The sequence below is a fragment of the Mesocricetus auratus genome, unplaced genomic scaffold (assembly GCF_017639785.1).
Source record: "Mesocricetus auratus isolate SY011 unplaced genomic scaffold, BCM_Maur_2.0 Super-Scaffold_100041, whole genome shotgun sequence".
In the NCBI taxonomy this organism is placed as follows: domain Eukaryota; kingdom Metazoa; phylum Chordata; class Mammalia; order Rodentia; family Cricetidae; genus Mesocricetus; species Mesocricetus auratus.
This window is the reverse complement of record NW_024429218.1, coordinates 187842-764557: the sequence shown is the minus strand read 5'-3', so window position 1 is coordinate 764557 and position 576716 is coordinate 187842. Positions and strand designations below refer to the sequence as shown.

The window sequence follows — 576716 nt, the reverse complement described above, 5'->3', positions numbered from 1 at the left end:
TATTACTTCACAGTAGCTAAGGTTAGATACCATAATGGAGACATACCAGAAGCTAAATTACCCCCAAACTTCCATTTTGGCGGAAGCTAGTCAGAGATCAGTTTGCGGCGCTCGCGCCACAAGCTAGTCCAGGGTATCAGGAAATGAAAGACTAGATGTCCAGCGGTTTGTACTAAGAGAATGCATGTGCTACCTTTATTGCCAGGAGAATGTGTGTGTATCTTTATTTTGCAAGTGTTAAGAGATCTCTCTCTTGTAGGAGGGAGCAGTCTCATATATAGTCTTACAACACAATAGAAAAACCCCAGGTGGAAGAAAACGTGTTTTCCACATGCTAGATGTTGATGTCAGGTAGGCAATGCGGGGGAAGTAAGCCAGAACTAGAAAACAGGATGCACTTGTGGCTATCAGCTGACAAACAGCTCAGAGACCCTGTGGGGGCTAGGCCTCAACATCAGTTTTCATCACTTGCAGCCAAAATTGATGGCTTATGTTGCAGGGGTTTGAGGATGGAGAGCCAATGATAATGCTCAACAAAATCCCCCTAATAAAATAGTATCAAATATGTTAATTAATGTCTAGACCATTCTGTTATGGATCAATGGTGCTGTTCTATGGGCCTCATATACACACAGGCCCTCCATACCCATGGATTGAACACCTGTAGATTCTCCAACACACATATGAAATAGTAAAAACAAGGCAATTTACTCAGTCTGTACAAATAATTTTTGTCAACATTCCCACTGCAATACACAGCAATAACAATTTGCAAGGCATTTACATTGTCATGCCCAGATCTCAGAGTCCCCCAAAAAACAACGAGACCAAACCCTGTATGTAAAAGCAAAAAGCCTTGATTCAATTTCAAACTCAGACTCTCAATGCATTGGCACAATCAGAGAACCTTGAGTTCAATTGGGGTGGGGTTTTTATCATAACAGAGGTTGGGGAGAGGGATTTCTTAGTTTCAGGTCCCCTGATTGGCTGACATTTGTCTAGAGGTGTCTGGGTGAAAGGGGATAGGTGTATGTACTGGGCTAAGGGACATCAGATGATCCTATACAATGACTGGAACATCAGAAATTTCCTTTGGAATATTAGGTACTTTTTCCTTGGATAGTCAGTTCCTAGGCAGTGTCTAGGCAGTGTTAGTTTGTGGTCTTTTTTTGGAGTTAGGTGTTGCTTAAAGGTAAATTGAAAACTCGGATCTACTTGAGCCTTGGCATGGCAGCAATGTAGTAAAGTGGCAGGTGTATACCAAGTTCCCCTATATACATGTTATTAGGTATCATAAGAAATCTATAAATGATTTAAAATTTGAAGCATACAGGAAGGTATATACAATAGCATATAGATGTTAAGCCATTCTCTATAAGAGACTTAAGCAACTATGGATTTTGGTAACTTAGAGAGTCTAGGAATCAATACACTGAAGACTGTGTATGAACGTATGAATTCTCATAATGACATTGTAGGTAAAGCTATTGTTATGCTGGAGATAAAAGAATAATTCTGCACATAGCAGACCAGTAAAAAAAACTCAGCATTATCAATGTTTTATGAAACTTAGCAATATTTCAAAGTAGGTGCCAGACAATATTCCTGTTGTGCTGTACTTTTCCACTAGCTCATTGGGCATGCCCAGAAGACACCAATAAAAGCCCACCCCAGAGGCTGGCAAACATATCTGCTGTCTCAATTGCCATTCTGTTCTTCTCACCAATAAATCTCTTGTGTGAGGCTTGTTTCTTGTTGTGACTTTGTGATATTCCTTGACTGGCTTGAAAACTATAGATGCTGTGATTTCATGAGTTCAACATCTGTGTGTACAGAAGACAATGTTTTCAAAGAAGTGTTTCCAATCCTCACAACCTTAATTCCCCATCTTCAGCAATACTCCCTGACTCTTGGAGGCAAGGAGGTATGACATTGTTGTCCCATTTGGGGCTGAGAACTCCACAGACATTTGTTCTTTGAACTTTGACATGTTGTGAGTCTTGTATTAATCACCGTGTACTGCAAAAAGGAGCCTTTATAATGAGGACTGGAAGTTTGTCTAATCTTTGAGTATGAAGATAAAAATTTAGAAGGCAGTTTGACTACGTTAATTTAACAAAATAATAGGTTCTCTCCTAGGGCCTATGAGTCCCTAACAGTGGATTCTGGGCCAGATTAGGTGTTCCAGGCATAAATATCTTCCTATGTAGTAGGCTACCCCCACAGTCTCCTGAAACTCCAACCTCTGTCTCTATGCCTTGGGAATACCACCATGTAGCTCAAACAGAAGAGTGTCTCTGTGAGGGAAGCTCAGACTATTACTCACTTCCCTTGAGAAATGATTGCTCTGCCTGCTGTCCAATATCTGCAAACACTTCATAGATATTGCCTTATTTTGTGGCTTACACTGAGACAGGAAGTCTAATCTCATTATTCTTAACCATTTTGAAACTATTTTTAGAACTGAATTCTCTTTTTGAATTAAATCTGTCACAGGAACAAAATATAGCAGAAAGATAAATGTAAGAATTTCAGGATTTTGCTGCACTTAAACTCATGCTACTGGACACAATTCTTTCATCATTTGTGACATCTGAATGGCTCCTCCACAGACATCAAGCTTAAAAATCACTATCTGAATCAGTTTCTATATCTCTAGACCAGAAAAGAAGTAAAATATCCTTAGGGGTATTTCTAAAAACTACTTGACTTTGCATTTTTTTCAATTCACTTTTGAAGTGTCTATTTTGGCAAATGTTTTAATATAGAAAAAAATGTTATAATTATAGTACATTTAACTATTTTAGGGCTCTGAAGAGACAGTGCAACAGTTAATAGCATTTGTTCCTTTTGAAAAAGATTAAAGTTCAAATTCTATAACCAACATGCAGGTTCACAACCATCTATAGCTCCAGTTCCAGAGGACTGAACATCCTCTTCTGTCTTCCATGGGCACAGCATAGATATGGTGTACAGACATGCATAAAGACAAAACACCCATATACATAAAATGGGAACAATAAATCTTTAAAAAGTAAACATTCTGTTCCTGAGTCAAACACACACATGTAGATTATGTATGTGTTTTGTTTTTCCCCAATAAAAGAATATGTCATAATATCTTGATAGCCTCCACACTAGACCAGAGGTTGGCAAACATATCCTCTAAAGAGTAACAACATTTCTCTCTCTCTGGTTACCAGCCAACATGTGTACAAACTTGCTCTGCAGCATGCTTCCTGCCATAAATATCTGCCTTGTCATGGGCCTATAATCAATGAATGGCACCAAGTAAGATATGTCTGAAAGCTGTAACTGCAAAAAAAGAAAAAAGAAAAAAAAACTCATCTAATCTCCCTCTGAGAACAAGATGGAGATCTGTAGAGAGTGATGGAAGAATGTGGTCATTTGAATGTAATTGCCCTCCCTGTAATCTCCTAGGGAGTGGCACTATTAGGAGGTGTGGATTCATTGGAGTGGATGTGGCCCTGTAGAGGAAGTATGTCACTGTGGGGGTGGACTTTGACATTTCCTATACTCAGTAAACGGTTCGGTAACTCCGTTTACTTCCTCTTTCCTGAAAGATGTAGGACTCTCAGACACCTCTCTAGTGCTATGTCTGCTTGCACTCTCCCATACTCAGACCATGATGATAATAGACTAAATATCAGAAACTGCAAGTGAGCCACCCCAATTAAATGGTTTCTTCATAACAATTATCATTGTCATGGTGTCTCTTCACAGGTATAAAAAACTCACTAAGGTAGAGAACTTGTCTAAGATGTCTGTATGCAGATCACCAAGAAGTTTTTAAATTACTTTAATACAAATGAATTAGTTGTTCTTTATAATATCAATGTGGGAAAATGTACATTGAACAGAATATAGTACTATTCAAAAAACTCATTCTTACTTTTCTACTAGACACAAAAACTAAGAATCCCATAGCATTGTTCAAAACTAAATTATTAAGAGATATCTGAGTCATGGTGGAGAAAATCTATGAATGAAATGAGAAAGCCAATATGGACAAATTTCATACCTTGCTAAGATCAAGAGAAGCACTGAAGCACTATTATGGAATCCATGAATGTATAAAAGCCTTTTGTGTTTCATTCTTTCCTGAAGGCTACATTAAACTACATATTGGAAGCAAACTATATCAGTATAAGTTGAGTGTATTAATTTTGACGAAGAACATATGATCAAGTATAAAATATTTACTTTGTATATCCTTATTTAAAATGGTGAGATGTTGATTTTATTTTTAGTATCTATTAAGCAGGAACTCTAACAGCTATTTAGCATCAAACTTGACACATTGTTTGTATGGTGATGTCGCACCTGCTGTGCGGCCTGCATCCGAGAATGTAGCGAGGTGGTCGGGATAGATGACACAGAGACCGGTCGGTTGCTTTAAGAAAACTTTATGCTTCCCACGTCAGCTTAGGAGGAGAACTCAAGTCCGCTTAGGAGTGAGAGCTCCCCAAGAAAAAAGAGCTTCCCTTTTTTAGGACTTCTGCCATCCATCTACATACAATTCTTTCCAGACTTCTCACCCTCCTGGCTGGTGGTTTAATCTCCGGCCCCAGAATCGGGGAGACACCGCAGAGGGGACAGGAAGAAGCATCTAGCCATAGGGGGTGTTTCAGTGAACCCTTATCTGAGCCCTATCAAGAGCTTTATAGCACTGAATTGTTTTCAGTAAACATTATCTCACAGCTGCCTGCTCCCAGGCCGAAAGGGAAGTGGGTTTCTGCTCAAGGTCTGGTGTCCCCACATGGTGATATATTTTTTATGATCTAATAAAGACACTGAAGATCAGAAAAGGAAAACAGTCAGTCACTAGCTCTTAACTCTCCCTTAGACCAAAACAGGTGATTCTTCTCTACAAATCCACAAAGTGCAATGCTCTCCATGTCTGGAAACTAAATCTCACATGAGACTTTTTGCTTCTTTCTTTTATACCTCCCTAGCGCTAGTATTAAAGGTGTTAATTCTTTAATGCTCTGTTATTCTTTAAGACTGATAAACTCTTGTTTAGTCCTAGGTGTCCTTGAGAGAGAGATCCACATGCATTTTCCCTGAGTCATGAGATTAAAGGCATTTACCACCACTACCTGGTTTCTGTGGCTAGCTAGCATGGCTGCTGGAATTAAAGGTGTGTATCACCACTGACTGGTTCTATGACTGAGGCTAGCTTTGCATTTTGATCCCCAGTGGCTTTATTAGATCATAAACAACATGTCACCACCATTCCCCTTTCTGTTTAATACACAAAAAGAAGGCAACAACTAACAAGAAAAACTATGCACAATAAGTATATACTATATATACAAGCAATAAGCATATCAACAATGTCTAGTCTGTTTGCATTTGACAAACTCAGAGAAAAATACTCTTGTACCTAATTACTTTCTATTCTAGTTCGCATTATCAAATTGTCCTTAAATGTCTCTCATCCTTTTACACTTTACATCTCTTTGGTGAGTTTCTTTTCTGAGTCTGATAAATAAGGAAAACAATAACTACTACTATCCTGTCTTCAACTCTCTCAGAGACCCAAGAAGAAAGTAATATTAACTGAGTAAGCAGGAAGTGACTTCCAAAAATCGTAAGAAATGACAAAAATGCTGGCTAGACAGTAACCCAAGGGTCCTCTGCAACACTGAGGCATCGATCTTCATCCTGACAGATTTTTTTCTATGGAGCATGATTATTGAAGGACTCTCCTGCTTTTTGTGGCAAGGTTTGCAGCCACTTTCTTTTGTGTACTGTTTGTCCTTTTTGGACAGCATACTGTCAGCAGTCAAAGCAAGGGTTCTTTCTTGCCTGGTGCCTTACTTTTGCCTCAAAGAACATGAACTCTATGTGAGATTTTTTGATTCCCAGCATCTCCTCTTAAGTATATTGGTGCTGCCAGGAGCAGACATGTCTCATTGTCATAAAAAAGAACTTTGTTATTAAAACATCTTAAATGCCAAATTCTGTAGATCTCTGAAGTGTTTGAAGATGACTTGTCTTTCTAAAATATGTCTCTGTTTGACTTTGAAAACATACCTAAGATGATTATACATTCAATTGTAGTAGGTGACTAATTACTCACCTACATTTCCTGATTATCTTATATAGTTGGTAATAACAACTTTGAAGGACTAGAAGTTTGCATTACATTGATAAATGTGCTGTATAGGTACAATACCTTGAACAGTATTAGAAACATGTATACAGTATGTTTTAACAAAATTAATCTAAAATTTATGACAATGTACAATATTTGTATACATTATAGAAAAGTACAATCAAATGTGAAACGTCTAGTTGTTTTTTAAAAGTAGATTCAATAGTCGACCTTTTTATCTTATAATATCTGTATCTTCCCTTATTCTTTTCAGAGTAGATTCAATAATCTACCATTTTTGTCCTATCATATGTGTATGCCCCTTTTTTCCAAAACAAAAACTATGAATCTAATTCCCTTTATTCAACTTTTCTTCTGGCTGTAACAAGCAACATTTTGTAACCAGTCCTCTTAAACAATGTCAAATATTCATAACCCAATCAGTGACCAAAAACCCACCCCACCTCTTGGTAATGTGGGCATCATGTTCTTAAAGTTGCTTCCTGCTGTCTGGGAGTGATGGCATCTTTAGGAGATCCAAAAAGAAAAATTTGGGTTAATTGTCATGCTGTATCACTTTTGTACGGTTTCTGAATAATGGGAAGATGCAGGACTTATCTCAAGTCCTGACTAGAGGAGTCTGTATCATCTCAGCTAGCCTTCAAAAATTCTTCTGAGCACTGTCAATGAAGCAGGATTATCTCAGATAGCCATCTCAAAATTGTTTTGAGCAGTATCTGTGAGGTTGGGTTATCTCCACTAGCCATCTTGAAGTTGTTCTGAGCAGTTGGTAGGCCAAAACGAATCTTTAGTTGGTGTTTTTCAGCTTAGTGGTTTTGTCATAGTCCTGGTGGTATTGTCATTGTGGGGCACCATCCTCCTTTTAGAGACTTCGAAGGTCACTGTTAACATGGTCATGGTTCACTGCAGAAAACTGTTACAGACTCAAACCCTAAATCATATACAGGAAGGCAGATGAAGACTTTTTCTAGAATTAGTTCTCTATATGAGCATTAATATCATGACAAAAAATTTAAAATACATGTATATTAATCTTATAAAATTTTAAGCAATATACCTCAAGAAAAGTTTCAATGAGTCAAAGTAAAAATAGGATTTTGAGATCAGTGGCAATAAAATAGTCCCTTAATTTTTGTTTTTCTTCAGTCACATATAAGGTGGCTCTTCTGACATGAGACAAATTTTGGGGTTTTACTTTAATAAGCATGCTTGGATTTAGAGAATGAGAGAGCCACATTCCAATTCCAAAGCCATCTTTAATCTTTAATTGGATTGTTTGGGACTGCAAAAAGACCATTTGCATCATATGTCTGTAGAGAAAATCAGAAACAACATTTGGGAATATCTATAAAATTTTATGCTATTGGAAATGTGGTATACCCATATGCCAATTTACTCTTTTTCTCAGGTAAATTTTCTCTGGATGATTTGTCCTTTTCTTCACATGTCTCATTTGTCCAGTGGTCTCTGGATTCCTAGCTGGATACCTATATTCTCCTGAAAAGACAAAAATAAAACACCTCCCCAACCCTAATTTTTGGAGGTTCCATTTTGGCAAATTATATCTGATTAAATAAAAAGCATTGGCTTTATTGATTAGTTTAGATTAAATGGCCATGCTACTTGATGAAATACCATCTCTTCTAACTTAGAGGTATCTTGCTTCAAGCAAGTCTTTGTCAATTTTAATGGTATCTATAGCTTTTCTTCTTCTGTGAAAACAAAAGCAAAACCTCTTCCCCAATGACACACATGTCCTTGTCTCTATTCAGAAGTCAACATATCTTTAAAGTATACCATCTGATTTTATTTTGTGGTTTTTTTCTGTTATCCACTGTCTCCACAGCTATTGTTCTTTTCTCATTATCATTCAGAGAATTCAAAGTTAATAGACCACTATACAATCTATTTCTGGGGTTCTTTATCATCTCTTTCTGTTTATTTAGCATATCCTTTAGAGTTTGATTTGATCTGCCTATAACTGCCAGCCCTGTAGAATTGAGTGGTATACCTGTAATATGCTTTATATTATAATAAGCAAAAAACTTTCATTTCTTAGGGACATATGAGTACATATTTGTACAGGTATACCAATAATGGAAATAACTTCTATGAAATGTGTGATTACCAAATCAGTCTTTACTGAACTCAAAGTGGTTGCCCATTGAAAACCTGAATAGGTATCAATGGTATGGTGTACATATTTTACTTTTCCAAATTCTATAAAATGAAACATATCTATCTGAAAGATTCCATTACTTTGAATACCCTTTGGATTACTTCCTACAGGTAGTAGAGTTTGGTTGTATAAAGAACAAGCAGGTCATTTCCTTATAATGTCCTTGGCTTGTTTCCATGTGATGGAAAAGTCTTTTTTCAAATCTTCGCTGTTGACATGGTGTTTTTTATGAAATTCTGAGGCCTTTAGCCTCATTACCTTGTGCTAGAGGACCTGGCAGGCCCATATGAAATAGGAAGTTTGCTTTATTTATATGGGATGATTTCTATTCCTGATTAACTTTTAACTGAATAAATAATGAAGTCAAATCTGCATCATCTGGTATAAATCCTATGGTTTCAATATGCAAAACAACTTTCTGTATATTGTGAATCAATAACTATGTGGAGAGATTCCATATGATCCATTAACACCATGAGAATAACAAAAAAATTGACTTTTGGACAAAATTATTAGGACTTAGATGCATTTTATCTGACTTTTATGATTTGTAACCTGCCTTTCCTTATTTACTTGCATCAGTATAGAATGTAGGGGCTCCCATTATTTGATTCCCTTACAATGCAAGGGAGGATCAAGTCAGTTCTTTATATAACCTGAATTCTCTTACTTTGGCCATATTTGTTGTTAATATCTCCCCCAAAAAAATACTACAAGCTCTTTACTGGGGTTCACTTTCTGTCCATAATTTGTGGATTTCATTAGTAAAAGGTACTATTATTTCTGCTGGATCTATTCCTGTAATAGACTAAATTTCAATTTTCATATTAGAATCAACTCAGACATCTAAAATAAGATCCACATAAGTTTTAATTTTTTGCTTGGTTTAAGTGGTAAAAAAGATCCATCCTACGATAATATCTTCCCTCTGCATTAAAATTCCTGCATGGAAATGTGTAGAGGGTTATATGACTAGAATGCAGTTAAGTTTAGGGTCCACATGATCCACATGTGCAATCTGAATTTCTCTTCAACCAAACCCATTCTCTCTCAGGTTCTGCTGCTAATTCTCTGGAATTATTTAGTTCATTGTCACCATCTTAGGTTTTGCTTCAATTACCCAGTACATCAGATTTGATCCCAATAGTGGACCATTGGCGGGAAATGTCTCCTAGCAATCTTTGAAAGTCTTTAAGAGTCTGCAATCAATCTTTCCTAATTTTCACCTTTTGTAAATGTATTTTATAGCCTAAATAATTAGTAGAATCTACTCTTTGTATTTTTTTCAGGAGGACTTCCTATTCCCCAATTTTTTTACTTCTTCAAACATTCTTCCTAAAATATCTACATTTGAATCAGATAGTAGAATGTCATCCATGTAATGGTATACTATAAATTGAGGAAAGTGCTTATGTATCATTTCCAAAGGCTGCTGTACAAAATATTAGCACATTCTGGGAGAGCCTTCTATTCTTATCTCTTAGTAGACTAAGAATTATTATAAGTAGGCACTGTGAAGGCAAATTTTTCTGTCTTTTTCTTATAAAGGTGCAGTGAAGAAGCAAAATTTTAAATCAGTAACTATGAGAGGCCATCCTTTAGGTAATAGAGAAGATTGGGAAAATGTTAATCTGGATATTCTATTGCTGTAAAAAATTATGTCCCCACAAATTCATGGCAATATTAGCAACATATAGCTTTAATATTCTCCTCTGTCCTTTGGGCCTTTTATAGTTAATCTACCTCACATTCTGTTTTCCCTGAGACAAAGTTCTAATCCCAAAAAGTTGAACATTTACCTCTTGAAGAAATCAATTTAAATGCCAAGATTCTTGTGATATAATTGATATGCCCATGCCTGTGTCTACCAGATCTTCAAAGATACCATCATTTATTCATACTTTTAATGTTGGTCTCTGCTGATTTATGGAAAACTGCAAATGTACTCTCTTTGTGTTTTTTCCTGAATTTGTTGTTCTCTTTTGTAGCTCTCCTATCATCCAGATCATTATGATTTCTTACAATAGGAAGAATTGAGGAATATTAAGCTACACGGAGTAGGGATGTCATATGATATTTTATTAGGGTCCACATGATCCACATGTGCAATCTCGGCTAAGGTCAGTGCTTCACTGCTCTCTGAGTCCCTATCAGAAAAGAGAGAGCACTTCTCTTTTCCCTCAGGTCTTATCCCCTGTACCTAATATGTACACTAGGTACACAACACTATAGGTATGTAAATTTTCTCCCTACAACTCCCCTTTTAGGCTAAAGAAAAGATTTAGTCTTGAAACAAAACTAAATTTTGTCAATATACAAAATGTCTCAAACATATATAAAGCATATATACATATAACAAGATAAGATATTTTTGCATCAAACATCATGAATAGAAAGATCTTACACAGTATGGTGAATTGCAATAAACAAATTATAAATCACCGGAAGATATAATACTCAACCTATATCCCAACGTAAGCATATCTATTCCATGTAAACCTAAATTTATCTGAAAGAGATGCCCAAGTCTGAACACCTCCTTCCAATCCCAACCCTAAACAATTGAAATTAATTCTAAACAGGTGTAAATTATCCTGTAATATCAACAATAGGGAAAGGGGGCATAGTATTCTCAGAATTACTTCCTGCTGAAATGGGATGACGATACCCTCATGGGATTCTGTAGGAAGAAAATGTTAGTGTAGTGAAAGTCTCAAGTGGACTAGCTACAACATTTGTACCCAGGCTCTGGTGGGAGATGCTTGATTGATGTTCTTATCTTGGTTGAAGTTCTTGTCCGTGGCTATGGCCAGAGTGTAATAAGAAGGTGTACTGTATCAGTTAATTATTCTGGAGTTGTCTAGAGCAATGTAGTACCAAACCGGTTTCAGAGTGATAATTCTCAGTTCAGATGCATCAAATTGGATCAGGTAGAAGCGATGAAGTGAGGCCCCATTTTCTTCCCAGAGTTCAAAGATTGCTGATAGGAAATTCTTTGTTCTCTGTGGAGGCCTTAAACGTTAATGTCAACAAAGAAATCTCAACATTTATAGGAATTAGGAAGATAATAAATGTGAGAGAAATTAAGCTTTCAGAGAAAGAACAGAGCATAGAAAAATGACAGCTGGGATTGACATATGAAGCAAACTTGCTTCTAATTTATGTTAAATTAAGTTAAATAAAAAAATTAAAAAACAAAACAAAAAAGAAGGCAAGACAGATCGTAATAAAGAAAAAGAACATATTTGTCTTAGATGGTGCTGGGTGCTACAGAGAAACAGTCGATTAAGAAGGGTTGTAAGTGCTTGGAGGGACATTGCCATTTGATAGAAGGGGAACAGGGGAGATCTCCTAGGGACACTGAATTGTGAGGGTGGACCTGGGGAGGGAATACTGGGGAGGAAGGGCAGAAGATGCAAAGTCCCAGAAATAGGAGCATACTGGCTTCCTTAGGAGCATGTCTGGTCTAGCTGGAAATGTGTAAGGTACAGGATGTCTGGGGAACAGGCCAGAGAGGTAGCTGGGGATGGAAGAACTCTCATCAGGGAAGCGATCCAATTTGATTCACATTTGTAAAGCATCATTCTTCCTGCTGCATGGAAAATCTACTACAATGGGGATAGGAGTGAAAACAGGAAGACCGATTATTATAATAATCTAATTTGGGGACTGGAGAATATTTTTCTATAAAGGATTAGACAGTAGATATTTTGAGTTTTGAATGTCATATGGACTCTGTTCAATTATTCAGTTCTGCCCTTAGAATGCAAAATGTCCAGAGACAACATGTAAATAAATGGATATGGCTATGTTCCAATAAAATTTTATTTACAAAAAAAAGGAAAAAGAAAAATGACAATCCCTAGATTTTGTTTTCTTCTGTCTTACATCAATTGTCTTCTTGATATCATACAGAAACTCTGAATTTCATTTTAACAACATGCTTGGTTTTAGAGGAGGATAGCCATATCCATTGATAACAAATATCAGATTCTTCTTTGTTTTATGGTTCTTTTTGCTAGCCATCCTCTCTTCTTTAGGTATCTACATGTTCAGTATCTTCTTATTATTTGGAGATGGGTTTTGCTGTTAAGACAAGAACAAAACACTTCCCTTTCTTTTGTGAGGTCTCCATAAACCTCGTGACATATGACTTTGTGGATGACCTGTCATCTTTCCTCCACCCAAGACTTTTCCTGTTTGGATATATTCTTGATCAATTTTGATATTATCCAAAGCTTTTCTTCTCCTGTAGCAACAAAAGTGAAACCCCTTCCCCAACATAAAACATATCCTGGTCTCCATACTGAGGTTATTACATCCTTGAAATACACAGGCTGATTTAGTCCAGAAGTTTTTTCTGTAGTTGAGTGTCTTTCTGAAGCTGTTTGTTTTTCTCATTAGCATTAAGAAAGTTTAATGTTAATAAAGCATTATGTGATCTGCGTTTGGGGGTCTTTGTTCCCCCTGGATATTGATGGAGCATTTCTTTTAAAGTGTAGTTAGATCTATCAACCACTGCTTGTCCTGTGGGATTGTATGGTATACCAGTTATGTACTTTATGTTATAATATCTGAAACCCTGTTCCTATTTGCTGGAGAAATATTCTGGAGCATTGTCAGTTTTTATTTGTGCAGGTATACCCAAAACAGCCATCACATCTAAGAGGTATGTGATAACAGAATCAGCCTTTTCAGAGCTAAGAGCAGTAGCCCAGTGAAACCCTGAAAATATGTCTATCATAAGGTATACATATTTTAAACTCCCAAATTCTGGAAAGTGAAACACATCCATTTGACAAATTTCATTTCTATGAATGCCTTTGGGATTATTGCCTCCTGGTAATGGTGTTTAATTATAAAATGAACAGGTAGGGAAGTTTCTTACTATTTACTTGGATTGCTGCCAAGTGATAGAAAAATCTTTTCTCAAGCCTTTACTATTAACATGGAGTTTTTTATGAAACTCTGAAGCTTCTAGCACTCTTCCTAGTAATAAATGATCAATCTCATCATTACCTTGTGCCAGAGAACCTGGCAGGTCTGTATGGGATCTAACATGTGCTATGTCCTATTCCTGATAGTTTCCTGCAATTGTGTAATGAATGAAGTTAATTCCAAATCATCGGGAATAAATACAGTGGTCTCAATGTGTAAAACAACTCTCTCTCTGCATATTGAGAGTCAGTAACTATATTAAGAGTCTCTGTAAAATCCATAAGTAACTTGAAAATGGCATACAACTCTGCCTTTTGTACAGAGTTATAAGGGCTTTGAACCACTTTACTTATACTTCCTGATTTATAATATGCTTTTCCTGACCTGTTTGCATCAGTGTAGAATGTAGGAACTCTATAGATTGGTGTTTTAGTTACAATATGTGGAAGGATCCAAATTGTTGTCTTTATGAATTTGATTCTGTCTGTTTGGAGATAATTGCTACTAAGTATCCCAAAAAAGTTACTACAAGCCCTTTGCCAATATTCATTATCCTTCCAGGAGGACGAAATTTCCTCATTAGTTAAAGGTACTATTATTTCTGTTGGGCCACTTTCAGTTAGTTGACAAAGCCTTAATTTACCTTTTAAAATCAAATCAGAGATCTTTTCTATATATGTTTTCAGTGTTTTAATTCTGTATATGTAGCAGAAATATCCATTCTAATATGAGATCTTCCCTCTGCACAGAGTAGGACTATTTAATATTCCCTGTGGTGAAGCCATCCCTTGATATCTCCTAACTGGTTGAGAATTGTTATAGATAGGCACATTGAAGACAAATTTTTTTCTATCTTTTTCTTGTAAAGGTATAGTGAAGAAGCAGTCTTTTAGATCAATGACTATAATAGGCCATACTTTAGGTATCAGGGAAGGCAATGTCATCCCAGGCTGTAGATAGCCCATAGGATGAATTACTTTAATGATGGCTCTCAGGTCTGTGGGCATCCTCCATTTACCAGATTTCATTTTGATAACAAATACAGGGGGATTTACCTGGTAGATTCCTCAATATGTCCAGTGATTAGCTGATCCTGAATCAGCTTTTCTAAAGCCTCTAGATTCTCAGCGGTCACAGACCATTGCCCTACCCATAGAGGTTCATCTGTTAGCCATTTTAAAGTTAGGGCTTTTGATTCTTTTGTAGGTTTGGCACTGGTATTCTGTTTCTGTACAGCTTGTTAAATTGACATCTTGTTTTCCCTAGAGCCTTACAATATTTTTTCTATCACCAAGAGATTGTTTATGATTCATATCTGAGACAGGAGGAATGTTAAGCTGGGTATTCCATTCCTATAATAGATCTTGACCCCAAAGATTTATAGTGAAGTTTGCAACATATCAGGCCCTATACAGTCAACCAACCTCGTGTTTTGTATTACTTGAGATAGGCTTCCAATCCCTAAGGACTGAACATTTACCTCTTGTAGGAGCCATCTTCAAGGTCAGGATTTTTGAGTTATGATGGTGACATCAGTTACATTGTCTAAAAGGCTGATAAACACCTTATTATTTACCCTAACTGCTAATTAGGGTGTGTGATCATGTATGGAACTTTGCCAAAATATGTTTTTTGTTTCCTCCAGGTATGTTTGATTCATCCACAGTAGCTAATCTATCATCCAGAATGGTATTATTCTTTACAATAGGCAATGGATCTTCTAATGATCTTGAGAGAGATTGGCCTCCACAGTGACTGGGAATAACCAGATCACCTTTGATATGGGGGCCTTCGAGAGGAAGTCCAAGGAGTTTCCCAGTTGTAAATGTTTACCTTGTTTGTCTGTGGTTGGCCTACATTCATTGGTCCATTTATTTGCCACATCTCCTACATAATCCAAAAGGCTGAGACCTTCTGTTTGAATCATTCCTAGGAGGAGCATTATTTCTAGGAATGCTTTACCTACAATTTTTTCTTAGATGTCCTACTTTACCACAGTTAAAACATCCGGTATTATGATGTCTTTTTAAACCTCTGGAGATTGCTCCTCTTACCCAACTTCTATATCATCATGGTTAAGGCATTTGGCATCTTGGTGCCTCTTCAAACCTTTAGAAATTGCTTCTCCTACACAAGCTTCTGTATCTTGATCTTTATACTCAAGGTTAGAAGTATACAGGACCCATTCATCCAATGGTGCTGCTCTGATTTTTAATGGCCAAAGTACCTGTTTAAATAGTGGATTTTCATTCTCATAAACTAGAGATTCTATAAGTATTCATGTAGAATCTAAATCAGTTACCTGCAATTCTACTGCTCTGGGCAATCTTTCTTTTTTATTATAAATACAATTTTTATTTAAATTAGAAACAAGCTTGCTACATGTCAGTCCCAGATCTGTCTCCCTCCCCTCCTCCCTTGCCCCTCTACCAGCCCCTGACCCAATCCCCACTCCTTTCCCCAGGGAGAGTAAGGCCCTCCATGGGGGATCTCCAGAGTGTGTCATTTCATCCATGGCAGGGCCAACGCTCTCCCCAATGTGTCCAGGCTGAGAGAGCATCCCTTCTGGACAATCTAATTCTCTTGGTCTCTGTACCACTTTGGTATAAGGTTGTATTTTCTCTCCTGGTTCATAAACCTTATCCAAAGCATTCAGAGGTGCTGTACAGCATAAAGACAAGATGTGTTCATCATATTCATACCTGAGCCTCTAGATCAGCATAAGTACCCTCGGCAAAACTCTTATGTTGGAGGGCTTCTTGAATTTTTTCTGTAAGTTTTCCAATCTGAAGTCTAGTCTTGGAGTTTTATTAATCAGGTCATCAGACAAGGAACAAGTTGTTTCTGATAGCCTGGTAATGTCATCCTGAATTGATCCTATTTTTATCATTAAGGGTGCGGTCATAGAACAACTCCTGTCTCCTAGGTGGCCATTGTTACATTCTAAGTTGCTCAACCTGTCAGTCATTTCCCCATTGTCCTCAAGATTCTGAATTCTTGTCTCTAATTTACCAATAGTTTGCACAACTTCCCTGTTTTCTGCCCTATTATCAAGCCCTCTCTTCCAGGATATTATATGGATTATGAAGCATATCATATCATATATCAGGTCATAATCCTCTTCAAGGAAGTCATCCATATAAGAAGAAATAAGACCCCTAACATTCTGCATTGTAAAATAATCCACCATTGGTATAGAATAGTTAATCTTATTACCAATTTGAATTCAAAGCTTACCTACAAAGATTTTTAGTGTTGGACTGGTGTGGATTTTTGCTTGCAGTAACTATATTTGGCCAGCAGGTGGCACGGGTGTACCACCAAACAGCTCCATTGGCTGATGGTTCTATTCCAATTGGAATATGAAAAATTCTAGACAACTTTTACAGAAATTTAGTGAGCAGGATTTTGTTAAAAGAAAGGGAAAAGAGTACTGCACAGATCGTGGGGACCTGTGGGGATGAAGGAAAACTGAGTTCAGCAGACTGCCAGTAAAAGAGAACACCGCTGAATGAGTAATTTTGGTTAGGAATGCTGCTGCAGACAGGGGGAGACTGTGTTATCTTATAGGTTCCTGGAGCGGTGCTTGTAGCTACTAGGTCAGCTGCTCAGGGGTGGCTTCTTGGTGGAGTCTTGGCCAGTTCCTCTCTCGCGGTTCCTTGGTGGCAGTGGAGGCAAGGGAGTGGCCAGAGAACAAAGTCACCAGAGCCCTATGAAGCAGCAGCTTTTGTAACAGCACTGAGACATGGGGGCAGCAGTGGCAGAGGCAGCAGGGGGCAGGAGACAGAGGGTGGGGAGGCTGGGTAAACTTAATTCCTGACACCAGATATTGAGGAATATTAAGCTACATAGGATAGGGATACCACATAGTTTATTAGGAAGTAGTCACTTACCTAAGAAGCCGAGAACCTAAGATCAGTGTTCCCGCTGCTCTCTGAGACCCTACCAGAACCCCAAGAGAGAGCACATCTCATCCCTCAGTTCTTATCCCCTATACCTTCTACGTACCTGTGAGCACACCCAAACAGGCGTGGTCAAGCTACAGGTAACTAAGATCTCTCCCTAGAGGTTCTTTAATTGCTCTGTGAAGGAATTTCAACAGTAATAGGAAAGGACTGAGTCAGATTTGACATAGGGGCCTGTGAGAGGCCACTCAAGGAGATTCTCAAAGGCCTAGTGTTGCCTTGATAATCTCTTGTTGATCTACATCCCTTTGCCCAATGCCTGCCTTGCCACACCTTCTGTATAATCCAGAAGAGAGGATAGTTTATTTTGGATTATGGGTGTAACAAGCATTGCTTCTAGGAACACACTGTTTACAATACCTTTTAAGGTGACCTCATCTGTCACAATTAAAACTTCTGACATTTTTATTTTTCTTCAAAGCTCTTGATATCACCTCTCCTATCCGTGCATCCTCATGATCATGAGCTTCAATATTAATTACATCTCAGATCCAAACCTACAAAGGTGCTGGCCTTGTTTTTAAAGGCCTAGTTATCCTTTTGCAATGAGAATTAGCATTTCAAAAGCCATAGTTTCAATTATCATTGTCTAGCTTCTGAATCTGAATCTGGCCAATCTTTGTAAGAAATCCATGAATGCTTCTGTAACTTTTGTATATGATTCAATTTTCTTTCCTACTTCTCCAATTCCATCCCATCCATTCAAAGCTGCTTCATGCTATAAAGCCAAGAATTGATCATCATATAGGCACTGCCTTTCTAAAGTGTATAATCTCCTTCTCCAAGAGTTTGATCTTGGGAGATTTCTCTCCTTCTAGCTTTAGCCTGTTGTTCAATAGTCTTAGGTTCTTCTCTGAATCAGGTATTCCATTGTAATTGTGATCCAAGCTCTAAAACATTTTTAATCAAGTCTATCCAGTCTATAGGGATAACACTATTACATCTGATTCACAAATGGTGAATGGATGCCATATGTGACTACCACTTCCTTGAATTGCCCTAAATCTAACATTATCATAGGCATCCAATTACCTCTTACAGAACCTCTATTATTTGCACATCCTGTAAGGTTACTGGATATATTAAGGTTAGTTTTCTTAAAACCTTAGACTGTTCCTCTTTAACTTTACAATTCAATGCGGAACTTGGTTATGCATTAAATTCCTTAGTCTGAATGTGAATGCCTCTATGATCTGCTTTAATAAGTTTTTCTAAGGCCTGCATCTTGGCACTTATATCAACCAACTTTTTTAGAGATAAACCAAGAATTATTAAAATGATAATTAACAGTATGTCAATCCCAGTTAAGTTGATTATCCCTTCGTTTAATTGTTCCACTTTGAAATCATGCATTATATAGCCATACAGACACCTAAGCCTCTCCATTATAATTGTGTTTCCCATTTTTAATGTGGGAAAAAAACTATCCTTTTAAACTAATTCCTTCCTTTAAGAATCCCAATAGTCTTACCAAATCTGCAAATAGTGTCAGTGAACTATGAGGCATCTGAACTGAAGAATTTGCTTGAGGCCATGAGCTGAGAGTGTCAACCTGAGGAAAAAGGCCATAAGCAAGAGCTCAGGTCATCTAAAAAACACACATGGGATTGTTAGAAAGAAACATGTATTGGCAGGTGCAGTCTGAAGACAAAAGGCAGCTGCTCTAGTGTGGGTATGTCCTGTGACATTTGGACTCCAGGTGCTTCTGGAGTTTGGGTGCCAGCTGACACTGTTTAGAGAGGCTACAATGGGAAAATTCCATATCACTCAATGATTTGGGGGGGAAACAAAAGAAAACCTAGTCAGCTGAGCAAGGACTGCAGTAGTATCCCTGTATCTAGCTTTGGCCTGAGCCAGTAGCTTTATAGGCAAAGAGCGTTTCTGTGAATTCATACCTTAACATTGGGTGCCAATTGTAACAAGAATAATAAAATTCCAGAGATAGACATTGGGGTTCAAGTTGAAGATCAGAGAAGCAAAGCAGAGAACCAGGCATTCAATCTGAAATGTGCTTTGTGAATGTCAGATCATTCTTAAAGTCTCTGCTCTGTGCTCTTTTGCTTTCCAAAGCAAAAACAGAAATAAAAATAATGATGAGGAGGGGGTGGAAGAAAGGGTAGAAGGGGGATGGAGAACAAGAGAGAGAAGGATACAGTGTGTGTGTGTGTGTGTGTGTGTGTGTGTGTGTGTGTGTGTGTGTAGCTGAGGATATAAAACTCAGAAGAGTTAAGTAACTTATCTAATGTCACCAGCTAAATAGTAGGAAAAATGAGAGTATGCATCCCAGATCTGTGTAACTCCTCAACCTAAAGTTGGAGTTCCAACTTCTTCATATATATAATCAATTTAATACTCACACCTCCTGGGGTCTCGTGGAGGAATAAATGACATATCTGCATAGTACCTAGTTCTTCCCCATGGAGGTAACCCTGGTGTCTCAGAGGAGGTGTGGTCCGGAAAATATGTATCAGACTCAGATCACTGAGTCTAAGGCCACAGATCTGTCTCTATGCAAAACATGCTCCTCTGAGCAATACAACCACCATATTCATTGGAACAGCTGTATTGCTTGCATGAGATCATCAGGCTTGTTGACTGTTGATAGTCAGTCCTTCATAGAAAGCAGGGACAAGGCAGGCCCATTGGATCTGACCTGAGATTTCAACAGTTCCCTCCAGCTATTCATATGCATTTCTTCCCTGATTGCTAATGGCTTTATGGTCTCAGATGCCAAAGTACATATGTCTGGGAAAATTAACAGAAAGGGGCTTTGCCTGCATGGCTATGGGGAAACCTAGCAGCCTTGTTGGATGAAGACTTAAAATTGCAGTTATTTGAAGGTCACATATGTTCCTACAGGCAGTGCCTCACTCATGTTCTGTAAGTGATCCCAATAAACTCACTGGCTTCCAAGGCAAATTTTGGTGAGGTGGTATTTTGATTTGTCACTGCAATCTTGTGAGGAGGAGGAAGGTGATGTTTATGACTTATCAGGGCAGGAAATCTCACAATACTCCAGTATATCTCTGTGGTCAAGCTTCTGCAGGGAATCATGCATTATTGTGAAGTCTGTAGTTTTAGAAACAGTAATGTACCCTCCTCCTTCTCCAGTGTCACCAGTTAGGGAAAGAAGCATATGTTTCTGCTCTCAGATGGTTAGTGCTGGGCATGCTCTGGGTGCTCTGACATATCCACTGCACCCAGCTGCCTCATAAACAAGACAGCAGTGTCTCTGTGGAGAAGTCATAGCACGTTTCTGCTGGAATTGACAAGGAAATATTTATTCAGTGTTGTGGGGGGAAAAGACTCTCAAAAAGGACAGTACATTTTTAAAAATGTCAGAAGAAGGAAGGAAGAAAGGAAGGAAGGAAGGAAATACTGTATTAGAGAATCAGTACTTCCCTTTTGACATTTTGTTAGGCATAAATTTGACAGAAACAGAGGACTCAAAGACACACTGTTAGCTCAGCTGAAGGTGAAGGCAGATTGACGACCCTGTGAGCCACGTGTCCCTCTTTGTTACCCTGAGCACACTCTTATCTACAGAATCCCCTGAATGCTGATTTCCTCCCAGGTTAGCCCACCAGAAACTGCAGCTTCCAGTTTACACTGTTGAAAATGTCAGTTTTTAAATGCCTCCTTTCCCTCTAAGAAAACATCCTGTTAGGCAGCATCACTGCGAGTTGGGTTAAGAAATGCACGAGGGAGGACTCCCTGGCATCTTAAAATTCCTTGTTTCTGACTAGCTTTTGAAATTCACCCCTTGCTTTCTTTTAAGTAGGGTAACCCCAGGACCCAGGGGTGCTCTAGTCAGGGTCTCACTGATTACAGTGCTACAAACAACCAATGGCAAATTTCTATGAAGTGTTTGATGCAACAGCTTAGAAATTTAAAATAAAATAATGGGTAAATAGAATTCGGAATCTGATCATCTTAAAATGAATTTCAGTATCGTAGTATTTAGAGCATGCTAAAATTCTACAGCTCTGTTTACATAAAATTGGCCTTCTTGGTTTATTTCAAACACAAATTTGGGGTGGATGAGAGAGCTAAATCAGCAGACTGTGTGATGTGAAAGCTTGAGAATCTGAGTTTGATCCCTAAAACCCATGTTAAAAAAGAAGGGCATGTTAGCATATGTCTGTTGCCTCAGAATTGGGCCTGTGGAGACAAATGGATGCTTAGGGCTTGCTGACAAGCCAGTCTAGCCAAATGGTGAGCTCCTAGTTCAGTGAAAGTCCCTGCCTCAAAAACAGCAAGGTGGAAGACTCCTGAGAAAGAACACTCGAGGTTGTCCCCTAGCTTTCACAGACACATGCACGCATGCACACGTACATCTGCACACACATGCACAAATACACTGAACAATTACACTCATAAAGATTAACAAATAATGGCACGTTTATTGCCCTCATCCACAAAAGGGACTTGACAGTGGAGTTCAGGACACTGCATGTAAAAACTGGGTTTCCTGACTCCAGTGACTACATGGTTAACCGCCATACACAGAGGAAAAACACAATCAGGTAGCAGCCTCTGGCTATTTCAAATCACCTCTAGGTTCTTTTCTTGCTTTGTGACTTTGGGCATGTGGCCTAACCTCTCTGGGCTTTACTTTCCTCACCTGTAGTTTTCAGTTGAATAGATCACTTCAGGTGTCAAAGAGTAGCTTCTGACCCATATTTGTACGTGAGGTGGGTATAGTGAGTTCATTTTGCTCAACAAGTATCAGTTGTTCAGAAAAAAAAAAAAAGCAAAGACAGTTTGCATAAGTTTCTCAATGCAATTCAGCTCATTCACTTTGCAAATGTTTAATAAGCCCCAACTGTATTCCAGGCCCTGTGTGAGATGCTAGGGAAACCACTGTGAACATGTATGGCATACAAGGGACACTGGCATTCTTCCATGACCTGTGAAACAAGTTAATGAGAAGTAGCTCAGCACACAGCAGTGATCATCCCAGGCTGGTCCAGGCAAAGGGGAAACTGCTGCCTTGGGAGCTGAGTTACAGTTTGGTAGCTCAGAAATGAGAAGGACTGGGGCCAGTGAATTCAAAGTACTTTATTGGGATAAATAGCCAAACAATGATAGTATCAGATATTTAAGCACTGTATGCAGACATATTATCAGTTGTGCTGCCTTGAAGGAGGAAGATAGGAGAATAGAGACAGATATAGCCAGGTTTTGCCTAAATGTGCTCTGAAAGCCAATGGAACTCACTGAAAACTTGGGAAGTGTATATAGCCAGCCCCTATACTAGTTCTTTTCTTAAAGAGCATGCACCATCTAGACTGAGAATTGCTTCCACCTGCTGCATCCAATTACATGCAGTTTCCACAGTATAAATTACTTTTCCTTTGTGGTGAGAGTGGCAATAGAATGATGGGGGATGTCCTTCTGTGTATTATGTTTCTCCTAGTGGTCGATGAATACAACACTGATTGACTGATTGGCCAGGCAGGAAGTATAGGCAGGACTGGGAGATGAGGAGAATTCTGGGAAACGTAGGCAGACTGAGTTGCCATGTAAGGACTAGGAAGAAAGGGCACACCAGGCGTTCTCCGGTAAGATAAGACCATGTGAAAATACATAGATTAATAGAAATTGGTTAATAATTAAGACAGAGATAGCCCATAAGAAGCCCTAGTATATCAGCCAACACTTTTTTAACTAGTATAGTGTCTGTGTGTTCATTTGGGGCTGAAGGGTGACTGGGGGACCAGGCAGCTGGGAAAAAGAACTTCTTGTTACAAATTGATAGCATTTCTTGAGCATTTTATTTGTAGAAGAATTGTCCAGGCACATTAAATGTATCTTTCATTTTGTTCCCCCAAATAACTGTATAATTGTTCAGTTACCTCTTTCAGAGATAGGGAAACAGGTTTAATATGCTAATAGCATGCATATAAGGGCTACAGCCAAAATACCCAATCACACATATTAACCAAACACCAAGGGTTCATCTTCTTGTAAAAACAAAATAAGAACAAGATGTCAATGGCAGCTATTTCTGATCATGCAAGTAACAAAGGTTAGCTTCTGCAGTGTTGTGGGGTAACCTCTTCACACAATGTGAAGATGAGTCATTCTGATTGGTTTAGTAGCAAGCCAAATGGACAACAGCCAGGCAGGATTTTCAGGTTCACAGGACTCTGGGAAGAAAAAGGGGTAGAGGGAGTTGTGAACCAGATGAAGAACAAACAGGATATGCATGAGTCACATGGCAACTAATTTAAGTTATGAGTTAGTGGGACAAGTCTAACCTATTGGCCAAGATTTTATAATTAAGAATAAGTCTCCATGTTGTGATTTGGGTACTGGTGGGCAGAACAGGAAAATGCAACAAAAAATGGTGCCCAATATCTGGCCATGTACAGCCACATAAGACACAGCTTCCTAGTATTATGTCTTATGCTGGCTGTGTCACAGAGACACTTCACCTGGCAGGTGTCTGTATTCTTGAGCTGCCAGTGCACCATGATCTAAACAATTTGGTGGGTCTAAGGTTATGGCCATGCAGACAGAAAAGGTTACAGATATACAGTAATGCAGGTTCACACAGGAAAAAAAAACCCTCTGAACAGGTTACAGTGTGTTTAACAATGTGTGCAGGCTTAAGAAAGAAAATGGGTAAAGACAGTCATTAACAATTGCCAGAAAATAATAAAGTTTTTAAAGAGAAAGTAAAGTAATAAAAAAAGCCAGCTAAGAATGGAAAATATACAAAGTCTCAATTCTATAAGGTGTCTTGTTAACTTTTAATTTTTTAAATGCTGATTTACAGAAAACAATAGATACTGAGAGACACTGGATTATGGAAACTGCTAAAGTAAATGAATCTACATCTTTTAAAAGAGTTTTAACTTCAAAATGGAAATCAAACAATGTTTTGCATTGGGGGAGAGGTTGTGCTTTTGTTTCCATAGGAAAAGAAAGGCTGAGGATTCCTTCCTGATTCATAGAGATCAAATTTGACTGGAGGAGACTTTCTGGGGATCTTGGCTACAGATACGGGGGAGGAAGCCAAAAAAGGCTACAGGACAGGTGACCTTTACGCTGATCTCTTGACATGGGAACAGTTCTGAGATGAGATGATACACGATAAATACTATTGGCTACAGAATCCTTGTGACTTATTATTACACACCATCCTTTCATATGATTTGGATAGAGGTTTATATTGCAGTTTGTTTATATAGTCCTAATGGACTCATAAAGTTGACAAATGCATTTTATCTGCTCAAACATAATACAAAAAATCTTTGACTTGTGCATACTGCACATTCTATACTTGTGTTAACTATATATGTATGTTACCTTTGAAAGCTGATATGTTTTCAGAGCAAGGGGAGCAGACACCAATAAAAATAGGTGGCCCAGGTGACTCAGCCTCTCAGAGCACCTCTGTTGTAGTTTTCTCAGAGTTCTACATCCAGAACAGCTCCAAGGCTGCTACTTGAGACGGTCTAGCCTCACAGACTACTCTAAGACTTCAGATAAGCCTTGCACTTTCCCATTGCGCAGAGATTGGAAAACAAACAATACAACAAACTCTCTCAGTATGTGATCATTATCCCAACTTTTCCAGGGTCTTGTAAAGATACTAATGCCCTCAGAAAACAGGAAGCCATCTATAGAATAGAATGCCCACATCTTTCTGGGATAGATGGTATATGGTCATTGGATGGGTCATGGATGTTTGTCATCATTTAGGGGGGTTGGTACAAGTTGTTATTGGTAATGGCTAGGAAAAAAGCTGAACAAAGGAGATTAGATTCAGGGTTCCTGTTCTGAAAAGAAAAAGGAGGGGGCTATAGAAATGATAAAATAAAAGCATAGATTATTGAGTCTACTTTTAAACTAAAAAAGTAACCAATGCTTTTAAATATTTTACATTGGTATGTATTTTTGTATACTGATGCAAAGTTAAAGTTATTTTTGTTATACTGTATATATGTTTCTATTCTGGCTGTACCTATTCATTTCACTTTAAAAGGTTATGTAAAGTGTTAGTGTTTGAAAGCTATTTAGGATAATAAATAACTATCAAACTAGTCATGTTAGGTATGCTCTCAAGGTTGTATTTTAAACAGATAGATGATCTTTACACACTTCAGAGACCTACATAATATGACATTTAAAATGTTTTAATAACATAAAACTTTTTATGACAGTAACACATGTCTACTTCTGACAGCACTAATTTACAAAAAAAAAAAAAAAGATTATGGGCATTGAAGAACCTCCATCCTCCATATAGAGTTTGTTTTCCGTATGGCAAATACTAGCCATTTGGGCATTAAACTGTACTTGCCTCAACTACTGATAAATGTTGTGTTTATATTTTGTGTGTACCATAACAAATAAAGCTTACCTAAAGATCAGAGGGCAGAGTTACCCACTAGTTAACCATAGAACTCTGGAGGTCTATACAGATAGACAGAAAGTGATAAAGCTGGGTAGAGAGAGGAATATCAAGTAAAAGGAGACGGGAATGTGATCTCTTTTAGGTCTAGAGATGGTGTAGAGGTAAGAAATCTAGTGGCTTCTTACTCGGCTTCTCTGATCTTTCAGCTTTCACACCTAATATCTGACTCCAGGTTTTTATTATTAAGATCAATTAGAACTTCTGCGATAGTATGTTGTCCATACTGCACCAGCAGGACAAAAAGAAAAGTGACTACTGAACTTTGCCAAAATAGGGTAGGACAGTCCATCAAAAGTTCCAGCTGCACAGAAATGTCTGTCAGATATTCTAAGCCTGTAGGCCAAATATGAATTGTTAAGAGAAGCTTTTTCTTTTGCTAGCCACTTTGGTTTATCCCCCGCCAGCCGCCTGGGCTCTGTCGCATTGTAGTCCCCAATAAACACACAGGAGGCTATATTAATTATGAAGCTGTGGGCCTTGCTTTTTTCTTACTGGCTAGCTCTGACTTAAGTAATTACCCCATAATTGTTAATCTAAGTATGTCTCTTACCGGAGAATAGTTCCGGGCTCCTACCCCATGGCGTTACATCTCGAACTCTCTCCTGTTTCTCCTTCCCAGAGTCCCCCTGGACTCCTAGTCCCTCCTATCTAGATTCCCTATTGGCCAGAGAGTGCTTTATTGGCATAAGACTTGCCCAACATCTCCTCTTTTCTGTTTAAACAAGAAGAAAGGTCTTAACTTTAACACAGTCAAATTGTATATAACAGAACAGTTATCAAGTAAGAACACAGTTACATTTTGTCTATTAACATTTAGAAAGATTTAAAGAAAATATCATCCATCCATCCTTGTGAGTCCAAAGTCCTATATGTAGCTTATCTTTTATCATAACTAAGGAAAACTATAATTATAACTATCTGTCTTCAACTCCATCAAAGATCACAGAAGGATAATATATAAACACTAGGATTGATAGAGACATCTTACTGCCTGGACAGTCACCCGAAGTTCTACTGTAATGTTGGGGCATCCATCTTCAGCCCGTAGGCCACAATGTGTCTGGAACACTTCTCAGCAAAGCAGGAAATTTCAAACTGTCCATCTGCATTGGCAGTCTGTCAGTCATTTTTCTGTGTCCTGCAGAAAGTCTTGTAGACTCTTCCATGAAGCAGGAACCCTCTAAGACTGAGTTCAGCAGTCACTTTCCTGTGGGTCCTGCATGTCCAGATTATACAGCAACAGTCAAGCAGTCCAGGCAAGAGCAGTTTCTTGCCCAAATGGCTAATCTTGCCATGTTGAAAGCAAACTCCATAACGAGTTTCTGAGATGCCCATTTTCCTCTCAGACATAATTGGTGCTGCCAGGAGCAGACATTTCTCATTGTCAAGAAAAGCCCTAAACCATTTTAAATGCCATTTTCTGAAGGTCTTTGAAAGGTTTGAAGACTGTTTATTTATCTCAAATATATTTCTGTATATCTAGAAAACCTAACTTACCTAACTATAAATTCTAAGTAACTATCTATAGTCTGTATTCAATTATGCATTATGTTTTAAAAGATCAGTATAAGCACAATACTTAATCAAGAGGAGAAATATACACATCACAAAATTGACCTTGAATTTGTATCAATAAATGAAAAACAATACCCATACCATAATTCCCTTTTTTCCATTAAAAAAGATTGGCTGTGATCACTAGCCAATTATAAACAATCCCATTTAAATGAAAACAAAGATTTATAAACAAGATGGGAATTGGGACGTCGCTCATTCCAAACTGCTTCATGCTGGAAGGGGGCGCTGTTCATACCATGGGGATCATGACAAAACTCAGAAACCTGTATAAGTCCGTATTTTCGGGGTCTGTAAAGCTCCATCATCTTAGCTGTCTCAATTGTTGGAACATCTGGTCCACTGCTTCCGGAGGTCTTGGTTCGTCAAACCACAGAAGCCTGGAAGGAATCCTCAGCTTTTGATTTTCTGTGGAAACATAAGTAAAAACTCCTTTTCCGAGTAACATATCCTTATACTTAAATTTTGAAGTCAAGGCATTTTCAAAAGATAGAAGTTGGATTAATTCAGCAGCATTTATAATCAAGTGTACTTTAGTAGCAGTTCCTTCCTGAGCAATTATAAAACTGAAAAACACAATAGCGTACAGTATCCAGACTCTCTGTGTATTTTCCATCTTTACGTGGCTTATTTATTTCTATTATTACTTTATTTCTTTTACTTTTATTTCTTTTTCTCTGAGACAGGGTTTCTCTTTGGAAATCTGCCTGCCTCTGCCTCTGGAGGAAATCCTACCAAAACGCCGGCTTTTGTATTTATATACCACTTTACCGTTTCATTTTCTCTCTCAATCTCACGTATATTTTTAAACACACTGTAAACCTTTAGAGATTTTCTTCATCCAAGTCTGACTTTACTGTAAATCTTTATGTTTTTCTGGCCACGTGTCTTATCTGTAAAACCACGGCTGTTTTAAACTGCCAGTTTTTCGTCAAGATGGCGGGCGTAAGCGTGACTCCAGCTTACCGCCTCAGTCCATGCTGACATCCAGCAAAAGTTGCCACTTCCAGCTGTATGTACACACATTTCAGTCGTTAGCAGAGTCTCTTAAAACAACCTTGCTGGCTGTTGCTTTTTGTTTTTTTTTTCTTTTATGCCGAGTCAGGAAGACTCCCGTAAGCGAGCCGTGTGAATCTCGGCTTGTCGCTAGCAAAACAGAGCACACCTGAGAAAAATGCTGCTACCAAAAATCTGTGCTTCTCTCCGTTCTTCTGTTTCTAAAATTCCTTTAAAGCTTTTGTCATTCTGCGTGGAAATTCATGATCCCACTCCTGATCACCATTTTGTTAAGAGAAGCTTTTTCTTTTGCTAACCACTTTGGTTTATCCCCCGCCAGCCGCCTGGGCTTTGTCACATTGTAGTCCCCAAATAAACACACAGGAGGCTATATTAATTATGAAGCTGTGGGCCTTGCTTTTTTCTTACTGGCTAGCTCTGACTTAAGTAATTACCCCATAATTGTTAATCTAAGTATGTCTCTTACCGGAGAATAGTTCCGGGCTCCTACCCCATGGTGTTACATCTCGAACTCTCTCCTGTTTCTCCTTCCCAGAGTCCTCCTGGACTCCTAGTCCCTCCTATCTAGATTCCCTATTGGCCAGACAGTGCTTTATTGGCATAAGACTTCCCCAACAATGAATGTCCCAACATTGCAGAGGAACATTGAACAACTGTCCCAGCAGCCACCTGTTTCTGATTTTTTTTAAGTTTTGGAAGTTGCTTAACTTGCTCTGCATTTCCTGTTTACTATAGCAATATTATATTTTTCTGGGGTCTTTGCTGACATTGAACACTACATATAATAATAGTTATAGTTTTCCTTAGTCTTAATAGAAGATATTAGTTACAGAACTTTGAACTTACCAAAATGAGATAAATAATAAAGAATTTTCTCCAAAACTGTCAAATACAAATAGACTAAGCACTGAAAATGTAATTGTTACCTAATACTTGTTATAACACATCAAATATAGCTTTACTGTGCTAGAATTGAATCCTTTTCTTTAAATTTAGACAAAAATGGGGAAATGCTGTTGGATAATCTTTTTGTATACTGTGAAGAAGTGTCATTCTGATTGATTTAATAAAAGGGTGAAGGGTCAATTGTTAGGCAGGATTTTCAGTAATACAGAAATCTGGAAAGAAAACAGGAGGGTTGTGAGTGAGACAGAGAGAGAGTAAGATATGCAGAAGTCACATGACAACCTGTAGATAAATAGAAATCTGTTAATTTAAGTTATAGGAGCTACTAGGAAAAGCCTAAGCTATTGGTCAAGTTTTCATAATTAATAATAAGTCTCTGTGTCATGAGATGGGAGCTTCCATATCTGCCTACATGCCACTGTGTCCTAAACTTTTTACAATTAACATGCAATTATGTTTGGTATGAGAACAGACCTAGTTTTTTATTGCTTATTCTTCATTTATTTACCACATGAATTGAGGTACACAATCATCTCCATGTTCCAAGTTCTTATCGGTAAAATGGATGTAACAATTATTATTGTCAGGGGAATGAAATAGACTCCATTAAGCATATGACACAATGCAGTTACATAAGCTGTTACCTAATGTTCCCTTTCGTCACCTTTCTCCTCTTCCCATTGAAAAGACATCAGTGTTGTGTCACAAATGACTGGATCTGTAGCTGCACACTGAAATCTAGAGTTTTCCTGCCTCAGGTAAGGTTTTAGACACTAGCATTAGCATCCTGTGGGAGTTGGTAACATGCAGACTCTGGCCCACGCTCCTCAAGACCCATGATAGGGAACTCTAGGTAAGATCTGTTGGGGATTCTTATGGAGCTGGGAGCTGGCAGACAATATCCAGACCAGGGGTTACTGAGGGAAGGAAAGCTGTGATCTAGATTCAACCAGAAAATGTTAGACCATCCATCCATTTCTATTTTTGTGTAAGACTCATTTTGGATGTTTGATATTTATATATGTTTTAGAGTTAATTGGTATCAAATACACACACACACACAAACACACACACACAGATAGATAGACAGTACACAGAGACACAAAATTCAACACAAGTGTAAGTAATGCCCTGAAAAAGAAATAGTATCAGAGTCTTAAACACCCAGCTAAGTAAGAGTCCTTTCCTTCTTTGTAAGACCAAAGCACTAATGGTGAGGTAAATGGATGCCCCTTCTCTGGTGTAGCATCCATTGAGAATTCCCCATGTTCATAGTGTATGTATCATTTGCCCACTTTGGGAGGGAACAATGACTTTAAAAATTGAGAAATGACCCAATCCATGTTCAATTCTGTATCTCACAGTGTGCCCCTCTACCAGTGTGTTTAAATCCCTAAGGACATTCAGAGTTGTTTCTTTGCATTTTCTCTTCCCTAATCTACATATCCTCCATTACTCCCACTCTAATCAAAACAGAAACCCCAACCCACTCCAGCTGAACTTGCCCAGTGTCTGCCTCAGAAAGCTGAATCAGGCTAAAAAACACAAAAACAAGATGATGATGGGAAGTAAGGGCAAAGATATGGCTCAGTGGTTAAGAGCATTTGTTGTTTTGCTCTTGCAAAAGACCCAGGTTCAATTCCCAGCACCCATTTGTTAGCTAATAACTATCTGTACCTCCATTTCCAGAGAATCTGATGCCTGTGTGGGATACAATTAAATACATACATGCAAAACATTCATACACAAAAATTAAATATTTAAATAAAATTTAAAAGATAATATAGATGAATTTTTATTCATAAGCCTCATTTGGACAGACATAGCTCCTCTTTTCATCCTACTATTCCCCTCTACTCCTCCTCCTTATTTTTCAAACCTCCAAAATGCCATCTTCCTTCTCAATCCTCAGCTCAAAAAAATATTTTAGTTTCTGCAAAGATGCCTGTCTTCAGCCAGGGCATAATGGATTGGATTTCATATTTTGATACTTTAGTCCCTGGAATAGAATCAGATCATCTCTCATTCTAAGATCCTTGTAGCACACACAGGACTGCTAGCTCCCTGTCAATGTTAAATCAAAGCATTGCCTTTTGAGAAACTGCCATTTCTTCAAGCACCTTATTAATTTTTGAAGCATTTATGAGCTTTAAAAAAAGTTGCTAATGACATATGACAGGTGAGACCAATGTGGCTCTCATTTTCCAGACATGGAATATTGGGACACTCCTGAGTTCCTGTTTCAAAAGCCTATTGTCAGTCTAGTCCACTGTGTCTTTGGATCTGTATTCTAACAACAAGGGGGAATCAAAAGATGCAACACAAAGCCTTCTCCTCAACCTCTGAATTATCTCAGTACTGCAGTTTGTGATCCACATGACCCAGAATCCAGGATGGGAGCTGGAAATTTGGATAGAAGTCAGTGGTTTTCCTTAGTAAGTTCTTGAAAGGGGACAGAAATGTCCAAGATGCACTCTCCCACAAAGATCTTCCAGTATCTCAGAGGCTCTAGAACATCATCCAGATGGATGACTACAATTCCAAAACCTAGAGGAAAAAAAAACATATTTCTATGCTCTCACCCAACCCATTCAATCTTGGGGTCTTAGGACTGGATATAAAATATTTTTAATGCTGCTTCTAAGCATGTTCAGACTTAGGAAGCCTTGAATCCTTGTCCTTATGTACCTAATTAAGTCCTCAAATGGAAATGCTGGCAGAAGTTTCGGGATAATTTAATCCACCCTGACATTTTATTTTTTCAGAGGTGGGGACCAATCCTTGCTGGGTAGTCACTCCACCGCTGTGCTGCATCCTTAGACCCACCTAATCGTTTACATAAAAGACAGCAGATGGCACATTTCCACACACTTGGACTCAAGAAGAATTAAATGTGGCCCGTTTCATGTGGAGTTACAGTCCCAAATCTTTCAGGATCAAATCTCCCCTGTTGAAATTCGCTTGAGTATTAATTTATTAATGGCTAAAATGCATAGCCAGGTCAATCATTCAAATTCTTCTCTCTAATAAAGCAAGTACGCTAAGTCCCAAGAACAACCATCCTCACAATCTACAAGACTCAATAAAATGATTTCCATCTTGAACAGGGACTGAGAGAGCAGTGCATACTGAGAGCCTTCTTATGCTTCAGTACTGGATTTTGAGCACTTAATAGGATTGGTTCTAAATCAAGTCTCAGGATTCAGAAAGATTCTATTCTCTATCATACAGTCCCTTTCTGTGGAATGCTGTGGCTATCTAGAGTCTCCAAGCCTTTCAGACTCAAATGGATCCTTTAAATGGAACACTAGAAGCCACTCACCTGCAGCAAACATGACACAAATGCATTCTGGGCTTGCCTTACCCAGGTGGCAAGATTTGCACATTGAGAACAGAAAACTGGTGACATCTTTTAAAGAATGTGTCACCCTTCGTCCAAAAAAATAGAATTTCTGAATAAACATACCATCTGTTGGTGTGAGTGTTGGTAAGATGGTTCTGATTGTTACTACTTATAAGTCCCTGGCCATGTCTCTCTTGCTGAACATTTGTTCCTGTAATTTTTCTTGACATTTGGAAGCCTGGCTTGTTATCTCACTGCATGTCAGCTAAGTGCCTCACCACTACCTGACTCTTTAGAGACACTCTCCTGGGAGCCTGCAAACCAACAGATCACCTAGCACTTAGGCACTCGTGTGAGTATTAGTTAAAACCTTTTAACTGAATTTTACCCTTTCTGATATCCATGTTTTTAGGTGGCTTTCAATTTAATAGCTAAAGCCAGTGTGAATTCTGTCAAATGTTTGTCCAGCAAGATTTGAATGCCTGCTATTTACAACAGCTGCGACAAAGTCAGGGAAATAAGAGAGGCTGCAAAATAAGGGAGAATGCATGATCACTCTTGTCACTCTCACTTGCAGTGGACAGCTTGTGACAGGGAAGTCACAGAGGTATAGAGAAGAATCAGCATCCTGAGAAGGATCTTTCCTCCCTCACCTATCCTCAAAGCTCTTCCCAACCCACTGCCCATTGTTGCATACTTTCTCTTTCCTTCAATGGATGGTGAATTCCTTGATGATAGGGACCATTTCTCTGTTTACCCATCTGGTCCAGCATCTAGAATAGCTCCTAGCACATAGTAGGTAATTCTTTTCTAATGGTTTGAGAATCAGATAGAGTCTGAATTCCAATCATCTTTCTTCTGGCTATTGGTATGATTTATAACAACTGCCATGTTAGCTTCAGGCAATTATAAGAATTCAGCTTTGTAGGAAAAAAAATGAATGCAACAACAGATAATAATATTAAACTAAAGAAGCCAGTCCCAAAAAGACAAATGTATATTTTCTCTCAGTCCTAGATTTTACATAATATGTAAAATCATGTGTATATGTACAACTTTAAATGAAACTGTCTAGGAAAACAAAAAAATGCACTAATAGGGAGATGAATGAGAAACATTGTGTCTGGGATATGCAGGGGGTACACTCAACATACAAAATATGCTTGTATTCATATGTACTTTTATAACAATACAGTGAATGTTGACTATATACGATGAAAAACTTTTAAAAAATAGTGGGAACAAGCAGAACTAAGGTTTGTAAAACAAGTTGGTTATTAGTTGATAGCATTCATCTCACTGTGCATAGTGCATTACCTTAGTGTTTGTATTTCTAAAGGTACAAGATCTGGGGAGGAAGACATTAATTATAAGAAGCACACTGGCTCTGCCTTTCAAATATCTGCTGTTGAGGTTCTTTCCTGCCAGGCCATCACACTTGAGCCCCAAATAAACACACAGATGCTATATTAATTATAAAACTGTTGGCCAATGACTGGAGCTTATTACTGGCTAGCTCTGTCTAAATTATTAAACCATTTTTATTAATCTATGTATCTCTATATGGTTTTATCTTACTGGAGAATGCCTGGTGTGTCCTTTTGTTCCAGTCCTCACATGGTAACCCCTTTTGCCTACATTTCTCCTCATCTCCTAGCCCTGCCTATACTTTCTGCCTGGCCAATCAGCCAGTCAGTTTTTTATTCATCAACCAATAATAGAAACATATACACAAAAGGACAACTCCCATCAAATATCTATTATGTTGCTTTTAATCATTAGTGTGAGGAAAACCAGTATACAGAAGCTTTAAACAAGTAGATATTTGTTTATTGTTTTTGTTTTTGTTTCCTTAAATGACAAAAAATATGAATGTGGAGAAAGGCAATGGTGGCACATGCCTTAAATCCCAGCACTCAGGAGGCAGAAGCAGACAGATCTCTGTGAGTTCGAGGCCAACATTGTCTACTGAGCCAGTTTCAGGACAACCTCCCAAGCTACAGAGAAACTCTATCTCAAAATAAAAAACAAAAAGTAACATGAATGTGGATCCATAGTCCACTTGCTGATTGATATCTACAGTACTGAAGGTCATGAGTGGGTAAACTATAATGGCTATGGTATGGGTACAGTTTAAGTGTGTTGTCCTCTTTCTGATCCCTCAGAGACTTAGATTTTGAAGATCTGGTCCCCAGTATGGGAAGTTGTGGAATTTTATGAGGTACAGTCTAGTGGAAGGGAATTAAGTCAATTTAGGGTGTACCACAGAGGGAATTGGAAGGATTCCAGTCTCCTGGCTTCTTGATTCCAGATCTTATCTCTCCCTCCCATGCTGGCTACACAGATCACTATCTGTTCCTTGCTCTCCTGAGGCATTGTGTTAGTGATGGAAAAAAAAGAGGGGAAGTCATTGGATAGGGAGTGACAATTTTACCATGATATATTTGTTTGAGATTCTGAGGGCATGGGTATAAATGTCAAATCCATGCAAAACACAGATCTTACTCTTGGAAAAATGTAAAAGGCTTTCTGAAAAAATAAAAATATTGGAACTGGGATTTGGAAAATGAGATTGGCTTTGCTAGACAATGATAGGTAATGCAGGGTGGGATATGATAGAGGGCATTATGGCTTGAGAGAGGAGAAAGTTAAAATATTAGTTGGGGAGGAAAAGACAGACTGAAGAAGTTTCTACACAGACTCCCTGCCTTCTTCTATCTGCTAAAAGCAGATCCATACTTTATCTTAATCACTGTTCTATTGCTGTGAAAAGACACCATGACAAAAGCATTTCTTAGAAAGGAAATCATTTAATTTGAGGCTTGCTTATAGTTTTAAAAAAACCTGGTCCAACATAATCATAGTGGAGAGCATGATTGCAGGAGTAGCAGGCATGGTGCTGGAGAAGTGGTTGAGTGCTACATTCTGATCAGCAGTCAGAGAAGGAGAGAGCCCTGGATTGGAATGAGATTTTTGAAACCTCAAAGCCCACCCCCAGTGACAGACTTCCTTCAACAAGGCCACGCCCCTTAATTCTTCTAATCCTTTCAAAGAGTTCTGCTTCCTAGTGACTGAATATTCAAACAACTGACTCTACAGGGACCATTCTTATTAAAACCACCACACTCATCATCTTCTTGTATCCCAAACCCACTTTGTACTGCCTCACCTTTGAGACTGTCTACATATCTCCCCTAAAAGGGGAGGTCTTTCAACATTTCCATCTCCCCTACTTTGGCTTCTAGAAAATCTATTGCATATTTCCTCCCAGGAAATGTCTACAATACCTCCTGCCACAGACTGAGTTCTGCTTCTTTTGTGCTCTAAAAAGCAATGATAGTAGTAAAGTAGCAGCAGTCTAAACATTTATTGAGAGCATAGTATCCACCTGACACCATGTTAAACACTGTTTATGAATTAGGTTATTTGAATTTCATGACCACCTTATTGAATAAAACTTCTATCCCACTTCACATAGCCAAGGTTAATACTCTGCACACTGAGGAAAGGCAGGAGGCTGTGAGGTTTTGAGGTATGTTCGAAAAGGAAAACAGGATACCTTACAGAAACCAAAGAGCATGGTGCTTCCTTAAAACGGGTAATTTTCCAACAATAGCCTTGGGCAGAGAGAGACCCAGGGAAATATGAGAAAGGAGAAATAAGAAAAGTAAATTTTGGGAAGAACCTGCATACTTCACAAAGATGTGCGGGTTTCATTTTGCAAGAAAATTGGAAGGCACAGAAGGAATCTACACCACTAAATTCTCATTTTGGAGAGAGAATAACATTTAGACATCTACTCCATCCATTCACAGAAGAGACACTGAGTTGAGGACTCATGAGACTGTGAGACTGTGGGGTCAATAACAGTGAAGGCCACACCCCAGCTTCCATCATAACTGCATGACTCATTTCATTTGACCCTACTTACCCTTCAAGTAGGTGTCAACCTTTCACCCTTGTGTGGTGACAAGCCTGGGATGGATAAATGGTCACACCAAGTATCTGATAAAGATGGTACATCCATCTGGTCTTTACAAAGCCTAGTCCCAACCTTACATTGCCTCTGACACTAAACCCAGAAGTGAACCTCTGTCCTCAGCCTTCCTTTTTTTTTAAGCATAAAATACAGGGTGAGCAGAGCTTCTCATCCCAGCAGGAGCCAAACACACCAGATGCCAGGTCTTCTCTTCCAACAAGGAGACCAGGGGACCAGCTGGTCCAGTGGGACCAGGTAAAACAGGCCCAGCATCCAGGCCTGCATTTGAGTGCCTGGGGATTGCCTGGGAACTGCACAGAGCTTCCAATCCCGGGGGGAGCCAAGCACCCCAGATTCCAGGTTTTCTCGTCCACCAACGAGACCAGGAAACCAGCAGATCCAGGAAAAGAGATGGGAAAGAGACGATACAAAAACACACTCAGCAACAGAAAAACAAATATGACACCTCCAGATTCTAGAGACTCCACACCAGCAAGACTCCAACATTCCAATGCAAATGAAGCAGAAGAGAATGACCTTAAAAATGTCTTCATGAAAATGATAGAGGCCCTAAAAGAGGATATAGGAAAATCTCTCAAAGAAATGGGAGAAAAAACAGACCAAAAAATGAAATATATGGAAGAAAAAACAACCCAAAAAGTGCAAGAAATGGAAGAAAAAACAAACCAAAAAAGGCAGGAAATGGAAGAATAAACAAACCAAAAATGCAAGAAATGAAAGAAAAAGCAAACCAAAAAATGCAAGAAATGGAAGAAAGAACAAACCAAAATTCACAAAATGCAACAAATGGATGAAAAGATGCACCAAAAATTGCAAGAAACAATTCAAACAGTGCAAGGGTTGAAAACTGAAATAGAGACAATAAAAAAACACACACACAATCTGAAGAAAGGCTGGAAATAGAAAAGCTGGGCAAACAGTCACGTACTACCGATACAAGCATTACCAACAGAATACAAGAGATGGAAGAGAGAATCTCAGGTGTTGAAGATATGCTAGGAGAAATGGATTCATCAACCAAAGAAAACCTTAAGTCCAACAAATCCTTAACACAAAACATCCAGGAAATATGAGACACCATGAAAAAGACCAAACCTAAGAATAATAGGTATAGAAGAGGGTGAAGAAAACCACCTCAAAGGGGCAGAAAACATATTCAACAAAATCATAGAAGAAAACTTCCGCAACCTTAAGAAAGACAGGCCAATGAAGGTACAAGAAGCTTACAGAACACCAAATAGAGTGGATCACAAAAAAGTCCCCTCGCCACATAATAATCAAGACCCCAAATATACCGAATAAAGAAAGAATATTAAGAGCAACTAAGGAAAAAGGCCAAGTATCATATAACAGCAAACCTATCAGAATTACACCTGACTTCTCCATGGAAACTCTGAAACACAGAAGGTCCTGGATAGATATTCTATCAACACTAAGAGACCATGGATGCCAGCCCAGACCACTATACCCAGCAAAGCTCTCAATCACTATAGATGGAGAAAACAAGATATTCCATGACAAAACTAGTTTCAAGCAATACATATCCACTATCCCAGCCCTACAGAAAGTTCTGGAAGGAAAACTCTAACCCAAGGAAGTTAACTACAACCAGAAAAACATAGGCATTAGAGAACCCCATTCTACCCACAGCCAAAAGATCAAAGGGGTGGAATTCTACACATAATTCCACCAACAACAACCATTACAAATCAAAGAAGAATGAGCAATCAATGGTCATTAATATCCCTCAACACTAATGGCATTGACTCACCCATAAAAACACACAGGCTAACAGAATGGATTCGAAGACAGAACCCATCCTTCTGCTGCATACAAGAAACACACCTCACCCTCAAAGACAGATATTACCTGAGAGTTAAAATTGGGAAAAGATTTTCCAATCAAATGGACCCACGAAACAAGCAGGGGTAGCAACCCTAATATCTAACAAATTAGACTTTAAAATAAAATCAATCAAAAGATGTTAAGTGAAGCTTTTTCTTTTGCTAGCCGCTTTGGTTTATCCCCCGCCAGTCGCCTGGGCCCTGCCGCTCCAGCCTGGTTCTAGAGCCGCATCAGTCCCAAATAAACACACAGGAGGCTATATTCATTATGAAGCTGTTGGCCTTGCTTGTTTCTAACTGGCTAGCTCTGACTTAAGTAATTACCCCATAATTGTTAATCTAAGTATGTCTCTTACCGGAGAGGTTTCCAGGCTTCCTACCCCAATGGCGGTTACATCTCAAACTCTCTTGTCTTTCTCTTTCCCAGAATCCTCCTCGACTCCTAGTCCCTCCTATCTAGGTTTTCTATAGGCTCAACAGTACTTTATTGACAAATAACAGGACTTCCCCAACAAAAAGAGATGAAGGAGGTCATTACATACTCATCACAGACAAAATCCACTATGATGAAGTTTCTATCCTAAACATCTATGCCCCAAATGCAAAGGCATCCACGTTCGTAAAAGAAACATTACTAAAACTTAAATCACATATAAAGCCCCACACACTTATAGTGGGAGATTTCAACACCCCACTCTCACCACTAGGCAAGAATACCAGACAGAAATTCAAAAAAGAAGCAAAGGGTCTAATAGAAGTAATGACCCAACTGGGATTAACAGACATCTATAGAACATTTCATCCACATAAAAAAGAATATACCTTCTTCTCACCACCACATGGAACCTTCTCAAAAATCGACCACATACTTGGCAACATATCAAACCTCAACAGCTACAAAAATATTGAAATAACTCCATGCATCTTATCTGACCACCATGCATTAAAATTAGAATTCAACAACAACACAAATTGCAGAAACCCTACAAACTCATGGAAATTGAATAATGCACAACTTCACCATTCCTGGGTCAAAGAAGAAATAAAAAAAAAGAAATTAAAGACTTCCTAGAATTCAATGAGAATGAAGACACAACATACTCAAACCTATGGGACACTTTGAAAGCAGTGCTACGGGGGGAAGTTCATAGCACTAAGTGCCCACATGAAGAAACTGAGAAGAGTTATACTAGAGAATTAACAGCACAGCTGAAAGCTCTAGAACACAAAGAAGCAAACTCCCACAGGAGGAGTAGACGCCAGGAAATAATCAAACTGAGGGCTGAAATCAATAAAGTAGAAACTAGGAAAACAATACAAAGAATCAATGCAACGAAGAGTTGGTTCTTTGAGAAAATCAACAATGAGAGATGCACTCTCACCCTGAACTGTTGGGGAAGGGTCCAGGCCCTGTCCTGGATGAAATGACAGACTATGGACACCCCCATGGAGGGCCTCACCCTCCCTGGAGAAATGAGGGGATATTGGGGGGTTGGTGGGAGGGCATGGGAGGAAAGGAGAGAAATGGAGAGGGACCTGGAATTGGCATGTGAAGCAACCTTGTTTCTAATTTAAATTTAAATTTAAAAATAAAAAATATCAAAAAAAATACAGGGTGAGACACTGAGGTAGGATTTAAATTCTTCTCCAACTTGCAAAGCTTTTGCAGCTTTAGCTCTGTTAGTTTATTCCTTTTGGGTAGATACTGTGTTGCAGATGTTTAACAGTATTTTCATTTTATACATATTCATGCTTTTAAGAGAAAATTCCTTATTACCCCTGAACTATGACCTTGAGCTCCCCCTCCACTCCACCTGCCAACTCCCATTCATCTCCCAGTGTCAGAGTCAGCTCTGGAGCTTCAAAAGCTTTTCAAGCAGGGTTCGACTTGGGGACCTGGTGAATTCTATCTGAAAAATGAGACCAAATTAAGACTTAGTGTTGAAATCAAGTATGACTTCTGTCATTTCTTGATTGGCTTTTGCAATCTGCTGCAAAATGTGTCCCCTCACTCACTATGTGTTCAGTGCCATGTTTATATCCTCAAAGACAGCCTCATCCTATACTTCTAGACAATTCCTTAGGGATAAATATAGAATCAGAGGAATCTCCTGGGCAAATAATTCATGTCACCTGAAGTTCAGTCTTTCCATGCCATGATGTAATAATATTGTCTACCTAGTAAGACAGAAATCACTGAATGAAATAAGCCTGGGCCCAGCAGATAGGATCTTGAACTGGCATTTCCTTTGTTGTTAAAGGAACACTGAAGATTTTAAATATGATAATGATAGCTTTATAGATTAGTTGCTTTGCTTGTGTTGTGTAAGATTACTTGATTCTTTTTCAAAAGGCATTTTATACTGATTTTACTTTAGTCTCTAAGTTTCTATTTACATACCACATCTTATTGCTGGAAGTGGAAAGAGAGAGAGAAGGCTGCAGATGGAAAATAAGGCTGTTGAAAATTACTCATTCTGTAGTGTCAGTGAGGAGGCCTCAGAAATCTCTGGGGCCTTGGGTAGTAGATCAGTGTTCACCATGGCATATGAATGAACTTTGGGAGCCCATTCCACATGGAGGGGTGCTCTCTTAGCCTGGACACATGTGGAAGGGCCTAGGTCCTGCCCTGAATGAAATGACAGACTCTGGAGATCCTCCCAAGGAGGGCCTCACCCTCCCTGAGGAATGATGTGGGGATTGGGCTGGGGGCAAGGGACAGGGGGCTGGTGGAGGGACTAGGGAGGAGCTGGGATTGACATTTTAAGTATGCAGTTTCTAATTTAAATAAAAACAAAACAAAAAAGAAAAAAGAAGAAAGAAAATTACTCATTCTGAGGCACTGTTGATCACTGAGCTCCTGGGTTTACGTCCTTACCCCCAATATCTCAGAATGTAATTGTATTTGACAACAGAGCATTTAGAGAGGTAATTAAAGCAAAATCAAGTCAAGCAGGTAAGCTGTACTCCAATATGACCGGTGGTGCCCTTGGAAGAAGGGGAGATTAGGAAGGATATAGCCATAGACAGAAACCAGATGAAGCCACTTGCAAGACAGGAACAGAAGCCATAGGGGAAAAAAAAAAACAAAACTGAGGTCATGAACTTCAAGCTTCCAGATCAATGAAAGGCAATTTTTTCATTGTTGTTTAGGTCAAACAATCTGTCGTCTGTCATTATAACAGCCATCATCCTTGATACTTTACATATGCATTTATTCATGTGTCAAATATTTACAGTATAGATACAGTGTGTCTAGTGGCCCCTGCTCTCATAGAACTTCTCATGGAATATATGGTGTTTCAATCAGACTTCACAACATGGTGTCATGGCCTGAATGTAAAATCTCCCCTGAAAATTCAGATGTGGCTCCCCAGATAGTGGCACTGTTTTAAAAGGTAGTGGAAACTTTAAGATATTGGACCTATGATCTCCAAAATTTACAAAGAACTCAAGAAACTAGTCACCAAAACACTGAATAGTCCAATTAAAAAGTGGGGTACAGAACTAATAGAGAATTCTCAATAGAGGAGTCTAAGGCTGAGAGACACTTAAGAAAGTGCTCAACATCCTTAGCCATCAGGGAAATGCAAATCAAAACAACTCTGAGATACCATCTCACTCCTGTCAGAATGGATAAAATCAAAAACACCAAAGACAATTTATGCTGGAGAGAATGTGGAGAAAGGGGAACACTCCTCCACTGCTGATGAGAGTGCAAACTTGCACACCCACTTTAGAAATCAGTATGGAGATTTCTCAGGAAAATGGAAATCAGTCTTAGGCATATACCAAGCAATTTATACAACAAGGACATCAGTTCAAGTATGTTCATAGCAGCATTATTTGTAATAGCCAGAACCTGAAAGCAACCTACCTAGATGCCCCTCAACTAAAGAAAGGATAGAGAAAATATGGTACAACAACAGAATGGAGTACTACTCAGCAGAAAAAAACAATGGATACTTGAAATTTGCAGAGAAATTTGTGAGGTAACTCAGTCACAAAAAGACAAACATGGTATGTACTCACTCACTTACAAATGTCAGACCTAGAGCAAAGGAGTAGCAGCCTACAATCTACACTGCCAGAGAAGCTGGGTAACAAGGAGACATACATGGTCCCCTGGAGAAGGGGAAAGGGACAAGATCTCCTGAGCAAATTGGGAGCCTGAAGGGAGGAAAGAGAGAGATAGGAGAAAGAGAAGGGGAGAAGAGGAGGGGAGAGGACAACATGAGGGAGCAGGAAGATTGAATCAGGGGAAGAATAGAGGAGAGCAAGGTAAGTAATACCATCACAGAGGGAGCCATTATAGGATTAAAGAGAAATCTGGCACTAGGGAAATGTCCAGAGATCTACAAGGACGGAACCAACTAACAACCTAAGCAATAGTGGAGAGGCTAACTTAAATGTCCTTCCCCAATAATGAGATTGATGACTACTTTATATGCCATCCTAGAACTGTCATCCAGTAGCTGATGGAAGCAAATCAGACACCCACAGCTAAACACTGAACTGAACTCCTGGAATCCAGTTGCAGAGAAGTAGGAGTGATGAGCAAAAGAGTCAAGACCAGGCTGGAGAAACCCACAGGAACACCTGGACCCCACACTGATAGCTGGGAAACCTGCATAGGACTGAGGGTAGGTGTCAGTGAGGAGGCCTCCGCAACCTACGGGGCCTCTGCTAGTAGATCAGTATCTATCCCTAGTATACAAATGGACTTTGGGAGCCCATTCCACATAGAGGGATACACATGGGGGAGGGCCTAGGCTCTGCTCCAAATGACATGGTAGACTTTGAAGATTCCCCCATAGAATGCCACACCTTCCCTGGGAGCAGAAAAGGAATGGGATAGGGAGTTAGTAGGGGGCAGAGGAGGAGGGGAGGGCTTGTTTCTAATTTAAATTAAAATAATCTGAAATAGCACATACACACAAGTAACATTATACAGACTGAGTATTTAGAAACTAATGTGCATATACACAATATGTAGATCATGCAACAACAATTAATGGGAAAAAAGAGGCCATGGATTTGAAAAAGAGCAAGGAGGGGTATATGGGAGAGAAGGGTGGGAAGGAGGAATTATGAAATTATATTATAATCTCAAAAATAAAAGTACTTTAAAAACTCAAAAAAAAGAAAAGAAAAATATTGGGCCTAGCAGCAAGACGTATGTCCCAGGGCCCATGACTTTAATGTTTTATCTGATTTCTGACTCCATTCTTGCTCTCTGCCTCCTCTTCTCTTCAAACAGAACAGCCCACTGTTCTGGCCACATGCTCACAACATCATGAAGTTCTGCCTCACTGTGGGCTCAGAGTCAGGACCAAGAACTGTAGACTGAACACTCTGAAAGCATAAGTCATTATAAGTCTCCCATAGGTTGCTACTGTCATGTATATATTATCATTGAAATGATAAAAATAACTCATAGTTATGATAAAGATCACCATCATCCTCATTGTACATATAGAGAAACAGAATCTAATAAGTCACCTGGATGGTATGATACACAATACTGAAATGTTCCCAGGCCATTAGCCTCAGTGTTTGAAATGACTCAATCAGTGACTTGAAGATGGCAGTGGGAATTCAGAACTGATAAAATGACCAGTTTTTCAAGACTGAAAGATTATATCCACAATATAATTTAATTTGGTATGGAACCAGTGAATGGTCCATCTTTGTAGGAGGGTTAGAACAAAGTCAATCCCTTCAGTTAGCATTTGACTCATAAAATGCCTAATTACAGTTTCCCACTGTGAGAATGAGAAAACTACATTAATCATCTCATCTGGCATTTAAAATATCCATGTGTGACAAGAACTAGCATTCTCTGCATTTTGTTTAAGGAAATATGTATGGGAAAGTTGATTAGGTTGTTCAGAATTCTATAGTCAATACCAAGTACGACATGCTTAGAAGTTGACTCTCTGCATCTCTACATTCTTTTACTCTACAACTTCCAAGGTAAAGGGATTAGCCACACCCTGAAGAGGTGACAGTCCAGAAAAGACTAAATTTGAGACAAAGTTCATTGCCTTTTGATTCCGCTTTCATTTTGGCTAGTGTTTTAAAAAACTGAACAAAAATAAAAATCAACTGTATAACCCTGCACACTGCTCTAACCTTCAGCCCTGTAACTTCAGAATAAATATGAAAGATATCGCATATATTATAAGAATAAAAATCAACAGAGAGCAACTGGATCAGAGGAATCTGGGAGAAAGAAGCAAATAGGACCCGAATGATGAAAGAAACATGAAATAAAAATATCCGCAATACTTCAGAGGTTCTGGAAGTGCTCAAGATTATAGGTGATACATATAAGTCACAGGAAAGGGCTCTTAAATTAAGGTGGGGGGATTAATGAGTTCACTAGACCCAAGATGAATGGTAAACGGGTATTTTATTAGGGAATAATTTATACAGATAGTAGTAAAGAACCACCATAGCATTCCTGCTCTGCCCTTCTGGTGCTCCCCTCAACCCGAGAGTACCCACCCTCCCTTCCTTACTTTACATACACACCTAAAGCCACGCCCAAAGGGGTGGGATCACTAACATAAATTCACTGGCAAGGTGAGACTCTACTACACTTAAACAAACATCAAGGTATCTCAAGAAAACATCAAGGTTGGAAAATCCTTTAATTTAAGCATCCAGAAAACTGTCTATTTTATATTCTTTTGACTGTGCAGGGGCAGGTGACATCCCTCCTTACCTCTACTAAAGTGAGAATTATGTGTTGTTTGGCCAAACCATTTGACTGAAGGACCAGCATCAAAGTAATACCAAGGAAGAAAGGACAGCTCTGGATTAGTAAAGGATCAAGAAAGGACTTCTTTGAGTCATTTTCTACTCCTCCCCAACTAATTGAGACTAGTGTGGAAACAAAGAGAAACTACAGACAGGCTTGCCTGGAAGCATGTCTCCTGGGTGATTCTAGTTCCTATCAAGTTGAATATTAACACAAACCATCATGTGGTCCTAATTCCTGACTATGCCTGTAAACTAATTTGGAAAAAGAGTAGACATGATCCAGATTAAGTCAGAAGGGAACGTGTGGACCTGAGTATACAGTGAAGTTCTAATATAAAGAGGAAATATTAAATATGGACACAGAGACATTCTTACTCATGGAGGAAAGGAACACACATGATAAAGGAAACAGTAGTTAGGAGACATTCAGAATCAAGCTAGGGAACTTCAACCACCACCAGCAACTGTCAGAATCTAGAAAGAGGTGAGAAAGGATCTTTCTTATAATTGCATAAGCAATAGTAACATAATTAGCAAAGAAGCTAAAGAATATATATTGCAAACTACAAAGCATTGTTGAAAGAAATTAAAATAGATATGAATACAATATTAGGGTATGTCGTTTTAAATGATATGAAAATATCCATTTGTCCACAGTGATTTCTGAACCTACTGCTGCCCCTGTCAAAATCTCAGGGACTTTTTTTCATAAAGGTGGGGAGATCCTAAAATTCAAAACTTCGAAAAGTCTCAAATAGCCAACACTCTCTTAAGAAAGAACAAAGTTGGAAACTTCATACTACCTAACTTCATGGCATATTTCAAAGACAAAGGCAACCTACTAGGTAAGAGAAAAAAAATGTTTGAAAACAATTTATTTCATAAAGAGTTAATATCCAAGATATACAAAGAAGTCCCTTGATAGCAAAATACATAAATAAATAACCTGATCGCTAACGGGTAAAGGATTTGAATAGACATTTCTTCAAAGAAGGCATGTAAATTAAGGAACTGAATAGAGTTCTTCAAGGAAGATATGCAAATGGACAAGAGTATAAAAGGATGTTCTGCATCATTAGTCATGAGGGATATGCAAATCAAATCCACAATGAGATACTACCTCACATCTATTAGGATGGCAGCTATCAGGTACAAAACAGAAAACACTGAGTGGTGACTATGTTCACTGGTGCACTTGTGTGATGTTGGTGGGGAAGTGAAGCAGTTTACCACTGCAAAAATACTGTGAGGTTGTCTTAGAAAATTAAAGACAGGTCCACTGTCTTTACAAAATCTGGTTATTTATTCTGGGTATTGATTCCATATATGAAAGAGATAACTGCTCTCCCATGTTCACCAAGAGGTGGTAAGAAACTTGAATGCCAATCAAAAGATAACTAGATAAAGAAAATGTGCTATATGCATACCCAGAAATCCTAGCCTTACAAAAGGAAATTCTGCCCTATAATTAAATGCTGATGAAAGTTAGTGATTTTATGTAAATTACATGAGCAGTCCACTGTTAAAATTTTTCCCTGGAGGAGATATAAAAATGTCTACTCACTCCCCTTATGTTTCTAACAACAAATCAAAATACAGTTCTATCACAATTTACCATGGAGAATGAACGAGTTCATTAGACTTTTTAAAGCGCTTGGGGTAGGGGTTAGTAACAGAAGCATGGTGACTCGAGGAAGCCACATATTCTGAGGAAAGGCTTCACTCAGAATGAATGATGGATTCCCCACAGACACATAGGCAGAGCTCCCCTCCTCCAGCCTATATACCCTAGACCCTTCCTGAGATCTTAGCCAGTGTGAAACTAGGGCATAACTATATACAGATGGCTGACCATACAATCAGGTGAGGGTCCAATAACTGGACCCCACCTCCTTCTAGGAGGGAATGTCAGTAATTAACAGCACCAATACTGATAGATTTTCACAAATAAGCACAGTTGATATCATGACATTGGTGACAACTTGGCTTGGAAGATGACATCTACAAATATTATATTCCTTTACATATATTAAGTATGAAACATAGCCAAGATGACATAAACAACAAATAGAATAGTCATTGCCAGGATCTGGGATTAGGGGACAGGACATAAGAAGTTGATGTCTGTGTACAGAGTTTTAGTTTCACAAGATGAAAAATTTGACAGGGGATTGTGTCACACGTCGGTCCCAACACTTGAGAGATAGGGGCAGGCATATATCTCTGTGAGCTGGAGGCCAGCCTGGTCTACAAAATGAGTTTCAAAATAGCCCATGCTACACAGAGAAACACTGTCACAGAAAAAAAACACAAATCAGAACAAAAAAATAGCAGAAGTTCTTTTCTGCTGTCCAGCAACATGTGTTTAGTTATCCCTTAAATTCTACAAATTTCCACATTCAGTGCTTTTTACTGTAACAAGAAAAGAAAGAAGGAAAGGAAGGAAGGAGGAAAGGAAGGAGGGAAAGAATGAAGGGAGGAAGGAAGGAACACTTCCCTAGAACTTTAAACGGGACCATACTCCCCTGACTCCTTCATTTCAGATACTGAAGCTCCAGAGATGTGAAAGAATACATTTCTGCTTTTTTAAAACAGAGGTTGTAATCACATGTTACAACATTTCTACCATGATTTCCCATCCTAGGGAAGCAACTATAAAGAAATTTACAAAGATTGACAAATGAAATAGTAGTTCCCCAAAGAAGTACAAGGAAGAAAAAAATATGCAAAAAGATTTTAAATAAGGAAAAAATGTTTTCTTATGCATAAACATGACCATAAAAAAACAGACTCTTAAGAGAGAAGGACAACTAGATTTGTGAAGAATGTAATCTTAGAATTCAAGACAGCTGGTGGTTTGAGGAACATGGAGAAACTGATTGAGCCTAGGAATCATCCCAGAATGCTGTGCAAAGATACAAAGTGAGTCGAAGATACAGAAGTAACTAAAAAAAGCTCAAGTACTTTCTTTTATTATTTAGTAAATTTTATTTAAATTAGAAACAGTCTTATTTTACATAACAATCCCAGTTCCCTCTCCCTCCCATCATCCCATGCCCCCAACTGACACCCCTCCCTTCCCCCATTAACTCCCCAGGGAAGGTGAAGATTTCTATGAGGGATAATCAAGCTCTCAAGTCATTTGGGACAGGGCCTAGGCCCTCCCCTGTGTATCTAGGCTAATAGAGTGTCCCTCCATGGGAAATGGGCTCCTGAAGTCCATTCATGCACTAGGGATGCATGCTAGTTTCACTGCCAGAGGCTCCATAGACTGTCCAGTGCTCCTAGCTGACACCCACATTCAGGGGACCTGGTTTGGTCCTATGTTAGTTCCCCAGTTGTCAGACTGGGGTCAATAAGTTCCCCTTGCTCAGGTCAGCTGTTTCTGTGGCTTTTCCCAGCCTGGTCTTGACCCCTTTGCTCCTCATTCCTCCCTCTCTACAACTGGATTCCAGGAGTCTGGCTCAGTGCCTATCTGTGGATCTCTGCTTCTTCTTCTGTCAGCCACTGGATGAAGGCTCTAGGGTGGCATTTAAAGAAGTCATCATTCTCGTTATAGGGCACGGACATTTAAGGTACCATCTCCACTATTGCTTAGGTTCCTAGTTGGGGTCATCTTGTGGATCTCTCCACAATTCCGTAGTGCTAGATTTCTCATTAAACCTATAGTGACTCTCAATTGATGTGTCTCTTTTCTTGCTCTCCTCTATTCTTCACCTGACTCAATCTTCCTGATACCTAATGTTCTCCTCCCTCCACCTTTAATCCCCTCCTCTTTCCCCTGCCTCCCTCACTCTCCCCCCATACTCCCAATTAGTTCAGGGGCTCTTCTTCCTTTCTACTTCAATGAGGGACCGTGTATGTCTTTCTCCGTGTCTCCTAGCTTTTCTGGAGGTGTGGATTGTAGGCTGGCAATCCTTTTCACTATGTCTAATATTCATATATGACTGAGTACATGTGACAATTATCTTTCTGTGACTGGGTTACCTCACTTAGGATGGTTTCTTCTAGTTCCATCCATTTGCTGGCAAATATCAAGATTCCATTGTGTTTTTTTTTCCACTGAGTAGTACTCCATTGTGTAAATGTAGCACATTTTCTGAAACCAATCTTTGGTTGAGGGGCATCTAGGTTGCTTCCAAGTTCTGGCTATTACAAATAATAATGCTGTGAACATAATTGAACAGATGTTCTTATTGTATGACTGTGCATCTTTGGGTATATGCCTACAAGTGGAATTGCTGGATCTTGAGGTAAACTGGTTCCCATTTTCCAGAGAAACCACTATACTGATTTGCAATGTGGCTGTACAAGTTTGCATTCTCACCAGCAATGAAGAAGCGTTCCCCTTTCTCAACATTCTCTGCAGCATAAGCTGTCTTGGTGTTTTTCATTTTAGCCATGCTGAGAGGTGTAAGATAATATCTTAGAGTCCTGAAAACAGCTTGGTATTGGCACAAAAATAGACAGATAGACCAATGAATCGAATTGATAACCCTGATATTAACGCACACACCTATGAACACCTGATTTTTGGCAAAGATTCTAAAATTATACAGTGGAAAAAAGAAAGCATCATTTCAACAAATGGTGTTGGCACAACTGGATACTGGCATGTAGAAGACTGCAAATAGATCCATATCTATCACCATGCACAAAACTTAAGTTCAAATAGATCAAAGACCTCAACATAAATCCAGCCACAATGAACCCCTTAGAAGAGAAAATAGGTGGTACCCTCAAATGAATTAGTACAGGAGAATGCTTCCTGAATATAACACCAGTAGCACAGACACTGAGATCGACAATTAATAAATGGTACCTCTTGAAACTGAGAAGCATTTGTAAGGCAAAGGGCACAGTCAACAAGAAAAAATGACAGCCCCACAGAATGGGAAAAGATACTCGCCAACCTCACATCTGACACAGGACTGATTTCTAAAATATACAAAGAACTCAAGAAGCTAGTCTCCAAAACACCAAATAATCCAATTAAAAAGTGGTTAAAGAACTAAATAGAGAATTCTCAATAGAGGAATCTAAAATGGCTGAAAGACGCATAAGAAAGTGCTCAACATGCTTAGCCATCAGGGAAATGCAAATCAAAACAACTCTTCAGTGCCCATCATCCTCTTGAAGCATTGATGCTGCCAAGAACAGATGAATCTCACTGTTGAGAAAAGTCTAAGTTTTGAAAACATTTTAAATGCCATATTCTGTAGATCTTGGAAGTGTTTGAAGATTACCTATCCATCTGAACCATATCTTCGCATATCTAGAAAGCCTAACATGACTATAAGTTTGGCTATTTTATATTTAACTATACACTACATTTTAAATGAGCTATGTAAACATAGTACTTTAAACAAGAGTAGAAATATATGTATATTATAAACTAACCTTAAATTTGTATCAACAAACCAAAATCCATATCAATGTATTCATTTCTATATCATATCCTTCTTTTTACTTTAGAAAGACATTGACTATGACCATTAATCATTTATAACTAACTCCCTTTAACTGAAAACAAACACTTGTAAGCAATATTTTGAGAATTTGAGCACAATTTTTCTATACTACCTTCTGTTGATTAGGGGTGTAGGTAATCTTTTGGGAATCCTGAGGAAGTTTAGAGTTATGGCCAAGTCCTGACTGGGGTATTCTGTGTGTTTGGTCCATCTTAGCCAGTAGCCTTGAAGCTGTTGTGAATGTTGGATCACCTGAGCCATTGTTTCTACTGGAGATCTTTTGGGGGTCTTGCTCAATCAAATCATATTAATCCCAAAATAATTTATAGCTTCTCATCTTCTGTGCAAACAAAAGCAAAAATCACTCTCCAAAGCAATGTATATTTTAGGTTCCATTTTACTACTATACTATATTTTTGGACTTCTGTTTTAAAGTTAAAATACTTAAAAATTTAAAATATTTAGATTGATATATTTTTATCAGTATCTCTTTTAATCTCATGTCTCTTAGCAGCTGTCCTTTGCTCTTTAGCAACAAAAAATATCCAAAATCAACATTAATATTACAGAGTATCTGGACTTCCTGTGTATTTTTCATGTTTATTCAGCTTCTTATATTATTTTTATCTCTCTTTAAAGATTTTGTTTTATTTTCTAAAACTTTTATTTTTTTTCTATAACTGTCTATATCTATTTTTTCTCCCAAGCCTACATACATTTATAAACACATTTTGACCCATTTAGAGGGGCTTTTTGTTGTTGTTGTTGTTGTTTGAATCTGTCTTTATTGTGTAGCTATAATCTTTTTTTGATCATTGCTTTAAACTGTTAAGCTAGGACAAAAGCAGTAGCCATAGCATAGGTAACCAGAAGAGTCACTTTTGGGTCCATGGTGTTGCCAGGTAGCATGCAGCCAGCCCACAAACTTTTTTTATTTGTATGAATAAAAGCTAAATCCACCACGCAGCAGGCTGCATGGCTTGGAGATGCCTCTGTGTATCGCAGCTGGAATCCACCATGCTGTGCTCAAGTCTGAACATTGTGGTGTCTCTGAACCACAGCTCTCATGAGAGACACAACTAAGAAGCTGTTTTTTGCTCCAATATTGTTTGTCTAGAAACCCTCTTTTAAGCTTTATGGAAATTCGAGAGCTCACATTGGTATGTCAAATGCCTGGCACATCATTCAGTGAAACATAAAGACATCAGTTCAGAATCCATCTCTGGTTCGGAGCCAATGTTTGTAGCATATGGAAGTGAAAGTGCCCATTTCTGAAACATTTGCTATAATTGGAGTCTATTAGTGACAGTGGTGTGTGTTTTTGCAAAGTTCATCCTGTTTGACATAGTCTTGGCCTGGGACAAATTTCTGCCAAATTTAGAGGGGAAAAATTCAAAAAGGAAATATCTTGAAATCATTTTTAATTGCACATGAAACATACAAACTGCTTTTTAAAATATCATGTAGCAATCTGTTTGGATAAATATTATTGGAAACGTTGACATTTATGCGATAAAATTATTGCTCATAAAATGAAGTGGAATGAAGATTATAAAAATCTCTGACCGGATAACAAAAACAACTACAGAGATCAGTCGATTTTTAAAACGAAAACAGTTTTAATCTGTGATGAGAAATATCAGTCTTATAACAATGACTCAAGGCTGGCACTCGGTGACATATAATATCTCTTGGGAAGTACACAGGTCCTAGGATTATTTTGTTAATCAACTCTTAGCAGAGGGATTAGACAAAAACTATTTTACTTAGTAAATGAAACATATTTAATTTTGTGTCTAATTCCATGTCAGTTTGTTGCTAAAGCAACTCATATCAAGTCTTATAAAAAACAGCTTTCCATCAATAATGGTTTGACAGTTACAATGCTACTGGGTATGCCTTTCAATTTTATAATTAGGGAAACTCAGCAGATGAGACATTGGATCAATAACAAAGTCAATTTTCTATTATGGAAATAAATTGATATTTCCACTGTAAAAACATTTTTTCGATGTCTCAGAACAAAACTATTTATTTCTAGCAAGGAGACAAGAGTAGGTTTAAACATTAGAAACTTACAGCAGTGCTTAACAGTGTCTCCAACTCCCCAGGATATCAGGCCTGCTTAGCAACTCTCTCAAAGGAACTATTTTCTCAGATTTCTGCACTGGCTTAGACGAAGGGGATCCAATTCCTTTCAGACTCTATCCCACCAAGTTCAACACTACTGACAATGGCATTAATATAAAACAGAAGAAAGAGCATAGATTTAAAAACAGGACAGAACTGTACATGAATCTTGGCTTTGAAATCGTAGGCATTGTTAACTAATCCTTAATTTCAGCTCCCTAAATTGCAAGTTAGACTTAGCTCAATGTAGAGTCAAATTCTTGAACCTGTAGTGGTTTGACTTAGAAAGGTCACACCTGTAGTCACAGGCACTAGAACCCTTGCTCTGTATTCAGTAGTACTATTTGAGCAGTTGGTGGTGGTGCAGCCTTGCCCAAGGAAGTACGTTTCTAAGCGTGGCCACTGTGCCATTTCCCTTCACTCCATCTGTGCTTGCAGTTCAGGATGTGAGCTCTTACCCTTCTAGCATCACACATGCCATTTGCACCCAGGCCTTCAATCTGCCGTCACAAAACTGTACCAAAATAAATTCTTTCTTCTGTAAATCGCTTTGGTCATGGTGCTTGATCGCAGCAATAGACAGGCAATTGATACACTTACTACTCACTTAGGTTTACTTTGGGCACAGCTCCTTTCATGGCTCTGTGTGTTTGGGGAGCTACCCTATGAGCACAATGAGTTGATGCATATAATAAATGTTACAACACTAAGGACATGCTTAACAACTTTCAATTGTTTTCCTTTTCCTCTTACCCTTTCCCATGATGCATTTCACGGGGAATACAGAAACCACACATCAAACTGAAGAAAGTTGCAATACAGTTGTGAAATAATCCATCCTTTTGGAGCTTACTCTTCTGATAAGGTAACCTTGCCAAAGTACCAGTTTCACACGGTCAAGCTTATGGAATTTAAAAGATCAAATCAATCTCATATTTGTTGAAATGAGTTTTACCCAAATCATGAGAATAAATGATAATGGCTGTTATGACTTCCTGTTTCCAGAAGTTTAAATTCAGTTGGGATGTTTCTACCTAGGCTACAAATACGCCTGGTCGTGACCATGATGTTATTGTCTCCCAAGGAAATCCCAGGCCTTCAGGGTCTCAGTGCTGAGAATCCCAGACCTCACATTGTAAGCTTATGAGTGTAACAAAATGTGGTTGTTTTATACCATTCAGTGTGGTGGTTTTTCATATAATAGCTTTAATGAGTAGGACACATACCACAGGTCTGACACATTACACACTCAGGCACAAAATTCACACACACACACACATTCAACCTCACTTGTAGTAAAGAGTGAGGAAAAGGTTGTAAAAGAAAGATAACTCACTGACGTTCTCTCTGGTCATCAGGAGGTAGGAAGATGGAATGATATGTTCCCAAGGAGTTCTAACAATATGCCCTCCCCTCTCTCTAGGTAAGGCTGAGAACAAGGTCTTTCATTTTCTCTGAGGTGTATACATCACTGATGACTTTCTGAGACTAACTGCATTTTAGACAGAAGCCAAGTCTAAAGGGAAAGTAACAAAGCTCTGATGCAGAATTTCAGAGTCAATGGACAGCCTTTCTTTCTTTCTTTCTCTCTTTCTCTCTTTCTTTTCCCTCCTTCTTCCCTTCCTTTATTTCTCCCTTCCTTTATCCATGGTGTTTCTCATTGTAAATGAAGAGCACAGATAGAAACTAACTCTGTTCCCTATGATAAAAGTGAGAAATGCTCTTGCACTCTTACTCTCATCTTACTCTGTCTCTCTGTCTCTGTCTCTCATATCTTATCTCTCTCTCTGCTCTGCACAGGTTGGTTACCTCTCACCCCCCTTTCCCTCCCTGTCTACCAATAAAACTCCACATGGGATCATTGAGTCACAGTTTGTGTCTCCTTACTGGATAAACCTAAACATTTTAACATTGGTTCCCTGACCCGGACAGGCTCTCCCTGCAGCTCTGCTGCCTGCTGACACGGCAGGTGACCATGCAGGTAAACTGCAACATCGGACCAATGACCCACTTTCCATCGACCGGAATGCTACATTTTACATCCAACACGCTGGACCCCCTTTAAGTCAGCATAAGCATTTCCCTGAACCCTAAGGACTGCCGACACCCTTACAGTGTTCTTGGAAACGTGGGGAATTCATCCAGCCACGATCTTCAAGATCATGGTTGGCCCCCATCATCTGACAATCGTTTTTGGTTTGTTTTCTGAGGGCATAGCCTATTGGTAAATTTTTCGGCTCCTTTCTGAGTCTTCGGTGGCTCTTTGGCTTTCGGACACTGGTTCCTTTTTTCAGGTGGTCTTTTCTGCCCTTGCTAGACTCTCGGCTGATGAGTTCTGAAGAGTTGATCTTGCCGTTTTATTTTCCTTTAGACCAGACTCGTGGGTAACAAACTGACAAAGTAAATTCCTCTATACCTTAAGCCATCCAGATTCACTTCTCAGTATATTTTACAGGACCTCTCTAGTCACTGCCAGCGATCTGTTCGATGGAAGGAATTGCCCTATGTTCAAGCTTTTCTCTACCTCTCTCCTAAACATTCTCTTCAACATTCTTTCTTCCTCTAAATCTCATTCTTCTAGCTTTAAAAACTCCAGCCAGTCACAGAGGCTCCTGCCATTTCCCATCGAAACCTGCCTCAGGGCGGGAACCACCTTCCACCTGGGAGTGTTCAGTTTTGCCTCTCTCCTGTTCATCCCGGTTTAGCATCTGCTCAGTTTTTCATTTTTCCCCCACAAATGAGGTTTAAGGTTTTTGGATTTTTTTTACTGCTCAGACCCACGAGGGGTCTCTCGGGTTTTATACCCTGGCACTGGCCGTTCATTCATTTCTTAGACCTACGGTGGTTACACATCTTTCTGCCTCACTTGTGGAGAAAAAAAGGCCACTTCTGCTGGCAGACAGAAATGTGCCTATAGAGGCCGCCATCTTGGCGATCTAAACCATGCGGCCTAGCTTGAAAACTTGTTTACTGAGTCTGCCATGTTTACCGAGTGACCTAGCTGTAGACATGCCCACTCAGTCCAGCCAGCTTCTGCTAGCCAAGCCTGCTGACAGATACAATTCATTTACTTTTTGTCTCTTTTGGGCTTTTATTTTTGTCTCTAATTTCATCTTTCACTGGCCCTGTTGTGCATGGCCTGTTTATGGAATACTGTGCCTTTCCAGGGTCCCCTGTTCTATCTACAATAAATCTTCTCATCACTGACTGTCTTTTTAAATCTGTTTGCTACAAGTGTGGGTCAAACACTTTTACCCAATCCTTTTTAATGTGTCTATATGACTGTGTAAAAAATGAGGTAACTTTAATTCAACTATACTAAATATCAAATTTTCTAACATCTTTTAAGTGATGATAAACATTTAAAGTTATAAGGGTCTATTTCAAATTAACAAAGTATTTATAACACCCAGTCATTCCTGTAAGCTGGTTACAAAGGTAAAGCTTCTATTACTTCTATTCTCTAGCCATCTATGCGCTTAAGGCAAGTCACTAAAGATAAAATTTGTCTACTAAAATATGCTAAGCAGACAAACAGTCCTCAAATACTAAGAGATCGAGAGAACACGGCATTTAAATGTTTTATTTAAAAGCTTTTTATAACAGAGAGACAGGCCAGCTGTTGGCACCACCCCATATCCTCTAAGAAGGCTGGTGGACACTGAAGAAACTCTGCCCACAAAAGTGGCAATGCTGGCCACTGAACAACCCTGCCCTTCACCTCAACTGCTTCAAAGGACTCTTCACTGGAAAAGAGGACACTGGAATCGACTTTCTCCATGTTGCTCGGGTCAATGGTAGGAAAGCCTTCCTAAGAAGTCCCAATCCATGGGTCTCACTATCAGCAAAAGGCAGGTGTTCTTGGAGCCTCTGACTTCAACAACTGTGGAGGACCTTGGGGGTGGCTGTCCACGCAGTCAGCTACTAAGTCTCTCATTCTCCAATCTCAGGTAAAATCTTATCCTCCTCAAGAACTCTGATGCTTTTGATGGCTGGTAGCTTTGCCAGCTTAAAGTAACAGTACTCTAAGGTTTCTCTATATAAGACGTTTAAGTTGAGACACTAAAAAAATATGTTCCAGGTTTCTCTCTTTCATTATACTACTTTTCATAGTCTTAACATTAATAAAGTTCTGTAAGTTCCAGAAAGCCAAATTGGACCCATCCAAACAGGTCAGATTCACTCCAGATATTATTTAACCTCTCCCTGGTCCTGGGACTCCCTTCCCTCATCTTGGGACCCCTTGGGAACCCCTCCCTCATCTTACAATCTTCCCCTCAAATACCAAGACCTAGGAAAGAAAATTTTAAACCTAATTTTGTTCTCTACTCTGCTAACATCTTGCCAGGTCTACAGAGGCACTTGACTACAATAGAACAACCAGCATGGCAACACCCCAACTTTCTCAGGTTCCCCCAAAGATGATCGACGCCCCCAGGTCAACAGGAAGCAGTCTTAAGAACTCAACGTCCTTGATCTCAAACCTGCCACGTCTAACACCCCCATCTCTTTTTAATCATAAATAAAGGTGGGGCTGAAAGGTTCAGGCATTACGCTGGCCTGCCCTGTTACCTGGCAGGATGCACTCAGGCACACGGGTTGGTTACCTCTCACCCCCCTTTCCCTCCCTGTCTACCAATAAAACTCCACATGGGGAAAAATGCCCTTTTTTTATTAACTTAAAAAGTAGCTAAGTTTGCTTTTCTTGTCACACATACACTCACACACAGACACATACACACACACACAGCATGTACACAATATAGTGTATCCTTATAACCTTGAATTCTGAGATGGACAAGGACTGCATCATCAGATTCCCTTGTGCTAGAGGTAATTTTAGATACCCATGCCCTCCTGAAAGAAAGTCCTGTGTTAATGTTTAAAATTAAGGAATGGGAGCGGGGAATCTAGTGCTCCCTTTTTAATGTATAGTAGTTTCTCCTCTTCCACTTAGAAAAATAAAATTTATAGCTCATGACTTGCCTTCCTGTCATAAATCTGATGATCAATCATAAAACCTTGTCTGCAGGCCATTTCCTAGATAATCAACCCCAACTGACCTTAATGGACAGTCCATAACAGACTGAAATCAGCAGGATTTTGTACCTTTCCACCCCAATATGTTTAAATAATTTAATACACCATCAAGAAAATAACCCATAGACACAGCAATATGTAAGTATGAAAGCCTTTACTCAGGGCTTTGCTTCTCCTAGAAAAAAAATGTCTTCAATCTTTGCCATGCAGTTAATTCTTAGGCCAGCTCTTGTTGAGTAAGTGGCTCACAAATGGGCATGAGCTAAGTCCTCACAGGGGTGAGGACCTCTAAGTTTCCTTCTCATATGGGAACAAAAAGAAGTACTTCTCGAAGCGACATGTAGTAGATGAAGTTTTGTCATACAAGGAATTACGACACTTCAGGCATCCATCTGAAATTCAGCCATTGGTGAAGCCTAGGAACAGCACATGACAACTGTATGCCCTTTGGGGGAAAAAGAGACAAGTATTCTGAATCCTTCTAACTGCAAAATTAAACATCAGTTGTTTCCAGTGACTGATGGTGAGATTGAGTAAGCTAGATAAAGTACTCAGCATAATGGTAGCCATAGAGTAACAACAAAGGTTAGAAAGAAATATACATTAAAAATACTATAGCAGAGACTGGAGCTGGTTCAGTGTTTAAGAGCACTGGCTGCTCTTCCAGAGAGCCCTGATTCTATTCCCAGTTCAAAACCTTCTGTAATTTCAGTCTCAGGGATCCAATGTCCTCTGTTGGCCTCTGTAGGCCCTGCACAGACATACATTAAGGCAAAACACTTATACACATAAAATAAAAATGTAATTACTATATTAAAACTAGGGAGAGAATTTGGCCAACAGAGTACTTGCTTTGCATTCTTGAGGACTTGAATTCCTGTCACAACCCATGTTTTAAAAAGAAGTCATATATGGTGACACTTGTTTGCAATCCTAGTACTGGAGATAGAGAGGCAGAGACAGGTTGATATCCCTGGAATTAGTTAGCCAGCCAGCTTGATAAACAAATTTCAAGCCAGTGAGATAGCCTGTCTTAAAACAAAGATGGACTGTACCTGAGGAATGACATCAAAAGTCTTCCTCTGACTGACAAACACTTCTGCTCACATGTACACACACACACACACACACACACACACACACACTATGGCAATGAAGAAACTGAAAGGAAAGCATCACCTCAGGTGAATCAGACTCAATAAGACACTGAAAGAGCAGTTGAAAAACTGGTAAAGGTTTGTGAAGCCTCTACAAGGTAGAAGGGACCTCAGGAAGGTGCTGCTTCCATGAACATGACCTCCAACTGGTTAGCTCAAACTCAACAACCTTGTGTCGTTGGATCACTAGTGTAGTGTCAAAGTCCTCGAATGTGACTACTATGTCTCTCGTGAGCAGCTGCTGGCTGTGCCAGGATAAAAAGACTTCTTCAGCCATGTGCTATGTGCTATGATCACAACATTTATTAATAGTTGGGGGATGGGGATGTGACTCAGGGGCAGAGTACAAACTTGGCTTTAGTAAGGACCTTGGTACAACCCCCAGTACTACAAAATAATAATAATAATAATAATAATAATAATAATTTTCCTGAAAGGATAAGTAGGTAACAATGGCCTGTTCTGACAATAATGAAAACAAAGAACAAAATTCCTCAAAAATATAAATTGCAATGCCTAGCACATTGCTGGTACTCAAAACTAGAAGCTCTTAGCATTCGTTGTCCAAAATATTATCTCTAGAACTGAACAAACTTCCTTTGGTTAGTTTTCTATGCAGGGCTCTATGCTAAGCTAAGGAATAACTAACGATGCTACAGGCTAATGTGATACCACATCTGCTCATAACGATATTACAATGTAACGGGGGAGGCAGAGAAGGAAAGATTGATAATAATTTGGAACAGCTGAAAAAAAGGACCTTATGATCTGGACTCTGGAGGGGAAGTAGCTATTCATTGCAACTTTGATGGCTGGAAGAAAGAAAAGAAAAGAAATTTCTCAATGAAATGGTAGCATCTACATCTAGGAGACATTCTCCTCTCTGTCTATTCTGATTCATTCATTCTTCAAGGTGCAGACTGCTTCCTAGTTTGCAATGCGGATGCCAGAATTTGAAGGGAAAGAATGAAACCCCACAGGTGGGTAAGAGGTTGCCAAGGAAAACCATTCTTGTTCATTTCTTTCTTCCTGTGGTTTACCATTTCCATTTCTCTCTCAAGCCCAAGGGAGTGCTTTCTCCCCATGATTAATGTCTCCCACAGAGGAAAGTTATTGCTTTCATTTACAGACTTATTTCAACAGATGACCAGTGTTTATTGAGGAGGTGGCTTGTGTGGAATGTCTCAGTAGTTAAGTACCTGGGAACTGATGTCTCAGAAGGTGGTCTCAGGTGATTCAGGCAAACTATTAACTCCATGATAACTAGGAAACAGCCTAGTAAACATGGCCACAGATTTGATATGCCATCATGCAAATACCTGAGAAAGATGCCCAAATGTTGCTCATATTATTCCTCTAAGTGGCTTAGGAGATAAAGTGCTTCCACTGTCAAGGAGGAAATTCAAAATTTTTGTCAAAGACCTGCAGACATAAGAAGGAAATAAGGAAAATTCAAGAAAAAGAGAAGCTTTCTGTTTCTCCTATGGTTCACCTGTTCTGTTTCATTGTTTCATCAGAACCTATAACTGTGTGGGCACTAAAAAGAGATTCTATAAATACACAGTTCAAAATAGTAACTCTCATCCACATGGTGGTGGCGCACACCTTTAATCCCAGCACTCAAGAGGCAGAGACAGGTGGATCTCTGTGAGTTTGATGCCAGCCTGGTCTACAGAAGGAGTTCCAGGACTGCCAGAACTGTTACACAGAGAAACCCTGTCTCAAAACACAAAAAACAAAACAAACAACAACAAAAAAACCCTAAACTCTCAAACTCATCTAGACTTTGGAATCAAGTGAGTATAGTGAAAAAAGAAAAAAAACCTAATGTCTAGTTTTCATCCCGAGGTTTTTATTTTGTTGATTTGAAACATGAACTGCACAGTGGGACTTTCTGTGCTCTCAGGAGATTAAGATACAGAAGTGTGACAATTAATTCTCCAAGGTGTCACTTTAGTCTGGATGAGTCTTGAGCCCTGAATTGTGTGACAGGATAGTATTACAAGCCAACTCTATGTTCTCTAAAAATATACAGTTAAAGGGGAACATGGATATGTCAGTCAAGGGTGATGAATTATTGTGGCAAGAGGTAGAGATATATTTGGGTATATCTAACTTGAACTCTGAACAAATCTCTTTTCTAAAGGATGCAGTACTGGGAAACTAATATGGGTGACGTCAAATTACAATGAATGTGCCAAGTGTGGTAGCATAGGCCTGTCATCCCAGGACTTGGAAGATGGAGGCAGAAGGACCTGGAGTCCAGTGTCATCCTTGGCTACAAAGTAAGTTCAGTCTGTACATCAAATGCATCTGGTAGTCTGATTTTGAGGAAAAAAAAGTTTTATTGGAATATGGCCCCGTTCATCTATTAAGTCATTGTGCTGGGTAGCTACAACAAAGAGCTTTTGACCGACAAAGTCTGAAATCCTCGAGCTTTACAGAAAAAGAGTATTGGCTGTGGTCTACTTAGGAATTACATATATTATATGTAATGTTTATGACAATGAAAACCTATTAATTTTTGCAAATCTCTTCGATGCTCTTTGTAGCTGCACCCTTTTCTGTAGTTTTTCTCTAATAATACTATTGCTCATTCTCTTCCTTCTTGCCAATGAACTTTGATGCTCGATCATTTCCTAGATTCCTGTGTAATGTTGAGCAAACAGAAGATACTCAAAAGACATTTGGCTCATTGATTATATTTCTCTGATTTATTTCAAGTTCTTAACAATTAGACCACTGGTTGTTTTTGTAGCTGAGGTGAGGGTCATGAAGACCATCACAAATCCCTGTATCAAACGGGAACAGACTATTTCAAACCATTGTACAAAACGGCATTTTTTAAACATTTCTGGTTATCACTGGTTTCTATCCAAATCCTTTATATAAGCATTATATGAGTTTTCCCACAAGAGACAATGTTGAAAAGAATAATGTTTAGAATCAGTTGTGAGTTAAAACCCCATCTTGCCCACTTCCTAACATTGAGGTTTAGTTATATGGTTCATATTCAGAATTCTTTAGAATCTAGACAAGTTGGAAACATGTTCTTTCCCTTGAATATCTACCTAAGTCTTACTTTCTGCATATCAGCAGCATAGAAACAATGGCTTGGAGTGTATCCATTCCTGTAAATGACATTATGCAAATTGCCTCTTATGGTAGTTGATGAGGTTTATACCACTCTGAAGCCAGGTAAGTTTCCTAAGAAAAATGCAATTATGTGAAGCAAATGTTGAAGCCAGAAGATTGGAGTGACTGTGGAGACACATGGAGTGATATGACATTTCTTGTGATTGATCTGACCTCCTTAGAACTCTTATATGTAAAGAATAAATGGCAATGTTCTTAATCCTGCTACATATTTTATTTCATCCAAATACACAGTTAATTTTAATGATATTTTCTAGTCATTTTGTGTCATTTGAACTGGGGGTATATCTTCTTTTATTAAATAATTGAGTTGACCAGGGAGAGTTCATTGCAAACTCAAGCTGAACATTTTCTGACTACTTAATGTTGTGGCTAACAGTAAACTCATGTTGAGGTTTTTAAGTCTGACATTAGTTTATATGAATTCTGTCTACATTCCAAATATTGGGAGCTTTCTTTGTTGGACTCTTACTTTGTGCTCTGCTTTGGTAAACATGCAATTAATTTATATAAGAGCCTGTGACAGGGATTATGTAGTTGGGATATATAGCTGAAAAGTTTCTGTACCCTGATAAGCCTCTCCTCTGATACAGCAATCCAAATCAGACCAAATCAAACCAAATTAGAAAAAGTCCACCTTTAATGGATTCAATGCTCCCAGATGGCCTTCCAGTCCCCCAGAGAGGAGATGGGAAAGCGAGACTGGAAACCACATGTCTAGTTTCTGGGAGGCAGTTTAGATAACCTGTGGGAGTGGTCTTGAGCATCCCTGAGGGAGAGGTCATAATTTCGAAGGCTTTTTAAGATACAGAAGTGTTTGGAGGAAGATACGGAAAGAGGCCTTGGATGGAACTTCCACCATAATATTTCAGACTCTTTGGATGCCAAGGGCTGGAGTGAAGCTTCCACCATAACAATAAACAAGAGTAAAGCTAAAGAAAAGAAGTTGAGATAAGTGGCTTCTAGCCACATGGCAAGCTGGTATTCTGAACAAGTGTTTCAGACAATCAAAGACACAAGTTGTTTGTCCTATAAACACAAGTGTTGATGTGTGCTGCAGCATTTGGTGGTGAAGAAAGAACCTCAGAACTCAACAAAAACCATGTGGAGTTTATTAGGAAAGGGGCAAAGGAGGTAGGGAAGTTGGTGTCAGCAGATGGAGAGAGGAAGTAAAGGGGTAGACAGGTCGGCTATGCTTGCTTAAAAGAGAAAGCTTGAGCCTTCAAAACAACACAGAGAAACCTTGTCTCGAAAAACCAGAGAGAGAGAGAGAGAGAAAGAGAGAGAGAGAAAGCTTGCGCATACGAACAGACTTCAAACACAGCCGCTAAACGCATGCCACAGTTATGCCACACCCATAGAGGTGGCTACATATCTGCCCTAGTGCCAGTGTACATATTCTGCCAGTTGACAGAGGGCTGGGTCACCTTAATGCCAGGATATCAACAACATGGTCAGCAGCAAAGTGAATTTTTATGTTAATATTTTAATATGAAAGTATCTCATCCTAAAAAATTCACTTCAAATTTAACAATGAAAATGAAGACTTAAACTTAGGAATTCTTTACTTTGAATTTTTTGTTTGTTTGTAGGTTCCCTTTGATACAACTTCACATCATATAGGCCAAGCTTGCCTTAAAGTCAAGACCTTGCTGCTCCAGCTTTCTGAGTGCTGGGGTTATAGATGTGCATGATCACACCTGGCTTGGACATGCTTCAGAATCTTAGAAACAAAATGGCTGACTGATTGATAACAATACTCTGCATATAGCACCTATCACATCTCATTGGAACATTATAATGGTTCTATGAAGTAGACATGGCATATGTTAAATTTTATATCTAGTAGAGAAATAAGTTAAACTTCAGTGGAACGAAGTGTTGCTCTCATACTTTCAGAAGGCTGGTGAACCTTCATATGAGCCATCTTATGCTTCTTGTAAGAAGAGTATACCAGTTTGCTTTCTGTTTCTGTGGTAAAACACTAGCCAAGACCAATGGAGATAAGGAAAGGGTTTACTTACACTTACTTTCAGGTCAGAGTCCATCATTGAAGAAAGTCAGATCAGAAAACATATGGCAAGAACTTGGAGGTAGGAACCAAGAAGGAAGGCTATGTTCAAGCTCACAAATAGACTAATGCTCAGTTGCCCTTTCTTATATAACCAGGATCACCAACCCAGGGATGGTGTCATCCACATGGTCTGGTCCCTGATACATAAATCATCAATCAAGACAATAGACATAACTAAAGGCCAATCTGATCTGGCAAATCCCTCAGTTGAGACCCCCCCTAGATGACTCTAGGCTATGCCAAGTTGATGGTTGAAACTAACCAAGACAGCAACATGCCTATTTATAACAATTTTTCTCAGTCCTCCCTCCCTTCCCTATTCTAAAGTCTATCCAGATCCTGACTTTTCCCTTAGTTTTAAATTCCTAACTCTAGAGGGAGTCCAGCTTCAGGTAAGATTGGGTCTCCGGCGGGGACCGCCGGCCCATGACCCATCCCCTTTGATCTTCCGGGCCGCTCCTGGCATCCAGAAGACCCGCCCACACTGGAAAGACATCAGCCCCTCCAAGACCCCAACCCCAGCGAGTCCAGCTTCAGGAAGTGCATCAGCCCTACCAGGACCCAAACTCCATGTCAGCATCCCCAGCTTCAGCTGCAGGAAGGAAGGAGACCAGTGGAGACAGAAAGACCCCACCAGCACCCACTGGAAGAAGAGATGGGAAGAAGACAGAATAAGAGATCACTCAGCAATAGAAACACCAACATGACCCCACCAGAATCCAGGGATCCAACACCAGCAAGACCCGAAAAGCACTACATAGATGAAGAAGAGGAGACAGACCTTAAAAATTATTTCATAAAGATGATGGAGACCCTCAAAGAAGAAACGAGGAAATCCCTTAAGGAAATAGAAGAAAAAACAAACAAAAAAATCCATGAAATGGGGGAAAAAATTCAAGAAATAAACAAATCTCTCAAAGAATCTAAAGAGCACCAAGAAAAAACAACCAAAAAAAATTAAGGAAAAAACTCAAACAGTTGAAGGATTGAAAGCTGAAATAGAAACGATAAAGAAAACACAGAATGAAGGGATGCTGGAAATAGAAAAGCTGGGTAAACAACAGGAACTACAGATGCAAGTATCACCAATAGAATACAAGAGATAGAAGAGAGAATCTCAGGTGTTGAAGACTCATTAGAGGATATAGAGTCGTCAACCAAAGAAAATCTCAAAACCAACAAATCCTTAACACAAAATATCCAGGAAATATAGGACAATGTGAAGAAGCCAAACCTGAGAATAATAGGTATAGAAGAAGGTGAAGAAATTCAACTTAAAGGTACAGAAAACATATTCAACAAAATCATAGAAGAAAACGTCCCTAACCTAAAGAAAGATATGCCTATGAAAGTACAAGAATCTTACAGAACACCAAATAGGCTCGACTAGAAAAAGAAGTCACCTCGCCATATAATAATCAAAACATCAAACCTACAGAGTAAAGAGAAAATATTAAGAGCAGCTAAAGAAAAAGGCCAAGTAACATTCAAAGGCAGACCTATCTGAATTACACCTGACTTCTCAATGGAAACGATGAAAGCCAGAAGATCCTGGACAGATGTCCTACAAACGCTAAGGGAACAAGGATGCCAGCCCAGACTACTATATCCAGCAAAGCTCTCAATTACCATAGATGGAGGAAACAAAATATTCCATGACAAAGCCAGATTTAAACAATACGTATCCATGAATCCAGCTCTACAGAAAATGCTAGAAGGAAAACCTAGAGCCAAGGAAGATAACTACATTCACAAAGACACAGGCAATATATAATCACACTTTACAAAACACCAAAGGAAAAAGGGACGAGAAACTACACAAAATAACTTCACTAACAATAAATCAAGCACAAACAAGGATCACCAATCAATTGTCATTAATATCCCTCAATATCAACGGCCTCAACTTGCCTATAAAAAGACACAGACTAGCAGAATGGATAAGAAGACAGAACCCTTCCTTCTGCTGCATACAAGAAACACATCTCAACATCAAAGACAGACGTTATCTCAGAGTAAAGGGTTGGGAAAAGATCTTCCAATCAAACGGTCCCAAGAAACAAGCGGGTGTAGCAATCCTAATATCTAACAAATTAGACTTCAAATTAAAATCAATCAAAAGAGATGAAGAAGGACACTTCATATTCATCAAAGGAAAAATACATCAAGACGAAGTCTCAATTTTAAACATCTACACCCCAAATACAAAGGCACCTACATTCGTGAAAGAAATATTACTAAAGCTCAAAATGCACATAAAATCTCACACACTAATAGTAGGAGACTTCAACACTCCGCTCTCACCGCTAGACAGGACCTCCAGACAGAAACTTAACAAAGAAACAAAATAATTAATAGAAGTTATGACCCAACTGGGTTTAACAGACATCTATAGAATATTCCACCCAAATACAAAGGGATATACCTTCTTCTTGGCACCACCTGGAACCTTCTCTAAAATTGACCACATAATAGGAAACATAGCAAATCTCCACAGATACAAAAAAATTGGAATAACCCCCTGCATCTTATCAGACCACCATGCATTAACATTAGAATTCAACAATAACACAAATCGCAGAAACCCTACAAACTCATGGAGATTGAACAATGCACACTTGCACCATCCCTGGGTAAAGGAACAAATAAAAAAAGAAATTAAAGACTTCTTCTATTTCAATGAGAATGAAGACACAACATACACAAAGTTATGGGACACTTTGAAAGCAGTGCTGAGAGGAAAGTTTATAGCACTAAGTGCCCACATGAAAAAACTGGAGAATAGTCATACTAGAGAATTAATAGCACAGCTGAATGTTCTAGAACAAAAAGAAGCAAACTCCCCCAGGAGGAGCAGACGCCAGGAAATAATCAAATTGAGGGCTGAAATCAATCAAGTAGAAACCAGAAAAACACTGAGAAGAATCAATGAAACAAAGAGTTGGTTCTTTGAGAAAATCAACAAAATAGATAAACCTCTGTCCAAACTAACTAAAAGACAGAGGGAGAGCATGCTAATTAACAAAATCAGGGATGAAAAAGGGGACATAACAACAGACTCTGAGGAAATCAAGAGAATCATCAGGGCATACTTTGAAAATCTGTACTCCACAAAATTTGAAAATTTAAAAGAAATGGACAATTTCCTGGATAGATATCACTTGCCAAAACTAAATCAAGAACAGATTAACAATCTAAACAGACCTATAACCCCTAATGAAATAGAAGCAGTCATCAAAAGTCTCCCAAACAAAAAAAGCCCAGGCCCATATGGCTTCAGTGCAGAATTCTACCAGAAATTCAAAGAAGAGCTAATTCCAGTACTCCTCAAAGTATTCCACACAATAGAAGCAGGAGGCTCACTGTTGGTCATGGGGGAACAGGAAGTTGAGGGGGGTGGGGGTAGAATAGGGGGAAGAGGGAATCATAGGATCGAATACAGATCAGGCACCAGAGTGACCTCGAGTGATCTAAAGGGATAACACCAATTGGCAAGCTAAGCAATAGTGGAGAGACCACCTCGAATACCCATTCCTGATAATGAACTTGATGTCTATAACCATCCGGGAGCCTTCATCCTGTGACTGATGGAAGCAGAGGCAAACACACAATTAATCACTGAACTGAACCCAAGGAACCCAGTGACAGAGAGAGAGGAGTGATGAGCAAATTGGCAAAGAATGGGCTGGCAAAACCAGCAGAGACAGCTGATCTGAACAGGGGAGAGCTCTTGGGCCCCAGACCGACAGTGGGGAGGCCAGCATGGGACTGATCTGGACCCCCCCCAAATGTGAGTGTCAGTGAGAAGTCCTGGGCAACCTATGGGGCCCTGAGGTGTGGATCAGTGTCTATCCCTGGTATACAAACAGTCTTCGTGTGCCTATAGCACAAAGAGGGATGCTCTCTCAGCCTGGACTCTTAGGGGAGTGCCTGGACCCTACCCAGAGTGAAATGAAGGACTCTAGATATCCCCTATGTGGAAGGATTTAGCAATAGGGTGGGAGGGTGGGGGGAAGGGGAGTGTGGGAGGAGGGGAGGGAGAGGGAACTGGGACTGACATGTAAAACAAGCTATTTAAAATTAAAATAAAAAATGATAAAAAAATTCCTAACTCTAATCTGCCCTGTCCCAATCTCCAAGTACTTGGCAACCATTATATAATTTAACTTCCATCTTTGTTCTGGCTTCTGATAATATCAGGGTTTATATCATACCTATCTAATTTTATGCTTAGACCCCAGCCAATTCCTCTCACCCTTGGCACATGTTGCTTGCTCTAATAGTGTATATTGCCTGGAAAAGATTATATTTATTCCATCCCCCTAGTTAGCTTCTATTTAGAGCCTAGCAAGAGAATCTAGAGAGTTCTTGCTTGAGGACTGAAGCAGAAGAAGAAATAAAGACTATGAAGAAGGAGATACAAATCTGGTTAGCTAGGGAATTGGTCTGAGTATCACTGACCAGATGACTATGGAAATAAGACTGATTTTTTTTTCCTCATCAGAAACTTTTGAGACAAAGCAAAATGAAAATTTCTTTTCTTCATGGCACAAGCATTCATTCAGCAAATATATTAAATGAAAATGACAGTGCCAAATATTGGTACTAGTCATTGAAGAGTCATCAGGAAGTGAAACATAAATGATTCCTTCCCACAAACAGCTTATACTCTAGTGAGAGATGCAAATAATAAACTATGCATAAAAATATATGTGTTTGCCCAATGACCAGAACTTGGTTGTGGCTTATATTTCTAAACAGTTGGTTATTTTATATTAGCAATGTTTTCAGAATTTCAGTGTACATAGCTTGTTTTTGGTTAAATATAGTTGTATTTGAAAGATACAAATAGAATTTTAAATTTTCACTTTTCAATTGCTTTCTAATATTTGCCATACTGACCTCATGACATCTGCAAAGAAAGAATTTTATTTCTTATTTACTCATTTACTTTCTTTCAACTTACTATGCCTTTCATTTATTTAGCTTGCCTTATTGCAAAGATTACTATCTGGAAGAGTATTAAACAGAGTAGTGACAATAAGTATTGTGATGGCTATTCTTGGTTGTCAGCTTGAGTGTACCTAGACTAAACTAAAACCCAAAAATGGAGGGCACACTTGTGAGAGATTTTCTGCTTGGTCTGAAGTGGGTAACTCCACTTGTAGTCCAGACCTTTGAATTAGGCCAACATACACCTTTGATCTCGATCCTAAGTGGGATCTTGAGGAAAGAAGACACACCTTTAATATGGGTGCTACTTTCTGCTGGAAGTCTACATTGAGAACATAGAGACATTTTTGCTCTTTGCCTGCTTGCCCTCACCTTAGTAGCACATTCATTTGTTCACTGGCTTTGAAGCCTAAATCTTTGGGATTCTAAAATAAACAGAAACCTAGCAGAGGTATCCAGCCTTTCGAGACGTAGCAACTGCTAGATTCTTGGACTTTCAGTGCACACCTAGTCATTGTTGGGTTAACTGCAACCTCTAAGTAGTTCTAATAAATCTGCTCTAGATAGATAGATAGATAGACAGCAGACAGATAGATAGGCAGACAGATAGATATGCATTCCTTAAGTTCTGTGACTCTACAGAACTTTGACTAACACAGATATCCTTGCCTTATTCATGATTTTGTTAAAAAAGACACTCAAATGTCACTGCTAATTATACTGAGCATAATAGATTCCCTTAACAGTTTAAATAAGTTACATTTTCTAGTTTTCAGATTTTTTTTCATAAATAGGCAACAAAATCTGTTTTCTCTAGTTATTTGATCTAGCAAAGGATCTATGCATTCTATTTATTTTCCTAAATGTATTTAGTTAACTTTCAAATGATCACATGGTTTCTCAGTCCATTTCGGCTGTTATGGCAAAATTAATGAGGAATTCATAAGCCTTAGAAATTTTTGTCCTATTTTGGGGATGTGAGGAGGTAGAAGGTTGACTCTAAATTTGAGATGTTGGCAGAATTGCTGTGTGGTTGTTGCATTCTTTAGAGGATGGCACTGGTCTTTCATGACAGATGGAGAGAGGAGGTAAGACAGCATTCCCTTCAACATTGAACCCTTTTATAAAGTAGCTAATCACATTTATTGGACTGGAGAAATGGCTGATGAGGGAAAAGGCACTTTTCACTAAGTCTGACAAGCTGAGCTCAATGCCTAGAATCCACATTTTGGATAAAAAAAAAAAACTGACTCCCTCAAGTTGTTCTAACCTAGACAAGTGCACAGAAAAAAAGTGTCCACACATCATGCAGTAGGGGTAGGGAATACACACACACACACACACACACACACACACACACACACACACACACACACACACATAAATAAATGTATCTTAAATTAAAAAATTTTAAAAAGGATTGACTAGAGCCAGGGAAGCAGATGGCCTAATTGCAGCACTCTACCTTGTTGCTGGTTTCTTCTTGTACTGTCTAGGTCCTGCCACCCTCAGCCCCAAATAAGCACACAAAATGGCTATATTAATTATAAAACTATTGGCAGCTTTTATAATCAAATGTCTTTTAGCAGCTGTTGCTCTTTCCTCAGCAGTCAAACACGTTAAAGACAGCATAACATACAGCATCCAGACTCTGTGTATTTCTTATCTTTACGTGACTCTTTTATTATTATTCATGTCTTTTACTTTTATTGTTTTCCTTTTTTGAGACAGGGTTTCTCTGTGTAACTTTGGCTGCCCTTGAACTCACTGTGTACAACAGGCCGGCCTTGAACTCACAGAGACCTGCTTGCCTCTGCCTCCTGAGTGCTGGGATTAAAGGCGTGCACCACCACACCCAGCTACTCTATTTCTCTTTCCACCACTTTATCCTTTTTCCTTTCTTTCGAAAGCCTGCACATATTGTTAAATACATTGTAAATCCTTTAGAGGTTTTTTTCCTTCATCTGAATCTGTCTTTATTGTACATCTCTATCTTTTTCTGGCCATGAGTCTTTTCTCTGGTAATCAGCGTTGCTAGGACTAAAGTGGACGTTCTAGCTGCTGGCTCTCCAACACGGTGAGGGTAGATTTACTACCAGCACTCAGAGCTGTGCACACCAGGTCAGTCTATGCCACCATCAACAGCATGCTGCTGACTGCCCATAAGCACCATTTGTTTGGTAGCAGGACCTCTGAAAAGAGCTGTGCAGCTTTTTTGCCAATAATGCTGAGTCAGGAAGACTCTCATAAGAGTTGTGAGCCTCTGCTCATCTCTAGCAAACAGAGCCTGTAGTGGTCATCTGTTCCTTGTGTAAGTGCATTCTCCCCGAATAAACTTCACTTTACCTGCACTGAGTTTAATGAAGCCTGATTCCCATGTGACAAGTTAGTCTCTGTTTCTTGTGCCTTCTCTCTTCCTTCTTTTTCTTTCTTTCCTTTTTTTTTCTGCTTTGTCCTATTCCAATGTGTTACTTTTTGTTTCATCTTATTTTATTTTATTGTTATACCCTAGAAGCATTTTTGGTTTATTAATAAGAAACATTAAGTGATTCTAGAGGGAGAGGATATAAGTGAGAGGGGTTGGGGGGAGGAACTGGTAAGAGTAGAGAGAGGAGAAACTATAATCAAGATACATGATTATGAAAAAAATATTTTAATAAAAGGAAAGGAAAGTATTAATCCCATTCATGAAAATAGAATCCTTGGAACTAGAAACCTCTCAGTTGTAGTTTTTATTATAGTTTCATTGGGGATTAAGTTTTCATGTAATTTTAGTTAAAGCATCATTATTCAAACCATTATATATGGCCTTTCTTATTCCACCTGCTGAATTATCTCCTAGGCCAAATGAGTAGCATTAATTCCTTTCATAAAAGAGCACAACACTGAAGAGCGTTCTGTCTTGCCATCTGGTAATATGAATTGTATTAAAATAAAATAGTATAGGTACATAAAAATTAATAAAACCTTTAAATAACAACTGGTAGAAATAATGGGATTGCTGTCTTGCACAGAGTAGCCAAAGAACATCTCTGTAAATGCATCTGAGTAGGAACCTAATGGAGGGTGGAAGAAGACTACGCAAAAGCGTGAAGAAATTGCCATTCTGAACACCACATGGGAGAAGATGGACTGTAAAAGATGATATCCCTCCATGATGGACTATAAAGTCTAAAAGGAAATAAACCCTTTCATTTTGCTTTTGGTCATTGTCTTTATCACAACAATAGAAAGCAGATTAACACACTGGGGAACTCCAACACACATGTGGAATCAGAAAGAGAAAATAAATTCAGAAGACAACAAGAATGTGGTGGCTTGGAAACCAAGAGAAGCAACAGTTTGGAAAAGGAGTGATCCTTTTTGTCCAATCTTCCTGAGAAGCCCAGGGAGATGAAGGTAAAAAGCTGATCATACAGCCAATGGAGTCATGACCTCAGAGCAGCTTTCTGCTTACAGAAAGACTACATGAGGAAAGGCCCAATCCCTCCTTTGTTGGCTACTGAAGGATTCTGGGAGAAGGGTGGATGATTTCAGTTGTATACCCACTGAGGAGTCTACCAGAGTCTAGATAGCTCTAAACACAGGATCATACAAATGATTCTGGTTAAACTCACGTAGATCTCAAAATGAAATTAATTACTAGAATAAAATTTCATGTACCAACAACAAAGATATTGTTAAAATATGTCTTCATTTATATTATATATATAATTTTCATATATTCACTTACATATGTACATGGCACACACATATCCACATGTATAGTATTTAGTAAATATCTATGTGTTCTGTTTTAAAATAAATTTTTATGAATTTGTTAAAACAGAAAAGACAAAGCATGTGATGATTATGTCAATAGAAATATTTGCAGAAGGAAAATGTTAGCTATAATGTTCTTTTTATGCCATCAGGAATTTGGTGTGCAAGGACATCATTGAGAATTTTAGAACCTATGTTTATCAGGGAGATCAGCCTATTCTTATTCTTTTTGTTGTGCCCTTCTGTTGTGTATCAGAGTAAGACTGGTCTCATGAGATGAGCTCAGAAGCACCCCTTCCTTTCCTACCCCAGGAAATAACTTGAGAAGCATTGGTGTTAGTTCCTCTTCAAAGGTTTGGTAGAATTCTACAGTGAATCCACCTGGTCCTGGGCTTTTTTAGATAAGTGATTTTTTTTTTTTTTGGTTTTTCAAGACAGGGTTTCTCTGTATTGTTTTGGAGGCTGTCCTGGAACTCGCTCTGTAAACCAGGCTGGCCTCGAACTCACAGAGATCCGCCTGCCTCTGCCTCCCGAGTGCTGGGATTAAAGGCGTGCGCCACCAACGCCCGGCTAGATAAGTGATTTTTTAAAATTACTGTTTCAATCTCATTTCTGAATATAGATCTGTTAAGATTATTTCATCTTGGTAGGTCATATGCATCTAGACATTCATCCATTTCATTTAGATTTTTTTTTCAATTTAGTGGAATACAGGTTTTTAAAGTATGTCCTCAGGATTTTCTGTTTTGGTTTTTGGTTTTTTAAATTATTATTTCAAAGAAGCAAAGGAATTACATAGGCCTATGGTAAGAAACAAAGCCTAATTGCAACTGGCTTAATTTTATGCAGATATAGTATTTCCTGAAGTGTGTAGACAGGTAGAAATGGGTCCTAGAAAGGGTGATTAATATGCTGAAGGAACAGTAGACTTTCCTGTGGGGGCAGGATGAAATGCAGTGCCCAGCAGCTGGATGCTGAGTTATCCCAGCATCTCATTGTCTCAACAGAGGAGGCAGAGAAAGGCCTGAAGTTTGGCAAAAAGATCAGAAAGAGACCAAACGAGGCAGTTCTTTGTTACCATGCCACAAAAGCAAACCCTTGGATTTTAGAGGTGGCACTTTCAAAAGGGAGGGATCTGGAGATGTAGCTCTATTGGTAAAGAGCTTGCCCAGCATACATAAAAACCTGGATTCAGTTACCAGAACCAAATAAAGCAGGCATAGTAGCTTATGTATGCAATCATGACACTTAGGAGACAGAGGAAGAGATCAGAGTTCAAAGTCATTTTCAGCCATGTCATGAGTTTGAGGCCAGCTTAGGTGACATGAGACCCTATCTCAAACAACATCTATAAAATAACAGAAAGTAGTGGTGTGGGTTCTGTAAGAGGCTATGAGAAGCTGTGAGAAAACACATTTGTTACTCTTAGAAGATAACCAACTAGATTTTTGAAGACTTCCAAGGAGGGGTCCTAGTAGGGAATGACATTGGTGAAGGAATAGGGATACTTAAAGTATTCAGATATAGGAGACAGAAGACAAAGTGAAAGGGAATCAAGTAAGGTATGATGTTGTGGAATATTAATTTATGACACGTTACATTCATTTATATTGTGGAATATTTGTTTAAAGATGCAAAGATGTCTTGCATTCTTTTCTGTTATACTTGTTTTGTAAGACTGTGTTAATTTGCCTTACCTAAGACACCTGATTGATCTAATAAAAAGCTGAACAGCCAATGACTAGGCAGGAGAAAGGAGAGCTGGGGCTGGCATGCATAGAGAATAAATAGGAGGAGAAATCTAGAGAAGAGGGAAGAGTGAGAAAAGGAGAGGAGGATGCCAGAGGCCAGCCAGCCAGCCATGGAGTAAGAAGGAAAGAAAGATGTACATAATAAAAGAAAGATTTAAAAAAAAAAAACCCAGAGGCAAAATGTAGTTAAAGAGAAATCAGACAACTGAAATTAGAAAAGCTGGCTAGAAACAAACCAAGCTAAGGCTGGGCATTCATAAGTAAAAATAAGTCTCTGTGTATTTATTTGGGAGATGGGCCCCCAAAGAGTAAAAACAAATGAAAATAAAAATAAAAGAACCAACTACATATGAAACTTGATCAAGTTAGAGGATACATGTTACCATTCTGGGTTGGATCTAGGAGACCATAGCTGTCCAGAGTGGCTTCAGAGTATGCTAGTGACTGACACAAGCAGAAGTGGCAGGTATAATGAAAAACTGCAGAATCTTGTCTGGAAAAGTTGATTTTGAGGTTTTCATTGTGGGCTTTCTTCAGGAAACCAGGTGGTAAATAGTGTGTAGTTGGGAGGCAAATGCAGGATTCTTACTGGGAGCTCAAATATTTCGGAGCCCTCCTTAAGTATGGTGGTGGGTCTATCAAGGAACATTCCCACATCTGATAAGAACCCCTTACCCAAGAAATAGTCAGTTTGTAATGGCTAGGTAATTGAATCCCCCCATGAGTCTAGTCACTAAGGTTAGAGTAGTGAGGGATGCTGAGTCCCTTTTAGCAGATTCCAAGTTATGATTAAGAGTGGAGGAAGGAGAGGCAGAAAGAATACTATCCTTTGTGGGTCTGCCCCAAGTTAACCTAATTCCTGAATGAAGAGATGGAGGTGCAGACTCTGTCATCTTAGTTTGGGGTACAAGTACAAAGTGACCCCCTTCCTGTCATCATGGAGAATGAGGCCAGAAGAGTTAGGAGGTACAGGCAACAACTGGGACAAAGCCTGTCTATAAAACCATTGTCTCTATAATCTCTTCTCTCTCCCTCTCCCTAGGGCAAAGGCTATTAGTGAGCTCTGAGATGCCAGAGGCTATTTCAGCTTACAGAAATGCTCAGAGCTGAGATATCACCAAACCTAATTAGTAAGTGGTGACATTTGGGCTTTCCCAAGGTGCTGTTCAAAGTCATTGACTGAGAAGGATATCATATGTACCATGTCCATTTTAAGTCAAGTTTGAAAGCAAAATCAGAGCATCTATTTAAAAAGCACCAGAGTATCCCTCCATTAGTGTGAAGTGGGAGGATGAACATCTCATTTGTGAGAGAAGAGACACAGATTAACCATGGACTGAATGGTTTAAAGGGGTTTTAGGGAACAGCCTTTTAGAATATCTTTAAAGGATTATACCTGGTGGTGTTTTCTTTTCAGTCATGCCTGGGGTGAGTAGAGGATCTCTCAATCTCTATTAGACTGGCTACTGCATTTGGCTTTGTGTCTTACTGTTCTGAGAGTCAGGATCATAGTCTTGAAACCCACATTTGCCTAAGAATGGACACCTAGAAAACATCCATGGGACTAAATTCTACTAAATACTGCCTTCAAGTAACTCTAAGACAACTTTGAGTTGGCAATTTTACTACTACGGAGGCAGAATAGGTACCAAACATAAGCAATCATTATGGAGAATTGTATGAAGTATATTATTCTGCATAAAATACATTTTTAAAATTCTTATAGCATATTTCATGGAGTAGATACTGGTGTTACCTCCTATAACTAACCAACAATGATAATAGATAGTGTTTATATCCCCATGGGCCCAATAGCAAAAATAGAGTTATAAGTAGCCCATTTACTAAAAACTTGAGGCTATGGTTTGACTGGCTTTGGCATTCTTAACCAATAAATATTACTTCTGGCCCAAGCTCTCTGAGCAAAATAATGAACACATCAATATATAAAATGGTCTATATTGATCTTGTCTATAGATCAGTCATAGGTTTATGTATATGTTATTCTTAACTTTCAATCCAAAGGTATCATTCTGAAAGAAGGTAGGGAAACAATAAATAGGAAAGTGAGCCAATGAAAGAATCTGATACAAATGAAAACTTGATAGGAAAAGAATCCAGCTAGAGTTTCAAAGCATTATTTCAAAGCCTGGCTGCACCCCCTGTTGGGTACAATTCCCATCCCTCCCTCCCAGCAAGTGGCTCAAGTGTAGATTTCCCATTTGATCACTAACACATATTATCTCACTCCCCCTCTAGATCTGTCAAATTTACTTTTAACTGATCTCAGTACAGAGACAGGAGGGGGGCAGAACAGTGAGTCTCCACAATGTATAATTATTATAAATGAGCAGAGATAAACTACACCTGTCAAAATAAATGATCTGCACCCTAAATAGCTGGTTCCTCTATTTACTGTTTTGTAAACTTGAGTTATTCAGCCTTCTTACTAATTTCTCCTACTGACGTTACCAGAGACATTTGGGTTTTTATTCCCCTATTCTCCTTCTCCTCCCCTCCCCCCCAACTGTGCTCCTAGAATTAACTCAGAAGGTACCTGTCACCTCCAAATTCTTCAGAGGGTGAAAGAAAAAAACCTAGAAGCAAATTATTCCTGCAGGAAACAAATTACTAAATAATCAGACTTTCCTGAAGGATGTCAGACATGGGCTGGCTCATTGTGGCTTAGTCTGTCAATGTTCAGCCTTTCTATAATACCCCTTTTTTTCTTTTCCCAAGGTTCTGACAGCTGACAAGGAGACAATGGCAACACAGCATAGAAGTCAAACTGATTTGGAGTGTAACTGAGTTCAAGGGATATTCATTCAGCTGACATTATTTTGGATACAGGGATACTATGTCCCTAGTCTCTGAAGTTCAAGTCCAACAAACTATGCTTCTGAGTCTATGTCCAAGTAAAGTAATGGTGTGTGGAATTTTTTTAACAATGACACATGTTTGGGAAACTATTTCTTACAGACCATTCCATTTTTAAATCAGAGAAACTGTGATTTATCCATATGAGACACAACACTGGGCCCATGAGAGGGAAATTAGTCCTCTTCCCTTCCTGATCATATATAAAACATTAGCATCTGCTGTAAGAGAGACTCTCTTCAGTGGTATTCCCAGCTACAAATTGACCACACTCCTGAAAGTAATCAAAATCAAACCAATTAATACACCAAGCTGGGCTTGGTTGAGTTATTTCTTTGTTCTCTTGTCAGAAACCTATATCGATTGAATAGGTGTTTGTTGATGTCTTCCCAAGATATTTTTTTTTTGGGTTTTTCAAGACAGGGTTTCTCTGTATTGTTTTGGAGACTGTCCTGGAACTCGCTCTGTAGACCAGGCTGGCCTCGAACTCACAGAGATCCGCCTGCCTCTGCCTCCCGAGTGCTGGGATTAAAGGCGTGCGCCACCAACGCCCGGCCTCAAGATAAGTTAATGCAACCCTTGCTGCCCAAATAAGACTGTGACAAAGCAAAAGTTTGGAAGTAACAGTATTATTGTCCTCGCTGTGAATGATAAGACTTGCATCTAAGGCTACTGTGTCTGAAAGTGGAGAGTCCTTGGGTAGAATCCAAGGACTGTTACTGGAGAAAGTAAGGGTCTCTTTTAGGGTCTCTGTTTTATTAATAAAAGAATTTAGAGATGATGTCAAAAAGAATTTCAAAGACAACTTTATCAGAGTTTAACAGAAAAGGTATGCAGGTTAGGTGAAAATCCCAGTAGCTATCAGGAGGAGATAGAGCAAAATGCCATGTCTTTCAAGTTCGACATGGAATTTAAACAGTCAAATTAAGAAAGTGGGGGGAAAAAAACAGCCTAGAGATATGACTCAGTGGTTAAAAGTGTGCATTGATCTTTCAGGGGACCTGAGTTCAGTTCCTAGTACCCATGTTATGGGAAGGAGGCTCACAGCCATCCATAACTCCAGATGATCCAACACCCTCTTTTGACCTCCATAAGCAACTGTACCCAAATGCATGTACACACACATGTACATACACAGGCAAAAACAAACAAACAAACAAAACAAAAACAAAAAAAAAACAAATGTCAGCCCAGGTGTTTTCTGGCCTTCAGATTCTAATATCCAACTCTCTACTTGAAATGTTTTAGTGAGTTATCAAATTTTTCTATGGCCACATCACTCTAATCTAAGCAGGGTCTGGCCTGGCCTGGCTAGTACTTGAATTGGAATAAAGGACAAAAATCTTTGTGCTACTGAGCATCTGACCACATAGAATATGGCCTTTTATAGCCCCTCTCCTGCTTGTATTTCTTAGGCTTTATTTGCATAGAAAGGAAGAGTTTCTAGAACTCAGCAAACAGGCTTCTTTCACCTGTTAATCATTATTTATCTTTAGTTTCTATTTTCTTATTACACCAGAGAAGCTGTTATCCTCTACATAAATAGGAGTGGTATGCCTCCTTGATGAATGGAGTCCACTATATGGGTATAAGGGATACCCTCTGAAAAAGGCTAACAGACTAGGAAATAGGTTTTAAACCCTTAAGCAAGATTGTAAACAGCAATCAGTTTCACAACCCATGCTCTAGGCCATTAGACATACAATGGAGGTTGAGCTAGAAAGCCTAGAAAGAACATGCTCACAAAAGAGAGAAATTACAATAAGAAAAAGGTGGATGCAATCTTCTACCCTTGTCTCTGAATTGGCAGGGGGAAAAATGGAAAAGAATTAGGTTGAACCATCAGATTGCCATTTTATGTCCAGGGTTGATGAATAAAGAACACTAATTAGGTCTATACCAAATAGTCCCTTCTGAGTCTGAAAAAGTCAGAGCCTAGGGTGATTGGGGAAGTCCTTCTGTGTATATGTAAATAAAGCACTGTTGGCCAATAGGGAAGCAAGATAGGTGGGACTAGGAGTCTAGGAGGATTCTGGGAAACGTAGTGAAGAGAGTCGCCACCATGTGATCCTGGGGAAGAAAGGACGGGTCAGGATTTGGTCCTCGGAAAGATAAGTCCATATAGAAATATATATTAGTAATTATGGGTCAATAATTAAGTCTGAGCTAGCTAATGAGAAACCATAGCAAATGGCCAACAGTTTCATAACTAATATAGTGTTTTGTGTGTTATTTGGGGCATTCATTCACAAATATTTTTGAATGCTTATTATATGCAAAGAACTAGACAGGACACCAAGAACATTTAAGAAGGTAAATTAGACAATGCTCCTACTATTGAGAGGTTCTGTAAAATGAGAATGCATTCAGCAAGATGGAGGTCATTGTTGTCCTAAGCAAGAACTGTTTTCCAAGAAGCAACGGCATCAGAAGATTTACTCAAGTGGGTTGAAGAGCAAGTGGCAGGAGAAAAATTGGAGATACCAAGGGCCCACAAGTGTTGCTAAATTTCTCAGGAAAGGAAATGGATCTGAATTACTCATTCAGTGTAGTATTGGATTTTCTGTCCAAGAGATGAAGTAGTGTATAGGTCATGCTTTTCTCCTCAGATATAATGAACAGATAGTGCTCACATTAACTAATTAAGCAGTTGAAGGATATTTCTCCCAGTGCAGTTTATATCCCATTGGTACTTTTTGCTACTGGCACAGAATGGTGGCCATTTTGGTAAGGATTACCAAAGAATTTCTCTTCTCTGTCCACACAGTTGTCCTCTGAAACCACTGATTCATTGTTATAGTTTTGCACATTGAATATGAGACCCAGGTCTTTAGAAGGCATTTTTGCTTGAAATAGTTGATGGGCAATTTGAAGACAGACATATTTAGTCTGAATATGGAGGTCAGAAAACAACCTCAGGTGTTGGTTCTCTTTAGTTTGAAATAGTCTCTTCTTGTTTGTTGATGCTTACACCAGGCTACCTGGCACATGAACTTCCAGAGATTCTCCTGTTTCCACCTTGCATTTTACCAAAGCTAGGTGAGCTGGGATTATAGATGTGTGCTATGTTACAAGGGTCTGAGGATCTGAACTTGGGTCCTTTGTGCTTACCCAGCAGTACTGGGCCTTAGAGCCATTGCCAGAGTGCTATGAGATGGACATATTCTTGGACAGGTGCTGGGGAAATCTTAGAAACACTATTAATGAAACCCTCCATTTGGAATTGTTTGATCACAGTGTACATTTTTATACTGCTTGTTGCTTCACTTGCAGGACTTAGTTCCCCCACGTCTCTAGTTAGGAACTTGATGGGTATTTTACAAGTTACTGATGATTCTTAGTGTTAGCTAGATGATCTACCACAGGGAACTACCAAAAAGAAACATGGTATACACAGGTGAGTTTTAAAATCAGGAAATTGAACGTGGCAGCCCCATTACTGAGGTAATGGAAAAACCTGTGCAAATGTCTCCCAAGACACATGTTGGGATGCACAGAAGAGAAACTACTGATCCATTGTGATGGTTAATGTTGATTATCAACTCGACAGGGTCTAGAATCACCTAGCAGAAAAGCCTCTGTGACGGAGTTTCTAGGTTGAATTAATGGGTAAGACCCATTCTAAATGTGAACAGTACCACTCCAACTGGGGCCGTAGGCTGAATAAAGAGATGAAAGCAAGTAAAGCACCTGCACTCACCACTTGCTGCTTCTTCACTGCAGATACTGTGTGATCAACTGCTTCATTTCCCTGGAACTATTTCTTCCCTGCTACAATGGACTGTGAGCCAAAATTAACCCTTGCTTCCTTAAGTCACATTTGTCAACGAATATCTCACAGCAACAGGAATGAGAAAAACAACTAAGACATCTACCCAATCGGAAAGTTAATAAAAAAATATATGGCTGGAGAGATGGCTCTGCCAGAGAATATTGCCACCCTTTAGGGGACCAGAGTTTGCTTCACAGCACCTACATCTCACTCCCAAACTGCCTGTTACTTCAGTTTCGGGACTCAGTGCCATCTTCTGTCTGAACACATTTACATTCTCTCATGCACACACACAGACATGAGTACATTTTTTTAAATCAAACTTCTACTTGAAAGCATCCTGACCCAAGGTGACTTCACAGGTGATTGATTCATGGTTCCAGGACCCACACTTCTAATTCTTGACTGTCTACCAGTATAGGTTTTATTGGCTTTGTTGTTGTTGAAATCATCACCCAAGAAGATTCCAAGAATTACACACAGACATCACAGTGTCCAAAGAGAGGAAGAAACACCCCTTCACCATGTCTTTTTATCAGTAATATAGCCTGTCCCTCAAACCTTAGGGGACTTCCTCCATGTTGCTGGACAGAACTATGTTAAGTTACATTTCTAACCCAATTTCTAGTAAGGGGAATGTGTCTTCAGGATAGATTGAGACTAATTAGAATAACCATTGGAGCAGAAGGCCTTGATAGCAAGGCTAAAGGGTGAATGGCTTCTGGTGCACACCATGGCTATGATGGAATTTCTGCACTACCAGTGTGTAAACAATTTGCAGACCAGTTGTTTTGCTTTAGGGAAGAGAGAACAACCAGGTTCCTGGATCTCTTTCGATGGAAGGTCACACAGACCAGGCTATGAATGTTTAAAAATAAATCACAAAGACCGGGTGTTCTGGTCTTGGAGCTATAAGGAAATGTTACTGCAGGTTATTTCCTGTTGGGCACACATTTACAGAAACTGACTAGAATCTTTCCATCTACTACCCACTTTACTAATGACTCTTAAGACCCCCTTGCTGAAAGACCCAATTGCATTGCAAATTTCTTAAGGTTAGATTAAAAGCATTCTAAAATAAACTATCAATAAATGAAATGACAACAGTAAGAATCCCTAAGAATTAGACTAGGAAGGGGTTAAGTGGAAAAGAAGAGGAGAAAAATAGTTAAGACATTCATAAGATGCAAGAAAGGCTAGACGAGAGAATTTTAGCATTACAAAGTCATAGCTAAAAATCTGTTCTTGCCCTTTAAAACCCAAGAGAGAAACCTTTCTCTCTATGAGACTCTTTGTGCTTGGCAATGACACCATATCTTTTGCAACTAGACTGTAGCTTTTTTAGGGGAGGTGGGAGAAAAAAATAAAAGCTTCTGGATTAGGTACCTGGCTCAGCAGAAATGATCATTTGTCTTCCATTTTCACCAGTGTTGTTTTTTTTTCTTCCCTTTTAATTGACACATAATATTTATGAGATAGAGTGTGAGAATCCAATATAATATACAATATGTGATAATCAAAGCAGAGTAATCAGCATTTCATTTCCTTAAACATTTATCTTTGCTTTGTATTTGTAGCCATTGAGTATCTTCTCCTTTAGATCTTTAGAAAATGTGTAATAAATTATTATGAAACTTAAGTCACCCTATTATGCTGCAGACAGTGGAATGCATTTCTTCTACCTAACACTATTTTGGTATCCACCATCCAACCTTCTGTTTCTACTACCCTCCAACGCTTTTCCTGTGTCCTAATAATCATTTTCTACTTCCTCTTTCTATGTGATTGGCAATCCGCACTTCCACAAATCAATGAAAACATGTGACTTATACACTATTGTGTCAGTTGCTCTTTTGACACTGTGGTAAAATTCCTACTTCCCCCTCCCCCCCAAAAAAATCAAGGGAGAAGAGATTTGTTCTGCTGTGTTTCGGAGGTTTCAATTCTTCCTGGTGGGAAAGTTGTGGTGGAGATTGACTGCTCAAGTTGTGGCAGCCAAAAATCTGAGAGATGACAGAAGAAAAGCCAGAGGAAGATATTCTCTTTGCATATACCCATTCAGTAACTTACCTCTTGTCCACAGGCCTCACCTTTCACAACTCCTCCATCTCCAAAGCATCTATTTACCAGTGACCGCGTCATTCGAGTGAGTCATTAAACAGATCTGAGCACTCATGAGCTCATCTCTCTAAAATGACAGACACATGTAGAGGTGTGGTTTACTTGTCTCCTTGGTGGCTTTAAATCCAGTCAAGTTCACAGTCATGATTAAGCATCATCCCCACTGCAAAATATGTGCATGCTATGTGTCTTTTATTCCTTCCTCTGTTGACGGACCCTGAGGTTCTATATGTTGGCTACTGCTCTGCTTACTCTTTTGTTGCTGTGATGAAACACTCTGACCAAACTTAAGGAATGGCAGAATTTATTTCAGCTTATATTTCCAGGTCACAGTCTATCACTGAGAGAAGTCAGGGAAGGAGCTCAAGCAGAAACTGAAACAAAAATCATGGAGGAGCACTACTTGCTGGGTTGATCACTAACTCATGTTCAACTAATTTCTTACACAGCCCAGGGCCATCTTCCTAAGGAACGGTGCTGTCCATGGTGGAATAATCAACTAGCTATCAAAGGTAGTCCCCAAAAGACATACTGACAGGGCAATGTGAACAAGGCAATGATTCTTCATTGGGCTTCCCTCTTCCCAAGCGACTCTAGATTGTATCAAATTGAAAATAAAAATAACCAGCACAGCCTCTTTGGGTGATGTGGTGGTGAACATGAAAGTGTGGGTGTCTCATAATTTATTGATTTCATTTCTTTTTTTTTTTCTTCAAGACAGGGTTTCTCTGTGGCTTTGGAGGCTGTCCTGGACCTCACTTTGTAGACCAAGCTGGCCTCGAACTCACAGAGATCCGCCTGCCTCTGCCTCCCAAGTGCTGGGATTAATGATTTCATTTCTTTTAGCAAGAGTCTTTGTATCTTGTGACCCATCACAATTCTTTAGTTAAGTTTTCATAAGTCAGTTTACTAAGCATGTAGCCTCAACAAAGAAAGTAAAACAAAATGTCATGCTAAATAAATACTAAACAAATTATTAGCCAGGCATTGTGGGACATGTCTGCAATCCCAGAATTTAGGAGGCTGAGGCAGGAAGTTTGCAAGTTTGAGGCCAGGTGTGCAAAAAAAAAAGTTCTGCCATATTAAAAAAAAAATATATATATATATATAAATAATCACTCTTTAAGTTCTTAAATCAAAAGAGACCTAAGAATTTTAAGTCAAACTTACAAACATTAAGTCAAGGGCATATCATTTTATACCATCTAGTCAAACAAAATATGAAAGACATTTCTAGTTATCTCTTGGTTACTTCTCAAACCTCCAATTTTGTTAGCATCACAAACTTACAGAGAAGAACAGGAGAGCTTCATCAGAGTGATTAAGAATGATTAAGAAGTAGGGGGGGTTGGGGGGAGGGCACGGGAGGAGGGGAGGGAATGGGAGAGGGACCTGGAACTGACCTGTGAAGCAACCTCGTTTCTTATCTAAATTTAAACTGGAAAATAAAATATAAAAAAAAGAATGATTAAGAAGTTACAGAGATAACTCCAGAACAGATTAAAAATTACTACAGTTGATAGAAAGGAACTTAGATTAATAAATAGTAAAAACCAGCACTCAGTACCATTCACTAGTCATCTTTTATGTAGCAAGTACTAGGTGTGAACACTTCTAATGGGAAGGTTTGAACTTACCAATAGCAGAAGCCATTTCTGGTCATTCTGATCACTAAAGCACATTTTGGCATAGATATTCTGGCATACTCCACATTAAAAGCTGCCTGGGGAACTGAGAGCATAGGCTTCAGGGGGTCCTGGGGAGCTGAGAGCATAGACCTACACATATCCCTGTAAGGCTGATGAACAGCACAATTGTGCCTGCCTGCTGTGACATCTGCAGCTTCTAACTGATCCACCTCAATGAAACTGCCATGTCTCAGCTGCTAAAGAAAGAAAACATCTGCCCCTTGTCAGCTCCCTTACTGGGACTATGTCCTACTCAGGTCTTTACAATAGAGAATTGTGCCACACCAGAAAAGACAGTCAGATGATGAATAGACTAAATAGTTAATGAAATAAATGGCCCCCAATGTCCGTGCTTCAGGGTATCCAGTTACTTCATGTGTAAGGAAAATCTGAGGCTGGGAGGTGGCTCAGCAAAGGTTTCAATAGCACTTGCTGTCCCTGTAAAGGACCCAAGTTTGGTTTCCAGAATTCATACCAGGAAGCTCACAACCTGCTCTAAGTTCAGCTCCAAGTCATCCTAGCCTCTGCAGTTATGTGCACACATGCTCATGCATGTACACACACACACACACATGCACACACACACACACACACGCACGCACGCACACACGCACACAAATAATAATGAAGTAAAAGAAAAATCTTTTTATTTTATCGGTCCTCATTAATACAGTATCCACTCAATACTTTCCTTTTTTTCAAATATCTAAAAACTTGTGTGTGCATATGTGTGAGTGCATGCTCATATGCTCATGCACACACAAGTGTGCCACAGCACATATTTGGAGGTCAGAGGGCAGTTCTCAGGAGTTGATTCTCTTCTTCAACCATACATCTTTAGGACTGAACTCATTTCATCAGGTTTGGCAGCAGGCTTTATTACCATCTGAGCCATCTATTTTTCCATTTCTTTCTTTTACTGCTGAGAGTGGACTATCAAGCGTTCTGTTCAAAACATTGGTCATCGTAGGATGTCCCCTGCAATACCTTGCAGAACCAGTTGTAAGAGCTACCCAGGTGCTGTGAATATTCATACACATCAAACTCAAGAAGAGCCCTTGACCTAATGGATGGGGAATGATGTGGGAGGGGCAAGGCCGAAAGACTAAGTAAGTCTCCTTGGAGTTTGCGTAGAGCAGAGACTGCTTATCTGTCTTTCAAGACCTAGGGGTGGGGGGGACAATCCTTGTGAGAATGTGTCTCTGTATGTCTTCATGTGTGTGTATGTTCATCAGCCAATCATTAGAACCTTGTGAAATTGTTTGAACCAGCACTACAAATTCAGACTCAAAATTATCTTGTGACTAACCTCTTTCTGCAACTTGAGTTTTAACTGAACTCCAGCACAGGTTCTAATAGGATAAGAGTCTATTTATAGGAATGGAGCGATTGCATCAAATTAGGTGTGTCTCCAAAGATAATGCCTTAGGCACGGGAGTTGCCTTCAAAACAGAACAGCCTCATCAAACCTAATTCTTCCTGAGGGCTGAGATTTCAAGGTGCTCTAAATCTTATCATCCAATCTCATTCCTTACTCTTCAGGTCTCTGTTTTCTGAATCACCATCTTTTATGCTTAGGACATTTGTTGATAACTGATAATGTGAATGGGACCAACATTGCTTTAGTCTTTGGTTTTCAGCTTCATTTGGTCATAGATTATTTCACTGCAGTGAGTCCTTGGTTTCTGAGTTTCAAGCCAAGATGTTAGTGATGTGAGGGTATCATTTTAGTGTTTTACATTATGATCCATGGTCTTGTGAATTACTCATGCTCCTTAGATGCAAAGTGTGGTATTTCCTACAGTCATTTTCTGAATGAAAGAAAGGAAAAGAAAAGGACATGACTGCTCCTAGGTATGGTGGAAGAGAGAGTTTATTGTTGCTAAAAGGGAGAGCAAAGCCAGAGGCAGGAACATCTGTGAGAGTCCAGAGTAGACATGACCAGACTGAACTGGACCATGTGAGGAAGAGAAAGGGAAGAAAGGAACTGGACAGCCCAGCCCGTGGACTGGAGAGTTCAGGGTGGAGTCAGGGTGTGCTAGTCATACCCTGTAACAGGCAGGAACTGAGGGATGCTGGGGGAACCTGGAGGCCAGATCTGCTTTGATATGTTAAAGAGGCACCTAAACCAAATATGTATACCTGGTTTGAAACTTAACATGCTCTTTCTGCCATTCTCTTCTCCACGAGGTAGTTTTAATCCCACCAATTGAGAAGACCACTGCCACCATTTAAAGCCAAATTTGAACCAAGCTTTAGTTAAATACCGGTCAAGTGAATGGGCTCTGGCCAGGTCCATAGTCAGGTTCTTGGGAAATGGCCCTGAGTCATGGTTTGCAGCAGTTTAAGAAGGAAAACCCAAATTCATTGCATTTCCCATCAGGTCCAATCAGGGGCAAACATACATCCTGACATATCTCCTGCCAGTGAACATCCTGCCCACATGTGATCATGCACATTGGGTGCAGACGAGTCAAACGAACTTGTTTAGGGGAATGAAAAATATGTGGCTTGTTAGCTCCCAAAACAATAGCCTCAAGCATTTCAGGAACCATGTGTCCTTGGGTAAGGGGCTTACAGATCAGTCAGAGGCATTTTTGATTCATTGATCTCTTAGGCATAGTAATTAAAACTTAAAATGTAACTTTGACTCTCTCATAGTAGGATTTAGCATCTACAGCCCTTGTGTCCAGATTTTTTTTCCCGCTGTGAACCAATATGCTTCAATATGCTTTCATTACTTAAGAACGAAGCAGCCAGACCTTCTCACCTCTAAAGAAAGAGAACTGAAGCAAACGTAGGAGATAAACATTCACTCTTCCTCCAGTTTTGAGAAGGCAGAGATGTTTGTGTGACAATATCAGAAATGTGAGTATTTCTCCAGAACAAAGGGTCCTCACAAAAGCCTGAGACCTAAGGTAGTTTCAGTGGCCCAAGAAAGTCACCTTTGCCTTTGATATGGTGGTTCTTTTTGCTATTTTAATTATTTTCTGACTGGATATAATATAGAGAGTGCAGATCTCACCTTTTATAAAGGATACAAAGGCTTGTGGAGTTTCTGTGATGAACCAGAAGAGTGTTAGTGGTGTGCCTCTTATTCTGCATGGTGGAATTAAAATAGACAAAACTTTCTCTCTTTTTTTTGTTCTTTCTCTTCTTTTATTATTTATTTATTTTTATTTTAAATAGCTTGTTTTACATGTCAATCCCAGTTCCCTCTCCCTACCCTCCTCCGGCACCCATCCTCCCACCCTATTGCCAATTCCTTCCACATAGGGGATATCTAGAGTCTATCATTTCACTCAGGGTAGGGTCCAGGCACTTCCCTAAGAGTCCAGGCAGAGAGAGCAACCCTCTTTGTGTTATGGACACACGATGTCTGTTAGTATTCGAGGGATAAACACTGATCCACTGCTCAGGACCCCATTGACTCTCACATTCAGGGGTCTGGATCGGTCCCTTGCTGGCCTCCCAGCTGTCGGTCTGGGGTCCAGGAGCTCTCCCCTGTTCGGATCAGCTGTCTCTGTTGGTTTTGCCAACCCATTCTTTGCCAATTTGCTCTTTGCTCCTCTCTCTCTGTCGCTGGGTTCCTTGGGTTCTGTTAAGTATTTAACTGTGGGTGTTTGCCTCTGCTTCCATCAGTCACTGGATGAAGGCTCCAGGATGGTTATAGACATCAAGTTCACTATCAGGAATGGGCATTCGAGGTGGTCTCTATACTATTGCTTAGCTTGCCAATTGGTGTCATCCGTTTAGATCACTAGAGGTCACTCTGGTGCCTGATCTGTCTTGTAACCTATGATTCCCTCTTCCCCCTATTCTACCCCCCCCCCCAGTCAACCTTCCTGTTCCTCCACGTCCTACTCTCTCTTCCACTTGTCCCTCTCTCTATTTCCCAGGTCCCCCTCCCCCCCCACACCTTGTCGTGTTCCCCATCTATTCAGAGGATCTTGCCTCATTTCTCTTCTCTTGGGTACCATGCAAAAAGAGAAACATGGTATGTACTCACTCAAATATGGATTTTAGACATGGATCAGGAGAGTGCCAGTCTGCACTTCCACTGACAGAGAGTCTGGGAAACAGGAAAGAACCTAATAGACAAAACTTTCACTCTGTTGAATTTCTTCTTGGAGTAGAGCATCCCAGACTGTTTCAGTAACTCATTTTAGGTTATTAACACGCACTATGCCTTTGAGGTCACCAAATGCCTTGATGTAATTAACTATATGTCTACCTTCTTCTGCCAGGTTGTCACAGCTCAAATTAGACTGGAAACAATTATACATCATCTCCCAGTGGTTGACTGTCAGCAGTAACCCACTCACTAGTCAGCATTTCAGAACTAAAAAGTTGTATTACTACCATTATTATTACTATAAGCATTTCAGAACTAAAAAGTAGTATTACTACTACTACTATTACTACTACTATTACTACTACTATTGAGACAGGGTCTTACTCTGGCTGGCCTGGAACTTGCTATGTAGACCAGTTTTGCCTCAAACTCACAGAGATCTACCTGTCACGGCTTTTCAGCCTGGAATTAAAGGAGTGAGCCACAGCACTGGACCTATTCTTATTATTTATTGGTAGAATATTGCAAAGCTCATAGAAAATATGGAAAGACTAGAGAATCAGGTTTAAACTAATGTAAAAATTAAAGGAACCTGGGGAGCCAAGCCATCATCCAGGACTTGTCTCTCAGATAGTCTGCATAGGATGGGATTGCTCCTATCTCTGAAAAGTAACTGATACTCCAGAGTCCTAACCATACCAGGGCCACTGTATTATATCTTCTTTACTCTGTCAAGTCAAAAGTTTTGATTGGGACATTTGATTATCTTGGCCTCAGTCACATGATAATTCTCTATATATACATAGAGAGGGATTGTCTACACTGGAATAGATATTTTTATATTGATCATGTATTTCTGACTTTCCCTTTTGAATGCCTGGCAATACTTAGGTAATCTCCTCTCCCTCCTTGCAAGCCCACCTTTCTAGACTAGTTGTCTGGCAGCGTCTCTTCTCTAGGTTCCTTTGTAGCCTTGCTGTGCACATGTGGCACCGATTTACTCATCATAGGGTGTCACACCAGGAAGCCTGTGTGGACACCGAAGTGATGTATGAGCTATAGCATAAAACTGAACTTCTGAGGGAGCTGCAAGTATTCTACCTAATGCCAATCAACCTAGGACCACATCAGCTGCCCCCTTGCAGGTGTTTGGCCCTGGCTCCTAATCTCTTGAGTTTATTTCTTCAGCCTTCCTAATGATTTTATAAATGAGTCCTCTTCCGCTTAGTGACCTACAGTCAATTTGTGCTGACCACAGTTAAGACTCCTGGGCTAGTCATGTCTGTCTTCCTTCAGTTTCCACATCAGAAGATGGAATTCTGCCTCCCACTAAAATCATAATACCAATGGATCCCTTCCCCATAAATACCATAAATAGGCATTTAAACAACATAAATAACTGAATAAGACAATCCTGCAATGGTACTTTCACATACATTAGGTTCAACACTCATAATGATCATTACATTTGCTATGACTATTTGCATTTTAAAAGTCATAAATAAAGAGAAGCAAAGAGACAGAACAGCATATGTGGAGAGGCCTGAGCAAGCATGTGGTAGAATTGGTTAATCTCCTTGAGGGCTGATGCCCAGACAGCACTCCAAGCCGGATTTTCTAATTCTCAATTTCTATTGATCAATCTCTACCACAACACATCTTCTCATTAACTGAAAGGGGAAAAAAAAACAACACACACAAAAGATCCAGTATTAGATTTTGTCAGACTTTCTCTTCAAGGGTATGGTACAGGAACATTCCACAAGGCAACAGACAATGCCCTCATCAAGAATTGCACAATGCTGGGCAACATTGCATGATCTCTGAGCACAGGGTCTGAAGTCTCGCACTGGAGCTTATGGTGCCTGGGAAGACTCATCTGAACAGACAGCATAAAAATGAAGCTATCTCCTTTAAGAGTTAAAAGATAAAGTACACATAAATCAGGCAGGAAGCATGGTGCCTCAACTTATTAAGTGCTCAAGAACGGCTGGCTATTATTATCCTTGGGTGACCTTTGATAAAGGCTAAACATTGGATAAAGATCAAATCAGCTCAGCACTCTAAGGGAGACTTAGCCATGTGGCTGAAGTCTCATGCTGCTGCAGCAAGGTTCCAAACCTCTACAGGAGTAAATCAAGCCCAAGTTTGATTTTCTCCCCCGAGAGAAGATAACACCCATCTTTCTTAATTCAGAGCTGTTAAGTGGACAAAATGAGATAATGTATTTGCACAAAAAGCACTGCAGAAGAACTGGAAGTGCTAGAAAGTTGCAAGGTATTACTGTCCTTGAGGCTTTTAGTGTTTTTAGAAAGCTTTTACCCTGGTAAGCAGCAAGACTCACCCTTGAAATTCCTTTAAGTATATAGGACTTATATATGTGACCTAACAAAAGAAAGGTTTTGTGGGTTTAAATTAATCTGGCAAAGGCAAGTCTGAGCAGGGTAATTTAATTTGTATGTGTGTGAGCAATATGAACATTGCATCTGTGTGTGTGTAGGGGGAGGGGGGGCTAGTATCATGTATTTTCTACCAAGGACTAAAATATGGGAAATTAGTTTCAATTGTAACAGTAAGAGATTAGGTAGCTGGGCGTTGGTGGTGCACACCTTTAATCCCAGCACTCGGGAGGCAGAGGCAGGGGGGTCTCTGTAAGTTCGAGACCAGCCTGGACTACCAAGCGAGTTCCAGGACAGCCTTCAAAGCCACAGAGAAACCCTGTCTCGAAAAACCAAAAAAAAAAAAAAAAAAAAAAAAAAAAGAGATTAGGTGACTCCTATGAAATACCTCCACTCACTCTACTGGTCGAATTAAAGGTATCCTATGTGGACTTATACATTCTGCAGGAATGTTAAGAACCACAGCTCTAAATGGAAGCTGGGATGTGCCACAGGTTCCCTAAGAAGAAGGTTAGTTGACTGCAGGTGGTTGCAGCAAGTTCATACATATTTAAAGGTCATTCCATGCCCCACTGGGAGGGAGATGGGAGAGGGAACAACATAAACCAATTCAATTCAGAGTCAGACAAGGATGATTTTCACATTATTCACCTGTGTAAGGTAGAGGATCCCAGGCTATAGTTCAAGGTCAGCCTACTTGGGAGGTTAAGTAGACTGCACAGCCAGAGTTAGAGAAGAGCAGAGTTAAGAGCACCAGCTGGACCATCACAAAAAGTTTAAGTTGGGTTTCTTGACTCTCCCTGACAGACGCAAGGACTGAGGACAAGTACAATGTTAGACTGCTGCTGGAGAAAGTCCCAGAACTGTACTGCCTTGGATCAGCATTAATTTGTGCTAAGTTCAATGGGACCACACTGCTGCTTGGCAATCCATTTGTTCATCTCTTGTTGATTTTGTTTCCCATTCTTCTCTTCAAGAGTCTCCCTCCTACTCAATAAGCTCCAAATACCCTGGCCCTGAGGTACAGTCACCCAATCACTGTGAGTTCTCCTGCCTAATTGCTTTGTATGTGCTGTTCCCTCCAGCTGGAATGCTCTTCGTCTTCACAAATTGCTTGAATAACTTCTACATTATATTCAGCCTAAATGACTCTTCTTCACAAAGATTATCCTGAACTCCGTTTCTTTTTCTTTTCCACCACACCCTCTTTTGTATCATTTGAACCAGCCAACAATCAAAGATATGTTTTGAATTGCTTGTTTGATGCTGTCTCCTCCACTGGAAGATACCTTCTATGAGGGAGAACACATGTACTCTGTTCAGTATTGCCACAAAGTTGGAAAAGTAGGCTTGACCCTAGTTGAATGCCTAATGTTAAACTATGCTCTGATGTTTCCATTAGAGATATTTTCCATAACTTTCCAGCATGGATTTTTATCTATCTAGAAGGCAAAAGAAAGGTTAATTCATTACCACATTATTCTCAATGGGTGGGAGTATGAAACTGAAGCAACCATTTGGTTAGTTTATCTGCTGACTTTGATGGTGTTCCTAATCTATATCTGTCTTCCTAAACTCTGTTGAAGTGATCAATTGCCTCCAAAAGAAGAGGCGATATTAAAATTCCCATGTCCTGCCTGACCCTAGCCCGTTTGTGTTGGGAAGATATAATGGCATTTCATTAAAACTACTAGATTGAGCATCAGACCTTTAGACCGCTGCTTATTAACAAAGACCCCAGAGCCCTGGTACAAGAGGAAAATAGACTGTAACCTTCTCTCTCAAGTACATGAAAGAGTTTTGTGCCAGTCACACGTAGTCTTTCACTATTTTCTGCTGAAATACTCACATGATCACAAGTAAAGAAGAAGCTATGTAAGTGGACTTGGCATTGAGTCATTATTTCTACCAAATACACAGCTGCTTGTGTGAAAGGAGAATCTCAGAGTCACAGCCATCCCAAATAGCCTCTAAAAACCACCTCCCTTCTTTTTGAGAAACTCATGATCCTGACCCGACAGAGCCTGCATGGCGCACTGCTCGGCAGCAAAGCAGAAGAGGAGGAGAGCACTGCAAGAGGAGGAAGAAAGAGCTGTGACCCCACACACCCTCTGTGTTCTGAGTAGCATAAACCCAGGTGGTGAGGAAAGAGAACTTCTACTCTTAATCCAGAAAGCCACACAGGGAGCAAGTCATCTAGGCTTGGAGCTTTGGGCCAGGAGCTATTTGTACATATCAACCTTCTGGCCAGCTGTCATTCTGAAAAACAGTTTACAATTACCACTTTGAGAACTGGGCTAAGGGAAAGCCATCAACATAGAAAACTGGCAAAGCCTAGACATAGATGGTTTGTTCTTATTTGAGGATAGATTGGAAGGAAACAATAACCATACAAAGCTAGGTGAAACCACTACAGACTAAGAGAAAGGAAAAACTATTTTAAAGATTCAAGGAAAGAGGAATTCCTGCTAAGCGATGTACTCTAGGAAATAAAGTAATATTTTACATTCTACTTGACATCAATAAACTGGAGCTAAAAGGCCAAGATGTCAAGATAAAGAAAATGAGATTTAGAGGGAGCAGATGGCATAAATAAGGACTGTGAGAAAGAGGAGAGGAACTGAACTGCAAATAAAAAAGTGAAGGTCTACAATGAAGCAGTGGAGGGTAGGAGAGAGCATATGGAAAGCGGGGTCAGTGACATGGAAGAGAAATGAGGGGAGGCCTTTTAAAAGGCACACCTTGGAGAGTGGAGGAGCAATGAGGAGATGGAGCTGAGGGTGTTGCTCATCTGGAGAGTGCCTGCCTAGCATGCTCAAGGCCTCCAGTTTTATCTCCAGCACCGAACAAATTGTCCATGGGTGAGGGTGGATGCAGAGGCATGAGAAGTATAAGGTCATCCTTGGCTACATGGCTATGAGTTAAAACCAGAGCGAACTACACAAGACTTTCAAAAGTATGAGTTGGTGAAAGACATTTATGTTGTTATTAGACACACAGAGAAAAAAGTAAGGGGTAATCTTGAATACTTGTCTAGCCACTGGTGTGACTCTGTATAGAAGCTAGGTGGCACGGTAGTGAAGAATACATTTTAATTACACCATGACTTACTGTATAATGGTTTAGAAGTCATTGGATTGTTTTCCAACCTAGTTCTAATCAGTACAGTGGCACTAATATTAAACATCTCAGAGGATGCTTGAACAAGTTGAATGATCCTTTGCAAGAACAGAGCGGATATGCTCAATGCATTATTACTCCTATTGATAGTCATTACTTAGATATTTCGCTCTATTCCTGGTTTCCTCCTCTGGACTCAACCACAATGAATATGTTGGGATTTAAATGAGAATTGCAAATACTTTTGAAAGTCAATACTTAAGCAGAAATATATTAGAAATGGGCTCAGTTTATGAAAGTAATATGGCTAGAACTTAAAAATGAGAGAAGAATCTGGGTATAGTAGTATATACCTGCAATTCTAGCACTTGGAAAGTAGAAGGGGGGCTGTGCCTTGGGGACAGCTGGGACTGCATAGTGAAATCCTGTCCAAATCAATCAATCAGTCAGTCAGTCAATCAGAGGGTATATAAAGAGGCTGTAGCTGGGGCGGTGGGTCACTGTATTCCAGGTGAGAGATAAGGGTTTGAACTGAGATGAGACTTTGGACAAAAGCATTGGATTTGAGAGGTATTTTGATGGCAATGGAACACGTGAGCAGTTCACCATCTCAAGAACCCTGAGCCTCACCTCCACTGCACCAGCCTGGCTATTTCCTCAACCCTGAACCAATTTTGGTGGACCTTTGAATTAAAACCATGATTTCTTTAGCAAATGCTTTTGTCATTTTAAGGCAGAGTCTAATGTATTCTTGGTGGCTCTGGAGCTGGCTGAGGTCTAGCCTGAGCTTTAAGTCCTGTTCTTCCAACCCCCAGCTCTGGAGAGGCTGGAATGACAGGACTGTGTGTCTCCCTTACATAGGCTGGCCAACTAAGCTACATCCAATGCCACTTCTTTTAGCAAATGCTGTTTTCATGCATCCTGGAGCATTCCTACTTTAGCACCTGTAACTCTGCTGAGGTGATTCTGTGGCTGCAGGAGCACAGGGGAAACCCCAGAAGTCAGTCAGTTGCCAGGGGAAACCATTAACCCGTGAAGGGACTTGATGGATAAATTGCCGCTCTAGTTTTTCTGACTCATGGGATATTTCTGAGCTGTGTTCCGCATCTGCTGTGTCCAGCACAGTAGCCACTAAGCCTTGTATAAATCAACTAATGGACTAAAAGGTTATAGTAGTTTCTTTTCAAATATTCAACAGTCACATGGGTTAGTTAGTGACTGCCATGTTAAGGAGTGCAGGTGTAGATGGCTCCCCGGCCATAGGGAGTTCTTGGTGGTACTGTTCCGTGCCATCTCTTCCAGCATCTTTTCAGGTTTCAGGGCTAACCTAGGCTAAGTACTTCTTTATTCACCCCTTTTTAGCTTTTTTCCCTTCTGTATTTCACTTCCTCAGACCCTTACCCATGCCTTCTTTCACTTATGCTATTATAACCAAATATCTGATATGAGGTAATTTATAAACCATATGAATACATTTCTCACATTTCTGCAGGCTGGGAAGTGCAAGTTCAAGGCAGTATGTATCTGGTTCTCTCACTGATGACAGTCTTCTTTATATCACAGAGGAAGGACCTGTGTTTTCTTATATGGTGGAGGTGGAAGGGCAAAGAAAGGGGGGAAAATACTGTCCTCACAGGGCAGAAGGACAGATGAGAATGAACTCACGCGTTCCTATAAAATTGCCATTTATCCTATACATGAGGGCAGCTCTTCCATGATTTACTTAGCTACTAAAGGCCCAGCTGTGTATCCTATCACACTGGGAGTTCAACAGACTGAAACCAGCCCATTCTGCTTTGTAGTGTCACTTCCCAAATTAGCTTCCTAATATCAAACCCTTGCCTCTGGGTTTATCTTTTGAGGTATCCTAACAGAGGGAATCAGGAAAAGGAGGGTGGATACTGTTAATGTTCTCCATCCTACTCAAAGTGTCTTCTGTGGACCACTCTGCTTAGTAAGCAGAACCCAAGGCTAAAGCCCACACCTACTGAATCAGCAGGTGATCTCACTCTGCAGGGTTTGTTTTGTTTTGCAAATAAAGGGGGTGGGGAGCAGGAGCTGTAAACATGCCCACCTAGTAATCTCCAGCCTTTAAACTCAATTACAAACTTCAAAAGCTATACGCTCCTATCTGTTATTTCCAGAACATACTTATGTTTTGCATGTCTTATATTTTACGCTTCTGTCTTGGTGGCTCATGCCACACTAGCTTGAATTTCCCTTTGACCTCTTTAGCAGCAACACATCCTTTCCTGTTCTGCTTTTCTCATAAGGTGTCCAGGGAGTTAAGTTTCTGACAAGGTTTGACTCTGATGGCCTCTTACAGTCAGTGAGTGAATACACCCCCACTCCTACAGACAATGGCATCCTCCACCTAGAACCAATTCATTCTAATTATCAGGCTCTGAGGTTTGACATAGCAAGTCTTCCAGAAGTTAATAATGCTATTTTGGGATCACCTGTATCCAGCCTGCTTAATGAACATGATGACGAGAACATAAAATACTTTTTCATCTCACACAGGAAGACTTTATCCTCATTCTCTATTTCATGTCTCACTTCTGGACTTGCTTTGTTTTCATTTAAATTATATTCAAATCACACTTCCATTAGTGTTAATTTGATGGCTTTTATAACATTCTTTAATTCTTCACCAAGTGTCTTCTGCCCTGCATCTCCCTGATGGGTTCATTTTGCTTTGCCTAGGAATGTCTTTTGATTATTGTCCAGAATGAGAGAGAAATGCTTCGTGCCTGGTGATTAAATTTTCACTTGAAACATGCGTAGACAGAATATAGTTTACAGATATTTATTTCTCCAGCATTGGCTGGAGAATAATTCAGTTTCTCTAGCCTGAGCTACCAGGACACTATTTGACTCTCAACTCTCATAAAAGACATCTTAACCTTACTCAGTGGAAGGTGGATGACAGAGATTATATGGCTGCTTAGGATTCTGAACCCCTGAACATTTAAGTGTTAGATGTTGCAACCTACCACTATTACCTGATAATTTAGTTGTTTTTGACAAAGGCAACATTATTAAGATATTGCAACCTCTCCCTGTTGACTGGTCAGTGTCTCCTGCTGCAGGCTACAACCCAAACCATTCCCTCTGTATTCAGGCATCAGTTGTCTTTATCCTTCTCACAGCACCAACACCCCACTAATGCCATCACTAACTCACTGGAGCCTAGTCTCCAAGGTGGGGTTAGAGAGATGGCTCAGCTTCATAAATTGCTACTCTGCAAGCATGAGGATTGGAGTTAGGATTCCTAGAACCTACACCAAAAACTGGCATGTTAGTGTGTGTCTGTCATCCTAAGGTTGAGCAGGTGGAGAGAGCTGTCTGTGGCTTTCTGGCCAGTCTAACTTAATCAGTGAACTCCAGTTTCAGTGAGAGACTTTCTCTCTCTCTCAAAAAAAAAAAGATGGAAATACAATGAGGAAGATACTCAAGATGGACATTTGACCTCTACACACACACACACACACACACACACACACACACACACACACACACGCACGCACGCACGCACGCACGCACGCACGCACGCACGCACGCGCGCAGGCTCACACACACACAACCAGGTCTGAGCTCTAATGCTCTAAAGCTAGCTTGACTTCTATTGGTGGGTGCATTGGTGTACAAGTTGTTTGGTATCTTCCCTGCAAAGATTCAGTTATCTTTTATATCCACCTATTCAGCTAAAGACCCCAAGTGGTAGACTGAGTCCAGTCTGGAAAGGTAGAAATTGTTGGGTTGATTTTGAGATGCTGCGCTCAGTGGATGCAAAATTCCTTTTGTGGAGGAAGGCATCAGATGTCAGAAAAGGTAGAAACACGATTCTTGACTCCCAAGTCAAAGGCCTGATTTGTCTCCATACCATGTTCATTCCTGATTTCTCTTTAGATCTCAGTTGCAATAGGTACTCAGAAAAGAAGGTCAGAAACTAGGGAGGTGAGACTTCTCACCTTTCTCTTTTTAGATGCCTTTAGGGCCCCCTAGTGGCTGTTTTAAGACCTCTGGATTTTAAGATTAGTGCGATATGACCCCAAAGAGGAGAAAAGACAGGAGAGGATAGAGTGCCCTGTGTGTGTGTGTGTGTGTGTGTGTGTGTGTGTGTGTGTGTGTGTGGTGTCTGACTTTTCAGTGACAGGTGCAATGCTGGTGTGAGGATAAATAGTTTGTTTAGAGGGTACAATACTTTCCCATTCCTTATTTTATAGCAAACTTGAGCTGATTCTTTAGGAATAACAGATATATTTCCTTACATATTTTTGTCTGCATTCCTCATGCTATGTCATAGCCAAAATAATTTTTTTTTGACATTTATATCTTGGTTTGTGTCAAAGACCTATATTTCTAGGCAATCACTTCCAGCTTCAGAATAGGGTTGTGCTGGTGTACACCTGGACAATAGAGGGAAGCTTTTCAGCATTTTAGGAGCTTACTGACCCGTGCTAACCAGCCTCATGAAACTCCTAGTAACTAGGTACCTCAATGACCCCAGTGGATGTTGCTCCCTCCCCCCCACCCTGTCCATAGTTTTCAAAGACCTAGATAATGCACCACTCTTGGGTTATTACAATGAAGATGATCCTTTCCCACATCCTTTCCTTTGAGTTTCTGATGTTAATTCGATTATTTCCTCCTTTGCTTTTAAATTCCAAGACTCTCTTCCTTCCCCTCATTAACATGCTAGTGCACTGTAATAATGCACTTTTATAACATTACTGAAGCAAATCGATAAATAAAAAGCACAGAGCTGGGCACACGCCTTTAATCCCAGAGGCATAGGCAGTCGGATCTCTGTGAGTTCGAAGCCAGCCTGAGCTGTAGAGTGAGTTCCAGGACAGGTTCCAAAATAATACAGGGTAACCCTGTCTCCCAGAAAGCAAGCAAGCAAGCACAAATCCCTGCTTTAACTTGATCCAGTTCCAGGGCAAACGCTGGTGTGGGGGTGGAGGAAGAGAGTAGGAAGGACTGGCGCTCTGTAAAATAAATAAATAAATAATAATAAGATGATCCCCTTGTTTTCCGGGAGTTCTAAAACAAAGCTGTACGTCAGAGGAAGCACTGAGCTGCCTTGGATCTAAAAGGCTTGACATTAAACTTGGGCACTTTAATGGCTTCTAGCATATTAGATAATATTTTATCACATAACGTTCTTCTCTGACACAATAATGGCATCACCACCAGATAAGATCTGCTATCTCTAACGGTGAGACTCATTCCGACAATCAGGACCCCGGCATCGCAGTTAACTCCAAAGCGAACGTTTTTGTTTTTTGTTTTTTGTTTTTTTTTTTTACTTCTTCACCAGGGACTTTGTTGTGCTACCGCTTCCTTCCTTTCGCATCCTCCTCGGCTGGGGCTACCTCTGATTTAGGTAAACAGCACTGGGAACTAGTGGAGAGACCCTGCTGATGATGGAAGGGGTCTTGGCTTCTAGAGGCTGGAGGAAAGCCTGGAGTAGCCGGGAGAGTGTCGGCCGGGTCAAAGGGCGGCCCAAGAGTGTGGGTACCAAGGCCAGAGCTGGGGGGTGGGGTGGATCTGAGAGGGTCCAGGTCAGCGCGGAGTCCCGAGCTAGGCGGCGTTTTCTTACGCACTCCTCCACTCACCATCCTTCCCAGCCCGTAAAAGAAACGGGGTGTGTTGCCCGCGGAGAGAGGAACTGGGAAAGCAAAGACTCTGTGGCTGGCTGGGTTGAGGAGAGGTGAGGACTCGGTGGAAGGGGGATCCCAGAAGACACGGGACCGAGTTGAGGAAAAAACCCGGGAGCTGGATCGCGCTCTCAGAGCTCGGTTTACCAGTCGGAGTTGTCCACTCGCCGGCGTTTCCTCGCCTCATGGGGGTTTTCTCCCGAGGGACACCCAATCCCCTTTACTGTAACCAAATCCACGCGCTTGTTCCGCTGCACGGGCCGACTTGGCATCCCCACCCTCGTCGTCAACACCAGAAGGCTGGAAATCCCTCCAGTGGGACGTTGCACTAGGGGTTTTGAGCAAGAATAAAATCAGAAAAATGGCACATCTCTGTGTATATGTGTGTATTGAGTAGAACACAAAAATGTAGTTCTCCCCGAAACAATAGTCTTGCACAGGATTCTTGGATCCAGAATCCAAACAGATGCTGTCAAAACCTCCAGGAGGGACTTCTCGCAGCTCCAGCCGCCCCATACCTTGTCGACCTAGAAAGAGCAGGGGAAACTTCCTACCCCCCAAAGACCGCTGTTTTATAAAAGGGGGTGGCCCGGTGACTCTCTCGGCAGGCATCCCTACCACAGCAGCTGCAGATCCAGCCGGCCTCCCTTCCCCCCTCTTTCCTCCAATCCCGGAGCCGCCGGAGTGGGGGAAGAAGGGAGGGCGCTCCAGCTAGCACCCTTTCCTTGAGACCCGGCCCGGGATCCCTGCTCCGGGTGTTGCTTCCTCCTGCGTTCCAGTGAGCCAAGGAACCTGGGGAGGCGCTGGGTCGTGGGCGGGGCCTAGGTAGGGCGGGCACTCGAGACGCTCATTTCTGGCGCTGTCCATTGGTCGTCCGTGCCGTCACGGGGTGGGGGTGGGGCCCCGAGGCAGGCTCGGGTCCCGCCCTCGCTCGGAACCCGGCCCCGGATTGCACCCCCACCCCAGCTGCACAGACATGACACAGACACACAGTCACTGCAGCTGCCTAGCGAGCCCGACGCTCTAGGCACGCGGCGGCTGCTGGACCAGCCCCGAGCTCGAACCCCAGCGTCCGCCTGCGCGCTCCCACGCGGGTCCCCGCACAGAGGTTCCCGCCCGGACGCGCACGGGAAGCGGGGACCGCGCGCCCTCCGCTCGCGGCTCCAGACTGCCCACAGCGGCTGCTTCGGACGCGCGGCTACAAACCCGAGCGCTCCGGGAAGCCGGCGCGTCTCGGAGGCGGTGGCGGCGGCAGCGGCGGCAGTGGCGGGGGCCGTCCGCCCGGGTTCCCCGCACCCACAGTGCTGCGTCCCGCTCGCCGCGCCCCGGCGGCCGTGACCTTCCAAGGGGCGCCTACGTCGGCCCCGGACCCCCGGTCCCGCGCCCCAGGCCAGGGCGAGGCCCTCTCCAGCGCCCGCTTCTCGCCGAGCCGCAGGCGGGCGCGCAGGCCCGGGGGGAGGGTCACCGCGAGCCGCCGCCGCTGGTCCCTGTGCTCGCTCGCTGTGCTCGCCACCGGGGCCGGCTGAGCTGCCCCCCTGCCTCGCCGCTGCTCCCGACCCGGGGCTCCTGGAGCTGGGGGCGCGGCCACAATCGCCTGGCTGGGTAGGGCCTGCCCTGAAGGGGCTAAGCGGCTAGGAGCGCGGGAGGTGGAGCCGGTAGGGCAGCCGCTCCGCGGTTCTTCCTGGTGCTGGTTCCCGGGACCCAACCCAGGGCGGCCCCAGGCCCCTGCCCATGCGAGGCGTCCCCGGCTTGGAAGAGTCCTGGCATGAAACAGCTCCCGGCAGCAGCCTAGGAGGAGGAGAAAGAGGGGACAGTACGCGGACCTTTCCTGTGGCATTTGGAGCCTAAGGCTGTCCCGAAGTCTGTGCTCGGTACCGATGGTCGGATTAAAATAGCACCAGCTGGGATGCCGACCCGGACACCCTGCTTTTCGTAGGCGTCATTGTCACCACGCCATTCAGCTCTTTTGGTGTGTTCCTCTACCTGGGGGTAGTCAAGGCCAAGGTAAGAGCCCTAGGGTGTGAAAGAACCTCCTTTGGGAGCTTTGGGAGCAGTGCTGGGGACAAGTTACCCAAACCTGTGGCTGGTACACGGTGTACTTAGGATACTGGGGAAGAGAAGGGCACACCTTTTCGACTTGACTTTGAGTACTGGAAAAGCCGGAGGTGGAAGACCCTAAATCTTTAGTGTCCCCAGGACCTGCCTCAGGATCTGACAGGCTCAAAGGCAGACAGGATGTTGGTAGGCAGGAGTGGTGTGGAGTGCGTGCGTGTGTGCGTGTGTGTGCGTGTGTGTCTGTGTGTCTGTGTGTAGGTGCCGTATTCCCACCATCCTGGGACCCTTCCCGCCATTCTGCGCTGCTCACCCACCTGCCTTTCCTGATGGGATACCCAGATAACTTTTCTTTCCATTTGGTTGAAGAGAGGACAGTTTGGGGATGTATATCCACTTTTTGCAAGATGCTCTTTAGGTTAGATTGGTTGGTTGGTTGGCATGGATACCTCCAGGAGGAAGACCCAACCAACACACCTGATCTTTCCCGTTAGACTAAACTTGTGGTAGTGATCAGGGTCAAGCCAGAGCTTCTTGTGAATGCCATTGCTTTGGAGGCTGGGATGATGACTAAAGTTTGTGCATCATGAAGTTATGCTCTCTGTTTAGCCACAGTTCTTTCTACAAGCCATGTCTTTGCCTGTGTGAGATTAAACCTATGCGCTTCCTTGAAATAATCTTTTAAATGGGTCACGTTTGAGGGAACAGATCGTCTTTTGCACACCCAGTCCATCCCTTTGGTGACCCTGTTTAATAGGGATGCATTTTTTCCCCCTGTCCTGTGCTGTTGTACCTCGGTTGAGTAGGTTTCTGCTCTGAATTCTGAATTTTGGCATTCAGTCCATTAAAACGAACTCTTCAGGGAGCAAAATAGCAGCTTATATTTTTCCCTGAATGTCACAGGAAGTTTTACTGGGTCTTATGTAAGTGTCCCAAGAGAGAACTCAGATAATTTCTTCCTTCAAGGGGACACAGGGAAGGGATGGGGTGGGGTGGGGTAGCACATCACCTAAATGCAGATGCCTGTAATGACACCACTGGGGACCTAAAGTGCTTATTCTCTGACTTATGTTCCTCCTTGCCTCAACTGCCTTCCCACCTCAGGATCCTTTTGATATACTCAAGATAGGGGAATGTTCCAAATTAGGAAAAGAACATTTCTCACAAATGGGTGACATGAATAAATTACTCACCAGTGTGCTGGGCCTCAGTGGGGAGAAAAAGGACTTAGGGAAAACTTGCATGAGGGTTTCACACATCTTTTGTGTACCTTTAGTTTTGAAGAGCACTTTTTACCTTAGTGAAAATTGCTTGAGAACACACATTTATCTAGTTGGGGCCTGTTAATTCCATTCAGAGGGTCAGAAGCTATTAGGATTTGACGGTGTCAAAGTAAGGCAGCCAACTCCCCTAGTAGAACAGAGAGGCTTCTGAAGCAGAGATTTCCTCCAGTCTGGGTCAGCACAGACTACCTGCAAAGTGGTCTCAATTGTGGACTAATATTTTTGATGTGAGAGGATATGGATTCCTTTGACTTTTAAGTTGAAACTGGAAGAGCCTTAGAAATAAAATCAAAGGTTTACTCTTCTCAGAGGTCATGAGAATTCTTCTCTGGGTCTCCAAGGTTTTCCGTTCCTGAGCTGTTCTTTAAAGTCAATGCTTAATGGCAGGAGGCTGCTTTTCCCAAGTCTCTGTCCTCCAGCCACTTATAAGACACTAGAGGGGACTAGTTTTCTATTTCACTACCAAAGTACAAAGACCAAGAGAACCTGCTAGAAACAGCCATGGCTCGTGATCATAACTCCTGAACGGATTCTAAACATTTGGATGGTGGGCCTGGTTTAATCTACAGTGTCATGTGGACAACTTGGGTGTTAACTGCAAAGTGTTATGGGAAAATCTGGGGAGACTCAGTTATTTATGTATATAAGGGCTATACTTTTTGGGAAGGCAGTCTCCCAAAAACTCTACCTTTTTAACAGTGGGTCATGCCAACTTTAAATTCCCTAATGTTGTTTGTACCCAGCCCCCATACCTTCTGTAGTTTTCAGGTTCAAACTCATCACCTCATACTGGCTAAGCAAGTGCGTTGTCTACTATTGAGCTACATACCCAGCTCCTCCTTCTTGGGCTATGAGGGGAACTTTTGTTCTATATAGTCCAGTTTTCAAAAATAATACTTCTTTAAAACATCTCTGAAATTAATTCCGTCTAGTTTCTTGCTGTCATCCTCTAAAAAGTACATTCCTTACACAGATGGTAGCATATCATTTGACAGCATGGTTGGACTTAGATGCTCTCTGCACTTTTGACAGTGTTACATCATTAGTGTCTGGGATTCTTCCAGCAGAATTAGAAGGTAATTCCATTTCCCTGAAGAACAAAGCCCTTTGGTCCATGTCTATGCATAGCATCTGACTCTTGCGAAAGACACACAGGGTGAGAAGGAAGAATCTAATGCTGGCACCCAAAGGACAAATCTCACCATAGTCTAGGTCCTGCTCAAATCCTGAGCTTGATTCAGTGTGTAGAATTAGACACTGTTTGGAACCGGTAAAATTCTGCAAGTTATTTCATTGCTTGGAACCCTGGTGTCTGTTAGATTGCATCTGTGACCTTTTACTCAAAAGTGTAATGCATATGTTGGTAGTTTAAGGGGAACTACTAAAGTGGTCTAGGAAAAATGATTAACATAGAGTCTTATTCTTTTATTAAGGCTTTATAGATTGATTCTCATAGGTACAGTATAACCAAGGAGTAAGAGATTGGAAGAGGTAAATGCTGTTATAGTTGCCCTTGAGTAACAACCAGTGAAAGCCTGACAGAATCTGGGCCTTGATCCTAAGACATGAAGGTAGTCTTAGGAATTTGAGGGAAGCTCTTTGGCAAAGATGGAAGAAAAAGCTGAGGTGACAAGGTGAAGGTGTCTTGTGGGTATAGATTCTCAGAGGCAGGAACAATGATGGGTTGTGGGTGTGACCTCACTGCTGTAGTCTTGTGTATTAGACAGTATGATGCTGATATTTGGAAATCAGTAGGCAGATTCCAGTAGAGTTCAATGTTCTAATATATATTTTGCAAGACGTCTAGTTTAGCAAGCAGTGATTGATTCTGGATGTTGGGACAAGTGCCATACCCTGTGCAGAGGTCATGGAGGCTCTCCATTTGGCTCATTTTTTATCAGGGGTATCAGACAGCCATCCACTCCTGCAAGCTGAGTATTACTGTGCAAGTGTGTTCAAAGGATGACTTTGGATTTCCTAGTTTAGTGGGAATAAGAGCATGTACCCCATTGTACATCACATGGAATGGCAGCTAGAAAAGGAGAATTTCTAGGAAAGGAAAGCTTGGAGTTAGGAAGGCAGTAACTTAAGAGGGACCCATGCCAGAGATTGTGCCTTAGCCTCATGTTCTGTGTATTCAAAAGGGTTGCTGGGTAAGATTCAAGAATACTAGTTACTAGTTGATTACCCCATATGTTATTAAACATGGACAAATGTTTTGATGTTCATTGTTCTCCATATAGGCTTTTTCCTGTCCTTTCAAAAGGTATTAGCAATGCAAATAAAGAAAGGGTCCCTTCTCAACCCTATGCCTGGCTTCTGTGTACGTGAATGACATCTGGGGTTTGGTTGTGTGATTACACAGCAGTGGGAAAAAGAGCTCGGTTACTTAACGCATAATGCAGTATGGTGAGGGCAAAGCTGCCTTCTGTTAGAATGAATTTATTTTCTCAGCTTTAGTTCCCGTTAGAATTATGGCCCTGTTTCCCACCAGAACAAGGTTCCTGTGTTAGAACCATTTCCCGTCTAGTCTCAACTTTCTTAGTTGGAAGCATTATACAGTGTTGAAAATGGGAGTATGCCTGTCTGCCTTTGTGTGTTATAGTGGTAAACTGTAGTTTCTTCCTTGGTCTTGGTATCTATAGGGGATTCATTCCCTATATCAATTTTTGCAGATGTCCCTGCTCCTTTTATAAGATGGTATAGTGTTTGCTAGAAGCTATATAAACTTCCCATATAGTTTTATAACCTCTACCTTATTTATAATACCTACCCCAATGTAAATGGTATAATAAATACTTATTATAGTGTGATCTTTAGAAAGTAAATGACAGAGCATAAAATCTACATGTTTAATATAGTCACAGTTTTTGTTTTTAATTTTATTTAAAAAGATTTAGTTTTTCTTTATGTGTATGAGTGCTTTGTCTGAACATGAAGTACACTGTGTGCATGTCTGTTCCCAGGTGCCAGAAGAGGACACCGGATTCCCTGGAATTTGATTGTAGACAGTTGTAAGCTGTCCGTGGGTGCTGGAAACTGAACCCAGGTCCTCTAGAAGAACAGCAATCTGCTGTGCTATCTCTCCAGCTCTAGATACAATTTTTAATGTTTTCTGCCCGCTGCTGTTTGCAAACCTAATGGCAAGTCCTTCTAGTCTGGACTCTACAGGGCTAGCTGTATGTGGTAAGGAAGAGAATCAAGAGTGGAACTATGCTATTTGAAGGATATTAGAAAGAATGAAGTTAAAGTTGCAATTGTAATTTTCAGGGCTACGTATATTAAGAGTAGGAGCTGGGACAGAAGTATTAAAAGGTGTGCGTGTGTGCATGCATGCTCGTGTATGTGTGTGTGTGTGTGTGTGTGTGTGTGTATGTATGTGTGTGTATGTGTGTGTGTGTGTGTTTCTAGATGAGTATTTGTCCATTTGCTTTACACCTTCCATGCCTGTATTGAGTGGACTGGTTTAAGTCAACTCAGGTGCCTGGTGTTCTCTAGATTCTGGGAGTTTAGAGACTGGAGAGGAAAAGGGCCAACCTGAGCTAGTTAGTGGTAAGGCTTAGACTGACAAGTAGGGTGTTAGCTTTCTGCTCTGAAATGAGAAGAGACCTGGCCAGTACAAAGGTATGTTCAAGAAGAATGTTAGCCTTTGCCCTTGGTGGCAAACTTCCTAAAACCCCTCCTACACGAGGGCATGGACATGTGAAAAAGCTTGCTTGTTTGCTTCTTTTCTTGTACACAGTGCAGATGAGTTGACCCTGTGCTATTACAATAGTTCTTACCTACTACTCGAGAAAGAAGAGCTTTGTGATAAAAAGAAAACAAAGCTAAATCAATATTGACCATTTTAACTATTTCAAAGTGAAGTAGATCAAAACAAGAATTAGCTTGTTTTCTATAGTCTTGTGCCTGGTTGGTACCTTCAGAAGGAAGCCCATCCATTTGACTTTGTAGGGGAGAGGTTGGGTAAAGATAAAAGTGTGAAAGTCAAGTCAGGAAGAGTGGAACTACAACTTGTTTTTGAGTAGGTTCTGGTTTTCCTGGGACAGAGTGCACTGCTTATTGGAAAGAAGAAATCTCAAATGCAATGTGAATCTGCGAGTCTGTGTTATTATGTTAATATTGAAGCTGAATTGGGGAGTTCTGTATTTGAGAACTTGGCATATAAATCTTTTGTTAAAACCAAGTAATTTAAGATAAGTAATTGTTGGAGCTATGAAAGGATTTTCATTTTACAAAATGATTTATTGTGGGCCTCCATTTAATAGCTGCTCCTTTATTGTAGCTGAAATTATTTTATGAATACAATCCTGATGGACACTTTTAGGAGACTCACCTGTTAGGTAATATCGAAGACTTTTGAGACATAAGCTAGAATGTCTCACTGGATAGCCAACTAGGCTCACCTGCCAAGAAGCCCAGTACTGGATGAATTCTAGAAAGAAGGAGTTATTTAAATGGTTAAGTTCACTAACTAGCCACACAGAACAACTAAGTTAGCAAAGTGTTCCCAGGAGTCTAACTTCTCATAGTTCTCACTTTGACTCTTTTTTTTCCCTCCCCTCTTAAATTGAGTATGTATTCATTTGTGCATATGCAAAGGCACTTATATGTGAGCGAGAAAACAGCTTCTGGGAACTCAGGTCGTCAGGCTTGGCAGCAGGTGCCCCGCCTACTTCGTCATCTTGTTTGTTTACATCTCATAATTCTACAGAAAAAAAGAGAGAGAGAGAGAGAGAGAGAGAGTGTGTGTGTGTGTCCCTTTGTCTCTCATCAAGTACTCAGAAGAGAGTTTGTTCTAGGAATGGAGTGAAATGGAGGCAGTTAAGACTGCAGAGGTAATTTTGGAGTTGCAGGTAATCACAGGCTGGGGTAGAATGGAAAGTACAGTCTCACTCATAATTTGAGCCTCTCTTGTCACATTATGGGTCTTTGCTTTGGACAGGCAGCAGACGCCGAAGGAAATGGAGCTCTGACTACTGGGATAGATTTGCTCTTAACAGAGTCCTTTTCTGAATTACCAAGGCCAATTGGAAAAAAAGGGCTTGGCTGATCTTTCCAGCTCTCCATGGTAGCATTAGAATTAGGAGGATTTGCTGAAGTGTATGGCCTTGTGTGCATTTTTTGGGATTTTTTTTATATAAAGAAATTGAGTCTTGGGTATTATGTTATTGTTAGTGATGGCTACTAGTGATGGTAAACGTGTGTGGCTCACTGGGAGCCGTTACCACCCCTCCCTTTAGTTTCCAGAACGGTTGTGTGGATCCTTAATAATCCAACAGAGTGTTCCAACTTTGCTAACAGGTATTGGCTGTTATCTGGGAGAGGCATTTACTGTTCTTCTTGGGAGATACAGGCACAGGGAGGGATAAAGGGTGAATTTTTTTTCTATCTCTAGTGTGATGACTGGTGCTTAGTAGGTCTGTACTGAAGTAAGTAGTAACTGTTGGCTCCCAGTTATCTGTTTAGTGAAAGAAAGGGCGGCACTGTTTTCACAGTTAAGGTGGAGTGGTCAGGGAGGGGGAAAGTTTCTGCAGATCCAGGTGTAACTAGGGTGAACTCGGGCTACTTGAGGCCATTTTACAGAGCTTTCATTTTCAATCTGTGATAGACATTTCAGGTCAGCAAAGGGAAGTTTCTCAAGGCTCCTCTTTGTGTGTTGAATATCTTTGTGTGATGGCTTTGTGAAAAGGAAGTGACCATGCCATACTGGAATGGGCCCTGAGCTTTTTCCTCTGGATATATAGGATTTTAACTTATTGGGAATGGAGAAGAGTGCACGTGCTCTCAAGCTGGTTCACATTCAGATGCCAAGATGTGTTGGAAATGACTTGAAAAGCATTTTTAGTACAAGCCTTAGAGTGATTGGGGATGTTGGCATTTCTAGTTCTGCTGATGATGGCTGTGCGTGACTGTGAATGGGGATGTGTCTTTTGTGTTAGGAGGATCAAGTGGACTTCCAGGATTGGAGGGAGAGACCCTGCCTCATTGGGAAAAGGTCACGGAAGAGACCCCTGCCCTGGAGATGTCTTTGCCCACCTATGCTGACTTGAGTTGCTTCATCTGGGCTTCTCAGGTTTCCCGTCCTCCACCACCATCAGCCTTTGGTTCCATTCTTGTACACCCTTAACTCTAGGGTCTGTCCTCAGCTCCCTTTCTGTCTTTCCACATACTCTATTTCAGTCTGTTTCATACCTACTCAGAGCTACTTTCAGTGACTTCATCTCTACAGGTCTCTTAAGATGTGGGGGCTCATTCTTACACCTGAAGGATACAAAATTGACACTTGCACAGATCACCAGGATTCAGCGTTTAGTGGTTAGGTCTCTTCAGTCTGGATGTCTGAGGGCTGACCTTGTCCTGGCTTCCCTGCCTTCAGCCTGTGTGACTCCCAAATCCTTGCTGTCCTCTTTGATGACTATGATACCACTTGCTTCCTTTGCTGAGTTAGACCCTCCACTTACTTTCTTACCTATCTGGTTCCAGTCTGTCTTTCCTGACTACAGACTCTGTGACACTCCATGTCTTTATAGTGCTCCCTTCGCTCACGGAGCCGATATCCACTAGACTCTTCCATGTGCAGGAATAGAGGCACAGCGATCATTCATCCATGTCCTTGACCAGGGGAGGGAAGTAAATGCTAAAAAGGCAGGAACCAAAGGTGCAGCACACAGGCATACTGCTTGGTGGCCTGAGGGGATCAAAGAAGAGGATGGTCTTCCATTTGAGGCCTAGTAAGATGAGATGACAGTGACAGGAGGCAATGCCCAAACTAGAGCAAAGCCCTTCACGTCTGCCTGCTGTCATCACTCAGTGTGCTTACTCTGTTTCTCTGGCTGTGTGGTGAAGTCACACCCGTCTTATATTTAATGGTAACATCCTATAAGTTTCTGACACGTAGAGATCCCTTGACAGACACGTGTTGAATTAAACCTAGAGACTTCTGCTCTTGCCTTTGAGAGGCAGAGGTTGGAGAGGTTGGGAGAATGCGTGCCGCGTGACGCACAACCGAAGACACAGATGAGGTGCTGGGGCTAAGTAGAAAGGAGGGGTGTTGGTGGGTATTAAGCTGAAGGTATTCATGGCAACCAGAAGTGGGAGTTGTTCTAAAACTCAGCTGAAGAGGCAGTATTTAAGTCAGGCCCTCAGATGTGAAGTACTTAAGCCATGAGTAGACGGATTCAAGGGAGGTCAGGTGAGGTTGACAAAAGCACAAATATCTAACTTGGGGTTGGAGACGAAGCCAGCTAGAGTCTGTTAACAAAAGCATTGCAGACACAATGAAGAAAGTAGCCAGTACACATTGCTTTGATCCAAAAACCTCACAGTAGGCTCTATCACAATAGCATGTTGTAAAATTCAGGTTCTGACACATGAACTTCTTTCTGGAAGACCCACTCAAGTGTAGCAGTATGCATTGTCTAAAAATCCCTGGCTGGAATTGTTGCCACAGGACAGAGGCCAACAGATGTTTCTGAAAACTTTTCCAGTTTTAATCATTGGTGCAGCTTCAGCTTGATCGTGGTCTTTCAGTGTAGACAAAGTAATCCACGGACAGTGTGCTCACAGGCTGCTGTTTGGGAGTACCTTTTCCTTTGAGGCAATAGAGAGGGGATGGGTACAGGGAGGACAGGTGGCTTACTTAAAATGCTTAGAATGAGGTGGTGAGGACCAGGACCATTATCTGCTTAGACTCAGTGCTGCCTTGTTGGAGTTGCAGCATTGCCATTATTATTACAAAGAAAATCCCAAGGGTGGGCTTTATTTGTGAAATGAGCTTACAAAGGCTGCCCTGAGCTACAGCTGTAGCAGTGAGATGGCCTGCATTTGTCAGATGTACTCTCTGCTCTTTGCATGGAGTAGCAGAGTCTGTGGTCAGAAGCTCTGCTGGAGTCTTCTGGTGTTAGAGCTAGTGTGTATGTGTGTGGCAATCCTGCCATCCTCTTCTGTGTTTTTGCAAAGGTAAGGGTTTATAAGTGAAATGACCACATCATAAAAAGGCCACTTTGGAATGATTTTGATGTTTTCTCTGAGCCATCTTTTAACACTAGACAGATGACAGACCTTTCTTTCCATTTATCTATTTTGTCAAGACATTGTCACTGCTCTTGCTCTTGTATTAATTATTATTTTAATTGTTGTGTGCTCATTGTCTGGCCTGTCTGGGCTGGTATTGGAGCATCAGATGAGGAGATGTGGCAGCAGGCTTTGCTTTGTTAAGTAGTAGTTTTTGTGTCAACCCCTCTATCCTTCATTTTAATTTTGCTTACCTGTCATCTAAAAAATTTCTAAGCTTTATGTCTATAAAGATGAGTGCTACAAGATGTACTTAAAATGAACTTATCACTTCTTGCTTAGAGACTTTCTGGGTGGAAAACCTTTTAGTCACTGAGTGAACCAGACTGAGTATCAAGGGGGTATATGTGTGTTCATGTTCATATGTGCAGGTTGGGCCAGAGGTTGACATTCAGTGTCTTTCTCAGTTGTTCTCCACATTATGTGTTGAGGAAGGATCACTCAGTTGAACGCTGAGCTCATGGTCTGGTTATAGCCAGCTCTGGTAATTCCCTGCCTCCACAATGTTTCGATTCTAGGTGGGCTACCACACCTGCCCTGCATTTATGTGGGTACTGGGGTTCTGAACTCTGGTCCTCATGCTTATGAGGTAAGTAAGCCATCTCTCAGCCTCAAATGAACACACAGGACTCTATATTAATTATGAAGCTGTTGGCTGTTTGCTATGGTTTAATTATTAACCCATAACTGCTAATCTGAGTATTTCCATGTGGTCTTCTCTTACCGGAGAAAGGGTCCAGACCTCTAACTCCTCTTGTGTCCTACATGGTGACTGACTCTGTCTCCATTTCATAGAGTCCTCCACCTCTCCTAGTCCCATCTGTCTTGCTTCCCTATTGGCCAACAGTGCTTTATTTATCAACCAATAAGACAAACATACACAGAAGACCATTCCCCATCAGTAAAGGTGCTTCTGTGTATGTTTCCAAGGTGATGGTACAGTGCCTCATGCTAAGTAAGTGATAGCAAACCAGGATTTGGGTCTTATGCATGACAGGCTCTGAATTTTTAAAATTAGATGTCCTTTGAGAAGTAAAGTGTGAATTTTGACTCAAGTTGCATCTAGGTAGGACCTTGAGAGAATTCTGGCCCTGGACTGAGAGGGGCACATCACTGTGGTGGGGACTACACCCTTAGGCTTATGGATGGCTGGTTACCTGCTTTGAATTGGATGGGCACTGACTGCTGCCATTGGTATAAATTGGTATGAATCTCAGGTATGCATCCCAGCTCTTGAGTATTTCATGGAGAGCATGGGTGCTCTGCTTTTCCTGATTTGTTTTTGTAATTTATGTTTTGGTATTTTAAAAAAGCTTCACTGAGGGCAGAGGCTGAGAAGTTTCTTTTCTTGCCTCTTCTAATCACTTGTAATGCGGAGTGACAAAAGCCACGAACAAGCCAAATGCAACCCTGGAAACCTTCACGCTGACAGTACTGGGAGGTCAGTGGGGCTTTGACTTCTTTTACCTTCCATGGTAATACAAATTGCTGTCAGAGATAGGCACATTTTGACTGTGTTTTGTAGCTATTTTTTGAAACAGTGTCTTGCTGTGTTGCTCAGGCCAGCCTTGAACTCACCATCTTCTTACTTCTCCAACCAAATGCCTCTATTTCAGGCATGTGCTACTACATCTAGCCCCCCCCCTCTGCTTAATCAGCCTCAGAAATCTCCCTTCTATTGTTAAATAGATCCTAGTCTAATTTTCATCATCAGATTAGCATTTCTGAGGGCCACAGCAATTAATGTCACTTTGCCCAGACTTATGCTTCCCTTCACTCACTCAGTAACCTGTAATTGTTGACCATTTGCAGTGTGCACTATACATCCACCCTCCCTGGGGTGAAGAGGATAATAAAAGAAAATGTCTGCATGGAACACGTACTCAGGGAGGCATGGCTCATCATGACCAGGCTAGGCTGTTCCTAACCCTTATGCTTCCAGGCAAAGCCACTTCTTTTGTCACTTGCCACCTGCAGTTCTGGGCTGAAAACTACCATATTATCTGACTCCACTTGGTATTTATTGGGCTGTTACACCAAATTTTGCAAAGCCAGAGGCATCGCTTGGCTAGACAGAATCTGTATTCCATTCCCAAGAGGCTGCTCAATGAGCTTTGATGATCCGTAAAACCTAGCTCTATTTCCAACACATGAAAGCTTGTAACTTTTTTTCTTCCCTTTTCTGAATTTGAGTCCTTTATGGATTATTTTGATAGTTGGGTACTATCAGCTGGCAGATTTTATGTCACTGCTTCTCAGATGGACGATGAAGTTCTGGGATCAATTTTGTTATATGGTAGCCTCACACAGTGACGCATTCGGAAGTGTTACATTGCAAGAAGTGTTCTTTTCATGGGGAGATTTAGATGTGGTAATTGAAATGGGGATGTCTGAAAGGACTATTGATGCCTCTTCTCTGCATGCAGTAGTTGGCAGCCATCTTGCAGAAGAGCTGAGGGAATTTGCTGTCTTGTTCACTTCCTATGGGGAAGTCTAATAGCCTCTGCTGTGGTGCTCTGGCCCAGCATAGCCTCTCTTTAACCACTTGTCCTTCTACTTACTCCCTGATGGATAATATTGGGAGAGGACTTTACTGGATTTACAGTGAGGTGTCCTGGAAGATATTACCTCACAGAACGGCAGGGAGAAGAAGGATTCTGCTTGGGAAAGGGAAGGAGCTAGTGGCACAAGTTTTGGGCCATTGCATAATTTTTCTCTTCCAATGCATTTTCTGATGAGGAAAAAGGAGGAAATAGAAGTGTTGTTATCAAAGTTCTTCATACTTCCTCTGTGTCTCATTGAAAGATAGGAGTTCCTAGGGCTTCAAAGAGGCATGTGGATCAGCTAGATTATTGTGTAGCCAATAAAACAAATCATAAGACACTTATGGTTTTATACTTCTTACTTACAGGTTGAGGAAAATCAAGGGGACTTGTCCAAGGTCACACCAGTGGAGTGATAAAACATCTCCTCTGGAGTTCCAGCTGCTTGCTAGCTCTCTCTAGCTCAGGCTACCTTTATCATGATTCAGTGGCTTTTTGAAGCAAGACTTACATTTTTTTTTTTCACATGCTGTCCTTCAAAGAAACCACAGATGCCTCCTATTGGGTGCCTTTGAGAGTTGCTACAGCAGTAGTCACATCACTGTTGGAAGGAATGACAGAACCAGGTCTTGTTTTTAGATCAGTATCTTGTTGCTGTGATTATTGAATGCATACTTTAAAGACAAACAACAAGTACAAAACAAAACAAACAAAACAAACAAAAAAAGCCAGCCACCCTACTCAGCAAATCATAAAACAAATTATGCCCTTGCCACCCAGAAGTGCAGAGAAACAGCAGGCTCTTCATGGTGTGGAGAGTAATGGATGCAATATTAAAACGACGAGGAATAAACCAGGATCCAATAGCTGAAAGCCTGGAGGAAAACAACCCAGTAATGCCCTAGGGATAATGGGTCTCAACGACAGGTCCCTGTGATTTATTGTGCTTAATGTACTTATTTTTATTTGTCCCCTTCAACACAGTGCTTTGTCACCAGAGAGATTTGATAATGGCCTGTTTGCAGTCACTTAGGCTCCATAATAAAGCGCCACCATTCAGCTGTCTGTGCATTGGTTGGCATTCACCCTGGGACTTCACCTTCACGGGCAAAGATAGGATGGAGCTCCTCTGCCTCCCTGCATGTTCTCATCATGCCTCTCGATCCTGACTTTTACTCCCAGTGGCTTCCAAGGCTCAGCCCTCCCCTTTGTGTCACTTTGTGCTGTTTTGGGACAGCAGCTGAAGGCTTTCAGTTGGTGAACATAAAGTTCTGAGGCGGATGGTTGTGTAAGAGCAGAATACACGTAATCCTTCTAAGCTGTATCCATTAAAATGGCGAAGGGAAGAGCCCCCATCCCACATGACATGATGGGTCTGTGGAACTTATCTTCATGTGTCACCAGTGAGAGTTTTTATTGCTTGCAGCATTTGGGGGTAAGCAAAATAAAGCAGAGGAGGGGGTGTGTAAGGCTTCCCAAAAGAAAGGGATTGATTTAAAGCCATAACATGTTCACATCGTGGCTCCAGCTGCTTTGCCAGTATGGACGTGTCCTGTTAGGTTTTCTTTGCTCTTCTTCCTGTGCTTTTGAGGAAGCAAGGCAGAGATCTTCCAGGGGTCTCCTGCCTCTAACCTATGTAGGTCCTGATGGAGATTCAAAGTAATGCCTGGAAAGCGGAGCCCTAATCCCAGATTTCTTCTCACTAGGGAACTCTGCCTGGGGAACATCAGGGTTGGCTGGCAGGAAGGCACTCTCTGTTGTAGCTCTCGGTTAAGCTCCATTGCCCAACTTTTATCTGAAAATCAGGAATAAGTACTTAATTACAGAAATTCCAAACTACAGCAGAGCCAGATTGTAATACGAGGAGCTGTGTACAAGAGACTTGACCTGATCTTAAGCAAGAGTTGATGGTGGAGGGACTGGAAGGACACTTTAGGCATCCCATTCTGTTGCATTCTATTTAGTCTTGCATGAGACTTTTGCTGCCATGATGAAGATGCCACACTTGGAGTACACTCATCAAGGAACTTTTGTTGGTTCAGGGGCTGAAGATGATCCTAGGTGCCAACCAGCAAGCATGCAGACCCCTCAGGTACAAGGAAACGAACACCCAAATGAGCTTATGGGTAGATTTTCACTTGAGGCTCCATCCACAAGAGTGCCAGCACCTGGTGACTGGAGCCTTGCAGGTTTGTGCAATGAGGACCTGTTATGCCGTGGCCAGATTCATGCCAGAGCTGCAAAAGTTGAGATCATGCAGGTCTGCTCTCAGCTATCACTGCTATCACTGGTTGGTAATAGCTTACTGTGCAGCAATGGCTCACCAATACAGAGCCTGAATTCACTCCATACTGGCTCTACCTTGGGCACCTCAGGCCCACGTCTTCTCTTCAGATGTTGGCAACAGAGGGAAAGCATGCATTTCTTGCTTTCTCATTTTCTATGTAGACTTAGATACATTTGTAGAGTGAACCTTCCCTCCTAGTCCCTGTCCTCTTCTCCTTTCTGACTTGTGTGCTCTGCCCAGAGAGTTGGGTGCCCAGTTTTCCCTCTACAATCATCTCTGGCAAGTGAACTTACTTCTCTACCCTTCCTTTGCTGATGGGCATAACCCTGTATCTTGCCTTTCTGTTAGGATATAACACAAAATATGGGGGATCATATTTGCTGAGGTGAATTTAATTTAAAACATTCTGTCCTATTTGCTGGTTCCTATAAACTGCTGAAGTGTCCTAGCTCAGTGTGTAAACTCTCATTGGACTAACTCCCATGCAGTAAATTAAAAAGAGCTGCTATTATTTTGGAGCACCTGCAATATGTTAACCACTTGATTAATGATTCTCATTGTGTCTTTGTAGCTGCCTGATGAGTGGGTGTCAAGGTACCTGATGTACAGAGGCTCACACTGAGATGCATTATGTTTGTTTTCTTGTCACACAGTGTACATATGTGGCTAGGATTGGAACTCTCAGCCATGTTCTCACTTGGCTGAACTTGCCTCTAAAGGGAGTGGAGAGGTATTGCTTCCAGGTTCTCTGGCTCACCTTTACCTGGGGGGTGGAGCTGCAGTTCATATAGGCCGCTAGGGGGTTTCTAAAGATCCATTCTTGATGAACCACAGTGGAACCACATGGACTGCAGAACAACACTGGAATAATGCAAGGGGGCTGCCCTGGTTCTGAATTAAGGATTACAGTGTCTTTTGTCCTGGCTATGTGCTGGAAAAGCCAGGAATCTTGAATGTCTGCTGATGCTTGTGTTCTGCCCTACAAGTAAAGTTCATCTGGACCATGTGCATCTAAGCCACTGGGGTTGCACACACCCCAGTGATGGAGATGTGTAGCTTGCTGAAGAACACAAGGGAAGAAGAGCAGGTTGAGGATAAAACAGAGAAGATAGAGCTTTGGGTGAGGGTGTGATCTGCTAATGACAATTCCATTTAGCCTTAGACTGGCAAGGTCCAGGCTCACAAGATAGCATCCAGGGATTGGATCTGGAAACAGAGATGAGCAGGCTCTTACCTTCTCTGTGAATCAGTAGACACCTGAATATTGTGGTCTCTCCACTTCCTTCTGACACAGCTGCAGAGAAGACAGGTACTTGTGGGGCAGAGCTGTGTATTCAGCAGGCCTTTACCAGAAAGCTAGATGTTTGTGCTGCACAAGCTTCTTTTACCAAACTACAGACAATGAGAAGGGCATCATTTTGTGTCTGCTCGAGTGAATGGTGTGATGGCTTGGTGTTCTGTATCAGGCAATTTATTGATCTGCTTGAGCATTTTTTGAAAATGGAAGTGAAGAGACTCTGAAGAGCCTTAGGGTTGTGAAACCTTTGACAATTACCACCCTGTTTAAAAGTATACCTCTGTTAACTGCACTCCTGCTGCCTTTACCCTGCTTATGTTTTCTTCTCCTGCTTTGTGGCATCACTGGTAATGTGCTGTGTCATTTACATGAATGTAAGCTGATGATGGCAGGCTTCCATTTCCCCCTGTCTTGTGTCTCAATAAATTGAGGAGTGGATGAATAAATGGTTGCTTGTTTCTCTCTGGTGTGAGCAGGATTCACATTAGGACATGGGATAAGCTAAGATTCAACTTAGGTTGAATTCAGGAAGGATCAGCAAGCATTCCTGGGGTCTGCAGTATGGTATGATGTGATTTTACTACCCTTTTGGAGCAGGTGTCTTCATATCTAATTAAAATTCATTCCTTTCTCCTTTACCTTGTAATGGAAAGTGATGCTTCTGCAGACTTCAGTCTTTATGTGTTCTAAACTGAGCCCTTTTCCTGCTGTGGCTTCAATAATGCATCGTCTCATAAGTTCATGGACTTTAATGTGCTGCTGCTGGCACCTCTAGTCTCAGCTAGGTAGTTAGAGGAAAATTAACCACTGTAGGTTAGATGCAAATTCACCTCTTCACCTAACCCCCTCTGACCCATTCCCTTCCCCTCCCCTCTTATGTAAATCACTGCCCCCTCTTCTTTTCTGATGACAGAGGTGATGGTATGCTTGTAAAGACCTCCTGGCATGAATGGGAACACTGATTTATTTCATAATCAGAGATCCATGAGAAAAATAACAGTATGAGCGTACAAGGTTTTGAATGGCCTCCTCTTCAGTTAAAGTACTGTGGAGCCCAGGGACATAGCAAAATAATATTTAACGAGAATGCTTCTGGCATACTGCACTTAGGATTCACAGTAGCTGCTGGTGAAATTGGCATGTGTCCTGACATGGCTCTGAAGAGTACTCAAGTCTTCATTCCTTCCTTCATTTGTTCATTTATTCAGGCCTAATGATCATTTTGTATGTATGAGGCACCTAGGAGGTACACGGCATAAGCAATTTGCATGAATGGCCTCAATCCTCTGTGCTTCTCTGAATTCCTGCCCAGGTTCCTTGACTTTTGACTTTGCCTTTGACCCTTAGGTGGGAATGGAGGTTCTAGTTCTAAGTTTGTACTTTCCAAGATACCAGTGTTTCAGTTTCCTGCTAAGTGAAAAGAATATGTTCTGCTAGCCTTCTGCTCTGAGGAATAGGAGGCATGGAGCCACTTGAGGCTGCACCACTGAGAAGTCAGGACTGCCCGTGAGCTGAGTTCCAGCCATACATGTGTGTGAGTGAAGACATGATTGCTGTCCAAAGACGTCACTGTTTATAGTCAGTATTTGGTACAATGAGTATTGATGTGGATGGGCCTGCTTGAAACAGGTCTTGGAGTTAGTTTAGTGTAGTAATGGGAAGATCAAGATTGAAGGGGATACTTGTACAGCAGGGGGTTCCTCCCAGACCCATGATTAGGCACAAACCACACCCAACACCTATTTCACAGAGAGGTCCTTTATTAAGCAGGGAAGAAAAGCTAAAGTAGCTGCTTTCTGACTCAGACAAAAACAGAGGCAAATGACCTTGCAGGTGTAATTTTAAAGCAGAAGAAAAGGGGAGGTCTGAGTTAACTAATGGCCAAGGTGCTGTGGTAAGGGAGATAGGAGGCAAGGGAGAAGGGGAAGGGGACAGGGAGGGACAAATGACTGCCTTTGCATAGAGAGGAGATAGACAGGGCACATAGGCAAATGGCAGTTTATAAAGGTGAGGATGGGAACCCCGTGTTAGGATGAGGTGTTTAATTTTAATTGGGCATGTTAATTAGATGAACCAAAGCTGGCTTCTGATAGCTGGGCTTTGGTAGGCATCCTCAGGAGGAGGAAGTAGTCAAACAAGGGATAGATCTTAGTGGCTAGCTTTAGCCATGCAATGTAATGATTTTTTAACAAGGAAAAGGGAATGGGGAGAAAAAACGAGGCCTGCCAGAGTCACATGCTCTAGTTGGCTAGTGTCGCTTTAAAGATGACATCATTAACTGTCATATAGCATAGAGAAGGTGCTGAGTACCCTAGAAAAGGACTCAGTAAAGAGTTTCAGGAGGGAGGCTGTTGAGGAATGACCAGAGAAGACTTCATGGTAGGGATGGCCTTTGGAGAAGCTGTGTTCAGATTATGCTATCAAAGTCCATAATAGATGAGTATTGATGAGGATTCCTAGTTAAAATGAACCATTTCAAAGCAGAATTCTCATCAAAGCCAGAGCATCAATGCCAACTTCCCATTAAGTATCTAATCACTTTGCTTTCACTGGACCAAAGAAATATTCTTAAATTAAAGCTGGTGTCAGAGAGCAGCAACCCCCTCTGATAATGAGTTTCTTCCAAAGAACCCAATGTATATTTTTGCCTGACATATGTTTGCTGTGCATTTTGTAAGTATGAGCTCATGAAAGCATTATTGTGGTACGAGCTGTGGATACTAATGCTGATTGTGGTTTGCAGAAATTAGGCAATCTAGAGAGGGCAAGCTACTTGCTAAAGTTATGCAGTGTAGACATAAAAGTTTCATTGTTTTCCCTGCTCCTGCCCTTCCTGTTGTTGATATCCTCACAATTTATTCTCATGATACACACAATACTGATAGAATGAAAAAAAGAGAGCAAATCTATTAAGCAGGAAGGACTGTCATCTGGGTTTGTCAGACCTCTAGCCTGGTTAAACATACCTGGGTCCCTGTTAGCATTGATGTGGCTGATCATGTGGATTTGCATATGTGCTTCTCATCCTTCTGTACTGAAGGGACAGGGACCCTTCAGCTTTCCTGAACCACCATGCATTTACTGGGCCAAGCTTTGAATCACCCAGGAAACAGCAAGTAAGTTACCCCCACTCCTGCCCCCAGCTTCATGTCCTTTTTCTTTGAAACTCTCATCCAAAAGCCCCGTCCCTTTGTGGCAAACATAGCTGGCTACATCTAGCTGGTTTTATCTGCCTGTAGCAATGATATAAAATCAAAATTGAGGCTGGGGAGATTGCTCAGTAAGCACACACTACTACATTTAGGTCTCCTACATTTAGATCCCTTGCAGACCCCAGGCCCAGGTCTGATCTCCCATTTTCTCTGTTCTTGTTTAGTGGTCTGAATGTTAGTGGACTTAAGGAGGGCCCCTTCAGGAAGCCTGATTTACCCTGTGTTGGTGCTTCAGAGGCAAGAAAAAAAAAGAGGGGCTATTTAAGGACACCAGTATGCATGGTTTTCCAGTGTACGTTCTTCCAGCTCCCCTATCTCAAACTTATGAATGAGCGGACTGCAGAAGATGTGCTTTCTTTTCTTTCAGTGAAAAAGATGTCACAAGTGGAGCTGAGGAGTACTATTGGTGCATAGTCTCCCTAGCCCAGGTGGGAGCTGGGTTCCTGGACCTTTGCCACAGAAATTGTCAAGACAGCTGCACTTGCCAGTCAGTGAGACAATAAAACCAAAGACAATCATCAGAATGTGAACACTTTCCATTTCTATTGAATGCCAGACTTGGGAGCACATCCTGTGATTAGAAGCAGAGTACTGGTGCTTTTGAAGGGAGTGTGCTGAGACTTTGCAAAGCAGGGGCCACCTGTTGATTATCATGGTTTCCAGTATATGTTCATTGTGTGACTTTTCATTGGGTGCATGTTTTTGTTTACAGCAGATAAGAGAGGGTGACAGCATACCAAAGAAACCTGTTCACCAAGTCTACTTGGGTGAGCTGTGTGTCTCAGTGGAGTTGAGGTTACCTCCAAAGGCAGCTGTATGGTCAACCAAGAATCTCTTTAAGCAGTTGTCAGCAGCTTGTAGATCCAGGGAAGAGGCCTTGTGTCCCTTGTGAGGACTCTGCTCCCTATTCCATTAGGAAACGCTACTGGGCCCAATCTTGTGAGGATCGTACTGCAGGAAGTCTCAGCTGCAGAGATTTAAACAAGGCAGCGATGATGGCCTGCCGGGACAGAGTCTGCAACAGGGTTTTTTTTGTAGAGAAGTGAGGTGTCGGGTCTTGGATAAAGCTCATGCTTTAGGGCCAAGCAGACTCGATCAGGCATTTGATATGGCTTTGGGAGCAACTTTAAGCTGCTGGACAGACTTAAAGTAGGTGATGTTACTTTAGACTCTTGGGAGTACTGTGTGAAGGCTCACTTGAAGGTTCTTTGTAAGTATTTAGGGCTCTACACGATAACCGTATCCTCACCACTGTGACATAGACAATGCATGTGATCACAAACTTGTTAGACACTTATCTACCAGCATATGTATGTGGTTTCTTAGACTGGAAGAGAAATGGAGATGATCATAAAAGCCACAGGGAGGGAATTTTGAAATTGTTGATTATTTGATTCAAAATAGTGTTTCTCTTTGGTCTTCTACACATTCTCTGAGACCTGAATGTTAACTTTATGTTTTTCAATTTGGCATTTGGATCTGATGTAAAATTAATGCAGTTTTCATGTGAATGGTTATAGTAGGTACACCAGTGAGTCATTGCCTTGGTATCTAGTGGATACCAAGCACTGAAGATTGCATGATGGAGGGCAGAGGTGGCTGACTGTAGCAAGGGGCCTCAGGTGTCACTACACCGTGTCTACTGATAGGATGTACTTAGTGCCCAGACCAGGGACTCAGCACACCTTGTTGGCTTGAATACCTGAATCAGACTCCCTCTTGGAGGTGGGGTAGACTTGAGAGGAGTAGAACCAAGCATCAGCCACTGGAATGGTACCGTGCTGGTGATTTGATATCTCATTAGGGCTGCTTCTTGGTTCACAGATGCTGCCCCTCTCAATGCCCTATATTTGTAGATGGAAAAGGGGACTTCTTCATGGCTTATTTATTAATTTGTAGATTTATTTATTATGCTAACTACTTTTTGGCTAGCATACAAGGAAATACTGATTGACAGTTTCATATGTTTATATCATTATTCTGTAGTTATTGTCCCTCCCATCCTTCGTCTCCATGAACTTTGGAAAGAGTGACCTAGTTCTCAAGAGGGGGCTTGCAACTCAGGACCAGCCTTCCAGGTTTTCATTTCTTTACGCTGTCAGAAGACCAGAAGTGAGTGCACTGCAAGTGTCACTAGGTGCCGTGCTTGTGTGTTGACCTTCTGGAGGCAGCTGAGCCGCTCCTGATTCTCCTCAGCCTCCAGGAGAGCTGTACTTACTCCTTGTTTTTTTCAGAGTCAGCCCCTTGGCTACATATCCTTTTCCAGGTTGCAAAGTATGTCAGTGAAGATGGTGTGTCTTTGTTAAGGTTGCAAAGTCTATATGGCCCCTGTGATACCTCTGTGGCCCAGATGTCTCTATTTTACAGATAGACAGACTGAGGTTTAGCATGATTGATGTGATCTGGGAGGTTTGGGACCTCACCATGTTGTCTGGCTGGCCAAAGCAAGGTTGCCCACTGTGCTTGTGAGCTGAAATCAGTCTGGCGTGGGCTGTGGAAGATTCTTTGAACCAGGCAAACTTTGTTTGAAGGCTTGTGTGGCTTGCTTCCTGGGACTTGAGTGGGTTACCCATAATCTCAGACTTAGTTTCTTCATGGGCAAAATGGGAATACTTGTTCAGTCAAAGCACTAGGATAACACGAATTTTTAGTTAAGCGATTGCCTGCTTTCTTCAGAGAGGAAGGGAAAGCCCAATAGCCATACATTGTCCCTCTCTGTTTTCTTATTCTTTGCCTCTATAGGAATGTGTTGCTGGTGTTTTCTTTTCAGCCTGGTTCCACTGCTGTTTCTGCCCCAAATGAACACACAAAGACTTATATTAATTATGAAGCTGTTGGTGGAAGACTAGGGCTTCTTAGGGACTAGCTCTGTCTTAATTATTAACCCATTTCTATTAAGCTAAGTATTTCCATATGGTCTTATCTTACCGGAGAAGGGTCCGGACCTGTTACTCCTTTGGTGGCCTACATGGTGACTCCCTCTGGTTTGCTTCCTCTGCCTACCTTTCCCAGAATTCTCATCTCTTAGTCCCACCTATCTCCCTGCCTCTATTGGCCACAGTGTTTTATTCATCAACTAGTAAAAGAAACTTATTTACATAAGGACATCCCCCATCATGTATGGAGTAAGGACAAGAATCCTGGGTGAAGTTTCCTCCTCTCCCCAAGGGCCCTCCTAGTTTCCTATAGGCAGTGACAATCTGTTCCTTTTGTTTTTGCACAATATTTTATAGGATCACCAAGCAATGAATTGTAGTACCAGGCCCCAAACTCAGTGATGAAGACCCTGTGTGGGAGAAGTTGAAAGAAAGGATAGTGTTCAAACATCCACTAAGTCACTTTGGAGTTTAGTGTCCTTGTAAAATTGGGTCATTGAGAGGGTTTTGTAGGTATGGGTTAGGAATTTGTGGGTAAAGGGGATATGAACTATTGTCACTCTAAGTTACCCTTTAGAAATGAAAGTATAGAGCTCAGTGGTAGAGAGAGTGATTGCTTGATTTGTGCAAGGCCCTGGGTTTGATCCCTCACACTTCCTAAAACAACAGCAAGAACAAAAACTAAACCCAAACCGAACCCGCCGAGTTCAGGACTCACAGCACACATCACAGCTATCTTGTATTCCTCTAAAGGTCTCACCTGCGCTTTTATTTTTGCAAAAAAGTTTTTCCCTTGCAGAAAGCCTCACAATCCATGTACTGTTGGTGCCACAAAGGCTCAGGTGACACTGCCTTTGTGCTTGGCAGGGATTTGGGACTTCAGAGAATGGGGAGAGGGCAGTTTGAGCATTCAGAAGCCTCCAGTTGCCTGCCATTGTTCTAGAAAGGTTGATTTTGGAGTCAGTGACTGTGTGCCAGGAAGACACTGATTTGTAGGAGGTATGGGCCTCCCTTCTTGGGCCAGCGCATGAAAGGCTATGTTGTCAGCCTGCGGTGTAAGCCATGACCTCGAGACTCTGCCAGCTCTGCAGGATGGTGGCATGTGGCCTTCCAGGGCCTCCCAATCTGGCCTTGCCTGGTCTCCTACTAATTTCCCACATAGTTGTGATATTCTAGCCAAATGTACAGGGCTTGGTAATGATACAAGTCTCCTCAGGGTAGCCTTTTGCTGGAGTTGGCATGGTGCATGGCCCTCAGAAGGCATGTGGAGCTTGATAAGTGGGCAACTCCTCCAGGCTGACTCATCCCCAGGATAGCCCTGTGCAAAGTGTACTTTCTTTAATGCTACCAGGGGGAAAATGTGACATACAACAGTCCTGGGAAACCTTTGCAAATACACAGCTGCTTCCGAAACTTTTGTTTTTAGCAGCCTGGAGAGCAGGGGATGGGGCAGTTCAGCCATGATGAGCTAGTGAGATAATTGACTGAATGACATTAGATGGCACTCTGAGGTGACATGGCCACCTGAGACCAACCTGCGGTAGACTTAGGTTTTCTTTTCTTTTTTGTTGTTTTAATTGAATTATTTAAGAGCTATTTGTTGAGTACCACTTGGTGTGAGACTTTTCCTAAGCACTGTGGGTCTGTTAGTGGACGACATTTATTCCTGTGTACGTCATACTCTATTTGGGGGAGGCAGTATTGGAGAAAATAAGGAGCATGTGCCTGCTTCGGAGAGAGAAATGCCACACAGAAAGATAATGTATTAACATATAGACAGATGGTAGGGAGAGCTGGGCATGTGGGGGTAGAGCATACCTTTAAAAACCAGTTTTTAAGGTCATGTATGAATGTGTGAGTGTGTGTGTGTGTGTGTGTGTGTGTGTGTGTGTGTGTGTGTGTGTGTGTGCTCCTTCACGGAATGTGCTCCCTCATGACATAACTCGTATGTGGAAGTCAGAGGACAACTTTTGAGAGTCTGCTTTCTTCTTGCACCTTGTTGAGCAAGAGTCTTTTGTTTCTGCCATGCCTTGTATTCCAGGATAGCTAACCCATGAACTCTGGTGCCTGCTTTCCACCTTGCCGCAGGAGTGCAGGATTACAGAAGTGTGTCAGCTCATCTGACTTGTATGCATGCGTTCTGGGCATCTGAGTTTTCCAGACTTGGGCAGCAAGCATTGTTTACCTGTTGAGCCACCTCTCAGCCCAAGCTTGCTTTTTGAAGCAGGAATTCATGGAGATGACTTTGAACTCTTGAAGAAGGTGGAGGAATGAGGAAAGAGCTGAGGTCAGTGCAGAGGTCCCAGGCTCTTCCTCATTTACTGAGAGACTATATGGGGATCATGTGTCTGGAAGAAGTAGTCTCCTAGAAAAGTAGTGAGAGAGGATGTTAGAGCCCCATTCACTCTGGGTCTCATGGGCACTGGGAAACTGGTGTGAGTCAATTCATCTTTATCAGGGTCGTGCAAGCTAATTCTCATGTTGCTGACTGTCTCAAAGATAGACCACTGAGCTGGGGGTGGCAGGACATGCCTGTTATCTTAGCACTAGGGCAACTGAGGTAGAAGGGGTTTGAGGTGAGTCTGAGCTATTGGGCAACATAGCAAGATCTTGTCGAAATAAGATAGAAATGAAAAAAGCAAAAAGGAGGCACTCACTATGACTCCAGTTGGAAATAGTGTGTCTAGGAGTGTCAGGGAATACTTAAATCTTAGTCTCTGTTGCTTTGATTCTCTCTACTCACTTCATTAATTTTAGATTTTCTCAGCTCTCAGAGGAAGAAGGTAACAGTGAAATTTCCCAGGATGGTGACCACTGAATGACACGGGCCTCATCTCTGCAGGTTGGAGGTGTGTGTGCTGTCCCACTGTCATGCCCTTGAAGGGTCTACATTTGAGCAGACTGAGACATAAAGACTGCTTGCTGCTTTCTATTAGCCAGGCAACACCAGTGCTGGGGACAAATAGATTTGTTTGAGTGTTCTAACTCATCCCTCATGCAATAATGACTTTGAATCTGCAGCCCAATGTGACGAGTGTTCTCATTTCTGACATAATTCAGCTAGCTGTGTGTTGTGTCTCACAGCCCCCTTGAATCTGACGAACATTGGGATATTTGTGGTTCTGGGTAAAGAAAATTGGATTAATTTAAAGAGTTTCAATTCATCTACTGAAATACCCATAGCTTGAGGACTCAGAGTTCAAGGTAGTCATAGTACAGAAGGTCACAGAATGTCAAGGGTTAAGTGCAGCCTTGTTATTTCAGCAGGGGATGCTCAGTGCCCAGAAGTGGTTTTAGCCTGAAACAACCATGTCTGCTGCCCTGTGCAAGTGTGACACTTTCATTAACAACGGGCTTTATATCTTACCCATCAACATCTTAGTTGCCAAGGTCAACGCTGCTGCTTGGGTTCTACCGATAACACAGTTTTTACTTTTAGGACTGAAGTTCATTTTTGTGGTTTTCCTAGGCCAAGTCCCCTGGCTGACTGGGCTGTCTTTTATCCATCTCTTTGAGACTGAAGAGGCAGAAGTGGAAGCCATTTGGAAGGATTTGGATATAGCCTGGACAGAATTGATGGGAAGCCCTCGTTTTGGTGAAGAAGCGGTATGTGCCTTCTCTGCTCATGTGCTGTGTGCCATACATGTGTATCCCATGCCATTTACCCATCCTGGGAATAGCACTGCCCTTGGGTTCTTTGTGGTGTCGGCCTGCCTTCTGGAGCTCATACCCAAAGGACCATCGTTGGTGTGTTCATACTCTCCACGATTGTTTTAACCTTTTGTCTTTGTTTACTACAATTTGTTTGTTTAGCTCACTCACATGCTTGAAATGTATACTGCAGGTGGGTCTGTTTTCAAAGCATAGTCTGTATCAAAGTGGGTATCTCTGTTCATCATATTCTAGGGAAAAGGGCCAATTCAAGAGAACCAGGTAAACTTGGCACTTATATTTTAATAACACTTAGAAGCCAAATTGCCATGATTCCTTACTGTGATCACTTGTAATTGAAGTGTATCTTCATAAACTAAGACTAAGACTTTTGAACCAGGCTCCCCCTTGTCTTTAGGAAGGATTAATTTATAACCATGTATAAGATTTGTTATGAACCTAATTCTTTGACTTTCTGTTTCTCAGTATTCATTGATGGTGAGGTTTAGAGCAGCCTTCTGTACAAATGTTCATTCCCCCTTTGAGTTCTCCACCTGCTCACTGGGAGCAGGAGGTGACTTTATTTGGCCGCCGAACCCAAGACCTCAGGTGCACAGAGCCTGCTGCAGGCTTGGAGTGGTTTTCTCGTTAAGCTGGACAGTAAGCCATATAGCATGTCTTGGGCACTGTGATCCAGGGGCTCACAGCTGTGCTTTTGTAAACCTGGTACACAGGAAGGCATCTGGAACATCCCAGTCTCCACATGGGAGACCATCAGTGAATGTCATTCCATTTTGACCTTTTACAGCCTTTGTCATATGTTTATTGAAAGTGAAAAGAAGATACTTAGCAAAAGTAGATAGTGTAAAAGGATAATATTTATGCTGTCCAGGTAGGTGGCCCCAAACTACACTAATCTAATAAGGTGTGCTCTCAGTGTATTTAGATACAAACACAGTAGATATAAACTGTTTCTTCTGTCCTTCTGCTTCTACTTACTGTTCAAGGGAGAGTGACATAGTGTTTTATGTTTTATGTAAGAGAAAGAACCAAAATGCCCATATGGGAAAGCTTCCATAATACAATAAGGTAGATTGTTGTTTTTCCACTCTTTTTTCTCAGTTTTTTGCCTCTGGGAAGGGGGGGTCTGACACCCTGCTCCCAAATAAATCACACACAGAGGCTTATTATTAATTATAAATGTCTGGCCTCAGCTTGGTTTGTTGCTAGCCAGCTTGTCTTATCTTAAATTATCCTGTCTACCTTTTCCCTCCGGGCTTCTATCTTTCTCTATTCCTGTATGCCTTGCTTTCACTCTTACTCTATAGGTGGCTGGGTGGCTGGGTGGCTGGGTGGCTGGGTGGCTGGGTGGCTAGCCCCTGACATCCTCCTCCCTTGTTCTCTTGTTCCTCCTCCTCCTCGTTCCTCCTTCTATGTATTCTCTCTGCCCGCCAGCCCTGCCAGCCTTGCTACCGCCTCACTGTTTACCAGACCAATGAGGTGTTTTTGACAGGTACAGTACACAGCTTCACATAGTTAAGCAAATGGAGCACATATAAAAATAACACACTTACAATAATATTCCCCAACAGTAGATGAACCTTTCAGTTTGTTATGGCTGGGACTTTAGTAAATCTTTCATGGAGGACCACCGCGTATGGTGGCCCCCTGTCTCTAAAATGCCATGATATTGCTGTAAATCAGGAGCAGGGGTCAGGCATAAACAAGGGCTGATGGTATATACAATGATGTGTGGATGTGACTTGTACAGTGATGTGGATTGAGCCTGGTTCTGTGCCCTGGGGTTCTGTCAGAGACTGGGGTATATTTCTCAATGGAGCCTCACACGCTCTCTGGACACTGGTATGATAATAGTAGCCTTCCAGGATTAAAGAGACATAATGAGAAAGTCGATCACAGTCCTCTCTGCTCTTTGCTTCATAAACTTGGTGAATAGTTCAGTTTTTGTTCAAGGTTCTTTTTCCGTCTGATCTGACTTAGACTCAAATATTCTGAAAAAAAATACAACCATCAGGCCATGTCCCAAAGGCCACAGAATTCTTTTTTTTTCCCCTTCAGCTGATACCTGTTTCCATGGTGGTTGCAGAATAAGAACATGCCTTTTGTTGTGGGTAGACACTTTTGGAGTGTGAGATTAAGCTAGCAATTAATAAAAAAAAGAGAGGTGACAATTGGTTACTAGGCTGCAGTTGAATGCACTTGGCTTCTCTCCATAACAACAGATTGGTGGAGAAGCCACCTGTGGGGAGGAACATCCAAATTCAGGAAAGGAAGCTGCTGGGGAAAGGGACTCAGAACAGAAAACCAAAGCATCAGAATTGGATGGCTATCTGGCTGATAATTTCATTCACTAAATCAACCTAACATTTTTATTGGGAAACTCATATGTGTCTAATAGTATGCCAGGTGCCAGAGATACTTCTGTATATAAGGCATAGTTCTCCTATGAAAGGGCTTACACTATCACAAGATAATACACACCAATTAGATTCATTGTGGTTGGTGCTGGAGAGGTAATGTTGAACACTGATTGCTGGCAAAAGGGAGCAACGGTGGATTTTAGGAAATGGGATAGAGCTATATTAGTGCTATTGAATAGTTAATTAGGTAGTCTAGCATGGCAGTCAGAGGGGAGCAGATGGGAGTAGGAAGGGAAGTCAGGAGGATAGGTCCAGGCTGACTTTGAGTTCTTGTCTGCCACCCATTAGCCAAGTGATGTGGGACAAATGCCTCCTCCTTCATGTGAGTCTATTTCTTCATCTGTAACGTGGGATAAAGAGTCCATTTTTTATGGGTTTAGGGCCATGACTCAAAGGATAAAGAGTGTGCTGAGCAAGTGGGTGGACTGGAGTTCAGATCCCACAGCTCACAGGGAGTGGTGGCTGCTCTAATCTCAGCACTGGGAGGGTGGATCAGAGATGTCCAGGAGCAAAGTGACTAGCTGGACTCCTGAATTCTGGGTTCAGCAAGAGACCTGCATCAGTAAATAATGTAGTGAGTGAGCAGGGAAGGTAACCGATGTCAACTTGAGTCTCTGCACACATGTACACGTGTACCTGCACACCACTCCACATAATTCACACACAGGAGAATGGTTTTTACATGCATTTTTGCATATCACACACTTTTAAAAATAATGCATTTCTTATGGGGAATTTGAGGACTTCACCATTAGTTCATGTAAAACGCAGTGTATGTGGCAGGCACATGAGCAGCCACAGTGGCAAGGCTCAACCGAGAATTGCCACTTATGACGAAGGAAGAAGGTCTGAATATGAACTCCTGCTTTTATCCTTGCAAACATCTGCCTAGACTGTCTTTAAACAGTGTCTGCTCCTGGGGTATCAGTCTCACTCTGTAAAACACAGTTTCCCATTGGTGATCCAGGTGACAAGTGAGTTTACATTTGTTCTTTATGTTTTCCTTGGATTGTGATCTACAGACACCATTGCATTGAGAAACTGATTCAGAGCCTCAGGTGAGTATTGGTGCTGAGTATTGGAAAGTTACTCAGTTTAGCATCTCATTAGATCTGGGTTCAGGTTTTGGATTTCCCCTTGTTACCCATATGACCTTGGGGAAATCCCACCCATTCCACCCAGGTTTGGCTTCTACATCTCCAAAATGAAGTCAGCATACTTATGTATTGAGATGGGACATCTTGTTACAACAGTGGGGAAGGAACTGTGACTGTGTAGAAACATACTTTTAAGCCAGAACAGCTTAAAACTTAGCAGTAGCAAACATTTTAAAGGAATGGGTGAAATTATTTTTACTAAAGTTATATCTAACTCATTATAACCAAAGTACATAAAGAAATCTTTACTGCCTGTACTGGCTAGTTTTGTGTCAACTTGACCCAAGCTAGAGATATCAGAAGAAGGAGCCTCAGTTGAAAAAATGCCTTGATAAGATCCAGCTGTAAGGCATTTTCTCAATTAGTGATTGATGGAGTACCTAGCCCATGGTGAGTGGTGCCATTCCTGGGCTGCTGGTGTTGGCTTCTATAAGAAGGTGGGTTGAACAAGCCAGGAGAGTAAAGCCAGTAAGGAGCTCCCCTCCATGACCTCTGTCTGCATCACTTCTTGCCATGGATATTCCACCTTGTTTGAGTTCCTGTTCTGACTTCCTTCAGTGATGAACAGCAATGCTGAAGTGTAAGCCAAATGGTTCTTCCCCAATTTGCTTTTTGGTCATGGTGTTTTGCTGGCTGCAATAGAAACTCTAACTAAGAAACTACCCTTTTCAATTTTTATTTTTCGCTGATACATGGTTTCTCTGATAACAGCCCTGGATGTTCTGGAACTCATTCTGTAGACCAGGCTGTCTTCAAACTCACAGAGATCCACCTGCCTCTGCCTCCCGAGTGCTGGGATTAAAGGCATGTGTCACCACTGCCTGGCTACAATACCATTATTTAATACTTAGTTATGGACACCTGGTGTGTTTTAATTTATAATGTAGCTTAGTCCATTCTGACTAGACTCTGAGCATTTCTGTAGTTACTTGGGGCTCACACTGCAGTGCTTACCAGTGTAGTTGTAGGAACCAAGACAAAGATGGAGTGATTCTCTGGGGAGTTGAGTTTTCTGCTCCTGCCTCCCCATCTTTCCATTCTGCTCTCTTTCCTTGTATTGTTTTCATACTTGTCTCTCTGAACTAATCCCCAAGGAACATTTTAAGTGAGAAGTTCATTTTGGCTCACAGTTTAAGGGGTAAAGTCTACTGAAGATGAAGACCCTGGTGCCTGGGTCTTCATCCATGGCAGCAAGAGCTTGTAGCATGGCTTACTCACATCTCAGTGGGTGAAGAATGCTCACATTGGAAGCTTAGCTGGCCATTATCCCTCAATGCCCACCCCAGACAGTGATCCACTTCCTGTTTCTAGTACTCATTGCCTGTACGGTCCGTGTCTTCTTAGAAGAGCACCACCACCTGGATAACAGGTGGTCCAACACTTGAGGGATGGTTCATATTCAAACCATAGCACCACCTGTGTCTCTTCTACCGTTTCTTGAGAGGGAATTGAATGATCACTGCTGACCACTAGGGATACCTTGTTCATTGGATTTTGGTGGAACATGAAGCCTGGGGCAGACAGATTTCATGGGAAGACATTGAGAGAGGAAGCCCACTAGGAATTCATAGAAACTGTGGAAGCAGTACTAGCTAGAATGTATTGCTAACCACATGCCAGAATTATTATTTAATGTTTCCAGAACACTACTAATAATTATTTCTTCCACTTTGATGATGTGTACTCTGGCATACAGGGAGGCTTAGAAACTTACCCAGAGTCACACAGTGGAGGCTTGAACTGGAATGATCTTATTTCTAAGACCCTTGCTGTAGTGATTATCTCAAAAACATCTTGAAGAAAAGAAAATCTTGGAAAAGACTTTCAACTTCCATTTGGTCTGTACTACAGGGTTAGAGTGAGAAGGCCCATTCACCTGCCAGAGTTTCCAGCATAGCCCATCTTGGGTAGGGGCTACAGGAGGCTTCGCAGCAGGGGGTAGAGGGTCCTTCACTGCAGGGGCTTTCCTTCTATTTGCTGATGACAAATGTTCTGGGCACTGGCAAGGGATGTCTTCATTTTTTTTAATTTTAATTTTTATTCTTTATAGTCATTGTATCCCGACCAGTTTCTCCTCTCTCTACCATTCCCAATCCTTCTCTTCCTGCCCTCTCCCCAGATCATCCTCCATTTCCCTTCAGAGCAAAGCAGAACAGGCCTCCCAGGGATATCAACTAAAGGTGATGTAACAGGTAAGATGTCTTCAGTTGAACCAGCTCAGCATCTCTCTCTCACCAAAGTGCCATGTTTCCCGTGCCAGCTTCAGTCCCTGGCTGTCTGCCTGCTGCAGGGCTGACGGAGACTGAGTTTGTGGCTGTATGTCTTTGGATTTTAATGCTCAGGGAGGGATCAGGCCTGGTCTCTAAGGGGGCAGACTCCCTCACCTCTGGAGTCACCTTGCATGGCTAAGGTGACATGTGTGTTCAGGTTGAGGAGCTTTGCTCTCTGTGATGTTGCCCGATAGTTCCAATAGTCAAGGACAGGTGGTGGCTGTCACTCAGCTTTTGGCCACAGGCCACAGAGTGCTTTGCCAACAATTTTGGGATGGAGATCTTCCCGGCCTCTTTGGCCCAGAGACTGCAGCTTGTCTCATAGAGCTGGGAGCCGCTCCTCTCAGCCCTGCTCCTTCACCATGGAGTGGGGGTGGGGAGTACACAGAAGCACAAGCACACAGAGGGCTCCATGCCCATGGAACCAGAATTAACTCCCCAGATGCCAAAGATTTCCTTTCTGCAAGCAGAGCCTCCTAGATCCCAGCTACAGAACAAACAGCTTACTGTGTGCTGTCTTCAGGTGTGGCATCATAGCATTCTAGCAGAGACTGATTGGGAAAGGCCTGCATCCTCTGCTTGGCTGTGCAACTTTGGGTAAATTTCTTGACTTCTCTGATTCTGAGCAGAATGGGGATCACTACATTCTGAATCTGTTCAGGTTGTGTTAACTATTCAGAGTAAAGCACCTGGACTAGCCTACTAAAGGCTTGATGCATGGTGTGTGTCCCCGACACTGCAATACAGGTGCTTGTGGGCTCTGGAGCATTCAGTGCCAGAAGGTAGTTTATTATTTATGGTTTCCAGACAGGGATATTGAGGCACTGACTGGCCACCTTCCTGCCCCAGACTTCTACAGCCGATAGGAAGCTGAGGTATGATTTGAACCAGAGGTGCTTGCTTGACTTCCCCTTTTCCTGTGCATGGTGGCAGAACCATTTGGGACTTGCCCATGATTGTCAACTGAAGAGCGTGTTTCTTTCAGAAAGACTGTCTTTGGCAGTTAATATTGATTGCCAGCCTGGTGGGATTTTGAATCATCTAGGATACAGGCCTCTGAGCATGTCTGTAGACCAGGCTGACCTCGAGCTCACAGAGATCCGTCTGCCTCTGCCTCCCGAGTGCTGGAATTAAAGGTGTGTGTCACCAACGCCCTGCTGTGTGGGGTTTTCTTGACTAGCTTCATTGCACTGCAAAGATCCGGCCTGAATGCAGGCGATGGGCTGACATACTGGGCTGACGTACTGGGTTGACGTACTGGGCTGACTCAAAGGCGGAATGTGAAACCAGTGTTCATCTCTCTGTGCTTCCTGACCGGAAAGTCGCCACCTGCACGTCATGCTCTCTACAGCACTCTTTGATTATCACGATGCACGGTACTCTCCCCTTGTCACTTATTTTGTCATAAGGATGAGAAATGTAACTAACACTTTCCCCTTACCCCTGAATAATTCTGGGGAAACGGGACCAGTGTCATTCATTTTATGGTACATTCAGAATACTAAGCATTGCTAGAACCTGAAGACTGGAGGTACGAAGACCCTCTGACTCTGTCCTCCTGACAGCCCATACTCAGGGGTTACAGGAGCCTGACAGCGCATCAGATTAGCCAAGAAGAATGAAGCCTGTGGGAGGAAGGAAAACAGAGGACCAGAAGAGAACAATGGTGGAGGTGGGAGAGGAGGAGAAATGTCAGGGTGGGAGGCGAGAGGAGGATCCGGGCAGCAGAGGAGGAGAAACCAGTGATTTGTACTTGGCAGGAGGATTGATCTTGGTCCTGCTTAGAGAGTGTGTGGGGTGTAAAAAGGGCGAGGGTGTAGGATGCAGGCAGCAAGCCGAGTACTGGGAACATAAAGGAGGGTCATCAGGGCAGGTCAGACAGTTTCAGTGCCACCATTCTTTGGGGGATGGGCCCTAGGGAGATGGCACCCTGAGCTCAGCACCCTTGCTCTGTACTCCCTGGAAGACCGTGTGGGTCAGGACCCTAGCCCAGACCCAGAATTTACTACCCTATACATCCCAGCTTCCCAGCAAGGACCCCCATAAACCAATGTGTCCGTGCGTTCCTTTCTAGCCCAGTGTTCCCTTTGACACTATTCAGAAAAGTTGACACAAGTAAACTCCACCATGAGCCTCTTTCATCCAAGAAGAGCTTGTGATTGCTCATCTAGGCATGTCTCTATGGAGTGCTGGAGGCTTTAAAAGAAGAAGTACTTGGCCTGATCCAAGGGTAGGGCAGGAATAATAGAACCAAACAGGGAGTTAGACCTGCAGGAGTGCTTCCACCATGCGGAGTCTCTCTGCTTAGGTTCTTATCATCTTTCCTGAGAAAGGGGGCCAGGCCCCTGACCTTAAGGGCTGTCAGGGCTCCCTGAGGAGGTCGGGCAGAGGCGAGTGGGCCAGCTTTGTAATTTTTTTTTATGGCTTCAATGGGAGAGACTTGATTTCTTAGTTGCTTAGGTGAAGCTCTGGATGCTGTCTCTCAATCTGCTCTGGCTTTTCCTGCAGTTCCCAGCAGGAAGTGGGTGAGGCCTTTGGCTGCCCTCTGCTGACCATCTAGTTCTTACATGCTCGGGTGCTTTCATGTGGGAACTCAGGTTAAGAACATAAGTAACACAGGTTGAGACGGTGACCATGGTGGTGCTGAACGAGAACAGCAGCCTTTTGTTTTCCCAGGCACTCTCTAACTCTTGATGGAGACCGGATGCATCCAGCATGTCTACCCTGTGCCCTCTGCTCACATGTTTAAGAAAGACTCTGTAGGGCATGGATGCTCAGATGCTTACCTAATGAGATCACTGATGGAGGTAGGGCCAACTCTAAGGGTGTTTTGGTTATTTCTGTTCTGCCACACAGGTCTCGTGATGGTCAAGCCAGCTTTCAGTGTAGTTAATGGCTGTCTTATTTGATAACTTCTCTTCTAGATGCTTCTGGATCTTTGTGTTGAAGAGTTAAACTGTCACAATACCACTGCTGATGGTCTGTGAACTTACCTAGCTCTGCTCTTAAATATATTCTTTAAAGGTAATCAGCTAACTCTACATCCTTCATTGTAGAGCAGAGATCCAAAGTCTGATGTTGAGTTTCTCTACCCTTTCAGTGTGCTTGGTTGAGCAAAAGGGAGCTTACTGTTGTATGAAGACGTTTCAGAGATGGGGACGAGGGAGATGCATTCTTTATGGGAATGCCTGTGTCATGGCATTGTTGGAAAAACTCAATGAAGGGTGAGGTTCCCGTGCCCTGCCCTGAAGACCTCCTTACTTGCATGTGTAGTTCAGCCCCACTGTGCTGAAGCTGCACCTGGATCTAACTTCAGTCCTGGTACTTAACAAAATTTCTGGGAGTCTGTGCTCTGTCACGTGTGTACTTCACTGACATAGGGCTGGCACATCACAGGTGTACATTAAATGTTAATTGAATTCAAGATACAGAAAAACATTGCGAGGGATGAACTGCTTTCCTGTGCCTCCTTGGAGATGCCCAAGTTTCTTTCCTAATACCTGTTGCCATATGGACTGGTGCTGAAATTATAGGATGTCTGGAAGCCACTGTAGTTTAAATCAGTTGTCATTTTGTGTGGTTACCTAGTACAGAGAATTCTGTACAGGCAAGTGCAATAAATACAAAACAGATAAAGAGGCCTAGGGGTTTGGAAGTTGACTACCAGAGAGTAAGTCTCATTCAAACACTTGCTTCTTGACTTAGGCAGTTATATCTGGGTAAGAACATTCTGGGTCTGGATTTTAACTCAGATTTCATCATATGCAACCTTGTGATGTTGCACAAAGTACTTACTGTCTTTGTGAATGAGTTTCATCTTCACAGAGTCAGTAGTCTGTGGAGGGTTAAGTGAGTTACTATGTATAAAGTATTCAGGATCACTATTGGTATTTACTGCTGGTGTTGTTTGCTGTTAATGGAATTTGATTTCCTTATGGAAAATCCAGATGAATCAGAGCCTAGGTCACATGACATTGTAACAAGGACAGTGAGTCTCCTAGAACTGAATTTAACAAAGTGTTACAAAGAGGTGGTGCAGACCTGCACACATTATTGTCTTGCAAGTTTGTAAGAAGTTTGAAGCTCAGTGAATTGTCAGGGCCACCTGTGTCTTCCAAGCCTCTGGTGATTTACTGCTGTCCTTTGTGCTCCTTGGCTGGTGGAAACAACACTGGTTTCCCTCTGCACCTGCTTATACCATCAGCCATGTGGTCTAAGTGTCTATGCTACTCCTGTATACCTCACCAGTTATATTTGCAGTAATCTTGTTCCCAAAATAAGGTCACATTATGAAGTGCTAATGGTTTGGACCTAATGTACCTGCTTTGGGGGTACACATTTGAACCCCTAACTTGGGTGCAGAGATTATCTGCTGAAACTCTGAATGCAGAGCCTAAAAGGAAGCAGTGGTGATCAATATTAGCTAGGTTTGCTGTCACTCCATCCTTTGACTGCAGAGCCCTGGGATATTTCTCTGAACAAGATGAAGCCAAGTTTCTTAAGTCTCGGCTTTGGCTGATACGGTAGCTCGTGGGTGAGTGGATTCCTTCTGTCTTCCTTTTTCTGGAATGGGGTGGAAAGAGCATTCCCTTCCTCTAGCATGAAGCAAGCACACTGAGGTGCTGGTGGCACATGTTAGGTCACATGCTGTATCCCTCTCTGCCTTTCCTGCTTGGTGTTTTGTGGTTCTTCATAGGCACGTGGCCACTTCATAGGCACGTGGCCACTTCATAGGCATGTGGCCATGGGAGTTGCTTGCACAGGTAAGGGCCAGGGGGTTTGGAAGGTTCAGAAGCAACAGTGCACACGGGCTGGTTTGGGTTTCCCAAACACAAGGTTACTTTGCAGTCAGAATGGAAACATGACTTTCATTCCACTTGGGAGCCAAACATATTTGCTCCACAGACGTGTAGATATTTATGGGAACAGCCCTAATTTTAGCTCTGTCATACTTAATACTGACTCTGAGAGTGCTGTTTTGGGTCAGTGCCCAGGGAATTGGGAACATAAGGAGGCTGAAGGGTCAGGTCAAGCAGTGTGGTTCAGGGACTGGCAAACTTGGGAGGACACTGCAGGGATCTTTAGTTGGATCTAAAAAGGTCAGTTCCAGATGAGGATGATGCATGTCTAATTCCAGAACTCAGTAGGATGAGGCGGGAGGATTGCTGTTAGTTTCTGGCCAGCCTGAACTACGTAGTTAGTTCCAGACCAACCGGAACTACAAAGGAAGATATCTGAGTAGATAAGCTGGACAGAGAAGCCCTGATCAGAAAGATCTGGGCTTCTGAATGCAGAGGTCTCTCTTGCTTCCCCATTTCATATGTCTTGTCTAAATTTTGGTCATTTTGAATGTAGTGTGCCAGGGACTGCAGATAGGGTAGTGAAGATTGGGCTGGTGCCCCTCCTGTGAATGATTGGTGAAGGTGAGTGAAGCACAGGTAGACCAGATGGCTCTATAGGTAGTGCAAGCACTCAGAATCACATCTCCTCTTGTCCATTTGTCTCAGCATGCATTGAATATGTGCTAGCTTCTACCACATTTTTGGGTACTGCTCTGGTTTGGCTATAGTTTGAGTGTGACTCCCAAGGGTTTGTGCTCTAGAAGCTTTTCTTCATTGTACCCTGTGAGCGGTGGGGTAACCTTTAAGAGTGGATCTTGTAAAAGGTGCCATTCCTTTGGGGTGTTACCTTTGAAAAGGGTTAATGTGAGATTCATATAGAGCAAGTAAGTTCTCTTGAGAGTTGGTTATTTTCTAACGAGCCTGGTCCTTGAATCCCTGTAGCTTCCACCTCACATCTGCTTTTAAAGGGTGCCTTCTGCCATGTTGTGATGTAGCTAGAAGGTCCTTATAGCTCCATGCTGGCATCATGCTCTTGAGCTTGCCAAACTTTGATCTAATAATCTTTTTTTCCTTATAAAGTGTCAAGCCTCAAGTGTTTTTCTGTTGTAACAAAAATGGACTGGTAAGATACTTTTCATTGATGTGATTTAATTCCACTAACAATATTGTGAAGTAAATGTGGCCTTTCCTTTGCAGATGAAAGGAGATTCTTAAGAGTAGAGGGCCAGTGATAATGTGGGAAAACTACCATTGGGAAGAAGCAGATCAGAGCTTCAGCACGGACCCAGCTCTACTTAGTTGTATTAGGTTGCTTCAAAACAAGTGGTGGGAGCTATAGATTTTGGAAGGAAGAAAAGTGGCAGAGCCAATTGCTTCTCGACAAAGCTCTTCCTAATGTCTAGAACGCACTGCTCAAGCCACAGGAGAGCCCAGGCACTGGGTGGGACTTACTGAGCTGTGGGTTATATCTGTTTGCCCAGGACCAGTATAACAGAATTTTTTTTCCCCCTCAGCTTAGGGAGCAACCCCGGCTGACAGGGTGAGTCAGAGAAGATCCAAGAATAGAAGCCAGAGGGCATGTATTCGAAGGCCATGTATATCCCAGTAGTTTCAGTTGTAAGATTTCTGCTTTCAGTGATGAAGCTTTTATATGTGATACTGTTTGCAGACTGCTTTATGATCATTTATTAGTGTTGCTTGGCAACAGTGCCCCAATTTAGCCATATCCACTTACCAGGGGATATTTAGTCCTGGATTCAGCAAGAGTCTAGGTCACTGCTTCAGCATTCTCAAGCCTATTCCCATCTGTCTGACGGTCAGTTCCTCTCTCCATCTGTCCATCCACCCACCTACCCATGATAGTGCTCTTTTGTTAGGCACTCTCTCATAGGTACTGTAAATTCCCTCACATTCCATTGCTGGTGGCATTAGTGAATAGTAGAATGGGTGTGTTGTTGATATAGTTGCATAAGCAAGGGCAGCGTCTTTATTAAAACCATTAGTTTACAAGGACATGACTCTTGTTCACAAATCTCTGTTGCCTAGAGGAGTGCCTCGTGCATTGTTGATGCTCTGAACTTGTGTTCAACTGTGACCCAACTGCAAGCTGTGTGCTTGACCCCATGGTACCACAGTACCATATATGGCTGTCTCTAAATAGTAATAACTCCTGACATTGAGTGTTTACTATGTCTCAAGCTCTAGATCCACCCAGAAACCTGAATTGAATGATTTAAACCTCAAAGCCCTGGGTGAATTCACAAGAGCCAGGATACCTCATGTTCCCTGTTGATGACCTATCCTATATCTTACAGCAAGGAAATGCCGTGACTAGGTTCTTGCCCAGGGAGAACTGAACTCAGAGTTTTTTATTCAGATCCTTGTTTCTCTCCATTTTTTCTGTGTGTACAGCAATGAATCTTGCTGCAGAAATGAAGATATCATTGTTCTAAATGTTTGTCAGCTACCAATAGAATGCCTTTCTCCCCTCCCCCAATCTTCCTAAAGGGGTCAAACCATATGCTGCTTTGCAAACTCACTTTCTCCATTACATGTTTCATTTAGATTAAAGACATTTCTTTTCCCCTATGAGGTCAGTGTCACTTTGGGAAGAAAGAAAAACAATATTCTTCACAGGATATTCTGTCATGTCTCCAGACAAATGAAACAAAATCCACTTTGTCTGAAGGTTAAAATATTTCAGGATTAGGATGGAAAGAAGAGAAGGTCAAGTTGAGTTGAGCTGCAGTCTCATTCGGTGGAACAAACTTGCATTGTGAGTTAGATGACATTTACATTCCTGGCTGAGCCATCCTTTCCTGAGGTGGGTTCAGATGTGAACGAGTTTCCCCCTAGACCTGGTTACAGAGCAGAAAGCAGAAAAATCGTGCTTCTGGGGGGGAAGTCTAAGACACTGTAATCTGTTTACACAGATATGAGTGGTACTTTAGGATACAGACTTGCCTGACTGTGTTCTGTATGCTGGTCATAACTGTGAACTAAACATGGCTCATTTGGAAGCCACAAAGTGACATGAGGCAGGGCCAGGAATTCAGGTTAGAAGCAAAATTGGGTGAATGTAATCAAGAGAGATATATGGAAGGAAAGCCAGAGAGATGAGTCCAAAGGATGAGACCCCATATGAGCACAGACCAAATTTGGACAAGGTTTTGTGGCCCAGGGAGTGTAGTAAGGGTGTTTTAGCTTCTAAGAATAAATATGGGGTGATGTAGCCAAGGACTAAATTCCAGATGTCTCTTCCCTTGGCTGACTCAAGGTAGTTATTTAGTTATGCCTATCTGTCCATCCATCCACCCACCCTCTTGCCCACTTGCACACATCATCTACTTGACTACCCATTCAGTCACCTAGTACCTACACATCCATGAATATAGTATCTGAGTCTCTCATCTATGTTTGGCATGGGCGATACGGTGATGTATAGGAACTGTCCTTATTCTCATGGAGTTCCCAGGCATGCATTTCTGAAACAGTCAAGGGTAGTTTGGGATGTTCTTGACTTTCAGGCCAATGGTCCCATACCCATGCAGCTTTCACTAGCAGTATGTGGTCAGTGTTGACTTTCTTATTTCCCCTCTTGTCTGTATCTGTATTATTCATAGGCTGTTTCATTATACTCAATCTTTATCCCTCCTGAGAATAGGGCCCTCCGTGTCCTCCTTGGCTCAATTGTAGACAGTGACAGAGAGTTAAGGATGGTGAGCTAGAAGGAAGCTGTTTCACATGCAAAGGGCTTGAAACGGGGCTTGAAAGGGTCATCATTGATCTGAAAGAGCTCCCTGACCTTCCTAAGGTCCCAGCTTTCTTCTCTCTGCATCTATTAGTCCTGTGGGCTGTCAGGTGGTGTAAGAATCAAGGGAACCCCCAGCCCTCACTGAAACTGAAGCTCAGTGCCCATTGCCTGTTCACATACACACTCTACAGTCACCTGGTGACACGGAGGAAAGAAACAGGCATTCATCTTGGACTGACAGAGACCATGTATTTGCTTTGTCTTCAAGACAAGCTGCTGTCAAGTATGAGCATGTCAGAGAATTTCTTGGTACCCCAGAACCCCAGGGTGCTTTTGGTGTCTTCAATTTCAAGACCCATGGTTTTCAACCCCTTGAAAGCTCTTAATCCACTGGGCTCTCAGGTCTTTTAAAAAAGGAGATGGCATTATCCAGTTTTGACCAGGGTTTTGTTTTGAGACAACTACTGATAGATATTTTAGATAGGCCCAGCAGTCTCTGAAAGTAGAGTACCAACATAGCTTACTCTGTACCACCTTTCTTACTTTCAGTGCCTTTGTTACCCAGGTGAGGCTATGTTACTCTTACTTTAGAAAGGATCAAACAGCATTGGGGTGGAAGAGTGGGACTTGATCCCTCTTAATGTTTATACCAATGTTCCTGTTGCCAATGTGCCTTATGGAGAACTTGGGGCAATAAACTCACTCCTGAGATAAAAAGGGGGTGAGAGGTGGGGATACCTGCCTTTTACAAATGCTCCCATGCTTGGGCAAGAAGATTGACTGAAGTGTCTCACTTTTGTCTTCTATAAACTAACAATAATAATCATGATGGTGATGATTATATCTTGCTGAGTGTGGTGATGCTCATCTGTAATCTCAGAAGGAGAGGCATAGGTAGGAGGATGATGAACTCAAGACCAGCCTGGGCTAGCATAGCAAACAAAACAAAACGAGTATGGAAACAAAATGGGGATGAAACTCAATGGAAGGTAATTCCTAGTATGCACAAGACCCTGGATTCAGCCTTCAATACACACACTTTCTCTTACGGTATAATAAGGATTTAAAAAGATTCATTAGAAAATGCCTTCAACATTGGCCTCTAGGACATTTCTGCTACGAGAGGAAAATTATTCATCAATAAAATTGTGAGTGTGTTTACTTCTGTTAATTTTGACCATGCACTGACCTTTATTCATTAATAGACTTACTATAATAATGAAAAAGAGCTTTTGCTTTGTAACACGAGTACAGACATAACAAACACCATGTGGCCACTAAGAATGTAAAATTGAGCTGAAGTTTGGCCTGTGGGTCGACACTGCCTTTCCTGGGATTCAGCTTTGTCTCCCATGGCTCTGGTGGCAGTTGCTGTGTCAGGATCCCCATTTCAAACCTAGGAAAAGAAGAAAATGTAAAATTATATTTCTCAAGGCTACTGTAATCCCCTTCCCTGGGGAAGTCCTATGGGTGGTGGTACTTGGTGGGGTAGAGGCTGTTTCCTCAGAGATAGTATACATCTTTCCAGCATGCTTCCAGGGGTAGTGGGGAGAATCTTTTGTTTCCTTCAATGTCACACATTCTCTCCTGTGACCTCTCAGTGATGTTGTCTCTGGTGTGTGGCTCTTGTTCTACCCTTAAATTGAACTCATGGAGGTCAGAGGTCTTGTGGAAATTTTTTCACCCAGATCTCGTCTTCTGTGTCTTAAGGTTTTTCTTTCATTTCCTTTTCAATTAGGAGGACCATGTGTCTGGGTTTGGCTTATGGGTTGGGGCAGCTAAAAACATTTATTAGCTGGTGCAAGAACTTGGGGACTGGAACAGGTGTTGGGGAGAAGGATCTGAGAATGGCATTGAACCTGAGGTAGGGGAGATGTTTAGACTGGCTGGCATGCTAGTGTGACATTCTGCAGGTAAGAGATCTGAGGGTGCACAGCTGATCCAAGTCCAGTTTGGACTTATTCTGTGACAATATGCTCTCATTCATTTAGCTGACTCCTTGGGTTTTTGCAGTTAAGTTGTAGGCTAAGGGTGTGTATATGTGTGTGTGTGTGTGTGTGTGTGTGTGTGTGTGTGTGTGTGTGTGTGTGTATGTGTATGTAAGGTGGGCATAGGAGAATGAGAACAGTTTGCAGAGTTGCAGCCCTTGGTCCTTTTTGTAGTTTGGATGATGGGAAAGGTTGGCATTCTTAGCCCAGGTAGTGGCTGTGCTAGGCTACCCAGGTGATAAGTTTGCTGTTCTGTCTGCAGATTTAAGTGACAGTAGTAATAATAAGGGGCTGTGCTTCCTGACCTTTCCTCACTGTGCAGAGGGGAATGAGGGATGTGGAAGGAAAGGAGACAGGAGAGGTATCTCACTACTGGGGAGATATAGTTTGGAGGCTTTGAAGCCTCATCTTCACCTCTGAGATGAAGAGTCCTTGCAGAGTATGTCTGAGGGTGGTTTGTGCTCATGGATTCAATGCAGCAGGGCTATGAGAGCTGTTGGCTGTTACGTCTCACAGGATCCATTGTCTTGGGTTCTGCACGCAGTGGATGGACCTTTCCAGCCTTTGTAGGCCGCTGGAGCAGGGAACTGGTGTGGTGGTGTCAGAGCAGGGGGTTGGAAATCTAGATATTATTGGATCTCCATTACTTGCACACCACTGTCTTGAAAGTGCTGTCCCCTCTGATGTTTGTGGTTCTACTGTCCAATGAACAGCTCAGGACATTGAATACCAAAGAAGTCACTGGCTCTTGTTCTCTAGTACATCAGCTGGTTTTAGATTAGTACTTTGGGACTCCAGGATTCATGACTTACAGAATTGTGTCACAGTGTCTGCATGTCTCTGGATCCCACATACTAACTCCCTTTTCCTCCTGTTTTTTTTCTTGAACATTTAAATGAGTTATTTATTTTTTAAGTGTGTGTGTATGTGTGTGTTCTATCTGCATGTATGTGTACTACATGTGTGCCTGATGCTGGTGGAGGCCAGGAGAGGGTGTCAGATTCTCTAGGACTGGTGTTATGGATGGCTGTGCGTTGTCACATAGATGTGTGTGTGTGTGTGTGTGTGTGTGTGTTCTATCTGCATGTATGTGTACTACATGTGTGCCTGGTGCTGGTGGAGGCCAGGAGAGGGTGTCAGATTCTCTAGGACTGGTGTTATGGATGGCTGTGCGTTGTCACATAGATGCTAGGTACCAAACCCAGGTTATCTGTAAGAGCAGCCAGTGCTCTTCAATACTGAAAGAGTTCTCCAGCCCTTTCCCTAGCCTCCCTTCTTATCTTGAAAATGTAGACAGTGAGAGAAGTAGATATTTACCTACATTATCATAACAATCTTTTTAAAGCTCTGATGTTAGTTGTCATTTTGTTGGCTTAAAATATTTTCTAAAATTTATGAAAAATTTGTACTTAATAAAGAATGTACCTTAACAATTTTTAATTGCACAATTAAAAAGTGTTAAGTAATTCATACTGCTGTGCACCCAGTCTCAAGAACTCTTTTGATCTTGCACTATTGAAATGCCATGCCCATTAAACATTTCCCCTTTCTTCAGCCTCTGGCAACCACCATTCCCTGTGATTTGACTACTGGAAGTGTCTCATGAGTGAGATCAGTTAATATGTGTCCTTGGTAATTGGCTGATTTCACTTAGTATAATAGCCTGTAGATTCATCTGTGTGGTGTTGTGTGACAGGATTTCCATCATTTTAAAGGCTGAATAAATTCTATTATATAAGTCTAATACAGGCAGTATGTTTATTTTCTACTCATATATTAATTGGTGTATTCTTGATGGAACACTTAGCATGGGAGTTTTCATCTTATTCTTGCAATTTGTTACAGATGGTTATAGACCAAGTTGGTGTGAAATGCCAGTATGCTTGACAATTGACTTATCTTATTTTGAAGGCTCTTCTAGCTCTTAGAGTCAAGAACAAATTTGATAAGCAAGGGACAATATCTTGTGTATGTGTATATGGTTCCCTTGACTTGCCAATGTGTGTATGGGTCAGGGCTTGTAGCCTTTGATGCTCCCGTGTCTAAGCTTTCCACCACTGTGACAAAATATCCAAGACGTCCACCTTATGATGAGGAAGAGACCGTGGTCATTCAACCTGCTGCTTCTACCAATATCTAACTGTTTACCTCACGCAACTGAAAATCAACAGTGAGAGACTGGAAGGGTCCGGGCCCTGGGCCATTGTCTCAACATCCCAACTTCAAGGTCATGTCTCAGATGATCTAACTTTATTATATTAGGTCCTAATTACTAAAGGTTACACCCTCTTCCGTCAGCACCCACAGGCTGAAGGCCACAGCTTTAACACACGGGCCATTGTTTGTATTCCATATCTAACTTACGGTATCCTACCTCAGCCCTACCTCACTGGACATTCCTTCAGTGCCCTGACCTCAGTTTGTCACCTGTAGAATGAAGGTCTGGACACCATACTTAGGGGTTTCAGATGCTTCAGGAGCCTGTCTGAGCTGTCCTAGGTAAGAATAGGAAAGTGGCTCCTATGAACCCTGAAGTCTCTACAACCTTCAAGCCAGGGAATTCTTTTGAGTTCCACTAGCACAGCTTCTGGGGATCCACTTTGTACTGTGGGAGGGCACAGTAGGAGGTGAAGGCTTGAGCTTGTTTTGTGCTTTGTGCCCACTGGTTTTCCCAAGTATTTTCCTTACCCCCCAAAGGTCCTCTCCCAGTGACCTGCAGGTTCCCAAGGCACCATTCTCAACGCAGCAAGGACAGTCATCCAGCATCAATATAGTGGCTCCAGACTAGGTGTAAGTTCACAAAGTCAGCTCTCTGAAGCTGGCGTCCTTCCTCAAGCCAGGATCTGACAAGTGAATGCTGCCTGTGTGAGGTGAAGTGGCTTGCAGTGGCCAAGGTGAGATCTGCTGTGTGATTGGTCTTTCCCTTCCTATCTGATCAATCATGAATTTCTATTTAAAATAAGTGCTTTTTTTTTTCTAAGAGAGCCCTGAGTCCTAATGGCTGACACTTAGCTCTAAATCACTCTATGAAAGGTTTAAGTAAGCATGTCTTTCTAACCTTTCCCCCAATGCACATTTAATTCAGCTTTCCATGCTCCTGACCACATCATTTCTTGCAGCTGTGTGTCTGGTGGGGTTATTTATTGCTTGCATCTTTTGAATTCTAGCCTTTTGGGGTCTCCTCACTATCTGGGTATCAAAGCTCATAATGGGTTTTCTACTGCTCCTACTTCTTCTAGCAGTACAGCCAGATTGGAAAAAAAGGGCATATAGCCATTCTGTGTGCCCTCCGAACCTGAGTTTAAGATGTGACTTTAGCTATTTTTCTGCTTGCTCTTGGCAAAAAAATTGAATGAATGAATGAATGAATAAATAAATAAATAAATTGGAGGATGGAAGGAAAACAGAAAGATAGTGGCATATAGGCTTATCTGACAGCTAGTCGTAAGGGGACTTTCTCACCCCCCCTTTTTTTTTCTACAATCTGCATTAAGGAAACATATTCAGGAGCTAGGAGATGGCTCAGTCAGTAAAGTACTTACCTTGTGTAAGTGTTAGGATCAGAATCACATGGAAGGCGGCCATGGCAGTATGTGTGTATGATTGTAGGGCTGGGGGCAAGAGACATGGCAATATCTGGAAGTTGCTGGTTAGCCAGCCAGTGAGATCTGGACTCATTGAAAGACTTTTCCCCCAAAATCACATTGACTTCACGCTCTCAGAGGGTGCAAGGTACCGCAGTGGTTGTCCTGAGCAAGGTAGAGAGCCTGAGAAGCTGGCAGCTGACTCCCTCTGGTAGCTGGGAGCCTCAGGGATCCAGAGCAAGGTGCTAGTCTCAGAATCCAGAGGCATCAAAGCTGGAGTCCGGTGTTCAAGGGCTACATCAGAATACATACAGAAAGATGATTCAGAAGCGAGTTCCCCTACCTTCCACTTTTCTGTTGCATCTAGCCTGAGATGATTGACTGGTGGTATCCACCTTGAGGGTAGGTCTTCTTCACTTTACTGACCCACATACTGGTCTTCTAGAATCATCAAAGATCTTTGCTAGTTATTTTGGCATTCTTCAGTGCAGTCAAGTTGACACCACTTCTTTATAACATCAGGTTCTTCCCAAAGGCATATGGCTGAGTTCCATTCCTGAGACTGGATTTAATACAGATTCATATGTTCTGAAAGAAAGGGTCTGCTGTCTGGGTGAAGGGCAATGGGCTCGCCAGACTTTGAGGATGTCTTGTCTTGTAGATTAGGGAGCCAGAGAAGGATGTGCCTAGGACATAGGGTTTTCTCAGTACCCTACTCTACCCATCCTCCCAGGCCAGTTCCAGTGCCTCCTTGTTCAGAAAGAGCTCTGGGGCTCTTAGACTAGAGACCGTCCTTGTCACAGAATGTCTCCTTACTCCTACCTTTGTGCTTCTATAATCCCAGGACCAGTCGGACCAGCCATAAGTTTGCAGATGATAGAGTGATACCTGACTCAGTGTGGAACTCTAGAGTACCTTCTCCAGAGTCTTAGATCTAGGTGGCTCATCATATTTATTTTAAATATATAACCAGTTAATATATGAATGACTTTCTGAAGTCTTTGGTTTTATAAGTAACACTGTCACTCCCAAGATACTTCTTTCCTATTCAGGCCAGAAATGTAGCTCATTTTTATTAGATTGCCTTAAAAAAAGAAGGCATACTTGAGGGAGAAAAAGTCTTTACTTTTCCTTCATAATTAGCCTTGATGATAAGACTATGATTTTCATTATGTTTTATTTTTGCTTTCCTGGAATTTATCAAGTGGTCTTTTTTCTGTAAAGGTTGCTCTTCAAGAGAGCAAGGGAATTTGATTAGAACACTATAGGGGATTTACTTTGTATTTTTTAAGAAATAGGGGTTATGATGGAAGGGGCTGATGAGAGGATAGAGAAATTTCAACCTGGAGCTATAACAAGGGCTGGGAAGGAGAAGCTCCCAAGACAAGATTTATTTATTTATCTTTTGCAATCAACTCCTAAAGTAATTAATAGTCACTTTTATTTTAGAAATTGTTTTATATTTAATAAGGTATCCTAACTCATCCCCTGTGGCTGTGTCTTTTGTGCCTATGGCAAGGTCTGTCTTTAGAAAGCACACTAATAATTGCATTCATTAGCACTGGCTTTGTGAAATTTTTAGCTGCTTAAATATGATGTTTTTATTTCTTTTTAGTTTGATACAGATGGATGCTTTTGATTAATTCCAGGGTACCTCAGTAGTTTGCTGACTTCCCAAGAGTCAGCATTATGGTCTTGGCTCTTTTTTAGCATGTAAAAGAAGTATCCAGGGAAGAAGTCAGTCTGAGTAAATGGGTGGAGACAGGGTGGGTGTGGGTGGATGTGTTTCCTGCCCTTCTGGGAGGAGCTTGCTGGGACCTGTTGAGGACAGTTTCACTTTTACACTCATTTCTTCCTGTCTGACTGAACTGAGAGGTTTTGTTGAGGATGCTCAGGGTCTCTGGAACAAAGAAAAGGAAAGGTTATAATCCATCCATCCGTCTGTCCGCCCGCCCATCCGCCTGTCCGTCCGTCCGTCCATCCATGTATCATCCCACCCACTCATCCATGCAGTTAATTTTCAATGTCTGCCACAAAGCTGATGTTGAGGATACAGAATCCCTATCTATGTGTGTATACTCCTGGGAGCAAGTTCTTTCCAATTCAAACATGGTAGGAATAACATTGATATTTTCATTGTCCTTGGGCATATGTAGGCTCACAATTCTGTGATAAAAAATATTATCAAAGATTTTTTTTTCACTCACACCACTACACTTGTGAGTATCATATCATAGTGGTGCATGGTATTTTGTATAGCAGTTAGAACTATGTAATTTTATCATCTGTGTTTGAAAATAAGTGGTGCCTTTTACTCTTTATGTGATATTTAAGGAAACTCTTAAGCACCTAGAGCAGTAGTTTTCAACATTCATAATGTTGCAACCAATACAGTTCCTCATGTTGTGGTGACCCACAACTGTACAATTATTTTTGTTGCCACTTCATAACTGTAATTTTGCTATTGTTATGAACTGTAATGTAAATTTTTCTGACGGCCTTAGGTGACCCACATAGCGTCTTTTGACTCCTAAAGGGGACATGACCCATAGGTTGAGAACATCTGACTTAGAGCCTTGTGCTCCTCTTTCACTCAGGATAATGGCTAAACCTCTTCATAACACTCAGTACATAGTGGAACTCATGAATGGTTTGCAATAGGGGAAAAGGAATGGAAAGCACAGAAATCTTTTTTTTTAATTTTTTGGTTTCAGAATATATATTTTTACCCCTGAGTTTGTGAGTTTCTCTGTGTCAATCCTGCCTAAGCTTGACCTTAGGTCTTGTTTGTTCTAGGAAAGGCAGCTTACGGCAGGGAATCTAGAGAGACTGTGAGGTTCCACCCACTGTTTCCATGGGCTCATATGTATTGGACAAGTTCTTTCACTTTTCCAGGGCTCAGTTTAATCTGTTTAAAGTAATGGAGATACTGGCTTTTGCAATTCTGGATTTCTGACAGCGTCCAATCCAGAACATCCTACACTGAATATTCTTTGGCACACACCTGCAGTTCTCTGGGGTATAGTGTCTTCCTGTTTGCAGTGATCCAATAAACCCAATTTTGTTGGAGCATATGTGTATGTGTTCCTAGTGGACCTTGGTTGCATATCCCTTGGTGATAAACATAGATATTATTACTTTAAGCATGGGTAATATTCTTCTATGCACTGAATGATACTGACCAACTATGTTATCCTGTGGGAAAAGGTGTAAGGGACTTGACCAGATGGCTCACTGGGTTTCCTTAAGGTTCTCACATTCAGTTTTTCCTAAGTTTATTAGGTACTTCCTATGTGTTATATCTAGTGAGGACTACAAGAGAAAAAGGAGGTGTTATCTTTGAGTCCATTCTGAGCTTACAGTGCGTATATTTGGTTTGACATGCGTATAAGACCCTGAACCAAGAGTTTTAGTTTTATTAACTGTGAAACTCTAATGATGATGACTAATAATATTGATAAATAATATTAATGATGAAAATAACATACAGTTTCCAAGAGATGAGTGTTCTATCACTTAAGCTTTGATTAATTCCCTCTTTAATCCTGTAAGTGCTGTTACTTCATTAAATACATGAAGAAATGACAACACAGAGGGTAAAGAACTTTGTTAGAATCAACAGAACAGGGATTCAAGCCCATCTCTATCTTCAAAGCTTAGATGAATCTCTCTTTTTCTTTGTCTGTCTGTCTGTCTGTATATATGTATATATGTCTCTGTGTATGCACTTGTTCATGTGTATGGGTGATATGTGTGTGCAAGTGTGTACATATGTGTGTGTGCGCTCATGTGTATGTATGAAGTTCAATTTCAGGTATCATTCCACAGATGCTGCCTTGAGGCAGAGTTTCTCACAAGTCTGGAACTTGCCAATTGGAGTAGGCAGCTTGACTACCCAGTAAGCTCCCGATAACTTTTGGGACTGCGATTAAAAGCCTGTACCCAAAACTGGTTTATGACTTGGGTTCTAGGGATTGAACTCAGACAGACACTTTACCAGCTGAACTGTCTCCCTAGCCTAAACCTTTTTAGATTCTGAATCTTACCACTTTAGTAAACTAAGATTATCATCACTTAGCAGGTGGCTCAAGGATATATTAAAATGTTTAGTCTGAATTGTATTTTTAAAGAGTGCACAGTTTAGTTAATTGGAGAACCAAGTCAAACATATATTTAATGCTTGTTGAAATAAACCAAGATGTGTTAGAAGCTAAAAAGGCAAGAGTCAAGGCTCTGTGTGCTTCAGTGTGAGCAAGAATGGGGGAAGATGTAGACTGGGGTGACAGAGACTGGAAGCACTATTGCAGGATGTAGTGGCAGTCTTGAGGAATACTGGATCAGGAGTTAGGAGACCAAGTCTTATCCTGCTTGTTTGAGTGTGAACTTTTAATGCCACACCCAGATTTTAAATTGTTGGAAACAGAGTCAGCAGTCTCTTTCATTATATCACAGTTGACTGGTATGAGAATGTCCTAATGTGGTCATGCATAGTAGAAGGATTGGGACTTGCTGCAACAGTAAAGAAAGAATAAATCACATGCAGTTTTAATGCTTTTTTTTACCAGAAGCTAGGTGTTCAGTGATCCCTCTCTGTCTTCAAACAGAAGTACAGAATCCAGTGTTGCTATAGGAACCTTGTCATTATCATTCATCATAAATAGACTTGCAGGGCTGGAGAGATGGCTCAGTGGTTAAGAGCATTGGCTGCTCTTCCAGATGACCTGAATTCAGTTCCCAGCACCTACACGGCAACTCACAATGGTCTGTAACTCCAAGATTTGACACACAGGCATACATGCAGGCAAAACACCAATGCACATAAAATAAATAAAATAAATAAATTTTTTAAAGAAGGAGACTTGCCTTCATTCTCATTGAATTCTAAGAAGTCTTTAATTTCTTTTTTTTTTTTGATTTCTTCTTTGACCTAGGAATGGTGCAGTTGCACATTATCAATTTCCATGAGTTTGTAGGGTTTCTGCAATTTGTGTTGTTGAATTTAACACATGGTGGTCTGATAAGATACATGGAGTTATTCCAATTTTTTTGTACCTGTTGATATTTGATATGTTGCCAAGTATGTATTTGTTTTTTGAGAAGGTTCCATGTGGCGCTGAGAAGAAGATATATTCTTTTGTGTTTGGATGAAATGTTCTGTAGATGTCTGTTAATCCCAATTGGGTCATAACTTTTATTAGTTCCTTTGCTTCTTTGTTAAGTTTCTGTCTTGTGGTCCTGTCTGAGTGTATGAGGTTTTATGTGTGATTTGAGTTTTGGTAATGTTTCTTTTATGAACATGGATGCCTTTGTATTTGGAGCACAGATGTTCAGAATTGAGACTTCCTTTGGATTTCTCTTGTGATGAGTATGAATGACCTCCTTCATCTCTTTTGATTGATTTTAGTGTAAAGTCTAATTTGTTAGATATTAGGATTACTACCCCTGCTTGTGTCTTGGGTCCATTTGATTAGAAAATCTTTTCTCAACCCTTAACTCTGAGGTAACATCTGTCTTTGAAGCTAGGGTGTGTTTCTGGTATGCAGCAGAAGGATGAATTCTGTCTTCAAATCCCTTCTGTTAGCCTGTGTCTTTTTATCGGTGAATTAAGACCATTCATATTGAGGGATATCAGTGACCTTTGATTGCTCATTTTTGTTTCTTTTGGAGTTGTTGTTGTTGTTGGAATTGTGTGTGGATTTTCACCCCTGTTTTTCTTTTGGCTGTTGGTAAAGTGCGATTATCTATTGCCTATGTTTTTCTGGTTGTAGTTAACTTCCTTGGAATGGAGTTTTCCTTCCAGAACTTTCTGTAGGGCTGGGTTAGTGGATATGTATTGTTTAAATCTGGTTTCTGGTTTTGTCATGGAATATCTTGTTTTCTCCATCTATAGTGATTGAAAGCTTTCACTAACCCCACATCTGTCAGAGTGCTGATCTGCAAAATTTACAAAGAACTCAAGAAGCAAGTCTCTAAAACACCAAAGGAACACAGAAGTAAATAAAGAATTCTCAATAGAGGAGTCTAAAATGGCTGAGAGACACTTAGAAAGAGTTCAACATCCCTAGCAATCAGGGAAATGTAAATAAAAATAACTCTGAGATGCCATCTTACTCCTGTCAGAATGGCTAGAATCAAAAACACCAATGACAGTTTATGCTGGAATGGATGTGGAGAAAGGGGAACATTCCTCCACTGCTGGTGGGAGTGCCAACTTATACAGCCACTTTGGAAATCCGTATGGAGATTCCTCTGGAAAATGGGAATCAGTCTACCACAAGACCCAGCAATTCCACTCTTAGCCATATACCCAAAAGATGCACATTCATACAGCAAGGACGTCGGTTTCACTATATTCATAGCAGCATTATTTGTAATAGCCAGAACCTGGAAGTAACCTAGATGCCCCTCAACTAAAGAGTAGATAGAGAAAATGTGGTATACTTACACAATGGAGTACTATTCAGCAGAAAAAAACAATGGACTCTTGAAATTTGCAGGCAAATGGGCGGCACTAGAAGAAACCATCCTGAATGAGGTAACCCAGTTACAAAAAGACAAATATGGTATGTACTCACTCATATATGGATTTTAGACATGCATCAGGGGAGTACCAGCCTACAGTCCCATTCCCAGAGAGTCTGGGAAACAGAACCTTCATCTAGTGACTGATGGAAGCAGAGGCAGACATCCACAGCTAAACACTGGAGTGAACTCCTGGAATCCAGTGACAGAGAGAGAGGACTGATGAGCAAAGGGGTCTAGATTGGGCTGGTTTAACCCACAGAAACAGCTGACCTGAACAAGGGGGAGCTCTTGGACACTAGACTGATGACTGGGAGGCCAGCATAGCACTGATCCTGACCTGATGTGGGTGTCAGTAAGGACACCTAGGCAATCTTGGGTAGTGGATCAGTATTTATCCCTGGCATATAAATGGACTTTGGGTGCTCATCCCACAATGAGGAATGCTTTGTCTACCTCGACTCTTGGGGGAGGGCCTAGGCCCTAGCCTGAAGAAAATGACAGACTCGGGAGATTCCCCTATGGAGGGCCTCACCCTCCCTGGGGAAGGTAGTGGGGATTGGTGGGGGGCTGGAGGGCCTCGTGGGGGGCCGGGGAGGCGGGGAGGGAGAGGGAGTGGGTATTGACATGTGAAGAAAAAAGAATATGTATTAGGTAGAAGAAAAAAAGTAGACTTGCTTGTGTGGTACAATTTTAAAAGCTCCTGTATGGTATGTGTAGGGTCTTGGAAGTAGGAGTGTGGTGGGAGGGCACATCTAGGAAGGGGTGGAATTATCATGGGAATGGAGATTACTGGACCCGTAGCTATCAGGAAAAGAGCCCAGGAGCCAGCTCTTCACTGACACTGCCTACCATGTCTCTCACTTTGACACAGACTTCAGTGTTCTAGGATCTTAACAGAGGATTGTACTGACCATGCTGTCCTTCCAAATAAAGTTCTACAGGCTGCTTGCACTGTTACAAGGGAAAGTCTTCCTGTGGAATCATATGTTTTCAAGACAATAACAGCAGTGGTGATGATAGAAACAGTACCATCATACAACATCTGTTGGGATCTTTCAGGATCCTGGCACTGTACTTGGCTTCCATATGTAGTATTTTTAGTAACTTCATCATTTATCTTTTGCCCAGTGAGGAGGCTGAGTCACAAGGAGGCTTTTTACCCATCCTCTTCTCTGTCATAACCAGTAGGTTTCCCAGAATGGACTGGTATAAAGTCTTCTGGCCTCAGTAATGGGGGCAGGTGAAGTAAGTGGGTTATCCATAAACTGTGTAAGGAATTTACATTTATTATTCAGCTAGCCTCTTAGTCCTTTGGGAATCCCTAGGAAGCAGTGAAAATGACCTTCTCATTTAGAGAACAGAACACGTCTCAGAAGGTTCTTTGTTTAGTTACGGTTGAACCAAGGACCCGAATCCAGGTCCCTTCTGCCTGTGATACTCTGGGGTTTGTAATTTGAGTAATTAAGTACATACAAGTGCTTTCCCAGAATGAGGGGCCCTTATTTGGAAGGTAGGCATACACTGCAATTTATGTGTCCCTTGCACATTGGAAGTTGTTTTTTTTTTTTTTTTTTTTAATACACGTGGTTCTAGGAATAGGCCCCCTTCCTCTGTTGGCATGGGCAAAGCCAAAGCCTTGGGCTAACCAGAGCTGTGGTAAGCTGCTTCCTGCTTCTCATTGATGGTAGAGAAAATAGCTTCCTTCCTTCCTTCCTTCCTTCCTTCCTTCCTTCCTTCCTTCCTTCCTTCCTTCCTTCCTTCCTTCCTTCCTTTTCTTTCTTTCTTTCTCTTTGTAACTGCTTAGGAGTGTGGTGGGTGAAGATAGCAATGTAGTGGTGATTGGGTGGAGGGCTAGGGGGTCTGGGGGAAGGGAGTGGGTGTGGAGGGGAGGGAGAGGGAGCTGGGACTGACATGGGGAGCAAGCTTGTTTCTAATTTATATATAACAAAAAAGTGTAAAAAAATAAACAAGGATACAATGGATAAAAAAAAAGACAGAGATGCAGGCTGTAAGAAACTCTAGAAAAGTGAGTCACTTCTTTATCACAGCCGTTGTGAGAGGGAAACTGATGGGCTTGGTGCAGAGCCAGAAGAGAGGAATGTTTCTTTCTCTTTGTGAACTTCCTAAAGTGAAGTTTACCTTTTTATTGAAAGATAAGGATTTTTAAGTACTCATTACCTAGATTATAGTGCAATAGGGAGCGGTTCTAAAATAATCCTTGACAGAAGAGTGTAAGAGGGCAAAGATGGAGTGAAATTGGCCTGTTTTGTCATTGTTGATGTCTTTTTTACCAAGGATGCATAGCGACTTTCTTCTTCTGAACACTTTTCACTTTTCCCCCTCCACTCTTTCCCTCCTTTGTTGCTGCCCTCTTCCTTTTGTTCTCTATTTTTTTTAAAACTTTGCATATTTGGGTGATTCCCCTGCATGTATGACTGTGTACCTACATGCATGTCTGATGCCTGTGGACTGTGAAAGAGGGCATTGGATACTCTGGAACTGAAGTTTCAGAAGGTTGTGAGCCACCATTTGTGATCTGGGAATCAAGCCTAGGTCCTCTGGAAGGTTAGCATGTGCTCTTAACTACTGAACCATTGTTATTTCTTCACTCCCTAATTTACATAGTTTAAAATAAAATTTTCCGGTGCAATTGTGTAGCCCCATGGTGGTTACTCTTGGTTGTCAACTTGGCAGACCCAGGCAGACAGGAAGACAGAACCATAGATAAGGAATTCCTTCCATCATACTGGCCTGTGGGCATGTCTTTGGGAGTATTTTCTTGATGAATGATTCTGGGAGAGCCTAACCCCTGGGCAGGTGCTCTGGATTGTTTAAGAAACAGCTGAACATAAGCAGGAAGGAAATCCATTGAAACAGCACTCCTCCATGGCCTCTTCTTGAGCTCCTGCCTGGCTTCCCTCGACGATAGACTGTATAAGCTGAATAAACTTTTTCCTCCCCAAGTTGATTTTTGCCCTGGTATTTGTCATGGCAACAGGGTATTTATTGCTGTGATAGAGCTGACAATGTAGTTTTTGGTGAGGATTGTGACAGCATTTGGAATTATGTCTGAAAAAGCCATTGAGTGCCCAGAGCTTAATGAGCCTTTGTGGGAGCTTGGAAGATAATGCTGAGGGAAACACAGACAACGAGGCCTGGCCTGGCCTGTACAGTTTTAAAGGGAAGCAACGACTCTATCAAGGTTGTTTGTGTGATATTTTCAATTAAGAATCTGTGGATGTGAAATCTTTTTCTGCTTTTCTGGGACAGTGGAAGCTGGTAAGCTGGGGTTGAAAATCAGCTGTGACTAATAAGGGACCAGCATTATTGAGGTGAAGTCTTCTGGGAAGAATTTCGTCAGGGTCACCCAAGCTATGGTCCAGCAGGGGATGGGTCAAAGCTGCATATCAAGCTGGTAGCAGGACTTGGCAAATAATGTGTAAATGTCTCCCATGAGGTGCTGGTTTTGTAGGCATGAAGGGAGTCATGAAATGCTGCTGAGTGGCACTGTGTGGCAGGGTTGACATCTCCCTAAAGAAAAATTTAAAAAACTAGGATAAACCTATTTCTTGACTGCTCCTGGTGAACAGATAGGGTGTGGTCAGTTACAGATAACATCCTGAAATGTTTAAGCTTGATGTGATTATGTTAAGTAGGTAATCTAAGTACCTAACATTGTAGTTTGCACTTTATGGATTCTGGGATTGGTAGCAGGGCTGAGGGTGAGGACTCAGATCAGTAGGACCTAGAGTTCCAAAAATGTGTTCTGGTCCTGCTGTTTATCTCTGTGTTTTCTGCATTAGAACTTCCCCGCTAGGCTTTTGTTTAAGGAAAAAAGAAGTTTCTGCTTAAAAAAAAAAAAAAAAGAAAAGAAAAAGAAAAAGAAAAAGGTAGAGACCACCATCTGACTTCGTAAAGGAGGAAATGGAAGCCCAGAGATGGAAGAGAGCCACATTCATCCAGGAGGCACCTGCCTATCTCAGCGCCCTGACTGCCGTTCCTGAGCAGCCGTGCTCTCCACCGACTCAGTGGGGTCTTAGCTTCCTGCATAGCTGTCTGCACTCTGTATCCCAGGCCTGCCTTTCCCCTTTAGCCAGAGCTGCTGAATTCCTCATGCCAAGGAAGAGTCCTTTGAGAAGTGCTTGCTGTGTGCTCAGAGCCCCCGTTCAGCTCCTGGTCCTGCAGCTGTGCCGGAACACTCTTACCAGAAGACAACCAAAGATGGCAAATTTGGGAAATGAACAGTCTCCTTGGGAGTGCACATCGGCCAGAAGGCTCTGTATTGAGCGCTAAATCACTTTAAAGGCTTGTTTCACCTGTTGTTCATCCATATTTGCCTTCAGAAAAACCAAGCAGCCTAGAAGACCCTCAGGAGAGCCCATCTTTCAGGTCCAGAGACACCTACAGGGCACAGCAGGAATCCAGGGTTATAGGATTGTTGGGTAAGTTGGAAGGTGTTCTCCTAGAACCAGGTAGCCATCTAGGAAAGGATTGTGTGGGGTAATCTAGAAGGATAAGGGGCTCTTTCTTTTTGTTAGGCTAATGGTAGACCTTAACTTCACTTTATTATACCCTTATCTGTTTGCATTGATCACATTTTTGCTATAGATTTGGCCTGTTTACAATGAGAGGGTCTGGTGCAATGAGGGAGAGGCAGTCAGGATGGTGGCAATCACTCTGTGTACAGGTTAGCTCTGTGACCTCAGCCCACCTCCCCTGCCCACTTCCGATGAAATCTGTCTATAGCTTTAGAGCCCTACTTTCGGAGTAAGGTTGCTTAGCATTACAAGAATCCTTAGAACTGAGCTCAGGCTTGGCATCTGTCTATTCCAGGCATCATTAATAACTTCAATCTTTAATGAGTACTTGCTGTATGTCCAGAGTTGGTTCCAGGGGTGGCAAAGATCTAGGCCATACTTGCAGTTACACAATCTAATAATGTAATGAAAAATAAGATTGAGTGATCAATTTTATTGAGTCTTTGCTCCTTGCCAGACACTATGATAATGGTTTGCCTATGTCTTGTATTTTCTGTACTCTACAACAATCAGAAAGGGAGTTTTCATTAATAACTCATTTGCAGACAGCATTAGAGGTAGAAAGAGCATACAACTTACATGAGGGCAGGGATATGATAATGAGTTTATATCAAAGACAGGATTTATGCTGGACAGCTGCCTGCAGAATACATGTTCTTACCACCATACTCTGCTGCCTTGCATGGTGGGAGGGACTTTCTGTGGCCCATAAGGCAGTAGGTAGGGAGAGGAAAGATGTCCACTTGAGTGGGGAGTTTTTATGGAAAAACTAGAGGAGACTTCCCAGAAGAGGTGACTGACTGCCTTGGTTTAGAGTGTGAGATCAGAAGTATGACTGTAAGGGGCCAACTAGAGTCCAGAGTAGTAAGCACAGAACTATTTGGAGAACTGTAGATGGCACTCTAAGCTAGAATAAAAAATAGATAGATCCGCCATGCTGGAGCACTCTCATGGGTAGCATCCAAAGTGTCTTCCAATTTAGTAGTCACTAGCCACATGTGGCTACTTGAGCTAAATTGAAATTCAATTATATTAAAAATCTGCTTCCTTGGTCTCTGTGACCACATGAAATAATTGTTACGGCAATGGAGGGCTCATGTGTGGAATTTTGTTTATTGCTCCCAAAAGTTCATTTCCATACTTGGCACGTGTTTGCCAGACTTCACCTGCTATTCCCTGGATCCCAAGAATACAAAATTCTGGGGAATTTGTTCTAGTGGAAGCCTGTATGCCGAGACTGCCTATCCCTGAATTGGGGAATTAGAGGGGTGTGTGTGTGTGTGTGTGTGTGTGTGTGTGTGTGTGTGTGTGTGTGTGTGTGTGTGTGTACTGGCTCCAGAGGTGAGTATTTGTGACATTTTAAAAACAGCATTTCCCAGGTCAATATATAAAACAATCCCCCCGAATATATCATTTTCCCTGTAAGCCAGGAGAGCTACTAGTTTCATTAAAAAGGCTGTGGCAAATCTATTTTTAATTTTACTTTTTATTAAAAACACCTTACTGCTCAAGATCATAATCTCTCACTGAATAATAGGTGTCATTTTAGAGTTGAGAATAGCCAGAAAAATAACACATTCTGGAGGTTCTTAAGAAATAGGATTTTGTGCTTTACATTATTGTAGGGACAAAAATAGGTCAAAGAGCCTTTTCTTTCTACATCAAGTACAATGTTCCGACTTTCCAGATGGTGAGAAGCCATTTAGCAGTGTGAAAGGATTTTCATTTAGATAATGGTTACCTTGTTTAATTTTACAAACTTTGTTTTGTAAAAGGAGCATGGCTCTCTTTGAAGCCCTGTGGATAGTTGTCAAATATTTCAGACTTTATTTGTGGGCAAGAGATTCTGTTTGGAAGGCTTCTGATTCACTCCTCCATTTAAAATGGTTTGTCACTATTTTGGCATCTGTGGTTTGTGCTTGAGTCCTGATTATATCTTCATGGCGTAAGGAACTCCCTTTGCTTTTTCTGGGCATCTCTTGGTTTTCTAGCTTAGCATTCATCCTACTTCATTTTGCTCTGTAGGAACCATGCTCATACCCACCCATGGACTTCAGGGAAGATGATATGGGGCTCTGGGTAAGAGACAGGGCAAATATGGTTGTTTCTACTGTTTGGCTAAAGGATAACACATGACCTGGTCAGTCATTAGGTCATAAGTCTTTGGCAGGAACTGTTTAGGTACAATTTTAGAGGAGAAAGGTTTTCTTTTGGCTCACAGTTCAGCAGTAGCAAAGGCACATTGGCTGGACCAGGTTGGTGGTAGCATGTGGGCTAGGCTTACTCCTCGCTCTGGACCAGGAAGAAGAGAAGTTCTAGCCAGAATTAGGGCTGATCCGTGCTCTTTCCTTTGTTCCTACCTCTCAAAGGTTCCAAACTCTCTCAAACAGTACCATCATCTGGGGAGAGGCCAAATACTTAACATATGACATCCAAACATAACAGAGATTGAAATGGCAAAGAACAAAAGTGCTAGACATCATACCTTGGCTGACAGGGCTTTACAGATCATAAGCCATTAGATGTACTTTAAAGGCTAATTTATTTGAATTTCTGTAGCTTTGATGGAAAAGAGCCCTCTTAAAAATGCGTCAAAACTGATTTAGAATGTCTGTGTGTCTGGCAGGAGGAGGCATGGGGAGGAGTGGGAACTTATAGGTGGTGCTTGCCTCTCACCTAGGGTTGATGTAATGATGTTGGAGGGCAAATATCCAAAAGCTGTTAGAAACACTATATTACTAGATGTTTTTAGAGAAGATGCTGGAATCTCTTAGATCACATTTGATTTTTCTTGCCAGAGAAGCCTCAACAGTTTTTTTTTGTTCATAGGTCAAAGCTAGTATGAGAGGCTGAACTGTATTACCCTTGGTATTTGAGGAGGTAGGCTTCAAAATAACTTTTAAACGTATATAGATATCAGATGGTCTTAAAGACTGTAAAGTTACAACAGACTGTTCATTTCCTGGACAAATTTTGCTCTCTGGAACTGAATGCTTTCTTTTGGGGATTCTCTTTATTTAAGGTGTTGGATGTCCACTTGATGGATTTGGGTGCCAATTTAGTGAAACTGTTTAAGTAAGATAACTTTGAATTCGGATAAAATGCTAAGGCTAGTCTTTATGGACACATGTTGGTTAGCATGGTTTCAGCCTTCTTCCCTGTGGAGGCTGTTTCTCTAACAATCTGGCCTGTGGATTATTCCATAATGATTTCATAAAACATTAGTCAGTAGAATGAACAGATTCTTATATCCAATGCAATTGGAAGTGCTTGGATTTTGTACAAATACAGATTTACCCACCCACTGTAGCAGGTGATTGCCATGGGGTAGTGAGGGGCACTATTCTTTACAGTGATGTGTGTGTCAGGGCCTCATACCTGGCAGCCAGGCAGTAATCACTTTAAAAAAATCATGTAAATGGATATTTTTTCCAATATATATATATATATATATTTAAATTAGAAATAAGCTTACTTCACATGTCAATCCCAGTTCCCTCTCCCAGTCCCCCTCCCTTGCCCATCCACCAGTTCCCCTGGCCCCCCACCCAATCCCCACACCATTCCCCAGGGAGGGTGAGGCCCTCCATGGGGCATCTCCAGAGTCTGTCATTTCATCCATGGCAGGACTAGGCCCTCCCCAATGTGTCCAGGCTGAGAGACCATCCCTCCATGTGGAATGGGCTCGTAAATGGGTTATTTTTAAGGCAAGCCATTCTGGCTCTAGGGAAATGAAGAATTTTATTAAAAATCAATGAACCCCTCCAGCATTCGTCTTCTAATTCTTTGGGTAAGTACATCTTGTTTTCAGTGGATGCCCTTCTTTCTTATCTGTGGGAGTCTTAGTACCAGCAAAGTTTTCTCTGCCAGATGCTAAGATGAGGGCATCTCTGAGTTTTTTAATCTCTGTACTCAGCAGGTGCAGTATGGGAGAGGACCATCCCTCCCAGGTGCCTAGGAAATCACCCTTTTTCCTCTGGCATGACATTTCCTGTTTTCTCAGTAGGTCTGTGGTCAGAGCTATTTCTGAAACTGCTGCAGAGATACTGGATGCCTGTGTTTCTTTCCTGGCATGACATGGATTTTTCTGTCCTGGGAATAGTTCATTCCTTTCATTTCCCCCTCTCCCTGATGCAAATAAAAACCACGGGGAGCTGTCATGGAAAGATGGATGAAATTAATTCCGGAATACCACTAGTGACATCTAGGAGCCCGCCAGGGAGGAACAGGAGAATAGACGGCAACTCAGAACTGCCAGCTAGAGCCCACCCCTAGTGGGAATGGCTATTTTAGAATGTTTCTGAGCTATGCTGCTTGTTAGAAATCAAGAAAGTCTGTCTGCCTGCCTGCCTGCCTGCCTGTCTGTCTGTGTGTCTGTGTTTTTGTTAGAAATCAAGAAAGTCAGTCCGTCCGTCCGTCCGTCCGTCCGTCCGTCCATCCATCCATCCATCCATCTATATGAAACAGTGTCTCATATATCTCAGGCTGACTTGAAACTTATGTAGATGAGGTTGACCTTGGACTCCTGAGCCTCTTGCCTCATCTTCTCCAGTGCTGATACTTTTATGTAGTGCCAAGGCTTCTTGCATTATAGGCAAGTATTTCACCAACAAAGTCATATCCCTAGATTAAGGAAACATAAATAATAATAATAGTAATTATTATTTTATCTTAGTGTTCAACAAGTGACTGAAAATTGAATAGAGCAGAGTCTGGCAGCAATGACTGTAAGGAACATCTTATATTAAAACTGGGTGATAAGAGAAAGTACCGGGTAGTGGATAAGAGTGGTCTGCAAACTGTGGACCACTCTTATCTTCATGAGCTAAGAATAACTTTATATTTTAAATGTTTTGAAGACATTAAAATAATACCATTTTCTGTCACAAGAAAACGACATGCAATTTAAACTTCACTGTCCACCAGGAAAGCCTTACTGGCCCCTGACCACACATTTTCCTTCTGTGCACACTTGCCTGTTTTCACAGCCGGCTTGCACAGCTGTAACTCAGATGGTGCAGCAGGCAGAGCTTCAAGGATTTACAGTCTGGCCTTTTAGATAACAAAGTTGGCTGACTCTTGCATGAATATACAGTTTGTAGAACCTTCTTGCCCTGAGTCTGTGTGGAAATGATAACATTTGTTCAGTGTACCAGGAGTGTGGAAGGCACCTTGCTGGGCAGGGTCTCCACAATGTTCTTGCAGGTGACTTTCCCCTTGTACTGTCTAGATATAAGTTTAGGTCCTAAGTGGCTTGGTTCTTACCACCTTGTAGTGTCCTGGGGTTAAGCATACTCAATGAAGGCCTTAGTGTGTTCACAGTAAACTATGCACTGAAGTGAGCATCACCAAGCCCCTGTCTCTGACCCTTAGTCCCCAGTAATAACCAGCAGAGCTATATCCAGGCCTTATCTTTACACTGCAGATAGATTAACTCGTTGCTCTCCAATGAGGTAGATAGCTGTGGTTGTCCCTAATTTGCACCATGGGCTCCAAGCTTTTATACCATCTCTGCAGGGAGCAGGTGAGCTGGTGTACTCCAGTTGCTCACAACCATGAATGGCTGGAGTTCTCTGTCGCAGTCTGATGTGGCTTCTGTCCCACAAACATTCTTTTGCACACTTGTATGAACATACAACACTCCTGCCTGGAAAACTGCACATATGGGTTCAGAGCCATGCTTTTGGCCTTGCTAGCTCAGGCTGGACCAGGGCAGATGGTGCTGGGCAGAAGTGAATGGAACGGAGATGCTCCTTGCTACCCTTGTCAGACCCTCCTCACACAGAACAGAGAGTACTCATACAGAAGTCAACCTAACTTGAGTGTATCTAATGTAACTAATGTGTATCAAGTGTGGCCAGGAGCTCATTCACATTCCTGGTCTCTTCTCAGGACTCCTGTTTCCCTGGGCCATTGGTACTAGTATGCGTCTTCTTGCTTGAAATACCATGCTGGTTTAACCCACAGAAACAGTTGACCTGAATAAGGGGGGAGCTCTTGGACCCCAGATTGATGACTGTGTGGAAATCTTGGGACTGATCCAGACCCCCTGAATGTGGGTGTCAGTTAGGAGGCCTTGGGTAGTGCTTATCCCTGGCATACAAATGGATTTTGAGTGCCCATCCCACAATGAGGGATGCTCTCTCTCTCAGCCTGGACTCTTGTGGGAGGGCCTAGGCCCTGCCCTGGATGAAATGACAGGCTCTGGAGATCCTACATGGAGGGCCTCACCCTCCCTGGGGATCGGAGTGGAGATTGAGTGGGGGACTGGGGGGGGGTCTGGTCGGGAGGGTAGGGAAGGAGGGGAGGGAGAGGGAGCTGGGATTGACATGTGAATCAAGTGTGTTTCTAACTGAAATAAAAAAAAAAAGGAATAGGAAAAAAAAAAAAGATACCATGCTGAAGTTTTCATACTCAGTTCTCTGTACACCTGAGCTTCTCACTTGACTCTTAGTTACCAGGACTCTCTAGGCTGTTGGGTTCTGCTTCTGCCAGCATGTTTATTTAGCATGAGTAACACATGGCAAATGCTGCCAGGCTCTCAAATGTCATCTCTCGCCTGCATTGCTGTGGTAGCCCAGAGCCCCAGGCCCGGATAATGCAGAATTTCTGGTTTTATCCTGAATGCCATTAGGCACAGTAATTACTGTGGCTGTGAATGCCCCTTGTACTTGAGGAGGTGCTGTAGAATTGTGACATCTTCTCAGGCTCCACTGTAGGCAAGCAGTACAATTGATCCCTGCTAAGGTAGTGTTAATCCCAAGGTGGGAGGAAAAAAATCATCTACCCAAACCATGATGACCAGTTAATTAAGACAAGCAATTAATTAAAGAAAGCTTTTTTATTTGTGTATATGGCCTGCTTCCTGTTAAGGCAGGGTTTGACAGGTCAGTATTGGATGTGCAGAAGACAAGACTTTTATGTAGCTCAGGGCTAGGGGCTTTCTGCATGGGGGATTTGGTGTCAAAATAGCTGGTGTTACAAGAGCTGAGCATAAGCATAACAAATTGGTCCCTCCTGAAACAAAGACATGTTTGCATGGATAAAACAAGGTAGTCATAACAACTAGTAGTCATATAACCTTTTGAAACAAAGGGAGGGTTGCAAGATATTTATAAACAACTGTTTGAAACAAAGACATTGTTGCTATTCCTGGAACAGGCAGTAAGAAACATTTGTAGTTAAAATACAGGTGGGACATAGCCCCATTCTTGAGAAACAGAGGTTCAATCATAAGCAGGAATGAATCTAGTCTTTAGTATAAAATGGTGATTAAGCCTAAGATGGAGGCAGGCTGGTTAATCAGTAGCTATACAATGAGGGCTTGCCTTAGCTACCTGCTGTCTTGGACCCCCTAGCTACAAAGTACAATAGATTGGGTGACTACTTCTTCACAAAGGAAATATCACACTCATATAGAGCCGGGATACACACATCATAATGACATGTGACAACACCTGCTATGACATGAGTGTCTGCTTCATGTGGTTCAATGAGAATTTTTCCTTGTAGCTCACTACATGTGAATTCACCTGGATGAAGAAAACACATTTCAGATGACTGATGATTGTGATTATTTGAACCTTGTCCTCTAATTTCAGAGGGAAGACGTGTTTTACCTAGGAATGCTAATGGCATTATTTTATTTATTTCTTAGTTGCTGAGGAATGTTGACATAGTGGAAACTAAGTCAAAGAGTGCACCTTCTTCCACTGCTGGGTTTTGTGTGTGTGTGTATTTAGTGAAGCAGGAAATGAATGATGCTTTTCTCACAGCATCTTTCTCTCATATTCACTTTTATGGTTTAACTGTTATTATTGCTAAAGAAAACATGACTTTTTTATAGTAGCAAGTAGATCTATCATATTCCCACTGTTTTTTAGCTATTGCTGATGGTTAATGTATGTACTTGATGGTGGGATGTAGTGATATATTATTTATGAATTATTAAAGCTTGCCTGAGGATTCAGAAAAGCAAAGTCAACCACAAGTCATAGAAGACAGGCATACACCTTTAATCCCAGCAGCCAGAAGCTAGGAGGTGGTGGTACACACCTTTAATCCTAGGACTCATGATTAAGAAGTAGATGGATCTCTCTGAGTTCAAGGCCTCCCAGGGAGACATGAGATTGAATTAGTCTAAAAGAGTAACAGAGCTCCTAATCCTAGCACTAGAGGGGTATAAGACAGGAGCAAGGTCACAGTATCAGACATTCATTCTCCAGCCCTGCTGAGAGGCAGCAGGATCAGCCCATTCAGCCTGAACTAGTAGTGGTAAGAGCTAGTGGTCCACTGCTTTGCTTTTCTGTTCTTCAGCTTGAACCCCGATATCTGTCTCTCTCTGAGTCTTTTGTTTATCATGTTACAGCAGGACTTTTTTTCTCCTCCATTTGTCTGAGAGTTCTACTTAGGAGTCCTTAATTGGCCCTTGCTTTGTTCTTAGCACCTTAAAAGAATTGTGGCCTTCAGTAGATACTGAATGTATTCTCATTGAGTACATGCCAGATGTTTGGACTTAGTGAGGGGAGAGGTTTCATTTTCTGGGATCCAGCTTTGCTTCCTAGTAGTACAGAATCCTGGGAGGGTCATCCATGCTCTTGCAATCCTAGTATTCTTGTAGTAAAATGATAGTCAAATACAAGGAACAACTTTACCTCTCAGGGCTCCTTATTAGACCCACTATGACAAAAGATTACATCCCTGTGTACCTGTGTCCTGATACCTTTTCATGGGATTCAATTAAAGTCCATTCTAACAATCCATTTTTACATCTTTCAGCTCTTTAGAGATTCTATCTCCAAACATAGTATAGTTTGCAGTATTAGAGGTTATAACTTGACACATAACTTGCAGAAGGTCAAAGCTTGGCCCATAACACAAAGTTGCTGAGTTAAATATATTCTGTAACTGGCATAGTATATTTCCAATGCTGAGATATTTAAAAATCTAATCGATGGGAGTATATAACTAAAAGGTTAACATTAAAGTCAGTTAGTTCTCCAGGCTGACCTATTATAATATCATTGATGAGCTCCACCACTTTGGGGGTTCTGGAGCTAACCTCATCCTTCCCTTAGAGTAGGGCACAGTAGGGCATATGGCCTGAAATATGTTATGTTTTGTGGTTGGAGTTAGAATGGCACTGTGGAACTTATTAAATCAAGAGCTCATGTCTACCTGCCCATAGAAGAGGCTCACTTTTGGGGCACACTGCCATGTGCAAAGCTCTGTCTGCTTAGTTCATCGTCAGCAGTCTAATAGCATGTATCGCTTACTGAGCCCTTAGCTAGGCGTGGTTCCATAGCACTACTTGGCTGTGTACATTCATAATCTCTGCTAAATAGAAACACCAATATAGTTATTGCCAGCTTAAACATAATGTACTGTGGCCTGATTGTCTACCTTCAGATCATACATTTAACACCCTAACCCCTCTTGTGATGTATAAAGAGGTCTTTAAAGATGCTTGGCACCAGATTAGGAATGGGATTAACATCCTTGTAAAAACTCCCCCCTCCTTCCCCAGCTACTTTCCCCTCTCGGCTTGAAGGTGCTGCCAGATATTTAATCTGCTGTGCAAGTCTTGAACTTCCCCACCTAGAGAACTGTAGGGAATAAGTTTCTCTTGTTTATAAGTCACCCAGTATGTGGTCCTCTGTTAAAGCAGCTGAATGGACAATTTGATCACCTATCATCAACACCATGACCACTGCCATGATCATCATTCCCAACACATCACCACCATCACCATCATCACCATCTTCTATAGTGTTTTCCTGTACAAGCATTTTTCTTTGTGTTTTACATATATGAACACATTTAATATTTTCATAGACCAATAGTTAATTACATGTTATAGCTCCAGTTCTGTCTTTGTGCAAACTGAGGTATGGAGATATACAGTACATTTCTAAAGTTCAGGAGCTCATGAGCACAGAACTGAGATCTAAAATTGTGTGACACTGGAACCTGCTTTGAACCTCTTCCTGTTTCTCAGAGAGGAAACATGTCTGATAGTCGCTACATTGGGGATCTAGAAGACAGAGGAGTCTGATGGCTTTACACTGGTAGCTGTGTGTTACTGGCATCTGCTTCCCCCCCATAACCCTTCTGCGTGCTGATTGAACATGGGTGGCAAGTGCTCATGGGATTTGATTGAGTTAAACAGGTTTTTTTTTTTTTTGTGAGGGTCAGATGGAGTATCCCTCAGAGATCAAGTGGTTGTGAGTTATTCATTGAAAATTGTAGTGCAGTCACACCCACCACTGTAATAAATGAGCCATAAGTGCATTGGTTCTTAGTACTTGACTGATGTGACTTGAGTGACATTTGCCACTCTCACGAACTGACTTTGTCACCTCCTCACACCATTATGTTGTCATAGCATCTTTTCTGGGAGTTTCTCTGTCTCATCCCTCCCTTTGCCAGACCATCTGTAATTCCCTCAACATGGCTTTACCCACGAGAGGTCCTTCCAAACCCACCACAGGACTGGGTGGATGTTCTTTCCCTCCAAAGAAAGGATTAAAATCCAGGCAGGAGAAGACTGAGAAACATCTCTCTGAATCTCTGTTGGTTTTAGTCTTCATTATCTTGAATGACAATGCTGTCAGTACCCAGGAGGGGCCCTTGAACAGCCAGATGGTAGCTGGATTTTTCTGCCAGTCATCAGTTTCTTTGATTGCTGAGCAGGTGTGAGAGGGAGGGACTCGCTATGCTTTCCACTGTTGAAGACTTGTGGCTGGGAAAGTTGGAGAGACTTAAGATAATGCAGCCATTCACTTGGTAAACATTTATGTAGTACCTATTGGGTGTTGGAAACTGTAATAGGCACCAGATATGCAGAAAACAGCCAAGCACTGTCCCTGTTGCAGTGGATAGCATATTCCAGTAAACAGATAAATAGGATGGAACACAGCAGGGCACACAGCATGATGAGAAAGGAAAACAGGGGCGATCAAGAGTAGGAGTCAGTAGAGGCTGACTGGGCATGAGTGTTGGGTAGGAGGTCATGATTTTAGAAGGGGAATTATTAAGTCTCTGTTGGCAGGGGGTGTAGGTTACTGGTAGAGGGCTTGCTTAGTGTGTGCAAAGCTCTGGGTTTGATCCTCAGCACTGTAAGATATATATAAATAAGTTAGAAAAGAAAGTTCTCCTTGAGAAGGTCATGTTTGATCTATGACTGAGTGAAGCAAGCCCCTCAAGTAAGAGGGGAAGAACATTGTAAAGAGAGAACGTGCAAGGGTGATGAGCCAGGTGAGCCAGATGAGTGATGAGTCAGGTTGTTGAAGGCAAGTGGGAGAACCACACTGATTTTGTCTTGTTGTCCATCTGTCTGTCCGTCCATCCATCCATCCGTTAATGTTTTTTGGTAGGGATGCCCTTGTCGTCAGGAACCATTCCTAAGGCTTTTGGATGAAGGTATGCTGGGACCTGAAGTAGCCCAGAGTTATCTTAATCTTACTTTTTTTCTTCTTTTTTCTCCACTACTAACCTTCACAGAGGAGCCTCCAACAAGAGCATTAGCTTTTTGGGCATGTGTTTTTGTTCCTGGCTGTTATGTGCCTGCAGAGGGTGTGGGTTTTAAAGACCCTTTCCCATCTACTCTTCTCTGAACTCTGCTGTAGTCTTAACATGCTCTTGGCCATTTCTGTCCCTAGAGACTTCCCAGTCCAAATAGTAGGGCACCTGTGGCTTCCCCAACCTCTGCATCCAATCACAGTCACTGTGAGCACTTCAAAGCAGGTCATCTCCAGGTTCTGTGGCTTCCCATAGATGGAGGCACTTGGTTGTGAGTACCTTTTTCTACCTGTTTTGGTAGTATCTTCTAATTGACCACGTCAGAGGCAGAACTGACTGTCCTCTGTCTTCTGTTTTGTTTTCAGAGCAACAATGTCCTCTCCATCTGGGAACCATGTTCTCACTGACTGCTCATGAGCTGCATCCAGATTCACAGAACCAGAAGTTGGGATGGGCTAGGCAGTCTTCAGCAGCTGCCCATGTGATTGGGTGGCTCCTACAGTGAGCACCTGCAGTCTGGCAGTTCAGCTAGCTTCCTCCTAGTCTGTCTCTTTGCTCACTGTCAGTTGCCTGTTTTACAAGAACATCTGTCCAAGCAGACTCTGCATTCTTCCCACCCTGTGACTCCTACACTGGCCACTGTGAGGCAGGCCTGAATTCATGTTGTGTAGGTGGCATGGTCTTTTGGGGTTTCTCTAGTTTTCTGTAGCAAAAGTCACTGTTCTTTGAAGATTGACTTGAGGACTAGCCAGGAAGCTTAGTCATTGTATTGCTCATTTAAGTTATCAGTCACTAAAATCACACATGGTAAAATTTGAAGACGCATTCCTGGAGATGACTGCATCTGTTTTCTTTGCTTTGTACATAGGAAAACAAATACCAAGCGTGTTGTCTCTGGGGTGATCTATAGTACAATCTGCCATTAGACTGACCCATGATGTTCGTTCTCTTCTTCTCCTTGTCCTTCAAAACTCTGCCATGCTGTGTTGATGGACCATAGCTATCATTAAACTTTATAAACTAACCGTGTGTGTGTGTGTGTGTGTGTGTGTGTGTGTGTGTGTGTGTGTGTGTGTGTGCGCGCGTGCGTGCGTGTATGGTCACACTGTGTGCCCAGGTCCTGCTAGCAACACTTTTGCTAAATTCCATCAGTTGGCTGTCATTACAACCTGGTGCTATTATTAGTAGACAGTGTTTACACTTTTTAATTGGCTAGACCTTTAAATTCTACAGCTTGTTAAATTTAATCCTTATGTGTAGAGTGTGAATAATATGGCCACAGCACAAGTCCTCAGTGGATGCTTATAGGTGAAAGGAAAAAAAATGAATAGATAAGTCCAGTACTCAGGAAAGTACGTGTAATTAAAGAGTGCTGGTCGCTAAAATGTTTGCTAAGCCCAAGGGCCTGACTTGAGCTTAATGGGGATGTGTGGCTGATGCCTTTTGGTTGTGTCTTTTGTTCATCTACAAAAGGAAGTTAGTTGTAATTGCCTTCAAGTACTGTTGTCTTGTTTAAGTAGAATAATGATATATGTGAGGTTCAGTTGCTGTTCAGGTGGGGTTTGGGACTGCCAGGAGCTCATGGATTGGGAACAGTGCTGTGAGGTGGTGGGCCTGTAAGAGGTGCGTTCTAGAGAGAGCTCTTGAGGTCTTGTGTCCTTGGGAGGGTTTCAGATGCCTTTGTGGGACTCTTGAGCTATCTGGCTTCCTATTTGACCATGTGATCTGTCTGTTCTCACACTGTTGATGCCATTTATAGTAAATCTGTAAATTTCCAGAACTGCAAATCAAGCAAATCTGTTTTTGTTTGTTAGGTTTGTTTCAAAAAGTTACCTGCCTCAGGTATTCTGTTTCAGTGACGAAACTTAAGTATCTGACATAGTGCCCAGAACAATGCCTTGAGCTTAGTAGGCTTTCAAGAAATGGTAGCAGTTGTTAATAGCTGTTAACAATGCAGGTGAGGAACATGTCATCACTGAGTATGTAGATCTCTGGGGTAATTGTAAAAGACTTATTTTGAAGAGTGCAGCATGGAGGCGTGGGATGTATATAACTCAATTTGAGCAAGAATATGTTGCCCTAGAAGGCAGCAGAAAGCACTCCATCCACAAAGAGCCTGTCTGGAAAATTCCTTGGTATCTAAGAGGAAGTCATAAGGGGCAAAAGGAGCCGATGGCTGCATGTACATGTATCTGTGCAGTTATGCCATGTTTGGGTCGCATCATTGACTCAGTCCTTAGAAATAGAGGACAAAGACCTTATGACATGGGACCTGTCTGATGGAATGGGTGAGGCTCTGTTCTGGGAGGATGGATGGTTTCATTTCTATGTCCAGGTATATATTCCATGTGAGTTTGGGCATGCTGTTGTAATTTTTTCTTATTCTGTCTAATGAAACCGTTAACTTAGATGCATAATTATTGGCTTATACTATGTACCTAGTGTTGTATTGTGTTTTAGGCAGACACAAAGAAAACACATGGTCTCTGTCCTCAGACTGCTAACAGTTTCAGTAGACAAACTAGAAGTAAAAGGTACATTGCTACTGTGAAAATGTTTGTACATCTACAAATTCACTCCCTTGTACACACACAGTTTTTTTGATAGTCAAAGTGTATGATATAGTCTGGGTGAAACTTTTTTGACCGTTTTAATTGGAAGGCCTCTTGGCAGAAGTCATAAGTAAGTGTATGTGTATGTGCATCAGTACATGTGTATGCATCTGGAACTAGAAGTCACCCATGAGTATTCTTCCTTAAGATGGCCCCCCCCTGTTTTTTATCTACCTCTGACTAAGACCTGGGGCTTGCCAATTTAGTTAGGCTAACTGACTACCAAGCCCCAGGGATTTGTCTGTTTTCCATAGCATTGTGATTCCAAGCATCCAAGCATATACCACCATTCCTGGCTGATGTCTGTTTTCCTACTCAGTCTCAGGTCCTTAAGCTTGCTTGGCAAATACTTTACTGACTGAGCCATCTCCCCAAACCCTGTTATTCTTTTTAACACAACTTTTGTATTTATCAGGGTAGATTACATGAACAATCCCTTTAACTCCATGGCTTAAACAATAAAGGGATACTTCTTAGATATGCAAAGCATTCACCTGCAAATGGTATATCTAAGTATGTCTGTTTAATTCCACACATACTCTGGGACACAGCAAGATCCTACTGAGTGTAATGTTCTAGATCCCTGTTGACCATAGGATGCTGAAATTTGAAGATTTTTCTTCTGTGTCTATACGCTCATTTGGTTCATTGACCAAAGCCAGTAACATGACCACTGTTTCTTTCCAGTTGCTAAGGCAGATTAGTCTTAAACTATGACTGTAAGGCTAGGTATGTAGGTTCACATCTTACTAAATTACATATCCTGATGAGCTTTATATTCAAATTGATAAGTTGTATATATATAAAATATGTATTTGCAAGGAAGAACAATTTTTAATCCTACCTGGCATGATGCGTCATGCCTACAATTCCAGCAAATGGGGAGCTGAGCAGCAGGGCCACATAGTGAGTTTCATGTAAGAGCCTTTCTCAAAACAAAGCAAAAAGTAAAATGACCACAATAACAACAACAACAAAACACCTCCAAAGATGGCAAAAAACATAGGAAAGACATGGCCGTCCGACTGCTAAGTCTAAGAAAGCCAAGTTCACCCACAGGTATAATACCATAGACTGTGTAGGTCAGCCCCAGCACAGAACCTGGTGGTCCAGATACCTTTGTGCCTCCCAAGGGCATGTGTAATCCTATGGCAATGCAGAAGGCACCTTGCCAGGACTGGCAACACACACACACACACACACACACACACACACACACACACACACACACACACACACACACACACTCACTCACACACACTCACACTTATCTTAAATTATTTTATTAATATATTCAATATATATAACATACTTGATATAATATTATATATATGTATGCTCTCTATGTATACTAATAACTCAAATATAAATTTCAAGGGCAATTTTTAGCATTCAAAGGAAATCACCCCGAACAGGAAAATTTTAAATCTTAGCAGCTGCCCAAGGAAGAAGAATGGAGACAAGAAGGAAAACAAATAAAAATCACAAACCAGTCATGCAGTGTAAGCTGGCATGGAGTTCAGACATGATGGACAAACAGATATATGGTGGAGAGGAAAGCTTTACAGAAAAGGTAAGGATGCCTAAAATTTGTAGAAGCTCATTGTTATAGAAGACATGCTTAGAAGATAGATTAAAAAGAAGAAAAGGAAAACATAGTCTTTCCTTATTATTTCAGAAAAGTGGGCACTTAGGGAGCTGACTGTGCTCTGTAAGAGACTATGCTCTGAGTGGGACTTCTGGGAAGGAAAAGTACCTTATCTCACTAATGGGATAATCTGCAATCTCTTTTGCACGGGTTAAGATGAACCCAGCTTCCTGGGGCCACCACATGACTGCATGGTTGACCAGGCACAATTGGAGTGCTAGGTCTCTCCCCAGAGATTCTCTTCTCTTGACCAGAAAGACATTATTTTGAAATCTCCCCAAAGATTCTCTTCTCTTGACCAGAAAGACATTATTTTAAAGTTTTTGTGAGTGTGCCTTTCTTTATCGCTACTTTTTAGGTGTTCACAGTTTCACGATGGGGGCAGAGAATATTTGTTCTCTGTATCCTTGCCTGGATAGCAACATCCCTGTATGTCAAAGTCCCTTGTAGGAAATAGCACAGTGTTTTGTTCCTACATGATCCTTGTTACGTCTGACACATCCTTCCATGTAACTGCTATGTAAATCGTAACTTTAATATATTTAGGAAATAATGACAAGGAAATCTGTCTGTATTCAATGGAGATGCAATTTTCTTTCTTTGGGTGATATTTTTGAACTGATTTTAGTTGAGTTCATGGATACTGAATTCAGGCTGGCTATAATTGCCTACTCAATGCCAAGCTCTGCTCTCATATTTACTTCTTAGCTCATTTAGCCCTATAGTAGCCCTCAATAGCTGGCATTTTTTCTTCTCTTTTATAATGACAATGAGAAATGGAAAAAATGGCCAACTTTATCACCCTTCCCTATTGAAAAGCAGCATTTGTGTATGAAGGCAGGATTTTTCTAACTCCACTTAAGTCTCTTCCTATTGTTTAATAGGAAGAAGAATAGTGCATTAAGCAGGTTGAGTTGTCCCAATAATGCATAGAGAAAAGTAGTTTATTTACTTTTCAGTCACAGAGTTGATGTGTTAGAAACATGTATACTTGTCTGTGTTTCACAATGATTTGGTGACCCAGGCTGATGGAGACCCCATCATCATATTGACCATCAGTCATGCAAATATGAGTAGGTGAGTGGATCATATAGGGTCCTCATTATTACAGTTCACATGATAGTGGTTAGAACACATTCATATAGCCAGCCTAGCTTCAGAGTCTATGGGATATCTCATTTCCCACTCAGAGGGTGGGAACATATCTTTCTTCTCCACAGAGGGCCTTGTATACAGGTTTCCTAGATCACAGAGTTTATCAATAGTATAGATGAGATTTGCATTTGGGTGTTTTTTCTAACCCCCATGGGAACTATGGAACTATGGTAATGGAGATGTGGATTAAAAGCAAGTAGATTTAGTGGGATGAACTAAGAGATAATTAATTGGAGGTGATGGTCATTGGTACTATCAAAATCAAGGTTACAGCACTGGTGTGGATGAACAGCCCCAGATGTGTTCACCTGGAAAAGAAGGAACTCTGTCATGCATGGTAGGTGACAACAGAGGATAAAGAACTTGTAGATAAGGTCTGAACTGACATCCAGAATATTTTCACACAGGAACAGTGCACTTTACAACCTGCCTTATATTTTGTTGAGTGCTAGACCGGTGGAAACTGCGTTGTAAAGTGTGATGTTGGATGTCTGGAATCCTGCCACTGATGGAATCAGTCAGCCTGTTCTATCAGCTGGATGCTACTCCATGTTGTTTTGGAGTATGGGGGTGATCATCCAGTGAAAGTATTGGTTAAGTCTACACACATCCCAGGGAATCAAGGAAAGCTATTTTTTTTTCTTTTTGGGGGTGTAGCACAGAAACAGGAATGAGGAACAGTCTGGAGCCTTAGCCATATTAGTCCTGCAGGCATTACACTGTAGATCACCCACTCAGTTCTTGAAGGGTGGGACGTTTTGCTGTGTCCTTGGGTACTTAGGGCAAGTCTCTGCGCTCTCTGGTCCTGAGTGTTTTATCAGAGCAAATGTCAACACAAAGGCATAGGGGAAGGCAGCTTTGCTGTCCTTATTCTCTGTGTCTTTGCTATGAGCCATTTGTCTGGGTTTGTGGGGCATAGGTTGGTGGGTAATGTACTACTATCCTTAAGCCACACAGATATGTTATTTACATCTGACAGGAAAGGGAAAAGTCAGCTTTCTTAGGCTACAGCACCTTTGGTGGCATGTCTCTACTGTAGGTTTTTCTCGTGGACAAGGTAGGAGGTAGCCTGCTGTCTGCTTCCAAGCCAGGAACCACCTAGTGCACCTGCCAGGACTTCTTCGCTTTCCTTATTCACTCAGAAAAGACTTACTCTTATGGTCTGAAGCTGAATTACCCCACTCAGTTGTGTTTGGATGTTCAGTCTCTGGCTGAGATGTTGTTTGGAAGTGTCCCTTGGAATGTGGGCTGCAGACGATGGAAGTGGTTCACTAGGGGCAGAGCTTTGAGGATCACAGCCTGCCCTGCTTCACTTCTCTAAGGTGTTTTAGTCCCAGAGATGCAGAAATAATTGTTACTCTGTAGAGAAGGTGAGGAGTGAGTGACAGAATCCATTTGTCTTTCCCTTGCAACAACAGACTATAAGCAAGTAACAGATAATTTGAGTTCAGGTCTTTATGTGCGCACTGAACAAAAATGCAGGAGAGTAGCTAGCGATGGCCACAGTATAGGGAAAGTAAGTCCTGTGGAAGGGAATGCAAGGAGAAGCACCTAATAACTCAAGGGCAGTGTTGTGTGAGTAGTCTTGTCCGGAAAAACAAAGAAGGCAGAGGCTTCTAGGACTGTAGCCCGACCTGAAACCCTTTCCTGGAAAGGTCCCTCTATCATGGAATGAAGTTGCCCTTACCATCTTGTCACACCCCCACAGTTTCTCCATTTGTCATAACTGGATAATGATCATGTCCTACCTTTCTGATGACCCACTTGATAATATTGACCTAGTGAGGAATTTGTAAGGCATAACTAATAAAAATCACAATGAAGCATTTGCGAACAGAAGTAGTACTGTTGCATGCTAACACAGGGAGAGTCCGTCTGCCATGCGAGAGCAGTTTTATTTGGCAGCTGTTTAGCCAGCATGATTCTTCTGTCCCCAGCCTGACAAGGCAGATGAGTACAATTCCAGCTGGACTTCTGCTCTGTTATCTTGCTTGGTCTCTGCTTTTGTGACCCTGAAATGGTTTAAAAGGCCTGTTGTATTATGAATTGGGCTTGTTCTATAGCCAGAAATAGTGGGTCTGTAACACGAAAAATAAATGTAACATGAAAAATAAATGACCCAGAGACTGATACTGGAGTTCAAACTTCAAGCTGAATATCAGAAAAGCAAAGCAGCTGGCCACTATCTTCTTACCTTTACCTCAGTCTGAGTGGGCTGATCTCACCAAGTCTCAGACTGCTGCCTCTCCTCAGTGTGGCTACAGACTGAATGCTCCTATCTTCAGTGTAGCTGGAAAACGAATGCCTGCCTCAGATCTTGCTTCTGTCTTATATACTTCGCTAATGTTGGGATTAAAGGTGTGAGCTATAATTCTCTTTTAGACTGATTCACTCTTGGACTCACAGAATCTATCTTTCTCTTCCTCCTGAGCCCTAGGATTAAAGGTGTGTACCACCACCTCCTAGCTTCTAGCTGCTGGTATTAAAGGTGTGTGTCTGACTTCCCTAGCTTGTGGCTGACTTTGCTTTCTGAATCCTTAGGCAAGGTTTAATAAGCCATAAATACATCACTACACGGCACCACACTACACTGCACTACACTAAGAGTCTTCTGGCTTAGAAAGGAGAGACATATGAGTGAGTAAGTGCTGTCAGGGGTGGTCACACCTGAGGCAGATGCCTAATGTGAAGTTTGTAGGGAATCTCTAGCTCAGGTGGAAGAGAGAGGGAGACAGCTCAAGGAAGTGTCCATAAATAATGATACCAGACAGGATTCCAAACAGTGCAGAGCAAGGCCTGGGAGCTCAGATTCTAGGACCACTTCTGGCAGGTGGACTTTGAATTGATCATTTAATTTTTCTTTTCTGGTTTTACAGTGGAGTGGCCAAATTGCCTGTTTTTGGGGTGCTGTTGAGAGCATAAAATGAATTAATGTATGCAACAGACCTGAGACAGAATCAGCTTTATGAATGCAGGCGTGATTACATGCCTGGACATGCAGAGAGAGCACCTTTCAGCAAGGTTGAGGGTAAGCACCACTTTATGAAGAAACAAAGGCAGTCGAAGGAGGTTACTGAGCCTCTAGTGTACATATTTGACTACACATTGATACTTGCACAGGCATATACACATAAATATATGTATGTCTGTGTATGTGAGAGGTGTATTTATATACACAGGCTCAGATATCCAGGAGAAGGTTTTTCTGAGATCAGATTAAAGACAAAGAGCTTGGTTTTTGTTTGTTTTCGAGACAAGGTTTCTCTGTAACCATCCTGGCTGTCTTGAAACTGGATTTGTAGACTAGGCTAGCCTCAAACTCACTGAGATCTGCCTGCCTCTGCCTCCGCCTCCCAAGTGCTTGGATTAAAGGTGTGTACCACCAATGCCCAGCAAGCTTGATTTTTGATACAGGAGTATAGAGAGGTTTGACAGACCAGACTAGCATTTCTTAGAGAACCTTTAGGACTTCAAACTGATTTACATTAGAGTGATTGAAGGCCAGAGATTCTTGGCTTGGAATCAATAACATGTTCACTGTCTCTTTTGCTGTTTTTCTGTCCATGCATCTCAAACTGCATACTGACATTTCGAAATTTGTGCTCACCTACCTTCCCAATTCTTGTGTTGAAAACTCTAACCTCCAATGTGACAGTGGTATTAAGAAATGGAGCCTTTGGGAGGCAAGCATAGATAAGGGTCATTTAGATTATGATCAGAGCTTATAGTGGGCAGACACTAGAGAGCCCCTGTACTCCTTTAGTCCTGTGACTGTAAAGTGACAAACAGACCCTCATGAGATCTTAATACCTGATCTTAGACTTTTCAGTCCTTGGAGCTGGGAGCAGTGAACACCTGTTTTCTAGTTGCCCATGCTGTGGTGCTTTGTTATAGCATGCTGAGTGGTTTATGATAACATCTGTGTCTTTGGTGAATCTGAAGGAGCTGTTCAGGATGAAACCAATCATGACAGTCTGGACACTGCCTTACATTGCTAAAAGGTGGTTTTCCCACAATTCCTTCTCATTTCTTTTCTCATGGGTCACGGGGGTGCTCCTTGCTCAGCCTGGCCATGAGCTGCCATTACGTGGACATGCTCTGTTTGTGAAACAGTGCAGGTAACTGAACACCAGGCCACATCTTCGTGTGCTCATTTAATGAGAAAATTGAATTCAAAAGAGGAAAAGTTTGGAGATAATTGGACTCAGGAGAGGGTTGCTGGTTTTTTGGAGTTGATGAGCAGTTGATAGTCTCATAAGAAGTGCTTATGATAATCTACATAGGGCTTAGCTATTGAATCCCTGACTACTCCCAAGCTTCTCTCAGAGGACTTCCCCATTCAACAAACCTTCCTCGGTCTCTGCAGAAGCAAGAAGCTGAACATACCCAGGACACTGCTTAGGCATTGCATGGCTGCAAACATGAACATCCCTTCCTGGGTTGTTTGGAGGATTTCACAGAAAAGGCAGAGCTGATATCTGTTTTGCAGTGTGTGTGATCATTTTCCTCTTTGTATTTTTTTTTTTTTATCTTATTTAGTTTTTTGGTTGGCCAATGTCTTTCCTGAAGTTGTAAGGCTGTGTCTGGGGACCAGGGATGTGCTGACATTCAGGTGCCTGTATTTTGCGTACCGTGAAACTCTTAAGAATGGAGGATGGATGAAAGAATGTTTTTGTATCTTGGGAGCCACTGTCAAAAGCTAGGCATTTGCCCACTTGTCATAAAATGGACCAATGCAACATGGTGCATTTCCACTGATGACATTCTCCAGACACAAGGAAAGGAACATAATTGGAAAATTGGGTAATATTCATAGAGCAATTACCAAGCCTGTTAATGAGGTTTACATGAATGCTTCCAGGGAATTAATGAAAAACAATGATTTTGGCATTTATGTTGAACAGCTGGACAGCTTGATAAGGGTGCAGATGAGAGTGTCCTTGGCATAGACAAAGTGATGGAGGATGAGAAACATTCTAGTTTCTTCTAGCCCATTCTCCAGGCTGTAAGTTTGCATCTTCCCTTGGTCTTACCTCAAAGTGTAGCTGGCAGCAAATTCTTTCCTCTTTTCTCAGGTGTTCCCATTAGAGGTTTGGTGACATAGGGTAGCAGTGAATACAGAGTTTAAAATCACAGCTGAGATTTGATGTCTGTCTCTTGGATACATTAGGGAGCCACAAGGATTGGTGGTTGCTTTCAGTTGTGAGCTGTTGTGAAGGGCAAATCCAATAGTTTACAAGAAATTATATTATGCAAATGTTATATCTACCACCGTGAGTCCTCTAGAGACACAGAACTAATAAGATGTTGCAGATATGCACAGGCACACAGATATGCACAGGCACACATGCATGTTAGAAGCTGTACTGTCAAGAATTACCTTGTGAGTGCAGTAGGCTGACAAGTCTGAATGTAGTAGATTGAGCTACAACCTCAAGTTTTGCTTTTAAGGCCTTTGGTTAACTGGAAGAAGCTCATTGGTATGACTTCAGGGTACTCATTTTAAGAAACTGACTGTGCATATTAATAACCACTCTTAACTTGTGTTCACTTAAGCCACTGAAGTTTCTAGCTTAGCCAAATTGACCATGGAACTATCTGCCGTAGTCTTCATAGTAGGTACCAATATGTTAAGAGTTAAGAATGTGCTTAGCACCTTTGGGGGCCATTGGAAGTATGTTGTTAGCCTAAATGGCCCCCAGTGTATTTGCTCTAGTGGCTGATTGTGTAGAGGAGGTCACGTTGAAGATGATGTAATTGTTAGAGGCTGTCAGAACAATTTGATAGGTCATCAGTCTAGCCTTTTTTTTTTAGGGTACAATTCTGGAATTTGAAAATATAGCATGAGGATTCTATAAAGGGCATTAATGTTATATAAGTCAGGCAAACTTAACTTGGAATGATGACCTTGATTTATCTTATTTCTTATAGTTCAGATTTAATCTTAATGACTAGGCATTGAGTTTGGAAAACTAATGCACAGCTTTTGGGCTTGTTGCAAAGAATGGGGCTATTTAAATACTTAGTCAGTGATTGTTTCCATCCCATGGTATATTGGTTTTGTGTTCATTGAGTTGTTAAAATGTGACATTTGTTTTAATCGAGAGGTATCCCCATGAGGTAGTGGTAGGGAACAATGCAGAATGCAGATGTTTGGAAGGCTGGCATTATTATGAAAAAGAAAGTGAGTTCTTGGTTGCCTGAACCTCTGGTGTTCATAGAAACAAATGCATTCATGCATTCACTCTGAGACCTTCCCAGAATACCCTGAGGTGCTGCTATGTCCCTACATGGAGAACAGTTGTAGAGCAAAAGCTATTTGTTATTTCCCAGTGTTGTGTTTAGGTGAGATTGTCAGCATGTCTCCATATTTTCAGGTAAGTAGTCACCATGATTGATTGTGATTCATATAATCAACAGTTTGTTGGGTAGAAAAGATTTCCAACTTCTAGGTGCACCTGACTCCCCCTGGGATGCTGTCAGTACCTGTTTTGTTGTTGGTTCTGGGGTACTCCACTAACAGAGATGAGAAGTGTCAACATACTGATATATTCCCACATACTTCTTAGACCTCAGCCTTGATGGCCTTGGCTGGAGAAACGTACTGTTTCTTAGAATGACTCTACTTACCGTGGTAATTACAGTCAACAGCAGCACTTATGCCAATCCTGAAGGAATAGTGTGTATTCTATCCCAATTTGGTTACCTATTGGGAAAAAGCCAGAGCACAAGTAGAGCCAGTGAAATTAAACAGCTTTGCATTTTATTTGTCTCTTTACTTTTTTTTTTGTCCCTGAGGAAGCTGTGAACTTTTTGAAGGACAGATGGTTCCCTTTTCATCTCTGCTTCATTGCCCACCACAGGGTCTGGTATGTTGTCAGGGTAAAGTACATATTTGTTGGAGAATGAGTAAACTGTGAAGAAATGTCTTGCTCTATGTTGTCCTGTACAGCTGTTCAGGCTTGACTTTGTTTATGGAATGGAATTCTCCACACAAAGGGAGTAATGGGCCAGTACCCTTGGGATTGTTCTCAAGAATCTGATAGATGGCCTAATGTCTGAAAAGCTCTGTGCCATGTGTATCTACAACCCAGTGTGTCTGAGATGAATATGTAATGGAATGGTGCCTTTCCAGTGATAGGGCACCCTGGATAGAGACTAGAGACTGCACATTAGACTATCGTTTAGAGATAGGGTTTCACTGGACACTTGAATGGAAGGAAAAGGTGCCACACCATCCAGAGAGAAAGGCATGGCTTGTATGTGGATCTGGATGATATAATAAGTAAAGGAGCTTACATCCAAAAAGGAGTCTTTTCAAAACGAAACCAAGAGACCATCATGACTTCCGGGCAGGTGAGATGCCACATCAGAAGCACAAAAAAGCAGAGCAGACTTTCAAAGTGTGGTTAGCATTTACCATGAACTTTCCCCTCCATCCATCAATCTGTGGAAACGCCTAGGATTTAGATATTAAGTGTCCTTGATTGTGGAGAGAAATGAGTTTTAACTATGCATAAGCATATATTGTTAAAGGTTCTGTGTATTTTCCCACCCAGATTACATCTATCAAATTAGTTGGCAAAAGTCTTTTTAGACAATATCCTTTTGTACCCTAGGTCAAAAATCGCATAGTCACTTTCTCTTTGTACTTTTTCCACTTTTTAATTGGTGAGGTCTTTTCTACCTGACACGTCCTGTGACCTTTTCCTTCTATGTCAGTCATCATGGGTGGCATGGAAGATTGAACCAGCCTATGGCATGGTTTCCTTCTTTGTCCTCTCAACCATCGCTCTCCCATTGCTGTGGTTTTCTGAAACACACAACAGGTCCTGGTATCACCCTGTCAACCTTATGGTAATCCTCACCCTCTTGCTTCTAGAAAGGATCCAAATATCTTAACACAACATTCCGCCTCAGTTTCCTTCCTGAGCCATGCTTGCTATCACTATTGCTAAGCCATGGTTCTTCTCATGTCTCATCCCTGCATATTCTTCTATGTTGTCAAGATGTGGTAGTTCTTTTATTCCTTGTAAGGCCTAGAAGCTTCTAATCATCAAATACCTATTCATCCTTCAAGACTTAGGCTTTGTGACTAGTGTTGAATTGCCTGGCAAGTGACATGCCAGACTTGTGGAGATGCGTGGACTCCACAACAGTCCTAGCTATCACACAGGAGAGATTCTTTACAGCTGGAGCCATGAGTACCCCATAAGGGATCCTAGGCCATGCATGTCTTTACTTGCTCTGCTAAATTGTGCTTTATTAATGTGTGTAATTGTACTGATGCTCAGGCTACTGTGCTAATGACTGATAATTGCCTTAATGAGCTATTTGTAAGGAATACAGTAATACCAGTCATAATAAAACCAGACCTTGTCACAGTTAGTATGATAATAGCCCTTTGACTGACTTTGGGAGCCTGGAGGATGCCTTCCACAAAGAGAATGGCTCAGAGGTATGCATGACTTTTTGGACCCCAAGTTTTTCATCTTCCACTTGCATTATAACCATGTATGTAGATCAGTATGGAAGCTGTGTTGTGGTTCAAGGATAGATATTGCAGCTACACAAGCTGCCTAACCAGCCTCTCCCTCTTCGGCCATCTCAGGTTACCTGTAGCGCCGCTCCATGTAGCTTTTTTGGATGCAGCATAGTCAGGCTCCTGCTGTCAGGAACACTCCAGACCACTATGACAAAGGGAGACACAGTAGTCTACATGTTTCTTGTGTGGGAGATGTTGAAAATGAGCCAGGCTGTGCTCATATAAGGGCATGGAATATTTGCATCTTCTCATTATTTTCTATGACTCGAAGACTGCTTTAAAATTAGTCTTTTGAAAAATATGAATGCCTGGTTGTGAATGCCAATGTATTCTGAATTCTTATTGGAACTGAGTCCACAGGAGCTAAGCTTGAGGGGGCCACTCCTAGGGTTTAGGTTCAGGCATGCTCTTTCCAAGGGCATTATAGAGTTGCTACAGCCAGTTGCCAATCAAGCTTTTCTGGAGGTCACATGTTGAAAGAAACATTCAGTGCTGATTCTCATTGTCTCCCTCTGAGCAGCTCAGCTATCAGTCCTGACAACCTGCTTAGACTTGGCTATTGCCCTGGATGCTGGACTTGAAGGTAAATCAGCTCTTGTTCTGTTTTCAAAGAGTGTATAGTTGGTAGATGTTGCACTGCAGGAAATTTTGATATGATGTTCCAGTCATGTTCCTGGAATGTGTTCAAGGAGCTATTTGTCTTCTTCCCATAGGGAACTGTTTGAAGAGGTGTTGCTGCTGAAGTTTCTGCTAGTGTAGCCTTTGAAGTATGCAGGTTGACTTGTAAGATGCAGGGTGCCCTGCAGGCCAATTGTCTGGTGATTCTGGGCCATCATGGTTCTGTAGCACAGTTTACCTTGGCCATTGGTTTCCCTGTCTGGTTCCCTCAACTCTTCCAAGTGGACTCTACATAAGTCCTTTTTGAGTTCTCTTGTTTTTCTTGTTTGCTTCTGAGTAATGTATTGTCTATATATATCCATCAATTCATCCAACATTCATTTTCATTCTATCCATTCATCTATCCAAATATTCATCTGCCTGTTCATCTGCCTACGTACCCTCTCATACACCCACCCACCCATACACTCCGTGTTTATTTTGGTCAGGCATTATTCTTAGACATTGGAATTGCAGTCATGAATGAAGATAGACTATGATCATAATCTGAATTCTAGGGAGGGGCTGTGAAAGGATGCAGACACAGAGGCTGTGTATTGTCTGATCTCATTTGTAAGATACACTCAGCATAAGTGAACATACAGAAGCTGATTTGTTCTTCCTGGAGGTTGGGGATGAGTGCGAGAGAGAATAGATAGCATCTGTTTGGTGGTTTTATTTTGGGGCAGTAGGAAAATTTGGAATTGAATGGATATGGTTACGCAGCATTGTGAGTAAACTATGTGTCTGTGCTTTTTTACAAACTTTATTTTCTGGGACTTTCACATTAATTTATTTTTAAAATAGCAAAACATTCCAGTAAAGGGAGATTTGAGCTCAAGTTGATACTGATAGTTAAAAAATTTAGAAGTGCAGGGATTGGGTCATGCTAAGCACAATATTGGACTTTTTTCTTTCCAGTTCTAGGAATTGAATCCAGGTCCCCTTACATGCCAGGCAACCTTTCTCCCATTAAGCTATATTTCCAGGAAGATCTTGAAGATTTGATCCTCTAGTGTAAGCTGGGGTTACTTTCCTGTACCACCAGACAAAATGGTGCGACTGGGACAACTTATGAGACCTGGAAGGAGACACTTGAGGCCCAAAGTGGTGACTGTATGAGTTGAGTGTGTCCCGTCAGTTTGGGGTTAAGTACGAATAAAAAGAGACATTGTTGCTCCCAGGCCTAAGGCACTTTTGTCCATATACTGGAAATAAACCTCAGCAAGGCACAGACTTTTGATTGCAGAGTTTCAGAAAAGGGTATGACCACTGGGTTTCATCTATTCCTACAGGATAGAATGCTCATCCCCACATATTCATGGTGCTAAGAACCTAGGGAAGAAAAATTATGGAGGAGATTTTTACTTTGAATGACTTGGGGGAGAGCCTTTAGAAGCTGTGTGGAAGGCAAGCAGAGGAGGAAAATGTTTTTTTTTTTTTTGCCTATTAATTTGAGAAGGGATTGTAGAATATGTGACATCCATTAGGAATCAAGGATAGGATAGTCTCTCAGGCAGAAAATGCTGGTGCTTTGAACCACTAGGACACTGGCACAATGAATGAACGAATGAATGGCTAAATAAATACATAAATAAATAAGTAAATACAGTGGGAAATCATCAGAGCACCAGCATATTTTCAGGTAGATTCAGCAGGATTTGTTGATGCTGGAATGTGGAGACTAAAACAAAAGGAGTCAAAAAGGAATCTGGTTTGCTATTTGAGATGCTAGAAGTAGGTTTGAGGATAGGGTCTGGGAGACATCAGCATCCCATTTACTTTAATGAGGAAGATTGCTAATGTTTTTCTAATGTCCTTCTCTCAGAGTAAATGACTTGCAAAAAGATATTAGGAGTTTGGTTTCAGCCTTATTGAGTTAGTGGTGATGTTTAGTCATATCCAAATCAATGTATTGGGCTAGAAAACTATATATAAGCCAGCAGCTCTGGAACAAAGTGAGGGTGAATTTTATAGATTGTGGGGTTGCCAACATTTAAATGACACACACTGTCATGATGATATCAGTGGAGGGAAGTGTAGGTGGAAAGGAGTATTCTGATTTTGACTGGATTCTGTATATGTATGGAGAAATAAAAGTCAAGTGATGTGCAGAACAATAGGGTTAACTTATTTACTTTCAAAATTGTGTGCATGCCTTTGTGTAGTTCAGAGGTCAACTTCAAAAATATTTCTCAGAATAATACTCAGCTTCATATGGAAAAACAAAAACCCAGGATAGCCAAAACAATTCTTTACAATAAAGGATCATCTGGGGATATCACTATTCCTAACCTTAAGCTCTACTGTAGAGCTATAGTAATGAAAACAGATTGGTATTAGCATAAAAACAGACAGGTGGACCAATGGAATCAAATCGAAAACCCCGATATCAACCTACACAACTATGAAGACCTAACTTTTGACAAAGAAGCTAAAAACATAAAATTATAAAATGGAAAAAAGCAAATATATTTAACAAATGGTGCTGATATAACTGGCTGTCAGTATTGAGAAGAATGCAAATACATCCATATCTATCCCCATGCACAAAACTCAAGTCCAAATGGATCAGAGACCTCAATATAAATCCATCCACACTGAACCTCATAGAAGATAAAGTGGGAAATACATTTGAACGCACAGGCACAGGAGACATCTTCCTAAATGGAACTCTAGTAGCACAGACACTGACAGCAACAATTAATAAATGGGACCTTCCGAAGCTGAGAAACTTCTGTTTGGCAAAGAACACCGGCAGCAAGACAATATGGCTCCCTACATAATAGGAAAAGATATTCACCAACCCCACATCTGAAAGATGGCTGGTTTCCAAAATATACAAAAAACTCAAGAAACCAGAAATCAAACTACCAAATAATCTAATTAAAAAATGGGGTATAGATCTAAACAGAAAGTTCTCAACAGAACAATCTCAAATGGTGGAAAGACACTTAAAGAAATGCTCAATACACTGCAAAATAGCAATTTCATATATCTAATAAAAATAATATTTATACAAAAAAAGAAATGCTCAATATCCTTAGTCATAAGGGAATGCAAATCAAAGTCACACTGAGATTCCATCTTACACTGATCAGAAAGGCTAAGATAAAAAACACCAATGACAGCTTATGCTGGAGTGGACATGGAGAAAGGGGAACACTCCTGTGGCAATCAGTTTGGCAATTTCTCAGAAAATTAAGGGTCAGCCTATCTTAAGACCATGCAATACCGCTATTGGGCATATACCAAAAGGAGGCATGTTCACATCACAAGGACATTTGCTCAACTATGTTCATAAAATTATTTGTAATAGCCAGATCTTGGAAACAGCCTAGATGCCCCTCACTTGAAGAATAGATAAAGAAAATGTGGTATATTTACACAATGGAGTAGCATCCTAATATTTGCAGGCAAATGGACAGAACTAGAAAAAAAACGTCCTGAGTGAGGTAACCCAAAACCAGAAAGACAAATATATTATGTGCTCACTCATAAGTGAATACCAGGCATAAAGTAAAAGATACCCAGCCTACAATCCATAACCCCAGAGAAGTTAGAACCCTCTTCTAGTAACAGATGGAAGCAGAGAAATCCACAACTAACCAATGGGCCGATCTCCTGGAGTGCAATCAAAGTGAGTGATGAGTGATAATATGAAGAAAGGAGTCAAGCCATAATGGGGAAACCAACAGAAAAAACTGACGTGAGGTAGCTAGAGATCACTGACTCAGGTTTGACAAATGGGAAACCTGCGTAAGAGCGGATTAGATTCCCTTAATATAGGTGAAAATAGTGCAATGAGGACAATATATGAGGTCACTGGCAGTGGGTACAATACCTAACACTAATGCACAAACTGACTTAGTGGAGACCATTCTATATGGAGAGATGCCTTCCCAGCCTAGACACAGGGGTGTTCTGAAAATCCTTCATGGAAGGACCAGGCACGGCCTAGGTCCTCCCCCATGTGTCCAGGCTGAGAGAGCATCCCTCCATGTGGAATGGGCTCCCAGAGTCCATTTGTACGCCAGGAATATATACTGATCTACTCTTCAAGGTCCCATAAATTACCCAGGTTTGGGGGGGAGGGGTATGTCTGGATCAGTCCCATTCTGGTCTCTCAGTCATCAGTCCGGGGTCCATGTTTTCCCCCTTGTTTAGGTCAGCTGCCTCTGTGGGTTTCACCAGCTTGGTCTTGATTCCTGTGCTCATCAATTCTCTTTGCAACTGGGTTCCAGGAGTTCAGTTCAGTTTTTAGCACTGGGTGTCTGCCTCTGCTTATAAGGTAGTCATCAATCTCAAAATGTAGTTTGATCAAATACATATTTGTTTTTCATGGGAGGTGTTACTATGACTGTGTGTATTTGTAAAGTTTTTGCTGTACAAAGCAGCAGTGATATGAACCCTGAGGTCTGGTAGTTATACTTTTCTTATTTGTGTCTCAAATGCTGTGTTTTGTATAAGTCTCTATTAGATATCCATGTGGCAAGATTCCATTGTTTTTTTTTTTTTCCAATGAGTAGTACTCCAGTGTAAATGTACCACATTTTTTCCATCCATTCTTAAGTTGAGGGGCATCTGGGTTCCTTTCAAGTTCTGGCTATTACAAATAATGCTGCTATGAACATAGTGGAACAGATGTTCTTGTTGTATGAATGTGCATCTTTTGGGAATATGCCTAAGAGTGGAATTTCTGGATCTTGTGGTAGACTGATTCCCATTTTCCTGAGGAACTGCCATACTAATTTCCAAAGTGGCTGTATGATTCCAAATCCTTTACAGCATAAATTGTCATTAGTGTTTTTGATTTTAGCCATTTTGACAGGGGTAAGATGAGTATCTCAGAGTTGTTTTGATTTGCATTTCCCTGATGGCTAAGGATGTTGAGCACTTACTTATGTCTTTCGCCATCTTTGATTCCTCTATTAAGAATTATCTATTTAGTTCTGTGTCCCACTTTTTAATTGGATTATTTGGTGTTTTGGTGACTAGCTTCTTCAGTTCTTTGTATATTTTGGAAATCAGCCCTCTGTCAGATGTGGGGTTGGTGAATATGTTCCCATTTTGTGAACTTCCATTTTGTCTTCTTGACTGTGTCCTTTGCCTCACCAAAGCTTCTCAGTTTCAGGAGGTCTCATTTATTAATTGTCGATTGACACATAGTTTGAACCAAAGACATATATGGCAGAGATGGGGTCTGCCTTCAGAAGTTGGATAGATAAAAAGCTCCCAAAGCAGTTCATAAAGGGAAAACTAAAGGTGCTATGAACCAAGACAACATTGGTGGAATGGGCAAAAGAGTACCCCTAGTCCTTTTCTGCCCAGAATCCATTTTGGTGTATTCTGTTGTCCCTCAGACATAGCATAGTGTCCTGACTTTGGGTCTTCAGGAAGAGGTGTGAACAGATTGAGACCATTTTCTGGGACTCTGAACTGTCCTCAGAGCTCATATGATTGGCTTACAGTGCCTATTCAGTTCACTTCTGGATTCTGCAAATTTGCTATATGTCATATAAAGGAGGCCTGACTGTCCAGTCCTCTGTTTACCTGTGAGTGTCAGTGACAGACATGTTTTCACATGTGTGACAGTTGATTGCTGGAGGAATTAAGTGCATCTTGTATGACTCTACTGGAGAGGACTCTTGGCTGAATCCCTTTTCTCTTAACCTAGCCCTTTGTGTCCCTTTGCAGATACTGTTTATTGTCATTTTGCCATGACTAGTCATAGCCATGAGTAGCTATATAAGTGTCTGAGTTTTCTTAGTGAATTTCCAAGCCTGAGGATGGTCCTGCAAACTTCTGACATCTTCCCTCTGCTTTTGGCTGTTTACTTTGTTAAACAATCAGTCATAGCATTGTGCAGACCTTTGAATTCCATTAACATTTACTGTATCTCAGCAATGTACATTACACACTGGTAAAGCTGCCAAAACTCTAGGAGAATTTGCTGCATATTCTATGTTACACTAACAGATGCTTTCAATATTAGCAGGAAGACACCCCCAAATATATGTTACTATGGAAGTTCAGGAGATGATTGCCACCTATACTATTAAGTATCCTATTTTGAAAGAGAAGATGTAAGCTTAAGGCAGCAGATTTCCTAAAGCATTCAGAAGAATGAAGTTCTGTACTTCTGTGACAAAGAAGTATTGTTGAGGAAGATGAAGTTATGTGACCTACTGGATTTGCAGAAGTGACTTTATAGCATCAATAGACATTTCTCTTTCCTGGCTTCCCCTTTCTTAGTTTTCATCAGGCTATATATCCCTCTCCCTGTCTTTCCATCCATATAGCTGTCTATCTGTTTACTCATTCACTCATCCAACTTCCCATTCATCCATTTGTCTAGTTGTCTAACCATTACCCACCCACGGTTCCTTCTGCCCATCTGTTTGCCTGCTTATTCACCCATTTTCCATTCATTATTCTGTCTACCCATTCACCCACCCATCTTTTGATCCATCCAGCTGTTGTCTACTTACTTGCCATCTTCCCATTTATCCAGTTGTTTTCTGCCTATCTCGTTCACCCATCTTCTCAGTTGCTAAGTTGTGAATTTATCTACACATTGACTGATCATAGCCATTTCCTTCCATTTGTCCATTGGTCTGGTTATCCATCCATCCATCCATCCATCCATCCATCCATCCATCCATCCATCCATCCATCCATCCCTATTTCTCCCAGTCTAGTCATCTTTCTACCCACTTATCCTTCCATCTTCTCATCCTTTCACTTGTCCATCTGTATACACACCTATCTGTTCATCTAGTTTTCCACTTGTCTACCTGTTTACCTGTCCATTCATCCAACTGCTTGACAGTTGGTTCTATTAATGAACTTTGATTTTATTTAGGAGATGTTGTAAATGCCAGGGCAAATTGGTTGTTGAGAGTCCTTCTTAGGGTCATTAGAGAAGTAGATAATCCTGGGGACATATATTTATTCGCAGGTAGAATGTTATAGGCATGCAATTGTACAGACATACACGTATGAATGACCAATTAACTCTACCATATGTTTTGTAGCAGTTCCCCAGAGGTTAACTTAGAATATTCCTTTTATTTGGCTTTAAGATAGCTCTGAACCACCTTCTATATAGCTGGGATTGTAACCATGTTTAAGACAAGTGGCAATTACCCTCATTCACCTGTAGGTGCTGATGAGAAGGAGGTAATCTCTCTGAGAGGTTGGTAATGTTCATTGGTTGCTGAGAAATCCTCCCCCCCAAAAAAAATGGGCCAGAGAGTCCTCCCTGGAGCATAGCTTGTAGTCCTGAGCCACTGACTTTGCTGAAGGTGTAGGTGTGTATGATTGGAAGGTGCAGAAACCAGATTACTCCCTTTGTATTTGGCTTTAATACAAGGTTAAAATGCCGTTTGTTGTTGCCTTGTTTGAGAATATTGGCCTGACTCCTGTGTCTGGAGAATCCATTAATCATCCCCCCTACCAAGTCATTCATTATTTCCAAAGTTAATTTTTAATTATCTGGGGTTTCCTCTTGGGATTCCCCTCAGGTAAGCTAAGCAACAAAAGACATTATTTTCACAAGTGAGTAGAATGATAACAGTAGGGAATCCTATATATTAGGTACTGCATAGCACATGGGTACTGTTGTCATTTTCCCATTTAAAACACAACCCTGAGACATGGGGTATGTTTGAGGTTATTTCCACATGTATCTTTACTTTTTTAAAAAAAGCATAACTAAAGTACAACTCATAAAACAAAGTGGACAGATTAAACTTAGTGAAAAAAATAAGCTACAACTAGCTAAAAGTGATATGTCACATACTTGATAGGAGAGTCCTTTTCAGAATATGTAAACATGTCTGCAAGTTCAACAATGATGCAGTTAGAAAATGGGTAAAAGTCAAGTCAGGAGAGGAAATCTGTAGTTTGCAAACAAGAAGGTTTAGAATTATCAGGGACCATGAGAAATACAAATGTAATCTGTAAAGCACTCTCTTGTCCCTTCAATAGAAAGATGAAAGTACTGGAAATACTTAATGCTGGTGAGAATCCACAGTAATGGCATGTTTTGGGCAGATGCAAAAAGCTAGCTTCCACATTTGACATTTTTATGATAAGTATTTAAGTTTATTTGCCATATGATATGGCTGTTATAGGACTGGGCATTTATCCTGGAAGAAAGAAATTTATGTTCACATAAATACCTGCTTAATATCTCTTTATGGGGGCTTCTATTTGTAAGAACTAACGCAGACATCCTCCTCAAATTACTGAAGAAGAGGTGGTGTGTCTGCCTCGTGATCTGCTGTGTGAAGCAGCTTAGAGTGGCAGGGATCTGAATGATGGCGTTATCTCCTTCAGATTAGACCTTCAAAAAACATGTGATGTTCTCTCAGCTTGTGTTGTAGCAGGAAAGTCAGTATGGAACACATCTGAATGGGGAGAAAAGTCATGTCTGTAGAGAATGGAGGAAAGCTGGGAGATTGGCGTCGTTTGTTATTTGTTGAGTGATGCTTGTTGAACATTTTTGGCGTACTCCTTCCATCAGTTCTCCCTTGCAGACTAGTGAGGTTTTTGTAATATCACTTTGTTCATTTCCATTCCCACTCCCCTTTATTATTATTTTATATGTATGAGTAATTTGACTGCTTGTATGTACTACATGCATGCCTGGTGCTCTTGGAGGTCAGAAGAAGGCATCAGATGTGGAGTTACAGATGGTTTTAAACTGCCATGTGGGTTCTGGGAATCAAACCTAGGTCCTGTGGAAGAGTAGTCACTGCTCATAATCACTAAGTCATCTCTCCAGCCCTGATTTTTAAAAGATATATGGGTTCATTTTGATGTCAGTTGTATGTAACTTTGAACTAAATTTCAGACATTTGCAAGTATTTGATCCTTTTTAAATGAAAAAGTCTTATATAAGTGATGCAACACATGAAGGATTAAGACTGAGTGTATAAACCCTATTTTGTAGGTAAACATACTAACTAAATTGAGGTTAGAATAGGGTGTTGGTGACTTTTCCAGAGCTGTGATTGTAAATGAGTTTATATCAGTTTTTCTTGTTTCAGTTTTTTTTTTCTCCTTTTTGAGATGTATGTGGATAGCTTAGGCTAGTCTCTAACTCAGGTTAATTGTTTTTGCCTTGGGAGTTAGCCACCACACCTAGCTCATCAGGGTTTTTTTAGAACAAGTCATGTGAAGGGAAGGTCCTGGACCTTGAGTTCTGGTGTCAGAATATATCTTAGGTTGGTCAAGAGCAGACTGGCTTATGCCATTTATGGAATGTATTACGTTTGTGTTAATTGGTATCTGCAGCAGTGGAACTGACCTCAGGTAGGGCCGAGCACAGCTTTCCTTTTTATCCTGCAGCTTCCTAGGCTTTTTTCTCTCCAGTGTGCTTCTCATCTGCTAGCCATCTTCAGCTCTGATCTTAACTGGAACAGCTCAGATTCAGCCCCCTGAATCAGTGGTGGAGACTGGAGACTTTGATAGCACTGATGGTATAAGTTTACTGTAACCACAGGATCATGCAGTTTCTGGAACACTGACTACGGGGTAATGTGGTCTTTTTGGAAGAGGAAGTCAGAGACAGTGCTTATTGGTAAGAGCCAGCAGTAGCACTGCCATCTCTAAAGTTACTTGGACCCAGGGAAAGAAAGGCAGCACTGTGAGTTTCGTGAGGGTAGTAGGCTTGGGGGTTGTGGATGATAGGGCTGAAAGGGCCCTATTGTTCTCCTTCTCCTCCCCTTTCTTATTTGGGGCTTACTTAGAACTCTCTTACCTGCTGACGCATCCCCCTCCACAGCTACTCTGTCTCTGATGCTTTCTGTAGACTCCATTGCCTTTAATGGAGAAATGTTGGAAAGTTGGAGGATCAAGGTGGTTTTTTGTTTGTCTTGTTTTATTTTTAATTTTTTTTGTGGGGGACATTATGGTGCATGATGTGAAAGTCACCAAGAATCAATAAAAAATCATGTTTTATAAATAAAAAGAAAGAATCTAATGCAGTAGAACCTTCCTAATATACATGTATGAAAGAGGTCTAAATGGAATTTCCAAATAACAAGGGTTTTGAAGACATTTCTCATTCCCAAATGAAGTCTCCAGTTCTGGGAATGACTTATATCAAATTGAGTTGTTGGCCAGAGGGACCCCATGTGACCCCTCAAATAACTAAGGCTATTTATTGGTTACTATTCACAAACTGATATTAAGGACCTATTGCTGAAGATAAAACCTATACAATTCAATAAATAAGAAGTTGACTTGGTGTCTACTTAAAGCCTTCACTTCTATTAACTAATGTTCATAATGCTGCATGGTTCTCTACAAAGGAGAAAGGATAAGAACCAATGCAGCTACAAATCCTTTGAGCTACAAAGGTGACCTGCCTGTAAGATTCACTATTGCAATAGTTGAACAAAGGTTGTGACAGTATATGACCAGATTTAAGGACCACTCTATGATATGGAACCCATCTACTTTGGTAGCCAAGAACCTAAGATTAGATAGACCAGGAACCTAGGAGCAAACCAAATACTGTTATGCTAAAGGACTGTCATAAACCAGCTCAGCCTTCATCAGAGAAGCTTCCTCCTACAGTAGATGAAAACAAATACAGAGACTCATAGCCAGACAATGTGCAGAGAAGAAGATACCATGGAATACTCAATCCTAATGGACTATCCTGTTTCCCCTGCCCCCCAGAGTTCTAAGAATCATATAGAAGGGGAAGCAGAAAGATTTTAACAGGTAGAGGGTATGGAGAATACCAGGGTCACAAGGCCTTCTAAGTGCAGTAGGTACTGATGCACATATGAATTCCCAAAGAATGCGTGTGACCTTGTGTACAGGACCTGCATGAGTCTAGGGAAGGGGTTCTCCAGCACCCAAAGGAGAAGTAGATACAAAAGCTATCTATCTCCAACTGATAACTTCTTGTAAATGAAAATTTAGGCTTCTTCAATGGAGTCCCACTGGGTATACAAACCACTTTTAGGGGCAGCCTCCATGCCCAGCAAAACAAACCAAGTGCCATTTTTTGAGTTTTTTTTGTCTCATAATTGTTTGTCAGGGCCTTTTGTTTGTTTGTTATTTAAACCTTTACAGGTCCTTTGGGTATATGTGATGGTTTCTGGTTTTGTGTTTTTGTGGAATTTCTCTGCGTGTGAAATGTGTGAGTCTCTGTATCTATATATATTTCTTGTGCTTTTTCCTTGATTTTTTTTTACTTCTGTTTGTTTTGTTCTATTCTGGTTTGTTCATTTTTGTTTTAGCTCATTATTGTGTTTTAGATGCTTGTTTTCTAAGGAGAGAGAAAGAAAGGGTTTGGTTCTGGATGAGAAGTGAGTTGGTGAAGTATCTGGGAGGAGTTTGGGGAGGGGAAACCATAACCAGAGTGTATTGTGTGAAAGAAAACCTTTTAATAAAAGGAAAATAGAAAAAAAACCAACACAAAGCAAAAACTCCATATAAGCAGGTCACTTAATGCATATATAGCCGTGGTTACTGTGGTCATCAAATGGTTAATTCTAAATGTAAATGTAGTACGTATTCTTGCTAATTGTGACTGATGGGCATGGAAAAAATGATGGCACATACACAGTGCTGAGGTTGTCATTCTTTGATGAGCTTTTAGCAGTCCTGCAATTTGGCTCTGTTGCTTATCTACTTCTTAGGTGAATAAATTGAGGTTTAGGAGTAAGTGGTTTCTGCCATATTATACAGTTTGCAAAGACTCAGACCTTGTAAAAGACCAATTCTCTTAGACTGGGATGAGCAAAGACTGTTGCTTGACTCAGAGTCCCATGCCACCTTGAAGCCGACAGGACGTGTGTTGTCTTTGGCCAACTTCTTGTGTATTTTGGCCTCATTTTATATAGATAGCATTGTCACTTGCTCTCAGAGCTGCCCCACATTGGGTAGTTGGGTCTGTGGTTGGTGGGCAGATGATGAAACTATTATAGAGATTTTATGAGTTTGCCCAAAGCCACATGGACTTGGAATTCTGATCTGTCTTAATTGACTCCTCTGACTTTCTTTGCTTTTCAATTCTGCGCCTTCTGGATAGCTGAGGTGGCTGCTAACTGAGGTCTTCTCTCTCTCCACCTTCCCAAATCCAAATGAGCTACCAGCTTTTTAAGCTCTAGTATTTGGGAAAAGTCAGCTCAGTCTTCATCAACATTTTCAGATTCTTCATGAGTTGTATACTGAGACATTGTCTGGGTCCTAGAAGCTTCCAGATCTTTGCATAGGGAATGGGCACCTCATCAGACATAAACATATTTTCTTCAGGTTTACAGCCTTATACTGAATGAGCCCTGGTTTCACCTCAGTGGTAATAAACTCAGTTTTGCCTCATGTTTTAGCACAGCAAGACAGGCCTCATTCCCATGCAGAGAAAGGAAAGAAGAAAGCCAACGTTTGCCAGTTCCTTCCTTATATTTCTTTATTTTTAGGTCCATTTGCATGAAAGCAAGTGACGCATCCCCTTCCCCCATTTTTATGATTGTGAGAAGGGAGAAATGAAAGACAGAGTCTTAAGAATAGGTGTTGGTCTTGCTTCCTTTGAGACTGAGGGCTATATCGAGACAAAGTTATACAAATACAGTTTGTAGATTAGCAGAAATCCTTGCGGAGACTGTAGCCTGGGGAATGCTTGCCCTGTATGTGTGGTGGGGCTGAAGGGGCTCTGAAAGTGGCAGTGTCCGTCACTATCGGGTGTAAGACCTGATGTTTTTGTGGGGCTTGTTGCTGTGTGATGTATGCACAGTGTATGTGTGGTGCAGGGCCGAGGAGGATGCAGGGTGCTTGCTGTTACTTGGCACTTTTTTCTTTTGAGAAAGGTCTCTCCCTGAACCTGAAATTTCTGTTTCACCTAGGCTGAAAGTGAGGTCACTAGGATGGTCAGTGATCTCACAGGACCAGTCTGTCTCTATCCCTAATGCTGAGGTGTTATAATCTCTACCTTCTAATGCCAGGGTTACTGACACATACAACCAAAACTCAGCTTTTTAGTGGCATTGGGACTTTGAACTCAAACCTCTTGCTATCATAGCAAGTGCTTTTGTCCACTAAGCATTTGAGGGCAGTGGACTTCACTCCTGGCTTGAGTTTGTTTCAGTTTTGAGGGTGTCAGCTGTTCATGTAAGCCACTTATTTTCTACATTGTTAATGCAATAAAGAGAACCAACTTTAAGTCCTGTTGTAGATAGATAATACAGGTTTGCAGAAGCCATGTTTCCCTGTTTCAGAGGGTTTTTGCATTAATCTTGGTGGATATCACATATATTAGGCAGGGATTAAGGCCGCTTTTATCTTTTCTGCTTGAAGCCTGGTCTCCTCTATCAGCTGTGTATTTTTAACATTACAGAACTGTAGTGATCCCAGGTGATAAGGGAGACTGATGTTACTTTTAAGGCATGCCCTTGTTTGGGTTGATAATGGGAATAACGATGCCATATTGAGCACTCATCTCTGAAATGTCTGTGTATATAGCTTGTTAATATTCGTGGCACTGTAAAATAGGGTGAGCCATCCCTGAATACCAGCCTCAATCTCCTCTGGCCACCTTCAACATCTTGGTTTCTTTTGATATCAAGCTTTTCATGGTTATTAAAGGAGACTATATTTGGCTTAGGCTGGATTTTCTAGGTCATGGTCTCTCCAAGGTTTCCCCTACTTCCTCCCCACTCCTCTTCTACTTTCCTCCTCCTGCTTGCCTTCCTCTCTCTGTGACTTTCCCTTTCCTCTTCTAGCAAAGTCTGTCTCTAGATCTGGATCTTACCAGTTCAGCTAGTGAGCCATATAGATCCATCTGTCCCTGTCCCCTAGTGCTGTGATTACAGAAGGCATGAGCAAAGATTCCCAACCACTACTATCACCTTTCCTTTATGTGGGTACTAAGGATTCAGAAAAGAGTGAATGTCTTAAATTTAAACTTTCTGTAACATGACTCACTTTCCCTTTGTGTCATACAGAAATTACTGATCCACTTATGTGTCATAGGGGAATTTACTCTTAGGGTTCAAGGCCACAGCATCTTTTGTTTTTTAAGACCTGGTTTCTCTGAGTAGCCCTAGCTGTCTGGGTCTCACTCTGTAGACCAGGCTGGCCTTGAACTCAGAGAGAACTGCCTGCCACGATTGCCTGGCACAAAACATTTACTTCCCAGACCTGGTTCTCACTGTCCATGTATGTCACATAGATTGTTGTATTTCACTTATTTATCTCATCAATCATGAGTGTCTCTCATTTTCTCCTAGAAAAGAAATTGAGTTCTTTTCTGGTTGAAAATTCTTATTAGCTTATGTAAGTTATAAAATAAGGTTTGCATTCTTTATGGTCTCTTAAGGAAACTTTGTTTATAGCATATAAAGAGCAAACTTTCTGCAATTGTTTTGGGTAGAATTTTGAAAGGACATGTGTCTGTGTGCATTTTGAGTGTGGGCAGCGTTGAAACTTCTGAAGGTAATCTAAATAAATATTCTGTGTCTGTATTGTTCCAAAAGCAAAATGCTTAACAGCCGTAGCTCTTAGGACACCTATCAGTAATACTTTGCATTTTGCTAAATTTGAGGAGTTGGCATGTCAGATTATTGGTTGCTCAGAATGTGGAGTTTAAAAACTGGTTGAGTTCCAGAGAGGTGTAACTTGGTCTTTCATCATATCTCTGAAGGCAAAAGGTAGACGGAAATCTCTAGGTGGAATGAATTGTTAAGTTTTTTTTATTGAGTTACAAATACTACAAGGAAAAGAACCATTTAAGATGTCGTTTTATTCCCTTAACAGATACCTAGTTGAATGCAGGTTAAAGGAAGTCCATAAATGCCCAAATAAAGAATTGACAGATATTTATTTGGTAAGAAGTCACACAAAGATGGTAAATAACTGCCACTGTCTTTTATAAGGGGTCACATCCACATACTGATGCTGCACCTCAAGGGTTGGCTATTATCTCAAGTCTACTGGTGGAACAAGATGCTACTACTACACTTGGTGGCTTTTGAGACAGTTGAGTATAGTGGGCTGGAACTGAAAATGACTTGGATGTAGAATGAGAAGACCTGATTTAATTCTATGCCTTTGCACAATGAAGTTGAAGACAGTTTGCTTCTGCAAATAGTTACTCGGTGTCATGGCAGGTTTATGTCTGGATACTTAGGCAAGTGCATTGCAATGCTATGGCAGGTGCATTTTCAGGTGTTTTGGCAGGTATGTTTTGGAATGCTGTGGTGGGTATATTTCCAGGTGCTTTACTAAGTTCTGGGCAGATGCAGCGGACACAGTCAGTATTTAGCTAGTCATTGGATTTCTGCCCTCTTTGGCAGTTTAGCAGAGTTTCATCAAATTCTAAATCTTTTCTGTCAGCGTTTGGCTGCATCTTCATAAGACCTTATTGTTTACATAAATATATTTATGGTGCTTAGACATTGATGCCATTCTCCACAAATACAAGGAAACCTGTAGGGAGAGATCTCATGTACCCACAGCACTGACCACGCCCATTCGGGTGTGGTCACAGGTACTTGGGAGGAAGGCAGAGATAAAGGACAAGGAAGGAGGGGCCATTTCCTTTCTTGGGGTTCTGGATGAGGTCGGGGACCTCAGTTCTCGGCTTCTCACATAAGTGATTTCTCCCTAGTAAAATAACATACGACATCCTTATCCTGTGTATGGTAATCTTCCTCATCAGAAACCAATAAAACTAACCCCTCCCGAAAAAGCTGGCAAGACCCAGAGCTGACAGTTCTTAATTTGCACTGCACAGTGGTACAAGTTGCAATTCCAGCGGGTGAAAAGGGAGAGTCACTTTCTCATTGAGGCCTTTGCTTAGAGATATGAAGGTTTTTTTTTTCTTTCTTCTCCTGCTTTGGGTTTTGTGAGACTGGGTCTCTTGTGCAGTCCTCACTGTCGTGAAAATTCCTATACAGACCAGACTGACTTTGAACTCACTGAGATCCTTCTAACTCTGCCTCCCAAGTGCTGGGATTAAAGGTACACATTACCATGTCCAGTAAGACATGAAGATTTTTCAAAAATGAAATATGTATCTGTTTTTCTTCTGATGGAGCTGAACTGTGCATAATGTGGAAAAAATTCAGAGAGGAGGCAGTCTTCCTTCAAGTCTGGAAAAAGTTCAGAGTTAACCTGGAAAGCAATTTGGATGAAAGACATTCTTTATAATTATTCTTATGTAATTTTAAAATGTGCATTATTTTATATCTGGGTTACCGCAGAAATTTGAAAGTCTAGAAATGAAAAGACATTCAGGAAAAAATATTTTTGCAGTCAACTTGACCTGTCTTCGGGGAAAATGTAGGAAGCAGGAAGCTAACCTGCTCAGTGTCTTACTGGGATTAAGGTCACCAGTCTTACCATTTTTTATCCTTGCTTCTCCAGCATTTTCCCAGTGTCGGGATTAGGTTGACCAGTAAAGTAGAAGTTTTGAAGCAGTAAAGTTTGAAACCAAGCAGATTATGCTAGTAGCCACTAATGGAAAGTAATGTGTACAATTTATTCATTTGAAATAGAAGGCAGCTACTCCTATCCTGCTGAATCATCCTGTAGAAGCAAAAATGGATGAAAGATGGATAACCCAACAGAAAAGGTAAAGCTGTGGTGTAGGAGGAGAGGTCTTTGGCACAGGAGGATATTTCAAACCTTCATGATGTTGGAATTGAGCTTAATGAGGTCCAGAGGATGACTTTAAGCTGATAAAGGAGATAAAGATCTAGAAGAAACAGGGTGCTCAGATGCCTTCTGAGGCAGCTGGGAAAGAGTCAGACTCTAGGACTCTTTGTGATTCTTCTCTACCTTTCCATTGCCATTCCCAGATAGTCTCTCTGGGCTAAGACCTAGTCTGAGATGGAATGCCAAGGGTTGTGACCACCAAGAAATATAAGGAATTCCTCAAAATAGAACTCTCTGTTGGGAGGAGTTGGGGGAGGGGCAATAGTAAACCTCACTCCCATAGCTGCAATGGGAATGATTGGGAGAGAATTATTCAACTAATACTTTATCACTCAACTAATAATTTGGATTTTAGTGTTTTCTTGCATCGTAAAAGCAATGTAACATGAATGTAGATTAATGGGTTCCTAACATGGGGCTTGTAGGAGTCTACATTCTCTACTCCCTAGCAGTGATTCCTCTGTCTTCGCAGACATTGGGCCTTCTTGAAGACGATGTCATTACCTACTGAACCTGATTTCTATATTTTAAAATCTGTTATTTTTTAACTAGAGTAGAAAAAAATATAATGAAGCAGCGTTCAGACTTGGTTTCCAGGCACCATATTACTGCCTGTGGTTTCCAACTGGGCACACTTGGAACAGTCTGCAAAGTCTCTTCAGTATTTAATGTCTGTATTCATCTGCACTGATGATGAGACTGTCTATACCATGTTTCTAGCTACTTCTTGTTTGCTTGGAACTAGTGCACAAATTAGATAAGCCTGCCTCCCTCCCTCCCTCCCTCCCTCCCTTTCCTGACAACTGGCAGTTTTTAAGTGGTTGGGACAAGACTTGGGTCCAAATTATTAAACACCAGGTAACCCTTTCTGTGCATCAACTGCTAATGAATTTGGGAAATTGAGATGTCATCTGGCAAACAAACTCATGGTTTTTTTTTTTTGACAGAGGGCCTTAAAGTGTTTGAAGAAAGGAGCAGATTGTCATCCCTCCCAATCCAGTTGTCCCTGTGATCAGTAAACACGCTGTTGTTAATGTTCATTTCTTTTTGTTCGATTTGCTGGAAGGTTAAGGAGCTGGCTTCTGCACATCTTGGGTACCTATTGTCTAGGCTGTCAGCATTTCAACCAGGGTGTGCTTTAGATGCTGGCAAATCATCACTGTAGAGAATTGAAAGTGCTGACTTCACAGGGGGCAGCCTTAACCTTCAGATAGAGATCTACCAATCACAGGTTAAATATCCTTTATCTGAAATGCTTGGAACAAGATTGTAAAATGGAATATATGCATATAAATAATGACGTGTACTTTGTGGGGCTGGAGTCTAAGGAGGAAGTGCATTTATTTTTGGGTGTTCTGTTCATCCTATATACACATATCTCAAAGATAACTTTCATAATATATTTTGATAATTTTCTTCATGAAACAAAGGTTTCATAGTGTGTGCTTTGTAAATCCCTTTATAGTCTGATGCTGTGCATGCGTCAATTTTCTAATTCCTGAAAGAAACGGGTAACATGATTGTGTGTATGTTTATTTTAATGTACATGCTTTATATATTATGTATAGAAATACTTGTAATGTATGGATATATAAAGTGCATTGCATATATGTAACTATTCTGCATGCATGTATCTATGCCCTAAAATTCATTTTGTGCTTATTACTACCAACTATGTCTTGAAGCAGGAGAACGAATCTCCTAGAGTGTAGAATAGCATCTGGAGTTTAGCCTTTCAGTGTACTATGGAGTCCTGAACTGGGGTACCTAAATGCTGAAGCATATTTTAAAAAGCAAATTACTGTGTTGGGGATCTTTGTCTTCAATATTTTCTCACTCAGACTGATGCAAGAATGTGGCAGATCCTTAGTTGACTGCCAGTTTTCACTCTGCAAACTCATCCTTGTGGAATTAAAGGTTCAGAGGTCGTATCCCAAGTTTATAGTCTTGTCCCCTCTGTTTTAGGTGTTTGGTTTCTTGTTTTCTTTTCTCTGTCTCTATCTCTCTGTGTGTGTGTCTCTGTGTGTAGTGTGTATGTGTTTATGTGTGCAGTTGCTCACGTGTGTATGTATTTGGAGGTCAGAAGTCAATCTCAGATGGTCTTCGGGAGCCATCACTATTATTGTTTGTTTGAGAGAAGGTTTCTCAGTGGGTTCAGGGGCTCACCAGTCCAGCTACGGTGACTGGCCAATGAGCCATAGGGATGCACTTGTCTCTGCTTCCCCAGCGTTGTTATCACAAAGATATATTACTATGCTGGGATTTTCCCCATGGTTTTTGGGATTAAACTCAAGTTCTCATACTGACTGAGCCATCTCCCTAGTCATAGTTCCATGGTTTCTGTGTATAATATTAAAAATACTCTTTATATAGTATCCTTTAATTATATTAGCATATATTGATTATTCAAAGCAATGTGTTTCACTATGATATTTTTATTCATGTAAATATGCTTTAATCACACCCTCTTCTGGCAGCTCCTATCTTCCCTTCCCCTGAATCCCTCCTTTTCTCCAATATGGACTAACAGATTCTTGAAGCAATTTTCTTCTTTTGATCTTGAATGAGTGCTCTCAAATATAATGAATGGATTTGTCAAAGAATTAATAAAAATACATTAAAAAGATATATTCCCTCCCAAGTTTTTTATAAATATGAATTGATTTGCTGACAAAACAGAAATAACAGTAGAAGAAACCAAGAACTTAGATTCTATGTTCTTTTCTCATTTGCACTCTGGATAACTTAACTGGTCAGGACATTGCTTTGTGAGTCTGTTTTGCCACTCACATAAATGATTTTGGATAGGAGAAGGTCCCCTGGCTCACTTTTAGACCTGGCAGAGTTGTCTTGCAGTCTTCTATCTACTTATATGTCCAGCTGCTTTCAGTGGCTGTTTACATCACTTGTCTGCTTGCTCTTATCCTCACAGCTGGCATTGCTTTCTATATTTAGTTTCAGTGTTCTGTATGAGTATGCCAATAAATAATGACTGTACAATGTATATTTACCTTTGTGGGTGTTCTATGTGTTTGTATAAAACAGTGGGATTGTTTCGGGCAGGAATCCCTGAAGACTAATGAGACAGTTTTTGCAAGTCACTTAAATGCTAATCACTTGACCCAGTGTTTGGCACTTGGATGCCTTTGCTGTCTTAGGCGAATTATGGCTCCCCTGGCTGACTCTTTGGCATTTACTCATGTAAATTGTTCAGTGACTTGTCCCATCAGATTCCAGCTAGATGCAACCTTGATGTTTCAACCTGGGTCTCTTGATTCCTCATTGTATCTCCTGATTTTCCTTTGCTAGTTCCTAGAACATGCCAGTATAAAATTATCGGTTTGAAAAGGAAATGCTGTTAGAGAAGCAGTTTACCTTATCCTGGAAAGATCCTAAATGAGGAATTTCCTTTCACAAGTTTTTCTGTGTACATGTCTACAGGAGGTTGCTTTGACTATTAATTGATTTGGGAAGACCAAGCCCATTGTGGGTGGTGTCATTCCCTGGGCAGGTGGTTCTGAAGTGTAGAGGGCAAAGGAAAGCGAGGTGAAAGTTAGCAGAACAAGCAGGAAGTGTGGGTGCATTTGTTTCTCTTCCCTTTTGACTATGGATGTGATTAGCTGCTTGAGTTCCCACCTTGACTCAGTGATTACCTGTGACCTTGAATTGTAAGCCAATTAAACCCTTCCTGTCTAAACTGCATTTCATCATGCTGTTTTATTGTAACAACAGAAATGAAGTTAGAACATAGAGACGTATGAAGCAGTTGAGGGGTCTTCTCTTGAATTGCTGAATCATGTTTGGAACCAAAGGTGGTGGTTATGCAACATGATGGGTATGCTAAGCATAGTGGAATTATATATTGACTATCCAGTGATGACATGGTATAAGAAGCAGGCAGGGTTTAGCTAGTTATCAGGACAGTGAATAATGGTACTGATCCTTCAATTATGAGACACTTAGGATATCAGTTTGGATGCCTAAATTTATTCTTCAGGTTTGGGGCCAGATTTTCTACTTAGATTTTTTTTAAATTAAATCTCCTAGATGTTTACCATGTCTTCTTGTTAAATGGTTGTATACAATCTACATATCTTGAATGCATGATAAATCATTTCATCCATGCTGCTAATTACAACCCAGCTTTCCGGTACTGGATGAGAACTCCCTGTAGTAGGGAATGTGGGCTTCTGACTAGAGTCCCTGTGATGATCATGGAACACCCCTTGGAGGATAATTTTCAATTAGGGTACCCCAAAATTTATCTTCCTTTATCTAGCATGTAAATTATATACTACATGCTGAGGCATTTTGAACAGCAAACAATATAATATAACATTATAAACTTTTAAATATTTTTAAATTATAAAAGGAACTAGTGCTACTTGTATAACATGTGGAAAATACATAGTAAAATTACCATCTATTGTGCCCAACAATTACTTTCACTATGGAAACAATTTTTCATGTGTATGAAACATACATATTTAATCATATTTATTGTAGGTATTTTATCATATATTTTATTATCCTCACATAATATATTCTTATGCTTCATGTGACTGCTTGGTTAGATAGATATTTGCCTGACTATATCAAGTTTATTCCTTTGGCCTGAAAGATACTCATGATTGTGTTATCCATTGAAAATTGAATTATGTTTTGTGATGTAATGAATGGTGATAATTATTTTCTTCTCCATATTCATGTAAATATAATTCTTATTGAGGAAGACCCATGACAAAAGTCCCATGCAATAGATGTATAGAGAAGGAATTGATCATCTTGTTCAAAAAAATGGATGTTGGGCTTGAGGTTGAAGCCCTTAGTGAAGACTTGGACACCTTGGTTGACAGGAAAATTTTCCTATATCAACCAGCAGTGGAGGAGAATTGATTTGGGGGTGGTTTTTCTAGCTAATGTATACACTGACATGTTTGAAGTAATTTTCCAGCCCATTTTCCATGTCTTCTGTTTTCCTTGTGTTGACTTCCTACAGTATCTCCTAATAAAAATTGAGGTTTTTACCTTAAAATTTGTTCTTTGGTATATTAATCTATTATTTAAAAGTCAAAATCATACAGGGATTTTCCATGTGTTATATTAGGCCTGCCTTTGTACAAAGCATGAAATTGCCTTTTGTAGATGGAGAAAAGGAAGCAGGAAAATAAATATTATTTTAAATGTTATTATCAGCTGAGTTCATGTCCCATCTTTCTAACTTCTACTGATGTCTAGATTAATCTACTGTAGTACATCAGTTTACAGAGGGATAATATTGAATGAAATATATGAATCTGAACTCATATCTCCCTAATAACACAACTTCTTCAACAACTTTTCCTCTTCTAGAGGATTCTTGCTTCTCATTCCCATGATGAGTAGAGTTTGTGTACAACATTTCACCCCAGGATTCAGTATGAATAAACCTCAAGGGAGCCCTTTATCAAGTCAACATTCGTTATTCAAAAGGATTGTAGTTTTCAGTATTGTCTTAACAAAACCCTCCAGCACTGTGGTCTTTTATCTTTTCCAAATAGTCAATTTAGAAAACCTATTGGAATGGTCACACACATAAGCCTATTGGCTCTATTGGGTGGTTATTGCTGGAAACTGGCCTGAAGCTTTACCAGTTGTCTTGGTTAGACTTGTGTAGGTGTGTTTATTTAAAAGAAAGTTTCCCATATCTGTAAGCATCCTACAGAATTCTAAGAAGGGAATGCCAGGAGGACATAATGGGATGGCCAAATCTGAGCTTGAATCATAGAGACTCCACAACTGATGGGAAAGTAGGCAGTTCATCCAGACCTCCATCACAATATAATGGCTGCATGGGAATGTAGCAGGAGATACTTAGACTGGCTATTTCATGACAACTGTTTGTTGAGAATATGAAGCCTTTTACAGCTGACTAGTGTGGGTGGTTCTTCTACCTGGATTCTCTTTTCCATCTGTTGCCAGCTGACATCTGTGGTGATACCTTCAGTGTACAAATAAAGCCTGTCTGAAGGTCAGAGAATGGAGCTTGCCACTAGCTAACCATAGAGGTCTGGAGGTCTGTACACACAGACAGGAAGTGAGATAGCTGGGTGAAAATAGGATTTAAGCAGGGAGAAGCAAAAGCTCACTCTCTTATCTGCTGAGACACTGAGGAGGTAAGGTGTGGAAGTGGCTTGCTCCTTCTCTCTGACCTCTCAGTGTTTCTCTATATTATTATCTATTATTAGTGTCTAGACCAGTTATCTCCATTTACAGACATCTATGTTGAGGAGCTGCAGATGAGATCTCATGGTCTGATTTTTAAATTCATATGTCTTATGCATGTGTCTTAGGGTTTTGTTGCTGTGAATGTCACCTTAACCACGGCAAGTCTTTTAAAGGAAAATATTTAATTGGGACTGGTTTAGTGCATTATTGTCATGGGGTTTTGCATGGAAGCATGTAGGCAGACATGGTGCTGGGGAGGTATCTTAAAGATTTCTATATCTGGATCCACAAGCATCAGGAAGAGAGAGACAATAGGCTTATCTTGATCATTTGAAACCTCAAAGTGCACCCACAGGGACACATTCCTTCAACAAGGCCACACCCACTCCAACAAGGTCACACTGCATAATAGTGCCACTTCCTATGAGCCTATGAAGGCATTCCACTCCTGCCCTGTTCTTCCTCATACACCTGTAGTCATACCATAATGCAAAAACCCATTCAGTTCAACTTCAAAATGTCCCTTCTATCGTGCTCTGTCACAGTCTCAACACTGTTTAACAGTCCAAAGTTTAAAGTCTCCTGAGACTCATGGCACTCTTTTAACTTTAAAACTTGCAAAATCAAAATGCAAAAGCAGATCACATACGTCTAACATAAGATGGCAATAAGGAGGAAACGGAGCATAGTGAGAAAATATTGAACAAAAGTAAGACAGAAAACCAGGTGGCAAACTCCAAACTGTGTCTCCATGAGTGAATTCAAAGGACTCTTCTGGTCTCCAACTTCTTTCAGTGCTGTTAACTTCAACACTCTTCTCTTTCATGGGCTGGTTCCACCCATGGAAGCTTTCCTTAGCAGGTATCCCACAACTCTGGCATCTCCAACATCTTGGGGTCTCCAAGGTAATCTAACCCTCACATTTACAGTTTCCTGCTGTAGGCCTCCATGAAGGACACCCCTGACATATATACTTGACCTCAGTCTCTTTCCAGTTGCAGAGGGAGATTTCATTACCCCTTTCTTGTATCCTTGATTCATAGTTCATAACCATGTGACTGAAGCTGTCAAGTTCTGCTGCTTGCTGGAGCTGAAACATGGCCCCATTGTTCAAATATATTTTTATCATCTTTCTGTTTTTAATGGCTTCCTTCACTGTCTATGCTCAGTTGTTCTGGAACTCTCTATAGACAAGGCTGACATCCAAATCAGAGATCTGTTTGCCTCTGCCTTCTAGAATTAAAAGCATGCGCTACCACACCAGTCCTAAATTTTAATTCCTTTTCACAGATTGGATGTTTGGCTGGGTGTCTTACTCTGAGGTCACCACTCCCTTTATTCCATTTAGGTTCTGTGTTTTCTTTAAACTTTTTCCTTGTGTTCTTTTGCTCCTCAAATTGAACATTTTGTATTTTTCCTTGTTCAGCTTGCTTATTCATTATAGATTAGCATAAGACTGTCCACTTATGCTAATAACCACAAAACACAGTCAATACTAGGCTATTTTGAAATTTCTTCTGCCAGACCTGATTATCCAGAGCTTTTCAATTTTGTCCCAGGCAGATTTTTGTTGAGCAAGAGCATAAAGCAGACACATTCTTTGGCAAAATGTTACAAGAATGGTCTTTCGGCCACATACTAATATTCTTCTTCTCAGAAACTTCTTGAGTTGAGCCACCACTTGTCACCACTGCCTTCCATGCTTCTATTAGTATGGCCCATTAAGCCTAGCTTAAAGCTTTCCCAATCCAAAGTCCCCAAATCCACATGTCTCCAAAGAGAAGAATGGTCAGGCCTATCACAGCAATACTTCAATCTCTGGTACCAACTTCTGTCCTAGTCAGTGTCCTTTTGCTGTGAAGGGACACCATGACCACAGCAATGGAAAGCATTTGATTGGGGCTAGCTTACAGTTCCGAGGTTTAGTCCAATATTGTCATTTTGAGAATCATGACTGCACACAGGCAGACAGGGAACTGGAGAGGTAGCTGAGAGTTCTATATCTGGATCAGCATTTAGCAGGAAGAGAGAAAGTTTGTCTCTGTCTCTGTCTCTCTGTCTGTCTGTCTGTCTGTCTGTCTGTCTCTCTCTCTCTCTCTCTCTGTGTGTGTGTGTGTGTGTATAAATATTGAGGTGAAATATGGGCTCTCTACTCCATACTTGTCAATCTTTCTCTTCTTTTAACCCATCACTACCATTTTGTCCTTGTGTAAGGATCATTTATCCAGGTCCAAACTGGTTAACTCTTATCCATTCTCATACTTTCTATTTTTTCTAGATCTACTGGTGGGGGGTGGGGTGCAGGGGGGGAGAAGGGGGGGCTATGCAGACAATTCCCAGTTGAGATATTTTTAGGTCCTCAACTCTGACCATATTCCAGTTTCAGCAGATTATGTTGTGAGCTCATCAAGCTTCTCTCCTTTAGGTGTGTTCTTCATTTTGCTTCCTCTACCTTTCATGGGGATCATGTTCTTTAATTGGTCACTTATGACAATGTATTCTTTGATATCAGCCTATGTCCTCGTTTTTATAGCATACCTTTTTAGTATTTTGTTTATAATAGATGCTAGTTTAATAATAGAGAGAGATCCCTTGTAGACCTCATCATTTATTTAAATGTCTCAGTTTTGACAGGCAAGATTCTAGAATCATCTGTCATCTCCTGAAATAGAAGGTTACCAGGAAGCCATGGCCCAGTGAGTCTATTTTTAGAATCAATGGGATTTTTTTTTCAGTTGTCTCCATCTGCTCATCATTATGGGATTCAGCTCTTGTCTTTTGCTTTTCCTTCCAGAAAGTATTATGAGGGATGCTGAGGACTTTATGCTTTGGACAGAGACACAGCACCACTGGAATTAGAAATTGCCACTTCTGAGAGGATGCTGGGAATCTGCAGAGGGAGACGGAAATTCTTGGCTGCCTCTTTGACTCTGCTCTGCATCCCAGCCATCACCTGGATTTACTTGTTTGCTGGGAGCTTTGAAGGTAAGAACAAAAGCCACGTGAAAGGGAGGTGAGGGCAAGGGAGTACACAGGCTGTCACAGAGGCTTGGAAAGAGTCTGGAAGCCCTACTGTTCATTGGGTAAAATATTGGATTGATGTTGTCTGTCATGAGAATTGACATCTAGCATCTTCATAGGTAGTTGCAGGAAGTCAGCATGGTGAGGCGTGAAAGGAAAAAAAAACTAGACTAAATTAAAGTATACGTTTCTGTAGTGACAGGGAGTGGGTAGACCGATGTCCAAAGCCTGTTTGGTCACATGCCCCTATGCTAACACAGGGGAGAAAGTTGAACCCTGAGGAATGGTTTGGCTTTCCTGAAACCAGGTAGGTACTCCATTCATTGATCTGTCTAGTCATTTGTTTACAATTCAGTGTTTTCTTGCTTGTTGACAGCCTCAGTATAACTAGTGCTGAGAACAGGAAGATAACAGATTTAGACATACACTGTGTCATGGGGGAGACAGACAGGTGTGTATGCTGTGATAGAGAAGGCATTGTGCTTAGGGGGAAACTTATAGGAGCCATCAGGCTGAGGTGGGGATGAAAGACAATTCTTCACAGCGAAGAGAGCTTTGGGGATGAGGCAAAGGAATTGCCTTCCCTGAACAAGTAACAGAATGACCATTGTTGCTGCTCTCCAGAAATGAACAGGAAAGACAAGCCTCACCATTTTCCCCAGCCAGCTATTTTGAATGTGGTGTAATATCTTGATTTTTGGTGATTGTGTCACTGCTTCTGGGAGGGAGGGTTGTGTAGATGTGGAGATTTCCTGTTTTAATTTGCTCCACACTTGAATTAGAAAAAAAAAAATCTTACATGACAGTCTGTCTCAACAAAGTCACTACTATGTGTTTGAACATTTCCTTAGTGCATAATTTTATTGACAGCTCAAGGCTACCTTTTAATTAGGTGCTTGGCTCCACATTTGGAGCTTGCATTTGCAAGGCTGAATATGAAGATGACAGAGCTATGCCCTTGCTGAATAGAGGTGGTTTTCTTTTTTAATTTAAAGACTTACTGTTTTTAGTTATGTGTAGTGTGTATATTTGGACTAGAGTATATGCACATGAATGCAAATGCCCAAGTCGGCCAGAGATGCTAGATACCCTGGAGTTGGAGTTACAAACAGTTGCGAGCTGCCTGATTTGGGTGCTGGGAACTGAACTTGGGTCCTCTGGAAGAGTATCAAGTGCTTTTCACAGCTGAGCCATCTGTTTTAACCCCAGAGTGGGTTGATTCTAGATCCCTAGCCAATAAACAGGAGCCCAGTGTCACACCCCAGTCACTGTTCTCTTCCTTCTAGCCACATCCCTAGACTGGTCAGGCATTTCATCTAAACAGCTTAATGGATTAAATCGTGCTCTGGCAGTGAGAGACTCCTTTCTGCAGGGGTGTCAGAGGGAACTTGGTGAGTCGATGCTGATCCTGCCAAAGCTAGAAGGAAAGTTGCTCATCTAATTCTGTGTGAGAGGGGCCCTATCAAAGTAGCAGAGGCCCCCACGGCTAGTTCAGTTCTAGACAGGAAAACAGTTAACTGGGCATGGTGACTGTGCCTAAAGCCCCAGTACAGCCTGAGACAGAAGGGCTTTGAGTTTAGCCTAGCATGGTTTAAAAAATGGCTTTACAAAACCAAACCGCACCACAATCCACAGCAGAGCAGAGCACAGCCCACCACAGTACACCACTTCAAAGTATAGCAAAGTACAGCAGAGCAGACCAATTGGAAGAAAAATAATAAACAAAGGAAAACAGGCTTTGAGCAATCTAGGAAAACTAGTAATATTGCCATAGTAATCTAGGGAGGGTGGAAGGGAGAGTCGAGGTGGATATGATCAAAATACATTGTTTCTGTATATGAAATTTTCATAAGCATTGGTAAAGGTACTTTAAAATTAGCGTAACAATGTTAAGAAGGCAATGACGATATTGACGTTATAAAACACTGGCATTGTTACCGTTTCTGTGTGCCAGACATTGCACAGAATCTTTCTTTTTTAGTGATTAATCCATAATGAAGTGAATGTCCCTGTTGTAAAGGTGGGAGGCATGCAGTGTAAAAACTTTGGTGACTTGCTTGAGGTCTCCAAGCCGATCAGGATGGAGCCCAGCTTAGACTCAAGCATTTAAGATTGTATTCTGATACCGTACTGTAGACTGGAGCTATGAGAGCTGTGGGTCTATATTGGAGTTTGCCAAGGATTTTTACTAGATGCCACATGACCCGTATGCATTGAGGTTGTAGAATTAATTTTGTTTCAATTCTAAAACATTAATTTATTCTTTGATTGCTTTATACATGTGTATAATTCATTGTAGACACACTCATCCCTCCAGCCTCCCTTATCATCTGCTCATACTCACCAACCCCCATTTCCTCCTACCAAGTCTCTGTCCCTCTTCTGTGTCATTTGTCTTTGTTTCTGCTTAATAATGTACTGAGTTTAATGAAGGTTTTCATGAGCATCAGTGCATCAGTGACAATAGTGATTGTTTTCTCTGGTAGCTTTCATCTGCCATTAGCTATGGTGGTCCCGTGAGCCGCTCCCCCATGTATGAATGAATTTATTGATTCAGTCATCTTGTGTGGACTCTCAGTAGGCAATTGTAGCTGTTTTGAGCTCATGAGTATCATGCCCTTGTTTTGCCCATAAGACTGTTGTTCATGGCCCTTCTCTTTATTCTTCAGCTGTTAGGTTCTTTCCAACCCCTCTTCCGTGACATTCCTTAGCCGTGGGGGAGGGGTGTCCTATTTAATAGTCACTTGTTCTAGTACCTTTGTAGCTCATGAGTCTGGGCCTTAACTGCCATTCATTTGTGTTCTTGTATTCCTTTCTTATCAAGTTGGAACTGTAGCATGTAAAGTCTAACACTGGGGAAAACAGTAATGTAGAATTTTGATTTGGGGGGAAATTCTTTGTTAATGAGATGGTTCAGTGCTTACATACATCATGAGATCAAGAATCACCCAGAGGACAGACCACTGGACATACCTGTTCAGGAGTTTAGGTGGGAAGAGCTACCCTTAATGTGGGTGGCACCGTTCCAAGAGCTGGGGTCCTAGAATGATTAAAAAGGAGAAAACAAGCTGAGCATGAGTGTTCATTTTTCCCTGCTTGCTGCTCTGCAGTGTGACCAGCTGCCTCAAACTCCTGCCACCATGCTGTTCCTGCTATAATAGGTCTAAGTAAACTGATCCAAGTTAAGCCTTTACTTCCTTTGGGTGCTTTTTGTCAAGTGTTAGGCCACAACAACAAGAAAAGTAACTAATACAAGTGGTTAATACAATAGAGTTATAGAAAGCCTAGACTGAAGACAGGGTTGGGTCAGGTTGCTTAGATGGTGCTGGTGTTCCTACATCTTTCTTTATTCTTCTGGTTGACTTCTCTGCATTTACTTCTCTCCAGATAGTGTTTCCTACATGGAGGACATTTGAGGATTACTCTGTGCCTGGCTACAATGAGCTGTCCAGGAAGGGTGTGAAATGCCTCTAGGAGAGATGTGGAAGCAGAAGTTCATTGTCCTGAGATAGTGGTAATCATCTAGGATGACCTGCATGACCTGTCTATGAGATCTGTAGACTCCAGAGGAGGCTGAGTGGCCACCAAAAGTCAAAAGTCATCTTTATGTGATGTACCCTTCCTGTTGCTGCTGATACCAGTGTCCTTTAAGGACATGCTGTATATACGTTTTGCTCCCTATGCCCCACTGACTGACACCCTTAAGTCTTTTGCTTCGTAATAGGTGATGCCGAATTGGTGGAATTATGAATCATGTTTTCAGTGGGCTTATTTTCCAACTCTGGTTAATTTCAATTGGTTTCCTGAGAGCAGAGCCCAGACTCTCCTCTGAGCTGCAGATTTGTCAGTTGAATACCTGGAGTGTCACAGTGGGACTAGAGTACTGAGCAGAGCCAAGCATCCCAGACTGAAATCAACTTAGCCAGGCATAGCTGGATTCTTGGAGCATGGTTTTCCCCCTCCCCCCATAACTTTAGTTTTCTTAACATGAAGTAAAATTGACAAAATGAAGCCCACTGATTGGCATACTAGTATTCTACATATGATATAATACAAACATTATACTGGAAGTCTGACATAACTGAATTAGAAGCAACTGGAGTCTTCCCTAATTAGGAAAGGAGGTGCTTTCACAACCATGTGATTCTAAGGATGGAACCAAGATCAGTACATAAACTATATAGAGTTAAGGTTTGACCCAGAAGATTTAGAATGCCAGTTCTTCTAACCATTAGGTCACCAGGCATGGAGTTAGTTCCTCATTCCTGGAGCCCTTTGAAGAGGGCCAAAGGGGCTCAGGAGGAAGATGCAATCTGGGGGTGTTTTCTTTGGTTATTTAGGCCTTGAGTAACTAATTCAACTTCTTATTTCAGGCTGCAAATCATCATTTCTTTCTCTACCCCATGAGCGAGCATCTCCAGCCCTTGACTGTTTTGTCTTGTCATTGGGCTTAGTCATTCTCCCTCCCGACTCATTCCCTGTGTCCCTCACAAGTCACACTCTGGGCTTGTCCCCTAGTAGATGTGATTTCTGCTTCCTGTCTATTATGCTGTGTGTTTCTGTTTTCCTTCTTGAGAGTGTCCAGAGCTACTCCAGGGTGCCACCCTGCCCTTTGCCCATTGTCTTTCTGGACTGTCTTCATATGGCCACCCTGCTCTCCTTCACAGCCTGGCTTGTTGTGTCATCTGTGGGTTCTGCTACTGTCTCAGAGACATACTTGGTCCCATTGTCCTCTCTTTGTCTTCTTAGTCCATCTGACTAAGATCTTTGGATCTCAAACTCTGTGCTCATGACCTTCCATTACTGGCTCTGCTCCTCCTTCTTACTCATAGGTCCTTATTTTTTTTTCTTGTCACTATGTGTCTTTATTGCTGACTTCTAGCACTTGTGATGGTATGTAGAGAAGAACTGGTCTTCATGTTCAATGTTGGACTTCATGTTTGTTAAGTGAAGACATAAATGAGTTCATGTACCCTCCTTTGGCCCTGAGTGTGGCAGATCTTACCACTGCCTCCTGGATGAACTTCTGAGTCCTCACAGTGATCCTGGTACTTCTGCTATCCCTTCCTTTCCCAGAATCTTACCATTTTTGTGTTCTCTGGGATTGTGCGGCCTTATTGGGAAACTACTTTTCTTAAATTTCACTTTGTTCTTTCTGCCCTGATATACTTCTTTGCTTATAGATTTTTTCTCAAACAGCACCATCAGTGCCCATGATCATTGCCTTTTCTTCCCAATATCTAATTCCATGTGGAGATGCTGTGACCAGTATACAGCAAGTGCCATTTGTTGCTCTGATATCTCTACAACTGTGTGCCTCTGAGTTTCCTGTTAGAAAGTTTCTTGTTTGACTCATTGCCTTAGTACCAGTGTTCAACCCAACGTTAACTCTTTTATTAGGCCTCAAAATTGTTTGTTGAGAAGGGATTTTCTTCCCACATATCGCTTTCTTTCTTTCTTTCTTTCTTTCTTTCTTTCTTTCTTTCTTTCTTTCTTTCTTATTTTTAAATTTTGTTTGTTGTTCTTGTTGTGTTTTGAGGCAAGGTCTTATGTAGCTGAGGTGATCCATGATTTTGCTGTGTAGTCAATGATATCATCGAACTCCAGACCTTCCTCCCTGGAATTGGTATGTATTTTGTGCAGGGTTCTTCTGCCCGAGCAGAGGGATAGGAGCTCCTGGTTTCTGGTGCTGTGAGCTTCTGTGTTGCTGAGACCCACTGCTCTGTAGCCTCTCTTTCAGTGAGGTAGTGATGCTGACTCTTGAACTTGAGCACATTCTGTTGAAATGAGACCTTCCTGCTACTTTTCCCCAGACCCCCGTTTCCTGGTTGGCCTGGTGGATTTTATTTACAGTTGCGGATTTTCTTTTCTGCACCCCAGGGGCAGGTGTTCAGCTCTTGGTGAGTCACCACCCTATGCAAGAAGGAGACTTTAAGCCATTCATTATGATGTTCACATCTGCTGCCTGTGATAACCTGTAACCAGCTCAGTGCAGATGATTTCCTTGGTCAAAGAGGTGAGATGAGGGTTTTGACTGTTGCTTGAAGGTAGATGTCTCCAAAGCATGTGAAGTCCAGGTCATTTATAACCAGTGTCTCATATTTTACATTCTTTTTTTTTTTTTTTTTTGGTTTTTACGAGACAGGGTTTCCTCTGTTGACTGCTCCTTTTATTCTTATTGAAGCAAAAACTTCCCAAGTGAATGTGCTTGACAGCCATCCCCATAGATTTCAACAGAAAGGCAAAGGGTCCTGGCATCTGACCATTTTGTAGAGTTGGAATAAGAATTAGAGTTTTTAAGTCAGAACACATAGGCTGTGGGACAGGGGGCCATGCAATATAGATGAGAGCTTGCTGAAGTGTGACTGATTGTACAGTTTTGTGTGCACCACCCCAACCCTCAGCCCAGGGATCTTTTCTGGAGTTCGACATGGGTTCACTCTCCTTTGGGGCCAGACTCTGTGGCAGCTTTTATAGCAGCCAAGTCCATTTTTGTCTTCCTGCCAACGGCCCAAACATATCACTTCCTAAGAATATTATGGAGCATATGAATACAAGATGCTAAATGCAAAATGAATTGGAAAGTATAATGTAAAAGCTATGTTGCAGGTTCCTTGAGTTAAGAATCTCATTCAAAGTAGTGAAGTCTCACCATTTTATGGGGTATGTGATGTTTGCTGAGATGATCTCTGTCCCCAGTTCTTAATCTTAAAGTGACATTGGCTCACTGTAGAATATTTTTTTTTTTTACTGCATTCTCTGGAAGAGCCTTGGACCCCTTGGAAAGAGCCTTGGACCCGACAGAATCAGAAAGCCTGGTTTCTATGAATTACCGTGCTTGCTTTATTTATAGTTGTAATTACTCCTAGTAAACCATTTGAAAATATTAAATAGACCTTACTGTCAGTAGACCACAGTTCTCAGCACTCAGGTGGCAGGACATGTGAATCTTTCTGAGTTCCAGGACAAGGAGGGTGACATGATGATATGTTGTTTCACTAGATGCCATTAGTTTTGAAATGGGATTCAGTGTGGCTCTCTTTGCATTGTCTCTCCAAGAATATGAATCATTCTTTGGTCACTAGTATCCACACCATACATTTCCCACTTGTTAGTCAGTACCATGGCTGTCAGAAGTGGTGGGTACACTTGTGATCCTGAAGCTGAGGCAAGAAGACAACATGCCTTTGATCCAGATCTTGAGGTGGGAAGGCATGCTTTTAATCTGGAAGCCTATATAAGAACAATAGAAGAAAGAATATGCCATTTGTTCTTTGTCTGCTTGCCCTTGCCTTGCCAGCACATCCACTCCTTCCCTGGCATTGGAGCCTACTTCTTTGGGAGTTCAGCTTATACAGAAGACCAGCTGAGTCACCAAGTCTCATGGGACACAGCAGCTACCAGATTCTTGGACTTTCCCTTCACAGCTAGCCATTGTTGGATTAGTTGGACTGCAGCCTGCAAGCCATTCCAATAAATTACACACACACACACACACACACACACACACACACACACACACACACACACACACACACACACACTCATTCCATAAGTTCTGTCATTCTAGAGAACCCTGACTAATACATTCATTTAGACATCTTGATGATCTGACTGTGGCACTGCAGAATCATACAGCTTTTGCTCAATTAATGCTTGTTGTACTTAATAATGTACCAAACAGTAATAGTGGTTCTGCCACTTTTAATAGACTTGAGGAAAGCTTTAAGCTTGGACGTCCTCCCTTTAAACTGACATTGCTGATGTTTACAGTAAGAACGACTCTTCTATCCATGAAACTGGAGGTAGAGGAGATATGCTCATTATTACAGCACACACATTTTGTTCTCAAACTGCAAAAGTTATGGCCTCAGTGCAGGACATGTGCTGAGTTAAGATGAAAAATGTCATTAGATTTGTATATACAAGTATAGGAAAAAGCATGATAACTTCAGGTTTCATTGTTGTGTACAGTTCCAGGCATGCCTAGAAAGTCTTCCTCTCTTGTGAGAAGGACACCACTTTGTTTCCTATGGCTGCTGTAGCAAATCACCACATTCGTGGAGCACAATAAAATCCCTTTTCTAGATATCAAAAATCATTTTCTGTAGTCCCCATGAAGAACCCCTCTTTTAGTTTCAAGGGGCCACATATTGTCATTGTTATGGCTCCTTTCTTATCTCCCAGCCAGAAGAGTGAGGTCTTGGGGTCACTTTCTCATATTTCTCACTCAAAACTCTGCTCTGTCTACTGTTCTTTGCCTGTGACTTCAATGCTTTCTTGTTCTGAGGATTGTTAACCCTGTACTGGGCCACCCAAGCAGTCTTGCAAGTGATGTATGAACTGTGATTATTAGATACTAGCTATGGTGAGAGGAAGTAGCTCTGTTCTTTCCATCCTCCTCCTCTTTTGAGACAATGTGAGGATGTGTTGCATCATCTAGTTTAGTGTCCCCTAGAGAGTATTGAGTTAAAATATGTATATTTTAGTTTAGTTGGTCTTAATTGTCCAGCATGTTATCATAATATTTGAGCAGAGATGCATCAAGGTTTTTCTAGCAAGAAAGCTTCAGAATTTCTGAAATTAGTGTGTCCTAGTTTTAAAGTCATTTTAACTTACTTTATATTTCTGTTGCCACTTTGCCAAAAAGAGTTGATGGTTTTAGCCAAAAGCCTACTGATGGTTGAATAGCTCTGATAATTATTAGCGAAAGGCTGCCATTGATATAATTACTTTGAAACACCAATTGGCTTTGTCAAGCAAAGCCAGGCATACCCATGACCCATCATATCTATCTCTCCATTCCCTCTGATATTTCTAACAGGCATGTATGCATAAAGCCTTGAAATGAGAGGCTTACATGAGTGTTGTTTATGGAAGTACCTAGTAGGAAACTGTACAGTGTCTAAGTAGGCATTTATGGCAGTATAATAGTAAAATGGACATAGAGCAGCCAACATGCATATCTGGTGAGGCTCCGTGAAGCAGTGGAAGTAAAAGTAGACTCATGGAGCTAACATGAAGAAGGTAATTGTTACCTGTGAATACTGTGTGACCCCAATTATGCAGAGTGCACACCCGAGCACTTTGTGGCATGCGCCCTTGCCAACCAGTTGTGGAGGGTAAGTCCTGTGAGAATGGAACAAAGGAGATTCTGAGATGCTGTTAAGTGTTTGGTTTTTCACCAGTGTAACAATTATACATGTGTGTCACTTTATGATAATTTGTCAAGTATTTCTCACTTTGCTGTGTATGTGATTTGTTTATTTTAAAAACTTAGGCAAATCAAGCATTCACTCAGTAAAGCACTTGTCTGGCAAGTGTTTGAAGATCTATCTGACTTTGGGTCATCAGAATGCACATAAAAACTGGTTGGTGGTGCAGGCTTATAATCGCAGAGACGCTGAGATGGAAGGCAAGTATTACAGATCTCTCTGGACATGTAACATGTATAATTGTTACATTGGTGAAAAACAAAACACTTAACAGCATTTGTCTAAGTTCCTGGCCAGTGAGAGACGACCCTGTCTCAAAAGGTGGAGGAAACTTGAGGAAAGCACAAGGGGTTTGTTCTCTGACTTCTACACACTTAACTGCATAGTTCCAACTCCACCCCCACACACGTACGGCACACACAGAGACCCCTATGCAAATCTAGATAGTTAAGTACATAGTTGAATTTGAAGTACTTTTATACAATTTTCATTCTTTAGGATGAGAGGGGTTTTATTAACCTTGGGGATTTATGAATCTATGTCACTGTTTTACTTTGAAATTCCAAAGCTTTTTAAGTGTGGGATTTTTCTTTGGGGATCCATGTTTAATACTGCTGCTTTAACTAATGCATACTTTGTTCATTCTTGATGTGACTTACCCTCACTCTGAGGATTTGATCACAGGATTGACTTCCAGATCTGAAATTGTTCCTAAAACCTTGTTTCTGAATGAGTGTTCTCATCAGTTTGACATGAACCCAGTATTCCTACCAGCAATAAGATTCCTTCTCTTAGTACTATTGCCTCATATTAGACTGTGTTTGTTAATGTATCTGCATAAGTCAGTAAACACATATTTGCCTGGGAAAGAAATAAAATTCTTACTGTAGAATATATAGAAACTTGAGAAGAAAGTGCACTATTCAACCTCTCAGCATCATCAGAATGACAACAACCTTCCCATCTCTGGCTCATGAAACACAATGTGCCTGCATGTAGTCAACAATAGGATTAAATTTAGCTTGCCAATTGTTTTTATCCATAAAAAAAGACCCTTATCAATGGTTAAATATTGAGAAATACCTAATAAAAACCACGATGTGTGACTTTCCTTTCACCAAAACAGGAACAACGACAAAAATGGCAATAGCTAGCAACGCTGTACTCTCATAATATGGTTGCAGCCATGAACCGGGATTTGGAGTAGCAGCTGTCTCTTTGAAGTGTGTTTGGATGCTCTAGCTTGTGAACATCTCTCTCCTTCACATTTTCTGGATTATCCCCAACTCTTGTTTTATGTAAGAGAATTGTTAACCTTGCCTGACTCGGTTAGGTTCTGAGCTTGAAACCTGTCTGGTGCTGGGTTGTGGGCATTCCTTGAAATATTCTCCAATCATTTCACACTTTGTTGAGGATGCTAATGAGGCTCAGGACTTGTTGATATGTTGACCAAGCCCCCCCCAACCCCCAGTGAGTAGGGGGGGACTTTGACATTGTCTGAAAAGATCCTGCAATACTCCAGTCTCTCAAGAACTTGAAAAACAGAAGCAACTGGGAGATATCATTTCAAAGTCATCATGGTTGAGTTTCAGACTAGGGCTATTTTGGGTAAGAAGGCAAACTACATTCTGTGACTAGCAGGATTATTATGAGCCAACAAGAGCAGAAAATTCAATTATTCCTATAATGAAATTTGCATTTTGTTTCTTCTGTGGACTTATACAATTAACATCAGAAAAAGTTATTAGGAACCACCCAGGCTGGAGATGTTTGAAAACCACACAAGGGCTTAGCTAATTGAGGTAAATGTTATCCAGACGGACAGCCATACCTGAGTTTTGATTAGTGATACTTTTTCTAACACAGGATGACAATACCTAAGGTGCTAATCTCTGCAGGTGGGGTTCTTTTCCACTAAAAGAAAATATACCCCATGGCCATATAGTTATTATAAAGCCTACATAGCCCACCAGCTGTTCAACAGTGGGTGTTTGACAAACCTTTTTCCTTTCTCTTCTTATGTTTTTGTGGAAGGCAAGAAAGTCTCCAGGGAAGATTGCAAGGTACAGTCACAGTACCATGGAGTCTACTATCATGGTATTGTGGAAGAAATTGACAGGTGGGGAATGTGATTACTCTGTAGACTAGAATAGGAAAAATAGTTTATTGAGTATACTGCAAAGGTGGATAGTAACTAGATACGGCAAGGAAGACTCTCTCTCTCTCTCTCTCTCTCTCTCTCTCTCATCTCTCTGTGTGTCTCTCAGTGTGTGTGTGTGTGTGTGTGTGTGTGTGTGTGTGTGTGTGTGGTAGTAGTAGTTGTTGTTGTTGTTTTCAATTAGAGTGAATTTCAAGGTGTGCAGTAATTGGTAATTGGTTTTGTATTCAGGAATACAGTCTAGATTGGCAAATTCAGAGAGGTTATCATAAGCTACACTGGAACCCGAGCAGATCATGTAAATCAGTTTAGGTCACTGGGTCCTGGGCTGCAGGTTTGTGCTGTCAGTTTCCAGCATTCCAGTGCCAAGAGTTGGGGATAATTCCTGGGCTATGCTTGTGTGAATTCTTTAAATTCTTTAGTTGCTACCAGCTTCTCTTCATTTATCTGTCTGTCTGTCTGTCTGTCTGTCTGTCTGTCTATCTATCTATCTATTTATTCAGCCTTCCCTCCCCACAAGCGTTAACCCACCTAGCCCAGAACCTTGTATTTACATGTGAGTAAATAGACCCTTCTGTTTCTTGGTCACCAAACTTCAGTCTCATCAGTGTTCTTGTGTCATCATTTTCTCACCCATGTGTCTACCACTACTTTATGCTTTAGTAATAATGAGCGCAGAAGTACAACGGCTGTGTCGTTCATTCATTCCTGTCCACGTGTAGTTTCAGACCCTGTTAGCACTCCCTTGGAGAAGGTTGGGGAGGGCCTGGGACACTGAAACTGTAGTTGTCAGTGTCCGTTCAGCAGTTGTGTGAGCCCAGTGGCCATGTTTGGAGAAAATTAAACTACTCCACTTAAAGGACCAACTGTGAGGACTTTAGAGATGTCAAAAAGTCTTAGGGGGCTGCCACTGGGTGGACAAAGCAGTTCAAGTCCCCACATTTCACTTGAAACACTGGACATCCTCAGCTGATGCTTCACCCCTCTGAGACATAATTTCTTCCTCTAGAATCAAGAGTGCTAATCACTCCTTCATGGGAAGCAAAAGGGCCTCTCATACCTCACAGAGAGTTGGTCCAGCATCATTTCAGGTCCAGTGACTCCTTTGAATATTCTGTCCATGTTCTCAAGCAACACTGCCTCAAAAGTTAATGAACTATTAAGTTAGGCCCACCCTGTGGGTAAGAATCCTGGGGATGCCCAATGTCTCATTGCAAGATGTTCTTGTCTTTGACTCCAGCAGAGGGCACTGAAGGCCACATTTCACAAGAATCAGTCATGGTAGCCAGAGATTGAGATGATGTCCGGATTGGCCCTGTTGATACTGTTATGTTCATATAGAGATGTACCACTGAGTACGGGCTTCCCTGTCTATATGGAAGGACACTCCTTGCCACCTTTAGGGACAGATCATATCCATTTCTGATGCAGCAACTAAGCTTCAGAGGTATGAGGTGAATCTTCTAATGTTCTTCATTGATTTTACAAGCACGGCCAGACATCACTGCAGGACTCGGTGTCCCCAGTTCTCATGAAACTTAACTCTCATCAGATATAGATAAGTAATGAACACATCTATGTTTTGCTGAGTGGTAACAAGACAACAATGGTAACTAAAGTGTGGGGTCAAGATGGTGGCACAGGTGACAGGGTGAAGGGGTACTCAGGCAGGGGAATGGGAAATACTGCTTTACTGCGATGGACTGAGCATGCCCCACTGACAGGTGGCGTGTCAAAAGAACCAGATAGAGAGAGAGGCCAATCACGTAGGTGGAAGGAACAGCAGAGTCTTTGGTCCCCAGAAGGAGGGCTGGTAGCTGAGGAGAGGACAGTAAGGAGTGGTGTCAGGCAGCTGGACAGGCCACATGCAAGCTGGTCTGACACCTCGCGTCTGGCTTTGTGCTCCTTGCCCTTGCTCTTCCAAGCAAAGCTTCTTCTGTTGCAGCCTGCTGTTGGTTTCTGCTGCTGTCCAAGCATAAGAGAAGTCTGAGTGAGCAGTTCCAACCCTGTCCTCCTGAATTTGCTGGATGACAACCTCCTGGGACATTTATGTAGTGTATTGACTCCTACCCATCCTGGGTACTGAGGAAAAATAGTGACACAGGTCTGTGCCTGCCCCAGACCAAGTACCTCACCTTAGGTCATTCTTATCTTCTGGTCATTGGTGAAGTTTGACCTGGGCAAAGTGAAGCTTCTGGATGGCTTATTGTGACTTCTCTCCCTATTCCAGTCTCCTGGGTTCACGTGACATTTTGATCATCACAGAGGTATCAGCACTGATAGAGTGCATGCTCCCTCACCCTTGATACCTCACTCTTCTCCTCACTTCTGACTGGAAATCTCTATTCTTCACACAGACTTCCCAGTCTGTCAATGGCTTGTACTTACTTGTTAGTGGCTTATTCCATGTAATTCTAAGTCGAGAGCTCTTGAAAGATGCAGATGACCATGTTTGTCTTTCTGTCACTGGGTTACCTTACTTAGGATGGTTTCTTCTAGTTCCAAAGTGGTTGTGCAAGTTTGCACTCACACCAGCAGTGGAGGAGTGATCCCCTTTCTCCATATCCTCTCCAGCACAAACTGTCATTGGTTTTTTTTTTAATTTAGCCATTCTGACAGGAGTAAGATGGTATCTCAGAGTTGTTTTGATTTGTATTTCCCTGATGACTAAGGATTTTGAGTAATTTCTTAAGTGTCTCTCAGCCAGTTTAGATTCCTCTATTGAAAATTCTCTGTTTAGTTCTGTACCCCACTTTTTAGTTGAATTATTTTGGTATTTTAGTGACTAGTTTCTGAGTTCTTTGTATATTTTGGAAATCAGCCCTCTGTCAGATGTGGGGTTGGTGAAGGTCTTTTCCCATTCTGTTGACTGCTATTTTGTTTCGTTGACTGTGTCTTTTGCCTTACAGAAGCTTCTCAGTTTCAGAAGGTCCCATTTATTAATAGTCAATCTCAGTGTCTGTGCTGCTGGAGTTATGTTCAGGAATTGCTCTCCTGTGCCAATTTGTTCAAGGGTACCTCCCACTTTCTCTTCTAAGGGGTTCAGTGTGGCTGGATTTATGTTGAGATCTTTTGTGCATGTCAATAGATATAGATCTATCTGCAATATGGTATGTACTCATTCATTTATGGATATTAGACATAGAGCAAAGGATTACCAGCCTACAATCCACACTTCCAGAAAAGCTAGGGGAGTTGGGACCCTGAGTGTATTCCAGATGAAGATTCATGCAGAACTTGAACAAATGAGGACATTAGTATGTTATGGGGGACACATAAATTGTTTATACTTATTTTATGTATATGGATGTATTGTCTTCGTGTGTGTGTGTGTGTGTGTGTGTGTGTGTGTGTGTGTGTGTGTGTGTGTGTGTGTCTGGTACTCTCAGAGGTGAGATGAGGGATTAGATTTCCTGGTACTGAAATCAGCCCGTGTAACCCATTATGGGGATACTGTGAATTAAAGCCAAGTCCTCTGGAAAAGCAACCAGTTCTCTTTACCTGGAGCTATCTCTCCAGCTCTGAGCTCAAGCTAGCTTTGCACTCTCTATGTAGCAAGGGATGACTTAGAATTTCTGATCTTCCTGTCTCTACCTCCAAGTGCTGGAATTATATATTCCTGCCACCATGCTGCCATAGCTTGTTTTATACTGTGCTGGGGGATAGAACCCAAGGCATGCTGGGCAAATGCTTGACCAACTGAATTCATCTTAGCATGAAGCTTTTGTTTTTCTTTAGTGTGAGACCTTTGAGAAAAACTCTGATGCTTTGATACCACTAATACCTACTATTTGGGACTTCATCATTACCCTGAGATGTTTGTGCATTCTTGATTGCTGTGATTCCCTTTGAGTACCCTCACCCTGCCCCTCCCCATTTTCTTTCTCTGTGATCATTTTATAATTGTGAGGTAAGCACTGTATATGCTTGATAGTGAATTAGAGTGTGAGAAACACAGTTATGATTAAACAATGGCTCCTGCCATCGAAGAAACTGTTGTCTTCATAGTTGTAAGTAATAACAACTGCTCTCCACTTACTTATTCTGAGTGTCATGGGCCTGTGGAATAATGGAATCAAGGAACAGTAGAGTTAAGACTGAGAGCAGCTGTCTCTACGATAGACTCACAGTTATAATTTAACATGCTCCCTTTGATGAAAGTGTGTATGCTTGTGTTTGGGGACCTGAAGAAGAACGTATATCTGTCTGGAGACTTAAAAGAAAGGATGAGGAAATTATATCATGGGTAGAGTCTTCACGTCTTGAAGAATAGTCTAGGCAGAGGTGGCATCCCTGAACTCTGCCATTAGTTGTTATGAGGAGGGGGCGTGGGAAGGGTCTGTTTGCTGAGATCATTGGATGATAGCAGATGTGGTCTTAGAGATCAGCATGCTTAATTAACCAATTTGAGAAGATCTTCTTAGAAACTAGGAAGAAAATGGAAAACCGGTTGTGTTCAGCATAGGGCTGCAGCAAGCATGCTCCTGCATTGACTTCTGAGCCTTCCAGAAATCTCCTGTGTCTTCAGTATTTCTGGGTATATATTTCTGTTTTTTCACTTAGATCCTGGAGGTTTCTCACCCCATCCCCCACCTCCATGCATGTCTGCATCTTTGGCTTTCAGTGATTCTGTATTAATAGCAGTAATTAAGCTGCCTCATCTCATTGGGGGAGACACATTCCTCTCCATCAGGCCCAGAGAGGAGCTTAGTTTGTTTCTGTTCACCCTCTCCCCCTCCTGTCTCTGAGGCTCTCAGGGTTGTCAGTTTCACTCAGGCCTGTGGGAAACTTAAGAATGTGCTTCTGTGGATGCCTTTCAGAGGGTTCATTTCTGTGCCTTCCTGAGAGAGAGCATTTCCTGCTGTCACTCAGGACCAGAGAGAGTCAAGAGGGGCAAGGGACCGGACAAAAATTCCTGGTGTCGTTGTTTTCTGTCACTACTCGTTTGGACAGGGCAGGACCACTGGTAGAGACAGTGGGCTTCTTGACGTATGGAATCCTGCTTAACTTTCTGAGAAGCCCTCTGGCTCTTGAACCCTGTTTACACACTGTGTCTGGGACTGTCAGCAAACTGAGCATGTTGGGTGCAGGGCTGCAGGAGGCAGGAAGTCTTGCTTGGAGATTAGCTGGGAAATTAGAATGGAAAAAGGTGATCTCCAAGTATGGACTATTTCCACACTAGTCGTGCTTGTTTGTACCAACAGTTTATCATCCATGGAGTTTGGACAGATGTTAGGCTCAATCCTGCACAGCACATTACACATTTAACTCTCACAGGAAGTTGCCAGAGACATATCCCTGTCCCATTTGTTAGATAAAAAAGCTGGTGTCCGAGGAACTCAGGAATGTTGCTGGAGTTTCTTTCCACCCTCGCCCCATAGCCTCATTGCCCCAAATAAACACAGGGACATTATGTTAAGTATAAAATGTTGGCTGATGCTTAGGGCTTCTTATTGCCTGGCTCTGTCTTAATTATTAACCCAATTCTGTTAATCTAAGTAAGTATTTCCTCTTGGGCTTATTTTACCGGAGAAAGGTCTGGACTTGTTACTCCTTTGGAGGCTGAATGGCGTCGCGTCTCGGCTTCTCTCTCCAGCATTCTTCTTGTCTCTTATCCCTGCCTGTCTTCCTGCCTCTAGTGACCAATCAGTCTTTTATTCATCAACTAATAAGAGAAGCATATGTACAGAGGGACATCCCCCATCACAAGAACCACTGCTGAGGTTTCATAGCTTTCCAGTAGGAGCCTTGATTCTTTTCCTTACTTTCCTGATCTGTTCCTCACATTCTGCTCATGGTACCTTGGATATCTTGGATAATTTGTTGGTAAAACTGGACTCTTTTTCAGACTATAAGATGCTCTAGATGAGTGTGCCCCATGTGGTGGCAGGAGTAAACAGGATGTACCTCAGAGAAACCGAGAAACTCAATTGATCCTCACTTCTACTATACCCCAGGACAGGTAGTGTTGCCAAGTACCTCCTTCAAGGTGAACCTGCTTCTCTATCCACTTGCCTTTCTTCGGTGTGTGTGTAGTGTGTGTGTGTGTGTGTGTGTGTGTGTGTGTGTGTGTGTGTTGGGGGAGTCATGTGAGTCTCTTGGTGCCTGGCTGGCTGTATACTTTGGTGGTGCAGTGATCTTCATCAATTTTTTTCCACCAAGGAGAATACAGAGCAGCCATCGCCCCTCTGCTCTGCAACCCTCATCTCCAAACCACCCAAAGCAGCACCTAACTCCCTCTCACTCCCAGATCACCCATGGAGGATTTGCTTCCCCCACTTCATTCCTAAACTATTCAGAGAAGCATCTGTCCAAACTCCCTCTCATTCCTGTATTACCCCAGAGGCTCAGTCCATAGACCCTGTTTCTCAGCCTTTGAACACCTGGTTTGGAAAAAAGGCTCTTTCTCTTTAAATTGGCTCCATTTGCATTCCACTTGCCTTTTCTTACTCTGAGGGATCCTTGGCACATTAAACTAGCAGGAAATGACATTAGTGCCAAGAACCCAATTCGATTACCTGAAATGCAAGTTTTATTATAAGGAACCATACAGCCTCCTTCCCACCACCTCCCCACACAAGATTCTACCCTCCTATTGAATCATATTAATGCCTCCTGTTACTCTGGCACTTTGTGTTTATGGCAGGCCTCCTTGCATTATAATACTCTGTGCTAGAGCAAGGTACATTTTTGTTTGTGGTTTTCTCCCTCTTCATTTGCTCTCTTTTCTGACTGTTGGGTATAGATGTGAATTCTCACTGATGCTGAACCCAGCCAGTGTCTTGTTTACCCTGGTATTTAACTCTGCAGGTGTTCCGTGCCCTTGATGCTGTCTAGCTCTTTGTTTTTTCCCTGGGGATTATTCTGTCATTAATACTCCCTCCTTGAACTTGCACCCTTTCTCCTTTAGTCCCTGCTATGATTCAGCATGTCCCAAACAGTAGGACAGTACTCTCTCTATCCTGTACAGTTGTACTGGGGGTGGGTGATTCCTTTAAGAACAAACACTGAGCAGAGTGTTTGGGAATTCATATTTGATGTTCCTTTTGTTGTTTTTGTGTCTTGGGTAGGTGGTGCGATGCCAGGGTTTGGTGTGTGTCTTCCCTCTTCAGGCCTGCTCCTTTCTGCAGGATTGCATCATTTCATTCAGTTTTCTCTCACCACAGTAAGGTTCAAAGTACTGGATAAGTGCTGGTTGAATTTAATCGAGTGAACTAGATAAAATGACAACCCACTTGAGGAAGAAAGGTATGAAAAAAGACTCTGTACTCCTTCAAATACCTTGGTGATTTTGAGGTAAAATGTAGGTCCTGAATTTAACTAGTAACAAATCTGGGACAACTTGGCAGATGACACATGGCATTTCAAATGGCAACCTATCTCAATGTGTTTATTTACTTGGGATACATTTAGCCCGATGTGAGGAGGGAGGAAAGAGGAAGCACTTCTCTGACCTGCACATATTTAGCTGGATTGATTGAGGGGAGTTTGGACACACAATAATGAGCATCTCAGCCCAGAACCTGCATCCAAGTCCAGCCATGCCAAGGATGCATCATGCATTCCTCCTTCTAAGAATCTGCAAACTAAGGTGAATTGGAGCACTTGAACCAACTCTATATGGATTATTATGCAATATGAAGGATGAAATGAAAAGCAACTTACAGTGGATCAGAAGTCTAAATGTTAAATCCAAAACTGTAAGACTTAAGAAAAGGCAAGCCCAATTCCTTGAGAGTAAAAGTTTGGTCTTGGTTTTTTAGACATGACACTTTGATCTTCCTTTTCTTTTCTAACAAGCCATTCACTTCTTCATGTGTGTTCCCTACATCTTTGCAATTTGTTTATCATATTGAATATATTGCAATGTGTTCATTTCCATTTATCTCTGCTATTGTCTGGGATGATAAAACTTACTGTTACACAGTTGTAAGATTTGCCATTTAGGAAAGAAGGAAGTACAAAGATGAAGGGAATAAGGAAAGAAAGGATGGAAGAAGGGAGATAGACGGAATTGACGGGTAGGTAGTTAGGTGGATACATGAGTAGCTGTATGAATGAATGCGATGGATAGTTAGATGAATAGACATATAATATATAAATGAGTGGATGGGCAGGTAGATGAATGGATAGATGTGTGGATAAGTAGACATTAGATGATCAGGTGAACATTAGGTAAGAAGATAGATGGATGGTTGGATAGATGGATGGGTGATCAATAACAAGTCAGTCTCCCTTGATTTCTCAATTCCAAGAGAGAAAGTAATTCCCATCAAAGCTCAACGTTTGAAAAACAAACTAACATTTGAAAGATATGTGTCCATCTTTGGCAAGCATCTGGGGGCATGCATTTCCCTGTGTAAATAACTGTGAACATGTTAAAAGGTTCACCATTGTTTAAACTCATTAAATTAATGTCTTTTTGAGCTGCTGAGTGTGTTGTGGGTTGCAAGCTGCTCATTGCATCTCTAATCCCATAGTAGTATTATCTTTAGGAATGTGGAATATATTAAAAATAGAAGAGTTCCTTTATATCAAAGAGGCTGGGACTAGGAATTGAAATATTGTCGTCTGCTACCTACTGCAGTGTGGCTTTCATTGATTTATACCTGTAGGCAGCCAACTAAGATCTGAGTGCCAGCATTGTTCTCTGTTGAGAATAAGGGGTGCCCAAGCAAAAGCAGTCAGTTCTGCCCTTGAGGAGCTTCAGAATCTCGAGTGGGGGAGACCTATGCGTAAAACACAGTTGAGGTGTACAATTGTAAGCAGTGCAATGGAGAATGGCAAACAGTGCCATGCAAGCATAGACTAAGACATGCCTACTCCAAAGACAGTTACCAGGCATGCTTAGACAGGTGATACTGACACAAGAAACAAATTTGATTGATCACTGGTAAGGGATTGGTCCACAATGGTGAGGGTGTGGATGGTTCTCCAGACACATGAAAGCATTTGCAAAGGCCCCGAGGCCTGTGCAAGGCTTGTCAAGAACTTCCATGAGGGAAGAGGCTGACATTGATGGCAGCAGGAAAGAGAGGAGATGGTGACCTGTGATGGTGATTTTTGCAGGTGACTGCAGTTATCTGAATACAGAGTGTCTAGGTTATTTCTTGCAAATGTTGTCTCCCTCTCCCTCCGCCCCTCCGTCCCTCCCTCCCTCCGTCCCTCCCTCCCTCCGTCCCTCCCTCCCTCCGTCCCTCCCTCCCTCCCTCCCTCCCTCCCTCCCTCCCTCAGTCTTCTTCTCTCTCTTTTGTAAAAGGTCTGTCCAAGTCTCTAGTCCTGCTTATGCACTCACTTGTGGTACCTGTGCCTGTGTCCTGCACCAGGCTGAGCACAGGCTGTGGTAGCTGCAGTGGGTGAATCAGACACTTTATCTTCTCTGCCAGCAGGTCAAGCCAGTCACTTTACTCTTGACCACCAGCCAGCTGCTAGTCCCTCAGCATATGCATGCCTTGGGGTCTTTACACCTGATTTGTTCCTTTCCTTTCCAGGCTTGTATACCCTTCTCCACCCTGCTTTATGCTTTCAGCCTGACATGAATGGAGGATATCCACCAGCTGCCTGACTCCCAGTTTTCTGTTAGTATGTTCCCGCTAGGAGATCAGTGAGAGGGAAGGAAGTGCAGCTGGGCATTTCTTTCATTCTTCTTGACTGTGGACAGAAGGAATGGAGCATGAAGAATACATCTCCTGCAGGTGGCACTGTCTGATCTTACTGATCAATCTCAGGACTTCAGGGAGCATCATTCAGTTTATCTGAAGTCCACTTTCCTCTTAATGAATTTATTGGTACATAGATAAGGTAATTTCAGAAGACACAGTGTAGTGGAACAGAAGCGAAGCATTCGACTGCTTTATCATTTTCATGTAGACAAATACTGCCCTGACATAATGACATTAAGATTAATTATTGATTCCCTAACTATAGGCAATGATGTCTCATTTGTTTGTTTTTCTAAATACTTTATTGAGTCATAATTGGCATAGAAAAAGATGATTTTGGAGATAAATATGCCCTCATGAAACCATTGTTCTAATCTGTGATCCATCACCTCCAATAGTTTTCCTCTGTCTTCCTTGTTTATAATCATTATTATTTTGAGATAAAAGCAGTTAACACAAAGCCTAGCATTTCAGCAAGTTTCTTCATGTGCAGTAGTATTGCTTATTCTACTCAGATTGCTGTGCTGCCGCTCACCAGGTGCTCCTTGGTGCGCAGCTGCATCCGTGCAGAGTGATGGCTTCTTCCCTGATCCTCATCTCCCAGCCTCTGGCTGCTGCCATTCCACTATTCACTATCTTAGGGTTCCTCAGTTGCAGTGTGATGTTTTCCTGTCAGAACTCTGGGAGATACCCCTCGGTATTCTCATTTTCTGGTTTTGTCCCTTAGCTTTCCAAATTCTGCTAAATATTATTGTCTCCCCAAGTCCTCTCTAATCACTGTGTCTAAAAATGCAATGCTATCACTAGTTCTTATCCCCCACACCTACTTTGTGATTGTTAGTTTGTTGGCATGCAACTTTGAGCTCCTGATTCACCTGTCTCCAACTCCTAAATGCTAGGATTATGGCCATGTGCCACCTCAAACAGCTACCCAGCTTCCTAGGTCTATTTTTTTTCTCTTTTTAAAAATTTAAATTAGAAACAAGCTTGCTTCACATGTCAATCCCAGCTCTCTCTCTCTCTCCCCTTCTCCCCCACCCTTACACCAGGACCCCTAGTTCCCCACCCAATCCCCACTCAGATCCCCAGGGAGGGTGAGGCCTCCATGGTGGATCTCCAGAGTCTATCATTTCATCCAGGGCAGTGCCTAGGCCCTCCCCCAAGAGTCTAGACTGAAATAGAATCCCTCATTGTGAGATGGGGACCAAAAATCCATTTGTTTGCCAGAGATAACTACCCAAGGTCCCATAGATTGCCTAGGCCTCCTCATTCACACCCACATTCAGGGGGTCTGGGTCAGCCCAATGCTGTCCTCCTAGTCATCAGTCTGGGGTCCAAGAGTTACCCCTTGTTCAGGTCAGCAGTTTCTTTGGGTTAAGCCAGCCCAGTCTTGACCCGCTTTGCTCATCAGTCTTCCCTTTCTGTCCCTGGATTCCAGGAGTTCAGTTCTGTGAGTATCTGTCTCTGCTTCCATCAGTTACTTGATGAAGGTTCTGTTTCCCAGACTCTCTGGCAGTGGGATGGTATGCTGACACTCCCCTGATCCAAGTCTAAAATCCATATATGAGTGAGTACATACCATGCTTGTCTATTTTTTGTCTTTGCTCCCTTCAACTTTTTTGTTTTGTTGTTGTTGTTGCTTTTTTAATTTTTTTTGAGACACTGTCTTATGTTTAGCTCATGCTAATCTAGAACTTTTCATGAACCAAGGCTGTCCTCAAGCTCAGTGTCTTCCTTCCTGAGTGTTAGAATTGTCGTCTTGTACTGCCATGTCTGGCTCTTGACTTTTAAATATGTTCTGTAATGGTTGCCTTGTGTCTACCTGGATCTCTCATCCCCCACCTCCCTCTCCTCGATGTGCCGGTCTGTCTGTCTTTTCTGTATCTATCTCATGTACATTTGTCTGTATCTCTCACACACATCTCTAGCTCTCTCTCTCACATACAGATATCCACACTCTTTTAATGCCAGGGAGCTTGCTTATGATATACCCCACCATGAGAGTGTTATCCCCATTAATGCCCTTTAAAGGGACAGCAGAGTGATAAGTAAACGTCCACATTCCTTTAGGGACCTGTCTACCACAGCTCATTTGCTTCTTGTGGCATTAATATTCAGTGGGCAGAGACAGTGGTGTTTATAAACTTAGAGGAACCTAGGCTCACAGTAGGGGTGAGTCTTGTGCCCACCATGCCCTGAGTTCCTGCTATGGATTATCCTAATTTAAACATCCTTTGTGGATTGGGAATAGACTTTGAAGGACACAGGAAAAGTGTTCTTTGGAGTGTCAGAGCCACTTTGAGTTGTTATCATTGCAGAGCCTTCTATGCAGGAGAGTGTCGTCATGTGGAGACACTCTGGAGGAATCCACTCCACTTCATCACCCGTGCAGTTCATCTCTCTCATAGGATAATGCACATGGAAAATGTATTTGATGCATCATCTTGTGGATGATACTTTACATTTCCTGAAAGCTAGTGCTTACCCCCATTGCTCATGGCATTGTTCCATGTCCCTTCTGTCATACAGAGGGACCATATTCAGTTCATCTCTCCTCCTTTGCCTGCGTCCTCTGTAGTCAGTATTTTCTCTGAGCCTCTGTTACTCATTTCTTCCATCTTCTCACTGCAGTGAACATTGCAGCTTGCTTAGTCTGCATTTTGGTGATGCATACACATACATTTTAATTATAATTTGTATCGCTTTTGGGAAGACGGGATTAAAGCGTATATTATAAACACTGTGGCACACTCAGTTCGCCACTGTTGTAGTCAGTTTATGATGACACTATCTATATAGGTACCTTCTTGAAATAAAGGCTCATTCCAAAAATTGGTTTCCTCCTTTGACAATACTCTTGATCTCCCTGCATCTTGTTGCTTTTACTTTTATCAATATGACCTGGCATGAACCATGGTTGTATCAGTTAGTCTAATGGGTCTCAACCCTTCCTAATGTTGCAGCCTTTTAATAGTTTCTTATGTTGTGGTGACCCCCAACCACAAAATTATTTTGTTGTTACTTCATAACTGTAATTTTGCTTCTGATAACAATCTTAATGCAAATATCTGATATGTGACCCCCAAATGAGTCACTGCCCACATGTTGAGAATCATTGCTTTAGACAAAGTTTAGGAAACAGGCCAGCTTAAACCAAGGAATTATCATATTAAGGATCTGTTTTCCTGTTAGCTTATCACTGATTCTCTTTGTAGACCTGGGGTCTATTGTGGACCTGAATGTGTAGATCTGTGGGCCCTGCCCTCAAGTTCCAGAGGAGGAAGTTGTAGAGCAGGCCAAGCTAGTAGACTATCCCAGTTGTCCAGGTGGGGCAAGGCCCGCCTGCATGGGGCACGTCTGTTTAGGAATGATTTTCCACAGGTGCTTTGCCCAGGTAAACCTGGGAAATTTTAATTTGTTCAGTTAGAGTGAAGGCAACTACCTGATCCTATATAATGGTGGCCAGTGGTTGTGAAATAGTATCATTATAGAAGCTGGAGACTTTAATGTTCTTTTGTAAGGTGTAATCTAGGGCCCATCCTCACCCATCTTCCAACACCTCTTGATTCCCCTTTGTGGCTTTGCCTTGTTTCTGCTGGAAGCATTTACCTGGACAATCAGCCATAGCAAGATGATTCTCTCCACATTGCTAATCCACATCAACGTATGTCTCAAAACTACCCTCCTTTCCTCACCCATATTACCTTAATTTCTCGTTCCTTTGCTATTAAGAAGATATTGATTTCTATTAAGATGAACATTAGGATTTATTGAGTGTAGAGGCAAATATTGATGGAGGCAAGGAGGCATGACCTGAGTGGAAAGGGACTGCTGTTCACTTCCTGCCTCTGCACTCTGTGCTTAGAATTCAGAGTTGTAGGGTGACAGGTGTCCCAGCCTGAGCAGGCAGGAACCAGTCACCCTGATCCTGGGTGGGCAATTTATACATCACAAATGCCTGGGTGAGAAGCCCATGAGCACCTGCTATTAGAATGTTGGCAGCATTTGTTGTGAGGTGAGTCCCCTTCAGAAGGAGTAAAGCATCTGAAACTGCCTGTTGTTCATGAGTGTCTTCCCGCACTCTGCTGCTTAGGTTGTTACTGTGAGCTCTCTACCAAGTTAATATTGTAGGAACTGTTCTCATGTGGAAAAATAGCACATTATAAAGATCATACAAGTAGGATTCCCATGCTTGATTTATGTTTGGGTCTTTGCAATTCTTGCGGGGGAAGGGTGTTCTGTGAGTTGCATGCTGTTTAACTGCTTCTATGATCCACTAGATCCCACCTTTGTCCCTCTCGCAAGTTGTGACACTAAGAATGTCTATAGACATTGTCAGATTGTCCTGACTGAGACTGCTGGTACACAGCAAGCAGGCACTAGGTATTACTAAGCACAGTATTATTGTTATCCTATCGTTTTTTAACCAATAAGCACTTCTTCATGCTTCCTTGCAAAACGCTAACCTGAGAGACATTGGAGGTCTGGGAGCCAGTGGCTACCTCCTTCTTGATATTCTCATGAAGCTGGGCTTTCATCCACCTCTGTCTAGGCATCTGAGGCTGCTCTGGATGTTTTGTTCTTTTTCTAAATATAGCAGAGGGACAGAGCTAGGCAGACTTGTGGGGAATGTTTACTCTCATACCTCCTTCCTAGTTTGACAGCCTCCATCCTTGCATTATTGTAAAACCAGCAGTGGAGAGAGGTCACACTGTGAATTGGACCTTAGTTCTGGTAAACCCTTGCCTGGGAAAGGCACACCCAGGGAAGAGTAGCTGTCTCTTTGAGCAGGTGCTTTTGAACTTTTGCTGCTGCTGTGTGTGGCTTCCAAAGCTCCTTAGAACCCATCAAACAGGTCATCAGCCTTTCCTATACTTGTACCTGTAGAACCACAACCCTGCTTCTCAACATATGCTGTGCTATCTCAGAAAGCACATTTCCCCCGTGCCCATCAGACCTGACCGTGGCATTCTGGAAGCTTCCAGACCTCTGCTTTTCCTCTCCATCACTTGGCCCCACAATTGTCATTTTTCTTGCTGTGACCCTTGCTTCTGTTCCTTTTGGTAATGACCTGAGGTATAGTTTAGTGGAGCAGGTTCTAGATGATACCAACTTTTCCTTCCTCTCTTGAGTCCTATATTTGGCCATAAGCATATCTGAGGATAGTACAAGGACCTAAGGGTTAACCCTCTTCACATTCTGTGACTGAAAACCAGGAATTTATGCTTCTACCTGTGACTGCTTAGTCTCACCAGGCGTTTCTGGAAAGATCTTTCTTTGTCTTTATGTTCTGGGCATTTGATATTAGGATTCTTCCCACTTTTTCTGTGCTTGCCTCTCTCCTGAGCTCTCTGTTCCTCCCATTTCCATCCTAGGAACATTGAATTGTTAGGAAGAGTGAGATAATTAGGCTCCCTTATTGGTGGCCCTGTAACTGTTGGTTATCTCAGCTACATGCTCCATATAGATTTGCTTTTGGTAAGCCTTTAATTGGGAGACATAGGCTTAGAATGATAGCAGCTGGTTGTTTGATCTGATAATGATGGCTAGTTGCTGGTGCTGTCCGACGATGGCTTACGAATCTCACCAGGATCCACCTCACTCATTAGCCCCCACTCTCCCCCTTTGTGTTTGCATACCATGCAGGCCTGCTGTTTGTGCTCTGATGGAACTCTGTAACTGTTCCTGGCTGTTGTCCACCTACCCACATCCTTGGCAGTACCCCCGTTCTCCTCTCCCACAAGCTCTCTTGTCTGTCCCCTCCCCCTTCGTGCTGTGCAGCCTTATTTACTTGACTTGTTATCAGCTCATGTTTTGCTGCCTTTGAACTTGTGATCTTCCTGCCTTAGCCATCATGCCTGGCTAAGTTGGACAACTTCTTCTATGTAGCACTGGCTGTCCTGTAACTCATTTTGAAGAGTAGGCAGTCCTGGGCCAAAATCATGGCAATCTGACTGCCCTTGCCTCCTCAGTGCTAGGATTACAGATGTGTCCTGCTCCACCCTCCCCATTTGGAGAATTTTTAATTCCTTGGTCACATCTATTATTTTCATCATTGGCCCTTTATTGTCACTATTGTCTTCAACGTGCCTTGGAATTAGCAAAGTGATTGCTTCTGTAGGATCTAGAGTTTTAAGGCTCGCCTGTGCTACATGATGAAGTCCTATCTCAAACAAACAACCAAAGCAATATAATAGGCGGAGGGGTTAGGATGTCTAGGACTGAGAGAAGAGAGATTTGGCCTTAGAAGCCATTTCCAGCCCTTGTTCTACTCTGCTAAGAAAGAAGCTGTGCATGTGTTTTCTGGCCGAGCTGCTTTGTTCTTTATCTGCCATTCACAAGTGGCCCCAGGCTTGACTTTGCAGTTTTTATAATTAACTGCCAGTAACTGTGAGTTGAGTGAACCCCAGAGTATAATTGAGGTGCTTCCTAGGAGCCAAAGAATGAACTTTTATTTGTATTCTGTATAAATGACAGGACACAGGACATGCTGGCCAAAAGTTCTTGGATATATATATATCCATGTGATCCCAGATAGGAGTGGAATAACCTCATTATTGCTTTGCTGTTTCCACTGTGGTGGAACTGGGGAAAGCTGCAACTGTTTTTTGAAGCACGGTCTATCCATTTCTTTAATGAGAATCTAACCAGTCAAACCTTCCGGGACTGTTTTGTGTAATGATTCCCTGGACTTTCTATTTTCCACCATCTGTAGCTGTATCAATCCCCACCCTTCTTTTATCATAAAGCTGATTAGTTCTAAGAAACTAGGTATGAAATGAAACTTGGAGCTTCATTGCGAATTTCAGCCTTCCAGTGATAGGTTTTGCTTTCATGATTCAGGAGTTCCACAGAGGGGAGATTTGGAGGTCAAACCCAAAACAAATGAACCACAATAGGCAATTGTGCTGTGTTTAAATGAGTAGCTGCCACTGTAACTATACAGAAATGTTTATTAGACTACGTTCTTCATGAAAGCAGTGGCACATTCTTAGAGACAGTAGACTGTGTGCCATAGAAAGCTTCTTTAAATTTCATTTCCTTTGAGACCACAGAAAAGTGCAGAGTCCAAGGCCAGGTCTACCCTCTGATGTCTGTTGTTGATGTTTGTTTCCTACAGTGCTGGAGGTTGAACCCAGGAAACTACACTTACTAGGCAAACTCTCTATAGTGAGCCATACCTCCAACCTTTGTTCCTTTTCTGAGAGGATGGCCTTTGCTTGTTGGCCTCTGTATAGTGTTTCCCACCCCTATATCCCCATGCAGACATCCACTCTCCATCTTCCTCTCTCTCCCCTCTGCCTCTCTCAGTTGTTGTTTTTCTAGCCATTTTGGTTTTCTCCATGTAGCTACTTGTTCCTCTCTGGTGTAGACCATGTTTGGAGTTAAAGTTTTTTGGTGATGTACCATGGCTTACGTAGATGGAGGGTGTCACCCCCTAGTTGCTTAATAGCAGACTCTTATTCTGCCCTTCCTTCTGCCACTGGGGTTCCCCCACCAGTGGATACTGTCTTCTTGGGTGCTTATCTTGCAGGGTATTGCTCTGTGATGGGTCTATTTTCCACCTGCTTGTGATTCTTAGGGAAGGGCCATTGTTCCAGCTGAAGCTGGCTTTCTGACCAATTCAAGGGCATCCATCAAGGGAGCCATGAGGTCACTCTAGCAAAGCTCTCCATATGCAAATGCCTAAAATTGAATCATGGAGTAGTTTCTGTTGGTTTGGTTTTTTTTTTTTTTTTGATGTTCCTCCACTCCCCGAGCTTTACTTTCCTTAGGTATAAAATATTCACTATGCAATAGGAAGCAAGCATTAGGAGAAATACCTTGCTCAGCCTAGACACGGGTATGTGGGGTGGAGAGATGCCTTGATGCTGCCTCATTGAGATGATGAGACAGACTTAGTAGACTTCCTAGGGAAGGCCTTACCCTTTCTGAGGAGCAGATGGGAGGTTGGTGTGGGAAGTGTATGGGGAATGGGAGGAGAGGAGGGAGTGGAACCTGGGCTTGGAATGTAAAAAATAAATTAATAAAAATGATAGAAACAAACAAGCAGACAAACAAAAAAGAAGCAAACATTAGTCCCAAGTTGTATTTTCAGAAACCTGGAATTTCTATTCAAAACCCTTTTTTTGGTCTGGTGAGCTGGCTCAGTTATTAAAGTGCCTTTGGAGCGAGAATAAAGATCTGAATTATGATCTCCAGAATCCATGTAAAACAGGCGAATGTGATTGCGTGCATCCATGACTCTGTTCAGGTACAGTGATCTTGTCAGAGAGTTTAGTAAAAGATTCTGTCTCAAAAGAGAATGTGAGAGTGGTAGATGAAGACTCTTGACATCGACTATTGACCTTTGCAAGTACACATATACACAAAAATATATGAAGAAAAATAACTCGGTTCCTCCTTTTCCCTCTCTACTGTGTGCCGTTTCCTTTTTGTGCAGATATTTTGACTGTGAGCTGTATACATTTTTTTTTCCTAAACAGCATTACGTGAATTAGTTCCCTGTGGGCAGCCCAGCTGACTTCTCTGCATGAATAGGAATAGCCTCATGGCTGCTTCTAGAATACCCTGGACACCTGTATTCCGTTCCTTGTTTCAGGACACATAAAAATAAAAGCATTCCAGATAAGGAAGAGCATGATGTCATTTTAGCAGGTGTGCATCTTTGAGAATGACCAAGACAGTCTGTTGTCAGGGCCTTGGATTCTGTCTTTCTCTTGTACTGTGGCAGTCCACATGAGTCCTTGGCTGTAGTTTAAAACTATGGCCATTTTTTGGGGGGTGGGTGGGTGTCCAGGACACCTTAGCATGGAGGCAGCCTCTCTGCTGCCTTGTCTGTCTCTCCTCACTTGTGGGAATTGCCAAGTCTCTGAAGGATTTAATTGAGTTTAGACATTTCTCTACACCCCCTTACTTGTAGTACCTAGAATACCCATTAGTGCTCAGTATCTAATACTGAGATTTTTTGTTTTTGTTTTTGTTTTGTTTTGTTTTTTTTTGAGACAGGGTTTCTCTGTGAAACAGTTCTGACCATCCTGGAACTCACTCAGTAGACCAGGCTGCCTTCAGACTCACAGAGATCCACCTTCCTCTGCTTCACAAGTGCTGTGATTAAAGGTGTATGCCACCACCACCTGGCCAGGGATTTTTTAAATTAAGATTTATTTTATGTGTATGGGTGTTATTGCCTACTTGTAGGTCTGTACACCATGTCTGTATTCAGTGCTCGTGGAGGTCAGAAGAGGGCATCAGTTCCCTGTAATAGAGTTAACAGCTGACCGTGAGCCACCACATGGGCTCTGGGAATCAAACCCAGACCCTCTTAAAGAACAGTCAGCTGAGCTATCTCTCTAGTCCCAAAGAAAATAGCTAAAAACTAAAGCATCTAAAGACGAGAGAGCTTTAGATAATAGCGGCATGTAGTTAGAGTTTCTTTATAGCCTGATTCTGCAGCCAATTAGCCCCAAATAAAAACAAAAAGACTTACATTAATTTATAAACTGTTGACTGATGGCTCAGGCTTCTTACTGGCTAGCTCTCTTTTAATTATTAACTCATTTTTATTTATCCAAGTTATTTACTTGACCTCCCTGGGTTTGGTCCCCGTATTCACAGAGCAGACTCTGAGACCAGCTACTTTACAAGCTCATGGTGGCTTCATGGAATTGTAGGATGCTGTTTTCAAGGACATGGGACGCGGGTCTAGGCTTATATTCAAGTCTTCTACATGTCAGTGTTCTGACTTTTGAGAAGCTGTTCACTTTCTGCCTTGTTTTCCCTACTTATATGATGATGCAGTGGTATAAGGGCTAGGTCCTGTTCTATTTGCTTCATTTGTGCTTTGGCTCTAATGCCCAGGAGCTCAGAATGTGCCTGCATTCAGAAATACAGGATTTTCGGGGCAGTTGTGTTAAAATAAAGGTGGGCTTTGATTCTACATGGCTATCCTTGTAAGAAGAGGAGATCAGCATACTCACAGGTACAGAAGGAAGACTGTGTAAGGGCCAGGGAGGAGAAGGCAGGCATATGCAAGCCATGACAGGGACCTCAGCTCTTTTAAAACCTTATCTGGGACTCCCAGCTGTGAGTCAATGTTGCTTTGTCTGAAGTAGTTACTTTTGTCAAAGGTATCTTCAGAAAGGAAAGATTTATTTTGGCTCCCATTTGGAAGGTTTGGTCTATTTTGTTGGCAAAGTCAACGAGGCAAGAGATAAAGGCAGCTGATCATGAACGAGGCAAGAGATAAAGGCAACTGATCATGTTGCATCCACAGTCAAGAAGCTCAGGTGGCTGCTGATCCTCAGCTCACTTCCTCCTTTTTATTCAGCCCTGGCCCCCAGTCCACAATTAATGTGGGTCTTCCTGCTCTGGTAACATAATCTAGACAACATCTCAGATATGTGTAAAGTTTTATTTCCATGTACTTCTAACTCTCAAGTTGACAATCATAATTAGCCTTCATCCTATCTTTTAGACAAAGGTATTTCAATTGAAGATTTACTTACTTTTATATATATGAGAATTTTGCCTGCATGGCAAGAAGAGCATGTTGAATCTCCCTGAACTGGAATTGCAGGGTGTGAGTTGCCAGGTAGGTGCTGGGAACTGAACTCTAGTCCTCTGCCAGAGCAGTCAGTGCTTGTTTTAAAAGTGAAAATAGATTTTCCATGGAGTATGCTCTGATAGTAGTTTCCCTTCTTCCAACTTCTCCCAGATCCTCCCCACTTTCCCTCCCACCCAAATCCACACTCTCCTTCATTAGGATAGAAACCGACATCTGAAAAAATAGTAGCAATAAAATAAAATAAAACAAACCAGAATAGGACAAAGCAAAGAAACATAAGAAAAAGAGCCCAAGAAAAAGCTCAAGAAACACATACAGACACAGACACACATATTTGCACATACAGACCTCCCGTAAAAAGACATAATCAGGAACCCTAGTATATATTCAATGAATCTGTAAGGGAAAAAAAAAGAAAAAAGACCTCAACAAAGCACTGTGAGACAACAACCCTCCATAAGTGTGTTGTGTGTGTGTTGGACATCTGCTTCTGGACATAGGATCTGACCTTAAAAACAGTTTGTATACCCAGTGCTTCAAAACTCATTGCTGTCTCTCCAGCCATCCCAGATTGAGATATTTTGGAATCCCCACCAAAAGCCACCATTCCTGATGCCCCATCATAATTAGATTCATCTCTGCTTTGTTCCCCTCACCCTCTCTATCGCCTCTTATGTTTCTGTCCCTTTCTTAGCTTCCCCACTTCTCTTCCTGCTCTTCTATACACTTCTTCATTTTCATTCCGGGCTATCAGTAGGTTCTGTTCCATCCTTGGAGACAAGATCGTTATAGTGGAAAACATACTTCACCAGGATTGTGCTTCATACCCCCGTTGCACAAGATGACAAGGGGAGTTTTTCCTAAAGGTCCTACCAGGTGCTGTTTGGAGCTGCATCATTCCTTACACTCCAGTCTTTAGCAGCCTGGTCAAGCGTCACTGTCTCACTGTAAGCCTAGCTCTATCAAAGCGATACAAAAACAGTGTGACAGCCCCTGCCTGCTGCCTCTTCTTGTGATATTTCCTGAGTTCAATGTACTGTGGCTCCCTAGTTTCTGTCTCCCCTGCTTTCTCAGCTGTGTTCATTGTTGTTGATCTTCATGGGGGTGCTCATCCCCACACCCGCACAGTAGTACTAAAATCCCAGTAGTGACATCAGCCCTTGGTTATGTGGGTTGCCTGTGGGAGGCAGCTCCATCTGGAAGCTAAATAGAGCAACATAGTCATGTTCTCTTCCTTCCCCCAAACCTGTCTATATTCCTGCAGGTAGAGAGTGCCAATCAGACTACTTACAAATTGACACTTTTCTAATCTTTTTAAAAGATTCTTATGATTTGAAAGAGTTGGGAGCTGGGTGTGAAATTGGCTAGCAAGTAAACATATGCCTGAATTGTGTGTGCCTGGAAAGTCTTAGCTGTGTCCTGCAGATGGAATTTGGGGCCCTCCAGCTGTTAACACCAGGAGCTTTGCTCAATCACAAAGAAAGACCATCCCTGGCAAGCCAAAGTTGAGTTTTACACGTTTGATTATGTGGCACCGAATGCTTTCCCTACCCATCTCGATTTTCTTTGGTTTTTCCCTTTGGATGACATCTTATGACAATCCTTGAGCCAAGTAGGCCACAGGGCGGTGCAGGCTGGTGTTCTTTGCTGGCCATAGAATCATTCAGCTGGCATTCCTCCTGTGTGCTTCTCCTCGATCAGTAGTAGACAGTAGACTTCTCACTGGATGATGGGTTAGGCATGGTGTTTTGTAGTGCTTCATTTCGAAGTGGGTCCAGTAGGTGTGTTCTTGGGATCAGGAAGAATCAGTGATGGTGGGTTCTCTTGGGCAGAAAAAAAGTACATTTCTAGGGTCTCGCCTATGTGTTTTGAGAATTATAACATTGGTGAAGACTACTTGGGCCCCTGTGCATCCCCGCTCTTGAAAAGCTAGGTCATTCTCCCAGAGCTGTAGTCTGTCTTTGCTAGAGTCCACGTGATACTTCCAAAGGGATCTGCATAGATGTTAAGTCACTTTCTTGGGAACGTTCTCAGCTTACATAAGGCCCAGGCTGAGTAACTTGCTCCAAGTCACATGGCAGTGGGGATGAGAGGGTATCTGAAGCCTTGGCTTTTTCTTATTGCCCAAGGTGCTTCCCTTGTAAGGGCCACTTCTGCCAGTTCTCACCTTGAGGCTGCTGCCCTCACATCTCAGATGGTGACCTTTCAAGGAGCCTCCCGCCTCCTCTGGCTGGTGAGAAGGCTCCATAGAGCCACAAAGGCAGTATTCTTATCGCTTGTGCTAGGTGGGAGGCTGAGCCATGTGAACCATGGTCACTAATAGGAAAACCCCTGAGAGGACAGCTGCAGGCATTTGTATGCAGCCAGTCTGATGGAGTGAAATGTGGAGATACCCTGAAGATCAGAATGCAAAGCTAGCCACAGCCAGAGAAACTGGGAAGTGGTGGTACACACCTTTAATCCCAGGACTGAGGGAACAGAGGCAGATGGATCTCTGTGAGTTCAAGGCCACCCTAGGCTACATGAAAGTGAATCAGTCTAAAAGACAAACAGAGCTTATGCCTTTAATCCCAGCACTAGAGAGAATATAAGGATGTCAGTGCAGTTTCAGGCAGCAGTCTCAGATTTGGTAAGGAGTGGTAATGTCTGGAGATGCAATTTGAAGTTCTGTGGATTGCCCCTTTGGTCTGAGCATTGTTAGAGGTGAGAGCTCTCTGGTGGATTGGCTGCCTTGCTCCTCTGATCTTTAGTTTGAACCCCAATGTCTAGGTTTATATTATCCTGCTACAGTGAAATAAACACAGTCTCGACACACAGCTAACACATCTCTGGGAAGACAGAGCAGAGCAGAATACTGACCTTTCTCACTATCCTCATTAGAAACCTGCTTTCTTGCTGCTAGTCACCAGGTGGTGGTAACTTTTATAGTCTCTGGGACTCTTGGAGCCTGCCCCTTTTCTGAGCTCCAGTTATTTCATTTATAAACAGGGCCTGTTGATATGTGCATATCGATTTTAGAGTAACAATAAAGGAATGTTATTGTTATATCCCATAGGATCCTGAATTTGCTAAGCCTCCATGTTTGGAGAGTTACTCTGCCTGTCTAACCATGGTACAATGGTGATTGTTGTCTCTTTTACTTGGATGGATATAGTAGTGTGTATAATGGAATATATGGTCTTGAGCCTAGCCTATGATTGTCTGCAATAACTGAAAGCCACTGTAATCATAATAGGATGACAGGAAAATCTGAAGAATTGAGCAGAAAAATATGTTACCCTGGGCAAGTCACTGTATTCTGTGGGGACTAAGTGACATGGTGCTTAGGGTATATTGCAGCATAGTGAAGAAAGGTACCATAAGGCAGTGGCAGGGCATTCAATGGAGACACAAAGCAGGGACGTAGAAGTGGCCACCAGGATGAGATTTACGCTTGGTGCCTCCTTTGTCACCTGTTTGTTCGATACAGTCTTCACTAACTGGATACCTTTTTATGTATCTACTGAATTGGTGCTGTTTATCTTAAAAAATCACAGTTAGAATAGGCCTGTGGTCATAGTCAGATACATACTCAAAACTGAGCACTGAGCCTGTCACTGCACTGTTAGGTGCGCTTGCTGTTTTACTGACACACAGTCCTCTAAGGCTTGGAGGTTTCAGATGCTCAGAAAGTGTCCTTGCTTTTCAATTTGTCAAATATTGTTATTGATAACCCTAAAGTCAGTGATCTGTCTTTTGCTTGAGATCAAGTGACTGCCCAGTATCAAGACATTGGATCTGAGTTCAACACTAACCTCCCTCTAGACTAGAAACCCACCGCTCTCCTCAGGCCCTCTGCCTTGGTGACAGAAAGGCACTGTCTTGGAACCTCTGTGTGTCTGACCTGTGACTTCAGGGTCTAGAGACAGTGCCAGAACAGATGCAGCTTGTTCACATCCGGGGCTGCTTGGTGCTTCCTTAGTGATTCCTTTAGCTGCAAGTGACATTCAGTCCATAGAGTAGCAGGTACTAGTCAACTGCAGAGGTGTGTACATGGGTGGGGTGTACAGCGCAAGTAAGGAGTTCTGGGAAAGATTGGTTATGACTGGGTTGGAGGGCATGTGACCTGGATTATCTCTGGTTTCTCTGTAGTGTACTGTTTCATATTCCATATGCTCAGGGAATTAGGCTCGGTCATACAAAGCTCAGATTTCTGGATACTGAGTGAACTTTTAGAAAGAATGATGGTTAAAAAGTCTATAGAAGGATAACTATGGAAATCTAGATGCAAGGTGAGTCCTCAGTTAAGTGTTGGTTACCCTTACCGTTCCTGGAGTTGAAGTCAGGTAAGATACTGGTTTTTTTTTTTTCTCATCCAGAAGTGCTCTGGCTAGTGTTTGGGGGAGAATTCCTAAATTATAGCATAGTTCCTGAGTCTGTACACATGCTCACCCAGGTCACAGCTCTGCCATGCATGCTGTACCTTTGGAAACATTAGAGTGGAATCTGGAGGGATGAGATCATCACCTATTTCACCAGGGTTTTCTTCTTTCCGTAAAATCATTATAGTCTACAATAAAAGAAACGAGTCAACAAAATGCAGAATTAGACGCCTGGTAATTCCTAAGATTTAAGAAGTTAATTGAGCAGATGCTGTGCTTTCCATGGGCAACCTTGTTATTGTGTCCCTTGGCTGATACATTTCCTGTCCTTGGTCAGGATCCATGAATACAGCCCAAAGTGCAGACCCTTCTGTTATGGATTTGGCTTGCAAAATCATTTTCATTATCTTTCAACATGGATGCCCCACCCACCCCAGTTGCTGCTTTCACACAATTCCAAATGCTTCCTGGTTGATAACTGTCTTGGAGGTTCAAAAATGATTTTTACAGGTGGTGTGTCAGGTCCCGGATACAGGGAGAGTCCTCTTCCTTGTTCTCAGCTTTGGGATGCCCTTTTCCTCTTTTCTTCTTTCTACAATGCCCATCTCTCCAATCCCTTCACCCTTCTGCCACAATGCATTCTCACTTGAACCTTCCCCATACACCCCTCTTTCATGGATATTTATGGTGACATGAAGTCTATTTGGGGATAAGATCCCCATCTGAGGCACTCATCCTACTTTCCGAGTTTCTTTTATTAAGTAACTCAACATTCACATTGTAGGAATTATCATCCAGATCTCTTTTTGTGGGGTGAGTGTATCAGTCTTGGTACACACCATTCTCATTGCCTGTCTGCCCTTCAGCATCTTCTCTGTGAGGCTGTCTGGCCCTGAACTTGGAGATCCACCTGTCTCTGCCTCCTAAATACTGGAATTAAAGGCATATACCATCACTACCAGGCATTGATACTCTTACATTTTTCATGTTTCATCTGGAGCCTGCCCTTCCGGAACATGTAGCATACACTGCCATGTCACTACTTGTTTCTTCGTCTGCCTGTTTGGACAGAGGTGCATGGCAACTACTACTTTTCCTTGTCAGACACTAACCAAACACAGCAGCTGCTGTTTCATGACTTCCGAGGAGCGTAGGTCCCAGAGCAAGAACACTGCCTTCCCTCATGGAGACACCTCAAGAAGCCCTGTGTCCTGTTTTCCATGGAGCCTTGTTGGCCTGAAATTGGATATCCTCCTGGGATCTCTAGTTGTCTGAGCTTCTGCATTTCAGGGACCCATTTTCCTGGTTCTTTAACTGCCTACTTCTCTCTTTGTTGGGCTGCAGTAGATTAGTCTAAGTAAATGTGAACAGACAAGTTCCTGTTATCATTTATATTTCTTTTCTTTGCTATTTCTTGGTGAGGTTCTGCAGATGGGATAGCTGGAGAAAATGTTCTTTAATCTAAATGATATTCTGTTGGTGGCTGGATCCTGGCTTTTTCTTGGGCTATAGAAAACAAGAGATGCAGGGGAATTCCAAGTCCAGGATGGAAAAGCAGGATAAAGGTAAGACCAGAAACTGCATGTTAGATGCACTACACTCAAGCAGAGTGTACACTGAATTGTCTGTTCCCATGCCAGGCTGTGGTGTCGAGAATTAACATCTAGTACTTAGTGAGTGGGCATGAATTGCATCATTTTTCCACTGGCTGCAGTTTTTCTTCTCCCTCTATCTCTGTGTCTCTGTCTCTACTCTTTGTTTTTGGGACAAGGTCTTATGCAGTTCAGGCTTACCTTGTAGTTGCTTAGCTTGGGCTTCCCTGCTGATCTGTCTCCAGAGTTCTAGGATTGCAGGCTTGCACTACTGGTTTGTACAGTATTGGGGATCAAAATCAGGGCCTTGTGCATGCTAGCCAAGCACTCTTTCAGTGGAACTACTTTCTTAGCCTATATTTCTTTCATTTCATAAAATAACTCTATGCATATTTTCTAAATTTGTTTTTATATATTTGGTCATGTTTTTTTCTCCATCTGTAGGTCTCCCCAGATCTCCTTCCCTATAGACCCTGTTTCATAGTCTTTCTCTCCTTTAAAAGTCGAAAACAAACAAAGAGGGTGCATGTACATGTGTGCTCACACTTACATACACAAGAAAGGTAAAATATTTCTTAAATGGAGTCTGTGTTGGCCAACTATTAGAAAAGGAAGCAGAAAGAGTTGATCTACCATGCTTTCTAGGAAGTAGCATATAAGTGATTTGAAGATCTGCAGGTGAGCTGAGGACAGTAAGGGTGCCCAGGGAAGAAAGGATAATGAAAACAAAAGCAAGGAACTGTGAAAGTAATTACATTGTTCAAGGTGGATACTGTAAAATTATAAACTGATATAGATCCCTCCTATGGTTGTAGGAAAAGCTGACAAGGAGCAAGATGCATGTAAGAGCAGCTTGAGAATGCACCTGTGCCTTAGTCTAGAGCAAAATACATGGGACTGGGAAGAAGACTTGAATGGTCATGGTCATTAGTGTTTCCTAAATCTGGGAAGGGCATTGATGTATACCTATCAAAGTGCAGACTGATTGCTAAGAGATCTGTTTTTTCTGACTAATTCTGGGGATGCTGATGCTCTTGATGCAAGAGTCATAGCTGTTATCATGAAGGAATAGAAGGAATATAGGTGCTGTGGGAGAATGGTATACTTATGTTACTGTATGGTTAAATAATTGAGTGGGTATGCAATAGCATTCTGGAGAATGGCAGTAATTGGAAGGCAGAAGGGGAAACTGGTGTAAAATGGAAGAAAAATTTGATTCCTTAGGTAGAAAGAGATGGAAAATACACTGGTCTCTTTGTTACAGCAAGATACATCAGCATATGACAATGGCTATCCAATAACCCTGGGTTGAACTATATAGGGGCATTTATCTCCTGTTGATCAGGTAGTTGGCCATGTAGGTGGTGTGCTGGTTTAATGGTGTCAGAAGGTTCCCAAATCTTGTCTTTGTTTCATGATCCTTGCTTTAGGCTGAGCTTCTGCAGTGTCCAACATGGGCCTAAGTGTCCATGCCCCTGTGGTAGATCATGAACCAGTAAGAAGCAGGGAGGAGAACAATATGGGTTCAGTGGATAACTAGGCTTCAGTGGCCTTTCTGAGCCTGAACAGTGCTGTCTTTGCTTTTCTGAACGTAAACAGGGACTGACCTTAAGCAGAGAGGAGGAATGCTCATAGGATGGCAGTGTGGCAGTCCTTGCTTTCCTTAGAATCATGGTGAGACCTTAGCACAAGGAGGGCCTGTGGAGCCCATTGAGTCTAAAGGGCAGATGTGATTCTGGGCTACTGTGCTCATGCATCTTGAAATCTGCTCTCTCCTTTGCACTTGCCAGATCATTAGTGTGAGAGTCTAATTTACTGAAAGATTCAGCTCCAGTGTCCTGTCTACCAAAAATCTTCAACCAAACCAGCTCTCCAATTCCTGGATAGAATGGGGTGTTGGCATCTCATGTTCAATTTTGCATTTTTTCAAACACACTACCCCTCTTCTTCATTAGTTTGATCCCTGAGCTGCCTGGAACTATATGTGTTCCTCGAACATGCTATATAAGTTGAACTCGGTGCATATCATATGAAGCGTGGTGGCAGGATGGAGCATGGTCTAAGGGTTTATGCTAGAGCAGTGCTCCTCAGCCTCTGTTTATCATATCTTCTATGATCACAGCATCTATGCCTACAGCTTTTGAATTATCTGGTCTTTGATGAGCCCAATAGTGTGTATGTCTCATAAGCTCCAGGTATTGCTAGTTTCTTAAGACAACCCTTAGTGAAAATCTGTCCCTCAGGGGAACATGTGCTGTGATGACAGTAGACCTGGGAAGTAAACACAGAAGTATGAATTAAAAGGTGAGCAACAGCGAACTATTTGTGGTCAAAGTGATTGGATTCTGGTTTTAGGTCTTTTTACAAGCCAACCCCTAGTTTCTCCTCATTTTGATGCACTGTCATTCACGTAAAGCTAAGAAAAGAAAAAGGACTTTTCAATAAACTATATATTATCTCATCCCCTGAAGTCTTTCTGTTTTGTTTATGAAAGAGCCCCTTTAAAGTTACCTTGATGCTTTCTTTTAAATCATGTTCACATGAAAGGGAAAATAAAGGCAAATGTGCAGATTTGCAAATTCCTTAAGCTTCTCCCTTCACTCAGTCTCCTTCTTTGGCATCCATTTGATGAGTGTCAATTTTTCTGTGCTTCTTTTCCTCCACCTTCTTGGAATTGCTGTCAGTGAGTGCCATGGCTTCGGACAGTTCTGCAACGGGCGAGCTGAGGCCTGCTTTGCATCTTTATTCCTGGATTCTCTTTCAGGGGTACTGCTGGTCACACCTGATTCTGCGCCATATCTTACCCTTTAACAGTAGCTTCTAGATCATAGTAGTCAGAGAAGTGATCCACAGGACTGCCCTGTAGGTGACTGTGATGGTTTACATTGACCATCAAGTTGACTGTCTTGAGAATCACTCAAGAAAGAGGTGGGAAGGCCCATCCTAATAACCCAATTTAACAAAAAGAAGAAAGGGAGATTCACATCAGCATTCATTTCTCTCTTCCTGACAGCAGATTTCATGTGACCAGCTATTTCCTGTGTCAGTCACCATGGCTTCTGTGCCACAGTGGACAATACTCTCCAACTGTGAGGGAAAGGAAAGGAAAGGTCATCCTTTCTAACACTGCTTCTGCCTGGTATTTGTTCAAGCAACAAGGCAAGTAACTGGTGGAGACTCCAGTGCCCGCTATGTAAATCAGTGCACGTGACAGCGGTGCCAGCCACATCCTCATGGCTGTGTCTTCTGACCCTCAGTAGATGCTTCATTCCAGCTGTTCTAGAATATGAGATGTTCTAGTCAGCAAGAAAAGTTTTTTAGTATGTCAACATATGAAAGTCATATATGCCTTGATATGGGTTCTCAGATAAATATTTGCCCTAGGTGTCCATCTAAATAGGAAGATTGGTTTTTGATTGGAGCCTCAGACCTGTGTCAAACATGTAGGTAGGCATTCATACAAGTGGGTATAAAATATTGAATCAGTTAAGTACTGTGGGAGAAAATTTATTCTTTTTGCTGGGTGAAGTTAGAGTACTTACAGTACAAATAATTTGGTTCAGGATGTAGCTCAGTTGGTAGTGTGCTTGCTTAGCATACACATAAGTTTGACCCCCCAGTGCTGCATATATTGGACATGGTGTAATTTCTATGTGTGCATATAATCCTAGCCCTCAGGAAGTTGATACAGGGTAATCAGAAGTTCAAGGACATCATTGGCTACATAATGCATTGGGGCCAGGCTGGGCTACATGAGCTATTGTGAGCATATTGACTCTGTTAATACTGTATTAGTGATACAGAAGTCCTCTTTGGCAAGAGGATATTTATATTGTTGAGAAACAGCAAGGAAGATATTGACTTAGATGAGTGGAAGTTCAGTAAAGACTTGATCATTGACCTAGACTGGGATGTGGCCAGCTAGTACTTCTATATATTTCAGTTCCAATTTGAGGGTTTGCCCATATGCAGGTGATCATGGGCATCTATTGCAGATGTCAGCCGTAACCCCATTTACTGTAGTGAGTTTAATCTTTCAAGGTACTTCTATGCTACTAGTGTGAGGGAAATAGTCCACAGCAGGCAGACATGCCCACTCCAGTCTGTCATGTCATCCCGGAAGGGCCCATGATGTGCTGCCGTCGCAGATGGAACTATGGCATCCTGTCACCAATAAGTAGTTCAGTCCTGGGATGAAGAAGCGCACTAGTAGATGGGCGTGAAAGGCAAATGTTTCCTTACACCAGTGTGCTCTCAAAATAGATCATGGGGCTTTCAACTCATCTTTCTTTGAAGAACACAGCAGAGGGAGAGACTCTGGCAGTACACGGGAGTAGAAGCACAGAGCCCTGGGTTTTGATCCCGGTTCTGCCAGTAATTAGCCAATGTACTGTGCCCATCAGAGTTCACTCCGACAAGAAAATGTAGGAGTTTGAGCAAAAATGGATTTCTTATTATCCACAAGTCCAGTCTGTACAGAATTCATGGGAAGGCTCTGAGCTAAGATGCAGTGCACACAGCTCAGGACCACACAGAATCAGGCAGGCTGGGAGACTAGGAAAGAAGCCATTACCAAGGCTGAGCTTGGAACCGTAGACCTTGAGTGTTTGTGTCAGCAGAGTGACACCATAGCATTGAAAACTGAGAAGTTTACTATGGCTTAAATGTAACTCCGCCTTCTTCGGAAAGGATGGCTTGGGCCTTGTCTGCTTTCAAAGCAGTGGTCAATGTGGGAGTGGGCTCACGTACTTCCTCCACATTTACCTCTCAGGTTTCATGCAGGTCACCAGGCTGGTGGCAACCAGAGTGTGCTGTATAGCCCAAGACATAAAGGGGTTTAGAACAGCATGGCTCTCTCAAGTATGCAGAAGAACTGCTTGAGGTAGTAGTCCTATTTAAGTGGACTATCCGTGTTGTGGAAGCTTTACATACAGTGGAGTTTGTGAAATTGTTCATGGTAAAAGACTAAGAGCAGAGACTTGGAAAGGTATACAGAGAAATACAGTAAACAACAACAAAGCAAGACTCGTGGAAGTGGAATTCTAAAAGTCATGTCCAGGTGCACCAACAGACGGCAGGGAAGTGCGATGAGATGACACCACTGATCCTCCAAAGTACCTGCATTAAGGAAGAAAATGAAAGAAACAAAACTGAACTTGCCAAATGTCAGCAAATATGCAGAGTGCCTGAGAGACTAGTGTATCCTTGGTTGGATCTCTGGCAGAAGATACTTGGAGCATGTTAGAGTTCTGGGCCACCTTCTTCAAGGGTTACCTGGGGATATGGATGCTGACGAGGCTTGATAGACTAAGCAGTAATGGTGACTAAAATCGTCCTTGCCCTCAGCATCTCTATAAGTTTGTGAGGTGGGACTCCAACACACTTGCTGTTTCCTTGACACCTTTCCATATTCAACACCGTTTACTGAGCACCATGTGTGAAAGTTCTGGAATGTGCAGTACAATGAATTGTAAAGACTTAAAACCCCAGCCATTCTCTCATTTTTCTACTTTCTCATTATTCTTCTATGGTGCTTTGAATGAGAATGCCATCATATGCTCCTATGTTTGAATTCGTGGTTCCCAGTTAGTGGTACTATTTGGGAATGGTTAGGAAATATGACATTATTGGAGGAAGTGTGTCACTGGAGGTAGGGTTTGGAATTCCAAAAGACTGTTACCATTCTCAGTGCTCTCTCAGCAACTCTCATCCTTGCTCCTCTTTCTTCTCAGCTACTTGTCACCATGCTTTTGCTTTGCCGTCATAGACTAACCCTCTGGAACCATAAGCCTGCCTAAACTCCTCTAAGTTTCCTTGATCCTGCTTTCTTATCACAGAAGTAATAACCCTGAGACAACTTCTATTCATTCCTCCTTTGGGAGATTTCACAGTTCCCATTCTTTTCCTTCTTTGCCTTTACTTTGTTGTCCCCAGTATGTTAATATATTCTCTCTCTTCGGGAATCAGTTCCTTTTTTTTAATCTTACTTTTTCATACCTAATACACTTGTCTTCACTCTGTTCCATACCTGGTTCCTCCTTTTCTCTTTCTCCTTCTCTACTCCTCCTCCTCCTCCTCCACTTTCTCCTCCCTTTGCTCTTTTTTTTGTCCCATTTCTCTTTGATTTTATTTGACTCTGCAAAGTCCAGATGTCTCCCTCAGGAGTGAACACAGCTCTCTGATACATTGTCAAGGGAGCCTCCATTACCTAGTTTGAACAGTCAGGAAGCTGCAATCCCTCTGCACTCCTTAGGTGTGATCTAAACTTCTGCCTCCTGTGGCACATGTGCCACCAATGCAACAAACAAGTGGCACATGTCTAGTGCTGAGAACTTATCCATTCCAAATTCTGGAAAGTTCCAAAGTTACATTTGAGCACCCTGAATAACTTATCTGGACATGCAGTCACATGTGCTCACCCACACACAGGCATACACACACATTGAGGCTGTGAACCTGCTAGCCCATACTATGACATGTAGTTCTGAATATGGTTTGTTTAGAAGTGAGACCATCTCTTCACTGTGAAAAATATAATTTTTACTTTACTTGCTAAAACTCTAAGCTTTGTGGTTAATTTAGTGTATTTTACGTTTGAGTGAATATTCAGGGAAGATATAACTTTATGATAAGATGGGGGATTGTGGTGAAGTCAACAAAGGGGAAGCAATAGATGGTTAAGGGAGACATGGATGAGATCTAGGGGACCCAGCCAATCTAACCTCAGTATCAGAAGTTGAAGAATTGGACAGGTGATGCCAGGATGATGGCGATTGCTGGTGGGGGTGGGGTAAAAGCAACCTTGGAGCCCAAAACCTGGGTTTAAAACAGTGCTTTGGAAGCTCTTTGGTCTTTGTAGAACTGAGGTGACAGTAATGATAGCTGCTCTGCCCAGGTGCTAAGCACTATTACCCACGGCAGGTGCTCTCCCATATCTCCTTATTGCAACTTCTAGAGGCAGATGTCTGTTACAGATGGACACTAAGATACACTGTGTCTTAAGACCTAAAATTCTTCTTAATAAATTGACTCCAGAGTTGGAGTCATGTTGCACTGCTTTTCTCTGTCTCCCCCCTCCCTCTCTCGTGTGTGTGTGTGTGTGTGTGTGTGTGTGTGTGTGTGTGTGTGTGTGTGTGTGTTTGTATGCACGTGCTTGCTTGCTGTGCTGGGGATAGAAGCTGGGGCCTTGAAGATGCTAGGCAGGTGATTCACCACTGAGCTACATCCCTATTCCTTAGTTACTGACTTTGTTAGTTGCCAGCAATGTTGTGTTAGATAAGTTTTCTAATCCTTCTGAGTTTCAATTTCCTCCTCAGAAAGATGAGAACAGTAGTGAGTGATCTTGGGTGAGAATAAGCATATGGTATTTCTCAGTAGGTGTGCCATGCAATATTTACCAAGAAGAGAAGGACTCTTTTAAAAGAAGGAAAAAATTAGTATTAGAATATTTTTGCTTTTTCAGTGGGTGGAACTCATGTTGGCATTAGTCCCCCCGACAAATGACAGATTCTCTTCCTCCCTCCCACCTCCTCCATCCTCCACATGTGAGGGAACATTGGTCTTCCAGTGTTCTTTCCTCCTCCCAGCGCGCCACACTTTGCCCAGCACAAGATGTAACTGTGAAGTCAATAGCATTTGCTGCGTGTGTTGTGCTGGCATGACTTCTGTCATGACGTTGTTGAGAGGAACATAGTCCTTCCATGAGCATCTATCCATTCTTTAGGGAATTTTTGTTTTCTTGTACCTGCTGTGTGTCACCCAGTTTTCTCAGCTCAGGGAATTCATTGATGGCTTCTAAAATTAATAAGGGCTTAAGCTAGCTGAATATGGTCATATTTACCTTTAATCCCAAGACTCATGTGGCAGAGGCAAGCAGATTTCTGTGAATTTGAGGCTAGCCCAGTCTACTTAGTGTGTTCCAGTCCATCTAGAGAGGCTGACTAAACAAATAATAAATAGGCTGGGCTGAAGAGGTAGCTTGGTTGATAATGTGCTAAGGACATGAGTTAACTTTCCAGAACCCACATATTAAAAATTTGGGTGTGGTAAATGTTTTAGGTTGGTGAGAGACCCTGCCTCAAGGGGACTGAAGGGGGCAATATCCGAGGAATGACAGCTAAAGTTGTCTTGTAGCCTACATACAGATGCCCTCACATGTACACACACACACACGCACACACACACACACGCATGCATGCACGTGCTCACTCAAGTGGAAGCAAAATAAAGAGACAGTGGATATCTGGTAAGTGGAGCTTTTGCAGGGGAGGGAGGACTTCCTGGAAGAGACCATCTTGGAAAAGGGATAGCCATGAAGCTGAGAGAGAGGCCAAGCAAAGATCTACCAAAGATATTCCAGAGTAGGGAATAGCAAATGCGTCAGTCCTAAGGCCAGACAAGGCCTTGCTCAAAGGAGAGCTGAAAGCAGAGAGAACAGTGTTAGGCTGGTGCCTCAAACAGATCCTCATAAACAAACAGTTTTGTTCTAGGTGGCAATAGCAAGCCACCAACATAGGGTTGCTAGGTAAAGTCCAAGATGGCAGGTTGGATTTGAATTGAACAGAACAATAAATAATTGTTTAGGTTCTATGCATCTTGGAATCTTATCTTGCTTTTCTTATTAATGCTGGCAATATCTGTTCATAGGCTCAGAAGTAAGTATCTCCTGGGAAAAGGGAAGGGGAGAGAAAATGAGTAAGAGCATTCTAAGTGATCAGGCAGGAAAGTTTTTTGGGTGCCTAGAACAGAGAGCCAGAGCTGATCCACACCATGGTAGTCCCAGCACAGATGGGGCAAGTGTTTGGATTTGGGATAGATTGTGATGCCCTTTGGAGGTGCTAATGGCTTGGCTATGACAGAGACTGAGGAAAGTTATGCCTGAGCATAAGCTCTAGTTTACTGGGAAGAAGGAGTATGTCTAGAGACTGGAGGTTCAGCATGTTGTCAACTAGGTATATGAGTGCTTCTGCTAGTTAAAGCTTTGGATACCCACAGACAGACAAAATGGGCTGATTTAATTAGCCATGTTTTGTCACATTCTTTTGCTCTCTGTGAATTTATACACTCCCTGTGTGACTAGATGTGTCAATAGGTGTCATCATTGGCATATCCAACAACTTTTGAGCACTTAGTATGTGCCAGGTCCCCTGCTGATTGTGCTTCATGTCTGTACCTCATCTAAGCTGACGGGGCCATGCTGTGATCAACCTCTTGTTAGAGCTGGGAAAAATCAAGACTCAGAGAGAAGGCAGCACATATACTCTTATCTTTTTTGAAGTTGGTTATTTTGTTGTTCTGTAAAGTTTCATGGAGAGAATACTCAATGGTAAGGAACACTCAGTATCCACCTACATAGTGGCTTACAACCACATATACCTTCAGTTCCTGGGGAGCCAGCACTCCTTTATGTCCTCCGTGAATGCTACACATGCCCATGGTGCACATATATATGTGTAGGTATGTAATCATACAGAAAAAACAAAAAAACAATCATGTGGACACTTGAGTCTGTTGGCACCATACTCAGTCCTCAACAGGGACATTGTGTAGATGAGATTATTACTTAGAAAGCTGCTTGTATCCCAGATGCCACAATAACCCCCAGTTCTGTCTTATTCCCAGGCTTTATATATAGCATCATTCTCAGATGTTAGTGGGAATAGTGAACCAAGGGAGTTTCTCCACAATGAATAAGAACTTAGCTCAGTGGCAAAGTAATTGATCTGTATGCATGAGGTTTTAACTTCAATTTCCTGAAAGTAATACCAGCCAAAAATAAACAAACGAACAAACAGTGAATAATCCTTGGCCCTGTGACTAGAATGCTGCTTTGTTCAGATGTGTTATAGTCTTATTCAGCTTTATCCAAACAGGCCGAAGAACTGGAAACTTGGTCTCCAGCGCCATGTCATAAAAGGGGGCAGATAGTTAAGAGGTAGCTGTGTCGTGACTGCTTTTACAAAAGGATTCATACTGAGCTTGCTTTGAGTTGAGTAGCTCCCAAAGGAACACAGTTATAAAAGAGGAACCTGATCCCCACACCCCGCTTATATATCCACTGTGTTGTCATAGCATGCCATGACACTACCAGAAGATCCATAGAGGAGGTTAAGCAGGTTGGGTTCTCTGATCTTGAACTTTTAGCTTTCCCCAAACTGAGAACTAAATAGACCTCCTTTCTAGAAAATGTACCCACCTATTGCTGGAAGTTTCTTTTCCTGCCAAGTCTCGCCACCCTTTAGCCCCAAATAAACACACAAACTCCGTATTAATTATTAAACTGTTGGCCAATGTCTGGAGCTTCTTATTGGCTAGCTCAGTCTTAAGTATTAACCCAGTTCTATAAATCTATGTATTTCCTTGTGGTCTTAGCTTACTGAAGAATGCCCGGACCTGTTAATTCTTTGGCAGCTACATGGCATCTCCTCACGGTCTCTCTTGCCTACCTTTCCCACAATTCTTCTTGTCTCCTAGTCCCACCTATCTTCCTGTCTCTATTGGCCAAACAATGATTTATTCATTAACCAATAAGAGAAACATATGTACACAAGGATATTCTCTTGTTTTCTGTCTAAATAGAAAGAAGGGTTCTAAGTTTAATATAGTAAAATTATATATAATCAACCAGTTATCAAGTAAGAACTGTAGTTAACAATATTTAGGCCATTAACATTTGGCAAAGTTTAAAGAAAACATTCTCTCATCTATCCTATCTTTGTGAATTAAAACTCTTATATGTAACTTATCTTTTATCATAACTAAGTATAACTATAATGATGACTATCTGTCTTCACCTCCATCGAAGACCACAGAAGGATAATGTGTGAACTCTAGAATTTGCAGAGACATCTCACTGCCTGGCCAGTCACCCTGTAATGTTGGGGCATCCATCTTCAGTGCCTAGTGTGTCTGGCAGACTTCTCAGTGAAGCAGGAAATTTGAAACTGTCCACCTGCATTGGCAGTTTGTGGGTCATTTTTCTCTGTGTCCTGCAGAATGTCTGTCAGACTCTTCCATGAAGCATGAACCCTGAATGACAGTGCCATCTTGTTTTGGCAAATTCAGCAGTCACTTTCCTGTGGATTCTGTATGTCCAGTTAGGACAGCATGTAGTCAAGCAGTTCAGGCAAAAGCAGTTTCTTGTCCAAATGACTAGTCTTGCCATGATGAAACTCCACATCGAGTTTCTTTGATGCTATCCTCCTTTCAGACATAACTGGTGCTGCCAGGAGCAGTTGTGCCTCACTGTCATGAAAAACCCTAAACCATTTTAAATGCCATTTTCTGTAGATCTTTGAAAGGTCTGAAGAATGTCTGACTTGAGTATACCTTTGTGTATCTAGAAAATCAACTACCCTAACTAAGTTTTGGTTATCATAAGTGTGTATATATAGTCTGTATTTAATTATACATTACATTCTTAAATGATCTGTATAAACACAATACCTAAACAGGACGAGAAATATACCTATAACCATTGACCTTAAATTTGTATCAATAAATCAAAATCTATACCAATGCAAAGTGTTCATTTCTATATCATATCCCCATTTTCTCTTTAGAAAGAAATTGGCTGTGATCATTAACCATTTATAACCAACCCCATTTAAATGAAAACGAACATTTATAAACAATATTTGGGAATTTTGACATTGTTCTCGGCAAACTGCTTCCAGGTCTTTGGTGGAGTTGTCAATACCATGGGGATCCTGAGAAAACCTAGAAACCTGGCCAAATTCTGGCTGTACTAGTCTGAACGCCTGTATCATCTCAGTGTTTGGGCCACTGCTTCAGGTGGTCTTGCTTGGTAAAATAATATTAGTCTGGAAGGAATTCACAGCTTTTCATTTTCTGTGGAACAAAAACAGAACCTCCTTTCCAAATTAATCTGCCCTTAGACTTAAATTTTGAAGTCAAAGCCTTCTCAAAATATATAGGTTTGATTAATCCAGCAGCATTTGTAATTAAATGTCTGTTATCAGCTGTTGCTCTTTCCTAAGCAATCCAACAATTCAATGACAACACAAAAACATGCACTATCCACACTTTTTCTGTATTTTTCATTTTTGTGAGGCTTTCTTATGTATTTATGTTTAATACTCTATTTCTTTTACTTTCATTTTTTGAGACAGGGTTTCTCTTTTTGCCTGTCCTGGAATTCACTTTGTAGACCAGGCTGGCCTTGAAATCTCAGAGATCTGCCTGCCTCTGCTTCTGCCTCCAGAGTGCTGGGATTAAAGGTGTGTGCCACCACAGCCAGTTACTCCATTTCCTTTTTAACCACTTTATCCTTTTCATGTTCTCTCCCGAGCCTACATGCATTTTTAAACACACTGTAAACCCTTTGGAGGTATTTCTTCATCTGAGTCAGCCTTTACTGTGTGTCTTTATCTTTTTCTGACCACTTAAGTCTCTTAGCTGCCAAAAAGAATGACTAAAATTAAAGCAGCAGTTGTTTTAAGCTGCTGGCTTTCCAACATGGCGGGGGTACATTTAACTGCCAGTACCGGCAGCGGTACTCACCGACTCAACTCTTAAACCATGTTTTGTTTGTATGAGTAAAAGCTAAATCTGCCATGCCGCGTGCTGTGTGCCTTGGAGATGTAGTCTCTGCTGCTTGTACACATCATTTAATTATTTGGTAGCACTGAACCTCTTAAAAGAGCAGTGTTGTTTTGGTCACAAATGCTGACTCAGGAAACCTCTCTTAAAGGAGCCAGGGGCCTCTATTTGTCTCTACCAAACAGAGCCGCTAGAAAATGCTGCTACCAAGAAGCATTTTGTCCTTTTGTTTTTATAATCACTTTTTAAGTTTTTGTCAGGTTTTGCATGGAAATTCTTGCAACCCATGTTGGTAGTGCCATTTTGTTCCTGGAAGTTTCTTTTCCCACCAGGTTTCTCAGACCTTTGGGTATAGCAATGGCAGAACAGATCAAAGCTTTCACAACATCTGAATTTAAGCAAAGTCATAGTTGGTTTAGGTTCCATTGTTCTACTTTGTGCTTTGGGAATTGCTTCCTGGCTTGCTTACATTATGCTAAATATAGAAATGCCCTGACTTGCTGGGCGGTGGTGGCTCACTCCTTTAATCCCAGCACTCGGGAGGCAGAGGCAGGTGGATCTCTGTGAGCTCGAGGCTGGGCTGGACCAACAGCCGCCAAAACAATACAGAGAAACCCTGTCTCGTAAAAAAACAAAACAAAACAAAACAGAAAAGAAATGCTCTGACTTCCACACATTCCTGGTGTACATGCCTGGGTTGAGAGTTTGAATGCAGTCTGATAACAGGTGCTCCTCAGATTTGGGTTTCTGGGAATTTTTACAGGTTTATTAGATGCCTGTAGAAGAAGCTGTTGTCTGCTGTTCTGACAGAATTGCTTTTGCATATTAATACCCTTTTAGATTTGCTTAGCATCATGTCATCATGTACAGAGGTTTCCTGTCCCTCTTACGGTTCGTTCTCATTACAGGAAACCGTGCTAATTGTCACTGCTGTTGCCTTAACCAGGGTCTCACATTTTAACTGTGTGTAAGGTTTAGGATGGATTCTGATTAGCTGGCCTTTTCTCCTACCTCTCTCCAAGCACAGTTCAGGAAGGGTTCTGAATGGTTAGGCTTCCCTCCTTCCTCTGTAGTTGGCCAGGTAGTCCTCAAAATGAGAATTTCATGAGCACCAGGAGGTGTCATCCAGAACCTTGAAGAAATGAAATCAGAAGTTCAGGGCAGATGGCACTGGGGCAGCGGGAGAAAGGAGTCCTGGAGGAAAGACGGTGGGATTCCATACTGCAGTGTTTGCCGTTCCTGGCCTCTTAGGGTTGTTTTGCTTCACCATGCTTTTTTCCCCCTCAGATTCAGTACTGAGGAACCAACATTATTTGCACAGAGACCACTGGTGAATATCACCTGAACTTCAGAAGTTCCTCATGGAGTTGTAGGCACCCATGAATGAGTTATCCTCTTTTAAGTCAGCACCATTACCCAGAAAATTAATGAAACCCTAGTTTCATTCTTACAGAAAAAGTCCTTAGGATGTCTCCCCAGGATTTTTTAATGAGTCTTTTTCTGTCCTGCCAGCCTGCTCCCAAATAATGACCTGGAACCTTTTTATTAATTATGAAACCTTGGCCCATAGGTTAGGCTTGGTTCTACCTTGTGGCGTGTGTGCCACGAACAAGTTTGAGGTATCGGGAAATGAAAGACAAGATGTCTAACCGTCTGTGCCAGAGAATGCATCTGCCACCTTTATTGCCAGGAGAATGCATGTACGTGTGTGTGCCACATCTGTGTGTCTTTATTGCGAGTGCTAAGAGTTCTCTGTCTCTTAAAGAGAGGGAGCAGGCTTGTATACAGGGCAGTGGAAAAGCCCCAGGTGGAAGAAATGGTGTTTTCCTCTGCTAGATGCAGAGTGGGGCAATGGGGGGTGGGGGTGGGCAGTAAGCCAGGACTAGAAAACAGGATGACAAACAGCTCAGAGACCACATGGGGGCTAGGGCCCAACACTAACTAGCTCTTAACAACAGAAATTAACCCATTTATCTTAATCTACATTCTAACATCACTTGGTGTTACCTCTCTTCCGTCTTGCATCTTTTGTTTCCTCTCTGTGTCCCTTGGCATCTCCCCCATGCCTACATTTTTCTCCTCTTCCCAGTCATCTGCCACAGCCTGTGTCCGAGAATGTGCGGAGGGTGTCGGGGATTAACAACACAGAGACTCGTTCAACCGTGTAAAGAAAACTTTAAGCAGGCCCCAAAAAGGCTCAAGAAAACTTCCCAAGAAAGGCTCCCTCCAGTAAAGCTTCTGCTCTCTCCTCTCCCCTGGCTGGTTCTGCTCTGACACCAAAAACTGATCTGGGTGTGTCAGAAGAGGGGGTTCCTGTGGGCCAGCCCTTTTCAGGAACTTATTGCCCTGGGCATTGTATTGTTTTTAGTAAACATTGTCTTACAGCTGCCTACTCCCAGGCTGATGGGGAAGTGGGTCTCTGAACAAGGTCTGGTGTCCCCACAGTCATCCTGACTGTACCTCCTGCCCTAGCCACTAACTTTCAGCATTTTATTACACCAGTCAGTGCAAATACATTTGCTTGCACACAGTGTACAAGTATCTCACAACAGGATTTTCTTCTCTCTAAACTTGTTCTCTGACTGATATTTGGTGGCCTGCAGATGCCAGGATATGACGGATATAGAACACGTGGGTTTCCGGGCTGGACTCCACAGGCACCAGGCGTGTATATAATGCATATATGTGCATGCAGGTACACGTGCCTACACATAAAATAAAAAATAATCTTTAAAAACTATGTGAGCATTTGGTCAGACCCATTATTCAGCCCCCAACAGGAACATTAGATGAGAGTATTCCCCATAAAGCTGCTTGTATTCAGGATGCTTGTGTGCTCTTTGGCCTTGATAATTGCATCTGGTTCTCTTGTGTTCCCTATAAACTTGTCAACATTTTGGCAACAGGAACTTGAGCAGAGGAAGGAGTAGATTCTCGAAAGGACATCTACATCTGCATCATTTCTGTTACCAAGCACAGTATACTTTGTGTGTGCTGCTGAGTTGAAGGTGAGCATGGGTGTTCCTAGGCTTGCTGTGGCACTGATACAAAGGCCCATTGTCAGCACCTCCACCTTGCTGCCAATGCAGAGTCTCACCACAGCATAGTTTTAGACTGAATTCTAGTGGATGCTTTGTGGTAGTGTGTTAGTTGTTGGAAGCCTGACCCTTTAAAGATACATATGTCCTGGTTACAGCGTACTCGTTCTTCATAAATAAACAGATAGGATTTTATACTAAGAGATCTTTGTCAAAATGGAAGAGCAGCAGAGCCAGTCAGGAGCAGATACTCTCTGCTTGTCAGGGATTCAGGGAGACTTCACAGTGAAGCAAAGAGCTTATTGTGGGAACTCAAGAGTTGAGGAAGAAATGCCTGGGTGGTAGGCAGGAGCACATGCTATTAGAGGGAAGATGAGGACAGGCCACAGGCATTGGCTAGGTCCCTGACCACTGATCACTTTCTAGCAGTTCAATAATGTTAAAATCATTAAAAATAAAATTTAAAACATATATGGTTTGATATATGAATATAGCAAATACCCCACAGATTTTAAATCATGAATGTTTTACAAGGTCTGGTAATGGAATGTTAGCCTCCCAGCATTGGCAAAGGATGTATCAATGTGCCCTTGGGTCTAGAATGGTCACCACCTGTAGCATGGTTTACCTTTCCTACTTTTCTTACATCCAAGGAGGCAGTGCCCAGTCTCTGCACTTACTTCCAGATGCTTAGCCTTGGCTGAGTTATGTGCTTATTTAGCCTTGCTCTGACCTCTTTTCACTAGTCTGAAATGCTTAAGGTCATGGGCAGCAAACCTACCAAAGCATGGTCAAAGTAGACTGGGTGGCACTGGGTTCCACTGACAGATGTTGGTGCAAAGGCCTTGAATATGCTTGAGGGAAGGGAGGAAAATTCTCAGAATTTTACATGCACAAGTGGAAATGTCACGGTGAAACCCCATCATACAATTAATATACACTAATAGAATTGCACCTGAAAATATTACTACCAAAGTGGAAACTTCAAATTAGCAAACATTAGAAAATACTGGAAACCCCACAGGCATTTACATTTGAGAGGTAACAATGTCAAATAAATTTGGGGGCGATCTGGATAGCCAAATTATGCTAATATAGAGAGAAGTACTGACAGTTGTTATTATAGTACAAATGGTGGTAATTATTATCAATGTTGGAAATGCTTATTCTAACAAGTGTTTAAGTATTCCAGGCAGTATTTTAGAAGCTTTATACATGCTGTCTGGATTAGTCATCGCCCACACCAATATAAAAACAGTGTTGTTATTCCCATTTAATAGGAGGGTGGTAAGACCTAAAATGTTTGTTAAGACTGCAACACAAAGCTGACAAGCAGCAGATGTAGCATTCAGACCCTGATAATCTGGCCTTGGACCTCTGACTCCTGAGAACTGAGGGTGTGAATTAAGATTTCAACTCCCATTTTAATAGCTTCCCACACAAATACCTAATGACCCATTCATTTTATCCCTTATAAGGATTTGCTTTTTGGGGGTGGGTTGAGGTGTTGACAGCTTGCTAAATATAATATTCAGAGAGCAACTGCTTACCACAGCTTTTTGACAGCTTTAGATACAAATCTACCTTAAACATGTATGAGAAAAAAATTATGCCATTTGATTTTTAAGTGCTTTTTCAGCAGTATAAATAATGAAGTGTGTTGGAGCTGGCAGGTATAGTACATTAAATTGAGTGGAATTAAAACCCTGTGATATTTTTAAATTAACAAGAAAGGGGGTGGCAAAATTAAGAAATCTGGCTGTGTCTTCACAGCCTCCTCCAGCTGATTTTATGCTCTGGGTTTCAAGTGTCAACACTTCATACAAAGAATGCTTTGATTTTATTTCTGCAGAAAATGCAAATGACATTTCCAACACGCCCCTGTCCCCTTCTCTCTCTGTCTCTGTCTCTGTCTCTGTCTCTGTCTCTCTCTCTCTCTCTCTCTCTCTCTCTCTCTCTCTCTCTCTCTCTCTCTCTCTCTCTCTCTCTCTCTCTCTCTCAGTATTTTGAGAAGCTGTCTGAGTTGAAATAATGACTCACCTTCTGAGTAGTGTCTCAAGAATGTAGTGAAAGGAATCCTGCTAATCCCAGGGGCAAGCTGTATTCTTTCACACTCAAAGACACACTTTCCTCTTTCTAAAAGCCAGCAGTCTGTTGGAGGGAAGCCCAGAGTACAGTACTGTGGTTGAGATCGCTCTCGTGATTTTTCTGAAAGTTTGTTATGGATGGAGTGATGTCTGCTTATATCCAGTCCCTAGAAGTGAAGATAAGGACTGAGCTGTATAGATGTGTGTAGGTCTGTACACCAGAGGTCTCCTTGAGTGGCTCTATAGACGACTCGATGGTTGAGAGTGTCAGCCCAAGTTTGGTTTGTAGAACCCCATGTCAAGCAGCTCAAACTGTAACTCTAACTCCATCATATCCAGCTTTCCTTACTGTCCTCCATGGACACTTACACTCATGTGTTCACACCCACTCACATATACACAAATACATACACATGATTAAATATATAAATTTTAAAATATTAAAAGTATGTGTGTTGCCAAGGTACCCTACCCTGATTGAAGACCTAAGCAAAACATTGCTGATTAGTTTATTATAAGCACAGTTGCTTTTCTGTTTTTATCTAAGTGATAACCCTGGAGCTCAGTTATCTTACTGGATTATGAACTTACTGGGAACCTAAGATATATGTGTTAGTTATTTTGAGAATTTTGTATGTTCTGATCATATTCTTCTTCTTCACCAACTCTTCCCAGACCCGCCCCCCTTCCCTACCCACTCAACTTTGTAAAACAAAATCTGTGAAGACCAGTCTGTGTTACCCAAATATTCTTGGGTGTGTGGCTTTGCCCTGGAGCATAGCTGGCTTGCCAGGGGCCATCGATACAAAGGGCTCTTTTTCTTAGGGAACATTGACTACCCCTCTCTCAGTAGCTATCAGTGACCTGTATCTCTGCAACTAGAGGTGGGATTTTGTACCTAGCTCTCTCCTCTTCATGCTAGGGTCGGTCTGTTTGGGGCTTATACGGATCTTGTGTGTGTTGTCACAGCTGGCCTGAGTTTCTATGTACAACTGCCCTGCCATGCCCAGAGCACAGTTTCCTTGTCCTTTACCGCCTTTGGCTCTTGCCCTCTTTCGAGCCCATCTTAGTTATGACCCCATGCTTTGGAGGAGGGGGAAGATTATATGTGACGAATTAGTTTCGTGTCCTTGTGTGTGATTGCCTTAGTTTGAAACCCCTGTTTATTGGTTTGCTGCAGCTGTCACAACCAAGGATCAAAGACTGAGTGGTGTCATTGATAGTACCTTGCTGTCTCCTGCTGCTGGTGGAGGCCAGAAATCTGAAGTCTAGGTTTGAACAAGTTATGGTGCCTGCTTAGGCTCTAGCAAAGGCCTACTCGAGGCACCTCTCCTGGCTTCCCCTCGTTCCTTGTGTTATGGAAGCTTTCCTCTGGTCTCCTGGTTTCCCCCATCTAAATGCCTTCCTTTTAGAAATACTATTTTGTATTGTTTGAATGTCTCATAGGTTTATAGAATGGATATTGATCTTATGCAACTTCCACTATGTTCCTTCAATTTCCCCTAGTGCCTCCAGCAAGTCTCCTTGCCAGCATCATGGCTCCTTTTGATGCCATTGCTGCTGTTAATAACTCTTGACTGCAATTAGTGCTGCTCATTTGTGCACAAATGTGTGCCTGACTATGGGTGAGGGAAGGGTGCATACTTATTTTTAGGAGACTATCATATTTGTTAGATTTGGGCCTTCCTCTTAATTAAGTACACCCTCAGGAACCCTATTTCCACTATATGTTGGGCTCTTATGGGCCAGAGGTAAGAATCCTGATATAGAAATTCAGAGGTGACATAGTTTGGCACTTTCAGTTATGTCCTGCAAAGGGGCTGGCGTGTACAAGATGGGAAAATGTGAATGCTTGAGTCCTTTCTACCTGACACTTTGTAGACAACAGAGATGAAGCAGTGATACAGACATTGTGATCTCAGGTAGCTTGTGTTTTAATGAGTATGATAGTTACAGCGAAACATCGCGTCAGGTGCTGGTTTATGCTCTGGAGAAAAATAGGTAGTCATGGGGTTTGTTTGGTGCCAAGTGTTCCTGGAGGTGTCCCTTTTTGTGAAGTGGGAGGGTAATAAGCCATGGAGGATGTGAGTGAGGTCAGATGCATAAAAGAATTATTTGACAAGTTCTGTCACATTCAAAGTGAACATTGGAGTAAAAGTCCCTTCTGAGATAGGGCTCAAGGGGTTCAGCATTTAGAACCTCAAGACTTTTTATCCATGTTTCTGTTTTAGAGTACTGAAGTGTCATGCCTCTCTTCCAAAATCCTAGTGATGGTGGCATTCAGCTCCATCTGAGCTCTTTTGGGCTATGAGTCCAAATCATTATGTGGTTTTCAGCCTTGCTCTTGGGCAATGGAGAGTACCACTCTCCTTACTTAGGTGCTACTTATCTGTGTTAGGGTCTTCGTCCTAAATGGCTTGCTCTGAAAACTGATTATGTAAAAAGCCATCTGTGAAATTCTGCAGATGGCTGATTTGGGGGTCGCAATCTCAATCTGATGAATCAGAATTTGGGGGATAACGGACTGGTGTATAGTTATGCAATACTCTAAACATGATGCTAATGTGCACTGAGGACTAAGAATCCTTGACATTACACACTGGTGTGGTTCTCAGATTCAGTTCTGCCATAAGAGTACAAGCAAGTAAAGCAGCTGTGTATGTGGTGTCACCTGTGCCTTTGAAAGGTCGCCCTGGCCATGTGGTGGTGGTGTTGTTATAGATGTTCCTCTTTTGTTCAGATTTGGGAGCCCATCATCGAGAATCAACCACAGTGTCCTTAGATTGCAGCATGTCATTAAGAAACTGGGGGAGTTCTGGGTCGGCCAGAGGCTGTAGCACAGGGAGAATTAGCTGACTCTACTGTGAGTGCTAAAAATAATTTGAAGCTGTTTTTTCTTCTTATCGCTTACGGATCACTTGGACAGAGGGAATAGAGGCTTTCTTTCCTGGTATCTCCATTTGCAACATGCTTTTCATGTACACGTTGGGGACATGATGCTTTCTGTGTTGACTGAGGTGTTTCAGTGTGTACACGGATAGCTGCTATCAGAACTGATGACCCACTTCTTCAGATCAAAGGTTCCGTCCTTGTCCTTGTTTTTTGCCATGCTGCCTTTAGGAGAAATTCAAAGCAGCTTTCTACAGCTGTCAAAATAATACCTCCTTACATCAAGTAAGAGCGTCCCACTGTGTATTTATGTGTAACATATTGAATTCCTAATCTGTGTGAATATTTTTATTATCCTCCTTTGAACTCTCTCAGGTCCTTCTGATTCTTGTTGAACTGCACAAATACATCCTTCCTAAGGTGCCTTTTTAGCTAATTCATTCTGTATTCAATTTGGCCTTCTGCACTTTGGATCTGGCCAGTCTTTACACCAGAGTTGCAGATCCCAGAATGTGTTTGCTTTTCACTGGACATCATAAGTTGTGGCCCACCACTCAGAGCACTGGCTAGTATTCAGAGGCCTGCAATGTGCTATATGTATTTGATAAGATAGGCTTTCTCCATTCTTGTTCATGATTAGTTGGACAGTGTACCTTTGACCTGTGCCTGGCAGAGTTATCCAGTGGCTGATGATCCAGTGGCCTCCTCATCTCAGAAAGTTGGAGAGGCAACTTAGAGCTAAGCTGCACTCAGGGCAGTGGTGCTGCTGTGACTGGTGTCATCTGGAGATGCCATGCTGTAGGGACCTGTGAGTAAGGAGAACAGCCAAGGGGAGCTGACGGGAGTGAGGTGAAGGGAAAGGGTGAATAAATGGACAAAGGAGAACACGGAGACAGAATTGCCCTTGACTAACAACACCTTTATTCCCCTTGCCCTATCTTCTGCTCATATGCAGTTTGTTTGTGTTCATGGTCAACCTCCCTTTTCCCTTGGACCATTTTGATCCAGTTTCTGTTCTTATACCCACAGACACAGACTAACTCATATTTCAAGATTTTTCAACTCAAAGATCATATATCTTTCTACGTGGTCTATTAGTAAAGCAATTGTTTCTCCACCCTTCAATACAGGACCCTCAGACATTGGCAAAAGCCCCTAAATGGTAAGATCCTGTCTTCTGGGTATTCAGAATCTGTTTCTGAAACAACTGCCCAGATCTGTGTGAATGTTTAAAAGCTTAGTGTTGCACTTTCTTTTGTTAAATGAGAATAAGTGAGATTTATATGACAGAGTAAGAATTTGTAAAAATTAAGCATAGGGAAACATTGCAAAGCATTCTTCCAGTGTGAGAACCAAGTTGTAGATTATTGCTTTGACAGATATGATAAGACAGACATAGCTTTTAGATCAAAGTTTCCTCTCCATAGACTTTCAAAAGAGGTTTTACTGGAGCAGAATTCTATCACGGATGTGCTCTCAGTTGATGAGCTAACAGATTATGTAGCCTACCAGAGTCCAGACTATTTAGTATTTAGTCCTTTATTGTAAACGTAGGCAGAGCTTTTCCTTTTTCCCAAACAGTGATCTCAAATAATCACACAAAAGCTTATATTAATTACATAATGATTGGTCTATAGCTCAGGTTTATTACTAACTAGCTCTTAAAACTTACATCAATCCATTTCTGTTAATCTACAATTTGCCATGTGGCTTCATGGCCTTACCTGTTCTCTAGCACGTCTTGCTCCTCTGGCAGCTGGCTTGTATCTCCCACTGACTTCAAACTTCTTTCTTCCAGTATCAGTCAGGGCTGATTACATTAGTTTATTTTGTTCTTGTTCTCTACCCTCAGAATTCAAGGGATTTTCTACTGCAGAAAGCCATGGTCCTATGCATATTTCCAGCATTGAGAAATGGTCCTAGGAATTTACAGATTATTCCACTGGTGGAACTTATAATATAATTTCCCTGAATTGGAGCGTTTGGTGAGCTTTCACTTCCTGCCCTCCCTCCATGTTAACTTAGTGTCTTACACACAAGTCTTCCTTTTGTTGTTTTTTTTTACAGTGTTTTTTAGTCTTTCAACTATTGCAACATCTGTGCGCCCTTAGGAATTTTCTGCTGTGGACTTCCTTCTTGGATATTCTGTGCCTTCCATTTTTACCCCTTCCTTCATTCTTGTTCTGAGATCAAACCTCACTTACTCAACACGCCTTTCCAGAGCCACTCTGGGTCTTGTTCCACTCTTGTGGTCAGCTCTAAACAAAGGAACGAAAGTTCTTCCTGAAGTCCTCCTGTACTCCTAAGTCTGTTTAGTGCTTTAGAGAGATGAGAACTCAAAAATATGTACTCTTGACTCTTCCTGGAAATTATGATATGTAAAGGAAAAGAGAGGCGTTGTGAACATGCAATTAGATTTTCACTTTACTCTGATTGAATTCCACAAAAGAGCAGCCCATACTGCCATAAGAGCTGGCGTGTCATCATTGGTTACCACATGTGCCATATGTTGAGACCTCATAAGGACTTGTTAGGATCTGCTTCTGAAGGCTGAGTAGAAATGGATCAAGCAGAGATTCTGGAAGTGTGACCCTTACCCTGGGGATAATACATGCAAAGAGCAGGTAATAGATGTGTGGATAGGACTGTTTGCTGTACGTGGACATGTGATATTGGCACTTTACATAACCTTGACATGTGTATGCAATTGTCTTTGATTAGCTCAAGCAAATGAAGGACTTTCCGTGGACAGGGTGCAATGGTGAATTGGCATTTTAAAGAGAATGTACTAAGTGGAGAAAGAATTGAGATGACCTGAGACTTTAATCAGTTTAGCTAGCAAAAAAGGACTAAAGCAAGATTTCACTTACACGGAGTTTCTAGAGTAATCAATATCAGAGAGACAGAAAGTAGAGTGGTGATTGCCCAAGGCCAGCAGAAGGAGAGAACAGTTTTGTAGAATCAAAAAATGCTCTGAAGATAGCCTTTTTAGTGACCCGAAACTGTATTTTAAATGGTTAAGGTAGTAAACTACATGTATTTTATAACAATTAAAATTTATGATAAATGAATGCCAAGAGATCACTTGGAAAATCGAAGCAAGAACACAAGCTGCAGCAGTAAAATGTGGCTATTCTATTGGGAATGTGAAGGTTGCAAGTGATGTGAGAGGTGATTGAGCAGACAGAAAACTGAGAGTTGGGGAAACATTAGCTGTAGCACATTGGGAAAACTGGGGAGGTTACTGTTGTCTTACCAGTGCATGGGAGCTGGACTTATCAGCTGGGGGGGCACTTCATACTTACCACCAAATAATGAATCAGACAACTGATGCTCATAGTGAACTATAAAATACAACATAAAGTATCATCCATATCATCATTGATAATACCCTGTATCTGATAGCTTCTTCATAGAAGTGCACAAAATATTGATTTGTGTTTTACCAACATTTCTCTTCCTAAGCTTATTTGATGAGGTTTCAAGGACATGTCATGAATATCTTTGTGTTCCATGTCTGGGACAAGAATAGACCAAGAGATACTCATGCAGAAAGATACTTTCTGTCTTAAGCCATGATGAAGACTCATTTCCTCACCCAAATTAGACTAAGCAACTTTAAGGTTGCTTAAACAAGGGCTGTGAGATGCTTGTTTCCAGACAGACAATTCCTTGAGATATCAGGGAGCTAGAACAAGCAGCGCCTGCCCAGGTTCTTTAAATGGGTTGCTAACTGGATTTGTCAGTCATCTTTTTATGAAGGTAGGAATGAGATGGATCTAGAGAGTCTATGTGCCATGTTGCCCCGGGAGAGCTTTCTCCTGGTAGAAATGAGGAATGAGATGGATGGTTTGCATAAAGTTGAAATTTCCATGCTACAACTTTTAATGCTGTAGTTCTGCAGGGGGTGCAGGAATGGGTGCTGTTTGTGGACTGGCTACCTTACCATTTACTTTCACAAGTTGTAAGCTAAATGCTTGTGTTTGTCTCCTGTGAATTTATTATGAACTGCCTTTATAATGTTTCTCTTCTTAGTTTTTCTGTAAGACCAAAGGTGACTGGGATATTGGTAATGATCCACTACCTAACTGGTTTCAATTGCTGTGATAAGACACTATAACCAAAAGCAATTTGGGGTGGAAAGGTTTTATTTCATCTTACAACTACCAGGTCACCCACTATCATTGGGGAAAGTCTGACAGGAACATAAGGCAGGGCTCTAGGGACAGGAGCTGAGCAGAGGCCACAGAGGAAGGCTCCTTACTGCCTTGCTCCTTATGGATTGCTCAGCCTGCTTTTTTATATAACTTAAGAACACCTCCCTGCTCATAAGTGGCACTGCTCACATTGGGTTTGGCCCTTCCACATGTATCACTAATCAATTAAAGTGCCCAGCTGACTTTTCTATAGGCCTCTCTTATGGATTGTCTCTCTTCCAAGTGACTTTAGCGTGTTTCAAGTTGACAAAAAAAATCCATAAGTACAGCATAATGCATATCACTGTGACAAGTTAAGAGATGCAGCCACTCTTAAAGGAAAGTCTAGCAGATCTCAGGTGATATTATATTTCTTGCAAGAAGGCAATCTAAACCCTCCTGTTGCTCCCTCTGACTTCAAGATGAAGTTCGTGCTCTTTCATGCCTTTGCAGACCGTCTGTGATGTCCCTCACATCTGAATCCACACTTATGTCATGTCTGTGTGTTCGCTGTAAGCTCTACTTCCTCTGTGTTCCAGCCATCGAGCCACGTGTTTTGTTGTTGTTTTCTGAACACGTTTGGTATCTGAGTATTTGGTTTTTCATGACCAACTTCTCTTCCCATCAAAAGTTTATGTTATTACACCTTCTACAGGAAAAGAAGAATATGACAATTGAAGGGGGTGCTCTTACTTTATCTTACAGGTTCATGGATATTTGATGAGGGGATGGATGGATAAGGCTGTTGGGAACTGCACTTTTTCTTGAAGCTGGGTCATACTAGACAGTGATTTCCATACAGTTACTGAATTTTTTGCTAGCAAGCCTTGAAAATACAGCTTCATAATGACATGTCCTTGGAAGCAGTCAGTGCATAACATACTGAAGCCACTATTATCCTTAAGCTATTTGGGGGGGCAGTGTTCAAAAGATCCTGAGGATTTCTGAATCTGCTGGAAATTCTGTAGCTCTGGAAATTGAAGACTATTCCGTGGTACCTCTGTGTGTTCTCTTTGGTGTCCTAGGACAACTTGGCCCTGCCCCAGCATTTGAATGCACTGTTTTGTTTTTTTTTTTTTCTGTTGGAATATGTCTGCCCAGTTCCTGATCTGATGTTTGCCCTTCCTTAACCTGTAAGACCAGGCTGACTGGGTGCTCTGGCATGCTTTGATAGCACATTGTTTTCTTTCCTATTGTTTTATCTCACTGCAAACTATGACTCTCTTTCTTCTATTGAGGTTTCAGTTCTTTGAGGGTAAGGCACAGAATACTGACTGTCACATTGTAGATGCCTTGGGAATATATAGAGTCAATGAATATTACTTAGTCCTGGACATTTAGGTTGAGCTCAACTTTGCAAAATCAAAATAATAATACCGGACAGACAGGTAGCAATCAGCAGACCTCCCTGGTTATATCCACACAGCCTCACAAATTCTAAAACTATTAACACAGGTGAGCCCATTTTTGCCCCTTAAATTTATTCATGCTATAAGACTTTGTCCCATGCACATAACTTTTTGAGTCAGAAACCATAGGTGTCACTTGTTTCAAATGAGTTTGTTCTTCCCTGTAGAGGAAAATATATTCAGTTTCATGATACCTCAGACTTTTGGTATACTGAAGCATTGTAGGAAGTACTGTTATACTGTAGTCATTTAATCTGGATGTGATGGAGGCCTGGGGATTGTGATATGGTTTCTATCAGAGAGTTTAGCTTGGATTTTATATACAAAAAGTGGAAAGGTTCTCTCTAGATCTTGATGGCCAGGTGGTGGTCATCCAGGTGATCCCATATTGGTTCTCTGTATCTCTGGTTTTGCTGCCCAGGTCTGGTACAGCACCATAACAAGGGAGGCCATTTCCTTCACCAGGATACAATAGCTCAAATGACTTTTCTTAGGTCTGTGAACATTGCTTTGTCCTTATAAGCTGAAAATGATAATACCGTATTTTACCAACAAGAGGTGCATTTATTACCATATTAAATAATTGGATACATGAACTTTGACTACTGATAAGCAATAGAATCTTAACGAAATCCTGTATCTTAATTTAAGACTATTGCCACTATTTCAATAAGTGTTCTTTTCACCTTGGCCAGAGTCATTACTCTAAAGAGCATTTCAAAAAACAAAACAAAACAAAAACAAAAAAACAAAAAAAACCCAAAAACTAAAACAAACAAACAAAAAACACCTTCTAAAAATCCTTCTAAGGGAGACACTTGGTTACAGGTTAAGTGAGGCTCAAAAGTATTGAATAACTTGCCCAGTTTCAGTGTAGGTGGTCATGTTTTCTGTGTCCTCCTCTATTTTGGTTGCTGACTTCTGAAGACTCCAGCATTAGACCTATGCAGCCTTGTTGCCCTCAGAATAGCCTGTGGCTCACCAGTACTCAGTCAGGTGAAAATCTCATGAGGAAGGACAGAGGTCTGCTGAAGGGTTTTTCACAAGGGCTTAAAACCATTCATAGAAACCTGAGCCTCTGATTCTTCAATGCTATTAAGTACTTGGGCTAGTCTGGTTTCAGTATGATACTGTATCCCAGGAACAATTGCACGGAATAGAAACTATCACAGTCTAGGATTTGACTGCTTCAGATTCCCTTCCATATATTCCGAGGGACGTTCAGCAGGAGCCTGTTGTCCTCTGGGTCTCTATTACATCATGAAGATTGCACAGTGGTAATCCTCCATGTTTGCATTAGTTTATGTAAGAGACAGGCATATGAGCATAGGATTCTGTGAGTTTGGTCTCATAGTTTTCCACCATGTAGAGTTCCTTAATGTCTTTTCCTATTGCTGTGATAAAATACCCTAACAAAAGCAGCATAAGGAAGAAAGAATTTATTTGGGTCCATAGATCCAGGCTACAGTACATCATAAATTGGAAATTTCCACATCTGGAGCTTGAAGGATTTGGTCACATTGTGTCCATGCTCAGGAATAGAGAGAAATGATGGCTGCATGCTAGAGCTCAGCCCACTTTTCTTTGCTTTCTACAGTCCAGGATCCTTTGCCTAGAGAATGAATATTCCTCATCAGTTAACATAATCAAGACAGTTCCTCACATGCAAGACCAGAGACCCGTCCTCCATGTGATTATAGGTTCTGTCAGGCTGACAATATGAGCCACCACATGGAGACAGTTATTTTATCAGAAGTACATAGGTGGCTGTTTCAGAGCCAACATCTGTGGGTTACAGAAAAAAGCTCTTTGACCAGTACAGCAGACAACTGTGAGACCTTTTGCTCTTACTGAGTACCCAGCCAGGGAAGAAAAAGACATCAAGCTGTGTGTGTTTTTACTCATTCTTCCCTATAGGACCTCTGGGAAATTCTCAGCAGGAGAGTCTCAAGTCATCTTCATGTAAGAACATATGCAATAGCAGTTTTTTCTGTCAGAATTCCCTTCAGTGTCCACTGTGAATGGAGTAGCCCTGCCAGGAGCCTACTTTCTTGAACCATCTGACATAACTCATGCTACCAACTAAATTGTGTAATGAGCAAAAGTCATTTTAATACATTATTATGCCTGTTATGGTAGATCTTTGTAAAAAAAATGTCTTACATTTAAACTGTACATTCAAGAAACCTAAACTGGATGTGTTTGTCAACCTCTTTATGTTTTGTATAAAAACGACAGATCTTTATCATATCCTGACAGGAAAGGCTTCTGTCCCAAAGCAGAAGATTGGCAGATTGATGCATGCTTATAGTTTTACCTTTTTAAAACTGAATTCATGATACAAAGCATTCTTTTCTTGTTTTTTCAGAGAAGGGTGGCAGGGCACCAGGAAGGTCACAAACTTATCAAGGACAAAGAAAACCATAGTTAATTCTTTTACTATTATTATGTCCTCACTGTGTGCTTCTTGCTGATTTTTGATGCATGTTAAGGACAGTGCTCTATTTACCCTTGTGAACATGTTGGCGTCCTCTGGTATACTTCCCTAGAGAAGGAGAGCCATGCTCTTTCAAGATATCCTCCTCATAGGCCATGATAAATGTAGCAGGGTTAGTAGTAACCCATCAAATGAGGTGAAGGCAGCGTTCCTGGCATCTCCATCTAACTTGCTCTTCAGTGCTGAAGCAACTCCATGGGCAGGCACAGAGCAGAGATGAAAGTTGGGAGTCAGTGGCAGGGATGCAAGTTTTCTAGAGGAAGTTGGCCCTGCTTCATAATTCAGTGAGTGAGCCCAGGTGTGTGAGTGGGCAGGGTATGCGCTAGCATGCACCCATCCTGGTAATCACCACCCTCAGAGCTTCTCATTGTGAAATGCACCCTCCTTCAAATCTCTAGAGAGCAATCTCTTCTGTGAGCTCTGGATTTTGACAAATGGCATATTTTGGGATGTGGGATACATTTCTGCTGAATATCTGGCTTGATTAGCATGGAGCAACACATGCAGCACAGGCTGGATCCCCACCCATCTTTATCCTCATGCTGTACAATCAGGAAGCACATTCTCCCTCCCATTGTGGCTTCTGAGGGAAGTGTGCTTTACATATGCAAATGTAAGCCTCAAGTTTTACTTAATAATTATCAGCTGGAGATTCTATTGATGAGCAGCTGAAACTACTCATCAGAGAAGACTGTGTGTTAACCATTTGTGGGTACCCCTGGAGCCTGATGCCTCAGATCAGCCTCTGAATACTCTGGTGATTGCAAATCCTGGGCTCTGATTTTTACCCATTCACTCCTCCTGCCTGACCTGAACCTGGCAGCTGAGTCTCCCTGAGCTCTTTAGTATCCTGCCCCTACCCACCCTTCTCCTGGGTTAGATGCTCAAGAGGCACAGGAGATCCAGATCTATTTGTAGGAGCAGTGTTGCTTACAGCTGTAGAATCGCCCAGGTTCCCACAGCTTACTATTAGAAGTTCACGGGGTGCCTTAGTTGGCGTGGTTAGGATGTCAGGCTGGTAATCCTTTTGCCTTTGCCTTTCCAATCTTCTGCAACTGTACTCACCATCTGGGGCATCTCATAGCATAGTGGGCTGTCTCTGTCACACTCCCTTGATGTTTCTGAACCTGCGTGGAGATCAGTGGACTGTAAGAAAAGCTCTCATCATTTTATAGGAATTTCTTCACTTTGCAGATTCTTAGTGAAACTATCCTTCAGATCTTCTGTGTGTAGTGAGATGTTCCCACCTTGTTGCTGGAAAGTGCAACCTCTGTTTTCTGCTAAGTGCTATCTAGAGGCAGAATGTGCAATGAACTGTAGAAAGAGCATATATGTGGTAAGTTACTCAAGCTCAGCAGGCTTTTGTTTCTTTCTTTTTACTATATTGACAACAAAACCTGCCTCAGAATTGAGACAGTTAAATTGGGTTATGTGTTAGATTCATCCAGGCAGTAAGAGAAGTGTAATGCCCATTCTCATTTCAATCTGGTTCTAGTAAGTGGACAAGTCCAGTAATTACTTACTTACGTTCCAGATTTTGATACTTGGGTCTGCCTGTTACCTAGTATGTGATTGTTTCTAGGTCCTGGTGCTCATGGTGGATTCAACAGGTTCAGTTCACAGAAGACAATGCCACTGTTGAATTTGTGCTTCAGAGGTAAAGACAGATAAAGGGAAAGGGAACAGAAACAATCATATTGGAGAGAGCTCTGGTATGTTTTGCAGTGGAAGATGTGCCAGGGGTGGAGGAGAGACCCAGGGCTTCAGGGTGGGCATGGGCAGTGCTCCCAAGGTGGCTTGTCAGCTGCTTCTTAGGGAGTGGTGTTAAAGCAGATTCCCGCTGAAAGGGTCAGAGCCATCAGTCCCCAGGTAAACATTGCTAGGAAACATCCAGAAAGCCAGTGTTGTTAAGAGAAGCTTTTTCTTTGAGAGAAGCCTTCCTGCCTGCCTGGTTCTAGATCGGCATCAGTCCCAAATAAACACACAGGAGGCTATATTAATTATGAAGCTGTTGGCCTTGCTTGTCTCTTACTGGCTAGCTCTGCTTTAAGTAATTACCCCATAATTGTTAATCTAAGTATGTCTCTTACCGGAGAATAGTTCCGGGCTCCTACCCCATGGCGTTACATTTTGACTCTCCTGTGTTTCTCCTTCCCAGAATCCTCCCGGATTCCTAGTCCCTCCTATCTAGATTCCCTATTGGCCAGACAGTGCTTTATTGGCATAAGACTTCCCCCAACACAGTGTGGCAGACACAAAGGACACATGGGACAGCATGGAGGTCAGATAGATAGCTGAGGCCAGGTAATTGCTTATGAGCCACTGAAAGTCTTTGGGCCTGGCTTTACATTTGATGATAACTGTGGAAAAGCCTGAGGAAGAGAGTGATGTGGCTACCTGGTGACACTGGTTAAATGTCGTGTCAGTTCATGGCAAATACATGGAGGGAATTGTGGTAAGTGGCTAGGTGGCCATTGCGAGCATCTAAGAAAAAGTTAAATGATTAGAACAGAGGTGAGAGCACAGCTTTAAGTTCATGTTCAAGGTATAATCTCAAGAAAGAATTAATGTCTTAATATATTTCTGATGTGCAGCGTATGCGATATGAAGAGGGGAATTCAGTGCTCTGCTGCAACAGCAATCATAGTGACATCACCAGCAGGAAGTGCTTTTCATCATCCCTGCTCCAACAAGCAACCAGCTGACTTGTGCTGAATCACAGTGTGAAGCAGGTTGCAGATATAGGCACGATGTATAGTAGAAGACAGTCATTTCTAGACAAAGGGGCTGTCCAGGCAGGCACTTTCCCCTGCCACCATCGGTAGGCTATAAAGCCCTGGAAATCTAGGTTCTATGAGAGAAATGTCGGGCCAGCTCTCCTTCAACAGGTTAAGAGTCCTAGGAAGGATTCTTGAGCTGGTGTTAAACAATTTAGTGTTAATTCACCAAGTTGTAAAATCTATAAATGACATAGATCTACTTCCCCATGTTCATTCCATTTCTCTGGAACTTAGCTCACATATTTCTGAAGATTGGATTATGGTGTGCAGGCGATTCATTAGCAATTCCTGAAGGTCTAGAAACTCTTAAACCATAACCCCTCCTGCAGTGTGCACCTTATGACCCTGGCACTGGCTCTGAGTCATGTGGGTACCTGTTCTAGTTACTCTTCTCCTTGGGACGAGGAAATAAGATCATTATGATCTAGCATTGCAGGTTCTACCACCTGGGTGTCTTTCAAGGTTTCTACACCCCCCCATCCCAGTTTTGCTTCACATGGAAGTAGAGCCAAGAGTTTTAGGGCTGGGGTAGAGCTTCAGTGGTTATAAGCATCCACTGCTCTTACATGGTTCACAGCCAGCTGTAAATCCAGCTACATGGGATTGAAAACTATCTTCTGGACTGCATTCATGTATACATATCACCACACAGATATACACAATTGAAAATAATAACAGTAAATATTTTTAAATGAGTTCTTAGTTTTTTTCTTCATTTTATAAGATGTTTGCAACCACTTTATTATAAAATCCCCAAAGAAGGAAAAAAATCACCATCTGTACAGTGTAAAGATGACAGATTTAGAGATTAGTGGGTATTAGCAGAATATATTAGCGAAACATGTATCTTTCCCTATGTAATATGTGCAGTGCCATTCTGATACAATGACATGCTGTTAAGCTCAACCCTGATAAAAATCTCCTGTTTCCTTCTTTCCTAGTCTACCCTAATAAAAATCCATCCTTCATTTTTGGTTTCCTGGAGAGGGCTTATTTGAATTTGTGGACTAAATAACTGATATGTCCCCTTCTTGTCTTTCTCTGACACTGTAACTCTCGCTAATTGGTATCTATCTCTAATGTTAGTTAAGGTGACAATGGGGTAAAGGTTGTCCAGGCAAGCTTCATCTTGTTTTTAATTTATAATCGGGCTGAACACAATAGAATTGTTTTAGGTGGCATGGCAATTTATAGCAGCTGACACACAAAAAGGCTTGCTTCTGTTTCTGTTTGGAATGTAGCAAAGTATTGTGTGTGGCAGCCTCCCACAGTGCCTTGGGGTAGCTTTGTAGTCATCACAAACATTAATCAATGCCAATGGAGCCCTATCTGTCTTTGATATCAAGGTCTTCCTGATGATTCAAAGCCCTTCTTCGCAGTGTCTTACTTGGTTTAGCTCCCAGATGAGCAGTGAATGGTAGCCTGCACACAGCTTGGCATTTACAAGCAAGCAAGGATGATGGGGTCTTGTGATCTATGGCAAAGCCAGTTGACTGGAGAAGAGATAAGAACTATCAGAGGGTCTTGTGAAGATGGTTCAAGTCAGCCGTCACCAATACTGTAAGGTCTGCTGATGGGGTCACCATCACCTATGTGAGTGCTCATTTACAGGAAGTTAGTAGCGATAGGTTAGGGGGATAGCTTAGTGCAGAAAACTCTTAGAGCACAAATGTGAGTACTTGAGGTTAGATCCCCAGCATCCACAAAAACAAATACAGGGTATGTGTGGCAGCCTGCTTGAAATCCCAGCTTTCTGGAGGTGGGACATAGAGTGGCGGGAGATAGGGGATCCTAGAACAAGCTGACTAGCTTCATTATCTCATCAGTGAGCTTTCAGTTTAGGAAAAGATGCTGCCTCCAAATATATGATAGAGCACAGTCAATGTAGATACTCAGAGTAAACTCATGTTTCCAAACTCAAATGCACACACTTGCTCATGCATTCACATGCCATTCCTACATGCACACACAAAGGAGATGGGAAGGAATCTTCTGGTGTATAATTTCCAATGATCAGACATCAAAACTGACTGTAACATAGATGAGGAAGGACTCCCATGCCTTTTGCTCCTTTTCCTCTTCAGATTGACTCTTTCAGTCCCAATCATTTGTGACCTTCAACTGAAAGAAGGTTTATCAAAATCTGAGAGGACTATTTTCTCATCCCCATCACATGCTAGGAGAGAAAGCATAGTAGTACAGTCCTCATATGGCACCAGTAAAGAGTAACAGGAATCTTCCCAAGCTCAATCATTAGTCAGGGATGATACGTCTTCACCACCAAAGTGTTAGAATTCTAAGTGTGTACCACAAAAGCCAGATTATATGTTACTGAGAATAGAACCAGGGCTGCCTGCAGTCTAGGCAAGCTGTCTACCAACTGAGCTACATCTTAGTTCACTATTGAACCCTCACTTTTAAAATATAGATCTCATTTTATTTACATGTGTGCGTCTGTGTCTGTATGCCCAAGTGAGTATAAGTGCTCACAAAAGTCAAAAGGGGCCATTAGATCATCGGGAGCTGGTGTTTGCGGGCCCCAAACATGGGTCCTGGGAACTAAAAATGTCTTCTGAAAGAGCAGCAAGCACCCTTAGATGGTAAGCAGCTTGGACTTTAATTTGTAGGAGTTCTTGGCCCTTCTCTGAAGGTCTGGGTTTTGCTGGAGTGTGCTATACTTTATAAGCAGGAGTGGATGGCATCAGAGGTTGGTCAGTTTGTGTGCTGCTTGCCATTCTGTTCTGCATCTCTTTATGATAGGAATTGGATGTTACTGCCCATAGTCTCCCTTAAAAAAATCATTCTAATCAATTTTGAGTACTGAAGGATTGGGATTTGAAGTTCATGCCAGAGGATCATAAACTGGAAAAGCATATTTTTTCACAGCCCAAGTATGATGATTGAAAAGGAAAATTTAAAACCTTGTTCAGGAATCATTCCATGTGGCTTGCTGGATTTGTTCTAGACTTAATCTATAAAGAAACACATGTACTCACACACACACACACACACACACATATTCATCAGACTATTTTGCATAGCTTTTTACTGTAAAATATGCTTCTCAGCACATGTGACTTACTACTGTTAGAAACAGTTTTAGATTATAAAAGGGCTGAATATTTCTTAGAAAACAATATATGTTTATTGGAAAGACTTGTTAAAACTTAGGTCAGTGGGGAAACATTTATATAATCTTTCCTCTTGAGTGTTTCTGAACAAAAAGGGCAGTGGTAGGTGAAGGGTGAAGAATATAGAAACCCTAGAATATTTCTGCATCTCTTTCATGGTCAAGAGTCAGGGAGCCTTGGTACTTATTTTTCAGAGATGGCAAAGCAATTTGTGGTTCTCGCGGCCTAATATCAGAGAAGGTTGTATCCAGCAGCTACACTTGTATAGAAGAAGACACACTGAATTGGGCACAGTGCATGGCTGTTTCCTTGCCTGCAAACAGTATGTCCTCTGCTCAAATAAGTAATGTCCTTGAGGTTATGCTAAAAGGAATTGGTATTGATGTAAGTAAAGACAGTGAGTGGCCCAAAGGACTGGAGTGTGAATTTGTTGTGGTTTCACTGGTCAGTTCTAAGGATTTGGGGTGAATGTGTAGTTGCAGCTTATGGAATATTTTCTTCTCTTTCCCTACCAATGGCTGTTTGTTAAACTGCCTCATGGTGACATGGAAGACATGACTCAACTGCCAAGGACGTAACTTGACTATAGACAGTGCTCGCTTGTCTTCCCTGGTGGCAACTTGACTGCTCCTCACACATGTCTTCTGATTGTTCTCATTTTCCTTGACCACTGAAAGAATTGGTCACATTTAGAAGCAGGTTGATTTATCTGCCCTGCTAGAAGCACAGTCTATTGAAGACTACCTGCTTCCACCTTTCTGAACTTGGGGTATTTGACCAAGAATTGCAAAGTTTAATATCATTAAATCAGAAAGTAGGGGGAGGAAACAAAACAAAACCGAAAAATCCTCTGATTGTTGATCCTGAGGACAGTCCTCAAGGTAAAACCCAAGCTATGGATCCAGGAGATTGGTGTTAAAAATGTCTGTTATGTCCACTTAATGAAATCCTTTAAGAGAAAATTCTTGAAAATAGTTTCATGAGGGAGAGAATAGAGCTCATTCTACATATTAGTCCGATTGGAATCCAGAGCTCCTTCCTTGGCATAGTGATAGAAGATTCCTTTTTGAAGCTTAGGAGGTCTTTTCTTCCTGTCATTCTCCCTCTGCCAGAAGATTCCTGAGGTCTTCTTTAGAACTCAAGCCTGCTTTTCTTTTCTTCCTGGCTTCCTTTCTTCCCTCCCTCCTTCCCTCCTCCTTCCCTCCCTCCCTCCCTCCCTCCCTCCCTCCCTCCCTCCCTCCCTCCCTCCCTCCCTCCCTCCCTCCCTCCCTCCCTCCCTCCCTCCCTCCCTTCTTTCCTAAAGATATCTTCCAGAAAATCACTGCAGAAAGATCTTTGGTGGAAACATTCCCTGTTTACCCATAATAATCAAGCAGTACCTGTGGGTCATGTTGCCATTTGCCTTCCCACTGCACATGTGGTGCATGCTTCTGGAAGCTTTTAGGACTTCAAATCATGGTGTAGCTTAAAGTGTACCTGTGAGTCACCCTGGTGCACACACTGCCTACAAGTGCAAAAGTTGGTGTGGTATTAACACACTCAGCTCTCACAAGAGTGTTTGGGGAACATGCTGCATTTTGAGTGAAACTTTTAAGATCAACTTGAGCTTTTGAATGTTTTCTAAAATGACTTTGGCTTCAGCGTTTTATATGTTTTACATTTTGAAGTGGCTCTGTATTTCAAGGAGGTTATTGTGTTTTTTAAAATGACAAGGTGCTTCGTGAACATGGCCTCCTGTACAAGGAGAGATTGGAAAATTTTGTGTATCGCGGTGCTGTGCTCATCCCAGAGGAAAGCATAGCTGCCTGGCAACTGGACCTGCTTCATAGACAACACTCTAATCTAGATGGGAAGAAGATTAGGGGAACCAAATGGCCCATGAATCTGAGGAGCTATAATACCATCGTCTTAGCCACTTTTCTGTTGCCGTGATGAAACACCATGGTCAAAGCATCTTGTATAAGAAAGTTTGTTTGGGTTTATGATTCCAGCGTCCATGATGGTGTAGGGAAGGCATGATAGCAGGTACAGGAAGCAAGAGCTCATCTGAAGCCATAACCAGAGAACAAGAAGTGAGAATGCCATTGCTTGAAACTTCAAAGACTGCCTGCCCCCAGTGACATACTTCTAGCAAAGCCATATGACCTGAAGGGTGCCATCAACTGGGGCCCGAGTATTCAAGCATCTGAACCTGTGAAGGATATTCTCATTCAGTTACCACAACCAGGATGTAGGGACACTCCTGTTCATTTAACAGGAGCTGCTTTAAGAATGTAGGAGAAACTGAGGCAAGGGCAGAGGATCCTGATGAGAACCACGCTGCACTGAAGGGGACCGTGTGAAAGCCTTCTTTTCACCTGAGCTAAAGGATCTGGCATGATGCACAGGACAGTGTTTCTCTACCTTGGTTACATGTGAGAGTCTCATGCAGGGCTGCTTTCTGAGCTGATAACCAGAGGCCTCTCACTTCCAGAGGCTTTGAGCTCACTCATCTGGATAAACCCTGCATATACAGCAGCATGTTTACTGTATATTAGCAGAGGAATGACAGTTTGTGATATATATTTATGTAGAGTATGTGTATATGAGTGTCTGTGTGTGCATGTGAGGAGGCCAGAGAAGGCATTGGGTGTCTTGCTTTATTATTCTCTACTTATTCCTTGCAGACAAAGTCTCTTTTCATCGAACCTAGGGCTCCCAATTTTTCTGTTAGGCTGAATGGCCAGCAAGCCCCAGTGATCCTCCTTTGTTTCACCCCCACCCCACCTCTCAGTGCTAGAAATACAGGCATATATGGTTGTATGTAGCTTTTATGGGGGTGTTGAGGAGCCTCATGAATGCACAAGAATCATTCTTGACCTTGAAGTGATGGATTTACTTCTGAAAATTCTCAAACTGCCAATGTGATAGATATAAGAATGAAAGATATTAGTTCATTAGATATATATGGGAAGCTCTGAGATTAAGGAGATATTTGAGGCAGGGGATCAACCAAGGAGACCAATATGATGATTTTGGACAAAGTCCTATAGACCTTGGACACAAAAGATCTCCAAGTCTGGGTTCCTCCTTATTTTTTATGAATCAGATTCTTGTAGGACATAGCCACTTTCGTTGGAAGTCTTGTCCTATAAAGGTTAGGATATAGTGTCTTCATTGCCTACAGAACCATGCAGGAGGACAGCTTTCTTCAAGGCTGACTTTGAATGGAGGATTTTGGTGCCTACATTCAAGGTGTGATGAGAAGAGCCAGAGGATCTTCCAAAACTGCCCCAATCTGGAAATGAGTCCTGCAGCTGTGTCCATTTATAAGTGCATGACTGATCCTATGTCATTTGCCATGCTAGCACTCCCTCCCTCCATAGACATTTCTGGATAGTCAACACAGACAAATTGATGTCCATTACCACTTAGGACATTTCGGGCAGCAGGTCTCTAATCCCTGTCATTTCACCACACAGAGATTGCTTTTCAATTTTCCCTCTTTTTTCTGAATCTTAGATGTTTTGATTCTTAATTCAGAGCATTCATCTTGACTGGATTCAGAGACTGAAATCTGATGATAAAGTTCTTGATTGTTCACAAGTTCTGGTGGCTGGAGAAAGCAGTTGTCAACTGGGGTTTTTAAAAATGTCTTGTTTGCCATTTTTAACTGGAAATGGGCTGAACTAGATCAACACATGTGTACACGTTGTCATACAGAGATGTACTGTGTGTGCAAAAGATTGCATATTGAAACAACAGACTCTGGGGGAAGGGCAACAGGCAGCAAAGGGCGAGGGGTGAGACAGGAGAGAGAGGGAAGAAAGACATTTCATGATCTCAGCCAAGAGCCAACGTTGGGTAACATAGCCTTAGCTCTGGTGAAAATGTGGTAGAGAAAAACGCAGTATGTTGGTTAAGTCTGTTAACTAGTAAACAGAAGGCCATCATTTAAGCTCAGTTATTTTTAATGCCATTCTCTCCGCTTCTTTGATTTTACTGATGACCTCAGGTTTCTGTCCTTCTTCCTTCAATATGAACTATTATAATTTCTCATTAAATAACAGGTAGTTTGAGATATATTAGGCCTGTGTTTTTCATAGCTCTTTACATATTTACAAGCCCTTCCCTCTGTTTCTTCTTCACACCCCTGTTAAATACAGCAAAGGTGCCAGGGCTTGCAGCTGGAGACTAGTGCCAGGCGGCATCCTTCAGAGTGGGGCCTGTACATCATCGTGGTCCTTGTATTAGTCAAGGGCATCCAGAGAAGCAGAACCATGTATGGGATTGTTCTTAGACACACTTTCATGAGAGTGCCTGCGCGAGCGCCCACACACACACACACAACCCACAAGGGGGTGAGGAGAGAGAGAGAGAGAGAGAGAGAGAGAGAGAGAGAGAGAGAGAGAGAGAGAGAGAGAGAGAGAGAGAGAGAGAGAGAGAGAGAATGAGAATGCATGTACACGATTGACTAAACTCACGAAACCCCTGGCAGACATGCAGGTAGTCAGCAAACTGGAGGTTGAAGCTTAAGTTGCGCTAGCACCTAGCTGCCATGCAGTCTGGAGGCCTGTGGTCAAGGAGAGGCAGTGCACCAGTCCAGCCCACATGCCGGCAGCCTAAGACCTGGCAGAGCAAGTGTTTTTGTTCCTTCTGTTGAATGTGTAGGCAGGTGACATCTGACATCCAGGCTCAGAAGTGGTCAGGCAAGGATGACTTTTCTTCTTCAGTTCTAACCAGTCCCCCTAGTTTTTTACTAATTGGATGAGACTCACCCACCTTGGAGAAGGATTTCTTCTTTATTCGCTAGACTGACACAAATGTTTATCTCATTTTTAGAAAAGCAATCATCAAAACACCAAATGTCTGGGAACTTCATGGCCCAGTCAAGTTGACACATAAAAATTGGCAATCATTGTCCCCAAGCAGGTACTTGTTTTGCAACAATTATGTGTCAACTTGAGACTAGGCAATTAAAAACTTGCAAAAACGTTAGACTTCAGGGACACTTCAAGCATAGGATCCGTAAATTCATCCTGTTGAGCATGGTGTACATTGACTTGATTAGGTGGAGTAAGGAGTTGTATGTGGGGCAGATCTATACCAGCCAAAGTTACTAGGGCCAAGACTGTAAGATAGCAGGGGGAATAGCTGGGTCTTTACAACTGATAGCTTAAGATAATGTAACGTGGCCACAGTTGTTTAGGTATACCATGGAATCTAATCCTGGGAGGACTGATGATAGAATCTAACCCATACTGAGAGAGAAGGCCATGGCTACAAAGTAATCAATGGTCTGGTGTGGCTCAATGAAGAAAGTTAGGAACCAGCACATCAGGAACAAATAAAATTGGGCAAATAAAAGAGAGCAGGCTGTTAGCATGGCAAAGAAATGGGGCTTCCTAGCACTCATATCTAGTTGTTCAGTGATGGAATTACACAGCCAGATTATTGCAGGGTTCCTCTATATGGGAAGGCAGAGCTCAGAGAGAGGTCTGCATTTCCCCATTTTCTCTTTCTTTCTTTCTTTCTTTCTTTCTTTCTTTCTTTCTTTCTTTCTTTCTTTCTTTCTTTCTTTCTTTCTTTCTTTCTTTCCTTCCTTCCTTCCTTCCTTCCTTCCTTCCTCTTTCTTTCTCTTCTCCTGTCGCTCCCTCTCTCTTTATTTTTTGTTTTTTTTCAAGGCAGGGTCTTATTATGTAGCTCTGGCCACTCTACAAATCACTATGTAACCAGACTGGCCTCAAACTTCAGGAGATCTGCCATATCTGTGCTGGAATTACAGGTGTGAGCCACCACACCCAGCTTCTTTCTTTGTGAAAAGAAAGTAGCTGGACAGGTCAGTGATGTGGCCAAGGTGGTGCGGCTTCCAAACCAACTAGAAATGACACACCTCACATTCCAGACTCTAGGCACAATATTATTTTCTCCATTTTTGGTGTCATTTATTCTCAGGAAGCATTGCATTTTTCTTTTTTATGTACTTATAGGTGACAAATTGATAGTGTTCTGGAAAGCATGAAAATATATGCAAATGTTTGAGAACTAAGTTTAGTTAAAACCAAATGGGACCCAGAACATGCTCAAAATGGACTCACCAGGAATGTCATTTTACATAAGCACATGATTAAAGGTTGTAATTTTTATAAACAGACGTGTGGGCTGTGAGGAAAGGAGCAAGGGAGTAGAGAAGATCCCTGGTGCTGTACCTGTCTTCTGTGTTTCTTGTGTGTGCAGCTTGACACAGTGAAGGTCAGGGGTGATGAGTGAAAATGGCCCGCGTCAAAATTATGGCAGAGGAAGCCAAACACAGTAGTTCTATGCTCAGAACATCATTAATTCTATACGCAACTCTATCTTATCCTTTTTGGGATGAGGGTTATAGGATCTCCTTATGTGCAAATCATATCCCTAATTCTTTCAGGAGATAAAGGGGGCTCTCAGGTCCTGAGACCTTCAACACAGCCTTTTAAGTAGGGTCACAGCCAGGTGTGGCATCAAGGAGAGCTTATTTCCTATTTATTTCTACTGTTAATTTTAATAGTGTCAGTCCCCTTGTCTGGACAGGCATAGTGACTACGTTGTGCTCCATGTGTGTGTAGAATGCAGTGTGCAAGAAACCCGTCACTCACTGCATGCCTTAAAAGTCTGCCTTTTCTTGCTAAGGAGATGTTCATCTTTGTCTACCCTACTCTAAGCTCCATGTTCACTAAGGCTTTTTTCTGCTTAGACACATGTGTATGTGAGGATGGCCTTGAACTCTTGGTCCTCCTAAGTGCTGGGGTTATGGGTATTCAAAGGCTAGGTGCATCAGAGGAGGCTCAGGCCTCACACTTGTCAGGTCAGCACTCTCTCTGCCGAGCTATAGCCCTAGTCCTGTGCTGTTTAATTCTCTTTGTGGAACCAGACATGGAGGCTGATTTCAAAAGCGGGGTGAGTTAGCTTATAATTAACCAGCCCAGTGACAGTGCACCCCTCATCCACTTGTGATTTCATGTCCCTTGCTGATTCTGCCTCAGTCGGCCTTGATTATTGCACTGATAGGATCAGGAGTGTAAGCAGCTAACCCTAAAGTGGTTTGGGGCTAAATAAATAGCATTATCTGTAAGCGACATCAAATACCCTTGGCAGAGGCAACTCAGCATGGGCAGCACAGGTGAAGCACATGGTGGTTCATCCCCAGTGTTGATCTCAAGCTCTGTGAGCCACATGCCTTGCAGAAACAGCTTGGAACCTGAGCCTGTTCCTGGCTCCAAGTAGAACAACTTGGGTTTGTGGAGAAACAGAAGTGCATTTTAGCATGCTAGGGAGATTTTCATTCTCCAGTCATAAGAGTTATGGATGGAACCGTCTGAGATAGCTGCCCTCTGGCTGGATCCTGGGCTATCAGCCGAGTGGAAACAAAAAGGAGTGGTGACTTTGGGTGAGTCTTGTTTCTCTGAAACTCCTAATAGTCAGCATGCGTTGGGTATTGACCCCATGTAAAGAGATAGGCTAATTGCCTTGGGGAAGTGGTGTTTTTTGGATGATAAAAACTACCTAATGATCAGCCTTGAAGTCATATAAGTAACACAATACAGGCAGAGGAGCACTTCCCTTGGGAGGTGATGCTTTCAAAACAGGGTTTTGGAAGACGGCTTAGGAATTTACTTTGGAAGAACATCACTTTATACCTCTCTTTTCCTGTTGAGCTCTTCTTCATTTTCAAGCTCTCTGTCCCATACTTTCCATTCATCCTTATCCATATGTGTTATTTGATTTCTTGTTAAGAACGTCCACTTTCCAACATGTCATATGGAGACGAAGGCATTGTGTTTAACTAGGAATAGTATTAGGTGTGTCTTTCTCTAAACAGTATCTTGATTTTCATTGCCATAATATGCCATCCTGTTCATACCTTTTTCCCACTTCAACATGGGTGTTCTGACTTGCCATTCACAATCCCTGTTTTCTTGATACACAGTGTAATTGTGGCAAGACCCTGGGGGGAGGTAATGCTGGGTTTCCTGGAGGTGAGTTTGCTGTGCTAACACTCCCTTGGTTTCTCCTCCCTTAGATGGGAAGCCTGTGTCTCTGTCTCCCCTGGAGTCCCAAGCTCACAGTCCCAGGTATACTGCCTCCAGCCAGCGGGAGCGGGAGAGCCTAGAGGTTCGTGTGCGAGAGGTGGAGGAGGAAAACCGTTCTCTGCGCAGGCAGCTCAGCCTGGCCCAGGGTCAGGTCCCTGTTCACCGCCGTGGGAACCACTCCAAGACCTACTCCATGGAAGAGGGAACAGGGGACAGTGAGAACCTGCGGGCTGGCATCGTGGCAGGCAACAGCTCTGAATGTGGGCAGCAGCCAGCTGTGGAGAAATGTGAGGTAAGGCATGGACTTTGGAAGAAGTGGTTACTCAGAACCTCTGCAGATGCCTCCTGAAAGCACAGCCAGGCCGTAGAAAGAGCTGGCTTTATTAATCCATTGCAAAACCAGATTGGTCCTAAACTTTGTTGAATGGTCACAAAGACTTTCAACCTCATTGTGTCTCAGTTTCTCCATCTGATAAACAGGGATAAGAAGGCCTACTCCACAGAAGCATAACTGATGTAACCTGCTTCTTTGTCTTTCCTTAAGAAATGCTCAGGTTTCCACACATTGCCTTCATCCTGGAACTTGGTTCTTTACACTGTAGTTTGAATGACCCACCCAGAGATAGAGCTCCATTAGGCAGTTAATTTCGCTCCCATTCCTTTTCTTCTCTCTGCAATTCAGAACTAGAATACTGTTGCCTATCAGAAGCCTCCCGTTGAGGTTTCATATATCAGTCCCATTTTCTTCCTGGAATGTACTCCCTTTCTTAGTGGATCTTCGAAATCTTGCAGTTCTTACCCATCATCCTGTAATCTACCTGCCAGATGCATCCTCCCTTTTTTTATGTGTATATATGCACTGAGAATATTCATGAACACATGTGTGCATGCACACACACACACTCATGTTCATTTTCTGCTTTTTCTGAGTTTTACTGTGCAGATAAGTTAGACGAGTGCTTGCTAGCAATAAGGGTGAATAAGAACTCAGCCTTGGTAGTTTTTGTTTTGAGTACTCGAGCACTCTTGGAACTCGTGGATGCCTCAGCAGTGAACATTCAAGGATGATTCTTGCATTATGGAGGTCATTAATGCTATGACTAATGCCCAAGGACACTTAGTGTGCTTCCAGTTACAGTAATTTGTATTCTATTTATATAAATACAGATACTGCTGACTGAGTTTTCTTATGCTGCCTCCTAGAACAAAGAATATTGGGCTTTATCCATCCCGAAATCACAGCTCATTTTAAGCCATAACATCTGCCCCATGAATGGATTTATTACTGATGCTGATAGTACCATCTGTATGCCACATTGAGTGGGGACTTATTAAATGATGGAGATGGACTTTTATAAAAATTTAGTATCAAGACAGGAGATCTCAGACAAGCAATTTTAAGGAGAGTTTCCTAGGATTTCCAGTGTAATGCAAGCCTGATTTGAGCATACCCTAGGGGGAGGGTGTCTAGAAGTTGGCTCTGTGATTAAATAAAAAATTACCCCAACAGAAGCAACTGTAAGAAAGATTATTTCGTTGGCTCCCAATCTCAGGTCATTGTGTATAACTGTGAAGAAATCAAGGTGGCAGGAACTTGATTCAGTTAGACACATTCATAGTCAAGAGCAGAGAGAATGTATGATTCATGTGTTCAACTGACTCTCTCCTTTTCACCTAGTTCATGAAATGGTACCCACCCAAATTCAAGATGGGTCTTTCCATATTCATTAAGAAAACCCCTCAGGAATTCAAACATGCCAACCAAATCCAGGCAGTTCTTCATTGAGATACCACAATTCTTTGTAGATCTTTTTTACAGAACTTAGGTTTGAGACGTCCTTAGCTATGTAGCTGCAAGGGAGCCAGAAAAACAGGAGTCTGTTCAAGGAAAATGAACTACTGCTTTGAAGCTATGTTACTGTTGTTACTAATGAATATTCTCTCTGCCCTATGTATCTTTCACAAACTTGATTGGGTGTGAAGAGTACTGTATACCAAAATGCCTACCCATGACACCTTATCCAATGTGTGGGAAGTTTGTGGGAGTAAAAACTCGTGAATGTGGGTATTTTAAAAAATCTGTCCATGTGATTGTGAGATATGAGGAACTATTCGGAAATCACTTCTGAAGGCATAACACCACTGTTTGAAACACAAAACACTGTACTGATTTAGATGTTTAAGTATGTTGACCCTTACTTTCCAGTATTTTGATTTGCACTTGAGAGTTAGTTGGATTCATTTGCTTTCCTTCTCTTTCTCTGTACCTACTGGTTACATTGCTTTTTAGACCTTCAAAATGTTCTTCTTGGAAGAACTATTCTGGATGCACTCGGTCCTTCTTAGACCTTTTGCACCTGTATGTGAAGGCTGTCATGTACTCAAAGTGACCTGCCTCTCTGCACATGGAACCAGGGCCTCTGCTGTAGCTGTATACCCATTAACAATGCATGTCCCATTGGTAAAGCCAAAGAGACAAACCAGAAATGTCAGTCACTGGGGTCAAAATAGAAGCTTCCCTTCATCTGACACTTTTTCATTATGAATGCTGAAGCTTGTTTGCCATCTCGTCAGAGAACAGGGCCATGTTTCCAAGGACAGTTCTGTAATCTGTGGTCATACTTAAACTTCTACTGAGTCTGACAAGTATTTTTGAAAACTACCATAATGACGTCCATGCTGTCAACAGAGCTTGCTGGTGACAGTACTATCAGCCCTTTCATTCCCTATGCCCTTTCATCCTCTCTAATTATGCAGCATTCAACCAGCCACTGGTTTTATTCCTGCATATTTCTGTTGCTCAAGCAATATAGTTTCAGTAGAGGAGGGATTCTGTGCACCTCAGAGCTGAATGATTTGCTTTCTTAAATATATAAAGAAAAATTCAAACCCTCATTTTGTAGAGGCAGTTGCTGAGGATATGAGGTTTTGAGTGATGTGCCCAACCATTAGTTTTTGCCTGCCTCCAATTATCAGAAAAATGCTTCGATTTTTTTTCCCTTCATAGGCAAAGCCCAGAGCAACTTCTTTAGGTTTCATGGAGCCTGCCATGCTCTGTCTCAAATACCAGCTAGCCCCGAGTGTCACAAGTCATGTATGTTGTAGGTAACATGTGGATTTGGTCTGGCCATTGCATTCCTTCTCTGCCCAGACATCTCCCTGCATACTTGTCCTTTGGGTGTGCTGGCTGCATGGGAATCAGATATCTTTGATTGCTGCCATCAGAGACCCCCTGGCCCACCTGGTCTAGCTTTCTTTTTCTTTCATAGGCACTGAGCCCATCATCTTTCAATCCATCTTACAGATTGCAGGCTGAAAGTCACCCCTTCATCCTCTAGTTGTCAGGAATGAATCCCCTTTCATAACTCTGATATTACCTTACCTGTAGGTATAGGTTGCAGAGATTGAAGATGTGCTAAGCCATGTGTTTTGGATGAAAGTTAGAGGTAGTAGGTTTCCTTAGGGTTTGGAGAAATAGCTCAGCGGTTAAGAGCAGTACCTGCTCCTCCTAAGATCCTGAGTTCAATTTCCAGCAACCAAGTGGTGGCTTACCACCATCTATAGTGAGATGTGGTGCCCTCTTCTGGACTGCCAGCATAGACGCAGGCATGACTCTCTCTATACATATCTTTAAAAAAGGTTCCGTAGGGGGGAAAACCTTAATGTTTATAAATTATATAAACATTTCTTACTTTTATTCTTTTAAGGTCCTATCCTTGAAGATGAACTAATATCTATATGAACCAAAAATTACATCATACTTTCCAATCTTAGTATTAATGCGGTGCTCAGGAAGTGCCACCTATGATGTTAGGTGTTGATAGGTATATTAGATGCTAATCCTGAGAGCTTAAGTATCACCAAAGCAGCAGTTAGAATTATGGAAAATTGTGCAGAGGAGATTACAGCCCCAAGGATTGGGTGTTATGTTACCAGCACATGAAGGGAAGGCTCACATCCAGAGCCGTGGTGATGCTAGTCCTGACAAGAGCGGGTAGAAGCTGACTCTCAGATGCCATTGGTGCCTCCTATTTCACACACTTAAACAGAAAGCAGAAGGAAAAGACACTGGGTTTGTTAGCTCTGGGAAGGTTATAGAACAAGTTGAGGCTGGGTTGCGAGTGAGTACAGGAACACCATCCTATCCTCCAGCCAGACATAGAGCCAAAGAAAAGTCTCAAGCCATCAGAAGGTCTCACAAATACAGACAAAGGTTTCGACTGAGGGCCTGTGGCCATGGAACTAGTGTTCAGGTCCAAGCTTTTGTTGCTGCTTCCTCTCAGCCACTGAGGTGTGTTTACTCCCCCACACTGAGAAATTTCAAACCTGGACTTTAGAGCAGTTATCATGCTTCCTGTCCCCTCCTTTCACTATTTTACCTCAGCTCTGAATCCTGTGTTCCCTTTGGTGCTAAAGTAATGTAAATGTTGCAGAACCCTTCCAAGAGTGTATCTTATGATGTTGATTTTCTCCTTTCTTAGGTAGCTACTCCCTGCTGCTCTGGCTCTAGAAGACGAATTTATTCATGATGGGAGGTGTATTGGGTGAAATTGAAGAGATTAGAAAATTATGTAAAATATTTTGATTATGTCTTTGATATGTCAGAGGTCACATATTTAAAAATTTGTAATTCAAAAGAGCCCAATTCTAGTGTTTTGTGCCTCCTCCCCCCCTTCTGGGATCCTTGTCTCCACATGCAAGTGCTTTCTCATTCATCCTTTTCATTATTAAAATGGTGGCTATCACACACACTGTCATCTTTCATTCTGAATCTTTTGGGTAAGTTATTATCTAGAGATAAGTGATGATAACTTCATTTTACAGGTGTAGAAATTAAGAAATGCATAAATTATCTTGCTGATGTAGCTGAAATGACCTGTCCACACACATCCACATCATTCTCCACTTCTTTACACACACACACACACACACACACACACACACACACACACACACACACACACCTTTCTTCTTAAGATTTAATTTTCTAGCCAGTCCTGTAGCTGCTTCAGAGGAAGGTGCAAGCTTCAGTTCTGGAGCAGGGGAGTAGCATTTAGGGAGCCATGACCCTCAGAACCTGGGGCAGTGGCACAAGGAGGCCCCAGCTCAGCCCTAGGAGTGAGGCGTGATCACCAGGTGAAGCAACAGCAGCGCTTTCCAGCAGTAGCTTCCAGAAACTATTGCAAAATGTTCCTCTGGGAAAAAGCACCTGTGTCCAAGCCAGCATCCACTGCCATTTCTTGGTGGGAGATACCCTGCTACTACATTGAGCCAGCTCCATCTACACCTCCAATGGGAGGATTGTCCACCAGAGCTGTAAAGCTCTAACGCTCTTGGAGAAACAGATGGAAGCAGATGCAGTAATCTACAACTAAAGGAACTGAGGGAGGAGAAATAATACGAACAATGGAGTTAAGTCCATGATGGGGAAACCCACAGAATCAGCTGACCCTACTTAATGAGAGATCACTCAGGTCTGACAAATGGGGAACCTGCATAAGACCAAACTAGGCTCCCTTAATATAGGTGACAATGGTGTGACTGGGACCATATATGAGGTCACTGGCAGTGGGTACAAGATCTAACACTAATGCACAAACTAACTTAGTGGAGCCCATTTTATATGGAGAGATGCCTTGCTCAGCCCAGACACAGGGGCATGGAGTGGGGGTGGAGAGATGCCTTTGTCCTGCCTCAATGAGATGATGGGACAGACTTAGTAGATTTCCTCGGGAGGCCTTAGCCTCTCAGTGGAGCACATTTGTGGAGAGGGGTAGTGGGGGGGGTGGGAACAGAGGAGGGAGGGCGAATTGGGATTGGAATATAAAAAATAAAAAAACTTTTAATTTTCTAGCAGAAGTACTTTCATTTTTCAGTGTGTATATGTGTGGGTGTGTATCTTTCTATTGCTGTGATAAAAAAATAAAACAAGTTAAAAAAAATAACAAGAAACACCACCATGACTGAAAGCACTTGGGAAGAAATGGGTTTGTTTTGTCTTATGGTTTTACATTACAGTCCATCACAGAAGCAGCTAGAGCTGTAACCCAAGCAGGGCAGGAAGCTGGAGTCAGAAATAGAGCAGAAGCTATGTAGGAGTCCTGCTTGCTACCTTATTATCCATGGCTTACTCAGCTTGTTTTATTGTGCTGTCCAAGACCATGAGCCTGGGGACCACACCACACATATACCCACAATAATCATTAATCAAGAAAATGACTCAAGGTTTACTCGTAGATCAATCTAATGGGGACATTTCCTTGATTGAGGTACCCTCTTCCAAGGATTCTAGCTTGTGTCAAGTTGACATAAAAGTATCTATCAGTGTATGGTGTATATAACTGTGTACATATTATGGTATTGCAAACCAGAAAGTAAAACTGAGATATTGCCAGGCAAAAATTTTTTTTAACTGAGGGCCATATTTTCAGTTTCAGTAGGGGAATAAAACCAGTGATCAATCAAAATAAAGGAACTTCTTTATAGCAATTACGGAAGTGATTAAAAGTGGAATTTTGCAGTTATTTTTATGATCATGGGATAGTTACATGTTATGGCGTTATGATGAGACAGTTAACATACCACTGAACATTTTATAGTCACTCAATACTCAGAACAATGGAAACAATTCATAATGTATATTTCACAACATTATTGAGGAAGAACCAGTCAAAAAATGTTGATGTCTTGCTAATGACATGCTCAAAGTCTAATGTTGTTTAACTAAAAAGAAAAATAGAGGCAGCTGCCCCTCTTAACAATATGTGTGAATGTATGTAAAATAGGAGATGGGTGTCTGCTGTCTTCCTGATTCTGTCTCCATATTATTTACTGTGGCAGGGTTTCTCAATTAACCCAGAACTTGAGGATTCAGCTAAGCTACCTTGGAGGAATTCCAGATCTCCACCTCCTTAGGTCTAGGATTTTAGGAAGTAGCCTCTCTTGCTGGGAATTTACACTGAGTTATCTCCCTGGCCCCTTAACAAAAGTATGGTGTACCCTAGATTCAGAACAGTTTTTAATTGGCAGGCAGGGTGAGGGGTTTCTTGTATACTTCAGAATGTCTCCATCCCTAGCTTTACCTACAAGATGTCAGTAACATTCCTACCCCCAATTACATCTCCTAGGTCTTAGATCTTGGTACTGTGTCAAGTTCTCCATGTAGAGACCACTGCCTTCCAACAGAATGTGTGAAGATCATGTACAATAGTCACTGTGTTTTAATTGCTTAAGAGATTCTGCAGAGGCACATGGTGTATGTTTTCAGGTGCTCTGTTCCACAGTTAAAATCCTAATTTCATGTACTAGTTACTTTTCTTGGCACTGTGACATAATACCTAATAAAAGGCATTTGAGAAAGAAAGCTTTATTTTGTCTCAGGACTTTAGAGGATCTAGTCCACCATGCTTTCAGACACATGTTTGTGAGAACAGATCATGGATGGGCCAGTGGGATATGGGGCATTTCCTTACACCTAATGAGCATCCAGGAAACAGAGAACTCAGACCAGAAACAGAGCTGGTTCATAACCCTTAAGTCAACCTTCCACACATCTACTTCCTCCATTTGAATACCACTCTGAAGCTTGCCCAGCTTTCTGAAGCAGTGCCACCAACTTGGGCTCAACCACCTAAACAAAGCAACCTTGTTCAGGATGGGAATGAGTCAGGTCACGATCAAACCATCTCCTTGCTCAAGTTTCCTACCTGTGATACAAAAATGAAATATTGTACTTGACTCAGTCAGCTGTGAGGTTTAAGTGTTATAAAGCATGTATGGCAGGAAGCACAAGACCTGGGATGTAGTCAGTTCTTGATTGATGTCAGCTCTCATTGTGCTTGCTATTAGTGTTGTGTCTTTCCCAGTCGTAAGAACAGGAGAACAGACCCTGCATGCCACCTGGACAATATAGTGTAGTTGACCCTGATGATTAAGTGTGGGACAGCCAGCCCTGAGTAAGTGATAGCACAAGGTGGGGGGCACTTGCCAGTGCAGTGCTGGAGAGCCTACCTGGTGGTGAGGACAAGGAACAGTTGTTAGGTTGACCAACTCTGCAACTCCCCAGGCTCAGAACCAGGGTTATGAGTTGGTGCACCCCAATATCCACCCATCTGTGATGTGCTGGAGCACGTGAAGGAGTTGGTCCTTCAGACCCAAAGATGTAGGCTTTCCATGACACAGGCAATAGCAGATATCCAAGAGGAGTTCCAGTGAGGGCCCTGCAGCAGTAGCATAACAGAAACCAGAAGTCTCGAACCAGACCAGTGACATTTCACAATGAACACTTGCAAATAAAGATAATATGGATAAAAGAGTTTGGTGCATGTCTCACTGTATCACACTACAACTTCTATGACAAGGTTTTTTTCCCCTATTTTTTTAATCTTCTAATTTTTCACAGAGAGGTTGCAAGGGTACAAGGTAGCTATAAAGGGATGAGGAAATGAATGGGATCCAGGTTCTTGATATTAAAGAGACAATGAATAAGAAAAAAATTAAAAAAGAGCCGGGCGGTGGTGGCACATGCCTTTAATCCCAGCACTCGGGAGGCAGAGGCAGGCGGATCTCTGTGAGTTTGAGGCTGGGCTGGACCGATAGCCTCCAAAACAATACAGAGAAACCCTGTCTCGTAAAAACCAAAAAAAAAAAAAAAGAAAGAAAGAAAGAAAGAAAGTTAAAAAAGAATCCTGTATATGCAAGCACATGACAATACACTTTCTGAGATAGTGATGTTCTGATTAAGCTTCTAGCTCTGGATGTGGGAGTGGTCAGAGTGAGTGAAGGTTATTGGGATCACAGAGGTTACAGGACTGGATTGAGGCTGATGAAGAGTTTATGGTTTGTGTCTGATGGATGTAGTTCTCATGGTAATACTAAGTGTGGTGGTGAAGAATTCCTGTTAGCCTGAAGCCATTGCACAAAGTGTATAGTGGAATGTGCAGGGTAGAAGAGGAGCACCAAGAAGGGGTTGCCCAAGATGGTGGGAACTTAAGAGGAGCTGTGATGTGATAGCATGGGCTTCCAAAAGAGCTATTGTGATGGCTGATTTTAGTTGTTAATTTCACACAATGTAGAATCATCTGGGAAAGAACTTTACGCATGTCTGTGAGGGATTGTATTAGTTGTGGTTGGTGTAAGAAGGCCTGCACACTGTAGGCAACACTGTTACCTTCGCTTCTTATTCTGGGCAGTATGAATATAGGAGGGCCAGAGAACTAGTGTACATGTATGAATGCATTGCTCTGTGTTCTTGACTTTGGATATAATGACTAGTTCTATCCAGCTCCTGCAGTCTTGTCTTCCCTCCAGTGATGGATATTAACTTGGACTTACGAGCCAACTAAACCCATTCTTCCTTTAATTGTAGTTGTTAGGGTATGTTATCATAGTAACAGCGAAAAAGATTGTCAAGCACCCATTCTTCAATTTATGGGTTAGGTGGCAGCAAGATCATCCTTCAGTAATGCTCGTAGGATACAATGTGTTGGAAATGGCTTTTAATAGATGTGTTTTGACTGAAGGAAGACTGTTCTTCAAGAGGAGGGACAAAATGGAAAGGAAGGGACCCTGCATTTTTCGACAGATCGTGATGTTTTATTCAAGTTGTTCTGCACTAGAGTATTCATTATTAGTCTTGGTTCAAACATGCCAAAAATAGAAGACCATATCTGTACAGTGCAGCAGATGAAAATGAAGTCGGTGACAAGGTGGAGACATGAAAACCAGCCCAAAGCAGGGATCTAGCTAACAGGGAGCACTCAAGTGCTCAGCTCCATCTTTGGTAAGAGAGAGATTCTCTTTCCCTCCCTTTGGTCCTCCTCCTGTTTCTTCCACTCCCACCTCCCCTCCTCTCTCCTCACCCTCACCCCATTTAAAATTAATTTTAAAAAAACTTGTTAAACTTAGGAAAGAGTCAACCTAGATTGCCCGCCTGACTGACAGCTTCAAGTGTATAAAGGGATATTTTTGTCACTTGTAATCCAGTTACAGAGCAGCACTGTACCTGCAGAATTCAATAATGAGTCATGAGGACTTGTATAAAGGCTCCAGAAAGCCACTTGCTTGAGGTAATGTGTTGCTGGGTTATATTTTTATATGGAATGCCCATGAGTGCTGGTAATGCATCTGTGAAATTCAAACTATTTAGGGGTACAGATCCTAGGGTATTAAGGAAATGCCCCCAACCAGGGGCAGGAAAAGCTGCAGATATGAAATAGAGATAGTTTAAAGGGGAAGCTGCAGTTGCTAGAAGGAACTGGACTGGAAGGACGAAGTTTCCAAACATATTGTACTTAAGTAATGTCATCTTGAGTGCTATTTGATAGACAAGTAACTTCTGCCTTTGTTGTTTCCTCTACTTGGCTTCATTCTCGCTGTATTCTAGTTTGTCTTTGGATTTCTTTCATTGCTCCCTTTTCAAATGAGAATGTTTACTGCACCATTTTATGTTAGCTGGGTCTGATTCATTTTCTGATTTCATAAATACTTGATTCTCAGAAGAGGCTTTCTAGACTCTTGAAGAATGGTGAAAATGTTAAGACTTACAGCAGTTTTAAAGATGAAATAAATCTATTTTACATTCTGACATGGCTGTGACCCCTTGAGGGCCAGAGGTGTAATTCTATGGTTTAAATATGAAGTGTGTTTAAGTGTCAGGTTGGCACATGGACTTCTAGTGGTTTATCTCCATCTTCTATTGGGCTGGACTCAGAGTCACTAGGAAGTACATCTCTGGGTGTATCTTTGAGGTCATTTTCAGAAAGAATTAAGCAAGAAGGGAAGATATACCTGCTGTGTGGGTCAAGCCACTCCATGGATTAGGTGTTCCACCTGAATGAATACAAGTTAGAAAAGGAAATCAGACAAGTGCTTTATGGTTCTCCAAGACACATGCAATCAGCTTCATGTTCTCTCTACTTAAACCATGAGCCAAAACACATATTTTTATGGGAGTTGCTTTAGTCGGGCATTTTAGCATAGCCACCAAACATAACTGATAATTGTGCCTTATGTTGCAGTTATTGGCTGGCCCTGAAGCTTTCCCAGAGCCACCTGGGGTTCAAGACATGGTCAAGATTCATGTTTGTGGTTAATGCCTCCAACAGCTTAAATGAGATGACTGGTTATGCCCATCTCAATTCCGCTCTAATTCCTAGAATGGTATCCCAGATGGAGCCCTAATCTGCTCCTTGGTTCCTTTGGCTTGCTCTCATGTTGACTTTACCATTCTAAGCCATTTCAGCAGAGCAGCTCATACTCTGAAGCATAACTTGTCAGTCTGGAAGCTCTGACTGCTGGTCCATGGGGGCACATTTCATTCTCTTTTGCCAGTTGTCATTGTCTCCTGGCTTGGGACAGGGGACTCATTGTTTACCTATTTGAGCCAATAACCATTGTAACCATCTCTAAACTGTAATTGAAAAGAGTCTTAATGGTCTCCAAATGATGATAGCCTCATAAACCAATTAAAAAGACTTTAAGAAAATCATCTCAAGTTATTTTCCATGGCTGTAGGCAGTGCCCTTTGTTTACTTTGATTCCAACAAGAAATTGGGGTGGTTTTTCCCTCCTGTAGACCTAAAAGACAGGAAGGCCTGCTTCTTTCTGTATGATAGTTCATTCTCTGTTCCTTTTCTCTCAGACCATCCACGTGGCCATTGTCTGTGCAGGATACAATGCCAGCAGAGATGTTGTCACCCTGGTCAAGTCTGTCCTCTTTCACAGGTAAGAACAGTGTTTGCTCACACTCTTCTGTCTTTGTATGTCCCTGATCACCTTGCATGTTGACCTGGAGAAGGCATGTAAGAGCATGCCGTGAAAATGTAACTTTTGCCCAAGATATAAGGAAGGATATCACATTAAAAACGTTTAATAGCAGGGATTTGGCATCACTTCAGAACTATAGGAGCTTCCAAGGACATCACAAGTTAGATACTTCAGTTTCTGCTACCCCACACTCTCCAACTGTTTTTCTGTATTCCTGTTGGCACACTATGTTATGATCTGTATTACATCCCACCTAAAATTTCTATTCAAAGTCCTAACCTTTCATATTTTGAAATAAGACTATTTGTAGATAAAGTTTAAAAATGAGAAAATTAAAGTAGCACACTATGGTGAACCCTAATTCAATATGACTAGTGGTAAAAAACATAAGACTAGGAAAGATACATTGAGAAGAAAGACTGTGAAAATACCTAACTCAGGAACTTGACCTCACATACTCAGGCTTCCATCTTCTAGAACTGTGACAAAATGAATTTCTGTTTGTAGCTAGCCAGTCTGTTTTAGTTTGCTGTGGCACCTTGAATATTATAAAAATAGTACCCCAGGTTGATGTGCCCCCTTTCTGGGTACCTCTGTCTTTTAGAAATCCTTCTTTATGTTAGTCTAAAGGTGCTATCTGGTATATCTTGTGAATCTTCATGAGATCAGTTAGAAATTTGCTTCTCTCACATTGCGAAGTGGAGATAACCTCTTAGTTGTCATTTCTATGCTGCTGCTTTCTCATAGAGCTTTCTGTCTTCCCTTGTATGCTGAAGTTTTTTACCCATACTTACTCATGGGCACAGCCAGAACTGAGTATGCAATTCCAGCCAACATCCTTCTTTGCCCTGTTCTGACTTCTCATCAGGGATTTGGATAAAGTTCATCAATATTGCAACCTATAATACAGGCAGACACGTATAAGAGATGGAATCAGGATACTTGACATTCTCAGCAGAAGGAACACTGTTGAAAAGAAGTTCTCAGTTCTTCTGAGTAGAGAGTACAGAAGAGTTCCTTGAATTTACCACTCAGACCTACCAACACTGCAAGAATCTGGATATATCTTTTCTCTCACCTTCTGCCTCAGTCTCCCTAGCATCCCTTCTCTCTGTGGCACCTTGCAACTCTTAGTCTTGGAGATAGTTCAGTTCCTCTGTTTCTTCTACTTCTGTCTCAGGCCCACTGGTCTCTCCATCATATATCCTGCTTCTCTGTCAACTCACTCCTTCTCCAGTCCCAAGCCATTAGTTACCTTCTTATCTTATACGATTTCCCACAATCACTATCCATCACAGGAAGCTTGCAACTCTCTGTGTGTATAAGCTCCTAGTCTATAGCCCACAATACCCTGCTTACCTTTTTATCAAACTTATTATGTTGCCCTCTGTGTATCTGTCTATGATTCCTTGTGCAACAGAATACAGGCGTTTTGATGACAGAAACCATGTGTTATTTCTCACATATTTAGAAAACTATTAATCAGTAAGTGTTCATTGGTTTAGCAAGGGCTCTTGGAGGAGCTCTTCAGTAAGGACTTGAAGATGCATATTTATAAGTAGTTACCGAAGATACAAATGTAGATTTAGTTCACATTCACATTCATGCTATTGTTGCACCAAGAGGCCTTCAGCAAGTTACTTTAACTTTTTGTTGCTCTGTTAACTTGTGCTGTGGATCAGGTCACTCTCAAGCTGACTTTATCTGTAGTAACTTTTATTCATTACTGAACCCAGTGGCATGTCTCTTGTGTTGGTCCCATTATATAGCTGGCGTCAATTCACCTGTGCACAAAACATCACATTTCTTACCTTCCACCATTATGGACTGCGTGGAGAATGTGAGTAACAAAGGAAAATATAACAGTATCAGTTAGCAACAGGGGCTGGCAACTCTTTCTACCCCTCTTGGGCCTTTAAAGGTATGATTTCTGTTGTATAGTGTAAGAGGTTATAGGAATGTCAGGTGCAAATTGAGTCTTCTCATGTGAAGTCAAGTGTCTTTTCTATATGACCATACTCGCTGTGCAGTTTCTGACATTCCCACACTCACATTGTTGCTTTTAACCAGACGCTATGGAGACTGAGCCTGAGTCAGATAGGAGATTCTCAGCCATTATTCCTTGTCTCCAGGATAATAGAGTTCCTCCCTGTTGGAGTCCAAAAGCCCATTCTTTCAGGAAAGGCTGTTTGTATGATTAAACACAATCATTTTTTTCTGTGTCTCTCAATCTTGATAAAATTTTAAATCTTTGCTGTTGTTTTTGAGCAAAAGTATCCTTACTGTTGCTTTAGCTATAAATCACATAGACTGGTAGTTCTTGAAATTGTAAGAATCCAATGGAGAATAAACTTTTACTCCAACTGTTTGTGAAGCACAAAGATGTTCAATTTTAAAATAACCGTTTTATTAGCAGCTGTGGAAGGCATATCATCCTTCCATAGAGGAAAGCACATCCAGAAAGAGCTTGTTACTAGTGTGTGTAATGAGGATGAAGACTGCACTGTGGCAATGTGTACTGAATCCCTCCCTCACCTTGAAGTGTGAAGTCTCCATAAAGGTGTAGCATTTACCTTGATGTATGGCCTATCATTTATCGTCATCAAGATGTTTCTTCTGTTCAAATTGGATCTTGATCAACTTTGATGGTATCCCAAGTTTTTATTCTCTTGTAGAAACAAAGGCAAACCCCTACCCCAACATAACACATATCCTGGTTTCCATTCTGAGGTCAACATATCCTTGAAGTGCACGGACTGATTTATCTCAGAAGTTTTTTTTCTATTGTCCAATGTCTTTCTGTGGTTGTTTTCCTTTCTCATTAGCAGTAAGAAACTTTAAAGTTAGTAAAGTATTATGTAATCTGTTTGGGGGTTCTTGATTGCCCCTAACTATTTATAGAGCATTTCCTTTAAAGCGTGATTAGATCTCAACAGCTAATAGCCATTACCTCTAATAGGTATGCAATAACAGAATCAGCACTTTGAGAGTTCAGAGCAGTTGTCCATTGAAATCCTAAAAATGTGTGTATTGTATGGTGTACATATTTTAATTTCCCCAATTCTGCAAATTCTCTATTTAGTTCTGTATCCCATATTTTGATTGGACCCTTTGGTGCTTTGGAGACTTCCTTCTTGAGTTCTTTGTGAATTTTGAAGATCAGCCCTCTGTCAGATGTGGGGTTAGTCAATATTTTTTCCCATTCTGTGGGCTGTCTTTTTGTCTTGCTGACTGTGTCCTCTGCCTTAAAGAAGCTTCTCAGTTTCAGGAGGTCCCATTTATTGTCAATCTTACTGTCTGAGCTACTAGAGTTATGTTCAGGAAGCAGTCTCCTGTACCAATTAGTTAAAGGGTGCCTCCCACTTTCTCTTCTAACAGGGTCAGTGTGGTGGATTTATGTTGAGGTCCTTGATCCATTTGGACTTAAGTTTTGTGCATGGCGATAGACATAGATCTATCTGCATTCTTCTACATGCCAGTATCCAGTTATGCCAGCACCATTTGTTGAAGATGCTTTCTTTTTTTTCCATTGTATGTTTTTACCTTCTTTATGGAAAATCATATGTTCATACATGTATGGGTTAATATCAGGGTGTTCAATTCAATTCTATTGGTCTGCCTGTCTTTTTTTGTGCCAATACCAAGCTGTTTTCAGGACTACAGCTCTATAATAGAGCTTGAAGTCAGGGATGGCAATGCTTCCAGATGTTGCTTTGTTGAATAAGGTTGTTTCAGCTATCCTGGGTCTTTATTTTTTTTTCATACAAAATTGATTATTGTTCTTTCAAGGTCTGTAAAGAAATGTGTTTGGATTTTAATGGAGATTGCATTGAATCTGTATATTGCTTTCGGTAAGATTGCCATTTTTAGTATGTTGATCCTACATATCCAAGAACATGGGAGATCTTTCCATTTTCTGAGGGCTTCTTTAATTTATTTCTTTAAAGACTCAAAGTTCTTGAGATACAGGTCTTTCACTTGTCTGATTAGCATTACCCCAACCTATTTTATGTTGTTGTGGCAATTGTAAAGGGTGATGCTTCTCTGATTTCTTTCTCAGCCCTTTTATCATCTGTATATAGTAGGACTACTAATTTTCTTGAGTTGATCTTGTATCCTGCCACTTTGCTGAAGGTGTTAATCAGCTGCAGGAGTTCCCTGGGGGAGTTTTTTGGGTCACTTATGTAAACTATCATATCATCTGTAAATAGTGAAAGTTTGACCTCTTCCTTTCCAATTTGTATCCCCTTGATCTCATTTTGTTGTCATATTGCTCTAGTTAGAACTTCAAGTACAATATTGAAGAGATATGGAGAGAATGGACAGCCTTTTCTTGTTCCTGATTTTAGAAGAATTGCCTTTAGTTTCTGTCCATTTAGTTTGATGTTGGCTGTTGGTTTGGTGTATATAGCTTTTATTATGTTGAGGTAAGTTCCTGTTATCACAGATGTCTCCAAGACCTTTATCATGAAGGGGTGTTGGATTTTGTCAAAGGATTTTTCAGCGTCCAATGAGATGGTCACGTGATTTTTGTTTCTCAGCATGTTTATATGGTGGATTACATTGATGGATTTTGTATATTGACATCCCTGCATGCCTGGGATGAAGCCTACTTGTTCATAGTGGCTAAATTTTCAGATGTGTTCTTGGATCCGATTTGCCAGTATTTTATTGAGTAATTTTGGGTGGCTAAATTTTCAGATGTGTTGTTGGATCCGATTTGCCAGTATTTTTTTTTTGGATTTTTTTTTTGTTTTTTTACGAGACAGGGTTTCTCTGTATTGTTTTGGAGGCTATCCGTCCAGCCCAGCCTCGAACTCACAGAGATCCACCTGCCTCTGCCTCCTGAGTGCTGGATTTGCCAGTATTTTATTGAGTAATTTTGCACCAATGTTCATGAGGCATATTGGTTTGAAGTTCTCTTTCTTAGTTGTGTCTTTGTTTGGCTTGGGTATCAAGGTTATTGAAGCCTCGTAGAAAGACTTTGGCAAAGACCATTCTGCTTGTATTACGTGGAATAATTTGAGAAGAATTGGTATAAGCTGTTCTTTAAATTTCTGGTAGAATTCTGCACTGAGGTCATCTGGACCTCTGCTTTTTTTAGTTCGGAGACTTTTGATGACAGCTTTTGTTTCCTTAGAGGTTATATGTTTATTTTTAAATTGGTTATCTTGATTTAATTTTGGCAAGTGATATCTATCCAGAAAATTGTCCATTTCCTTTAGGTTTTCAAATTGTGGGGAGTACAGGTTTTCAAAGTATGACCTGATGATTCTCTGAATTTCCTCAGAGTCTGTTGTTATGTCCCCCTTTTCTGATTTTGTTAATTTTCATGTTCACAGTCTGTCTTCTGGTAAGTTTGGATAAAGGTTTTCCTATCTTCTTGATTTTCTTAAAGAACCAACTCTTCATCACATTGATTTTTTTTTGTATTGTTTTTCTAGTCTCTGCTCTATTGATTTCACCCCTCAGTTTGATTATTTCCTAGTGACTACTACTCCTGGGTCAATTTGCTTCTTTGTGTTCTAGAGCTTTCAGTTGTGCTGTTAACCCTCTAGTGTAACTATTCTCCAGTTTTTTCATGTGGGCACTTAGTGCTATGAACTTCCCTCGTAGCACTGCTTTCAGTGTTCCATACGTTTGGGTATGTTGTGTCGTCATTCTCATTGAATTCTAGGAAGTCTTTAATTTCTTTTTTTATTTCTTCATTGACCAAGAAATGGTGCAATTGTGCATTATTCAGCTTCCATGATTTTGTAGTGTTTCTGCAATTTGTGTTGTTGAATTCTAATTTTAATGCATGGTGGTCTGATAAGGTGAATGGAGTTTTCGAATTTTTTTTGTACCTGTTGAGATTTGATTTCATTTTGGTGGCTCTCTCCTGTGATGTGTATGCAGTGCCCTCCTTCATCTCTTTTGATTGATTTCATTTTGAAATCTAATTTATTAGGTATTAGGATTGCTACCCCTGATTGTTTCTTGGGTCCATTTGATTGGAAAATGTTTTCCCAACCCTTAACTCTGAGGTAATGTCTGTCTTTGAGGTGAGGTGTGTTTCTTGTATTCAGCTGAAGGATTGGTTCTATCTTCGAATCCATTCTGTTAGCCTGTGTCTCTTTATGGGCGAGTTAAGACCATTAATATTGAGGCATATTAATGACCATTGACTGCTCATTCTTGTTTGTTTTGGAATAGTTCCAATATTCCAATATATGAGGTTTTCCACCTCTTTTCTTTTGGCTGTTGGTAGAGTTGGATTATCTATTGGCCATGTTTTTCTGGTTGTAGTTAACTCCCTTGGGTTGGAGTTTTCCTTCCAGAATTTTCTGTAGGGCTGAGTTAGTGGATACGTATTGCCTGAATCCAGTTTTGTCATGGAATATCTTGTTTTCTCCATCTATAGCAATTGAGAGCTTAGCCTGGTATAGTAATCTGGGCTAGCATCCATGGTCTCTTAGTGTTGGTAGAATATCTATTTAGGACCTTCTGGCTTTCAGAGTTTCCATGGAGAAGTCAAGTGTAATTCTGATAGGTTTGCCTTTGTATATTACTTGGCCTTTTTCCTCTTCTGCTCTTAATATTCTTTCTTTATTCTATATGTTCAGGGTTTTTACTATTATGTGGTGAGGGGATTTCCTTTTGTTGTCCATTCTCTTGGTGTTCTGTAGGCTTCTTGTACTTTCACTGGTATGTCTTTCTTTATGTTGGTGATTTTTATTCTATGATTTTGTTGAATATATTTTCTCCTCTTTTGAGGTGGATTTCTTCACTTTCTTCTATTCCTATTATTGTTAGGTTTGGTCTTTTCACGGTGTCCCATATTTCCTGGATATTTTGTGTTAGGGATTTGTTGGTCTTAACATTTTCTTTGGTCCATGAATCTTCGGTTGATGTATCAATTTCTCCTAGTGTATCTTCAACACCTGAGATTGTCTCATTCATCTCTTATATTCTCTTGGCTATGCTTGTATCTGTAGTATCTGTCTTTTTGCCCAGCTTTTCTATTTCCATCATTCCTTCAGTCTATGTGTTTTTTTTTATTGTTTCTATTTCAGCTTTCAACCCTTGTACCTTTTGAATTGTTTCTTGTAATTTTTGCTTGGTCTTTTCCTCTCTTGCATTTGTTGAAGTTTTTGGTTTGTCTTTTTTTCCATTTTGCGTTTTTCCATATTTTGGATTGTTTTTTCTTCCATGTCTTTAAGGGATTTTCTCTTATCTTCTTTGAGGGCCTCTATCATTTTCATGAAGCTGCTTTTAAGGTCTTTCTCATCTGCTTCTTCTGCAAAGGACTGTTCAGGTCTTGCGGATATAGGTTCTCTAGTTTTTGGTTGTATCATATTGTTTTTTCTGTTGGTGGGTGTGTTTTTGTATTGTCTCGTTCCCATCATTTCTTCCTGTGGGAGCAGAAGGAGTCTCTTCCTCTCCTGGTGGCTATGTGACCCCTTTTCAGTGAGTGGGAGCATGTCCAATACCCTGGTAGCTTCCTCTTGCTTGGATGGAGGCCGTCCTAGTATTAGGACCTTAGTAAACTCTATAGGCTGGACCCTCGCCTCTCCTCCCCTGTCCCGTGGGTGGAGACTAGGACTTGGAAGCTAGCAGTCTCTGGGTCGGCTGAATCCCATCAGGCTGGGATCCGTCTCTGCTGTGTGCAGTCCTCAGAACTTCGGTGGTTCTGCTCAGGCCACCGGAAAGCAGGGTGTAGACAGACCACTACTTACCTCACCTGTCCTGTGGGTGGAGAATGCAAATGGAAGCTGGCAGTCCCTGGGTGGGAATCCAGTAGGTGTGGGATCCGTATCCGCTGTGCTGAGTCCTCAGGTCTCCAGTGTTTCTGCTCAGGCCCTCCACTAGCTCTTATAACTTAAAATAACTCATATTTTTATCAATCTGCATTCTACCACATGGCTTTTACCTCTCTCCCATTTTATGTCTCCGACTTGTTCCAAGTCTTGATGGTTCTCCTGTGTACTTCAATTATGTCCTCCTGCTCTCTTTGCCTGGATGGCCTGCCTAGTTGTTGGCCATTCCACTTTTAATACACCAATCACTGAAACACATCTTCACACAGTATACCAGTATTCTGCAACACCTCTTGGTATTGTTAGTCGCATTAATGAAAGAATTTAAGAACCAACATAAATAGAACCTCAAGGACAAACAATGACAATTTATTGGAGGTTAAAGAAAACCCCAGGACAAGCAAGTTGTAAATCTTGCATTTGCCTACAGTTGTCAGCTGGTTAAGATAAAGTTACTTGGAGGTCATCCCTATGGATTTAGAAAGCCCTGTGGCAGGAGTGGAGCTTTAGAAAAATGAAGTCCAAAGCCTTAGTTAGTTTCAGAGCACACCAAGCACCAGCACTAGCTAGGAAGCACCTGAAAGAAAATGATGGAATGAAAAGAAATATGCCATTCTGAATCACAGTTCAGACAGGCAGGTAGTCCTAGCCAAACTGAACCAAATAGCAGGTCATAGGGACTGCACTCGAAGGCATGAATTCTGGAAGGAAAATAGCATTATCTTATGGTGGACCCAACCTCATAGGCAAGCTACACTAGACAGATTCTGGATCTTTTTGACTGGATAAAGTCTTAAGGAAGAAGACAAGAGCATGATTCCACATAGGCATAGGATCTATTCCACGAGTTTGGCTCAACAAGACTCTGGAAAAGCTCCACTGCTTAGAAACAAAACAAGCAAAAAGTAATTGTGAAAAGAAAGTCTCAGCTCCCACCCCCCCCGCCTCTACACACATACACACACACACACACACACACACACACACACACACACACACACTGATTTTAATTAGGGCTGCTTGCTTGATCATCAATGTAGAGTTATCTTGTAGAGAACAGACAACTATATTTTTGTATTAATTATATATGCTATATATACATACATACTTTTTATATGTAACTAGAAGAGAAAATTGCTAACTACCTCAAAAATGGTATTTCTGTGCTAATTTTCATTTTATTTTATGTTTTTGAGAAGTTTCCCAACTCTCTGTCCCCCAAATAAGCTACACCTTTTGACAGTTCCATCAGTAATGGTAGTTGGCTCAGAGTCTTCCCCGGACAAGCTTCTGTCATGTTTTTATTTTAAGCATGTTAGTGGGTGTGAAGAGCCCTCTCATTGTGGTTTTACAGTTTGCATTTCCCTGGGGATTAATGAGACTGAGTCTTTTCTTGTGCTTATTGACTATTTGTAAATCTGTCTTGAGAAATGGCTTTTCAGAGCTTCTCCACCAGGATTTTTAATTGGCTTACTTATCTTTCTTTTCTTTTTATGTTGGAGTTGTAATAGATATTTATCATCCTAACAAATCCCTCATCAGTTACTCAGTTGCACATATTTTTCTCTTACTCTGAGTATTGTTTTTCACTTCATTGATGCCCTTCTAAGCACAAAAGTTCTATTTATTTTCCTTCCCTTTTCATTTTATTTTTCTGAAATGGAATAAACATGTTTGTATTGTGCTGTTACAATTATTCGATTTAAGGGCTGGAGAGAGGCTCAGTGGTAAGGGCTGTTGCTGCACTTCAGAGGTCCTGAGTCTCAGCACCCAAGATGCGCAGGTGACTCATAGAAGCCTGAACTCCAGCTGTAGGGGATCTGACATCTTCTTCTACCCTCAGCAGGCTCCCACACAGATGTGTACTATGCTCCCCTCCCCACATGAATACACATAAATACAATCATCAGATTCATAAACAAAAACCAAGTCTCTTCATGTAAATGTTTAATGGGAAAACCGTGTTTCAAAATCTATACATTTATAAAACACTTAGTCTTTAATAACGTTCAGCATTGAGCAACTGGCAGTATTTCAAATTATGTACAACTCCAGACTCCCTGAATGTGAGAGTCAATGAGGAGGCCTGGGCTACCTATGGGGTCCTGAGCAGTGGATCAGTGTTTATCCCTCGAATACTAACAGACATTGTATGTCCATAACACAAAGAGGCTCTCTCTGCCTGCACTCTTAGGGAAGTGCCTGGACCCTACCCTGAGTGAAATGATAGACTCTAGATATCCCCTATGCGGAAGGAATTGGGCAATAGGGTAACAAAAAAAAAAAAAAGCACCTACCCAAACATTGCCATCAGCTGGGGTTCATATAGTCAGTCATGTAAGTCCTTGTGGGACATTTAATATTCAAACAACCAAAACCATGAGAATCTTTGCCCTTGTGTCACTGTAGACAGTTGAATCACTGCAAGGCTTAGACACATTACAAATGAAGCATGCCAGTGTCCTCAGCAAAGCTCCAGTTTGAAAGCATAGCTTTGCTTTGGAATGCAACAAGTAGAGAACACAAGTTATTTTTGAGTTAATGGAGAAGTATGTTGCCAGCTGCTTACACCATTTAAGATATGGACTGCTGTCATTGTGTTTCTGCATTGATACTGTTATGTCAGGTTTGCAGATGTAAAGATTGATACAATTGTTAAGTATGCCCTACATTAGTTTCTTAGACCCCAAATTTCTTCATAACAGATGTGAGAATTGGGTCTTGCCTTCTATGGTGCATGGTTTTCCTCTGAAATGTGGAGGTTGAGGGAGATTTTCTCTCTCCCTTTCAGCTCAAATATCCTCACCAAAGACCATCACCTGCATGATTTATTTCCATAGTGGCTTGTGACACTGTCTCACATTATCAGCTGGGAAATGGTTGATTTTGCAACTAGATACAAGGCCTTTAATGCTCTTTTGACATCCTCCTTTCCCCTCCATAGGCGGAACCCTCTGCATTTCCACCTCATCGCTGATTCTATTGCAGAGCAGATCCTGGCTACGCTCTTCCAGACCTGGATGGTACCTGCAGTGCGTGTGGACTTCTATAATGCTGATGAGCTCAAGGTATGGAAAGGAAGATAGATGGACGGGAGAAGAGTTTTCCTGATCTGCTGCATCTGGAAACCTTGTTTGGGTGTAATTAATGGAACTGAAGTAAGAACAGGGACCTCACCTAGTAGGAAATGCTCTGGTTGTAACTGTGCTTATCTGCATTTATCATTAAGCCATATATTAGCAAAACTGGTCATGTACTACAGAATCTGTTTTGGTCTGGGCAATTTAGCCACCACGGAAATCCATCAAAGCTGAAGTTCACTGACCTCAGTATGTATCTGAACATGGTTTGAGGTAGAGTCATCATTCTCTTGTTCTCTGAGGTGAATGTTGACCTCATATTCTGACAGACCTTGCCTTAACTCTATGTACTGTTATCTACTTATCACAAGACACCAATCAATCACTAGCCCATTCTGGTGTGTTTCTTCAGAGATAAAATGTTACAATTTGAAGTATTGGGGTAAGTAGGAATTCCTAATGAAGGAACATATGATGATACCCCAAGAAGAATATGTTGAATAAATCTGTATTAGGAAGATTTCAACTATTAAAACCCATGTGATCATCTGATTCCTTTACTTCAAGTTTTTTTTATAGTGCCACCTTGTTTGCATGATGATTGAGATTGTGGTCTAACAAAGATCACTGACTAGAGCTTTCAACCCTGCTTTTATGTATCTCTTCTCATTGCTATGAATTCCCAACACTTACCTATAATTACCTATAAATATTAGAGGACATCTAACTAATATATGGCTTTTCTCCAATGATGCAGTCTTTTGCTTCTTCTATTCCCCCTATCAAATTTAGTCCCCTGATATCTTGTTACAACCTCACCCATTCTTTTATACTCAGTGGCATTGCTTTTCTTTCTCCTTTCCAAAAATGAACAACACACTTTCTATTCACTTGTCTTTCAGCACTGTATCCATTCTGTGGTTTGTAGTCCTGTTGTCCCACTAAGTCCTGCCACTCTTTAGCCCCAAATAAACACACAGAGACGTATATTGATTATAAAACTGTTGGCCGATGGCTAGGGATTCTTATTGGCTAGCTCTGTCTTAGTTGTTTACCAATAAATACTAATCTGTGTATTTCTACATAGCCTTATCTTACCAGAGAACACCTGGCATGCCCTATTCTCCTGGTCTCCACATGGTGTCTCCTCGCAGTCTCTTTCTAATACCTTTCCCTGACTTGTCTCCTAGTCCTGCCTATCTTCCTGCTTCTATTGGTCAGGGTTTATTCACCAACCAATAAGAGAAACATATATGCAGAAAGACATTTCCCATCATCTCCTCTTTTCTATCTAAATAAAAAGAAGAGTTTTAACTTTAACATAGTAAAATTATGTATAACAAATCAGTCACCAAGTAAGAACTATAGTTAACAATAGTTCATTAGCATTTGGGAAACATATAAGCAAAATATTCTATTATCTATTCTATCTTTATGAGTCTAAACTTTTATATGTAACTTATTTTTTATCATAACTAGTGAAAACCATAACCATAACTATCTGTCTTCAACTCCATCCAAGACCTCAGAAAGATAATGTATAAACACTAGCATTGACATAGACATCTTACTGCCAGGACACCCAAAGTTCCTCTGTAATATAGAAGCATCCATCTTCATCTTGTAGGTTGTAGTGTGTCTGGCACACTTCTCAGTAAAGCATGAAATTTTAAACTGTCCACCTGTATTGGTAGTTTGTCTGGCAGTCTCTTCCTTGAAGCAGGAACCCTTCAGGACTCTCTCAACTTGTTTTGGCAAATTCAGAATTCACTTTCCTGTCCTTCTTCTTGAATGTCTACTTGGAAATCATGTAGTCAAATAGTCTAGGCAAGAACAGTTTCTTGCCCAAATGGCTAGTCTTGCCATGCCCAAGGCAAACTCCATAAGGAGTTTCTTCTATGCACATCCTCCTCTCTGAAGTAATTGGTGTTGTTAGGATCAATTGTGTCTCACTGTCATGAAAACCCCTAATCCATTTTAAATGCCATATTCTGAAGGTCTTTCAAAGGTTTGAAAACTATCCATCTCTAATATATCTCTGTATATCTAGAAAACATAACAAGTATAACTATAAGTTTTGGCTATTATAGGTGACTATATATAAACTGTAATTATACATTACATTTCAAATGAGCTTTATAAACACAGTAACTAAACAAGAGGAGAAATATACCTTAAATTTATATCACTATATCAAATTCTAAACCAATGCAAATTATTCATTTCTATATCATAATCCTTTTTTTAGAAAGAAATTGGCTGTGATCATTAACCACTTATAACTAGCCCCATTTAAATAAAAAAACAAAAATAAAACTTTATAAACAATATTTGAGAATTTAGGCTTCATTCTTTGCAAACTGCTTCCTGATGTTTGGGCGGACTGTCAGTACCATGGGGGATCTTGAGAAAACCCAGAAACCTGGGCATTTCCTGTATGTAGTAGTTTGAGGCTGCATTGTCTCAGCTGTTTTGGATGTTGGATAACTTGGGCCACTGCTTTGGGGTAGGGGTCCTGTTTGATGAAAACATATTAGTCTGGAAGGAATCCTTACCTTTTCAGTTTCTTTGGAAACAAAGACAGAACCTCTTTTCCAAAGCAACCCATTCTTAGACTTAAATTTTGAAGTCAAAACATTTTCAAGATATATAAATTAGATTAATGCAGTAGCATTTATACTAAAATGTTAGTATTTTTTGCTCCTTCCTCGCCAATTAAACAATTCAAAGCACAATAACATTCAGTATCCAGACTCTGTGTATTTTACATCTTTACATGACTTTTTATTACTCTCTTCTTTTAATTTTATTTTTTGTTTTTTGAAACAGGGTTTCTCTGTGTACTTTTGCCTGTTCTGAAAATCACTCTGTAGATGAGGCTGTACTTGAAATAATAGAGACCTGCTTGCCTCTGCTTCCCAAGTGCTGGGATTAAAGGCGTGCACCACCACACACAGCTACTCGATTTCTTTTTTAACCACTTTATCCTTTTCCTTTTCTCTCCCAAGCCTACATATATTTTTAAACACATTGTCAACCATTTGGAGGTTTTTCTTCATGTAAATCTGTCTTTATTGTATATCCCTATCTTTTTCTGGTCATAAGTCTTATCAGTTAAACAACATTGCTAAGATTAAAGAACACATTTTAGTTGCTGGCTTTCTAACATGGTAGTGTACATTTACTGTCAGAACTGGGAACTGTGCCCACTTTCTTGACTCTTAAACCTCTTTTGTTTATTTGAGTAAAAGCTAAATCTGCCATGCAGCATACTGTGTGTGGCATGGAGATGTGGTCACTGCTGGCGCCAGCTGCTCGTGCATACCATTTACCTGTTTAGTATCTCTTCAAAGACCTGTGAGCATTTGCTTGTCTTTAGCAAACAGAGCCCACCAGGGAAAATGCTGCCACCAAGATGCAGTGCTTGGATCTGTTCTTTTGTTTAGAATCCCTTTTAAAGGTTTAATCAGGATTTACTTGGAAAAATCTCACTCCTCCTGTGGGTGCCATTTTTTAGCTGGAGTTTTTTGTCCCTCCAAATCCGCCACCCTTCAGCCCCAAATTAACACACAGACTTATATTACTTAAAAAACTGTTGGCTGATGGCTAGTACTTCTTATTGGCTAGCTTTGTCTTAATTATTAACCCATAAAAACTAATATATATTTCAATATCACCATAACTTACCAGAGAACTCCTGGCTCCTCCCATCTTCTCAGGCTCTACATGGCTTCCCTTAGCAGCCTCTCTGCCTCTCCTCTCCCCAGAATTATCCTCATCTCCTAGCCCCCCCTATCTTCTTGCCTCTGTTGGCCAAATAATATTTTATTCACCAAACAATAAAGGAAGCAGTAGGACACACCCCCGTCATTTTTTAAGATACTTTTTGTAAAATACTTTTATAAATCTTGATCATGGGAAGTGGGTGACACAATGGCAGTATTGTGTCACAGTGGTAAAATGCTGAACCTTTTGGAGTCTAGCAGTACCTCTTTAATGAAGATGAGAATATACCTTCTTTTCCTGTTTTTCTGATGCATAGTAGGCATTCCACGTACTAGGAGGTTTAGCATACTGCTATTGGTAGAGGAACTGGTATCTTTGAAAGAAAACTCTGGCTTTCTGGCTTTGTGTTTCAACATGTGAAGGACCAGACACACAGGGATAATGCTGATTCTGGCAAACAGATTCTTCTAAGAGCCAGAAAGCCACTATAATTTCATTTCAGTGTAGTAATATTTTAAATAAATTGATCATGTTGGTGCATGCCAGAGTTTCTGATTTTCACATTTTTCATGCTCCAAGATTGTTCAAGATGTTCAGAATTTTGCATTTGGGAATTGTTGTAATTTGTGTGTCATTCCAGTCTATTTCTGAGCTAAAATTTATTAACATTTTTAAAAGATAAAAACAAAATTTAGCAAATTGGTATAGTAATTAAGGTGAAATGCAAGGCACTCTGTTTCCCGTGGTCTCAGTGCAAATATCGTGGGGAAATGAAAATAGAGAGGAGGAACAGAGCTGGCAAGAAGGCTGCCTCAGCCTCTAAACTTACTACTCCACTTCCTCCCTACCCTGTCCCCAAAGAGAAGACCCTATGGCTTGTTTAGAAACACAGAAGTCAGATGGGGTGGCATGGTCCTGTGGTCCCAGAAAATGACAAAACTGGCGCTGGAGGATAATTGTCTCTAAGCCAATCTGAACGATATAGTGAGATTCTATCTCAAAAGAAAAAAACATAGAAGTTTTAATTTCAAATATTTGTTTTCCACAGAAAAACTATATAATTGAGTCTGTGCCTTAGCTAATTTACTTGTCAAGTTGGCTGGAATAAAGGCAGCCACTGAAGGAGGATACAGTATATGTAACATGTCAGGATGTCAGGTTCTTTAAAATTGCTTGGTGCTTTCATTCATAGTGACTGGAACCTATAGTTCCATCACTGGGGTGACTGAAGTAGAATGATTGTTAGAACCCAGGAATTAGAGACCAGCAGGCAACATAACAAAACCTTGTTTTTTTTTTTATGTGCTTTGAAAATTGAAGAATCTCAGTCCCTGTTGAATCCCAAGGTCATGTAGTTCCTAAGTTGTTGTGGATCCTATTGATCCTATGGCCTTGGATGTGACCCATAATGTTGATTCATGATTAGAATGTTGAAGGGGCAGGATGCCCCATGGAACCCCAGCTTTCCTGCGTCCCTGAGTCTTAGATGAGAGGAGTGGAACACAGCATGCCAGTGGTTCTACTCATAGTGATCCAGATGAGTTGTCTATTATTTTACATATGGGTTTGTTCAGGTTACATTTTCGTCAGCTTCACACAAGTTAGGGATATTTGGAAAGGGAAACTCAATTGGAAACATGCCTCTCTCAATTGGTTGTAAGACATATTCTTGATTAAGAGTTGATGTCGGAGTTCCTACTTGCCCCCTCTAGATAGGTGGTCCTGGGTTGTATAAGAATGCAGACTGATCAAGCAGTGTTCCTCAATGACCTCTGTTTTAGTTTCTGCCTTGAGTTTCTTTCATGCCTCTCTTCAATGGTGAATTATGATCAGAATAGGTAAACCAAATAAACTCTTAACTTCCAAAGTGGCCTTTGGTCACAGCTCTCAATAGAAAACAAACAAGGCTAGTTATTCACTAAATTAAGGCTTTTATTGTTTAAAAAGTATAATAATTTTAAAAATTCAATCTGGCACATTTAAATAGTTATGATCTTTTAGAATCTTGTCTTCCATAGAAGATTCCTGACGTCTTTATTTTTTCTACTTGTTATCATTCCTCTCCTATGTCTCATAATTCTTGTCCCAGAAATTTGCCGGATAGTGAACATGGTTATATTATATATAGAACATGATGTTTCCATGTCACTAGTAGCAACACAGGAAAACATTTGTATATCATCATCTCTGCCAACTTGCGTCTGCCCCTCTCCTGGTTCATGGCAATGCCATCTGCATAGCTGCTCTTTATCGGTTTGACCTTCCTCTAAGTTACCCTACAGCCTAGCTGAGTGCTATTCTCCCTAGTCAGTATCTCCAACCAAGCTTCATGATTTTTCCCAGCCCATTGACATCTCTTGCCTTCTGTTCTGTTCACATTTCCTTTCCCAAGTGTATTATTGTACAATAGCAAGGATCAGTTTTCTGAAAAAGCAAGCTCATGCAGGGCACTCCTATCATCTGTTGAAAATCATCTTTGATCCACTATTGTTCTTAAGAGCAAGACCACAGCTCTACAAGCCATTTTTAAATTTATTTTTCAGTTTAAATTTAGATAAGAAACAAGGTTGCTTCACAAGTCAGTTCCAGGTCCCTCTCCCTTTCCCTCCCCTCCTCCCATGCCCTCCCGCCAGCCCCCCCAATAACCCCTCATTTCCCCAGGGAGGGTGAGGCCCTCCATGGGGGTGTACATAGTCTGTCATTTCATATAGGACAGGGCCTAGACCCTCCCCTAAGAGTTCAGGCTGAGAGTGCACCTCACATTGTTGGATAGGAGTCCAAAGTCCATGTGTATACTCGGGATGAGTACTGATCTACTGCCCAAGGCTCAATAGATTACCTAGGCCTCCTCACTGACACCCACATTCAGGGGGTCTTGATCAGTCCCATGCTGGATTCCCAGGCTGATGCCTGGGATTCAAGAGTTAACCTTTGTCAGGTCAGCTGTTTCTGGGGGTTAAACCAGCCCAGTCTTAATCCCTTTGGTCATCAGCCCTCCCTCTCTGTTATTGGCTTTCTTGAGTTCAGCTCAATACTTAACCGAGGGAGTCTGCCTCTTCTTCCATCAGCCACTGAATAAAGTTTCTGTTTCCCAGACTCTCTGGCTATGGGATTGTAGGCTGGCACTCCCCAGATCTATGTCTAAAATCCATATATGAGAGAGTACATGCCATGTTTCTCTTTTTGTGACTGGGTAACCTCACTCAGGATGGTTTCTTCTAGTGTCATCCATTTGCCTGAGAATCTCATGATTCCATTATTTTTTTCTGCTGAATAGTACTCCATTGTGTAAATGTACCACATTTTCTCTATCCACTCTTCGATTGAGGGACATCTAGGTTGCTTCCAAGTTCTGGCTATTACAAATAATGCTGCTATGAACATAGTGGAACAGACATCTTTGTTGTATGAATGGGCATCTTTTGGATATATGCCTAGGAGTGGAGTTGCTGGGTCTTGTGGTAGGTTTATTCCCATTTTTCTGAGGAATCTACATACTGATTTCCAAAGTGTCTGAACCAGTTGGCACTCCCACCAGCAATAGAGGAGTGTTCCCCTTTCACCACATCCTCTCCAGCATAAATTGTCGTTGGTGTTTTTGATTTTAGCCATTCTGACAGGAGTGAGATGGTATCTCAGAGTTGTTTTGATTTGCATTTCTGGATGGCTAAGGATGTTGAGCACTTTCTCAAGTGCCTCTAAGCCATTTTAGACTCCTCTATTGAAAATTCTTTATTTAGTTCTGCAGCCCACTTTTTAATTGGATCCTTTGGTGTTTTGGAGACTTGCTTCTTGAGTTCTTTGTAAATTTTGGAGATCAACCCTCTGTCAGATGTGGGATTAGTGAATATTTTTCCCATTCTGTGGGCTGCCTTTTTGTCTTGCTGACTGTGTCCTTTGCCTTACAGAAGCTTCTCAGTTTCAGGAGGTCCCATTTATTCATTGTTGCTCTCACTGTCTGTGCTAGTGGTGTTATGTTCAGGAAGCTGTCTCTGCAAGCCATTTTATTTATTTATGTATTCATTCATCCATCCATGTATATGTGTGTGTGTGTGTGTGTGTGTGTGTGTGTGTGTGTGTGTGTGTGTGTGTGTATGCTACTAAACTCTGCTTTCTGGTCTCCATTGTTGGTAAGTCATTCCCTGTTGTTGTGCTTTTTTTTCCCTTGAGGGTATGCTATTTGGGAAAATTGCCTACTTCATCATCACCTTGGAGATCCTTTGTTCTGTGTGTTTATAGGATTTTATATGTTATTTTCAGACAATCCACCACAGACCATAATATCCCATGCCATCCTGTGAGAAGTTGCTTGTATTATTTTGTAAATGGCTCCCATAGGCTTGTATTTTGAATACTTGGTCAACAGTTGGTGGAACTGTTTGGGAAGGATTGGGCTATGTGTCCTTGTTGGAGGATATGTGTCACTGGTGAATGCTTTGCTCTTCCAAATGCCCACAGCATTCCCATTAGCTCCTTATATGTTGTAGTTTTGTCTTAAGATGTGAGCTCTCAGCAACTGCACCAATGGCATACCTCCTGTCTCTTGCTCTGCTCCCTGGAGCCATCTCATGAACTGCTAACACTCTGAAACTGCAAGCCTGAAATAAACTGTTGGTCATGGTATCTCAATATTAAAAAGGTAGCTGAGATGCATATAATGCCTGTATGTTTCCAGGATTTTGTCTCTGTTATGTGCCTAATTGGGTACCTAGTTAATAAAATGCTTGCTAAGTGGCTATTACACAGTATATTCAGAGTTGTTTTATTCATTCTTTCCAGTTTGGGGGCTTTCAAAAGGCTAGGCATACACTGTACTTCTGAGCTATATTCCCTCCCATTCTTTTTACATTTTACTTTCAGTGAGTGCTTCACTAAAGCTTCCTAGGCTAGTCTAGAACCTCTGATCACCCTACCTCAGCCTCCCAGGAACTGGGATTATGGACCTAGGTCACCAAGTCCAGTTCCAGCACTGGGTTATTAAGAACAGCAAGGTAAGATTTATCTTTGATCACAAAAGAAAGTCACCACATTTCTGAATATGATGTAGAGTCTGTGTGGACAACTAGATGACTGCCTGGGTGTGGTTTTGCAATAGTGCTTCATTTTCTCCAGCCCATATACCAGTAGCATCCCTGGGACAGGTAAGTAAGCATTTTTTTCTGTCTCTTCTTTTGACTATTTCACCTTTCTTTTTCAGATAATATCTCATTATGTAGTCAGCATCGGCCTTGCACTCAGCATGTACCCCACTGTGAAACTAGCATGAGTACTTTTCCACGGCAGGTCTCAGAAACAGAGTGCATGCATATGTCACCCTTTAGATGCTATCTAGGAAAAAGCAAGTGCAGAAGGGAAACAGATGTGAGCTGTGTTCTGTCGTTGTGTTCAACAAGTATGTCAGATGGCCCATCTGCAGACACACAAACCAGCCTCCCTAGATGTGGCTGGCTCCAAGAAATTACTTTGTACAGCTCTTCGAAATGGCATTTCTCAAAAATGTTCCTGTGGGTCCCTTACTATTTCTGTTAGTGCTGAAGATGGAATATGAGGGAATAGAAAATTTATGAGGGATGGGTACATGATTAAAAATGAACTGTAGGAAACCCACCATGGACTGGCATACTTCTTTCCATAACGACCAATTAGTGTGGATTTGCAAATAGGAGTCTCAGCATGCCCATCTCTGAGACTTGTAGAATGTTCCTCTGTCTTCCTGGTACTTCCATGCCCCATTTATTTACAGCCTCTCGATCCCTGTATCAGTAGACTGCCAGGACTAGACTTTCTCTGTCCTGAGCTCTGCCCAAAGCTTGTAGCTCTGAGCCTCCAGAGAATGGGGAATTTATTTTGGCATAGGGCTTTGTAGAGTGCTGCACCCTGTCACTCACTTCTCATGACAACCCTCTGGGCTTGAGAGTGAAGTTTGATTACTTCCATCTTACAGATAGTTCATAAACCTGAAACCCAGCACTGAAGAGTATTTGCCTAAGATCAGGCAGCTAATAAATGCCAAAGCTGATATTTGAGTTTTTCCATTTTGAAATGAGATGAAGCAGGGAGTAGTATAATTCACTAGGCATAGGAGTTTAGATCTTCAGGAAAGGACTGAAGTCACTAGAAAATGAGGGTGCCCTGGCTCGATGCACTTGAACCCTTGTTTTTAGGGTCTCTGGGACCATGGACTGCACCTAAGGTCTATTCCCTTTAGAATGCATATGTTGTTTCTCGTGTTCTCCGTGCTTCTTTTCCGTATTCCCACACCTCTATGGGCTGTTCTAGTATCCCCATTTTATGGAAAAATAACTCCGAATCTTAGCTGAACACTCAGAAGTCATGTAATCATGGCTCTAAACCCAAAACTGTCTTAACTTCACTGTGGCTAGCCCTTCTCCTACGTTCTCATTTCTTGTGTAGGCTAGACAAGGCTTTCCCAAACTCATGGAACTGTTCGTTTTCTAACTCTCTGAAGAACAAATGAGTCAAGCATGTAGGCTCCATTTAAAGGCCTGCTGAGAATAAACCTTCCTGCTAGGGATAAAAGTGGTACACTCCAGGGATGCTGCTGAGGGTAGTAATGGTCCAGTTGCTCTCATCTACGGACCTTATTCAAAAATAAATGAACATCATTGTAGACCATTTGCTTTAAATCAGCAAAACCGTTCTTGGCAGCTTTTAGACAAGGTCCTGTGTGTCTGCTAGTCTTTTATCTTGCCCCATCTGGCACAGAAAGTCACCCTCATGCCACCACTGAGGTACCGATGATGCTGATCTCATAAAGGGAAGTGGCTGGGGCAGTGGCTGTTTCATGTTTCACCTGTTTGGTGGGGAGTCCTAATTTATCTCCTTTTTCTCTTAGCTCTTATGCCTTCTCATTACCCACATTACAAAGGTTAGGAAGTCCGATTCCAGACAGTGGTTACAGAAAATGTTGATGGTTGACTCTGCAAATTGATACCCCACTCATCTAAAATTGCCTTTGTGCTGCTTTCTCTGGAAAGAGAGGAGGTTCTCTTTAGATAACTATAATCTTTCAGCCCCCTATGGGCCTTAAAAAAGAACACTACCAGTGTTCCTCTCCATGGAACCATTAAGTGAACTTCTGCCTACTCTTACCCTTTCCTAGGAAGATAAACTTCCTGATAATTGAATTTTCAACTGCAGTGAAATGAAAGCAAACATGTGTTGAAAGAGGCCTGGTATTCACAGCTTTTATAACAAATGAGGTCTAGAAAGGCAAGCAAGATTTCTAATGTCTCCTCAATGATCGTTTCTAACATAGACCCTGTCCCCCCACCCCCCAGTTGGATACAATATAGAGGTTCCAAACTGGCAGTGGTTACACTTCAGTTGATGTGACTGGATATCCCTGAGTGTCTGGGCACTTACATTTCCTTTGGATGCTCTGATCTACTGTGAGACACCCAACAGAGAATGCAGTGAAGAAATAAAGCGTATAGGTTCCTGATAAATGCTAAAATAATGAGAGACACATAGCACTTAAGTCTTTCAAGCCGTAGCTGTAACTCCCTTTATTGGTAATGACTCAAAGCTTTTCATTGGTTTCTTATATTAGGAAGTACAGCGCTTGGCACACAGTGGGCAGTCACCTTCTCCTAACATGGCTGTCTGTCACATGCAAATAGATCCTCACCAGGAAAGTTCAGCTTGCAGTATTTTGCCTTTACAGCCATGCAAAAGCATTTGCATGGAGTAAAGTGTACTTGGGATTTAGAATTTGGGTCTTTCACTGGCTAAAGTCTTGTGGCATGTTCCTCTTGTAATGATGGACAGCAGCAGAGAGCTTAAGTTAGCCCTGTTCTACTAGAGGAAACAGCCATAGCTCTATGGTAGGCACTATCATTCAACTGTAATTTCTGGGTTCAGTGCATTAAATGAATTTCTGATTTATACTATGTTTGACTTAAAATAACATAATCAAGACAGAACCTCACCAGAAGTCAGGAAACATTGCTGTTTAAAGATAGTTATTATTTCTTCATCCCTTCCACTACCAGGGTGATTTCTGACCCCTCGAGGGACAGGCAACATGGCTTGGTTTTCAGAATAGTTCACAGGCCTTTACTTTCTCTCCCCCCCCCTTCTTTGTCAGAGAACTGACAGGGTTTAAATGCATTCAAGATCAGGACCTGTGCCATTAACTCTTGCTCAGTAATGTTTGTCTGATTCCTGGATTAATTATCCAGTTTCTGAAAACCAGGTCTGGTTCATCTACCAACAGTCCTTTGTCAATGAGATGTAGGGCAACGTCACAGGATTTGCAGGATGTGAGTAGACAAGGGCCTTTGACTCAAACATGTATCTATGAATGATATATGCTGCACATGTATAACTGTGTACATAGACGACAGATAAGCCATCAACCTTATAATGTGACATCTTTTTTACCTTGATGTCTCACATCCTTGGCAGGAAATAGATGACAGTTGATGGGCTAACAGCTTCCTTGACAGGGTATGGACATGATAAGCAATGGACAGATATGTGATATGGAGAGATAATGACACATGTGTGGTATGACTTTTTATTACCATTACTACTGTTACTATTTTTAGGATCATTTTTCAAAGATAGCTGTCTTCACAATCTGATCTGTTAACACCATCTTGTATACAGTCATCCCTTAGCTAAAAACTCATTGGAGATATTTTCATTGGATTTAACCACTCAGCTAGGCTAAATTCAAGAACCCCAGTAGGCTTTACATCGGTTCACTACTGGCTAAGTAATATGTTTAAAGAGAAAATAGCAAGCAATGATCAACATCTTATTCTCAGGGGTAATAGCCCTGCCGAAACACCCCTTTCTCATCCCCTATTATTATTAATACAGTGTTATTATGTAATGTACATTGTGTTCCATAGGGTGCTCATTGCCTTTATATTACATATACATAATACATAAGCCCTACCCTTAAAAACCAATCATTATAACCAAGGACAGGCAATCACAGTAGCTAATAGATGTGGTAAGGGACTCCCAGTTTTTGCTTGTGATCAGGCACTTTATACTACTTTATACTTCTTGACTCGGAATTAACCAGCAATGTGTGTGAGTGTGTGCATGTATGTGTGTCCACACTAATTCCTGGAGACACTCTGCTCAGTACTGCCCTATTTAGCATCCTATTTGTAGGTCTGATGTAATAAGCTGGTGCTTTTGTGTATCTCAAATGTAGGACCTGAGAGTCACTGCTCCTGAAATGTCTTTTCAAACTCCAAGGTCAGGGCTTATTTCATTGTTCCATGTGCTTCCATATAAAGACTGATTTGAATATTCCCAAGGAAAGTATATTATAACTGACATTGTGTGTTGGAAAGAAAAAAAATCAACAAAACTTAACCACCTAAGTTTACAAAATAACATCATTTATTTGGTCTTGGTTTTCCCAAATTGGAAGGTAGAGCTGATTTGCCAATTCATTTCCCCAGTTGTGCCCTTCTGTGAGATTGAATAGAAGAATCAGTTGATAAGTATTAATTGCCCTCAAGGGGGCTCTGGGAGCTACCTCTGTTTGCTGTGCCCACTGAACCACACCAAGTTGCAATACTAGGCACCACCTCTGATGCCCAAATTCAGTTTTTCCCTTTGGCTCATGTGGTTCCAGAGCAGAGCTGGCTGGTGTTGGGTTTTGACTCTAACTAATATTCCTTACCTGTAGAAGAATCCTGAAACTGCAGTACACGTGTGTTGTAGGCCAGCAGTGACACTGTTCAAATGCATACACTGGGGAAGCCCAAGCAGCAAAGGTCAGCGTGGCATAGAGGCTGGGTAGTGCAGAACAGACTTTAGAGCCTTTATCCTTTGGATCTGGTTGTATTCTTGATGTTTCATTATCTTAGGTAGTGAAGAACAGACTTTAGAGCCTTTATCCTTTGGATCTGGCTGCATTCTTGATGTTTCATTATCTTAGGTAGTGAAGAACAGACTTTAGAGCCTTTATCCTTTGGGTCTGGTTGCATTCTTGATGTTTCATTTTCTTAGTTTCCTTAATAGAATTTCAACAGCTGCTTATAATCCTATGCTTTGGAAACAAAGCCGTATTTAGCAAAAAAAAAAAAAAAAGTGATTCTTTATTAGTAGTACTTGGTATTACCTTGAGGGAGTACTCCTTTATGATAAAATACAAGCTTTATTGACCCTCATATTTTCTGATTTGACTTCCCATCTCCAATCTGTTGCTCCATTCCAAGAATTGCACTAATAACTTGTTTATTGCTTTTACTTCTCAGTGCTCATTTGAGCATCTTATTTGAATCAGTTTCCACAAGAATCAAAAGCTTCCCATTGAAGCACATATGACTTTTCAGACCCAGGTCCAATAATTCTTTATAATTCTGTGGTTTCCCTGGCATGTGCTTCAGGATTATTGTGTAGAGAGGAAGATAATATTTGTAAATTGCTTCACAATAGTGTCTGTTATACAGCAAACATTCTACAAATGTGAACTTACTGTTCACATAAAAACAATAATATCCTCTTTTTATTAGTTGGTCTCCTGAGTCCTGAGAACATTCCACCTTTACTATTCTTCCCTTGTTATACAAAATTGGGCAGCACAATTAATGATTAGATAGATAATATCTTGAAGAATTGAATGAACTCTGTAAACATTTTAATTATTTATTTGTCAGTATCTGTATGGGCAGGTACATCTTTTCCATTGTACAGATCTGGAGGTCAGAGGGTATATTAGGAATTGAATTGTTCTCTCTTTCTAATTTTGTGAGTCTAGAAGGTCTTTTTATTGTGCCATCTAGGGATGATATTCTTTATCATTCTGCACTTTCAGGAATGGTTAATTATCCACATAGACAGTTAGCCATCCTCAGTATCTGGTTTCCTTGACAACCATCATATAAATTGTAAGGGCTTGTTATGGAGGGTGAATGTCAATATAACCACAGTCTAAGTAGCCTGGAGCAAAGCTTCAATGTCAGGATGTAAATATTTGAAATCATCATAAGTTTTCTTGGTTAATGTTCTTGAATGTCTTGCATGAGTAGAGTGAAGATATGCTCTCTCCATGAATGAGCACTGAGGAGGATCATTTTGCCAGTGAGCTGAAGAAATTCAGACTGCCAATCTTTTTACCACATGAGAGTGTTTTGTTTTCCATGTGTTGTGAAAGAAAACAATTTTAAACCAACCAAAAATTAACCACGTGGCTCATAGGGTTTTTCCCCTTAACCTATCATGTGTCTAGTGTTCACATACCTGGCTGTCCTTCAGATGGGATCTTTTCCAAGTGAGTTCAGGGACATGGAAAAAAGGAGAAGTTGGGTGAGAATAAGAGACAGATGCAGCAGATGACCCCAGGACAGAGAAAGGTGCTTTCTTGTGATTAAATCCAGAATGGCAAGCAGTGCTGTGTAGCCCAGTGCTGAGACTTTGCTGTGTTTACTTTCTCCACCTCCCTGTGGGCAAGGTCAGTGTGGTGTGATCTAACAGAGATCAGTTCTCAGCTTCTTTCTGAAATGACCTCTCCTCTCACAAGGATATAGTTTTCCCACTAATTTGATCACCATATTCTCCCATAAGATTTTAATAACCACCCATTAGAATGACTAATTTTTTTCTACCTCTGTATGAAGGTAGGGTATTAATGAGTTCACTAGACCCAAGATAAATGATAAATGAATGTTTTATTGGGGAACAACTCACACAGATAATAGTAAAGAACTGTTGCAGTGGTCCTGTTTCAGAAGATGCAGCCTCTGCCCTTCTGATGGTCTCCGAGACCCAAGAGAGAATGCCCCCCCTTCTCTTCTTTTCCTTCATATCCACACCTGATGCCACGCCCAAAGGGGTGTGACCACTAAACAAATTCACTGGCAATCCATACTGTACATCCATACAAAACATAGTGTGCTCTTGTTAAGTATGTATGCATTGATGGTAACAGAAAAACGAAGACCTTATTTTCATCTTTCAATGCATTTATTACAAGGTAATTACCTTCATTCATAGTAAGAGTTAAGTATAGTTTCAAAAGTGTTTATTTGTGTATGTGTCAGAAGTACACATAATCACACATATACTGTTACATAATCTGTCTGTTCAGTAGGCAGCTGTATTTTAGAAAATTTAGTATGGGTACAAGGTAAAGTTCATATTCTGCAGGCAATTTAGCCAGTGTATTTTCTCTGTTGGCTACACTCTTCTCCCCTGATCACATGCATGTCAGGTCTTTCCACACTGTCACTTACACTTTTAGGATTAAAGAAAGCTCTGATGTAGACTGGCCAAAGACCATGTGCCTGACTTAGAAAAAGAACTGTGTCTGAGAAGCCCCATACCCACTCCAGGTGAGCCATCATCTCCTGAAATACTCTTAGGTCACAAGAAAATGTCATTTCTCCCTTAAAGCAAAAATCCCATAACCCAACTGAGTGTTGGTTGAAAGCATGAATGAATCTAGCTCAGTAGTCCATACCTCATTGGTAGGGAAGGTACCCAGTAAGCAGTGGATTTATTTCTTTTGACATTTGTTTTTTTGTGGCAGGGTCTTTTGTAGCCTAGGATGGCCTCAAACTTATTGTATTACTGAAGATTTCCTTCAACTTTGGGTCTTCCTGCATCCACTTCCCCAATTCTGGCATTTATCTTGTAGATGTTAGGTGAGTACTCTACTGAGCTGAGTACTTGTCCTTTTAGCCGGCATTGTTTGTGCTGATGCATTGTTTAACTTTCAAACTCTATCCAGAGTGTTCTCTCTGTGCACAGCCCTGTTTTAAGTATACATATTATAATTATATACTGGAAGTATACTAAGGACTGCAATTTATAAAAATATTAAGTTCACATGATGTAGGAGCTAATGTAAGTTTCCCCTCATGTGTTGAAAAAAATCTACTAGTCATTATGGCAGCAATATTTGAGGGAATAAAAAAGACTGCAACAGTTCTGTTCACAAATCAGAACTATGGGTGCTGAGCTGAGCTACATTTCAGAGTCTGACATGCTGAAGAGTGTGCAAGTAGTCAGGGATCACTCCAGTGGCCCTTAAGCCCCTGAGATCTAAACAGAAGCTGCTTCTAAGACTGTGATCTGATGAAAGGAAGGGACTCTGCACAGACAGGAGGAAGATCTCCTCCTAGACGTAGGTCTGATCATGTCCCTCTTGGCTTACTGAGCCCTTCCAGAGTGACTTGTATTCACAGAGGTGATTTGCAAGTAGGTTTCTGTGGCTTTTTTTTTTGTTTCTGTCCTTTCAATTTTCATATTTTTTTCTTTTTTTTTGACCTTTTTTTATTATTATTATTTTTTTACTTTCCATTTTAAATTTAGATAAGAAACAAGGTTGCTTCACAAGTCAGTTCGAGGTCCCTCTCCCTTTCCCTCCCCTCCTCCCGTGCCCTCCCCCCATCCCCCCCCGTTATCCCCTCATTCCCCCAGGGTGAGGCCCTCCATGGGGGTGTCCATAGTCTGTCATTTCATATAGGGCAGGGCCTAGACCCTTCCCCAAGACCCTTCTGTGGCTTTTTAAATGGGATATGGCAGGTCTTTTGTTAGTTAGGTTGTGATTACACATTAAATAATTCTCCCTTGATACTTTATCACCTGTACAGACCAGCCTTGAGATTCTGCAAAGTTTCTTTCAAAGATGCTGAAGTTGGGAGATGTGAGTCATAGAATTCAGTACTGCAGTTGATCTTGGTTTTTAAGTACATCACCACAACATTGGCTACTTACATGGAAACAGGATTTCTAAGTTTCAAATGTCACAAGAGACGGGGAAGCAACTCCCAAGTTTGTCGCTGTCAACATAGCCATCCCTTTACTAATCTCAGGAAAGATCTCTCCTTGTACTCTCAGGCAGCTAACAGCTTTCAGTGGACACTGTGACTCAGAGCTGTCTATGACCTGTTCTGGGCATGCAGCTAATTGGGAGCTACATGAGAAGCCTAGCCAAGGAGACATGGGGAACTGCTGCTTTTTGGGTGTCCTTTGCTTAATGTTACTTCATTTATAATATGTAGAGTTTAGAATAACCTGCAAATGCTGACAGAAAACTCCAGACTCTTGAGCCCTCCCCAAGATCTAATGAATCTAGGATGTGCCTAGGAATCTAAATTTTTGGTATATTTCCTCCAGATAATAATCCCTTAAGGTCCTTATAATGCTCTGTAATTGCCTTCTGCTGCTATAACCTGTGTAAATCATGCATTCCTAAAATGCATATGAGACCAGATCAATCTGCTAGTGAGAACCCTTTCATTTTTCCACTCTGTCTTAGGTATTGCCCCGTACTCTTTAGTAGGGTATACATACTTTTCAACCTTCTGCCCTTTCTGTTCCTCTGTCACTTCCAACTGGGCAATCCTAGATTATAGCTGACTTAACACGCAAAGGCGCATCTAAACAAGGAACGTAAACTGACCTCACAAGCTCTCCTCTGGCATTCGTATGTACATGGCAGCACACACTGGAATGTCATGAACTCATACAGTAATCATAAATATTAGAAAGGTTTCAGGCTATAGTTATTTTACATGAACACACATAGTCAGGTGTGCATAGTGTGTGTACAGGCTTGTCTGTCTGTTTATATTTCTGGGCCCTCACAAATGGCGCCTTTTCTATTTGCCTTCAGCTATTGGAGAAACTCCATTTCCAAATCATTTTTGCAGACCAAACTGAAAATTCATTTCCTCCAGACATCTCCATCTGATTGTGTTCCCCGTCTTTCCCGCCCCTCCGTTTTAATTGTCTTTCTACCAGATGGCTTGTGTGCACACACTTAGCATTTATTCCAGCACAGTTCACTGTATTCTGTAATTACAGATGTGGGAGCCCTTGTCCAAGATGGCTTCCAATAAACCCTCTAGTATCTAGTATCCACACCCTTCCCACACAGCACCTGTGTGGCTGGAGAGAGAGAGTGAAGAAATGGCACCATGCTACTTCTGAGGCCTGCTACATGTAGACATGCTGGCTTCTATCCCCTCTCTTGGACTCTTCACTCTGGGAAAACCAGCTGCCATGTTGATACTTGTACAACCATTGGAATCATCCAGGTGTTGAGCGACTGAGTCTTTCTATTAGCATACAGTGAGTGTGAGGGTTGCATACTGTGTGACAAGATTAGATTGTTCAGCCCAAATCCAGACTCTGATGACTAGAGATTCCACTACCTTCTTGTGCATAGGAGTCCATCTGACAGACATGTTCCTAAACTCTGGCATACCGAAACCATGTATTCTACTTGTGGAGGGTGTGTCTCATGCAGTGACACTATGCAATAATGTGTATGAATGCCTTTAGATGACTGATCTTGCCCCCTGGCTTCTCCTTAGCGCCAGGGACACATAAAGTGACCTTAAGATGCTAAATATTTATGTGTGCATACAGGAGTATGTACACGTGTCAGGGAAGGTCTTCCTCAGCCACTTTCTACCTTATTATTTTGAGAGAGTTTCTCACAAATCTTGGAACTGACTGATTTCAGCTAGAATGGGGAGACACTGAGCCTCAGGGAATATTCAGTCTCTGCCTCATGATGTATGGTACCCCATCAGGTTTCTTTCTTTTTTTTTTTTTTTTTTACAAGAGTTCTTAGCAGTTAAACTCAGGTTCTTATATGTATTATATGTATAGCTCTTAGACTAAGCCATTTACCAAGCCTCCTAAAGTTCCTTTTTAAAGGCAAAGGTAAATAACTCACAAAAAACAATCAGCTATTTAGTAAATATGGGTCTTGCCACTTATGTTGCTCTCGTTGTGGTTGGGAGTAGGAGGAGTACCCAGAGCTTGCATGAGGCACCGGAATGTTCACACTCCAGAGAGGGTGCACTATAAGTGTCCCTTCATCAAACTGATGTACATACAGTTCTAGCCACTCCCCCAAAGGGACCACCTCTTTAGGCAGGGCAGACTCAAGGCCAGCTACCTTTGTCCCATATATTTTGGTACACATTCTGCTGGGTACTTTGGTTCTCCTTCTTCATTTAATGCTTCTCTTCACCTTGTGTCATGTGATTCTAAGAAGGTGAATTTTCCAGAGTGGCTATGATGAGCACAGGATTTGGAATTTATCTCAGAGGACTCCCAAGCCTCTTTGGTCGCCCCACCCTGTGACTGCATTTTCCAATTCCTCCTCAGATGGTTTTACACATGTACTGTGGTTGCTAGAACAACTACCAGAACATGAATGACTTCTCAAGTATTCCCAGCTGCAATGATTTTTAATTGCTAAAAAAGTCAAAGCGTTTCTTTTTCTTTATTCTTCTCTCATACATTATATCCCAACCTCAGCTTCTTCCTGTGTCCTTCCCCCAGTCTCCTCTGCCTTGCCTCTCCCCCAGATCCACTGCTCCTCTTTCCCTTCAGAAAAGAGCAGATCTCCCATTAATATCAACTAAACATCGCATAACAAAATGCATTAAGACTATCTATAAACACTCATATTAAGGATGGACAAGGTAACCCAGTAGGAAGAAAACGGGTCCCATGAGTAGGAAAAAGGCTCAGAAACGCCCTACTCTCACTGTTAGTAGACCAATAAAAACCCCAAGCTAAACCAGCACATGTATTCATAGGTCCTAACACAGACCCATGCTGGCTATGTGGTTACTTCAGTCTCTGTTCTGAGCCCCTATGAGTCCTACTACTTCATTCTGTATGCTATGTTTTCTTGGTGTCCTTGACCCCTCATTGACTCCTTCCTCCCTCCCTCCCTCCCTCCCTCCCTCCCTCCCTCCCTCCCTCCCTCCCTCCCTCCTCCCTCCCTCCCTCCCTCCCTCCCTCCCTCCCTCCCTCCCTCCTTCCTTCCTCTCTCTTTCTCTCCCTTCCACCATCCAGCTTCTATGTCTGGCTATGCAGGCAGTGTAGGGCATATGCTCCCTCTAGTGGCTAGGATTTCAAGTTACACCAGTCATTGGTACTCCCTCAAGTTCTGAACCATTCACTACTGCCCCAATGCATCTTGCACACAGGACAGATTGTTGGCATTAGTGGTTTTGTTGTTGTTGTTTGTTTGTTTGTTTGTTTTTGGCTGGATTGTTGTCTCAGTCCTGCCGCTGGGAGCCTAGCCTGGCTAGAGAAGATGGCCGGTTGAGGTTCCATGTCCTCCATTACAAGGAGTCTGCACTAGATTCATCCTTACATACTCGTAGGTCAGAACCCTAAGTTTCAACCTTGTCCCCTAACCCCCTTCTCACCTATTCCAGTGTCTCTCCCTGTTCTGTTTCCCTCAGTCTCTCTCTCAACCTAATCCCTCCTGCTCTGAAAACCCACAAAATCTATTCTAGTTCAGCTTCCCAGGGATGTGTGTGTGTGTGTGTGTGTGTGTGTGTGTGTGTGTGTGTGTGTGTGTGTGTGTGTATCTAACGTCACTGGGCCTGTGGATTTTATCATGGTTATCCTTTACTTCACAGCTAATATCCACTTATGAGTGGATACATAATATGCTTGTCTTTCTGGGTCTGGGTTGCCTTGCTCAGAATGATTTTTTTTCCAGTTTCATCCACTTGTCTAAAATTTTCCTGATGTCATTTTTTTCTAATAGCTGAGTAATACTCTGTTGTGAAATTTACCACATTTTCTCTACCCATTCTTTGAGGGTCAATGTGATTTTTAACTTAGAGAAAAATGTTCAAATAGGTAAGGAACCTATTTGATGCCCAGAACCATGCTAGAAATACTAGGCATTCTGGTGTATGCTTGTAATCTAGGCAGAGGTATGGGTATTTGGGGTTCACTGTTCAGTTAACCTAGCCCAAGTGATGAGCTCCAAGCCAAAGAGACGTTGAGTCAAAAGGCATGGAAGACATTCTTGAAGATGATACCTGATGTTGTCCTGTGCTCTCCACAGTCAGACACGCGCATGCACACTAGTGCACACACACTCATGGCTTGCTAGTTAGTTAAGCTGTGATTATATGGAAAGAGTTCTGCTCTGACCTTAAAGGAACGCAGAAATGTAGAAGAGCTTCAGGGACAAGGAACAGGAAAGGTCTCAGCTCAGGCTTTGCTTACTGTGGTTTATCACCAGCAGATGAAAGCTTCTTACAGGAATTTAATAAATTAGCAAGCGCTTCCCCAGTCTCTGACACTCAGTGAGTAATGATGCATTTCTCCCTGCTGTCATTACTGCAGTGTCCTAGGGACTATTGAGAATCAGCATTTCCAAATGAGAAGTGGGCATCCTTGCCTGGCCAAACCAGCCTTCCCACCTGCCTCTGTATTTGCTGCCAAAGTCCAGAAACTTGGCATTATGACAGCACACCACTGTCCTTTATTCCTTGGGTTGGGATTTGTGACTTTTGACGATAAATTAGTAATGTCCCCATGCTCACATCACTGCAGTGGTCAGGTTTTCTAGGTCACTTTTGCAGGCTTACTAAATATTCAGTATACTTAAGAGTCAGCTACAGAGCTTTGAGGGAATTCCTTTTTTTTTTTTTTTTTTTGGTTTTTACGAGACAGGGTTTCTCTGTATTATTTTGGAGGCTGTCGGTCCAGCCTAGACTTGAACTCACAGAGATCTGCCTGCATCTGCCTCCTGAGTGCTGGGATTAAAGGCGTATGCCACCAACACCCAGCCGAGGGAATTCCATTTAGTTCCCATGAATACCATAGTGTCAGAGCTTCAGTAAGGTAAGTTTTGAACTGACAGTGTCCTCCATCCCTCACTTGAGAAGGAACTTGTAAGCTCTGAAAGTTTCTGCTTCCTTATGTGTGTGCAGTATATTGCAATCTTGGGTTCAATTGCATTGTTGCTAATTAAAGCCTCTGCTTTAATAATACTTAGAATTATCAACCGTCACTACAGGAGTACTGTTCTTCCCATTACAATGAGGCTAATGCCATCTTTATTATCTTTTTAACTACGTGGGCCCTTGGTCATGTTAGCTACTGTGGGGAATGACTCTGTCAGGCACTCTGTTTCTGTTGGATGTTGTGGGATGAGTGTTTGCATAGGATCCACTTTCTTCCTTTATCCAGGATGTTCTTTTCAACATGGACCCCTAACTTAATGACCCTTGTTGTGCTGGAGCGTACTCATGGATGCAAGGAAAATCAATACCTCCATGAATGTCCTAAGAGACTGACTAGAATACTCACAGGTCACTCTCACCAAACAATATCCTCCACCTAGAGCATGCCATTGTATTTCCACACCATCCCTGAGATCTTACATTTTCCAGTTATTGATATCTCTGCTGTAAATGAAAGGGATTTTTGAAGGTAAAGTTTGTTTGCAGATACAGGCAAAGCTAAGGGCCTGCACATTCACCATGCTGTTCTTGAGCATCAACCATGGAGTGAAAAGGACATTTTCCTAACCTCAAGGACTTTCAGTCAAATGCACGGGACAGACATGGAAAATTAAACACAGTGTGTAATTTTGCTGTGCGTGGGGGGAATAAGATAGCTCACTTCAGGAGCTCCAGTCTAGCCTGAGGCAGAGAGGAGGTGCCTCCTTTTGTGACAGTGGCTTTCAAGAAGGACAACGTACAAAGAAAGGGAAAATGGGAGCAGTGGAAACCATGTAAATCCTGGAATGAGCTGATTATAATAAATGTATATGCTTCCCATTCCTCATTCTTTCCCCCCAACAATTCCTTCATATTCTATTCTTTCCTGGGGTTTTCATTCGAAATACAAACTCATTCACAAGCCTCTTTTACATTTAATTGAACACTTGGACTTAATTGATTATGAATTAAGTTTGGGACTTGGGGTGACATTCAGGACTGGGCTCATGTGGAGATTAATTTGTTCCTTAGTTTTGCAGTGCATCCAAGTGTCTCACATCTGTGTTAAAAATAAAACTCAGCGTCAGGGCCATCTAATTAAATAGCTTAACCCAACACTGTGGCTCTCAGTCTTAGCCACGCTCTCCGGCTTTGATGGTTACCAAAATAGATGGATAAGTTAATCAAAGGTCTGATTAAATAGCACAGCTATGCAGTGTGGAGTTGTGATTTCCAGGCTTTGGTTCAGGCAGATTCTCTGGGGAAGAAAGACATTGAGCTGCATTCCTGCATTCCAAAGGCCATGGCTTCTGGGAGGATGAGTTTTATAAAGCACACTGGAAGGAATTGCTTGCTGAGGTCCTAGATCTTGAGGTGAGGGCCACCTGTAAAGTTAACTCAGGGAATGATGGGGTAAGTTATGATGATCAAGACTTGAACCCAAACTCAGGAAACAAACAAACAAACAAGCAAACAAACAAAACACTAGAACCTTCCTCTGGCAAATTCCTGGTTGAAGCCGGAGATTGATATGAGGTGTCTTCATCATTTGGTCTCCACTCTATTTTTTGAAGAATGCTCAGTCTGAACTGGGAATTCATCAATTCAATTTGGCTGGCTGGTCAGTGAGGTCTAGTGATCCATTTATTTCTGTGCTTCTGTCTTCCCATCACTGGAGTTACAGGTGTGTGCCTTTTATGTGGCTTACTATGGTCCAAACTGTGGTCCTCCTGACTGCTCAGCAAATACTTTACTCTGAGCTATCTTCCCAGCCCCTCCTCCAGCAATTCTAACCACAAGTTGACATTATGCCTGCTGTAGAGTGCAGCTGGGGGTTGGGTGATTACAGTTCTCCCTTACTGCCCTTCACTCACCTGACCCTACTTGAATTTTGCCTCTATGATTTATAAGTTATTATGCTTTACTCTGACCAGGGCTTAGTTCCTGCCACTGGTCAATATGGCTGTGCCCTGCTATCCCCTCCATTGCTTTGCACACCCTTGTCCCTTTGTCCTTTCCTGGTTTCTGCACTTGCTCCAGGTTATGTAATCTCCTCTGAAGACTTGGAGCTAGCAGCCTCAGATGTCAAAGAACATGGAGCATTTCTTTTTCTGGGTTTGGCTTACTTACTTAGTATATATTTTCCTAGTTCCATCCATTTACCTTCAAATTCTATCATTGTATTTTCTTTATATGTACCACATTTTCATTAACCATATGTCAGCTGAAGGGCATTTAGGTTGTTTCAATTTCCTAGCTTTTGTGAATAGAGCAGCAATGAATATCCCTTTGTAGCACAGATTGGCCGTGATCTATCAGCCTCCCAGGTTCTATGATTATATGTGAGAGCCACCCACGCAGAACTCATCCTTACTTCCTTAAACACAAGTGTCTCATAAATGGAGTTATAAGGACAAAAGAGATGAGTATTGTTTGGAATTCTGAAGTGGTGGTTCCTGCTTCATCAGAAAGTGTATACTAAGTGTTTATCTGTTGGATTAAAATGTGGACCATGAGTTCTGTGCAATCCCTCCACACACATGATCCATGCATTTCTTCCCACAATGGTCTTCACAAATGACATACATAGATGAGAATTTTTATCACAATGAGGCTATATATAGGCTTCAGCATTTTGTTAGCATGTGCTTTGTGGTTGATACATTTATAGGACACTGGTGTTTCTGGTGTGTAATCCCTGCATCTCTGAGGTTGTTCATGTAAGTCTAGCCTCCATTACTATCAGGTGACCAGCATTATACAGATTCTGACCAGGTCCTGGTACCAACTGATCCTATTATAACTTTAAAGTAGGTGTAAGCATACGTATTCGAAATAAAATGAGGTTTAGTGATCTTTAATGGCACATACGTTAAATTTATTAAAGAAATAATTCGTCCAGTACCTGGGGACTACCACTGAGTCTCTACTCCCAGCAGGAGCCTATGCACTACTGCTTCCTGTTCTCCTTCTCCACCCATGGGACCAGGACTAGGATCAGTAAAAGAATAAATACCAGAGAATTGAACTAGCTTGCACCCACTGAAAGGGAACCCTGGTAACCTACCCACCAGGCCAGGAAGAGGCTCTTTCTCCAACCACTAGAAGAAGGGATGAGAAGGAGACAATATAAAAGCATACTCAGCAACAGAAAAACAAGTATGACACCACCAGAGTCTAGAGACTATACCAGCAAGACTCGAACATTCCAATGCAGATGAAACAGAAGAGAATGACCTTAAAAACAACTTCATGAAAATGATAGAGACCGTCAAAGAAGACAAGAGAAAAATCCCTTAAAGAGTTAGGGAAAAAAAGAAAGAAATGGAAGAAAAAAACAAACCAAAAAAATCCCAAAAATGCAAAAAAAAAAAAAAATGGAGGAAAAGAGAAAGCAAAAATGAAAGAAATAGTTCTAACAGTGCAAGAGTTGAAAGTGTAATAGAGACAATAAGAAATTTTTAAAAACCACAGTCTTAAGGAATGCTAGAAACACAAAAGCTTGCCTAATGGCCAGGTACTGCAGATGCAAATATAACCATACAAAAGAGGGAAGAGAGAATCTCAGGCGTTGAAGATACACTAGGAGAATGAGATTCATCAACCAAAGAAAATCTTAAGTCCCACAATTCCCTAACACAAAATATCCAGGAAATATAGGATACAGTGAAAAGACCAAACCTAGGTATTGAAGAAAACCACCTCAAAGGGGCAGAAAGCATATTCAACAAAATCATAGACGAAAACTTTCCCAACCTAAAGAGACATACCAATGAAGGTACAAGAAGCTTACAGAACACCAAATAGAGAGGACCACAAAAACAAAAACATAAACAAAACTTACCACATAATTATCAAGACCCCAAACATGCAAAATAAAGAAAGAATATTAAGAGCAGCTAAGGAAAAAGGTCAAGACAAACCTATCAGAAATACACCTGACTTCTCCATGGAAACTCTGAAAGCCAGAAGGTCCTCGATAGATACTCTACCAACACTAAGATGCCAGCTAAGACTACTATACCCAGCTTTCAATCATTATAGATGGAGAAAACATGATATTCCATGACAAAACCAAATTTCAACAATACATATCCACTAACCCATCCCTACAGAAAGTTCTGGAAAGAAAACTCCAACCCAAGGAAGTTAACTACAACCAGAAAAACATAGGCAACAGTCAAAAGAAAACAGGAGTGGAAATCCACATACAATTCCAACAACAACAACAGTTCCAAAACAATCAAGAATGACCAATCAATGGTCATTTATATCCCTCAATATTAATGACCTTAACTCACCCATAAAAAGACACAGGCTAACACAAAGACAGAATCCATCCTTCAGCTGCATACAGGAAACACACCTCATCCTCAAAGACAGACATTACCTCAGAGTTAAGGCTTGGGAAAAGATTTTCCAATCAAATGAACCTAAGAAACAAGCAGGGGTAGTGATCTTAATATCTAACAAATTAGACTTTAACTAAAATCACTCAAAAGAGATGAAGGATGTCATTTCATACTCATCACAGAAGAAATCCACCAAGATGAAGTTTCAATTCCAAACATCTATGCCCCAAATACAAAGGCATTGACATTAATAAGAGAAACATTACTAAAACTCAAATCACATATAAAGCCCCACACACCTATAGTGGGAGACTTCAACACCCACTCTCACCACTAGACAGGAATACCAGTCAGAAACTTAACAAAGAAGCAAAGGAACTAATAGAAGTTATGACTCAATTGTGATTAGTAGACATCTATATAACATTCCATTCAAATAAAAAAGAACATAACTTCTTGTCATGGCCACATTGAACCTCTCAAAAATCGACCACATACTTGGAAACATAGCAAACCTCAACAGGTACAAAACAACTGGAATAACTCCATGCAGTTTATCAGACCACCATGCGTTACAATTAGAATTCAACAACAATACAAATTGCAGAAACCCTACAAACTCAATAATGCACAATTACACCATTCCTGGGTCAAAGAAGAAATAAAACAAAGAAATTAAAGACTTCCTAGAATTTAATGAGAATGAAGACACAACATATCCAAACTTATGGGATATTTTGTCAGCAGTGCTATGAGGGAAGTTCATATCACTAAGTGCCCACATGAAGAAATTGGAGAATAGTTACACTAGAGAATTAACAGCACAACTGAAAGCTCTAGAAAACAAAGAAGCAAAATCACCCAGGAGGAGTAGATGTCAGGAAATAATCAAATTGAGGACTAAAATCAATAAAGTAGAAACTAGGAAAACAATACAAAGAATCAAAGTAACAAAGAGTTGGTTCTTTGAGAAAATCAAAAAGAAAGACTAACCTTTACCTAATCTTACCAAATGGCAGAGTGTGAATATGCAAATCAACAAAATCAGAAATGAAAAGGAGGACATAATAACAGGCATTGAGAAAATCCAGAGAATCACCAAGTCATACTTTGAAAACCTGTACTCTACAAAATAAGAAAATCTAAAGGAAATGGACAATTTTCTGGATACATATCACTTGCCAAAATTAAATCAAGAAAGATAAGTAATTTAAATAGACCTATAACCCCTATGGAAATAGAAGCAGTCATCAAAAGTCTCCCAACCAAAAAAAAAGTGTCATATGGCCTCAGTGCAGAATTCTACCAGATATTCAAAGAACAGCTTATACCAATTCTTCTCAAAGTATTCCATGCAACAGGAGTAGAAGGGTCTTTGCCAAACTCTTTCTATGAGGCTTCAATAACCTTGATACACAAGCCACAAAAAAACTCAACTAAGAAAGAACTTCAGACCAATTTCCCACATGAACATTGATGTAAAAATACTCAAGGAAATACAGGCAAATCAGAAAGGAAGAGGTCAAACTTTTACTGTTTGCAGATGATAGTTTATATAAGTGACCCAAAAAGCTCTACCAGGGTACTTCTGCAGCTGACAAATACCTTCAGCAAAGTGGCACGGTACAAGAGCAACTCAAGAAAATTAGTAGTCCTACTATATAGCCACAAACAACATAAAATACCTTGGGGTAATGCTAACCAAACAAGTGAAAGACCTATATCTTTTAAAGAAAGAAATTAAAGAAGACACGATGATCATAGATAGGTAGGATCAACATAAGAAAAATGGCAGTCTAACAAAAGTAATATACAGATTTAACTCAGTCCCCATTAAAATTCCAGCACAGTTATTCACAGACCTTGAAAGAACAATAATCAACTTTATATGGAAAAACAAAAGATCCAGGATAGCCAAAACAACACTGCTCAACAAGGCAACATCCGGAGGCATCACTATCCCTGACTACAAGCTGTGTTACAGAGCTGTAGTCCTGAAAACAGCTTGGTATTGGCACAAAAATAGTCAGATAGACCAAAGGAATCGAATTGAACACCCCAACATTAACTCATACACATTTGAATACCTGATCTTCGACAAAGAAGCTAAAATTATACAATGGAAAAAAAAAAGCATCTTCAACAATTGGTGCTGGCTGAACTAGATGCTGGCATGTAGAAGACTGCAAATAGACCCATGTCTATCACCATGCACAAAACTTAAGTCTAAATGTATCTAAGACCTCAACATTAATCCAGCCACCCTGAACCTCTTAGAAGAGAAAGTGGGAGATACCTGTGAACGAATTGGTATAGGAGCCTGTTTCCTGAACAAAACACCCATAGCACAGACACTGAGATGGACAATAAAAAATGGAGCCTCCTAAAACTGAGAAACTTCTGTAAGGCAAAGGGCACAATCAACAAGACAAAAAGGCAGTCCACAGAATGGGAAAAGATATTCACCAACCCTACATCTGACAGAGGGCTGATATGCAAAATTTACAAAGAACTCAAGAAACAAGTCTCCAAATCACCAAAGGATCCAATTGAAATGTGGGCTACAGAACTAAATAGAGAATTCTCAATAGAGAAGTCTAAAATGGTTGAGAGGTACTTGAGAAAGTGCTCAACATCCTTAGCCATCAGGGAAATGCAAATCAAAACAACTCTGAGATACCATCTTACTCCTGTCAGAATGGCTAAAATAAAAACACCAATGACAATTTATGCTGGAGAGGATATGGAGAAAGGGGAACACTCCTCCACTTCTGGTGGGAGTGACATCTTGTACAGCCACTTTGGAAATCAGTATGGAGATTGCTCAGGAAAATGGTAATCAGTCTATCACAAGATCCAGCAATTCCACTCTTAGGCAAATACCCAAAAGATGCACATTCATACAACAAGGACATCTGTTCCACTATGTTCACAGCAGCATTATTTGTAATAGCCGGAACCTGGAGTAAACCCAGATGCCCCTCAACTGAAGAGTGGGTAGAGAAAATGTAGTACATATACACAATGTAGTACTACTCAGTGGGGGGGAGGGGGGGAGGCGGACAATGGAATCTTGAAATTTGCAGGTAAATGGATGGCACTGGAAGAAACCATCCCGAGTGATATAACCCAGTCACAAAAAGACAAACATGGAATGCACTCATTCATATATGGATTTTAGACATGAATCAGGGGAGTGCCAGCATACAATCCCACTGTCAGAGTCTGGGAAACAGAACCTTTATCCAGCGACTGATGGAAGCTGAAGCAGATATCCACAGCTAAACCCTGAACTGAACTCTTGGAATCCCCTGAATGTGGGTTTCTATCCAGAGGCCTAGGCAATCTATGTTGTTTTGAGTAGTAGATCAGTATGTATCCTTGGCATACAAATGAACTTTGGGTGCCCATCCCACAGTGAGGGATGCTCTCTCAGCCCGGACCCTTAGGGATGTCCCAGGTTCTGCCCTGAACTAAATGACAGACTATGGATATAGCCCATGGAGGGTCTCACTGTCCCTGGGGAATGGAGTGGGAATTGGGTGGGGGGCTGTGTGGATGGTAGGAGGGTGTGGGAGGGAGGGAGGGAGAGGGAGCTGGGATTGACATGTGAAGCAACCTTGTTTCTAATTTAAATAAAAAAATGTAATCTCAAAAAATAATTCTACTTAGGAATAATGAGGTGCTACGTTTTGTTTTGTTTTTGTTGTTTTAATTTCACATACTTATTTTCTTCAGTGGACACATAATTTCTCTAATAATAAAAAAGTATTTTCAAAATCTCAACATAGAATTTGCATTTAATATTATTTCACAACTAGAATTTTATGTCTGTATTGAATCAAATACATTTTTTTATTCTCAGAAAAACTTGATGTGGCAAAGTGAAATGAATAATTCTTTAAAGAAAATCCATTTATTCATTTAACACGTTTGTAAAATTGTTTTTTATTTGTGTCTCAGCATGGTTTATAATGTTTAAGCAATGAATCCATGTGGTGATTTATTTTCTTTTTCTTGTTTTACCAACTCCCTTCTTTCCATCTCCCTCCCTCCCTCCCCCCCCTCCCTCCCTCCCTCCCTCCCTCCCTCCCCCTCCCTTCCTCTGTCCTTCTCTCTATTCTGTCCTGTCTAGTCTGAAGTGTCCTGGATCCCCAACAAACACTACTCTGGGATTTACGGCCTGATGAAGTTGGTTCTGACCAAGACTCTACCTGCCAACCTGGAGAGAGTGATTGTCCTAGATACTGACATTACCTTTGCAACTGACATTGCAGAGCTCTGGGCCGTGTTCCATAAGTTCAAAGGTAGGAACTGATCAACCATGCTGATTTTTAAAGGCATTTTACTTTTTCTTTCTTTCTTTCTTTCTTTCTTTCTTTCTTTCTTTCTTTCTTTCTTTCTTTCTTTCTTTCTGTCTGTCTGTCTGTCTGTCTCTCTCTCTCTCTCTGTCTCTCTCTCTCTGTGTGAGTATGTGTGTGTGTCTGTATGTACACAGATGCACATACCACAGTATACATGTGGAGTTTGTACAAATTTTGAGATCAGTACTCCCACTTTTTTTTTTTTTTTTTTTTTTTTGGTTTTTACGAGACAGGGTTTCTCTGTATTGTTTAGGAGGCTATCGGTCCAGCCCGGCCTCGAACTCACAGAGATCCGCCTGCCTCTGCCTCCCGAGTGCTGGGATTAAAGGCGTGCCCCACCACCGCCCGGCTCAGTTCTCCCACTTTTAATGGCAGGGGTTGAACTCAGATGGCCAGGCTTGCTAGTCAAGCAGTTTAACTCATTGAGCCATCTCTCAGGCAGTGTTTGTTTATTTGCTTTTCATGTGGACCTCAGGATTGAATTTACGGCCTTGTATGAACACTGAGTGATACTCTGGATGCGAGCTATTGCATTTCTTTAGGGATTGAAGGGATTAGATGCATGTCCATCGCAAAACCAAGTATAGGAGACTTCATAGCCAGCAAATAGTTATTTATATATATTTTATGCAGATGATCAAATGCTGATGCTCTTTTTTTCTCTATATTTAAATTTTATTTTTGCCTTTTATTGAAAAATTATGATTTTTATTTTTTGTGATTGTGATTGTAGTTTCCCCTCCTTCTGCTCCTACCAATTCCTTTCTACCTTCCCTTTCATCCAGATCCACCCCTGTACCATCTCTATTAGGATGCAAACTGGCTTCTAAGCAGTAATAATATACTAAAATATATAACACAAGAAGATATAGCAAAATCTAACACCTTTGAATAGGGCAATACAAACATACAGAATGAAAAGAAGATAAGAAGAGGCTCCAGAAACAGAGGTGCTGAGACCCAGTTGTTCACACACTCAGGAATTTCATATAAACACAAAACTGGAAGCCATAATAAATAAAATAATAAAATATAAATATAAGCAAACAAATAAGTAACAGCCCTGTTACAACATTATACGAAAAGAAACCTCCATTGAGTTTGTTTTCTGTTGGCTATCTCGTGCTGGGCATGAGGCCTACACTTAAGAGCAGTTTGCTTCCCCATGAGATTCCCTTGGAGAAAACAACCTTCAGTTGCAAGTGTTTATAAGTTGGAGAGATTGGCTGGGTTAAGGATGGGATGGGATAGGGCAGGTGTCTACTTCTCCTTTCAGCTCAAGGACTGCTCAGTTGCAGACCCTGTGCAGGCTTGTGGCCATGCTGCCATAGTCTCTGTGAATTCATATATGAGTCCATCCTGTTGATTCACAGGCCTTGTGTCATTGGTGTCCTCCCTCCCTCCTCTCCGGCTCTTACATTCTTTCTCCCTCCTCTTCTGCAGGGTTCTCTAAGAACTGGGATTTGATGGACATACCCCAATTAGGCCTGAGTGTTTCAAGGCCTCATATTTGAGTCTCAATTTTTCCCCAGCTGCTGCAGGAGAAAGTTTCTCTGATGGTAGCAGAGAAAGGTACTGATCTGTCAGTAGAACGGAATGCCCCCAGGAGTCATTTTGTTATGTTCTTTTAGTAGCACAATAGTATTTGATTTTACCCTCAGTCTCTGGGCTGTCTAGCCTCAGGTTCTTGGTCACCCAAGCAGCATCAGTTACGGGTTCCGTCTTCTGGAATGAACCATAAGTCAAACCAGATATAGGTTAGATTGGTTATCCCCATGAGCTTTGTGCCACCATGGCACTAACATTATTTGAAGGCAGGACAGCGTTGTAGATCAAAGGGTTTGTGGCTGGGCTGGTGTTTACATTTTTCATTGGGTAGTTTGCAAAGTACTTTCATGTACCAAAGACATTAGTTCATTGGGGTGAAGGCTCTATGTTGGCAGCAGCTCAATATGTAAGTGTTTAGTAGGGTCTAGCTATTAGTTTGGAAAGAGAAACCTATAGTCTTGACAATAGCCTGCTTTGTGTGGGGTTCCCATGGGACCCCTTTTGCCAACAGCACAGTTAGATGTAACCCATTCCCAGTAGTGGAAGCTTTATTTGTTGAGAAGATATGGCCAATTAGGGCCCTGTCTTTCCCATTCTTTGGCTTCATGTATTTTAAGATGCTGCTTCTGTTCTGGGTTCCCATACTACGCTTCAAATGGCCTTCAATTTTTACTGTATCTTCTTGTATTTTCTCCCTTGTCCCCCTTTCTCCTCCCCACTCTATCCTCCTATTCTGGTTCCCAAGTGTTGATATACTTATGGAAAGATGTGTATTTACCATGGTGCTGCTGCTGCTTCTACTCCTTCTCCTTCTCCTCCTTCTCCTTTTCCTCCTTCTCCTCTTCCTCTTCCTCCTTCTCCTCCTCCTCCTTCTCCTCCTTCTCCTCCTCCTCCTTTTCCTCCTTCTCCTCCTCCTCTTCCTCCTCTTCCTCCTCCTCCTCCTCCTCCTCCTTCTCCTCCTCCTCCTCCTCCTCCTCCTCCTCCTCCTCCTCCTCCTCCTTCTTTTTCTTCTTTCTCTTCTACAAAGAATTCCTTGACTGCTGAGAAACCCTAGGAGGCAGAAGAAAAGACTATTGATTTTGGAATGTTTGAAGCGCTCTATTGCTTTTGCTGTTATTAGTACTATGCACTATTATTTTAAACACGTATGTAAGGCTCGATTTGTAACATCTCTCTTCTAGTCTGGTTAGTTTTTTATTACATTCATGAATGTGTAATAGGTACATACACATGTGTGTGTAGACAGACACACCTATGCATGTACACATGGAGTTCACAGCAGGACATCAGGCATTTTCTATCATTTTCTTCCTTATTGCCTTGAAAAGGGGTCCTCTTTGAACCTGAAACCTGGTTTTTCTGTTAGGATTGTGGCCAGTGAGCCCACACCACTGTCTCTCTGCCTAGCAGTGCTAGAATATGTGCATTTGTGCCTGGCTTTTAAAGTGGATGCTCAGGATTCAAATGTAAGTCCTCTTCTTATAGAGCAGGTACTCTTACCCACTGAACTATTTCCTCAGATCCCCTTCTTAAATGTTATTTGAGCCATCGTCATTACTTCAAGGCATATGAGCCTGCTATGTGTATTTGAATGTACATACATGAAAGAAATATCACATTAACACGGATTTTAGACTAGCTTAATAATAGCTGCCCAGAGGTCTTCATGACCTCTGGTTTTTAAAGTTCTTCCATACCTTGGCCAAATTCAATGGGAGAGAAATTTGGTAATTAGGCTGCTGTTTTTTCTTAATTGTTCAGTTCTCTTCCTTTTTGAGTTCTACTTTGCCTTCTCTGTTTAAAATCTCTCTGCCTCTTTGTTGTTTGGAGGCGGAAATAGCACTCATGAGCTTAGATCACAGTATTCTCATTAATCTTTGGATAACCCTATTTGTTTCTCTTTCCTCTCATGACAGAGAGTAAATTCCTTCTCTACTCTCTTCATTACCTGCTCCTTCCGGGGGCTTCATAGTTCTCTGCTAATTGAATAAAATACTTGCCAAAGCATGAGGATCACATAGTAACCTCTGAGATGTTCCTTTATCAAGATGAAAATATCTTTATGTGTGTCAGTAATGACTCTAAGGAAGAGATCATTTGACAGAGCTAGGAAAACAGAAGACAAGTGTGTCTCTTCTTCCTCTATTTCTCAGCCTGCCAGGATCCATCTTTCTACTTCCTGAATAAGCTTGCGTGGGTACAGGGTTCTGCTCAAGACCAAACTCAGAACAGGTTTGCTCCTTGGCTCCTATCTGCTGCTTTTTTCAAATTCCACTGTCATTTTTGTTTGTTCCTCCTTTCAAAGCCACATTAAACTCATCTGGGGACAGTTTGTCTTTAATTGTGTGTGATTTGATCTGTGCTTTTATGCTGATGTTAAGTGTTTAATTGTGCATTTATTCTTCAGGCATTATTGCATCCCTACTGGGTGCCAGGCAGTGTGCCCAGCTCTGGAAATAAGATAGTAAGTAATAAAGGGACAATGAGAGTTGTCATCTGTCCTGATGGGAAGAAGAGAAATCAGCTAAGGAGTCTTGCAGGAAAAATGGTAGCTGTGCCGTGTTACTGGAGAGGAAAAATGCTTGTGAGTCACATTAGCCTACTACTTGTCTTTTGGAAGAGAAAACTTAGGGCTTCCATGTCTTTGAATGTCTACACAGAGAGCCAGGCATCAGTTTGCTCTGAGAAAATTGAAGAGATTCCTGTTGCCTCTGGCCAGATGTCATCCCTGTGTTGTGCTTTTCCCGAATTAACTGACAGAAGAGGAGATCCAATGGAGTCCTCCACAGAGACTGCCTCAGACATGGTCTTCAGTCTTACCTCCCGCTCCTCTCTTTCACTGGCTTCACTGACAAACCTGTGCTGTGCTAACTCCCATCTTACCTTCCTAAGAGCATACCCTATCCCCAAATCAGGAGCATGGCATTTCCCTCAGAGAAGTTAATCTCAGCAAATATACTGGAGCAGGAGTCCCGCAACAACAGAGCTGTAGCTTAGAGCTCACAATTACTGTTTTTCAGCTATCATATTGCTTGATCACAGCACTATAGCCCAGAGTGCTAGAAGGGAAGAAAAGCCTTTGAGTTCTTAGAATTGGAAAGGGAATCCTGGGCCTGAGCATAGAGTACTTGTTCAAGTTCAGGATAGGGACAGGGACTGAGGAATACCCTTGAATCTAACTGAGTTTTTATTCATTCTTTTATTAGTTTATTTTCAACATTACTTGGTTCCCTGCTGTGCAAAGGAATAAATTAGATGCCATTATGTCCTAAAGTAGTGATTCTCAACCTCCCTGATGCTGCAACGCTTTAATACAGTTCCTCATGTTGTTGTGACCCCCCCAACCATAAAATTATCTTCTTTGCTACATCTTAACTGTTGTTTGCTACTGTTATGAATCATAAATATCAGATATACAGAATATCTGACATGTGGCCACTGAAAGTATCAAATGACCCCAAAGGTCATTGAGAAACAGTATCCTAAAGCAACCAAAACAAGACCCCTGACTTCACATAGACCCCACATAGGCCAGACTGCACTACATCTTGGTCTGTTGCTTGCAAGGAGTATAAAATATTAGATTTTTCTGAGAAAATGAAGAGGTAAAAATAAAATAGATATGCTCCTCTGTTCCTCATATATCAATATTCTTGAGCATTTCAACTGGAACTAAGGAAAGTTCTGAGCATGACTATGTCTTCATAGGGCACTTCAAAGAACATAGAATGTTCTGGTTCAAGCTAGAATTTCCATCTCATCAAGGCAGTGATGCTTGACTTCATTCACTGTAAACATTATGAATGGCCTTGGCCATCCTTGTCTGTTTAAAAACAGCTCGCTATCCAGGCCTGCTGTGGCTCTTGTATTGACATCAAACACAGACATATCAACATTGTTCATGCTATAGAATCTCCCTCTAGTTAACTTCATCCTATGGGAAATCCAAATTCTCTTTTCAGCTTTTGCCTTTGGGAGGTGTTCCATAACCCTTGTCTTCTGATGTTCTTCAGCAACAGACTATAACCCTGTAGATAGAGCAGGCTGCACCTCACCAAGGCCTGTGCTGGCCACTGCAGGGGTTTTCAGAGCCATTAATCCTTAGCAACAGAACCAGACACTGCATTTGTCATATGTATGCATAGTCTCCAGCAGGCTTGTGTCTTCAAGTCCTCCCCAGCTGATAATACTGTTTGGGGAAATGGTGGAGACTATAGACGGTGGGGCTTTGTTGGGGAATTCAGTTACTGGGAACTTGGTTTGGAAAGATTCACCCTGTCCCAGCCCCTGCTTGGCTGTCTCTACTTCTGGCCACCACGAAGTAGTCATGGGACCTTTGTAGGACAATGTGCTGTTGCCTTGCTTTCGGTAATTTGGGGCTCTGTCAGCAGACTGGCAGCGGTATGACTCAGTCTGTTTTCTGTTTGTAATGGATCAACCTTGTTGTGCTTAGGTTAATAGAAGAAAGCAAGAAAAACGTTTGGGAGACTTCCAGTCATCTTAGTGGGTAACCATGTGAGTTTCAACCAGCTTTAGCATGTGAAAAGTTAGAAGTTTCAACTTAGGGTGCATTCTAGAAGTCAAGTCATCTGGAAATTCCAGGAAGTCAGAGAATAATGTGGAAGATGGTCCAAGGTGGCCACGTCCGTGTGGTGGCATGGGTTATACTGGGGTGTATGAGAGAGTCCAAAGAGAAGGCCAGGACTTGGTTCTGGGGCCTGGTAAATTTGAGTGGCAAACTCATCATCAGCATGAAGAGGTTAGGAGGTAGGCACAGAGTTGAGTGTTTATAAAGCAAACGGAAGCTGACTATTGTTTATTAAGTACTTCTCTTCTAGAAACCAAACTAGAAGCTTTATGCATTTCAAAGTTGAATCAGCTGGGCCTGAGAGTGATTACATTGCTATTCTTGTCCAGACAGTTATTGCATTGCAAAGCTGACTCCAAACTCTTCAGTGTTAGAGCCTGGGCTCTATCACTTTGTGTCATACCTGTGTGATTCCCACTGGGGCAGAGAAGGGGGCACCTACCAATCTGTGGATGGGGACTATACTTAGATCAAGTGTACTTGGGGTTCTGAAGCCTGAGCTAACTGCATGTGAAACTGTGTGTAGGATCTGACTGCAGCAGCTACAGGAAGATGTTCTGAGGGTATAGATAATAGGTGTGTGTCCATATTTTGAGGCTTTTAGAAGAAAGCCTTGCTGAATGGTGAAGATGACATGCTGACCCACAAGGACAGTGCCTCCTCTTGAAGAGGAGCATGTTGCCCTATGGTACAAGGTGACCTGCAAACAAATATGGCTTGCTTCAAGTATATATTGTCACTACTAGCTTCATCCTCATGTGATAGTTGTTTTTCAAGTCTCTTGGTGTCTTTTCAGGGGCCTGACTGACTTACTAGAGTGGATCACAGCTCACATTTCCCATATTTGTTTAGTACTAAGTACTCAACCAAACGCACTCCATGGGCAAACTCATTCATCACAGCCTAGCATAAAGCAATTACTGCTGCAGTTCCCATCCATCTCAAACCGTGTGAGAGGTGATGCTCACTGAGGTACAATGTCTAACCCAGAGGCTGGGTTCTCAAGGTGTAGGACTGAGATTCCAACACACATAGTCTACCTTAATTCTTCTGCATACCTGATATGGAGAGTACTAAACAAGACTGCATGTGGGGAGCTGTTTCTGGAGATGCCAAAGGAAAGACCTCCAAGGAACATGTACGATGGTTTGTTCAGGACAGAATCATGGTAATGTAGGCATCCTGATCCTGTATGTAGACATGCAGAAGAGATACCAAGGCACAGACTGCAATGAATGTTTTCGCTGGAATTCAAGTGGAACCTGGAACAACCTTCCATCTGAGCAGCTACAAGTAGCTGTGGACCCATGAGCTCCACCCCTGTACTCATCATGGGAATATAAGTTAAGCCTGTGTTGAGATATACCAGTAATTTTTGATGTTTTTTCCGTATTTACATGTTAAATCTTAGTACCCCTTGCCTTAGTAGTAAGGGGCAAAACAGGACAATGGTAAGGTTCCTAGCATGAGCTTAATTCCCATGTGGATGAGGCCTCAGTGAGCTGGTCCACCTCTTTTGTTACACAAGGACACAGTTAGAAGACAGTAATCTTGAAGCAGAGAACTAGCCTTCCCTAGATATTGCCTGATAGTGCCTTAGTCTTGGGACTTTTCATGCCTGTGGAATTGTAATAACCCTGTTGTTTATAAATGATACCTTTGTTACGGGAGGCTAACTGACTTCTCTGAGCCTAAATGAAGTAGAGATGATGCTAACGGGGTTCTTGTGAGACCTGCACATGATAATGTATGTTATTCTCTACATGTGCTGTTTTCTAGAAGGGTTCCTGACAGAGTCAGAGCAAGAGGAATCATGGGGAACATCATTAGTTTGTATCTGCTCTGTTACTTCACAGCATTGTCTGCAAAGCCCTTTGGGCTGGGGTAGCTATAAATGTAAAATGTCGGAAAAGCTGAATACAAAGAACCCTGGAAGTCTTGCCTCAGAAAACACATTTGTGTAACCTTTAAGCTTTTAGATAGGTGCCTGGAAGTAGTGTTTTTACAGTGTCTTTCAAGTTTACTTGTCTTATCTTGCCTGGCTCCCCTCTTGACTGGCTCCCCTTATTGGATCTTTTGCTCTCTGCACTTGATACCCTCCTTGTGTAGAAGTTGGCACTACGAGTCATTCAGATGTTTGTGGTGCTCACAACAGTTCAGCAGAGGTGCATGTCCCTGGAGAAGCATCAAGAATTGCGTCCCTGGTAAAATTGTAGAGTTTTTCATTATTCCTATATTACCTTTGATGTGCCTTTGCCTCTTATGACTTCGGAGAGATCATTTGAGCCTCTCAGAAACTCTCATTGTTGTTTTCTTTCTCCATAAAAGTAAGAGGATGATACATTAATAATTTCCTCAAAGACTTTCTTTTGGTAGTTAAGTCAGATAATGGCTCTACCTTGCGCATTATCCAATAAAGGATAGCTTGCTCCCGTCCCATCTATGTATTTTTCTCTCTTTCTTAATGGTGAGATGCCTGAGAGTTAGGGAATGGAAATTTGCCTCCCCATCTCCCCACCCTTACGCACCATCCTTTATCCCCTTCTCTTTTTCTCTTTTCGTCTTCCTTCCTTTCCCATCCTACCTTCTATTTTCTTTCCTTCTTCCTTCTTTCCTCCTTTCCTTTCCCTTCATTTCTTCTTAGACCTTCTGTCTACTGCTTTCTTCAGAGACGAAGCACAAGTCTGCCCTTAGGATTCTGTCCTCAGGAAAGAGAGCAATTTTTTTTTGACTCTGCAAGTGTCTTAGTATCAGGGCCCTTACATGATGATTAGTTCTGTGTTAGTCATGTACCACATTGGCTTAATAGGCTCAGGAAAACTGAGCAGTCAGTACCTAATGATCATTTACAGTTTTGTCCTTTGAATGCTTGGTATGAGCTACAAAGTAGAAAGTAATGTTGATATTAGAATTACCTGTATGGCCTTCTCTAATTACACAGGTCACTGCCTACTGCCAGCCCCCACAATGATCTGACTGTACTGGTGACTTGAGAATCATTACTCTGGTGTGGTGACTGGTGACTGTCCGCCTTGGCTCAGTTAACTTGGAGTACTTTTTGTCAGGGAGAGGCACTTATGTATGCATGGTATGATATTGAGCATCATCCTTCGTGTCTACCCACGAGGTATCATTAGGCATTCTCACTGTTAGGATTTGAATATGGAATGTTCCCCAGCACACAATAAGCTCACATGTTGAACCCTTGGTCTCCAACTGGTGGCACCATTCTGAGGGTTAGGGATCCAGTTCATGAGGCAAAGATCTTTTTAATTCTGCTCAAGTGCATGGGCCAAGGTATGAGCCCTCAGACACTATGAGCCAAGACACTCCTTTCATAAAATGCACAACACTCCCCCAAATTCTTTCTGCCAGCTGTGACAGTCAGAACTATCTGTGGGTACCACCAAAAGTCTGGCAGTCTTTCTTGCTGGGAACCACTTCCTAGTGACCTGATATGACTGATGAGCATGTGTAGAATTTGTTAGGAGGTTACAGTGGTGGTCATGGTTGTTTGAGGTGTGAGTAAGACCACATCTCTAAATCATTTTAAAGTTCAGTTAGCTGTTTTTAACTATCCACAATGCATAAACATTCAGTTAACTTTCTGAATTAGCTCTGGGGCCTTGGGTAGTAGTAGATCAATATTTACCATGGCATAACAATGAACTTTGGGAGCCCATTCCACATGGAGGGGTGTTCTCTCAGCTTGGACACATGGGGGGAGGGCCTAGACCCTGCCCTGGATGAAATGACAGACTCTAGAGATCCTCCATGGAGTGCCTCATCCTCCCTGGGGATTGGGTGGGGGGGGCTGAGGGGCTGGTGATGGGGCAAGGGAGGAGGGGAGGGAGTTAGGATTGACATGTGAAGCAACCTTGTTTCTAATTTAAATAAAAAATATTTAAAAAAATCTTGCGGAATACTGTTCAAACTTCTGTCTCTGCTCTTACTCAAATACTGCCCATATGGAAACAAACAAACCAACTTGACTCTGAATTTTCTCATAGCTTTGAACAGCAGGATTCTATATAGGAGAGGCAATTGTACAGTTGTGTTAAGCCGACACACAGAAGGCCACAGATTTGGGAGGAAATTCTGATCTGCTCTAGAAGTGACAAGCGGGAACAGCTTGTTCCTCATCTGTATACTCAGGAAAAGAAGAACTCAGCACTTGTCCCTCTGTCACTGTTCAGATCCAAATGACATTCCTTTAGTCCTGAGTGCCATACACAGATCATTAGCAAAACCTAACATTTGACAAGAATGGACTTGGCCTGTCAAGGAAGATAAATGTTCTGGGCTGTTCTTTGCACAGCATGCCAGGTTAGCTCTTCTGGATGGATAAAGCGAGCAAAGCCCCAAGATGGAGGGAAGGCCTTTTCCAGGAGAAAGGCCGCCCTGCCTAAGCCACAGTGCTTGCCTAGATGCAAAAAGAGACACAGATACATATGCACATGCAAACACACATGTATAAACTGTATACACACATGTATGCATATGTCTGTGTGTGTCTTACATTAACAAATACCTCCACTCAAAAAGAAAACACTGTTTTTTGTTTTTGTTTATTTTATTTTTTTTTCTTGTTGATTAGGTCTTTTTTTGTTTGTTTGCTTTAAACAGCCTCGGGTTCCATGAAAACATGATACTTTAGGGCTTTGCTTGTTTACTACTTAAATGTTTAGCCGGGCGGTGGTGGCGCACGCCTTTAATCCCAGCACCCGGGAGGTAGACGCAGGCGGATCTCTGTGAGTTCGAGGCCAGGCTGGACAGACAACCTCCAAAACAATACAGAGAAACCCTGTCTCGTAAAAACCAAAAAAAAAAAAAAAAAATGTTTAAAAAAAAAAAGGCCGTACAAATTCATGACAACAAAATTCTTATAAAAACTACAGATTCAGTGTACCTAGCTAATAATCCTATCTACAAATATTACTTTCAAATATTTTGGAATTTTAGAAATTCTGTTGTATGTGGATATTTTGCTTGCCCATATGCATGTACACCATGTATATGCAGTTTCTGTGGAAAACAGAGGCACATTTCAAATCCCCTGTAAGTGGAGCGTTAGAAGGTTTGAGGGCTAGGCATCAAACTTGGGTCCTCTCTAAGAACAGTAACTGTTCTAAACTTCTGAACTGTCTCTGCAGACTCCTGAGCATTGTTTTTGAGGTGAAGTCACACTAGGATATAAAGAAGAAGCCCTTGTAGTGTGCATGTTCGTAGCAGAAGTGTTCCTCATTGTAGGAATTTAATTTCTTAAGTAAAATTTATTTTGAAACCATTTTTGATTTACAGAAAATGTGTGGACAAAATATAGAGTTCTAGTACACACTGCTCCAACTCCCTTGTTACCCTTCTGTTAATCTAGCACATTTTTTAGGATACTTACATAAACAAGACATAGTTGAGACGGTGATACATAATCTAGAGTTTAAAAAAAATATAGTAACTCCCTCCATTGTATCACCAGTTCTAACACACATATATCCAAGTCTCCATTTTAGAAAAGGGGAAACTCCATGCTGACTGAGATTAAGTAATACAGTCAACCTTTTCAGCTGGTCAGCAGCAGAGCATGTGTGTGTATGCTTTCATTCATTGGTTCATATAAGTTTGTAGACAGATTTCCTTGATGGCCTGCTTTAGTAACAATTTCACAGATTGGATAAGCTGGACTCTCTGTGTTGGTGCCAATCCAGTTCTAACTGAGGATTTAGAAGCACAAATCATTACTGACAGATGGGGAGCATACCACACATAGTGTACTATGAAGGGGAGAGCAATGCTACTGACTTTGGGATCAGAGAACAATGTCAACCATAAACCAACTGGAGACCTCCAGTGGCCAAGGAAAACTCATAGCTTCCAGGCAGAGGACAGAGAACAAAAACATGGAAACATGGCATAGCATCAGATGATATTTTCTAAACATCTGGGTTTCTCTGTGGTCAAAAGGTGGAGAACATAGAAACAGGTAGTATTGAGAGGGTGATAGAGGGTTTAAGCATAAGCAGGAGCCAGATCCTGGAATAGATGGCATTTCAGGCTGCCTTGATAGTTATAGCGAGAACAGGAACCTAGTCAAACTTAGCCCTCAGTACTGAAAGGTTGCTGTCATAAAAGCCATGGGTAGTTTTAGTATACTGGAGAGTGTAAAACCAGAAGCAAAGAATCCTGACTGCGAGTCTTTGTGTCCAAGCTAAGCTCAGGAAGCGGGTGTCTTTGACTCTGGGTTGTTTAACAACTAGTCATGAATGTCTAGACAAGGCAGGATACAAAAAAGAACACACTTGTATTTGACCTTAGTTTCTCAGATTAACAGCAGGTGGATAATATAAAAAACAGCATAAGTTTAATGAGAGTTAATAACTTTGTATCATCCATTTTTGATACTTTTGTTGTGTTGGTTGTTTGCATGTGTAGATATCTATGTATATTGAGTTCTTCTAATGAATACCCCCTTTATGCTCCATTGTGATGGAAGTGTTGTTTTTACTACTTAGCATGTACTTTTTTTTTCATAAGCACTATCCCTCCTTGTCCTTTTGTATTGAACTAGCATGAATCCATTCTTGACTATAAGAATAAAGATATGAGCTACTTTGACCAGCAACAGGATCTTGGGTAATTTTCTGGGTCCAAGGAGATTGTAGAAAGTTGATATGTGATCTATACTGAAGAGTCAGAAATAATATGTGTCAAACTAGGATTCTCTGCTAAAACCCCTAGGAAATGATTGTCTTCCTCTGCAAATATAGGATTATGAGGTTGTGAGACTGAAATGGCCACCTGTCATTCCAACAGTTGCACAGATCCCCAAGGTCCCCAAGATTCAAAAACATGCTAAAGGACCCTAGTGACTCAGTATGATAGCATACTCAAAGATGTAATATATGGCAATCAAAGATTCCTGAGCAAGATCTACAAAGGGAAAATCCACATGGGGTAATGGTCCAAGAAAGTCAGGCTCAGCGTTCTAGAGATATCTTGCAATAAATAGGGCCACACAACATGAGTCCCAGAAATGAGTTGTAACAACGCACATGAGTCCTTTTCTACCAGGGAACTCTGAAAAGTGTGCTAACCAAAGGAACCTATCATATATGAATGGCATGCTCTGTTTGAGCTCATTGTTCTTGTGATCATTTTTGCTTTGCTTTCCTGGACTACCTCCTACATGGGCCCTTTACCCAGCACATCAGCAATGTGCCCAGCCTCCTCTAGGCATTTTGATGCATCAGTAAGTGTTTTTAGCATTTCATGAGGTGATTCCATTTAGGTGGAAAAGGTGGATATTGTAACCTGCTCATGTAATGATGTGATCTACTTTAAAATCTTGATAACCTAGTAGCCTCAATGAATGCTGCCCATATGTACATGTGCATTGTACCGTCCGTGGGAGCTGGGAGACTGACATTGGTGACACCTTCTGAAAAAGAATTTTCCCTCCATCAGCCCCTGAAATGTCTCAAGTATTTTTTTAAAAAAGAAAATGTAAAAAGAAAAACCCTCTAATTTATATATAAAAATAATTTTGACTTCCTCAGAGATAGCGTTGATGTTCTTTGTTGCAAACTGGTCCTTCACAGAGACTTTGGGCAGGGTCCCAGGGAAGTAGGACCTCTATTTGGGCTTGTTGTCTATCCTCTGTTTATTTCTTGTTTGGCCTAATTAATTGTGTCATCATTCAAGCAGATGAGTGAGTTCCTTATTGGGACATAAATTAAAAAATAAATCCGTGTTTGTCAAAGTGAAAATGGATGTGTGGAGAGATTTTTTTTTACTTTAGTTCAGGATTAGTTTGAAAGAAAGGACTTTTTGTAATGTTTATTGACATGATAAGTAGAAAATATGAACTAAATGGTCAGAAAGTAGCTCAGCCACTAAACTGTGTGTGATACAAGTGTAAGAACCTGAGTTTTGGCTCTTGCTTCCATGTGAAAAGCCTGGGCAGCACATACTTGTAACCCTTATGTTAGGGAAGTTGGGCATAGATAGATACCTGGAGCTCAGTGACCAGCCACTGTAGCCAAATTGGCAAGCTGCTGCTTCATTGAGATACTCTGACTCCCCCCCCCAAAAAAGTGGTAAGCTTTTGAGTAAGACACCTGACATTGAACCCTGACTTTTAACCCTGACCTCTTGCCCATACACACACACACACACACACACACACACACACACACACACACCAAAAATCAAAAAAGAAGCAGGAGGAATCCTTTTATACTCTGCGAGGTTATCCATTGCTTTTTGTTGCAAAGGTGAGAATGGATCCAGGAAGGACCTGTGTGATTCACAGAGATGTGTATGTATGCAGGACTGTATTTGAGAATCACCATGCTTAGGGAGTCACTGTACTTTTCTACATGAAGTGCTCTGTATAATAAGTCTTCCTTTTTAGTGATATATTTATTTCATATTATATGGTGAACGTTTTTGCCCACTTGTATATATGTGCATAATGTGAATTCAGTGTCTGCAGAGACTGGAAGAGGGTTTAGGATCCCATAGAACTGGAGTTACAAATGTTAATGAGTCACCAGGTGTGGTGAGCACGTGCTCACAATCTCTGAACCATCTCTCCATTGTTCCCTGGTGACTACTGAAACAGTGAGTGATCTATGAGATGAACCTAGATGACTAGGTAATCTTGATTGCTTTTTTAGTTCTGCAGATTTTAGGCAGTATATTCTCTGTTGGAGGCAAAAACCAGAGTCATATAAAATGCGATTCCCTTGAATGCCAGTTATTCCTTCTGGTGTTAACCTTCAATGTTTATTTCAGTCCAAGCCTCATACATGTTTAAAAAACAAACAAAACCTACTTATTTAATAAACAAAATTAGATCTTTGACCCTATAGGCGTTAGGAGTCTATATTACTTGCCCCCTCTTGTATAAAAAGTAGGGAAACACAGATGTCTTGGAGCCCCAGAGAGGCTTGCAACAGTGATGTAGCATCCAGACATGTAATGCTTCCTGAGGCAGTAATAGAGCCAGAAGCAGAAGTTAGTGAAACAGTACCCCCATGGCATTCAGATCTCCTAAGACTGAAGGGTGCACACAGCAGTTCTAAAAACAATGTTTGGTTTCTAAACTCATGCCACAGCCCAGCTTGTGTCTCCCAGACAAGCCTGAAAGGTGGATGTTTCTAGTTCAGAGTGTGTTTCATAGCAGCACGGAACAAATATCCAATATCAACTGTTTATGTCTTTGACTTGGAACTTCAGAGAAAACCTGTTCCAACCTGAGAGCAGCAATATTTTTCTTTTTAATGTTGGGGGAAGAAAATATGGGTGTTTCTTGTTGTTGTTGTTTGTTTTGTTTTTATAAATTACAGAAAGAAAATATGGGGCAGGTGGAAGGCTTAAGGTTGGACTCTCTGGGCAGTACTAAGTTAAGGAAAGAATACTTAATCTCCAGATACAAAGCAGATTTGCTGGGCTCTACCAAGGACAGCCGGCTCTTTTCTGGTCTCATTATGACCTCTGGTCCATGAGTCTGAATTAGGAATAAAGAGTGTGTGGCCACATCAGCACAGAAGTCCCAGCTGTTACATGTGGTTAATATTCCAACTTCTTTCTATGCATTTAAGATTATGTAGCTGGAATTATGTGGTCTGTGTCCTTGCTTCTCTTCCTCGCTTTAAATGGCCACACTCTACCCTTGTTATGCACTATGCTGTGTCTATACTTGCTTGTGTCCCATCGTACGACTGTCACTGCTCGCCTGTGCTGAAATTCTGTTTTGGGGTTTTCACTTATTCCACCTGAGTTTGGTGTTCTAAAGGACAACAGAAGAATCCTTCTCTTAAGACCTTCAAGGTGATAAGATTTCATCACGTGCATGCGCAGATGTTCTGAGCCAGAAGCTGTGTCAGGAAAGCCTGTCTCCATATCCCAGCTTGGCTATGTGGTCATGGGTGGTCTCTTCACTATCATTGCTCCTTGTTTTCTGTACAGTCAAACTGTGTGCCTTCCCAGCCAGTTAACAGAGGCCACCCATCCATTGCACACCTGTCTTTTTTCTTCCCTTCTTTCAAGCTTCAAGTTAGTATCATCAGTGACATTCTTGAAAAACTCTAAATGCCTAGGCCAACCCTGCATCAACCAAAGCCTGGCATCTGTGGTATAGGCACTGGTTCCATTTGGGGTGGGAAGAGGCATGAATATAGAAGCCAAAGGTAAACCTTGAGGGTCTTTCCTCAGGACACCATCTACCTTGTTTTTGAGGCAGTCTTTCACTAACCTGGAACTTACTCCTTAGTTTACATTGTTAAACTTGGGAACCACAGGGTCCACCCTTCTCTAACACATCAGTCATAGAATTACCTTGTTTACCACCACACTTGCTCTTTTAGGTGGGTTCTAAGGATCCAACTCAGGTGATCATGTGTGGTGTTATTTTGTTTTATGATCTAGCCAATAAAGCTAGCCTGAAGTGCAAAGCTAGTCACACTAGTTAGCTACAGATGCCAGGCAGTGTTTTGGCACACACCTTTAATCCCAGAACTTGGAAGACAGAGGTAGATGGATCTCTATTAGTTCAAAGCCACCCTGTGCTACATGAAATTGATCCTGTCTGAAAGAGAAACAGAGCTGGCACAAAGGTGACCTCAGCACCTAGGATCCCACACCTTTAATCCCAGCACCAGAGAGAATATATGGTGGGAGGAGACAGGAATAATCAGAGGACTCTGAGGTTTGGTGGAGAGCATTGCAGTTTGGAGATGCAATCTGAGGACAGGCTCATCCTTTTGGTTTGAACATTGGTAGAGGTGAGAACTCTCTGGTGGCAATCTGTCTCTGGGCTTTATTATTAGTACCAACTAGAATTTGTACTAGAATCATGCTTGTATGGTAAGGAATTCACTGACTGAACCAGCCCCAGTCCATATTTGATAAAACTCCCAAGATAGTACTGAGACGAGGACAAAGTTGACAATGACTGTGCTCTGGTAACTGACCCCTGGCCACTGCATGAGACATTGTTTCTTGCTTACATGTTTGCAGGAACAGAGAGGCAGGGTGGTATTAAGTGTTTGGAGACAGGACTAAAATCCTGTCACCTTTACCTCCCAGGGAAAAGTACCAACCTGTTTATTTTGTGTCAAGAGCTCAAACAGTGATCAAAATCCAATGCAACATCATAAATACCAGAAAAGGTCAGGCCTGGGCTTGTCATGGGATCAGGCACACAGAGCAAGGTCTGGACTGGCATATGGACAGCTCCAAACTCTGATATGGCAAGAAAATGAGTAATGTGGGGGGGATTTGGCAAGTCCCAGACACTTGGCACCCAAAGCACAGAGTGGAGGTTGCCATGGTTCTCTTACCGTCGCTGAAGGAGGGGAAACACCATTTTCTCAACAGTTGCTGTCTTTGACTTACTGGTGAAGTTGGCATGAGGTTATTTTTTAACTTCTCTGAAAATATCCACTAAAAGAGAGTGAAGCTGGAAGGTGTTAGTGTTTACTGACTTCCAGTTTTGTGTGTCTCTCCTTGGGATGGAAGGGACTCTCCCTGTCCCCCTGACACCTGGTCCATTGCTCAAGAAGCAGCCGAAGGTCTCCTCCAACGTTGCATGGTATCTGAGGTTATAAGGTCAGCCATGGGCAAAGTCATGGCTTATCCCAGGTTAGCAGAACTACACATCCTAAGATTCTGGAGGGTTATCTACAGTGTTTTTGGATCTGATTCTTTGATTGAGAATCCAGAAGAAATACCACCTAATACTACTTAAAGGAAATTATTCCATATGTTGGTCAGATTTGCTGTGGTCATAGAACAAGATGTATTTGAGCAGGTCATTACCCCACTGAGCCCATGTGGGTGCCACTGGCTCCTTTGATGAAAGATCATCACTTAATTCATGGTTTATGACAGATGAGTGAGACACAGAGACACAGGCAACTATGGGCACTGGGAGCTTTTTTCCACCAGGCCTTTTATTAAAAGAGCCAGTAGGCAGGCGTTGGTGGCACACACCTTTAATCCCAGCACTCGGGAGGCAGAGGCAGTTGGAACTACAGAGTGAGTTCCAGGACAGCCTCCAAAATGATACAAAGAAACCCTGTCTCGAAAAACCAAAAAAAAAAAAAAAAAAAAAAGAGTCAGCAGTGTTTCATTACCAGTCTGACCATTTCTAACCTATAGATGCAGACTCATCAATGCTTTTCATACTTGATGGCCTAGGTTGCACAGTGAGTAATTCCTTTTTAGGTAATGGTTAATCTTCACTGTAGTCTTGATTGGTTTCGAAATCACCATTGCAATGCCTCTGCACGTGTATGAGAGTGTTTCATGAATGTCCTGAAAGTACAGGGAAAAGCCACTCTGACTATGAGCTAGAGTACTAAACCAAACAAAGAGAAAGTGAAATGAGTGTCAGCATTCATCCCTCTTTGCCTCCTGAGTCGTTGTGATGTCACTAGCTGCCTTACACTCATGTCTTTCCCCCATGATGGACTGTAGCTTCAAATTGTGAGGTCAGACGAACCATTTCTACGTTGCTTTTGTCCGATGTTATATCACAACATTGAAGAAAGGTATTAATACACACAAATCCAAACATATCATAACCCTATACACACCTGCACTTCCGTCTGCACACAGTTTGTGTATGTGCAACAAAAACATTGCTTAGCCATCTGCCTCCAGTGAACTCTTGTATTCCTCCTCTACTTGGCTTGGAATATTCTGAAGTTTAAAATGCTTGTTCATACCCCCTGGGTTATTTTCATACACCCTCAAGGTATTGCAAATCTTCCTTTTCCAAGAGTGCCATCAGCTCCCTATTGAGATGCCTCCCCACTCTGAAGCGTTCTGTTGTCCAGTGCTGCTATCTTCCAGCAGAGACAGGTAGCTCCCTGTCTAGAGTCCATGTGCCCCGCAGAGCCAGAGTTGACTAATGTGTTGTCCTTCCACTTAGTGAGCTGGGGTGTGCAGCCCAGTCAAGCACAGACGCTGGTGCAGAGCACTATGACGTAGGTAGCATTTGCCATTTCCCCCAATGAGTACATCTTTCAGCTCTGTATTGCCATGATTTGACATAGTACTTGTAGGAAATCTCGAAATCAGATCAAGATACCCCAAGACCAAGTTCTCAACACAAAAGAGATTTACTTTGGCAAGAGACAGACAGGAGATAAAGGATAAACAAGAAGGGAAGGGAACAAGGAGGGGGGAAGAAGATGTTTTGGTGGTGGTAGGTGTGGGAGGGTGGGATTGGTGGACTTCAACACTTTGAACCTTGGGAGTCACCCTCAAGAGGAAGAAGTGGTCAAATAAGGGAATAGACCTTGGGGGCTGGCTTTAGGAATGTAACCTAATGGTTTTTAGCAAAGCAGAGGAAATAGGGGAGAGAGGCAAGGCCTGCCAAAGACATGTTTGCCATGCTCCCGGAGACTAGAATTCAGTATTCAGCATGGGTTCAGTTGATTAATGGGAGATGGGGTAGGTGTGGATCATTTCTTCTTTTTAAAAACATTACACAGTCTAGCTTTTAAAATGCTACTGTTTTATTTCTTTTCGCCCCTCCCCATCGTGAGTGTTTTGTGTGTGTGTGTGTGTGTGTGTGTGTGTGTGTGTGTGTGTGTGTGTGTGTACACGTGCATGCCTGTGTGCTTCCATATGCATTCAAAGCCAGAGGAGAATGTTAAGTGTCTTTGCCATACTCTGTCACTCTTCACCTTATTCTTCTAAGGCAGGATCTCTCTTTGGACTTGGAGCCAGGCTGGCGGCCAACAAGCCCCAGCAGTCCTTCTGTCACTGTGCTGTGTAGGTTTGTCATTAGAGCATGTGTGTGGCCACACCAGCTATTTGCATGGCTACTGGGATTAGTGCTTACACCCAGTGAGCCGCCTCCACCCCGTACCCTCTGTCTCTATTATTTTCCTAACATGGCTTCAGGTCAGTTCAGGAATGTGTATCGTGTACATCTTGTGCACCAGGAGTGGTGGCTATGGAAGGCAACATCCAGGGGGGAAAAATTAGCTCTTAAGGAAACCCATGAGTACAGACCAGGCAGGGGCAATAACATCTGCAGATATGCACTCTTTCACTGGGTTTGCCAAGGTGAAGGCAGAGGAGAGACTCAGGGAAAACACTAAAAATGAGACTTTGAAGTATAGGAGTTTGTGAGGGAAGTTCCTAGCAAAAGGAACTCCTTAGGAAAGACATGGAAGGTGTGTTTGTGGCAAAGTGGGCTGAGGCTGTGGCTAAAGCTCAGAGTTCATGGTAAGTAGGTAGGTGTGTATAGGAAGCTAAAAGCCTTCCAAAACAGGATCGAGGTCTGAACCTGTCTTTCTACTGGTCATATACTGAGTTGTAGCCCCTCAGGAATTTCCGCATCCTGATCCATTCTCCAGAATCTATAGAAGTTACCCTATGCTGCAAAAGAGAATCTATATGTGATTAAGTTACAGATCATGTATTGTCATGCCAGCCTTAATATAGTGAGTGTCCATTGGAGAGGGAGTAGGAGAAAACATAGTTGTAGAGAAAAGTTGTGATTTGATGAGCAGTTCAGCTGACATGACATGCTTTAAGATGGGACAAGGGGACTCAAGCTAAGAAATACAGGTGACCCTGGAAGCTGAAAGGAACTTGAGACATACTCTCCCCAAGGCTCCAGAAGAAACAGCCCAGTGAGCCTGATGTCAAGCTCCTATGCTGCCAAGCTGTTGCAGAATACATCTGCATAGATTCTAGCCAGTGAGTCATTTGTTACAACAGCAGTAAGAAGTGAGCATGCTGGGCCAGGGAGACCCAAGTTCAACCTCCAGAGTTCAGCTAAAAAGCCTAGATGTGGTTGAATACATCTGTAGTCCCATTGGTCCTTCAGGGAGGTGGGAGCAAAGGCAGCACTGAAAGGTGCCAAGCAGCTCACCTGAAGCTCACTGCATGCATGCCGTGGCAAACAGAGACACAACATGCCGGAAGGGGAGAACTGAATGTGGAAAGCTCCTCCTCTGATTTCTCTGTACCCACTGCCAGGTGAACGTTCTCCCTCTCTCCACCCTGCTTCCCCCCTTACACACACACACACACACACACACACACACACACACACACACACACACACACACACACACACACACACCATACCCACAAGAAGTAAGCAGACAGGAGAGAGTGAAGGAAGAAGGAAAGGAAAAGGGTGCTACTTTAAATACCCTTTGGAACACGCTCCATAGATTCAAACCTTTGTTCTCCAATCTGTACGAATGAGAATACAGAATAATTCTGGCCAAGTAGCAACACATAACCTCTTTTCACAGTGACTGTCCGTGCCTACTTAATGACCTGCCCCAGATGAAAGCCAAGTTTCTTTATGGAAGTATATAAAGGTGTGGAAAGACAAGTAGCTCTATGTTATTTTGTTTGTTGGTTTGTTGTTTTGTTTTTGTTTTTGTTTTTGTTTTACGAGACAGGGTTTCTCTGTATTGTTTTGGAGGCTGTTGGTCCATCCCGACCTGAAACTCACAGAGATCTGCCTGCCTCTGCCTCCCGAGTGCTGGGATTAAAGGCGTGCACCACCACCGTTTGAGGCAAGATCTCATATGACCAAGCCTGGCCTAGGACTGCAATTACAGCTGAGAATGACCTTGATATGTCTTCTGCTCGAAAGTACTGGGATTACCAGCAAGTACCACTATAGTCAGCTTTGCGATCTGTTTTGAGCGCTTGCTGACTGGTCTTCGGGGCTCATCTCTAAGTACTCCATGGAAGATGCAATGTTACCTGCTTCCTCACTCTTCCCAGTGCTTGGCACTGAGTCAAGCATGTTGCACCTCTGACAGTTTATTGACAAATGATTAATGTTTGCACTGTTATATTAGGAGACTCGGAGCCCTGAATAGTGCAAGAGTCTAATTTTAAAGGAAGAAATCACAGTTTAAGAAGATAGATGTGGTTATCACAGCACTCAGAGACGATTCTCACATCTGGATGACATCTGCCATGCTGCACTTTGTGTGCAGCCCCTTCCGTTCTGTTCTCTGAGCAAGACAGCAGCTGCCACTCTCTGCAGATAGTTGCTCTGCTGCTATTAATTTGTTCTGATTGGCCTTTCCAAACAGAATGCCCAAATCATTTTTGTTTTCTTTGTTTTCATATGTTGATCAGAGAGCAGCTTTATGATAGCAGACAATTTAACTTACACATGAATTTTAAGTAACCCATGAGTCCATTTTTGTTTCATATGAATTATAAAAAAATGACACTCAAATATATGGCTTATCTCTGAGTCTGCTCTAATTCCATTAATGTTTCAGGATGGCAATAAAAGAAGATACACATTTGTAGGCACAGAGAATGAGAACAGAAGAAGCAACTACAGCAGACAGGAGAAAAAAAGCAGATCTGGGAACCATCAGTACCATGGGGAAAGGCCGTAGACGTAGACATGGCAAACGGATGCCCTATTGGGACTCAAGGCGGGATGTGGATTGCCTAGCCTTGCTGAACCCAGACTGATTCAACAGATAAGGGCTGCAGACACTACCATATGTGATTGGCAGCCCTATGAGGGATAAGAAGCCCTGTTCTGCTCATGAATCCTGGCCAAAGTTCTTCTTCATGCATGTTATTTGAGGCTTTCTCTGGCCACACTGTGTACAGGTCCTCTAGCATAAAGATACTGGCTTTGGTGGCCAGCATGAAACCTGCACCCCCAGACCTTTCCTAAGTGCAGAGATCAGAAGTATCCAGTCCAGTTTTCTGTTGGCCTCACCCTCACTGAGGAAGCAATAGAGTCCAAGATTTTGATGTTGATCCTCAGGGTGCAATATACACCCCACCCCCTCCATAAAAAGCCAGGTTCAAGCCCATTCTCTGGCTCTGCTCTGAGCTATAGGATCTAGGACTCTGAAAACACAGCTTTCTCAGTACTTTGTGTGAGATTCTCTAAGAACAACTCATGGAGATACTGAGGCTGCAGGCAGAAGGGGTGTGCTCCTGGTGGCTCTTACCTGCCTCTCTCAACTTCGTGCTAGCCCAGCCACCTTGCTGAGCAGTATGGGGCTATAGTGCACCTGACTTCCTGAAAGCCTAGGACTCTGCCAGAGTTGTGGGGTAAAGCCTGCGTGGTGCTCATTCTCGGCTCCTGAATCCTTATTAGGCTGAGTCCATCCTTTGTTGTCTAAGCTCTGACAGTGCCAATAGGGTCTTGTAGTTGTTAGAGTCCCAGTACCTGCAAGTGGCTCTTCTAGAAGGATCCTGATTATTGGCTGATTGAATCAGGCAGTGGGCCAGTGAAGATCCAGGACTTACTTAATCCACATGTAGTGGGGGCTAGTAGTCCCAAACTGCCCCCAATCCAAAGCCACCTGCCATTGCTAATGCTACCTATGTGTATCAGGAAGAGACCACAAGCAGTGCAGGGGAGCCTCTGATTCTCTAGCAGAGTCAGAAGCTTTGTACAAAGAAGCAGTTAAGAAGCAGGTACAGGAGAGATCAGCCGGGGACATCAATGAAAATTTCAGTCATAAAACATTAGCTTCAACAGTAAGAAACAAACAAACAAACAAGCAAATGGACACTTGAAAAATGAGGAAGAATTTTCAGACTTCTTTTTGTTGTTGTTTTTGTTCTCTGGTGCATGCATGTATGTGTGTGTGCATGTTTGTGTGCATGTACATGTCCATATTTGTGTTATGCTCAGGTGTATGTGCACACTGGCCTAGTGCCCTCTTTGAAGGGTCTGTGCTGTTCTTCCTCTTTTCCTTAAATTCTCCAGTGTCATATAATAAAAGCTTGAAGAAACAGGGATATGCCCTTCAGACACTGGTGCTGCAAGAAGTCTTTCTGGAATACATTATTCATATAGTGATTATTACTAATGTTCGCTCTGCTTCCTAACGACCTTCATTTAATCTTCTTATCTGATTTTCTGGACTATCAGAAAAATCAGTGACTAAGCAGTAGAACCTTATCTGTCTCAAAAAATATGTTATGACAGATGACATAAAGGAAGATACTCCAGCTCACTCTCCAAAGTGGCAAAGCCATTCACTAGTTAACTTTGTTTTCACTCTACCCCAACCTACTTAAGTTTTCAAGAGATGTACATTTTACTGAACCATCAAGTTTTTTAATGGGCAAACTGCATTGTTGTATTTGTCTTTACAGCAGCTTTATCAACATGTAAGTCACATGCCATAAAATACATATAATTCAGTGGTTTCAGTGTGCTCAAATACCCAGTTGTGCAAGTGACACTATAACCAAAGTTAGAACATTTTAATTACCCCAAAATATAGATCCCATACATATAAGCAGACTTATATCACACACACACACACACACACACACACACACACACACACACACACATACACACACACACACCACACACGCCTCGTCTGGATGATTTTCAGGTACAAGATATTTCATATAAACAGATCTTTTTGGTATATGCTCTTTAGTGACTGCTTGTACCCAGCCTAATATTTTCAATGATCATATGTGTAGCATCAGTTTGTGCTTCATTCTTTTCATGGCCAAATGATATTCTTTTCTTTCTCTTTCTTTTTTTTTGTGGGGGGAGCTTTATTTGGGGAAGGGAAGTGAGAAAGAGAGAGAGAAACAGATAGAGACAAAGATACAGTGGCCTGCCTCCTCAAAGAAATGGCAGAAAGGGAGTGCCAAATGATATTCAATATGTACACATGCCACCATTTTTAATGCTTTTATTAACTGATAGGCAGTTGGGCAATTTGCAGGCTCTAGCCATTGTAAATAATGTGGCATGAATATTTATGTATCTGGCTATTGTGTGGGCACACATTTCAATTCTCTAGGAGTCGAATTGCTGGGCCATTTGAAGACTGTGTTTCAATGTGAAGAATAGCCAAACTGTTTTCAAAATGCCTGCCACACTGGCAGTTCTGTCTGAGACATCACTATCACACACAAGGAGTGCTAACCCATAAGATACCAGTACACTGAATCTTCATCAAATGGGACTGCTGGACAGGTGGACACAGGTGAGGAGCATAGAGAATGCTCTGATGGTCTCCTCATCTCTGTAGCCACTCTGAAGACTGAGTCAGGGGAAGAAGAGAGAAGGAGAGCAAGAAAAGAGATGTCTTAATAGAAGAAGCCATTGTAGGTTTAAAGAGAAATCTGGCACTAGGGAAATCTCCAGGAATCCACAAGGATGACCCCAACTAAGAATCTCAGCAATAGGGGAGAGGCCACCTTAAATGCCCTTCTCCTATAATGAGATTGACGACTACATTATATGCCATCTGAGAGCCTTCATCCATTAACTAACTGATGGAAGGAGAAGCAAACACCCACAGCTAAACACTGAACCAAAATCCTGGAATCTAGTTGTAGAGAGGGAGGAATGATGAGCAAAGTGGTCAAGACCAGGCTGAAGAAACCCACAGAAATAGCTGACTTGAGAAAGTGGGAGCTCATGGACCCCAATCTGACATCTGGGGAGCCAGCATAAGACTGAACCAGGTCCCCCAGAATGTGGGTGTAAGTTAGGAGGCCTTGGCAGTCTATGGGGCCTCTGGTTGTGGAACCAGTATTTATCCCTAGTGCATGAATGGGCTTTAGGAGCCCATTCCCTATGGACAGCTACTCTCTCAGCCTAGATACAAGGGGGAGGGCCTAGGTCCTGCCACAAATGATGTTATAGACTTTGATCATCCCCCATGGGAGTCCTAATCCTCCTGGACAGTGGATGAGAGCGGTGATGGGGGGGGGTTGGTGGAGGGCATGGAAGGGAAGTGGGATTGGTAGGTAAAATAAGATTGTTTTTAATTTAAATAAAAAAATATTTTTAAAAATCTGTTGTTGAAGCTGGGCGTTGGTGGCGCACACCTTTAATCCCAGCACTCGGGAGGCAGAGGCAGGCGGATCTCTGTGAGTTCGAGGCCAGGCTGGACTGACAGCCTCCAAAACAGAGAAACCCTGTCTCGTAAAACCAAAAAAAAAAAAAAATCTGTTGTTGAAGCCCCAGGAACATTTTAGAAAGAACTTCCAAGGGTCCTTCTTGCCTGATTTATTCTAAAGGAAAGAGATGCGTTCAGGAGGAACGGTGGTAGGCCCCTTTGCTGAGCCTCTGGGGCCTGAACTTGGCTTTTGCCGTTTGCTTGAATGTTTTGTTTGTTTGTTTGTTTGGTTGGTTGTTTTTTTTTTTTTAACTTTCTTTGTAAGCTTTTGTAACTCTGTAATACCAAGCAAGCAGGAAGACCAAAGCAGCTTTCCTAGTCCTCAGGGAGGTTTGGGTACCTAACTTCTCCCCAGTACTGCAATGAGAAGAGAGACTGCTGGCTGCAAGGCTCTTGGGCTACAAGACTGTCAGAGAGAAACAGGCAGATGGGGTAGTGAGTGGAGTAGGAAAAGCATGACCGATAAGCCTTCCTTCAGCCAGAAGATTCGCAAAAAGCTTCTGCTCAAGAAAAGAGGTTTGTGGCTGGCCCAATACTCTGAGGGGGGCGGGATTTCATATGGTGATTGAACTGGTAAGAGGGCTTATTGTGTAAGGTGCATACTGCATAATAGGGACTGAGTTCAAATTTGCTGCACCTCCATCAACACCCAGGCACAGTGGCACAGGTTAGGACAAGTGGATCCCTGACGCTTTTCAGCCAACAAGGCTAGCAAAATTGATGAGCTCCATGTACAATGAGAGACCTTGCCAAAAAAAAAAAGGTGAAGAGCAAAGAGCAACCAGACATCAGTCAAGGAGGACACACAGGGAAACAGAGAAACACATACACGTACCCTCCAGACACACAAACTCACATACATGCACATACATGTACATACACGTACAGGCACAAATACATGTACATGCAAAAGTACATTGCATTTGTTTTGTTTAGTTCTTTTATCAACTTATTTTTTATATTCCAATCTCAGTTCCCTCTCCCTCCTCTCCTCCCACACCTCCCATCTGCTCCTTGGAGAGGGTAAGCCTTCCCCTAGGAAGTCTAAGTCTGTCCCATAATTTCCTTGATACATGACCAAGGCACCTCTTCACCCCTCACACACCCCTGTGTCTAGACTGAGCATGGTATTTCTCCATTAGAATGGGCTCCAATAAGTCAGTTTGTGCATTAGAGTTAAATCTTGGACCCACTACCAGTAGCCTCACATATTGTCCCAGCCACACCATTGTCACCTGTATTAAGGAAGTCTAGTTCTCTCTTATGCAGGTTCCCTATTTGTCAGACCTGAGTCAATGATCTCTCAACAAACTCTGGTCAGCTGATTCTGTGGGTTTCCCCATCATGGTCCTGACTCCTTTGTACATATTATCGCTCCTCCCTTGCTTCAATTATACTCCAGGAGCCTGGCCCATTGGTTAGTTGTGGATTTCTGCATCTGTTTCCATCTGTTTCTGGAAGAGGGTTCTAGTTTCTCTGGTGTTGTGGATTGTAGGCTGGGTATCTTTTACTTTATGTCTGATATCCACTTATGAGTGAGTATATACTATATTTGTCTTTCTGATTTTGCATCACCTCACTAAGGATTTTTTTCTAGTTCTGTTCATTTACTTACAAATTTTAGGTTGTTATGTTTCTTACCACTGAGTAGACTCCACTGTGTAATGCACCACATTTTGTTTATCCATTGTTCAGTTGCGGGGCATCTAGGTTGTTTCCAAGATCTGGCTTTTATCAATAATGTTGCTATGAACATAGCTGAGCAAATGTCCTTGTGGTGTGAGTGTTTTGTTTAGTTTTTGATCTTCACTTTTAAAATTGTTTGGTTAATATACCTATTATTTGTTAAAGGACTGTGGTAGATCATAGCAGATGTAAAAATAGCAGTAAGTTAGTACGAAGCTAGGAGAAAATCAAGTTATTTCCTGTATTTAATGTTAGAAGTGAATTCATAGGGGCTCTGTAGCCTGGTGTCTCTGGGGAACCCAGTCACGTGTGGGAGCCAGGACAGGGGCATATGTTGGGCCGGGTTATTTCAGATAACTGATTTTTGATTGTGGCTTGAGTTTTAGGGGGAACATTGTCCCCTTTTGGTACATATTAATAAAGTCTGGAGGTCTCTAAAATAAACTTGGAATATCTCTCTGTAACAGAAACCAGGTCTTCGCTCTTCCTCCTTGGGATATCTTCTCCAGTGCTAACTTTAATTTAAGGCATGGGGTCAGCTCAGGGTCCTGCACATTGTCCAGAGCCCAGATTGTTCAGTCTTAACCTAGATCCCTATTTAATTTTAATATATATCTATATCTATATATATCTATATATATATGTATCTCTGTCTCCATATATATACATATATATGTATATATATGTATCTTTGGGTTTTTTTTTTGAGACAGGGCTTCACTGTGGCTTTGGAGGCTGTCTTGTAACTAGATCCTTATTTTTTTAATCTGTAGGCAGCCAGTGTGTCTATGTCCAAATTACTTGTCTCAGTAGAATCCTACTGTCTTGTACCTGTGTTCATGCACAAATGTGAGGTTTGTTTTTTCTTTTTTTTACACCATATAGCAAACGAGATTAGAATCATAACTCTGTGATCAAGGGCTCACTCCACTCTTGCTTAGACCCATGCTGCCCGCCTACCTGGCTAGGACTTCTAAACGCCCAGTGCCCCTTGACTTGGTGTCCTAGGAGCTTCCCTGATGCAGGAGAACTGTGTTAAGTACTACAGTGGTGTCTGTGGTATACACTGCTATCTACTATACTGGAGTGGGGTCTGGATGCCAGAGCCAGTCTACTTCAGGTCTTACCCTCATTCTGTAACTTGCTGGCTGTGTAGCCTCTGGCAGGTGACTGAACTTCTTTGGGAATCAGTTGACACTTATACGAAATGGAAGTGCTTGTCCCCATTGAGCTTGAGGAGTCAATTATGTTGTCTGTTTGGGGCACAGCTCAGCAGGAAGCATCATCACACTACCACTACCTATGTGCCAGCCATTATTCCTGCATCTTAGCTTAAAGCTGAAAGTTGTACTTAGATTGTCTTCCCCACTACATTTCCCCAGATCACATCTTGAGCCCCAATGACTTGGGAATAAAGATCCTTACAGAGGCCCAAGAAGTTATTCTGCATGGAAGGAAGCTGAACTTTCAGCCCCCTTTAGCTCTGGTTTTGGTCTGTAACCATGCTTGCTGGTTCTAGTTTGGGGGCCTAAGGTAAACAATGAAGTGACTTCAGAGTGAATGCAGCCTTTATTTCTTGGAGTGTGCTGATTAAGAGCATATACCTCTATTGCAGAGGGACCGGAGTTAAGTTCCTAGTCAGTACCCAGAGGATCTAACTCCATACTTTGGGCACATATAAACATATAATTTAAAAATAAAAAGAAGTCTTTAAAATTAAAAAACAAATGAATTTCAGGCTGGGGACATAGCTTATGGGTAGCTCTTGTCTGACACATGGAAAGCCCTAGATTTGCTCTTCAGCAGAACAAATAAATAATGGTTAAAAAAATATCATCATGCACTTCAAGTTGGTGATAGTAGAGTACCAAGAGATATTCTCATGCATTCTCAGCTCAGGCCTCACAGGTCTTACAGCTCTGAGGCCAACCCTGCCTGGGACACTGGGCTGTGTGTGTGTATTCACCCTGTCTCCATACCTGCTCATGTCACAATACCCAGCAAAGTGTTGTCCTACCAGCACTGTGTGCCTCTCAGCTTGCTGCTTGCCTGCTCATCTGGCTGGAGATTCTGTCCACCGACAGACTTGTCATTCCTCATTCCCCGCGGCGGCTCTGGGCAGATGCCACTTCAACAGAGCAGCTTGTGTTTGTGGTGGCCTCTTTGCCACTGCACTCCCCCTCAGGACATGTCAGCTCTCAGGGTGGACCCCATGATGTGGTCATTCTCTCCTCTCTGAGGAGCGCAGCACCCAGGTAGAAGCACCGTGCATGTGGTGCCAGGTTTTGTGGATGCACAATACTTGTGGCTTTATGTGCTAAGGCTTGTTGCTTAGAAAGCAAGACAGACTAGGAGGCTTGGAAGGGGCAAATGTTTATTCCTCCTGTGAGTCAAGACAGAAGGAATACTTACTGCTAGATTCTATCATTCTGGTTGCTGCCTATGAGATCCAGAGCCCAGATCAGATGCTGAAACCTCGAGAGAGAGCCTGTGTGGAAGGGACTCCATCAGGGACTTTGGAGCCTCTCTGTGATCATGTTAAGAGCCATTGAGTGTGCTGAGTGCCAGTATGCTACAGGGAGGGTGGGTTAAGTTCAGAGAGACATTTATTCGTTTTTTTTTCCTGGAGCAAATACTTAAGGTCTGTTATAGTGGAATTATATGGTATGTCTTCTTGAACATTATAGGAAATGGCCAAACTTTTCCAGATCAGTTATATCATTTTCAGTTTCCTCCAGTGTTGTATGACAGTTTCTTGCATTACTTGAAATGGCAATCTTTTTTATTTAACTGTCCTGGGTAGTAGGCTATAGTATTTGTGATTTGCATTTAAATGTCCAAATGACTAATGGTTGTGAGAATCTCTTCAGGTAGTTATTTCTTACTTATGTACCTTATGCCATAGGATGTCTATTAAAAATATTCTGCCCCTTATAATGTATTGATTAGCTAGACATGGGGCTCATTCCTGCAATCCCAGAACTTGATAGAGGCAGAACGTTCAGAAGTTTAAGGCTAGCCTCAGCTACAGAGCAGTTTGGAAGTTATCCTCAGCTATAGAAGACCCTGCTTCAAACTTAAAAAAAAAAGTTTTTCTCATTATTATTAAGGTTTGTGTATTTTAGATGCTAAGTCCACTAGCAAATATATGTATTCCAATATTACACCCCAAAATGACAATCAGTTTCTCAATTTCTTAGGGCCCTTTCAGGGCTAGTGCTCAACGAATGTCATAAGTCAAGGCCCCCCAAGCCTCTGCCTGCCTGCCACACTCTTTGTGGAATTCTTGTCACTTCTGGAATTAGGGCAGAGGCCAAGCCCTACTGCAAGTCTCAATGTCACATTTGGATGGAGAGCACTGGGGATCTCCACCCCTCTGCTGTGGCTTCTACCAACCATAAAGGAGCCAGTTTCTCACCTGTCACCTTTTCTCAGTGACTGTGGTCTGGATAAGCCCAAAGCTACTGTCTAATACATGCTGAAAATGCTTCCCACGTTCCCCACACCCAGCTTACTGTTTTTGTTTCCTTACAGAATTAATTCTTCTACTCAGTAAACATGTATGCAGTTCCTGTCATACTCCAGGCAGTCTTACAGGCTTCAGGATCCACTGAAACTTACCAAATACCACCAGCCTTCTGTTCTTCCAGGACTGGCATTTGCTTGGAGGTCTGGGAGGATGAACCTGATATGCAAGGACTTGTCATTTGTCCATGATGACCTTTGCAATTACAATGATGAAAAACAATCAGCCAGGAGCTTGTGGTCTGAAATTGTAGCCTGGAGTCCCATCTTAGATGAAATATATTCATTGTATCTAGTGTGGTTTAAGTCTAAACTCTACTGATGGATCACCCCATTAGGGGTATACCTTCCTGTTGGGACATACCACACCTAAAGCACTCAGCACAGTTAGTATCTATAGTGTCACTCTTAGGGAGTTTGGGCACACCACTGTTGTTGGCTGTTCACTGTCCTCCTCTGTAAGTGATCTGCTGGTGTCAGCTCTCCATAGCTCTCTGTTTCTGATTCACAGAACTATGCTTAATTTGTTGCCTCTGTGTGTAGTCTGTCCCCCTGAAATAAGGCTATGGATACTTAAGTATGTGTGTACATGCATGAATATTACTATTAAAACACACAACTCACATAAATGGGAACAAGGAACATAAATTGGAACATCTGCTTTTAAATCTCTACATCTTCATATGCCACAGTCATCTCTCAACCAGAGTTCCAGCCCCACCCAAGTCACCCCATGTTTTCTCATATGTAGAAGTGTTCCCAGTTAAGAAAATTTAGTCCCATCGGGTGGTGGTGGCGCACACCTTTAATCCCAGCATTTGGGAGGCAGAGGCAGGCGGATCTCTGTGAGTTCGAGGCTGGGCTGGACCGACAGCCTCCAATACAATACAGAGAAACTCGGTCTCATAAAACCAAGAAAAAAAAAGAAAGAAAGAAAATTTAGTCCCTGCCCTTATTACCAGGGAGATGGCAATCTGTTTCTTCTTCTGGGTGTGTTTGTTTTATTCCTGTATGCTTTCCTTTCATTTCAATGGTGATATAATAACCTGGGAAAAAAAAGCACATTAGGGGAGAACTGGTTTATTTTAGCTCACAATTATGAATTACAAACCCATCGTGGCAAGGAATTGAAGGTCACAGGAACCTAAACCAGCTAGTTACATCACATCGCCACTCCGGGGGAGAGAGATACAAGTATGTATGCTTAGTGCTCAGCTGGCCTTTTCTACTCTTGTACACAGTACAGGACCCCAAACCAGGGGATGGTGCAACCTCTTTCCATGCTATCACATTGTCAAGACACTGCCCCGCAGACATACCTACAGGTCAACAAGATCTAGACAGCTGCCAAGAAGATCAGCCTTTTTCTTCCAGTGTGCCATATTCATGGTTTGATCATCCTATTGTTTATTCGGGAGAAGTTCACCTTTCTTTCTCCCATACCACTTACCCACCTAATCATCACTGCTGTAGGCATGTTGGGCTACTCCTGCAGCTGTTTCCAGCTTCCTGGTAAGGTACTGAACAGGTTCAAGGCCAGACAGCGAACCACAGTGAGTTTGTTCTGCATTCAGTACTGCACCAGCTTCGCAAGGTTCAGCCCATTTGGTGCACAGAGGAATCTCAGCCAAAATTTAGACATGACTAGTTTTTCTTATTACCTTGAAATTGGTCTTGATTACCCTTAAGTTATTGAAGATTGACCACCATGCAAAGTGGTTTCCCCTTTCATTAATCTTACTAACTGGCTTCATTTGTTATAAATCTTTCTTCCCAGCCAGCACAAGAATTTTTTTCCCTGTAAGAAGGTTTCTCCTGAGGTCCCTCTCTCTCATACACTGGCCACACTGGAAAACACCCAGAAGGCCCTGCTTCCTCCTGTGTTTCCCAAGCAAAGCAGGGATCCCCTGCATTAGGCTCCTCCTTTTAAAAAAGCATTGGTCAAGCTGACACAGCACATGAGGCACAGCATCTAAAAGATTCCGTAAAGATAGCACTGGGTGCATTTCCCCTTTCTTGAGTAGAGTGTACATATCTTAGAAAGTTTGGGACTGGAGAAAAGTAGTGGAGATGAGATATAAAGCAATCATTCCCCACTCCTCGGGGGTTGGTGCTCACTTCCAGTCTTCCTTCTGTATATTTTTAAAGGCATTTTGTCCCCCAGTGTGTAGTTCTGGTTCCTCAGTCTTCATTTTCATTTAGCATTATTGATTTTTGTAATGGCCACTGGCTGGCTAAGTTCTGTCTACTGCTAACTTATCGTCCTTAGAAGGCCTTCTCTTGGTTTTGTACACTGAAAATATCTCTGATTGTTTTTCTTTCTCCATTTGAAAAATGTTATCAAAACTTTGTACTTGAGAGTTGTGGTTCCTCTATTTTCAGTCAGGCTGGGCTGCCCAACAAATTCAAGGCTACCTTGGGCCTACACAGTGTTCTGTGGGCCAGCCTAAAATTCTGCATAGTGAGATCCTCTGACCTCAAGAAGAAAAAGGAGGAGGAGGAGGAGGAGGAGGAGGAGGAGGAGGAGGAGGAGGAGGAGGAGGAGGAGGAGGAGGAGGAGGAGGAATTCTTGGGCTTTTGTTGTAGCTTATCAGAATTCTTGGGCTTTTGTTGTAGCTTATCAGAGATTTTTTTTCCTTTTGTTTGTTTGTTTTTGTTTTTGAAGACCAGATTTCTTGTTCTGGAACTCACAGAGATCCACTTGCCTCTGTCTCCTGAAAGATGGGATTAAAGGCGTGCTCCACCATCCCCCAGCTATGATTAGACGTTCTTAATGTTCATACTGCACGGTCAGTATTCCTGAGAGAAAAGGACCAAAGGCTTAAGTGGGAGCCCAGGCTTCTGCTGTGTGTTTTACATCATAATGAAGTTCTGGGCATAACGTCGATTTCCTTAAAGTGCTTTTTTTCTCTAACTAATAATGATGGTGGTTTTTGAGAGATCGTTTTATTACTAGCTCACAGATGCATCATTTCCCTTCCTAAACCTCAGTTTTCACATGTGTAAAAGCAAGAGCCCAGAAGGGCTGAAAGTCACCTTTTCTAGCCGCATTGTAGAGTGGTTTCCAAGACAGTTTGTCAACGGCTTGTTCGTGTGGTGTGTGTGTGTGTGTGTGTGTGTGTGTGTGTGTGTGTGTGTGTGTGTGTGTGTGTGTTCTCCCTGTAAATGTCCTCTTCCACCAGTCTGTTTCCAGTGGCTACATTCTGTTCTTGTCATGGGTGCTTGTGCATATCCCTGCTTTGGGGAATTCAGTTCTCTAAACCTGAGGTGTCCTGTCTTTGTGGGATTAATGGCAGCCCTGGCAATGCTTAGGACACATAAATCCTCTGAATGTTTGGAAGCTGTGAAAACAGTGTTAAGTACTCTGAGACTTAGGATACAAAGCTAACTCATACCATGCACTCCATAGTACCATCATGGATACCATGGGGAAAACCTCCTGGGCTGTGTTGAGCCTCTTCTTTCCTTCAAAATTTAAAGGAGATCCAATCAGTATGTGTGCATCAGTCACCAAGCTGCCAGTTCCCTCTACATTTAGGCACCCACGCAATGCACACAGGTACAGTATATGTGTGTGGCATTGCAATATGGAAAAATATCATCCATGAAGGCTCTATGTGAATGTATCTGAGCACAGCTGCCACACATGGAGACAGCTGCACAAATGGGAGCAAAATATGGCTGGTCCAGCTTGTCCTTGCTCATCTTGTAATAGCTGATTTGGACAGAGAGTTGCTGTGCATGTGCATGTGTGTGCAGCAGATTGCCTGACATATTAGCATTGTCCTGGCACCCTCTGCCATGCATCTCTCCTCCAAAGGTCAAGGAGCAATTTGAGGAGACTGGCAGGTGCCACAGGCTTCAGTTTCAAAGAAAAGTCAGTCTTTATACTTTGAAGGCTCAGATTTTCTTCTCCAAGAAAAAAATATGGTACATGGGTTAAGGGCCACTAGCCAGGTTAGACAGTAGAATCTAGCATAATGGCTTGCACATCTTCCAGAGCATGGCAGTCTTAATTCATAAATTTTGTTCCACCTTCTAATGATAAATGATACTGACCAAGTTCCTTAACCCCTCTTCCTTATCTGTGAAGTCCCTGATAGAGTTGTGGTGAGTAATAAAAGATATGCAAAATACTCAGAGGTGTCTTGGAACCTGGCATGCACTGTATGCACATTCCCTGTCACCCCCCACCACCCTTGTACAAGGTGGCTTCAGGGATTAGGACTAATACCTTTTATATTACATTAAGCATGATTGGGGCTTAATAGAGGGAGGTACTGTTATTGTCATCCTCGTCACTCTGTGCACAGTGATGGCTAGGGTAGTTTGCTAACTAGTAGAATGAGGTCTTTGTGTGGGCTTATTCTCAAGTGTATCAGTTAGGCTTTGGCTTATTTACTTCATTACTATATTCAAGCATTCTCAATATTTAGGTCTCAAATGTGGATCAAATTCAAAGTCACAGATGAGGTCCAGAGTATAGCCTGGTGCTTTGCTGTCATTATCTAGACATCTTAGTTAGGTGAAGTCCAGACAAATATGCATTATTGACTGCTTTTATCTTGTTGTGATTCATTTCTGGCCCATTGACAAAGAGATTAGAGAGACCGCAGAATGCTCAAGTTTGGGGGAAAAAAACATGAATTATTTCTAAAACCCATCTTTGATGATCAATGCCCCCCTGCTTAGCATGGCATCCTGTAATCTTCATTGTGGTGGATGCACCTGTGTTGCATTACAGATGGGGCCTCTGATGTGGTGAGAGGCACCTTGCCTTTCCTCAGTCCTGATGGGGACAGTGGCTCTCACCAGGTGGTCCTGGGCTAGCAGCATGACTGCCACTCAGGGATATATTAAATTAAATTAATAGAGTGGGGTAGGAATGTAGTCTGGGTCATTGTGAACCTTCTGGGTGATTATGATGCCCAGGCAGGTTGAAATGTGCTTCTTCACCTCACCCTGGGTTACACTGTACACTTCCTGCAGGTATATGCATTGTAAGGACAGTCTAAAGCCAGATCTACCTGCCCCCCCAGTCCTTCCCAAGCAAGTACATACTTGTGACCACACAATAAGAGTTGTAAATTGAAGCCAATTACAGCTAGTAACTGCCAGCACTTGTCACCAGGGTGGTTGTTAGCAATTAACACTAATGTCTCTGGAGAAGGAAACAGTTGTGGCTCAAAGATATCACTACCATTTAAACTGTTTCCTTGAACATATTTCTGCCATGTTTTTCTTTTATGTGCAAACAGTATCACAACTGGATAGAAGCATCTCTAGACACAAAATCACATGGAGGCATGTTGGGTCCTAGTCCCAGTGGGTTTCTGTGCATTGCTTGTCAGCTGATAGCTTTAAGCCTGTATACATAAGCCTGCTCCCTCTTGAGAGAGAGAGAGACAGAGACAGAGACAGAGACAGAGACAGAGAGACAGAGAGAGAGACTTCCTAGCACTTGCAATAAAGACCTATACACACACACATACACACGTTCTCTGGCAATAAAGGCAACAGACGCATTCTCTTAGCACAAGCCATTGGACATCTTGTCTTTCATTTCCTGATACCTGGGACTTGCTTGTGGCGCCAGCTTCACAATTGGAGGTTCCACTGAGATTGGGAAAGGAAATCAGAGAGACCTGAATCATTGATGTGGCAGGGCTCAAGTTGCTGCAATTGCTGCCACTGCCAGAGTGGCCTTGAGATGAGGACACCCAGTGCCTTGCCAAGACTTGTCAGCAGGAATTAAACAGGTATGAGTCAGAAATCGGGAAAGAAAGGACAAGAAAGAAAAGAAACGAGATTGGGAAAAGAGAAACGAGATTGAGAAAGAAAGGAGACTCGGGAAAGAAAGGAATTGAAAACAGGTTGATTTAAATTTCCAGGCTTTTGCCCCACACCAAGGTGGGGAAAGAAAGAGGAACCTGAGAGATCGCCCTGGAAGGCTGGCCAAGAAGTAAGGTTATATGGGTGTATTGGAAAAATGTGCTAAGTTAGGGGTACCAGGTTAAATCTCCAGACCTTTGCCCGACACCAAGGTCAGGAAAGAAAGGGCACCCTGAGAGATCACCCTCAGTTGAAGGGTAGATTGGATTATCCAACATCCTCAGTTGGTGGGTGGATTGAAAATGGGTGGGTAACAGTAAATCAGGAAATGGTATTTAGTGAAAGAAAAGGAAAAGGTAAAAGTGTATGGAATGGAAAATACACAAAGAGTCTGGATACTGTGTGCTGTTGTGTTTTTTTTTTCATTTTAACATTTTTTTATTTAAATTATAAACAAACTTGCTTCACATGTCAATCCCAGCTCCTTCTCCCTTCCCTCCTCCCATGTTCCCCTTCAAATCTCCCCCATTCCTCCTCCCAATCCTCACTCCACTCTCCAAGGAGGGGGAGGCCCTTCATGGTGGATCTCCAAAGTCTGCCATATCATCCTGGGCAGGGCCTAGGCCCTCCCCCATGTGTTGAGGCTGAGACAGCATCTCTCCACGTAGAATGGGTTCCCAAAGTACATCGTGATGCCAGAGATAAATGCTGATCTATTGCCTGAGACCCCAAAGAATGCCGGGGCCTCCTCACTGATACCCACATTCAGGGGGTCTGGATCAGTCCAATGCTGGCCTCTCAACTATCAGTCTGGGGTTCCTGAGCTCTCCCTTGTTCAGATCAGCTGTTTCTGTGGGCTTCACCCGCCTGGTCTTGACCCCTTTGCTCATCAGTCCTCCCTCTCTGCAACTGTGTTCCTGGAGTTCAGTTCAGTGTTTAGTTGGAGGTGTCTGCCTCTGCTTACTTCAGCCACTGGATTCTAGAAAGGCATGTAAGAAAGTTGTCAATCACATTATCAGGGCAGGGCTTTTAAGGCAGGGCCTCTCCACCACTGGTTAAATTGCCAGTTGGTGTCATCCTTGTAGGTCTCTGGACATCTCAATAGTGCCAGATCTCTCTTCAAACACATAGTTGTGCCTTCTATTATGGTAACTTTCTTCCTGCTCTCCTCTATTCTTCTCCCTATTCAAACCTCCTGCTCCCCCATGTCCTCCTCTCCCCTGCTCTTCTTCCCCTGTCTTTCTCCTAACTTCCTCCCCCCCTCTCCCCGCCTTGATTCCAATCGCTTCAGAAGATTCTTATCCTTTCCCCTTCTCTGCGGTACCATGCATATCTCTCTTAGGGTCCTCCCTGTTTCCCAGACTCTCTGGCGATGGGATTGTAGGCTGGCACTCCTCTGTTTCATACCTAAAATCTATATTTGAGTGAGTACATACCATGCTTGCCTTTTTATGGCTGGATTACTTCACTCGGGATGGTTTCTTGTAGTGCCATCCATTTGCCTGCAGATTTCAAGATTCCATTTTTTTCTACTGAATAATACTCCATTGTGTAAATGAACCACATTTTCTCTATGCACTCTTCAGGTATGGGGCATCTAGGTTGCTTCCAGGTTCTGTCTATTACAAATAATGCTGCTATTAACATAGAGGAACATAGTCTTTGTTGTATGAATGTGCATATATTGGATACATGCCTAAGAGTGAAATTGCTGGGTCTTGTGGTAGTCTGATTCTCATTTTCCTGAGGAATCTCCATACTGATTTTCAAAGTGGCTGTATGAGTTGGCACTCCCAAGAGCAGTGAAGGAATGTTCTCCTTTCTCTACATCCTCTCCAGCATAAATTGTCATTGGTGTTTTTATTTTAGCCATTCTGACAGGAATGAGATGTTATCTCAGAGTTGTTTTGATTTGCATTTCCCTGGTGGCTAAGGAAGTTGAACACTTTCTCAAGTGTCTCTCAGCTATTTTACTCTCCTTTATTGAGAATTTTCTATTCATTTGTGTAGCGTAATTTTCAGTTGGATCCTTTAGTGTTTTGGAGACTTGCTTCTTGAGTTCTTTGTAAATTTTGGAGATCAACCCTCTGTCAGATGTGGGGTTAGTGAATATCTTTTCCCATGCTGTGGGCTGCCCATTTGTCTTGTTGACTGTGTCCTTTGCCTTACAGAAGCTTCTCAGTTTCAGGAGGTCCCATTTGTTAATTATCGATTTCAGTGTCTGTGCTACTGGTGTTATGTTCAGGAAGCAGTCTCCTGTTCCAATTTTTTCAAGGATACTTCCCACTTTCTCTTCTAAGAGGTTAAGTGTGGCTGGATTTATGTTGAGGTCCTTGATCTATTTGGACTTAAGTTTTGTGTGTGGCGATAGATATGAATCTTTCTGCAGTCTTCTACATGTCAGTAACCAGGTGTGCCAGCACCATTTATTGAAGATACTTTCTTTTTTCCATTGTATAATTTAGCTTCTTTGTCAAAGATCAGGTGTTCATAGATGTGTGGGGTAATATCAGGATCTTCAATTTGATTCCATTGCTCTACCTGCCTTTTTTTGTGCCAATACCAAGTTGTTTTGAGGACTGTGGCTCTATAATAGAGCTTGAAGTCAGGGATGGTGATGCCTCAGGAAGTTCCTTTACAGTACAGTGTTGTTTTTGCTATCCTGGGTCTTTTGTTTGAGTATTGTTCTTTAAAGTATTTTGATGGGGATTGTGTTGAATCTGTGGATTGCTTTTGATAAGATTGCCATTTTTACTATATTGATCCTACCTATCCAAGATCATGGGAGATCTTTCCATTTTCAGGTATCTTCTTGAATTTCTTTCCTTAAAGACTCAAAGTTCTTGTTATACAGGTCTTTCACTTGTTTGGTTAGCATTATCCCTAGATATTTTTTTGCTGTTTGGGGCTATTGTAAAGGGTGATGTTTCTCTGATTTCTATCTCAGCCCATTTATTGTCTGTATGTAATAGGAATACTGATTTTTTTTCAGTTAATCTTGTATCCTGCTGCCTTTCTGAATGTGTTTATCAGCTGTAGGTGTTTCTGTGTAGAGTTTTTTGAGTCACTTATGTAAGCTATCACATATCATCTGCAAGTAGTGAAAGTTTGACTTCTTCCTTTCCAATTTGTATCCCCTTGGTCTCCTTTTTTTCGTCTTTTGCTATGGTTAGAACGTCAAGTACAATATTGAAGAGATAGGGAGAGAGTGAACAGCTTTGTCTTCTTCCTGATTTTAGTTTGATGTTAGCTGTTGGTTTGATGTATATTGCTTTTATTATGTTCAGGTATGTTCTTGTTATCCCTGATCTCCCCAGGGCTTTTATCATGAAGGAGTGTTGGATTTTGTGAAAGGCTTTTCCACATCAAGTGAGTGGATCATGTGGTTTTTCTTTTGCAATTTGTTTATATGGTGAGTTACATTGATAGATTTTTGTATTTGGAACCATCCCTGCATCCCTAGGATGAAGCCTACTTCATCATGGTGCATGGATTTTTCTGATGTGTTCTTGAATTCGATTTGCTAATATTTTATTGAATATATTTGCATCAATGTTCATGAGGGATATTCGTCTGTAGTTCTTTTTCTTAGTTATGTCTTTGTGTGGCTTGGGTACCCAGGTAGTTTTAGCCTCATAAAAAGAGTTTGGCAGCGAACCTCCTGCTTCTATTGTGTGGAACACTTTGAGGAGTATTGGAATTAGCTCTTCTTTACATTTATGGTAGAATTCTGCACTGAAGCCATCTGGGCCTGGTTTTGGTTGGTAGACTTCATTTCATTAGGGGTTATAGGTCTGTTGAGATTGCTTATCTGCAATTGATTTAGTTTTGGTAAATTATATCTTATTTGTCCATTTCCTTTAAATTTTCGAATTTTGTGGACTACAGATTTTCAAAGTATGACCTGAAGATTCTCTGGATTTCCTCAGTGTCCGTTGTTACATCTCCCTTTTCATTCCTGATTTTGTTAATTTACATGTTATTTCTCAGCCTTTTGGTTAGTTTGGACAGATGTATGTCTATCTTGTTGATTTTCTTGAAGAACCAATTCTTTGTTACCTTAAAACTTTGTATTGTTTTCTTTGTTTCTACTTTATTGTTTTCAGTCCTCAGTTTGATTATTTCCTGATGTCTACTCCTCCTGGGTGAGTTTGCTTCTTTTTGTTCTAGAGCTTTCAGTTGTGCTATTAATTTTCTAGTGTGACTATTCTCCAGTTTCTTCATATGAACACTTAGTGATATGAACTTTCGTCTTAGTACTGCTTTCAGAGTATCCCATGGGCCGGGCGGTGGTGGCACACACCTTTAATCCCAGCACTGTGAGTTCGAGGCCGGGCTGGACCGACAGCCTCCAAAACAATACAGAGAAACCCTGTCTCATAAAACAAAACAAAACAAAACAAAACAAAAAACAAAAACAAAAGCAAAGTATCCCATAAGTTTGGGTATATTGTGTCTTGATTTTCATTGAATTCCAGGAAGTCTTTAATTTCTTTTTTTATTTTTTCCTTTACCCAGGTATGGTATTATTGCACGTTGTTCAATTTCCATGAGTTTGTAGGCTTTCTGCAATTTGTGTTGTTGAATTCTAACTTTAAAGTGTGGTATTCTGATAAGATACAGGGGGTTATTCCAAATTTTTTGTACCTGTTGAGGTTTGCTATGTTGCCAAGTATGTAGTTAATTTTTGAGAAGGTCCCATGTGGTGCTGAGAAGAAGGTGTATTCTTTTGTGTTTGGATGGAATGTTTTATAGATGTCTGTTAAACCCATTTGGGTCATAACTTCTGTTAGTTCCTTTGTTTCTTTGTTAAGTTTCTGACTGGTATTCCTGTCTAGTGGTGAGAGTGGAGTGTTGAAGTCTCCCACTATGAGTGTGTGAGGTCTTATGTGTGATTTGAGTTTTATTAATGTTTTCTTTACGAACATGGATGCCTTTGTATTTGGGGCATAGGTGTTCAGAATTGAGACTTCATCCTGAAGGATTTTTCCTGTGATGAATATGAAATGACCTTCTTCATCTCTTTTGATTGATTTTAGTTTGAAGTCTAATTTGTTCTATACTAGGATAGCTATACCAGCTTGTTTCTTGAATCCATTTGATTGGAAAATCTTATCCTAACCTTTTACTCTGAGGTAATGTATGTCTTTGAAGTTGAGGTGTGTTTCTTGTATGCAGCAGAAGAATGGATTCTGTCTTCGTATCCATTCTGTTACCCTGTGTCTTTTTATAGGCAAATTAAAACCATTAATATTGAGTGAAATTAAGGACCATTGAGTGTTAATTCTTGTTTGTTTTTGATTTGTTGATGGTGGTATTATTATTTGTGGATTTGCCCCGCTGTGTGCTGTTGTGTTGTTTTTGAATTGTTTAATTGCTAAGGAAGGAACAACTACTATAAGTCATTTGATTATTAATGCTGCTGAATTAATCCAACTTACATATTTTGAAATCAGGTTACTTGAGAAAAGAATTTCTGCTTTCGTTTCCACAGAAAATAAAAAGCTGTGTGTTCCTCCAGACTAGTATGGTTAATCAAAGAATGGGCTGGGTCCCTTTCTCTGGGCCTTGTAGCCATAGGACTTATTGTCATGTGCTTCATTTGGCTAAGGCGCCTTGGCACTAGATAAGCCCAGGCTCATTTTGTCATTTGATGACCACAGAGATTCATTCAGTTCAATATGGTGAAGCCTGCAGTAATATCAGGCAGCCAATGATGGTCAAGCCTAAGGGGATGCCAGCCAACCTAAGACAGGAGGGTCATGCAGCCTGGATGATTTCTCAGTTGACAGATAATGTTAGTGTCACCATCCTAGCCACTTAAGACAGGTGCTAATTTATATATAAAGAAGGGAGAGTTGGGTCTCAGCCCCCACATATTTCTGTGCATTGCTTGTCAGCTGATAGCCATAGTCGCATCCTGCTTTCTAGTTCTAGCTTACCACCATGGCCTTGTCTGCCTGAAATCAATATCTAGCACAAGGAAAACATGAACTCTTACACCTGGGGTTTTTCCACTGTCCTGTAAGCCTGTATGTAAGCCTGCTCCCTCTTTAGAGAGAGAGAGAGAGAGAGAGAGAGAGAGAGAGAGAGAGAGAGAGAGACTTCCTAGCACTTGCAATAAAGACATGTACACACACATTCTTTGGCAATAAAGGCAGCAGATGCATTCTCTTAGCACAAGCAGTTGGATGTCTTCTCTTTCATTTCCTGCTTGCTCAGGGCATGGGCACCACAGAGGCATAATATTGGGTTCGGTTTTTCATGCTTGCCACTCGGGAATCTGGAAGTCATGAGTCACCTTGTTCTCAGTGCACCTGAATCTTTCCTATAGCAATGTCAAGATACGCATTTTCACTTTTTCCAGGAAACTTAAAGTGATTTATATTCAGGGCTGAAATTGTTGGATGAAGTCATTGGTATGCTGTGAATATATGTTTCTCTTATTAGTTGATGAATAAAGCTGTTTTGGCCAATGGACAGGCAGTACTTAGCCAGGGAGGACGTATAGGCATGGCAAGCAGACTAGGACAATTCTGAGAAGAGGAATGGCAAGAGGAGCCTCTTGGAGACAGCATGGAGCTACTGGGAAGGTAGGATGCTGGGTGTTCTCTGCTAAGATAAAGCCATGTGAAAATACATAAATTAATAGTTATGGGTTAATAATTAAGAGGGAGCTAACCAGTAAGAAGTCTGAGCCAAACTTTTTATAATTATAATAAGCCTCTGTGTGTTTATTTGGGACTGAAGGGCAGTGGGACCAGGATGGACAGAAACTTCAGTCTACATTAATGAATGATTGTTCTCTCTGCATTTTATGATAAAGGAACCAAAGGAAAGGAAACTGAAGAGAAAATTTGCAAAAATAAAATCAAATTTGTGAGCTTCATTGTTCAGTTTCCAAACAGAAATCCTTACTATAAAATATCCTTGGATAGCAGGGTCATGCCTCCTACTTTGATAACGTGTGAATGTATTGTGCTTTGGAAAGAGGGAAAGACTGATTGGTGATCAATGGGTGTTACATAGGTTGGAGATGATAAAGTACTATTTCACTTGTTCACTGATGCCTGTAGTTCTCTGTGTCATGCCCAAGATGACACTTATCATGAGTCTTCAGAATACTAGATTGAGTAGTGTACCACTGGATCAATGCCTGTGTGCTTGCTTTAGGTGTATAAAGTCGTGTTCATTCTAGACACTGTGCTCTACAGTAATCAAAACTCCCCTCTGCAGAAGCATTTGAAGCTGACAACTGATTGGTTGTATGGTGTCTTGTTAACTAAGAGAAAGATTGAGCAGGTTATCAAAGGAATGTGTGGCTGTCTCTATTCTTCCCTTTTCTGCCCTCAGCTCAGAGGTATAAAACAAAGGGCATTTGTGGGGAACTGAAAAAGGAGGTAGACATTGTGAGTTAAAGGTCCCCTCATTCAGGAAGTGACAGCCTTTTTGGTCTGCTACATCATTTGTATGGAGTGTGTTCATAAGTTTCCATGGTGAGACACTGGCAGTTCAGAGTAACCTGTAGTTCCTCAATTACAGATTGGAGAAGAGTGCCCTTCCAAAGCTATAATTACAACCTACGTTTTCACTCTCCTGCCTCTTCTAGGCAAGCCATTTGCTTTGTCTCTACATTCTTGTCTATTTTAGACCCATATAAATGGAATTTTGGGGTGTTTCTTATGTGTCTGTCTTATATATCTCTTAGCCAAGTATTTTCACTTGATCTATCCTGTAGCAGATATCAGAATTCAGCCCACTGAGTGTATATTAGAACTCTTGGCATCTTTATCCATGAGCTCAGAGACCATCTCAGGGCTTCATATCCATCACCACGTGCTGTGCAGAGAACTGTTTCATTTGCGACTTGCTGAATCAAACAGCTCACTTCTCCTTGCGTCTCTGTCTTTTCATAACCTGATCCTTTTGTGGGAAAGCAGCTCATCAGTCTGCCCAGCTACATCTCATTTTCAAGGCTTTTTCCCCCTCTACCCTCAACTGTTACTCTGGCCAGAAGGACACATGTATTCAGATCAAAGCCTGTGACTCTATAATGATTCTTTCATCTCTACTCATGCCTACCCATCCCCCATTCACAGCCTGCCTGTGCTCCTGGACAGTTTCTCTCTTGTGTCTGAGTCTCCTCGCTGTTAAAGTAAATAACAGTCAGACAAAAAAGAGATCCCATAGGGATTTTTTAATATAAGTTTTTATTTAAATTAGGAAAACTCTTATTTTACATAACAATCCCAGTTCCCTCTCCCTCCCATCCTCTCATGCCCCCCATGAAATCCCATCCCACCTCCATCCACTCCCTAGGGAGGTTAGTTTGGGGCAGGGGCTAGGCCCTCCCCTGTGTATCTAGGCTGAGTGTCCCTCCGTGGGGAATGGATTCCCAAAGTCCATTAATGCACTAGAGATAGATACTGCTTCCACTCTCAGAGGCCCCATAGACTGCCCTGGCCTCCTAACTGACACCCACGTTCAGGAGGCTTGGCTCTGCCCAAGGCTGGTTCCCCAGCTTTAGGACTGGGATCCGTGGGCTACCACTTGGTCAGGTCATGTGTTTCTGTGGGTTTCCCCAGCATGGTCTTAACTCCTTTCCTCATCATTCCTCCCTCTCTACAACTAGATTCCAGGAGTTAGCTCAGTTTTTAGCTGTGGGTGTTTGCTTCTGCTTCCATAAGCTACTACATGAGGGCTCTAGGATAGCATTTAAGATAGTCATCAATCTCATTATAGGGGATGGGCATTTAAGGTAGCATTTCTGCTATTGCTTAGATTTTTAGTTGGGGTTATCCGTGTGGATTCCTGGATATTTCCTTAGTGCCAGATTTCTCTTTAAACCTATGATACCTCTATTAAGGTATCTCTTCCCTTGCTTCTTCATGTTTTCCTCCCTCCTCCTCCTCTCCCCTGCTCATTGTCCTACCTCCCTCACCCCACCTTGCTCCCAATTTTCTCAGGTGATGTTGTCCTTTTCCATTTCTCCATGAGACCCTGTATGTCTCTCTTAGGGTCCTCCTTGTTTCCTAGCTTCTCTGGAGGTGTGGATTGTAGGCAGGCACTCCCATGCTCTATGTCTAAAATCCATATATGAGAGAGTACATACCATGTTTGTCTTTCTGTGTCTGGATTACCTCACTCAGGTTGGTTTCTTCTAGTTCCATCCATTTCCCTGCAAATGCCAGGATTCCATTATTTTTTTTTTCTTCCCCACTGGGTAGTACTCCATTGTGTAAATGTACTACATTTTCTCTATCCATTCTTCACTTGAGGGGCATCTAGGTTGCTTCCAGGTTGTAGCTATTACAGACACCATTGCTGTGAACATAGTTGAATATATATCCTTGTTGCATGACTGTGCATCCTTTGGGTATATGCGTAAGAGTGGAATTGCTGGATCCTGAGGTAAACTGATTCCCATTTTCCTGAGAAACCACCATACTGATTTCCAAATTGGCTGTATGAGTTTGCACTCCCACGAGCAATGGAGGAGTAACTGGAATCTGGAGTTGCATAGGGTATGATGTCATATAATATTTATTGCAGGGGAAGTCACTTACATGAGAAGTAGAGAACCTGAGGTCAGCGCTCTGCTAGACTCCAAACTAGAACCCCGAGAGAGTGGTGATCCCTTCCTCCTGGCCCTTTATGCCCTGCCTTCTCCCACATACTTGAGGCCACACCCGAATGGGCGTGGTCAGTGCTATGAGTACTTAAGATCTCTCCCCACAGAGGAGTGTTCCCCTTTCTCAACATCCTCTCCAGCATAATCTCTCTTAGGGATGTTATCTAAAGGAATTAGATGTGTTTGCAACCATACAGATTCTTCATCCAGCTCCCAGTCCCTCCTCAAATTTTACAATTTACTTCCAGCTTAATCAGAGAGGCAGGGTCCCCCGTAGGTTGCAGTAGCAGTCACATGCCCCTGATGCTAGATTACCTCTCTGGGCCACTTTGTCCCTGGTTCCAGAAGGTATGTAATTTCTGTACCTTCCCAAAGATGTCCGTTATTATACAAACTTTGAAGGAAAATTGTTCCAGAGTACCAGTTAAGAATGTAGCCCTGTTGGGTGGTAGTGGCACATGCCTTTAATCCTAGCGCTTGTAATGCAGAGGCAGGTGGATCTCTGTGAGTTCGAGGTCAGCCTGGCTTCAAAGAGAGTTCTAGGATAGACTCCAAACCTACAGAGAAACCCTGTCTGGAAGAACAACAACAACAAAAAACAAACAAACAAAACAAAACAAGAATGTAGCCCCAAGTAAGAATTTAGCTCAATCTGCAAGAGACAGCTACACACACACACACACACACACACACACACACACACACACACACACACACACACTTTTAAAACACCTTTAGTGGGGAATGTTTGGATTAAGACCCTGTTCCTCCCGTCAAGGACGACCTCATTTCAAAGGCAAGCCTTTGGATGAGAGTCAAGAGGAATCTGGCTGTGAATCCCATGATCCTGTGACAACTGGGAAGCTGGGATGCTGCCTCCTTGCTTGGCACATTTTTCATTTACCATGATTTAGGGATCTTGGGCATAATCATTAGTTATATTTGAAAATAAGTTTGAGTGTGAAACAGGGTGCTGTGGCGAGGAGTTTTCCATGTTGGCATCCAAAAGTTTAAGATTTCATACCATTTTTTATTCTGGCTTTGAGTTTTATGAATCTGGGATGTTCAACCTGTGATTCTATTCAGCATAGCCCATTCTGAGCTTTGTAGATGGTGCCCAGGATACTCTGAGTAGTGTTATTGTCAGTCCTGTCATTCATTAAGCATCAGTAAGTGAGAGGAGAGAAAGAACAATGATTCCAAATGACTTTCTGTCATTTGACAGATTTCTGAATGACCAAGAGTTCCCAAAGTTCAGGATAGCTCTGACCTCATTCAAGTCATCAGGCAGTCACTGATAGACCCAAAATAGTAGTGCAGACTTCTGCATCTCTCAAGACAGCCTGCTGTGTCTCCAGAGAGCTCTAGCCTTTAAACACTCACTCTGTTCAACCTCCAGTTTCCTCCTGTCATAGCCCCTTTTGTTACAGTTTTTACCCCTCACCATGCTATGCAAATCTCTCTCCCCAGCATTAACCTTCAGGTGCTGCAAGCATTTCTAATGGTCCCTTTCTTCTATGAAAACTAACCCTAGTCTCAGCAGTGCCTGGAAGGGTGTAGATAGAATGCAAGCTACACAGGGGATTGATGGAGCCTACTCAGACTCTCATCTCTGATGTGATAATGACATTGCCAATTGTTGCAGGCAGATATTTGCCTGCCTGTGCAAACCTGGCCATCCACAGCCTCCATTCAGCTTAGCGCCATGTCCAGATGACCTACAAGGAGGATGCATGGCTCCAACAGGGCCTTTATTCCAGGTCATGGACAGAAAAGACAGGAAAGATGTGGGCAGGCTGCTTAAGTTGCATCCCAATGATGCTGACAAATTCAGGCTCTTTAAAACAGCACAAAAAATGTCTGTCTGTCTCTGCATCTGTGTGTGTCTCTTTTTTTGTGTGCCTGCATGTGAAAGCCAGAAGTTAATGTCTGACACCTTCCTTAGTTGCTCTCTGATTTATAATACTGGGGCATGATTTGTCACTTGAATATAGCTAACCACCTTGCTGTAGAGATCCTCTGTCTTTGCCTCCTGAGTACTGAGATTATAGGAGGCTGCCATTCCCACCTAACATTTATGCAAGTGATTGGGATCTAAACTTATCCTCATGTTTACATGGCAATCATTTTATCCGTGGAGCCATTTCTCCAGCCCCAAATGCAGTCTCTTTGGTAATTGCTCTATGTATTATTATTTTTCCAGCATGGGGCCACTGGAAAAGCAATTGCCTTCTGTATCTGACACCATTGGCCAGGGGCTGCCTTCTTCAGGGGTTGCTGCCTTTGCTGTGACTCATGCAGAGGTACTAAATGCTTGAGCTCTGCAGCTCTCTTGCCAGTGTGCCAAAGTGATTCATTGTGCATTTGGTGCTGTTTGCTGTTTCAGAAATCACTTTGTCTACTTAAGGTATTATGTTTGGTTAACTGCTCTATGTCTATTTTAAAATGTCAGCAGCTTGCAGCAAATGTGATGCCTACACTTCATGTGAAATACTGCACCATGGGGTCATAGCAATCTAGGAGCTGGTGTTCTGTATCCAGCACAGATGTGGAAACTCAAGCTCATAGTATACCTGATCTACTTCATATGGCCATACAATCAGAAAAACTAGAACCCAAAACTTCCCTTTTGAAATTCTACTATGTAAACTTTGATATCACTTTTGAGGGTGTATCTCATATTCCATAAAATTCACTGGCTCACAATGTGCAATTCAAGGGCTTTTACTCGACTCACAAAGTTCTATGATCATGAGTATTAAAATATTTAATATTCTATGCAAAATACCTGTGCTCATTATTATTTATCTTGTACCCTCACCTCTTAAGCCCTAGATAACCCATAATCTGCCTCTGTGGATTTTTTTTTAATTCTAGATGAATCATATTGCTAGAATTATCTGACACACAGTGTATCCTGTTTGGCCTTAACTCAGCATGGTATTTTTACACTCCATCCTCATTTTGCTATATGTTAGTGTGGTGTTCATTTTATGAGTAAATGATATTCTATAGTATAGCTATATCGTACTTTCTTGATCCATGTGTCACTTGAGCAGTCAAGTCATCCCCACTTTCTGGTTACTTTACTTATCCTGGTTTGAATGTAAGGAGTCCCCCACAGACTCATGTGTTTGAGCCCTTGATCCCTGTCTGATGGCACTCTTTGGAAGATTGTGAACTTTTGGATGATGGGACTAGCTAGCAGACATGGAGTCTATATACAGATATATACAGCCCATAACAGAGTTGGGGTGTAAGTGCTATAGCCTGATCCTGCCTCCTGTCCTGTTCCTGTAGCACTCAGTTTCTACATAGTTCTCCCACCACAGACACTCCAGCTGCCATACTTTCCCACCATGACAACTAACCTAGATCCCCCCTCCCTTAAGTTGCTTGTGTTAGCTATTTCTCACATAGAACACACTGAGTAATATAGTATGGCTATGAACGTTCATCACAATTTTTAATTTATTTGTCTATTTTACTTGTATGGGTATTTTGCTTGTGCTGTATCTGGGTGCCACATGTGTGGGTGAGGAGGTCAAAAGAGGGCGCTGGACCCCCTGGAACTGGAGTTACAGATAGTATGAGCTACTACATGGGTTTTGGGAATCAAATCCCAGTCCTTTAGAAGAGTACTGAACCATTTCTCCAGCTCTTCATTCCACAGTTTTGAAAGGACACGTGTTACTGTTTCTCCTAATATATTCCCAGGAGTGGAATGCCTGGGTCATTTATCCAGTATTGTTTGGAATTGTAGGCCTGCCAAACCATTCTCCAAAACTACTTCAGCATGTCTTAATTGTTGCTCCTGTCTGGTTTCACCATAGGCAGGACTCATGTCTTGGCAGTTCTGGATATTCCCATGATTCCCAAAGTATCCTACTGCAGCAGCCCATTTGGTACTTTTGATGCTACCACACCAGTTGCAGACATTGCAGCACACAGTTGATAGTATTTCAATTCACTAGCTCTCTATCACCTTGCCCTGGAGCTTGTCAGCTGTTTTCTATGACAAAAATGGATTTATCAAAGTAAAAGGACACTAAAAAATCTATACAAAGCACAGAGCATGGTAGCATGTCTTTTGCTCTGTACTTGTACTTGAATATTCCTGTTGTACTATGCTGTGTAAAGGCACATAGTCAGTGATGAAGATGTGAATGGTAGCTATATAAAGCTTGTCCTCAGAGGACAAAGAATGTACTCCTTATTTCCTGTTCTGCTTCATGTCTCTGGCTCATAGCACATATCCCACTGGTCATGAGTGTCACCTCTATGGGTGATATCCACACGTACCACTAGTCTGTACACCATCGAAAGCCCCTTGCTTTGTGCTCAGAAGAGCTCATCCTCAGCTTCTGCTTGCGTAACCATAGAGTCCTAGTGCAAGACCTGCAAAAGCCTCTGGACTGCCAGGCATGGAGATGGAGTCAGAAAGTAGGCTCAGGAAAAGCAAATGTGTTAAGTAGGTTGAAACAAACAAAACAAAAAAGTTCAGGCCACTTCCTATCAGTTTCAATAAAGGAATGATGAGAAAGTGTGAGAACCCTGAATGCTGCTGCCAGCAGTGAGTGCAGAGTGCCAGCCCAGATGTTTTCTATCAGAGTTGCTTAATCCTCCATCACCTCCCTTCTGCTGCCACCCATGACTTCCACCAGCCACTGGCCATTATATGTAGACATCCATTCCTTCTCAGCTGGTAGGAGAACCCCGTCACCCATCCAAGCTTAGCATCTTCTATTCCCTGCTCTCCTTGTATGAGGAATAGATCCTCCCATCAGCCATTCCCTGCCCTCTGCCTTTGAACTATCAGTAACAACCTTTTACCGATGGTGACAAGAACAGCCTCCTTAGCTTCATCCCTGAGTTGGAGATTAGCTGTAATCCACTTCTCTTCTGAATCCGACCCTGGAATGTATCATTTTCAGTACAGAGCCTCTCAATTAGCACTGGAACTGCTCTGAAGTGTCACACCCTTCCCATCAGTCTCGGTTCTTCTTTGTGTTTTAGGTCCATCCATGAAGGATTCTGGGCTAGGTCATGAGGTATCCTCCCAGGTCACAAAGCTTCCAGAAACATGTTCTCTGGTCCAGTCAATGAGGGTGTGTTTTTGTTTCTCTACTTTCACCTCTGCTCCAAACAGACCTGTTGGTTCAGGGAAATGGCATTTTGTCTTAGTCAATGTTCTGTTGCTATGAAGAGATACCATGACTACAATGTCTCTTTTAAAGGAAATTTGGGGCTTTCTTCAGAGGTGTAGTCCATTATCAGCATGGCAGGAAGCATGGTGGCATTCCGGCATATATGGTGCTGGAAAGGTAACTGAGAGTTCCACATCCAGATAGGCAAGGAACAAGAAGAGACAGCCCTGCTGGTTCTGGCTTGAGCATTTGAAACCCCAAAGCCCTTCCCCAGTGTCACACTACATCTAACAAGGGACACATCTATCCATCCAAACAAATGCACACCTCTGAATAGTGCCACTTCCTATTGAAAAACCATTCCAATATATGATCATCTGGGAGCTATTCCTATTCAAACCACCACACAATTGTTCTGACTTTTAGGTGTGAATTTTTATTAAGCCACACTTGATTTGCATGTCAGCCAAGGCTAAAATAACAACAACATATCCGATGAACTGGTAGATCCACTCATTAGGTAAATAGTACCATGCATATTGCTTTCTTAATCCCCTCACAGCCATGTAAACAAAAGCGATTTGATCATCATCATTTCCATAGTGTGTGTGTGTGTTTTCATATGTGAGGGCAGGCTCATGTTCCATAGAGGTCAGAGGATAAAGTTAGGTGTCTGTCTTTACCCTTCATCTTGTCTAAAACAGGGTCACTTACTGTTTGCCACTAGGTAACAAAGCAAGACGGCTCTCAGAGCTCCAGGGGTTCTCCTGTCTCACCTCCCATCTCACTGTGGGAGCACTAGCATTACAGATGTGCACTACAGTGCCCAGATTTTACATGGGCTCTTGGGATTCAAACTCAGGTCTTCGCATTTATGCAACAAGCACATCTATGCACTAAGCTGTCTAATCAACCCTATCCTCTTCGCTTTTCTGAATGAGAATACAGACTCAGAATTTAAGTAGCTAGCAAGCAGTCACAGTCAACGAGATGTAATCTACGGTTTGAATCAGACAAATGGACACAGAGTGTACACTTGCCCACCTTGTAAACCAGGAAAGTCTGCCACCTTGATTTTCTCTAATAAACACAATAGGATTCCTAAACCAAATGGCTTCCCACGAGAGGAGGTGTATTTTAAGGACTCCTCTCCCTTGCTCCCTTTGTCATCATCATGGCCTTCAGTGATTGCACTTGTACTTAGACAGGGAAGAAAAGGGGTTTGGTAAGATTGAGATGAAGTAAGTCCTTTGCTCATTACCCTGCTTTCAAAGATATCCCAAAGCAAAAGGTCTTTTATATCACTTAGTTAACATTTCTTATTTGTAAAACGGTAAGCTAGGTGACCAATGGCACCAAGGCAATGTCTAGTATGAGTGGGACAAAGGTGGAGTCCCATATGTATATGGATGAGACCACAGACGTGTTCAATGTGAATAGGACCAAGGCTGTGTCTAATGTGAGTGTGGATGGGACCAAGGCAGTGTCCAGTGTGAATTGACCCCATTTCTACCTTGAGACGTCTGTGTGTATGGGAAAGAAATGCCCAAGTAGAGTTGCATATTACCTCAATATGTGTATTACATACTCTACATACAGCATATAAATGTCTATATTTATTGTAGGAAATTGTATGCTGTATGCCTGATAACTGTTATAGCACATGGTTACATAACATGTGTTCTGAACTTCTCATGTTTATAAGAACCTTCTTGCCAAGCGGGGCTGGGTTGCCAAGTAGTGGGTTGTTTCAGATGGCATATGGCAGAAGCAAAGAGTGGTTCATGTAGCCACTGGCTCACACCTTCAAGGTGTGTTGCTGGTTTCTCTTGTCCCACCAGGTCCCACTGCTGTTTCAGCCCCAAATAAACACACAGATGCTGTATTAATTATTAACCTGTTGACCAATGGCCAGGGCTTCTTATTGGCTAGCTCTTTCTTAATTATTAACCCATTTCTATAAATCTATGTGTTTCCACGTGGTCTTGGCTTACCGGAGAATGCCTGCCGCTGTTACTCCTTTGCTGGCTACAAGACGTCTTTCCAGGGCTCTCTACGGAGCCTCTCTACCTGTCATTCCTAGAATTCTCCTAGCCCTGCCTATCTCCCTTCCTCTATCGGCCAAACAGTGTTTTATTCATCAACCAATAAGAGAAACATATAGAGAAGGACATCCCCCACCACAGGTGTTCTCTTCTCTGTTCTCAACCTGCTTCTATTTTGGTTCCCAATATTTCTAAGCTGTTCCTGGGGATACAGGCTTCTTTCACTTCTGGAAGAAGAAAGCATTGTTTATACTATGCCTTCTTGGTCACATATCTATCCCTCATCAGTCAGTGTATGGTAAACATTTTTCAAAGAGGGTCCACACTTTCAATATAGTATAACAATTAGCCCACTATCAGTATTTACCTCAAATTGCTAACTGCTTTCCAAACAGTAAGCCTTAGACTTTCGGGTGCGCTCTGACCTCCATAGTCCACCCTGCTACCAAGCACTATCCTTGTCCTGTGCTAGGCAGTGGGCAATGCGTAGTATGAAGCAGATGTGCTTAGTCATATGTCATCCCGATAGCCATATATAAAATGGCCTTTAAAACCACACGAGCCTGTTTTATAGTCAGTTTTACTTTTAAAACAGAAAAATTCCCTTAGTAGTTTCCTTTACTATCCATATTATTTGTAACATTTGGAAATATGAGATTATTGGGGGTTTTGTTGTTTGTTTGTTTTTCCCAAAACCAAGGCAATTCTCAAAGGGAAAAATCTGCCAGGGTTCAGGTTCAGGGTAGGATCTGAGAGCAGTTCTGAGGCAATTAGCTGCTGGAATTATAATTTAAATAGGAAGCACACACACACACACACACACACACACACAGAGAGAGAGAGAGAGAGAGAGAGAGAGAGAGAGAGAGAGAGAGAGAGAGAGAGAGAGAGAGACTTATTTATAGTGAAAATTTTTGTCTTAGTTTTTTTTTCCCCACTCTCTGACAAAATTCCTTGACAAAAATAGCTTGGAGGAAAAAAAAATGTGTTTATTTGAGCTCACAGTTCCAGGTTAGGGTCCAACACTATGAGGAAGTCACAATGGCAGGAGCTCAAGACAGCTAGTTGTACCAGACCCATGATCCAAAACCTGCAGCAATGACTTAAAAGCATGCCAGTGCTAAGCTTTACATCTCCATTCTTATGCAAGTCAGGATCCCTTGCCTGGGAGTGGTATCACCTACAGGGGGTAGTCTTCCCACCTTAATTAATGTGAATAAGATAACTCCTACAAACATACACACAGGCAAACCTGACCTAGATAGTGCTTCGTTGAGACACTCTTCCCAGATAATTCTGTATTGTATCTAGTTGACAATTAAAATTAAAATTAACCACTAAAGTGCAACTGTTTCCTCCCCACCCACTAGCCATGTCATTCTGAGAAACTCTGGGGATTATTTTAAAGACACAATCCTGCTTAAAGGACTGCCATTAAATGTTTGAGAAAATGCAATTCATAAGAAAGCAAAACCAAGCTTTCCTCATTGTAGGGCAGGTGACAGATTGCAATTCCATTGCTAGCTTCATTTTCCAGTCTGTATAATATGCTCCCTGGAAACCTAGCTTCCTAGATTGGGTAAACTGAACTCAAGCATGTGAAAGCTCCTCTAGGACACTGAGATGCAGGGAATGGGTAAGAGCTCCCACCAGTAATCACTATATAGGTTCATAAGAAAGCCTTGAGAGAAGGGACTTAGTGTTAACATATCCCACTGTTATTTGAGCCTTGCTGTGACATACTTGCTCTTTTTTATTACATTCTGCTAGTTGCTCAAGCCCTTGTGAAAACCACTGAAAATGAACAGTGACAAAGCAGTTCAAAACTATTAAAAACAGGGGCATTTAGAAGGCATAGAAGGCATTGATTTAGCCAACTGAAATAAAATACACCCTACTTAATATTTTAATGGAATTATCATCACCATTTGCCATTTATAAAACACCATGCCTTAAGCACTGTACTGAGAAGCTCAAGTGCATTAATCTATGTTGTATTTTCATAAAGGCTCTGTGTCATTTGCTCAGTCCTTAAGTAGTATTAATCCTGGGAAGCTTATCTGAGTTAATCTTCACAATAATTCAAGTCTGAAAATGTTATTATCTCAACCTTTAAGAGGTGGGGAACTGAGACACATCAGTTAAATTCAGGATTCAGAGCCCAAAATCCTAGAAGCAGAAGAGCTCCAGAGCCAAACCCAGAGATTCTTGGGTTCAGAGCTTATCATGTGGCCACCATAGAGTGCTAAGTTTCTCTCTGTAAAGAGATGTCTGTGAAGAAATAGCATCTGAAAATTCACATTCAAACTTAGCTTCTGAACTAAAAATTTAAAAGTAATTTCATATGACATTCAGGGACTGGGTATCACTAGATGCAGTAGCATCTTTTGGGTGAGAGACTTCAGTGTTGATTGAACAGCTATTATGTACATTGTAAGCCAATGTCTGAAAGCTGCCACTGAATCAGAAGACAGAAGGCCAAAGCTGGAAATATGTAGGAAAACTTCTTGGTTGTTTCAGGAGACACATTGATTGTTTATTAGGTTTGTGAACTCAAATGTGGAAAAAAGGAGTCAGGTTGCCTGAGATCATTGTGGAGATGGTAAAGGTTCTTAGGTTCATCCTCAAGAATAGGAACCCAGCCCCAAGAAGACTCAGCTGTCCCGTTTTGAAAAAGTTATTCAAATTATTCTGTATCCCATTTCCATCTTTGAAATGGGCATGATAGTACTGCCCTGAGGTATCTGAGAGTGGCCAGTAGGATGATCCATATGTATAAACTGACCTGTGTCAGAGTCTACATCTACATCCATCATTACCACTGGGCCGAATAATCCTGTCAACTCCCTAGAGGATAGTCATGAACATACAAAAAGCATCCTGTTCAATGGGTTCCTCATTTGAATATGAATGTGTTTTTTGCTGGAGAGTGGCACCAATAGGTTCCTTCTCAATTGGGGAAAATACACTTATGTATTGTACCAAATGTTAATCCTCTCCCATCTGTACCCAGCCATTAGGTACAATTTCTACCTTAGTGTGGGTATTCTCATCATTTCCCCCTTTTCCTGAAAATGGTTAGAGACTGCAGTATGGTAGACAGTGATGGCTTTTATGACAGGTCCCTTCTACCTCTGACAATGGCCTCCTCTCTCCCCCATCAAATCTCATTATGTCAGTCACTATGTGAAACCCCTGATGGTAATGTAAAACATTATTTTTTCATTAAAACACAAATGCTTGTATTACAATGTAAAATATATACAAATTAATATACAATGGCAAGAACTGGCTGTGTTAACAGACTAGTTCCAGCTGCATTACTGCTTCATCCTCCCAAGCTCTGGGATTACACTCTACATCATCATGCTCAGCTGTTTATTCCTTTTTGGGAATTCTTAGACATGCTGTCAGTGAAAGAATTTACAGTGCTCTGAATGTGCAGCTTGTGCCCTCAGAAAGAACAGCCTGGTCCTCTTGTGTTTCCAGTCTGTTAAACAGAGTTCTTGATTTGGAGTTGTTTCTACTTCAGAAACATTAGGGGACAGCTAATACAAGTAGCATGTGAAAAAGGAAGAGTCCTAGCCCAGCAAGTGTTTTTCATCTACTGTGATTCTCCACCCTTCTGGAATCATTTGACCTGAGAGAACTGCAGAGAAGGAGTGTTCCATGTCCTGAGCTCTACACTCTACAGCCCCAGCTCCTTGCCCTGGTTCCTTGGCTGTTGGAGCCTCATCTCAGAGACTGGAGCATGCAAATACCTCGCTGACATCTTCCTTAGCCAAGTACTGACTCATCTGTCACCTGCCGATGGCTGACCAGGGCTCATCAGTCCTGCTGTTACCTGTGTATCCACTCATTCTTTCTCTCTACTGCCCATCACTCTATCATTGAGCCCTTTTTGAGCTCTTTGCAGAATGCAGCCAGGGACAGTTTTATATCTTTTTCTGGAGTTGAACTATTCTGTGAACCCTTCTGAACACTTAGATACCTATAGAGGCCCCTCTATGGGTCATTCTTCATGCTGGGAGAAATTTTGCCTAATCACCCATTCAGGAATGCTCCTCTCTAGCCTTGACCTTGTCTATATTTCATAGTAATTTAGCTCCATCTTGAATCCTTGTTCTTTTCTGTCATAGTTTGACAGTTTGGTTTAGTTTCAGCTGTGCAACCTTCAGTCAACGAAAGCCTTCAGAACTTAACCAGTGCCAGGCACTAAGAGAGGCTATAAAACTGATAGAGTTCTACTTTCATATGAAGTGCTTATTGTATATGCAAAGGCCCCTCCCACTCTTTTCTGTGAATTCCCTTTGTAGAAAAAACACTAAAGCTCAAGGAGAAAATGCAGCCACGCAACACTTTAATTAAAAGGAAATTTCCAGAACATTCTTTCATCTTCAGAATTTTCCCTCACATTCAAATGAGCATCCAGCATTGTCTCTTTTTTTCATAGCATTTCTTATTTATTGTAGCATTTCATTTGCTATTATCTATGAATTTGTTTATTATTTGTCATGCATTTGTGAGGGATAATGTCTCTGTTTCTTTTTTTTTAATTTAAATAAAAACAAGATTGTTTCACATGTCAATCTGAGTTCCCTCTTCCTCCCCTCCTCCCGTGCCCCACAGTAACCCCCTATCCCATACCCTTTCTGCTCCCCAGGGAGGGTGAGGCCTTCCATGGAGGATCTTCAAAGTCTGTCATATCATTTGGAGATATGTGTGTCTAGGTTGAGAGAGTTCCCTCTATGGGAAATGGGCTCCCAAAGTCCATTTGTGAACTAGGGGTGAATACTGATCCACTCCCAGAGGCCCCAAAGACTGCCTAGACCTCCAAACTGACATCCTGATTCAGGAGGTCTGGAACAATCCTATGCTGGTTTCCCAGCTATCACTCCAATTCAGGAGTGTCTTCAAATGAGGTCTTCCCCTTGGGTAAACAGAGGCATTTTGCAGGAACCACATACTCAGTACCCAGCCTCTTGATTCTAAGAAAGGGAGTGGTTCATCATGTGCTGGTCAGTCTAAAAGAATCATTTCAGAAGTGCACAAGGAAATGTGCAAAATCATATAATAAAGAACACATGAAAAATTGATTTTGACAGGAATAGTTATCATAATGTCTACTGACAACAACATCTACATTTTTGGCGCTGTTCTGAACAGATGCAAAGCATGATTAAATATGAATGGCACATCCACCATTTAGAAAGAATAACTTTCTAAAGTTAGGACAAAATGATAGGACCCTTGTTGATTCTTCATGGTAGAGAAGCTGGGGAAGATTTGTGAGTGATGGCCCCTGCATCTTCTAGAATAAATAAATCAATAGAGATGAATGTCCTATTATTTTTATAATTGCTGTAGCCAAATACCCAACAGGATGCAAATTAGTGATGAAAGATTTTCTTTGGGCTCACAGTTGGAGGGCACGGTCCATGGTGGCAGGAAGGGTATGACAGTAGGAATGTGAGGCAGATGTTCCCACTGCATCTACTATAAGGAAGCAGAGAGGTTAATGCTGATGTTTATCTTGCTTTCTGCCTTATACATAGTCCAGTACATGAGCCCATGAGATGATACCATGATCAGGGTGTGTCTACCCTGTTCACTTAAACATTTCTGGAAGCATCCTCACAGAAATAGAGTGACATTTTCATGTACCTCTGAATGCAGTCAAGTTGACACTGAAGACTAATGATCTCCATGGAAAAAGGCAGTCCTGACCATTTATGAAGGTTGACCCACAGAAATAACATACCCAGAATCTTAGGGTTTCTATTGCTGTGAAGACTCACCATGACCACAGCAACTCTTATAAAGAAAACATTTAATGTGGGTGGCTTGCGTACAGTTTCAAAGGTTCAATCCATTATTTTCATGACAGGGAGCATGTTGGCATTCAGGTAGTTGTGGTATTGGAATAGAAGCTTGATTCCTATATCTTGCAGGCAGCAGGAAATCAACTTATATATTATGCAGTATCCTTAACATTGGAAACCTCAAAATCTGATCCCACACACTTCCTCCAACAAGGCCATACTTATTCCAACAAAGCCACGCCCTATGAGAGTATGGGGTCCAGTTACATCCAAACTACCACACCCAGATACATGAGTGCAAGATTTTATCGCATGATGCTGGATAACCTGAGATATTTCCCATGCTCAGCTGAGGGAACAACTAATTCTGCCTGAGAGGATCAGCTCAAGTTCTGGAAAGGTAAAACTCTTATTCTTAGGACTTAGAGGAGGAAAAGAAGGAGGGGATACAGGGTAGCAAGGTATACAGGGTGAGGACAACAAGCTGTCAAGTCAAAAGATATTAACATAAACTCACTGATAGCACTGAGTATGAAACCTGCTTTCTAGTCAGGGAAGAGCTATCCTGCCTCAGTCCTGAAGTCATACTGATGTTAAGAGCTCAGTTGATTTCTTGTAAACCTCCTTAAATGCTACTTTCGAAGTTACCACTGGGCAAACAACAGGGAAGAAGTTGGCTCACAGGAACAGATACTTCATGAAGCTTTGTAAATGTATCTTTATTCAGTTAGTAAAAGCTATAAGCAATTAATGCTTTAAACTCTTACTAGGCAATTAGTTATGGTCAGTGTCACAGTCATCTTATAAAGCCATCCATTGAGCCTGATAGGTACCTGCTTGAGTATAGCTCCAGAATGAAAATAGCCTCACTCCGAGAGAGAGAGAGAGAGAGAGAGAGAGAGAGAGAGAGAGAGAGAGAGAGAGAGAGAGAGAGAGAGAGAGAGAGAGAGAGAGAGAGAGAGAGTCTCTGTGTGTCTGTCTGTGTGTGTGTTTTAGCAGCATATTTCAATTCTATGAACCTTCATGGAATTAATACCCCTGTCTTCCTTTTGATTAGTCTCATTTCTTCTCTCATGCTCTCTGTATGCAAGCCCTGTCCATGAGAACATTCTATGATGTGGCCTCATATGACCATCGAGCACTTGAGAAGTACTAAAGCAATAAAATTGTATTGTCCTCTGGTTTTAATTTGTTTACAGTTAAATGCCCACATCATGGCCAAGATATTCCGGTAGCTTAATCTAAAATCTCAGTGTGTCCTTTGTGACCCAGTGAATCCTAATTGCTTAAGAAACCCGTCTTAATAGGAAATAGATGGCAGAATCCTTCAACAGTGTCCCTATTCTGAGGCTCACACCTGAATTAACTATAATTCAGTGTCAAGTTCAAGGGCTTCACATACTTCCTGACCTGGAGTAAATGCTCAGTGAAAGGTAACTTTAACTTTGACCTTCATGAGAAGCCTCAGGGTGAGGTATAATCTCCAATTTACAGATAGAGAACCTGAAGGTCAAACTGTTCACTTTCATTCAGTTGCCCCATATGTCTCTATAACCAGTGTATCAGAGCCTGGTTTCTGTACTCTACCAGGTCTGCTTCCCGAACATCAGACCAAGAAGCATACTAACTTTCCAGATTGCAGTGAGGTCCGCGCTTTCATATGAAGTTACCTGTCAGTAGTAGCCAACACACCATTCTTTACAGGTGTGCTTCAGTGTGATTACCCAGCTTGGTGGATGGAGGAAAAGGCAATGAAAACCAAAGTGTTCCCCATAATCTAGAGCTGAGTAACTCCTAGGCAAGGGAAATAGCTGGATGTGTATGTGCTGAGGAGGAAAAGCCCAGACTCTAGCACAGAGACCCAACAGACAGACAAGGGTTTGAGTGAGAGGAATTGGAGATGTACAACTGGCAGTGCCGGCCAGGCACGGCAGCAGATCTGTGCTAAGAATCGAAGCAGCCTCTTCCTTTTGAATGAGATTGTTTTTACCCCCATTGCTTCAATCAGTGTCTTGTTGGGAGTACGTCCTCTGTAATTATCCTTGGATGGACGAACAGGTGGATAAATGAAGAATTTGATGAGCACAAGTTCACAGTTGCCCTCAAGCACTCTTCCCTTAAAAAAGGAAAAACAGTGTTTGCTTCTGCAGGCTGCAGTAATCCAGAAGGAGAGAATAATATACTCAGGCTACAACCACTCAACCAGAGAGAAAGTGAAAAGGCAATATTTGTGTCTGTAATTCAGATGTGGCATTTGGAAAAAAGTCTTGGAATTAAAATCAGAGAATGCTTATATAACCAAGGAAACACATTAGATAGGATATTATAGGTATCCTTCTGAAGACAGCCTTGAAGTTTCAGCTCCTGCTTTCTGAAGATTCTGCAACTTGACCCCAGCAAGTTTGAGATGAGGATCTCAGAAAAAATGATTCCTCTTTGATTCACTGTGGACCTCAGAGCTATGAAGAAGAAATGCCAAGAGTAAATAAGGATGCATAATTGCCCTAAATGTGTAGTCGTCTGGGTCTATGTCATGTGTCCAGTAGAAGCTAAGGGAGGGTTTAAATAAAATGTGGGTGCCTTGGATAACAATAACCCCCTATATTTGATATTATTTCTCACCCTGTTTCAGAAGTTGTACTTAATTTATTTGATTGGCTTTTATTCAATTCTCATTCTTTAGCCATCTTTCCTATTTCCGCTGTTTAATCTGATTGGTTCTGTCCCTTGTCTCTGAATTTTGAGAGTGCTGTGATCTTAATTTTGATGTTGTAATTGCTATTCCCAGGCTGATTAGCCATGAATAAAATTTAATTATATGATTCAATGGAATATACTTTATAAACTACCAAAAATGGTAACTGGGAAATGGGGTAGCAGTTCAGTGGTTAGCTTCTTTCTTTTGCTACATATGATCCCAAGAAACTCTTTCTGTAGTCTGATGCTAAAGAGAAAGTAGTTGGTAAAGCCTTTTGATGTTATATATATCTATGTCTGTCAGTAGCACATATGACAAAAATGAGACTCGGAATAGACAAGTAGGCATCCCAAGATTAATAATCTTGCCATGCTGGAAGGCCAGATTCATTATTCAGTCCTGCCTACCTTCTCTCTGTTGGCAGAAATGCAGTACTACCCATGAAATTAATGGTTCCAATATGTAGTTAACAGATTCACAATTTTCCCTAGTTTGTATGTTTTTGTTTTCTGAAAAAAAATTACGAATGATATTTATAAATATTATACTGACTATGAAGAACAGAGACAGTAGGTTCGTTTAGGTTGTGGAACTTCAGTACAGAGGTGTGATAAGTAGTCATGGTGGGGGAATGGGAGTGAGAGGGGGTATCAGGGAGGAGAATGCTTGAGCCAGGATAACAAAAAGCAATGGCTTTGGTCCTGATAACATGCCCACTGGATGAAGGAAAGAACAAGAGGCAATGATTACTCGTCTCATAGTTTAAAAGGACCATGGTGATTTATCAAGCAATAGAACGCCAGACTAAGACAGAGTAGTTCAGCCCTTTGACCTTAGCCCTGCCAACAAAAGATACAGAAACTGAGAAGAGAGGAAAGCCATCATTCTTCAAGAATTGTCTTCTGAAAGCATTATTCTTTTTCCATATATGGTTCTGAGGAAGATTTGTTGAGTAAGTCCTCCACCTGTATTTAAATCAAACTGACATTGGCTTGTAGAAAAAGATTCTTGTATAATCATTAGCTTGAAACTCCTCAAGGTGAGTGACTATAGCTCGTTTTTCTGTGTATCACCCATAGCAACGAGCTCCATGAATATTTATTTTATCAGAGAAGATTATGCAGTAAAGTGTGACCAACATCAGAAAAGTAACTCTGTGTTTTTTTTAAGAGAGGGATCAGAATCTTGCAATGATGCTCCTGATTTTGATTTCTTGTGTATATTTGGAGGAATGTTTTTGGCAAACAATCATTCAGACAGTTAAGGTAGATAATTGTATTTGCAGGGATGAGGCAGTTGTGTCTAGCCCATGCCATGGTTTTCTGTTTCTAGTCTACATGTTCAACATGACCCAAAATACTAACCCTTTAGCCACTTTGGAAGTCCCCATGATGACCACCTCTTCCTCCAAGCTATGCTGAGAAGACACTCAATTGCCCATGAACAGGTGCATGGGGTGGCCAGATCATTCCCCTAGCATGTCCCCTTTTCCATTTCTGCAGCCCTTCTGAGTATCATCCCTTTTTCTGAAGATGACTCTAAAGCCAGTAACATACAATCCTACCTCCATCAGTTTAATAGAGTGAATATAATTTAATTATCCTTTAATAAGGTGGGCTATGAATGCCCAGCGGTTATAATTAAGAGAGTGCCAGTGATCGTTATCAGCACCGATATCACTGTCTGACCCCTCCTCTTTAGTTCTGCTTGGCTACTTTCTAGCTGCTGTCACCGGTCCCAGGCTTTCTTTGAATATCTGGGGGGTACTGTCCCACATTTCCTGACATCCCTCTTCCCTGCCCTCAGCTTCCCTCGTTCTATTACCTCTCACCTTCTGTTCCACAGCTACTCCCAGCTTGCTGCATCCTCTGCACATGGAAACTCAGTATCCAGCTTTGTCTGGGACTCCTGGTTTCCAGTATCAGTAGATACTCCAGCTTTGCTGGACCCTTGCTTATAAGTGAATCATCTCCATTTATGTAATGAAACCTTTGATTTCCAGGATGCAACTTGGAGGAGAGAGAGCTGGATGAAAGGCCTTAGTCTGGCGCTCTGTGTCTGACCTTCCCCTGTAAGACCTTTCTCTCTGTCCGCCACTGCTTGCCTTCATGCTACCCTTGAAATAATACCACTGGACCCCAAATGATCTGGCTCAATTGAGTTGTGAAGTAAGCCAGCAGAGACTTCTAGAAAGATTGAAAGCTGACTAGCAGTAACAAAGAAGAAAACACTGTTAGCAAATGGAGCCCATGGAGTGTTATAGTAACCTAAAGGATTTTAATGATGGATATTTCTGGAACAGCTTACTTGGAGGTCTAATGATTGGTTTCCTGTCTCATGTGAAGTTCATGTCTTCACAGCAACATGTTGCCAGACACTGTGTCCACTGCACTGTCTGAGCTGTTCCAGAACTCAGTGTCCTGGCATAAGCATTACCACCAGAAAGGCAGCCAGTGCTTCCCTGGAGTTCCCCACCATTGCCATCTAGAGACAAGAGTCACAGACGTAGTTTCTCTTCTAAAAAAAAATCCAATAAATTGACAGCTCCATGCTTGGGAGACCCTCCTTTACCATACAGGAAGTATTCTTGTGGATTTAGAAAACAAGCCATTCATGGATCATTAAAGAATTTCACTCAACCTTGAACCCCCTAGAATGATGGTCAATAAGTGTGTGAGAAATAAGGGAGGACAAAAGAGAGTCAAGAGAAGGATGAGAAGGAATGCACAAGAATAATACTGTAGCCACCTTATATTTATTCTAAGAGTCTCTGCTGCTACTCAAAGCTTCCCCTCCCTTTCCTCAACTCTGCTTCCAGAGCTGCTATCTTTGGCTTTGGGCCAGTTATCCCATCTCATTCCTCATCTGAATCAGTAGTGAAATGTAACAATCATTGTGAGGATACTTAACATTGGGGAAGTGCTCTTAGATTTAAGAGGTGGTCTGTGAAGTAGGCTAGTTTATAATATGTATGTTTCATAGATAACAAGAAAAGCAGAGGCTCAATTGTTGACCTAGCCACTATTGAAAGTTTGTTAATTCTACCTTTTTTTCGTCTACTCCTATATAACCTATATAGCATAGGATGGCCTTGAACTCTGGATCCTCCTACCTGTATGGAATAGATTGAAACTTTAAATGCCTTCTCTCTTGATTTGCATTCATCAGACATTTTGTTATAGATAACCACAGAAAGTAGCTAAAATGGCCTGTAACAAATGTTGTGTTTCTCTCTTCTGCCTACAATTGTGTCAGTTAGTTTCTGACAGATAACGAAAGCAGAAAACTACAAATAAAAAATGGGATGATAAGTCAGAAGAGGAGACAACACTGGTAAATCACAAACCACTCTAAGGGAAATATATACTTTGTGTGAAAAATTATATATCAGTATAATTATATACCGGCTTGTTAAATGTACCTATAAGCCAGTAAAAATAGAGCATGTGTGTTCTTCCCTGGAATAACCACAGGTAAGTCCATTGATACATGAAACAGGAAAATGGAAGCAGGAACTGAACCCTAGCAGTGATGATAAAGACACGGATAAACACATGCTTTTGCGGAACTGACTGTAAATACCATGAGCGTTTTTGCTCAGCTGTTGGAAAATGCATCTAATGTTTTAAAAAGACATATGTATTTTGTATTGAAATTTTATTTCTAGAAAATTTTAAGATATGAGAAGGAGATATACTATTATATATAATTAAATATTTAAAAACAAGGCCAACTTTCCAAAGCATCAATTTGTTAACTGTTGGTATATCTGTAGAATCGAATAATGTGGTATACATGTAGAAAATGGAGGATGTTGGTGTGAGGATGGTGACATGTTAGCTGTGAAAGGAATTAGTATATTTATACTTGTGCCATTATTGCTACTGTCAGAATAAGTATCAGCATATGTGACTTTGGACTAAGCATTTATGAGTGTATTCTAAAACCACTTATGGGGGATAAACTGCAAGTCATTTGTTTGTTTGTTTGTTTTTTTGTAAACCCCTCTGTGTGAGGGTATGTGTCATTACATGGGTGCCTCTGATATGGTGGTGAGAACTGAACTTTGGTACTCTGTAAAAGAAGCCATTTCTCCAGACCACATTTTTATTTTCTTCTTTATGTCTTTTTTTCCCTTGTTTTCACATTTCATGGAAAGTTTTATTTTTTTCCCTTGCTGTATCACCAAAAATAAAGATAAAATGCTTATAAACCTGTTGGAAACATAAGGTTTGTCCCACCCAACTTCCACTGACATGTAAACTTTGAGAACATGTTTTGTACTTGAAGGGAGGGCACATTCTGTGTGCCAGCAGAAAGCTCTTGTCTGGAAAATGGTCCCTGGGGTGTAGGGACCCCCTGCACCAGCTTTCTAGGGGCCACCCTCTCCTAAATCACCTCTCTTCCATGAGCAGGGAAACAGATTTATGCCTGGTGCTTCTTCCTCATTACCCATTTTTGTCTAAAGAAACATATCAAGACAGGTGACAGATAGAAAAACTTGTAAAAAAGTTTACTGCTTCGTAAAAGGCTTAGGTTTGTGCCATTATTATCAGGAAGGAATTAATTAATACTGTCACCGTGTTATTTCTGGGGGAAAACCTTCTACCTGTAATGAAATGAGCACTTTTTTTTATTTCTTGCCTGTACCATGCCATTCTTGTTAGGAATCTTCACTGTTCATTTTCATTTGCACAAACATCAAAATGCATGCTGATTTTGTGGAACAAACATTGGAAGTAATCCCAGAGAAATTTATTTGTCAGTGAGTAGTTATCACTTAATGCCACTTTTCAAAATGGTCACTTGAGGTTTTTCATTCAGTCACTTATCTGTTGCTACTGTGCCCTGCTCCAGACCTGTCAATTACAAAAGTGGCTGCCTAAGGATACAGGGGCCTTACTGTTAAGCTCTGTGCTACTGGAATTGAATTGAGGCTTTCTTTCTTCCCCTGTCTTCCTCCTGTTTGTCAGCTGTCCTTCCACCCATCTGCCCGCACATCATCCGTGCATTCATGCCAGGTTATATGCTTAACACTGGAGGGGAACCAAACAATACCTTTGACCTATTCTGAAAAGGTCTCATGACTAGTAGAGGATGGGGTCAGGGTTAGGACTGTCTAGTAAATACAATGTCATGCAGAAACCCAGAGCATCAGCTAGCGGGTATGTGAGAGCCCGACCCCCAACTCCACCTTCACACAATGATCACCCAAGCTACAGGGCACCCATTTCCTGGCCACAAATCACCTGTCATTACTTATTTCTTGCTTCTTCAGGTTACCTACTTGTGGGGAGAAAAATTAACTCCAAAATACAGAGTAAGGAAATCAAAAGAAATCTCACCCTGTCCCCAGGAGCACAGTAGTAAATAAAGATCTTGAGGTAATTGCTACTGACTTTGAAATACCTTGATGTCTCTCACTCCCTACACTATAGGGTTAAGCCTAAGTGGTAAGTCCCATAGTAACCAACTCTAATTCTAAAGAAAACTCTAGAAGGTAGCTCAAGGAGCAACCCCCCTTTTTATTTAATTAGAAACAAGCTTCTTTTACATGTCTATCTCAGTTCCTGCTCCCTCCCCTCCACTGACTCCCTGTCTATCCTGTTGCTGCTCCCCAGGGAGGGATAGACCTTCCATGGGGATCTTCAAAGTCTATCACATCATTTGGAGCCAAGGCCTAGACTCTCCCCTGTGTGTCTAGGCTGAGAGAATATCCCTCTATGTGGAGTGGGCTCCCAAAGTCCATTCCTGTGCTAAGAATAAATACTGATCCACTACCAGAGGCCCCATAGATTAACCAGATCTCCAGACTGACATCCATGTTCAGGAGGTCTGTAACAGTCCTATGCTGATTTCCCAGCTATCAGTCTGTGGTCCATGAGCTCCCCTTTGTTCATGTCAGCTGTTTCTGTGGCTTTCTCCAGCCTGGTCTTGACCTGTTGGCTCCTCACTTCTTCCTCTCTGCAACTGGATTCCAGAGTTCATCTCAGTGTTTAGTTGTGGGTGTCTGCTTCTGCTTCTATCAGCTACTGGATGAAGGCTCTAGGATAGCATGTAAGGTAATCACCAATCTCATTATTGGAGAAGGGCATTTAAGGTAGCCTCTCAATTATTGCTTAGATTGTTAGTTGAGGTCAATCTTGTAGATCTCTGGACATTTCCCTAGTGCCAGATTCTCTATAAACCTAAAATGGCTCTCTCTATTATGGTATCTCTTTTCTTGCTCTCCTCTATTCTCCTCCTGACTCGATCTTCCTGCTCTCTCCTGTCCTCCTCTCCCCTCCTCTTTCTTCTACCCCATCCCAGTGGTATAAATATTTATTTATCTATTTATTTATTTAATTTAAATTAGAAACTAGTTTGCTTTACATGTCAGTCCCAGCTCCCTCTTCCTCCTCTCCTCTCCTGCTCCCATTCAACCCTCCCCCAACCCCTTCTCCAATCCCCACTCCCCACTCCACTCTGCAAGGAGGGAGAGGAACTTCATGGGGGCTCTCCAAAGTCTGTCATATCATGCTGGACAGGTCCTAGGCCCTCCCCCATGTGTCAAGACCGGGAAAGCATCCCTCCACGTGGAATGGACTCCCAAAGTTCATCTTGGTGACAGGGATAAATACTGATCTATTGCCTGAGGCCCCAAAGAATGCTGAGGCCTCCTCACTGACACTCACATTCAGGGGGTCTGGCCTCTTAGCTATCAGTCTGGGGTCTATGAGCCCCCCCTCCCTTGTTCAGGTCAACTGTTTCTGTGGGTTTTAACCACCAAGTCTTAACCCCTTTGCTTATCACTCCTTCCTCTCTGCAACTGAGCTCCAGGAGTTCAGTACAGTGTTTGGCTGTGGGTGTCTGCCTCTGCTTCCTTCAGCCACTGGATGAAGGCTGTAAGATGGCATACAAGGAAGTTGGCAATTATGCTATCAGGGAAGGGCATTTAAGGTATCCTCCCCACTATTGATTAGATTGCCAGTTTGTGTCATCCTTGTAGGCCTCTGGACATCTCACTAGTGCCAGATCTCTCTTCAAACCTAATAGCTCCCTCTATTATGGCATCTCCCATCTTTCTCTCTTCTCTTCTAACTCCCTCTCCCCTCCCCCATGCAACCAATTAGCTCAGAAGATCTTCCTTTTCCCCTTCCCCAGGGAACCCGGTATATCTGTTTCTCTTAGGGTCCTCCTTGTTTCCTAGCTTTTCTGGTGGTGTGGATTGTAGTCTGGTACTCCTTTGCTCTATGTCTAAAATCCATATATAAGAGAGTACATACCATTTTTGTCTTTTTGTGACTGGGATACCTCACTCAGGATGGTTTCTTCTAGTTCCATCTATCTGTTCAACCATGTTCAGAACCTGGAAGCAACCTAGATGCCTCTCAACTGAAGAATGGATAGAGAAAATGTGGTACATTTACACAATGGAGTACTACTCACAGAGCTCTTACTGATATCTTTTAGTACAAGGACCAGGGTTCCATGAAGTCACCAGGGAAAAGAGACAGGCTCTCACCAAACACATACTCATTTCCTCCCAGGCACTGTGTTTCTGTGATCTATCTCATTTAGTTTTCTCAGGAAGCCTGTGATGATTCATTATGTTTTCAGCAATGAAGAAATTGTGGTTTAAGAAGGTTAATTGACTTGACCAGAGTCACAGGTAGCTAGCTGGAAAATCCTTCACCCTAGAAGAACTGACGGCCCTCTCCATCCACCTGCAATTAGAAAAGCAGCATGTTCACATTCCACTGTTTGGCATTTTGTTTGAAGTTCTCCCCTGGGGATGATCTCATCAGATTTTGCACTACAATACTGTTTCCTGGAAACACACTCAAACAAATGTGCCTTGATGGATAAATAAATATATTGAAGAGATTCTAGCTTGCATTGCAAGCATGGAAGAGGAAACCAAAAACCAGATATGCATGCAGTGGCTCCTGGCAAGGTGTCCTGTGAACCAATTCACAAATTGTGGTGTAGTAAACAAACATTTGAAGAGCAGCTTCTCTGAGAATGGCATCTGCTGTCTGTGTCCATACTCCCTGTCATATCCTTCCTCTCCTCAGTACCCACTGAACTTGTAATTAGAACATCATTGGTGTTTTTAAGGTGAATGAAGTTGGGTTCAAACTTGACCCTGGAAAGGGTCAAAGTCAAGGATTTAGAGGACAGCTTCCAGGAAATAGTAATAATCCCTGTGCCTCACAGGCATGCATGGAGATGCTGCTACATGTTTTGAAATTGTAGAGAGACTTGATAGAGCCTGAGGCTGAGTATTTCAGGTCTGTGACAGTTGAAGTTGTGATGATAAGATATGGGTTGAAGTTGAATTTTTCTTAGGTGTTAGGATTAAACCTTAATATCATTGTGGTGCTTAGAGTTGGAATCCTTGGGAAATGCTAAAGATTAGATACAGTAATCATAAGGACAGAAAGCCAAGCCTGATGTCCTGCACAGCCTCCATATGCCACCCACAAGGAAGTAATCACCAGATGCAGGTCCTTAAACTTCACAACTGTGAGATATACACACAGCTTTTGCGCAGGACATTTCATTACAGTAATGGAAACAGACTAAAGTATGGATCCGTTATGTCTTTGTACTTTTTTTAATACAATGAAATGTCTTCTTTGGGATATCAGCAGTCTGATAGATATCAGAGTCATTAATTCTATATTCATTACCAACAAACTGTGATGTGGCTACCTCCAAAGGTAGCCATGCCATTTGTACCTCATGCCTTGAATGTGGACTCATTCCAGTGAGCAAGAGGACTAGGACTGTCCACAGAGCTTTGACAGCTAGAGTACATGAATATTAAAGATGGTTTCCTTATAAATGATATTATATCCTCCATGGACAAGAGTCTGTCATTTATGTTGTCAGAAACAGTGATAGACAAATTTCTTTCCTAAGCAGCCCTTGAACCACAAAGAAAAAGCAAGCATGTTTTCAAAACAGAGCAACTTTTGACAAAGTTTCTATAAAGGACTCAATTATTAAATAGAAACTCTCAACAAAGAGCCCTTTGCAAATGTTAAAATTCCTACTTTTCCTTGAACACCAGGGGCAAACCCTTTCTTGGAATGGGCCTGCCTGCTTTACCTGACTCTCAGTAACTGCAGTCTGTTAACCCCCTCCTGGTTGGGCTGAAAAGGAAAAAAATGCATTGATGTCTCAAGACCCAAGTGGGGTTTTCCCCAGGCTCTTCCTTATAGAATGCAGATGTTCTCAGAGGAATTTGACAGCTGCGCTTCACAGCATACCTTTAGCTCTTCTTTTTCTTGGGTGTGAAAGGGTTTTCTAAGAAAATAATGTGTACTTCACTTGAGAAAAAGACCTTGTGACAGGGTCATACAGCTGCCCCTGTTAGGAGCCATTGGTTTGTGAGATAGGCAGCCCCAACCCTCCTCATGCCTTTTTAGTTCCAGAGAGCAGCATACTCCTTCATGCCCAAGTTGTAGCACTGGACCTTGCTGTGGTGCTGATAAAAAAAAAAGACCCTGAGCATAGGCTGAAGCTGCAGTTGGAGGGTAAAATTTTTTTTCATGTCCACAGTGCCGCAGAGAGGAGGAAGCGTATGGTGTAGATTGAGGCTGACTCTTAAAAGGTTTCTATACCCCAGTAAATTTCTCTGCTGATGCAGTAAGCCAGATCAAGCTGAATTAAAAGTTAAAAGACCAGGTATATTGAGTAAAGCACTCCTGGGTGACCCTTCAGCCACCAGAGATGAAGTGGTGGGCGTGGGGGATGGGAACAGGAGAGACCTCATATTGTTCTATAGGAGGGGCCTTAAATACCCTGTAGGCATGGGCTGATGATGTGTCCTCCACAAGCTGGATTTGTGTCCAATTATAAGCTTGGGATGGGGCTCTGGGTTGGTGGCAGCTTCAGAGGAAGAGGCTTTTCTGAGAGGATTGCATTTGGAGAGGGAGGAGTGGTCCTAGCTCTCCCTCAACACCTTCCCTCACCTTTGTTATGCGCTGTCAGACACTATGTGGGGCTCCCCCATTATGTCCTCTTAGGGCCTTGTGGAATATGTAGATGGAGGAACAGTGCTTAACCAATACCCAGTTACTGCCTTGGGATGAGGGTAGGGAACAAATAGAAATGGAAACTCTAGTTGTTTTTAAATGACAGTACATTCTAATCACACCTCCCCAAGCCATGAGCGCTGGCTGGTGTATGAGTTTCAGAAACATTGTTAAAGAACATGGATAACTATATGATGTGTTACTTTGTCTTGGTAAAGCCATGGGAACAACAATTACTAAAGTTGAGTGTCATGATTGAGCTGAACATTTTCCCTATATATAGCTCTCTCAATATGTCTTCATAATGATAGGTATCATATGAATCCTGTCATAGCAGTCTTACCTAACAGAAGGGGAAATGGTTAGACAGGCAGCATAGTCTTATACCATGTTTAATCTGCCTGTTGGGGAAGTCTTATGCCAATAAAGCACTGTTCAGCCAATAGGGAACCAAGATAGGAGGGACTAGGAGTCCAGAAGGACTCTGGGAAGAAGAAACACAAGAGAGTCGAGATGTAACGCCATGGGATAGGAAGCCCGGAAACTTCTCCGGTAAGAGACATACTTAGATTAACAATTATGGGGTAACTACTTAAGTCAGAGCTAGCCAGTAAGAAACAAGCAAGGCCAACAGCTTCATAATTAATATAGCCTCCTGTGTGTTTATTTGGGACTGATGCGGCTCTGGAACCAGGCTGGCGGGAAGGCTTCTCGCAAGGAAAAAGCTTCTCTTTACAATCTGCCTACAAATCTACCTTACAAACTGAATTTGGCAAGATCCTAAAAAGTGTTAGGAAACTCACTTTTTTTTGTTGCAGAGGGTTTTATTTACTTATATACATATATATGTATATATATATTATTTTTAAATTTAAATTAGAAACAAGGTTGCTTCACATGTCAATTCCAGGTCCCTCAACATTTCTCTCCCCTCCTCCCATGCTCTCCCACCAACCCCCCCCAATATCCCCTCATTTCCCCTCCATGGGGGTGTCCATAGTCTGTCATTTCATTCAGGGCAGGGCCTAGACGCTCCCCCAAGAGTTCAGGGTGAGAGTGCACCTCACATTGTTCTATGGGAGTCCAAAGTCCATTTGTATACCCTGGATAAATACTGATCTACTGCCCAAGGCTCAATAGATTACCTAGGCCTCCTCACTGACACCCACATTCAGGGGGTCTTGATCAGTCCCATGCTGGATTCCCAGGCATCGCTCTGGGATTCAAGAGCTAACCCTTGTCAGTTCAGCTGTTTCTGGGGGTTAAAGCAGCCCAGTCTTAATGCCTTTGGTCATCAGTCCTCCCTCTCTGTTACTGGCTTTCTTGAGTTCAGCTCAGTGCTTGGCCATGGGAGTCTGCCTCTGCTTCCACCAGCCACTGAATGAAGGTTCTGTTTCCCAGTCTCTCTGGCCATGGGATTGTAGGCTTTCACTCCCCAGATCTATGTCTAAAATCCATATATGAGAGAGTACATGCCATGTTTTTCTTTTTGTGACTGGGTTACCTCGCTCAGGATGGTTTCTTCTAGTGCCATTCATTTGCCTGCAAATTTCAGGATTCCATTGTTTTTTTTTGTTTGTTTGTTTGTTTTTTTCCTGCTGAATAGTGTGTTTTGCCAGAACAGGGATAAGGACTTTGAGCCATGATCTCTGCCTGTGGAAAATTCCTAGTGGAAGAGGTTGGACTCATCCTAGCAGTGTGTGGAAGAATATGAGAGGGAATGTATAGAGATGTGTCTGGAACAGCAAATAATCCACAGGTCTTCAGTGAGGGCAGCCCTATTTTGCCAATAGGTAATTGTATGAGTGTTAACACAGAGGAAAACTTCCAATAGAAGGATCAGCTTTTAAAATATTACAGAACACAGAAGGCCCCTCCCTCTATTCTGATAAATATCCACTGGGAGGTTTTTTGGGCAAGTTGAAGACAAGCCAAGGAGTCTAGGCTTGGAGCCATCAATAAGCAAGGCCTAGCTTCCTTTTGTCAGTCCATTTATAATACTGTGATTTCTAATTAATGAAACACAGATCCTAGAACATGGTATTGCAGGAAGATTTATCACACATTAGCCCAAGCTGGAGGAAAAGTGTAAGTCAGAGTCAAGTACTGGAGGAGACCCATACATCACCTGTAGAAGAGAATTCTTGAGACTTTTCAAGGAACAGGAAGGGGAAGGGATGGAAACCAACTATGTAGTCCAGAAAGCCTGGTTTGAGGTCCCAGCTCTGCCTCTTTGTAGCCACATGCCCTTGGACCAGCGTCATATGCTTTAAACTTCAGTTTCCTCATCTATACAATGGGGTCTAATTACACATCTCAGAACTGCTTTGAAAAATTAATGAAATTATGCATCTGTTTTAAGAAGCACTCAATTAATGTGATAACTTTTCATCATTTACTTTGTCTGTTGTGGAATATTAGCTGAAGACTGTTACATTCATTTATGCTGTGGAATATTTGTTAATTATGCATAGATGTTTTGCATTCTCTTATATTACATTTGTTTAACTCTGTGAAGCAGTGTTACTTTCCCTGTCTAAAACACCTGATTGGTCTAAGAAAGAGCTGACCTGACAGTAGGTGGGTCTGGTAGGCAGAGAGAAAAAAATAAATAGAAGATCAAGAAGAGAAGGAGTGAGAAAAGGAGAAGGAGAGGAGTACACCAGGGACCAGTTACACAGCCACATAGCCAACCATGGAGTAAGGAAGAAAGAAAGATATATAGAATACAGGGGGGTAAAAAGCCCAGAGGCAAAAGGCAGACGGAATAACTTACGTTAAAAAAGCTGACTAGAAACAAGCCAAGTTAAGGCTGGGTACTCATAAGTCTTTGTGTATTTATTTGAGAGCTGGGTGGCAGGACCTTCCAAGAATAAAAAAAAAAAACAAAACGCAAAATAGCTAAATTTCTCTAAAGGATGTATTGATTAGGTTTTGGAGTTCACAGATGGAGAATATGCTACATTAAAAGTGTCATGCTTGTTGAGAAATCGAGGTGTGTGTCATTTTGAAATGTTGACTTTCACTGACAGCCTAGTTGAAAATTTGGATATAGAGGAAGTGAAAGGGGAGTAAAGCTCAGATGTGTTTCCTTGGAGTTAATGGGACTGAAGATATTGATTCTGGAATTTTCAACCAAGATGTAAAGAATTGATGAAGCAGTAACAAGATTAAAAGAAAAAGTAAGGCAGATATTGGGATCTGAATGTCAAGGCACAAACCAACGTCACATTTCATGAACTATTCATTCAATAGTAGTCTTTCAGACATTGCCTCCAACATATATCCTTTTTTTAAAAGTTTCTTTTGCAGTATCTAGCAATACTATCAATGTAGGTGTACATGTGGATGACCCTTCGAAACCCTTCATAACGAGAGAAATTAGGATCACGTTCCTCTTTAGTTTCAGCCAAAACTCACAGAAGACAGATTTGAAGAGTAAGCCTCTGTTACACTTTAGTGTTAAAAACTGATGCAGAACCAAGAGTACACTGCATCCCTCTACCCTTTTACCCATGTAGCATTAAGATTATCCAGAAAACAAATGCCAAGTAAGGAAGTATGGACTACACACCACCACCACCATCTGTCTCACTAAATGTCACTTGGAACCAGCACCTTTTAATATGACAATAAAATCAATGAATGAAATATTGCAAGGTTGAAAGTAGTGCTGTGCATAATTCATTAAAGGTGATGGTATGTTCCAAAGGACACCAAGACCTGGTCTTCTGTTCTTTACTTTCCCACAATATCAACACATCTACTTAATGAAACTTGAACTTCACCTATTTATGTTTAAACTGGAATCTCTTGAACAAACTGGGAACCATGTCTTTGGATCCTGCCTCTTTAAAAAAGGAACCCAATTAATCTGGGAAATAACACAGGACATTGGGAGACTGAGAAATAATCACCAGGCCCCTGTGAGAAGTCTTTCCTTTGTGCTCTTCTTTCTTTCTGAGGAAGATTCCAGCACTGGTTGGTCTGAGGGTCCTGCACAGCTGGCACAGACTGAGTGGTTAGTGCATGCGAGAGGAAACGTGAAGGAGGAAACAGGATGTCTTGAAGGGTTTGGTTTCCTTTTGTTTTTCGAGTCGATGCCTACCTCATGGAGGATGTAAAAGATAATAGAAGCAACAATAGCACTATTTACAAATTATGAAAAAGGCTTGGGAAGGGCTCATTTAGTAAAATATTTGGCTTGCAAGTAAGGGAACCTAATTTAATGCCCAGAATTCACAAGAATGGTAATGTACACTTAGAAATTCAGCACTCAGGGAGGTAGAGACAGGCAGGTCCATGAAGCTTTGTTTGGCCAGCTCACCGGGACTACTTGGACAGCAGCAGGCCATTAAGAGACTTTGTCTCAAAAAATATGGTGGATGACTCTTGAAAAATAACACGAGACATTTCCCTGTGGCATACACACACATATGCACATAGGTGCATGTGGATATACGTGTGAACATATACACCCACAAGCAATCAAATAATGGAGAGAAATGATTTTTATAAGTACTATCAATAGGAAAAACTAACTTCAGTCGACTCATGTAGAGGAACATAAGTGTAGAATGAGCTGGGGCTGGAGGGTCTGTAAGTTTTTCTGTTAGACAGTGGGTTATTTGATGTATATCAAGCAAGCAATCAGAAGCAGAAAAACCTGGGATTACAGGTTAAATTCATAGTCCATTTAAGTGGCTTCTAACAGTCATGTTCTTCCAGCATATATTTATGGAGCATTTCTAAATTCTAGATATTACTTCCCCCAAGGAAACACAGTTATCAGTGAGTCACAAGCCTGTGTTCAAGCATGAAAGAAAGAAGCAAGAAAACAGGACTCCATATGTACAAATGTATGCATATATGCATACATGGCTATCAATGTAAACATAAAGGATTAGGAAATGAGGTGATGCAGGGCTAGCTATCCTTACTATCATCAAATATTTAAGGCAGGTTACTTCTAAAACAGAGACCTGTTTAGTTCATACTTTGGAGGTCTAAGAGCATGGTGTCCACATGAACACTGCTCTGGTAAGTGTTCCCCAGCTGAGTTACACCATGGTGGGAACCATGACAGAAGTGTGTTTGGGTGCAAGGGATCACAACTCAGCAGAAGCCAGAGAACTGTCTGGAGCCATATTCTGACTTTTCTAACAACCTATTCATTGGCAATAACTAACTAGTTGGTAATTAAAATTTACCATCATGGCCATTGTTTCCTTTAATGATTTGAAGTTGTCTTTATTTGCTCTAAATACTAAGCTTTTATAGATTTCTCTTTTGTAATTTTCCTCTCCCCGCTTAACCCATGTCTTTCACATGCAGCGAAGTTCCAAACTGTTATACTTATGTTGCCAGTTGTTATTTTATGCCTTGTATTAGAAAATGACCATGATGTGCACATAAAATGCTCACTAAAATTCATTCTAAACATTAATAAGCTTTATATATTTAACTCTTCATTCATACTAAATGAATTCACATATTTATTGTGAATACTATATACTTGCTTTCTGTATGGTAACTAGTTTTCACAGCATAATCTCCAATTGCTTGTCAAAGAATAAGGAGACAAAGATGTTCCCTCAATTAGTTTTTACAGTCCTGTGTCAGAACTACTATACCTTTGGCTTAGTAGACTTTATAGCAAGTGTGGGTGCCTAGCAGTGCTATTCCCCTCTTTTGATCTCCTTTCTTTAAAATTTAAAAGTTTAACTATATAAAAAATTATAATATCTCAATAATCACAATTTTACCTATGTTTTAACTTGGTACAGTGCCGTGTGTATGTGTGTATATACTGTGATCTTGTCATTTTATTAGCTGCCTATAAGCAGTTTGACAAGAATTGTGGTTATTGTAGTAGTTAGTCTATCTATAAATATGCTTTGCTGTTTTCATTTGCTTCTCTGAAATATCTTTCAGTTGATTTTACCATAGTGTCTGTCAAATGTCATCCTAGGTGCATTCCTGGATAACTAATACAGTTTGATGTCACTGCAGATTTTTTGTTTGTTTGTTTGTTTGTCCTTCAGTTTTGGCTGCCCAGAAATTCACTATGTAAACCAGGCTGACCTTGAGCTCACACAAATCCTCCCACTTCTGCTTCCACAGTATGGAATTGAAGTGTGACAGCACCTGCAGCAAATATATTTAATCTACTTATTCTAATAATCTATTAGGAGGTTCCAGTTTATGTCATGGGAAAATGTCTCTAATGATGTGCTTCATCTTGAAGTCTCATATCTGTTACCAATTTATTTTTTATATTGATTTATACTTGCCTTCTAAGTGGAACATTGATGACTCTTAATTTTTTTTCTAATGAAAGTGTGCGTTCATCTTGAAAATAGAGTGTATTCTAAGATTGTTTTGGCCAGCATGATTGGTGTTATTTCTACCCTGTGATAGCTTACCTACTTTTTGTAAATAGTTCAGAAATTTCTTTATGTATCTCTATTGACATCTTTGGAATGATTATAGATTTTTCTTGCTCATTTTGGTTTTTCTTAAGATATGGTTATTATGTATACAGTGTTCTGCCTGCATACCAGGAGTGGGTGCTGGATCTCATTGTAGATGGTTGAGAGCCACCATGTGGTTGCTGGGAATTGAACTCCGGGACCTCTGGAAGAGCAACCAGTGCTCTTAACTGCTGAGCCATCTCTCCAGTCCCTCTCATTTCATTTTTAACCCCTAATTGATTGGAAGTTTTATAGGATCACTCTTAAGTTTATATACTTAAAATCTGAAATAATATCACAATTCTTATAAATCTTCCTGAGTTATGTGCTCACTATTCAAAGCCTGATTGTTGTAATTTGCTTTTCTTGTAGTTTCATTAGTTAGCATTATTTATTTTCATGTCTGGGTTTCAAGGTTCAGATTTGCGCATTTGCTGTATCCTGGTTCTCTCATTTTCTCACTCTCAGGCATTCTGTTTGAGCTCATTTACCCTCTTCCTGAAGTGCAATGTTTAAGTGTCTGCTACTTGTGAAAATCCAGCTTAGATTTTCTGGCAAATGGCTTCATTTTGCCATGTGGTGGCATGTGTTCAATGGATCCACAATCATGGGTGACGGTCCTTTTCCTCCCAGAGTGCTGGTGGTGTTATTGTACTCTCTGAAAGGCTTACAGTGTTTCTGTTGATAAGTCAGTTGATCATCATTCTTCATTTCTGCAACTTTCCCATTTGATTCCTTCTCTAATGTATCTGCTCATTTTCCACAGTCTTCTTTTGGGAGGCTTTCATATACTCTGTCTAGTTAAATATTTGTGCATAATAAATTGTAGTAAAACTTAATGGTTAAAACAAGTCATTTATTGTGCCTCCTGACTTCTATAAACAGAAATTCCAGAGGGACTCAGCCAGGCCAATCTCATTCAGGTTATTCTGCATGTTCAGTCATGTGTCATTGGGATGGAGAATTAACTCTGCAAGGTACCTAGCCAGCTTCACTAGCTACTTGGGCTGCTACAGCTTCATGGCTCCCTGATGAGGCTCTCTATAGAATGGCTTGATGCGTCCTTGCAGTATGGAGATGGGCTTCCCCAAGTTTGAACAAACACAGGGAAAGAGGCAGAAAAGGAAGAATCAGGCCAATGTTACATATCCTTTTAGTCACTTGAGTTCAGAAGCCACATGACATAAATCCTGTTCCAATCTATTAATTAGAAATGAGTCACTGGCCTCACCCTCCCTGGAGACCAGAAGGGGGATGGGATGGCAAGTTGGTGGGGGGCATGAGAGGATGGGAGGGACAGGGGACTGGGATTGATATGTAAAATGAGATTGTTTATAATTTAAACAAAAAACAATCTAGGAAAAAAAAGAAGAAAAGATAGCACTAAAAACAGCTTTATTTGGAAAATAAGAAATAACTTTTAAAAGCTACAGATGTCATATTCCTAACATGTGTTCAGAATACAAATCTGTATTAAAGTTAAAAAAAAAAGAGTCACTCAAACAAATTGTTCAATGTGAGAGGAACTGTGCCTTTTAAAGGAATGGGAGTGAGAAAATTTGGAGATTTATTTTAAAACCACCCCCTAATTCTTGTTACATTTTAAAAGTTTTTTCCATGTGTATGTATGTACACCTGTGTAGTTTATGTGTACTACATGTGTGTAAGAACACCCAGAGGCCATAAGAGAAACAGAGCTCACACAAAGGTGAATCCAGAACTTGGAGTGGCATGCCTTTAATCCTAACACTAAGGAGGTGGAGACAAGAAGAGATAGATATGGCTGGGTGGAAAGAGGAAACGTGGGAGGAAACAGGAGCTCAGCACCCTCCAGTCTGAGGCAGCAGTCTGAGAATGCAATGCGAGGACAGGATCACCCCTTTTTATCTGAGCATTGGTAGAGGTAAGAACTCTCTAGTGGCTGGCTGCTTTCTTTCTCTAATCTTCAGAAAAGCTTTATTTGTTAGATTATAAACAAAATCTCACTATATTTTCTTTATTGACTGAGTATTTTCCCCATTTACCAGTTCCTTTTACACACGCACAGACACACACACACATACACACACACACGGAATGTGTATAAGTAGATTTCAGATTTCCTCAACCAACTTTTTGTTGTTGTTGTTGTTATTCATGGCAGGATTTTGTGTTTCAGTATTTGTTACCCACATGCCTTAATACTGATATGTGTTAAAAAGACAAATCCCCTGTTCCAAACTAAACTTAGAATATTACTAAATGAAAGTCTCCTGAGATGCTGGACCAGGTATTTTTTAAGCCACCCCAGAGAGTTCCCAATGCCTGCTACTTCTAAAACCTTATTATTATAGTAAAGACATGTTTCAGAAGCAATGGAGGGCTAAATTTGACTCGTGTCATAGAGAAGGAAATTGCATTTTGTTACTTTTAATCATTCCCCTCATCCTCTTACTGCCATAGTTTTCTATACAGGGCAAAAGTGCTTTCCCATCAGCATTGCACCGTGAGTGTGAAGGCCACTGAGGAATGTCCATAAGCACCTACCTCATTGCCAGAGTACTGAGATTACTGGCTTAGATTGCTTTGCTTGTATGGTTCTAGAGTCCCTGCCTGCCCCGTTGCATAGACACAGACCTCCTATGGGCAGGCTTACATAGAACCCATGGTCTTGTTTTCCAGCACTGTTGTGGAGTGCACTGTTTGCATTAGTAGGCCATCAGAGAAATATTGCAAGAGTTTCTAAGTCAGACACAATCCAGAGGCTAGATCTCTATCCTTGTAACATTCCAAGCTTCACTAGATGCCATGACATCATAGAAGCTTTATTTGACTTCAGTCTCCACTTGCTCAGAGGACTTTCTCTGTGTCCCACATGCATCCCTAGGCTCCTGTGGTGATATACTGTTTATAAAGTATATAAGCTTTATATAATAAAGCTTGCCTGGAGATCAGAAAAAAAACTAGCCATAGCTATAGAGGCCAGGCAGTGGTAGCACACACCTTTAATTCCAGGACTTGGGAGACAGAGGCCACCCAGGGAGTGCTACATGAGAGTGGATGAGTGTAAAAGAGAAACAGAGCTCACACCTTTAATCCCAGCACTAGGGAGGTATAAGACAAGAGCAGGGTCACAGATCAGGATTCAGTCTTCAGCCACGCTGAGGATTTGTGGAGCCAGGATCACTCTTTCAGTCTGAGGAAGAGTTAAGAGCTAGTGCCTGGCTACTTTGCTTTTCTGATCTTCAGCTTGTACCCCGGTGTCTGTGTCAGGGTTTTTATTGTTCGAGTTACAGGCTCACATCAAAAGGACGTGTGGTGCAAATGTTCCAAGTCAAGTGGACTTGGTTCAAATCTTAGTTCTACAACATATTAGCGCCACACGGGGGAAGGGCTTCAATTTCTCTATTTCTTGGTTTCCTTTTCTCTTAAATGAGGGCTAACAATTACCATTTTCTAAGGTTATTAGAAGACTTAATACTATATCTCAAGCACTGCCTACTACCAAGCGTCTACTAACATCTCTATTCATTATTTTCATTGTTCCTGCTGTAGTTCTTAAAGACATTAAGGTATGAATGAGTGGACCTGTTCTTAAAGACACTATGGTATGAATGAGTGGACCTTTATAAGTTTCATGCTCTTTTCCTGGCTGGTGAATTTGATGCTCCCTCCCCACATTTACTAGCAAGTGGAGAAGAGAATCCTGTATCCACATATTAAGTTTACTGTTTCCTCTTAGGCTTAAGTCACAATAATAACAATAATAATTTACAGCTTATTTGTTGAACAGTTCTAAAGTGTCAGACACCAAGATATTTATTTCACAGATACAATCCATGTTTTTTACAAGTTTATGAGTAGGTTTCATGAATTCAGTTTGACAAAGGAGCAAACCAAAGCTCAGATAGTAATGAACTCTACAAGATTGTGCATTGACAAGGCTTAGGACCTGGAGTGTGCTGACATAAGGACACTCAACCTCCCTCCATGCACTTCTCTGCCTTGTCTACTGCTCAACCTTGTCTGGTGTTTGCTCAGCCCATAATGACCTGCCACATCCTAGTTTGCCAACTGAACCATTTCTCCTTATTATCCAACATAAATGTCACCTCCCCTGGGAGGCATTCCTTTGGCTGTATTACTTACAAGGGCTGTGTGTGTGTGTGTGTGTGTGTGTGTGTGTGTGTGTGTGTGTGTGTATGTATAAATAACATTTCCAATGATTCAACTTTTTCTAACCTGGTTCTTACTGTCTCCTAGATCTCATGCATTCATGGAAATGTTTCTGTACTGCCTGCAATACATTTAAGATCAGTCATTAATACAGACCTTGTATGGATTATGTGGGTATGAACAAGGAGAGCAATTGTCATTTAGCAGCTATGAATAACTGGCAACTGTATAATCATAGAGCGGCAGAATCCACAGGGATCCTTTGCAATTTTAATGGGAAAATTTTTATTTAAAAAAACACCAATCAAGATCGTAAAATAGTGAGCCTTACCCTACAATTGAGGTTTGTTTGTTATTACTGTTGCTGTTGTTCCCTGTTCCCAGTACTTGTGCAGTCTCTAAAGTAACTATGCAGACCTTTACAATGCAGGCCATGATGTGTAGCCCCTCAGATACTGTGTGATGGGAGAGAGGTCATAAATAGAGGCACTGAGAGCTGCTCATGTATAATCCAACAGATGAGCCATGCATTATTTTCTTATATAATCTACACCCAGTTTATAATTCTAATTCATGTAATTTAGGGTTAGTTGACTTAGTGGGTCAGGGAATGTAGTACCTGCATTGCATATACACAGCCTGTTTTTGATCTGAAGTATCTTGGCACACCTGTAATTCTAGCATTTGAGAGACAGAGGCAGGAGGATCAGAAGTTCAAGGTCATCATTGACTAATATAGAGTTCAAGGAGAACCTGGGTTATTGAGAGACTATCTCAAAGAAAAAAAGAATATCTCTTCTTTAAATACACTATTTTCTTACATTTTTCCTTTGTTTAGTCCTTTGAGGGAGAAATGGTGGCACAGAGAACAACTTGCAACAGTCTGTCCTCTCTTTCCACTATGTAGGTTTCAGGGATTAAACTCGGGTCAGCAATCTTGATAGCAAACACTTTTACCCACTGAACCATATTTCTGCTCTCCTTGAAGACATTCTTAAAACAGGAACTCACGATTGACTATGCTTGTACTACTTTAATTCGTCATCTTGTCTTAATGTCAAGGTACCTTACCTTTGACAAGAATTCAATTTTGTGTTAGACAAACAGATCACTCTCAACACCCTTAGTAAACAAATTTATGTAATATTAACTTGGAGAACTGATGACACTATCAAGAACTGTCATAAATAACTTTGGATGGCCTGAGAGCTCTTTACACACTGTGACTGTTGGAAATGAAAACACACTGGGTACTGCTTCTTATGTATTTTTGGTATGCCCTACAGCAAGATTAGTATAAAAACAACCCTGGAATGAAGAGATGATGGTAGGACCTCAGTCCATATATGAGGTCAAATATATCATATCATACAAGCATATGATGTTAATGAGCCCATTAAAATACCTGTTACCCAATACAAATATCATTTCCTTGTACTGGGAATGTTCAAAATTATATCGAACTCTTATGAAATATGTAACTAGTTTCTATCTACTGTTGTAGAATATTATTTTAAGGTGTATTGCCTTTGTTTATGCTGAGAAACATTTGTTTTAATGATGCAAAGATTTGTTACATTCTTTTTATGTTGCATTTGTTTAATTCTGGGATTCTTTGCCTGTCTAAAACACCTGATGGTCTAATAAAGTACTGAACAGCCAATAGCAAGGCAGAAGAGACCATAGGTGGGACTAACAGGTAGAGAGAATAAATAGAAAGAGAAATCTGGAGAAAGGAGGAGGAGGAGCAAGAGACGGAGGAAGACTCCAAGAGCCAGTCACTCAACCAGTCACACAGCCAGCCATGGGGTAAGAGTGAAAGTAAAATACACAGAAGTAAGAAAAGGTAAAATCCCGAAAGCTAAAGGTAGATGGGATAATTTAAGTTAAGAAAAGCTGGCTGGTCCCAGCACTCGGGAGGCAGAGGTAGGCAGATCTCTGTGAGTTCGAGGCCAGGCTGGACTGACAGCCTCCAAAACAATACAGAGAAACCCTGTCTCGTAAAACCAAAAAAAAAAAAAAAAAAAAAAAAAAAAAGCTGGCTGGAAGCAAGCCAAGCAAATGTTGGACATTTATAAATAATAATTAGCCTACATGTGTGGGTTTACTTGGGAGCTGGGTGATGGGCCCCCAAAGAGTAAAGAGACACAAAAAGTAAAAGAGTAACCAATTATAATCTACCATAGCTATTTTATGGTTAAAAAAAGACCATTAGAGGATATTCTTAGGTTATTCTTGTTATCCAACCAAACCCTACAGCCATGCTCCCTTTCTACACAGTTCCCAGAGGTACTTGGTCATCTCTTCCAGGCATGCATACAGTATTTGCTAGGAAACTTGTTATTGGTAGCAAATGTCTAGTTTGTATGTGATTGCTATCTTTAAAAAACTTATAGGGCTGGAAAGATGCCTCCATGGATATAATATTGTCCATGCAAGAATGAAGACTAGAGTTTAGATCCTCAGGACTCGTTGTAACAGCTAGATTGGAGAGGCAGCCCACCTGTAAGCCCAACACTAGGAATGCAGAAACAGAGGACCCCTGAGAGGAGTTGGCTAGGAGAATCGGTCAGTGAGCTCTGGGTTTATAGAAAGTGAGCTAGGAAGACAGCCAGCATCTACTTCGGGCTTTACTCTCTCTCTCTCTCTCTCTCTCTCTCTCTCTCTCTCTCTCTCTCTCTCTCTCTCTCTCTCTCTCTCTCTCTCTCTGTGTCTCTCTGTCTCACACACACTTATGTAAACACATATACTATATCACACACATGTGAAAATATGTTTCAATCTATAATTAATGGATTTATTAAACAAGCACCATAGACAAGAATGTATACATTATTTAATTTCTACAGCATAGAATCAGGATGTTTTTATCCCACCTTGGTGAGAACAGTTGCAGTATAGATAGCCCAGCGACCCCACTTACTAAATCAGGACCAAAATGATTTTGATATAGCAAAGAGTTCCTAGGGGCATTGTCATGACTGATCTTTACTTGATACCATGGGAAGCACTAAGAGAACCAGGAATGGTAATCAGACAGAGGTATCTCCTCAATGGAGGAGATAAAATCAAACACCTGCATTCCATCCAGAAAGTTGAGTACAGGTTGTTAACAACCTGGTGACATTTTTGCTATCTGAAAGGACAGACCTCAACTTAATTCCCCAGAATGGTTATTCCACACTCTTCCATTCCTAGACTCTTAACCACCCTTAGGGAGATGTTTCATGTACTTTACTAGATTCTAGGTTTTTCTGCTATAGAACCCACCCTCATGGTCACATGCACTTTGTAAAGTAGTCTCTATGTAATCTCACCTTAAGCTTTATTGTGCAAGTAGAATTGGAACGATTGTTGCCTGGAAACCTTTTCCCAGATTGTACTGTGTTTTATAAATCATCTGGCATTAGACGCTGTGAAGTCTGATCCAGATTGATGAAGTTGATCTGCACCAGGTTTTCATGATCTCTTTGCTTGGGTTGTTTCCCTTATACTATACCTGCAGGGACCCTTCAAAGGGTGATCTCAGTTCTCCTGAGTCTGATTGTTTATGTTCTCTCAATTGCCTGGTCCACTGCATTGATTAAACATGGTAAAATTAAAATAGCCCCTGGTGTATGCTCATAGTGAAATAGAAAGGGGTGAGTAGTTAGGATTTCCATTCTCTGAATGATTCCTAATGACTCGGGTTTCTGAGAAGTCTTTGAGAGTATTTGGACCTCTGGTAGAGCTGTAAGGAACAAAGTGGTAAGAGGATCTGAGGTCAAACCTTGATAATTCTAGGGAAAAATTAGAGCCTGAATAATGATGAACAGGCAGGAGCATTCAGCAAAAGCCTGCACTGCCCAGATGCTACTCATTCTAACTGCAGAAGAAAGTTGCCATTAAGGCTCTGGCTCCTCTGTAATCCCTTGAGTAAAGGAGAATTTCTGTGCTTGGATTGTAACATTATTGCATTGATAGGTAGGGTGATTGTAGTTGCTACTGGGAGAACAGACCAAGATATGTAACTGTCCAAATTATGAAATTAAGAAAAGCATAGCATGTCAAGAACTTAAGTGTAAAACACTTCCAAACTGCTCTAGTGGGGATGGGAGTCAGCTTGTCCTTGGCTCACAAAGAGATTAGAGATATATGATAGTTTTTAAAACAACCACAGTCAAAGATTATGTAAGAAGGAAACATAAGTAGAAATAGCAGGCCTTGAGTTATACAAAAACACCTTTTTCTATTATTCATGCATAGTCCATTTTATCTTTCAAAGGCAATCAGTAAGAAAAGATAATATGGTTTATATGATTTATGTGCAAGAATCCTTGTATTCTAAACAACTTGAAGTTGAGCAATGAGCTTCCTGGAGACAAAGTTAAGAGAAAAAACAAAATTGGACTAGACTAGTAGTTACTTTTTTAGTTTGAAAGTAGATTAAATAATCTATCCTTTTATCTTATTATTTCTATATCCCCCTGGACCATCTCTGCTGGAAGCTTTGAAGTTGTTCTGGATGCATAGTCTTGAGGAAACTGCAACAGACACATTATGAGATCACCTGTGCTACTAGTCTTCACTGGCATTTGGTCATTTTTTAATTTTTAAAAGCATAAACTTTAAAAGTAACCTACATATCTGCATTAACACAAGTATGGAATGTGTGGTGTGCACACATTTATTAAAGATTTTTTCTAGGTTTGAGCAGATAAAAGGTATCTATCAACTTTATAAGCTCATTTGGACTGCATGAAAAAATAGTAACATAAATCTCTATCCATTCATAAGAAAGAACGTACTCTGTAGCCAACAAGATTTATTGTGTCTCATTCAGTTTCAGAACTGTTCCTATGCAGAGGAATCAGCAGCATACATGTCACCTGTCCTGCAGTCTTTCCTGACTTCCTCCCTCATGTCTACACCAAGATTCTCAGGAGGACAACCCTGATAAAATCTGATATTTATTAAAGTTGAAGGAATCCATAGCCTTTTGTTTCTTATAACACAACCTACTCCCAATGCAACATATTTGAAGACTTTCATTTTGAAGGCAAGACATCCATAAAGTATATAAACTGGCTTAATTCAGTAATCCCTTTTATAATCCAGTGTCTTTCAGGAGCTGCTTTTCTCTGGTCATTTTAAAAATATCAAATTAAAAAACATTGAAAATTAACAAAGCACCATATAAGATATAAACTCCCTATGTTATTTTTCCAATCTTTACATGGCTTTAAATTCATATCTATATATCTGTATATACAGACATAGATATAAATCTTTCACCTTAAAGACATTTTAAAATTATTTTCAGCTATTTTTTGTCTATACCCACTCTATTTTATTTCTTTAGCACCTAAGCATACTTTTTAAAGTGTGTGTGTGTGTGTGTGTGTGTGTGTGTGTGTGTGTGTGTGTGTGTGTGTGTAACTAGCTCTAGTAGACCAGGCTGGTCTTGAACTCACAGAGATCTGCCTGCCTCTGACTCCTGAGTGCTGGGATTAAAGGTGTGAGCCACCACCACCCAGCCTGGACCTGGTTTTCTGAGCATCTGCAGCATTCTTTGATCATGAGTCAAGCCTTAAATGGCTAGGCTAGTGCTGTGTGACTTCAGCAGCTAGCTCCCCTCCCCTTGGTTCCCTGAAAGCCTAGCCCCATACTGGGAGTACGTGCAGGAGCCATGTTTAACCCCCAGGCTGGAAGTTTTCTGGGTCCACACTGTGGTAGGCATTCTACCTAGTCTCCTGCAACCAAGTAGCACATTGCCCACTGCTCGAAAACTCCCTTCAAGTGCTCAGTAGCAGGGCGTCTTAAAAGAGCCAGATCTCTATATGTCTTTAGCACCAAGCAGACCTAAGGGACCATGGTTGCTAGGAAGCTTTCTCAGGCCTAATGTGAATATATGTGGTCCCATGTTGGGTGCCATTTATACCAGTATTTTTTCTTCAGGACAGCTAGCCCCCAAATAATGACAAGGAGACTTATTAATTATGAATGTTTGGCCTTTACTTTAGACTTGTCTCAACTAGGTCTTATGACTTAAATTAACCCATTTATGCTAATCCGTGTTCTCCCACATGGCATTACCTCTCTTCCTCCTTGCACCTCCTGTTTCCTCTCCATGAGTGGCTAACAATGCTGCCTTTCTTCTTCCCAGAGTCCTTTCTGTCCTCGCAAGTTCTGCCTAGCTATGGGCCAATCAGCTCTTTATTACACCAATCACAGCAGTGTCTTCACGCAGTGTACAAATATCCCACAACACCCAAATTTATTTTATTATTATTATTATTATTATTTTTTTAACGAGACAGGGTTTCTCTGTATTGTTTTGGAGGCTATTGTTCCAGCCCGGCCTCGAACTCACAGAGATCTGCCTGCCTCTGCCTACCGAGTGCTGGGATTAAAGGCGTGCACCACCACCGCCCGGCAACACCCAAATTTAAACTTGAGGTTTTTACATCTTATATATTTCAGACATGTAGATTGAAAGGAAGCTTATGTAATATTTTCATGCATGACACAAAGTTCCGTGATGTGTAATTTTCTAGCACCATTGTCTCTGTGAACAGTTTGGACTTGCTTGCATTTCTGATTTTGAGATATGGCTTAGGACTATTTGCCTGTATTGGCTATCTCATGTGAGTCACATTAATCCCACTGTTTTTAATGACATTCCTCACGCAGAACATTTGAAAGTAATGTGAGCTAGAGTAGAAACAAATCAGCATTCAAGCATAGCACTCTCCCAGGCCTATGCTAGATGTCTCAAACATTCCAGGACCCTTGTAGTCCTTCAGACAATTCTTCATGGCCATGACTTGTCTCTGCTAGCGTTTGCTAAACCAGGGAGAGTCAAAGGTTTAGCACTAAGTTCATAAAGCAACAAAAGTGACCCTTTTGTGACCTGTGATACACACTTATGGAAATAGTGATGATATTGTCCAAGAACATTAAAAAAACTGCAGCCATTTCTAGTTTGTACTCTATACTTCTGAGACCTGGGCTGAGTAAGAATCCTTTCTCAGTAAGATGAACATTTTTTGCTGGCTTTGGTAATTATTAAAGAAGGAACACCATTCTAGGTAGACCATTCACTACTCAACTAGTGATCTTTTCCAGATGGAACATGTGACAGCAATGCCCATATGCAGCTCCTAAGTCAGGAGCTTCAGGATTCCATGAATCCCTGTCCTGGAGGCCACAACACCACTGCCTCCATTTACTTGCTGTTCTTTCTCCTCTTATTTACATGCCTCTGGAATGGAAAAGATCTTGTCTCAAGAAATGTCAACATGAAATTGTATCCCAAGTCTGTGCTTTATACCAGACCATCAACTTCTGCCCTGGCTGTATACCACTCCTCCATCTGCTTTTCATGAAGTCCCCTCTCACCACTGACCTTTATATCCTACCTCTATTTGTGGTCAAGCTTGCCCACTAGAAGAAAGTGCTCACACTGTAGAAATCTTGTTTGTTGAGAGTTTGGGGATTTTTGTTTGTTTCTGGATCAAGGGAGGTATGCACACAAAAACGTAGATCCTTGTGAGCATGTTCTAGATGTCTTATCCTCAGGAGCTATGCATCTTGGTTTTGAGACCAGGTCTCTCACTGTGACTAATCAACAATGAGGCCAATGAGTTTTAGGGTGATTACCCATCTCCACATTCCCAACTTTGTTTTGCATACTGGCAGATGCAGTCATTCTTTGATCCTTTCTTGAATTCAAAGTTATTTTTGAGTCTCAGGCTTTCTTCTCTGTCACCCTGAGGTTCCTTGGGGGAAGTGGTACCCTCATTTCATACACTGGGATTACTTATGATAGGCATTATAGCCTGTGCACCTGGGTATCAGAGGATACTCCAGAGGTAATCAGACACAAACATGTTGAAGCAAATTGCTGATGAAGGCAACATGGAACAGGAAAAAGGATGAATCTGACAAACACAAATTGGGACAATTGAATTGGCTTCTATTATGGTAGGGTATGAAGAATTTAGGGTGAAGAAGAAAGGGGGGATGAGAGAGGAGATCAATATGAAAGAGAAAAGAATTGTAGATTGGGGTTTGGTCACCTTTTCTTGTAGGTTACTGCAGAACACCCAGATGAAGATGGAAATCTGATAGATAAAATAAGAAAGAAGGAAAACAGTCTGGTGAAGGGGTGGAATCAGTAAAAATCAGTGGTTCTTGAAGCCACCAGAGTAGATCCAATTAATTACCAATGAGTAAAATCTATAGCAAGAATCAAAAGGAACCAGAAAGGAATCAGGAGGCATCAGCAGAGTTTGAAGACTCTGATATCTAGGTCCATGGAGAAGACATGGTAAGTGTTCAAAGTGGGATCAGAATTATAGAAGTTATAGGTTTTAAATGGTAGACCAGGGTGAGGCCAGGGTTAGCAGGTGTTGGGGTAGAAGTAGCAGGGCTACATTTTATATACCACTCCTATCCAAATACTGTTGGTGCTCAGATAGGAAAACTTAGAAATTATTAATAATGACTATCAGAAGTGGGTAAGAGAAATAGCTTTAGTTGAGCCTCTACCATGAACCAGACATTAGACATATCTATTTTGATCTGCATACTTGTTGATAAAATTATTTTATTCTTTACCTTTTATAAGAAACTTAGACTCAGTAGAATTATGCTTTGATCAATCACTTGAACTATGGCTAGGGCTAGAGCTAATACCATTTTGTCTCATTTTAAACCTCCGTGCCTTTCTGTGTCTGCTTATTTCCCTTAATAATCTCTAGTTCTATCCATTTCCCTGCAGATAACAAAATCTTAATGTCTTTATTCTTTATATTTGAATAAAACTCCAACCTGTGTATGTACCACATTTTATTTTTCCATTCATCTCTTGATGATCACATAGGCTGATATAATAATACAGTACTAGGTTTCTTCCTAACCCCATAGTTGCTCTCTTTATTAAGATATCTCTTTCATTGCTTTTCCACTCTGCCCCTCCCCCGAAACATCCTGTCCCCTCATGTTCTTATTTCCCTTCTCTTCCCCTTTACTGCCTGCCCATCACCTCTGGTTTATCCAGGAGAGCTCATCTAATTACCCTTCCCAGGGCAATCCATGTATCCCTCTTATTGTCCTCCTTGTTACCTAGCTTCTCTGAAGCTGTGGATTATAGTCTGACTGTCATTTGCTGTACATCTAATGTCTACTTATGAATGAATACATTCTATGTTTGTCTTTCTGAGTCTAGGATACCTCACTCAGGATGTTTTTTCCCTAGTTCCATCCATTTGCCCACAAAATTCATGATGTTGTTGTTTCTAGGGTTAGGATATAGAATGAGACTTAAATAAATAAATAACCCATAAATGTTACCAGAATATGATCAGTTTGTAATCAAAGTCAAGAAAACCTATCTCCCAAACTACCAACTATTGGGTGTATTTGTTCAGCATAATACACATGCCCATTGGTTTTCATGACAATTCTATATCATACTTATGGAGTCTGCCTTAGCAGTGGTTGTAAAATAGTTAATAAATTACTTTGGAATGCCTTAAAACTGGAAGAGTCTTGATCTTGACATGTACATAAATTTTTAAAGTAAGCATTATCAGCTTCCTTTTGGAAAAAATAATATAGCAATTTAGATTAGTGCTGTACACATGAAAATACAGTTATTTCTCTGGTCTGCTGACTGTGTGTCTTCTCTCAAATGTGAAACCTTTGGATGGATGGATGGATGGATGGATGGATGGATGGATGGATGGATGGATGGAAAGATAGATGATGATAGATAGATACATAGATAGGATGGATGACCTAGAGAATAAAAATAGAAGTGGGTCATTTGGAAGGAAGAAAGTAACAGAGATGAGGATGTGATAATGGAGGGTGAATATGGTTAACATACATCATATACTTTAATTAAAATGTCTTGTTGAAACCCTTCACTTTCTACAATGATCATGTGGTGATAACTAATTAATTAGTACGTGTATCCTTCTGTCTTTGTCGTGGTCATGTTTCTTCTGTACAACAAGAGAACAGTACCTTAGCCTCACATTCCCATGTGCTGTAAGTAGCAGACTTACTGCTGACTCTCATACCTCACTCCCTTCTTACCCTCTAATCTAATAGCAGAATCCCTGCTTGAAGTCAGCAGGTTCAGAGAGAGGGAGATGGGGAGTTTCTATCCTGGAGTCATCCATCTGATGACTGGTGACACAAACAGCAGGATCCCAATAGTATAGCAGCTCGTTTCCTCTTGTTTGGTTGTTACAGTTGAGGTATAAATAAGCAAGAAAACAGCTTCATTTTCATAAGTTAGCATGTGCCCAGAGTAGGGAAGACTGAGAAGAGTACAGTTAATCATAACCACATAGCCAGGACAAAAGCAATGACAGAGCCTTTTTCTGTTAGTCAGAGTGTTTTACTATAATAATCCTTTGGAGATGAGGCAAGTGCTGCAGAATGCTGCATGTCAGGATGCTGTACAAGCCTCTGTCATTCCTCAGAGGAATTGCCGTGGAATTCACATCTTAATGGTATGGCAAGGTATTGAGCTGTTCACATAATCAAGGTTCAGTCTTTTGGACTGAGGCTTCTGGAGGCCAGGATGTTGTTGCCATTCAATGCTGACCTGGGAGCATGTCGCACCCACCCTGATATCAGGCAGCAGAAAGAACTTTTGTCCTAGATGGGCAACCCTGAACAGTAAGTAGCAACAAAGCTATGAAGGAAGCTGGGAGCTGGGAGGTCTGCATGTGGTGGGGGTCTGCCTGCTGTGCAGGAAGGGACATGGTAGATGAGTCCTGGAAAAGCATGTGTATCAGACAGGCTTCCCCTGCACTCCTCACAAAATAAATTATCCTCTACTTGCCATTCCTCCTACTTATCAGAGCTTCTGTCACTCAGGTATCACACTGCTTCATAACTACTTATCTTCCTCCTCATATAGCTCTCTCTGGGTCAAGGAGTATGTTTCATTTGTATTTAATTCCTTCATATTTTGTATAATGTCTGACACCAAGCAAATCCTCAGCAGATGTCAGACTGATCCAGAGCCTCAGCAAACCAAGGGCCATGGCATCTTGGGAAGGGAGCAGATGGCAGTCTGAACCCACAGCGCAGCACAGACCACCAGGGAGCTTTTATAGTGGTACCACCAGATGCCAAAGGGACATTTTGCTATCTTTTCTTTGACTAATGTGTGTGAATGGCTCCTTGAGTGTGTGTAATTGCACCGTGTGAATGCAGTGCTCACAGAGGCCAGAAGAGAGCATTGGAACCCCTGTAACTGGAGTTGTAGGTAGTTGTGAGCTACTATGTGGGTGCCAGGAATCAAACCCAAGTCCCCTAGAACAGCCAGTGCTCTTAGTCACTGAACCATCTCTCTAGCCCCAAGTACTGCACTGCTCGAACGCAGCTAAGAGGAGAACATGCATGGGAAAATTTAAACCCTGTTTTCTCTGTCTGCCAGCTGTCTCTTGCCCTTCATGGGCACCAGGCACACATGTGGTGCACAGACATGCATGTAGACAAAACGCTTGCACATATCAAAATAAGAGAAAGTGAGTGTAGACAAAACACTTGTACATTTCAAAATAAAAGAAACTGAGTGTAGACAAAATACTTATAAAAATAAGAGAAAGCTTGTGTAGCACTGAAGAATTCTGCCAGTTTGTGAGCTAAACTTATTGAATGTCAGGCCCTACAGATGAACCTAACGCTTAACTAAGTCAGGCATGTCAATAAGTTGTTTTCAGTGTACATGTTAATTACGTAGGGAGTGATTTGGTAATTCACATTGCAAGGCACCAGGGTTAGAAATGCGGCTCAGAAGTGTAGATATCTAAGGGAGTAAGAGTACTTAGGAGACGAGCCATACACTCACACATACTGTACAACAACTTACTCAGACATAAAGGAGTAAAAGAAAAGTGTCACCTTGTGCTGTTGATACAAGTGATGCTAATGTGTAACTATGATGTGTTGCCTTAATCTTTGGGACAATAGTTATAACTGCTCACCTGATGTGGAGCTTCCTCAATAGAGAGGTCTTTGTTAGGTTGATGTTGCCCCATAAGACCTAGATCATGAAAGAGCACATTGAGTGCATACATTGACACGTAGGAAGAAGGGATAGACAGTGAGGAATGAAGAGGAAGAAGGGATAGGAAGAAGCTAAACTGGTAAGCTTAGTTTTCTTAAAATCACATGTTAGTCCACATCCATGGAATAGAAAAGGTTACCAAAACACAGGGCAGGAGGTCCCTCCTCTTGGGACTGGAACAGCAGAAGGACATAGCCTTCCAATAACTATTGACTTTTATTTTGTAGTTCAAGGGTTTATTCCTAGGTATGGGTTTGGGGAGGTGGTGTGTCTGAAGTGATGACCCCTAGACCATACCCAGAAATACAAAGTTATAGAATAGCCTAAGTATTATACAGTGAGACACCCAAAGATTAATGTGTACCATTTGACACATGTGAAATGATTTAAATGCTTGTATTCATAGGAGCCAAAAGTTATGCCAAGGGAATGAGAAATTGAAGATTTTCTACAGACTGCACAGCAAGAACACAGCAGGGCAGGAGTCCAGATTTTATACCTCTGCCTCCAACAGTGTTGATGTTTACGCTCCATGTCGCTAGCCACAGACCTCAGTGGGCTTGGGAGACATGCCAAGCAGACAGCTCAGGGAATTCACAAGCCTACACACAGAACCCCAGGCTGCTGAGAAGCTAATAAGGAAAATCACTTCTGCTCACTACTGCTCCAATAATTGATATTAGAGCTAATAAGTCCACTTAAAGCAAAATGAAGTCTTCTAGACATCATTTATTTTGCTTTTTTCAGTCAATGGATATGAGCATTACAATCATGTTCCTAGTTAAGGATTCTTTATATATTTATATATATTAATTTTAATTTAGAAACAACGTTGCTTCACACGTCAATTCCAGGTCCCTCTCCGTTTCCCTCCCCCTCCTTTGCCCTCCCACCAACCCCTCCAATATCCCCTCATTTCCCCAGGGAGGGTGAGGCCCTCCATGGGGGTGTCCATAGTCTGTTATTTCATAGTTAAGGATTCTTATTGTATTTTTTTTGTACAACATTGTGTGAATGAATTGTGTGCTGCTAGCCCAGGCTTGAGGAAAAAAAAAAGAATTTGAATGTTTCTTCAGAGGTGACTTAAGGTGATTATTGAAGGTTCATCAGTTTAAGTTTTTCCTGAGTGAATGCTGCTATTTTCCATCTTCTCACTTCTCCATGTCAGGGGCAATGACACCTGAGCTCAACAACCACATCAAAGCAGCATTGATGGTGGGAATAGGAGAGGGTTAAATGACATGTGTTTTCAAAATTGCAGGGACAAAGGCTGGGGCTGTTAACACCACCAACTAACAACACAGTGTTCAAATTCCAAAGCTTATGGGAGGATTGTTGACATTGCTAGAATACTTACCTATTTATGCAAGGAAGCCAATTCCTAGTACAGCCAGAAGTAAAGGAAAGTAAAACAAATGCCTGACTTGTGGTTGTGTTGATCGCATTGACTGTACTTCATGGAGAAGAGAACAATAGCTTAGTCAGGAAAGTACTTGGGGTTCAAGCATGAGGACCTTAGTTCAATCCTGGCACTCATGTAAAAGCCTAAGTGTGGCAGAGCACATCTGTAACAAGGTTAGGAGACAGAAATAGGAATGTCCCTGGGGTTTGGGAGCCTGCCAGTCTAGCTGGAACAGCAAACTCTAGGTTCAGTGGGAGACTTCATTTGAAAATTTAAGGAATACATCTGATGCCAACTTCTACCATACAGACACTTACACATGCACATACATGTACATACCACACATACAAAAAGACATGGAGGAACACTAAGACTCATTTATATACAGCATTTGTTACTTACTGTGTGTGAAATATTATCCAGACTTTTCCCATTTGCTAATGTAGGAATGTGGGGCATATACATGTGAGGGGTAAGTAAGCTTACTGTTTGTTACTCAGCTGGTGATTTAAGAGCTGTAAACCAGCTATAGGAACAGATGCTGATAGGAGTACCAAATAAAAGTATATGCCATGATGCCCTGAGTATAAAATATAGTTCAGACTTGGGGTTATGTGTTAGTGTCAAGCTTTGAAAGGATTGTGGGTAAGGACTAGCGGACTAAAGGAATAGCTAATGAGTGAGAGAGGCATCATCACAAGTAACACCCTATACTTTTGTTGGCTAGGAATGAAGCATTAGCTAGAAGAAGACTTGTTTGAAGCAATAGGTTGAAGCCAAATAAAATGTGAGTGGTGCCAAAATACAGAATTTGCCTTTTCAGATATTGAAAGTCCATCTTTCCTGCTATGCAGGTAGCCATCCTTAATGCAATAAAACCTCGCTCTCTGCTTTTCAGTTCTGAGTATGTGGCACTTGTGTTAGTTACTTTTCTGTTGCTGTGGTAAAATACCATGATGAAAAGTCATTGTCAGAAGAGTTTATTTTTGCTTATGGTTCCAGGGGGATAAGAGTCCATCATGTCAGGACGGTGTGATAGCAAGCAGCAAGTATGAGATCAGGAGCTGGAAGCTAAGAGATCTTCAGCTGCAAACTTGAAGCAGACAGAGAAAAGCAGAAGTAGGTTGAGGCTAAAATTCCTCAAAAACCACTCTCAGTGTTGTACTTTCCTTAGCAAGCTGTACCACCACTGCAAACAGCATTATGACTGTTGAGCAAATTTTCAAATGCCTGAGCCTTTGTGAGGTCCACACATTTCTCAGATCTGAGTTTTTGATGACCTTCATCAGTCCAAAATGATTGGTGATACCAACTTTTAATTAGCAAAAGCCATCACACCCAAATACTAATTTAGTTTTGTCCCATGTTCCTATGTAGGGTTACCAAATTGTTCTAAGGGAGCCAATTCTTTTTGAGATGGCTGTTTTACACCAAACCCCAAGGTTATTGTATGAGGTATTGATTGGTTCTTGTTCTCCTTAAGTTGAGTATACACTTTTTGAAGGGATTCTACAGTTTGGGATATGATCACCTACATTGACAAAACGGGCGGTAGTATTTTTCCCATGCCTCTAATTTATGTGTTTGTGCTGTGATGATGATTTAGATAGCAGTTCAATAAGCTGATCATATAAATTACACCAAATCTTTGCACCATCATTTCAAAGAACTATCATCATACCAAGCAGGTCCTATATCACCCAGTGTGGTGTTCCAACAGTATTGCTGTGTTTTCTTTGCATGCTGCTGGATTTTCATTCAGTCAGAAAGTTCTTTATTTCTCAGATTGGCCAACAGCATGAGAAGTTTTACTTCACATGGTTAGCTATGGATGGCTAATTGTGTGACTGTTAGCAAATCATTTAAAGTCCCTAAGCCTCAGCTTCTCTTTCTGTGAAATAGGGATACTTCAAACATTTGTTATGAGAATAATCACTAATGCTTTGAAAAGAAAAGCATCTGGATGTCAGTCAAATTCAGGCTTACATGCTAAGCTCCATCACTGATTTTATGAGGTCCTCATCCCCCACTCAATAAAATGACAGAGGTAATTCTAATAATATTTTTAATGATGTCATATATTGGAATGTCTGTAGCGCCTATGCTACAACACTTTTCAAGGCTTTGGGCGAGGGCCTGAGGATTGAAACAAAGACAAAAAACAATGGGTCATTCTTGCAAGGAGAATACCGTTTATTGCAACAAGAGGGGAGCATTACATACCAGTTAGCAGACAAGGTGGAAAACTACCAAGGCCAGAAGGTCACATTCCCAGTGCCCTTTGGCAATAAGGATGGGAGGATAACAGGAATTTGCACTCAGGAATGGGCATTTAAGGTGGCCTCTCCACTATTGCTTAGCTTGGCAGTTGGTGTCATCCCTTTAGATCACTTGAGGTCTCACTGGTGCCAGATCTCTCTTCTAACTTATGACTCCCTCTATTATGGTATTTCTCATCCTGTCCTCCCCTTGTTCTACCACCCCCCCACTCAACCTCTAATGAGTCTTCAACACCTGAGATTCTCTCTCCTTTCTCTTGTATTCTATTGGTGATACTTGCATCTGTAGTTCATGATCGTTTACCCAGCTTTTCTATTTCCAGTATCCCCTTGTTCTGTGTTTTCTTTATTGTTTCTATTTCAGCTTTCAATCCTTCAACTGTTTGAGTTGTTTCCTTCATTTGTTTGGTTGTTTTTTCTTAACACTCTTTAGATTCTTTAAGAGATTTGTTTATTTCTTGAATTTTTTGGTTTTCCTTTTCCCCCATTTCATGTGTTTTTTTTGTTTTGTTTTGTTTTATTCTTCTACTTCTTTATGGGATCTCCTCATTTCCTCTTTGAGGGTCTCTATCATCTTCATAAAATAATTTTAAGGTCTGTCTCTTCTGCTTCATCTATGTAGTGCTTTTCAGGTCTTGCTGGCATTTGGTCTCTAGATTCTGGTGGAGTCATGTTGGTCTTTCTATTGCCGAGTGAGCTCTCATTCTGTCTTCTTCCCATCTCTTCTTCCAGTGGGTGTAGGTGGGGTCTTTCTGTCTCCACTGGTCTCCTTCTTTCCTTAAGCTGAAGCTGGGGATGCTGGAGGGTGGGGTCTCAAGCTGGGGACGCCAGAGGGTGGGGTCTGCAAGGACTGATGCCTTTCCTGTGTGGGAGGGTCCTCTGGATGTCAGGTGCAGCCCCAAAAGATTGAGGGAGTAGATGATGAAGGGGGGTGGGTTGGTCCCAGGGGGATCCAAGCTCACCTGAAGCTGGGAACCCAGGAGGTTGGGGTCTGGAAGGACTGGTGTCTTTCCTGTGTGGGCAGGTCCTCTGGATGCCAGGAGTGGGTCCCAGGAAGATTGAGGGGATGGGTGATGGGTGTTGATTGGGGTGGTCCCAGGGGGACCCAAACTCGCCTGAAGCTGGGGACACTGGAGGTGGGGTCTGGAAGGACTGATGCCTTTCCTGTGTGGGTAGGTTCTCTGGATGCCAGGAGTGGCCCCTGGAAGATTGAGAGGGTGGACGATGGGCAGGGGCAGGGTGGTCCTAGGGAGATCCAAGCTCACCTGAAGCTGGGGACGCGGGAGGTTGGGGTCTGGAAGGACTGGTGTCTTTCCTTTGTGGGCCCATTTAAAATCACCAGTAAATGTCCTTAAAAATGGATGTAACCATTGAATATTTCCCAACAACAGCTTAAAGATTATAAACAATCCTTTTTAATTTCTAATTTTTTGAGGCTTAATTTCTTTAGGCTATAACATATGTCCCAAATAAATTTTGAAAATTACTTGAAGTTAGTGAGCACTCTTTTTCTAATCAAACTTGTAAAGCTCGTGCTGGCTGACTAGGCCTCATTTGCATCTTAGCTGACATGGCCTAATTTGCATCTACACTGACACCTTCATGGGTGGTGTATATCAGGGCTACAGTTCCGTGAGGCTTCTTAAAAACTTTTTTTCAAATCATGCATTAACTTTTATTCACTAGATTTGTTTTTCTAATCATAAAAATTTAGAAGAATCTCTGTATCCTCTCCTCTGCTAAACTCTATAGTATCATCCATACAGACTTCTTTTGTTCTTAGGCCATGCTGCAGGCTTTTGCTATTTTTCCATTAACTGTATCTAAGGGCCATCAAATGGCCAACCTTTCCTGTTAAGACATTGACTGGCTGGATGTTCCTTCTGGCTATATCTAAAGCAATTTAGGTAGCTTTTAAACTGTATTCAGAGCAATTCAAGTTAATCATATCCAAGGGAATTCAAATAGTTCCATTTGCCAACATTCACGCATTCACAATCACATTCCATATATACTGGTGTGGCCACACCATACACACAGACCATGTACACGTCTCTCATCTCTCCTTTTGCCTAGGCTATGATTAGTTAGTTGAAATGAAGCTTCTTTGATTGAAATCTCTTGTAACACAGCAGCTATAGCCAATGCTTGAATTATGAACATCCAAAATCTGAACAAATCCAAATTTATCCATGTTGTCTTTCTTTTTCCATAAGGTCTTAAAACAGTTTCTGACTGACTGTATTAATAGCATGTTCTATACATTTGGCTGGGTGGCAGCTACAACAGCAGCTCTCAAGGCTGAGCTTCCTAGGTTTTGGCTTTGGCCTTCCTTTCCTGCTCTTTATCAAGCCTGTGTCCTGGCAGCTGAAAACTTATTCTAAGTTCTCTTGGCAGCTGCGCCAGTCTGCATATACTGGTTCAGGGGCAGATATTTTCTGCTGTCCTTCGAGTGAGTTTGGTCGATGTTTCGTTTCTTCAATCCCTGGTGCAGCTCTGATAGAGCTGGGGCAGTGGCTTCTGCGAGAGGGAAAGATCCTTTCAAAACTCTGTACTTTTCTGTACTTTCTCCTGCTTTACTTCAGCTCTCCTGGCTATTAAAACATACAATCATCTGACTAATAATTCTCTGTCTCATATCTCTATTATATATATTTTCACTCTCAAGGTTCAAATAAAATCTTTAGCTGTCTTTCTCTTAATATTGGTACCTTGTCTTTATAACAATTCTTTTATCAATACAGCCCTAGAAACTGAGGTACCTATTTCCCGATACACCCTCATAAATCCTTACCTGCTGGCCAGCCTCTGAGGGCAATCTCCCAGATTCCTCTTTCTTTCCCGACCTTGGTGCCGGATGAAAGGCTGGAGATTTAATCCAACCCACCCTTTAGTGAGGGCAATCTCTCAGTTTCCCCTTGCTTTCCCCACGTCAGTGGATAGGGTGAAGGCTGGAGATTAATTCAACTCGCTCTTCAGTGAAGGCTGTCTCTCAGTTATCCCTTACTTTCCCGACCTCAGTGGATCATGTGAAAGCTGGAGATGAATCTGGTACTCTAACTTGGTACCCCTTTTCAATACACCCTCCTACCTTACTTGCTGGCCAGCATTCAAGGGTGATACTTCAGAATTTGCCTTTCTTTCCCGCTCCATTTGTAGCACCCAGGCTACAACACTTCTCACGGATTTGGGTGAGTGCCTGAGGATTGAAATAAAGATAAAAGACAGCGGGTCATCCTTGCAAGGAGAATGACATTTATTGCAACAAGAGGGGAGCATTACATACCAGTTAGCAGGCACAGTAGAAAGCTACCAAGGCCAGAAGTTCACATTCCCAGGGCCCTCCAGCAATATGGATGGGTGGAAAACAGGAACCTGCATTCAGGACTTATTAGAAGGAGGGGAACAAGAGGTATTTGCTAGATAAGTTCCTAGTCGCAGGCTGGTCAGCAGATCCCTATGGGGGAAGGGTCCAACAAAAGTCTAAATGAGCAATATTTATCCCTGGCATACGAGTGGACTTTGGGAGCCCATTATGTTGTTATTTTGCTTAAGATTAGAAATTAGAAAAAAAAAGAAAAAGAAAGTGTTGCAGGAGACTGGAACTGGGGGTGGGAACATTACAGCATGAGCCATGGAGAGCACATTAACTATAGTTTCTTATAGCACGACCAAAAGGCTGGAGACAGACATGAGGGAGAGAGTAAGGGAAGGGAAGAGAAGATGAGAGATAAGAGAGCAACCACATGGAGGCGGTCCCTTAAAAGGGGAAGCTCGAGCAAGCATACATGCTGAGTCATTATGTGGCCTCTTAATGAGTGACATAGTGGCCATGCCACTGTGCATGCACTGCCCGTTGTCAGGAGGCAGGATCGGTGTAATGCTGGAGTTCCTACACATTCCACGTGGATCGGGGTAGGGCTAGGCCCTGCCTTGGATGATATGACAGACTTTGGAGATTCCCCATGAAGGGCCTCACCCTCCCTGGAGAGTGGAGTGGGGATTGGGTAGAGGATTGTGGGGGTTGGGGGGGGAGGGAGGCAGTGGAGGAGGGGAGGGAGAGGGCGCTGGGATTGACTTGTGGAGCAAGCTTGTTTCTAATTTAACTTTAAAAAAGCATTCTAAATGAAACCAGGTAGGTTTGATAACATGCCTGGAAGGCTTAGAGATTCAGTCCTACCTACATTCCAGATTCACATCCCTCACTAGACATGGCCAAATGTGGCTAATGACACCCCAGAAACACAGCCCTAAATGATGGACTACAAGCCTAACACATCTAAAATGCTATGGTACAGTAGAGACAAAGACAACTCTGGTGACAGAAGAGTACTTATCCCTCCAGATGACAGAATTGCATTGACATGATGTGAACATGGTCCTTATTGACATAGATGGATGTAACTTAGAAGTACTAAGAACAGAAACACTATGAGGAGCTGGTCACAGGGTGCCTCTTCCCTATTGGCTGTCATCGAACTCTTTGAAGTGGAAAAAAAAAGAACCCTGCAGAAAGCAAATAAAATATTCTACAATAGAAAACATCTGATTGGAATCTTGAAGATTAGTATGTCAGGCCATAAAGATACACCTCACATCCCATGATGTAGGGAATGGAATGCATCTGTGCATTCATGCATGCATAGATGGATAGATGGATGGTTGGGTGAGTGGATGGATGATTGGAGACTCTGACTGTATTAGAAATAGACAGATGACCTTTGACAAGGTAATTAACCATCCTGGGAAGCTGATTCTTCTTTATAAAATGGAAATAATAAAAGCAGCTGCCTAATTGTAAGAATGAAATATATTAATGCAAGCGAAGCCTCTGGTTAGGACCTAGCACTTAATGAAAGCCCCCAGTGGATGCAAGCTGTTATTATGAGGATCTGCATGATTACTTCTTGTGTTTGGTACTCTCCAGTCCTAGATACCTGTGTTGCTGCTTCTAAGACATCTGTGTTCTCTGTGTTTTACAGGGCAACAGGTCCTGGGCTTGGTAGAGAACCAGAGTGACTGGTATCTTGGAAATCTCTGGAAAAATCACCGTCCATGGCCAGCCCTTGGAAGGGGCTACAACACAGGTAAATCATAAGGGCAGTGTGTTGGGGGGCACAGAGAAGGATGCATAGACTCGTTGTTCCTTCCAAAAAGAAAGGAAATGTGCAGCTACTCAGAAAAAGACATCTAGTTTCCTGATTTCATCCAGGCACAGGACACCTCCAGTTACTACTTCCTGTCATTCTGCAAGCAGTAAAGCAGTTGAGCTGTGGAAGTATGGCAGTCTTTCCACAAAGCTCCTCCCCTAACTTTAGGATCCTGTTGAATTTTGCTTGTAATTTCTTTGACTATCAAATACAAATCAGAGATCATTTTCTAGGAATAAATTCAAATTCACTTACTTAATTGATCCACTTTTGTCTTTCCCAGTATTATTGCATGTGCGTTTTAGATCTATGGAGATCCGCACTTACAGTAGGTTATCAGTATTTATCTTTACTGCCATCTTTCATGTGTAGGTTGGGAAAGGAAAAGGAGATCATATTCTTCATATTCTCTCTGACTATTCTTATCTCCACATAAGGCCTACCCAGCAAATGGCAGGAGAAAAGGTAGACATATTTGGAAATTGGTAGTTCTAGGTACTACATTCCTCAAATATCATATTCTTCTTTGTTACTACCACCAGTCTAGCAAGTTTTCTTTTTTTTTTCGCTGTTATTGATAGTCACTTGTGCAGCCATTCTTTATTCAACAGCTATCTTAATTCTAAGTGCCATAGGTGATATCCATGTCCTCAGCAAATGGATAAGTAAAGACTGTAGAAACCCCTTTTTTTTCTCTCCAAGTGCAGTTCCTCCCAACGTGTGTCTCCAAAATGCCTATGGATTCTTTTCTGTCTTCCATACTCATTGCCATTGATGTGATCCTTGCTTTCAAAACATGTACTCACTGTTTTTTTTTTAATTAGGATTAGAACATGGGGCTCAAGTTCTATAACAGGCTTTCTTGGATGGTCAATCATGACATAGTCTTATCCTTAGTTATGATCTTTTAGCCTTATCTTATGACTCTCCCACTAGCTCTTCCAATTTAATTTAACCTGTTTCTCTTTATTTACATTTTTCTTTCATTCAGTATATCCTACTTTTCCTGTTTCTTCTATGTCTGTCTGTCTGGAAGCTGCCTGGCTGGCTGGCCCCAGAGGTCTCCCTCTCTTTCTCCCTTGTTCTCTCTTCTCTAGATCTTAGTTCCCTTTCCTACTTATCCTCTCTGCTCACCAGCCCGGCCTATCTCTCCTCTGCCTAGCTATTGGCCATTCAGCTTTTTATTAGACCAATTAGGTGCCTTATGCAGACAAAGCATCTTTATATTGTTAAGCAAGCTAATAAAGCATAAACAAATGTAACACATCTTTATATAGTTAAACAAATGCTGCATAAACAAATGTGACATGTCTTTCCATAGTTAAAGTAATATTCCACAATAGGGTCCCAAAATGGGCTTGTTCTTTTGAAAACAGCAGCTATGCTGAGTTAGGTTAGATGCCTAGAAACTGCACCACCTTAAGATGCTGCATAGACAGATCCTAGAGTCTGACCTCGTGTTCTAGAGAAAAGAAAGAGCCCGCAAGTTGACCGTGAGGCCTGATGATGCAACTCCACAGAATTCAGAGATGAACATGGGGTCCCTGTACCCAAAATCAAAGGGATGTGAGCCAACATCTGAAGGTGGAAGTTCAGAAATGAACCCCACTGGACTGCAGTTTGAACGTTCGTTTCCATGACTATTGAAATAAGCCTGAAATCAATGCAAGAGTAGGCGTTAATACTAGAAGAGAGGAAAAGTCAAGTATCAGTGTCCTGGACAGTCAGATGTCCAGAAAGGGAGCCTACGTTGAAGGCTTTCCTTGGAGAAGAGTGAGCTTCCATTGCCGACAGTTGCCAGGTCATCAGGTCTACTGTGCTTCATGTACCTCCTAGGCACAACCATTATTGCAGCTGAATTTGTTTATGCTCATCACCTCCTCACACATCCAGAGCTTGTCTTTTTCTGCTGAGCTGGGCATCGCCCTATAGTTGGTATATAATAGAGGAACCTGAGGACTCTGAGACAGTGAGGGATGGGGAAGTAGAGATGAGGAGGACCACAGTAGCATGTATAAAGTATTTCTAAATTTAAGTACTAGGGGAGACCCTCTTCTCACCTGATAGATATTGGTCAGATATTGAAGTAGGTGCTAACTTGGGTTAATATCATAGGATCCTCATGCTATGTTTTATCTGTCTGTACTAGAGAAAATTAATGCTTAGAGGTTTCAAGAGTACAACCTGAATTAGCTACTGACCTTTCTGGATCAAACTTGAATGGCTTCATGATCAAATACTTTTTGTTTGGATTTGGTTTTATATTTTTGAGACAGAGGTTCAGTACATAGCCTAGACCAGCCTAGAGCTTCCTATGTATCCCCGACTGTCCTTAAACTCATAGTACTCCTTGCCTCTGCCTCCAAGTCCTGACATTGCATGTGTGTGCTGTCATAACTGACACAGACACTCTTTTAAAATTAAGTATACTGAGCTCTGCCTTTAAAGTGACTAGTAGGTCTATGAAGGAGGCAAGATTGCACTAGAGGAAGCCTTTGTGATGTTTCAGAAGCAGAATATCCAAAGTCCTTCTATAATGAAATAGAATATATTGTATGTCTTTCAGCAAGAACACTGAGACACTCCTCCCTGAATGTGTGTGTTGGTGCGCAGATGCTCCCAGATATGTATAGAGTGGATGATGGAGGCCAAAAATGCAGTGTTGTGCCTTCCATCTTGCTTTTTTGAGACAGGGTCTCTTATTAGGACCTGGGGCTCAGTGATTAGGCTAGGCTGCTTAGTATACATGCGCACGCGCGCGCACTCGCTCACACACACACACACACACACACACACACACACACACACACACACCTGACTTTTTACATGGGCACTGACTATCTAACTCAGGTCCTCAGGCTTGAATAGCAGGAATTTTGTTGGTTTAGCCATCTCCCCAGGTCCAAGAGCACTAATTTCTTAATGCATTTAGGGTTGGATTGTGTATGATCTCATAGCAGGTTAGTGAGAATGTTTCATGTGTCTAGATTTGGGAAACAGTCAGCTTTTCATGGGTGCACCTCTCAAAGAGACACAGACACCTCTCTATTTTTAGATGGAAAAGGGAAGTTTCAGGTGAAGCTTGTTGTGCCGAGTTTCTGCTTCTCAAGTCCTGTGCTAACAGAAAATGTCATGTAGAGATAAACTACAGCCCACTGAGGATGCAATATCAGGTCATGGTTATCTTCATTAAACAAAAGCACTTGTCACTGATCTAAGTTTGCAAGGATAAGAAAAATGTAGAACCATGGAGAAGTCCTATGGCAAGGATAGCATCTTCCTCCCACCCTTCTGTACACTGCTTCATAGCGTGAAATTAGACAAGTGTATTAACCTTCTTCAGTTTCTATTAGTATGCTGAGACAATAAGTTTACCCCTGAAAGGTCATGAAAGGGCAGGCCAGGTACGGAAAAACCCTGTGAGATGTGACAGGTCTCTTTCAATAAGCCAGTAACAACAAGTAATCATTATAAAAGGACTTATGCATCATTAAGATGCCATAGCTTTCCCAACTAGGACTTTTTTTTTATGATCAAGATGTGTGCCACACGTCAGCCAACAAGTCATCCAACTCTTGGGGAACTAGAAGACTCTCCATGAGGGAAATGATCACTCTAAATCCAGCAAAGCCCAGCTTCCCAAGAGTATAGTATCCTGTGGATATTATTGAAAAACTCCAGTACATTTGGGTAGGAACCACAGCTAGACCACTGAGTCTAGTAGCTTGGCCATGCTGCTTGGACAGCTTCATTAGTTTTAAGCCATGTGAATTAGGAAAATGGTACTCTCGTGTTGTGAATACCACCTGCTTAGGAAGAAACTTATTTAAGAGCCCAGCCATATTATTCCTGTCTTCACTTCCCCAGTGTTGGAATTAAAGGCACATGATCCCATGTGCAAGGATCACCTTTGTGTGAGCTCTCTTTCTCTTTTAGACTGGATCAATTTCCTGAAGCCCGGGGTGGCCTAGAACTAACAAAGATCTGTCTGCATCTGACTCCCGATTTCTGGGAGTGCCACCACTGCCTGATCTCTATTTCTAACTAGTGTGACTAGCTCTGCACTCTGATCTTCAGGAAAGCTTTATTTGTTATAGCATCAACAAAATATCACCACAGTGGTGAGTATATAACTAATAAGCTGTTTATCACAGTCTCTCAAGGACCAAAGTCAGGAAAAATATCAGTTATTTTACTTTTATAAACATATGTACCTTCTCCCACTGTCTAGAAAAGTTTGGCTTTCTGTGCTATAATTAAAAGGAGAAATCGCCCATTTTAATTCCTATACCAATTTCCCAACTTTGTTACTGTTAAAGTCTCCAAAACGAAAGCATCAGATATTTGAGCTGCAAGCTCTGCCTCGTAGGCCTTACTTTTTGAAAATTCTGCTTTCTGCAAAGCTTACTCAACGTTGTGAGACCAAGCTACCTTGTCTATAACCCAGAAGCTTGATAACATTGTGTTGAAAGCTGGGAATTTTGTGTGTGTGTGTCACGGTAAGTGCCTGTAACCCGGAGCATTTTAGGGATTTGCTTTTACCCCACTTCCCCCACAGAACAAGACTGTCTGTTGAGACAGTGCCGTGCAGCCATACTGCTCAAATGCATCCGGTTCACACCATGCGCCCTGCACCTCAGCATGTGTCATCTTCTCACTTTGGTTTGACTCCAGGGTTATCTCCTAATGGAGCCATTCTCCTTGAAAGATCCAGCTAGGCTTCCACTACATCTCTTTGTTTTTATTCCCTTTCCAATCTGCGTCATCTTGGAGATATTTGAGGCAGGGTCTCAACACTGTAGCCTGGGCTGGCCCAGAAATCACCTTATAGTCCAGGATATCCTCACATATGGTAGCAATGCCCATGCCTCAGCTTTTCTCTCCCTAAATGCTCCAGTTACTGGTGTCAGAACCACACCTGACTCTTAGTGGAGTCTGTTATAACTTATTTCCATGCCCATGTCTCATTAGGTCAGGGCAGCTGTAGCCTGGATGACCAGACAATTCCCAGACTCTTGCCTGTAACTGTTCGGGTGGATTTAAAGGCACCTTAAGTATCCTTGGTACAGAGACAGAAAGTCCTCAACTACTCAGTCCATGTATCACCTCCTGGGTGCAAGAAGATGCCATTCACTTAGCATTCAGCTGTTAGGAGAAAAAAAGAAACAACCAAACAGGTTTTGACAGGCTCATTAAAATTTATCTCACTTCAGTTTGCATGCTGATGGGTGACTATATTAAAAAGCAAATAGAGGCAAGGAGGGTAGGTAGATGAAAACACTTGGTTGAGAACGGGGAAAGGAAAGGCAGACCAGGAGGACATTAAGTAACATGTTCAAGTTCAACAGGGATTTATTTGTGCAACATAACAGAGGATTTAAGGAGAAACTGTATTGTCCCAATAGGAAGGAAATGTTAGCCACAGGATGTCTGCATAAAAACAATTGAAAACTAAATTATGTCCTGTTTCTTTCAGTTCCTGAATTAGGCTAGAAACAGGCAGATGGAGGCCTGGCTCTCTGGGGGAAAAAGAACTTCTCCAGGAAACCTCCTAACATGAAGAATAAGAAAACTAGGACATTCAAGGGCTGACTCACCTATGTGACTGGATCAAGCCCTGTCAAGAAGTGGAAAGTAATGGGCAATAAAATTAGACTCTACAGGGTACATTCCATGGCGCAGAGCCAGAAACACAACTCAGATGGTAACTTGCCATGGAACGGAAACAAACAGCTCAATGGGATCAGCAAATACCTGGCTGTCACACTTGCCTTGACCTCCAACATCGAGCACTTCAAAACTTTAGGCATGTCTCTTCATTTCTTCTTATATCTTCCATTAGTCTACATACTTTGAGGAAATATTGTAATTGGATGATTTCTGTAACATCCAGAGAAAGTAGGCTTATATGCAGTTTGCTCATTCATTCAGCATAGGTGTGGCAGCAGCAGCAACCAATAATATGGGCTGGTGCTTCTTTTCCTGTATTCAAGACTATAGCAAACTTCACTGTTGCAGGGTCCTGCCTCCGTCCCGGAGCCACGCCAACCCAAATGAGCACACAGGACACTATATTAATTATGAAGCTGTTGGCCATGTGCTTGCTTTCTTATCTCTGATTTGATTATTAACCCATAATTACTAATACATATTTAATAAGAACTTATCTTTTTGAGGATGCACTCCTGAGTGCCCGTTACTCCCAGATGATCACATGGTGAGAGCTCTCCTCACAATTCCTAGAATCCTCCTAGACTCTTAGTCCCACCAATCTTGTTTCCCTAATGACCAACAGTCCTTTATTCAAACCAATCAGACACATATTTACAGAATGTGTGAAGTACAGATATGGCCTATCTAGATGCCATGATGGGCACTGGCATTTGTGAGAAATTTCTCTTTTTCAAAAGTCATGAACACTCTTGTCAAAATATCATGTAACAGGGAGCCCTGTGAGTCCTTCATTTGGTCTTTAAGATCAGGGTCTATCAAGCCCATCTAGTAAGAACCAATTTAAGCTTAATCAGCCTCTAGAGTATCAGTTTTACATATTTAGAACAACTATATGCAATAGTAAACGTGAATATCCATTGGGGGTATTATGTGATTCGGGCCCCTTCTCCTAGGAGATGACTGGGTAAAGGCATGTTTAGGACCTAGGAGTCAGTAATATTGTTGATATCCAACAAGGTAACAAAAATGCAAAGCCATAGTGTGCCCAAGGTCTATCTTGAGGTCATTGTGAATGAAGAAGCTAATGCCACCTACTTCCAGGTTGTGTACAGCCAGCTGGAAGCATGCTTAGCAGTGCCATCATACATCTGCTTCTTCCCACTTAACCTTTATCTGAGTCTGTGACCTTTCTCACAGCTTGTCTCCTCTGCCTCACAAAGCAGAGCCTTCTCTGGCCTCCATTCTCCCTGTGAGTTTTATGAAATATATATACATACACACACTCCTTATCCTTCTGCCTGGCCACCGCTCAAATATCTAAGTAAGAATATAAGGAGCCACACCCTTGTCTCTTACTTGGATTACCCAGTCATGTCACAGCCTATGAGCCCCAATTCCTCTGTGAGATACAGCTCGTTCTAGAACTTGCCAAGAATTGCTGTGCCCAGTACAAAAGGAGCTGTGCAGAACCCAAGCAATGGCTACATCTGCCCATGACTCTTTGAAAAGCTTTGGGCAAATTTCTTCTGCTGATTTTCCATTTTTAATAAACTCACAGGGTTTCTGGAAGAATTGCATGAATGGGAAATGTACCAGGGCACACAGTGAACACTGGAGAAATGATGCCTAAGACTCCTGGTGCAGCAATGTGGAGTAAGGGATAGGACTCTCACATGCCTTCAGAGGTACTTGGCAGATTAGCTGTGAGGCGGTAGCTCTACAGATTTCTGGTCTGGATGCTAAGCATTCAGTTTAGCCTTTTCCACCAGAATGGGGCAGGAGTGTGTGTGAAATGATACCATTTCTCTCCTGATCCTTCTGGAAAAGCTGATTGCACTCAACACCCCCTTTCCCTTTGATTCTCAGTTAATGCCTTGTCCAGTAGCCATGTTTTCATTTCTGTGCTGTGGCTTCTGTGGTGGCTTCAATAGGAATTTCCTCCTATATTTAAATATATAGTTATTAGGGAGAGGCACTGCTTGAATAGGAATTAGGAGGTGTGGCCTTTTTGGAGGAGGTGTGGCCTAGTTGGAGGACTTGTGTCACTTGGGGTGGGTTTTGGGGTTTCAGATGTTTAAGCCAGTATCAGTATGACTCTCTCCTGCTGCTGCCTACTGATCTGGATGTAGAATTATCAGCTACCTCTTCAGCACCATGTCTGTCTGCATGCCTCCATGCTTCCTGCCATGTTGATAAAGAACTAAGCTTTTGAATGGAAGCAGGCCCTAGTTAAATGCTTTCTTTTATTAGAGTTGCCATGGTCATGGGCATCTCTTCACAACAATAGAGCACTGACTAAACAGCTGCAAATGCTATATAAATTACCTATCATTGGGCCCAGAGCACCAAACCCACCATACTGCAAACCTTCAGCTTCATTGGGTCTTATGATGCACCCTATGAGTAGCCTAACACCAGAGAGCTCCTTCTCCCCAGACCTCACAGGAGGCCCCTAATTAAAACCCGCCACTAAAGAGCTTTCCTGGCTGCATTGTAAAGATAACAAGGTATCTTGATATCTTTCCTCATGAGCAAAAGCCACTTTTCCTGAATTTCACCATCGCTTCCCCAGGGCCATGGCCTCAGAGAGTGTGCATCTAATTCAAGGCTTTCAGAGTCTGGCTTCAGTGCAACCCCTCCCCAGCCCCCGTTCTTATCTCCTGAACTATTTTTCCTTATGCATGATCTTTTTTTTTTTTTTAATTCTGGCCTCAGAGTCTCATGTTTTCCTATCTTTTTGCTAAGTAAATCACAAGACTGCCACCTGCTGAACAAAAGGTGAAACAAGAAGAAACAAAATGCAAAATCAAGGCTCCTTCACCCAAGTTGCTGTCCCTTCCTCCAGGCCTCTGCCTTAGTCCTTGTACGGCCTGGCCAAGAGTAGCCAGGCCACGTCTCTATCCCCCTTGTTCTCCACTGTGAGTTACTGAAGCTGCCCTGGTGCGTTTACATTGCTGTAGCAATACTGTGAACAACAGGGATGTGTTTCTCTTCACTCAAAAGCTAGGATGTCAGATGCAGGCAGATTCAACATCTGGTCAGGGCTGCTGTCGTATCCTTGCTTGGCACCTTCTACCTGTGTCACCCCCTCCCCATAAAAAGGATGAAGGATTACACCCTGATTACCTCCCAAAGACCTCAGTAACAGCTGGCAGTTGATTTTCAACTTCTGAATTTGGAGACAAAACATTCAGACTGTAGCCAATACCTCCCTGATAGAGAAGAGATGATAATGCCGAGGAAATGTGAGAGGTGTAGGAGGCACCATGGAGCTGTATGACATAAGCAGTAGCCTGTTTTCTACGTCGGAAAGAGTCATGAGTCCTCATCAAATCCTTGATTAGCAACAGGTTACCCACGCGTTCTCTTGCAATTGAGTAACACAGAATTCCCAACGCTCATTTTATTCTAACAAAATGGCATGCTTTGTGATGGAAGTTATTAAGCACAGGCACTATGTTGTACAGCAGACTCCTCAAACGTATTCATCCTGCATAGGAGAAATTTCACTCACTGAGAATCATCCCTTATTGTCCTCTATTCTCAATCCAAAAACAAAACAAAACAAAAAACCCAAAAACTCTAAAAAATAAAAGTACTGGCCATCTTCCCATCTTATGTCACATTGTACTGGTAGCTCAGAATCTATGGTGGTAGGTATATTCACACCAATGGGAATCACACCACAAATCAATAAATCATACCTCTCTCTCTCTCTCTCTCTCTCTCTCTCTCTCTCTCTCTCTCTGTAAAGTTTCTTGGTCATTCATGACTTTTCATTATCTGCTTCCATCTTCCTCTGGTATATGCCCTATTTATTTAAAAAATAAAATAGTGGATATTTTCTATATTAATTTAGTATATGAAGAGGTATCTTTTTTCCAATACTGCCTTGTTTTTCCATTTGATGACCATAATACATTTATTTCTCCTGGTATTACAGTTTTTCCTAAGTTTTCCCTATCCCAATTATAATCAATAAGACATAAATTGCTTTATTAGTTGTGTTTGTTTGGTTGTATATTCATATACAATGGATTCTAAGAGAAGACATTGCTATATCAAATGTTATGAAAAATTTAATTTTATGCCATATACTTTGTGTACTCACCCCTTAAATTCGACACTTTCATTTTTAAATTTAAATTAGAAACAAGCTTGTTTTACATGTCAGTTCCAGTTCCCTCTCCCTCCCCTCCTCACCTGCCCCCATCTCATCCCTTTTCTGCTCCCCAGGGAGGGTGAGGCCTTCCATGGGGGAATCTTCAAAGTCTGTCATATGATTTGGGGCAGGGCACAGGCCCTCCCCTATGTGTCTAAGCTGACAGACTATCCCTCTATGTGGAATTGGCTCCCAAAGTCCATTCATTTATTAGAGATAAATACTAATCCACTGCCAGAGGCCCCATGGATTGCCGAGGCCTTCTCACTGATACCCAGGTTCAGGGGGTCTGCATCTGTCCTATGCTGGTTTCCCAGCTGTCAGTCTGGGGTCCATGAGCTGCCCCTTGTTCAGGTCAGCTATTTCTGTGCGTTTCTCCAGCCTGGTCTTGGCCCCTTTGCTCATCATTTCTCCCTCTCTACAACTGAATTCCAGGACTTAAATCTGGCACTTTCTTGTTTGCGGTCTGTGTTGGGTACCTGGTCTCTATATTGCAGAAGAAGCAGATTTTTTTTTGCAGAGAAACTATTAATACAAAGCCAGCCTCAGCTTCTTTAGAGATTATCTCTGATAGTAGACTAAGTCTCTGAAGTTATGGGCTGTGGACCATAGGCCAGGGAAAGCAGAGCCTAGGCTGGCATGATTACCTGGGTAAGCATTCCAGTTGCTCTGGTATATCAGCAACAAGAAGAGTGGCCTTTCCTGAAAACATGGCTGCCTTACCCTGCTGATCCATGCAAACAAAGTCAGGGGATCTCCTTGATGCCAGTGTTATGTCAAGAACAGAAGCTGTCACCCGATACCCAGACGCTCCCTTCCATGGAGAAAATAGGCAGCATTCATTTGGTATGTGGTTTTCTCAAATCGCAGAGATATATTTATAATGGGATGAGGTGTCTGATTTCTTTGGGGCCTTCCAAGTTCACAGCACTAATCTCTTAGATTTGATGCATGCTTTCATGTGCATTAGCTAATCTAATCCCCATTTTACAGAGGAGTTCATAGAGGCTCAGTGAGGTTAATTGAGTTCACATGTTGGCAGAGCTGGTAAATGACAGGGCTTAAGCCTTTCTGGTAAGGTCTTAGACTGTCAGGGTATAGCAATGGTTGGTAGAGTGGTTATGTAGCTCTGGGAATTTGTCCAGCCCCATTCCCATTATACTATGTTAGATAATTATAGACTATGTTTTGTTAGTTTTGTTTTGTTTTGTTTTTCGAGACAGGGTTTCTCTGTATAACAGCCCCTGGAACTTGTTTTGTCAACCAGGCTGGCCTCGAACAGACAGAGATCTGCCTACCTCTTCCTCCCAATTGCTGGGATTAAAGGTGTGCTGATATCACCATGCCTGGCACTGCTGTGGACTGTCTTAATAGTATTGCACCATCTTCTAAATTATAACATTACCTGCATATGGAAATCACCTGGGGAGACTTAAATCATAACCTCTAATTTGCAACTCCTTAGTAGTTTCCAGTACATAGCAGGTGATTCCTATTTACTAAACATACATGGGCCACCCATTTGTTTCAGAACCTCATTATAACCATTCTTTCCATTTTACCCTTCTCTTTATTACCACCACCATTGTTGTAGTTTAAATGAGAATGTTCCCATAGGCTCAGGGGTTTGAATACTTGGTACCCTGTTAGTGGTGCTGTTTGAGCAGATTTAGGAGAGTGTAGCCTTACTGGAGGAAGTATGTCACTAAGCAACCAGCTTTGAGATTTCAAAATCTCAAGTCATCCCCAGTGCTTTTTCTCTGCTTTGTGCTGTGGTTAAAGGTTTGAGATCTCAGCATATGGTCTCTGACAGCATTCCGGCAGCTCACTGCCATGCTTCTCTACCATGACACACTTTTACTCATCTGGAACTCTAACGAAAGAAACCCTTTGGTCCACAAGTTGCCTTGGCCAATAGTGTTTTGTCACAGTGGCAGGCAGTAACTAACGCAGTCCTCTTTTGCTGTCACTGGGCTCTTGGGCTTCACAGCTACTTGAATCCGTGGACACCCATTGAGCAGAGTACACAGTATCCCCCACCTTGCAAGGTTCTGAGGACACGGAAGTGGAAAGAGAAGCCTGGCTACAGACTGCCAAGACTGTGTACGTGGGGACACCCTACAGGATATGTAGGAAGGGACCAGCAGGAGGCGGTTCTGTCCCTGCTGTTGTACCCAGCATATTCTCCTGAGCTTCTCATGACTCACAGATCCCAACTTAGAATGCTTGTGATTTCATAAAGTGGAAGATCAGCCTCCTACTCTATCAGTCACACTGTGAACTGTTCCCTGTCATCCACCATTATACTTAAACAGCCATCCTTGTCCCCCTGAGTCCTCCCTCAACTGCTGCATCTCACCACAGTGGGTCAGATGTATTTGAATCAAAATGGAGTGACAGATAGTGAATTGGCTCTTGGGGGTGCTGAGGGACTCTCAGCGAAGGCAATTACTTAAAAGAAATACCCCATTTCTCAGCCTGCATGGCTGCTCTACCGAGGAAGGCTTTGCTTACTGAACCAAACCCATGTTTGTTAAAGCCAGTGTGGTGGAGATAGACTCAGCTACTTGCTGGCCCCAATGCAAAAGAAATAAGAAACAGAGCCCATCTTCCTGAAGCTGGGTTGATCAGCAAAACACACTGTAAAAACTATGCTCCAAGTCGATTTCCTGTCTCTTAGTGAATATCTGACTGCCTACAGCAAGGATTGATCAAAATTGCCCCTTTTGTGTCCTGAAACAAAGATTGATTTTGCATTTTTATATTTCTGAGATAGGGAATAAAATAATCCGCTTGTGACACATAGAAGTTGTATGAGACTCAAATGTCCTTGTCCATTAGCAAAATTCCTGCCACATAATTGATTTTTCTACTTGCCCCTTGGCTGCTTTGGGGGCCATGGTGGCAGAACTTGAGAAATGCCAGTTTCTACCTTGTAGTTTCCAAAGCCAAAAGTATCTCCTTTAAGAACAAGAGTGTCCAACAACAACAGTTTACAGCAGAGCAGAAGCAGTGGGAACTAGCAGAACTGAGTTGGGATCCTGTCTGTGCCACTTATCTTTCCCCATGTAGTAAATGAGAATAATAACCCAGTGCTAATGAGCTGCTGTAAATGAAACATAAAACCTGCTAATGTAGAACCAGTATGGCTGCTCAGGTACACTCATCCCATTAATTATGTACAGTTTCCATAATAATAAAATAGCAAGGGGCTAATGATACTCTTGATTGGAGAGATACATACACAAGATATAGGGGAAGGGAACGAGAATAGTATATCCCATTTGGCCTTAAAACATCTGCTATCAGGGATTTCTTGCCCTCATTCAACCCTTAATTACCTTCTATGTACAGTAGATCCTGGAATATGGACACCTGTCAATCAACACTTTTGAATAGGAGGATGCATTTTCACTCTTCTGAGAGTTGGTACAGCCATCAAATCCTGTTCTGGGGACATATACAATCAAACCAATGTCTACTCTTCCATGCATTCTCATATATTTCTAGGCCCATGTGATCTGAAAATGCAGATCACGAAGAATCAAGTGGCATAGATTGGTGTCAGCATTCAAAGGTTTAAGGTCTACCAAACATTTCTGCAACACTAAGGAGGGAAATGCATAGAATCCATGTGCTCCTGAAGTCATTCATGATGGACACTAGCCATTTCAAAACCCAAATGTCTTTCAAGTATGCACTGTTGGTTTGACGATGGTCAGGGAATGCTGGCAGACTATTGAAATGGGATGAGTGAGAGAAAAATTCGGAAGTACAAGTATGGCCTGGGGATGTGAGCCAGTGAGTAAGAACTGAGTGGTACAAGTCTGTGGGGAATGGGACACAAATAACAGATGTAAGGTTAAAAACACATCACGTTAAGGGAATTTGAAAGCAAAGAATTATAATGCATACATATTTGTATATGCACACACACAGACATACACACACACACACATACACACACACACACACTATGGATGCTGGTATGGCTAGTCAATTGCATGATGGGAAGAATATGGGCATGAGGAAACTTTCATATCTTTCATATAAGATACCAGAGACCAGATGAAAATGTGTCCTCTGGACCCCTTCTAGCTCATCAAATGCTCATTTGGATGAAGTTTCTGGTTCTTTGTTCTGATTTCAAAGCTTATTTCTGTCTTCCACATTCTCTGGATTCATTTTATGGTGTTTGGCAGATAATTCCCATTGTAGCTAATGACCTGTTCAGACATTCCTTTATACTGGCTTTTCACTAGGTAGAGTGGGTTAACTTAGATCAAATATGAAGGTTCATCTTCACTATCAACTTGATGGGAAAATAAATCTCTTGGTGTATTTGTGAGCGTGTTTCCAGGAGGATTTGACTAAGGTGGTAAGACTCAACCTGAGTACAGGCAGCACATCTCAAAGGGCTGGGGATTCAGACTGAAGAGGAAGGAAAAAGCACGAGCATTCATCTCTATTTCCTCAATATAAACATATTGTGACCAACCACCTCACACTCCTCTGCCATGCCTTCCCTGCCCTGATACACTATACCCTCTTAAACCATGAATCAAAATAAACCCTTCTTCCCATAAGCTTCTTCTGTAACACCACAAGGAGAGGAGTGTACATGCGCATGTGTCTAAGACCTGTGTTGAACACTCTCACCAGCATCTTCCATGCATGTTGAATAACTCTATACCTTAGCCTATGCTAGTATTGTTTTGTTTTTTTCTACTTAATCCTCACTATAAGGAGTATTACAGAGTTTATTCTTTATTCTACTGCTTTTCCCATTGGAATTGGAGCCATAACTGGGCCATAGAGCTTTTGTGGACCATAGCTGGTGCTGATGTAAGACATATATTGAGGTTTTCATTCTTGACTTGTGAGGGAGCCAAGGTGGGAAGAGAAAGGAATCGTATATTAGGATACTACCTAAAGCAATTAACCGGAATCTATTATAGATGACAATAGGGACAGACCTCTATGTGAAAGTGACATTTCAGCCAAGATCCAATGAGCAACCTGGAACCAGGCATGCGTAGAACCTGGAGACAAGATCCAAGTGACTCGATGCTGGCATTAGATTGGCCTAGAGTGGAACTGGCCTAGAGTCAGTTGAGGTAAGATGGAGGAGAGTCACCGGGCTTCTTGGACTGTGATAGAATGATTACAGTCCCTTGCATTTTATTCTACAACAGTGGTGAGGACCATACCTGGCTGAGAATCTCAATCATCTTTGTTACTTTACAACTTAGTAAGAACATTGAGCAATCACTTCCTATTTATTAGACTTACTCAGTGGCAACTTTGCAGGACCCTTCTCTTGCATTTCAATAAGGTTGTTTATTAACTTCATCTCTGTGCTTGGCTTGCTAGGCATTCTGAGAAAAAAAATCCTCAGCACACACATTTCTTCTGTCTCCAAATGTTCCTGTCATTGTAGGACTTTGAGACACACATCTCTCATGCTGTGCTCTGATTAATCAGTGTATCTTAGAGAAATAAGTTGCTTTGTTTCAATCACCCTACGCCAGCCTCCAGTGACTCCTTCTGACACAGAACAGTTCTCCTGATGACCTGATGTGGACACAGAGCACAGAAGTCAGTCTACATGAAACACAGTTTCTCTGGCTTGCTCCTGGCTTCCTCCTCTCTCTGAAATTATCAGCAACAGATGGACTCAGATTCTTGGTTTAATTAAAGATGTTTTTGGTTTGTGGCAGTATCAGCAGCAGTAGAATATCTCCAAGGACAAGCTTGTCTTCAAGGATTGTGGCTATATTGCCCCACATTGCACAAATGAGAGGAGAGACAAAGGGAGTAAGTTACATCCACTAATCCCCCCAGCCAGGAGGTTGCAGAGATCTCATTCACACCCAGGTTTTCCTCCATTCCCATGTTTATTCCAGAACCCTCTGCTTGGACCCACGTACTAAAAAAAAAACTTTCTAATAGCAGAGTTTGTGAGATTTCTTCCTGTGAGAGATAGGCAGTCACTGAATAGAAGATTTGATTTTGACATGTGGATTCTTTTGTCATGGCCAAAGGCAGGGACCAGATGAACAGCTGCCCAGCTTCTTTCATCCAAGTCCTGCTTCATCAAAAGGATTTTGGTTTTAAGCATTGTGTATCAAAGAGCATTTAACAGTTTGTGTCACACAAGGCAGGACCCTGGATCATTTTGGAACTCATTCCTTTAGTTACCTCATTCAGAAGCATCCTCCAAGTTTGCCTGCTGTGCCTGGGATAGACTTTGGTGTGTGGAAATGACCTCATCTGTGCCATGGTGAATTGGGCATCTCAGGGTGGGAACACTTGTGAAGGAATGACAAGTGAATGCAACAGAGATGAATCTTGCCGATGATTAGCATCTGGGTGGAGAAGAATTGCACAGGTGAGTTGGAGAATTTGCTCAGAGGTCTCAAAAGATAAAACTGATAAGAATACAGGATTAGAGCCGGGCGGTGGTGGCCTTTAATCCCAGCACTCGGGAAGCAGAGGCAGGTGGATCTCTGTGAGTTTGAGGCCAGGCTGGATCGACAACCTCCAAAACAATACAAAGAAACCCTGTCTCGTAAAAAAAAAAAAAAAAAGAATACAGGAGTAGGGAGAGTAGAAGACATGTGCAAGTAAGAGCCAGGCAAATGCTAGGGGAGTGTAAAAATGGACTAGACCGCAGGTTCTGTAGTTTTTAAAAAGATGTGAAAGTAGTTTTGAAGTGGTCCGATTTAAGAGAGGAAAGTGTAAAAACAAGTAGAACTTAGGGCGAACACATGCCCTTGACAGCCAGCATTAGGATAGATGACTCCTTTGTTCTCTCTTCCCTACTCACAAAGCATGAAGCCCATCTTGCTGGGAATCTCTGCAATGGCCAAAGAGTGATATAACCTCTTCTGTACTTCTCTTCCTCTGCACAACAGAAGCAGAAACCCTTTTCTTGGGAGTATGTCTGTCCTAGCTAACATATATGAGATGTTTGTTAGGGATTTGCAGTTTCAAATGGATTCCATTTGTATTTCATCTTCACCACAGCTAGGAGACAGGTACCTCTTGCAGTTCTTCCAGTATATCCACTAGTACAGGATCTAGTTTAGATGAACTTTGGAGCAGCCCTGACACAAACATATTGAGACAAAGACTAGTTATTAAAGGTCACTTACTGTATGACTCAATTGATATGAAGTTCAGAAGTGACTAAAATAAACATGATATATATAGTGGACTCAAATGCTAGCACATTGAGTATTATGTGTAACAGTGAGGGGGTTTCCAGCCTAGTAGCAAGGTTTTGTTTTTTGATCTAGATTTTAGTTATAATGTTGCATCAACTATAAAAATTCTTAAAGCTATTCTTTGTGTTCTCTAAATGTATTTTCTTCATCCAGTGGCTGAAGGAAGCAGAGGCAGACACCCACAGCTAAACACTGAACTGAACTCCTGGAAACCAATTAAAGAGAGGGAGGAACAATGAGCAAAGGGGTCAAGACTGGGCAGGTGGAACCCACAGAAACAAGGGGGAGCTCATGGATTGATGGCTGAGAGACCAGCATGGGACTGATTCAGACCCCCTGAACGTGGGTGTCAGTGAGGAAGCCTTTGTATTCTTTGGGGGCCTAGATCAGTATTCATCCCTGGCATCCAGATGGACTTTGAGAGCCCATTCCATGTGGAGGGATGTTCTCTCAACCTGGACACATGGAGGAGGGTCTATGCCCTGCCCCAGATGATATGACAGACTTTGGAGATTCCCCCATGAAGGGCCTCACCCTCCCTGGAGAGTGGAGTGGGGATTGGGTAGGATATTGGAGGGGTTGGAAGGGGGAGGCGGGGGAGGGGGGGGCGAGGGAAGGAAGCTGGGATTGGCATGTGAAGCAAGCTTGTTTCTAATTTAAATTAAAAACAAAAGAAAAAAAAAGAGAGCCCATATGCCCTCAGAGTTTTCATGCAGCTGCTTGGTGTCCCCAGGCAGTTTCGTTGGTCTGACTGGCAAAGCCACAAGAACCACCAGAGGACTAAGGGTCAAGTCATCTTCAGACAGTGAGGGGGAGCCGAGGACGCTCAGAAGGAAGCCAGGGAGGAATAAGCAATAAACACCATTGCAACTCACTGTGCATATGTTGTGTAGGATACTTAGTTTATGCTGCCATCCTCTCAATTTGTTTAACTGTGTATCCTGCACTATCATCCCATACTGAATTAGGGAATAGGTTTTATCCAAAGCTTGCTGTGAACTGGTCTTACCTACTGGAATTATGTAGCCACTTAGGACCTTGTTTCTCCCCTTGAATCAAGGAAGCCTGTGTTCTGAATTAACCAGTTCTAGGCTGAGTCTTTCATTTAGTGTAATCACGAAAGCATACGTGATTGCATAGGGAAAACTGGAAAGAGAATGGAGGGAAGAAGAGATGGGGTAGCTTCCTCTTAAGAAATGTCTTGGTCCAAAAAAAAAAAGGAAAGAAAAAAGCCGGGCGTTGGTGGCACACGCCTTTAATCCCAGCACTTGGGAGGCAGAGGCAGGCGGATCTCTGTGAGTTCGAGGCCAGCCTGGTCTACAAGAGCTAGTTCCAGGACAGCCTCCAAAGCCACAGAGAAACCCCGTCTCGAAAAACCAAAAAAGAAAAAAAAAAAAAAGAAATGTCTTGGCCATGAGAACCTCAGATATTTACCTGGTTTGATGGCTGGTTTTAAGACTGAATTAAGAATCACTTAGGCATTAGTTTGGCATGCCCTTGGATGTGCCTATAAGAGCATTTCCAGGGAAGATTAGCTAAGAAGAAAACTGGAATGTGGGCAGCCGCATTCCATCAGCTGGGATTCCATTCTGGGTAAGAAGGTAGGGGGTGGTAAAAGCCAACTGCACACCAGCATTCTCATTTTTCTGCTTCCTGAGCTTCTGAGGCTTGGTCAGGTAGCCTCACACCCCATTGCCGTGGAGCCACAAGGGCCACACCTTTCCAACTATTATGAACCAAGCAAACCATCTCAAACTGTGAGCTGAAATACTTAAACTGTGAGCTGAAATACTCAAGTTGCTTTCAGCATGTAGTTGATCATAGCAACAAGGAAATCACTGTTGTACTGAGGATGTTTAAGTAGTTCCCATGCTGGCAAGAGCTAGGTCCATACTTCCTGAGAGATCTGTTGGACGTGCTCACGTGAGAAAGAAGACAGTTGCTCTGACATTCAGCAAGTCATCTCCGAACACTGTTCTGACTTCAGTCTTTCTAGTCTCCAGCCAGTAACCACAATCACTTACACAAGGTCGTCTGCCATCAACACCACACAGGACAGTCTTAAGTAAGTTCTGCCATCTCTGACTATACATGCCTGGTTCCTGTACAGAGGCCATCTGTAGATGGTCTGTGATTTCCTTCAGTTCTTCCAACACTGAGGTACTCTTCTTCCAGGAGGAAGTACTTTGTAATAGATGGAGAACACTGGTAGAGCTGGGCCTCCCTTGTTTGCTTATGAGCATGTTTGTACACACACACACACACACACACACACACACACACACACACACACACACACAGAGCAACATGCCATGTTTGAAAGATCACTAATCATACAATGTGATTACTTTTGCAACTAAGTAGCCATATGTTAGCCTAATCTTCATCTCTAGAATGGGGAACATTTCATCTCCCTTATTGTTTTGTTCCAAAATCAGAAGTCACTTAAGTAAAGCATTCAGCCTCTCATGGACAGCAGTTTCCAGGTAGATGCTAACTAGGCATCCCTGTCTTCAGCTTCAGCTCCTTTTTATAGTGCAGCAACAAACAATATTTAACCCATACCAAAGCAGTGTTTTAAACGGTTCTTTTCTTTCTCTCATAGACAGTATCTTGTCCTTTCTGATGTGAGCTTCACTACATATTTACTTGGTACAGAAGGGAACAGTCTTGCCTTCTAATCCATAGATAAAATAGTCTACGACTAGACCCGATGTTCACAGGAGAAACCTTTGATTTTTAATTTAGTTATTCATTTATTTATCTTATGTTTGTCTCATATGCTCCTAGCATGACAGCCCACCTGGTTCCACACATCCCAGCCAACTGTACTGGAAGGTCCTGTGAAATTTAAGGTTATAAACCTCTGTACAGAAGACCCTGGCAGGCTCCACACTCCTGAACCCCAACAGCAAATCTGGATATTGGCAGATCACGCAGCAATGAAATCTCTTACACACTTTAGGCTGTGGTCTGTTTTTATCTCCCCAGTCTTATATCGTTATATTTCTGTTTTGTACCTCACAAAAAAAATCACTTTATTCTCTTCCCAAAATAAATAAAACTTTTTTTACTAAATAGTTTTATCATGAAAGTAAGTGATTGTTATGGCATTTTCAGACATTCTCTCCAACTTTTCTGCTTTCACTTATCCTTATTCTGTATAAAGTCTTTCTCTGCCCTGACAGCTCCCTAATAATGACACAGAGGCTTCTTATTAATTACGAAAGTTTGGCCTATAGCTTAGGCTTGTGCCTAACTAGCTCTTACAACTTAAATTAACTGATTTCTATTAGTCTGTGTTCTACCATGCGGCTTTTTACCTTTCTTTCATTCTGTATGTCCAACTCCCTCCATGTCTCATTGGTGTCTCCCCTATACCTCAATTATCTCCTCCTACTTTCTGTCTCTTCACAGAAGACCTGACTATACCTCCTGCCTAGCTATTGACCATTCAGCTCTTTATTATACCAGTCACAGCAAATATATCTATCTTCACAGAGTATAGAAATATTCTACGTGTGTTTGTGTGTGTGTGTGTGTGTGTGTGTGTGTGTGAATTTTACTCTTTCTTAAAATGTTTGTTTAGGGAACAATTTCTATGGTATATTGGAACTGGCTTGCATCCTCTGGTAGCTGTGGAAAGGGGTTCATGTGCTTTTCTTCCCACGTCAATGATACACATTTCTCAACTGGCCCCAGGCTCAGAGTTTACTATGTGAACTGGCAAGCACTACCATTTTTCTTGGGGTAGCCATCTGCTACCACAATAGAGCACATCAGTTTTCTGGAGTTGATGGGAGAAATAATATTTTCCTAATTTTTAATTAAGGAAATTAATGTTGGAATTGAATCAGAAAAAGGAGAAACCCCATGACTTAAAATGGCTCTGTGGAATAGTGAAGAAGGATTGGCTTTGGAGCAAGGCAGACCCACACTGCTCTACCTGTTTTAAAACTCTAAATTAGACAGGTGCCTAAGTTAGCCTCTCAGTTTCCCTCTAGCAAAATAAGGATGACATTTGAGAAGATCTTGGAGCATCAGGGAAAATGCCATTCAAAAAAGCCAGGGGAAGGAGATGCATGAAGGAGATAGGCAACCAGTGTAGTTAACCTTGTGACTTATAACTACACATCTCCCCATCTCTGTATCACTCTACTCTTCCCATTATTTCTAGCGTTCTATGCCCAAAACCTTCTGCCAATGGTTAATATACTTTTCCTCCAAACATGTACTACTAGGATAAGTCAAATGTATTAGAATCAAAATGTATGTCTGACTATGAGGAGGAAGTCAGTTTCTTTCTGGGAATCTTAGAGAGATATATTTAGGTATGAACTAATAATTTCTGCTGTCTGAACAGTGGCCCTTGTGCTAAGTTCATCATCATGAATGGGATTGCTCTGTGGACCCAAATGTGTATAAATTCACTTTACCAGCAAGGCCATGTGGTCTCTTGTTATGAATTTGGCTTTTTCTGCCCGCTTGGACTGAGGTGTTAGTAGATAGCTGCCTACAATTCCCTCAGCTAAGCCAAAATCCATGTTCCTTGTTAGACTTTCTTTTGAGTTTTTTGGCCTTAATGCTATATCCAGTTGATTCTCGCTTTTCCAAATCAAGAGCATATTCAATAGAAACCTGCTCTACACGCTGTCCCATTTGCTCAAGTCCAACCCTATAAAAACTCACCAGGAAAAGTTGATGAGAAGGAAGCATCAGGCTCTTGTTGATAGTTTCTTATAAACACAAAGCTTGGGCATTTGAGTTAAAGACCCAGCATGAGCACTGCCTTCCTGTTGATTGACACACATGCTGATTATCATTGAGCCAAGGAAGACTTTTTTCAAGTCAGGAACACTAAGGCAAGGCTGTGTGGCTGGTCAGTACTGTCAAATACTAGATAAAGATGTACTCAGAAGGGGTTGGAATGATAGCTCAAAGGTTAAGAGCACCTGCTCTTAAAGGGGACTTGAGTTCCATTTCCAACTCACACACACACACACACACACACACACACACACACACACACACACACACATACACACAGAAGCTCACAACCTTCTGTAACTCAAATTTCAAGGAATCATGTCCCCTTTTCTTTTCTATATGGCTACCAAATGCCCCTGCACACATATGCAGGAAAACCCTCAAACAAAAAGAAATTTTAAGTAACTAAAACTGAAAGATCAGAGTAAAGTTGTAGAAAAGTTGTTGTATTTTTTCTAAAAAAAAAAAAAAGCAAATGGTGTGTATTCTGCAAGTGTCAAACATCAGCCATACTAAGGGTGTCATATCTCCAGGGAAACCACAGAAGACAAAGTAATATTTGTGAGAAATATACTGCACATCAAGTTCACAGCCGGATCACTTGTTGTTATTACTGTGATAATGGTTTATAAATAGTATATAAATAATAGAAATTTATTATTTTAACCCAGTAGTATAAATATCACCACCAAATATCTCCTGAAAATACTAAGGGTACCTACCTTAATACTCCTTCTTATTTAGTAGAAATGTTGTAGTGATGTGATTTAGTTTTGCACTGGATTAGTATTTGGCAGACCCTGGTGCTGAGGCCAAGACTCTTCATCTCCAAACCATGCACCCTGTACGTGAATGCTCACTGCCTGGGATTTGGGAGGGAAAGATCATCCTTGCAGGTAAATAGGCTGTCCCAGAGTGGTCGGTGTGTGTAGTTCCATCTCACTGCTGCTCTTGTTTTATCCTATGCTGATGCTCAGGAGTCATACTGCTGCTTCTGGATAAGCTACGAAAGATGAAATGGGAACAGATGTGGAGGCTGACAGCAGAGAGGGAACTCATGGGCATGCTATCTACCTCCTTGGCTGACCAGGTGAGTGACCAGTGGCAGGGATCCTTACACCTGAGTACCCTTCTGTTGGTGCATATTGTGTTGTTACTGCAGCAAAAGGGTTTTTTGTTACAGTTTGGTTTAGTTCATGGTTTTTTGTTTGTTTGTTTTCTCAAATAAATTCTCAGTATATATGCCAGGCTGCCTTGAACTAGCAAGTCTGCCTTTGTTCTCCAAGGTCTGGGTTACCTGCATGGGTCACCATGCCTGGGTTATGCGCTTCATTTCAGATCATAATGTAGTAAGCTTTATCCCATAGTTGCTTGACCATATAGCTCTTGGTCCAAAACCATAGCCTATTGAGAACATGGAGGAACATATTAGCTCACCTCACAGTAAGGACATCAAAGAAGATACTGGGATCCCACATTCCCCTCACATGTGCTCTCCCAATAACCTTAAAACTTTACACTGAATCTTACCTATCAAAGTCTTAAATACCTCCTGTGGGAATCCAGCACCAATAGTTTAGCACATGAACCTTTGGGAGAATATTCCAGAACTCAGACTACAGCGGACCTGGTCTGTTTCTTAAAGATTCATGTTAATAATTGGATGGGTCTCAATTTTTTGACTTATTCATACACTCAGTCAAAAGACATTCACTGAACAGTAAGGCATGTAGGAGGGTGACAGGTAAGTAAAGAGCATGATTATTTTCTTTATATACTTTATGTGTAATGATATTTTGCCTACATACATGTCTCTGAACTTCATATGTGCCTATGCCCATGGAGGCCAAAGAGAGCGTGTCAGATCCTTTAGAACTAAAGTTTACATATGCTTGTAAACCTTCATATGGGTGCTGGGACCTAAACCTGGCTCCTGTGGGAGAACAGTCAGTGCTATTAACTACTGAGCCATGTCTCTAGTGGTATGTGTAATATATAAGCTAAAACCATTACCATGATCATAACCCTGGTAGCCCTGAACTCAAGGGAATTGCATTTAAGCAGGAAAAACAAACGTTAAGTCTTAGAAGGCCCTCCAACTCCAACAAACTATTAAATAATATTCATTAAAACACGTGTCTGACCTTGTTTAGAAAAGTCCTGGGCCTGTTTGCCCTCAGGACTCAGGACCACTCACGTAGACCTCACTTCTTGTGATGTAGCTGAGCGTCTTGGGTGTGAAGAGTCTCTCTCCTAATTTTCTTCATTTGTCCCTTTCCTTTCCATCCTGAGTTCATGCCTCACGATTCCTTTGCCAGATTGCCCACAAAGTTTTCAAATTCAGAGGAAACAAGGAAGTCTGCAAGGTTATATAATTGTTTTTCTTTCTTTTTAAGCATTATTATTCAGTATTTCCCAAGGAGCCACAAACTGATCTCTCTTCCTAAGCAATGAGATACAACATAATGAGTGAGTGAAAAATAAAGTAAAATAACTCAGGTGCTGTCTAGGCCTGAGAGGAAGTTGTCTACTGTCCTCATATTTCAAGTCAGGTAACAGTGATCTGAGTGTATTCTCCCAAAGCTAGCAGTTGTGTATCCATGTTGAGTGAAGATGGTTTGTTCAGACATCTTGTGCCATGAAAGTCCATAATTCATCTCCCAGTACCACCTGTCAAGTGGCTGGCTACTAAGTGGGGATACATATTAGGTTTGGAGGGAGCACAAACAAGGGTAAAACATCTGTCCTAGACAAGTTGGAAGAGGAGTTTGAAATAAGCAGTTGCACTCTGGATGCTGTGGCCTGCAGAGAAATTCAAGGAGCATCCATCACCAGGCCAAACAAAAGCCCCCCAAAAGAGCTATTGGAAATGAAGATGTGTAATTTGTCTTACCCCTCTGGGTGAGTTGAGCCACATTTCATCATACTGTTTCCTCTCCAGAAGGCTCAGGATAGCACAGGGCTGCAACCGAGGGTGGGGCAAGGTGAGGAACGGAGGATTGATTTATTTTATGGTAGCCAGCATGGGGAAGACATTCCCTATATGCCCTGTGTGACCTCGCTGGATGATGACCAACTGGACTCGTAAGCATAGAGTCAGTAAGGTTGTCCCCTGTGCCTGCCCGGACATTTACTCCTTGGTTTCTGTATAAAGCAGTCAAGAAAACTGTCCACAGTGGGAGCAATTGTATGCCCAGAGCATGGTGTTTGAGAGATGTCCTCCTGTGAGCTGAACCTGCCCACTTGCATGACCATGCCTTTGGTTTTCATTCCACAGGATATTTTCAATGCTGTCATCAAACAAAACCCCTTCCTGGTGTATCAGCTCCCCTGTTTCTGGAACGTGCAGCTGTCAGACCACACTCGCTCTGAGCAGTGCTACAGAGATGTGTCTGATTTAAAGGTGGGTCAAGAGGTACCATGGTGGGGTATGGGTCATACCTTATTGTACTCCTGCGCTAAGCATAGGGAATCTGGGTGCAGGGATTGGCAGACAACAGTTTTTTCTGAGCATATAGGCATGTAAACGGTCCCGGGAGAACAGAAAGATTTTCCTGTGTTGCCTCTTTTCTTGCACACTCTTATTTGATATTCCCAGAAAGCATAAAGCCCCCTGAGGGAACAAACAGCTTGTGTAGTTTTTCTTCTTTCATCTGCTGCCAGGTGTTTTGGTTCATTCCAGATCCCCAAATTCATTGATTTAATTCAAATGAAAACATTTGCAGAGAGGCCCACTATGTGCCAGGTGCTACAGATGGGCTGGGAATCACTTTGTGCTTCCAGATCACGTTAGATATGCAGATTAATGTGGAAGGAAACAGGTCTAAATAAATACTGCAGGAGCCATGACATCTGTAGAATGGTCAGGGTGACGAAAGCAAGTACAAATGTCTCATTTTCTCTCGGTAGATAGGACGGGGGCAGAAAAGCGTTAACTGTGACTTTCTCACTGCCAGCTACTAAAGAATGCCTCACATTAAGAAGGCAACAGGGTAGGGAATATTAGCCAGTGCTGTTCATAATATCACAAAACAAACTATTCTAATTGTGGCTGTGCCTAGCAACTATGTGTTTAGCCTATGAGTCCATACATTGGATGGGGTTTCACTCATTTTCCCTGACTTAACCAAGTACTGTGATTGGCATCAGTTCAGAAGAATGATGTCTAGGATATCTAGATGTTCTCCAGGGTCTCTTTTATGATGTCATATGTTCTCAGAGCAAGGCAGAGGTGGAAAGGGAAGCCCTGGTGTACAGAGGGAAACCCTGACTTGTTGCTAATGACTCACTGCTCAACATAGCCAGAAGAAAAATCATCTTAAATCTTGCTTTCCTCCATCATTTTCTGTGTTATTTTTTGAGGTAGGACACACACTGAACCTGTAACTCACTAATTGGCTAAATAGCTGGCTAATGAATTCTCAGGAATCTTCCTGTCTCCACCTCCCAGTATTGGTAATAAAGGCACATCTCATAAATATATGGACACACACACACACACACACACACACAAGTGATTTGAATTCATTAAGGTTCAATATTTGCCTGTAATGTTAAATCTCAATGAAGAATTGGTAATGAAATAGTTTGCTAGATTCAAGAGAAAACTATATATGGCATCTGCTGTTTAGAAGAGATAAACATAACTGATGAAACCTAAAAGGTTTATAATAACGTTAACCAAAAACATTATAAAAAAATTACCCAAAGGAAGCTATAATAACTATACTGGTATTAGATCAAACATTAAAGGAAGAGAGGCCCAACTGAAAATATAACTTACCAGGAAGGTACAAACATCCCAAATCTGCATATATCTTGTGCAGTGACATATATGTTTCTAAATGTATCAGTGTGAAGAGTCTATTTACAATTATATATATTTTAATTTTTATTTATATCTGTGCATACCACCAAACTAATTAGACCTTTAGAGAAATAAAAGAACAAGCCTACTATCATAGTGGAATATTTTAATGTCCCATCTTTCAAGCATGAACAGATGAGTTAAAAATAATAAAAATATGGAAGATTTGAATGACATTTAATGTACTTGAATTGCTGGATAAATAAAGAGGCTTGTGTGGACAGTTAGAATACACATCCTTATCAGTTTCACACCCAACACTTATCAAACCATAACCATGTACTGACCATAAAATAACTCTCAGTACATTTTAAGAAAATGATATTTTGCCATAATGTAACAAAGTAACTTCAATTAGAAGCCTTTAAAAACAAGATGAAAGGCATCTAATTGATTCAAATAGAGAGCCCTCTCATTTCTGATGGTTCTAAATGGTAATCATAATTGAATCTGAGAACTACTTAGGGACTAAATAAAGTTGAAAACAATTCATGTCCAAAAGCATATGGGAGGACCAAGAAAGGCTACAAATTTAGTATACCAAGATTTCAACCTGGGATGATAAACAGTGAGCATAAGGATAAATTACAAGGAAGTAAAAAGCAGGACATAAAGAATATAAGAGCAGAAAGTGATTAGTGAATTGTTTGATAAAGTCAAAAGGTCCTTGTTTGGAATGGCCAATAAAATCAACAACAGTATGACAGTGCTTGTCAGACAAAGAGAAGAGAACTCACCAGGTAGTGAATAACCAGCATGAGTTCAGTTTCATTACTTCATTCCCCAGAAGTGTTTGAGCCAATGATTTTTCTGAGTTCTACATATACAACAAAGATTAAAGTTGCCAATCTCTCTCTCATGGAACTTTTAATTTATTAAATACAACAGAACTGTAGAAGACATCCAAATGTGATCAACATTATTTTAATAAATTTGAAAGCTGATGTAAAAAAATCTCATAAAATCCATAATTTACCAAAACTGATACCAGAAGTATTACTGGATTATCTTCTATCCATTAAATGGTCATATGAGGGTTGGTGGATGTGGTGGGTTTGGTATGTGGATACATGTATGTGTGTGTATACTTTTGTGCTCATATATATTTGGGAACATGTGTATGCGGGTGCATGTAGAGGCCAGAGGTTACCACTTAGTATCTTCCCTGATTGTTCTTCATCTTAAATATTGAGACTGGGTCTCTAACTTGAACCTAGAGCTTACTAATGTGTTTAGTTTAGATATCCCGCTTGCTATGAAGACCCTTGTCTCTATCTCCTAAACTCTATGATTATAAACCCATCTGACATTTATATTTATGTTGCAGGTCCCACCTTTATATAGCAAGTGCCTGCCCACTAAGCTGTCTTCCATTCCCTACAGTAAACCTTCCTAAAACGACACAGCACCTCAGGTGGCAAGTTAGAAATAATCTCTAGCAGTTGCATTTTTTTAATCTTTTTTATTTTAATTTTAAATAGCTTGTTTTACATGTCAATCCCAGTTCCTTCTCCCTCCCCTCCTCTCGCACCTCACCACCATTCCTCCCATCCTCCCACCCTATTGCCAATTCCTTCCGCATAGGGGATATCTAGAGTCTGTCATTTCACTCAGGGTAGGGTCCAGGCACTTCAGAAAAATACTTTCAATTTTAAAAACTTTTCCAACAATGAGAAAAAGATCACTTTTTATCCCATTCTGTAGGTTCAGGTTATCCATGATTCCCAAAATAAGAGTTCTGTGACATGAAAATTACAAGCCAGTTTCATTTGTGAACATAGATATAAAGATATAAAAAAATCTTAAGTGAAGTATTGGCAAACCAAATCTGGTCATGTAAAAAATAGATAATACATCATGGCCAATTTGAGATTATTACAGTAAGAAAAAGGTGATTTAACATTAAAAATTCACAACTATCATCAGCTTATTAATGAAGTCAATGAGAAACACTGTATACCCCAGATGGATACGAGAGAGTTATTTAATGAAATCTAAATACTCATTCATGTTACAAACTCTCACAAAGTTGGTAACTAGTAAAAACCTGTAAAGGCGCATATGGAGGCCAGAAGACAACAACCTCAGGTGATATTCACATTGTTTTTTTTTTAATTTAGTTATTTTACATACCAACCAGTTTCTCCTCCCTCCTCTCCTCACATTCCCTCCCCTGACCTCCCTTCTACTCACCCCCCCCCGTCCACTCCTCCTCCATCTTTATTCAGAAGAAGTAAGGCCTCTCATACATGGTGGCGCGATCTAAGCTAGCTTTTAAAAAAATGAAAAGAATAATTCCCCATTAATTAGGAAACAATAGAGCTGGAGACTCATCTCAGAAAACCTGAGTTCAATTCCTACACAGCAGCTCACAACCATCTATAATTCCAGTTTCTGTGGAATCTGATGCCCTCTTCTGGCTTCTGTGAGCACTGCAATGGGGTACACAGCCACTCATGCATGCAAAACACATAAAGTAAAATGTATTAAAAAGCAGATGATGTTCTTCTTATAGGATGATTCTATTAGACTGTTCACTGTGAACCCTCTTTGGAAAAACTTGATTTCAAGGATTAAGTCACAAAGAGACACTTCAGTCAACATTGTCTCCCTGGGAGAACATTTTAATTTTAAGCAACAGACTCAGAGTATGAATTACAGACACTGGTCCATTCGCAAATTGAGAACTGAGTGTATCAGAAAGGAAAATGTGAAAGCCAAAACAAAGAAACACCAAAAGGAATCCTGACATCTACATGAGAGAACACAATATTTTCCTAATGGAAATGCTTAGCATCTATATAAGAAAGTAGCCTATAAGTCAGTTTGAAAATATGTTATAATGCTTAGACGTCAGCTTCCACATCTTTTGAGGAAAATGTGGCATTAGCATTGCATATTAGCATATACTACCACCAGACAGACAGCAGTGAAAAATGAGGCAGGAGAATCCAGAGAAAAGGTATTAAGAATGAGAAGACTGACTCAGAAGAATTAGTGTGGATTGAGAGAGAAAACCCAGCTGGTTCAAGAGAGAATATCTCCAATCTGCATTTAACACCTGGCCTGACCTCCTTCATTTCTTGCCAGTTCCTGGTTAATATCATTGTGTAGCCTTAGTTTGGGGTTCCAGGTATTTTATGATCTATGTGTTACATGGCTGAAACCAGGGCATTTAAGGAGTCCTCCCAGGTAAATATGAGGCGTTAGCTCCTCTTTAAGTAGCTTGCTTTGGTTGATGTTTTACTGTGACTGGAGCCTGGGACTTTCTCACACACACAGAATACCTTGTGGGTATTCTGACATGTCATACATGGCTGGCCAGGCTGTGTGGCCATCATCGATGTGTGTGTGTGTGTGTGTGTGTGTGTGTGTGTGTGTGTGTGTGTCCACATATACATGTGCACATGCTTGTAGAGGCTACCTGTCAATCTCTGATGTCATTCCTCAAGTGCCATCTACCTTTTTCCTTTTTTAAAAAATGCAGGATTACTTATTGACTTGAGACTTGCTCACTGGGCCAACCAACAAGCCTCATCTGTCTTGGCTTCCCCATTTTTCAGAGCACAAACACATATCACCATGTTCAGCTTTTCTTATGTGGGTTCTAGGGATCAAACTCAGATTCTCCTGATACACGGTCTGTTCATTACCATACCTCTTCTGGGCAAATAGGACAGCAATCATTATTTTTCAAAAATGTTGTAAAATTCAAAGAGATAGCATGCAATGCAGTTGTAACAGATCTTGGAACCATATAGAAAACCTGCTGGTCTTTCTAGTTAGAAATACTTTTTAAAAATCAGTGTTGAAATAATTTTCAGGCAGCTGAGAGAATATGTCAACACATTTCTTTCCGTTCATTTGTCACAGCTCTCATTTCACATACAGAGAAAGAAGGACCCAAAGAGTGGAAGTGAGCCACTGAAAAGTAAAAGAACAGGTTGATGGCATAGCGGAACAAGTGTCTGGATTTGATGTCATATGCTCTAGTACCACACGGAAATGGCACAGAAAGGACATAGGGCTTTGATGATCTAACTAAATGCTGTACTTCGACTCTCAGCTTCCATCTGTTCCTCACTCTTTGGTAATTTCTGGAGCCTAGCTCCTTGGATTTTGTTGACATAAGCTCTCTGTCTTGGCTTTGGTACACACAGCTGGTAAAACTCAGAAGCAGTTATTCCTAGAAATGTCAGCAATGTTCCTGGAGATACAGTAGTGCACCTGAGAAATGTGCCCTGCATTTTTAGGAGGGGATCTGCAAGCAGTGTGAAGAGCTGTTGATGGGATTCCTTTAAAATAGAGGACTGCTGGGATTGGACAGGGAGGACAAAATTCTAGGAACTCTGTTGTCTTAAAGCCCTACACTGAGAAACCTCATTGATGTTGTTTATTCCTGCCAGATATCAGCTGTGCTCTGTCTCAGCACAGAGAGACCTCTGTGATTGCCGACTTCATTGTGGGACAGGTTCCATAGAAGCCATTGTGTGATATACCCCCCACATATATCCATGCTCCCTGTAGAAGAATGGAGTTGAACTAGAGAAGTACAATATTTGGCAGTTGAACACTGAAATTCTAGTTCTGAGGGTCTACACTAGGAAAGGTGTGGTTCTGTACCATAAGGGCTTTAGAAAACAGGCAGGTTGGGCAAGGAGTAGTCTACAAGATCTCCTGTCTGGAAATTAGTGTAACTCAAGTGGCTTAGAGTTAATCGGAGAATAGGCAAGGCCAGAAAACCTTGTTTGACTTTCTAGCTGTTACTGAAGACCTAGTGGTAGCGCATCCAGTGAAGCATTTGGGGCTCCAAACAGCCCTCAACTGGTGCTTCAAAAGTAGAACTGCAAATCAAACATCTGCTAATAGTAGATCCCTGGCAAACTCACTTTCAAATGCTGTTTCGAACTTTATCAGGTTTAAACACAAAAGATAAGTTTGAATATTAATGAAGTGAATGTGCTTGCTCATTTTTATATATGGAGTTGAATTGTAGCTAAATATTTGATTGTGCAGGATACAGGGCATTTTGATGTTTTTCATAACTGATGGATATTTTTGTTTCCTGTTTCTCAGTGCTGAGAGCATCACTCCACATAAGTACACAGTATCCAAAGGCAGAAATATATGCAAATACATCCCAGGCACTAGTAGAAATTCTGTTCTAATCCCAAGCCATAATTCAAACTTGATTAGGATGCTTCAGTCAGCAACTCAAACACAATTTTTTTGTATCTTTAAAATTTTTAAGAATCTTATATATGCATACTGTATTTATATCATTCGCCCCCTCCTTCCCCCTTCAACTTTTCTCATGTCTCCTTCACTCCCTCTCAAATTTGTGCGTGTGTTTGTGTGTGTGTGTGTGTTTGTGTGCGTGCAGCATTTTACAAATGGATGTATACTAATTTGATACTTACATGCTGAGGAATGTTAAGAAAATACTTTTTTAACTTTGTAATAATTAAGTCACTGTTTCCATGAGAGCAGAAATTTTTATGTGTAAAGTAAAAACACCACAAGGGGCTCATGGTATATAGTAATCTTGAATTTGAGTCAAAGTGGGTAAGGCAACATACATGGTTGTTACATGCTAGGGTGGCATGACAGGGCAAAGTGGGACCAATAGGTACTTAGAATCAAGGCACAATGAAGTTATCTAATGTTGGTGGCACATGCCTTTGATCCCAGCACTTGGGAGGCAGAGGCAGAGTACAAAGCCAGCCTGGTCTACAGAGTGAGTTCCAGAACAGGCTCTAAAGCTACAGAGAAACCCATCTTGAAAAAAAAAACAGGGAGAAAGAAAAATTTTAAAAGATCACTGCTAGAACCCCCACTCTACCCCATCCCAAAACATAAGCATAGGGATGTGCCTTAGAATATTTTTGGTCATTGTACATTCAGAAACCTACTGAAAACAATGCTGTTCAACCCCTATATTCAGTTGCATGACTCCATGTTGGATTGTGACAAACTCTGAGATGTGACTGTCCTGCTACCCTCCAGTCCCAAATAAACACACGGAGGCTTATATCAATTATAAACTTTGGGCCAATGGTTCAGGCTTCTCATTGGCTAGCTCTCTCTTAATTATTAACCCATTTCTATTAAACTATGTATTGCCACAAGGCTGTGGCTTATCCACAATGCACTGGCTTGTTACTCCTTCTGAGGCTACATGGCATCTCTCTCCCTTTCTGTACCCTCTCTGTCCTCTTCTTCCCAGCATTCTCCTTGTCTGGTAGTATCGCCTACACTTCCTGCCTGGCTACTTACCCCTGCACATTAGTGTACTGTGAAACAGAAAACATTCTGGCCGGGCACTCTTCATGTTGAATGACGCACTTCAATGCTGTGCTGAGCTTGGAAGTCTACCATGTTCCTGGATTCCCGAGTTCCCAGGCTTCAGCTGGCATTCATCTACTCCTGGTATGAAAAAGCAGGAGAGTGAGAGTTGTTTATGTTTCTCTCATTGGGTACCAGAATGAGTGATCAGTTAAGAAGTGTTTGTTTTTTGACACAAGGTCGCTAAAATATACCTGACTGACCTGAAACTCTGGATAAAGAGCAGCCTGGGTTCAATGTGTAGAGTTCTGCCTTCAAAGTACTGGGATGATGCGTGTGCACATCCCTACCCACTAGTTAATCAGTTTAAAACACCACTAAATCCAAGGACAAAGCAGTGAAGATTTCATAGAAAAGGGAAAGCAGAGAATTTTACCTTATTTTTTACTTGAGTCATTTTAAGTTAGTACAGGAAAATAAATTCCTTTCACTCCTAAAAACATTATCATTCATATCTTTGGCATAACAACATCACTGGAATGTTTCATTACTTTTACTTTTCAAGTGTCGTTTCTGCACTTACTTATAGGGTGATCAGACTCGTAAAGCATGTTATACAAACCCACTTTTCTTTTAGTCATTATCATTGGAGGGCTTTCCTTAAAATGCAGAGATATAAATGTGAAGAGAGTACAACATTGCTGTGCTTATTAAGTATTTCTCAGATTTATTTCATGTGTGTGTATGATAGAGTGCGTGTGCATGCTCCCACACTGCTTATAGACGGAGGCCAGAAGACAGCTGTAGATGTCAATTCCTTGGAGCTGGAGTCACACAGGCAGTTGTGAGCTGCTGGACATGGGTACTGGAAAACCAAGTTCTCTTTACCAAGGAGCCATCTCTCCAGCTCCAGAACTATTTAAGTTTTATATTCATCTTTTTCAATCTAGAAATCACATAAATATTTTTATAACATTCAAACTACTAAATGTAAATCTTTTTGGCAGTCTTCTGTGAACTTATTAAGTACTTTTTAACCTGTCAATGTTTTTAACAAATATTACAACATAGCACTCTTTGTTTCAAAGTTAATTTTGGAGATTAAAAATATCTGCTAGGAGAATTCTGTAGAAAGAAATGTATCAATGGTTTCTTCTATTTCTGGCACTATTATCCTATAGCAATACAAGCAATTTCAAGCATTTTCTGAAAGCCCTGTCTGTATCAGAAATGTCTTTCTAAAAGTGCTTGCTTCCTATGCATCATGTTTACCTTGATGCATCACACTAAGCATGTGTTTCATTTTATAAAACTGTATGGTAGTATACCATGGGTACATGTCTTTTCATATAAAGAGAATTGCAGATGGCTTGTATGTGTCATCCATGTGCCTCTTGTGTAGGCAATTTGTCCTTGAGGTTCTGTGTCACACAGAAGGTTGTATCATTGATGCTCACTTAAGCAGAGAGTGTCGTACAATTTCAAGAAATTTTCAGCAATTCCATGCTTAGACATATATCCAAAAGATGGAAATTCATACAACAAGGACATCTGTTCCACTCTGCTCATAGCAGCATTATTTGTAATAGCCAGAACCTGGAAGCAACGTAGATGTCCCTCAACTGAAGAGTGGATAGAGAAAATGTGGTACATTTACACAATGGAGTACTACTCAGCAGGAAAAAAAAAACAATGGAATGTTGAAATTCGCAGGCAAATGAATGGCACTAGAAAAAAACATCCTGACCAGAGGAGGCAGGGAGTCCAGGGAAGCAGCTGTTCCTGCTGCAGCATCAGGGGCAGCATCAGGTAAACAGGCCGGCTTCCTGGCCTGTGTTCCAGTGCCTGCTGAAGGCCTGGGAACTGCACAGAGCTCCCAATCCCAGCGGGAGCCAAGCACCCCAGACTCCAGGTCTTCTCTCCCACCAATGAGACCAGGAAACCAGAGGAGGCAGGGAGTCCAGGGAAGCAGCTGTTCCTGTGGCAGCATCAGGTAAACAGGCCGGCTTCCTGGCCTGTGTTCCAGTGCCTGTGGATCGCCTGGGAACTACACAGAGCTTCCAATCCCGTCGAGAGCCAAGCACCCCAGACTCCAGGTCTTCTCTCCCACCAACAAGACCAGGAAACCAGAGGATCCAGGGAGACCAGGGGAGTAGCTGTTCCGGATCAGCTACAACAGGACCCAGCATAGGGTCCAGGGGACCAGGTAGGAGGCTAAGCACCCCAGATTCCTGTTCTTCTTCTCCACCCACGGGACCAGAACGAGGACAAGGAATAGAAGAACCACCAGATTATTGGACTTGCTAGCACCCACCAAAAGGGAACTCTGGTCCCCAGACCAGTAAGGGGCTCTTTCTGCACCCACTAGAAGAAGAGATGGGAAAGAGACAATACAAAAACACACTCAGCAACAGAAAAACAAATATGACACTGCCATATTCTAAAGACTCCACACCAGCAAGACTCCAACATTCCAATGCGAACGAAGCAGAAGAGAACGACCTTAAAAGCACTTTCATGAAAATGATAGACACCCTAAAAGAGGATATAGGAAAATCCCTCAAAGAAATGGAAGAAAAAACAAACCAAAAAAATGCAAGAAATGGAAGAAAAAACAAACCAAAAAAACGCAAGAAATGGAAGAAAAACCAAACCAAAAAAGGCAGGAAATGGAAGAAGAAACAAAGCAAAAAATGCAAGAAATGGTAGAAAAAACAAAGCAAAAAATGAAAGAAATGGAAGAAAAAACAAACCAAAAAAGGCAGGAAATGGAAGAAGAAACAAAGCAAAAAAATGCAAGAAATGGGACAAAAAGCAAACCAAAAAATGCAAGAAATGGAAGAAAGAACAAACCAAAAAATTCATGAAAGGCAACAAATGGACGAAAAGATAAACCGAAAATTGCAAGAAGCAATGCAAACACTGTAAGGGTTGAAAACGGAAATAGAGACAATAAGAAAAAACACAATCTGAAGAAAGGCAGAAAACAGTCAGGTACTACCGATACAAGCATTACCAACAGAATAGAAGAGATGGAAGAGAGAATCTCAAGGGTTGAAGATACACTAGGAGAAATGGATTCATCAACCAAAGAAAACCTTAAGTCCAAAAAATCCTTAACACAAAACATCCAGGAAATATGGGACACCATGAAAAGACCAAACCTAAGAAAAATGGGTATAGAAGAAGGAGAAGAAATCCACCTCAAAGGGGCAGAAGACATATTCAACAAAGTCATAGAAGAAAACTTTCCCAACCTTAAGAAAGGCATGCCAATGAAGATACAAGAAGCCTACAGAACACCAAATAGAGTGTACCACAAAAAAAAAATTCCCTCGCCACATAATAATCAAGACCCCAAACATACAGAATAAAGAAAAAATATTAAGAGCAGCTAAGGAAAAAAGGTCAAGTAACATATAAAGGTAGATCTATCAGAATTACACCTGACTTCTCCATGGAAACTCTGAAAGCCAGAAGGTCCTGTATAGATATTCTACCTACACTAAGAGACCATGGATGCCCACCCAGACTACTATACCCGGCAAAGCTCTCAATCACTATAGGCGGAGAAAACAAGATATTACATGACAAAACTAGATTCAAGCAATATGTATCCACTAACCCAGCCCTACAGAAAATTTTGGAAGGAAAACTCAAACCCAAGGAAGCTAACTACAACCAGAAAAACAGAGGCATTAAAGAATCCCTCTCTACCAACAGCCAAAAGAACAAAGGGGTGAAATTGCACACATAATTCCACCAAAAACAACCACTGCAAATCGAAGAAGGATGAGCAATCAATGGTCATTAATATCCCTCAATATTAATGGCCTTAACTCACCCATAAAAAGACACAGACTAGCAGAATGTATTCGAAGACAGAACCCTTCCTTCTGCTGCATACAAGAAACACACCTCACCCTCAAAGACAGACATTACCTGAGAGTTAAAGGTTGGGAAAAAATTTCAATCAAATGGACCCAAGAAAAAAGCAGGGGTAGCAATCCTAATAGCTAACAAACTAGACTTTAAATAAAATCAATCAAAAGAGATGAAGGAGCTCATTACATACTCATCACAGGTGAAACCCACCAAGATGAAGTGTCTATCCTGAACATCTATGCCCCCAATACAAAGGCATCCACATTCGTAAAAGAAACATTATTAGAACTTAAATCTCATCTAAAGCCCCACACAGTTATAGTGGGAGATTTCAACACACCACTCTCACCACTAGACAGGAATACCAGACAGAAAATCAACAAAAAAGCAAAGGGTCTAATAGAAGTAATGACCCAACTGGGATTAACAGACATCTATAGAACATTTCATCCACATAAAAAAGAATATACCTTCTTCTCACCACCACATGGAACCTTCTCAAAAATCGACCACATACTTGGCAACATATCAAACCTCAGCAGCTACAAAAAAATTGGAATAACTCCAGGCATCTTATCGGACCACCATGCTTTAAAATTAGAATTCAACAACAACACAAATTGCAGAAAACCTACAAACTCATGGAAATTGAATAATGGTCAACTGCACCATCCCTGGGTCAAAGAGGAAATAAAAAAAGAAATTAAAGACTTCCTCGAATTCAATGAGAATGAAGACACAACATACTCAAACCTATGGGACACTTTGAAAGCAGTGCTACAGGGAAAGTTCATAGCACTAAGTGCCCACATGAAGAAACTGGAGAACAGTTATACTAGAGAATTAACAGCACAGCTGAAAGCTCTAGAACACAAAGAAGCAAACTCCCCCAGGAGGAGTAGACACCAGGAAATAATCAAATTGAGGGCTGAAATCAATAAAGTAGAAACTAGGAAACAATACAAAGAATCAATGCAATGAAGAGTTGGTTCTTTGAGAAAATCAACAAGATAGACAAACCTTTATCCAAACTTGCCAAACAGCAGAGAGTGAACATGCAAATTAACAAAATCAGAAATGAAAAGGGGGACATAACAACAGACTCTGAGGAAATCCAGAGAATCATTAGGTCATACTTTGAAAACCTGTACTCCACAAAATTCGAAAATTTAAAGGAAATGGACAACTTCCTGGATAGCTATCACTTGGCAAAACTAAATCAAGAACAGATAAGCAATTTAAATAGACCTATAATCCCTATGGAAATAGAAGCAGTCATCAAAATCTCCCAACCAAAAAAAGTCCAGGTCCAGATGGCCTCAGTTCAGAATTCTACCAGAATTTCAAAGAACAGCTTATACCAATTCTTCTCAAAGTATTCCATACAATAGAAGCAGAAGGTTCTTTGCCAAACTCTTTCTATGAGGCTTCAATAACCTTGATCCCCAAGCCACACAAAGATACAACTAAGAAAGAGAACTTCAGAACAATATCCCTCATGAACATTGATGCAAAAATACTCAATAAAATACTGGCAAATCGACATCAAGAACACATCAAAACAATCATTCACCATGATCAAGTAGGTTTCATCCCAGGGATGCAGGGATGGTTCAACATATGAAAAGCCATCAACGTAATCCACCATATAAACAAGCTGAAAAACAAAAATCACATGATCATCTCACTAGATGCTGAAAAAGCCTTTGACAAAATCCAACATCCCTTCATGATAAAGGTCTTGGAGAGATCTGGGATAACAGGGACATACTTAAACATAATAAAAGCTATATACAGTAAACCAACAGCCAACATCAAACTAAATGGACAGAAACTCAACACAATTTCTCTAAAATCAGGAACAAAACAAGGCTGTCCACTCTCCCCATACCTGTTCAACATGGTACTTGAAGTTCTAGCTATTGCCATACGACATCACAGGGGGATCAAGGGGATACAACTTGGGAAGGAAGAGGTCAAACTTTCACTGTTTGCAGATGATATGATAGTTTACATCAATGACCCAAAGAACTCAACCAGGGAACTCTTACAGCTGATTAACACCTTCAGCAAAGTGGCAGGCTACAAGATCAACTCAAGAAAATCAGTAGCCCTACTATATACAGATGATAAAAGGGCTGAAAAAGAAATCAGAGAAACATCACCCTTTACAATTGCCACAAACAACATAAAATACCTTGGGGTAACACTAACCAAACAAGTGAAAGACCTGTATCGCAAGAACTTTGCATCTTTAAAGAAAGAAATTAAAGAAGCCCTCAGAAAATGGAAAGATCTCCCATGCTCTTGGATAGGTAGGATCAATGTAGTAAAAATGGCAATCCTGCCAAAAGCAATCTACAGATTCAATGCAATCCCCATTAAAATCCCAGCACAATTCTTCACAGACCTTGAAAGAACAGTAATCAATTTTGTATGGAAAAACAAAAGACCCAGCATAGCCAAAGCAACCCTGTTCATCAAGGCAACATCTGGAGGCATCACCATCCCTGACCTCAAGCACTATTATAGAGCTATAGTCCTGAAAACAGCTTGGTATTGGCACAAAAATAGACAGGTAGACTAGTGGAATCTAATTGAAAACCTGGATATTAACCCACACACATACGAACATCTGATCTTTGACAAAGAAGCTAAAAATATACAATGGAATAAAGAAAGCATCTTCAACAAATGGTGCTGGCATAATTGGAGACTGGCATGTAGAAGAATGCGGATCGATCCATGTTTATCGCCATGCACAAAACTGAAGTCCAAATGGATCAAAGACCTCAACATAAATCCAGCCACACTGAACCTCTTAGAAGAGGAAGTGGGTGGTACCCTTGAACGAATTGATACAGGAGCCAGCTTCCTGAACATAACACCGCTAGCACAGACAGTGAGATCAACAATTAATAAATGGGACCTCCTGAAACTGAGAAGCTTCTGTAAGGCAAAGGACACAGTCAGCCCACAGAATGGGAAAAATATTCACTAATCCCACATCTGACAGAGGGTTGATCTCCAAAATTTACAAAGAACTCAAGAAGCAAGTCTCCAAATCATCAAATTACCCAATTAAAAAGTGGGCTGCAGAACTAAATAGAGAGTTTTCAATAGAGGAGTCTAAAATGACTGAGAGGCACTTGTGAAAGTCCTCAACATCCTTAGCCATCAGGGAAATGCAAATCAAAACAACTCTGAGATTCCATCTCACTCCTGTCAGAATGGCTAAAATCAAAAACACCAACGACATTTTATGCTGGAGAGGATGTGGTAAAAGGGGGACACTTCTCCATTGCTGGTTGGAGTGCCAACTGGTTCAGCCACTTTGGAAATCAGTATGGAGATTCCTCAGAAAAATGGGAATAAACCTACCACAAGACTCTTAGGCATATATACAAAAGATGCCCATTCATACAACAAAGATTTCTGTTCCACTATGTTCATAGCAGCATTATTTGTAATAGCCAGAACTTGGAAGCAACCTAGATGTCCCTCAACCGAAGAGTGGATAGAGAAAATGTGGTACATTTACACAATGGAGTACTATTCAGCAGAAAAAAACAATGGAATCCTGAGATTTGCAGGCGAATGGATGACACTAGAAGAAACCATCCTGAGTGAGGTTACCCAGTCACAAAAACAAACATGGCATGTACTCTCTCATATATGGATTTTAGACATAGATCCGGGGAGTGCCAGCCTACAATCCCATGGCCAGAGAGTCTGGGAAACAGAAACTTCATTTAGTGGCTGATCAAAGAAGAGGCAGACTCCCTTGGTTAAGTACTGAGCTGAACTCAAGAAAGCCAGTAACAGAGAGGGAGGACTGATGACCAAAGTGATTAAGACTGGGCTGGTTTAACCCCCAGAAACAGCTGACCTGACAAAGGTTAACTTTTGAATCCTAGGCATCAGCCTGGGAATCCAGCATGGGACTGATCAAGACCCCCTGAATGTGAGTGTCAGTGAGGAGGCCTATGTAATTTATTGAGCATTGGGCAGCAGATCAGTACCCATCCCGAGTATACACACGGACTTTGGACTCCCATCCACCAATGTGAGGTGCACTCTCACCCTGAATTCTTGGGGAAGGGTCTAGGCCCTGCCCTCTATGAAGTGACAGACTATGTACTCCCCCATGGAGGGCCTCACCCTCCCTGGGGAAATGAGGGGATAATGGGGGGGGTTGGGGGGAGGGCACGGGAAGGGGGAGGGAAACGGAGAGGGCCCTGGAACTGACTTGTGAAGCAACCTTGTTTCTTATCTAAATTTAAACCGAAAAAGAAAGAAAGAAATAAAGAGAGAGAGAGAGAAAGAAAGAAAGAAAGAAAGAAAGCAAGAAAGAAAGAAAGAAAGCAAGAAAGAAAGAAAGAGAAAGAAAGAAAGAAACATCCTGAGTGAGGTAACCCAGTCACAAAAAGACAAACATGGTATGTACTAACTCATATGTGGATTTTAGACTTGGATCAGGATAGTGCCAGTCTGCATTTCCACTGACAGAGAGTCTGGGAAACAAAAAAGAACCTAAGAGAGACTTTCATGGTACCCCAGAGAAGAGGAGGAGAGAGTAGGTTCTGGTATCTTCTTTAATTTCTTTCTTTAGTCATTCAAAGTTCTTGTCATACAGGTCTTTCACCTGTTTGGTTTGATTTATTCCAAGATATTTTGATGGGGGAAGTCTTTCTGTGTATATGTTTCTCTTATTGATATGAGGTAACTTGGCAGAATCATAATATAAGCAGGGACAAATAGGAAATGGCTCTCTCCTCTGCTGAGACACTCAGCCAGCCCCTCATCATGTAGCAGGCAAAGGAGTTGCAGGTCTGATAAGCCAAGATCACATGGAAATACATGGATTAGTAGTTATGGGTTAAAATTAAGTCAGAGCTAGCCAATAAGAAACCATAGCTAACAACCAACAGTTTCATAATTAATATCATGTCCCTGTGTTTATTTGGGATTGAGGCGGTTGCAGGACCTATCCAGTGTTTGTGGTGAATATAAAGGGTGATGTTCCTCTGATTTCTCACTCAGCCCTTTTATTTTCTGTATATAGTAGGGATATTGACTTATTTTTTTAGTTAATCTTGTATCCTGGCGCTTTGCTGAAGGTATTTATCAACTGTAGGAATTCCCTGGTAGAATTTTTGGGGTCCCTTATGCAAACTGTCATATCATCTGCCAATAGTGAAAGTTTTAGTTTCTCCTTTCTGATTTGTATCCACTTGATCTCCTTTTGTTATCTTGTTGCTCTAGCTAGAACTTCAAGTACAGTATTGAAGAGGTATGTAGAGAGTGGACCGCCTTGTCTTGGTCCTGATTTTAGAGGAATTGCCGTGAGTTTCTCTCCATCAGTTTGATGTTGGCTGTTGGTTTGCTGTATATTGACTTTATTATGTTTAGGTATATTGCTGTTATCCCTGATCTTTCCAAGACCTTTATCATGAAGTGGTGTTGAATTTTGTAGAAGGCTTTTTCAGCATCTAGTGGTTTTTCTTAGTACCACTAAAAGCATAAAGCATGTGCAGTGTGAAGTTCTCTCTTCTCTGCAGTGGTAGTCTATCCATTTTTAAATATCCTGAGAATTTGGAGGTTTTTGTGAGTGCTTGTCAGATGTAATAAGCCATCTGTCTCAGGTTTTGTAATGGAGTAGATGATCTTACACTGGGAGTAGACGTGTGGGCTCAGCTGTGTTATTGTTCATATGAGCTTGTCTCATATTTGTCCTCAGCCATCTATTTCTTTACAGATTTTTATTTTAAAATAAACTTTCCTTTAGAAGAATCTAAGACTGTAGAACTAGTAAGGAGCCTGCTGTCTCCCAAGTGGCTCCATTCTGCCTCCTGTGACATCTCTCTTCCAGTGGCACATTGATCAAAACTAGTGCCCCAGGCTTCACACACTCTGGTAACTAATCCTCAGGCTAGAAACAGCCTAGGATTCCTGCAGTGGCCGAATGTCTGCATATATTCCATCCATTTTCCCCTGGGTACCTTTTCTCCTTGGTCTCCCCATCCTCCGTGCCCCTGTCTTTCCTGGTTTCTTGTTACTGACCCAGTGGTTTTGTAGAGTGCTGCTTGAGGCTTTCCTCTCTCAGGAAGAGACACTGAAGTAAAGTGTCCTCCTCAGCTCATCCCATCAGAAGAAACTTGGCTTCCACTAAGGACATGGCTAGGAACATTAACTATTCTTTCACAGTGAAGGTCATTTCTACCAGTACTCTGAGATCTCTTTTCCTCTTCAACAATTTATTATACCTGAGTAACTGCTTCAACCCTATACCAGAACTGGTGAATGAAGAAGAAAGGGTAGTATCTATTTATGTTAAATAAGATTGCCTCCACAAAGAAGATTCATCCCTTTTCCTTCATTTATAGTCATATATTTTTCAATCACTGATTTGCCTTCACAAGGACTAGTGCATATTCATTTTATACTTTGGATTTTAATGTAAAAGCATTTTAAGGTAGATCTCTTTTGAGAATTATCTTAATTTGGTATTATCAAATTATATAATTTAATTTATACACACACACACACATCAGTATGAGTAAGCAAACAGTAGTTCCCTGGCACCTCAAACTCCACTATACTTCACTATGCTGAAGGTGTCACTGTTTGCATGGACCAGGTTAGATGTGAGTGTTCAAGTGACATAGGCAATCAGATTCTTTCTTCTCCACTTCCTTCTATCCTTCTTTCATTCTTCCTTTCTTCACTTGTTTGTGTTTTCTCTGTTATGGATGGCAAAGTGGCTTCAGGTAGCCTCCAGCCAGTATGCTATTCAACAGATCTCTACTACATCTTGTTCGCTTCTAGCCATTAGCTGTACAGTGGTGAAAGAAACATTCAGACCTTTCTTCTCCTTGAACTTATGTTCTCAGGAATATAAGAGGAAAACAAATGGTGGCTTTGGTCACTATGGGTAATATAATGGACTATGCAGAAATCAAAGCACTCTAGTGCCATTGGTTCTGAGTGGCAGAGAGAAACATTTTCATTTTGATGACTGTACAGAAAGACCCTGTTGACATTTCCTGGCATGCATGCCTGTAATATGCCAATCTCAGTGTTTTTATGAATGGTAGGATTGGCTGGTTGGTCAGTGAGTCATTTAACATGACTATGGAAAGTTGAGTGGACCATGGGAGAACACAAGAAAGGGGCAGGATCCAGTTCTAAAGTGAAGGTCGTGCAGAGTAAGCAGAAGGGTAGTAGGAAGACGCTTCCTGAGAACATCTGCCTCGTAGACTCCAAGCGCTGAATCATATGGTGTGTACTCTCAAGGACATCGCTGCCTTTCAGTCAACCTAGTGAATCCCTCTGCTAGAGATTCCATGTCTAGCTCCAGTGGTATCTGGGCCTCCCTCTTCCCTGTCTACATCAGCACACACTATTTAAATGGGCATTGGGAATTCTGCAAATGTGAATACAGTTCCAATAATTAATTATGCAGAAAAAGGAAGAGCACAAAGCTGTTTTTTACTCTCAGATCTTGCATTGGTAGTCTGCAAAGAAACAATATGAGGAAATAGTCTGAGGATTAGTACAGCTCATGTCCCTTCTCTGCTGTCTGCACTACAACATCACAAGTCCAGTTCAGAGAGAGTTGGATTGATATATATGTATATGATGTGCTAGGAAGTAAAGAATCTTAATTTCCAAGACCACAAACTGGATCTTCCTAGAGTGTGTATACTGCAAAAAAAAAAGTCTCAGTGTCAAGAACATTGTTTTTACTCAACAGCAATACCCCCATGTCCTAGTTACTTTTGTATGATCTTAATGAAACACCGTGACCAATGTAACTTAAAAAATAAAGCATTTAATTTGTCTTAGAGTCCATAATGATAAAGCAAAAGTATGGCAGCAGGAAAAGCTGAACACTCACATCTTTATTTGCAAGTAGGAGACAGACACAGAGACAGACAGACAGACAGACAGACGCACACAACAAACATCTCTCCCTGCTTCCATGGTAGACACCAATAAATACAGCTATAAAATCAGTTCGTTATGGACCAAAAATATGAAATGTTTTGTTCCAAATAGTGGGATGTGATCTCATGCTATGCCACATGATCTCCCACTAAGGCTATTCATTTTATATACTACATGCATGCTGCTTCTTTAGTAATAAGCCCAATCACCAGATCCATTTTTGGTGCTTGTATTAATGTGACTTTTGTTTTGCTTTACTTTGTCCCCAAACTATGAGAGCAGCAAGTGTTTCAGGGAGACTTCAATGCATCAAACCTAGAACAATGGATTGGAACAATGGATTGGGGTTGTAGCTGAGTGCTTACCTAGCATGCAGAAAGCTCTGGTTTCAATCCCTAGCACCACCTTAAAACAAACAAACAAAAGATATGACAATGCATGCATGTACATATACCAGCTCTTAGGAGGAAGAGGTAGAAGAATAAAAAATTGAAGGTCATCCTTGGCTACATAGTAGTTCAAGAAAAGATTGTGCTGCAATAAGATCCTGTCTCTAAAACCAATTTTTAAAGTAGAAAGTCCAATTAAGTACCATGTTACAAAGTTACAAAACATACAAGAAAAATAAATAGCATGCGGTTTTGTCCATGTTTGTGTGGGGTATCTTTGCATCATATTGAGGATGCGTTCTCCAGAGAACAAGAGCCAATAGAAATATTTTTACCTGTCCACCTCAGCCTTTTCTTACAGAGAATCAGCCTCTGAGATTATAGAAGCTCTCAAGACCCAGAATCCATAGTCTACAGGACGGAGAACCAGGAAGGCTGGTGGGATAATTCAGGCCTAATCGAAAACCTCACTACCAGGGAAGAAGATTACATAACTCTCAGTCTGCAAGTAGTCCAAGCAAGCAGAAAGGGGGAGGCGAGTTCTTCCTGTCTCTCTGCCTTTGGTTTTATTTATATCCTTAGTGGATTCACAGATACTCATCACACAGAAGAGGGACAGCCACTGATGAGGTCCACTGACTCAGATGATGAGGTCACCTGGAAACATTCGTATACCCACAAATAATGTTTAGCTAAATATCTGGTCACCCTTTGACCTAATCAAGTTGTCAAATGAAACCAACTATTAAATTGCTGCTAACACCTTTTGTATCATCCATCATCTGCAGCCATTATATTTCTTTTTAACGTATTGATAAATAAAAGTTTAAGTTTAGTAAAAGTAAAAAAGAAGAAAAATCTGAACCCACGTCCTCCTTACTCAGGGACTCATTCTTCTGATTACCATTGCTCTTGCTCAGCGCCCCCCACATGCTTTTACTATAAATTGGAAGCTACTTTAAATTTTTTTTTTACTAGACTACAAAATAATTGATTTTGTTGAAGGGAAAGATGTGTCTCAGAACACCCCAAGGCAAAGTTCTCAGCACAAAGGAGGTTTATTTGCTCCAGAGGGATGGGGTGGGGGGGACAAGAGACAAAGACTTGAGATAAAGGACAAGAAAGTAGGGAGGGGAACAGAGGAGAAGGGAAGGGAGCATTTGCCTGGAGGTGGGGACGGAAGTGTGTGTGGGGTGGGGGAAAGACTGCTCTGGCTAGAGAGGGGTGATGTAGTCCATGTGAAAATGGCGGTTTACAAAGGTAAAGGGGAAACTCCTTGTTAGGATGAGTGTTTGATTTTAATTGGGTATATTAATTAGGTGAGCAATCGAAAGAGGGCTTTTGATGGCTATACTTTGATAGTTAGACCTTAGTAGTCAGCCTCAGGAGGAGGAAAGTGGTCAAATAAGGGAATACACTTGGCGGCTGTGTTTCAGAAAGACAGAGGCAATGGGGAAGAAGGGGAAAGCCTGCCAGAATCATGTTTGCCTGCTCAGGCCAGCTAGAGTCCCTCCATACTATCTGGGTTCTTTGCTCATATCCTCCACCCATTACCTCTCTTATCCTATATCTCTGTCATCCCCTTCAACTTCCAAAGTCTGTTTTGTGGCATGCAGATGATGTAGCGTCTGCATTTTAGAGAAAGCAGTGGTGCTTTCCTGAGTTTGGCTATTTCATTTACTTTGATAATCTCCAGTTTCACACATTTTCCCGTAAGTGACATAATTTCATTCTTCATCATAACATACTTGTGTGTGTATGTGTGTGTGTGTGTGTGTGTGTGTGTGTGTTTCATTTTCCTTTCATCTGCTAATGAGCATCTGGGCTCCTGCCCATGGGTCTGTGAGGCTTAGCCATATGGAAGCCCTGGCCCAGCTTCTCTGAGCTATATAAACTGCTCTTCCCGTGTCCAGTGGCCATGAATTGTCCCTTCCTCTATAAAGAGTCTGTTCTCGTTAGGCCATCATACTGGGAAATCTCAGCCAGATTTATTTTGGGACTGTCCACACGTGGTGTGTCTTTGTATGAGTCCTTCAAAGACTCAGAACCAAGAGAAGAAACTATTGGGGGATTAGCTTAAAACAACTATGGAGTCTAGGAATGACAGTAGGCTACATGTAAGATTGTCAACCTGGGATGCTGGTGGCATGGCTCAGGTCAAGTTGATGCCCTCAGCACCAAATGAGTTGATACTGTAACTTGGATCTTAGTTGGAGAGCAATGATCCAAGAACACAGGTTTCCTAGCACAAGTCTCATCATCCCAAAGTCAAGGAGCCCGGAGTTCTGAAGTTGAAAATAAAGAAAAGAAAACTGTTATCACAACCCCAGTCCCAGAGCTAACTGGATGGTATCATCCACACTAAGTGTGGGTCTTAACCACCCAGGCTGCCTGTTCATATGCCACTCTCCTCTAGAAACAGACACACCAGAAATAAAAACTTGCTGTATATCCTTCATGTTACCACATTATCATCTAAAATGCATCATCTCTATGTCCATCACAGTAGCACTCCTGACCTGGACTACATCTGCAAGGGAGTTGAATTTAGTTCCAGTTTCAGATGACATTTGACATTTGACATGTTGGCGCAGTTCACACAGCAGATGAGAGTGGATTATATCTGGTGTGCAGGCCAGTTTACGCCCACTTTTCTACCATGAATCTTAATCCTGAAGATGACAAGGAGAAATGAGTTCTGAAAATATTTCCCATCTCCTTCAAAAGACAGTGAGTACATAAGAGGGAATTTAGACTCCATTACAGAAAAAGATGGCAAGCTATTTGACCCTCAGAAAATGAAAAGGGGTCTGTGTTTTTGCATTCTGAAGCCCACATCGAATGGGGTTTTTATAACTGACTTACTGTAGACATACAGCATGTGCAGATTATTGAAAATGTCACCACCACGATACCCATCCTCAAAGCAAAGGCCAGCTGTTGAACACTAACTATCCCAGGGTCTGTAACACTTGGTAAGAATGAGAAGTCATGCTTCCTGCCAGCCTAGATGTTCACTTTCTAGCACTCCCCGGTGCAGGCAGTACTATATAGCTATAGGCATGTGCAACAAGTTCTCTAATGGTGTAACAGTCAGTGTATGGAACCCTGAGAAAGAGCCACCATCTGTATCCAATGTTGATTAGGAAGGCTCACAATAATAATCAGAAAACCCAATTTTGCAGTGACTTAAAATTAAGAGTTTGAGTTTTTCCCTTAAAAGTTATAGAGCATGCAGCTATAGACATTGGTTCAAAGGTCAGCCTTATATTATTGTCTATCATGATCACATGATTACATCATAGTCCCAGTTATACATTTCTGTTCCTGACAGAAAGGTTGGTAGAGTAGAAATATATTACTACTTTAATCTTAATCTTTAGGAGAATAAAAGCTTCCACATATAACATTGTATGGTATTATGGGTCTTAGGGACATCTATAATTGCAAGAATGTACAGGAAATCAAAGTCTGGGATCATCTATGATTATTTTAAATCTTAAAAGGCTCATGATATTTTCACAGTATCTAGAGCATTGTATTCTATAAGGAATGGAGAATGGAACAGAGAGGAAGACATGCTATGAGACAACCCTCTGCCAGGAATACTCACAGAAAGTCTTACAGAAGAGGTGCATTTGTGCTAACATTTGAGAGATAACAAACATAGACATATAATACTTAAGAAAGAAGGGTATTATCGGGAGGGATAATTTTTATAAAGTCACCAAGTCTTGAAAAATAAGGTGAAAACACCAGGAATGCTTATTGGTTGAGGACCAGGTGAGAGTTGTAGGTGTGAGCCAGTGGCAACAAACTTAGCTGGCTGGTAAGCTGTTCCTCTGTAAGCCACACGGAGTTCTGAGAGTCTTCATTCAGACCCCTGTTTTGCGGTACTCCTTGTTTCTATAACTTGAAGCTGATGTTCTTACTCACCTGCTGTCTGTTCACAGCCTCTGACTTCTCAGCTCCTGTGCTCCATGAATGACTATTACGAGCCCTTTTTGGTACAAGTGCTTCAGAGATCAAAATGTGGTCCAGACTCTTTCCACAGACTTACCCTCGCACTGAGGCCTTGTTCTACTTTTGACCTTCTTTCTTCTGTGCCCTTGATAGTAAGGGAGCTCTCATCTCCATCTCCTCTTTTATCACCTTAACTTCTCCCTTCCAAAATGCTGTTCAAGTTTTTTGGACAGTAATCAGTTTCAGCCAATTCTTTTGGCTTACTGGAGTCTGCTTACAAATCTGCACACATCCTCAGCCTTTATAGAACTTTCACATCCAGTGATATCACAGGCTCCAACCTGCATGCTGATGGCTTCAGCAGCCTATATGATAACCATCTTCTTCTCATGGACAAAAGGATCACCTAGTGTATCCAGAAGCCCTCAATTACCTGCAAGCTCAGGTCTATCTCAAGGATAGGAAAGGAAAGTTTCACCTCTAGTCCCCTCATCTTATATAAATATCATGTTCATTTCTAGGAAGACAATCATTTCCCAGTTGCAGATAAAAGAGAATAAAGAACAGTCATTCCTTGTTTGTCTGTCTACTTGAATTCCATTCTTGCCTGTACTGATTTCTGATCAGATGGGGAAGAACAATTATCTAAATTTCTGTGCCTTACTGCAGTATGTGTTAGTTACTGTTCTCATTAGTATGACAAAAATATATGACGTTACTTATGAAAGGAAGGATTTATTTTGTTTCTCTTTTCAAGGCTATAGTCCATTATGGCAAAGAAGACATGGTGGCAGAAGTGTAGGGTCACATTATGTCTGCAGTCAGGAAGCAGAGATACATAAATACTGGCACTTAGCTCACTTCCTCCATCTTATTCCATCCTGGACTCTGACCCATGGAGTGATGCTGCTCACCTTTAGGGTGGATCATCCCACTTCAATTCATTCTCACTGGTATAAGACTTGTCTCTTATATGACTCTAGATCCTGTTGAGTTGACAGCATTAACCCTCACAGAGCATAATGATAGTGTCAGTTGTCTTTTACAAGTATGGTAAGAAGAAATGAGTTATGACAAGTGAAGTATTTGAAGCAGTGTTTGGCATACAACAATTATCGAATCATTTGAGCAGCGAACTATCACCATCATCATCGTCATCATCATCATTGCTGATACTATTACTGCAATGTTAATGAATCTCAGAAATGGGAGTGAGTTATGGCAGGTTCTCATCACAGACCTTGCAGATCCAAACAAATCTGTTCATCACCTTCACACAGAAATCTACTTAGGGCACATTCTTCTGTGTCAGTCTCAGGTGCTGTTAATTTCAAACTAGCAGTGATGGGTGATTCTGTTCTTCAAGAAATCAAGAAATGGCATTCTTCACCAAGTAGAGAGCCAAGAGTCAGTGCTTCAGAGTCATAAATGTGGCTTAGTAGAGGAACAGTGACCCAGGAAATATAAACTGTCCTATACATCCCCACTTCCTGCTGCGTGACACTGGGCAGCTTGCTATGCCACTTTGGATCCTAGTCTCTTGTCAAAGTGACTCCACCAGGAGAGGAAACATTAAGCTCTCTTTGATGTCACATGTTATGCTTGTAAGTTAGAATGGATGGTTATTCAATACCTGTCTCTCTTAAATGTGACAAAGAATCACAGCTGACTTTGATATATGTAGAATGAATAAATAGTGTATTCCCAAGAAAATACTTCAGAGAAAATCACCTAATCAAAGCACACTTTTTTTTTAACCACTGACCATCTGTGACTGTCTGTGAAAGGCATTGGGCTAACCTTGTGAACTTCTTTGTCAGCCCCATCCTGTACTTAAGGAAGCTGAGATTCCAGGAAGGGAAAGGAGTTGATGGTAATATCTAGTGCAGTTGAAAGCAGACTACAGCCGAGCTGGGGGGCCACAGTACTTGTGGCTGTCATAGTGTGCTGTTGCTGGTTATGGGTGGCAGTTAGGAAATATAGCCTAAATCACCCACATTCCCTATTATCCATCAATGGCATGAAAGAGGGGTAGACACACTTTGTAGAGTAGTATACAGCCAGAGTCAAAGGAAGTCACCAATGTATACCCTCAAAAGAGAGGACAGAAAGAGCTAGGCCTTCTTGGCCCATCATCAGCTAGCAGGCTCCAGACCCTGTTTCAAATTTTCTCCAGTCAGACCTCAGCCTACAGAGGAAACCAGGAAGTCTGAGCTGCAGTGTCTTCCTGTGCTCAGAATCACTTGGTAGTTTATAACCAGACAACATTTATTTGTCATCATTCTAGAGGTTTCCAAGGTCTAAGATGGGGGAGATTCAGTATCTCATAAGGGCCCATTTCCTGGTTAGTACTTTCTGGATGTGTCTGCATATGGTAGAGTTGTAGCTGCCCTTGGTTGGGTCTCTTGGATAAAGCCCTAATGCCTTCCATGACCTAAGTACCCCAAAGGCCCTGTCTCCTGATGCCATCATTTTAGAGATTAGGTGAATTTCAACATTACACTTGGGGAATATGAGCATATAAGGCTTATCTAATAATACTCTTTTATATCCCAAGGGTGAAGGCATTGAGGGGTGCAGAGGAGAATGTTAGAGCTATTTTTCCTCTGTCATCAAAGCAAGGAAAAGGAAGCAGCCTATGTCTCCTATTCTCTGAAGTCCAGAAGGAAGGCCTAGCATTCCTCCCTTTACTAACCAGGGGGTTGGGGTAGGTGCCTTTGGCTGGTTACCCCCTTGTCTCTTGTTAGAGTGGTTGTAGGAGTATAGAGAGTCAATTTTCCTATTTGTTTAATGCTAATATAACAGTGTACCTGAGATTGGGGGTTTTATTGGAGATCCATTTCCTACTATGCAAAAACCTTGGTAGCCCATGGTTGAACTGCATGCCTCTTGCTCAGGCCCTCATACTCCTTTTATCAGATGCCTACCCCTTCATAAACACATTTGCCCTCCTATTTTGATTCCCTCTTAAAGATCCTGTGTCTTAAGCTGTTAACAGGTAAACTTTGGGGGATGCTTTCAAAATACAGCACCAGCAATGCAAAAGGTAACCTATCCGTGAGCCCTCAGGAGACAGCACACTTCCAGGGACTCATTGTAGCATTCAGCACACGTTTCCTCTTCCATCACAGGTCTCCTACAGAGGCTCCTATGGGTATAGTTCTTATTCTTACTCCATACTGAGGCATGATCTTGCTTGGAATGTTCTGTAGACACTGGGAATGTGACCTGTATTAGTGACAGTCATCATGGAGCACCTCCTTGGAGCCAGGCCTTCTCTGGTTCTGCTGTCCTTTAGCATATTAACTTTACCAGAGCCCTTCCTCCATATCTCCTTCAGTCCCACTGTTGATATCTGTTGACACCTTCACCCATCAGTAACTCCACCTTTTAGGACCTCTGAAGCCCTTTCTGCCTTTGCTGGGCTCTTTATCCAGCTCACAGACAGGAAAGTGCTGTGGTTAGTCAAGTAGCCTCTGAGGTGGCTTGCAAGGTGTCAGGCACAACTTTGTGAGATCATGGAAAACAGAATCTTCTGGAGTATCCCTTCCCTTCCTAAACAGGGGTACTATTCACGGTGATGCCCTCCGGGACCTTTGCTATTAAAAATTGATTCAAATTATTCACTGTTACTAGTCATGACAAAATAGTTAGAGCTATTTGTAAGAAAAAGTACCAGTAAATATTAATAATCAAGTACTTAGAATAATGTAGTTCTTTTTTTTTGGTGGTTTGCGCCATTAAACTTCTTTTTTTTTCTTTTTTTATCATTTTTATTTTAATTTTAAATAGCTTGTTTTACATGTCAATCCCAGTTTCCTCTCCCTCCCCTCCTCCCACACTCCCCTTCCTCCCACCCTCCCACCCTATTGTCAATTCCTTCCACATAGGGGATATCTAGAGTCTGTCATTTCACTCAGGGTAGGGTCCAGGAACTCCCCTAAGAGTCCAGGCTGAGAGAGCATCCCTCTTTGTGCTATGGGCACACGATGACTGTTTGTATTCCAGGGACAGACACTATGCTCAAGGCCCCATAGGTTGCCCAGGCCTTCTCACTGACACTCACATTTGGGGGGTCCAGATCAGTCCCATGTTAGCCTCCCCGCTGTCAGTCTGGGGTCCAAGAGCTCTCCCCTGTTCAGATCAGCTGTCTCTGCTGGTTTTGCCAGCCCATTCTTTGCCAATTTGCTCATCACTCCTCTCTCTCTGACACTGGGTTCCTTGGGTTCAGTTCAGTGCTTAATTGTGTGTTTGCCTCTGCTTCCATCAGCCAGTGGATGAAGGCTCCCAGATGGTTATAGACATCAAGTTCATTATCAGGAATGGGCATTCGAGGTGGTCTCTCCACTATTGCTTAGCTTGCCAATTGGTGTTATCCCTTTAGATCACTAGAGGTCACTCTGGTGCCTGATCTGTCTTCTAACCTATGATTCCCTCTTCCCCCTATTCTACCCCCACCCACTCAACTTCCTGTTCCCCCATGACCTACTCTCTCTTTCTCTTCTCCCCTCTCTTCTTCCCAGCTCCCACTCCCCCCACCCCTCACCGTGTTCCCCATCCATTCAGAGGATCTTGTCTCAATCCTCTTCTCTTGGGTACTATGCATATATGCATATCTTTTAGGTTCTTTCCTGTTTCCCAGACTCTCTATCAGTGGAAGTGCAGACTGGCACTATTCTGATCCATGACTAGAAACCATATATGAGTGAGTACATACCATGTTTGTCTTTTTGCGACTGGGTTACCTCACTCAGGATCACTTCCTCCAGTGCCATCCATTTACCTGTGAATTTCAAGATTTTTTTCTGCTGAGTAATACTCCATTGTGTCAATGTACCACATTTTCTCCACCCACTTTTCAGTTGAGGGGCATCTAGGTTGCTTCCAGTTTCTGGCTATTACAAATAATGCTGCTATGAACATAGTGGAGCAGATGCCCTTGTTGTATGAATTTGCCTCATTTGGATATATGCCCAAGAGTGCAATTACTGGGTCTTGCGGTAGATTAATTCCCATTTTCCTGAGGAATCTCCACACTGATTTCCAAAGAGGCTGTACGAGTTAGCACTCCCACCAGCAGTGGAGTAGAGTTCCCCTCTCTCCACATCCTCTCCAGCATAAATTGTCTTCCGTGCTTTTGATTTTAGCCATTCTGACAGGAGTAAGATGGTATCTCTGAGTTGTTTTGATTTGCATTTCCCTGATGGCTAAGGATGTTGAGCACTTTCTTAAGTGTCTCTTGGCCATTTTAGACTCCTCTGTTGAGAATTCTCTATTTAGATCTGTACCCCACCTTTTAATTGGATCCTTTGGTGTTTTGGAGACTTGTTTCTTGAGTTCTTTGTAAATTTTGGAGATTAGCCCTCTGTCAGATGTGGGGTTAGTGAATATCTTTTCCCATTCTGTGGATTGCCTTTTTGTCTTGTTGACTGTGTCCTTTGCCTTACAGAAGCTTTTTAGTTTCAGGAGGTCCCATTTGTTAATTGTCGATCTCAGTGTTTGCGCCACTGGTGTTATGTTTAGGAAGTGGTCTCCTGTTCCAACTCGTTGAAGAGTATCTCCCACTTTCTCTTCTAAAAGTTTCAGTGTGGCTGGATTTATGTTGAGCTCTTTGATCCATTTGGACTTAAGTTTTGTACAAGGCGATAAACATGGATCTATCTGCAGTCTTCTGCATACCACTACCCAGTTATGCCAGCACCATTTGTTGAAGATGCTTTCTTTTTTCCATTGTACAGTTTTAGCTTCTTTGTCAAAAATCAAGTGTTCATAGGTGAGTGGGTTAAAATTAGGTTTTTCGATTCGGTTCCATTGGTCTACCTGCCTATTTTTGTGCCAATACCAAGCTGTTTTCAGGACTATAGCTCTATAATAGAGCTTGAAGTCAGGTATGGTGATGCCTCCTGAAGTTCCTTTATTGTATAGGGTTGTTTTGGCTATCCTGGGCCTTTTGTTTTTCCATATAAAGTTGATTAATGTTCTTTCCAGGTCCTTGAAGAATTGTGATGGAATTTTGATAGGGATTTCATTGAATCTGTAGATTGCTTTTGGCAAGATTGCCATTTTTATTATGTTGATCCTACCAATCCAAAAGAGCATGGGAGATCTTTCCATTTTCTGGTATCCTCTTTGATTTCTTTCTTTAAAGACACAAAGTTCTTGATATACAGGTCTTTCACTTCCTTGGTTAACATTATCCCCAGATATTTGATGCTGATTTTGGCTATTGTAAAGGGTGATGTTTCTCTGATTTCTTTCTCAGTCACTTCATCATCTGTATATAATAGGGCCACTGATTTTTTTTGTTTACCTTGTATCCTGCCACATTGCTGAAGGTGTTTATCAGCTCTAGGAGTTCCCTTGCGGAGTTTTTTGGGTCACTTACATAAACAATCATATCATCTGCAAATAGTGAAAGTTTGACTTCTTCTTTTCCTATTTGTATCCCCTTTATCTCCTTTTGTTGTCTTATTGCTGTAGCTAGAACTTCAAGTACAATATTGAAGAGATATGGAGAGAGTGGACAGCCTTGTCTTGTTCCTGATTTTAGAGGAATTGCTTTGAGTTTCTCTCCATTTAGTTTGATGTTAGCTGTTGGTTTACTCTATATTGCTTTTATTATATTCAGGTATGTTCCTGTTATCCCTGATCTCTCTAGGACCTTTATCATGAAGGGGTGCTGGATTTTGTCAAAGGCTTTTTCAGCATCTAGTGAGATGATCATGTGGTTTTTCTTTCGCAGTTTGTTTATATGATGGGTTACATTGATAGATTTTCTAATGTTGAACCATCCCTGCATTCCTGGGATGAAGCCTATTTGATCATGGTGGATGATTTTTCTGATGTATTCTTGAATCCAGTTTGCGAATATTTTATTGATTATTTTTGCATCGATGTTCATGAGGGAAATTGGTCTATAGTTCTCTTTCTTATTTATGTCTTTGTGTGGCTTGGGTATCAAGGTAATTTTAGCTTCGTAAAAAGAGTTTGGCAGTGAGCCTCCTGCTTCTATTTTGTGGAATACTTTGAGGAGTGTTGGAATTAGCTCTTGTTTGAATTTCTGGTAGAATTCTGCACTGAAGCCATCTGAGCCTGGGCTTTTTTTTTGTTTGGGAGACTTTTGATGACTGCTTCTATTTCATTAGGGGTTATAGGTCTGTTTAGATTGTTTATCTGCTCTTGATTTAGTTTTGGCAAGTGATATCTATCCAGGAAATTGTCCATTTCCTTTATATTTTCAAATTTTGTGGAGCACAGATTTTCAAAGTATGCCCTGATGATTCTCTGGATTTCCTCAGAGTCCGTTGTTGTGTCCCCTTTTTCATTCCTGATTTTGTTAATTTGCATGTTCTCTCTCTGTCTTTTGGTTAGTTTGGACAGAGGTTTGTCTATTTTGTTGATTTTCTCAAAGAACCAACTCTTTGTTTCATTGATTCTTCTCAGTGTTTTCCTGGTTTCTACTTGATTGATTTCCTCCCTCAATTTGATTATTTCCTGGCATCTGCTCCTCCTGGGTGAGTTTGCTTCTTTTTGTTCTACAACATTCAGCTGTGCTATTAATTCTCTAGTATGACTGTCCTCTAGTTTTTTCATGTGGGCACTTAGTGCTATAAACTTTCCTCTTAGCACTGCTTTCAAAGTGTCCCATAAGTTTGTGTATGTTGTGTCTTCATTCTCATTGAAATCGAGGAAGTCTTTAATTTCTTTTTTTATTTCTTCCTTTACGCAGGGATGGTGCAATTGTGCATTGTTCAATCTCCATGAGTTTGTAGGGTTTCTGCGATTTGTGTTATTGTTGAATTCTAATGTTAATGCATGGTGGTCTGATAAGATGCAGGGGGTTATTCCAATTTTTTTGTATCTGTGGAAATTTGCTATGTTTCCTATTATGTAGTCAATTTTAGAGAAGGTTCCAGTGGTGCCGAGAAGAAGGTATATCCCTTTGTATTTGGGTGGAATGTTCTATAGATGTCTGTTAAACCCAGTTGGGTCATAACTTCTATTAGTTCTTTTATTTCTTTGTTAAGTTTCTGTCTGGAGGTCCTGTCTAGTGGTGAGAGCGGAGTGTTGAAGTCTCCTACTATTAGTGTGTGAGATTTTATGTGCATTTTGAGCTTTAGTAGTGTTTCTTTCACAAATGTAGGTGCCTTTGTATTTGGGGCATAGATGAGACTTCATCTTGATGTACTTTTCCTTTGATGAATATGAAGTGTCCTTCTTCATCTCTTTTGATTGATTTTAATTTGAAGTCTAGTTTGTTAGATATTAGGATTGCTACACCCGCTTGTTTCTTGGGACCATTTGATTGGAAGATCTTTTCCCAACCCTTTACTCTGAGGTAACGTCTGTCTTTGATGTTGAGATGTGTTTCTTGTATGCAGCAGAAGGAAGGGTTCTATCTTTGTATCCATTCTGCTAGTCTGTGTCTTTTTATAGGCAAGTTGAGGCTGTTGACATTGAGGGATATTAATGACCATTGATTGATGATTCTTGTTTGTACTTGATTTATTGTTAGTGAAGTTATTTTGTGTAGTTTCTTCTCCCTTTTTCTTTTGGTGTTTTGTAGAGTGGGATTATATCTTGCCTGTGTCTTTTTGAATGTAGTTATCTTCCTTGGATCTAGGTTTTCCTTCTAGTACTTTCTGTAGAGCTGGATTCCCCAACCCCATGCCTCAGCATGGCCTTCCCCACATGACTCACTTGAGCCCAGGAACCATGTTCCTCTCCTCTAAGCCCCAACTGAGGCACCTTCCTTCATGTTCCTATTGAATGTTTCAGAGCTATTGCTTTTCCATGATTTTTCCTCCACTGTGCCTTCCAACTACCTGTTGCTGGGCTGTAAGTATTCTCTGTGCAGCTGCCATGTACCTTAGGACATCTATCAATCTGGCAGACTGCCAAGGGAGCCAACATTTTCGTGAATGCTTACCCAATGCCAGATTTAATGTGTTTACTTTTCGTAGCAGTTCTGTAAGTCTGTCAGAGACTACACTAATTATTGAAAGAGGGAATGTCATGTTTAGAAGTGGAAACAGGCCCTGAAATAAAACTTAAGTCAGAAGTTACAGAGGGTGACTAACAGTGTGGTGCTTGAAGAGCAGAGAGGAGAGGTGAAGAGAACTCAAAATCACACCCTTGAGGTCACCAACGTTAGAGGCGGCAGCTCTAGACAGAGAAGTAGGAGCTGTGGAGCATATTGTGAGTGTTGGGAAATCTGTGTCATGGATTATTGAAAGGAAGGAAGTACCAATGGTGGTGGGAGAAGGAGGCCAAGTGATGTTCTCAGTACCAGGAACCCCCAGAGAGAAGCCATGTCTCCCCTCCTCGTGCCCAAGTGTCCTTCTCCTGGACCGTCTGCATCACCAAAGAGTTCCTGATCAAAGGATCCCAGCCTCTGCATTGCAGAGCTGGAGGATCCCAGAGATGAAAGTCTAATAACAGCATACACAAGTACTGTGAATGTACCTGTGACACAGAATAAGGGAACTTCCCATGATTAAATGACAGCTTATGACAGAAGCAAGATTTGATCCATCACCAGCACTGGTTCCCTACCACTCTGCCAAAAATGTAGAAGGAATGAATGAATGGATGGATGGATGGATGGATGGATGGATGGATGAACTGCAGACCCATGATCATACGTCTTCTAGCCCCAAGCCATGGAGTCCTGTGCTGTTTGGCCATCACAATCTGTCAGTCTCTTTTCTGCCCTTCAGGTCATCCACTGGAACTCCCCCAAGAAGCTCCGTGTGAAGAATAAACACGTAGAATTCTTCCGAAACCTCTACCTGACCTTCCTGGAGTATGATGGCAACCTCCTGCGGCGGGAGCTGTTTGGCTGTCCCAGCGAGACAGATGTCAACAGTGAAAATGTAAGTGTTCTACAAATAGTGGGAGAGATTGGCCACATTCTCCTTTGTCTGTTTTAGAAAATATTTGAGTTCTGCAGTCACCTCAGGGCTGGACCCTGAGGAACACCTTACCTGTCATGGAATCCATGGCCCAATAAGGCAATGATCAGATCATCTGGTCACTTCCTGTGGATCAATATGAACTTGGAAGGAGACATTAGCTCACCTGAATGGGTCAGAGTGAGTTTCCAGGCAGAAGGATCCATCAAGTTTGCATTGTCTGCCTCATGATCAGTAAATTCCCAAGCTTGTGATGAAGGCATACATATTGGGTGGAGCCCAGGGTGACAGAGAAGGAGACTTCTATAGGTCCTGACTCCTTCCCAGTTGGTTTGGGCAAGGAAAGTATTGAATAAAGAGTTACAGGAATAGCTTGAGATGTTGTGCACTCTTTTTGCTATTGCTATTTCCTATTTTTTCATATGCTATAGCTCATTTTTGTTCATTGAGTACTTGTTTTACTATTGAAAAAGTTCAAGTAGAAACATTAAGCAAGTTGCCCATAGTAACAGAGCAAGCAATGATGCTGCCTGTGACCAACACTGAACTCTTTAGAATACAGGAAAAAAGCATGGTAGCCACAGGCAACAGGAACAAGTTCAAGCTGACCTGAGTTTAACTCTATTACGTTTGTTGACACAAAAAAAATCCACAGGTCTCATCTTAAAGGGAATAAAATATTGTTTATTGTTCTTGAGTCATTTTTAGTTTCCATGGACCAGGAACACAGATTTATGTCACCCCAACTTCCATGTTCCAATGAACAAGCAGTTTTATGAAGTTTTACAAATTCACAGAGCAAAAATAATTAATAGCCAATGCTACATAGCAATGACTAGTGGGAAGCCAGGCAGTTTCTTCTTTGAGGAGCAGCCAACAGATGAGAAGGTAAAAGTGGCACTGAATCCTAAATGACAAGAAAGCCAACTGGAGAAGACATACCTGGTGCAAAGGCACAGAGGTTTGGAGAGCAGGGTAGGGACTAGTGGGTGAGAGAGAGAGAGGAGGACACAGCAGGTAATAGCCAGATGGACGGACATGTGAGCTGACAAAGGTCCTTTGGAAACTAAATGAAAAAATATCTGAATCTAGAATCTCCCTCCGTGACTGGCAAGACTTTAATAGCTGTCTTAGATGTTCTGAGAGGTCTTTTAGGCTCCTTGAGAAGGTCAGGAGACCTTCCTGGCCTTTGATGGAGTAACTGATCACAGTGAGGTTGCTACTTGCTCCAGCTCCTCTCCTTGTTCTCCTAGACTCCTTCTCAGTCTCTACGTTCACTGCTGGCAATGGCAAAGGGAAGCCAGAGAGCACCTGAATGTCTCAGGCTCTGAGAAGCACAGTTTCCATTCACCCTATTTCCCTCAGCTTTTCTCTTAGTTCAAATCAGAGATTGTTCTCATTACTGTTGGTAAATGCCTGTTTGGAGTTTTCTCCCAAATGCCCAGTGCAAACTCTCTTTTCCATCACTTCCCATCTGTGTCTGTCTACCCATTCCTGAGTTCTCAGTGTTAACCTTAAGTGCCTCAAAAGCTATCTGCCTCCTCCTTTTCCTGCAGCCAGAGGATGAAGCTCTTCTCAGAACCTGAAACTGTATTTGATTGTTCATTATGTATATGTAAAATCTAAGAGGTTGGCAGAGCTCTGTGGTAGATATTAGACACTGAATCATATGCAAGCTGCCACTGAACGACTCCTGGTGAAGCAGGGAAGCCGGACTCTTTAGGTCCTGCTCTAAGCACTTACCCCCCCCCCCCGGCCTTTCTCCACCAAGTGCCATGTACCAGCTACACTCCCCATTGGCCCTGTATATGTGTACTTTCCCACTGCCTTGTCTCTGCCTCCTATGTTTAAATGTTCTCATTTAAATAGAGACCCAGAGTAACCCCTTAAGTCAAATTAGTCAAATTCTGTGACACATCTCCTTTTCTTTCCATCAGAGCATACACTACTATCTGCAATTACATAGACTTCTTCTTTCATAGTTTTTCCCACCCCAAATATCAGACTTCTAGGTTGGACATTTTGAAGCTTTGAACCATTGTCCTTTCAAATCCACTCCTCCAGAACCAGGCACATGGTAAATGCTCACGGAATGAATGTAGTAAACAATTATAGAGAGAAGAAAGCACCAGGTAAAAGGAAATGCAAGTAAGTAAACAGGCAGAGGCAGAAAGCAGTGTGGTGTTGACTAATGTTCCACAGTATTGTTTGCTGCAAGCTGCAGCATAAGGGCTTTGGTTGGGTTGGGAGTTTGGGCTAAAGCCAGATGATTTTATAGGTTTGCTTACATTTGCATTTGACAGAAGTCAATGCAGAGAACAGAATAAAAGAGATAAGACTGGAACAGAGACTATGCTCCTGTCCAGGTAAAGACACGATAATGGTGTTGAACTTGGCCAGGAGCAGCAGGAATGGAGAGCTCAGTTGAATTTATTTGTAGATTCTAAGGACAGGAGGGGAATGAAAAGTTAGCACTCATGAAGGCAGGAGGTCATCCAGACAGGCAGGTGCCTTTGTTAGCTAAATTGGAAGCAGAGTCACCCACCAGTGACAGGGGCTGCATGGTGAAATCATCTGTAGACATTGCACTCCTAGTGACCCAGCTCTTTGGGAAGCCCAGCCACCTCGTCCTCTGCAGCATGGCATAGGTGAGGTAAAAAAACAATTGGGCAGAGTGAAATCCAGGGTCCTGTCCAAAGCTGATGCTTTGAACTGTAGGAAGAGGTCGTCAGAGCTGGAACAGTGCACAGATGGCTGTGAGAATGGAGTAAGCAGCCAAAACCCACTTTGCTTGACCTTCAGTCTCCTGATGGAAACGGGTTCCATGGCAGACTATACAGACCTCGAGATTGAATCCTCCACCCTGTGGATGCTCACCGAGTTGACAGATACAAGACTAGTGATTTCACAGAGCTTGTCTCATAGGGAATGCAGACAGGTTTCACAGGATGGCAAGTGCCGGCATGATGGTAGTGCTCTGAGGGTTCATGGGAAAACAGGCATGACTAAGAGTTTCAGTGGGAGGGATTTACTGAAGGAAGTGAGATTTCTAAAAATGTATTTCCCCCAATATTTGTAAATGAAACTAGAGTGTCATGCATGCTAGGCAAACATCCTATGACTGCACCCCCAGTCTCTTTGTTTTGCTAAGTTTGACTTTTGTTTTAAGATGTAAAGTTTTGCTTGTTTCCCAGACTGGCCTTGTGCCTACTTTGTAGTCCAGGCTAGACCAGAACATGTGATTCTTCTGCTTGCCAAGTAGTAGGATTGCAGGCATGCAGCACCAGACATAGTCAGGAGCTCAGATCTGAAGATTGGATAACTAGCAGTGTGTACTATATAAGAACACACAGTAGAGACCAGGCAGACATGCATTGTAAAGGGTGTCACGTTCATGACTGCTCAGCTGGTTCTTCAGAGGTGATGATGAGGGTGTGAACCCTCCAGAGATTAGCAACCTTCATTTCTTAGACGCACAACCTCAGCAAAGTCCCACAAATGCTCTTAGCCCCAGTGTTTGGCATCTGATCAATGGTAAAGGGCTGTCTTTTCTGAGTGTTTCTTGGCACAACATCCAAAGAGGCCTTGGTTGCAGGAACACTGCATGCATTAATATTTAACTTTTGGCTGAAGGGGACTGTCTTTCTGTGAATAGACATCAGGTTTAATTAACATGTCTACTGGAGGAATGACTGAAAAACAAACCTGTGGAGTCCCTTAGAAGTCTCTCTATAAAGCATACAAATTGTGTCACCTTAGCAGGAAGAATGGGTCATTTGACTGTTCCTGGTACTGAAACCAAAAATAATAAATAAACAAACAAATAAATAAATAAATGGAAGTAAGTCAGCTCAGGGTGTCTTAGTTAGAGTTACTGTTGCTGTGATGAAACTCTATGACAAAAAGTAACTTGGGGAGGAAAGGGTGTATTTGGCTTATATTTCCATATCATTGTTCATCATCAAAATCAGGGCAGGACTCAAACAGGGCAGGAACCTGGAGTCAGGAGCAGATACAGAGGTCACAGAGGGTGCTGCTTACTGACTTGTTCCCCATGGCTTCCTCATCCTGCTTTCTTATAAACCCAGAGGTGGCAGCACCTACAATAGGCTTCCCACTCCCATCAAACACTCATTAAGAAAATGCCCTGCAGGCTTACCTACAACCTGCTCTTACAGGACCACTTTCTCAAATGAAATTCCCTTATCTCAGATGACGCTACCTTGGGTGAAGTTGACATAAAACTAGCCGGTTCAAGAAGTAGCAAGGAGCTGGGTCATAAGGAGCACAGCATCCAGCCAGGGGACTGCCTATATGACAAAACAGTTATGCCTAATAGCTGGCATCTGTCTCTGGAACCAGTGAATTCATTTACATAATGCAGTGATTCATAACATACATGGCTACCTGTAGTTATTTAGGAGCAGGGATGGAGATGAGAATTCTTGACCTTATCGTTTCTTTCCCTCTTCTATTGCCACCTATCCCCCAGGCATATCCAGGAAACAAACCCTGATTGATGCTCCATGGAACAAAGCTGGTGAGAGCTACTGTTGTTCTCTGCATCTTGCTGAAATCCTCAAAAGACAGGGATCTCACCACCTCCCGGGCAGATTCTCCACTGTAGGCCCTCTCTAGATGAGAAACTTTCCCTCCTTTTAACTTGAAAGCAGCCCCTTTACAATGAACCCATCAACCAGAGTCCTGTCCTCCAGAGCAGTTAAACCTCAGGGCAATCTAGCCTTGCATTGATCATAGCATGTCTCCCTATTGCTTGTCAGTCCAGAACATGCAGTTCTTCTTAAGAACTGCACATTACAATAAGTATCTCTTATCAAGAAAGCTTTGCTTCATCCAGGAGTTTGCTGACAAAAGAAGCTTGCCTTTTAAAAATGCTTGAAATAGCTAGATATTACCAATTTAGATGGAACCCAGTAAAGGACATGCCCTTACATTAGTAACTAAAATAAACTGAAGCAGTTTATAATTTTTGGTTGCTCCCTGGAGGCTGAAGAGGACAGAGGATTGGTCAGAGGAAGGATACCATCTATTCAGACACAAAATAGCCTAGAACCATGGGCTGCTAGTTCTGCACATTCTTTTCTGACAACTATCACTTGCAGTTTATCAGCCTCAGGAATAGACCTGTTTGCATTCACTTCCCTGGCAGCCAAAACAAAACAAAACAAAACCTATACATGCAAAGGCCTTTATTTCAGAGAGACCCATGGTAAAGGAGTTATCCACTGTTAACAGCAAAACAGGAAAAAATACTAGATACCAATGATTTAGGACTTTGCATGCAGTTATGGGCAGCGGTCAGCACCTGCAGACAGCATTCTCATCCATGGCCACAGCAGATGTCAGTAGTTGGTAACTGCGCTCCTTCCACGTCAGCACACTGGGCCATCCATTTCTGTCTCCTACGAGTGGTGGAACTATGAAAGGCTGCCGGGCACCCCATGATTGAATCTCTGGCGTTACAGAAGCTGTTTGTGCTCCTCCAGGAGCTCTATCCTCTTTCTAATAATTTTGGGAGCTTAGGTTTCCTTCAGGGAATGAAAAGGAAACTATAGCTGTTATCTTATCCACAATGAGAAAGAAATCTTTTAAGGCTTGTTCCATGTGCCACAGGATTGAAGTCATACAACTCCCAAATGATAAGACCAGCATTGTGCCTAGGTCTACCTAAGGCCAAAACTCCAAAGTAGGATGGTACTCCCCTGTGGAGGTGGAGATTTAGACATGACATGATGATGACAACTCACTCCCCATTTATTTCTCTTAGGATTTCTTACTCTGAACCCTGCAAAGCATTCATTACTGGTTCCATTTTTTAGAGAAGGAAATGGAGACTTAGAGAGTTAAAAATCACAGAACAGGGTGATGGCTGACTGAAAGATGATATCAAGCTCTCATCTACATCAGTCCCTGACCCTTCAATTGTTAAAAGTATCCCCCAATCACACTCCTCCTGTCATGACCTCACTTCCATGGTCCCTTTCTATTTTTCCTCATAGCGTTTGCACCAATTGATATACTCATGGCATCCGTGTGTGTGTGTGTGTGTGTGTGTGTGTGCTGTCTGTCTGTCTCTCTGTCTGTCTGTCTGTCTGTCTGTCTCTGTGTATTCGTGTATGTCCACATGTATACACCACCAGGGGTCAACATTGGTGCATCCTCCACCATTTCTCAGTTTATCTTTGAGGATAGTCTATCATTGAACCTGGTGCTCACCAATTGGTTGCAGCGGCTGGTCAGTAAGTTTCAGGGATCCACCTGCCTCATCCTTCTAGTACTATAGTTACACATGTATGTAATCATGCAAGACTTTTTTGTTTTGATGTGTGAACCTAGGATTTGAATTTGGGTCCTCATGCTCACATTGTGTGGGAAAAAATAATTTTGTGTCATACAAAGCAAAAGAAACTTGGCAAAGCAGTTTGTTTTGGCAAAATAAAATATGCACCATGATTCAAATCAGGCTACACTGAGACAGGACGTTCATTAAGTTTCCACTGTAACAAAGGAGGTGTCTGGGACTCATCTCATTAGTGAGTGCTCAACCTTTCAATCTGATTCAGTTGTATAATTGGTGGTATGTCATGACCACCTCAACCAGCAAGGAAGATGCGACTCAGTAATCCTTCTCACAAGCGGTTTATTCAGGGCCCTGATGAACAATGTGGAGGCAGCCGCGGGAGAAACCCCTCCTTCTCCCTAAATAGCCGAGGCCAGCCAACTCTGAACAGCCACGTGTGCGCAAGCCATAGGCTCAGTAGCATGCGTAAGCCGTCTGATGATCATGGCGTGATCCTGGCAGGATGGGAGCAGGCCAAATAAGGAGTTGTTTGTTACCGAGAGCACTCACCGTTGGGATGGTGAAGGCGGAAGCCGGCGCCATCTTTAAGGCGCAGCATGGTGCAGCTCTCCACAGTGGTAGGGAAAGGGTGTGAGAGAGTCAAATAACAATAAATCTAAAAGAAGTACATTACAAGATAGAGGGGTTTTATGGAATATTGAGCCTTGGTGGGAGAGCTACCTTTAATAGGAAAAAAAGCGTTTCCCAATGTAAGAAGCACATTATCCACTCCATTTCTCCAGCCCCAATTCATGACGCCAGCTTTGCTTTTTCTCCTTCAGAATATCTGCAACTATGAACAGAGTGCCTGCCAACCATTTATTAATTATTCTTGTTAACTATAAGAACTGTAACAGTTATTTACCTGAGATGTACATTTGCCAGAATGATTCTAGAGTATGGCATGAAGAAATCTAGCCCCTTATAGACCTATATCTTGAGTGAAACTCCATCTTCATATGAGCTTCTGTTTTTCACCTGTAAAATAGTCATTAATTTAATCCATGAAGGCCATGTTTAGAGGGCTAAAAGTTAAGGTGTCCCCGGGACTAAGTTCTGTTACAGGAAGTTCTGGTTATGTGAGTTGGGAAAAGCTTATCTGAGACACCAGTCCCTCTGAGGTCTTACATCACATCATCTCTGAAATGAAGAAGGCTTACAAGTTCAGATCCCTTATTCTGTGAAGGTGATAGACTGGCCATCTGCGAAGCTCTGTCCCTGATATTAAGCCCACTAGGAGGAAAAGTCAGCAGCAGCAGCGTGGCTCACTTGGAAGTTAAAAATAAGGCACATATAAACAGATTCTATAAACACTTTGTGATGTCATTCTGCTCACCACTGACAAGGAACAGATGGCTTGTGTGGAAACATCTGTACCCCAGAGAAACCCCGAGGGAAATCTGAATGTGCTACTGTACCTGAGCCAGCAGATTGTCAATCACACAATTGCAACAGAGCCCAGTATGGACAGCTCTCGGAGCCCTAAAGATAAGTTCAACAAGGGTTCCCCAAAGCCTTAAAAATCACAGTGTAGCTAGTTAGATCAGAGGAGGAGATGAAAAGAAGAACCTAGGATTGGAGACTCTGTTGACAGATATCTAGGTACAGGCTTGTCCTTTGTAACTGACTTTTTAGTTCCAGGTCAGTCCCACCTTGTACAGAGCCTACTTCCCATGGCTTCCATGGTCCTGTTCATATACTCAGGTAGTTCTCTGTCTTCTCATAAGACTGCCCCATGAAAAGTCTGTAGGATTTAATGTGAACAGTTTAAATTTCTGTAATTCCTTGTAAAATGGAGTCAAGGATATGAACTTGATAGACTTCAAGGACAAAATAGGTTCAGGCAGTATAATGGCTAGTACTGTCAATTTGACAAAATCAAGAGTCCCTTGGGAGATGGGCCTTGCAGCATGCTTGTGAGGAATTATCTTGCTCTGAGGTAAGAAGACTCACCCTCTGGGTGGTGCCATTCCCAAGATAGGGGATCCTGAACTCTGTAATTAGGAAATAAAGCTGAGCACTCCCGTGAATTCATTGCTCTCTTTTGACTGTGAACATAAAATGACCAGCTGCTTCAATCTTGAAGGCTAGTAGGTAGCTTATAATAATGTGACACCAGCACCTGTTCCCCCCAAATCAAGTTCTATTCATAGCCATACTGACTCTCAAACTGTGAGGCAGAGTAGCCGAATGCTTGCCTAGCACCTAGGAGGTCATGGGTTCCAATACCAGCCACATAACCAAAATATAAGTAGCTGACTTGCTTCTTTGCCTTTCCTTCTAGACTTCAAGGTCCATTGAAATGCATTAACAAAAGCCTCAGGTTTGTCTCTAGCCTAGAGATTGATATGAAATAAGAGGCTGCTAACTGTGTGTGATATAGGAGTTAATGCTGGTATCTGGGAAAGATGAGAAGACCATGCCTTTTCCTTTTCTATCTCCTCCAACTTTAGCCAGGGACTGCAGAGAGTGCCCTCTGAACCTTCACTGAACGTACTTGAATGTGGCCATGAAAGACTGAAAGTGGCTTCCAGGTTGGTCTCCTGAGTAAAACAGCCCAGAGTACCTGAAACTTGTTAACTAATATACACAGCAGATGATAGTGAGCTAGTGAGTTTCTTTCCGTGTCTGTGTGCTTCAAGAAAACTTAGCCACTTCATGGAAACGACAAAGAAGAAGAGCCTTGAGAGCCTTGAATGAGATTTCAGGAGTTGAAGTGTGTTGTCCCAGTCTCTCTAAACAAATCTCTGGGGCAACAACTGTCTGTGTGTGTGTGTGTGTGTGTGTGTGTGTGTGTGTGTGTGTGTGTGTGTGTGTGTAACACATAAGTACATTTTGTAAATGTTACAGCTCTGGGCTGCAAGGCTTCTCCAATGCAAGTGTTACAACTCTGCTCTGGTGACAGAGTGGAGGTGTTCCCCAGTGCAAGTGTTACTTCCCTGAAGGGCATGTATCAGAAGCTGAGTACCACAGAGTCAAACCACATAACAAACTTCACAAACGAGATTTATTGGGAGGGTGGCTACTTCTGTTCAGGCATGAAATAGCAGAGAAAGGAACAGAAGACATGTGTTATATATAGACTTTCTTGGAATGGGTGGTAGTGGTGACTTTCTCAGGTATCCTGGGATTGTAGGGAGTATATGGCCTGATCTTGGGGCAAGCTCAGGGACTGATGGGATTCTGTGACCTGATCTTGAAACTCATGGATTAGTGATTTTGCTTTTGATTTTGTTTTCTTGGCCCTGGTCTCTTGCTTGGGGTCAATCCAGGGGCAGTATGTTCTTTACTTTTTTTTTTCCCTAGTCTTGTGGTCAAGTCAGGGTCAGGGTGTCCTTTTCATTGACCCTGGTCTCAGGGTCAAGTCAGGGTGCTCTTTCTTGGCCCTTTTAACCAATGGCATACATACCATTTCCACTCTTCTTCCCCTCCAACTCCTTCCTCCCTTTCCCCTGTCCTGCTCACTCTTAGATCCATCACCTCTTCTTCTGTAATTACAGCAGTGTGTGTGTGTGTGTGTGTGTGTGTGTGTGTGTGCTCCCACAAGTATTGCATACACAACCTTCTGTGGCCGCATTTATCTTAGTATTGCTCCTATGCACATGTGTTTAGAGATGACCACTTAGATTAGATATGTTGCCTTTATGCAGATCTTGTTAACTCATCCATATTGTTGAGATTTCATGATTGCATACTTGCTGCAATTTAAACACCGTAACCATTCACATCTTTTGTATAAGTTGATGTACAGATTTTAAAAATAAGGACATTCTGGTATTAGCTGAAGGCACCAGATATTCTGATGTATGTATTTTTTTTTCGTTAGTTTTTTTTAAATTTTAAATAGCTTGTTTTACATGTCAATCCCAGTTCCCTCTCCCTCCCCTCCTCCCGCACTCCCCTTCCACCCTCCCTCCCACCCTATTGCCACATACTTCCACATAGGGGATGTCTAGAGTCTATCATTTTACTCTTGGTAGGGTCAAGGCACTCCCCTAAGAGTCCAGGCTGAGAGAGCATCTCTCTTTGTGCTATAGGCACATGAAGACAGATTGTATACCAGGAATAGACACTGATCCACAGCTCAGAGCCCCATAGGTTGTCCAGGCCTTCTCACTGACACTCATATTTGGGGGGGTCCAGTACAGTCCCATTCTGGCCTCCCCACTGTCGGTCTGGGGTCCAAGAGCACTCCCCTGTTCAGATCAGCTGTCTCTGCTGGTTTTGCCAGCCCATTCTTTGCCAATTTGCTCATCATTCCTCTCTCTCTGTCACTGGTTTCCTTGGGTTCAGTTCAGTGCTTAGATGTGTGTTTGCCTCTGCTTCCATCAGTCCCAGGATGAAGGCTCCCGGATAGTTATAGACATCAAGTTCATTATCAGGAATGGGCATTCGAGGTGGTCCTTCCACTATTGCTTAGCTTGCCAATTGATGTTATACCTTTAGATCACTCGAGGTCACTCTGGTGCCTGATCTGTCTTCGATCCTATGATTCCCTCTTCCCCCTATTCTACCCCCACCCCCCTCAACTTCCTGTTCCCCCATGACCAACTCCTGATGTATGTATTTAAGGAAAGAGTTTTTAGCAGTTAATCTCTTAATTTTTAAGTGCACTTAAACATTTTTCCCTTGAAACATTGTCTCACCATGTAGTTCAGGCTGGCCTCAAACTTGAGATTGTCTCCCCTTACCCAGTGTACTGTCAAGCCCAGCCTTTGGTGTGTCTTTTCCTTAGAATTTAGAACTCCTGGAAGAAGACAAAGTAACTCTGCCAAGGACAATTAGGAAAGAAATGACACTGTTACATAGGCACAGAATCATTAGAGCTAGGAAAAACCTCAGAGACTACTCGTGTTGACATGAGAGGGATGTGCTGCACTCTTCTTGACATGGTAGAGATGCGCAGACTACAACAGCTTAGAGAACGTGTCCTTAGGTTCAGTCCCAGCTGCTTTGTTCACTGACCACATGGCCTTGAACACTTGGCTGAACCTTTCATATGATAAAGCCATCAGCAAAAAGACAGGACTGAGAGGCACCCTGCTGATTTTCCAAAGATGCTTTGTGAAGCTCAAACCCTTTGTTCTACTACTGGAATGTGACTTGTTTAAGGTCCTAAGGTACCATTAAAAATGAGGATTAGAATTGTTTCCTTCACCTGCTTGATTGTTTGTCCATCAGGGAAATGCAAATCCAAACAACTCTGAAATACCATCTTATATCTGTCAGAATGGCTAAAGTCAAAAGCTCCAATGACAGTTTATACTGGAGAGGATGTGGAGAAAGGGGAACACTCCTCTATTGTGCAGCCACCTTGGAAATCAGTATGGTGGTTTCTCGGGAAAATGGAAATCAGTCTACCTCAAGATCCAGCAATTCCACTCTTAGGCATATACCTAAAGGATGCACATTCATACGACAGGGGTGTCTGTTCAACTATGTTCATGGCAACATTTTTTGTAATATCCAGAACTTGAAAGCAACCTAGATGCCCCTCATCCAAAGAATAAAGAAAATGTGGTGCATTTACACAATGGAGTACTACTCAGTGGAAAAAACAAAACAAAACAATGAAATCTTGAAATTGCAGGCAAATGGATGGAACTAGTAGAAACCATCCTGAGTGAGGTAATTCAGACACAGAAAGAAAGATATGATATGTACTCACTCATAAGTGGATATTAGATATAGAGCAAAGGATAACCACCCTATAATCCACAACCCCAGATAAGCTAGAAAACAAGGAGGACCCTAAGAGAGACATGCATGGACCCCGGAAGAAGGGGAAAGGGACAAGATCTCCGGAGTAAATTGGGAGCACACAGGGAGGGGGAGGGAGGTAGAAGAAAGAGGATAGGAGAATGGGAGGGAGAGGAGAACATGAGGGATCAGGAAGGTGGAGTTGGGGGAAGAAAAGAGAAGGAGAGCAAGAAAAGAGATATCTTAATAGAGGGAGCCATTATGGGTTTAATGAGAAATCTCACACTAGGGAAATCTCCATGGATCCACAAGGATGACCCCAACCAAGAATTTTAGCAATAGTGCAGAGGCTACCTTAAATGCCCTTCCCCTATAATGGATTGATGGCTACCTTAAATGACACTATAGAGCCTTTATCCAGTAACTGGTAGAAGCAGAAGCAGAGATTCACAGCTAAGCACTAAGCCACACTCCTGGAATCCAGTTACAACAAGGGAGGAATGATGAGCAAAGGGGGTCAAGATGAGGCTGGGAAACCCAAAGAAACAGCTGACCTGAACAAGTGGGAGCTCACAGACCCCAATCTGACAGTGGGCAACCAGCATAGGACCAAACCAGGCACCCTGAATGTGGAGGCTGGGCAGTCTATGGTGTCTCTGCAGTGGAACCAGTATTTATCCCTAGTGCACAAATGAATGTTGGGAACCCATTTCCTATGGAGGGATACTCTGTCAGTCTAGATACATGGGGGAGAGCGTAGGTCCTGCCCCAAATGATGTGACAGATTTATGATTCCCATGGAAGGCCTCACCCTCCCTGGGGGGTTGGATAGGGTCTAGTGGGGGGAGGGACAGGAGGATTTGAGGGAGAGAGAACTGGGACTGATATGTACAATAAGATTGTTTTGATTTAAATAAATATTGCCATGTAAAACAAGCTTGTTTCTAATTTAAATAAAAAATAGAAATAATAATTTTAAAAAAGAAAATGAGGGTTAGAGTTATGTGGTTCTGAATTCCAGCTATCACCCTAATCTCACTCTGTTTCTTTACCCTACTGTGAAGAGAAGTCCCTTTACCTAGAGCTGGGACCACACTTCCACTGAACCCTCAGGCATGTCCAGCCATCAATTCAGAACCTCAAAGGCAAATCTAGAGCATCGTCTTTAGGAATGGGAAGGCAGAACAGAAGGGCAAACTGCCTAAAGGGCCATTTCCCTTGAGTTAAATTCTACCTGTGCCTCAGCTGGCTGCCAAAAGAAACAATTTAGCAAATGCATTTTTTCCCCTCAGGAGAGATACATCTTTTGTTTCTGTCACTCACTTGCCTGGAGCCCTGTTTTTTTTTTTCTGTGACTAGAGAACAGGGTGCAAGTAGCCTTTAAGTCTGTTAATGAAAGCCCTCCCTCCAGCCCAGTGTCTCCCTGGGGACATTGCTGGGTTCCTGGGTGAAGGAGACACTGTACTTATGCAATTGGATCCTCTTGAGACAACATCAGCCATATGGTCAGCAAAAGTCAGCCTACATTAGAATTTGAAAAGATAAGTAATGCAATCATAATATCATTGTTTACGTCCATGCAACACTCTGCAGTTTACAAAGCACACCTACATGCATTAGCTCATTTTGGAAAATTACAGAGAATTTAACTACAGGAAGGTATATAGAAACAATAAAATCTATCTTTGAATCTGTCACTCACAGAAAGGTCTTTGTTAACTTTGTAATGTTTCCTTCTACTGATTTTCTAGTTGGTTTCATTTGTTTGTTTTTGCTGGGAGCTTATTATGTATACCTTTCTTTTTAATTGCCTGCTTTGTTCAAGGCATATTATGTTTTCTACTATCCCATTGGAAGCTCACATCCATTCTGGGGAAAGAAGTATTTGTGAAGTGTGAAGCCTTCCTGTCTGGAGGTCCGTAGAGCAGCCTTGGTTTTTTTCCTTTGAATAAGAGATGTGTCCTAAGGAATCTAGAATGTGAGTCAGTGCACCCAGAAACATTAACTTGGCAGCCAACACCCAGCACTGAGCATTTGCTCTATCCATATCAGTATAGGTGCATTCCATGGTGATGATGGTAAAGGAAATACTAACACTCAGTTGGCATCTGGGTGCCTTGGAGTCTCACAGGCAGATGTGCCTTAGTATACCCGTGTGGCAGCCAGACAATAACACCTTCTAGGCCCTCTCCCATAAGCACAATGATGGCCATCAGTGGTCTTGGGATTCAGATGAATCACATACTGCTGATATCATGAATTTTATAAAAGAGGACACATGCTTCAGAAATGCAAGCGAACCCTCCCCGCCAGAGCTAGTTGGGTGCACTTTTCTTGATGGCCACTCCCTTTCTTATCATGAAGTAATCATTGATCCCAACAGAGGCTAGTATAACTTACAAGGTACTTGGGTTTAGGGGTTCTAATTTGAATGGGGTACAGCTCTTGCCTTTAGAATTCATTCTAGGGGTGCTTTAGCAAGTATTTCCTAGAGCCATTAACTTGATAATTCTTTTCCCTTGGTCCATGTAAAGAGAAATAAAGTCCTCATATATACTACTATCTGGTCACTAATATCATTGCCACATAGAGTAACATACTTATTCAGAGACTCATCAAAGGAAGATGTTTGCTTCCACAAGTTCGCATGCAAGCATCCTCAAACATCCTTGCATACTCCTCCCTTCTCTCCACAGAAGCAGAAGCCAAGTGTCTTTGTTAATACATTAAAGCCACAAAGAAAACCAAGGGAAGAGAAAGTCAACCCTACTCCTTTAAGGAGTTTACAAATGTTTTCTTTCTGAATGGGAATCTGTTCAACTACAGTGTGCAAGAGAGAGGAAAGGAAGGCATTAGTTGATAAAAATTCCTCCTGGGAGGGAACAATGGCTTCTAGGCATATTCTAGTTTAGTTTCATTTTTTTTTGATATTTTTGTCATTCAAGAATCAGGAAGAGAGACTGGAGAGATGGCTTCAGTGATCAAAAAAACTGGCAGTTCTTCCTGAGGGCCTGAGTTCAATTAGCAGCTCCCACATGATAGTCTATATCCTTCCGCAATTCCATTTCCAGGGGCATCCAATGCCCTCTCCTGGTCTCCATAGGCACCAAGCATGCATATGATTCTGGACAATGATTACACACATAAAAAAATTAAAAGGGACCAGGCTGGGGAGATGCCTCTCTTGTGACTTTTGTGGGATACTTGTACATTGTGTAAAGATATATTTCTATGATTGGTGTAATAAAGAGCTGAATAGCCAATAGCTAGGCAGGAGGCATAGGTGGGACTTCCAGGCAGAGAGAGATGCCAATTTCAAGGCACAGTGGAGATGCCAATGAGACATGGAGAGAGTAGGCCATACAGAATGAAAACAAGGTAAAAAGCAGCGTGGTAAAACATACATTAATAAAAGCGGGTTAGTTTAAGTTATAAGAGCTACGGGGACAAGCCTAAGCCAAGGCCAAGCTTTCATAATTATTATTAATAAGTCTTTGTGTCATTATTTGGTAGATGGTGGGACAGAAAATGAGCAATTATATGCCTCAGTCCTTAGGGTGTTTGCAAAACAATCTTGATGATCTGAGTTTGATTCAGTAGCCATGTGAAAAGCCATGTGTGTGGCACACACTCTTAATCCTAGTGCTAAGGAGGCAGAAACACTCCAGTGTCTTACTTGCTGACCTGCCTAGCAAAATCAGTGAATACCAGGTCCTAGTGAGAGACCCTACCTCAAAAATCAAAGTTAATTGCTACTAAGGATGTCTTCTGTATACACATATGTGCGTGCATGCATACCTGCTCACCCACCCACACACAAATACACATGATAGCAGATACCCTGTCTCATCTAACACCTGAACCTTCTCCCTAATGTATGCCCCTGCCTAAAGTTGTCTTCAGGGACTTAGCTTATTTCCCAGTGGTTTTAACAGGTGATATTGAATGAATTACCCCCTGCCTCCAAGATCTGCACTGTGCACATGCAACATCTCCCACCATCCCCTGTAGTTACCTTTACTTCCCCACTTCATACTTGAGGAAATCAGAGTTCAGAAAAGTTAATAAGAAGCCATCCACTCCTGTAGCCTTAGTCTGTGTACTGTGTCAGAATCTTTACCCGAGACCAAATTAGCATCCTTCCTAGAGAGTGACGGGTACACATGGACCCAAATGTGACCAGCCTAAGGGACCTCAGGAATTTGAAGCTGCTCATTCTGCTGTTAGGTGAGGTTTCCAAGGCTCTCCCTGAGAGTATGTGGAAAAAGACGAGCACCTGCAATGTGTCTGCTTGCTTTCTAAAACCAGTTCTGTCATCAAAGAGCCTTGAATGCAAATAGTGAAAATAATAGTCTTAACGATAAACTCATTGATTACTTTCTGTGAATAAAATTAGAGGAAACAAAGGAAAATTGGAGGACAGGCCATCACAGAGATGGTGTTCATCTTGTGCTCAGCAAATCTTTTTTGTTCATGTAACCTGTAGCTGTTGAGTTTTTTGTTATGCACTAGGCATAAAGTGGGAACCATATTTTAATGGATGACTTTAAATAATTGCAGTTCAAATTGGCAAGTGCTTAATGGAGTTTGGGAGCAACTCTTCAAGTCTAGAGAAGAAATGGAGCAGCTCCTGGAAGGGCCTGCAGTGATCTCCCAGAAAAGAAACACCTATGCTGTCTTGAAGGCTAAATACAGGGTAGAAAAGAGTCCATTGACGGAGTTCTTTGCCAAGAGGGAAACAGGTGATGTTCAAGGAAGTCACAGAAAGGCAGAAGGAAAATCAACTCTGAGAAGCATTAGTAGCCTGAAGAGGACTGAGGTGATGGGTAGGACAGCTGTCTGTGCCAGTCACCAGGTGTACTTTTCATATCAAAGGGGGTCATGTCATACATAGAATCATTGATGGAGTGAGAGTGCTATTCTACATTATATCCCTTAAGTGGCCAGAAGTGTCTCAGATCATGAGATCTCCACTGGACCCAGGGATCATTTGGAAATGTGTGGTTGTGCCTGGGTTGTACAAGGGCATCTGGTGAACCTTTGAGCATTTGACAAACAGGGCCTAGAAAGTAAACTGTCCCTAGATTTGTGGGCTCCCAAAATGAACACGTGCCACCCATTAAGTGCCGATAGCACATTATATGCTACCTGTTGTTCACAACCTGTACCCCAGTGCTCTAGAGGAAGTATTTATTAGAGCAATTCTGCTGAGATTAGCTGGGTTTGCTCACATGTAGGCACCTGAGGAAAGTATACCAGCCACAGGTGTCTGTCCTCTCCTATCAGGCTAGCCGTAGTGTTGGCTCCTGGCTATGTCCTCTGGAGTCTAGCCTCAGAATAGGAGGACATTGCTTCCCCTGAATTCTAGTAACAAAAACCTTTCTCAAGTTCAGCCTAGATTTTAAGAACAAAGAAACAGACTAACAGCTTTAGTAAGCGCCACTCTAGAGTGTGGCCATGCCGCAGAGAGGAGGAGGAAAGGAGGAAAATTACCCTTTACTTTACAGTGGCGTGTGTGCCACTGCTAGTCTCTTGAGAAATATTACAGTGGCATAATGTATAAAGACAGTGCTCTTCACTGGCAGAAGGCTACACTGAGAGACACAGTTAATGTGTTTTCTTGTGAATTATGCTATCAGTTTAGAGATTTTCAAAAGGACACATTTTTTTTTTGAAAACCAGTCTACTACTTTCAGACAGGCTAATAAGTCCAGCCATGAAAACTTGAATCTATATTCAAATGTATGATATTATGTGATAGAGAAGGCTGAAGTAAACTGGACAGACACCAGAGCCAGTTGTGTGAACCTTGGAATATTATTTTTTTTAAGTTTAATTTTATTGAAGTGCAAACTGCTTGTACTACGTCTTCTCTGCCCAAAGCTGTAGCCTGATGAGCATTCACAAATGTGTGCACTCAGATTTAAAATACACACACACACACACACACACACACACACACACACAAACACATCACACAGTGATGATGTATGTCATATCCCAGAATCTCTTATGTCTTTATCCAAGCCACTCACCACACCCTGCCCACACTAATCTCTTTCCATTGCTGTAGATATTGTTTTGTCAGGTCGTAGATACGTTTTGCCAGACATTGTCATTAAGCAGACATCATCATTCACATGGTAGTGATACTGTGGGATTTAACAGCAAGGGAGTATAGTAGTTTGGGAACCTGTAGCCATGCAAACTCCTTGTTAGTAAGTTGGACTACTCTTTTCAGCAGGTGAGCTAGCAAAGAGGAATAGAATGACAGATACTTTTCTACTAATGAAGAAAGACTTTCATAGAGTTAGGAAAGGTAAAATAGAAAGAGGCTGACATGACTAAATTTAGGTTTAAAACAAATAAAGGGAAGAGTTTTGTGTCATCAATGCATTTGCTTGGGTGTTCTCTCCTATACCTGTCCCAAAAATTGAAGTGTGTAGCTCCAGGAAGACAAAAGCACTCAGAAACCTTTACCATTTGGAATTTCCTTATCTACAAGTATCTCCTTTGGGTTAACTGAAACCAAACCACCATTTAACTGACTTGCCAGAAACCCCTCTGTTTTGTTTGTGAGGATTTGTCTGGGCTGTTTTTCAGTAAGCATCACCATCTCTCTTGGCCACAAGAGGGCTCATCTCTCTTATGGAGAGGGTGTCTGCCTTTTTGATCACCTTTTGAAGTTAGAGTGATGGCTCAAGAAATAAAATGGGAGTTCATTGTGTTAAACTACCAACTCGGGAAGGACAGACAACCACAGGCAGGCTTCGTGGTGCCTTTCCTCCCGTCCCCAAGCCTTTTTCTTCCTGTGCAGCTTCAGAAGCAGCTGTCAGAGCTGGATGAGGATGACTTGTGCTATGAGTTCCGGCGAGAGCGTTTCACTGTCCACCGAACCCACCTGTACTTCCTGCACTATGAGTTCCAGCCTGCTCCTGACAACACGGACGTTACCCTGGTCGCTCAGCTTTCCATGGACAGGTATGATCAATGTCCTCACCCCCCACACAGTCCCCATAGCTGATATTCTTTACCCCCTGTAACAACAGAGGATGAGAGATGGTCTCCTCGGCTTGGAACATAAAGCCCATTGAAGTTCATCTTAGGGCCCTCCCTAGTGCTGCACAGCAGTGTTGCCTACTTTGGTGCTGGTGTTACTTGAGGATAGCAAGGAGTAAGGCCATACTGAAGAGGCTACACACTGCAGCCTCCATGGCTGTCTTAGTTACTGCTCTATCCCCGCCATGAAGTGACACCATAATCAAGTCCACTCTTTCAAAAGAAAGCATTTGGTTGAGGGCTTGCTTACAGTTTCAGAGGATGACTCTACGATCATCATGGTGACATTAATGTAGGCACAGGACTGAGAACTTGCATCCTGATCTGCAGGCAAGAGAGACACTGGGCTTGGCATGGGCTTTTAAAACCTCAAAGCCCACCCCCAGCAACATACTTCCTTTAATAAGGCCACACCTCCTAATCCTTCCCAAATAAGTGTCACTCCCTGGTGACCAGTCATTCAGATATATGAGCCCATGGGTGACATTCTTATTTATACTACCACTGTGGTCCCAGCAAAACAAGGCATTTTCCTTTCCTCACACATGTCCCAATGTAACAGTCCTTCACTGGGCTTTTCCCAGTGGCACTGCTATTATGCTGGCCCTTTCTCAATTACAGTCTTATAGGCTGGTTGTCAACTATGATATAGAACAAATTGAGTCACAATGGGACTTTTTTAAACAAATTCATATCCAGGCTTCATAGCAAACCAATTGTGTTTACAGCTTGGAGTGTTTGACCCAGGATCAGGAATATAGATATCCATAAACAATTAAGTAATATTGTAACTGTAATAAGGGCTTTTAAGGGACTGGGCTAGATAATGCCAGTCAGGTTGGAGATTTTCTTTAGATAATGTCATTGGGGAAAATATTTCTGAGAAAGGGATATCTATAGATGTAGAGATGTAAAAAGCAAGGAAGAAATCTAGACATACCGATTTTGAAGAAAGTAGTTTTCTGGGCAGATGAACTAGCGAGTCCAAAGGGCCTATGGTGGAAAGGGTGTATTACCTGTAGCTGAGTTACAGATGGTTTTGAGCTGCCTGATGTGGTCACTGTCAACCAAACTCAGGACCTCGCAAAAGAGTGCGTACTCTTAATCGCTGCGCCATCCGTCTCCCCAGCTATTACAATTTTGCAAGCCTCACTGGCTACAGGAGGTGAATGAATTTGAAGCCCTAAGTTCACAGAGATAATGTCCCTAGCCATTTTGCATAGCTGACCCTCATACTGGCTGAGCAACTTCCTCTTAAGTCATACCTACCCCTCAGTGGCTGCCCTTTCCTTGTGCTCTGTGCACCATATTGCCTCATTTCAAAAGATCTGCCTGTTGGGCTGCCTGGCATTCCTGTCTGGGACGTGAATGAAGATACCTTGAGATTGATCTAAGAATGATGTGAGTCAGTCCACTAAGAACAGGACCAGGCACACAAGGAGTGTTCTGTAAAGTCCATTGTTAGTCTTGAGTAGATGAAGAATGTGTAAATCTGAAGGAACAAGAAGCCAGACATGCAGAAACTCACAAGAAAACATCCGAAAACATGACTGAATAGGAACTTTCATGTCATTGATGTCTGGGAATGACACTTATTGAGTGTAACTAATAGAAGTGGGTGCCTTTCTCAGAAAATATGAGAGAGAAATATGGAGGAAAACACACAGCATTCACCTGTGACTTACACACACACTGCTGGTATCACTATGCACAATATCTGGCCTTAGGAGATAGACACTGTTCTCAATGGTTCTCACCTTCTTGAGTTTAACTTTCTGCACAAGTCATCTTGCCTTTCTAAGACTCCGTTTCCTTATCTGCTGTTATCTGGAAATGATGATGCTATTACAGCAATTATCCATAAAGTTATAATGACCATGAGAGTATGCCAGCCTAGTTTTTTGTACTGATGTACATTCCTCAACTGAGTGCACAGAATATTAATGTGTGTACTGTGTAGAAGGCACTAAACCTAAGAACAAAGAACTCTATCTCAAGTCTCATGTACTTCCTCAATCTCCTTCTGATAATTCTGGCATTTCACTCAATATCTTAGATTTCTATTTTTTTGTATGAAATAGGATTAAAATTCTTGTCCTATAGAGTTCTGTTTAGGGTTGAATGAAAGAATCTGTTGAAGCCCTTGTCAGTCAGGAACCATTGGGTAGACTTGAATACCCTTCTGGAAACTTCTGTGTGTGTGTGTGTGTGTGTGTGTGTGTGTGTGTGTGTGTGTGTGTGTATTTTTTTTTCTTGCTGTGATAAAACAGTTTGATCAAAAGCAACTTGGGGAGGGAGAATATTTATTTGGCTTATGTTTCCAAGTCACAGTTTATCATTGAGAAAATTGGAGCAAGAACTTAAAAGCAGAAACCTTGGAATAAATACTACTTGTTCTCATTGTCTTACAGACAGGCTCATACTTAAATAGCTTTCTTATATAGCCAAGGGTCACCTGTCTAGGAATGGTGCCACCCACTGTCACCTGGCCATCCCACATCAATCATCAACCAAGATAATACCTTATAGACATGGCCACAGACCAATCTGATCTGTACAATTTCTCAATTGAGCATCCCTCGGATGACTCTATGCCATATCTAGTTGATAGCTGACGCTAACTGTGACATGATGATAGGCATTTAGAGATAATAAAGAGTGGAAAGAAAGACCTGCACTCTGCCCAACTGTACTATTTCTGAGACATGTGGATTTGAGTTGGGTACGTGGCCCTTTTCAGAATTACTGTATGAAGTCTGATGATACTTTCAAGTCATGTTCATTGATTATTCTTGGAACCTACAGCATAAGATAATGTAAAGTGCTGAAAAAGTAGTGATATAAGAAAATAGTAGTTTCAGCTGGGTGGTGGTGGTACACGCCTTTAATCCCAGCACTCGGGAGGCAGAGGCAGGTGGATCTCTGTGAGTTCGAGGCCGGGCTGGACCGACAGTCTCCAAAACAATACAGAGAAACCCTGTCTCGTAAAAAACCAAAAAAAAAAAAAAAAAAGAAAATAGTAGTTGCTCTTTCGTGTGTGTGTGTGTGTGTGTGTGTGTGTGTGTTCATCTCCATGCTTCTTAGGATTTACAAACTGACAGCAGAATTTGCTGGGTTTACAGTGCAGGCCCATGCTTTTGTACACACTTGTTACCAACAGTAATATTGGCCAAGCCTTTACCCACTGCCAGCAGGAGAATCACTGACCTGGGCCACAGTGATCAGGCAACTCATTGTCTTGTAATCTCTTACAGAAAGCTCCAGCTTTAGTTGTACTAGCAGCAAACACTAACCATAGAGTCCTCCCTTTCAAATTACACACATCCAAGCTTAACAGATGCTGGGTAGTTTCTTTTTTTAAATAATAATATTTTTTTTATTTAGGTTAGAAACAATCTTGTTTCACATGTCAATCCCAGCTCCCTCCCTCTCCCTCCCTTCCGCCCCCACCCTCCCCACTATGTCCCCCAGCCCCTCACCCAATCTAATGCACGGTGACACGTACCATCACATGAACAACACCTAGAGAACATAAGAAATTGTAAAATTCCATGAGAGAACCATGTATCAGGAAGCAATAAAAATTACAGTGCATCACCAAAGCCAGTGCAGAAATTACTCCAACCACTTCTGCCCCACCCCACTCATCCAGTTAGGACACAGCATACTGACTGGTGCCTCTAGGCTTGAATTTTAATTTAAGAAATACTTCAGCATGAGTCAGATGTAGGTCCTATGTGAATGGCATGTTGAATTGGGGGAACTAACCCCTGGACTTGGTAACTCTACCTCCAGAATTCCAATCAGAAGCTGTGTCACCAGCTACCAATGTGGAGCCAGCAGCTTTTGCCGCCCCTCAGGATCGTGGCAGTAGATGGGAATGGATGGAATGACAGATGGGGTTGAGCAAAGGGGTAGTTTACTTTCTATTGCTGTAATAAGCACCATGACCAAAAGCAAATGGGAAAGACAGGGGGTTGTTTAATTTATATTTCCCCACAACAGTCCATCATTGAAGAAAGTCAGGGAAGAACCTGAAGCAGAGAGCACGGAGGAATATTGTTTAATGGTTTTCTCCCCTTGGCTTGCTCAGCTACCTTCCTTATAAAGCCCAGGGCCACCTGCCCTGGAGAGGCACCACACACAGTGAACTCTGCTTTTCCTTATCAAATGTTAATCAAGAAAATGCCCACACAGACTTCCCTACAGACTATTCTGATGGAGGCAGTTCCTTATTTGACCATTTCCTCTTCCCAAATGACTCTAGCTGTGTCAAATTGACAAAACAAAAAACAAAACAAAACTGCCATAACAGCACATCGGACAGACACTTGTCCTCTAGTGTCCCTTTGACAAAGATGTTGGAGAAATAACTATGGTTGTTATTTCATCATGGGTCTGCTGGATTTCCTGGTTTTTTTCTAAATGTAGAAAACAAAGCACTAGAAATATAGGCTCCCAGAACCTCTGGCAGGGCTACAGGAATGTGCTCTGATGAAGTGCCCAGGTGGGCCTCAGGATGCTCATTTTTAAAAGCACCATACCTAATCTGTACAGTGAGAAGTAATTCCTTTGCCCTGTGTCAAGCTTGTTGATCACTGAGACATATTTTGTACCATTAATCCCTGGCGACATCTTATATTTAGAAGAGTATACCAACTGCCTACAATTGAAGCCCCTATGAGGCCTCTTCCCACCTCCATGACATCTTTCCTTCTCTGTCACTCACTTACCCACTCACTTGTATGACATCTTGTTTGCCTATGTTAAGCTGACTCTACCCAGAGCTATTGCTCTCTTGGGAAACCTATTCCCTGAGGCTTTTACAAAGTCAGTACCTCTCTCTCTCTCTCTCTCTCTCTCTCTCTCTCTCTCTCTCTCTCTCTCTCTCTCTCTCTCTGTCTGTCTGTCTCTCTCCCTGTTTCCCTGTCTCCCTGTCTCCCTGTCTCTCTATTTCTCTATTTCCGTCTCCCCCTCAAATTTTGAAACAGGATCTTACTATGCAGCCTTAGCTGGTCTGAAACTTGTTCTGTAGACCAGGCTGGCCTTTAACTCACAGAGATATGTCTGCTTTCTGCATCCAGAGTACTGAGATTAAAAACTGCATTACCACATTTATAACACCATGGCTACTATAACAAAATGGAATATTCCAAAGAACTTCCAAATACCAAAAACTTTGAAGTTCAAGATTGAAATGTTGGCATATTCAGTATCTTGTGATAGCTGCTTCCTGATTCTAAGTTATTTTCTTCTTACTTAGTCTTTTTGTTGTATAAGAAGCAAGAGAACTTTGTGGGGCCTTTGCAAAGCATAGTGGTTACTTAATAGAGATATTTTAATACAGATTTGTATGTGAGGATTATAATAAAGAGAGATTCTCAGAAGGAGTGATAAGTGAATGGGTGTTGACTTTCCAAAGAAAAGTTATGGGAATTAAGTTATTAAATTATGCCCAAGTATGGATACAGGCTACTCAAGGGAGAGTTATTGGGATTCTCCATTATAAAGGTATTAGCCCTAGTCACAAAAGCCACGCCCTTATGACATATTGTTCCCCAAAGCCCCTCAATCTAATGCTATCACTGTGGGAGTCAGGATCTGAACACACAGGCTTTGCAGAAGCAGCATAGCCTGGTTCATGAGTTTCACCACCTCAGAAGGGCCCTCCCCGGCCTGCTCTGATTCTCTGTCCCTTGAGTCTTCCCCTGTGTTCTTGTTCTTTACATTCCCAGTGAGCTCATCTCAGCTTATTTTCTTTATTGTCTTCTCAACTCTTTGTGCATTAGCCCCACATGTGGAGGAGCCTTGTCTATGTGGTAACCCAGGATCATTGGCAAAACTGTTGGATAAGGCTTGTCTGAAAAGCAGAAATGAGGAAATTACAGCCGTAAGGGATTTAAGGGAGCCTCTCCACTATTGCTTAGATTGACAGTTGGTGTCATCCTTGTAGATCTCTGGAAATCTCACTAGTGCCAGATCTATCCTCAAACCTTCAGTGGCATGGCTCATCCTGCTCCCCCATATCTTCCTCTCCCCTCCTCTTCTTCCCGATCTTTCTCCTAGTTCCCTCGCCCCTCCACCCATGCTCCCAATCCACTCACGAGATCCTGTCCCTTCTCCAAGGTACCATGTTAGGGTCCTCCCTGATTCCCAAACTCACTGGCACTGGGATTGTAGGCTGGCATTCCCCTGCTCTATGTCTAAAATCCATATATGAGTGAGTATATACCATGTTTGTCTTTTTGTGATTGAGTTACCTCACTCAGCATGGTTTCTTCTAGTGCCATCCATTTGCCTGCAGATTTCAAGATTCCATTGTTTTTTTTTCCTGCTGAATAGTACTCCATTGTGCAAATGTACCACATTTACTCTATCTACTCTTCAGTTCAGAGGCATCTAGGTTGCTTCCAGGTTCTGGCTATTACAAATAATACTGCTATAAACATAGTTGAACAGATGCTCTTATTGTGTGATATGCCTAAGAGTGGAATTGCTGGGTCTTGTGGTAGACTGATTTCCATTTTCCTGAAGAATATCCATACTGACTTCCAAAGTGGGTGTATGAGTTGGTACTCCCAGCAGCAGTGGAGGAGTGTTCCCCTCTCTCCACATCCTCTCCAGCATAAACTGTCATTGGTGTTTTTGATTTTAGCCATTCTGACAGGTGTAAGATGGTATCTCAGAGCTGTTTTGATTTGCATTTCCCGGATGGCTAGGGATGTTGAGCACTTCTCAAGTGTCTCTCAGCCATTTTAGACTTAAAAAAAAAAGAACCAGATGTAAAGAACAACAGTCATGAAAGAACTACAGACCTTTGTGGAAAACTCAAAGAGCAAGGGGAAAGAATAGCGAATACTTGACAGCAGGAAAAGAGCACATTTGTTGTGGTTTGAGTGTAAAATTTCTTCTGTAGTCTCTCATGTGGTTAAACCCTTGGTCCCTGCTATCCGTGCTGTTTTGGCAGGTTGTGAAAGCTTTAGGAGGCTGGAGAAAAGGGTCGCTGGGGGCAGAAGTTGAGGTTTTCTACTTCAGTCCCACTTCCTCTCTCCTTTCTGCTTCCTGTATACAGACATCATATAACAGCTGCCTTACACTCCTGCCTCCTTGACTTCCCAGCCATGATGAACTACATAATTTCAAAAAAATGTGAGCCACAATAAACCCTGGGTCCCTTAAGTTTCTTCTTGTCAGGTATTTATTCATATCCTCAAAACAGGAAACTAACACAACATTCTTATTTTGGGAGCAAGCAAGAAAAACTAAAGACATGGGTTGTTGGTTCTGATCCTAACACCTGTCATTTGCCTAGTGACCTGGATTTTGGCCAAACTTTGGGGTCAGATAGAATTGAGTGTGGAGTCTCTGTTCAGGTGCTGCCTGCCCGAGACCCAAGGAGGAGGTGTGGTGTCAGTGCAAGAGAATGAAGGCACACTGGGATGTATGGATTAAACACTCTCTCTGTCTTCTTAAGAGACAACCTCTTTTGTTTTTTCCTCGAATAATGAAACCATTATGTGCAGCAAGGTATGTAAAACATGGGTTTTATAAAATCAGTTCACAAGAACTTTCAAGATTTTACCCTAATGTTCACAAAGCTTTCTATCCACTTTTTCCTTCCATTTCTGGGGAGCAAAGTTAGTCCTAGGCCATCAATTCTACACTCAAAGAGCACCACCCCTCCTGGCATGCCAGGTAGGAAACAGATCTAAGGTTAACAACTGAATCTTTTTATACTAACTATAGTATTCTGGCCTGCCATCCTGTGTGGTTACAAGGTCCTAGACATACAGTCTTAAGAAACAAATCTAAAAGAGTTACTTTCATTCTTCAAGAGGCCTGATGTAGTGTTTGCCCCACGTAGCATAAAGCATTGTTTTCTATGTTTAATCATACATAAACCTCCTGTGTCCCTTTGATCTTACAAGAGCTATTTTAGGCATAAATGTAGACTTTAAGCCTTCTCTGGGTAATCAGATGTTCTCCAGTTTCCTGTAGCCAATGTACCAACGAGTTCCCTATATCATCTATCCATGAAATATTTCCTGGGATCAGTGCCTCTCAAAATGCAATCAACAAGACACATTAAGTATTCTGGGTTCAGATAAAGTAATTTCTTTAACAGCAGTTTGGGTAGTCATAAGATTATGCTGAGTAGAAGTGAAAGAAGCATAGGAACTTTTATGGGTTTCCATAGCATTCCCATTAGTTTCATCTTTTCACACATTCTCCAGGGGAATTGTTCTTCACCCTCTCATTATTTTCCTAATCACCACAAAATACCCAGTAGCAACAGCAGCAAGACCAAGAAAGGAGAGACCCAGACCCAGACATCGTTCTGGGGAGTCACGGGAGATGAGGTGGATCTTCTTACTGGATCTTTGCCGTACAGTGAGGAGACCAACAGCACTCCACCATCCACTCTACATTCCTGTGCTGAGCCCAGCAGATGCATGGGTCTTGCCAGCCCCACTTCCAGTTTACAGCAGCTTGGTTTAAAGAAGTCGCTTCCTGTCCTTCACTTTGTAGTTACTATGAACATCAAATATAGCAACAGCTTCCATGTGGCTGACAGCTTACTAGAAGGAGGTAGTAAGAAGTTCATTACAATATCATATTTTATACCGTCATTGTCCTTGCTTGGAAGCTCAGTTTATCAGTGTGCATATGTTTGCTGACAGGTCAGCTCTGGGGAAGAAGAGGCTGGGTGATAGCATCATCCAGAAGCAGGCAGTGTGACCCATTATATTTGTTCCTCATTGGAGTTCCTGGAAACATTTGGCCCCATCTCCTTTACAGTTCGGCTAATTTTCCACAGCAACAGAATCTTTCTCCTGAGAACCTTAAGTACTCTGACTATATTTTCATTCCAAAACCTTCGTGGACTTTAGAGTAAGGCTGTGCCAGATGGGGCCTGATCCCTGGCTTGGAAAATGCAGATTCAAAACCAGAGCTAAGCCATCTTCTCTGGAATCAAACCCACCTGCTTCCCATGCCTCCAGCAGCTCCTCTATCTAAGCAGGAGTTCATCACTCTTGCTCTTTGCTTTCAAATCCCAAAGAATTCATAACCATGGTTCTCTATGGGAGATCAGAGTCCCTCCACTCCACAGAAGCACCAAAGGAGATCTTCAGGGACCAGGCAAAAGCAGGAGCCTGCTTCAGAAATGAACAAGTTCAGGGTCCATACATCCAGCGTCCTTTTTGGCCATTATTAGCAGGGGACAGAAAGCATAAGCATGAGTCTCTTAATCCTCTCCAGTGAAAGAAGCCACAGATCATGGCAGTATCAGCTGATGGAATTACTGAAAGAAAGCTCTGGAAGTCCAGGGTGAAAGACATTGAACATAGGCAGGTGTGCCTGTTCCCTTTTTGTTTGGAAGCATAGAAATGCATAGCATCGATTTCTTGGTAAAAACGGGCACTCTGACCTGGAGACTGCTCATTACATGGGTATCTCTTGCTGGGCAGAGGAAAAAGCACTGAAATGGGTGTTTGCTGTGTCTTTAGCACAGGCTTTATACAGCAGGCACTTGTGATGTTCTGATGTTTTTGAAATAGAATTTTCATGATTGATTACCAAACTTTCTTGCTGCCTCATCCATGTTGGAGACACCTTTGTTGTTGTTGCTCTTTCTCTGGACTTTGTGTGTCTCCTCTGTCCCACAGATCTTCACAGTAGCTCTGTAAAGTTGTTTTGTGTTTTTGTTTCTGTTTGGTCTGGGTTTTGATTTTTTGTTTGTTTTGATGTAGCATCTCACAGGAGAGCCCAGACTGACTGGGCTGTTGTAGCCCATAGGCTGGCCTTGACCTTACAGCAGTTCTCTTGCCTTAGTCTCCTGAATGGAGGCATGCTTAGGCCCCAGGCGTAGCTTAACTTTGCAAAGTTGCTCAGGACTTCCAGGAGCAGGAAATGATAAAAAAAATCCTGAAGATGGCACCACCCCAGGTACTTGGGTTTCTGTTGTCCCTGTGTTTTTTCCTGTTACTTCACCAAACACTAACTTTATTCTTTTCTCACCCACTCCAAGACCTCATTAAGGTACCTGTCTATACATATCAGGTCAGTAAGTTCACAAAGCTGCAGCCTCAGTTACTTCAACAGGAAGTTGCCCAGAAGTGCTGAGACAGTTCTGGAAGGGGCTGAGCACACCAGAATGTGTCATTAATTGTAGTTAGTTCTCATGTTAGTGCTTGTTTGAGTGCTCATTGGGATCAAGCTTCTGGAGATCATCATTTCTGTAGGAGACCCACAAGCTTCTTAAGCCTTTGCTGAGAAAGAACAGGAGTTTGGGCTGGAAGAATTCAGACCTTGTTCTGTAGCCCACACACACTCAGCCCATCTCTTTTGCAATAGTCTCTGTTCCAGTGACAAAATATCTCAGGCTAAGTACTTATAAAAAAAGATATTTATTTACTTAACAGTGTTAGAAGCTGTAAATCCAAAGTGTAACAGCCTGTCAAGACTCTGACAAACTGAGTGTTTGACAAGGGGAGCAGAAATGCATGTGAATGTTGGGACCAATGGGCCCCCCTTTGCTGCCAAACATGACAAAGAAACAGGAAGTAAAACAGCTTTATAAAGAAAAGGAACTGAGCACTGCTGTCTGTCTGTCGGTCTGTCTGTCTCCCTTCTTGTTCTTTTTTGGGGGGTATTTAGTTTTGTGAGACAAAGTATCTCTCTATTTTCCTCTGGAACTCACTATGCAGACCAAGATGGCCTTGACCTCACAGAGATCCACCTGTCTCTGCTTCTCAAGTGCTAGGATTAAAGGTGCGCTCCATTATGCCCACATTCACCTGTCTCTTAAATGAAAGGCACTGAACTTCCACAAGAAGGGAAGACCTCTGCTGGGAAAGGAAGCCAAGGAAATAATTTTTAATAGCCCACACTGGTGGGAAATAACTAATATCCCAGGAGTACTACACTCATCCATTCTAAGTATAGCACCCCAAATGACTGAGCTACCTTCCCCTGAGTCCCATCTCTGAAGAGTTTCAACACCTCCTCATAGAGGACCTTGCTTCCACTCCATGAACCTTGAGTGGTGCACCCAGCCCAGCTATAGCACCTCTGAGCATCAATCTGAGTCTTGGTAGACTAGAATCAACCAGGCAGGTGTTCGTGTAAGAAATTAAGTCATGTTTAGTCAAGAGATTTGGATTTGCAGCTGATTGACCAGGACATGTTAGAGACAAAGGCTCAAAAGTAGTGTGCTGATACTTTCTTCCTCTCTCTTCTAGACTCCAGATGCTAGAGGCCATCTGCAAGCACTGGGAAGGGCCCATCAGCCTGGCCCTCTACCTGTCAGATGCTGAAGCCCAGCAGTTCCTCCGCTACGCCCAGGGATCCGAGGTGCTCATGAGTCGCCACAATGTGGGCTACCACATAGTGTACAAGGAGGGTCAGTTCTATCCTGTCAACCTCCTACGCAATGTGGCTATGAAGCATATCAGCACACCGTACATGTTCTTATCTGACATTGACTTCCTGCCTATGTATGGGCTCTATGAGTACCTCAGGTAAGGACCCCAGGGGACCTGACTGGTCTGTCCACTCTTCCAGCCACATAGAATAATGAAGAACTAGACCTGAAGGTCCTCAGGAACATTGTCTAATCTACCACTTACTTTTTTATTAATTTATTTTTTACATTCCAATCCAAGTCCCCTCGTTCCTCTTCTCCCAGTTCCCCCATATCCCCCACTTTGCATCTGCTCCTCAGAGAGGGTAAGGCCTTCCCTAGGAAGTCTGCTAAGTTTATTCCCTCATCTTGTTTGTGCATTAGAGTTAGATCTTGGACCCATTGCCAGTGGCCACATATATTGTCCCAGTCACACTATTGTCACCTGTATTAAGGGAGTCTAATTTGGTCTTATGCAGGTTCCCCATATGTCACACCTGAGTCAGTGATCTCGCACTAGCTTGGGTCAGCTGATTCTGTGGATTTCCCCATCATGGTCTTGTTCATATTATCACTCCTCCCTCACTTCGATTCTACTCCAGGAGCTTGGCCCATTAGTTAGTTGTGGATTTCTGCCTCTGCTTCCATCTGTTTCTGGAAGAGGGTTCTAGCTTCTCTGGGGGTGTGGATTGTGGGTTGTGTATCTTTTGTTTCATGTCTGGTATCCACTTATGAGTACGTACATACTATATTTATCTTTATGGTTCTAGGTTACCTCACTCAGGATGTTTTTTTTCTAGTTCTGTCCACTTGCCTACAAATTTTTGGATGCCATTGTTTCTTAGCACTGAGTAGTACTCCATTGTGTTTGTGTAAATGTACCACATTATCTTTATCTATTCTTTGGTTGAGGGGCATCTAGGTTGTTTCCAAGATCTGGCTATTATGAATAATGATGCTATGAACATAGTTGAGCAAATGTCCTTGAGGTGTGAATGTGCCTCCTTTGGGTATATGCCCCAAAGTACTACTTGCCTTTTATACATAGAGCAACTGCAACACAAAAAAGAGCAGGGATCTGTCCAGAAATTGTTCCTGCCTATAGGTTTGGAAGGTACATACAAAGTTCTCTTATCCCATGCATAGATTGGACCTGAGTTTCCATAGTGACATGTTAATTTGGTCTACAAAGATCCCTTTTGATCAAAATGCCTGCCTCTCTTCCAATTTTGCAGCTGACAGGCTTCCTGTAACCATTCTCAAAAGATCACTGTCTGCTTTTTAAAACAAATGTAAGTAGTAATGATGCCTAACGTGTATTGAAGCACTTGATGGGTACCAGAAAGTAATTGACAGTAAGATCTTATTCTGTTTCCTCCTCTCATTGTCTCTGCCACGGACCATATTATTGTCTTCATTTTACAAATGGTAAACTGTAGAACATGACTGGAAGATGTTGGCCTATCTTGTGTAGATAGTGCAGAGGGAGCTGAGTAGTCATAACACAGGACACCTATTGTCAGCACAATATGAATTTCCAGTGATCTTTTCCACATCTCCCCAGATAGCAAGGCACAAAGGAGTACACTGGTATGAGTCTGAGTGGCTCTGTAGGGAATTACATTTATTGCAACATCATAAACAATATCAATTGAAAGGGACTGTAGAATTCACACAGCCAGAATTTATATGTGGGAGAAAAATAAAGTCACTAGGTATACCTGGTCCAATAGCATCATTAAAGGGTCCTTTTCCAACTGTCATTTGTCGGCATGGATTTCCTCTGTGTCTAAGATAATGCCTGCTGGGATCCACATATCCCTAGAGATGGCTTATACATCTCATCCTTTCAAAAGGTACATACTAAGCCTCAAAAGCATGTGGGGCAGCCCTGGGTTACATCATGGGCTTGGAGAGGCAAAATAGCAGGCTTGAGTCTGGAGAACTTGCAACCACAGGACTTGAAGCAGTGTCAGACAGGCCCCTCACTCAGATCTTGCCTAACTGCTCTGAGGTTTCTTGCTGCAGCAGGATATGATCTACAGAGATTTACACCTCTCCCTGCTTTCCCTCTCCGGCAAGGGAAGGCATCCTGCAATCTGTATTCACCTCTGGCCCATTAGAGTTTCATTACAATGTGTTGTTTGAGATAACATGACCTCTGTCCCTTCCTAGTAAACATGAAAGTGCCCCATCAGCTGTCAGGGAACCAAAGGTAACGGCACAAGTAATATAACCTTTCATCACATAAGTGGGTGGAGCTGGGCTGCCCAACTCTGTAAGTTGACTCCATTCATTAATTTTTCTCCAGGTCCAGCTCCAGCTGGGTGGCAAAATTCCAGTGTGTAAAACAAAGCACTTCCTACCCCATATGATCAGAAGAGACTCTCAGTTCTGCCTTGTCCATGTCAGCTTGGCAATTTTGCCAGTTAACAGAATGCTAGGCTACATACTGGAGGAATACCTCGGGCTTTTCTTAGCTTGGACTGAGAAAAGAGAAGCTGGAGGACTGTGTTCTGTCCATCTTTCACCTTCGGAGATTTTCTAAGAGGCACCCAAGGGTCTTTACCACAATAAATTGAAAGTTAAACAGGCCCTAATCTAGTCTCAGTGGCCCATTTTCCAACTTTACCTCATGGGCAACATGTTTTACAACAGCACTTAGGAATAGGTATTGATGTTTCCTCCCTATGTGTCATTGGACAAAGACTTAAAATTGCCGATGGAGACCATAGTCAGTGCTAGGCAATATATGCTACCGCTAGCTGTTTTACTTAGTCACCATGTGAATCTCACCAAGAATTTTGAGATATTGCAGATTGACCTTCAAACTCCATCACTCTCTTTGCCCAGAAAGGGTAGTATTCAAAGGAGTCCATAGGCCTATCTAAGCAAAAGCCATCTGCCCAAGCAAGGAATTACCTCTCGGTTGGAAAAGGACTGGAGTTACTAGCTCTTTATGCTTTTCCAGGGGATCAGAATTTTCATGCCTTTTAATGTTTCAATATTATCAAATAATTGGGAGCTGGAGGGATGGCTCAGCAGTTAAGAGCACTTGTTGCTCTTACAGAAGACACATGTTCAGTTCCCAGTATCCACATAGTAGTTCACAGCCATCCATTACTACAGAGAGCAGAACCTCTCTTAAACTCACCTCATCTAAAACCAGTAACAGGACACTGCTCTCAAATGTACCCCATGGGTGATTCACACATCATCAGAACACACATGCTTATGTGAGTTCAAATTGCTGATAATACATGAAATAAAATAAAAAATCTTAAATATTGAGCAAGTAATTGAAAATGAGTTTTTAATGCTATGGAACCAAAGTATATCCCAGGGCAACATTAGCCCTCTCTCACCTGCTCACCAATGTATAACCTCTGACCTAGATTGTTGCTAGACACCAGAATTTTGAGAGCCACTAAGAATTTAGTTTAGTCAGAAGGTCAAAATAAGTCCACTCTCATTTTTGAACGTAGGCAGCTACATTGACTTGCCTGGCTTGGATGTAGGTTTCTGCTAACCAGTCCCACAGGCTTTCAGTCCCATATAAAAAACACTGAGGCTTATATTAATTAGAAACTGTTTGGCTGATGGCTTAGGCTTCTTATTGGCTAACTGTCTCAATTAATCCATTTTTATTAAACTGTGTGTCTCCATGTGATCTTGGCTTACCAGAGAATGCCCAGACCTGTTACTCCTTTGGTGACTGCTGCTTTTCTCTTCTCAGCATTCTCCTGATCTGGTAACCCCACCTACACTTCCTGCCTGGCTATTGGCCAATTATCATTTTATTAAACCAATTAGAGAAACATATTTTCACAGCATACATCCCCCATCACTTGGAGAAAAAAAATTTAATGATTAGCAGGTTTTTGCATCTGATGTGTGGATCACTTGAGAGCAGTGTCCTATTACTGGTTTAAGATGAGGTTAAGGGTGCTATTTGCTGCAATATCTGTGCTGTCCAAGGCCAGAAGATCCTGTCAGAAACTCACTTTTTCCTATGTAAAACTAACAAAAATGTTTCACCCAACCTTTGTTAAGCTTCAAATAGTAACACCACGAATACCACACACTGGAAGCTATGTGGTACCAAGGTGAACATTTCTACAGGTGACAAAATTTGGTTCCAGGGAAGCGAAAGAGTAGTGTCAGAGAGAAGAGAAAGTGGCCTTCCATTGCACGGCTTGTTTATTGGACAAGAGCCAGGTGACCCATGTACCCTATACTCCTGCTCATGTCACACTTCTGGAGGTCTTTCTTAGTTTCCAAAATAAATTTCAGTATTGCAGCTCACTGAGCAGTTGCTTAGCAACCATCTAATATAGCAAAAACAAACTGCGCAATTGGAAAACAATGAAGTCAGGTCTATGCATAGGCAGAGCTTCACCAGAGTCTCTTCCAGACATTACCTGTGTCTGGTAAAGTAACCAATAGAGACACAGCTTTCACTCTTGACTGCAGAACTGTTAAGTAAGGTCAGAGGGGCATAGAGAAGCCACACAGACCTGCACTTGAACAAGTACATGACTTAGGGCAGCTTGCTCCATTTCCCAACACTACTTTTTCTTAACTAATGAAGAGGCACTAACAGCCCACTGCTGGCTTATAGTAGGTACTCCACAGGAATTAATTCTCTATCCCATGGCAGGCTCACAACTGTCAGTTTGGGACTAATTTGACAGTCCACACCACAGGACCTCCCCTTGCAAGGGCCCTGCCACCTTCAGGACAGTTGGGTAACTGCATGAAACTACTGCATTCTTTTTTTTTCCTCATGAACATGGGAAAAAAAGGGGTCTCTCATCTATGGTGGTTCACTTTCTGGTTTTTCAACTATGTAGTGATGCATCCACACAAATTATACTTAAGACTTTGAACTTATGCTCTTTTTCCCACCTAGAAATCAGCATATAATCTTTACCTAATGCTAGACTGAACAGTGAGAGAAGCTTCCAGTCAGCTGTGTGGTCACAGAGGACTTGGATATGACACTTCACACCGTGCCGTGAGACTAAGGTATGGTGTTAGCTAGATTAGGTGTAGTAAATGGATTTCCCACATACCATGTATGATGAGTATATCGAAATGTGACCCCATTTTAAGTGAAGGAGCATTTCTTGCTGTGATAAAGTATCATGATCAAAGGAAGAGAGGGTGTATTTGGGCTTATGGTCCCAAAGGGCTAAGCATCAATCATGGCAGAGAGGCATGCCAGCAAGTAACAGGCAGTATAATTGGAAGCTGAGAGCTTACTTACATCCTGTACAAGAAGCACAAAGTACTTTTAGTAGGTGAAGCTTTTAATCTCAATCTGATCTCAATTATAGGCAACACCACAAAAATTTTCCCAAATAGCACCACCAGTTGGAAACCAATGTCAGAAACTGTGAAACATGTTTTTCATTCAAATCACCACACCTCCTTTACTTGGACTTGGTGTCTGACTACTTTCACATCCGTTGTCTGTGACATGATGATCATCCTATTTCTTCCTCATGAGATGTCAGAAATGCTAGAGGTGGGTGACCATGAAGTACATATCTGGTCTAGTAGGCTTGTGACAAGGTACAGAGGAAGCAGCATTCCTGCATGTTTGGGGTTTTTAATCCGATTGTATGTGCTGCCACCTGTGCTGTTATTGTTACCACTACCATTATCATTATCATTATGGATTCAAAAACAGAATTTTAGGAGCTGAGAGTACATCAGGTAGATGTGGGTGGGCGTGGAAGGCCTCAAAAAAAGCTGATAACTGACATTAGGTTAAAAGGTCAGTGGGTCCAATGGCAAGAGACATCAGAACACCTAGGACTCAGGAGCAGCTGGTATGGCTAATGAACTGAAGGGCAGAGGTATTAGAGGGTGAGATGCCCAATTGTTTCACAACCAGGACTGTTCACACCATGGGACTCGACAGGGTTCCATCAATGGTCACCTGCAAAATTCTCATCGCTGATCATTACTTACAAGCCATGAATATTTCTCTTGCCTTTCATGTATTTATGTTCTAAGGAACAAACATGGTACCCTGGCTGATGCTATACCTTGTAGCGTGTGGAAGTAAGTGGTCGGTGTAATTCCACTCTTTCTAAGGGGATAAATAACTGTCTTCCTTCTCATTTTCTCTGGTGCATAGTATAATGAGTATAGAAATGTTAACAGGGTAAGATAGGCGCCAAGTGAGTCAGGCTGAGTGTCTGCTAAGAGACATTAACTAGGTGGCATTTCCTTGAGTCCATATATCCTTTTAATTCTGCCATATCTATAACACTTAGCATTTATTGAACATTTGCTGTGTGCCAAGCACTGTTATAATTCCTCTGCATGTGTTTTAGCAGAATAGCACGACCATTCATTTTACTGATGAGGATACTCAGGCTGAATCCTCCACCTAAGGGCTCAGCATTGTTACCTGGTTCCCTGTGACCTTTTCTAGAAGTACTCTCTGGTTAGCCTGCTAATTGATCCAGATGCTGATGGGCCCTTGTCCAAATTCATCACTATGACCATGATCATGCCTAGCTTGTACATATAGTTCTATGCATTGGGGGCTATCTTACCCTTTGCCTGAGGACACCCATTCAATCCTTACAAAACGCTACAGAGTACACACTAAGTACAGATCCTGCCAAACCCTGGAGCCCCAGGGCTTGCTCAAGAGTGCATGTATATTTTGGCTCTGAATTCAGGACACCTGCAGAAGAACTACCCTTCTGGTAGCCCTGCTGTAACCCCCAACCCACATTTAACTCAGTGCTCACATGTGGCAAGCTTTATATGATATGCAGCCATTGTTGCTAACCCTGATAGAAAGTGAACATTCATTTGAGATATTGAGGATTTCAAGAGATGATGGAGAATGGAGGCCACAGGGCTATAGCTGTCATCATCATTATTAATGCTAATATCATTTGTCATTACAATTTGCTCTCCAAAGGTCATTCTTAGCTGCTCTTTCTCACATACTCTTCTTTGACTGATAGTCCCTCCCTCTGGGTATGTCATTCGTTAAAACCCACCCATCTTACTGGGGCTTGGGAGCTCCTCTTGCTGGTAGATAACCTTGTCTGTCTGACTGTATCCCTCCCCTCATGGGTCTGTTTTGTGGCCTTGACTGTCTGGCACCATTCATATGGCTGTCTTGTGACTACCCTGTCTGTGGTTTCCTCTATGACTGCACACACAGAAAGCCCTCCAGATCTCTCTGCCTCCCTCCCCACTTCTCCTGCCCTGGAGCTCTATACTTATATCTGGTCATTTAAACTCTGTGCCAAATGTCCATGTATCTGGCTTCATTCATATTTGTTAGTTGGAGAGTGTTATCTTAGTCCTCTTAATCTGTACATACATAGAGCATCAATTGTCATAAAATACATAAATAAAGCTGAGAGAACTGAGAAAATTGCCTGTGATTATGCAATTACACAAGTGCTAGAGTCCAGATAGTATACAATATCACCCGATTTAAAAGATTGGGCATGATTCTTGTCTCACAATTCAGCCTCCTTTCAAACTCAGATCCCATGGGAGGTGTCAGACCCCTTTGGTGAAAACTTTGTTTGCTGTCTCTTCTTAAAACAGAAGAATAAATTTCCCCTACTGCAAACATGTAGCTGGAATGAAAAAACAACTATCCCCATGTGCTGAGCACAACCTCCCTAGCATATTTTGGAATTCACTACTGTTGATCTTATTTGTACCCTACATACCAACCCCACCACACACTGATAGCATTGGCTTGTCCCCACAGCAGCTTCTAGTCAACCCCCACCCAGATAGACAGAGATACAACAAACAGATGATAACCTCACAATCCATCTTTTCTGATCAAAATGCAACAGTGTGTTCTCTTTTTTCTGAACCTCCAAGATACATTGTTTTCCTGATTTTATTTTCACAAAGAGAATATTAAGCTTGGTTTGTGACAGATGCATAAACCCATGGCCATAGGAGAAGGAATCTTTTTTTCCTAGTGTGCTGAAGGAATAGAATGTTTCAAAAATAAGGTCTGGAATTAGATAGTTAATCCTTTGCTGGAAACTGGAAAGTAACTTGAGTCCTATTTTCAGACAGTGTGTGACCAGCATGACTCCTAGAGGGTTCTAATTGGAAAACATAGATCTTCTCTCCTAGTTCCCAGCCATTAGAAAAATGTCTAGCTACTGGTTCTTCCCTATAAACCATATGTTCTAGTTTGCTTTCAATTGCTGTGATAGGCATCATGACCAAAAGCAACTCAGCAGGGAGAGAAAGTCTTTCAGCTTAGATTACAATTCTTCCTGAAGGGAAGTCAGGGCAGGAGTTCAAGACAAAAATCTGGAGACAGGAAGGCATGGAGGAATGCTGCTTACTGACTTGCTCCCAGGCTCATTTTCAACTACCTTCTTACACCTCCCAGAACCTCCTGACTACATATAGGACTACTCACAGTAACCTGTACCCTTACACATCAATTATCAATCAAGAAAATGCTGCCATAGTCATGCCCACATGTGTGATGGAGGCAAGTCCCCAGTTGAGACCCCTTATTCCCAGATTGTCTAGGTTCGTTTCAAGTTGATTAGCCAGCACAACATATGAATCAAACAGCCTCTAACACTTAAGATGAAAGCTAACATCAGTTACCTACCTTAGCCAGTTTTTTGGCATCTCAGGATAACCCTGCCTCTCATGAAGAACATGAGGGAACAGCTGGGTGGTATGGTTCTCTTCCTAAATGTCATCTAACCCTGCCATTGTGATGGATCTATGCAGTTCCAAGGAGATGCCACTGTAAATAGCCATTTTCCTCATATTCACCCAGTCACTGCTCTAGGTAGCTGCTTCCTGTCTTACTCTAGGAGTTAGCTGTCAATGAAAAGACCACCTCTACATTCCCAAACCCAGTGGATATCCCCAATTCTCATCTTACCTAACTTCTCAGAAGCAACTTTTGGTGCTGTTGCCTCACTAATGAACATTGTTTTTCTCTTGGTTTATAGAGATATAACCATTCCTTCATATGGAGACACCAATGCCTTTAGGGTTCAGACCCTAGAAGATACTAAAATCACTGGGTTGTCAGAAAAAAAAAACAGCAAATTCACATACACCATAAGCAATGTTCTGATATATATTACATAGTTTATGATTGAGCCTAATATATAGCAAAATATAAATGATCTTTAAATAGTGTTTGTGGTAGACTGACTATGCATCATAGAATCCTAGTTACTCTTAAGTCTTCTTGGTCTCTGCCTATAGATCAATATTGATATTCAGTCTCTGACAGGCACTTTTAATGCACTTCTCATGCATGAAGTCATGCCATCTTCACAATCACCTTCAAAGTTGAACACTCATTAGTGTCCCCATCTCACAGATACAGAAAATACAGAACAAACATGTTGAATGATTAAACAGAATACCAGCTACAGTGTACCAGGGTCTACAGTCTTGTTTTCACCACCAAGACCCACAGGAGATGATATTCTAAGAGAATAACAATAGACTGTCCTTTGTTTCTATGAGACACTCCCACCTATAATCTAGTGTTGTAACCTGGGATGTTTCCCCGATTACAGAAACAACTGATTCCAAGGCAGAAGGTAGAGAGAAAAAGTAGACAGAGAAATGTGTATGCATTAGCATGAGATCAGCTACTAGGGTCTGGGAATTCTAAATACTGAGACATCTAATCTAGTAAGCAGTCACCCTGTTCTTGGGACTTGCATGAAGCCCCATGAGAACATAGATTCTACCTCCTTGGTGGGCATAAGGAAGCCTTACCACTCCCCCACATTTCCTTCTCTGATTATCACTTCTAGGTAGAAGCATTTTGGGGTAGAAGGTATTTGCTTTCATTGGTGAGTTGAGAGGAAGGACTGGGGGGAAAATGCGACATAACAGTAGAGCCAGGGGATTGGAAAAACAGATAAATTGATTGCCATGAATACCCAAGATGTTTTTGGTATAGAAAAGGATGCCAAGGGCTAGCTGAAAACTGAGAGGTTAATACTCTGCATTTCCATAAGCAAGCCAGAAATCCACCCTTGTGCTAGCCATGTGCTCTCCTTCTGAAAGGTCCATGCTCTCCCATTCTCCTTCCTCAAGCCCACTGTAAGAAGAGGGGACTCACTATTCCAAGACAAACCCTCCATTGCTCTCTAGAACTCTGAGAGAAAAGAAATAGTATAAGAAGCAGGTGGATCTCTTTGAGTTTGAGGCCAGCCTGATCTACAAAGAGATTTCCAGGACAGCCAGGGCTACACAGTGAAACCCTGTCTCAGAAAACAAGCAAACAAAAGAGACTTAGAGTCACCACCTTCATTTTCAGATGGGGACTCCATGAGCAGAACAGGTGGTGCAATGAATCTAGAATGTCAGAAGAGAAGCAGACAGGCTTTGTTCTCCATTTTATTAGTAGTATATCCTCCATCATTCAGGTAGACATCTGCGTGTTCCTCTAACCAAACTTTTACGGGAAATTTATGAATATTTTGTGGATGTCGTGGACAAGAAGCAATGCATGTCACTTGGTGCTCTCTAGATAAGGACTACATGAGGAGATGCAGGGATACTGATGGATGGATGTGTGCATGCATGCATATAGAAATATAGAAAAGGGGACTTTAAGGACTGGCAAGCTGTGAAATTGGCAAGCTTGAATATGATAGAACAGGCATGCCTGTGGAGCTGGAGGAAGTGTGTGTTACAGCCCAGAGGCACCAGCCTTCTTTTATAGAAAAGCTTAGCATTTGCTTCTGCACTCTTCAACTAATTAACTATGGTATCCAGGGTAAGCTCCTTTCCTCAAAGTCAAGTGATGGAAATGTTAATCACGTGTATCAAATACCTTCATCTAACTTGATTTGTTCAAGAGGACAGCTGTGGTCCAGTTAAGTTTTTCAACAGACTCCAATACAAAATTATCAAGTCTTAACAGTCTAGATTCAGCAAGGAGATGTGTAAAGTGACCCAATCATTCAGTTTGTTGGGGTCAGAACTGTCTAGGGACAGAACTACTCTTGTGGCAGTTTGTGGTTTGGTAAGATTAAAGGAAATTTGCAAAAATCACTGCAAAACCAGATACTATCTGTAGAGAGAAAAGGGGCTAGCCAGAGCCTATTTAAAAGGCAGGCTACTCATTGAGTCTGTTTGTTGTGTGTTTTACAATGTATCCATTAATGTTTAGTTACAAGTAACAGAAACCAATTCAAGAACATAATTAAAGTAAAAACAAATCAAAGGGTGGTATCTTCTAATGGAATCAAAGCAGAATTGTAAAGTCAGTGCAGTGATCAGCTCTGGGCATCTCTTCAGCAGAAGCCTAAAATCCTGCAGAGCCCCGACAATACAAGTCATTTGTGTGGTCTTCCAGGCTCTGTTTCTATGCAAATTTCCAAGGGTGGGAAAGGTGTGTACTCCCTTTCAGTTGAGTGCATATCCCTGACAATATGTCCTGGGTTAGGTAGGGTTCAGGGAGCAGCGCTAGGGTCTGCTGTTATCTATAGGGCATATAGAAAAGAGAATTAATTTTGAGTATGGTATTAAAACAAATGATTTTTATGGTACCTGTAAGTGAGGACCAAGAGCTCGATCAGAAAGGGGACTTTCTTAGCAAGCTTGAGCACCTGAGTTTGATCTGAGAATCAAACAAGAAGAAGATGAATGTAGTAAGTAGTTCATACCTGTAATCCTAGCACTGGGGAAAATGAAGTTCCAGTTCCCTATGAGAGAAAGTGTCTCCAAACACAAGGTGGAAGGAGGAATATTAAATACACAAGGCTGAACTCTGGCTGACACACAATTCACCCACACATATGTAAGCACAATTACTTATTAGTAACTGTGATTGTAATAGTAACTTGAAGCTTATATAGAGAACCCCATATAACCATATAAATGAATGTCCCGTTCCTCTGATAATTTTGCCTTTGCTGCCTCCTACCCTATTTTCATAGAATTTATATCTTAAAAAGAGTATTCACAGATGCAATCTTGCCTCCAGTTTAGGGATCTTTGTCCTCAGACTTTTAGCACATTGAGCCATTTGTGTCAGCATGTAGGTACAGAGTGGTGTGTGGCTGGCTGGTTGTATCTCTATGTAGCTGGCACATGGTGAATGGATGCACAGTAACTACTGACTATGTAGCAGTCTCTCATGTCTTAGGGTTTCTTTTGATGTAAAGAGACACCATGACCACAGCAACTTTTATAAAGGAAAGCATTTAATTGGGTGGCTTACACTTTCAGAGGTCTAGTCCGTTATCATTTTGCTGGGACACGGCAGCATGCGGGCGGACATGGTGCCAGAGAAGGAGCTGAGAGTTAATACATCTTGATCTGCAGGCAACAGGAAGTGAATTGAGACACTGGGTGTGGCTTGAGCATAGCAGATCTCAAAGCCTGCCCCAACAGTGACACACTTCCTCCATCAAGGCCACACCCACTCCAATAAAGCAACCCCTCCTAATAGTGCCACCCCAATAAGCTTATAGGGGCCAATTACATTCCAACTACTACTTTTTTCTCTCTTCTCAAGTAGAGAATTCAGTTCACAGTTTTCCTAGGAGAAAGGTAAAGGACCCAATTCTGTATGTGATATAGGTTTAATAAAAAACTATGACTCTAAAAATCTGGCCACAGAGGAAGCAATTGTAGACATTTAACAACATTGTTCAGACAACAAAAGGGCAAAGGAAAGGATAGTCTCAGAAATCTGTCCTGATCTGTCCTTGTCCATAGTCTTCCTCACCATTAATTGCTATAAAGTCCTGATTATGTACTTTTCAGCCTGATGCCCTGTTACGCTCTGCATTGGCCCAGGTTAACACAGTGACTAACACATAATACGGCTTCCCTTTGAACATCATCCGTGGTCCAGGCTTAAGTACAGGCTCAGAGTTTTATTTCTCCCAGGATTTTACAAAATGTCTTCCAGTGTCTGCCATTCCCTCAAGAATTCCAAGTTGCTTTTCTATTGTGGAGACAGACACACAAAGCCCATAATTGCATCAAGATCCTTAAGTCAGTGGTGTGACTCAGAATGAAGTACTAAGATCATAACCAAAAGAGACCACAGTAGATCAGGCCACAGGATAAGAAAGGCCTGCAGATGATAGTTTCTGCTTATTGCTACATGCCTTCCTCCTGTCAGGTATACTGCTTGGTGTGATACTACCTCATCCATGATAACTCTAGGAGGCAGACATTATTGCCACCATTCTGCCAGGAGAAACCTGAGGTAACAAGAAGCTCAGGTATTTGTCCAGGGCAACAAGACTCAAAGTGGCATTGCCAGTATTTAAATCCAGTCTGTGTTTCTTAAAAACTTCATGCTATACTACTATCATTAGAGCCTTTCTCCCTTTCCAAGAGATTTTGTCTGAGCTGGGAGCCAACAGTTCAGTCAAGGAGAGCAGGAGCCGGGTCCTGAGGAGCAGAAGACTGGGTTGGAGTCAGTGAAATTGAAGAACTCTTCCAAGTAGTCCATGAGACTTCTGACTTACCTGGTCTAGTGCTGGCTAGGTAACCCCATGTGAGAGGGATTCTACCTACTCTGCAGGGTCAGAATCAAGGTCACCCCTGAGGTTGAAGGGTCATAGTTGGTCTTTCCTCTCATTGACTGTGTATTCCTAGTCTTCTGTGGTTCGAAGTGTTGTAGGTGAGTAGACATAAGTCCTCTGAGAACTCCCCCTTCAGTTCTTGTCTGCGATAGTAGTACACCCTGCAATTTTGTGGAAAGTAGATCCAACCTCTACTGTCTAGCCTGCTCTGGGTTAGCAAAGATAACCTGCCAGTTCCTCTCTGTACTCCTGTGAGGGATATGAATAATTGCTTAGCCTCTCTGGGCTGACCATCAGCCATCCTCACATGGAAGGGACTTGATCTGACATCAAAGGCACCCTATATCTCTATTGACCTCTCTTTCAGGAAGTCTGTCATCCAGCTTGACCTTGCCAACACCAAGAAAGCAATGATTGTCCCCGCATTCGAGACACTTCGGTACAGACTCTCTTTCCCCAAGTCAAAAGCAGAACTGCTGTCAATGTTGGACATGGGAACCCTGTTCACATTCAGGTGAGTGACCCTCACAGCAGTCATCTGGGGTTTCCAAAGGACCTCTGTCCCAGGACACTCAGATATCAAAGATGTTGACAAAGAGGTCAGTATGTTGCATTAGTCCACTCTAAAACCAAAAAGAGATACTCAGCACAGTGTATCTCGGGATTCTGTTTGTCCTCTCCCTCTGACATGTTATTTACTTTGCTTTATACATAGATGGTAGGCACTGTTTCCAGATGGAAAGAGAGGCTTACTGGTACAAGAAGCCACACATTTATTTTCATACTTTAAAAGAAATGACAAATTCCATATATGGCCTCTTCACTGTCCACTGGCTCAGAATTTTGTCTTTAGTAGCATGGCAGTGTTCTCTACAGAAATAGAACTAATAGAATTAATATATATTTAAAATGAATTAATTAGGTTACCATATGCAATATAATCAGATTGGTCCAACAATAGTTGAATATGACAACAATACAAATCTTATGCCAAGGACCTGGTAGATTATTGCCCTTTTAGTACACATTGGAAGCCTGAAGAAGCTGGTTCTAATATCATAGAAAGAGCTGGTGATAGTAGCAGCAATAGGGTAAATTTTCAGCAATAATGAAAGTCAAGTGAGAAAAAATTCTTTCCTTCTTCCAAGTCTGGCTACTGCCAGAATGTGCCACTCACATTTAGGGAAGATCTTCCATATTAAAGCAAGGAAGACAACCACCATAAAGACATTCCCCTAGGCCAACCCAATGTGCACAACTCCTCATTAAGACCTCCTTGTGTCAAGTTGACAATTATAAGCATCACAGTGTGTATTATTACTCTTGGTAAGTAGATTCTCTCTCAGATCCTTGGTGGAGTTTCTTTCTTTTTCTTTTCTTTTTTTCCCTGTGTGTGTGTGTGTGTATGAGAGAGAGAGAGAGACAGAGACAGAGACAGAGAGACAGAGAGAAAGAGAGAGTAGTCTAATTTCTAAGCTCTTAAAGCATGGAGTAGGCATCTACAGCTCACCATCTAAAACTTAAGGACATCAATGGGACTCCACAGTTGCACACAACTGATGTTCCTACACTTTTCTGCACTCTCCAGGGACATGGTGCTCAGAGTGTGTATGGCCCCTGGATCAGTAGCATCATATTGCCTGGGACATTGTTATGGATACAGTCTCAGACCTCATCCTGATGTCCCGGTGTTAAAACGTGCTCTTTACGTGTCTCAAGTTGGAGAACACTGCTCAGAAACCTCAGCTCTTTCTTCCCCATAACATCTCACAAATCGAAAATCTCCTGCTTCATGGACTAATTTTTAGATTAGACCTGTCTTGGACATCTCACAATATCCTTTCCATGCTCCATTAAAGTAGTAATCTCTCTCTCTCTTGTAGTAAACATTGTTGCATTGATGGAACTGATGCTCAAGTTACCACCTTCTCCCAGCCTGTCAATCCCACCCACCCAGCAACGCATTGAGTCTGCTGGATGGTTTTGTTGTGCCCAAACTCTGAACCCCAAAATCACCAAGAGGCCCATTTCGATGCAAAAGCAAAGAGTCTTTTATTGTAGATGTTTAACGAGCTAACCCCATTAGCTCGGGCCCTTCTCCCAACCACCATGGCAGATAGCTGGAGAAAGATCCCAAGCAACTTCGAGGCAGGGATCTTAAAGGGCAAAGTAAGGGGAGTGTCTAAGGGCATGAAACAGTCTCAGGAATGGTGCGCTTCCAGGTTTGGGTGACCCACCCTGTGTTGATTGGTCAACTGGTTGTTATGGCCCATAGGCCCTCCCAGTGCCGTTGCTATGTTCTGCATGTCACTGTTGTGCACTGTCCATAAAGCACAGCCCCACCAGCTAACTTCTGATTGGTTCCTTGCCATGAGGAGGGCATCTGACCTCTTGGTGACCAGGACAGGAGCGGTAAGGTATTGCAAGCATATGTTAACCTGTAATGGCTGTTAAAATGGGGGACTGGTCACTACAGTTTCATGATAGTCTAGCAGAAGTTCATCCTCTTTGATGAAACAAATTAGAGAACAGTTTCATACCTGCCATTGGAATGCCACCTGCCTTGGGGCATTCATTCTCACAGCCATGTTTGCTTTACGGAGATGGCCCTAAGGAGATTACAGAAACCCATTATCTGTATTCCTCTCTCCTGCAACTAAGCTATTGGATCTCACCTTTCCTGTCTTCCTTTCATTTCCAAAATCTTTTCCATCTGCTTCTGGTGGGTTTCTATTGCTGTAACAAAACACCATGACAAGCAAGTTGGGGAGGAAAGAGTTCATTTGGCTTACACTTAGTGTTGCTATTCATCACTGAAGGAAGTCAGGAGAGGAACTCTAGCAGGGGCATGATCCTGGAGGCAGCGACTGATGCAGAGGCAATGGAGATATGCTGCTTAATGGCTTACTCCCCTGGCTTGCTCAACCTGCTTCCTTATAGAACCCAGGAACACCAGCCCTGGGATGGTACCACCCTCCATGAGCTGGGCCCTCCCCCATTGATCACCAATTTAGAAAATGCCTTACATCTGGATCTCATGGAGGTATTTTCTCAAATGAGGCTCCTTCCTCTCTGGTAAGTCTAGGGTGTGTCAAACTGACCCAAAACCAATCAGTACACCATCTTTCCTAACCCCTTTCTGTTGGCCCTGTTGTAGCTTCATTTCACTCCTTGTACCCACTTTCCCTATAACTTGCAGTGCCAAAGTACCGCCCCACTCACTAATCTGGCTCTCAGGCACCACTCAAGTTTTAAAATATTCATCTACTCATTTTCAGTGTACTCTTATATCATGAAAGTGGACTCACAATTAAAAACAGAGCATCAACCTAGTGATATAGGAAGAGAGAACCTTGGATCTTAGAGCTGAAAGGAAATCTTTTTAGATGAGTTGGGAAAGAGAAACCTGAGAATGAATGTAGTACCTTCAGGGACATAGAGTGTCAACAGAGTCCTAATTTCAGAGCCTTAAGGCTCAACCTCTTTGCTCCTTCCACTTTTGTGTAAGTGACAGTGGCACACAAGCTGACCTTTGGCTTCATTACTATTTGAACCCAGCATTGGGTACATTTTTAGAATTTAAAACAGTATGTATCTACAGCATTTAAAATAGTCCCAACCCATAGTAAACATCTAATAAATATAATTTTCTGATTATTGTATTGCTAGATAATAAATTACCACAAACGCAACACTATATAGCAGTGCAGACTGGCAACCTCACTGTCTCTGTCAGCTTGCAAAGAATAGCCGGCTCTCTGCCCAGGGTACCACTGGATGGAAAGCAGATGTCTGAAGATGTTTCATGTAGTGCCACATGATCCTCTTTCTGCTATTAACACAGGGCAAGGCCTTCATCCTAAATTTTGGACATGTACCCCCATGGAACTCCTGGCTCCTCTATCTCCGCACCCTAACTTCATAAACAGCTCACAGCATGACTCTTTCATTCCTTCCAGATCCGAAGGATCATGTGTCATATCAGACCTACCTTGGTAATCTCAATTTTCATTACTACAGAGGCTCCTGCTTAATAAGCTTCATATCTATAAGAATCTACTCTTGCCACATGGTGTAATATAACCAGATGGGTATCCTACTCATAGGTTATGCCCCATCATTCCCAGTGGTCTCTGTTGGGAATTACCAGATATAGATTCCATGGAAATGATGCCAAGTGCTTGGAAGTTCATTGACATTTCTATGGAGTCTTCTCTTTAGTGACAGATAACTCCAAGAAACCACATTAGTTTCCCAGGGCTCCTGTAACAAAATAGTAAAAATAAATAAATAAATAAATAAATAAATAAATAAATAAATAAATAAAAAGAAGGTGACTTAACACAGCAGTTCATTATTATTTAACAATTTTGCAAGTCAGAAGTCCAAGTGAAAGTTCCTAATAGGTCTGTGGTTTTCCAAAAGCTCTAGAAAGACACATTCATTGTTCCTCTCTGCCTTTTTGTTGGTGATTGTCAGCAACTCTCGACATTCCTTATTGCTTGATGAGTCTCATTCTAAGCTCTGTTTGCATCTGCACATCTCAGTGTGTATCTGTGTGTCCAAATCTCCCTCTCATAAAAGGACATCGGATTAAGTCCCACCCTAATTCTAGTTTAAGTATGCCTGTAAAGGTCCTGTTTCCTCAGAACCTTCATTCAGTGGCTGATGGAAGAAAAGGCAGGCTCCCACGGCTAAGCACTGAGCTGAACTCAAGAAAGCCAGTGACAGAGAGGGAGGACTGATGAACAAAGGGATTAAGACTGGGCTGGTTTAACCCCTGAAACAGCTGACCTGACAAGAATTAGCTCTTGAATCCCAGGCTGATGAAGACCCCCTGAATGTGGGTGTCAGTGAGGAGGCCTAGGTAATCTATTGAGCTTTGGGTAGTAGATCAGTATTTATCCCGGGTATACAAATGGACTTTGGACTCCCATCCAACAATGAGAGATGCACTCTCACCCTGGACTCTTGGGGGGAGGGTCTAGGCCCTGCCCTGGATGAAATGACAGACTATGGACACCCCCATGGAGGGCCTCACCCTCCCTGGGGAAATGAGGGGAAGTTGGGGGGGTTAGGGGGGAGGGCACGGGAGGAGGGGAGGGAAACGGAGAAGGACCTGGAACTGACTTGGGAAACAACCTTGTTTCTAATTTAAACTTAAATTTAAAAACAAATAACAATAAAAAAGATCCTGTTTCCTACCGGGTTATGTTTACAGGCATTGAACATTTGAACTTGAGAATTTAGCAGGGACACAGTGCATCCCACCAGGAAGACCATATCAAAATGCATTTCTTCTTCCTCCACATCACTAGGGGTGGGAAAGCTCAGCTTCCACCCCTTCACTGATTGGCTTTTCTTCACATTTCCCAGGTACCATGTCTGGACTAAAGGCCATGCACCCACAAACTTTGCCAAGTGGCGGACTGCCACCATGCCTTACCGGGTTGAGTGGGAGGCTGATTTTGAGCCATATGTTGTTGTGAGACGAGACTGCTCTGAGTACGATCGGAGGTTTGTGGGCTTTGGCTGGAACAAAGTGGCTCACATCATGGAATTGGATGCACAGGTAAGAACAGAATTCCTGACTAGTACTGTCCAGGAAAGGAGAGAGGTGCAGATGCTGGAAGTGAAAAGAATCCCAGAGAGAAGATTAAACAGGACCTTCAGAGGAATAATATATTTTCAGGAACTAAGAATGAGAATATGAGTCTGGTTTTCTAGGCTCTCAACCTCAGACTTTTGGTCTTCCTTCTCTGGGTACATGGAATTGGGTTCCTGGACAGGATTAGGCAAATGTGAATCTCCTATAATGTATTTTCTTACCCCCTCCATCCAGTGAGGCAGATAAGCACAGGAAAACTAGTCATGACTTGACCCCCAAATTGCATAATTGTATCATTGTAAGTAGCAAAAAACCTGTCACTAAAATGTGGCTAATTATTCTACCCTTCAATTAAAACAACAGTGTCCAGTCTAAAAGCCTTTATCCAGTCACACAATCCTTAACAAACATATACTTCAGAAGTCTGCAGAGTTTTAACAGGTGAAGCCCAGGTGCTACACAAAGCATGCCCATCCATTGCTACCCATGTTATAACCAACATACCTGCTTAGAGACCATGAGCCCTGGACTGCCTTTGTTGCTGCTAGAAAGAACAGTGGTATTTCTGGGCCCAGCAGTGTTGTGTGGTGACCTTTCAAAGAAAAGTTCATTTTTTTCCGATTCCCAAAGCGTGGCCTTTGTTTTATACTCTTTCACAGAGCTTTTGCAAATGGACCACATACTTTCCTGCATTTGCTTGTAGCATTCATCACACAAAGTTCTACCCATTCCAATGACTTAAGAAAGTGAAACACTTGCTAACAGGTAATGGTGCATGCCTAATCCCAGCATTTGGGAGGCAGAGGCAGGTGAATCTCTGTGAATCTGAGAGCAGCCTGATCTACAGAGCTAGTTCCAGGACAGCCTCCAAAGCTACAGAGAAACTCTTTCTCAAAACACACACACGCACACACACACACACACAGAGAGAGAGAGAGAGAGAGAGAGAGAGAGAGAGAGAGAGAAGAAGAAGAAGAAGAAGAAGAAGAAGAAGAAGAAGAAGAAGAAGAAGAAGAAGAAGAAGAACACTCCTAGCTGACAGGTCACAGAGCCCCAGTTGCGGGAGTTGGTGGGCGGGGTTACTTCACTTTGTCCCTATGTGAAATGTCTCAGACATCTGGGCTATGTAGTCTTGAGTTTTCTCCTGATTTTCTCACTTCACTGTCAGATGACATACTCTGCCTTTCCTGTTCTTGATTTGTTTTGTTGAGTTTATTCTTGCTTACTCTTGGCAGTGAAAATAGATGATATGAATCCACTATTGGAGCAAAGACATGGACTGTGCATGTTCTGGGTTCTGTCTGAGTTACATGTCCTAAATTTGTGTCCCTTGTTTGAGCAGTTCAGAGAGAGGCATTGTATATTTGGCTGTCTCCTATCATATCAAGCATATTCTATGATGTCATCACTTACAATAAGTTGAGGAAAGTTTTATTCTCATTTAGCTTCAGCACAGCTTAACATTTTGGTCTTTTATCTGGATATTTAATTATTTATCTGTCTATCTATCTCTTTTTAAGACAGGATCTTACACTATGACTTAAACTGGCCTGGAACTTGCTAGGTAAACCAGGTTGGCATGGAATCTATGGGAGTTTTCTTATACAGGTTTCACAAATACACTGGTTACAGACATGAGCTTAAACATTTGCTCAGATTTAGTTCATTGGTCAACAGAATATTGCATGGTAGCATTATTCCAGAGTTACTGTGGGGTATATGGAGAACCTCTGGAGCAGGCACATGTTATGTTCCCCTCGTTCCATACAGTATGAGTTTCATCCTCATAATCATCCTTCAAGATAGATTTTCTCACTCTCACTTTGTTGATGAGCAAACCAAAGTTTAGATGACTCCTGTATTTTGTACAAGTACATAGGCATGATCCTGAAGCAAGCTACTCTGTAGCTATTGTGACTCCCTTTCAGTGTTATTCTCTAGTCCCTTGATTCAAAGTCATCTATGACCCAAGGCTCTTGCAAGATTTCTCATCACCCTTGTCTTCCTCCTTCCAGGAGTATGAGTTCACCGTGTTGCCCAATGCCTACATGATCCACATGCCCCATGCCCCCAGTTTCGACATCACTAAGTTTCGTTCCAACAAGCAGTACCGCATCTGTCTCAAAACCCTGAAGGAAGAGTTTCAACAGGACATGTCTCGACGCTATGGCTTTGCTGCCCTGAAGTATCTCACGGCTGAGAACAACAGCTAGCACTATGAAGGCCACGACTAGGGAGAGACATGCTACAAGGGAAGCACCACTTTCTGCCCGGGCCTCAACCTTTGAAGACAAAATTCATCACCGCTTTTCTTTGGCCTGTTTCTCTTTGTCTCTCTGGCCCCACAAAGCTGCTTTCTTCTGATATCTTGGACAGGGACCCAATCCACAACCATGAGGTGCTTCCAGAATGGGACACAGATGGGTGGAATCAAATGAAGAGTTAACAACTCAACCACAAAGCCACAGACAGGGTTTCTAGATGCTCTCACTGCTTTTGTAATAATTATGGTTCAAATTCTAGCTGTGGAGAAAGAAATCACTGTTCTAGGCTTAGTCACTCCAAGAAATAAGAGCAAGCTATTTCTTCCTAGGAAGAGAACTTTATTTTCCCTCTCATCTAGCTAGGTACTCAAGTGAAGAGCTAGCCAAGGACCCAGACAGCCATCTGGAGACCTGCATAGGGACCTTTTATATGCAAGGATCTAGATATAGGGTGAATCATTTCTTTATTATCAAAGTCTCTCTTGTTTTGCTTTGAGTTGTTTGAATTTGGGGGAGTTTATTAATTTTGATCTAGGACTCCAAGATAAACAAATATCTAATCATTAAAGTTCTAAAAGAAAAATGAGCTCCCTCAACCAACACTACTGTCAGCAAAGATGAGCATCCTCAGAGCATGTTCTCACATGGGCAGGATGAACACTGATACCCCCTGATGCTTAGTTCCTACTCTCCAGATCCATGGCTATGACAGGGACTACAGAAATATGAGGCCAAACACTGTATGCAAGTCACATTTTCTATGGACAATGACCGAGTCACAAGGAAAGGGCTTCAAGGAACTGTTTCATTACTCACAGAAGGTATGATTCTCCTCTCAGACCTTTAGAAGAACTTGAATAGTTACTAGAAGACCAATCTGAAGACTTGTGTGACCACGTGGAAGCCACTGGAAGAAAAGGGTCAGGCGCCTCCCTGTTGGAAGCAGGGGACTTGGTGACCTTAGTTTGCCCTCAGGACTTTGTCTGAGGGTTGGTAAGCACCTCTTCATTCAGATGGAGAAAAACACTGAACTTTTTACCTATTTTCTTTACTCTTCACTATTAATGTTGTGTTTACATTGATGAGAACAAGAGTTAATGGCCTACCTACTGCTGGGCTGTTTGTATTGAGTTGCCATGTGACCAGCAAAAGCTGCATTTAATAAATGAAAGTACAGACTGTTTCTTCCTCCTTTTCCCACTCTTGTAAGAAGCCACATGACACACTTGGTCTAGAGGGCAAAGTCAATTCCATGCACAGCATCTCACGCTCTCTGTTATTCCATGTCACCTTTCTCATTGTTTGAAATGTCACCTTTTTTTCCCTCAATGTTTAAGGTTAGATCTCACTTTCTCCTCTAACCCTCAGCTCATTTTCAAAATTTCCATTTTGCATCTGTCTCACCATTGTAGCCAGATGCTTTATATTCTAAGTATGCAAATTGTGGGGATCAGTAGCAAATAGCCTATTCTTATGGCTCTCTTGTTCTGTGGAGTGCAACAGTTCAATCAGTCAGAATATTCTATGGTATTTCCCCTAGATTAGTACAAAATGAAGAAAAAATGTAATTAGAATTGCTACACAAATGCACATAAGTGTGTGTGTCTTTATTAGTTACTTCTCATGTTATTAATACAAAATATCTGACAATAGGGTTTATTTTGGTTCAGAGTTTGAGAATCTAGCCCATCACAGTAAGGATGGCATGTCAGCAAGAACTTGAAGCCACTGATTCACTACATTGTGCTTGTAGTCAGTAAGCATAATCTAGATAATCTCTCAGATATGTTTAGAGGTTTGTCTCCTAGGCAGTTCTCCTAGTTGATTCTAGCTCTCATCAAGTTGAGTATTAGCTATCACATTGTGTGTACGCACACATACACACACACACACACACACACACACACACATGAAGCAGCTGGATATATATAGCATATATACAGGATTTATTATTATCAAAGTAATGCATGAACACTGTAAAAAGAATACATGATGAAAAGGTGTTCAAAGCCATGTTAAGTTCAGTTTGTTCAGTAATGATGCTGCAAGCCATCTACCACATGGTCACAGAATTTACTGTATCCATCTCTCTCCAGTTGCCATGTTCAGTGACTTGCCCTGAACTCCATGACTGGCTATTAAATATTCACCTTCTGCATTCAATGCCTTTTTCCTTCTCCCCCACACACCTACATGTGTACACACACCCATAGGCACACATAACTTCTGCTACTCTCCCTCAGACTAGCTACTGCTAAATCATTTCTAGTTACTAGAACAAAGTTGAACATCCATTGGCAGCACTGATTCTCAGCATTAAATGTCAAATTTTAATTCCCTAAAGCTTTTCTTTAAACATTTATCCTAGCACATGAATTGGGCCCAGACACTTTGTTTTCATTTGCTTGTTTACAGGAATAGCCAATAACCATATAACTCACTAGCCAAGCAGGGTCACTCCTGAGAATGAAAGAAGATACTAATTACTTTGATATAATACCCATAAACTTGAAGATTATGAAATTGCATGTATATAGAATCTATTAAAGCCAGAAGCTGGCATTCCATACCATCATGAGAAACATCCTGTTTCCTCAGATATGGGTGCCTGACACTGTCATCTAATCCCATTTAAAAAATAGAGCTCAAAAGTTTGTTTAGTTCAACCCAAAAGTTGACAACTGTGGAAGTTGATGTATGTGGAGTCAACAGTATGAGTCCCCAGTGGGTACTTCAGGAAGTGCCACTTGGTGGTAGCACGGGCCCACATGTGGGGAACATAGCAATTTGAGCCAAGGTAATTGACATGGATGTTGATTCCTTTGTATCAGCTTCCTGGAATCAAAGTTTACAATGTATCATGCTGATGTCATGCCAATACAGTTGACAGGAAGGGCAGGTTCTCTCATTAACTCCATAATGCTCAGTGTCTAGGAGAATTGCTTTTAAATAAGCCATTGTGTGCAAGACCCTTTAGCTCACTGAGTAGTTATTTGTAGCCTGATAGTGGACATTGCTGATTATCAGTGAAGAGATAGAGTATATTCAAATTAAATAACTTCCCCTCAATTCCTAGGATCCATGCATCACAATGCCAAATTTGAAACTCATTCTTACTTATTTAATCCCAAATCACATAACCTACAATACTGCTGTTGCCTCATCCAATAAGCTAAATAAATATGGACTGGAAAAATCGGAGTTGGGATTTGACCCTGTTAGAGTAAATTAACCTTCCTCCTGCAATATCCACCCAGTAACACAGAGTCTGAACAGCAGACACTCCACCATTTTCCAAAGCTAGCTGCACCCATGGACCTCCTAAAATTCATGTGAACTAGACCTGGTCAGTCTGTAATCATGTAAACAGTTGGGTTCAGCCTTAGGAGACATAAACTGACTTCCTGAATGCTAAGTGACTCAGGTAAAAGCATGGAGTTTTAGTATACCCCTTCACCCCATCCCAGCAAATTATTTCAAAGTAATATTGGTAAATATAAGACAACCCCAGGTTGACTTTTAAAGCACATGTAGACTGAGTTGGCAAATAGCTTCTTAGAACTCTATTGTGAAATGTCAGATATTACATTAATACTGTTCCTCTAAAAGATGTTCCTGTCTGAGTTAAGGCTGTGTTTTTTTGTTACCAGGACTTTAGAGAGTTCTGTGTTTGTAGAGAAACATGATAAAAATTTCCTCCCAGATGGAGTCTCTGTATACTACTAACAAACATAGTAAGAGCCATGTTACTGATTCCAAATTTCAGTTGTAGTTGGCACTACTGGGTCTTGACAACCATGCTATATTATGACCCCTCTTATTTAGCTGGTAGAGATATACCTTAGAAAATTTACATGTTCTTCCAAAGATCCCCTAGATAATCATCAATGCTTTGGGATTAGAACAAAATCTGACTGGCTTCAAAAACCTGTGTCTTGGCCCTAATACATGCTATTACCTTTCCATGTGATGTTGCAGATAGCCTTTGGATTTCTGCAATCATATATTCTTATAGTTCATGGTAACATGCTTAGTTCTTGTTTTCTTATAATCTTAAGATTCAAATATTTCAGCTTAATGCCGCTAGTATTTATGAAAATTCACAATTATCTAGAGAGTCCCAGAGGTTCCAGACCATAGGGTCTGATGTTGGAAATATCATGGACTTTGTCTTCATTCACTCAACAAAAACCATTCTCAGTAGGGGACATTTTATCTCTAAGAATTACTGATGGTATCTGAAGGGAGGTACTGAGCTTTTGATTGTGGATTTGGTCAGTTATTGGTTCTAACATATTCAGATGATCATGATGGGCACCATAGTTTCCAAGATAAAAGAATGCCATTAGTTTTGGGAAATAATTTCCCCACAGGGTGCATCACTAATTTCGTTGCTTTACTACCAGACAATGAAAGTGGTTGTTAAAGTGCTTCATGTGTGGGGATGGATATTTATTGATTTCATGGAGTTACTCCACAAGGTTATGAACTACACTGAATAGCGAAGGTAATGGTAAGTCTGGGACTGTGAAGCAGGAGAGAACACATAAGCTCAGTGATAGACATGTTTTTAGTCACATCTATCACAAAAGCATAAGGCAGGAAATATCTCTATTGTAAAGATAAGGAAACAAATGCTCAGAGTGGCTAATTAAGAGCCCTGACAATCAATCCTATGTCTCCCAGTTCCATTTGTTCAATTGTTCAATTTCCTGTGGATTCAGATAAATATAAGATTATAAAATCTTAATAAGCAGAATAGGCCTAGCCATTGGGACTTGATCTTGTCTTTCACTCCCCGCTAGTATTCCTTAAATCTTCCCATAAGTAGGAATCACATTGAGGATCTCATCAATATCACATTTAGTCAGTTGACCCCAAGAGCCCATATTTCTAACTACCCCATGTGGTGCTAAGGCTCCTGGTACATGTGCTCTCTTCAGACCTTTGACAATAAGCTTGTTTCCAAACATTAGTGGAACTCTGGCATTAGGGCTGGCACTTACCAGTTACTACAGAAAACCTCCATGTAAGCAAATTTTCTTACTCAGTGTTCTATTGCTGTGAAGAGACACCATGACTATAGTAACTCTTACAAGGGAAAACATCTAATTAGGGCCTGCTTATAGTTTCAGAAATTTAGTTCATTGTCATCATGGTGTGAAGTATGTTGGCACACAGGCAGACATGTTGATGGAGAAGTAGCAGAGAGTTCTACATCTGGCTTCTCAAGTAGCAGGGAGAGAGAGATGGAGACAGGCAGCTACAGAGAGACAGAGACAGACTCTGGGCCTGGCTTGGGCTTCTAAAACCTCAAAGCCCACTCTCCAGTGACACACTTCCTCTAACAAGGTACACCTCTTAATCTTTTCAAATAGTGCCACTCTCTATGAGCCTGTAGGAGGCATTTTTATTCAGACCACCACACAAGTCATTAGTCATTTTTTAAAGATAGGTACTGGGATCCAGCAATTGGGATAGGTGGTAAAATTCCAATATTCAAATAGAAGTATGAGTAATATATAATCCCTACCATCAAGGAACCTTAGTACCACAGAGAACACAGATAGGAAGGTAAGTAGCAACATGTGAGTGATGTTGAGAAGCTTGGGATGAGATGGAATCTGGGGAGAAGCACTCACTCAACCCTAGAGATCATGAAAGGCTTCCAAGACAAGTGATACCTGCTTGAAGACAAAAGTATCCTGACACTTGATACGATAATACAGAACACTTTAGTTAAAACTGCTGTAGTAGATATTAAGGCCACCTCACTAAAGAGTAATGGGTCTCCAATTCAAACATAGTAGTTGCCTGGATATTATAGCCAATAAGCAAAATAAGGAGATCAGCTGATGGTGTATATCAAGGGTAAGAGCTATTTTTTCTAAACCAACTTTCTTTTCCAAATTATTTTTTTGTATTTATTGTATGTACTTACCACATGTAATAATGTTTTGATATAGATGTACAAAGTATATGAAAAATGGTTAAGCCCACAAAATTACTGTTAAGTATGACCATACAAGGCATCTTTGTTTTGGGACAGTAAGTACTTGGCATCCGTTCGCAGCATTTTTCAGTAGACCAGTATGTCATCAACTAGCAACACCATGATATAGAGTAGTGCTCTCCAACAGGGCTCTTGCAGAATAAGGAACTTGTCTAAATTACTAATCTAAGTAAAGCTAATATTTTTTATATTTTATTTTTATTTTTAAATTTAAATTAGAAACAAGGTTACTTCACATGTCAATTCCAGGTCCCTCTCCCTTTCCCCCCCTCCTCCCGTGCCCTCCCACCAACCACTCCAATATCCCCTCATTTCCCCAGGGAGATTGAGGCCTCAATGGGGGTGTCCATAGTCTGTAATTTTATCCAGGGCAGGGCATATACCCTCCCCTGAGAGTCCAGGGTGAGAGTGCATATCTCATTGTTGGATGGGAGTCCAAAGTCCATTTGTATACCCAGGATAAATACTGATCTACTACCCAAGGCTCAAGAGATTACCTAGGCCTCCTCACTGACACCCACATTCAGGGGGTCTTCCTCAGTCCCATGCTGGATTCCCAGGCATCAGTCTGGGATTCAAAAGCTAACCCTTGTCAGGTCAGCTGTTTCTGGGGGTCAAACCAGCCCTGTCTTAATCCCTTTGTTCATCAGCCCTCCAGCTCTGTCACTGGCTTTCTTGAGTTCAGCTCAGTGCTTAGCCGTGGAAGTCTGCCTCTTCTTCCATCAGCCACTGAATGAAGATTCTGATTCCCGAGTTTCTGGCCATGGATTATAGGCTGGCACTCCCCAGATCTAGGTCTACAATCCATATATGAGAGAGTACATGCCATGTTTCTCTTTTTGTGACTGGGTTACCTCGCTCAGGATAGTTTCTTCTAGTGCCATCCATTTGCCTGCAAATTTCAGGATTCCATTGTTTTTTTCTGCTGAATAGTACCCCATTGTGTAAATGTACCACATTTTCTCAGTCTACTCTTCTGTTGAGGAGCATCCAAGTTGCTTCCAAGTTCTGCCTATTATAAATAATGCTGCTATGAACATAGTGGAACAAACATCCTTGTTGTATGAATGGGCATCTTTTGGATGTATGCCTAAGAGTGGAGTTGCTGGGTCTTGTGGTAGGTTTATTCCCATTTTTCTGAGGAATCTCCATACTGATTTCCAAAGTGGCTGAACCAGTTGACACTCCCACCAGCAATGGAGGAGTGTCCCCTTTCACCACATCCTCTCCAGCATAAATTGTCATTGGTGTTTTTGATTTTAGCCATTCTGACAGGAGTGAGATGGTATCTGAGAGTTGTTTTGATTTGCATTTCCCAGATGGCTAAGGATTTTGAGCACTTTCTCAAGTGCCTCTCAGCCATTTTAGACTCCTCTATTGAAAACTCTCTATTTAGTTCTGCAGCCCACTTTTTAATTGGGTCCTTTGATGTTTTGGAGACTTGCTTCTTGAGTTCTTTGTAAATTTTGGTGATCAACCCTCTGTCAGATGTGGTATTAGTGAATATTTTTTCCCATTCTGTGGGCTGCCTTTTTGTCTTGCTGACTGTGTCCTTTGCCTTACAGAAGCTTCTCAGTTTCAGTAGGTCCCATTTATTAATTGTTGATCTCACTGTCTGTGCTAGTGGTGTTATGTTCAGGAAGCTGGCTCCTGTACCAATTCGTTCAAGGGTACCACCCACTTTCTCTTCTAAGAGGTTCAGTGTGGCTGGATTTATGTTGAGGTCTTAGATCCATTTGGACTTAAGTTTTGTGCATGGTGATAAAAATGGATCGATCCGCATTCTTCTACATGCCAGTCTCCAGTTATGCCAGCACCATTTGTTGAAGGTGCTTTCTTTATTCCATTGTATATTTTTAGCTTCTTTGTCAAAGATCAGATGTTCGTACGTGTGTGGGTTAATGCCCGGGCTTTCAATTTGATTCCGTTGGTCTACCTGTCTATTTTTGTGCCAATACCAAGTTGTTTTCAGGACTATAGCTCTATAATAGTGCTTGAGGTCAGGGATGGTGATGCCTCCAGATGTTGCCTTGATGAACAGGGTTGCTTTGGCTATCCTGGGTCTTTTGTTTTTCCATACAAAATTGATTACTGTTCTTTCAAGGTCTGTGAAGAATTGTGCTGGGATTTTAATGGGGATTGCATTGAATCTGTAGATTGCTTTTGGCAGGATTGCCATTTTTACTACATTGATCCTACCTATCCAAGAGCATGGGAGATCTTTCCATTTTCTGAGGGCTTCTTTAATTTCTTTCTTTAAAGATTCAAAGTTCTTATGATACAGGTCTTTCACTTGTTTGGTTAGCGTTACCCCAAGGTATTTTATGTTGTTTGTGGCAATTGTAAAGGGTGATGTTTCTCTAATTTCTTTTTCAGCCCTTTTATCATCTGTATATAGTAGGGCTACTGATTTTCTTGAGTTGATCTTGTAGCATGCCACTTTGCTGAAGGTGTTAATCAGCAGTAAGAGTTCCCTGGTTGAGTTCTTTGGGTCATTGATATAAACTATCATATCATCTGCAAACAGTGAATGTTTGACCTCTTCCTTCCCAATTTGTATCCCCTTGATCCCCCTTTGATGTCATATGGCAATAGCTAGAACTTCAAGTACCATGTTGAACAGGTATGGGGAGAGTGGACAGCCTTGTTTTGTTCCTCATTTTAGAGGAATTGCGTTGAGTTTCTGTCCATTTAGTTTGATGTTGGCTGTTGGTTTACTGTATATAGCTTTTATTATGTTTATGTATGTCCCTGTTATCCCAGATCTCTCCAAGACCTTTATCATGAAGGGGTGTTGGATTTTGTCAAAGGCTTTTTCAGCATCTAGTGAGATGATCATGTGATTTTTGTTTTTCAGCTTGTTTATATGGTGGATTACGTTGATGGATTTTCATATGTTGAACCATCCCTGCATCCGTGGGATGAAACCTACTTGATCGTGGTGAATGATTGTTTTGATGTGTTCTTGATATCGATTTGCCAGTATTTTATTGAGTATTTTTGCATCAATGTTCATGAGGGATATTGGTCTGAAGTTCTCTTTCTTAGTTGTATCTTTGTGTGGCTTGGGGATCAAGGTTATTGAAGCCTCATAGAAAGAGTTTGGCAAAGACCCTTCTGCTTCTATTGCATGGAACACTTTGAGAAAAATTGGTATAAGCTGTTCTTTGAATTTGTGGTAGAATTCTGCACCGAGGCCATCTGGACCTGGACTTTTTTTGGTTGGGAGACTTTTGATGACTGCTTCTATTTCCATAGGGGTTATAGGTCTATTTAAATTGCTTATCTGTTCTTGATTTAGTTTTGGCAAGTGATAGCTATCCAGGAAGTCATCCATTTCCTTTAAATTTTCAAATTTTGTGGAGTACAGGTTTTCAAAGTATGGCCTAATGATTCTCTGGATTTCCTCAGAGTCTGTTGTTATGTCCCCCTTTTCATTTCTGATTTTGTTAATTTCCATGTTCACTCTCTGCTCTTTGGTAAGTTAGGACAAAGGTTTGTCTATCTTGTTGATTTTCTCAAAGAACCAACTCTTCATTGCATTGATTCTTTGTATTGTTTCCCTGGTTTCTACTTTATTGATTTCAGCCCTTAATTTGATTATTTCCTGGTGTCTACTCCTCCTGGTGGAGTTTGATTCTTTGTGTTCTAGAGCTTTCAGCTGTGATGTTAATTCTCTGGTATAACTGTTCTCCTGTTTCTTCATGTGAGCACTTAGTGCTATGAACTTCCCCCATAGCACTGCTTTCAAAGTGTCCCATAGGTTTGGGTATGTTGTGTCTTCATTCTCATTGAATTCAAGGAAGTCTTTAATTTCTTTTTTTATTTCCTCTTTGACCCAGGGATGGTGCAGTTGAGCATTATTCAATTTCCATGAGTTTGTAGGTTTTCTGCAATTTGTGTTGTTGTTGAATTCTAATTTTAAAGCATGGTGGTCTGATAAGATGCATGGACTTATTCCAATTTTTTTGTAGCTGCTGAGGTTTGATATGTTGCCAAGTATGTGGTCGATTTTTGAGAAGGTTCCATGTGGTGGTGAGAAGAAGGTATATTCTTTTTTATGTGGATGAAATGTTCTATAGATATCTGTTAATCCCAGTTGGGTCATTACTTCTATTAGACCCTTTGCTTCTTTGTTGATTTTCTGTCTGGTATTCCTGTCTAGTGGTGAGAGTCGTGTGTTGAAATCTCCCATTATAACTGTGTGTGGCTTTAGATGAGATTTAAGTTCTAATAATGTTTCTTTAACAAATGTGGATGCCTTTGTATATTTGGGGCATAGATGTTCAGGATAGACACTTCATCTTGGTGGGTTTCACCTGTGATGAGTATGTAATGACCTCCTTTATCTCTTTTGATTGATTTTATTTTAAAGTCTAGTTTGTTAGATATTAGGATTGCTTACCCCTCTTTGTTTCTTGGGTCCATTTGATTGAAAAATTTTTCCTAACCTTTAACTCTCAGGTAATGTCTGTCTTTCAGGGTGAGGTGTGTTTCTTGTATGCAGCAGAAGGAAGGGTTCTGTCTTCAAATCCATTCTGCTAGTCTGTGTCTTTTTATGGGTGAGTTAAGGCCATTAATATTGAGGGGTATTAATGACCATTGATTGCTCATCCTTCTTCGATTTGCAATGGTTGTGGTTGGTGGAATTATGTGTGGAATTTTACCCCTTTGTTCTTTTGGCTGTTGGTAGAGAGGGATTCTCTAATGCCTATGTTTTTCTGGTTGTAGTTAGCTTCCTTGGGTTGGAGTTTTCCTTCCAAAATTTTCTGTAGGGCTGGGTTAGTGGACACATATTGCTTGAATCTAGTTTTGTCATGGAATATCTTGTTTTCTCCGTCTATAGTGATTGAGAGCTTTGCCGGGTATAGTAGTCTGGGCTGGCATCCATGGTCTCTTAGTGTAGGTAGAATATCTATCCAGAACCTTCTGGCTTTCAGAGTTTTCATGGAGAAATCAGGTGTAATTCTGAAAGGTTTGCCTTTATATCTTACTTGGCCTTTTTCCTTAGCTGCTCTTAATATTCTTTCTTTATTCTGTATGTTTGGGGTCTTGATTATTATGTGGCGAGGGGATTTTTTTTTGTGGTCCACTCTATTTGGTGTTCTGTAGGCTTCTTGTACCTTCATTGGCATGTCTTTCTTAAGGTTGGGAAAGTTTTCTTCTATGATTTTGTTGAATATGCCTTCTGCCCCTTTGAGGTGGGTTTCTTCTCCTTCTTCTATACGTATTATTCTTAGGTTTGGTCTTTTCATGGTGTCCCATATTTCCTGGATGTTTTGTGTTAAGGATTTGTTGGATTTAAGGTTTTCTTTGGTTGATAAATCCATTTCTCCTAATGTATTTTCAACACTTGAGATTCTCTCTCCCATCTCTTCTATTCTGTTGGTAATGCTTGTATCGGTAGTGCCTGACTGTTTGTCCAGCTTTTCTATTTTCTGCGTTTCTTCAGATTGTGTTTTTTTAATGTCTCTATTTCAGTTTTCAACCCTTGCAGTGTTTGCATTGCTTCTTGCAATTTTCTCTTTATCTTTTCATCCATTTGCTGCCTTTTATGAATTTTTTGGTTTGTTCTTTCTTCCATTTCTTCCATTTTTTGGTTTGCTTTTTGTTCAATTTCTCACATTTTGTGCTTTGTTTCTTCTTCCATTTCCTGCCTTTTTTGGTTTGTTTCTTCTTCCTTTTTTTTCATTTTTTGCTTTGTTTTTTCTACCATTTCTTGCATTTTTTACTTCGTTTCTTCTTCCATTTCCTGCCTTTTTTGGTATGTTTCTTCTTCCAATTCTTGCATTTTTTGGTTTGTTTTTTCTTCCATTTCTTTGAGGGATTTTCCTATATCCTCTTTTAGGCCGTCTATCATTTTCATGAAAGTGCTTTTAAGGTCGTTCTCTTCTGCTTCGTCCGCATTGGAATGCTGGGGTCTTGCTGGTGTGGAGTCTCTAGAATCTGGCGGTGTCATATTTGTTTTTTTATTGCTGAGTGTGTTTTTATATTGTCTCTTTCCCATCTCTTCTTCTAGTGGGTGCAGAATCAGCCCCTTACTGGTCTGGGGACCAGAGTTCCCTTTTGGTGGGTGCTAGCAAGTCCAGTAATCTGGTGGTTCTTCTATTCCTTGTCCAAATGCTGGTCCCGTGGGTGGAGAAGAAGAACAGGAAACTGGGGCGCTTAGCCTCCTACCTGGCCCCCTGTCCCCTATGCTGGGTCCTGTTGTACCTGATCTGGAACAGCTACTCCCCTGGTCTCCCTGGCTCCTCTGGTTTCCTGGTCTCGTTGGTGGGAGAGAAGACCTGGAGTCTGGGGTCGTTGGCTCCTGCCGGGATTGGGAGCACTGTGCAGTTTCCAAGCGATCTGCAGGTACTGGAACACAGGCCAGGGAGCAGGCCTGTTTACCTGCTGCTGTTGCAGGAACAGCTGCTTCCCTGGACTCCCAGCCTCCTCTGGTTTCCTGGTCTCGTTGGTGGGAGAGAAGATCTGGAGTCTGGGGTGCTTGGCTCCCATCGGGATTGGGAGCTCTGTGCAGTTCCCAGGCAATCTGCAGGCACTGGAACACAGGCGGGGAAGCCGGCCTGTTTACCTGATGCTGCCAGAGGAACAGCTGCTTCCCCTGACCTCTTTCTTTCTAATTTGTATCCCCTTGATCTCCTTTTTTTGCCGTATGTCTCTGGCTAGAACTTCATGTACAATATTGAAGAGGTATGGGGAGAGTGGACAGCCTTGTCTTGTTTCTGATTTTAGAGGAATTGCATTGAGTTTCTGTCCATTTAGTTTGATGTTGGCTGTTGGTTTGCTGTATATAGCTTTTATGTTGAGGTATGTTCCTGTTATCCCAGATCTCTCCAAGACCTTTATCATGAAGGGATGTAAGATTTTGTCAAAGGCTTCTTCTGCATCTAGTGAGATGATCATGTGATTTTTGTTTTTCATCTTGTTTATATGGTGGATTACATTGATGGCTTTTCATATGTTGAACCATCCCTGCATCCGTGGGATGAAACCTACTTTATCATGGTGAATGGTTGTGTTGATGTGTTCTTGGATTTTATTTTATTGAGTATTTTTGCATCAATATTTATGAGCGATATTAGTCTGAAGTTCTCTTTCTTAGTTGTGTCTTTGTGTGGCTTGGGGATCAAGGTTATTGAAGCCTCATAGAATGAGTTTGGCAAAGACCCTTCTGCTTCTATTGTGTGGAACACTTTGAGAAAAATTGGTATAAGCTGTTCTTTGAATTTCTGGTAGAATTCTGGACTGAGGCCATCTGGACCTGGGCTTTTTTTGGTTGGGAGATTTTGATGACAGCTTCTATTTCCATAGGGGTTATAGGTCTATTTAAATTGCTTATCTGTTCTTGATTTAGTTTTGGCAATTGATAGTTGTCCAGGAAGTCATCCATTTCCTTTAAATTTTCGAATTTGGTGGAGTACAGGTTTTCAAAGTATGACCTAATGATTCTCTTGATTTCCTCAGAGTCTGTTGTTATATCTCCCTTTTCCTTTGTGATTTTGTTAATTTGCATGTTCACACTCTGCTGTTTGGTAAGTTTGGATAAAGGTTTGTCTATCTTGTTGATTTTCTCAAATAACCAACTGTTCATTGCATTGATTCTTTGTACTGTTTTCCTAGTTTCTACTGTACTGTTTTCCACCCTCAGTTTGATTATTTCCTGGCATCTACTCCTCCTGGGGGAGTTTTCTCATTTGTTTTCTAGGGCTTTCAGCTGTGCTTTTAATTCCCTATTATAAATATTCTCCAATTTCTTTATGTGGGCACTTAGTGGCACTGCTTTCGAAGTATCCCATAGGTTTGGGTATGTTGTGTCTTCATTCTCATTGAATTCTAGGAAATCTTTAATTTCTTTTTTATTTCTTCTTTGACCCAGGAATGGGGCAGTTGTGTATTATTCAATTTCCACGAGTTTGTAGGTTTTCTGCAATTTGTGTTGTCATCGAATTCTAATTTTAACGGTGGTCTGATAAGATGCATGGAGTTATTCCAATTTTTTGTAGTTTCTGAGGTTTGATATGTTGCCCAGTATGTGGTCGATTTTTGAGAAGGTTCCATGTGGTGGTGAGAAGAAGATATATTCTTTTTTATGTGTTTGGAATGTTGTATAGATGTCTGTTAATCCCAATTGGGTCATAACTTCTATTAGACCCTTTGCTTTTTTGTTAAGTTTCTGTCTGGTTGTCCTGTCTAGTGGTTAGAGTGGGGTGTTGAAGTCTCCCACTACAAGTGTGTGAGGTTTTATATGTGCTTTGAGTTTTAGTAATGTTTCTTTTATTAACAAGGATGCCTATGTATTTGGGGCATAGATGTTCAGAATTGAAACTTCATCTTGGTGGATTTCTCCTGTGATGAGTATGTAATGATCTCCTTCATCTCTTTGGATTTATTTCTTTTTAAAGTCTAATTTGTTTGCTATTGGGATTGCTACCCCTGCTTGTGACTTGGGTCCATTTGATTGGAAAATCTTTTGCTAACCTTTACCCCTCAGGTAATGTCTGTCTTTCAAGCTGAGGTGTGTTTCTTGTATGCAGCAGAGGGATGGGTTCTGTCTTTGAATCCATCTGTTAGCCTGTGTCTTTTTAATGGGTGAGTTAAGGCCATTAATATTGAGAGATATTAATGACCATTGATTGCTCATTTTGATTTGGAATGGTTGTTTTTGGTAGAATTCTACCCCTTTTTCTCTTTTGGCTGTTGGTAGAGAGGGATTCTCTAATGCCTATATTTTTCTGGTTTTAGTTAACTTCCTTGGGTTGGAGTTTTTTCCAGAACTTTCTGTAAGCGTGGGTTAGTGGACACATATTGCTTGAATCTAGTTTTGTCATGGAATATCTTGTTTTCTCCGTCTATAGTGATTGAGAACTTTGCCGGGTATAGTAGTCTTGGCTGGCATCCATGGTCTCTTAGTGTCGGTAGGATATCTGTCCAGGACCTTCTGGCTTTCATAGTTTCCATGGAGAAGTCAGGTGTAATTCTGAAAGGTTTGCCTTTATATCTTACTTGGCCTTTTTCCTTAGCTGCTCTTAATATTCTTTCTTTATTCTGTATATTTGATGTCTTGATTATTATGTGGCGAGGGGACCTTTTTTGTGATCCACTCTATTTGGTGTTCTGTAGGCTTTTTGTACCTTCATTGGCATGTGTTTCTTTAGGTTCAGAAAGTTTTCTTCTATGGTTTTGTTGAATATGTTTTCTGACCCTTTAAGGTGGTTTCCTTCACCTTCTTCTATACCTATCATTCTTAGGTTTGGTCTTTTCATGGTGTCCCATATTTCCTGGATGTTTTGTGTTAGGAATTTGTTGGACTTAAGATTTTCTTTGGTTGATGACTCAATTTCTCCTAGTGTATCTTCAACACCTGAGATTCTGCCTTCCATCTCTTGTATTCTGTTGGTAATGCTTGTATCTGTAGCACCTGACCATTTGCCCAGCTTTTCTATTCCCATCATTTCTTCAGAATTTTTTTTTAATGTCTCTATTTCAGTTTTCAACCCTTGCACTATTTGAATTGTTTCTTGCAATTTTCGGTTTATCTTTATGTCCATTTGTTGCATTTTATGAATTTTTGTTTTGTTTTTCCTTCCATTTCTTGCATTTTTTCTTTTGTTTTGTCTTCTATTTCTTGTATTTATTGGTTTGTTTTTTCTTCCATTTCTTGCATTTTTTTGTTTTTTTTTCTTTAATTTCTTGCACTTTTTGGTTTGTTTTTTCTTCCATTTCTTGTGTTTTTGGTTTGCCTTTTCTTCAATTTCTTTGAGGGATTTTCCTATATCCTCTCTTAGGGCCTCTATCATTTTCATTAAGTTGTTTTTAAGGTCATTCTCTTCTGCTTCATTTGCATTGGAATGTTAGAGTCTTGCTGGTGGGGAGTCTCTAGAATCTGGTGGTGTCTTATTTGTTTTTCTGTTGCTGAGTGTGTTTTTGTATTGTCTCTTTCCCATCTCTTCTTCTAGTGGGTGCAGAAAGAGCCCCTTACTGGTATGGTGGTTAGGGGACCAGAGTTCCCTTTTGGTGTGTGCAAGCAATTATAATGCTTGGATTCTGCTGGGATGGGAGGCTTGGTGGGAGTCCCCAGGCACTTGCAGGCACGCTGGGATTTGGGTGCCTTTTTTACCTGGATCTTCTGGTTTCCTGGTCTTGTTGGTGCAAGAGAAGACCTGGGATCTGTGTTGCTTGGCTTTGCCAGCATGGGAAGCTCTGTGGAAGTCCCCTGGCAATCCACAGGCACTGGAATCAAAGCTGAGATTTGAACCAGGGAATTTGGCTACATAATTTGCATTACATTCTTTTAAAAATTATTTTTATTTTATTTTTATGTCAGTGGGTATTTTGACTGTATGTTTTCCTGTGACTTTATCCATGCAGTACCCACAGATTCCCTGTAACTGTTTGTTTACTGTCTTCTGGATGCTGATAATCAAACTCAGGTTCTCTGGAAGAGCAGCGAGTGCTCTTAACTCCTGAACCATCTCTCCAGCCCCTCATTCACATTCTTAACTAATCATTCCCTGGAAAAGAATGAAATGCCATACATCTACAACATCCTACATTGTGTGTTGAATATTTTGGGGAATATATTAGTGTAACAGATTAGCACAAATTAAGTGGCTTAAAAATACTGTTACAATTTCTGTTACTCAATAGTCCAGATAGGAATAATTTGCCTACACTCTCCTAAGGCCACAGTCAAAGTGTCAGATATACAGTAGTTCTTATCTGGGTCTTGAGGGCCTCTCACAAGTTCACTAGTTATTGAAACATCCAGTTCCTTATTTCTTGTGATTGAATGACTGAGAACTGTTATTGTTGGATGTTTGTCCAGGACTAATCTCAGCTACTGGAGAACACTGACCACTCTCCGATGAGTTTTCTGTCTACTATGGGGCATATTATTTCTTCAAAAGCAGCAGTCACAGTGATTTAACATGG

At 41.6% G+C, this 576716-nt stretch overlaps 1 protein-coding gene, 2 long non-coding RNA genes and 1 other non-coding gene across 8 annotated transcripts; 2 read left to right on the top strand and 2 right to left on the bottom strand.

The window, feature by feature from the left end:
* Positions 1 to 101280: 101280 nt before the first annotated feature.
* On the top strand, positions 101281 to 560951 carry Large1 (LARGE xylosyl- and glucuronyltransferase 1). 4 transcript variants are annotated; one of them, XM_040734828.1, is made up of 17 exons: positions 101281 to 102321; positions 127413 to 127549; positions 210342 to 210412; positions 210511 to 210701; positions 290916 to 291217; positions 302567 to 302649; positions 313435 to 313558; positions 344503 to 344674; positions 448562 to 448666; positions 471538 to 471650; positions 473838 to 473963; positions 507619 to 507774; positions 526692 to 526855; positions 538177 to 538455; positions 552264 to 552410; positions 557273 to 557468; positions 559520 to 560951. In XM_040734828.1, the coding sequence occupies exons 4-17, from the start codon at positions 210596 to 210598 to the stop codon at positions 559715 to 559717; spliced, it is 2271 nt and encodes a 756-aa protein (XP_040590762.1). In that variant the 5' UTR covers positions 101281 to 102321; positions 127413 to 127549; positions 210342 to 210412; positions 210511 to 210595; the 3' UTR covers positions 559718 to 560951. The 4 variants fall into 4 exon arrangements, with proteins under 4 accessions (XP_040590762.1, XP_040590761.1, XP_040590760.1 ...); XM_040734827.1 differs by lacking the exon at positions 210342 to 210412 and adding an exon at positions 126711 to 126792; XM_040734826.1 differs by lacking the exon at positions 210342 to 210412 and adding an exon at positions 126701 to 126792.
* Positions 246193 to 246327, top strand: LOC121135731. The gene has a single exon (XR_005872839.1). It is a non-coding gene; the product is annotated as a small nucleolar RNA SNORA76 (small nucleolar RNA).
* LOC110342347 lies at positions 275886 to 277268 on the bottom strand. The gene is made up of 3 exons (XR_002384390.2): positions 276982 to 277268; positions 276790 to 276873; positions 275886 to 276084 (listed from the first exon to the last, which is right to left on the bottom strand). It is a non-coding gene; the product is annotated as an uncharacterized LOC110342347 (long non-coding RNA).
* On the bottom strand, positions 513025 to 556152 carry LOC121135689. 2 transcript variants are annotated; one of them, XR_005872787.1, is made up of 3 exons: positions 556044 to 556152; positions 515040 to 515152; positions 513025 to 513362 (listed from the first exon to the last, which is right to left on the bottom strand). It is a non-coding gene; the product is annotated as an uncharacterized LOC121135689 (long non-coding RNA). The 2 variants fall into 2 exon arrangements; XR_005872786.1 differs by lacking the exon at positions 556044 to 556152 and adding an exon at positions 515335 to 515815.
* Positions 560952 to 576716: the final 15765 nt, after the last annotated feature.

Bases quoted from the DNA above. Each gene is read 5' to 3' on its own strand.
- Large1 (XM_040734825.1), top strand. From the start codon at position 210,596: ATGCTGGGAATCTGCAGAGGGAGACGGAAATTCTTGGCTGCCTCTTTG. The intron at 210,702-290,915 runs GTAAGAACAAAA...CTCCTCCCTTAG, and splicing joins GTTTGCTGGGAGCTTTGAAG to ATGGGAAGCCTGTGTCTCTG. The intron at 448,667-471,537 runs GTAAATCATAAG...GCTGATGCTCAG, and splicing joins TGGAAGGGGCTACAACACAG to GAGTCATACTGCTGCTTCTG.